The 529,600-nt window shown below is 38.9% G+C and overlaps 8 protein-coding genes across 17 annotated transcripts; 3 read left to right on the top strand and 5 right to left on the bottom strand.

The window, feature by feature from the left end:
• Window positions 1–17,064: 17,064 nt before the first annotated feature.
• Window positions 17,065–35,270, top strand: LOC117426349 (reduced folate transporter-like). Of its 2 annotated transcripts, XM_034043827.3 has the most exons (6): window positions 17,340–17,469; window positions 18,988–19,161; window positions 23,924–24,683; window positions 26,452–26,644; window positions 30,973–31,114; window positions 31,752–35,270. In XM_034043827.3, exons 3-6 carry the CDS (start codon window positions 23,963–23,965, stop codon window positions 31,935–31,937), a joined length of 1,242 nt encoding a protein of 413 aa, XP_033899718.3. In that variant the 5' UTR covers window positions 17,340–17,469; window positions 18,988–19,161; window positions 23,924–23,962; the 3' UTR covers window positions 31,938–35,270. The 2 variants fall into 2 exon arrangements, with proteins under 2 accessions (XP_033899716.3, XP_033899718.3); XM_034043825.3 differs by lacking the exon at window positions 18,988–19,161 and having other exon boundaries at window positions 17,065–17,469.
• Window positions 19,971–20,395, bottom strand: LOC117973336 (NADH dehydrogenase [ubiquinone] 1 beta subcomplex subunit 4-like). The gene has a single exon (XM_034925379.2). It carries the CDS (start codon window positions 20,393–20,395, stop codon window positions 19,985–19,987), a length of 411 nt encoding a protein of 136 aa, XP_034781270.2. The 3' UTR covers window positions 19,971–19,984.
• A 1,130-nt stretch (window positions 35,271–36,400) lies between the features above and the next one.
• On the bottom strand, window positions 36,401–90,386 carry LOC117426758 (collagen alpha-1(XVIII) chain-like). The gene is made up of 42 exons (XM_059033482.1): window positions 89,893–90,386; window positions 74,431–74,969; window positions 70,227–70,310; window positions 69,339–69,389; window positions 64,033–64,147; window positions 62,860–62,916; window positions 62,020–62,150; window positions 61,646–61,663; window positions 60,921–61,118; window positions 60,302–60,328; window positions 59,051–59,113; window positions 58,351–58,425; window positions 57,600–57,650; window positions 57,269–57,424; window positions 56,930–56,992; window positions 56,256–56,300; window positions 54,043–54,174; window positions 52,812–52,880; window positions 52,584–52,619; window positions 52,171–52,206; window positions 51,978–52,049; window positions 50,615–50,650; window positions 50,254–50,340; window positions 49,728–49,757; window positions 49,059–49,094; window positions 48,376–48,435; window positions 47,009–47,095; window positions 46,803–46,838; window positions 46,516–46,569; window positions 45,887–45,955; window positions 45,228–45,293; window positions 44,248–44,314; window positions 43,913–43,947; window positions 43,462–43,593; window positions 42,771–42,915; window positions 42,305–42,369; window positions 41,824–41,952; window positions 41,568–41,606; window positions 40,780–41,100; window positions 40,070–40,267; window positions 39,230–39,345; window positions 36,401–38,503 (listed from the first exon to the last, which is right to left on the bottom strand). The coding sequence occupies exons 1-42, from the start codon at window positions 90,266–90,268 to the stop codon at window positions 38,290–38,292; spliced, it is 4,416 nt and encodes a 1,471-aa protein (XP_058889465.1). The 5' UTR covers window positions 90,269–90,386; the 3' UTR covers window positions 36,401–38,289.
• Window positions 90,387–225,222: 134,836 nt separating this feature from the next.
• Window positions 225,223–288,183, top strand: LOC117426810 (obscurin-like protein 1). Of its 5 annotated transcripts, none has more exons than XM_034044869.3 (29): window positions 225,225–225,817; window positions 231,003–232,077; window positions 251,326–251,595; window positions 252,162–252,422; window positions 252,931–253,236; window positions 253,934–254,200; window positions 255,746–256,021; window positions 256,230–256,505; window positions 256,921–257,196; window positions 257,906–258,181; window positions 259,040–259,315; window positions 259,501–259,773; window positions 260,439–260,714; window positions 261,884–262,159; window positions 262,372–262,647; window positions 266,674–266,952; window positions 267,625–267,897; window positions 268,455–268,730; window positions 269,679–269,945; window positions 271,847–272,116; window positions 272,819–273,085; window positions 276,369–276,635; window positions 276,831–276,943; window positions 277,496–277,649; window positions 278,821–278,982; window positions 280,085–280,189; window positions 282,510–282,776; window positions 283,776–284,045; window positions 286,458–288,183. In XM_034044869.3, exons 2-29 carry the CDS (start codon window positions 231,063–231,065, stop codon window positions 286,460–286,462), a joined length of 7,575 nt encoding a protein of 2,524 aa, XP_033900760.3. In that variant the 5' UTR covers window positions 225,225–225,817; window positions 231,003–231,062; the 3' UTR covers window positions 286,463–288,183. The 5 variants fall into 5 exon arrangements, with proteins under 5 accessions (XP_058889462.1, XP_033900760.3, XP_033900759.3 ...); XM_034044868.3 differs by having other exon boundaries at window positions 256,918–257,196; XM_059033479.1 differs by lacking the exons at window positions 283,776–284,045; window positions 286,458–288,183 and adding an exon at window positions 283,548–283,767 and having other exon boundaries at window positions 225,223–225,817; window positions 256,918–257,196.
• LOC117426245 (carboxy-terminal domain RNA polymerase II polypeptide A small phosphatase 1-like) lies at window positions 288,095–322,851 on the bottom strand. Its single transcript, XM_034043652.3, has 7 exons — window positions 322,524–322,851; window positions 301,305–301,480; window positions 299,695–299,793; window positions 299,092–299,148; window positions 296,873–296,965; window positions 295,718–295,903; window positions 288,095–293,607 (listed from the first exon to the last, which is right to left on the bottom strand). The coding sequence occupies exons 1-7, from the start codon at window positions 322,597–322,599 to the stop codon at window positions 293,479–293,481; spliced, it is 816 nt and encodes a 271-aa protein (XP_033899543.1). The 5' UTR covers window positions 322,600–322,851; the 3' UTR covers window positions 288,095–293,478.
• A 15,618-nt stretch (window positions 322,852–338,469) lies between these two features.
• Window positions 338,470–492,714, bottom strand: LOC117426593 (striated muscle preferentially expressed protein kinase-like). Its single transcript, XM_059033421.1, has 42 exons — window positions 492,325–492,714; window positions 490,997–491,399; window positions 442,601–442,705; window positions 437,015–437,192; window positions 429,929–431,562; window positions 428,265–428,408; window positions 426,814–426,996; window positions 406,894–407,099; window positions 406,292–406,380; window positions 405,368–405,543; window positions 393,938–394,198; window positions 391,746–391,904; window positions 390,624–390,813; window positions 389,878–390,107; window positions 389,122–389,241; window positions 386,519–386,623; window positions 386,120–386,326; window positions 385,006–385,129; window positions 384,223–384,395; window positions 382,997–383,109; window positions 378,744–378,912; window positions 377,924–378,023; window positions 375,950–376,150; window positions 374,697–374,754; window positions 373,988–374,065; window positions 373,452–373,624; window positions 373,191–373,217; window positions 372,056–372,208; window positions 371,543–371,585; window positions 368,988–369,056; window positions 365,911–368,530; window positions 365,532–365,684; window positions 365,182–365,298; window positions 363,876–364,043; window positions 363,665–363,787; window positions 362,871–363,035; window positions 361,279–362,101; window positions 360,289–360,528; window positions 356,387–356,610; window positions 349,657–349,732; window positions 348,601–348,750; window positions 338,470–347,468 (listed from the first exon to the last, which is right to left on the bottom strand). Exons 1-42 carry the CDS (start codon window positions 492,712–492,714, stop codon window positions 347,252–347,254), a joined length of 11,337 nt encoding a protein of 3,778 aa, XP_058889404.1. The 3' UTR covers window positions 338,470–347,251.
• An 11,543-nt stretch (window positions 492,715–504,257) lies between these two features.
• LOC117426725 (inhibin alpha chain-like) lies at window positions 504,258–508,338 on the top strand. Its single transcript, XM_034044634.2, has 2 exons — window positions 504,258–504,905; window positions 506,686–508,338. Exons 1-2 carry the CDS (start codon window positions 504,611–504,613, stop codon window positions 507,432–507,434), a joined length of 1,044 nt encoding a protein of 347 aa, XP_033900525.1. The 5' UTR covers window positions 504,258–504,610; the 3' UTR covers window positions 507,435–508,338.
• A 3,282-nt stretch (window positions 508,339–511,620) lies between these two features.
• Window positions 511,621–524,552, bottom strand: LOC117426394 (gap junction gamma-1 protein-like). Of its 5 annotated transcripts, none has more exons than XM_034043916.3 (3): window positions 524,279–524,552; window positions 513,207–514,392; window positions 511,621–512,906 (listed from the first exon to the last, which is right to left on the bottom strand). In XM_034043916.3, the coding sequence occupies exons 2-3, from the start codon at window positions 514,360–514,362 to the stop codon at window positions 512,893–512,895; spliced, it is 1,170 nt and encodes a 389-aa protein (XP_033899807.1). In that variant the 5' UTR covers window positions 514,363–514,392; window positions 524,279–524,552; the 3' UTR covers window positions 511,621–512,892. The 5 variants fall into 5 exon arrangements, with proteins under 5 accessions (XP_033899807.1, XP_058889461.1, XP_033899810.1 ...); XM_059033478.1 differs by lacking the exon at window positions 524,279–524,552 and adding an exon at window positions 524,072–524,089; XM_034043919.3 differs by lacking the exon at window positions 524,279–524,552 and adding an exon at window positions 516,825–516,842.
• Window positions 524,553–529,600: the final 5,048 nt, after the last annotated feature.

The raw sequence follows: 529,600 nt of genomic DNA, 5'->3' as shown, positions 1-529,600 counted from the left end.
TCAGCTTCTGTGAACTGAGCTATAATCGTTGCGCAATGTTAATCTTTCTTTTTTTTCACCAGTCTACATCGCCTGCGTCGCAGTCTGCTTTCTAACCCACAGCATCTGTGGGTTCTCCTGCTATTTGCAGTTAAAAAAAAAAAGAGACGCATGATTTCCTCCACCGGAGCCCGGCTCTGCCACGTCCTGCTGATGAGTCCACTCTGTGCTTGGCCTTAAAAAATAATAAAATAAAAAATAAACTCTTCAGTCTACCCGCTTGCATTGAGGACTGTTCTACCCCACAGCTCGGCTGTTGAGTGTGTGGGAAGTGTGCCCCGCCCATGTATGTATTATGTGTTATATGTTGGGTGTGGTGTTAATGTTGGTGTATATATGAAGTTCATAACTAAAGTTTGGGAGGATGGTCAGACACCAATCTCCGCGTCACCAAATTGAATCATTCAATTTACACATTAGCTAATTAAGACTGTTAGCACTATAAATACCCTCTTCACTTACCTCTCATTTGCGTTTCGATTTCATCGTACATGCACGCATCATGGACAACATTCTGGATTATTCTGTTTCGTCAGATGATCTGTTTGCCGTTTCCCCGGAGCTGAGATCCACTGAACCAGTTCAACCATATTCGGGGATATTTACCACTCCAATCTTCTCTGCCCAGGTGTCTGCTTCTCCAACCAGTTTAGGATAGGTCCCTTTGAATCCCCTCCTTTACCAACCTTTCGCATTAACCCTATTGGGGTTGAAATAAGGAAATACTCAGGCAAAAAGAGACCTTTCCGCTCCCCTTAACTCCACCACACCCAGCATCAATAGTTTAACCCTTAGCAGTCCATTTATTCAGCGCGTCTCAGGTGCGTCCGGTCCAATTTATATTCACATGCGCAGTTTATTTTAGATGCGCTGTTTAAAAGTATTTTTTTTCACAGTAAAACAGGGTTAAAAGACACTGCATATCAACAGGACACTCAATACTGCATCTCCAGCCCCGCCCCAGCTTTTTCGGCTTCTCTTGGATTCTATCGGTCTCACTCAGCCATTGAATGGGTTTCTCGACTTTTTCCGGAGAAAAAACGACTAGAGACCTGTGCTTTACGTTTTTTTTTGATGATGTTGGACAGGGTCCGACATTGGACCGGAAAGGGAAAATTGTAATGTCGGACCTGGTCCGGTATAGGATCGAAAAGGGTTAATCCCTCACGAAGATTTCTCCCTGTAATATGCAACAATCGACCACGCTATATCCTTAATTAAAATTGCTGGGAAAAACGGATGGCTGGCTAAAGCCGACATATCAAATGCATTTAAAATCATTCCCATTGATCCTGCGCTCTGGCACCTCTTCAGAGTACAGTGGCTTTCCAAATTTTACTTTTCTGTTTGCCTGACGTTTGGCTGCAGAAGCAGCCTCAAGATATTCGATACCCTGTCAGAAGTGATGTGCTTAACTACCGCATTCCTCTTCTGCTGCATCTCCTGGATGATTTTCTTCTCATTGATTTTTCCCCACGCTGCCCCTGCCCAGAACATAACGATCCTCAAATCATTATTTTCAAATCTCAGCATCCCCCTAACATCAGAAAAGATCTTGGGTCTTCTCACTTCCATCGAGTTTCTAGGCATCACCCTGGATTCCCAATCATTTTCAGCCTCGCTTCCCCGGGAAAAAATAGATTGTATTGTATCTATTATTTCCACTTTACTGTCCAGTCCCCCTCCTACCAAATGTAATCTTCTGTCCCTCCTAGGCCATTTAAACTAAGCATTGAGGATAATTCCTCAAGGAAGAGCTTTCATCTCCTACCTTCTTCTCTTGATCCCTTCCATTGATTCCCTCAACGATGTCATACTCCTGGATCCTTTTGCAGCGAGGAACTCCGCCTGTGGGAGCTCCTACTAAAAGAATGGAACGGCATTACTTTCTTTTACGACAACTGTCTCCTGCTGCCTGAAGATATTCAACTGTTCACAGATGCAGCTCCCTCTCTCAGCTTTGGAGGATACTACAAGGAAAAATGGTTTTCTACTCCATGGCCAGAAGAATTCAGCACCATTGTGCTCTTAAGCATTAGTAGCCTGCCCAGAGGAAGGGCAATTGGATCAGCCACGGATTCCCAGAGATTTAATTTCCCAAAAATTGATTTTGTTTTCCTCTCCTGCGCGCTGATGATAATTTGTTAAAGGTTGGCTAAACCTTCAAGTGGCTTGTTCTTTTGGGGGTCTCTGCCTCGTCCTGTCAGTCAGGCAGCGAGCCCTCAAACCAATTTAGGTTTAATGTCAAATTAATGTGTATTTACAACATAGTTCTCTGTAAAATCTCATACTCTGCATTCTCCACAATAAATATTTGCATTAAAACATTTTGTGATTGGTGTTTGTCCCGAACTACTGAAATATATATTGGTGCATGGGATATAAATGGCGCTGTGGAGCACGAGTGATTTAAAATATATAGTTGTATTTAGGCACAAGGATTGCACAATCACTTCACGTGCAGATAAAATGTGTATTAATATGTGAGCATGGGGAGTGCACAGATTAGTTCACGTGCAGATGTCCCGAGATTCCAATTGAATGATTGATTAGCAATCGAGTCTCGGTATAGCTGCATAAAAGGTGCAGTGTCTCACTCGGAGATGTGTGTTCGTGAGTGGAGAACGGGTGTAGAGAGGAGGTAAAATAATAAATAATATAACAATTGCTACTGCATCACCTCAGCATGGTACTTGTTTGTTTAGTGTTCGTCCACTGTGTTCGTCTGTTTGTTTTGGCCACCGGGCCGTTTTGTTTGTTTAATGTTCTGTGTTTTGTTAAAACCTTTTATTTTGATTTATTAAAAGCACAGTGGACACGAAGCACCAAGGGCATACTACAACGCTCCCACCAAAAATGTGAGGCATCTTGGCAGGAAGCCTTAATGCTCCGTTCCCGTGCTCCGGTGCGGGATAGAATGAGACGCTGGCATGCACCCGTGGCACGCATGGTGACTAGGACGGTCCCAATCCCCACTGCCCCAAATGGTGACCTGAGGCATCGCCTTCAGGCTTCCGCAGCAGCTACCAGCCAGGCCTACCCACAACACAGGGGAGCACCGGACGTGGGGCCCCAATGCAACAGCGCTCCCAGAGGCAATTCCACCAACACCCCAGGCAGCCCCCACAGCACACTCTACCACAGACTCAGCAGCCCAAGCAGGGCCCCTGAAGGCTTGCGGCCTCAGACCCACCCTTTCACACAACACCAGCTGCAATATTGGTGCAATTCACCTCAGACACTTGGGTGCTCGCTGCTGTACACACTGGTTACGCACTTCAGTTCCGCGCGGGTCCTCCTCCCTTTCGAGGGATTGTGGTTACATCTGTGAGCGACCCTCTCCAGGTCTCAGCCCTCAAGTAAAAAGTAGCTAAATTACTTCTCAAACAAGCCATCTGCTTCTCAGGGTTCTACTGAAGGTAGAATTAGACGGCGCAAAGTACCGGTGCAAAGTACAGTTTACTTGGGACTCCTGCTGGACTCCTTTGCAATACGAGCTTACCCGTCAGACGACAGAGTGGCCGCCATACAGAATTGTCTATCCCTGTTTCAGCAAGGATCGATAGTAGCTCTGGTGTTGTGGCCGCAGCTTCATCAGCCCTCTAGCTGGGATTACTCCATATGCTCGCACTTCAGGCGTGGCTCAATACCTTCCGGCTACATCCCAAATGTGACAAACACCGTCGGCTGACCGTGTCTCGCACATGTTGGGAAGCCCTGCACTGGTGGAGGCAAGCCTCTCACCTGCGTGAAGGTGTAAGGATGGGGGTGATCCACAGCTGTCAGGTGGTGATGACAGACGTATCCAACTTAGGTTGGGTAGCAGTCTGGGTAGGCAGAAGAGTCTGCGGGTCCTGGTCGGGCTGTTGGATATCCTTGCATTTAAATGCGTTGGAACTGTGAACGGTTCACCTCACTTTCCAGCATTTTCTCCTAGCGCTCCAAGGGAGACATGTCCTTGTCTGGACGGACAACATGTCAGTATTGGCATATGTCAACCGCCAGGGAGGACTTCAGTCCCCGGGGTTACATCGCATAGCCTTCCGACTACTGACTTGAGCACAACAGAACCTGCTTGCCCTCTTGCCCTTTAACTCTTGCCCTATAGCAACTATTTTGCAAGTCTGCAAGAACTGCTGGAAGTGGGTAAATCCCCCTCTATGCTGAAAGTGTACCCAGGCACCCATTTACTGGTGACCTGTTTTCTGAAGGTCACTTGACGGTTACGTCCACCTAGAAGGGACGTCCTCCTCGAGTGGAGTCTAGATCATGTACTGGAGGCTCTCACTAAGGCCCAGTTTGAGCCTACATTCCATAGAGTTGAAACACCTCTCTATGAAGACAGCCTTTTTGTTAGCAATCACCTCCGCCAACAGGTTCTCTGTGCACAGCTCCTGTATGCGCGTCTGGGATGACGGAATCATTACGTACGAACCCAGCCCTTAAGGTGATTACGGCTTTCCACATAAATCAGTCAGTGGAGTTAGAGGCAACTCCCTCTGCCCGGTTCGGGCATTGAGATGTTATGTTGACAGGACGAGAGCTCTGTCTAAGTCTGACCAGCTCTTTGTCTGTTATGGTGTAAGGACCCTGAGTCAGGCCCTCTCAAAGCAGTGGCCGTCTCACTGGATTGTGGACACAGTTTCGACTGCATATACTAATGCCAGCCTACCCCCACCTGGGCGGGTGGCCACACACTCTACCAGAGGAGTGGCTACATCATGGGCCCTTTCGAGGACCCTCATTGTCTGGCATATGTACGCCGACTAGCTTGTCTACCTCGCAAACTTTCACCAGGTTCTACTGACTTAATGTGGTAGATCCCTCAATGCCTTCATTAGGCACAAGGGTCCCTTCGCGGGTTCGATGCAAAAGAGGAAGTGAGCTCCGTGGAGTGACTGTTTGTTCCCTCAGAAGGCAGGACCAAGGACGGCACTCCCCGGAGTGGCTTATCGGCAGCTCTGATATAAAATGCTCAGTGAATACCTGACCTGTGGCAGGCATATCCCAAAAGTATTGTTGGTGATCGTCTTCTCTTTTAGGGAACCAGGTGTAACATTTAAAGTTTCATATAAAAACGTAATCATTAAATGCCCTGTCCCTGAGTAGCCAGGGACTGGTCAAGCAGGATAAAGATCTGGTCCCTTTGTAGTTCAAAGGACCCTTTTGTTTTACCAGTGTTGTTAACATGGGGTTTATCAAACCCAATGAAAGACCAGTTCTCGCAAACAGACAACTGGGGCTGGTGTCTGCTTCTATCACATAGACAAGATAACAAATTGGTTTATTTTATGGCATAGAGATCAGTTGTTACCTCGGGCTGAGTACCCTTGATTATGTATAAATTGCTTAGCTAATTAAAATACTGGTTACGATCACAGGTCTCAAGCATGGGCCGGCTTGTTCTTCAAAGACTTCAGCTGGGCGACTCCAAGAAGGGGGTTGGTTTTGTACTGTATTTAAAACCAATGTATTTCTGTATTCTGGACCCTCTTTCATCAAGCTCACCTGACGACGCTGAAGGGTCCTGTAGGGTCAAACCTACAGTATTGTTTTGAAGATTTCTCCGTGCAAGTTTGTATGTGGTTACGGTCTGTACTGTGTATCATTGGTTTTCCCTCTGTTCCGGAATTAAACTGTTTTTATTGAAAATCACATCAAGAGGACTAGAATTATTATTTTTGAGAAATAAACAAACCTATTGATTTCTTACACAGGGTTACATCCGTAACCTAACCTTTTTATTGGTCCAAATAGGCATTTCTGTCTTGGTTGACACTTGGTTTTATTCTTTATGTTTCTAAAAATAAAGCTTGTGGAACTGTGTTATGAGCAGGGGTGTCATTTCAGAAAAATTCTGTGTGTTTGTGGGGGGGGGGGGGGGTGGTTTGTCAGCGTAAACATTCTCTGTCCCACATACATCATGAATGAAAAAAACAGGTAGTAATTGGGCCAGTTTATAACGAGATAGCGTGCTCCGCTTTGTCAACATCGTTCTTATTCATAAAATAAATAATACAAAATGTGCAATGCAAGTATTTTTAAAGCACGGCACTGATTTATAACATACACGAAAATGTTGTTCCACTAAGTCTCATTTTATAGTAATAAAGTGTGTAACATTACGGTTGTCATTTTCACTGAAGCTTTTGTGTTTTACACGTGGGTAAAGGCTTAAACACTAACTGAATTGCTGTGATGACAGCTTCCGATATCACAGTAAAGTAAACATTTCACAGTTACATACTGTAACTGTTGCTACATTAAACAAATAGCGGTAGGCCTACAACATTTTTTTTATCGTTTTCCAGTTGCAGCTAGGGATACTGGACTACTCTTCAGATCATTAAAAAAAGGGGGCTTTACAAAAAAAGCCAACGGTAAGAATGCAGTCTATATATTTTAGAGCGTCCATCCAAATACATCTCACAAGATTTGATACATACTTACAACCTCGAGTTAAGTTTGATATATTTCACCTACTTTTCACAAAGAATTACACTTTGTATCAAATAGAAACCAATTAACATAAACTGCTAAATAAGCACCACATTCCTGTGAATGTCAAAAGTAGAAATATGTAGCAATGTTTTAAATAACATCTTTACACAGATAATAACGAATAAACAAAAATAAAAGGGGGTAGTGTCTCGCTTTCATTTGTCAAATTTGTCAACACCAGCCTGTAAGTCTAATGTTTTTGCCGAACTAATACCGACATTTGCATACAGCAAAAATATGTTAGAAAAATAAATCCAAGGTCTGGGGTTGGGCAACTGCCCCCCCCCCTGCCCTATAGCAAATGACTCCCCTGGCTATGAGCGAAGAATTTCTGTGGCATTTTACAAGAACACACTTTCTCTTGGGATTTTGTAGTTCAATAATGCACTTCTATGGGCGTTTACATTCTGCTTCAACACTGATGAGAGCAACTACAGGAATATACATTGAAAACCTCTTGATGTGATCACATTTTGACTCCTTCATTCTGATCACAGTAGATTCAATAAAGCAGTAAGTTAAGTGTTTTTCACTCTTTAAGAATTGAAGAATGTTTCTTGAAGAAACAGTGCTCACACCAAAGTGGATTGTTCATGTTCTTCTAATACGCTTTCAAAATGTAAAAAAAAGAATGCAAATACTCTTTAATTCTTTAGCTGTAAAACAAAAGTATATTCATACCATATTATAGTTTTATAGGGAGTAAAATAAACGTTTCTCTGTACAGTAGGGTGTGTGTTATTTATGTATTTATTATTTCTTAGCAGATGCCTTTATCCAGGGCGACTTACAATTGTTACAAGATATCACATTATTTTTACATACAATTACCCATTTATACAGATGGATTTTTACTGGAACAATCTAGGTAAAGTACCTTACTCAAGGGTACAGCAGCAGTGTCCCCACCTGGGATTGAACCCACAACCCTCCGGTCAAGTCCAGAGACCTAACCGCTACTCCACACTGCTTGTTTGTAAATTCTGTTATATGAACAAATATGAACCTGGTCATTTTTGCCACTGAATATATTTCAATGTTTGTTTGAATATACAAAAAACAAATGTACATGGAACAACAATCCTGATGACTTTTTAAAACCATGTTGTCAATACAGATCTCACAATCATTTTACTTCCAAGTACCTAATGGACGTAAGTGCAACAGGGCGGAGGCTGGGCACAAACAGGAGCGATGCAAGCGAGCGTCTTAACCACAATGCAAAAGAGAGCTTTTAACCTCATCTCATTCAGGAGTACACTGAATACATTGACAACTGTGATAGTTTATGCCCATAGCAAGTTCTTCAAGCAGCTCTTAAGGTTATCTAGATGACACTGAAGAGTTGATGTTTTGTACTGGTGGGTGAATACATTTCACCAGTTGGCAGCTTATCCCTTGTGTTCATAAACCTTATCATTCAATGAGCTGTCTCAGTGCACTGTGCTCATACTGTGGTTTTGTTTACCAACACTGCACTTGAAAGAATGAGTTAAATATGTTTGGGTGTTAACACAGCGTGTGCTTCAAGGAAAACCATGCAGGGTGAGTGACAGTTTGATAACAATGAGAGGTTTACTGTATGTTGATTAAATACAGCCGTAAGCAGTTTTCACATATCCTTTTAAATTAATTTAGAACTTCAAACACTCAATTATAGAGGTAAAAAACATCAAAGAAAGTCAAGCAATGTTTTAGGGCCATTTTATGCTTTATTATCCATGGCAGGAGAAGATATCTCTGGCAATGGGGATACAGTGGAAGCACTCATACCTATAAAATTGTTTTTATATATCTGGAAAACCGCATATCTAGTTGTGAAGAAATCTGATAATAGCATGATTTAAGTTTTTTTTTTTTTTTTCGTTAGTTATTATTTTTATTTATTTTCCCCTAATATTAAATGTCCAGTTATGTTTGTTTTTTTTTTCTCCTCACCGCAGCGACTCCCCACACAGCATAGACGTTCTGAGGGCATGTGAGCATCCTCCAATCTCACAAGCCTAAAGCCAGAATCAATTTTACGCCGAGCAATCCAGAGGAGGTGGGCGGGCTACCGATCCTGGAAAATAGAGATCAGCCCTGCTTCTTATCCACTCTGAATATGCTCAGTGTCTGGCCAGTAGGGTTCGCTGTTGTGTGATGAGGAGAATAAGTCCCTGCCGGTTTCCCATCCCCACCCCAGGGAGCATCAGAGCCAATGTGACGCCCCCTTCACAGTCCCCAGCAAAGTTCGGCCTCTTTGCACAGCCTGGACGCGAACTGTCCAGGCTGTATGACTCATCCAGCGCTTTAAGTGGATGAGCCACTCGGGGACCCCAGTCCATCTGTATTTCTACACTTTCACTGCATGTGTCTTGAGAACTGTGAACAGGATAGCTTCAGTGATGACGTCAGACCAGAAACAGACTCAGGAAGTAGCAGGTGAAACTGAGCGCTACGGCGCTCAGCGTATTTATTAAATAAACAAAACAAACAAAACACCAAACACTAAACAAAAAGGCACAATGGGCAAACAAATAAACAAATAAGTATCGTGCTGGTGTAAACCAGCACGCTTAGCAGTTGTTTTTAAGCTCTCCTTGCTCGCTCTCGCTCTCGCTCTCCTGTACTCTCCTCTGTACACTCTCCTCTGTACACTCTCCACTAGGGTAGAGAGCTGCAGGTTTATATAGCAAGGTTTGTTGCAAGTGCATGCGCACATCCATTGGGGACCCCTGAATAGCCAGCAGCATCGGGCCGGAATTGGCATTTCATCGGCACTGTCGGCTCGCATCGCCGTCGTTAACCAGTAAATCGGGCCAGTACTGGGCCACTGTCGGTACCGTCGTATAATGTTCTCAACATTATCGGGCCAGTTCTGGCCCGACTCTGGTGAACCTGTTGCATTTTTTTTCTTTTTTATATATTTATTTACAGATAGTATGCCCACTTAAATGTATTTTCATTCAGAATTGCTTTTTTAGAATAACACCAGATATCAGTGACTCCGGTCCAGTACTGGCCCAGAGACTCTGGCCCGAAGCCGCTCGCCGGAACTGGGCCAGTGGAACCTACCGGAGCATGGCCAAAAGAACGGACTCATTCAGTGTACCTGTCTAAATTGAAACCTGTTTAAATTCTAAACCTACAAATTAAACATTATTGTGTAACTAGCAGATGTAATAATAAAACTGGTATATTTTTTATTTCTATGTCCATGTTTTAAACTTCTTAAGTTAGAAGATCATATAACAAAATGTTTGTCTGTCAACGACCTGATAAACTCGCTCACCTTGTTCAACACGTCTAATACATAACAAGAGTCCATGAAGCCAAGAGGAAAACAATTGTCACATGACTGCTGTAGCGTTCAAGACCTTATTTGATTGGCTAGATTACGTGTCAGTTATATTTTAGTTAATTCAATCAAACTCTTTTCAAGGCGGGAAGTAAAGCATATAAACCACTCAAAGGAGAAATGCATCGAAATGCATGCATTCCTTTACATGCAAAATGAATAGAATTATGCATCAACACCATCAATAAATCATTTTATAAAGATGAATAATTTTATAACAGCCTATAATAATAAGAAGGATGGAGGAGGATTTTTCTTCACACTTCCTTATTTTATTTCACTAATTTTGAAATAAAGATTAATACAGTTTCATATAATGTCATCATGTTTTTAACAAGCTGGTTTTATTTTTGTTGTGTTTTAAATAAAACCTTTTATTATTATTATTATTATTATTATTATTATTATTATTATTATTATTATAAACCCTAGGTTAACTTTTTTGGGGGTAATTCACAGCACTGATAGTTTATCTATGTAATAATTATTATTATTAAATTTAAATATCAAACTGGCTGTATGAAGTTTAGTGATAGAGCATTTGATAAAATAAAAAAAAGATGTGCATGCACGAGTTCATCTCCTCAGTAGTTTAAATCAAGTAGATGCTCGAGCCAATTCGCAGATGTTGGCGACAGTTTGAGAGAGGCAGATAGATAGATAGATAGAGATAGATAGATAGATTAAAAATAAGTTTATTGAAACATCAGTTAATGGTTTACAAAAACAAGCAAGAAAAATTATTATAGAGATAGATGGATAGGTAGATAGTAAGTTACCGGTAGATATTTGGCTGACGCCAGGAAACGCAGCACAGATAAGGTAAGTATTGTATACTTTAGTTGGTAATGTATACTGTAGCTATACAACCTGGAAACTGTAAAGTAAGAAAAGTGTGCCGTGTTAAAAAACGACAACCAAGTAGTTCAATTGCCCTTTGTCAAAAGTGTCAATGTAACGGATTAATCATTATTTTTTTGTTCATAATTTATATTTATGGGTTTTTAAATTAGATCGTCATTTACACTTAACTAGAAAAAAACTGAGACCGGTGTTGTAAGTTTACCTTAGAGACTGAACATCTAGCTGCGAAACTGGGGTGCTCGCCGTTTTGTTTACCTCAGATACTTAACGTTCCAAAACGCTTGCCTTTAATTGTGTTTATATAGCTGCCCAACGTTTCGATATGTTGTACATGTCTTTCTCAAGGGAGCCTATATATATATATACACAGTGCCTTGCAAAAGTATTCAGACCCCTAACCAATTACTGAATTACAAATGGTACACTGAAATTTCGTTCTGTTTGATATTTTATTTTAAAACACTGAAACTCAAAATCAATTATTGTAAGTTGACATTGGTTTTATGTTGGGAAATATTTTTAAGAAAAATAAAAAACTGAAATATCTTGTTTGCATAAGTATTCAACCCCTGTGCTGTATATCTTGTATAAGAGAAAATCTTTTAATCATATCTTGCCTCTCAGATTGCTATTTTATCATATGACAAATTCTGTCATAATAAAGTTGTGTGCCCTTTATTGTATGTTGCTCATCACTGACTAAAAAAAATATAAGATGTTTTGTCCCCTCAGAGTGTCTTTTTATCAATTGAAGTCCATCACATAAAAGTAAGTGTCACTGTATAACTTGCTTGTATTTCAGTAAGCTTTGTGTGCCCTTTATGGTGTATTTTCTATGTTTATAATTCTTATTTAACATTTTTTTTTGCTATGTCTATGACACAGTTAGATTACTCTGCACTTAAGTAATGGGAACACGGCATGTGTCTAATGTATGTGTGCGTGAGCTAGTATGAAAAGTCTAGCATTACATGACACACCTGGGGTAATCACAGCAAAATAAAAATGTACTCAAACTTTAGAAAGTTATCAGCATTCTCCAAAACAATGTATCTTCTAAATTACACTAAATTATATGCTGATAGTATTTACAGAATTGATTATGATCTTAAAGATAGACAATACTGCTATAGCATGCTTGTGTATTTCTGTGTTACAGTTAACCTCCTAGTACACATTATACTTTCCACATTCTAGAGCTTAATTTGGTGATTTACAGGGAAGGAAGGAATAAATAAATAAACAAATGTTTCCCCCTGGAAATCACCAACTTCTGACTTCATTAACATTTAAAATCATTACTAATTAAGCTCTAGAATGTGAAACCGGTATCCTACTTCAGTGTTACACAGAACAAATTCGATATATCCTCATCAGAGCATGTTTCCTTCACCTGTTAATTGTCACAAATTTACTGCAGTGTAACTGGTTTAGTTAATCTCCCATTATTTGAACAGTATGTATTTCATCATCGAATTCACAAATACGGCAGAAGTTGATGTGGCACCTGCTTCATGGGTGTCTGATGGAGTGTGCATGTGGCCACCCTACCAAAAATTATTATTATTATTATTATTATTATTATTATTATTATTACTAAATTTCATTATACTTTTAGTAAAGTATAAAAATTCCTTAGGGAAGATGGTCAAGAAACAGTCTAGTTATTAATGTCTCTGTTTTCCTGCTATTTTTGGTGGGAGATGCCCATTACAAAAGTATTCTTATGGAAGATGAACACAAAAATAAAAATATTACAAAATAATAAAAATATTACAAAATAGAAAAACAAAAGTAATTTGACTATCTTTTATGCTCTTTGCCATATGACAGAAACTAAGCATTGACATGTGTTGTATCTATTGTACAGGCAATCATCCCAATCTTCCTTACATACATCCCACAATAGGGAGCTATTTGGGCAGAATCCAGTAGAATACTATAGAAACTATAGAATCTTGTAGGGAAGTACATGACTTAACAGGGTATACTAGATTTGGCAGGATATACTGTTTATACGATGTACTGCAGGATCCTGTAATATGTGTTTTATAAGGGCCTGACAATGTTTAAAAGTGTTTGTGCTGTATATTACAGATACCTATAATTTAGCTCGCCAGAAGATGCCAATGTCGGAAGTCACTTCCGATCTACAAACTGATGGACAAAATGATCAAGTGCCAGCATACAAAAAAAGAAAGAGATAGCAATTCTGAGAATTACAAAGCCTAATTGCTTTTGTTACATTGCTCTACAAAAGTTTATTATTATTATTATTATTATTATTATTATTATTATTATTATTATTATTATTCTATGACTGGTCTTGCTGATTATTTTATTTAACTTAGGGTTTTTAGCCAAGGAAAAATGCTTTATTGAGCACTTAATTGAGCACTCTTCCACTTTTCACATATTTACTGTGATATGTTGTAATCATGTTATATTGCTATGAAACTACAACTCCTACTTCTTTATCTAGAGTTCCAAGGAGAATATCTAGCAGTGAGGATGAAGTGGATGAAGATTCATGGAGACAACTTCCATCAGCTCCCAAACCACTACCTCCACAATGGAGCCACTTCCTGGGAGCGGTTTGTCTGGATGGCAAACAAATCAAAGAACTAATGTTGATGCCAGAACAAATAAAACACTGCCATGTTCCTGTAAGTATATACTGGTAGTTGATAAGTCCTCTTTATAAACTAGTATGTAATTATCCTTGATTTTCAAACAAGACAGAAAAAAATATTGTCATCTCCACCTGTAGCATATTCTGTATAGTGCTTGACATGAGACATCGTGGGTGATGCAGGATAGGTGCAGTGCAAAACAATACGGCCTCAAACTCCAAATGGCCTTGTGGCCAGGCAATTATTTTGCACTGCCAGCTTGAAATCAATGCAAATTAATCAACGTGCACATTTTATAAACAGAAATTATGATGAGGATTGCAATGAGTGCTGCCTGTGCATCAGGTTATTTAGTGGCCACATTTACAGTCCAGATGTGAGATAGAAGAGCATAAACCAGTATGCGAGGTATGAAAACATGTGGAGCACGGAGATCAAAACAAATGATGTCGCTTTGGATAAAGGTGTCAGCTAAATCTAATAATAATAATAATAACAATAATAATAATAATAATAATAATAATAATAAATAATAATTGTGACAGTGTATATAGATAAATATGATTTAAATAGTTAGCAGAGTGCAAATTTGATTGGGGCTGCAGAATGCCAGGTTAACACCATTCTCGACATACACCGTATTTTTAGCAGCCGCATATCAATTACAGTAAAATACTTTTTTGAAATTAATTTTGTTTTTTGTTTTTCAGAGGTAGAAAAAGAGATTCTGGTGATGCTGGGGACAATTAGGGAACAGCAATGAAAGCATTCTTTAATGCTGAACCAGACTGTAAACCACTTATTTTCAGAATCGAATACAATTGAGTCACCTGAAGTTGAGCTCCCAATTGCAGAAATTGCTTCCCTTTTAGAGCTGGAAGAACAGCTCAGGGAAGATAGTGTCCTGAAAAACAGCTTGGTAATTCACCCTTTTTTTAATTTCAAAACACAATAAAATGCTGTTTCTGTGTGACTGTTATGAATGTTATTATTGTTTAAAATATGACGTATAAAAATGATAATAATGACTTACAAAACAAATCAGATTTTGCAGATTTGGGTCTGTTTTAATATATATATATATATATATATATATATATATATATATATATATATTAATATATTTACGTAGAGACACAGTTATCACTGCCAAGTTAGAAGAAACATTGAAGTAATGCTGATGTGACATGACTTAACCTTTGGCCAAATTTTAAGTATTGTCTCAGTTGTACTAAATGGTGAAAGTGAGAATAACAGCTAGTACACAATGGATAGCGTTAGGTTAGTTGTTAAGAAAACGTCACAGAAGCCTGAGATGGGAATATTTTCTTATAATTTAATTACTATGATTTCTAATACATGGATATTAGCATTTGTAAAATAAAGACAGTAAATGTGAGTTAATATTTAAATTGAGTGATTAACTTAATGTAATGAACAGTAATAACATTTTTGCATGTGTTTTTAGTTTATATTTAGGGTTCAACGATCAAATGCAGTCCTCCAGAGCAGGGGTCCCCAGTCCTGGCCACAGGGCTTTCAGATTTTCATTCAATCTGATCACTAAACTATGTGTAATTGCCCAGACTACATAACCGATCTTGAGAAATGTACTCAAAAACGTTCTAATTAGTCCAGCACAGTGCATCCACACTGTAATACCTTTTCTTCTTTAGGTCAGGACTAATGTGTTCAAAATAGTTAGGTAACAGAGCGTACGGCTGCTCACTAAAATCATTAGTGTTTTTACAAAGAGGGGTTCATAACCTATCTAGGGATACCTCGATATTTAGTGAACAAGAAGTCTAAGGGGGGTAAATGGGTCATCCAAAGACGTGCCCCCATGCGTTCTGCATAGGTTATAATGGGCTACACTTTGGGGTGCTGCTGATCGTGGGGTACGGCTTGCGCACTAAAATCTTTAGCGTTTTTGCAAAGAGGGGGTTGTAACCTATCTAGGGATACCTCGATATTTAGTGAGCAAGCCGTCTAAGGGGGTACACCGGGCATCCAAAGACGTGCCCCCATGCGTTCTGTATTGGTTATAATGGGCTACACTTTGGGGTGCTGCTGCTCGTGGGGTACGGCTTGCTCACTAAAATCTTTAGTGGTTTTGCAAAGAGGGGGTGACAACCTATCTAGGGATACCTCGAAATTTAGTGAGCAAGGCGTCTAAGGGGGTAAATGGGGCAAACAAGCGGGTAATATAGGGTACCGCTATGCTGCTGTTACAGATTTGTTATTAATATTTTCGGGGTTTTTTTTAAAGGAGGAGCGATTATTTTTTAAATAGTAGCAATATATTAATTGAGCAAGATGTGTAAGTGAGTTAAAACACATAGAAAAAGAACACGCTGCTTTGTCAACTACACCGCGAATAAGGAACTGCGAATAAGTAACCAACTTCCAGGTGGTGAGCAACCGAGCACTTTGCCATAGTAACCAAATGCACGGCGCTGACAAAAGTATGAATTCACAATGTGAAATACTGTAAGGAAAATAACATGACTATTTTTTCACGGTAACTTGCAAGAAGCTGAAAGCAACTTTTATTTTTTGCTTACAAATTTTTCATTTTTCAGTTCCCAAAATATTTTTAAGACGGAAAACTGTCTATAGACGGCACATTCCCAACCACTATATCTCCCATGTAAACCATTTTAAATGTTTTAAGATGACAGAAAATACATGTACTTGCATATATTCGCAGTGAATGGACTTTAAAAAGTCAAACACGCAGCGTCACCAAACCAGCGAGAACACAGCACTGTATTACATTTTAAGCAACTATTAAATACAATGAAAGTCAGTCAATTACTTACCATTGCAGTTATTAGTATCCTCTCGTCTCCGCTCCATCTTACACAGGATAAAGCGTCGAGGCTAGTATAATCGCATTCCATAAAATCACACATATCTCTTCAAACTACAGTAATTTTAAGCTATTTGTCAACATTCGGCCAGCTGTCTTAATGCAGCTCACTCGAGCCATTCTACTACACTACTCATAAAAGTGTCTGCAAATTTGTTTTGCCATGTTGACCGCCGCACTACCACTGTACTAACTTTAAAAGTGCACATTAAAATAAGCGTCTCTGGGACTTTTCAACAAACTTTCACAGATCCGCGCCAACTGCCTCGCAAGCTGTCAATCAACCGTGGCTTGCACATAATTCGTTGTGTGAGTGGAAGATCCCACCCGAATATTCCATCACAATGACCACTTTGCTTTGATTGGCTAAAGCCTGCGGAGTTTTAAGAAAAAAACTTTAACCTGAACTCAGGTGTTGACCTAAACTTCAACACCCGCCTTCAGAGCGAACAGTTGAAGTTTATTGTTTTTTGGTTTATAAAAGTACTTAAACTTGGCATTCACATTGGCGCAGATTTGGGTGGGCATGTGTGCGAACTGGGTGGGCCGTGGCTACGCCACTGCTTTAGTTTTGTCAGAAGTGGGTCTTGAGTGTGCCCAGCACCCGAAAATGAAGGGAAATGGCTGTTTTAACTAGACATCTGACATAAAAAGTAGTGTTGCTATTACAGTGACGTAAATCTTAAGTAAGTAACTTTATTTTCTGTACCCCCAGTGTGTCTACATTACATTGTACCCCAGTTTCTATGTGTATATAAACTATATGTTCTTTGTGCTCGATACGGGACTTTTATTTTGATACCTTGCCTGCGCTGAGCCGTTTTGAAAACCGAAAGTAATGATCTTGTTTTTGCTTATTGTTGCTAGCTTAACGGAACTGTAATTCGGCAACCTTTGAACCTCCAACTCTAGGCTGCATAATTTGGTAATTATGAGTAGAGAGCTCGAGAAAAGCTGCGACGGACAGACACTGGGTTGCTTTCACGGAGATCATTCTGCACAGATTCTGTGCAGAATCTGACAGGATGGCTGTGACAGAGGATTTGAAAGAACAGGAGGAGACCAGTCCCAGACCGGAGGAGGAGAAGCAGAAACCCCAGCTCTGGAAGTGGTCTGTTATCTTCCTCTGTTTATATGGATTCATGGCTCAGCTCAAACCTGGAGACAGCTTCATCACCCCTTTGCTGCTGAGTTTAGAAAAGAACTTCACCAGGGAAGAGGTAAGAAAGAGTTACACACTTAAAATGATATTCACTGTCAGTGGTTCTGTACTAAGGTCAATGGCAGCACAGGAGCAACTTGGTAGACTGGTGTTATAATGCCAGTGGTATTTTTCAAACTTGATTATAGGGTGTGATATGTGGTTATTTCACAGCTTCTTTCAGCAAGCTTGGTGCCTGTCTTGGTCATAAGCACAACGCAGGCTTTATCTCTGTACAATTGCCCCAAAAATATTTGTATTACATTAATTTAGCAAAATAGATATTAGCAGTTTGGACCACTCACGAGCACCTCGACATTTAATAAGTCTTAAAATGAACAAATAATAAATAAATAAAAATGCTATTTACTTGCTGTTTTGTTTTATGGATTTCCATAGGAGAAATCCTGACACAAACCTGTAGCTAAAAAAAACAGTATGTTTTTTTTAGTCTCGCATTGTTAGGAAAAGATGATGCTTCAAGATGATAAAGTATAAACAGTAATTTAAATTGAAAGCAAAGGTCATTAGCCATTGGCTGGGAAGCATACTGCAATATTTCCGATGTACTCTAGGTACTTGTTTTGACAACTAATATCTCTTATCTGAACCAAGAAATATGCGCATGTTAAAGTACAAGGGTTACCATCTGTTTACCAACAGCAGCAGCACTTGTTTGAATTTGTATTTAACCACAACAGTGTTTTGAGCATTTAGTCTGTACGTAGTATCCAATTTTGCTTCGTTCAAAAACAAAGCTACCGTCTCATAATCTTTATGGTTGATCTGTTCACCATAGATGTACTGTTTTTACCTTTTGTAAAACAATGCTATAGTATGTACCCTGGTTGTACAACGTGATTTGTGAAACAGGTCAAGTTCTACAACATGGATCAGTATTTATACTGTGGTATAGGCTGTTCATTGTAACTTGACCACACTTGTTTATGTTCATTTCCATTTCAAAATAATTAAAGGAGGATGAATTTTATTGAGACTTTTTTTTTCAGTAAAATTTAACTATAGATCATTTAGGTTTCTAAACTTTATTTTCTCCTTGACTGAAGTGAACCCTGTTTATCCTGCCACCATTCCATGCTATAAGGTATTAGGACCACCTGGTCACAAACAGAGTCATAAGCCAGGAATGTGAGGTGTCTACAGTAATGCCTGCTGCACAGGAAGTGACTTTATAGTAATAGCAGTCAAAGTGAATTGACTTACGAGAATCATTAAGTGATAACTGGAAGCATTGACAGCCATGAGTAGATGCAGTCTGGGACAATGTTTTTAACTAGCAAGGTAGGCTCTTGTCTCTGAAGTACAGTGCACTCAATGTCTAGTTAGAGCATTATGTGATGAGGGCTATTTTTTTTTTCTTTTTTTTTTAAATGTGCTATGTGCCACCTTTGTGTCTGACTTCTGCATAAACATTCATTCAACAACATAATGTGTGCTATGCAGGAATGAGAGCATGTGTGACATTTGTCACTTGTACTGTGTCCTGTTTTTTCTTTCTCTTTTTTTTTTTTTTTAGATAACAGGATTTGGAATTGTTCTCCCTTCACATGAGCACCCTTTGCAGTTAATGCCAAGTGTGATTTATTTACTCGCCTCGTATCGAAGGTCAATGATTTTGAATCCTGCCCAGACAACATGGATCTGCTCCATCTGTCACATTGTGTAGGGAAGGCTTTATAGTTACAAAGAGGTGAGGCTTGATTGAAATATAAAACTGATGTGAGTTCTGAAAGCATCAATATTAGAGACTGACCTGACTACATCATCACAAGACTATGACAATAAACATACAGCATACCTTTTAAATACACACAGTCAATAATCACTCTTCCTGCTTTGTACTGCAGCTGATGGTTTTGCTAGCAATTTCCTGACACTCAGAACTGGATTTCAGACCTTTTTGCTTTTTGCTTTTTGCTTTTGCAGAGAACGTTTTTGGTTTTATATCAGCAAGAAACTACCTAGGACCATAATGAAACCACTCATTCATGCAACTTCATGCATTATAGTTAGGGATGTGATTTTGTGCAAAATTTCAGTGCAAAGTTAAAGCGGTTAGCAAACGTCAAATAAAGGTAGCGCTGTGCTCGGAGGTTTCTTCGCTAGCTAGGAATTCGAAGATAGTTTTAAATTGTCAAAGGTTCGTCAGGTGACATTCAGGCACTGTTTTTTTTTCTGTTAACAGAAACCGTTTAACAATGTGTGAATACTGTAAATCACACATTAAATGTCACTCGCATGCAAAATTCGATCTTTTGATTTGTATAATGAATATTACTTAAACAGTTAAAGTTTTTGTATTAAAATCCACGATCAAATCATTATACGTAGCATTTCTATGGTGCCGCTGTCGTGTGTGCGTGTATGGAGCAGGTATATGCCAAAGCATTAGTAGTAGTAGTTTTTTTTGTTTTTTTTTTCCCCCACAATAATAAGATTTATTTTACAATTCAGCTGCTATTAAAAATAAGAAGTCCTTCAGAAATGCGTGATGGCAGCTTGCAGGAGGAGTCTCAAGATGACAACTGGAACGGGCGTTCAGTTGTGCCCTCTTGGATCAGCTTCTCCTTACGATCCCTGTCTGTTTTGAAGACAAAGTACCAGAACAAAAGAGGGGCTATCCCACACACAGCCCCCAGTAAAGAGTTCTTGGGGGTGGGCCTGAAGGTAGGGTAAACGTTGGAGACACAGGCATAGGTCCAGCGGGTCAGAGATGGGTATTTAATGGTTGTGACCCTCCGCGGATTGTTCAGCTGCAGTTGAAACTGTCTCTTCAGCTGGCCTCGAATCGCTGCCCTCTCCTTCTCTGCCTTCCTTTTAGCCGGGAAAACTGCAAAATACTCTGCAGGGTCCAAGGTTTTAGGACGAGACGCTAAGGGCGCATCCTGGTAATCCGCCAGTAGTAGTAGTCGTAGTAGTAACATGTGACTGTGACTGATAAATTTCATGAAAGCAGAGGGGGCATCTTTAATGAGAACCAAACTTCAAATAATCTGAAGCCTTTTGTGCATTAAATATACCTCTGCATACACTTGATCATGCAAAGCCTAAAGGGAGGAACAGTTTACAGTTCTTGAGAAGCACAAACCCCGATTTGCAGCTCTTGCAGTCGTTCCCCTGCGGTGCTTAACCTGTCAACAGTGTAAATGCAGAACGATCCTTCTCTTTTAATATACTTGTAATACCAAAACCACAGCTGTGTTTAAATAGACATTAACGAAAAGGATATTGTAAAATTCTCAATTTACAACCAGAACATTGATTTAAAAAAAAACTTTTTTTTTTTTTACATCGGACAAGGTATACATGTTGTAAATACAAGGTAGGCATATTCCTGTAAAGGGCTAGTCACACCACAGCGTTTTTTTCGCGGCGTTTTTTATGCCAGTTTATTCGCAACGATTTTTGTATTCACACATGAGCGTTTTTCTCTTCTTCAACTGACCAATGGAACGTCTGGTTCTAGCAGTACATTGTTCTTTATAAACAGCACAATACATATCTCGATATGCAATACAAACAGAAAATAAGGGAAAACGTGAGGAAATCGAAATTACAGTTAACACTATTTTAATTTCAAAATAAATAAATTGCTTTACCTGTGAAAATGCGCTGTATTGTTACCTGGGTTAGAGGGGTGGTTTGCGTAGCAGTAAAAAGAAATAGCATCAATAAAAACACATATATAATATAAAGTTTTACTGTTGAAGCAGAACACCTACTTGTATATTGTGTTTTCTATGAGCAGAATTACCACCAAAGGGTTGAATTGAAGTAAATCCATCCTCTTTCAGTAAACACTGCAGCTCAGAAACGACATAAACTGCAGTGTGAAGTATTGTGGTTTAATGAAATTAGATCAAATTGGCTGCCTCTGCTTTAATTTTATTATTTATTATTTTACATACCGGTATTTTTTACGCAAGTCAGTGGTATTTTATTATAATGAACCCGCATTCATCCCCTTTTTTTCTCTCCTTCATCGGAACATCAAAGCGGCAGCCTGCACCCGATTCATATTGCCTCCAAATGTAGGACTCTGGAAATCCCAGCGTTTTTCGTCCAGAAATTGAACCTGTTTATATTTTTTTCGCAGCATTTTTCACAGAGATTACGCTCAAGTGTGAAAGGCAGTATTCAAGTCCATAGGTTCGATTTTTCAAAATGAAAAACGCAGCGAATAAACGCTGTTATCTGTTTATTTTTGACTAGAAGCGTGTTAAAAGAAAACACATTAAATACATGTTAAATACATTAAATATATGTTTACTTTGCACAGAATACTAAAATATTACAGTATATTACATGAATAAATATAAATCTTTGTTCAAATCTTTGTAGCCACCATTCTGTGAAATTGTCTATTTTTAGCCGTGACTGATTTTTACATATTTTTACCTTGACAAAAATCACATTCCTAATAGTTTATAACACAGTCGGATGTCAAAATGCTGAGACCAGCAAAGTCTTTATCATGCACAACTAAAAAACAGTCATTAGTGGGTTTTGTTTTCAACATTAAAAAATACTTTGTCAAAATGTTTGCCATTGAATTTATTAAGGAGCTAGATACTAATCCGTACTTTGTCACAGTAATCAGAGCACAGGATGTAGATTAGAAACAGCAGCAGGAGATTGCCTGTTTGTTAAAAGGGATGAAAGTTCACATTCTTGATGGCTCTGTTAACAGAGAGCTGTAACAAGGTGTGATTAAAAACCAACTCGGATTGTAAAATTCACTAGACACGTTGCAGTGGATTATTTGTTTAGTGCTAATTAAAATAAAGGTTCACTGGTTATCACAGCTGAATTACAAAACACTGAAACAAACTTATTTGACCCTGAGGACCAGGGATACCTCCAGGGCACTTTAGTGTTTTCACTGCTCTTTCTCTGTACTCCGTGTGCCCTCTATTCTAGAACTGTTTGATATTTCTATTGAATAAGCCATTTATATTGTGTCACCTAGTAATAGTTATACTTGTACTACTTACATTTGCCATATTTTAGAGTCTGAAGTTAAAATTCACCCCCATCAGCATCTGGTTCAGGGGTTAGTCCACTTTAATTATCCACCATTTGCCATTTGGGATCCCATATACTGTAGTATTGAGACAAATTTAATAAATGCAATTATATTAATATTAATATCTTGGTTTCCCCTGATTAGATAATCGTACAACATTAAAACAGTTATTAATTGTTTTTCCTAAGGGCTAGGGGGCGCATAAGACTAGTCTTTAATGCATTTTATCTGTGGAAGCCTGGGTTTCTCAAGGTCACAAGTGAAATGATTTAGGTGGTCTCCCCTAGGGGTGCTAACCCCTAGGACATTAGTCCACATCACCAAACCACACCACAATTTCATGAAGTAGGCTCACCTCCATAAAAAAGTGTCTACTGACTTTATAACCACTCTGTATACTGTATATCTGCCTTCACCATCAACTGTCCATAGACAAAAACAACAGCAGCACTTCTAACCAGGACATAAGATGAGAGCTTGAGTTCCATAAGACAGTGTTACTTAGTTTACTAACATAATTCCGTACAAGAACACTGTGACCCACTTTTGATGCGAAATTGCAGTAACACAATCACCCCTCCCTCCCTCCCTCCCAGCACAACACCTGTAGAATGCAAGTTATATATAAAGCCTGATTTTCATTGCTTAATCTCCCTGTTGTCGTGATTATGATCAGTTTGTTCATTTTAGCAGCGGTTCAATTTGAAGGCTGGAGTTTCCTGGACAGAGACACAACAGGGTTCTCTAATAAAGTTTCAGAACGAGGTTCAGTGCCCTGCTGCTCGCATACCAACCCTGTCAATTTAGACTTGCAGCAGATTATTGTGCGCAAGGTGCCGTTATTTCTCAGTCCAAATTATACAAAACGAAGGCCCCATACAGTACCACAAATAGTTTAGCTCAGAGTAAGCCATTTTTATTTGTGAAGTGCAGTATTTAATATTGTTCACGTACGTTATGGACTTGCATGGTTTGACAAGCCAATTTTTCAGATTTGTAAGTCCATTTGGTACATAATGTGAAAGCTAAACAGAATTTGTAGTACTAAAAAAGTACCGTCTTTACGGGTGATAAGTAGTGACATTTAAACCTAGTTTAATTTGCAACACAAGTAATTAATTACTTATTGGTTACCGTTCAAAAGACTCAGTGCTGAGTTATTTCTAAATCGGGATGCTCTCTTGCATGGGGTCCATCCAGAAACTGATGTAGTGGTAGTGCCAGTATATACATGTGTCACACATACATTTTAACATATCTCTAGGACTGTTTATCCAATTGTAAGTCAATTTCCTCCAGTACTTTGCAATGATTTTACCATAGTATACTGTTAAGTGGACATTTGTAACGTGTACCCATGAGAGAACCAATAGTTAAATAAATAAATAAATAAAATGATCATGTTGTTCTTGCTTATTTTCTATAGGTAACCAATGAGATCACTCCAGTGCTCTCCTACTCTTACATGGTGGTTTTGGTGCCGGTGTTCTTGCTGACAGACTATCTGCGCTACAAGCCCGTCTTGATCCTGCAGAGCCTCAGCCACATCTCAGTCTGGCTCATCCTGCTATTGGGCACAAGCCTGCTGGAGATGCAGTTCATGGAGTTCTTCTATGGCATCACCATGGCAGCACGGGTGGCCTATTCCTCCTACATCTTCTCGCTAGTCGCTCCCTCCCTCTACCAGCAAGTGGCCAGCTACTCTCGCACCTCTGTGTTGTTGGGAGTCTTTACCAGCTCTGCCCTTGGCCAGCTCTGTGTGTCTGTGGGGGAAGTCTCCTATGGCACCCTCTCCAAGATCTCCCTGGGCTTTGTGATCTTCGGCTTCGCACTAACACTGTTTTTGCCATGGCCCAAGCGAAGCTTGTTTTTCAACAGGAAATTGCAGGGCCCAGAGGAGGCCTCGCCTGCAGAGATGGACCAGATGAACCGCGATTGCCCTCAGCCCACTGCTGCTAAAACAGTGTCTGCCTGGCGGAACTCTGTTTTCTTTCAAATGCTAAAGGAACTTTTGAATGTGGTCAGGCTTCCCCAGCTACAAGTGTGGTCCCTCTGGTGGATCTTTAACACAGCTGGATACTACCTGATGGTCTATTACGTCCATGTACTCTGGAATGAGGTCTACCCAACCAGTGAGAATAAACATGTTTATAATGGAGGGGTGGACGCCGCATCTACACTTCTAGGTAGGTGTTAGCATCCCTGTGCATAGTCCATAGTGATGAAACTTGATGTGCAATGTTTCTTAATCAGAAATTCTTGAGGTTCTTATAATCTAGCTCAGGGGTTTTCAGCCGTTTTTTGAAACTGTACCCCTTTTGTCAGGAGGTTTCAGCTAAAGTACCCTTTACAGTTTTCGCTCACTGAATGGTACCACAGTTGCAATAAGAGGCAGAATAATCTGGTTAACACATTTCTTTTTTCCCTGTTCATTTAATATATACTTTTCACAACAGTGTGGGACTGACAAACTGCTGAGTGCTGAGACAGAAAACCAAACAGTAGGCTTCATTCTTAAAACTCAGTGACATGTCTTTGGATGCACAGAATTAAAAGACAATATTTTGGGAATCTCTATGGAAACACTTGTATTCGCTTTCTATTCGGAAAAGTTATTATAAATAATACAAAATAATCTGCACTGTAAATGTTTATCATGTTACTATTTACTTCCCACCTCGGCATAATGTGTGCCGTTTAAAATGTTTACAATATGAAAAACATTAACCTCAAGATAAAACTGTCATTAATTACTAACAATAATACGCTTGTTTTTATTAAAGCCAGCATAAAAATGATCCAAAGGGACTCTGTATAACTTTCTGTCGCTTTGCACTTTCTGTACTCTTTTGTTTTCGTCCTTTTGTTTTTCTTTTGTAAGTAAGAAATGTATCAAACACCGAAAACATATTCAACCAGCCGCTATTGCTGTTAATAAAATGCAGCCGCGGAAATAATTAAAACAAAAACCGTCAAAGTATGAGTATTGTGGTGACTATTTATGTTTACTGGAGCCTTTATACTTCTGCTTCACTGATACGACAAGTTGAAAACAGCAAGATCATGAGCAGCACACAGCGCTCTCCATAGGCACAATCACCAGACGTGTAGGTGCTTCGCCTATATACCGGTATCAGTTCGGAAAGCCACTCGATCGAAATCACGCATGCGTACAGGTGGAAAATGTGGACGTGATAGATTCTGTGTTTTTTTTTTTCATCTGCAGTTCTCTCAAACTGCTAAACAAAGATTAAATAAGTATACAAAGTGGTATAGAGAATATACAATACTGTTAAATAAAAACAATTCAAGATCATTATTTTCTTTTACTTTCATTTTTATTTGTGCATTTCTGAGTCAGCCTGCATACCCCCTATGATCCTTAGAAGTACCCCCAGGGGTACCCGTACCCCCGGTTGAAAACCCCTGATCTAGCTTCTGTCTTAGCTATGTTAATGAAGACCTGCATTTGCTAAAACATTTTTACCGAAAATTGTTACAATAATGTACTGTATTGTTCATACAGTAATAGTAGCTGTTATCCTACCAGTTCGTACAGATGCTTATGGAGTGTAATGGTTTCTCCAGCTGGCTCAATAAAAGTTTATATTTTAACAGCTTTGTACGGGTGGTAAATATTACGGTCTTCTTGTTAGTCACTCTGTATCCCTTTCTGTTTCAGTTATCAAATCCTGTTGACTTTTTAGAACCATGTTTCTTCACTTTAGCTATAAGAATCTTGTCAAACCTTGAAGTACACCAGAGTGTAGCCATTAACCTGTTTTAAAAAGTCACCGGAGTGTGATGACTAAAACAGGTTTAATTTTGATTTGTCATGTTTTGAGTGTGCTGGGCCATATCATATGTAAAAAAAGAAGGATGCAGTTTGAGGTTTTCATATTTCATATCCATATTATTATTATTATTATTATTATTATTATTTTCACCCCTCAGGTGCCCTGGCTTCATTTGCTGCAGGGTATGTGAAAATCCGCTGGTCTCTGTGGTCCGAGCTTGTGATTGGCATTGTCACAGCCCTTCAGGCTGGTCTACTGATAGTCATGAGCACCACATCAAATATCTGGGTGTGCTACGTCACTTCCGCCCTGTTTAGAAGTGCCTACCAGTTCCTTGTGCCTATAGCCACGTGAGTATCATTATCCCTGTCTATTCTTTGCCACATAGTCATAAGAAAGTGGAGGCATCTGTCCTCATTTGGTCTTGGCACATTTTCCAGAGGCGTACTGAACATGCACATTATAAGGCAGTTTAGAAATGGTACTGTTTTATTTGGTTATTGTACTAGAATACGAAATAAGGTTCAAACAATGCAGATCTATATTGGTACATATGATAAATACATCATCTTTTTCATGTGTAAAGCCTTTGTTTCCACATCAGGTCAACATATGATGTTCTCCCATCACCAAATAACCTAAACCTCTTGGTAGGAGAGGATCCCTCATGTCCTTTATGTTCATCACCTGCAACATTAAGGCACATTTTGACAGGATGTAAGGTGGGTCTTAGCCAAGGACTGTTTACTTGGCACCATGTCCAGGTGCTGCGATGTTTGGCCTTAGCATTGGAAGACAAGTATAACATGATCAATAAGTTGCCACCAGTTCCATCAAAACATTACACACAAAAGACAACATTCTTTCACCCAGGAGAGCAACCGCCAAGAAAAGGTGTAAAACCAAGCCTCGCCCAGGACAACTGGAAGCTGCTGGAGACTGGAAAGTGCTGCCAGATGTTGGTCAACGGCTTATTTTTCCACCTGAGATTGCCACCACTAACCTTTGACCAGATATTGTCTTAATCATCACGGTCTGGATCAGCACGCCTTGTTCACCTGGCAGAGTTAACAGTGCCATGGGAGGATGCTGTAGATGAGGCATATGAGAGGAAGAAACTGCTTTATGCTCAACTAGCCACTGAAGCGGAACAGCGAGGAGAGTCTGGGTTTACCCAGTGGAGATGGCTTGTCAAGGATTTGTGGCACACTCTACAACCCGGTTTCTCAGAGACGTCGGATTCAGTGGCCAAGAGTTACGTTGTACAGTGAAGAACTTATCTGAAGCAGTAAAGAGGAGCAGCAACTGGCTGTGGTTGAGACGGAAAGATTCTGGTTGGGGATCTTAAGCACAATAGAAAGAAAGAGATGCTGATATACAGGTAAGTAAGCTGGGTTCTTGAGGTGTTGTGGGCTAGTCGACAAAACACAGAGGATGGAAGGTGCCCACTTGAAGACCCCAGAGATGCACCCTACTTAGCTCAATCCAGACGGTTGTTATGCTGATGTGCTGGGGAGACCGCACTGTGGTTGATCCCCAGAGCCAGCATCACAGCCGTTGTGTGTGCTGATGCGCTGGAGAGGCAAAATGAGCTGATCCCTGGAGCCAGCGTTACACTTCAACCATCCACACCAGGCAGAAGGATATCTACATCATCAGATGGAAGGAAACACAAATAGATGGAGATGCAGATGGATCACATTAGTTTACTGTAAAGCTATGTCTTAGTTAGAGCTTACCTTGGTGAGAGCCGAGTTCAAATCAGCATGAAGTTTTAACATCTACTCTCATGTAATGGAAATCATGCCACCTTGTCCCACAGCAAACACAGTTCTGTCTATTACAGGTGACGTTGAAAATGCTTTTTTTCTGTTCCACCTGGACTAACATGCAGGTTTGTCACACTGTATCGACAGTCTAGACCAGGGGTCCACTAACTATGGCCCGCAGGCCAAATTCGGCCCGTGCAACTTTCATGACCGGCCCGCTAATGTTGTGGAAAATTTCTATAAAAAATTATTCCGACTGAAAGCTATGGGATCTAAACATTCTCACACTACCAAGAACACACACAAACAGGCAGGAACAGAGACAGAACGTTCACAGACATGCCTCTTCTAACCTCCATTCTCATTGGCTCAGCGGGCAAACTCACAGCACACTCCATTCACTCCAGTCAACCAATGAAAACACGCTCACATACAGGCATTTATTATCTCAAGTCGAACCCCAAAACACCACGTCTTCCCCAGAAGAGCAACATAAAAGGCTTCCACAAGTATACTTGCAGAATATTTCTAATACTGCAGGGTAGGTGAATACAATTATATAAATAACAATCTAATATGTAATTTTTATTTTGTAAATTTAAAATAGTTTCCCTTTATTTAGTCAATTAAAATGATTTACTAAATTTTGCTTTGGGAATCAGTGTTGTGTTTTTTTTTTTTTGTTTTTTTTTTAATCTATAGTTTCCTTCATGTTCTTACCAGCATCAGGTGGAGATACATATGGTCTTTTGTTCCAACTAGTATCTCTGTTTTGATTCTGGGATCTCATCATATTCCAGAGAAAGTTAATACTATATTATTAGTGATAGTTTTTAGTACAGCAAGTATAGTAAACAAAGTATATAATTAAATATGCTATAGTTAAACTATAGTAAATTATGTAGTATTAGCTGTAGTTTTCAATATAGTAACTACAGTAAACACAGTAGTATGTTGATACTATAGTTGAAGGTGTAGTATAAACTGTAATTACTATAGTTCACAGTGTAGTAAATACTATAATGGTAAAACTATAGTTTCCGCAAAAATACAATGGGAAGTATGTGTGATAACTATAGTAAATGCACTACAGTTTTACTATAGTATTTATTTCTTGGGCAGGCCTGGAAAGGTGAGTACAAATTTGTATATGGACCTTTGGTAAAGTTTGGGGACCCCTGGTCTAGACAGATTTTATAGTCTATTCCTCTTTTGCCACAGAGGTCACCGAAATTGTGAAAATCGTGAATTTGAATAAAGTCTGTGCAATCTTTGAAATTGATGTAAAAAAACACATTTAATTAGATGCTTCCTTTATTTCCTTTAAAAAATGCAGTACGTCATGCGCTGAAAATACAAATCTGCGTAAATTGTTTGGTTGTGTATGCATGCAGCATTTACGTGTAGTTACGTTGGTCAGCGAATGAGATAGCTAAGCGAGCAAGCATGTAAATGTGTGACAGCTTAAATGCCAAAAAATTGTGTGAGCTGTTTTCTGTAAAGAGAAGAACAAATGCATCAGAGATCAGAAGCTTACCAACTTAGAGGATTTCTTTACAACATGGTGTTTCAGAAACTAAAACCTAGTTCATACTTCTGTCGCAGATGAATGCGATACATTAGGCGAAGACAGCTTAAAAAGCTATGCCATTTCAATATTTTCTGAACAAAGGACGCATCGTGTCGTAGCCCTTTTGACTGTGCAAAGAGGTCGCAGCCGTTCATATTTTGAATAGGGATGTAATAGGTTTAACGGTTAACCGATAAATAAATTCATACCCTTTTTACATAAGTTAACGTGTAATACAAATTGATCAAATGTATTTGGCATTTTGTGTTTTAAAAGTAAATATCCAACAAAACATGTGCTCTTTATGCAACTCCTCTGCCTGTAACTTTTTTTTTGTTTGGCAACATATGACGTCGGGCTAGGCATGATTAGTCGACTGAAACCTCATCTATCAAACTAGTCTCACGCTGTCGATTTCCGGTGTTCGTACACAGAGCACAGCAGCTGGCGTCAAAATAGAAATGGGAGGACTGTAAAGATGGAGCAGTCAAACTGAACGCTGTAGCTGTACCTGAACCAACTGAGCCAGCAGCTAAAAGACCATGTGGATAGAATAGGCAAGAATAGTGCCATGTCGATGCTTTTAGGTGAAGATATGTTCTAAAACCGGACTATAACACAGTTGCAAATGAAGTGGAAAGTTACTTCAGGGAGCCTTGCCCTGCAATGTATTGCAATCCATTGGAGTGGTGGAAGGCCAATGAGCACCGCTTTCCTACACTGGGGAAAAAATGGCAAAAAGTTACAAAGAACCCGGAAAGACCTGAGGATTTGTGTATACGTATTGTGTGAGTGTTTTGTTTGTTTGTCTAATTGTGTCTTGTTATTATTAGACGGCTAACGTGTTCCAGGGCTGTCGCCAAGGGCCAGCACAAACCCTGAACAGCACTGCACTTGTATCACGAATAAAGTGTATTTGCACCACGAGCACTAATTCATTAACTAACAGACTTGTGTAGGTGTTTTGTGTTTCATGTGGGTGTATAAAGAACGGGACTATTTCAGAACAAACCCGGGGATTACAATACAAACACACCGCTGTTAACCACTTTGCCACAGTGCCCAATAGTAAAAGTGAGAATTAGCTTAAGTCTGTACGAATCTGAGGAATCCTCTTATTTCAAATAAAGAAATAAATATCAGCCAAAGCATTAGAGAAATGCATTGCAAAGGTAGGAAGCATCTCTTGGTAATATCTGTGCTAAGTTTCACCCGTTTGCAAGTAAGAAACCTACAAGCTAGTGCTATTGCACTACAGGATAGCATGCCTGTGTTATACTAGTTAATCAGCTCTTTTTATTTTGTTTTTTCTAAGTACACTTTATTTCTGTACTTTTAGTTTCCAGATCGCTTCCTCTCTCACAAAAGAACTCTGCGCCTTGGTGTTTGGAGTTAATACTTTCCTCGCCACAATTTTGAAGACCATCATCACAATTATCATTGCAGATAAGCGAGGACTGGCTCTGGCGGTACATCCGCAGGTATGAGAAAAAATCAAGAAATATCTCTAGGTTCAGCTGCTGCAGAAAGTGAATGACACAAACTGAAAAAACTATTAATAAACTGAAAATAACTGACTTCCTCTATGAAACCTAAGTTTTGATGTTCAAGGTAGCCAGCAAAATGGTTTAAAAAAAGATTATCACCATTTCAAATGCTTCAAATACCTATGTGAGCCCACCACAGTGCCAAAATGAATCACTACACGCAAGATACATGCTTAACTAACATGCTTAAATGATCTAATAAACAAATGTAGAAATAGTGAAAGAAACTTGCAGAGTTCTGTCTCAGTGTTCGCTAAATAAACAGTATCACTGAGCAGATCACAATCTCTTCAGAGATGAAGTACCTGGCTTAGCTACGCACATTGCAAAAGTCCCACACAGCCCTTGGTTGTAAATGTATTTGAAGAGGGGGAGGATGATGATGTTCTTTCAAAGTACAGTATGTGAGGCAAGAATAGCCAATATAACTGGATTTTTAAAGTTAAAATACACAGTATGCCAGTGGTTTTAGACTGGTTGCCAAATGTAAGGTATGGAGGGCCACAGGATAATTATTTGTTCTTTCAACACAGCCCTGTACGTCTAATGTGTTTGTTTGTTTTTTCTCCAGTTTTTTGTTTATTCGGGCTACTTCGCATTGCTAGCTGTGATCTACTTTGGAGCAGCAGCCAACGTTATCATAAAGCACTTCCGCAATGAGAAGCCAGCGACTCTGAACCAGAACGGAGACATAGAGCTGTGCAGTACAATGATGGTTGCCAACGACGCAGAGAAACTGACCATTGGGAAGGTCTGAAACCAAGGAATGTATTTCAAAAGCTGGACATTTCTGTGCAAAACTATTTATTCCGATTTGCTTTTCAGGTTACAAAAACATGGGTGTTGGGCTCCCGAGTGGCGCACCCAGTAAAGGCGGGGGGGTTGCGAGCGGTGAGCCGAGGATACAGATAATGATTGGGCATACTAAATTGGGGAGAAAACCGGGGTAAAAAATTGGCGACGACTAAATTTAAAACAAAAACATGGGTGTTTTTAGTCAGTGACCCATGTCATGAACTGGTGTGGTGATCACAGACTGTCATCTTGTTCATCAGTTGTGGTATGTACACCTCTACAATGTGTAGATAGATACACAGAATCCTTGAACACAATGACAATTGGAATGCTATGTCAGTGGCAAAGCTGGAATTCCAGATCTCAATAAGTACTTGCTAGAGTAAAAATCTAGAGTGAATCTAAATCTAAAGAAAGCGCAGTCATCACAGTGTTAAGAATATTGAAATTCTGCCCAATGGCTCATCAGTTATATGGCTCTAATATTTGATTTATGGGAGCCAATTGTAACCATGTACTGTACGTATGCATGAACAGTATGTAAAATTTGAAACCAGTCCATTTTATCAACATCAAATTCGAGCATTTCTGCGCTTTCCTCCAATTCATTTTTTCATTATTTTGTTTTTTCTCAATTCATTCTTCTATTTATCTTCATGAGCACTTTACCTTTAGCACCTACATTTTTAAATATAAAATAGGGGTAACCATATCTTAGTACCCAGCAATTACTGATTTAAATGTAAGTGTGTAACAGAACTCCATTGAATCGGCTGCATCCCAATTAGTGGGTATGTTGATACCCCTTGCACTTTATCGCTACAAAATGGCCTTTTAGAGTAAGTCTGGCTTTTCAAAAAGCACCTAAAAATAGTGGGTACCCAAATGTGCAATTATGCAGCAACTGAACCAATAATTGGATAAACATTGTAGCTAATAAGATGTCTGTTGATTAGGAGGTTGTCTTTGTTGTGTCCCCTACAGTATTATCCCAATACCGCAGTTAAACCTGGTGTTTTTGAAGTCAGTGTTTCACTTTACACTGCCACTGTGTAAAAACAAATAAAATTTAAGAGGCTATACATCAGGAGGTGTATCCCTGTGAAAATGCTGCTCTCTGCAACCACTGCCTTCTGTATGTGAACAGGGGTAGCGGTAGGGGGGGCGTGGGTGGGCTGAAGCCACCCCAAAGTTTACCTCAGCCCCCCCCGTAGCCCCACCACTGAAAAATTAAAAAGGGATATCTCCAATTTTGGAATTATCGACGTGACTTAGTTGTGTAAGACTTAATGTTGGATTCAACAATTGAAAACCATTCCAGGCATCGTCTTCAAGGCGACTTTAATCAGGGACCAGCAATACAGTACAAACATTCAATGTGAACTCAGGGACTGGGCGCTTGCTGTGTGAGCACCGACAACAAGCTACTCGCTTTCATGCTGAAGGGGGAACTGCATTACTACTAAACATTCCCTCCAGGAAATGCTATCTCACTAACTCTTGTATTGATTCTATTTCACCACGTTCAAAAGTTCCCTACTAGTTTCTATTTAAAAAACACATTTAGCAACTCGTACTGGTTTACTTTTAAACACTATATTTAGTTTAACTTTCAGTTGTTAACAATCAGTGTTATTTAAAGTTTCTAATTATTTCAACTTCTACCCCTTGCTTAAACATTTAAATATAACCTATACATTACAGTTATTTGTCCACTTCATGACTGCTTATTGTAGTACAGTGTAAGGGGCAGTGTTGTGTGGTACACTGCCGTTCAGATCCTGCCCTGTGTCGGGGAGATGAGATAATATTAAAAACTCTAAAACCACAACTGAACACAAGCCCAGCTCTTTTGCATTGTGATTTACACTCCATTCACACAGGTGCATCGAATGTCCAATTGATTTTTATGCTGTAATGTATTTTTCAATATGTGTAGATAATAATGAATAACAACGAAGCCACTGTATTTTTGGATTTAAGCACCAGGGTAATGAACCCAGGTTTGCATTTATGTAATCTGAGGATAGATACACTTCTTTTGATATACCTTTCTCATTCAGACTGATTCATCAAGTGTTCTGTGGAGGGATTTTATTTTCTGCTGGCAGATTTGCACCATCCAGTGTCTGTTTAGTATCACTGCATTAGAAATGAAAAAGCAGTGCTTTTCAGCTGTTATAGTGCAGGTTTTTGTTCCATCAGTGAATACATATTTTATTTGTAACCCTTTTCTGTACTCTATAAAGGCAGTGAAGCTATTTAATGAGTGATCTTCAGATTATAATATGCTGGTTTATTGATTAGATAGCCAGCTGATACTGTATAAATCACAGTACAGGTTTACATCAGGCAAAGTGCAGGAAACCATTACTTGGATTCAGATTTTTACAGTAAAAACAATATTAAATATGTGTATATTCTTTATGTAATATGTAATCATCCACTGATTCTTAGAAAACAGAGTACACAGTAATTGTGTTTTATATTAAAATGTATTTAATTGTTTGTTTGTTTGTTTGTTTGTTTTATGGGAAGAATTACAGTTGTGATGAGATCCTTACTGTTAGGACAGGGTATAATGCTTGGTGCAGAGCAAAGTGAAAATGTTAGTCAAAAACAGATCGTCAGTGGACATTGTTTCAAACCTGCCAAGAGAATTGGAAGGCTGCGAGTAATAAACAACAATAATAAAATAAAACGTACCTGCAGTAGACAATATTTGCTGTACCAATACAGGTATAGCTTTGGTGCTGATGGAAACTTGGTATTACAGTGCTCCCCTGCAACGCATGACATTGTACAAGATAACATAATTATTGCTAAGGGATGTATTATACCCCTTTAAACCATTGCACCACAATTTTCTGGTGAATATGACAGGAGTCTTAAATGGGGAGCACGGTATAATCTACTGGATTTACTCAAACCTTCTGGCTGTCATGTTTAAGCCCGTTTCAGAATGGTTGTTAGTTGCCAATCTCTACAATGTTTCACTTTATAAGTGAAGTGAGGGCTTGGTAGAGGCAGTCCTTTACAGAAAGAAGCTTGTAACGATTGATTCTCAGGATCTGTTTCTGACTGCTTATATTTTGGTATGGCATTATCAAAACCTTTAATTACAAAACCCTTTTATTATCCTCATTCTGACTGCTTTGAAATGGACCGATACCTAGTTGGGCTACCAGTTTACGTTGAAAAACTGTATATATAAATGTGTAGAAATAAAATTTGCATAGTTTTCATAAATATGGAATTATTATATATTCAATGTATACATACAATTACAAATAAATTAATAGAAAATTGAAGACTGTATTGCATTTTATTTTATTTGTAACATTTGTACAAGCATCAACAGCATAATTTCTTTAAGATTGAGTCATTTTCCAGTTACTGTACACCACTGGGGTCTATTCTTATGGGGGCTTTGTGAAAACCTACACCTTGAACAGCGTGTGTGTCAGTCTCTTTAGTGAATTTTTGTCTTTAAAAGTAATAAATGCCAGTCTTGTTCCTGTTTTTGATATTGAAATGGTGGCAGTATTTATAGCTGCCACTGCTTGGGTGATTATTAGAACACGCTATGTTTTTATTCTAATATTGTATTTCTCTCAAGAATTTAGCACTTTATTTTTAAATTTTTACAAACATGTAACATGAATAGCTATCCTCTTGGCTCAGGAAACAAGAGGTCATGGAAAATACTTGTCCTGGATTGTAATGGTCAAACAAAAAAAAATCATATGACCTCTGATCTGGCTCAGTTTCAGGCATTAGAACCAACCCCCAAGGTCTGCTGTAAACTGTGTCGCCACTCACTATCTCTATACTCAGTAAGGAGATGGAAGAAATTAACATTACTTCCCAACATACTTCAGCCTGTGTACAATGTGAGAATCCAAGAAGCCCTCCACCAGAAACCCAGAAACAAGGGGAATTTAGTTGAGCTCTTGTCGTGGTTGTTATTGATAGAGTTCATACCTTGTGGGCTGTTAACCAGATGACACCCTCCTGGCATCCAACAGAACAGATATATGCAGTACCATTGTCACCAGGTACACATACTTTTAAAATATGGTACATTTGTAATATAGATCTCCACAAGGATATAATATCATGTTAGTTACCCGTACAATAGAATGTTGGGGATTATAAAACATTCAAAGCATCTCATAAGAGCATAGCAAGATTTAGTTGAGTAGGAACAGAGGTCAGTGCATAAACAGTGCAAGAACTCAAGTTTCATCATGCAGTGCTTTTGATACATCAACAATGTGACACTAGACAGTGTGGGCAGTTGATAACCATGGATTACAACCTGTGGCGGGAAGCCAGAAACCAACAGTGGAATGAACACCAGACTTCATTTTTTTTTGTGTGCCACAGTGCAGTTCAGTTAAATAACAAGAAAACATGTAAATGTAAAAGACAATTTGACTTTATTCAGTGCTTAAGACAAATTGTTTACAGCACATACAGGCTACAAAACAGCAAGAGTCAGATTAGAAATCCACAGGTTTATACTGGTTCAGTCAAGAGTATAATATTGATAACATTACAGCAGTCAGTCATAGTTAACAAAAGGAGTACATAGGTTAAAAAAATAAAATACAAAGTGTCTTCATAACGTACATTTCTAGTTTTCTGAATGGATCATCACAACAGTAGTTTAAAACAAATCAGCACTGATTTAAAATTGATAAGGGATTAAAAACCTTTTTGAATCCCCATGTATGGTAAAATGTGATGTTTATGATTGGTACCGTTAAACATTCATTATATGTAGCATACCATTTAATGGGTATTAATAATAACAGTATCGACAAATCCTCCCTTCCATTACATGTATTACTTCTTATTATTGTCAGAACTTGCTTCCTCAGTATGAATTACTATTTAAACATGTGTTAGCATTTGCATCTGCATAATAACATTTTATTACACCCTAATACATGACATTCACTCTATAACCAGGCTTCTTTCTTTTTTTTTTTTTTTTACTACTGTAAAACGGTCAACTTAATGGGTTATAGCTAACGAAATAATGACAAATCTTATGGTTCAGCAATTTCATTCACTATGTACCGTGGTACCGGTTTGAAAGAAAGAAACTCATGCTATATCAAACATTTGCTCCCCTCTTAAATGCCTTAGTTCCTGTCATTAACCAACAAGCTGCTTTAGTCTTAAATGTAGAAGGTGAAACGCCAACAGAATACATGAAAGTAAGCCTGGAACCTAGAAGGGTAGGCATAGTAATAGTTACATATTCATTGTGCGGCCTACTAAAACACTGTATTGTAGTACTTTGAATGTAGGTTTGCTACATACATAACTGACCTCATAGACCAATTTAATCCAATACCTTTCTTTAACCTAGTATGGTACTAAATACGTTTGACAAAGTACACTCTTTCTAGAACATGGTTCTTTCAAAACTGCTTATAAATGTACAAGGTCCACATGTCGAATGAAGTGCCTTGTACAGGTAAGATTTGTAGAATTATTTCATTAACTGTATCCCTTTCAAATGGCTGCTTTCTGGGTTATGTGGTATTAGCTTGACCTTTCTGTAACCTTTTTCTTTTTTGTCAACATTTGTTTCTTGTTTTTTTGGGGGGTTTTTTGTACGAAAAAGATTGAAGGGTTAGGGTTATACAAACTTTTTAGGGAAAACCTTAAAACACATCCTCCCTACAATCTTAACACGCTGAACCTATTCTTTCTTAATGCACATTCACTAATAATGTGTAAACTTAACGTGTTAACATAAGTTACATTTTTTACATTTTTAAGTTGTGGTATAGAAAGATGATGACTGTTGCATATTGAGTTATTTATTTAGAAAAGGTGCATTATAAAATTATATTGCATCATTTAAAATCTCAGTGGTTTTCAGATTCTCCATATTTTTGTGTTTCATGAATTACAACTTTTTCAAAATAAATATATATTTTTTGTATCTAAAAAATACCAGAAAGTTGCACAAACCTTCAATATGCTACAGTCCTCAAATGGGAAAAAAATGGATGTTATAGCTAAAATTGGTTACAAATATACCAAAAAGACATTAAGAAACAAAAAAAAAACGACACACAACATCATTTCATATACAACAATATAAACAGTTACCAGTTGCCAAAATTAGTTTTGCTTCTCTGGTGTTTCCCCTAGGAATATGTGCCAATGCCTCATACAGGAGGAGAGTAAACACATTTCTGTTAAAAACCCAGCTCTTTGGCATTCAATGAATACAGTAGGGGAAAAAGCCATACATTATCATCTGCAACAGGTTTGCTGTTGGGGTTCCTTTATTTTTTGGATTGCAAGATGTAGCTGTTCTCAATACACAGGACGATGTGGGAGCTGGTGCAGCTGCTAGGACGCTGCTGGAGAAGCCTGCCGGCCTGAATGGAGGAAGCAAAGCCTGTCACGGCCTGGTCGCCAGTCCTCCACGTCTCGCAGTAATTGTCAGTGAGCCGATGTCCCTTGTTGTTCGACCCGTGCCAGACCATCTTTTGGTGCCTTAAAAAAGGACCAAAAAAAAAAGATAATGGTTCCTGTAGCTTTCAACAATGGATATAGCCTCAACTACTGCTGTTATTTGTTTATGGTTTTATGATTTATTTTTAAGATTGTTCAACAATTCATCAAAGACATCAATAATGCACAATCAATTTACATGATGCTGGATTTATCAAGGTCTTTACACATTTCTGGGATATAAAACTGAAATGATGTTACATAGTTACAAATATGGACACACTTCTGAGACCTTAATTAACCCTACACGTTGTGTGTTATTTGTTTTTGTAAGTTAATAGCTTTCTTTTATACTTAAATATGAAGCCAATTGCATTTGGTGTAAAGGCCTTGATAAATTGCCATTGTATTGTAATGGTGGTGTGTATGACATGTACAATTACTAAAAACACTGTAAAACTGTAGTTGTATTAGTCCACAACATATTATTACAAATTTATAGTTGGTATAAATACTTGTCATATTTCTATAAGTATACTCCTGATTCTAGTCCCCCACCCCCCATATTATCTTCAGTTTATTGTGTCATTAGACACTAGATTTTGAAAATCTTCATTAGGGTATACGACTACAGTTTTCATGTTGGTAATCCTGTGAAGTTGGTCTGCCTCAAAACAATAAAACATGAAAACATTACACAATTGAAATTGTCAGTCAGAGTTGAGTCCTCAATATATCCCATGCACAATGATCTTTCACTGTTCTCACCATGTGTTGTCTCTGAGAACATCCCGCCCATCAAAGGAGTAGACAGCAACATTGGGCTTCACCTGAGCATCCGACCCATCAAACAGAGACTCCCAGTTATCAAACAGCACCTCATCCTGAACAGGGGGGAAACAGTACAGCACAGCCAGAGGTTAGAGTACAGATTGAAGTGTGGTTCAAAATGAGACTTGGTTTACCAACATAATCCCACTCACAATTACAGTAATATGTAACTATTGGGTCACCAGCTCAACTGGACCAAATTCAAGAGATCTAATTTTTCCCCCTTGTGGAGCATGACCAAGACAATACATTGGTATCATTTAAAATAATATTCCAAGGACTTTCCAACAATCCCTGGTCCACTTGAGCTGGAAAGAACTACATATATATATAAAAATAAATAAAGGGCTTGAAACTCACACTAGCCCTGCAACCCAGTCCTGGGTTTCAACACTTCCCTTGTTTAGGAATATGATTCACATTACCAGATGCCAAGAGTTTAAACAATCAGGCCCCTGGTAACCCTGCGTTAAAGCGATCACACCCATCACATAAGTTGTTGTTCATGCAGCTATAACAAAGGAGCAATGTATTGAACATTAATACTCCTGGCTCCTGATCATTTAAATAATATATGTAAAGGTAGTTCTGGAATCCTGGTCTGGGTGAAGGGCTAGTGCAAGTTCTAAGCCCTTTTAATGGATCTAAATCTACAGGCTAAAATTGAAATTTGGCAAGTTAAAAATGGGTATATAGGTAAGAGACCTTTTAGAAAGTTTGAAGGCAGTACCAATTTTCAAATGAAAGAAGTTGCTACAGAAAGGTTGGCGTACGCACCCTGAGATTGACGATGGGTAATGTGGCTCTGTCAGCTCTCCGCACGATGCTGTAGAGGTCCTGGAGTTTGGAAGACAGGAAGGCACGGAAAGTGCCAGTCAGTCCCACCGCTCGGGCTTGCTGGAAGCACTGGAAGTCTGCCCCACGGATTCCACGCATGTCTCCAGTCTGGGGAGCGTTCAGGGCTATCAGGTGGAGCTACATGAAGAAAATAAAGGAAAGGTATAGAGATGAGGCAATGGCTGCACGCAATCAAAGCAGATTGTGTGAAACAGTATGGAGTGGTAAATGTAGGCCAATATCTCTGTTAAACATGTCTTGAACATGTATAGAATTACCTTCAAATGTACCAGCAATAACATTGCTACAGTTGAGTGGTGTCAAGTCATACTTTTTTGTACTAGTGTCGGATTCTGGATTTAAAATATTGATTTGAAGACTAAAATGTGCAGTAGTGTGTTTGAAGATCACTCTGTTGTTACCATCAACCTGTAAAAAGTGGAGGTGATGTATGGAGGTGATTTTAAAAAGTAACAACAAATATTTTTAGAACACATATGTAATTTGCTTTTTCTTCTAGAAGAAAAAAAACTGTTTATCATAAATATTTCCATGTTTGTCCCATTACAAGTTTGATTTCAGGCCAATTGCCGGACAATCTGAGACTGACTGTTCTTAAACAAACCATCACAAGCCACTAAGATACTCACAGCAGGGCCTGTGCTATGTTCATGACCTGCAGGCTGTGTATTCTCAGGCTGGCTGGGTCTTCGCTGGGGGGGGCTGGGATAACTGGGATTGCCGAATTCTGGCCTCGCTGGGTTCCTCCCTGCTGGCTGTCGCTCCGGAGTGCTGGGGTAGACAACATGGCCGTGGTCTGGCTGGTGGGGTGGATGCGGCCGGTGTGGTTGTTGCACTGGCTGCCTGTTTACGGGTTCGTTCTGGGAAATGTGTCCAGCCCCGCTGTTTGGGGAATGGCCTTGGGAGAAATGGACTACTGGTGGTGGCTGCACTGCGGCCACTTCATTTTCCTTAAAAAAAACAAAACAAACAGAAACTTGAGAAAATAGGTAGATGATGATGTTTCTTCCCATTCACACTGAAGGCTCTGTTTTGCATAAGGTGTCAGTACAGGGCTTAAGAATGGAGCCTACAGCAGACAGGTCTGTTGAGCAGCAAGACTGTGTTCTCTTACTGGTCAACAGACAAATTCACCCACAAATTGCATTGATAAACTTTAGGTTGTTTAAAAGTGTTTATGTTCGTTGCTTGGCAGTACTTGAAGTAAAACATAAGATGTACTGACTTAACTGTTCCAAAATACATTATGTATATTACTCCAGAAACTACACTATAATAATGTCTTTAATATTTTGTGATTTTGTTTTTTTTAAAGCAACTTCTGCCAATGTGAATCCAAGGCTTGTACATTCCAGTACTTGAGCTATACAAAGGGTTCCACAGAGAATTTAATTAAATATATAATTTAATTACTTACAAGGACACCGCCTCCAAAGAATGGTGTGTAGTCCCCAAGCTACAAAATCAAAACAAGACTACATTAACACACACAGAAGCCAAAAACCATAAAATATTGTCAACAAGTCTCCTCTGTAAGAGACATGACCATTAGAGAGATTATTGCCAAAAATATGTTATTAAAATATGCATGCTGCATGTTTTACACACTTTATTTTGCACTAATATCTAATACTATATTCACATGTCTATAGAGTTTATTTATTAAACAGTACCAGAACTTGACGGAATCCATCCCGCACTCGGATATAGATATCTGCCTTGTCCAAGACAAAGACCATAGTTCCTTCTGGCAGTCCTCGCGCTGTGGTGATCATGGTTTGGTAAGTCCTCAAAATGGTAAGCTGTTGGGAAATTTACATACAATTAAAAGGGAAGTTAAAATGTGCTGTACTTTTAAAAGAAGATGATGGAGTGGCGTCAGAGGGCACTATTGACAGCTCGACTAAACTATTGACAGCTCGACTAAAGACCTGTTTCTTTTGGCAACAGAACAATCTATTTATGATCTTGTGATTCTGCATTATTCATGCAAGTTTCAAGCTAAGGGTTTAATGATATTCTATAGTGTTTTAAATAGAGTACTATTCAAGGGGGTACCCATTATGTAACCCAAGGCTGTCAAGTCATGTGTGTTATCCACAGGGTGCGCACTATATACTAAAAACCAGGAGGCATCTCTTAATGGATGCTTACCCCTGAGGAGTGTCCAGGAGGGCCTGGTGGGCCTTGGGGTCCAGGTGGGCCTGGAATGCTGATACCTGAAGAGAGAGTGAAGGTTAACATTCCATCATATCAAAGACTCTTGGACTGCATCAGTCCAATTTAAAGTACATGAACAGAGATTAGTGGCCATAAGAAGGAATATTCATTTGTTTGCTATACTGGTTAACCCATAGTAATGTAAGGCCTTGCTGTTATGGTGGGAATTTATTTGAAGTATTTGTCTACCTCTTAGTTACAAACTAAACATGCACTATACAATCGAACAGTAATGTACATCGGAATGTATGGGCATATGAGGACTGGTGTTGTCTAGCTCATTTCACCGGTAAAGTACACATACTTTATTAGTTGAATAAAGCTATCAGGAGCCAACTGCAGCTGTTTACTTTTTAAATGATAGTTAAACATGTTCCACCCGAGAGGTGGAGGTACTCACTCTGCCTGGAAGCTCCAGGCAGTGATGGAGGTCCGGGTGGGCCAGGCGGCCCTGGTTGTCCTGGACGCCCATCGTACCCGACCCCTGGGGTCCCTGGAGGTCCCTGGGGACCAGGAGGGCCTCGGATAGAGTCGCCCTTAGGACCCTGTGGATTAGAAACACATACTTCACATAACTAGCAACATAATACAATCAGCTACCAAAATAGATAAATTATTAATTTCATCCAAACCCAATAACCATGCTTCTAACAAACACGTTGGGGGAGCGTAAATGTACCACAGACAGGGCCTAGATAGCATCTAAACAGAACAACACCCCATATGACTAAACTGTTAAATTGTTTTATGATTTTTGAAGAAAAATAGTGAAAAGCAGAGAAACCACTTCTTTCAATACAATTCTATGCTTGCGATGCACTAAATATTTGAAAACAAATATACCAGGCAGATTGCTTTTTGAATGGACATTGTATTACACATTGCTTTTGTCTTGGCAGGTGGGTCCTCTGTGCCCCTGATCATTGCATTTCACTGTCTTGTCATGTACAGCTGATCACATTTTAGTCCCTTGCTAGAGATCCAGCAGCAATGTACTGCAGGTTGACTGACTAAGACTACCTGTCAGAGGTAGTATGTACTGTTTTAAAAATCACTATAAAAACCTAAACGAAGCTATTGAGCAGTCTTACCGGCAGTCCAGGGCTGCCCGGCTGTCCAAGGGGGCCTTGAGGTGCAGAATAACGAGGATCATAGTATCCACCACCTGGCTCTCCCTTCTCACCCTGTGGCCCCTTGTCACCTTGTTCTCCCTTCAGCTCTCTCTGTCAAGACAGAGAGTAAAGACCATTGCGTTCATTCAACATCACAATTCAATACTGTGCTCCAGACAACCAAAACCGGTTAGGCCATTATCTGCCTTACAGTAACACAAGAGTTAAATGGATATATCTGAACCCCCTGGATTATCTAAACAAAAGTTAATATATATCTTGTATATTCAACAAAACCCCAAATCACTAAAAAAATTAAGTATATTGTATCAGTGGTGTTTTATGTATGGGGGGTGGGTGGTGGTCAGCTGGTAGAAAATTGACAGTAATGATACATGTCCATAAAAATTGTTAAAAATGTCTGACTTGCCTTTAATGCATAAATATCAAAGTCTGGGAGACCACCTTGGGAGTAAAAGAAATACATATTTTATTACACATACCATGTATCTATGGCTCAATATCAATGCCTCATACTCTGCAATATCCTGTATGCGAGCTTTTCATATTTTAATTTCATTGTAAATGTCTTGTAGTTGTTAAATTAAGATTGAAATCAACCCAGGCATTGTGGCAAATGTCCTGCTTCTAAAACTTATAGTGATAATTCTCAATAATGACAAGTGCATACTTGTAACAATAAATATAACTGCATCTTTAAATGGATTTGAATCGAAAGATTTTGAAAGAATACATTTCGGCTACCTGGTTGTCCAGGCAGGCCAGGCTGCCCTTGCTCTCCTTTCTCTCCTGTGTAGCCTGGGAAGCCCCTCTCTCCCTTGGGACCTGCAATAAATATAAAACAAAAAGGCATGTTAATATATTGAAACAGCACAGTACAGGTGTCAGTACTAGGGGTGTGCCGATACTCGCATTTTCTGAGTAACTGCCTTCGAATTTTGAAATTTGAAATTTCAATTAGATGGAATAAAAAGTGTTAATTACTCAGCACAAAACAATTCCGTCTCTGTTTCCCTTGTTTACACAGGTATTGTATACTGTATCAATCAGTAACAAACTGACAGTGTTATTTAATATAGAACATGATGTGAACAAACTAACAAACACATTCATACTATATCCTTTTGCTATGAAATTATTTGTTTTTCACTGTCCTTAGTTTCGTTAGAAATGTGTTCTTTGCAGTGAATTATATACCACTAAACAGCCTATCTTACCTTGTAAACCTGGATATCTTGGTACACCTTCATTAAAGTCCTGTGGAGAAATGAAAATGTATTTGCTGGTGAGGAAAACTCAAGGCTACTTTAAAACATTATGTCCAATCTTTCAAATTACAAACCTAGTTAACATCAGAGAAACATGGAGGAGAGGGCTACAACAGCATACCTTGAGAAATATTAGGGAGTCATGAGTCTGTATTACATAAGGGTCCGTCCAGTGAAGAGTACTGTATTCCTTCGAATTTAAGATGCACTTTAACCATTTTTTACTTCTCAAAAATAGCCTGCATCTTAAATTCGAGTACACTATAGTGATGTGTGTATTAAAAAAGACGTGACTACCCGAGTATACAAACAGCAACGTGACTTACTGCTGAGAAAACGTTACTGTCTGATCTCAAATCATCCATGACATGACATACAGGCAGCCATTTTTCAACCCATACGTTATTGCAAATTATACATAAAAGAACGTAGGTCAGCTGTTTTGAGATCACTTACATAGCGTTCGGTGAATTGTCCTGGAGGACCAGGGGGGCCGGGGGGGCCGGGGGGACCAGGGGGACCCTGAAATAGAACAAGACAAACCGGTGTTATTTCCTAAACAAAACAGTAGTACTAATGGAAAACTTGGTTATAAAATTAGACAAAATGTATTTTGTGTTATGACATACACATAACCTTTAACAATTTTAGTATATCTTATGGATCTAGTGTTTACTTAAGCATTATTCTACCGATATAAAAGGATGCATTTTTAAGTTAAATTCTGTTTTGGCATACAAAAATAAATGCAAGATATTTTTTTTCCTAAATGAATGCAAAGGATTGCAGAAAGTATGCATCATCAATAATAATAATAAAAAAAAACAGCACTTCTAGCATATATTTTAGAGGAAAATATTTGTAGTTGAATGTTATAAGCCAAGTATCAGTTTTGCAGGGTTTTCTTGTAAATAAGTATATGTATTAAAAAAGGGGGGGTGGGGGGGGGCTGGTATATAATATTTACATTTTTGTTTTCCTGCCCTGAGCTACAGGAGTTTGCAAATATCATAACCTCCTGCTGCTTCATGTAGCATCAGCACCCTTTCAGTTCAGTTTAACGGCCGAGTGCTTATGGAGGACTATAGCATACTGTCACCAACACTTACACTAACAGCGTAACCGTGACTGACATCACTTGGCTCCCCCTTTTCACCTTTAAATCCATTAATACCAGGACGACCCTAGAACAAAACCAGAGCGTTCAGTGAAAGCAAAGCATTTGAAGTAATGCCACCTGAAGCTTCTTTTTTTGTGAAATTGAAAGTTTATACAAAAAGTGAAATCATTAGTTAATGATATTATACAAAACTCATTAATATTACACATTTTTACAGCAAACAATCATATAAATCAGGAATTTTCTTTAATAAATCTAAATGCGCCCCTTTGCCTACCATCATTGCTGGAGATTTTAATACAGCATTGGATCCAATGTTAGATAAATCTGGTCATATAAACTTTAAAATTAAAGACTGTGTATTGATCCTTAAAAAAACTTTATGCAAGAGATGGGAGTTAAAAGATATAGAGGATTAGCAGCCCAATAGAGAGAGAGACTAAACATTGTATTCAAATCTCCATCATTCATATTCATCTGAAGCTTCTGTGATTGTAGGAGTAGTTCAGATTCCTGCTCACAAGACAGCAGCTCAATATACACATTCTATGTACAGACTTTGTTCTATTCCAGACAAAAATGGAACCCACATTAAAAACCAGCCTGTACAAAGTAAATACTTACAGGCCTGCCAGGTAAACCAATTTCACCCTTCTGGCCAGGACGACCATAAGGACCCTATAAAATATAAACAAAATCATTTGCACATATAAAAAAAATTTAAAAAATCGTAAAATGTTGCCATGGTTTTAAATATAACCCTTTTATGAACCCTAAAACTACATTTGCTCTCACAACAGAATATTGTACAAGACAGCCATTCTATTTCATACTTTTTTCATTAGGAAATGCTACATGCTATGCTACAACAAAACATAGCGATAGTTGAAATATCAAAGAGGTTAACTTACCACAGGGCCGACTGGTCCAGGGATTCCTGGGTCACCCTGCAAATACAAAGAAATAGTTAAAAAAAAATAAAAAATAAAAAACACAATACAAAAGGCTGAAAAAAATGGGATACACAGAACATAACGTAATATCTTAATAAATCTAGTTACTTAGACATCAGTTATACAATGATGCCTGATAGAGAACAACATCAGTAGCCTCTTACCTTTTCTCCCCCAACTCCCCCAAGAAATGCACTGCTCAGGATATTTCCATCAGGGCCGATAATGGCAGCAGGTTCTCCCTTTTCTCCCTGGAAATTGGGCGGAACACATTTCTAGTAATCTGGCGCTAAGATCTTGCTGCAACTTTGAACAACACTGTATGGACATATCAGTAGTATGATGCCATTATAGTTCAATGAGCAGTGCAATTCATAGGGAATGAATACCCCCATTTAAAAAAAGTTTACCTTTACAATTTCAAATTTCATTTCCTTAGGATTTTTTTTGTGTCTGTCCTCTTACTTTCTTATGATGTTTGCAGTAATTCTGTGTGGTTCTCATTTTAATTAGTCAGATGCTGTTTTTTAAAAATTAATAAATAATATGTGCTTTCACCTTGTGATCAAGTTTCCTTTTGTTTTGTTAGCAGTACACTTCAGTGCAGTAGATGGGGCTGGCACTTATATACAGACACTGACTGACCTAGCCTATATTAAATGTATAGGACAGGCAACTAGAACTCAACAGCAATTCTTGAACTCAAAGCACATTAACACACTCAAACAAAATCACTCCTAAATGATTTCAAATATCATAAAAGGTAACAGACAAAAAAAACCATGTTTGAAGCTACATACATAATACAAGGGGTAGCTGTAAGAATTAATAAAAAAAGAGATAAGCATTTCAAAGCATTGGTTAGCTCTCCTCTAAAAGCCCCTTTCACACTGGCATTATCTACCCAGGTCAGAACCTACCCGGGCAGGACCCGGTGTTACCCAGGTCAGGTACGCAATTTCACACTGCTTTTGATAAAGCAGGGTTGACCTGGGTGACAGACGCAAGTAAACAATACGTGTATCAATGCCCTGGAAGCAGCTTGTTACGGATGCTCCATCCAAGCTTCTCTGGATTGAACCATCGGCCTAAATGTTGTAGAGCAAATGTTTCTTCATTCCTGCTACAATCTGGCTCATGGTGTGTCTCAAGCAACAGAAATATGGCTAAACAGAACAAACAGAAATTTTCCTTGCGGAAGTGAAACCTTCACACAGGCATGGCTGTTTGTTATTGCGTCGGCTCGCAAATGGCCGTCAAGCATTTTGTCTCACTCAACCCGGGTCAAAGTGTTGGTCGCTGGGACCCGGGTTAACACGGGTATGACCCAGGTACGTGGTTTCACACTACACAGAAAAACTTAAACAGTGGGGGAAAAACATCACATTTGTCATTTAATTCCGGTATTATCATTTCATGTTGATTGCCTTAACTATTCAACATCAATTGACCACTATGTTGTTATTTTTTTACAGAACATTATTTGTAACAAGAATAGACAACAAAGCTCCATATTTCAAGGATATCCAACCTTTATTCCATATCCTGGTGGTCCCGAGTCTCCTCTGTCGCCCTTTGGCCCCCTGGGGCCCTTATCAAGAAGAAGCAGAAACAATTTTGTTAGCGTATATGGTTGCAGCACTTACAATACTGACATGTCAATCACTGGTCAAGTATTAACTTTAGAATGTAGCTAGAGAGCACTGTTATAACAATGACAGACATCAGCCTCAATGTATGCAGTACAGTACTGCATAGTGTAACGCTGTTATCTTTGTGATGTCTATATTTATATACATACAAATGTACACCTATGTTTAATTGATCTAAAAAATTAACGATAAATAAAAAAAAGCTCCACGGGTGAAAATCAAACACCTAACAGTACATTCAAGTGTCTTTACTGTGTTTATGTTTCTGTAAAAAATATGAAAGTTAGAAAGGATCCTATTTTAATGTATTTAAATACACCCCTTATCATTTGAATTGAACCCCTAGTTTTATAAAACATCAATGTTTTAAAAATTTAGGAAATTATCATTCTACTTAATAAACACAGAATCTAACACTGATGAGTTTGCATCAATATCATCAGGATTAAATTCAGCCCTGTAAATGTGTCAGTCCTACTGTAAATTTGCCAGGTGGTTCGGACTAATGAAATACAAATCACAGTGCTGTTAATATAATCATGTTCTGTAATTCACTACTTACTGGGAAACCTGCTTTACCAGGCGGGCCTTGTATTCCCTGAAACCAGAAAAAAAATCTTTACAAATCAAGCGGCGCAACTTATATCTATGAAAAAACAAAATCTTAACAATTTTAGGCTTTCTAACACTTTGCTATGGGAAATGTGAATATAAATCGTGTAATATTTATTCTGACATTTTAGGCAAACATTCCATAATCTCACAACAACATCTCACAATAATGTTCTTAAAGATTAATAGACAAATAGATATTTGTAGTATGTATGCGCAATCATATGTGGAACAAGCAAGCATCATTATATATACAGTGCTCAGCCGTTATAATGCGCCTCTTTATGGTGCAGAATTGGTTATAACACAGTAGGGTTGTGGCTCCCATTTGCTCCATAATGCCATTACAACTATGGCTCCCCACTATAGCGTTATAAAGGGTGAGCACTGTGTGTATAATATATATATATAAATATTATATATATATATATATATATATATATATATATATATATATATATATATATATATATATATATATATATATACACACACACACACACACATACACATACATATACATATACACACACACACACACACACACATATATATATGGCAACTTATTGTGAACAAAAGGTTTGTGACAATGATGCAGGTTGACTGTTAAATGACTTACCTCTGTGCCTGGAGCAATGTTGCCTTCATGCTGAAAAAGAAAAAGAGGAATACTACATTACAATTTTTCACCACCACTATAAGAATAAATTTAAGTCCTCAGAAAATCTCAACCAAATTACAATGTTTGTAAAAAAAGGTGCATTGACTTTATATGAAGTGGAACAAAAGTGTTATATATTTGGAAAACTTTGTAAATTGTAACTTGTGTGCTATTTAAAGATGATTTGGATTATTAATTATCAATTAAGACCATATTTTTACAGCTACAATTCCATTGACTTCAATGTTAATATACCTTTAATATTAATCTTCTGTTGATCCCTTGAATGGCCTTACTAAAGAGGTTTCACTGTATTTTCTAATTTAATTACTATGGTTTTCTGTCATTTAATAAATAATTCACTATCTGTCCAAAGAGCAGATATGGCACAAGCAAGACATGAGGACACAGTACACACATGTCTGGAGACAGGCAGTAAAAGTGCCCTGTGTTCAGAGCTAGCTGGTTCTGTGAGGGGTCTTACGTTGCCTGGCTGATAGATGATCTGTCCAGGAGGTCCAGGTAGGCCGGGCCGACCAGGAATTCCAACCCCATCTCGACCCTGCTCGCCCTACAAAGAGACAAGGTTGAAATTAATATATTAATGTGGACTTGAAAACAAGTGGAAGATTCTGATTAAAAGTACTATATATCTTAGGGAAGACATCTGAAGACTTTTCTGTACAAAAGAACTGTGTGAAAGAAATAATCCCCACAACTCCCTACCGAGTGGGCCACAGCTACTGTAGCTCCCCCCAAGTCTTAATAATTACTTGGTCCATTGTAAATTTGTAAAAAAAAAAAAAAAAAAGTTAAATGAGAAAAACAAATACTATAAAACATACTTTTTCGCCCCTGTCCCCTTTGTCACCCTTTGGTCCCTGAAAAGAAAAGCACAGGATACAATTAATATTGTCTGCAAGTTAGTACATAGGGGTCATACATCCTTCTATGAATTTAAGTACGGAGACTCTGCAATATGGATAATTGAAATTGCAATTGAACAGATGAATTAATGATGAATAATGTATTTGGTCTGAGACCTTGTCCATGGGTGCTGACAGCTATCCGCAATGTTGGCTGACTAGCAAATACACAACACCATCATGTAGTCTAGTGCCGCGGATAGGAAGTGCAAGGTGGTGGCAGGGGAGGAGGAGGCCAGAAATACAACCAAGTTTTCCATCAAACAGCATTTATCATGTTTTGTTTGTTTTTTGGTTTTTTTAAAATAACAACAACAACAACAACAACAACAACAACAACAACAATAATAATAATAATAAATTAGTGAGTGTAAAAACAATTACTAGTGAGCAAATGTGTGTTTGCTGCCTGGTACAGTTAGGGTGACCAACTGTCCCGCATTGTGCGGGGCAGTCCCTAAATTGGACCCTTTGTCCCGCTAAAATAAGAAAACAGAAGAAACAGAAATGTTCTAAAATGTTAAATTTAAACTAAAAATTAAATTTGTGCGTCCAATGGTTTAAAAAAAAAGTGACAAGGACCTGACAACTCAACAACACATTATTTCAAGCTGTTACAGGAATGAGAAGGGAACTGCTACAGGATGCAGGCTGTACTGTGCGGGAAACAGCATGACAGTGCAGGTACCACAGTGTAGCCTGCGTTTCCAGCTAAAGCCCATTGATCAGAATCACTCTTTACTTTTTTGTAACGCCCCACTGATTGTTACTATGGTTACACCAGTCCACTTCCGCTGGGGCTTAGATATTTGAAAATGTACTGCGAGTATAGTCAGTTGAGTTAGATTTTTTTTTTCTTTTATCGGTATCTCAAACCATCCTTTTTGTTCTTACCACTATGCATACACATACCACCTCACTTTAACCACTGCAGGTGTAGTGCCTGCAGTTAAATTATGTAGTTCAATTGCAAGTGCACTAAGAAGGAAAGGGTTAAGTTATTTTAGTTATGTAACACTGATAATACTGTGTAAGTGCACAACAGTTCATTGCTGTAATGGGCTTCCATCTGTAGCATTTAGTAAAACAACTGTAGTGGTGCTTCGGTCTCTTGTGTCTTTATTTTGTAAATACAACATTAGGATTTTAGTAGAGTTTTATTAGTTTATCCAAGTGACTCGCAAAGTCCCGCAAAAGCGGTCATGATGTCCTGAAATTGAAGTTGGTCACCCTAGGTACAGTATAACCAAATTTGTTTGTAAAAGCTCTTATCAGGGCTTACTTCCAGGCCGGGGAATCCATCTAACCCTGGCTGTCCATCAACCCCTGAGGACCCTGGAGACCCAGCTTCTCCCTGTGAGGTAAACAATCATATTATAGAACACAGCATTTCAGCACAAAACAGGCAAGACAGGTCTGAAAAGGCCTTAAAATAGCTCTAAAATGAATAAAATAGTACTGCAAATGTAACTCACCTTTGCTCCTGGAAGTCCAGGCAATCCATTGTTACCCTACCGGGGTGGGGGGGGGGGGGGGTGGGGGGGGGGGTGTACACAAATAAAATAATTGGTAAGTCATTGAAATGTAGATATTTATGATGCAAATTAAATCTTTCCAATGTAATTTCAGAGAACTGAACTGCTCTTCTGATGGCAAACCTTCAAACAATTGTACTGTAATACAGTACATACAGCTGAATGGACAAGTTTCTCTAAATATCCAGAGATTGTTATACTCCTAATAACTGAAGAATGGGGTAACCAGGTTTCATCACAAGTGGGTAAGCTGTCCTCTAGAAACATTCAAAAGACTTAAGTGCAACATATATCCATGTCACCTGTCATATGCATAACTGTAAGACTGCAAAAATTACAATAATGATACTGACCGGTATGCCTGGCAAACCAGGTGGACCAGGAACACCCTAGAAGAATAAAATGAATACATTAACACTACTGGCCTGAATGTTATTTTGCATCTGAGGTTACAGATTCAATGAAATATTAACAGGAGCGAATTAGCAAAGAAAACTCATATGGTATTGTAGTGCATGTACAATTTATGTGTGCGTGCATAAAAACAACATTATAATAATATATTTTTAAATGACACATACCGGCCGTCCATCTGGCCCTCTGACTCCTGGACCATTTATTGAACTGAATGCTGACCCTTCCATATCATCCTAGAAAAAAGACATTTTCACTTGTATTTTGGGTCAATAACATAGGAGGCTGTGTGGTCCAGTGGTTAAAGAAAAGGGCTTGTAACCAGGAGGTCCCCGGTTCAAATCCCACCTCAGCCACTGACTCATTGTGTGATCCTGAGCAAGTCACTTAACCTCCTTGTGCTCCGTCTTTCGGGTGGGACATAATTGTAAGTGACTCTGCAGTTGATGCATAGTTCACACACCCTAGTCTCTGTAACTCGCCACCCACTCGATATATATGCTAAATAAACAAATAAATAAATAATAAATCCAAGGCGACTTACAGAGACCAGGGTGTGTGAACTATGCATCAACTGCAGAGTCACTTACAATTATGTCCCACCCGAAAGACGGAGCACAAGCAGCTAGTGAGCTGATCGCACTGCCTTGTGCCTTTTGCTACTGCATTGCTGCCACACATGAACACCTCGTTGGCTAAAATAAGAACCGCTTCAGCAAGTAGATACTTAATTTGCTTTGTGTTATTGTGCAATACGAGTGTATACGATAACAGTGTGATATTAATGCTTTGTTTTTAATTGTTTTGTGTATTGTTGTTTGTGGTGTGCAGTACGAAATAAAACAAACAGTAATTCTAATTGCCGATGTATATTGCAGCTAAGGCATACGTAGTTAACAGTAAAAATGGGGAGCCAACTCCAGGACCGCGATATACCTGAATCAGCAGTATAGCGAGGGGCGATATAACGAGAGGTGGGTGTATTTTCAAATAGTACAGTAAAAGAACTGTGGCTGTACTGGCACGATTGGTTGATTGGTTGGTTGGTTGGTTGGTTGGTTGGCTGATTGATTGATTGATTGACTTAAGGATATAATACAGCCCACTTCCCTCACATAGATATAATCAATCGTAGAAAATTACTTTGCATATTTGGCCGAGAACAAGTACATTGTTATAAACAATTATAGTTTTGATATGAGCAGTTAATTAAAAAAAAAAATTGAGTTTCCTCAGTTTCTGGTATTTTTGTAGTCGGTTGTAGTTTTTGCCCTTAACCAGCGATGTGCGTTATCAATTAGACCCGTCTCAACAGTCTTTATGAAAAACAAATACTATATTCTCTGATCCCACTTCATCCTTCCTGGTACATCAGGAGGAAGAGGACTGGATACTCACAAAGCCCACTGGGAAGCCTGGGCCTGGAGGTCCAGGGGGGCCAGGCTGTCCAACCGGTCCCATTGGTCCAGGAAGACCAGCCAATCCTGTCTGCCCTGAAATACCAGGGGAACCCACATCACCCTTTGAACCCTGCAAGGATAAAGCCAAGAGCATATTGAGAGTTGGTAGAAATCCCAACTGCATCCTTTCAGTTCCATTGGCAAAATCTGTACTAATGTAGAGCCAGTTGAGTTAAAAGAGAAAAACAAAGACAATAGCTAAGTGAGCACTCCACAGCCTGTTACAGACAGCTATTGAGAAACAAGAAATATATCCCAATATTTGAAAGATTAAACAAAAGGTGAGCTGGGAGAGGTGTACAAAAGATGCACTGCTTGTAAAGGCCTACTGATTCATTTTCTAGCCCTATGTAGTCAATTTAATATATTAGAATGAGCGTCTAGGTGTTTATAATACATACGTTTCCAGTACTGTAGTCAATTACTGCATTTACTTACTTATAGTACATCATTGCAAAAAAAGACATCTTTCATATACAAGGCTATCACTAACGCAGCCTCTGTTGACTTGTACAATCGATGCCCAAGAAAGATGACGGGTAATTCCAGTAAACGTGCCCCCATATACAGTACTTTGAAACTTTGATAATGGCACTCTGGATTGACTTTTTTTTTTAGCTTTTGATGGTATGAATGAAAGTATGTACTTTTAACAAAAAGACTTAAGCTGCTTTTTATGTGCAATATTATTATTATTATTATTATTATTATTATTATTATTATTAATAATAATCTCTTATCAGACACCCTTATCCAGGGCGACTTACAATTGTTACAAGATATCACATTATTTTTTACATACAATTACCCATTTATACAGTTGGGTTTTTACTGGAGCAATCTAGGTAAAGTACCTTGCTCAAGGGTACAGCAGCAGTGTCCCCCACCTGGGATTGAGTCCAGAGCCCTAACCATTACTCCACACTGCTGCACATACATGTGCTCATACTGAAGCACAGGTATGTACTGATGATTTAAAAAAAAAAAAAGATTTTTTAAAGTTTCCAAGTATAACATACTATTTATTTCTGTAGTTTATATTTTGTGTCGATGGCATTTAAAAAGGCATTTACTGCATAATTGATTTACTTTAGAGTAGGACATGTTTCAACAGGGCAACACCATGCTAGTCAGAGTTAACTGGAAAAACACAATAACTTTTCAGGATTGTTTAAAAGCTGTGACCATTAAAATGGTTTTGCTCTTCTTTTAAAAGAACACAAAACAGGATGCTTGTAAGCTTTATGTCATTCAATATTCAAAGCATGCTATTTATGCCACGATGCAAGAGCACATCATGCAGAAAACCTGGTACCTCGAACCCAGTCACCCCAGTGGAAGAAGACGAGGAATAATAGGACAGCAGTTCTAAGAGGTAGGGAGGAACAAGAGGAAAGGTGCCCTGCTTTGACAAGGAAACAGCAAGTGGTTTTTTGCTTAAAAGAAACAGCACAGGGAATCTGTAAAGAGCTTCAGGTGCAGTTCAGTAGAACAAAAAGACAACTGGTGGCACTTCTGAAAGACCCTTGTTCTAATATGATCGGGTACCAGAATCCTGCCTTAAATAAGGTGTTAGGTTAGAGAACACTGGTACAGGTCAGAAATATCACAGCTATCTTCAATCAATCAATATTTATTTTATATAGCGCCTTTCATAGTGGCCCACCATCACAAATCGCTTTACAAGATAGTGAGGAACAATGCATAACACATTAAATATAGTGACGTACAGGGCATAGTACATTAAATACAAACAGTAAAAAAATGTCTTGTTTAGATTCATGTCTTGTTGCTTAGATTCCCATTGTATCATTTTCTGTTTCAGTCATCACACCCCGGTGACTTTTTAAACAATTAAAAACACTGCAGTGGCCTTAATAGAGCTCTAAAACATGTCTAATCTACAGGTACAGATGGTACTCTAGTGTGTAACCATTAACCTGCCTGCTTGCCTGCAACACCCAACCCCAAGGATGTAAGGAACATCTCTTTTGGTCTAGGTGGCTTTTCTTACTGATGTATTTCTTCCATCCACCAGGGACACAGTGTTGCAGGGGCAGGTCAGTGGCTGAGAGAAGACATGTTTGTGAGCTGTATTGAAGTCATATTCCTTTTAGGGAAATGAAGACAGGTGTCAATGCCAGCACTCACCTTTTCACCAACAGCTCCAGGAAGTCCCAAATCGCCTGGATCACCCTGGGGTTTAAAAAGAAACATCTTTAGCTGAAAGTATAAGGCAATATGAATAGGAGCCTAAACTACTGATACAAGAAAAAGCTAAAAAACTGATAGCAGAATGATTGGTTTGCATGAGATGGGAAACACATCCATTGTAACAGCAGTGAAACACAATGTATACCAGTTCGCTTTGCTATTTAGAAAATGTATTACCAGAGATGCAATTTGGCATAACGAAGCAGTTGCTGGTAGCAGCCATATTGAATGAGAGCAGCCATGTTGAACAAAGGTAAAATAGCCATTTGCATTTTAAAGTTTAGAAAACCTTAAACTTGTGAATAAAACGTATTCTATGCAATGTTACAAGGTACTGGCTATTTTGTTTTGTTAATCCAGCTTTATGTACTGATTTTCCAAGTTGGTCAAGTACTCTATGAAAAAGTTGGGGATCTGTGGGACAAATGGGTCCAAACACTACTTTACTTGGTTTTATGATGGTTTCTCCTCTGCAAAACCTTTTAACATTTAGTACCACCTCAAACTCTACAGAGAAAAGAATAGCAAATTAGAATCTAGTACACATGGTTTTTTTTTCAATTAGACTACCTGAATCAGAAAAGGAGTAAGCAGGTTTGAATAATGCTTACCTTTTCTCCTCTGGGTCCAGCCAGTCCTGGTTGGCCATTATTTCCTGGAGGACCTGGGGGGCCCTGAAGTAAAACATTTCTTTAGAACATCAAATATAAGAGACTTGGAAAACACACATTTAAAAAAAAAAAATCCACAGTAAATAGAAAATGGTGTGGAATTGATCTTATTTATCACTAGTTACTGCAAGCAACGGTACACGCACCCTGTAATTGCACAATACTGAGAAGTGTTTCAGATAAAAATGATACACTACTAAGCTTGATCAAAACCCCCTATACCTCTGCACATCCCCACCGCATCTCTAATTATGTGTCCCATCTCCCATCAGCACTTACTGGGGGCCCTTGAACACCAGGAATGCCATCCTTCCCATCAATCCCTCTTGGTCCAGGTGGCCCAATTGAAGCTGGGTGTCCAGACGACAGGTTGGGGGCTGCAGGGGGGCCAGGAGGGCCAGGAGGGCCCGGAATACCAGGAAGCCCTTGGGGGCCCTACAAAAACAGAAACATACTTGTATTATTTGTTAGATTATTATTAGTGTGTCTGGTCATGGATAAGTCAGACAGTTATGCTTGAGATGGGCATTGTTAGAAAAACAAAATAAGGTTTGGCAGTTACTATATTAGGGATCAAGAACAACCAAAACATCAGGAGGAGCAACCATACCCGAATGCTTTCCAGATCAGGGAATCCGGAAGCTTCCATGTCAAAAAAGGTCTTTAAAAAAAAAAGAGAAGCAATTGTATCAGTCCAGCTGTCAGAGATAAAATTATTTATCTATCATTATAAATACTACTAATGCACTATTTAAAGAGACACTTGGTATAACTAATGTATTATTATTCTGCTTAGATTCAGTTTGTTTCACATCAGTCACCTCTTAAAGCCTCCCTGGGGCTTTAATATTATTAGCTGGTACACCAGTTTAACCATTAAGCTTTCCTCCTGCAACACTGCCTCTCGTGGATGTAAGAAACATATCAGTAAGACATACCATAGAACAAATGTGGTATTTCTTACATATACTATGAGCTGAATGATGCAGGGGACAGATAAAGGTTACACTCTGGTGTACCAGATGTACTGGGAGGTTAACAAGATTCTGAGAGATATACAGTACTATGGCCACAAGGTTGCTTTAAACGTTTTAGACAGGTCAACAGGATGTGAAAAGGAAGTGAACCTAAACAAAAAAAAAATACATTAGTTAAGATCTCACCACAAATGTACTGATCAAACATTAAAAAAGGTTAAATTAAACATCTATCTATATCATTATTTTAACAATGTACTAATATATATTTCTAATACAAAGTGATGCACTTTGGCTTCATGAACATGCAAAACGGATCCACTCAAAAGACTTCAAAAAGAATGCATGAAAAGGAATTGAGATAATGTGCTGGTGTTTCGGTACCTGTGAGCGGGGTGCCGCTGGTCCTGGCAAGCCAGGGGGTCCTCTTGGTCCAGGTTTGCCTTCACCAGTGTCACCCTGTTCAAACACGGTAGGTCATTAATACACAAACCACCCACCAAAAAGAACACATTTCAAGTGTCTGTACCATGAAAAACTATAGGTCTGATGCATAATAGCATTCTCCTAACAACTGCTTATGCATCGTTTCATCAGAAAACTGGATACATGATTCCCAAGTTATAATCTTTAAATAGCCAGTAGATTCAAATTAATATTAGTCAACTAGAGTGGCGAATACTAAGCTCAGGCCAAAGAACCTTAAACAAGTACGTTACAAACACAGTATTTTAGAATTCACAGTTATTTTACAATATCTGTATAATGTCTTTTCACAACTGGCCATGCAAAGCCACATTACATGTTAAACAGATAGTCCTTCTACACTACAAAGTTGGTATTTAATACATGTTTGACATAGAAATGATTTCAACAAGGCAAAAATGTATATTTTTAGATACATTGTATGTCAGAGATATAATTGCACAATTGAATCTATTCTAGAATGTCCACAACTGACATTGTTTGTCTGTAACTGCATGCACAAATAGTCAAACAACCAACTCCTCTCTCTCCCTCCTTCCAAAAGTGGTTTTAAACAGCCATGTATTTAATAATAACTAAAGGAAAGTGGAATTCTTACCTTCTCGCCCTTTTGACCAGGGTCCCCTGGAGTTCCAGGAAAGCCAGGAGGGCCAGCAGGACCCTGATAAAAAAATAAAAAAAACGATAAGCCATTTGAAAATACACATTCAAACTTCCAGGCTATTTGAGTGAAGCTTGGTAGAGTTGTGAAGATAACTTAAAGAAACCAGAATCACTATCTCATAAAATCGTTCAAGACTTAAACGCTTCCTTCAGCCGGTTTTGTGAAACATAAAAACACAAGAAAGTTTACAAAACGAGAGGAGGCCATTCGGCCCATCTTGCTCATTTGGTTGTTAGTAGCTTATTGATCCCAGAATCTCATCAAGCAGCTTCTTGAAGGGTCCCAGGTGTCATCTTCAACAACATTACTGGGGAGTTGGTTCCAGACTCCCACAATTCTCTGTGTAAAAAAGTGCCTCCTATTTTCGGTTCTGAAAGCCCCTTTATCTAACCTCCATTTATTATTATTATTATTATTATTTGTTTATTTAGCAGACGCCTTTATCCAAGGCAACTTACAGAGACTAGGGTGTGTGAACTATGCATCAGCTGCAGAGTCACTTACAATTACGTCTCACCCGAAATACGGAGCACAAGGAGGTTAAGTGACTTGCTCAGGGTCACACAATGAGTCAGTGGCTGAGGTGGGATTTGAACCGCGGACCTCCTTATCCCTGGTTTTTGTTATTGTGTCCTTGTTTCTTTTTTCAAGTTAAAAAAGTCCCTTTTAGTCGACATTGTCAATACCTTTTAGAATTTTGAATGCTTGAATCAGATCGCTGCGTAGTCTTCTTTGTTCAAGACTGAATAGATTCAGTCATTTTAGCCTGCACAGGACATGCCTTTAAACCCGGAATAATTCTGGTCGCTCTTCTTTGCACTCTTTCTAGAGCAGCAATATCCTTTTTGTAGCGAGGTGACCAGAACTGAACACAATATTCTAGATGAGGTCTTACTAATGCATTATAAAGTTTTAACATTACTTCCCTTGATTTAAATTCAACACTTTTCATTATAAACCTGTGCTTTAGTGGCCAATGAGTTTTGCAGCAGATTGCATGTAGACCGACAGTGCCCTTGACACACTTGACCCACTTTGTTTTTTTTTTTTAACAAAAAACTAAAAGTGAAATGATCGGTAATTGCAGGTGCTGGCCTTAAAACCGATGTTAATTAAAACTGGTAAATTATGATTTTCAAAATGTTGGTCAAGAGACTGAATGACACATAAAATGAATAAACTTACTGCAATGCCATCTTCACCAGGGTCACCCTGTGGAAACAAAATTAATAAATCAGATTTATGTTAACTGACAATGCCACAGTATGAAGGACAAAAAAAAAGCCAAAATGTACAGTATGAAGGAAGAAAATGAATACATGTTCAAGTGTCAAAACTACTAATCTTTATTAAAACTCTCATGTGATAGATTATTTTTAAATAATATGAATTTCTTTAGCCATCAGAAAATATTTTTTATTTAAATACTAATAGAAATGGATCTCATCCAATTTTCACCACAAAGTGTAGTCCTTCTGCATAGTATTTATTGCACTGTGTGGTTTTGCCTTTATCACTTGCCTTTTGGATTTCCCCAAGTCATTCCAAGTGTAGCCCCCAGATGCATTAGGGGGTTTAATAGCTTTCCTACTCAAGGTGTCAAAGAAGGGTGTGCAGAAAACCCATATTTTACATTAAAATCAATGCCGCAATTACCACATTGTGTCACCAGATGGCAATGTGCTCTATGGCAGAATCCTAATAAAACCTACGGTTAAATTTGGTTACGTCACAGTAAATACAATATGTGTTGTCATTTTCATTTCTGACAGTCATTTCACGCAGTATGAAGAGGCAGACTCACAGGCTCTCCGTCTGTTCCTTTGGGTCCTGGTGGGCCTGCTGGTCCAGGGGGTCCTCTGGCTCCCACTATCTGCTCCACGGCACTGCCATCTCCACGCTCCAACCGCTCCGCGGCTGGGCCGGGGGGACCAGGAGGTCCAGGGGGGCCAGGGTCACCCTTGTCTCCTTTCTTGCCGGGGTAACCAAAGCCAGCACTTCCCTGAAAACGAAACAGAGCATTAGACAAAAAATAAATAAAAAGAAGTAGGGTAATGGTAAAGATATTTCCCACATTTTTTAACCATGAAGCAATTTAACATTTTTCCCCATCTCCCCAAATAAATAAAATTATCTTAATTTTGCTAATATTTCATGAAATATATGATTTTGTTTTTTTAAATGGATGAATAAATATCAAAGTGATCACAGTTTTTAACCAGCAGGTGGCAATATTAACAAATGAAATGTAAGTGAAAAAAATGATTGGTGACAAACTCTGGTGATGCAGTCTACACTGTGGACACTGTATATTTCCTCTTGTCAATATGTGTGAGTAATTAGAAATACAAAAAAATACAACAAATCACACACTCAATATTTCCAGTGTGCGATTGTTTCTCTGATGTTTTGTTCCTGCAGTTACACATCTCGAATGTGATGGACTTTTCCTTGGTATTTTGGGGTTTGGCAGTACAGTTGTTTGATTGAGCTCTAAAGAGAAATACAAAACAATACTTTGAGCCTTACCTTCATGCCATTTTCTCCCTAAAAAAGAAAAAGAAATATTTGTACCCCAAAAATTCAATACCTAATTTATACCATAGGCCAACTGACATCTTTATGAATTATGGTGATAATTTACAAGACCATACAGCTAGAAGTTTTATATATGAATATTTATTACAAAACATTTCTTTAGTGTTTTATGACATGTCACCCTATGGAAAATAAAACACACTTAAAAAATGAATGACACCAAGGACTATCAATTAAGGCATACCAAATTATTAAAACGTAATTAACATACTCCAATCTTAATACTAGAGCCAATTACTGACTGTCAAGGGACAACCATAAAATACCATTGTGTCACTAGGGCTTCAGTTTTTTAATTTTCTTACCTTCTCACCACGAGGGCCAGCAGTGCCCCCTGCAGCCCCTATGCTGTCTCCTTTTGCGCCCTGGGGCCCTCTTCCACCTTGATCGCCTTTCTCCCCCCGTTCTCCTTTGGGACCGGCCGGGCCTACAGGTCCTGCACCATTGTACCATGTGGTTAAATGCAAGTATTGTCAAATGTACACTCAGCATATTTAATATCAGAATCTTATTTCTCAGTACTGCTGACAGCCACACAGGTGGCTCTTCAGATCTCAGAAGCTAACAATACTCGGCCTGGTCAGTGTTAAGATGGGTGACCACCATGTAAAATCAGGTGCTGTGGTGTATGTGAAGGGCACATAGGGGCACTCTTCCCTCTAAGAAAGAGCATAGCACGATGATTGGGAACACTGGTGCATGAGTCTCCATTCTTCTGTATGTTGCCCAGGTCACCACAGTAAACAGGAACCTGTTCTAAATTAGTCCTACTTGGTCAAACCAAAAGAAAAAAAGGGAAATATGGAAGAGTCATTAGCTGACTGCCAAAGCTTTGGCCAGACAACTTCTGTGTATAGTCTGTTTTATTTACTCACAATAATGGAGTATACAAATAGTTTCTTAATAAACAGCTTTCACTTAATATTTTGGGTCTCTTGTTTTGTATTTCATCACTGATTATTCAACATGATTTTAGATAAATATAGTAGGTCCCATTTGAAAATATTATATGTTTACTTATTCATTTCTAATACAAAAAACATATTATATCTGAACTTTCATATGGTATATAGTGTGGTGGTTTGCCAACATATCTTATATTGGTAATGAATAGTTATCCATTGTGTCTGAGTTTTGTAACTTACCAGCTTGACCAAGGACACCTGGCTGGGATTTCACTTCAGAATGAGTTTGAGAGTCGACTGAAAAGCACAGAGATTGAAACCACACAGGTTACAGCAGCAAGCATAGACATGTGCAGTGTTTCTAGATCAATCTGTATTTTTTTTATTACTGTATTTGTATTTATTTTTACATTGGATGGGTAATGAATGACAGAAGACCACGAGATGTACAAGTCTTTTCTTGAGTCACCCACAGAGAGCCATCCCGTGTTCCGTTTATCTGACTCGAAACAATGAAGACAAAGCCCTTTCTGCACAAACTGCAGTGGTTACGGTGCAGAAACTTTCTGACATGCTGCAATGCTTTCATTTGATTTGCCAGGTTTGGGTGACAGTACGGGTATTTCTTTTCACCAGCTGGCCATCGATTTATGGAAAATACTTTTACTTTGGAACACCCATACACAAAGATATAGGATAATTATGGAACCTTGCCCATTTTACACTCTCACCATGCGTGGAACAGACATACCACACCTAACTTTTTGCCAATGCATAATATATAAACAGCAATACATTTATTTATTTTTTTGTGAGTGTGTTAAATTGCCAACATTGTTCTGTTGGATGCAGTTCAAAATACATTTCTTCCTTTTGTTAGCTTGCTCACATAATGCTTTAGAAATGCCAACAGGCACGACATATTTTATATGCTTTATTTTATAAATAAAAATAAAGTATTCATAGAAACAGCATTCCAGTAATAAGGTCAGCTGAGAATTTCTGCAATATGAATCATACCCCGCACATGCCACAAGAGGGCGCTCATAGTTAGTGTAAATGTCAAAAAAAAAAGGCTAAGGAGTACAGTTTCAGAGAATACGGTAATGTCTGTACACAATTAAATTTCACAACCTCACACAGCAATGCCTCAGGGAGTTAACGACCTGAGCCAATGCTTCCAATTCTGGCAGAAACATAAAAGTGTAATTACTTTTGTACAACATTGCTCTGCTTTAAAGTTTGGAAGTTAGCAAAAATATATATTTAAAAAAAATGACAGCACAATGAGTGTGGGGTGGGGAGTGGGCAGCAATAATTTTGCTAATGCCAATATCAAAACAGTTTTAGCCCTGATTATTGGTCCTTTAACACATGCATAGTAAATCAGTGTGACATAATGACTTCCCGCACCTATCTGCTTTCCCGCAGTCTCAGCAGTGATTTGAGGTGAGAGCTTCTCCTTCCTTCCCGTAGAGGGCGCTGTCACTGGGGGCTGTTTCAATGGTCTCTGGGCAGGAGGTGTCACCTGTGTTTAAAATTAGTTTTTTTAAAAAGTGCATCATTATAATAATATTTTTAAGTCATAATGCCAAACGATGTACATCATTTGTTACCGTTTTGTATTGTATTGAATATACTACAGTACAATAAAGGTCAAACTCTTTTGGTTCCCAGTATAGCAAGATCTGAAGAAAGATAGACTGAAAGTGAAAGATCTCTAGGGCAAAGTAATTCTTGATTCCTTTTTGTTTTTTAAAACCAGTTTTAGTGATTTTATAGAACCAATAAACTCAATACAGTCAACCTAAATTTTCTAATGTATTTTTTACTATTGCCATTTATTATTTTTTCTTCGTTCTACTGTGCTTGTTGTAGCGAAAGCGATAATTGGGGTGGTTTGTTTTTAAATGTTATTCGCTTTGGCATGCTCTAAGAAACATAGAATATTTAAATAACATATGGGTCAGAAATAATTATTATCACACAATAATACATATTGTTGGTTTTGGGCTGATATTTTGTCCAAAACCAACACAAGACATTATTTTGTGATAAAATCGCTCAGCTACATTTTATATGTGATGTTAAGTGTGGTATGTAGAAATGATTCAAGTTTAGTTTAGTATCTGGGCAAGAAAGAAAACAAAACAAAGTTACTAGTAGGAAAAAACTGAATTCAGTATTTGAATAGCCACTCACAATCTTCACAGTATCTTTTTGCACAATGAATTAATTTTATCATCATGTCTTAAAGTGACATGTTAAAAAGAAAGAATGTGTGCATCTCATTGTACTGTAGGTGACTATAAAAACAAAAGCCACAAACAAAAAAAAGAAACCTTTTGAATTTACAAATCTCCAGTGCAAGTCATATAAAAAAGTAAAAAAAACCTGAAATAAAAAGCAGGTGGAGACTTTAAAACCCCAAACTACTCTCAAACAAAAGGAAAACTGGAACACACGCCCTCATGAAAGGCTGGAATGTCTTCCATGACAGCACACACTTATTTTTACACCAAGTGTCTGCAACAGACAACAGGTCTGCAAGCAGTAACAGTAAATCTATGTAAAGAATGTGAGTTTCAGTGGGGTCCAAATCTAAAAATAAGGGTAGAATTTAGCAGCATAGCTTAAGGACCCCATATCATGGATTTTCAGATTGCACACCCAGAACAGTAACAATTCTGGAGTACACCTAAAGACTGTAAGACTAGTGCTTGGATTCCCCTTGAACTCTGATACTTTTACAAAAGAGATCCATAGCAGTTACAAGTTATTTAAACTAAATTATAACTAGTTTCAGTCAGTTACTTCTCTGGCACGGTTTACATTTTAGAGATATGTTTTTGTAGTTTGCTCAGGGTGCAGCTTGAAATTTATATATATATATATATATATATATATATATATACAGACGTGCTCAAATTTGTTGGTACCCCTCCACAAAAAACGAAGAATGCACAATTTTCTCTGAAATAACTTGAAACTGACAAAAGTAATTGGCATCCACCATTGTTTATTCCATATTTAATAGAAATCAGACTTTGCTTTTGATTTTTTATTCAACATAATATTGTAAATAATAAAACAAATGAAAATGGCATGGACAAAAATGATGGGACCGCTAACCTAATATTTTGTTGCACAACCTTTAGAGGCAATCACTGCAATCAAACATTTTCTGTAGCTCTCAATGAGACTTCTGCACCTGTTAACAGGTAGTTTGGCCCACTCTTCCTGAGCAAACTGCTCCAGCTGTCTCAGGTTTGATAGGTGCCTTCTCCAGACTGCAAGTTTCAGCTCTTTCCATAGATGTTCGATAGGATTCAGATCAGGACTCATAGAAAGCCACTTCAGAATAGTCCAATGTTTTGTTCTTATCCATTCTTGGGTGCTTTTAGCTGTGTGTTTTGGGTCATTATCCTGTTGGAGGACCCATGACCTGCGACTGAGACAGAGCTTTCTGACACTGGGCAGTACGTTTCGCTCCAGAATGCCTTGATAGTCTTGAGATTTCATTGTGCACTGCACAGATTCAAGGCACCCTGTGCCAGGCGCAGCAAAGCAGCCCCAAAACATAACCGAGCCTCCTCCATGTTTCACTGTAGGTATGGTGTTCTTTTCTTTGAAAGCTTCATTTTTTCGTCTGTGAACATAGAGCTGATGTGACTTGCCAAAAAGCTCCAGTTTTGACTCATCTGTCCAAAGGACATTCTCCCAGAAGGATTGTGGCTTGTCAATATGCATTTTAGCAAATTCCAGTCTGGCTTTTTTATGTTTTTCTTTCAAAAGTGGAGTCCTCCTGGGTCTTCTTCCATGGAGCCCACTTTCGCTCAAAAAGCGACGGATGGTGCGATCAGAAACTGACGTACCTTCACCTTGGAGTTCAGCTTGTATCTCTTTGGCAGTTATCCTTGGTTCTTTTTCTACCATTCGCATTATCCTTCTGTTCAATCTGGGGTCGATTTTCCTCTTGCGGCCGCGCCCAGGGAGGTTGGCTACAGTTCCATGGACCTTAAACTTCTTAATAATATTTGCAACTGTTGTCACAGGAACATCAAGCTGCTTGGAGATGGTCTTGTAGCCTTTACCTTTACCATGCTTGTCTATTATTTTCTTTCTGATCTCCTCAGACAACTCTCTCCTTTGCTTTCTCTCGGGTCCATGTTCAGTGTGGTGCACACAATGATACCAAACAGCACAGTGACTACTTTTCTCCATTTAAATAGGCTGAATGACTGATTACAAGATTGGAGACATGTGTGATACTAATTAAAGAAACTAATTAGTTTGAAATATCACTATAATCCAATTATTTATTATCTTTTCTAAGGGGTACCAACAAATGTGTCCAGGCCATTTTAGAATATCTTTGTAGAATAAGCAATAATTCATCTCTTTTCACAGCTTCTTTGCTTTATTCTAGTATACATGATAAAATAGCTTTTAATTTCATCACTTTTCAGGAGGAATGAAGCATTATTTCAATGAGCTGTAAGGGTACCAACAAATTTGAGCACGTCTGTATATATATATATATATATATATATATATATATATATATATATAAACGATCCAGCTATCTAACCCACTCATTCTTTCCTCTGACACCATTTTCTAGCAAGATGATTTGAAAAGCATTTGATTTGCATTGCTGAAGTGCTTTCTGATCTCCAAGTCCTGCATTAGCTTTTGTTCCCCCCAATTGTAACAAAAAGTATATATCCATTATCACATTTTGTTACCTGTCTGAAAACCATTACATTTACAAATTATAGACAAATGTAAATCAGATTACAGATTCTTTTTATTTTGATATTCATAAATCAACTGGGCAATACAATTGAACACATCTGCTGTATATATATATACTGATATACTGGCTAATCTATGAAGCTTTTGTCTATGGCAGGAAACTAGAACTAAAGGATAACTTCTCAATGTCAGCTGTATTTTGCCACCAGTCACTGAAATCCAGCTGCAGTTGGTATGTGTGGGAAGCAGCGAACTTGGAACCATAAAACTACCAATTAATGTTCCAGTGTGGGAAGTGTCTAATTAGAAACTTAAAACCTAAGATCAGAGAAATATGCAGAGCATCCTCACACAAACTCAACATCTCTCAGCCAGCAGCTGTTACTCCAATGAAAAGAAAATCTCAAACACTGAGCTTGAGAAAAGCACAAAACTTAGAATGTCAGCGAGTCAATGTGTCATCCATTTGCAAACATACAGTGCAGTTTATATAAACAGTAAGTGGCTATTTAGTGGAATTTCATTATAAAAATAAAGTACGGTATGTGCAGCTGCCCTGCTTAAATAATAAATCTATATGAAATAAAGTTTTGTGCACTGTCACTGCACGTTGTAAATGGATTAGTGAAACATTTGTCTTCTTGAGATGTTTTTGTTTAGCCTCAGAATTTATCATGGATTGCTTACACAAATGAAAGCATACATAAAGTACATAATATACATAAAAGATTTTTGGTTAGTTGCTTGTTTTGTTGATATTGGGTTAACAATACAGAATCAAGGTATAAGCCAATGCTTCCTGGTACCTAATCAATCCCAGTAGTTAAATGGTCTGAATACAGCAAATCCACTAGAGTATGGGAAGCAGCTGTGTACCAGGAAGATGCAGCAAAGCATCATTTAATCTATAGCGTTGAAACTAGCTTTCAAAACACTATATTGGATTGCAAGACAAGCAGCAGTAATTGACTGGTGATTCAGCCCGGAAAGGTTCTGATCTACAGCTTGCCAACAGGATACATCAAGACTGGACTTGGATCACAAAATTTCCCCTGCTGCAAGTCAAAACTGCTCAGAAGCTAATGCAAAAAACATTCATCCCATTACAACATATTCAAAATGCCTTTAACTGAGCAGGATTACAGTTGCACCCTGTGGCCCCAAGGATACATATGTTGCTCCTTGTAATTAAGGACACAATGTGTCTATTTTATTTTTGTACCAGGCATGTCTGAATTCTAGTTTATTACTAATTACATAGTGTGGGGTGTCCAAAGGGCATAATAATAATGTGATTTCAATGCTAATAGAAAAACATCTAGCATATTGGAAAACATCCCAACCTCCACTTTATTCTTTTTGCTAACATTAACGTTTACATGCCCGTGCAGGATGTTTTGGAACTCATCTTTTGGCTTGGCAATGTGAAATCAGTTCAGCCTTGCTCAACCTGCAAAATAAATGCTCAGCTCCCAGCAGCAGATCTGATCTTAACAACATCCGGAGATTTAACCCTAACCCCTTTCTAAATTTGAACTGCAAACAACCTGAAAATCAACTTTAAGATGTTTTGCCACCTCTACGGTTACAGATAAAGACGTTCTTGCTGATCTGTAATCTACAAATGAAAACGCTGCAAGTGTCCTGTAAAATATGAGCGGATATACCAGCACAATTGCAACCAGCTTCTTGTAAGGAAGTGGTTTATGCTGCTGCCAGCATCTACACTATGACAGGAGGAAAGTGGAACTAGTGGCCCATTCCTATTATATACGAAGACTGCAAAATGTACTTCTAGGTAAGTAAAGAGTTAATGGTTTGGGGTGGCCCTCAGACGATCAAGAGGTTGTAAAATATTCTATTTCTAATTGGGCCAAAACAGCACACACAAGCTTGGGTATCATCATTTATATAGCATATAGGAACTGTAGCAGTCAACTTGGCTGTTTTTAAATAGTTACCGTTTCAATTTTAGGTCTCTCCTCGTACCCGCTTCCAAAATCACCAGAGGCCTGTCAAAAGAAAAGAGCGCGGTTAGCATTGACACCTGTGTCACCTGTGTTCCTGTGTTCCTTTTACCAAACCTGACCATGGAAGAGATGTACCACATTAAGATCCACTGCCATTTAGATCAACAGAATCAATCCCAATTTGTTTGGGTGATATGTAGATCTGTCAATTGACCGATTAATATGCGAGTTCTGATGTTAATGTGTTGCTTTTGAACTTTGACTTCTGGGTCGTTCATATGGGGCGCCATGTGTTAATTTAAATCTTTTTTTTGGCTTTCACGCAATTTGATTGGCTCTTGTAATGCTAATCTGGAAAGATGCAAATTTCAGCATTACAAGAGCCATTCAAATCGCATGAAAGCACAAAGTGGGCAGGGCTTATTTGCATACAAACTCCAGATTTAGCTGACCAGTTAAATATTTAGCTAAATGTTAAATCTAGTTAAGAGATTTAAGATTTAGTTAAATATTTAGCCAAATGTTAAATCTTGTAATTAGATTTATAAATTATACCTGAATGTACACATTTAATATATATATATATATATATATATATATGTTCACAACATTTATAAATTTATTTTATGCATGGCACCCCACACATTCATGCAAGTGGACCAAGACAACCGATTACCTTTTTGGAAAGCCCTTGAGACACACCTACGTGTACAGTATGTACTAACCACAAGTGGAGGAAACCCAGAAATTGGCTGGAATGACCCTACTGCAATATGTGTTATATTTGTGATCGTGCTGTCTGTGTTGTATTTCTTTGGACCCCTTGTACAGTTTTGGGGAGGTCAAATAAATAAAACAATACATTTAATAAATACTTACAGCATCAGAATCATCTCCCTCTTCATCACAGTGTCTCTCAGCAGCTCTGGGGTCTCCAACTACCCTGAGCTCAGCAATAACACCCTAAAAACAGAGAAAGCGGCACTATAAATCACAAAGAGGCGTACAGCCATCCACATTGCCCATTTACAGAAGGCGGCCCCAGAAAAGTCATAGTTCCAGTAGGCATGGGTAGTGAATCTGGTCCGGACTAGGCTCGTCAATGTGTTTTTATCACAATGTCACATTCATGTACCACTGACATACATCTAGGATGTTAACAAAGGACAAAAAGAAAATTATTATTGTCTATCCAAAGTTTATAGCAGCCCTTTGTGAAAATGGCACTCTATGTAATCTCCGGTGTATGATGGTACCAAGTGGAGACATTTTTATGTTAGTACAGGAGCCAGATCCATGCTAAAACAATGTCAAATGAGTATAACAACCATTATTTAGAAGAATGGAACTGTTTTGAATTTATCAAGAATATTTTTTGATGGAGGGGTTGCATTCTTGGAAGCCATGTTTTACGGTAATGGACACATTTGCTAGGAAAGTCTGCATCAATCATTATTCCTGGGATTTTGAGACTTTTTTGATACCATATACATACATAAATATATACTGCCAGAAAAATAAAATGAAAATATTGGGATGATGTAGATTAATTGGCTTCCACAGAACATGTAAAATCAACATAATACAAGGTCAGTATACTTTCATATTTAAGACAGAATCGCTCGTAATTACATTTACTTACTGCATAGTGTAATTGGAATCCATTTGTTATTCCGCCAATTCAAAACTACTGCTTTAATTTAACCTTTTTTGGTGATCAAACCAAATGTATACAAACCTACATCAAAAAGTTTTCATTGCATCCTGATAAAACTTCCATGCAGACGGTCAATATGCCAATACTTTTACAGTCAGACTGGCATCTGAAAGTTTAGTTTGTGCTGTACATTTATCACAATCAATTCATTCAAAACAAGAAATTATTTTAGTTTTAATGTGAATTCTCACTGAGGCTCTAGAAATGGATTTATATGAATTGTATCACTGGTATCACAGACATGACCGACCTTTCCCAAAATGCTTTGGGCCGAGTTCAGGATACTATGTCCCCTAAACTGTGAATGGTTCTTTATATAGTTTAATTGAGCCTTTGTGTCCCCCCCCCCCCCCCACTCTCATTCCACCCCCTCTCCACCATATGTCTTTGAAACTTGAATAACTTGCATGCATTCAGCATTTTTCACTTGCAAAGATATACATTATAGAACAGCATTTGCATATAAAACCCACATGTATATGTTTCTCAAAATAACTTCTCCATTGGGTTCAATGGCTAAGAGGGAACTAAACTGATAACTGAAGACTGGAGCTTTCTCCAGTTGGTTAGTAAAGCCTCCCCACTAACTCTACTGTACAGTATTGCTTTTCTGAAAGCGTCGATAGCCCCTTTCACCATCAGCATGAAATCTTAACGCTGGAGATCTTTTCATGTTGCAGTGTATGCTATTGGTTTGGTGGCTTTCCAGTTTAATGAGGCCACAATCTTAGGGTCACAAAACAAAGCAAAAAAGTAATTTCATTTAAAATACAATCCTATAAAGACCAATTTGCCCATCAGTATTGAAAAATAGCATACTGTAGTGGTGGCAATACAGGTCTTCCTTGTTATTGTGGTTCAAACACAGTCACACATTTTGTATCCCTAATGCTGTGTCTTAAACATCACTATTATGTTAAACATTGTGCAGTATTCTTCATCTTGTTTAAAATCTCTCTATATATCACCTTTTAAAAAGCACCCATGTGGCCTCTCAAACACCTGCCAAATACTCTCTTAGTGCATGCAAGAAAAATATCAGTAAGAAATACAACCGGGGGGCAAGTTTTACACACTGGTTAGCAGCTGAATGGAGAGTTTGAGAGCCCTATAGACAACAGATGTGTGTTAAGGTTTTAAAAAAAATCACCAGGATGTTGACAAACAGAAAATGACATACAAAGTGAATCTAAACAAGAATCATCATCATTAGTTAATTACGATATTTCATACCCTGACAAAGTTGATCATTAATAAGGCATCTGTATAACACAGAAAGGGAATATAAACAATGGCATGTATATAAAAGTCTCTTACCAACAGGAAAAAAAAAACACCATTTAAAAAACAGAAAGATAGTTGAGGAGAAATGCAAGTCAGTCTCTTAGTCGAACAAAGGGAATTTCTGGTATGGTACGCTTATCAGTTTCTAAAAACTAACACTGATCACAAATCCCTTGCAAAGTTTTAACACCACACAGCGTAATCCTTAGATCAGGGGTGGCCAACCCTGATCCTGGAGAGCCACAGTCCAGCAGGTTTTATACGTAACCCTTAAAATCATCAATATCTAAAGACTTGGAATAATTTAAGTTTGACTAGTTAAGCAGTATTTATTTTCAGTTACCTATAAAACCTGCTCGATTGTGGATCTCCAGGACCAGGGTTGGCTACCCCTGCCTTAGATAAAGAATGTGACCTTAGTATTCCTATATCCCCAGTCCCCTTTGTTTCCTTTCATCTTTGGATGGCATCACACAATAAATAAAAATATATATTTTTTCTTGCAAACAGAGACAAAGACATTCCCATAGGTCTAGACAAAGGGTGTTCACCCACAACACATTCTTAACACACAGCTGGTGTTCTGTTGGATCCAATTTGTTTTGTACCCACAATCTACACCCAGAAGTGCTTGCCCTGCTGTTGACCCTTTTTTTGGGGATGGGTGTTTAAGGTAAAACTTGTAAGAAACTTAAGCAAACAAACAGTTTGTCTAGTGCCTTCATCAGTGTTTATCACTATCTAAAACATTGTTTTACTTGGCTTCGGGGTTGAGCTGATCATTCTATCTATGCTGGCATCATTGCACAGCACTGGGGAATCCCCCTAAATGAATCAAATGCTTCAGTGCTTATCTTGAGAAAAAGGTGGTTTCACGGATGCTGTAAAATGTGTTTGGTTTCTTATAAGTTTGACCTTATCATTTAAAGTTATAGAGCTTTGTTTAAACTTGCTCGACTCATGCATTCAGATAAGCATGGTTTACCTCACGTACTGGACAAGGGATAATCATAGGTTTGCATTATAATGAAGGGAGGCTGAGAGGTGTAGTAAACAGAAGTAGAAACAACTACAAGCAAATGAGAATGGGATGAACATTTGTCTGGCTGATTAGAATAACACTGAAATCCAAATGCTTGTAAATTCAGTTCCTTGAAAATCAAGGCAAGAACCAACTGGTGGCCTCAGAGAAGGAATTAATCTTTGGGACACCTCCCAGTATGTGTGTACAAATGTGCCATTTCAGTAAGCCAGATTTTACTGACATTCATTTGTTGTATATCTTAGTCTTTAAACTCAAACTCTGTGCAAGTTGACACAGGTAGTAAAAGACCTCTGGGGTCTTTGAAATATACAATCTCATTGCCATTGAAATTCTTAGACCCCTAAACAACGAGTGACCTTTTTGACAATGACAGCTGACATACGAGGTGCCGAAAGATTTTAACATACAAATGGATAGGAATGTGGTTCCATTCCAAGCTCTGGTGTGAGTGATATTGTGCATGTCCCAAGAGTTATCTCAAAGCTTGCTGGAAATCTTTAAAACCTAAGGTTAGGATTGCCGCCACCACAGCTGTGAAGTGTAATAAAATCATTTCCTTTCCAGTTCATTTGACACATCATGACATGTCCTCTTCTGTGGTACCACCACGGAATGGAAGGTCACCCACCATTGTCACAGCTCACAGCAAAGGTCAAAAAGGCTAACAATTGGATTTATAGAGGAAGGGGAAAGAAGTGAACAAATTGATACTTTGTGGTCAACTGAAAAGTAGTTCACCCCAGTTTTCCCCAAAACGGGTTTGGAATCATTTCTATGTATCTTGCTAACTTCAGCAGACATCAACTGGAAATGAATGTACTGTATATGTAGCATTTCTACAGCTTCAATGTCATGCACTGACTATATTATTAGAAATCAGAGATGTTTAGAAACTAACTTTGGAAGTTGGTGGTGGATAAGGTGACTTTGACCCTTAAATAGTATGAGGATTGAATATGAAATCTGCAAATATTGTAAGATATTGAGTATAACACTACAATTGGGAGAGAGAGAGAGAGGGAATAAAAACCACATACCACAAATCGGTCTGGATCTGCTCCTCCAGCCTGACCAACAAAGACCCCTGCGCCACTTTCCAGCTCCATCTCGTCGGGTGAACGCTCGAAACGGGTTGCTTCAGACTCCTCACAATCCAAGAAGAAGAACACCTCTTCACCCTCCACACTGATGGCGAAGCGCGTCCAGCGGTTGGCTAGAGACGGAACATTGAAGGCTGCCGCCTGGTAGGAGGTCTGGGATCCTGGCTCTGTGTAGTAGAAGAGGACCTTCTGCTTGCCCTCTTGTACGGCGGACAGCTTTACACCCACGTACATGGATGCCTGTGTGGGGTCTGTGACAGAGAAGATCACGCCAGCCTTGGGGGTGGTCGGCTGCAGGTGGAAGAGGAGCGAGAAGTCCCGGTAGAAGGGGCTGGGAAGGTGAGCGCGAGCCAGCTGGCCTGTGTTGGCGTCTGGGCCGAATACATAGCCAGGGCTGTTGTCTGGACCGTAGATTTTGGTGATCTCTTCCGGAGGCGGGTCGCCTATCAACTGGAGTAAGGATACACCTACATCATCTGAAAGAGAAAAACAAAAAAGACTTAAGCATACATCCTTTAAAATCCCCTTTGTTTAAAATAAGGTGTAGTTATGTATAATGTGTCACCGGTATGCTGCCAAAGGGGTTATTTTTAAGAACAGTTTTTGGGATAATCAAATAATCACCATTAAGGATTTGTCAAAATCTCAGTATATCTTATCTTGTGTACACACACACACACACACACACACACACGATGAATTAACTTACATTGAACAGTCACCAATTTATGCTTCAATTTTTTGCAAAAGATCTACTGTGGGTCCTTGACACAGAGGGGAAGGTACAGTACCTGTATTAGTTAAAGTGTTCTTACGAAACTTCATTAAACTTACCAGCATGGGGAGAAGCCCATAGAGTAAATGAAAGATCAACATTAGTTTGGTGGCAAAGGAAGTCACACACAAATACATAAAAACACAGAAATGCACATATACAAATGCACTCTGAAACAACTAATTTCTAACTCGAACATGGGAAACTTGGAATGGAAATTAATCTTTCAGCAACTCCCTGAGAAAGCCAGTCCAATGGGTTTAAAAATGTGAGTGTGAGAATGGAAAATGAGAAAGAAATACATACAATGGAAAGTCTCAGGACAGAACCATCATTAAATGTCACAAACTATTTCCAGAAAATCACCCTCTTAACATGTAGTATCAGTTTTAGTCTTAACCCCTTCAGACCTGAAACAAAAATAATTTCTGCAAGAACCCAAATAAAAGCAGGACCTCTGTCAGATGAGAGTTAAACAGCCCTGTTCCCATTCATATATTTAAAATAAACCGACTGACCCCAATCTGCACAGCAGCTATGAGTGGAGACACAGGGAAAACAGAAACACTCCCCCCTTGACAGATAAAATGTATAAACCAGACACTCCCTGTTATTTTTATTGCAGACTGCAGGCTGGATATTATTAGATTATGCTTGGATGTCTGAGATTATCCCCTTGCGCATTGAAAACATTTAAACCATCAAATCCGCTACATGAAAACTGCTTAGCTTCAGCACTATGGTTTGAAAAGTTGGGTTCCAGATTGAGACGCCTTTTTTTTAACCAAGATTTTAAGAAACAAACAATTTCTACCTAAGCAGTTACAAGTACATTTTGGTTGCTCTGCAGAATCCTCTGTATTCCACAATGGCACAACATGGTCCTGTGCTGTATGATTTAGAATCCCACCTGAACTCACAAGGAGATCTACAGTATGTGCAGGATGGACTGGGAATATACCAGCTCAGGTGGGGTCCAAAAACCTACAAAATGTAAAACAGGGACAGGAAGCCAAGCGTTTACCAATAGACTTTTAGTCTTATGCCAGGAAAGATGAGGTATTATTTAAAACAGGTTTTAATCTCCTTGATCATGCTGGCTCACTCTTTGTGATTAAGCTCATTTGCATTGATTGATCAATTCAGAAATGAGAATCATTAAAGTTTGGGGGTATCTGGCACATATTGAATCTCAACCACTAATATCTGGTCTAAAACAAAAAACACAACACAACCTCTGGAAAAAGCGAACCACAAAATGTCCTTTCAGCAAACTACGAAGGCCAACTTGGCATGCTTTCCTTTTTCACAGGAAGAAAATATGGACTGTTTTTACAATATAGGATTAGAGAAAGAAACATGTTTCCAATCTGTTTCTCTACGGCCAGATCAGATCTTTTGAGCTTTTAGTCTCACATGCATTGCAGGCTTCACACATTGAATGAAGTTCAACAGTAATGCAGATGAACTACTTATGGCGTTTCCTTCCATTCTATAAGGAAACTTGGGAACCACACACTTATAAACTCTAAAGTACTGGCTACTACTGATTGTATCTAGGTTCCTGGTATACCTGTTAGTGAACTCCAAATCTAAAAGGTCCTCATGTAAAACACTTCTTCATCTGGTAAATCAGGACAGCCACAGCCAAACGTGTACATGATTTCCTTGTCTAGCTGCGCAATTGCTCTACTTAATCTAGCTTCAGATATGCAGCTGTGTACAACTCTTCACAATCTTATTTCCTTTCTTAAGTGTATGTGGACAGGGATATTAGGGAAGATTAACTGACGGCGGAACAAACAAATCGTAATGCGTCCTCTGGAAGTCTGCTTACATCCGCTGGTTTTGCCAAAAAATATCCCCAAGTTCTTTTCCTGTTCATAACACAGTTAGCCCTTGTAATACAACATCCTGGTGATCATGTGCTTTGCACTACATAAGCATTTCAAGAATCTGAGTTATAATAGTACATGTCTCTTACTTCATGGAAAGCGTTACACTGCTTTTCTACAGCTAACTACCAAGGCTGTCAGAACGACACTGATTAACAAACAGGTTTGCAAGGTGCTTACATTGTATGCTACTCCTCAGTGATGATCACCTCTGGGAATCTGTTCTCCAGATAGAGTCGTCACTTTTGAGATATTACTCAAAGCATGGATACGGAAATACCTGTCAGATCAGCGGTCTTGCCCGACATGAATAAAACCTGCTTGCAATGGGGCAATGTTTTAGAATACAGGTATATGTGTGGGCAACATCACCATTTTTCTGTTTGGCACTCACTAGTGCTTCATCAGTTGGATTAATCACTTTAGACCTAAAAGATCAGGATCAGAAGGTTTTTATCTTCAAAAAAATAAAGGAAACCCAAATATCCTGTGGCTTATGACTGTAGACAAAACAGTGAGAGCAAGTGATTTAGTTAGCCCTAAAGTAACAACAAAGTTGAAATGAAAGCAGCTATATGGCTTGTTGTGTCCAAGGGGTTTTACAGGTTGTCCAGGTTGTCACCTATGCCATTTCCCTAGTTTCTTTATTCCAGACCAGGTAAATGGACTGTTGGTTTGGACTACAAAAGGGTCCATTGTATTTCCTTTTTTCAATAATGGTGTTAGTTATGATTGAAAAGAAGAGTGTAGTTGACAATAATATTGTATAAATATATAATTTAAAAAATTACTTATAAGATCAACTTTGAATTGGATGATATATATCCATTTATTTTTTACAAATGTTTCCAAAATATTGCATTATTGATTCAGTTTTGTAAAGGTAAAAAAATAAACAAATCTTGTACAGTACAAGGTTGTTATTGTAAATTGTAGTTTATATACTGTATCAGAATACTACAATTCTAGCTTGAGGGTGCTTAGCAGCTGATGTATGTTTTTTTTCCTTTCTTCTTGGAACCTGTCCAGGTTACTTGTGTCTACACGATTATTATTATTTTTTAAACCGCGCTGAAAGAAACCTAATCAGTCTATGCACAACAATAGGGTGCTCAGGATGGTGGTTTTGTCTCAAATCAAAACATACAAGCTTCACACTTAATGCAAGTCCTACAGCTCATTTAAAAGGATTGAATAGAATGAAAATAAACCATCCCCAGGCTGTAAATCTATTTAAAGCCTGCAGTTGTTTTAGGAGCACCTCAGACAGTCATGTCTCTCTGTGTGGCTGGTGGTTCAGTTAGCTGGCTGGAAGATCATTCCATTGCATGCTGGGGCAATGGGCTGATGATATTTGGCAAAAAATCACTAAAATTTTTAATCCAGTATTGTGGCGGCACCTTTTTTTAAACATACTATTGTCAAATGTTGTTAAATCGAGTGTGTTAATTCAAGGGCCCCTATAAACAACTTTAGAATACTGACAGGTTAATAAATTAGAGGTGACCTGCTACAGACACAGTGATTGAGTGGAAACAGGTGCCTCTCCTCCAGTGTTGAAGGTTCATGATTTGGGCCACTGCAGGATGACGGTTGTCACTTGACATGCATCTGCAGGCTTTATCTGCTTATGACTGCAGTTACTGTATGCTTCCCAGGGGTGGTCTTCTGCTACGCCTTTCTTGGAACACTCAGGAGGCTGTTTCAGTGGATATGTTAGTCAATGCAGCCACTGTGTACAGAGGAGACAGTTGTATGGGATCACAGTATCGGGTCCCATATGAATATATAGAGATCCTTCTAGTTTTCATTATTTTTGATAACAAATTGCACAAAACAGATTGTATGTCTAGTGGATCGTTTGACACATCACAACACGAATTTGCAACACAAGGGTATTTTCTGATTCTACCCACAATGTTTACTAATTTGTAACATTTCCAGTACGTTTTACATTTAAGAAAAGGCAAGCCACTGCTGCACTAGTGTAAATGCTCAGGGAATAGACCATTGTGTATTAAACGTCAAGTATGCAAGATGGACCATCATATAGCATTTTAAGCAATTCTACTGTAAAACAGTAGAATGGATCAAACTGCTATGCAATTGGTGTTTTATTTCCATTCTTAATATAACAAATTAGTGCTAGCATGACCAATGCACACTTTCCTAAACATTTACAGAAATACATCAGTATAAATCACTCAGAGCAAGGACAAAATAGCTACAAAATTACAGCTAGCACCATGTTTTATTCAAAGCAGAATATTCTGTTAACAATGGAGTGCAGTAATTAAATAGGCAAGAGGGTACAAATATTGTAGTAATCCTAGAATAAAAAGGTAAAAAACAACTCATTTTCTATTGATGGAAGCTTAATAAGTGCAGGTCTCCCACACTGCAATGCAGTGATGATCTCCTTGTTATAAATTTACATGCTAGGGACTGGGCGCAAAATATCTTGGCATCATTATAAATAACCCAGTTATGTCATGCATTCCTGTCAGCAAGCCTCATTAGGACAGATCACCTACAATGTGTTCCACATCCATCTGCCAGCTTCTTCAGTAACAGATAATTGAAGCACCGCATACAGTGCAACACCACTCCAAATCTCAACCTACAAGAACAAAATCCTGTACTGTCATAGCAGCAATCGCATGAATGAAAAATAGCAATCAGAACCACATTCATTCAGCAGTACTGTAAGCATTGGTGGAAATTAACTCTTGCCAAAGACAACTCTGAAATTGCCTTAAAATATACCATATATGGGTAATTTCAGAGACCCAATGAATCTCTAGAAATGTATTAACCTTAGAGGGTGGCTGTTTGCCTACTGTTCCTATTTTAAATCTGAAACAGATTTTTTATACTCAAAAGTACCCTGTAAAACAAATATAAGCCATGAAGTTCTATAATGGCTTCTAATGCTTGTCATTTTTGAGCAAAATAACTTCTAAAACCGTCAATAATTGTTTTATGTGTTATAAGGGTGAATGGTTCACTTTAATGACTTCCAATAACACAAACCGTCCTTTGTTTTTTGTCATTTTGTAAAGCAGTACAAAAGCAAGGTTGTATCTTTGGTGAATCAAGTGTTCCTTCATTGGAATGTTTTTTCAAGCATGAAATCTATTTCTCCACTTCTTAACCTTTGACAGCTTACAAACTAATCCGGCAACTAAGCTAATAATGAAACAATCCCCAAAAGAGCTGGAGAGATTGTATAGCCATGTATTTAACTACCAAAATTGCAATGGTTCCCTGGTGGTTTCTACTGAGACCAGCAGCACAAAAGCAGTGTGCCCTGTTTAAATCACAAATAAACTTCCTCGACATTATCTCTACAGTAGGACCTTCTGTTTCAGGCAGACATGAGAAACCATTCAGGTGGGAATAAAATAAGTATTTTCCAGAGCCTGTGCGCTGGCGAACATTTCATGGGAAAATAAGAAACATCTGGCTGAATTCGGTTTATCATGCTGGACTTTGCTCTCCCTGTCAAAGCTGTGTCACCAATCAAAACATCTCCTCTGAGCAGGGCACTGCCTCAGGGCTGAAAAACTCACTCTTAAACTGTGCAAATCCTTTTTTCATACTGCAGCAAACATTTCACAGTAGGGATTTGTTTTTAGGAAACAAGCAACATTTTGCAGCGCATATATATAAAACAGCATTGCCATTTTGAATGCAGGGTGAGCCATGAAATTGTGGTTCAAACTCAAATTCTTCTAATTTGCCCATTTTGGTGAAGGACCCAAAAGGGAATGCTGTATTCTTCTTTCAACTCCGCAAGGTTAGGGAGGAAAGTCAATTGGAGCTTGTTTGCCTAATCATGCTTCAGACCACTACTGGCGAGGTGCCCTGCAAGTCCAGGTAGGGCCTTTGCCTCTAGTTCGGTAGCTTGGTAACATCCAGCCCTTAGGTTGAGTGGGTGAAAAGAGACATTATTTTGAAGACAGATTGTTAAGAATAGACAGAAAACACCCAGAGTCACGATTCTAAAATTTAAAACTGGAAAGGCCACAGAATGCCACGCTTTCTCCCGACATTCCTGCACTAATAGTTAAACTTCACCCCAGGACAATATGTACAGCATATAGTATATATTTCATTGTGCTTAAAAATGCTTCCAGGTTGAATGCAGTTCCCCTTTAAAATAACTGCGCCTGTTTATGTTTTATGCTGGCTGTATTTTTGGGGGTTTGTACTGCATTAGATTCAAGCATGCTCTACTGTGTTCATTAATTCCATGGGTATTATAGTGAAGCCTGGAAACAGATGGTCTTTTTTTACTAAAGAGAATGTCAAACTAAGTGGTAAACATGTGAGATGTACTGTAGTTCTTTCCTGCGTAACATGGTTTCAAAAGTAGCAGGGATCCTTCTCAAGCTTGGCATTAGCAACTATACACCATTTGCTGGTAACCTGTTAAATGATTTTCCCATACTCTGCTGCACTGTGAATAGTTGGCAGATAAACCACATTTTTCACAAAGTCCATTAAGTATGGTTATGGGGCTGCTGTAAACCGATCTCATACGGCATTTACTTTTTTTTTTGGAAAATTTGTTTCAATATGGCAAAGCATGAGCAGACTTTAAAAAATAAATGTTAGAATCCTTTTGCTGTGGTAGACATACTTCGCCTTTGTAAACACAATGCTATATTTATATTTATAACTCTCACTGTCTCGTTTATTAAAAAAAAAAATCTAATTTGGGAAAAGAAACTAAATTAAAGCAGAAATGAACACGAGGTCCACATTTCAAAGACATTGTTAAATTGTTAATAAACCACACAAACAGTATAGATAAGAAGCCAAAATACATTTCAATAACTGTGCCGCACTGAGAGGAAGTCTTAGAGGTGCCACAGTAAGATACCTTACAGTATAAAAGGAAGTTTAATGGCACTTTACAATGGGTGCCAAAAGTCGTTTTAGGAGTAGGCTACAGACACCAATAGTGTTGGTGCAACACATTTGGTTTGTGTTGCACATACATTAAAAGATCCTCATAATTGTGTAAAATGTGCATGACTGGCAAACACATATGTAATATTTGCCTTCCAACTAAGATTTCCACAAACAAATACTTGATGTGCTAGCACTGCATACAGAGTCTTTGTTTATTCATTTGCCCCAGTTGAAGTGTTTACAGCAGGTAGTCTTCTCTTCTGCAGCATTATTTGAAGGGTGAAAATCTAGAACTATTTCTGTAACAGACCATTTTGGTGAACATTACTCACCTAGTTAATAATTGATTTTTTACTTTTGGTGACCTTCGTTGATTTAAAAGGTACAGTGTGACATTCCATCACCTCTAATGACTTGTTTAAATGAGGATTGAGAATGTATAATTAAAGTTAACATTATCTCTATCTCCACATCTGAATTTCAGCCGAATGTGTCATATTTTAATGATTTGTTGTGATATAATCTCAAGTAATGCCAGACACATAGTTCAAAAATGCTTTTGGCAAAGTATACTCAAACATGCATTATCTTCAGTGGTATATATATGTATATATTATTATTATTATTATTATTATTATTTATTTCTTAGCAGACGTCATATATATATATATATATATATATATATATATATATATATATATATATATATATATATATATATATATATACACACACACACACATTATACACACACACACTTTAGTCAAATGAGCCTCGCTTAACACTAGGGTTTTCTTTGTTTTTAGTATATATATACATACAATGGCTTCTAGTACTATTATCTGAATGTGAATCAAAAACATTAAAGCTTCAGTTTCAAGTAAGAGAGCAAACTTGCTCTAATACAAGTACAATCACTGCTGACTCACCAATCCCACCTGCCCTATAATGCATGTCTGAAAACTTCAGACACAAGTCAAGTTATTTTCAAGCAATCCACTGCCCTTACATGGAGTTTTGCACATTTTAGTTGGCACTGCAAAACTCCACAACTCCCTGGGTAATGAAGTACTGTACCAACACACAGTCGGAAAGTTATCACCATGCAGCAGCAGCAGCTGACAGGTGGTATCCTTGCATCCTGTTCGCGCTACTTTTTGGAATTCCAACAATCTTATGACGACATGTCGTTTTAAAAAAAAAAAAAAAAATCAACGCCGCACACACACGCACAAATCAGTCTTTTTAGTGTAGGCCAGTGTCTCGACAGAGTTTTGATGTGTGAACCGCTTGACCCGAGACAGCCAGCTTTAATATATTACTTATCTCTGTAGTCAAGTACAAAGGGACTCAGTCAAAAAAAGATGATAATCATCACTATAGGAATTAGACAGCAACTGAATACCCTCCTCCAATTTCATACAAGGACAATTGCTGGAAATCCGGTACCGTCAATGACATCCTTGTACAAAAAGACAAAAGGCTATTTTTCCCCCTCATATGTCATTTACAGTATACAACCGACATGCTCTCTAATTCCCACACAAGCAGACAGCTATCTTTAATAGCCTGACAGTCACAATGCTCTTGACTCATTGTTGAAGTAATAAATGCTGCATCTGTACAGTAAATTACTTGTTGGAAACCAACTCTTGCAATGCAGATTAAAAGGACCAAACCACAGTGCCTTAGTATACCTCTCAACTCAAGTTCTGTCAATTCAAGTACCAGCATTCCCTGGGTTAACGTTTGATGTACAGTACCATGCACAGGGAAGGCTAATACATGCTGACAACCCATATAGAAGCATGCAATTCACAACTCTGTACCACCAGACAGAAGTACAGTAGTGACACCAAAAAAATCAGAATGGGATAAAAATGGGAAAATATAAGTCAACAATAGAATTCGGCTGTAAATGTTGCTTGATTGAGACCAGATAAAATGCAGCACTGTTTAATAATGAGAAAACAAGCTTGATATAAATAATACCATTATTTAGTCTGTTGTCCATATAGATTTTGAGATGCCATAAGGACTAAAAAGAACGAGCCTTTAAAATAAAAGAGCGAACAATAAATAACTTTGAGCACCTGCCAATTACCCTTTGGCACTGTTTTAGGGACTGATTGTAAAGTGTTATTATTTAGCACATGCTGAATACCTCCGTTATAAATTACTGAATATTGTTGATGGTTAACCCAGCTGGAAACGGGTATCAGGCAAGTCACCATCGCGTTGCTATGGCCACACAAACAAGCATCTCAAAGACTTTTCCTCCTATGCAGATAGGCTTGTTAATAGCTTGGCAGTGAGCTGCTCCTATTCTATATGCTTGAGAAATCCTTGTCTACAATAGGGGGGACATAAGCATGTTTTGTCTATACTTTTTGCTAACCAACTGCTAACTGATACAATGTGAACCATTTGAACCAACGTCCAAAAACATTTAATCAATTACCATCACTAGTACAGTAAAAACCATCCACATCATTCTAGAGGTTACATATCGTCAACAGCTGCTAAATGTTAACTTTAAAAATCCATAGCTTGGAGACACATCAGGAGGTATTATAATAATAATACGCCTCGTCAAAGCCTTTTAACTGCCCAAACTCCCTGGCAGCCCTACAGCAGCTGAAACCACTCTGTCACTGCAAATTCATTCACAGTAATTATTAGCATGCCTTTCTCTGTAAATCATGAGATTCGGCCACATGACCGGCAGATTTAGTATATTAAAAACTTTAGAAAGAATGTTTAGGGCTTTAAAAGCAGTACCAATAAACAAATGCAGTGGCTAAGCCTCTTCATCTACTTCTGTAAACACTCAATTGGCAGTGCTCAGGTAAGAACTGCAAGAAGCTCACATCAAGTAGACAAACCTTTTAGCTAATGTCCGTTAATAGAGCCTGCCAATTTGTTGTGCTAGTTATGAGCAATATATGAGAAGAAAAAAACAGCCACCAAACAGTTGTATAGTTGACTTGAAATCTCCAACTCTTTAAAAGCTGAAAACAATTTAAAAGGTCTAAAATTAAGCTAATGAACAGTTCAATGAAGAGTTCAATTAAGTAATTGAGTTGGAATGTAAACCAGCAGACACAGTTGTCCCCCAGGACCAGGATTGGGAAACCTTACCCTATGATACTTTGGTACAGGGATCCTGTACAGAGAAACGGCCTGAATGGGTTTACCATAGGCTCACGTTGCATTAGATGCTTGAACAAGCCAACATATGCAAATTATTTGAGTTCATATGTATTCACTGTATGGTTCTAAAAATAAAAGTTGTTCCCAAAACTATCATAAAACAAAACGTTTGCCTCACACATGTATAATGCAATTACAAAAATAATATAATATTTATTATATTTCAAAATATAATAAAAGGGGGTACATTAAGTTTTAAATTAGTGTGGAATATAGATACAAATCTTTATTGTAAAACTTTTCATAAAAACGTTTTTTTAAAGCAATAGTTCAAAGCCAATAACATGCCTACTTCACCATTCAATTCCAGAGATTATTATCTTGTGAAGCACAACCACTGCACTAGCTGGTTCAAACCAATCCATCATGAGCTGGAAGGCCTACCTATGTCAGAAGATTTACTGTGAACTGGAACAAGACATACCAGACGATACTGCAGGAGGATCCCTCCTTAACAGGCACTCGGGATCCTAATCGTGCCTGAAATCCGATATGGATATGATCTTTGGAAAATGCCAGGCATACTTTTCATTCCTTATTTAAATGTAACATTTGACCCCAAAATAACCTCTCTGCTGAAAACTATTAAAATAATATCAAGATGTATTAATAGTATTGTCAATAAACATCAAATTGACTTTCATGAAACATTATTAAATGTGTTTGTTTTAGTTAGTGAGTTATTAGGTATTGCTTAAATATATAATTGACCTTAAAATCGGTTCATCAACTCCTTAGGGTAATACATTAGGTCTGGGCCTTGTTATGCAAGAGAGAACGATGGCCCATCAACACATCTGATGGATTATCACTATCACAGATTCCATGTTGTTATAATTCACAAGGGTGCACTAAAAACAGACCACACTGGATCTCATTACAGCTACTTGACATTGAGGTACAAGTTACCACCTTGTTTTGCCTACAGCCTTGCTTTAAGGAGGTGGGAAATAAGTGGTGAAACTAAATAGTCTTTATTAACAGGAGTGGGCAAATTGACACTGTCAACCCAAACTACTGTAGATTAGTCATTTAAAAGACACATTCAAATAGGTAAAGAAAATAAATATAATGTTGAGATCATGTTTAAAATACCATTCATTTCATAATTTCATAAAGCTGTAGTATTATATGTATCCATGGCAGAGCAGTAGAATTTTGAGTGTAGCACCAGGTTAACAATAGAAGCCCCGCGGCAGTCATTTTGGCGTTTTTTGGTTTTAAAATGTAATTTTCTCCAGTCTTGTAACAAATATGGGGCTGTGCGTTCGTGTACCTTTCTGTCCGTATGTATTAAATATTCTCACAAAGCATGAAACACGGGAGTGCAGAAATAAAGCAGATATATTACATTATACCTACAACCCCGGGAGCAGTCACATTGATGGCCACACAGAAAACAACTGTATTTTCATTATACAGAACGGTATTCTACTTTATTATTTTTATTTACCAGTCCGCAATGTGTTTAGCTATAATTAGATTAGTCTCTACACTCTGCCTGAGTAAATGACTGACAGTCTATTGTTTTTCAATCAGCCTTTTGAAAGGCTGGCGCCTGCTTGCCAGCTGCGTTGCTTTGGTCAGTCAATTAGTATTGGGACTAGTGAAAATAAATACCAGAGACTGTGGAGTTTTACAACGCAACAAAATATGAAATTGATGTTTGGATCAGATGGCACAGAAGTATTCCGTGAAAGCTGGCTCCCGATGATGGCCTGTTCAGATGTTTTACAATGTCTTGGACCTAGCAGCCATCAACTCCTGGGTACTTTACAAAGAATGCACGGAGAAGAATTTACCAAGAAGAGAATATATTTTACAGTTAGCACAGGAACTTCACGAGAAGCATTTGGAACAGAGAGAAACTGCCAAGCGTGTACCCACAGCTGAAGCTGGCAACCCCGCTGAGAGCCGCAAGAGACGCCAATGCCAGGTTGGCAAGTGCAATAAAAATAAAACTTCGGACAGTTGTGCCCTGTGCAGAAAGGTGGCATGGAGAAGCGCATTATCTGTGTTGATCGTGAACAGCCTTCGACTCAAGGTAAAAGAATATCATTTTGTCAAAAAAAAAGAAAAATAAATTAGACTTTTTTTTATAACTTCTTGTGCTGAACGCTTCTGTAAAACGTTTTCTTCTAAGTTTATTTATCTACGTTGTTCAGTTGCTTTTGCTCATCTGATAATAAACTGATTGCTGTTGAAAAGTAAAAAATGTATTGCTATTGTTTCAGATTGTATGTAACCGATGTCTGTTCAGATGTTTATTTGCTTACATTTTCCTGTTTTGATTTGTAAAATAAATGTTCATTTGTGTATGTATGTGTGTGTGTGTATAATATGCTTCGGTTTTTCAGATGTTTATGTAACACACTCAATTAAAAAAAAAAAAAAAAAAAAAAAAAAAAAAAAAACTATTACATCCTACTGTTTCTCAGTTCGTTATACTATTTACAGTGTTTTGAATACAGCCGTCAGAAAGACTGCTGCAGGGCTTCTAGGTATGAGTATATCTCCGGTCCTTCTAGTGTTTAAATCAATAACAAGGCATTACTAAGAGTACTGCCTTACTGCATCTTCATTCCCATCAGAAGGCAACTTTACAGGCTTGTTATGGTCATGTGAGGCATTAGTAGTCCCCCCCCCGTACTGGGCAGGCACCTGTAGCACGAGCGGTCATTTGCTTACCATGGTGCTACACACCGAATTTTACTTCCCTGGCACATAAATACACTAAATACCACAGTTTGCTGAACTGGGTTAACCCTACTTTAAAAAAAAAAAAAATTATAAACCATTTATGTGAGCATTTGTGATTTATGCTGTTTGCATGACACTTCAAAGTGGAATTCATTTTCTCTCGGGCCAATACAAAAAAAAGGCTTTTTGTTATACAAGCAAAATGAAATGGGGTTATGATGTGTCACATGAACTGCAACTATAATAAACAAAAGAAGTCCAGTTAAAACTTCAAACAATCTTTTGCTTCTATATTTGTCATGAAAAGACGGTTTTATAAGAACCTAGCCTCCGAAACAGAAAAACAAAAACAGGAAAAAAAATCTTAAAAGACAAAGTCACAATCCATATGAAAATGCACTGTGTAGCAAGTCCAGTCTCAATCCCTATATCATTCATATTACTGTTTACAGAAAATCTATTGGTTGTCTAGCACAGTGGGACCTTTACAAAAGGACAAACTTCCAACATACAGACATGATCCTTAGTGGATGAATACAAAGCACTTTACCCAGTGCAACAGGCCCTTTTGACCCCTATTAACACACAAGAACACCAACCAAAACAGTTGCCAAAAACAGGATGGACTTACTGCAAGTAAACACAACCTATTATTTCTTTACATCAATAATATGTTAATGTTTTCTTATTAATATGCCATTCAGACCATACTCTTTTGTATAAGTGTTGAGCAGCAATACATTTAGCCCACACAGACTTTGGAGTTGTAGAGATAAGTGAAGTGTGAAAAACTCTTTGTTTTGTTAACCCTACTGGTAATCAGCAATATTGCTGTGAGGGTTAATTTAGGAAATACTTTACAATGACAGTAAAACCACTCAGCTATAAATACTTAACTATACTAGAATAAGCAGACAACATTTCTTACGACCAGCAAGTGACTTTGCTTCAGATCTCAATATCCAAAAAAGTTGTAATGTTTATTATCATCCATTAAATGCTTAATAGTGCTGAATGTAACTAAAAAGAAACAAAACATTAAAAATGACAACGATTGACAAGAAGTCTTTCAATGTCTTCAAACTTAAAAAAATTAAATAAAATAAAAAATACACTACTTAAAAATATACAAACAGGCGCCACAAATCTGAAGATTTGCTGATAAATACCCTTCAAAACATTAGAAGCCTGGTGTTGGTCCTACCTGTGTGCAGTAAACTAGTGCATTTAAAAAAAAATGGTTTAGATTATTCTTTTTGTAGTCTATATTTCCGTGCAATACAAAACTAACCGAATACAAACTTCAGAAGCCAAGTAATATTGAACATTGTCACACACACACACTATGTTTACTTGTAAAGTCTGGAACTGACACTTAATGGAACATTTTCAAAAGGCATTTCTCTGTCTATTAATTTAGGATACCTCCTTGAAGGGCAGGTCTTTGATGTGTAGACCACATTTGTTTTGGTTTTCAAGATGAAGCACGTATTGTATAGAAGCTACTAACAACCAAACGAGCAAGATGGGCCGAATGGCCTCCTCTCGTTTGTAAACTTTATGTTCTTATGTTGTATGTGCATGGACTATCCTCTTCTACCAAGACACACATACCGCCCCCTCCACAAAATGTTGATGGTCATTTTTTAGGAATGATTATAAAAGGCGTGTGTACTGTACAGCACAATGTACAATCCATAAACCAAATACCTTACAATTTATAAATGATACCTTAATATTCACGATTCAAACCAACTGGGGAAAAGAAAGTCACTATTTGGTGAAACTGGTGTAGAATTGTGATATCATCTCATTTATAAATAGTGAAAAACACAGAAATGAGACATTTTTTAAAGTTAAAATGTATCCTAAAGATGCATTTTAACCTACTTTTACCTTTTTCGTTACTAACAGATAAGCATGAATACTCATTTTCCTTCTCGGGGAGAGAGTCACATGACACTGGCAGACGCCCCGCATCAAGCAGTGTCCAGCAAGCGTCCCGAAGCGTCTCACAGAAACCGCGGCAGGGCAGAGAGTGTGCCAGACGAGCCGAATCACACCTGGGCACCAACAGCAAGCAGAAAAACCTTTCCAAGCTGGCGTGGCAGTGAGAATTCAAGAGCCACGCCCACTCATGCAAAGCTGCTCGGACTTGCGCCACACTGCTGTGATTCAGATAATTGGGTAAAACAAAGCTGTCGATGCCCATATTGGTGCAAAATGGCAAATCAGTTGCCCCGGGCAAGAAACAGGTGGATACCGGTAGCATGACATTATCAGTATCTACAATAGATTCTAGGCTTTTAGTAGTGGTTAGTAAATCAGATTCAATTGAGACAGAGTAATTATTAGAAAACCCCAACACCTGATTAGTTGCATTAAAGTTAAAACTACGACTACTGCTGCTAATTACACTTCTACTCAAGCCAGTTATCTCAAGATGCTTAGAGAAATTAAGGCCTTGGTTTGATTGGCCGTCGATTTGGTTACCCGTGTTGCTAGTACCATTCCCTGCAGTCGTCCAATTGGCAAAGTCTGTTAAATTGTCGGATAGTTGCATCTTTAAAAAGCCTGCCACCGCTTTCCCATCATGCAAGCTCTCATTGGTCACCGAATCCCGCCAGTCCGAGATATTGCCCACTTGCAAAAACTCTCTGCTTGTGCTATTGCTAAAAGAAGATGTGAGGTTTCCCATTTCCAGTTGTCCAGCTTCAAATTGGCTCTCTCCCATTGAGGACCCACTCTCCCCTTCCCCCGACGACTCCAAATTAACATCTGGTACATTCTCCAACACCGATATCGTATGAAGGGTTGTAGTACCATTTTCTAGCAAGTGGCGTTCCACCCAAGGTTGGGCAACTGGTAGAAATGTGGCTATATCCTTTGGTTGCTCTGTAACCTGCCTAGCAATGGGCAAAGTTGTGCCTCTGTCCATCTTGCGTACATCGGCTGTTGTCTCTGTGTCTTCAGCAGGGGAGGTAGAAACCTCTACTGCACCGTCGTTTGCTTCTGCTGTCAGTTTTTGGTCCCACGTCTGGACAAAGCTGAGGATCCCCTCAGCCACGTTCAGTATCTCAGCCCCGACTCCAGCAAGGTTCTCTTCGGTCGCTGGTCCTGGTGGTGGTGGTCCTGTAGTTGGGGATGCTGTTTCTGAATCAGGGCTTCTTGTTGAAACACTCAAAAGTCCATGTCCTTCCTCGTGGGCTTGCAGGATGACCGTGGTGGTCTCCTGGCTTGTAGCCTCACTAGTAGTACTCTGTAATCCCTGGTTCTCCTGGGTTGTTATAGTCTGTGTAGTTGCCTGGGTGTCTTTGCCAAATGGCCACCATCCCCACTGGGCATCAGAGTAACTAACACAAGCTAACAGGAGCAGGGAGCAACCCAACATGTTCCCAAACTTAGCCATCAGGCACACAAGCTGGCTCACTGCTCTCTCTCAGAATCCAGCAGTTAGCACTGACATACCCTCTACCACTTCACAGTATGCACTCCCCCTTCTACCAGCAGTAATCCATGTGAGGGAGGGGGGTAGAGAGAGAGAGAGAGAGAGAGAGAGAGAGAGGGAGAGAGGGAGAGGAGGTGTGTCCCATCAATGAAAAAAAATGAAAAAACACACACACACACACACACACACACACACACACACACACACACACACACACACACACACACCACACAACTTCCTCCTTGTTGGTTGTTTTTCAGTACTTTTCTTCTAAAGTCTTTGAGTTTAAAGTTAGTTCTCAAAACAAAGAAGCTAAAACACCTTTGCAAAACACAGCTGGGTATGTACAAATTGTGAGCTCCTGTCTCATATTTAAAAAATGAATTTTTGTGGCTTGGAGTTCTGTATCCAAGAAAGAAACCCCACTCCACACCCTTAAAGCAGCAATGTGTTACCCAACAAATATTATTTGTGTCTGCGTCTTTCAAAAGCAGCTCTTGCAGTCTTAGTCTGCACAGGCACAGCCAAACAGATGAAGTTAAAAAAACAGACCATGCCAAAGACGTGAACAATCACATTAATAAATCATTATAACTGATTAAATGCTTCTAGTACACCAATATAATTCTTATTCCACTTTACAAAAAAAAGTTCACATGTTATTTGTATCTACTTTTAGAAATATAGTTATCTTTTTTAGACCAGAGTAACAGTGAGCAGTGTTAAACACATTTAGAAAAAGTCTACATTCTTCTCTTCCATTCAATGTCCCCCCATCTACATCAATCTGTCTGCTTATCAAGCTGATGTTTTTTTTTGTTTTTTTTTTAAATATAGCTATGTCCAAACGTTTTGCCTCACCCTGTAGAATGAACTAATTTTTCTTCATAAAGTAAAATGAAACCTGCTGAATAATCTTACGTTAACATATTGAATTACATACTGCTCTGTAGTATTCTATATACAGTACTTATTGCAAAATTGACAAGAATTGGAAAATGTGATATTTCAAAATCTAACATAAAACATGCTGCTACTATTATGGCTTCCAGCAGACTTTTGTGATATAATTTTGTAGTTTCTTTCACTACATGATGTTAAATAAAAAGCTCGAAATTTTTAATGATATCTCAATCCTAAAATTCTAGGTGATGCAAAACCTTTGGCCATAGCTGTATAGGGGAAACTAAATAAGGCACACGTGTTAATTTGCAGTGGTTTCACACTTTCACCAGAAGAAGTGCTTCATTTCAGCAAAACCTCCAGGTCACAGGAACACTTCATGCTCAAACTTGGTCCCACACTATTTTCAAACAGTTGTTTTTCTCCTCAATCAAGCTTGCATTAATGCTGGTCATGCAGGGGCCTGAGAATGGTGTGCTTGTGGAGCCAGGTACAATGTGGGAATTCTGCTCCCTTTGCTCTTCAGATGTACCTAATTCCCCCAGCCTCCACAAACCAATCCCTTTTGCCATTAATATACTGCAAACTCTGCCCTTCTGTCATCATTTTTCATGCACAAAAGGTTTGAAAAGTCCCACTGCAAGGCTCTAGCCCAGGCGAAGCCGTTTACCCTGGGAGGGGGTGACTAATGATGTGGACCTGAGGGCTTGAAGAAAACCCAGTTACTGTACCCTTAATCCATAACTACACTTTTATAAAGTACTCAAGCTAGAGATGGCGTGCTCACATTAAACTAATTAGCATTAACAGACCAGCAATCATGCAGGTGATAGTCACCATCTTCTGAAACAAAATGCCAATACTTCCCTGTCATTCCTGCACTTGTACTTCTTTTCAAACACCCCAGACTGTTTAACCGTGTGACTTTGGCTCTGCGCCATTAACATCTTCCCACGTGAAGGATTAAATACATATGCAGTAATAACAAAAAATAAATCAACCTCAAAAATCAACAAAAACAGACACCATGTTTAAATAAACAAACATTTCAACAAGACACATAAAGCTTTATTTGTGAAAATGTGTTTGAAGTTATAAATTCAAATTAAAAGGCAGGTGTTGGAAATAAAACAACTAAAACGACAATATGTAGCACCCACTCGTGTGGCATTCCCAGACATGTACTGTGTAATTTATAAAAGCTGCATAGCTGTTGCACGTCTGAAGGGGCGAAAGAGCAGATCTGACAGGTGTTGATAGTGGGCATATTGGAGCTTAGTTGGCAGGTGCTTCCATGTCCAATTCATTATTTCTTCATGCCTAAATTGGATGATTCTATGGGAAATTTTATGAGGATTCCCTGAAGGAATCAGATGAGGTAACCATCGAGAAATTATCACATATCCAGAACGATTTAAATCACCTCACATGGTCAGTATTATTTAACAATAAATACCTGTATGAATTTCTAAGAACTCAGCAATAAATTTAGTGAGAAGCAACACTGATCTGCCTCCTGAGCTAATGGGGCCCATTGAATTATACAGTCAACAGTGTTAATATTTTCTATAAAACAGCTGTACAAATCTAGATCATGTAATTTTGTAGTTGTACTTCTAATAACTAAACATTAGATAAAATCAAAATTAATTATGTTAAATACAGTAAATATGACAGGCCCATGTGGTTTATTTCACTATATAAAAGCAAGATATGACCCAGTTACCATAACAAAAGAAGTGTTAAGAAATAAAATACTTCATTAAAAAGATTTAATAGCGGCATGCTGGGAATACAAAAATATGCATGTTGTGATTGCTACAGTATGTGTGCTGTGCATCGTTAAAACTGTGAGGTGAAATTAAAATAGAAATTAAAATCAAGTCAGTGTGAGTTTTGGCTTTTTTCAAAATTTGCTTAATGAAAAGTAGAACAAACACATGAAACAAAAGGTGTTTCCACCACTAACCTAATTAAAGGCTTCGACTTAAGTATGAATCTGACATTTAAAGAATTCTTTTCACGCTGCACTGTAGTTGAAACTTGCTCATGCTTTCTTGCAATTAAGATATGCTCAATAAGTGTGATTTGCCAACAATTAAAAAAAAAAAAAAAATTTAAACTAAGTTGTCATTAAATTTTGTTCCCCCCCAGCAAAACATTTTTAAACTTTTGATTGCTGCACAGATGATTTTTTGTTCCTGCATTGTTCTACGAGATCTTATTTAAAGCATTTTAAAACATACAATATCAAGTTGTTACTGTGATAAAATATACAGGCACAAAATCATAAATCTGAAGTAACCTCTGAGTTTATGACAGTGCTGTCAAATCCTCACACAATAACACGATTACATTGTGAGTAAAAGGGTTTCTTGTGTTGCTTTAATACATGTATAAAGGATTACCCTGTTACTTTAAGTAGATAACTGAAAAACAGTTCAATAAGTCAAAGATAATCCTTTGAGAGCAAATTGTGGTTAAGCAGTGCATTTGTACTTTTACAGCTTTTCCGCTAGGAAAAACTGCTGCCTGTCACAACAGGTGACTGGTCACTAAATGTGTTATCAGTCACAACTCAAAACATCATCGTCATTCCTGTGACATCTGTCCATTCTTAAAGCGACACACATACACTTAGCAGGAGGGGGCATGTATTGAAAAATCAGCCTGATATATCGGTTGATAGGCTGATTTCGGGTAACCCGGTTCCTAGAAGGCCTAGAACCGACTCCGAATTCTTCTACCCAATGTCATGCTTAATAGCAACACACATGCTTATTATGATATTTTCCATTATAAAATAACCACCACATTTAGCAGCAGATCATAGAAAACACAAAAGGATACAGTAAGCTTTACATTTCCACACACATTCTACACACCATATGGGCCATATTTTCAAAGTGTTTCCTCCATTCTTTATTTAAATCATGTTAAGTTACAAAATGAAAAACAAAAACACATTGAGGGTGCTTAAGAGGACTTGAAATATTGTACTTTGTTGTTTGGTTCTAGTTAAGTAAAAATTAGGATCTGTTTTACCTCTTTAAAAAAATAGAGGAGTTAATTAAAGAATGGAGTAAAGGCTTTGAAAATATGGCCCATGCAGTATACATATTCATGGCCTCAAAGGTTACTATGGGAATTTATAAAAATACAAAATTAGAACTACTATAGATAGCTGTGACATGACAAAAGGAGGTTATAATGACCTACATATCAACATCTAGAAAAACTAGAGATGCATGTCTGTTATGATTGATTCGGGTTTTTTTTTTTTTTTTTAACTGTCAGCTGTTTTTGATATCCAAAACCCGAAAAACCAAACTGCCTTTGTGCAGTAAAAAGAACGGGACATACCATTATTACACACATGTCATTTTTCTCTTTTTGTAACTGACAAACAAGCTCCATACAGTTTTGTTTTCGCATCACTCATACCAATGCATTCTACAACTAGACACAATGTAGTCAGCTGTAAGTGGACAATCATATGCAGATCATGTCAGAGTAGAATATGTTGCCAGATTAGCGCCTAGACTAGTGCTGCTTTTTTTATTGTTCAAAGAAAATAAGAAAAAAAAGTCTTGTCAGGATCGTTTGGTTTGGAATTTTATGCAAATGGTTGGTTTCAGTTGGGTTGTGGAAAATCATAACCATTGCATCCCTAAGAAAAACATCTAATAAAAAACGCATCTAAAATCTGATAAACAAATCTTTACCCTACTACATGATTTCTCTCTTATCCCAAAGAGTTATCAAATACATAACATTATACTACAGTGAAATCACTTGTATGTGTACAGAATAGTATCTATGCTGTGATCCATATATTATTTGGCCTAATAAACAAAACTTTCATCAAATTGGGCAGGAACATGCCAAGTTCTAGCCTTCAACAGCTTCGGGTGTCATTCACATTATGTGAACAAGCGATACTTTCCAGTAGTCCATGTGAAAACATCAAATACCCTAAATACCATATGGTAATTGACCGTTGAAACTGATTTCCTTCATAAAATCGGACAAGCAGTTCTCAAGATAACTAAAATGTAGGTGTGATATGCACTGTCTGGTACAGATGGCCACCTCCTTCGTTGAGCATACCACACTTCCAAGATGATCACAAAAACAGTTACAGTTTCAGCTGCTTCATCACACGCTCCATCTTGAACAACAGTAGAAGCATTCAGTTTGACCGGTTCTATTAGTTGCTTCGGCTGTGAGAACAGAATTCTATACAGATGGCATTTAGTTTCTAATTGGAACAGATTGAGGACCACAGAATATTAATATTCCCTTGCAGGTCCCATTGTTTTCCCAGTTTCCCAGCCACTAGCTCCAGCACAGCTGTTCATGCTCTTCTTAGGCCTCACATCCCCATGTTTTCCTACAGCCGAGCGCAGTTGTCTTGTTTCTCCCATGGGGGTTTAGGCCAGCTGTTCAGCCACCCAGGTTTTGCTGCAGCTGTTTGAGATACAGGCAGGCTCTCACCCTCAATGAGTTACACCTCAAACAAAGTCAGAGCATCACATGGTTTTGTTCATTTGAATTCAATTCAATTAATTGCTAGAATCGTTTAATTACTGCTGTGATTACCACTATTATGTCTTAATAAGAACTGCTACAACAACACATTGTTTGTCTTGTGATTGAACCCAGAGGGTTTTGTATACATGGTCCTTTGGATACATTGAACAAGTAACCTCCATAACACCAGGAATTGAATATCATATAGCACACAAAGGAGTAGGGAAATGATGACCTGTTATAAAGGCTACAGTACCACAATGGCAGTCGTTAGGCTCAAGTCTTAAAGACCACACGTGTCACTGCATCAGGTGCAAAAAACATACTGGGGTTTTGGTTTGCTTTTTAATGCTACCCTCTCATTAAGGTGTAAATCCTTTGTTTGTTTTTTGTTTCCCTTCACTTTTCAACAGAATGGTAATGTGAAGTTACCCAAAACTAAAATTTCTACTTTTCCAGAGCACTTTTTTTTACACATTCTTTCCGATGTGTAGCCCTGCATATGCTAGTCAATGAAAAACAGTGAACCATGCATACCCTGCAAGCTTTCCCCCAAATCAGAAACCGTCCTGGAGGCTCTGAATCATAGCTGAAATCAATACACAAGCACCTTTGATAGTCTTGGTTTGCTTGTTTCTTTGAGGGACACGGCCAAACTGGTATTTACTGTGAAGAATCCTACTTGAAATAGGACGGTAGGGTAAGGTGTTCTTCCATGCTGGACCACAAAAGGACAGAATTTACTCAACTAGGCCAAACAAACGCTTGTTTATCAAGCCTGAAAAGGCTATTTGAAGTGAAAAGACGATAACAAAAAAAAGACAATGATTTAAAAACAGCTCAAATTTAAACTCTGAGTTAGGTCAATGTGCCCCTTCAGAATTAGTTGGAAATAATTGTTTTTTGTTAGAACAACAAGGCACTAGGAGGCTTCCTAACCCTTTACGTTTCCCACAATGAAGCACACTGAACAAACATCTTGTAAAAATGAATAAATAAATAAATACATAAATGTCACTAGCAGAGCATGACTAACCTCAAATGTGTTTGGAATAATTAACCTCCAGAGTCAGACAGGTGTAATTGGTGATCAATAAATCCTGCCATGGCTCACCGGCCAGCAGTTAAACAGTGACTGCTCTTTCGGGTGTACTAAGCACATGACTGCCACAGAAAGGTTTAACCTTAGGCACTAAAGCAGCATATTCCCTATTGTCCCTATACTATATACACTATATGCACAGTTAACTCTGTCAGTAAAGCCCGCTATTGGACTTGTTTACTGTAGGTCGTTTCCATTTCACAGTTAAAGGGGACCCATGAAAACAAGATGGCGCAGTTAGTGTACTTAAAACAATAGGGACTGGCTTATCCAATTTCTTTCTTTTTTTTTTTTTTAAATCTCCAAAGGGCGAAAAGCCATGGCGTTTAACATTTGGTTGCCTCCCCTCATCAACTCAACATTTTCATAAACCTTACGGTTTTGTCTGTGTTGGAGTTACTGTAAATCCCAGACCTCAAGTAGTTTCCTAAATGCAAAAATGAAAGCAACTGTACAACCCAAAGTGAACTTGTAGTTATATACTAAGGTACAATACTAACAGAACTGATATAAGTATATACAGTGTTATACAATGACAGTACTAACCTGGCTGAAAATTCCAGCTAAGAGTTGTGAATGGGAATAAATACTAGTCTCTCACTAAGCAGACAGCAGGTATATAACATTCAGAACACTAATTTTGATACCAATCAGAACACAATAATATCCCTTTTAAGAAGGGCGTCTGATTTTCGGGTGAAATGCTTTTCTAAATTCGGGTGAATGCTTTTTCCAAAAATCAAGTAGGAATATTTGATGAAAAAACAGGGTGAAAATCGGTTGGATTTTTTAAATATATAAGTCAAGAAAGAATAAATAAATATTCGGGTAGAAATCGGGTTTTATTTAGAAAGAAATAAACAAATGCTTAAGCACAAAGTGTTGATAACAAAGTTGTCGTCAACAGTTTAAATCCCCAACATATCTATATTTCCACACATTGGGGAATGCCAACGACATCTATCTCTCTCCCCTCTCTCTCTCCTTCTCTCTCACACACACACATACATATACTATATATGGAGGCATTTCTCCATTCCAAGTTTTATTTTGTAGTGGAGTTGCAAGTATAATTGCACACAGAACATATGGGAAAACTAAACAACTTTAGTCCATGCTGTTTTATAAAGAGAAACGATCGACTATTACATCTAAATGCTCTTGGCTTAAACACACAGTCATAAAACAAATAACTGGGAAGACAAGTGTGCAAAAAAAGCAAAAATCTTAAAGCTATATTGCTGTAATTTTGAAAAATCTAAATCTAAATATATATATATATATATATATATATATACACACACACACACACACACACACACACACACACACACACACACACACATATAGACATATACATATATACACACACACTAAGAAGCCACATTTTTCTAATCTGTAAATCAGCTTACCGTCATCGGCGCCAGTTCTGCACTGTTATATTTGAATCACAGAAAACTGCGCATGCGTGTATTCATATACAGTATGTGCCTATTCGGGGAGTTTTCGTGTTTAACCTGAATGCAGAAAAAAAAGCATTTCGGGGGGGGGGGGGGGGGGGGGGGCGAGAAATCAGGTAAAATCGGGTAAAACTCGAAAATCAGACACCCTACTTTTAAGGTCACTGAAAAGGCAAGTTTCATCGCAATTGACTGACTGTTTCACTAAAAGCCCCAGTCGCCTGAGATATGCATGACCTGTGGGGAGTAATAATACCATGTTCAAGAAAGCCATTCCAAAATGAATATTCCCATGTAACCACTGTCCATAAATGACTGCATACTTTATAATTTAAACATAAGCAATCTGTCCACATGAAAGTGTTACTTTGCCCACAGAAAGTGGTGCATTTTAAATAGATTAGGTAAGGAGGCAAATATTTTACAGATAAAATAATGAGATCACTTGTTGGGTTAAGGTACTTTTTACAAAGGAGTCGGCTAACTTGAGACAGCTGTTCTAATTCTTGTCCCTTGGAACCAGTCCAGAGCACCAACTAATTACAGCTCTGTTGGGCAAAAGCAGGTTTACTCAAAACTTGCAAGTCAAAACCTGAAATAGGAAAAGTATACAAATGATTGTTTAACCTTGTTTGGCCTCACTGGTCTAATGCATGAGCAGTGGAATCACCTGAGATAATCCCCCGTGAAAAGCGCGGCAAATTCTTCCAAATTCTGCGGCAAGGGTCCATGATTTCTGCAACAGAAATTCTTGAATTCTGCAGTAGCCTTTTAAAAGTTAAAACCAACCCAGTTCTTTTGTTAATTTCTTTTTTTTATAGGGCTGTTTTCAAAGTTTATTATAGTACATGCTAAAATGAATAGCAGATTAATACACAAAAACATTTATTGAAACTTTAATAACTTTTACTAATTCCAAAAACTAAATTGTGAGGCCACTGTCAGCAGGTAGAAAAGTAAAATAAAAGTATCAAATACTGGCGTTTTCCAGTTTTAAACCTTTACTGCTATGAGGAAAAAAATACTTTGAAAGTGAGCAACTGCAACTAGAAACTATAAAACTGACCTGAAATAAAAATAAATAAATAAAAAAATGTTCTCCATTTTCTCAGGACTGGGGTCAGGTGTTTAAAGTCGTGCTTTCCCATTGAAGTAGAGGAAACAGGCCTCTGATAGTTTCTTCAGAAACGACATACATGGTCTGCAAAACAGTTAACCCCCTTCCTCATACAAGAGTCTCGGATATTCCCGAGCACGACCAGTGGCTGTTTTATTTCCTAAGTGGCTTTTGCCTCCAGGCACATGTTTGCTCTTAACAAATGTATCCATGTTAGCTGAGGATTTTAATAGCCACAGCACGTCAGTGTCTAAAACGAGTGGTTTGCTTTTCCTAAGAGCGGGTTGAGCAAGATAAACAAAGGTATTCAAAAATCTCACTGCGCCACCTTGTGGAATGTTTAAAAAACTTGAATTTGTTCTTATGAATGCTAGTTAGGCTTGTTGCCGTGGAAAATCAATAATTCTGCAACCCAGAGTGCATTCCGCAAAATCACACTGCGATCCGCGATCACATTTTTCACAGGGGACTACTGAGAGATCAATGTTCAGAGTTGTAATGACTCGACTCGAGTCGGACTCGAGTCGCAATTTTCAGTGACTTGACTCGACTCTGTCATCAAATGACTCCTCTCCTCGAGTCCCTACAAGAAAAGACTGGACTCGAGTCTCTGCTCAAAAGACACAACTCGAGTCCCGGCCCTTCTTCTGATGCATACAAGCCCTGCCTCTCTATGAGTGAGAGGAACACGTGACAACATAGACACAGAGAGAAGAGTGTCAGCAGCATGGAAGGTAAATCTGCGCTCGTCAAGTCTGCAAAAACTATGGAGTACTAGACAGGGAGAGAAATAAGCAGTCTGCACCTGCCAGCACTGAGCAATGCCAATCTGAAATAAAATGTGTCTAAAATAATAATAAATTTTGGTCTTTTTTATTATTTCTTACCAAATCAATACTATTTTTATTTACGTAAGCTTAAAACTTAAATGCAGTAGAAAAGGGGTTTCGTGTTTGTTGTCTGGTTTAATGTTTATTGATCTAATATTATACTAAGTTTAAGAAAAAATAATTGTTTTAAAAAACAAAAAAGAAAAATTGTAAGTTGTTTTTAAAATTCAAACTACCACTTTTGCTTTTCTAGGGAATACATTCATAAAAACGAAAATGGGCAAACCAGACCACAGCAGCATGATTTTGGGAATAGACACAATCAACATTGCCAGTCGAAAGGAGGTTGAGGATGGAACTGTATTGTTTTCAATTAATTTTTAAGAAGTGGTCTGTGGATTTTGTCATAGTGGGTGAACAGATCAATTATTACACCGATACAAAAAGAATGTGTTGGTTTGTGCTGCTATTCAAAATACAATTTACCTTAGTATTACTGTACATTTGCACATTTTACCTACATTGATGATGTTATTTTAACAACTTGGATTTTATTGTGCTAGGTATAGATGGTTAAAGGGTTTATGGTACGATGTGTTCTTTGTGAAATATTTTTTCGCATTAGTGAACAACCCTTTTTTTTATCTGAAAATAACAAAAATTACTTACCGGTATTTTGTAACACACATTATTATGCTAAACTCTTAACCTTTCAAGATACATTTATTTCTGTAATATTAAGCAAATTAGGTTGAGTTTATTGATTTTGAACTGGAGCATATATGTGCGAGTACGCAGTGGTTTTAAAACTTGGATTTCACCTCAGTTGCATTACTTGAAGCGTTTCCCTTTGTAGCTGCTATGTTTTAAGAGAAGCAAAATCTCTAGATCAACTATCAAATTAAATACCACACAATTTCCTTTCATATGGTTAAGGTATCTGGAAAAAAAAACTATCAGGGAGTTTCACTGCCATCAGTAAAATTGTAAATAAACGGTTAAATGCATTCTTTTGTTTTGTGGTATCTATTACTGTACATCCAAACCAATTGAGCATAGGTAAAAGGGCCCCTGTAAGGTCAATAACAAAACCTGCTTATAAATAGACCAAGGAATAGTGAATTCACTGATATGGAGAGACAAAGTGCAATGCAGAAACTGTGGACCTTTAATGATGAACATCAGTGGGGCAAGTATGACCACATTATTGTGCGTCTCAATTTTGTATTTTTAATTGAAGTGTTCTTTTCTTTTTACTTGTAGATTGCTAATCTCCTGTAAAATGAATCTGATTAAATCAAACTGTCTCGAACTGTCAGAACGAACGACTTGAATTGACTCATGCGAGATAGGAGACTTGACAAAACTCTGTGACTCGAACTTGGCATGTCAAAGACTCAACTAGACTTGAGTCTTACCCCCCAGTGACTCGATTACAACACTGGCAATGCTTTGAGGTGGCTGTGGCTTCCTTACTGAAAGGCATTATCTGGCGGGAGACCTTCTAAACTGCAGTTCTGCTTTCTACCAGGAGGCTCACTAGTGTATGGTGAAGTAAGTTGCCATCAAGAGAAATGTAAAACTGTGTAGGACAAGACTTGCTTAATATAATAAAAGTACAATTAATAAAACATTAAAAATGATCTAAATAATAAGACTGCATCATACCCACTTGTGCATATGTTTCTTTAAATTTTGGATGATCCAATAAATGCTTGTATTATTAACCCAAGTGCAACACTGACAATATTTCGATCTAATACAGGTGTCTCACATTTACCATTTCACAGATAATAATGTGGCACAGTAAATGGCTGAAGCTACGCATTAAAAAATCAAATCGTGGATATAATAAGTCACAACCATACTTTAGTCCTGGTTTCACTGCACAGCCAATGAAAACTCAGGAGAGGTGTGATGTGTCTCTTATTAGGGATTACCCTAAACATTTGGATTATATTTAAAACTGTTTAAAGACACTACCAGCTCATTTGTAGTTTGACCAACTATTCACCGCAATCTTCTTTTCAACTGTACGGATTTAAAATATATATATAAAAAAAATCAGATAAGACATTCAAAAGACGTATCAAAATAACGCAGACTAAGAAATAAAAGAGAAGGACCCAGGCCTATATTTTGACATATCTCCAAACCTTGAGTCCTCTGTTCTAAACTAAACACATCTTGTTCATGAAGTCCAAACTTCCAGGGCCTAAAAAATAACTGATTAAGGTTTTCACAAAAGAAATCAAAAGGCCATCTTAAAAAAAAAAACAGATTTAAACCAGATTTAGATTTTGCATGCAGCACGTTAAAAGCCATTTAAAAAAAATGTGCAAATATGAAGTATAAATATTTGACATTGGTGCCCTCTGTTGTAAGGAACAGGAACTACACTTAAAAAAACAAATACACCACTTTCAAGCCACCAGCCCATTCTTTGTTGAGGGTGCTTGTCACAGGATGCTTGTGGATGATGTCAGACCAGGAAGGAACACACAGTACTGCGAGGCGAAATGGTGAATGCGCTTGCTTGTACCGGTTTATTGCAAATAAAATGTTTAAACAGACAAAAACACTTTGTAAAAGAAAACGGCGCATTGGCCAAAACAGACAGACAAAATTAACAGACACTAACAAACAGTGGACGAACAAACAAGTATCGTGCTGGTTTAAAAGCCAGCATGCTTAGCAATTGCTATTTCTTTTCTTATTCTTTTACCTCCTCTCCTCACCCGTTCTCCGCTCTCAAAAACACAACCCTGAGTGAGTGCTTCATGCCTCTATATATACACAATTGTGCAGGGATTCAATTACTAATTAATAATTCACTTGAATCCAGCATGTGAACTAATTTGTGCAACACCCATGCTCGCATTCTATTACATACTTTATCTGCACGTGCAGTGATTGTGCAATCCCCGTGCCTAAATACAACCATATATTTTAAATCACTTGTACTACACAGACCCATTTATATCCCGTGCACCAATACCTATACACTAACATTAACACACCACACGCAGCATATAGCACAAAAATACGCACAGGGGCGGGGCACACTGCCACAGTGCTGTACTCTGTTAACTAAGCTTCACTTTAGACTACAGTAATACCTGAACTGTCATTTAATTAAGTGGAATATAACATTTTATAACAGCCAGCACTTTCTCCATGCACTTTAAATAAATTGTATAAAAAATATTTACACGAATAGAGAGATCCAACCTATATATATGAACGATATTCAAAATATTTGCCAGATAAGACTCATGTTTTTAAGTATTTATTTTTAAAAGACCTTCGCCAAGACCTTAAGATGCACACTCAAGATAAAAGTACACATTGAGACAATCCAGAGATCTACCAATAGAGGGCAGCACTTGGTGTCTCTACTAAAAAGTCTATAAGAGCATTAGGTTTGCAGCAGATTGGTTGATTTGGCTCCATGACTAATACTTGTTGGGGATGGAAAACGTTTTTTGATTCACAAAATGGTAGTCCTCGTTCTTCTAAGTGACTTGAGTTCCATAAGCTTGTCAGGAATGTATTTTATAAGATGTGTGCCTTCCACCTTCATACCAAGGAATGCAGCATCAACAGAAGATTAGCTTGGCCTGTAAAGACTAGTATGGACAGAACAAAAGGTACATTCATTACTCGAATATGCCTTTACTAACCAAATTAACAAGAGTAATATACCCATATTAATAACACCCAAATTAATATACAGTGGGTAGGTCTTTCATTTCCTCTCACACGTTGAAAACTGTAAATTTCACTAATTTTTAGCAGGGCCCCTCTGAACCACTATTGAATCAATAAGGGCAAATCAAATTTAAAACAAAAATGGGCACTACTTTTGTGAAGTGTCATGGAAAGTGCTGTAAAAATAGTATTATAAAACTTGGTATCATTTTTTTTTTTCAAACTGGTGTTTTGTAGATGACCCCTTAATTCTGGTCACCATGTTTGAATATACACACACGCTGGCTATCCTGAGACATGTATGAATGTATGAAATCTAAGCAACAACACACTACTGTAGGTGAATCATCCTATGTTGTTAAAATAGGCTAATAAGGAGAAGAGGATCCTTCAGTTTAAATGCATTTACTACTCTTGTCAATCTGATTCTATTATGATAGAACCAAGTAAAGAAAGTTGAACCAATAGTTAAAATACAATCCAAGATATCCACAAGAGGGCGCACTGAGATTATTATTATTGTAATTGGATGTTCATGATAAGACTGAAGCAACGAGTTACATTTCAGTAAACTTGGAAAGACAAACTGAAATTGGACCTGAAATCAGTCTAGCACAGCCTAATTAGATAAGACCAGATAGGTGCCACGCACCCTTGCAAAACCAAGACACAACTGGATGAGCTGTTCTCAAGACTCAATAATGTCAGTGTGTTCCTGTCTCCAATATACATCCCCACCGTGGGGTATAATAAATAAAAGAGGCTACCGGCTCAGACTGATCACACTTATTACAGACTGAATGAGTCTCACCCAGTCTGTAGGTTTACAATTAGGAATGATCCATGCTGCTACAGAGCAGGCACACGGCACAGCAGAGGCCTGATTGCTCACACTCCTGGCTCTGTCATTTAAAATAATAAAAGTACTTAGCTTTCCAGATTTTATTTTCTTTACTGTCCCCTAATCTTTCTAAGATGTTTGCCATCATTCAGATGGGTTATTACTACAATTACTCAAATACAGTTTTTTATTTTTTATTTTTTGTTAAGTGTTAGGGTGCTTCCTCCCAAGTTCAGGAGCTGCTCTTCAGATCTACTTGCCTGCTGTAGAAATTGGTAAGGTAGGCTAAAAATCTGCCAGTGTCTTTTTATAAAGAACTAATACAAGAACCACACTGGATGAATTCAAACACCATTAAAACAGTAAGGGAACAGTGAATATGGAGCTGCTACTCTTTAAATAATATACTGCATTAGAGGGAAACCCAGGACCGGATTTAAACCCTGATGTCCCTACATTGCCCTTACGACAGCTCTTCAATTAAGATGATTATTAGTAAAAGAAAATCAAATATGCAAATCAAGATGAATATCCAGTAATCACTCTTGTTATTATCTTACAAATCAATTTTAAAACACGCTATAACACGATTAGTAGTCCGATCCACAAAGAACCACCTGTCTAAACACCTTCCCATCAGCTATTGACAAGCCCTGTCAGTTTAGTATCACATTTTATTTACCAACGCCACTCTTTCATAAAGGAGGCTATTGTGCATGGAAAGAATAGCCAAGGTCCATTAGAGAACAGGTGGCTCTGCAGCAGACACGAACACATCTCGAACGACCAGAACATCACCCTTCAAACAGAAATAATGCGACAAGATGCTACTACAGAAACAGTGCAACTCAATTTGATTTAGCAATCAGATATTTCATTAAAATAATAATAATAATAATAATAATAATAATAATAATAATAATAATAATAATAAACCACAGTCACAGCTATCAAAAAAAAAAAAAAAAGCACCACAGCGCTACCTACTGGCTGTGACCCTATAATATTAACAAGGAATATGGTGTGTAGCTCTGTTAACACATTACTAGTCGTACTCCTGCAGGAATATCACAGGGGCATTTAAAGACTTGGCCTGAATAGAAAGAGTCAAAAATGTAGAACACAGAAGTCTTCCTATTGAGGGTCACTGTGAAAGAATATAAATAAATAAATGAATGAATGAATGAATGAATAAATGAAAGGCAAGGTCTAACCTTTGGCACTTGACCCCTATCCTCTGAGTTTGACCAGACTGTTTGCAAAACAATGTTGTGTAAAAAGAGTCCAACATTCCTGAAGCACCAAAAAGAAAGAGGAGATTAAAAGGAGCGATAGCCAAGGTTTGACCTCGTATTACCTTTATTTAACAGCACCACTGCTCCACTATTTGTATCTTTGGGGCTTTCACTTGCTTTTGTTTTTTTCAGAGTATGCAAATATCTGAAACCTGCCACTATACAGTAGATACACTGCTGCATGCTGATGCTGTGCAGTAGGTCACATGATTGCAACCATTGGAACAAGACTGAACTACGATCCACAGGGGTCTTTTCAACTGATGTAAAACAGTGACAAAGCTAAATTCCCCCTGCTGTTTAACAATAAAACATTAGCACTTGTAGCAAAAACAAAACTACACTTGAGGATTGCACACTGTGTGAGATATGGTTTTAACAACGTTCCCTTATTTAATGTATTAAAAGACAGCTTTATTTAGATTTGTCATGAAGTGATAAGGTACCAGGAAGCAGGAACAACTTTTCATCACTACCACGGTCTTTGAAATATCTGCATATTCCAAATTGAAATATACGTTTTTAAAAACTTGGTTAGCACTGTTTAATTATATAAATCCCAAATACCCATCACTGTCTCTTTGCTACCTAGGTCCTTGCTGTAAAACTTGCATTGAAAAGGTTTGGTGGAGAGATAGCAGACAACAGCTGTCTGCTCTGAAAAGGTGGTCCTTTGATGTGGAGGCATCAGGCTGCTTTAGTCTTTCAAACTGCACAGGCTGTGTAAGAGGAGAAGGTCTGCAGGAAAGGCTTCTGCACGCAGGCTGGGACATCTTGCCGATAAACGGGAAACATGAGGATGGCTGTAGGTCATGAAAGGGAGGCAAAGGTCGGGCCTTGTTTTCAGAACTGAAAACGAGGAGGAAAATACTTGGTTCAGACAGGCATGAAACAAATCTCTATTAAGTGATCACTTGGATTGTGTTTTTAGCAAGAGTTGGTGAATTAGCTGTGTAGTACCAGCAAATAGGTTTGAAAAAAATATTGTTACATAACAAAAATAAATATGCAAGCTGTTAAGTATTGGTGCTGATTTGGGGAGAAAACAGCAATCAACATATAAAAGAACTGGCACAGATTAGAGGAAGTGAGTTGGAGAACTTTCTCAGTTTGAACGTAGTTTGCATACAAAGCAGTAGCTGAACATTTTATTTTAAAACCCACATTGGATGCATTAAGATAATATATGTCAAAAGCTTCATGTTGAAGTGCTTTCAATAATGAGGTACGTTGACTGTATCACAGTCTCCATCATGTTGTACATGAGTAGTTGTTATCCAAAAAAACAGATTTACTACCATTATCACAGCATGCACTGAATTAGCACTTTATATCACATTTTTAGGAAGTCATTACACTTTTCTTCCTGCTACTGTAAAATGTCTGCTCTAGTTTATGTTGAAGTGCAAAGTAGCATATTGAATGTTCCCATACACATTATGTAGATGTGTACGTGATTAATGCACTCAATTTGAAACTGACCCCTTTGATTTATATCACTTCTCTTGTGGAGTGCCGTGGAATGCTAACTGCGTGCCGATAGTCTTCACCTTATTCTAGAAAGTTATGCAAGGCTGCAACATGCAATACAGCATGTTGGGGAAAAGGCTACAGAGAAAATAATGAGAACAATGGGAAGTCTCTTCTTGTATCATAAGCATGTAGAAGCTCAAATCTTCACTGTGTCTGCTGAACTATAAAATTCACTTTTATACTTCAACAGACTGTGCACGAATGTAGACAAAGCCCTCAACTCAAAAGACGTTGCTCACACTGTGTGACAGCATCTGTTTAGCTCCAGAACATAAAAAAATAATCTATCAGGATGATGAAAAGGTGGAAAATACCAGCTGCCAGCTGAAGAATAGCCGGCTTGGAGCTCCCCCTCCCCATCCCCATCCCCATTCCCCATCCCCCATCCCCCATCCTCCATCCCATCCCCCACCAAAGGAGCTCCCTGCTTTGCTTTCTCTCTGATAAATTGCACTCCATTCACACTGTGGGACAGTTGTCCTGTCATACCAATGTCAACAGCATATTACAAGCTTATTGCTGTGCTGTCAGAAAGAAAATGTACTGAGTACAAGGTTCAGACCCCCAGATGATACATACACTTGTCAGCAGACTTGCTCTAGCGGATGAGGAGAGATGAGTTATGTAGGATATTCAGCTTTGTGAGCCAGTTAACTCTTAGGGTCTGATTTTCAAAGCATAATAACTTTTATTGAGTAAATCCATAACAAAGCTCTAGAATTAAAAAAAAAAATCTTACTTGTGCATATTTAGAAAAATAAAAAAACAGAATATTAACTTTAGGATGAAATACCAAAGCAACGCAGATTTATACATTTGAAATTATTAAAAGGGAGCAAATGTACTCAATCTATTTTCCAATGCTAATACAAGGTACATCAACAAACAAGCTTGGCTATATATTTTCTTAGTTAATGTACCATATTAAAGTACTCTAGAGAGTGATGAAGACCAGATGCTTCACGAAGTAATAAAACTGATGAGAGCAATCCTTTCAAAATAGACTGAAGACCAGCATTATCTGTATTAAACCTGAAAGTCATTGGGCTTTTATAGAGGGTACTAATATAAAACTGAACAATTTAAAACCTGTGAAGAAAGATCACCTGAACAGAGTGACCACCAATGAATTTATTTATATTTAATAGATTTATATGATCTACTTTTTTGGTTTTTGGTCTTATTGACTCTAGAAAGATGTACAAGAGACTTTCAAATAAATCCTACTAAAGTGTACCTGTATTACAGACAAGTGTATTTAATTGCTTCAGGCAGGTAATAAAAACACAGCTTTGTTTTATTATTACTGACTAGTACAGCAAATAATAAATAAAAACAATAAATAAAATCTAAGAGGAACTGCCAAACAGACTCCCCCCCAAAATGTGTTTTATCATGTAGATAGTTTGAGTTGATATGCATAAAAAGGCTTTCCTAAACCAACTTCAATTTATAGTACAGTCCAAAACCACCCCAGAGACAGTATTCTCTGTAATCCAAAGATTACTTTTGTCTATGAAATATTTGGTTTAATCCTAGCTAAAGGGGAAGGCGGGTTTGAAATCGAGGAATGTGCTGTATACAGTGTTATATACACACTGCACATAGAGCCTGATTGTCAAAGCTTAGTAACTTAAATAACAGGTGATAAAGCAAATCACATTTTTTAATATTTATGTAAACTGCATGACTTTACTGAGCAAAACAGATTATAGACCTATTTATATTGAAATAGAAAAGCAGATTTGGAACAGAGAAACCGAGTACATTACAGGCTTTTATTTAGTTGTAGGATTAAGTCGTGGTGTTATAGCAGTAAAATGTTCCTGAAACCAGTTAAAAAAGGAGAAAGTTTTTTTTTTTTTTTTGCTTTTTAAAACCTTGGTTAATATGTACAGAAATACTTTTGTATTTAGCATAAATATAATGAGGCAATTCAAGACCATTTCTGAAATGCTAGTCAGTTCACGTCTGCATTGTTTTCACAATGACTGCTACAACATGTGAATGGTTGCCTTCAAAAATGCTGGACGCTATGAAGAGCCAGTACAAGTGGATATTCAAGTAGTGTTCCAATGTTACTATTAAAAAAAGGAAAGCAAAGGATAAAATCACTGGTGAAGTAAAGCACAGAGGTGTCAGTGATGATGTAGCAGGCTTCCCTTTGACTTTGTGGCCTGACTGACTTTTGTAAAAGACTTATGACATGTGAATTCATAAAGCGCCTTGGCCAGGACACAACTTCTGACCTTCAACTTCATTTGTCTGTAGCCTATATTAAAACCATCATGTTTTTTCTCAAGGGTGATATTAAAACCACAATGTTTATTAGTTATGGAGGGAAAGGGAATACTAAAAGCACATTATAAAGCCCCATGGGCAATGAAAAAGTAACATGCTGCAGGCAACATCTTCTTTGCTCAACCTGTCCTCATAAAGAAGCATTAAAAAATGGGAAAAGTACTAAGAGACCATCAGAAGTAATCAGCGACATGTCAAAAACTTGTTGTCAAACTGTTCTCCAGCACAAGAAGCAGACAGATTCCCAGGATATTAAGCTACGTGGTTTTCTGGTATAAGAGAACCAAAATATAATTGAAAGCTTATTAAAAAATGCTAGTTTTGATGCATACTCTGTGGGAACTCAGGTTAGCCTCTGCCTTTCATTACATTCCCACATGCCCCCTGAAGGGAAGACATTCCAACTTAATTATCCTGTTAAAAAAAAGGCCTTCCCTCTAAAAAAATCTCAATTATGCACTGCTTCAATAGCCGTATTTCGAAAGGTAATGGTTCTGTGCGACACACAACACCGTTCACCTGACCACAATTGACTGGCAGTCGCCAAACATATTATACTGCACATTCCCAAGTGGAAGTATTTAACTAATCTACTGCTGACCTAATTTAAATCAACACACATAATATTTAAACAGCCTGAAATTAGAAAGGTCATTCTTCAGGAAACAATTTAGAAAACTAAGTATATGGAAGGCTTTCCTTATTAAAATGTGACAAAATGTTTCAAGTCTTAAACTTTCAATATGCACCGCAACTATAATACCGGTATCTTTGGTGCCTTTGTTTTTTGCTCATTAAAATAATAATAATAATAATAATAATAATAATAATAATAATAATAATAATAATAATAATAATAATAATAATAAATTGCAGGACAGCAGTGGTCAAGAGCAAAGAATGGAGCGTTGTCAGGTGGAGAGAGGGCAGCCATGATGAACAACTTCAATCAGGCTAATGCAATTGAGCTTTACCCTCCAAAGAACACCGCCAGAGTTCCACTCTCATTGTCAACATTCTACCCTTTCAGTGCCCTAAGAGCCAAATTTGGTGTCATTTATTGTAAATTTTAACACTGGCCTTCGCACCATGTAGGAACTGAGCAGAGACCACCCAAACCCATTACAGCTGGAGAACCCAGCCAGCTTGTTCCCATGATGCTCCTGGTGCGGGAAGGAGGACCACCGCTGGCAGGCATGTCCAGAGGGGCCACTAGCTGACTGCGTGGGATGCCCCAGGAAGAGGAGCAGCTGCAACACCAGGAAATCAGCAGCAACACCGGTAGCTCCAGTGCCACCGGGGTCACCCTTGTCCCGAGAAATCTGGGATTGGCTGATGGACGCGGAGTGGGACCTCTTCAGCGACATCCCGCTGGCTATCAATGCACTGTGGTGTTGGGATGGGGAGCAATGGGAGGTCTGGGAGAGACAGCACCACCCAGCGTCCCTTCACGATAGTACAGCCATGGTGCTTCGTTACCTGGCTGATACTATCATTCCAGGTACCGGAGTGGGTGGAGCTGCCATCCTGCAAGCCAGAGGAGGTGGAGCTGCCGTCTCCAGTGCCGGAAGGGGAGGAGCCGACGTTGCAGTCTCCAAAGCTGGAAGGGGAGGAGTTACAGGCTTACCCCCCTGTTTTTTTTGGGGGGGGGGATGGAAGGACAGCCCTCCATTGCTGCTGGAGGAACCAGCAGCCTTTCCCCTACTGTCGGAGGAGCCAGCAGCCTTTCCTCTGCTGTCAGAAGAGCCGGCAGCACTACCCGCACCGCCCGGGGTTGCCAAGCCCGCACCGCCCAGGGATGCCACGCCCACACCGCTCGGGGATGCCATGCCCACACCGCCCGGGGATGCCATGCCCACACCGCCCGGGGATGCCACACCAACATCGCCCAAGGATACCTGCCTCGCTCCGCCTAATGATGCCTGCCTCGCTCCACCCAAGGATTCCTGCCTCGCTCCGCCCAAGGATGCCTGCCTCGCTCCGCCCAAGGATGCCTGCCTCGCTCCGCCCAAGGATGCCTGCCTCGCTCCGCCCAAGGATGCCTGCCTCGCTCTGCCCAAGGATGCCTGCCTCGCTCTGCCCAAGGATGCCTGCCTCGCTCCGCCCAAGGATGCCTGCTTCGCTCCGTCCAAGGATGCCTGCCTCACTCCGCCCAAGGATGCCTGCTTCACTCCGCCCAAGGATGCCTGCTTCACTCCGTCCAAGGATGCCTGCCTCGCTCCGTCCAAGGATGCCTGCCTCGCTCCGTCCAAGGATGCCTGCCTCGCTCCGCCCAAGGATGCCTGCTGGCATCGCCTGGGGTTGCCTGCTGCTCCACATCGCCTGGGGAGCCACCAGTTACAAAGCACGAGGGAGAAGAGGAGCTCCCACTGCCGCCTTCATGGCCAGGGGCTCCCCTCCCGAGTTCGCCTCCCAAGAGTCCGCTGCTGTCGTCGCCTCCCGAGGGTCCACTGCCACAGTCGCCTGGGGTCACTGAGAGCTCTGCTTTGCCTGGGGTCGCTGCTGGCTAGATCCCCACAAAGGGGAGCTGCCTGCCACAAAGCATTGAAGCAAGCAATTTTAAGAAACAAAGAAAAGGACAGTTACTTGGAGGCAAGTGAAAGCCCCTTAGCTTGGAACCACACCAGTGCTGACCAGCCAACAACGACAGATGACAGATACTCGGATTTTTAGATTTATCTACAGCTATGGCCAAAGGTTTTTTAAGCCTATAGAATGGACAAGTTTTGCATCATAAAGGTAAGGGCACCAGCTCCCCCCGCAGCAGTTTTGCTGCAGGAGCGAGTGTGGCCCGGAGCCCCAGAAGAGGGAGCTGCTGGCTACGAAAAAGGGCGGGAGGGGGAGACCACCTCGGCCACAGCCCCGACCACCACCCCTGTGCCACAGCCCGGCACCTTGGGGTTGGATCTCTCGGCCTGGGCTGCCTGACACCCAGGCTCCACGTCTGGACCTTTGGTCGCTGGGCCTGACTTACAGGTCGTGGCACCACAAGACACAGGAGGTCGCCTGGTCTCCTGCTCCGCTCCCCCTGGTTGCCCATACGTAGCTGCACTGTCGCCTGGGCTCGCACCTCTGCCTGGGGCTGTCGCCTGCCTGCGCTCCTGATGCCCCATCCAAGGCACCTGGGTCCCCTTTCGCCAGGTCTTGGTCCCACCAAGAGGGCGCCGGGCTATGGACTGACCCTCCCTCAGCAATGGGAGAAGGAGGACCTCCCACCATGGCCGCCCCCATGGGCCACTTGCTTCCCCTCTTCCGGAACTTTGGGACTAAGGAGGGAGGTGGCTGTTGGGGCCAAGTGTATGTGTATATAGTATGTGTATATAATATGTTATATATATATATATATATATATATATATATATATTAGAGAGAGAGAGAGAGAGAGAGAGAGAGAGAGAGAGAGAGAGAGAGAGAGAGAGAGAGAGATACTAGTTTAATTTGATTTATTTGTTCCAGTGTTTTGTTGGAAACCTTTGTTTTGTGTTTATACCTTTTGTTTGGCCATCATGCCTTTTTATTTTGTGTTTTGGTCAATAAAAGTATTTTTGTTTCAGTGCATTTTCCTGACTCTGAGTCTTCCCTCTGCGGCTATCTTGCCACAGTGTGTTACCAGCAGATTTTTAAAAGCATATAAAAAAAAGTTCCCAAAAGCTTTACATTCCAATTCCATAAAAGGTTCAGAACTATAAATATTTTTCAAATGTCACGTCATGACATGGAAATTCCCCACAACTGTTTTGGTTGGCTCAGAGAAGTTGCTTAGAATATGTTTTTTTGTTCCCTCAAAAGCAGTACAGTGCCTAACTCAATGTATAAAGCATTAATTGAGTATTTAAAACTTAGGGACGTCCAGTCCATCTCCTTTTATGCTCTCTTTTTAAAATAAATGGGTAATTCATTAGTAAATAGGTACTAATAACATTGTATTCATTTATGATATCCATGCTTTATATCGAGGTCTGCAAGAAGCAGCAGCATTGGATCACCCACTGTCAATACTGTCCAATATCATTGGGGAACTTGCATTGAATCAATTCAAAAGTAACAGAAAACAGCACACCCAAGGAATGTCACTTGGATGCAACAGAGTCTGTTCAGTACAACCATTTGGGACCAACATCCTGCAGAGATGGACCTTGAGCCCTGCCTGTCCATAATCTGCTATGCATTTGGCACATTTAATCTGTCTTCCTTCCTCTCTTTGGTTCTCCAGAGTCCCAAAAGAGAGGGAGAGAGACAGACAGCAATGGGAGAGGGAGTTATTGTTTCTCTTCTACACATTCCAAAATTAATCTAGGCTTCACTTGGGGAAATGCTGCTGGATGCTTCACAGAATAATCATCATATCTGAGAACCCCCTGCCTGGACTGTCTCTGCCACACTCAAGGCGTTTCAAATTTTAAGAAATGAGAGAACAAGAGAGAGGAGGAGAGAAAAAACCAAGATGGTTCAACATGAATCGGTTTCTTTATGGCAGAAATTAGCGTCTAGTCGTCAACTCCGTCAATACATTCTTACGTAGGACTTCGGCAGTAATTATGCCAAAACCATGTTTTGCGAAATAAGAGAGGGCATTGATCTGACATTGTGTACAACAATGTGGCATTCATAGAGGAATAAAATAGACAAAAATATGCACAATGAAAGCAGTAGCAAATTTGGAACGGTCAATTTTCTGAAAGCCATTTTAATTGGTATACAAAAAAGGACAGAAAATGTGATTATGCATTTTGGCAGCTGAACATTTGAGAGTTTTGTTTTTCAATGTAAACACATATAAAGTGAAACATGTCCCTACAGACTGAAGACAAATAAGAAATGGCTTTTATCTCATTTGTATTTATCAACAATTTAGGGACAAAGAAATTAACTTGTGCTAAAGAATGTCTTATCCAAGTTTCATCACAATTGGATAAAAAAAGACAAATGTGGCATACTTATGCAAAAGACAGACCAACACCTCCTGTATAACCCTGTCATGGAGGACAGGAAGAATGGCTTGATAACGTGACATGCATTGGTATGTCTCCATTACCTCTGTGAGCTACCAACTAATACATCCATTCAGCTACAAAAAAGTGGAGCTCAGAGATGCGACTTTAACATGGTTGCCTCCATCTTGATAGCCATTGTTGTGAGGCAACCAACAATGTTGAGCATTATAGTGATTTCTGTATTATAGCTAAAATTACTATAAAAACAGTAGAGACTGATACAAAGTATAAAGCTCCAGACTTTAGATTAAAGTGATATCAGTATAAAAAGCAGTAATTACTACATTGCATGCTGATCAAAAACACCTGGCCTAATTACAAGTGTGTAAGAAGGAAGCCCAAGATGTTTCCAGAAACTCAGCAGCCAAACTAAACTGCAAATGTACAACTGTACAGCAACATTCCTCAACAAAGGAGATAAGCTTTGTATTAAATAAATATATAAGCTAGAAAACTGCAATGCAGACTTGGAAAGCGGATACTAAAAACCATCTGAGCTGGGTATTAATTGACGACCAGTCAGCACTTTGCATTGTCCACAGGAAGTGAGGCGGAGAGAGACAGGTTGCACCTTGCTTCAGTCCCAGATGACCCCTGGCAGTCTTCCCAGGTATACCTGTGTGAAGTTTCTGTGACTGAGCAGCAGACAAATAGAGCTTTAGTTCTGAAAAGGATAACCTGTTCCAGCTGCCGGGCTGCAAATTAACTATGCTTTTCTTTATGTATCTGCCTCTAAACTAGACACGCAAATTAACTATGCTTTTCTTTATAGATCTGCCTCTAAACTAGACACGCAAATTAACTATGCTTTTCTTTATAGATCTGCCTCTAAACTAGACATGCAAATTAACTATGCTTTGCTTTATAGATCTGCCTCTAAACTAGACACGCAAATTAACTATGCTTTTCTTTATAGATCTGCCTCTAAACTAGACACGCAAATTAACTATGCTTTTCTTTATAGATCTGCCTCTAAACTAGACACGGCATGAATCAAAAAACAGTTTTGGTAAACTTGCAATGTAGACCCCATCACCCTCACCCCCACAACCACTTCATACAGGTCACCTAATTTATGTACTACACAATAAAGAAGTTAGCAATCTGCCAACACACTGGGCATGTAACATGCCAAAGAATACGCTCCATATTGTTTCCAGGCACAGCCAGATGTACATTTTAGTGACTAATATCTGTGTCTAGACTATTTCTTTTCTGCTCCATACATTAGTAGAAAATCTTACAAAAAATTGTAACACCCTCCCTCCTAATAATAATTAATGAACCAAGTAAAAGAATGTTTACATCTCCCCAAGCTAAAACGCATTTCAAAAGACTGAGAATACAGGAGCTTATAGTCAAAACAAAAATCCTTTCAAATCTTGTTTAAAAAAGGAACATAAAAGCAAAGGGGCAATCAGACCATTTGTTTGAGACCACTGAAGTCATAACTGCATGAATTAAGACAAAACCAGAAAGATGAACATCCAAAAGCTGACTCAGCATTTAAATACCTTAAAAGCAAATCCGCTTTATAATGCATCTTATCGAGTTAGAGCCACTGGTACGGAATACATTTATTCTGTAAGGTTCAATGGTCACTGTAGTGGTCACTGTAATGGTCTCTTTAAATGGAGAGTGTTCTGGAAGCTTGGTGAAACTTTAACCAGGACACCATCACAGACAAACAAAAACATGGAATATCTGTTTCTAATAAAAAAAAGGCTCTATCAATGAAAACTGAAATAATTTTATGCAAAGCAGTTCAGTGGCATATATAGGGAATGTATTTAAACATGGCGCTCTGGCCGACTGCTGCAAAGAGTAGCTCAGAACCTTCAGCACTAAGATTACCGAATTTGTTTATATATCTGTGTAATGACTCTCTGCTATAGCACACAGCCATAGCAGCTCTATGAAGAGTTTAATAAGAACACATTTGTCACCAGTGTACTTTTAACCTTAAAGTAATATATCAGTAATATGAATCTAATTCTGGGAACCCCACAGAATTGTGGTCTCCCTCGTGGATTTAAAACCTTTACTATCTGATAAATGTGTGCATTTGTGGTTCTTGGTAAAACTGTGTTTAAAAAAAAAAAAAAAACACAAAAACAATTTTTTTTTTTAGTGAAGTTCCATTCCATGTAATTTCAGAGTCAGAGTCAGAAAGTGGCAAAAGGAATTGATTTTAATCAGTCTTGGCAGAGGTCCTCAGTCATACTTCAATACTCATTAGCAAGACAACAGCCTCCTGCACTGAACTCCAGACCCTGTGAGTCAAGTTAACATCTTGCCCTCTCCTGGGCTTGGTTCTCAATAAACTGATTTGACAGCTAAGGTTACCTTTGGGAATGCCTTTATGTCAGCGATTTGTTAACTTATGTCATTGTAATATCTTGTACAGTCAAGCCTTTACTGAGTCATTCTACTAGGATATCCTTATTCCTCCATGTTCTTTTTTTGCTTACCTCAGCTTTGTGGTGCTTGAGGTTGACATTCATAACTGCCTTCTACTGCAGGTAGTTGCAAGACTAGGACATGTCTGTTGCTGCAACTACTTTTAAAGAGTAAGTAGCAGGGTTCTGAAAAATATAATGTTACACGTCCCTACATGTTGCTACAACTGTTTAAATAAAGTACCTGTCATTTTTTATTTTATTGACAAATTTTTACACTTATAACTTTAAAGTCTGTTTCAAAGCTCTTTTGAAAATGTCCGCTCTAGTGCGCTGATAGTGTAAGGATTATTGCCCACACTGTGAAACAGGTAATACAGCAATAACGATCCATGATGTGGTACGGAACAGAAAACAGACTTTTTTTACAATTAAAAAATAAATTACAGGTACGTTGTAGCAAAACGTAGGGATGTACAACGCTATATTTTCTAGAATCCCACTATGTACTCTAAGTAATGCTAACAACACTTTCTGAGAAAGAACAAAATGGTAAACCATTATGTATATAGTACAAGAGTTTCCAAGTCAGTAGACTTCAATTAAACAGAAGTGTGATGTGCAGATCAAAAGGAACATTCTTCCAACCCACAGAAGGAGCAGGCACCAGAGACTACAAACCACTAAGGTTTCATAACGCAGCTTGATCACACTAACCCCCATGCTCTTCTTTTCACACTCAGTCACAAATCAGCCCTTTGTTGGCCCTCAATAATGTGAAAGTGCTGCTAGTTCATTACCAAAACTGCCCCATAACAGCACCATTCCCAGTTAAAGCCACTCCACACAGAGATATATCTCTCCATTCAGTCAGGGGCTCTTTGTTCACGCCAGGAACAATGAGATCATCAAACCCCATTGCCCATCTGCAGGGTACTTCAAAGGAAGCTTGGAGGGTAGAAAACAAACATCAACACAGTCTTGGATCGACAACAGTTACCCCCAGCCCTCCCTCTTCCCTCCCCCAAAACAACTTTGAAACGCACCGCCTCTCCAATCTTCATTCAACCCTTACAGAAATAAATAGAAGAAACCCAAGCAGAGCACAATGGTATCACAAACCCAACCCAACAATGGTATCACAAACCCAAACCCAACCTGATAGCACAATGGTATCACAGAAGAAAACCAGCAGTATTAAAATAACTAAGGGTAAAGAGTTTAAATGTTTGAAGTTGGTCTAAATGTTTCAAAGGAATCAGAAGGGCCTACACAATGTGAGTATTTATTTAATATTCAGTATTTATTCATAGTTATTCCATCTAAACATTAATATTGGAGTTATTTATTTTCAACTGGAGGGCTTCTTGTTATGGGTTACGAGAGTGGTTACCAACATTCCAAATATAGAATTTAAACATTTAAAAATCACTGGGAAACATACCATTGTAAAGCTGCACTGTTACTATCATTTCCTCACACATTACAATGCCTCGAAAGATCATGTTGGTCATTTTGAAGACATTTATCAAGAAAGAAGATGCAACATTTGATACCTCAGTATACATTTTCCCATTTCTAGGCACAGCAAATAGTTCAACATATAATTGTCTGTAGCACATAACATTTTCAAGCCAGTCCTAAAAACCAACATTATTAGCAAGTCGTAAAAATGCAAACAGCTGGTTTCTTGTACACAGCAGGCTGTGAACATTCCATTATTTTACTCTGTAAATGAATACCTATAATCATAAAATCACAATTAAATTGGTGTAGGATGGTGTGCATATTAAAAAGAATCACGAGAAAACAAGCCTATAGTTGTCCCATAATTGGTTACTATAACCTTAAACTTAAGAATTTTTGTGTATTAATCCAGTTAGCCTGCCTATGACCTTAACATAATAAACAGCCATAGGGCAGTTCTCAAATTAACCTTTTCCAGCATAGCTTTAGTAGGCAGAAAGAGATTGTGCGAGTCTGAACAGTACTTTAACAAATATGACCAGTAGGATAGGGTGCATGATAAATCCGTCATGTCTAATGTAACCCTTTCAACACTAGGTAATGCATCTGATTTATAGAAAAACAAAATGTTCTGAATGAGTATGCAGACCATTGTTCTGTGGTTCTTGCCAATGCTTCTCTGAAATGTTGGAGATGTTTTTGCTGTACTTGTACTTGCTTGCTAGTGTAAAATGTACTTCCATTATGCTGTTAAATACCTAATTTTGGTCTCATTACCCAAACCAAAAGTCTCTTAATCATAGCTCAACTGTGAACAGGTTAAAAAGAAAGGGAGATTTAGTAGTTTTGTTATTTATTATGGACTGGAACTAGGCCTCAAAGGTTTTTGCCTTCTTGGTATCACAAGAACCTTGTTAGAAAGCCAGCAATAGCAAAGCGATACAACAAAGAGGGGCTTTGACCAACAATGATTAAATTGTGTGCCCCCTCCAGCTGACTCAATGGATTTCTGAGAATGGTCCCGGGGGTCAGCTGCGATAGTCCAGAGGTTGCATTTACACAGACCAAAATAAAACTAAATAGATTTTTTCTCTCAAGTTTAGGCTCTGGGTTAAATCTTCTGTAACTGAGCACCAACTAGGAGACCTCTAGCAAAGCCCATCAGATTTCCAGTGTTCCCCATTAGGACTGACACTGAGCCAGGATATAGGGCTTTTATAGAATTACAATGGTACTGCTGTACAATTACATTTCTGTACAGCAAGTAGCTTCAAATGTCAGGATCTTGTTTTAACACTAGGTTTTTATTACCAGCTCGAAGCACTTCACATGATTGACATCATACTTAATTAGTGTCTGAATGTGAAATGTACTGTATAATGAGACTACTCCTTAAGAATATACTGTCATACAGTCCACATACCAATTTGTGATTCCATATTTGGTGCCATCAAAAGCTAAACTGCTAGTCTAAATAGAAAGTTCTGAAAATATTCTCTATAAAAGCAGCTATGAACAGACACCTATTTAAAACACTGTTTTTATACATCATTACTTATCCAGTTGTGCTTTAGCCAGGAGATACCGGTGGTAAATAATTAAAACTCATTCTGTTTTTTTTGTTTGTTTTTTTCACAGGAAAGAAAAACTCTACACTTTCAAAAGGTGTCTCAATGCTGATCCCCAGAAAGACAGGGCTGGGAACAAGACCAGCAATTGTCACTTTCCAAAGTGAACGCTAATTAAAAGGTCCTTGCATGTAATCATAATTCCAACCATCTGACAAGGTGATGCAGCGATACTGCCAAGGCTAGCTCAAACATTTCTGAGGAGAAAATAGAGAGGATTTTTTTTCTTACAGTAACAACTTTAAAAAAAAAAACCTTTAAAAAGGCATACTTGATACCCCAGGGGGATGAGAGGAATGCACCAAGCTACTTATGATTTCCATTATTCTAATATTGAGTCAGCACACACCTTTTAGGCATGCATAGTTTAGGGTTTTGACGTTATCATAATCTCAAAAAACATAAATGTTAAAAAGGTCTGAAGGTATTCCTAACAATTTAAATTAGTTTATCATTGCTTATATACAATTAAAATACACAAGCAGTCATTCATCTAAAAACACACAAACAAAATGTATAATGTACAATGTAGAACATAACTTTTGAAGTGTATATTTTGATTATATATGTGACAAACCATTGATGCAAGAACCTCTTAAAAGTACTTGGAGTGGTCATACATACTGCAAGATCTTTTAAGATCTACAAGTGACAGAAAAACGATCCGGGAGGTCTAGTTAACCAAAATAGACTATTGTGGAAACCCAGCACCTACTTATAAAATGCACTTCATTAGTGTTGAGTGGCTACAGCAATATTACATTTAAATAAACTGTACAGACAGCATCATCATCCTTGATGATATCCTCAGTGCATAACTGCCCACAGTCCCACCTTAGAACAGTTGCTGCAAGTTATTTGGAGTTTTCCCCATCTATACATGGTGCATTAGAAGAGGGATTAAACATGCAATAGCCATTAGCTATTTTCCAGCAAGTCCCTAGAACACAACTGGATTGACAGTTCCATCAGTAAAAATGCATTTGGTTTATTGTAATTTAATACCACCTCCAGAAAACAAATTAGTGAAGTGGAATCCTTAAATGGGGCCTTCAGCATTATGCAAAGAGTTCAAAGCAACTCAATGTAGGATAAAAGGCTTCAGCTGTCCCTGTCCGATTAGTTGTGTTGTCCTTTAGAAGATTTTGTCTCAGAATGGCAAAGACAAAACATCACTACATACCACCCCCCCCCCTCTCCCCCTCCCTCTCCCCCTCCCTCTCCCCCCCCCTCTCCCCCTCCCTCTCCCCCCCTCTCCCCCCCTCTCCCCCTCCTCATCCTCCTCATCCTCCTCTCCTCCCCCCCCATTTCAGTTTAGAATAAGCATGGTAAAGTTACTCATCATGTCATGCGACAGATACTTATTTTTGTAGCTGGTATTCCACTAACTGTTATATTATAAAAAAAGATTCTGATAAATATTTACCAGTTACTTTGGAATTACAGCCCTGCTTGGATGAATAGGTTAGTACATACCTTCAATATTTACAACTAATGGCCATTTCTAATGCTTTCACTCCTCCCCAAAATATGTATCCATTATAAGACACTAAGCAGTCATTGTAAAGTTCTTTGGTCAGTTTTTTTTCAGCAGCAAGCAGGACACTTGATTTAGGACCAGTTAATAAACCAAGAAAGTTAATGTAACGTAATGCTTGTAGGGTATACTTAGTGTTCCGCATTTTCGGTTTTTATCCTTAAAAAAATGTTCCGGGAATTTTTCGGAGTTTATTTTACATATATTTAAATAGGGATAAAATCAGTAAAAATAGGTTTTTAATTATCTCTGAAATGTCCCTGGCATGTATGATAAAGCAGAATCTGTGCAAGTTGAAGCCACATTTTCCCCAAGTTAGCTGCAATTTTGTTTGGGCAATCGCTGTGCTGACGGATATAGTATCTACAGAAGGTATGAACATGGCATCTGCACAAAACCAGCCAAGTTTATTCACCTTGAAATCATAAAAATAAAAGAAAATTGACTGGGCGGTGCAAGCCATCTGAAGATGCATCAAAAATCAAATTGGACATTTCCATCAATGCGTTCCAGAAGTTTACCAAATACCCTTGTGAAAAATGAGTACACTAAAAGTGTACTTAAAACTACATATATAAAAAATGCACTTTAAGTTTACTAATGCATCATATTTTCAGTATACTACAGTATATTAAAAGTGTTTTTTTATTATATTCCAAGTATACTTTACATAAACTAACAGTATACTTGCAATGGACTTCAAGTATAATAAAAGAACACTTTTAGTACATTAAAGTATACTTTATGTAAGTATATTAAAAGTATATGAGAAGTACACTTAGCATACTTTCAGTGTATTTAAAGTATACTAACATATACTATTTTTTTACAAGGATAAAGCATCACCATTTTCTGTCTAATATTTATGATTAAGATTGTCAGCTTACGCAGTGTTTAACAGACAGTTACTGTCGCACAAAGTCACCAGTACTTATCTCTGCAATAAACAGTGGCTGTCCAGCAAAGCACAGCGCTCTGACAAACTCATTAACACAGTAATTCTGTGCTTCCTTTTTATCAAAGTGTGTGTAAAAGCCACATAAATGGACTGCTTGTCTCTCAGTTCACTTTATTGTTTATGTGCCGCTTATTTTTCAGTATGTTCTTTTATTGTCAGCATGAACATGTACCTCAATGCAGCAGTATTTGCAGCGCTATGCATCCTCTGCCTCATCTGACCCACTTCTGCTATTTTTGATTATTGTATACTTTGAAGCATTTGTTTTCTTTTGAACATTCATAAACTGATTTACATTTTCTCCCCATTCTTCAGCCAATAAAAATATTATATTTTCGTGTAAGTATTTTAATTTCGTTTTTGATCAAGTTAGTAGTTACTATGACCAACAATTGCCAAAATAAATCAGACTTTGATTGCCCAACATAATCAGGTGATAATGTGTTTGTGACGTGACAGAGAACCATGTTTCAACGTTATTTGATCCTCTGACGTCTAAACGTCTGCTGTATACTAGGATACAGTGTAGGGCTGCTTATTACAATGCTGGAGTCAAAATAAAACAGCATTTTGATCAAAATATTGTGTATATCCTAGAAAATAGTACTGGGAAAATATTGAAGAGGAGACTAGGTATACTGTAACCACTTCTGAAAGCTTGGTTTTCTTAAATCAAAAGACCAATCTTGAGAGAAAAATGCCAAAAGCAAATGTCTGACTTGCATGTCTAATACAATTTGTAGCATACCGGTACTACCAGACAAGCTTCAAAAGACCAGTACACCATCAGGACCATTTCATAATATTGGAATCCCACTGCATTGGTTGCTGTTTTATCTTAAATTAAGCCTGTAAAGTACAATATTGGGCAATTAGACATTTGTAAACAAATTCCAGGCCTGGATTTTCAGCCCCCTAATTGGGTGATCTAATTAGAACCTTCCTGCTAAGCAGAGCCTGTGTCCCTTTACCTATCTGTACCACAGTTTAGTCAGTTAGCCTCACTAATGCTCACGCCACTTAGATGTAATTTAGTTGTAAAAAGTTCTAAATAGCTGTTAAGAAGCCACTGGGAGATAATTACAACAGGTACATGAAAGTAAACAAAGGTCTCAGCTAGTGGGAAAACACTTCTCATTTAAACAACCGTCCCTTCTTAGTTTCACAAAGATGCAGGCTTAGGAACCTTTATGATTGACTTTGATATCTGCTGGACAGCCACTCTCGAACATAAAGTCTGATCTAGAAGAGCCATTCAGGGTTGAATAAATCTGCCTTGTAACAGCAATAGACTTCAATAATGACTCAGAATAGCTGGTTAACTGCTTGCCAGCACAAGTCAAACTTTAAAAGCTCCCTAATAAATTGTACTGCAGGAAGAATATGCAATACTCCTCATCTCCTAGCAGCTAAGAAGACAGCTGCTGGTTTATTTATTCCAAGTACAGATCATTAAATTCAGTAGCCCATTGACTTTAAGCAAGCATTTCAGTAAGTTGCATGCAAGAGTGTAATGTTTAGTATAATTTGTTGCAATAAAGTAATGCTGCTTTCAATGAAACACAATGCAATTTGATTCATATACAGTACTGTACGAGCCTCTGGGCCCTATTCACAAAACTTTGGGGACTATTTTTAAGCCTATTTGATTTCCAGCCATTTAAGGAGGATTAGCAGTTTATTTCAAAGCTGCACAATTGAGACCCATAAAACAAATGGAAGTACACGACAGACCAGATTTATGAAATCATTTTGCATGCTACAACCGCTTCGAAGTTTTGTGAAAAGGCCCTCAGAGATCAATGCAAACTTGAGAGGACGCTGAACTCAGTTCAAAATATGAAGGACAACAAAGTAAATCAACAAAAATCCATATGCCAAAGAACTCTGTAGCATGTTGATTGTGCAAATAGACAGAATACTACATCGAAACTGAAAACTCCTCAGCTCCAGTGGCAATTGTAAGCCATGCTACAGTATGACACTGAAGCATTGCCAGCTTTCAATCTCCCTCAATTAAATGTGTGGGTCTGATCTCAGTCAGAACTGACATTTACAACAAACAAGAGAATTGAGAAAAACTGCAAAAATCAGCATTTCACATAGGGAGTGAGCAGCCTCTGTGGCAGCCCCAACTGTTTATTTGAATTGAATACATAAAAAAAAAATCAATGTAAGGTGCTGGTATCATAAATAGGACTCATTTTGGGCCTGAAGTTTGATAAAAGTTTGATTAAGGGAAAATGCCAAACAAGGTTCCTTTTTTCAACTCTATTACATTAATAAAAGATAGGATTATGGAGAAGAAAGTCCATTAAACACATAACTACCTAAAAACCCTATGGCAGAAAGTTGGCAGCAAAGTCCAGGGCCATTACCATTCTTCAGTGTTAATCTCAGTTGCTTGGATACAGGCCTTCAAAGAAATGTAATAGTTAAGGATTAGTGTCTAGACTGCATGACCTTTTCCCTGATTTTCAATACATAATTGGAAGAATCGTGGCCCAACAAGTAGATGGAAGATAACCCAGTAGCATTTATTGCACCTTTTCACGCTAGAAAAAAATCCCATGCTGAAAAGGTTCTTTAACAACCTGTTATACACACACACACAATGTATTAGAGTGACGCTGCGGCCTAGCAGCTGAGCACCAAGCCTGGGATTCACCAGGCCCCCAAAGCCTGACAAAGGGCCCTTTCACCAGGAAGACAATGTCAGCACTTCAATTAGCAAGGCAGGGACTGAAAGGAGATTATGAGCCTCATTGTTGGTTCTGGGACAGCCTCTTCCTAATGTTTTTATTAACCCTTGTCTTTCTCTTTGACTGAAGGTTACAAAAACCTAGTAATGGCCAATTAAATAATGAAATTTGTGCAGTAAATATATGTAAAAACTGCCTCTATTTAGGTATATTGTCTTCCTTATATTTTAGCATTTTACTGATCTCTACGTTGTTCCCACCCATGGCTACACTACACAACCCAAAACATTTTAAAGTAGCGAGACAGTTCATGGTTTTGATTGGTTCACCTGTTTGCCATTTACAGAAGGGAAGCACACTGTTTATAAAGTCTGCCATTACCTCTATGGGAAGTGTCAGGAACCACTTTATTTGAACCCCTTCCCATTCTCAGTACCCAAACTGCCCTGCAATACTGCGTGTTTAAGGAAAATGTAAAGGACAAGAGGGGGCTTCCTTAACATGTTCCGGTGCCAGTTCTGGAGGAGGACATTAACAAATTCCTGTAATCTATTTACTGGATTGGGTACTGAAACAAGATCCTGTGAAAGGAATCACATTTCATTTCTGTCAACTGTGACATTACAGCAGCACGTAATTATGCTTTTGGATTGCAGTTGCGATGGCTCTGTATCACAGCTTCTGCCGGCCAAAGTAAGTGCTGTGGGACGAGCTGAACGCTTGTCCAGAGTGTATGAACAAACGCATAGAAGCTTTAGGGACCAAAGTATTCCACTCAACTCTGCAGCAGAGGAAATGATCACACCCTGAAGAGCACTTGAATTTCAGCATGATATTGAGCTCTGAAATCTCAGAACAAAAACAACTGCCAAAAGCAAAACAGAGAAATCTACTTTCAAGGTACAGATGAGGGAGTCCTTGTTTAAGAAGCTTAAAGTGCTGGCATGCTATATGTAAACTGGGTCAGCAAAGAAATGCTCCTCATTTAACAGCGTTTGTAGCACAGATGAACATCAAAATGTCTAAGTGTCAGGAGGTTCTTGTATTACATGGAAAATGCAACACACCCATTTAAGGCTGCTAAGTCTTAAAGAATATCTAACCCAGTTCAAAACCCTAAACCAACACTTGCTCCGGAATACGCTGTAGTTCAAAGGTTTTGTGGACGATCTTTTTGGTAAACATTAGACTGTTCTTTTTCAAGCATACCATATGTGGACATTGTCAAAGAGAATGTCAGCTATAGTTTGCTACATTTCTTGTTGATTAGTGGACCTGTGTAGTGGTCTAGACCTGTAGGCTTTTCTAGCTAGGTAACAATAATCCATGACCACTCATCATTATTTGTCATTAATGTAAACACCAAGCAATGCACAATCAATCCCGTCATTATGTATCACACAACCCACACTCCATAAAATGTTTCCAACAGACAACCAAGTCATCAGTGGAAGTCTGTCCTCACTAAACATGAATGTGTTTGAACTTGTGGAATTTTTCTTGTCCCGAAGACATTGATGTTTCATACAAGAAGGATTACAAAAATATAAAGAAAAGATAGAAGTCCTCAAGCACTGCAGTGGAAAATGTGTGTGTTGCTTTTGGTAAACAGCTTTCTGAAAACAGGTGCCTAGGTAAAAATGAATGTGAGGAATTTTATAGACCCCCTCCCTCCCTTTACACTTGTGATTTCTTTGCCCTCTCAGCAAGCAGTTTACTTAATTTCCCTTCATAATTTGTCATGGCTGGAATCTGAAAGAGAGAGACCAGGATAGATAGGGCAGCAGGAGAGCAGAGTTCAGTTTCATGTGTTCAGAAATTAGGACTCATTAATCACGTCCCATTTTAATTCCTTCAAATGAAGAAGACAGTCTACGCTTGTCCTTGGGTGTTAATTATTGTTTTTATCTTCCTTTTCAATAGCTTTCTGAGTGTGGGGCCTTTGGTGCAACCTTAGCAACTATCATTTTGTAACTTCTTTGGTTGTAACAGGAGTACGTCAGCTTTATGTTGTAGGTGGAAACTAAATAGTTCAAATTCCCTTTTATTTAATTTCAGAAGGGATTAGATACACTCCTTTCAATTGAGTGCGGTTCCTTTATCACTTTACACTCAAAGCTATTAGCATGCACATTAAACAGTACTTTAATGGGAGCAAGAAAATGGCTTGTTATAGACACCAAATAATGGTGTACACACAACTTGGAACAAAACCAGCACCTGGTTTTCGTGGTAACCCTGAATCAAGCCATGAATCGATTTGTATTAGTTCACCTCGTGTGTGTGTGTGGGGGGGGAGGGGGTGGGGGGGGGGGGGGGGGGGGATACCTTATATAAACCTGTGTTGAAAATAGCTCATAAGTGTTTCCTGAAAAAATGGTTTAAAATTTGCTTAACATCAAAGGCTTATTTATTTGTGACACTAATCAATATATAATTAGTGTATTGCGGTTTCCATTCTTCCCATCACTAAAGCACTGAGCACTAGTTCAGAAATCTTACAGGTTTACATTTTGCCTTTAGTTAGAAATCCTCTGGCCCACCAATCATAACCAGGAGTAAAATTAATAAACCAGGATTTATATTCATATTCATCAGCACTTTGCAGGAAATTGTAGATCTGGTGTCGGCATGACGCCAGGATTTTTCTGGACATAGGGAAACAATACCCTATGCAAAGTCAAGCCTCTTTTATTCCAGTCCTAAGTACACATTGCATTTTTCATTGTTATTTCTGGCTGCACAGTTGGCACAGCACAGTTTTGAAAGGCTCAGGAAAGCTATTCACTGAATTAGTCCCACGCTTCCCTTTTTTCTTTTGTTCTCCTCACCCCTATCCTATATCAACTGGGCAAAGCCAAATGTTCCTGTTCCATCTATCCAATCAAACTACATAGGTGCAAAAAGCGAATTTCTAATATGGCATGATCACAACAGAGTCCCTAAACTTGTCTGACAGCAAAAGGGTACCTTGTTTTGTAAACAAGCAAGAGTAACAGCGGTAAATGCAATTTGTTTGTTTCTTAAGGAGGTGCTAAAGCTGAGTAAACACAAGGAAATGTGTCATGTTGACAACACCTACAGTATTTGATAATTATGCCAATATTTAATAGGAGTCAGACACTAAAGCAGCCTACATAATCCAAATTGGAGGAAGGCAGGTGGATATGTGCTTGGAAAGAGGAGCAAATTGAGGCCAGCATTAAGCAACAAATTGTAGATGCTGGTTTGAAGCTATTACTAAATATAGACCTATTCCTTCTTCATAATATGTCTGACAACTGGATTGGGGAAAGAGTTTAACTTCCTGGTCCAGTACACATTTTAAAAGTGAGAACCAACTAAAGAATAGTCATTTAATAAACTTAAATACTGTATGAATGCCTAGTGTCCCCACTCTAGCACCATTGTGGAGTATAAAGTTGACTTATTCATCATGTCTGTTACTGCCAAGGCTACAAATACACAAACAAAAAAAGGTCCAATGCGTGATTTTAATCCCTGTTGAAGTTAAAAGTGCATTAAAACAGTAAAACCCTTCCATTTTGCTTCTTCCCCAATGCAGAAGACAAGATGGGGTTTTGTACCAGTCAGGTAAACAATGGGTTGACTTGACAATATAAGAGCCCAGGAACAATGACAAATCAGGCAGTACTATTCAAATCAGCTCTTTTTATCAGGCCAAATCTCAGATACTATTGTTTACAAAGTTTTTATCCAAACAAAAGACCAAAAACTCCCAACTTGTTTGGTCTAATCTAAATTGTATGCAGAAAGACCTCCCAGAAAGGAGTCTTACACAATTGGCCATCCTGGTTTAAATACACAAAAAGAGGAATACATAATTTATCCCTTAGCCATAGTAACATAAAGTGCATTTAATGTATTTTCTGCCAGCATATTTATTGTATTGTAAGTTAAACAATAAATAAATGCAAAGGGATTCTCTTCAGTTTGCCTCTCTTCTGTAGTGAAAGATAACTTTTTTCAAAACAAACACTTGAAAAGGTATTCCATGAGGTATATATTATAAATTGACAAAATGTATTGTCGAATGAAAATGAAGATACGTTTAATAAATAAATACATCAAAGAGTTTCTTTGTTTAAAATTTCGTAAAAAAAAATAAAAAATAGAAAAATAAATCAGCGAATTTTTTCAGTTCTGTGAATTATTTTCTCAGAACTCTGTTTTAAAGTGTGCAGTTCGGTTATTTAAACAGATGTATCTGCATTGTAATCATATACAGTGGTTTGCAGAAGTATTCACCCCCTACCAATAATGTAGCATTTTGTTGTATTACAAATAATGTATACACAGTTTTTCAAACAAACTTTTTTATTCAAAGCTGTAGTGGTTTAATCTGAACACTGTTATATGAGGAGGGGGTTAAATGTCAGCAAAACTTGCAAGAAAATGTACAAAATGAAATTTACTGGTTCATCCCCTTAAGTCAGTGCTTGGTAGAAGCACCTTTTGCAGCAGTTACTGCTATGAGTCTTTTTGGATAGGTCTCTGCTAGCTTTGCACAGCTTTGTTGAGGATCGTCTATGGACTGCAATCTTCAAGTCTTGCCATAAATTTTCGATCGGATTCAAGTCAGGACTTTGACTGGGCCACTCAAGAACATTAATTCTCTTCTTGTTCAACCACTCCAGTGTGGCTTTTGCTTTGTGTTTCGGGTCACTGTCCTACTGAAATGTGAATGTCTTCCCCAGTTTCAGAATCTTGGCTGACTCAAACAGGTTTTCCTCAAGGATTCGCCTGTACTTTGCACCATCCATTCTCCCCTCTATCCTGACAAGCTTCCCAGTCCCCGCTGAAGAGAAGCATCCCCATAACATGATGCTGCCATCACCATGCTTGACAGTTGGGATGGTGTTGACTGGGTGATGTGCAGTATTGGGCTTGCGCCAGACGCAACGCTTGGAATTTAGACCGAAAAGTTCAATTTTTGTCTCGTCTGACCACAAAACCTTTTTCCACATGTATGCAGTATCATCTACATGCTTTTTCGCAAACTCCATACGTGCTTTAGGATGAGGCTTTTTGAGTAATGGCTTCTTTCTTGCCACCCGTCCAGACAGGCCAGCTTTGCGTAGGGACCGGCTTACTGTTGATGTGTGAACACTGACTCCCATATCAGACACAGAACTTTGCAGATCTCTCAGGGTCATTGTTGACTTTAGAGTGGCATCCCGAACCACTTTTCTGCTTGCCCGGCTGCTCAGTTTGGGAGGGCGACCTGATCTGGGTAGTGTCTGGGTGGTATGATGCATCTTAATGATGGACTTCACTGTGCTGAGAGGGATACTTATCCCTTATTATAATCAGCGCTTTTGAAATTTTCTTGTACCCTTCTCCTGCTCTGTGCCTCTCTACCACTTTATCCCTGACTTGTTTCAAAAGCTCCTTGGTCTTCATGGTTACTTTGTTGGATCACAATGTGGGTTGCAGCTTGAAAGTCTTTATATACCTGAGGGAAATTTTCTACAAGTAAAACCACTTTGAGGTCACACAGGCTGAAACCATTTCACTAATTTTGTGACCTTTCAAACAAATAATTTGCACCTGATCTGATTTAGGGCTGCAGTAGCAAAGGGGTTGAATGCTTATGCAACTGAGATGAATCTGTTTTTCTCTGTAAATCTTACTTATTTATATTCTGTATCAATATGGAGTAGTTTGTGTAGATTCTACATGTAAAGTCTGATTTGACAGCATCGTGGAGTACGCTCAGGTGCCAACGAAATGTGAAAACTTTGCAGGGGGGTGAATACTTCTGCAAACCACTGTATATAAACATAACTTTATGTGTCTCATTGCCATATGGTATTGATAAATGAGTGCCTTTATATACATGGTCAAATATTCCCAGTTGCTGTATCAACTTGCCTCAAACTACAGGAGGGATTCACTTTTAGAAGAGACAGCCGTTACAAACACTAGACATATTATCCTTTGCGCAAGTATGGAAATCATACTTGAGAAGCAAGGACTGACCAGGGTAAGAAAGCTGCACAGATATCATCAGACAGGAACTTTGACCTCAAACCATCTCAGTGAGGATCTGAGCCAGCCTGTCCCAGTCTGCTCAAACCCTGTATGAGGTAACCGACAGGTGATGTTAAACACACCCGGCTCCACAGCAGAGCTCTCAGCACTGCAAGAGTGCATAGCACTGCACCTGTGAAAACATTAGCAGACATTCAATTCTCAAGAGATAATGTCCACTTGTTTTCTGAATTGTGGGTTTTAGCCTTATAGCAATGTAGAAATGGTAGGACTAGAAACTTGGAATGCAGTGATCTGCTGGGCAAATAGAATAAGAATGCTGGACTACAGGGCGTGACCACTTTAGTAACATACAAGTAGGCACCTCAAGGATGTGAAACATGTGATACAAAATGGGTATGTGAAGGGATGTCTATCTGCAGTCTGAAGCAACTGACAGAGCTGTAGGTGACGAATGGCAATTAGGTAATTAATTCCAAAAATATATAAAATGAGGCAAGGGGTCAAGCAACCATCCTCACTATGGCTAAAATGAACAGAACACCAAGAGAGTCACGCAGTACCTAAGGTAATGTGGTCAGTTTTGTTCGAAACAAAAAAAAGTGACACCCATTCTTGACCAATAAAGTAACAGTGTGGCTCTTAGAAAAGTAGTTAAATTGAAGTTTGAAGAGGATTGCACTAGTCTGTAAGATTTGTATTTTAGTGCAACATGTAACAGTGGTTTCCAAATATTTTAGCATCTTACTGATCAAGAGGACCATCTAGAAGAGGAGGGTTAGGGATGTAAGAGGGGGATATTGATGATGCTACTGAGGGAAACCTAAATGCCTAACAAGGAAGACTTTACAGAATAAAAGGCTCTCAGGGCACCATTATCGCTTAAGGCTATAATGTTTAACAATGCCAATTATGGAAACCTGTCTTGGGCTGCAGGCACGAATTATAGTTTTCCTTTGGGTTCCGACAATGTAAAACATCCTTAAGCATCTGCTTGACCAGGTCAAGAGCAAACCTAGAAGATGACGAACGTAGACAGCCCGTAAAATAAACTGCAGCTGTTTTAAAAATCTTTAAAATAACCCCTAGTCATTTCTATTTGGGGTTAGCAATACAAAATAAATTAATAAAACCTCTACCTGAAGTGCTGATGTCCCTTTTGGGGCCGTCAATGATTCCCTTGATACTTGGAGGTATATTACATGAGCGATATGATTTTACCATGAATTCTAGATCATTTGTGTATGTAAAAGTTTGGTAGCACTGTAGGTTTTCAAACTTCCTGACACTCAGTTAAATGTATTGGAAATTAAAAGTAAAGACTATTTCAATTTAAAAGGGTAGGGCACATTTAAGACTCAAGCAGCAGGCATATCCAAACCTTAATGAAGATAAATGTGAATACAAGTGTCTTGCAATACAATACAGTTCTCTTGTCCCGATAAATTGAAAGTATTGAAGTGCAATGAAATGTGAGTAACTGGAAGACTAGACTACAGTCTATAGTGTAATGGCTTATGACCACAGCTGAAGAACAAAAGATACACATCAACAGTTGACTCTGGAGTTCAACTGGGGTTTCTAAGGGTTAGGACTCATTGTACACTGAGGTCAATCAAACAAGAATCTCTCCCAGTTGGTACAGTAAGAACTTGATAGGCTTGGAATTTACTTTTAGGCTAAATATACTGTCTGTGCCAGACTGTGTGTCAAACACCTGCTTTAAGGAACATGCCCTAAGGAGTCTTAAAGAGGCAGCATGAAAAAAAGAGAGCGCCAATAGGGTAATCCAATAAACCATTGGGCCAAACAATACTTTAGTAACTGGTGGCTTTTATGGTAATGGCAATTTTAGGCCACCCCCCGCCCCCAGTCCAACCCAACTTCAAAATGCCCAGCATGTGTGAATTATTTCATGATCTTCTTGTGATCCGATCTGTTAAGTATGTTGGGGTCGTAAATGTAATTGCTTGCAAACAAGAGCAGGCAGCAGTAATGTCAGCCCATAGCAGACACCTAAATCTAGGCCCTTTTCAAAGGCATGCAAATCAACCGGATTTGAATGGGGAGATAAAACACGCACAGCTTTCTGAAGAGCCAGCAGAATGAGAGTCACAGCAAACGCAAAGCTTTCTTGCAGCAATGTGCATGTATATTTCCATCAATTAAAATCAGAGAAACAGAGTGCATTCTTCATCACACTCTGAACTACAGGTATTAAATTTAATAGGAAAAGGCCTTTATGATAAAATAAATTGTCTTAAAAGTGTGACACTTCTCTGCCCTCTAGTATAGGTTGATAGAATTCATGAGGTAAACTTGGCCCTTTAAAAACATTAAACCTCTAACCAGGTCTTAAAGTACTTAATCATTTAAAGACGCTCAATGCAGGAAACCTACTGTAAAGCCCTCGAAGTGGGTTTAAGACCACATACACATAAATGTGTAAAGCCCTTGAATAAATATTGAATATGAATTACTTAAGCAGTACACTTACAGTAGTAATTGTATAAACACTGTGACTTCAAACCCCACCTTAGCACATATTTAAAACACCCATCACCACTTCCTTAGAGATTTAACTTGCCTGCCTATCTTGTCCAGTGACAGTATAGTGCTTATGCCATGAGCTCAATGTAATTTAAGAAAAGACACTCAGGTTTCACACAGCTTTTCGTGCATAATTACACACTCAGTCACCATCTATCTTGAGCCAATAGCTTTTAGCTAAAAATGCTCAGGTCGCTGAGTGGCCGGCAGTTATCCTTGGAGCTCTGCCGACTGCACTTCCTTTCATGCTCTGTATTGCAGCATATTAGACTCAGGTCAGACTTTGTTAACTCTAGGCAGTCTCATGGACAATCAGAATATAAGGGCAGCTTTTGCCAACATATCAAACACGATCCACCGCATGTATATATTTCTTCATTTTAACCAATGTACTGCAACTATGTGGCCACAAAACAAGTAAAGATGCAAGCCCATATTTGGGCTGGTGTTGGTGTTACAATCTTTTGGTCCTGTTGAAAAGTAGTTTACTTATGCCTATAACATATTCAAGGAAAGATTTACTAAATTCCTTGTGGGTTTTTTCCTTTTTTTCATATTTGTTGGTGACATCTCAAATGCTTTGTTGAGTCCCTAGATGACTTCAGGTTCCCCGGCAGTAACAACACACAAGTCAATAACATGCCTAGCAGCAATGGGGCCAACAGACAAACATAATAATAATAATAATAATAATAATAATAATAATAATAATAATAATAATAATAATAATCAGCCTTTAAAGAAGATATGCTTGTGACACCAGTATACCATCGCACGGTCCATGCATCGATCTTGAGTATGTTTACCTTCCAATCACAAATGTAAAAAAACAAACACATCCTATAAGACTGAAAATACAGACTAAACAAATCTACAAGCAAAAGAAACACAACTATGACCCCGTTCACACTTGCAATTTAAGGCTGCCCAGGGCCGCCATTGCCCACGTGTGAACATTCCAAAAAATAAAAAGCAGTCCAAAGGCAGCACAAAGGCGCCTTAAACGCAAATGTGAACAGGGTTGCAGACCTAAATATGGGGTGGCCCTGGACAGGCCCAGTAGTGTGAACGGGGTCTATCTCCTCCCTCCCCCTTTCCCAGAGAAAACAGTTCAAGGACTCTGGTCCTTGAACTGTGATAATTCATTCCGGACACCACCAAACACTACAATAATTTTAAAAGCCATAAATGGGACGTTATCTACTTCATAAGGGTTTGTTAAAATGGACAAAACCCTTATCCTCCCCCACCCACTAACTCTCATCCTGCATAACCTTATTCATCCCATTGAAAGTTTATCAGTGTTATCAACCCTAAGGAAGATAAAGGTAAACCAAGAGCTGTTGAAAGAATGTGGTTTCTTAAAGTATGGCCTTGTGACCACACAACCACAAGGTAGAGATGCTTAAGTTTAGCTAGATATGTGAATTAGAAAAAGGAATAGCAGAATCTGTAAGAATGTTGTACAAACACTGTCAACAGAAACATAACTGGGTTTAAGTATAAAATCACCTTGCAGTCCATTAATGTCAAAGGTCTCATAGGTTCCAGAGAACCTCAAAGGTAAATAAATGTTATTGTCACTGCACATTTTCCCATGAGCCTTAATTGCCTTAAAAGGTATTAAAACCAAATCTCAGACAACTGGAAAATGCTGGCAGATGTTGGACAACGGCTTATTTTCCCACCTGAGATTGCCACCACTAACTTTCGACCTGATATTGTCTTGTGATCTGGATCAGCATGCCTTGTTCACCTGGTAGAGTTAATAGTGCCATGGGAGGATGTGGATAAGGCGTATGAAAGGAAGAAACTTTGGTACGCTCACTTGGCTGCTGAAGTCGGATTCTCAGAGACATCGGATTCAGTGGTCAAGAGTTGCGATGCATAGTGAACAACTTATCTGAAGTAGCAGAAAGGAGCAGCAACTGGCTCTGGTTGAGACAACAAATTCTGGTTGGGGCCTCGAGCATCGCAGAAAGAAAGCAACATTGATGTAAAGGAAGGTAAGTAAGCTGGGCTTAGCTGAGTGGGGGACGGAGGGGGGTGATGCTGGGACACCAGAATCACTATCAAGCCCTCTTAAGGTGTCGTGGGCTAGTCGACGAAACACCAAGGATGGAAAGTGCCCACTTGAAGACCCCAGAGAAGTACCCTACTCAGCTCAGTCAAGACGGTTGTCATGCTGATGCGCTAGGGAGGCCGCACAGTGGTTGATCCCTGGAGCCAGCATTACAGCCGTTGTTTGTGCCGATGCACCAGGGAGGCAAAATAAGCTGATCCCTGGAGCCAGCATTACACTTCAGCCATCAACACCAGGCTGAAGGATATCTACATCATCAGATGGAAAGAAAAGCAGATGAATCACATTAGTTTACAGTAAAAGAAGCTGCATCTTAGTTGGTGCTTATCTTGGTGAGAGCCGAGTCCAATAACAGCATTAAGTTTTAACACCTACTTTCATGCAATGGAAATCATGCAAGTTCCCTGTACAAAAGGTTTGAGGTTTGTCTAAACTCACAATCAAAGATGCAACGGCTTCAACTACGATGCAATGGGAGTACTAAATTATAACCTGAAAACTACTGGACTTCTGAAAACTACTGGACACTAAATCAAATCAGACAAATGCATTTGTGGTGGCATTAGCTGAAACCTTTGTCTTACTGTGTCAAATGATTATATTTTCTAAATAAATATTCATGCCATTTAGGCCTACTTCAAGTAACGCTCTTCAAATCATCAGTCCATTTTAACTGGCTATAGTTATTTGTTGAGTTTGAATCATACCCATCACCAGCTTTGTTGTCAGAGGTTATCAAGCATCCATTTTAGAAAACCTGTGTCAACGATAATCAGCTCTTATAATGACCGCTCCCAGAGCCTGCCAAAAAGGCTGCATTAACCTTTAACCACTTGTGAATCTCTTTATTGACTGGAAAATTCATGGATTACAGGAATTGACGGATTTGCTGAGCCAGAAGAGTGCAATTAATGGACCCCACACTAATTGCATTACACACTGACCAAATGTGCCAAACAGAGACCACCACTGGTTAGCATATATACCCTGCAAAGGTATGGCAATACAACTCAGGCTTAAACACTTACACAAATGGGACAAATTAAATGTACTCAAATGCTATAACTTGGTTATTAACACACTCAGTTGAATGGAAAACTTACCAACACCCTAAATACAACATTACAGATAAAGTATCATGATTTTAACTCAAAATACTAGGTCTGAAGATGCTCTCTTGTTAAATGGCAAGGTCATTTCACATTTTGAAAGAAAAGCAGTGAAACATTCCTGTTTAAAATAAGGATTGCAAAAGAACAAAACATTATGTAGAAAATCCCCTAATTTCCCATCTCAATAGACTGCACTTCAATCACAAAACAGTCACACTTTGAGGTTATTTTATGTTTCGGTCCCTGGGAAACAGAGAATTAGCATTCTGGAGACCTTTTTTGGTACAGCTTGAATGAAAAAGGTCAAATGCCAAATCTCAGTATGCTTCCATTCCTTGTGGGAAAAAATGGTGATCTGATACAATTAAAAGTGGAGCTTTGGGGGCATGCAGTCTTTGGGGGGGGGGGAGAAAAAGAAAGAATGAAACCGGATAAGCAAGTTGACACTAAAACCAAAGTATTATTAAGACAAGTCAGGGCATTCTTTCCAGTTTTAGCTCTGAACTCCACCCCAAAGGAATTGCTCAAGTCAGATCAAGTTTAAATCCTTCTGCCACAACACTACAAAAAATAAAAAAGGGAGAGTTTATTCTTTTTGTGGCTACTCTCCTTCACTGGAACTCACTTTCTGATAGAGAGTGAGATAGTCCTTTGCTGTGGCAATATGTGCCCTAAAACATAACATACAGATACAGAGTTTAACATCTTTATGCAATTATCTTTACATGGTGTACAGGATAGAGGAAAAAACAGAAAATGACAGTGCTCTGTGCCATTGGTCTGTCACAATTCTTTGATTCCAGTTAGTTTGGACGTTGTTCAAAGTGCGGGGTACGAAGTTTGAACATTCTGTCATAATTTTTGTGCTGTAATTCAGCAATGATTTGTAATTAATTTTCCTGTTCTACGTTGTCTGTGAAATACTATATAAGGTTAGGGCTCCCCAGATCGCCAACACCAGGACTGCGGTTGCTCTCATCCCATTGATAATAGACTGCAGATAACACAATACTTTACCTACAAATTCCCTGCTGCAGGACAACTTTGCCCATCTCCCAAATACACACAAAATCTAAGCAAAGGTTTCTTCCAAAACACTTCACACATTTGCTATCTCAAAATCAAAGCGGCAGGTTAGAGTGCCAGTTAATAAAAAAGTGCTTAAGTGAAGAGCTTTTGTCCTATACTGTTGCTCTTAAACTAGAACAGATGGCTTCACAAGCACAGGCATGCATCCCTATCCAGGATATTGCCTTGAAACTCATTCATTAAAAAAAAATTCTGAACTTGCAGCACTGAGGCAAGAGAAGATGTAATTAACCAAAGAGATAACAGTCTCCTGCAATACAATTGACATATTTCATGAAGACACACACCTTTACCTAAACAAATTAAGCTTAAAATATACCTTTGAATCAAGCAGGTGTTTTTAATATACAGAAAACATAAAAGTGCAGACAATGTAAGTGCCATTAAGCAGATGTTCTCAATTTCCTACCCCACACCCCATTAATTATCAATTATTGCAATAGTTATAACTTGTGCAAGAGGGCTTTAAACTGGTTGTTTCGCTTGATCTGTGCCATTTCAAAAGGGCAGGTAACTTCAGTAGCAGAATACGTATGAGAGAGTCCCCAACATGCCTGTACTGTAGCCAGGGCCTGAATTTCAGAGTGGGATCGCGGGAATCATGCATTTTCCAAGTTGCTCCCACATATCTGCAACTTTCAGTGTAGGAAAATCCCACAGAGATATTTGAAGACACCAAGCTACTGTATTTTTCACCCAATTTAGAATGCCTGAAGCGCTACAACAGTCTCTAAGGAAGTGGGTGTCAGTGACAAATGCACCATGCTGAGTAGTTCTGGTTAAAATAAATAAATAAATATAAGTAGTGCTGGATATTTTAAGTGCCGTGAGACTTTATTCTCTTGTACGTGATTCTAGGCCGCTATCTTTAAGTACTATAGAACAATATAGTACAATGCAGTAAGTAAACAGTTTTGGGGAAAAAAAAGACGATATTAAGTCTATCTAGGTGTTGTTTTGCAAGTGGTGACTTTCACTTTAACTCTTAAAACTCAGCCCCATTCATTTTGGGGCGACAGCGCACCAAAGGTTACGGACATATTACTCAGGTACCGTAAAAGCCACCTAACTGGTTCATGGCTTGTTTAAAAGTACAGACTCTGGGCTTTCCAAAGACACATGTGCGTGTGTATGCAGTACTCCTAGTCGGAACTACGATCACCTGAAGTTACACCTCTCATCATGTAACAGAGTTAACAGCTTAGGTTTCGTTTTGAGTTTTGAGTCTATTGCTTTGTTATTGTAGCAGCTAGACTGAAAGGGGCGGTATCGTTGGAAAGCTTAGATGATCAGCTTCCCCCCCACCCCATGTTCATTTCATATTGAGGTTCAATGGTGCAGTGTTGTTTTTTTTTTTATGTTTACAATATTTTTTTTTTAAACATATATTCTCATCTCTACCACATATAGTACACCTGATCCTGTTGCAACTTACATAATATGAAAGGACATTTTGTGGCTTTTCATTTGATATGTTACATGCATGCAGAACAAATCCAGCAGTTCCAGTAGTATCCAGTGAAAAACAGGCGGAAATAGGGCTGAGTGTAAAGAGTTAAAAAAAAAAAATGGAGCTCTGGTTAAGAAGAAAAGCACCTTTTTATTCTGATGCAGCAAAAACTTCATGTCAGGCAATGGCAAAAGCTCTATCTCACAGTGATGAACAGCTGTTAGGTCTCCTGAAAGCAGCTTATTTTAAAGCAACATCAGGGTGAATGATAATGCAGTAAAATATATATAGTTTTTTATATGCAAAAGTGCCTTTTTTTTGCCATTCCCCCCTAAAATTTTGGAATCCACCCCCATTGGCTGTAGCATAGGGGGGAAATCCCCCCAGCACACAAAAATGAAATTCAAGCCCTGTGTAGCTGTGATGTCTTGTGATGAAAGTGGGAACAGACTGAATTAACATTTCAGTAATCGCAACATTTTCCAACTGAACACAGATATTTCATTTTCACCGTCAAGAGACATGTATATAGATGGTCTCTGGTTCATGGGTCATGCAATGAAGAGACAGGCACAACAGTCATTTTCTCCCTCTGTGCAGTGGTTGAAGTGCATACCTAAATAAGGCTTAACCCTATTAAATTTGGAGTATCATATTATACTATAATTCTCTACCTTCTCTATTACTGGTTTAAAACAGACAGCACTCAACTAAGCACTTGGCATTAGGTTTCTTACCCACTGTGCATGACTCTCTTCAGTTAGCATTCTCATTTGACACTATTATGGCACCACTATCAATATAGAAAATAGAAAGACTGGGATCGCTGTGTTTAGTTGTAATGCTAACAATGCATATAATTATTGTTAAGTTATGGATGATAGAAAAGTAATTCATAATACTGTACAATTATAAAAACTTTCCAGATTTCAGCCATTCAGGTTCCAAGGAGAGCTGTGCCACACAGTAGATAACTTTCTTGCTCAAATAGTACCTCAGCTTGAAGCAGACAAATAGGTCCAATTTAAAAAGAATAGACAATGTAGTTTAAATCCCAAACTGTACGAGCAGGTTTCATTTCAGCATGAACAAGCTTTAAATCAGCATTCACTGTAACCTTGAAAGTATACAACCCAGAATCACACCACACATTAAAGATAAAAAATCCTTTAATAGACACAATCTATCAAACATTTTGTAGGACAGCATTAGATTGCACTTTATTTTAAAAGTCAAGATAGCCAGCATGTTTACAATACAAAACAAATAGGCATCTTTTTGTTGAAACAACATGGGATCTTATTATACGGGTGGATGAATTGGGAGGGTGTTGCATCTGCCCTTGCCCCTATCCCTATCCCCATCTCTCCAAAGTGCTACCGTTTCTCAGAGTAAAAGATGAAAGAGAAAAAAAAAAGACAAAAGTTGTACAATCAGTGCCATCTACTGTAGCATATGGGACAACTGTATATACTAGTAGCCCAAATATACACATATATGATGTAGACAGTACCATTCCACAAGTGACCAATGAACAACAGGCTGTCATAGTTGAGCACTATTGTCAGTCTGCAGCAGAAAGTAATTTATTTCTCAATGACTAACCCTGCCTTTTACTCGCTTGTAAAAATACACATTGGTTATTAATAATCAGCTTCTGTGTCACCCAGTCGTTTCCGCCCATCTGGTTATAAGTGGATTATAAATGCCATACCCATATTTTGAGTCTAAACCTGATGGCGTGTGCAGATTAAAAAGCGGTCAAATTCACTATCAATTCGCAGTTTTTTTAGCAGCGTCTGGCCTATGCCTCTGCAGCACTGGAGGTGAGAATGGCTATACTTAATTTCTGTTGCCAGTTTATTTTTGTTTCATTGGGGTGGATTTTTCTTTTTCAGTTATGAATCAAAACATTAGATTCTCCTATGTCTCATTTTACCACAAGTGTCAGCAAACAAACATTCTATGAGTGGAACTACAGTAGAAGGGTGGTGACAACAACATTTTCGTGGAATAAAACATACAAATGATCCCACTCTTAAGATTGTTCATTTTAGAATTAATTTATTCAGTTGGCCCAGTCTTTTCCAGTGAGCCCATCTTCTTGCTTGCCCTATTGCCCACCCATGTTGCTCTAATGAAGACACCCCAATATGACATGGATAAACCAGATCTATTAACTTATACCTGACTACAACTGTATAATAGGTGATCCTTAATAAGACCAATCAGTGGTGCACAGGCACATAAACAGTACTGTAAGACTACACACATGGTTTTATCTACTGCATTAGTCACAAAGGTACGTAGTAATGTGCAGTATGTTAAATCAAATATGTATGAGCAGCAGCTATCAGTTACATAGAACAGCTGTGAAGTCAAGGGGAGAACCACTCAGTAAATTAAATGTGCCACCCTAGGAAGGCTACACTAGTAGGGCTACTGATTTTCTGAGATCACGGAATCGCGGAATTGGGCATTGGGAAAGGAATTAGGCATTTTGGGAATGGAATTTTGCAGTGTTGTCTTTTTCACCTGGCAACTCCAGTTTTTTTTTCAAATTGCAAATCTTTTTTTTTTTTTTTTTTTTTTTGCACTACACCCAGCCAAGTTCAGTTAATTCATCATGTGACTTCACTCACGTGTCTCTGCTGAGACTCAACATGGCGGCTGCACCAATGAAGAAAAAAAGTTTCAGCATAAGACAGAGCTGAAACCTTTTCTGATAATCTATACGAGGATGGTAGGATACTAGTCTACAAATGTTGATGTCATTCGATTGATCGTGTACGAGTCAATATCATTAAGATCATATTGCCAGTCAAATACAAGAAAGCCAAAAAGACAGCAACAAATGCAAAGCACTGCATTTTTCTATACTAAAAAACTAAGGTACCTAAGGTACTGCGCTCAAGGCAGGGTTTTCCCTAAGTAAGTAAGTAAGCTAAATTAATTATTTAATTATTGTTTAGTTTATTTCTTTCCACTCTACCTGCATTTAATAAAGCTATAATTAGCAATGTTAAACCATGACCGTTTAATTAAATTATATTATCTGACGATGAAGAAACAAGCTATTTTTCTAGCTATACGTTCCTTAAGGAATTTGATGGCTTTACTGTGTAAAGGATGTAGTCATTACACTACACACTGTTTGTTTCATAAAGACATTCTGTCTGGAGACACACCTCTTGTTAAATTTAGCAAACAACAGAGCAGAATTAGCAAAGAAACAATTGGGAGGATTAATTATGCGTTTACATTAAAAGGGGGCGCTATTTAAATTACATTCGGGTGACACAGAACCTGTGTAGCAATGAGTCAGTCAACATGCCTTTCTTTTTAATCAAAGTGTTTCACATTTTATCCTGGTTATGGTACGGTTGTAGAGTGGAGGACTGTAAATATGATATAAATGCTGGACATTTGTTTTCTGAACTGTTGTAATATAAATAAGTTTTCCTGATTGTTTTAATGCCAGCAATGAGCCAAGTGATATAAGCGTGATGACATGTTTGAAGTGCTTTACTTACTATTACAGCAACAAAAGTCCGATTGAAAATCTTGGCTTTAAGAAAAAAAGAAAAGAAAAGAAAAAAAAACAATAATAATTGTGGTAATATGTGGCGGTGTACAGGTGTGGGTGTGTGTGGGAAATATTGGATTGGCAGGGAGGGGGTTAAATTCCTCCCTATCAGAACACGTGGGAATGTGGCTGGAGCTGTAAATTGAATAAATGATTAATAATTAATTAGGCTGCAGCCACTGATGTATAAAAAGGGTGATTACAGGTATTAATGGTAGAATGAATGTTGGTGAAGGTTAGCGTTTGTGTTGGTGTGTTGTCAATCTGTGTTTCAATGGAAGCGGCAGCTCGGTCTAAAACGACGGTCTAGTTAAAGTGTTTTGGATTGTTTTTGTATAAACTGTTTGTTTTGTTTATTATTTATTATTAAAACGTGTGCATTAACGCTTTAAACTTGCAGCTTCTGTCTCTGGGTCTCCTTCCTGAGCTCCACGGCCTGGGCTGAGAAGTCAGCCTTTCCACGTAATATTTACTCATGTACTTATTTTAACTGTCAACATTATATTTATGTTCAAATGCCAGGTTTAATTAGCAATACATTTGAGAACGAAAAAATTGAATTGCTACATTTTTGAAAAATTGAATTTGCTATTCCCCAGAATTGAAAATCAGTAACCCTACACTAGGTTAAGAAAAAAGAGAGAAAGAGAACCATTTGTGCAGTTAAAAATGTACTTTTAAAACACAGAAAACATGCAGACTATGCATGTATCAAGAGCATGAATGAAACAGATAGAAACAGGCAAACATTAACCTTACTCTTAAAGTTCACTTGCTTGAGAAGGCAGATTTCTACACCACCTACACTTTCCAGGTGCACAAAATCGTCATAAATTGTCCCTTGATGAAAGTCTTGACAGGAAAGTAAAACACTTTAATCTGAAAGGTACAAGATAACTACAGTAGCTACCACCCCCTTTCTTTGTTAGCCAGGGGAGGGTTAATTGCCAAAGGGTCTTAGCCAGCTAACCAAATCAACTTTAATAACAAGCAACTGCTTATTAGAGGACAGAGAAAGGTTTACCTCCAGCTTAAAGTGTGAAAGAATACCCTGCAGTGTTTACAAGAATCCCATAGCCTGCTTTATCATTGCTGTATCCTGAGTCTTCTATACTGAAGGGATATATTTTTCAACATACTCCTGATTTCAACTTCTATTAGGGAGCGTTTGCCAGGAGAAAGAGAATTTCTCTTATGAGCGTCACAGGGTAACTAGATCATGAGTATTGAGTACATTTTGAGAAATGTAATGTCAGCTAAATTTACAACCAATATCAAGACAAACAGTATTATGTTAAACCCTATCCCTGCGACACAAACAACGCAGGTTACAGCAAAGGCAAATTAAAGTGTAACACCAAGATATAGTTTTACCTCGGTATTATAGGAAAATATTGGGAAATGTGAAAACTATGTATAACAATTAGACTGTAGTATGATAAAGAAAGGGTTAATGTATGTTTCAAACAAGTTGTGCGAGTATGCAAGAGTGAGTGGAACAGAAGCAGCTCAGGATGCAAGTTTTGTCTATTGAAGCAGAACATCCTGTTATTAAGTAAATTTCATGATAAATAGGATACGTTTAGCAATAACTCGTTAATGTAATGTAAAGAATGGGTTTGAGGAAACTAAGCTGGTTATTCAGGTTTAGCAAATGATTACATACAGGGCAGGTTATGACCCGGATACAATGTAACCCAATAAGGTCATGCATGAAATTAAAGTTGTGTGTTAGGGAAACAAGGGGTAATGTCACCCAAAGTCCTTCTCCTCTACTATCCTCTGCTAAACACTCCTATTCCCAATCTATTATCCAATCCTCCACTAACAACCCCCAGAAACTATTCTCTACCTTCTCCTCCCTCTTCTATCTCCTCTGACGACTTTGCCTCTTTCTTCTCCTCTAAAATCTCTGATATCTGCAAACTCTAAAATCCCCTCCCGTATCTGTCTGCTATCTCCTCCTGGATGCACTTGCATCACCTCAAACTCAAACTCTCTAAATCTGACCTCCTTTTCTTCCCCTCCTCATCTTCCCCCTCCTCTGATCTCTCTATCTCCATTCCTCTGGAATCTACCATGCTCTCTCCCTCCTCCTCAGCCAAGAACCTTGGAGTAACCCTAGACCCCTGCCTCTCCTACTCCCAGCACATCTTCACTCTAGCACACACCTGCCTATTCTTCCTGAGCAACATACGAAGAATCCGTCCCTTCCTCACCAACTACTCCACGCAACTCCTTGTCCAGGCCCTGGTACTCTCCCACCTAGACTACTGCAACTCCCTCCTGTCCGGCCTCCCTGCGACAACCACCCGTCTGCTCCAGCTCATCCAGAACTCCGCTGCTTGTCTGGTCTTCTCTCTGCCTCACTTCTCCCATGCTACTCCACTGGCTCCCGATCACCGCTCGCATCCAGTTCAAGACTCTTGTACTCGCCTACCGATGCCTTGACCAGACTGCACCCAGCTACCTCCAGATCCTCACTCTCCCTACACCCCTACCGACATCTCCGCTCTGCCTGCAGTAGAAGACTAGCTGTACCTCCGCTATGCTCCCCTGCCTCCAGAGCCCGCTCCTTCTCCACCCTTGCCCCGCAGTGGTGGAACAACCTTCCTACAAATGTCAGGACTTCCCAGTCCTTGACCACCTTCCGGCACCTCCTCAAGACACACCTCTTCAGACAACACCTGTAAAACTCAACTCTTCCCTTCTGGACAATATAGCACTCTGCCTTTAATGCACTTTAACTTGCACTTATCTGCTCCCTATTTTACTGTACTTAACCCAAACTGTAGTATTTTGTATTTCACCTGCACTCATTTCTAACCCTGATGTAACTATCAACACTGTTATCTGCTCTTGGACTGCCCCGATATCAAATCATACTGTGTTTTGTATTTGCTCTTATTAGGACTGAAGTAATTTTATTTTGTATATTGCTGTTAATTGCACTGTAATTCTTGATTTGTATACAACTGTAAGTCGCCTGGATAAGGGCGTCTGCTGAGAAATAAAGAAGAAGAAGAAGAAGAAGAAGAAGAAGAAGAGATCGACAGACAATTTAATCAGAAAAGTAGAGAAAACACCCCAAGCCGCGTCCTATCTTGAAAATTGAAAACCTGAAAACTGTTAATATACTAAAGGGAAAGCACTTGTGAAGCTGAATCAAGAATTTCAATGCAGAGTTCCTGAAATGGAGTACAATTTATTTGTACACCACACTGAGTCTATTTTTAACGCTCGGGAATCGAACAATGCAATGTCTTTGCCAGAACTCATGAAGGTCTGTAAAGAACACGACCTGGGACTTCTGTATCCTGGTGTATGTGATCTATGTTGCTTTTGGCCACGCTACCTGTTACAGTTGTAACTGCAGAAAGAGGTGTCAGTGTTAAAAAGCTCCACAGCGTATGGACTTTCATTGAAATGGCGAGTGTAATGCTATTTATTTATTTATATATATGTCTCTGTGTGTGTGTGTGTGTGTGTGTGTGTGTGTGTGCGTGTGTGTTGATATGGTTATATAAATAAATAAAATGACACTCATTGTTTAATGTGCCCCCCCAGTAATGGTCAAATTTGTATTCCTGCGCACACCCCTGGGCACGCTAGTCGAAAGCTGGTTGTTAGCTAGTATATATGGAAAAAGTACCTGAGCATCTGGGAACTATTTGAGTATTCTGATCCAGAGGACAAGACTTTTAGCTCCTCCTTGCAAAAAGAGTCCCCCGGTATACAAGGTAGCAATTGACCAGGCTATTTATAGCTAGTTGACTAACATAATCTGCACAAGAACATATTTGCTATAATTGTTTGCTGTTATATCACTATGCAATAATGGAAGGAGTGTTATTAAATACAGTATCATTTGATATACTATAATCAGTACTTGTCATTGTTTTTACTTTTCACTGTTAAATAATATAAGGTTTAGGATTAAAGTATATATACCACAATTCCCCACAGTATCACTCTCACAAAACTAGCACTATAATGCTATCTGCCTCCACACTGAAAGGGACTAACTATTGGAAACAGAACACAAGGACAGAATTTACTTTATATGGCAATTGAAAAAAAAAAAAAAACTATGAGCATGTTACAGAAAAGGCAAACTGACAAAACACCTAGAAAAAAACATAATATAAATGAGAACCAGATTATTGAATTGTTCTGACATGCACAATACAGCAATTCAGTGTAAAAACTTGTTTCCATACCTAAAAAGCAGATCAGTGTTTTGAAGTGCTATTTTTACGGCGGAGTGCCAAGAACTCGCCCTGTTTCTTACAAGAGCCACATGTAGCTGCAGGCTACAGAATCCTGCAGCAACCACTATCAGGAACAATAAAGTGTTTATCTACATCTTTTACAGCCACAGGCTAACCAAAACCACACTGTTCAGTTTCGGTAGTATTTACACAAGCTGTGGTTTCACCCGATTGCAACCTTTATATTGCAAGTTACTAGTCCAGAGCAGAATGTCTGTGTCCACTAACCCCCACTGGACTTTTCCTTCTGACATAAAGTAAAACATGTATAAAGTAAAACATGTGTACAGTAAGATGACAGCTGACAGTTGATATCTCTCCCAGTCATTAGCAATGGTGTTGTGTTGTAAACGTCTTCTAAAAATAAATTTCATGGCTTGTCCGGAGGCACGCTCAGGTCTTTTATAATGATCTAAACATCGACACGCTTCCATTTCTAAACCTCAAACACTAGAAGGATTATAAAGAGATGTGATATTGAGATATGCAACGGTTTAGATCATTAAAATAGACACCCACAAGCAAAAACATTTACTTAACCCTTTTTTGTTTGCAATGAGCATACATCACGTAAATCCAAATTACTTTTGTCTTTGTATTCCAGGCATAAAATATAGTAACACTTGCAAAAAAATGAAATCCTGGAAGTCTGTTGCCTAAATAAATGACTCAGCTAAATGAAACAGATCTACCGTGGGCAGTAGTGACACCCCATACATACATTGATTCCATCAGTTTTGCTGACACCTATAGTACATTTTAGTAAGTCTTTTAAATATGCCAAGAAAAATTGGATACAATGTTTTACTGGTTTGTATTGGAAAGGGCTTAATCTGCTTCCACAAGATGGATTCCTCTAGTGAGAACAGCAAACTATAATGTCTTCTAACTGGCAACCATGGACTGTATTCACAAAGCAGTAGCATGCCGTTAAACACATGCAACTGCAATGCATTTACCTGCAGGGTAATGCTTAATATACTAAATTCAAATTTAGCATTCCTCTCTAGACTTGCCAGCAGATCTTAAGTTATTTTGTTTTAAATATATATTATTAAAACAAATATTTTGTTTTGGCTAAGGAACCACCAACCACAATTAAAATAAATAAATAAAAACACCCTGTAGGGGGATTATCTCAGTCATATTGCCTGAACAAGCATAACACTCTAGATATCTTTAACATCAATAAGGTTTAACAAGTCCAACCACAGTATGCATTACTTTCCTCCTTGTGCTACCCTGGAATTAAACGTTTTCTTGTCCAAAAGGTCGCTAGTCTTTATGGCCATGCAACTCTCCCTTTCAGGTCCAGCAAAGAACACACTCATTCAGGAAAGGCATTCAGACGTTGCTTATGGGGCAGTATGTGACGGCTTAAAATAGACACATTCTGTGATCTCTTTCTTGGGGAGCTACCAGAATGCAAGCTTCAGTAGTTTATAAGAAAGAGAGACAGAGGAGTAATTTTCTAAGATGACAATGCCTCAGGGTTAAAAATAGCTTATTGTCCTGAAAAAAAGCACAATGGACAAACAAAAGAAGGGAAATCAGATAGATAGATAGATAGATAGAATACAATATACATATACCCTAGTTAGTCCATGTCAAATGTACCAATGGTTTTAGCTAAAACTTTGTATTTACAAAATGGGATCATCTTCAGTAGAATTATCTTCCCTTTACCAAGCGATCTGAGCTCGTTGGGAATTTGTTATTTTTCTTGCTTCAACATCCCCCAAACTACAGAGCTGCCAGATTTAATAAAGATGGGAATCATAACATCAATAGCTGAAAACGTCCTTTTGTTGACTCGGGATATTCCAATAAATATAATCCCCTCTAAGGATTTGCATTTCACACTTTTCTTCAACATTCTGTGCGCTACCGATGTGTTTAAGAGAATAATACATTCCCGGGATACTTAGGAATTAAAGTGTTAAACTGGGAAAGAACTGATTTATATAAACTATTTTAAACCGACTTATATTGTCATAACTAAACGTTTACTTATCTGAGATTATGTAGCCATTAGTTTAGACACTGCTTACAGTGTATCACAGTATTTCATGACAATTAATTAATCTTTTATCTTGGTTTATTTTAGCAAAGCAAAACCATCGAATATAAAATATTTTCTCTTAAAAAAAGCACAATAAAAGAAAACAAATTAAGGAGATGAAAGGTGCAATTTATTTAGTATAAGAATAACATCAGAAAAGAAAGCAGTTCGTAACTCTCAATCATGTTGTAGATTTAAACGTGCACGCATTTGCTGCCTTTCCTCCCAGTTACCCAGCATGACATGATAGCGTTTAACCTTTACATTCTTAACACACCTACTATACGACTACCGCAAAAAAAATGCAAAACGTAAATCACCACATGTAATACATTTCAATGAAATCATAATTTATTATTCGGAGTAAGACAAAGCGCCAGGCTTAATCAAATTTTCAAGAGTTTAACAGGTTTATATGAAAACAGGACATTTCTCAAGTTTCTCTTACCTGGTCCTTGAGATTCTATTAGAGACGCAGCAAAAAGGACAAAGAAAAAGAGTAGCTCCAGCCACAACAGACACCTGTAATGAAGGACAAATTAAAACAGTGAAAAGATCCAAACTGTTTAAAAACTTTTTTATGCAAAAACAGTGAAACGGCGTACCTTTTGTGCATTGCAAATTCAGTTTCTATCCTGAGAAAGGCTACATAGGTTAATACAGATACTTTTTTATGGCTCTCCCCCAAGATTTGGAGTGAATGTAAGCCGGTAAAACAGCTGATGAGACTGGGTACAAGCAAGTGCAAAACTCTGGCGAGCAAAATGTGGGGAGAAGTATCAGATAATAGAATGGTATCACGCTGGGTCCTAAAGCCTGCCTTTTTTCATTGTTCAAAAGACAGCGCAGTTTTGCAGTCATTTAACGGACCGAAAAGAGGGATGTACGTGTCATGAGATGTCCCCCACAGGTCCTAGCGCCTGTGAAATTTATATCCTCAAAGGAGGGATTTAGAAATATTCGAGTCCTATTCACAAAGCTTTAACTCCTGAGTTATATAAAGAATGTTTTTTTTTTTTTCAAAAGTCTGTTTTTATATGATTAAAATACAATTTGATATTCATGAAACAATCTGAGACTGTTAAAAAAAGTCAGCAACATTCTAGAATAGTTTAATGGACGTCTAACATAATCTACTGTATTAAAACTAGTGTTGGGCACCAATATCAATATTTTGATATGAAATCGATATCAAAAGATATAATTTCCATATCGCGATATCATGGGATTTAAAAGAACATTCTCGTAATGAATGTCCACAGAGACATACTTTTTATTGCTAATACTGCTAAAATACAAATAATCAAGTTTAATCAAGTTTATATTATATTAAGATGTAATGCACTTTATACATATCAATCATTGTCATTCTCGTAATCAAATAAAAACCACACACTAAAGTATTATTACCATTTTATTTCATTGATTTGCATTTAGGTACCAAATGCAATTTGCATGCAGCATTAAGTTTGGCACAATTGACCATCTGTAAAGTGTAAGTTTTGCATCCTGCCTTATTTTGAGATATGTGCATGCATCAGAGTTTTATTAAATGTTGTCTGTGTGTTTACCTACGCTATTATAAGCAAGATGTACTTTTTAGACATCAAAACAGTATAAAAACCATACTTGATACTTAATACTTAGTTTTAGAGGTGTGTGATAGAGTCCTGGTAAACTTGTCTCAGGTAGCCGAGGAGAACACAGACGAGACTGAGATAGAGATTGACGTTGATACGCCGACACAGGGCGCACGGGATTTAATCAATAAACATAAACAAAAAGTAAACAATAATGTCATGTGACGCTACCAGCGATGGTAGCGCACAGAGGACGATACACGACTGTACAAACACTCAAAAAAAAAAACACAATACAACAAACTATAAATCAAAGTTGCCGTGAAAACGGCAGGCCTTGCAGCAGCCCCGATCACAGTGATCGCTATGTTTTTATACTAACGCTCTGCCGAGACACGCCCACCTGCCTGCTGGAACAGCTCATTGCTTTCAGCTGCTGCTCCACACAGACAGGTAATCGTCCACGGCGGAGCGCAACAATTAAACAGTTAATTAAATCAATTTACAACAAATAATGCAAAAATATACAATAAAACTACATATTTCCCCATGTGTAGGGATTCTGCCCTGCCACAAGGTGTCATGAGTCTCCATTTACACACAGAACCAGGGTAGCTGGAACTAGGGGTGCTGGGGGTGCAGCAGCACCCTCTGGATTGAAGTGCTGTGCATCTGCTTCCATCATATACAGGGGTTACAGTTTTGTTCAATGGCTTTCAGCACCCCCACAATATTGTTCCAGCATCACTGCACAGAACAGCTTAAGATTCAATTTCATCAGAATGGCTAGAAAATGAAGTCTGTGCGCAGTGAATATGTTCTGTGCGAGAACATTTCTGTGAATTCCTGTGGAATCCTGGAAGGAATGGTGATTAAACTTGTTAGCTTGTGATTAAAAAGAGTGTAGTATTGGAAGTAAAGATGCACATAAAGGGAGCTCCCGAGTCACACATCCGGTAAAAGCACTCCTCGTGGAGTGGAGGATGTGCCCTATAGCCTGGAAGTCATCGGTTCGAGTCCTAGCTATTCCACTGCCGATCATGGATGGGAGTTCCCAGGGGGCGGCGAACAATTGGCTGAACACCGCCCGGGTGGGGAGGGCCTAGGTCGGCCAGAGTGTCCTTGGCTCACCGCACAACAGCGACCCCTGTAGATTGGCCTGTCATCTGTGGACCTGCCTGTGTGCTGCCCAGGGCTGCGTGGTCCTCCGATGCTGTGGCTCTGGGGTGGCTGTGTGGCAGGCCTGCAGAGTGAAGAGAGGCAGACGGCTGATGGCACATGTTTCGGAGGACGCATGTGTCCATCTTCGTCTCTCCTAAGTCAGAGCAGGGGTGGCAGCGGTGAGCCGGGTTGAAATAAGAAAAACATTGGGCTGTCCAAATTAGGGAGAAAAACGAGAGAAAATAATTTTCAATTCCAAATAAAAAAATAAAAAAAGATGCACACACAATGCAATTCAAGTAGGTGAGTAGAAAAGCTTCTTATTACATGTAGTCGTATACTATCATACATGATAACATTCTGAGAAAAGAATATTTTGGCGGTGGCATGTAGTGGGTTCTCAGCAGCGATAATGAAGACGCTACTAGGAATTATTTTTGGCTCCTAAAAGTGCTGTTTAATATTTGCTCTTTCAGAAAATAGATTTAGCTCCTTTACACTTCCCAGCAACAACAACCCTTGCAGTGCGCAGGCTGTGCTTATATAGGATCATGGTTAATGCTCATTGGCTGAGGTTACAGTAACTCATTTATATAATCCCCCACCATTCACACAGAAAGACACACACGCAGGGGGCGGCGCACACACACCACAGGCCTCTGAGACATTCAGGCAGGCAGCAACAGCTCATACACACACAACAATAAAATAACAGCATTTCAATAGTAAAAATTAACAAACCTACCCACAGAAACGATAATCCCATTCCCCCGCAAGTTCAACACAGAATACACGAAGTCCCAGTCCTCGGTCTCACTTGACTTGGCATGTTTTATGTTTAGTATTACATAAAGGTCGGGTCCCACGATAAGGTCCTGCACCTGGGCCTATCTTTCCCTTATTTCGCCACTGACTTGTCCAGCCTACTGACCAATGCAGTTTGTAGGCAGATGCTGTATCCACCGATCCAGAAGGACCATGATCCTCTGTATTGCTGGTGTTTATTCACAACTGCTTGGCTTGCCTTTCCTCAGGTTTTGTTCCTTTGGTTATTTGGTCTAGTTTCTTCTATCACATCCTAAATTCACATAGTATAAAATAATGTTTTTAGTGCCTACATTAGGAGCATTTTTTATGGGGTTGACTGGTCCACTATGTATGATTTGACTGCATTTGAAGAAGGTAACTTATATGGCCATCATGTATGAATGAAAAAAGTATTTCTTTTTAGTCCTATTAGCATATCAACAGCATTCTTTATATTATTTGTTGTCATGCTAGTGGCCTTGAAAAAATATAAATGCAGATCTTCTTTACTTCAAAAGATTATCAGAATGGGTTAGATATTAGTCATTTTTCAAGATTTTCTAGTGCAAATGTTATACATCATTTTGTTCTTAATATCTTATTACTGTGAACCAAAGTTTATTTGTTTTAATTAAAAGCAGAGAGACGAGGCTAGTCTTAATTAGCTTGCTTTCACATCAGAGATCTATATATTGGTATCCTGTTAGATCCCGTTTACAGCTCAGCTCGCTGGGGAGCCAGCCACCAAACTCACTTCACATGACCTAAGCTGGATTCAAACCTAAGCCTCCAGAGGTAAAAGCTTGTGGTAAACTTCCAGCATGGTAGGCAATCATGTTGACAAGATTAGTGGCTTACAATGTCCTAAATACCAGATGCAAACATTCTTCTGGACCCCGTGTGCACATTTGTTTTTTATATAATGTGTACAGAAAACAGGTGTAGGTAGCTGGTCAACATGTGTTTAAATACCAAATTATAGACCTGTGCCTGGTGTCAGCAGTAGGTCTAATAGCTAGCCTGTCTTCTTCTGAGATGAAAGACCATTTGACCCATTTTGTAAAGCCAGACCACACTTCTGGAAACGGACAAGAAGAAGAAGTGGATATAGAGAAAACTACATCTTGGAGGTTCCCAGCCGGCAGTCCAGTCCTGTGACGACATCCCAGGTCCCACCTGAACAATTCTCCCAATCTGAAGATAATGAAATACTACAGATGGTAGAATTGATCAGTCCTGCTAATCATATGCTGCTGTTTTCAATTCTAATTAAACTGTTTCCCAAAATAAAGGTTTATTGCAGTTTTGAAGATATACATTTGTTTTGCCAGACTCCAATTTGCAGTCATTTTTGGACTACCTTACCTAAAGTAACATTAGGTAATTTAAGATTAATTTGAATTTATGCGTTTAATAGCCTTAGTAATTTATTATACTTAGTCGGTGCCATCTAATCGGGATCGCTACTTAAATGGGATACAACACTGGGAGACTGTTCTTCCCAATGCTATTTATGTTGTTTAATTGAGGCGTCACTTCGTTTAATTGGGATACAGTATTTTCAAATGATGAATGGAGATCGCTTTTCAGAGCAGTACAGTGAGTACATGATTACGCTGTGACTTGCGTAATTGCGTAAACCTTGTCTGTCATTATCAAAAACCAGTTGGTTTGCCTCTGGCTCAGAAGTTTGAATTGTTGAAAGAGCTGGAGTCTCCTGTGGTTTCTCAGGCTGCTGTGGCAAATAAATTGTGACCTTGAAATTGCAAATTTACAGATGCTGAGCTTTTGAAGGCTGCAAATGACATCAAGTATGTCAAAGTTGAAATGGCAGAAGGAGATTCTGATTCTGACGATGACAGTGCACCGCCACCTCTCACCTTAGCCCTTTCATGCAGGAAAATGGAATGCAAGCTGTGCTGCCCCTTCTTAGGATGGTGGAAGACAAATTTCAGTCGGAAGCAGCTCAGTCACTGTGATCTAGACAGCATTCAGAACTGGGCAGCACATGGCAAATTGCATTTAATAGAGAAAAGTGTAAGGTTCTGCACGCAGGCAATAAAAATGTGCATTATAAATATCACATGGGAGATACTGAAATTGAAGAAGGAATCTATGAAAAAGACCTAGGAGTTTATGTTGACTCAGAAATGTCTTCATCTAGACAATGTGGGGAACCTATAAAAAAGGCCAACAAGATGCTCGGATATATTGTGAGAAGTGTTGAATTTAAATCAAATTAAAACTTTACAATGCATTAGTAAGACCTAACCTAGAATATTGTGTTCCGTTCTGGTCACCTCGTTACAAAAAGGATATTGCTGCTCTAGAGTGCAAAGAAGAGCGATCAGAATTATCCCGGGTTTAAACGGCATGTCGTATGCAGACAGGCTAAAATGATTGAATCTATTCAGTCTTGAACAAGGAAGACTACGCGGTGATCTGATTCAAACATTCAAAATCCTAAAAGGTATAGACAATGTCGACCCAGGGGACTTTTTTGACCTGAAAAAAGAAACAAGGACCATGGGTCACAAATCGAGATTAGATAAAGGGGCATTCAAAACAGAAAACAGGAGGCACTTTTTTACACATAGAATTGTGAGGGTCTGGAATCAACTCCCCAGTAATGTTGTTGAAGCTGACACTCTGGGATTATTCAAGAAGCTGCTTGATGAGATTCTGGGATCAATAAGCTACTAACAACCAAACGAGCAAGATGGGGTGAATGGCCTCCTCTCGTTTGTAAACTTTCTTATGTTCTTATGTTCTTATAAACAGAGAAAGGATCAATGTTGTAAATCTCCCTCCCGACCAGAAAGGGCGCTGTGTAAGGATGGTGGTATGCTGCCTCCTTGACGGTAGGTGGAAACCGGAAGGTGACCATATTAGGGGGAGCATGTAGTTGCACGAACCTGGAAAGACTCCATTGCAATCAACTGCGGGACTGCCCTCTATTGGAGAAACCATGGTGACGGGTTGATTGCAGGGAGGAGTTTGTGGGTACAAAGAGGAAGCAGCTACGTCAGTACGCCGCCTTGCGCTGAGAACGTAACCGATGGCCGGAGTGTTTTGTTTGTTTTGTTATGTGTTGTTTTGTTTTGTATTTTGTAGAGGAGGAGTAAGGAGCCAGGGGCTGCAGCCACGGAGTGAGCCCACATAAACGGAGCACTACCCTCACCTCACGACAGCAGTACTCACTACCACCCGCGGATTGAAGAGCACACTTTCGTGCATGGGACGGTGGATTGGGGATTATTGACTTGTTATTATTTTGTTTTTGGTCTCCAAGCCAGCCATGTTCGTGTACACCCCCCACCCCCCCCCCCCACCCCCGATACCATTGCTGGTAGAGGGGTGGTTCTTTTTGTTATTTTAAATAAACCCGGACATTTTTGGGAATTTATTTCAAATGACGCATTTACTTACAAAAAATGTGGAACACCAGTATTTGTATACAGTGGGTCCCAATTTTGTAATTTATCAATCAACAGCCGGTTTTCTAATCGAACAACAGTAACAATCGATAATAATCAATACATTGAGAACACTATTATCAAAAGGCAAGAAGCAAAAAACACAAACGCCTTCCAATACAACTGAAAACATGCATGTTATTATATAGTAAAATTATATATGCATTGAAAAACTGTGTTCGGACTAGGCTATAAGTTAATAGTCGTGTGAAGGGTGTTGTCTTCTCGTGCAGTTTGGATGAGAGGACCGCGAAGCGAAGCTGGGCAGTTCTGGCTGCACAAACTGCGTGTTTCTTATACAATAAGAGACACCCTTCACAAGACATATTAACTTATTATAAATCACACACATAAGGATTAGAAACACACATATTTTACAGTGAAAATAACTTTTATTTTTGTTAAATATAACAATCAACCCCCCTTCTCTCCGTCTAAAAATGTTTGGTCAAGGATCGACCATAATTGACCTACAGTAGCCGGTCTGTGCTGTGTTTTCAGACTAGTTAAACTATTTATTACAAACAAATGTACATTCTGTAAAACTAGCATGTAAGTGTCCTGAAGCGTCGTTAGTAACTGAAGAGTTGAAACAGTTGCTCTGATTTGGTGTAGGAAAGGTATTACTAGGCATCGCTGTCACAGCAGGGGGACTTGTTCCTGAAGACTTGTGTGAAGAAATGTATTTATTTATTTTGCATTTCATCTATGTTTGTCGCGTAATGCTTGGCCCTTGTGTCCAGAAACTGAAATAATGTGCCTGTCTTCAACTCCAGCACCACTTAAAACTTGGCAACAAAAGGCACGAACACAGTGGTTGGTGTATATTGTAGTTTGTACAGAGCAGCTTCTATGGAGATTTTTTTCATTAAACTGGCAATAAAAGTCATACTGTAATGTGTTCTGATTTCATTCTTTTTCTTTTCATTTAGAAATAAAAAAAAACAGTAAAAAATACTTCTGGGTCATTTTGTGTAGCGGAAGATACAGGTCAGGTATGAAACCAGGTCAAATTATTTAAGCTCAATAATGAAGAATTGCTGAGATACACCCCCTTTTGTAGGGGAGTTGGGGGGGGGGGGGGGGGGGGCTAACAATCACATGGCTGTCTATAAGAGTCATACTTGAAACACATCTCATTTTGAAGTGATTTTGAGGATCTAAAAATGATTTTTAGAATGTCAGTACCCCTGTGAATGCTTCTCTACAGATAGCCAGGTAGGTCTTCTGTAGAATTCATGCAAAATAAAGTACCACGCTTTAGTATTTCTGTGTTGCTGGGGGCCTTAAAATTGAAAAATTGTCCAATTGTCAAATTTCTGAGTGATTTTTAAGTGCATGTTCCTTCTAAAGTAGAAGAGATATCACTTTCAAATTGCTTAGGTGTACTCATAATTTAACTGACTTTCTGTATGCAGCTCTGCTACTGTCTACCTACTTTACTGTCTGATTTAATGACCCCACAAAAAGGCTTCAGGATGAAAATATCAAAAATGGCCTCATCTTTGAAGGGCTGAACCCCGTTGCGGGACAGGAGTTAACAAACTGATTATAGATGAGGATTTGAAGGACTTGTGGTAAAATAATTGACTTGGTAATCTGTCTCCTTCACAGTTTAATAAAATTATAAAAATGAATAACACGCATTTATGTTGTTTGGGTTATATTGTACAATATTAGCAAATAGTCTGAGTTTAAACCAAGAGAAACCATAAAACGTGTATAAATAAATAAATCCATAAAACTAAAACCATAAAATGTGTATAATCTTTATATGCAAGTGGTTTGTCACGGGGCTACAGAGGTAGTGTTGACCTCTTATTTCTTCTTTGTTGCCATCTTTAAAAGTTGATTCTTGCAAAGTTCTGAAACAAGCATTCATGGGTTATAGATGAGCGTTACAAGGACTTGTGGTGAAATAATTGACTTGGTAATCGGTCTCCTTCAAAGTTTAATAATTCTCTGTCCAGGAGGCACACCACCACTATATAAACACTTTAATCAGTTGACAGCAAGTCACAATCCATCACAAGACTCATACAAAAACATGTCATAAAACCAATATCTGTTCTACCCATATAATTTAGCCAATCGGATTTCAAGGACATTGTGTCACACACAATTGTACCTGTAATTTAGATATCCGAAAACTGCATGAAATACCTTTTTCTATACCACTGGAAAAAAACAGATGGAGACCGATTACCAAGTCAATTATTTCACCACAAGTCCTTCAAATGCTCATGTCCCACAATTCAGCCCTTCAAAGATGGGGCCATTTTCAATATTTTCATCCTGAAGCCTTTTTGTGGGGTCATTAAATCAGACAGTAAAGTAGGTAGTCAGTAGCAGAGCTGCATACAGAAAGTCAGTTAAATTATGAGCCTAATTAATTTGTAAGTGAGCACACCTAAGCAATTTGACACGTTTCAAGTATGACTACCCCCCCTTCCCCCCCACAAAAGGGGGTGTATCTCAGGAACTCTTCATCCTTGAGCTTAAATATGTGGCCTGGTTTCATACCTGACCTGTATCTTCCACGACACAAAATATAAACAAAAGCAAAATCTTGAGGTGGGAAGCTCTGGTTGAGTTGGCAAGGAATGACTCTTCTACTCTCTTGTGCATGTTGTAAATTATGAATATAAGTGTGACTAAAGTCCTTTTAAATGCCTCTCGGTTAATTGGGACTTATTCGGGATATTTTTACTTCCCCGAGGCGTCTCGATTAAGATGTGCCGACTGTACTATGAGACAGCCGTGACCCACAATGGTGCAGGTACTGTAGCTCAAAGGATGGGGAAGTTTGGCTGTGAAGCTGGCAGGTTGCCAGAAATGACTCCAGGAGCATCTACAATTAAACGGAACCTGTCAGCATTTAAACTGCCTGGACCTTGAGCATCTACACATAAACTGATCACATCATGTCATATACTGCAGTCAAGAAAACTAAGAATACACACAAGTAAGTTAGCAAGCTTTGCATCTCCTATGTTCTGGCCGCATGGTAGTCCCCAGCTTAATTACAAGTGCAGAGGCAGTTGACTAATCTTTTTGAGCAGAGGGTTCCTGCCTATTTGAAGACTGAGGAGTATGGGGGAGGGTTGGAAATTACCATGAACTCTCAGGTGCTCCGGGTCTTATACCTGCAGGGCTCGCTGTTCTGTTTACACATGTCTGCTGTTCCTCTGCTCCCTGCTCAAAGCAAATTCCACTCCTGGACTGAGGAAGCATGTTTTAATTTGTTTTACATTTTAGTGGAAATCACTGGTGTAGGCTATAGTTTTTAAAATAGTTTTTACATAAGAAGTGGTTAATTTATGTTACAAATGCTTTTGTTGTCCTGAGGTATTGCATACTTCTTGTATAACCACCAACTGCTGCAGTTAGTTCATGGAACATGTCTATTTATATGCATGTTCCGTGAACAGGCTGGTTTTAAATGGGAGAGGCAGTTAATTGTCATATAAATAAATACAGTATAAAACCTGTAAGGGTCTTCTGGTAAACTCTCGCTTGTTCATAAAACGGGGTGTGCAAAGGTATAACAAACCTGTTTCTTGACAATTAGTAAGTTGCTTCAAGTTACATTTTTTTCCTTTCTTTGGATTTGTGCAATGAGTGGTTCTTATTGCAATTATTCAAATAATGTGTGTTTTTTTATTATTTCTGATAAGTCTGATTCGAGTTTCCTTTTGTTTCGCTATCAATGTATCTGTGGCAGACAAATAGAACTGGAGTGCAGCACCTGAACTCGGGTAAAAGTATGTTAATATAAAACTATGAGATATTGCAATAAGAACCACTCAGAAGGAATGTACACATGTGGTTCAGAGCCAAGCCCCATCTTCAATTAACCCCTCCAATTAAACGCCTGCACTTGTATTTCTGTTTCATGCTACCTCCATCTCTCCACTTCCTTCAGCCCCATGTGTCTAATTCTCTCCTCCTTTCCACCACCCTGTGCTCTACCACAGGATAGACAATGTTTCCCAGGGAAAGAGAATCAAGGTCAAGAAAGTATTCTGTGTTTCTTTTTTATCTAGTCAAATGTTTATTAATTCAGTTGGTCTATTGCTAAAAAAAAATCTGAACCCATCTTTGCAAGCAGTAAAAATATTTCTTGCCTCCTTGCTGCAGGATGCTATATTTTCTTGCTCATCATTAGCAGGGTTATAGTAAATGAAATAAATCCATCTGTCCTTTCGTGCACGTGTGAGGTATATTTCAATGTCTGGCCCATGCAGTTTTAAAAGAATCACATCACAGAAATATGTATTTTCATTGATGATACATACTAGATTAAAGACATCTCTCAGTTTTCATGCCTTATTTTTAGGCAGTCTGTTTCTCATCCCTGCAATATCTTTGGTGTCAAGGCATAATTAGGGCTTCTGATTATCGGTTTTAACTGATACAAAAAAAATGTAATTGGTGGATAGCCAATAAACACCGGAAACCACCAGAAAAACAGTGGAAATGGTTAATCAATTCACGTTGACTTCACCCTTTTCCCATAAAAAAATTAAAACCAACTAAGGGGCATCCAGTAAAGATGGTCCACGCGGAGTGCAGGATGCGCCCTATAGTCTGGACGTCGCGAGTTCGAGTCAAGGCTATTCCTTTACCAAACGAGGACGGGAGCCCCTAGAGGGTGGCACTCAATTGGTCGAGCGCCGCACGGGGGGAGGGAGGGCTAGGTCAGCCAGGGTGTCCTCGGCTTACCGCGCACCAGCGACCCCTGTAGTCTGGCTGGGCGCCTGCGGGCTTGCCTGTAAGCTGCCCAGGGCTGCATTGTCTCCGACGCTGTAGCTCTGGGTGGCTGCGTGGTGAGTCTGCAGTGTGTAAAGAAGCGGTCGGCTGACGGCACAAGCTTCGGAGGACAGCGTGTGTTCGTCTTCAGAGCAGGGGTGGTAGCAGTGGGCTGAGCCTAAAAATAATTGGACATCACTAAATTGGGGAGAAAACAATACAAATAATTGGCAACCACTAAATTTATAAATAAAATAAATAAATAAATAAATAAATAAATAAATAAATAAATAAAACCTACTACAATAGGTTTTATTTTTTAATGGGAAAGGGGTGATGTCAACGTGTATTGTTAACCATTTCCACAGTTTTTCCAGTGGTTTCCGGTCCCACTTTCCTTCATTGTATCTATCATTGATTCGTTCTGAATACTTTAAACCTGCCCCAACTATTAAGTGACAGCACATTCCTACATTTCTATTGGAGACTCCACTTGCAAGATTTAAAACGAGATTACAATTAGGAATGGAGGGTTGTTAGCAGGATTTAAAGCTGTATTACAGTTAAGATACAGAGGATTTGAAACAAATTGCAAATAGTGTTAAAATGTAAAAAAAAAATGCCTACACACAAAAACCCCAGAAGAATGTGTCCGTGACCATAAGGATTTAGTTGTGAAACACAGCAAAGGAAAGAAGGTACTTAAGTGTGCAAGTACTGTCGTGTTACTACTATACATATTTTGACAGAAAAAAACGCTCAAACATTTTGGAAAGTAACCAAAAACACTAATTTTATACAGTGTATCAAAAACAAAATCCCGAAACCCCCCCCCCCCCCCCCCCCTCCAAAAAAAAAAACGATTTAGATAAAACTCAAAAATAGCTCAAAATAAGCACTGAAAAATAAAACGAATAAACACAGATAACCAGAAGCCCTAGGCATAATACAGCTATTTATTTCCTATCAGAATACAGGTATTATTCTGGAAATTATACTTTGCTGTAAAAAGCTTTGTGAATCATAATTTGCTTATCTGAGACTTCAAGGTGGTATCACATTCTTTCTGAAGAGAACACTATTGGACTGTTTGATGATTTAAGATATATATATATATGAATTAAAGAGCAAGTATCATGTAATAACATGTATTTGTTTGTAATCATTCTGAGCAGCTGGGTTCTGATGCTCCGATACTGAGAGTATCATTTTCATCCATATCTGTCTTCCCTGGTTTAGAATTCTCAATACAAGCTCAGTTCAATGCCTAGCACTGAACAGACTTCCTCATCCCATTCAAATCATATGACAACGTGATCTTTTACCTCTGCTAGTCCTCTATATATGGAGAGGGTGAGAGGGTGGGACCAGCTGACTTAAAAGACCATTTTGCTCCATGATTTGAATGGAATGATGAAGTCAGTTCAGTCCTAGCCCTACATTTCCAGACAAGGTCACAGACAGGTTGTGGCAGAGCAAGAGCTCTGCCTATAAATAGTGTATTGTATTGTGGTGTTTTGATGGTGGTTGGCAGGGATGAAGTTAATTCATGTCCCTGCCAAAAACATGTGAGAATGTGGCTGCTCCTTAATTAAATGATTAAGTACTAATACATAAAGAGAGCCCAGGACTCCATTTGGGAGAGGAGTTTGGTGAGCATATACTGTGTTACTGTATTACTGTGTTACTGTGTTACTGTGTTACTGTGTTGCTGTAAATGTCAGTGAAGGCTATTCCCAGCCTGAACAGTTTTTTGTATTTTGTAAGTAGTGAAGGTGAATGCCTGGCCTCCATTTTTGTGTTTGTTTAAACCTTTGTTTTGGTCCGTGTGCCTGTTTATTTGTTACTTTTGTTCCTGTGGTGGTTTTTTTTGGTTTGTTTGTTTATTTAAGTGCGTGTTTGCCTTTTGTACTGCAGTTTCCTGGCTTCTTAGTCTCTGTCTCACTGCTATCCTGTCATACAGGTAAAGTCAGATATAGAGAAAAAATATATAATATTTCACTATTGGATCGGCAGAACAACTCAACACAATTGCAAACATCATCATAAAAGGGAAAGGAAACAGTTACTGCTCTAAGTGGGGGCTTAGAGCAATAACTGAACGGTTAGTTTGATTTGATGTGGGTCAGCTTGACCATGGACTGATTAAACTGTGGTGCACACACAGTGGTCTGGTAGATATCGGGTTTCAGGGGAGGGGGGGGGGGTGAGTGAATGAAAACATGTTTGCTTTTTGATATATTGACAGTCAAGTAGGATACACTATGGAAGAAAACAGGAATTAGATGGTATATCATTTATAAAACACATTACAGATTTGTCAAATTTCTAGTACATCTTATCTTGTGTGCAAATGTCACCCTGTGCATAGAACATACAGCGTCGCTCTAAAGGAAAAAATGTTTAATAGTAGTCCCTGAGTAAAATCTTAGTTTTTGTGATTCATAAGTTAGTGTGTCATGTAAGGTGTCTCTAAGAAGAACCATTGTTTTGGACAGTAAGAGCACCACCTTTGTATCATGGTCTTCTCAAGACAAACTGCACTAGATTACATTTCTTAAGCAATACAAGACTCCCTATACATGACGTTAAACATGACTGCAGGCACTGCATCTTTGATAATAGTTGCTTATAATAAATAATCAGATTGTCTTTCAGTGTGGGACATGATAAAGCAGAGTTTTTGTATTATCCAGAGGGTGCGTACAAGTAATTCATACTTAACTCTTCAGTTCTTACATTAATCCCAGAAAGACATTTTTCTACATGTCTGCAAATTGGAACATTTAAAAAAGGCTTACCGTGCCAGGTCTAAACCAGCATGATCTTAATAGTTTATTTTTGTTTTCATTTTTAGATAAGCACTACATAATTGTCTTATAAATGTGTGCATGCTTTTTGTTCTGTGCTGTTTTATGATGGTTCTTATTACTATCATCTTGGCATTTGTCCTGCTTAGATTGTAATAAATGTTTATGTTGCATTTACAGTAATTGTCTGAGAGAAAGCAGAAAAAAAAATAATTAAAAAAATTCATTTTGAATAGAATAATTGGTTCAGGAAGAACAGAATTCAAATAAACCCAGAATCATTTAACCTGTTATATACCAAAAATTATGGCTTGGAAATAGTAAACTAAAGCGATCAAGGGGGGAACAGTGGGCTGAATCTGGTAAGTTGGTTGGTCTCAACTTTAGTCCACTTCACAAAACACTGTACAATTCTCCACAATTGTGTGTGCTGCAGAGAAGCTCCAGGCTGAAGGGCAGTGGGAGGCCAGGTCAGGAGTGAGGTGTGTCACTCGCAGAGCACCAAAAGGACAAGGGTTATAAGATGGCAATTTTGTCTACAAGTGACATCCAAAAATGAAAAATGTACTATGAAAGTGGTTTCACCTTTAATAGAACTAGCATGGGGTATATTTGCAGAAATGAACTTGTCTATTGCCACATTCTTATGTGTTCCATGTGTATCGAACCCTATGTAGGTGCACTTGTGCAATGTTGCTCATTTAAAGATCATTTGTTAATGTAAGTGGCTTCTTACATAATGGATACAAGTTAATAAAAACATAGGTATGAAAAAACCAGCTGAGAAATATATGCTTGCATGTGCATGTCAGACCTATACAGTGAATACAAGTGCACAACAGGTACTATTTATGGAATTGTTACATTAGCTGTACGCCCTTTATGCCATGTAAGGGAAGAGAAAGCACGCTTGGGTGTGCCTGTTTATAATAAGCAAACAACTGCTTCATTTATTAGTAAGTAATATAATTTTTGTCAGATAAAATGGCCAATCAAAAGTGTTCACCCTTTATTTTAGTGGTAGTTGAGGCACTTCAATGTATATACAGTGTAATTGTTGACAATCGGATAGACGAACAAAAAATGCATTTGTGCTGGAACAAGTACAGGGGCTTGTTAGATTTTTTTTTTTTTGTACTGTAAACATATAAACTTAATTGCAGCACTGGCATTCCAAATCCTTTCCATTCAGTGCCAAGCTTTGAACACTATACAGATAAAATGCTATTTAGAACTATTTATCAAGCACAGGTATCATGTACTAACAGGACCAGGATTCTATCAAATGATTCCAACTAGTGCCATCTGAAAGATCCCTAATCTTTTTTTTTTTTTTTAATAATTTAGTCATTGCCAATTAGTTTTTATTATTTTCTCCCCAATTTGAAATGCCCAATTATTTTATTATGCTCAGCTCACCGCTACCACCCCTGCGCTGACTCTGGAGGGGCGAAGATGAACACACGCTGTCATCCGAAGCGTGTGCCGTCAGCCGCCCGCTTCTTTACACACTGCGAACTCACCGTGCAGCCGCCTCAGAGCTACAGCATCGGAGGACAATGCAGCTCTGGGCAGCTTACAGGCAAGCCCGCAGGCGCCCGGCCAGACTACAGGGGTCGCTGGTGCGCGGTGAGCCGAGGACAGCCTGGCCGACCTAACCCTCCCTCCCCCCGGGCGACACTCGGCCAATTGAGCACCGCCCCTTGGAAGCACCCGTCCACGGTTGGCTGTGGAATAGCCTGGACTCGAACTCGCGACGTCCAGGCTATAGAGCGCATCCTGCGAGTGCTTTTACTGGATGCGCCACTCGGGAGCCCAAAGATCCCTAATCTTAATCCATCTGCATTCCACAAAATGAGCTGAATGGGCAGAAAACATCTCCTTCCACACAAGAATTAACCCTGGGGATAAACAACATTATCTCACACATTCATAAGTGGTCTTCTGGATTGGCCTGTTTCAAAACAAGTAAAAAATGTGAAAAATTTTAAGTAAGAACATAAGAACATTTTAAGAACAGGCCAGCAGAACTGAATGTGGTTTGAACTGGGATTCTGACAGAGTGAGTTTTAAATATGTACTGAAAGAATTTGCTCTGGCTCAGTGGCTCTGCTGGAGGAAGCTACCTAACGAGCGCCCAGTGAGACGGACGCAAGAGGTGGGCTTTAAATCACAGAATAAGAACATAAGAACAAAAACAAAATGTACAAACTAGATGCGCAGAAGAGGCCATTCAGCTTGTCAATGGTTGCCTGGTTCCCAGCAACTAATTGATCTCAAAACTTTGTCAAGTCAGTTCAGCCTCAACAATGTAACTTGGTAACCCATTTCATACACCACTCTCTTACTGTATTTGCTTCTGCCAAAGACCAGTGATTGCCCTTGCAGTCTTTTCAAACACATTGAACTCCTTCAAACACATTGAACACCCTTAATGGGATACTTCAAAAGAGACATATTGTGGAGCTCAATGAGCCATATATGGCTCAAGAGTCATCTGTTAGACATCCCTGCTCTAAACCATCATTGTTTTCCAATGTATACACCATGGTTTAAACAGGTAGACCATATCACCCATAACATTAAACATGTTTTGTCATTTAGTTTTTCTGTCACAACCCGTGATATAAAGAGGGCAAACTTGATGTTCTTTTTGCCAAATATTGCCTAACTTTTGCCTAAACACAACCTTGCCTTCTGGAAATATTTAACTTGCTTCACATATAATGAAATGGCAACTTACCAGTTTCTAAATGCTGTTGCATACACTTGGATTTCCTTTTCATGCCTTTGGGGCTAAGAAAGAAAAAACAACAAATAAAATAATTCAGCTTTCATTTACCATGTTTAATAGGCTATTTGAGCAGCTGAGCCTTTGTAAATTACATAATATTACTAACACAGTTATACAGTGGTATATTGGTGATTAGATTATTACTAAATTATGAATGACATTTTATCATTTATCTTCCATGAAACATGCACTTAATAAGTGTTTCCCTTATAAAAGTAAAATGTAAGCTTTACCTCTCTTCACTGTGCTGCTTTTTTACACTTTCCTATGCTTCACTACGGAGGAATTTCTATAAGGAATCATTCACCGATTCCATGACAAATGTTTTGACAAATTAGTTAGACCAAATGAACATGCAAGGGAGATATTGAGGAGAATACGAGTTAAGCGGGTTGCAGTTATAAATAACTTTGTAATTGGAATGTGTCATTTGCTGCAGCTGCCTTTCCTCCTAAATCTAAATGCTCTAGAACAGTAACATTTAACCCTGTTTGTGAACATTACTGTATGTCAATTTTAGCAATCAAATAATCAAGGAACACGCCACAACTTGAAATGGGGGAGTGGAATAGCTAAATCCAACCCAAAAGCATTTTCCATCTGTCTGAAAATGTTTGTGGAATGTGCTTGCCATGCCCTTCATCAAAAACATGAATTGTTAGAAATTGCACCTACAACCCAAAACTAACCACTAAATTCCTCCTTATGAGAATGAGGTTATCAGAAAAGCCCATTTATGTCCTCTCAAAGACTACAAGCTTTAAGGTAAAAGCAGAGAATATCTCCCACATTTAAACATGTTGACTTAACAGACAATGATTACTATAATAGTAATAATCTTCTCTCATCCTTAATCACAATAAGAAGAATACATATTCTTGTCTTATGTAACCATGTACAGCCTAAACACAAAATTATAAAGCAAAAACCCACCTACATGTAAAACGTAAACAGTCGGGTGAATGCACTGATGAAATTCACTAAATAACCTTCACTAAAATTAAAACACTTTAATTACATATTGGGTTTGTGAATGCTAGTTCAGCAATTGTTTCAACTAAGCCAAGGCATTTCTCATTCACATGCAGTATTTCACAGTTAATGATACACAGTTATATTTTGTGTTACATGTGGTTTGGTAGTCAGGCATTCTCAAACTATTGTTATTCAGCAGCTAATATTGTTGCACAAAATGGTCCAATATGTAATTCCCTTACAAATGTATGTAAATCATTTGTAATAATTACTGCATTCTGATTGTGAGATGCAACTGCTTTATTGTGATAACAAGCCTGCACACCAGTCAAAAATACAAAAGGCTTGATAACTTGTTGCCCCAGCATAAAGGCTCTTAGAAATTATTTTATAATTCTTTTTTTGTAGTTTAATTTGAACTTTTTCTCATTGTGGTGTTTGAAAAAAAAAGAAAATAAAGTTCTCTGTCCAAAACAAGGGCAGTTCCGTCAAGGTTGAGACACACTCCACAACCCACCTCCACTGGGTAAACCTGGACTCTCCATCCATGCTGTTCTGCTTCAGCAGCTGGTTGAGCGTGCCAAGGTTCCTTCCTTTCATACGCCTCATCCACAGGCACTGTTAACTCTACCAGGTGAACAAGGCATGCTGATCGAGACCACAAGACAATAGGCGCATTTACACTGCAATTTCTGATCCTGATCAAATGCATCGATAGCATTTGATCCTGCAAAGAAATGGCAGTGTAAACGCACAATGATCGGATCAAATGTACTTCTCGGGGAGATGGTACAGATCAGGATCAAATGCATCGGTAGCATTTGATCCTATCAGTGTAAACGCTCAGTAAAATAAGCCGTTGTCCAACATCTGCCAACATTTTCCAGATCTACCAGAATCTACTTGTGTTTTGTTATTAGACGGCTAACACGATCCGGAGCTGTCACTACAGGCCAGCACAAACCCGGACAACACTGCACCTTGATCACGATAAATTGTATTTGCACCACGAGTACTACATCACTCACTTTGGACTTGTGACCGTGTTTTTTGTATTAGCGTGTGTTTAAAAATATTGTGTATCTTATTTCGGGACTGAACCTGTGGATTTAACGGAGCAATACTCATCGCTGTGTATTGCCTGTTCTCTTTATTGTTTACTGTTGGCATCAGACTTTGGATTATAAATAAACGATCATTTCACCAGTACTTTGTTGTTTGTCACCCATACACCTACACACTGCAGACCACTTTGCCACAGTCATATATTGCTGGAATTGGTGGCAACCTGTAGGTCATGCTGCGATTGTCTTCCAATGCTAAGGCCAAACATCACAGCACCTGGTCATGACGCCAAGTAAACCGTCCTTGGCTAAGACCCACCTTACATCCTGTCAAAATGTGTCTTAATGTAGCTGGTGATGAACACAAAGGGCACCACGGATCCTCTCCTACTCATAGATTAATGTTCTGGCAATGGGAGAACATCATACTGTATGTTGACCTGATGAGGAAACTGATCCTGCTCTGTTCCATTGTCAATAGATCTCGCCAGCCAATTTTGCGTTGTTCCACAATCTCCCATCCCGTCCATTCTCCCTGCTTGGCCTGGGAAACTGCCTTTACGCACCTCATCCTCTCCTCCTGCTTTTGCACCTTGTTGACTAGCAGCTTTCTCTGTTGAGCTGGGGCTGCTTTGTGCCATGTAGGAGGAGCTGAACTGAGACCAAGGCCCCCTCTTCCATGTTGTACTTGCCCCATCATACCACCGATAAGAAGGGCAGCGTTTGCATCTTCCACAGCTTCGTTTGCCGCCCACTTTCTTCCAGTTTTCAACAGGTACTGCCTCTCTCACACATTCATCATGTGACTCTACCAATGTAATTTCCAATCGAACCTTGGCGCACTTAAACTCCTCGGTTAGAGCGGAGACTGGCAGTTGCAGTATCCCTTTACCATATAGCCCCACTTTGCTGAGGAAGTGTAGAACGCCTGATATATGAACTGATTAACGCTTCCAACTTCTCTACTGTTGTCAAGGAAACCTCATACACAGTCAGTGGCCACAGCAACCTCGGCAGTAGACCAAACTGAAAGCACCAGAGTTTAAGTTTGCACGGTAAAGCGCTGCTGTCTATGCTCTTTAACTCTGCTTGTTGTCTCACTTCTCCCACACGAACTGTGTCCTTTAGGTCCCCATCATACCATCTCCCAAGACTTTTCACAGGCTTCTCAGACACTGTTGGTATTGCCTCACCGTTTATGTAGAACATCTTATCCACTACTTTACCTTTAATTATAGAGATGCTCCTTGACATAGTGTGCTTGAATTGCATTTGTGCCCATTCAATGTTATTGATTAGTTTGCCCAATAACCGATTAGTGCAGGCTATTGTTGTAGTCATGATTGTCATGTCATCCATGTATGCTCCAATTGGTGGCAGTCGCATTCCAGAAGCCAAGCGTTCTCCTCCCACTACCCATTTTGACACCCTAATAATTACTTCCATTGCCATGGTAAAAGCCAGTGGAGAAATGGTGCATCACTGCCATTATTCCAATTTCTAGAAAATGTGTTAGAAAAATAAATCAATTGGATTTGTATGTATTACATTGCCTGATAATTTATGTCCAAATAAATGCATATTTAAGCAATGTAACATTTTAAAACAGTAATTCTAACAGTAAATTTCAACCAGAATGTGTCTAATACTGTAATGCATAACACTTTAAGTATCATTTTGTGCCGATCCACTTTGAAAAAGACAACGATGGGTTATAGAGCAGCTATGTATTCCAGTACCATTCTAAACTAGTACAATGTGTCGCCACACATTTTTTGGTGTTTAAATTATATTCTGTGAGAACTGTAATACCGAATACTATTGATAATTTAAATAATGCCATATTTACCCTGGTCAAGCAAAGGATGAGCTGTATGAATGTTATTGTTTTAAAGAAAACAGGAATTTAAAGAAATTACAAGAATCTAAAATCGAAATAGTCCAATTAAAAACTGAAAACACACGGCACAGCCCCACATGAGCCTAAATCTCGTTTTCAAACCTATGATACCTTTTCTTTATAACATACATGTATAAATAATGTTACCTGGGCATAAGCAATATTAATAGTTTCTTTCGCAAGTCAATCCCACCTTGCTGTCTCGCTGTTGTTTCATTCCTTCCATTTTCCACCTGCTTTGGCAAACAAAATATTTCCCTTTGACTTATCATGGAGTCAATAAAATTCTTCTATTATAGAAACAATAGAATACAGTGTAATTATGTGCTGTCGATATAATCACTGGACAACGATGAACTATCAATCAAAAACATGCCTCGAGCGCAAGCAAATACATCACATAGCAACCGTCGCCGACTTCATTCCGGATACAGGTTTGATACGAAAAAAATGATGTTTGAAAAACGTATTTTATTTGTTTGTGAAGAAAACTTCGACCATCTTATATGTGATTATATTATGTGTCTGGGGGTGTGTGACAGAGAGCTAATTAATCCTAGTCAACAATCTCCCTCCCGACCTGTGAGGGTCCTGTATAACAGGAGCAGTGTGCTCTGTATTGGATGGTTTGGCAGTTCATTCCAGGGTCAGTCGGAAGTCGGCCATCCAGAAAGGGGCGGAGTCACAATACTAGATGTCAATGCCTTAATGCGGTAGACGATGTATCAGTCATGGATTGGAGGATCCATGATTGCACTCACTACTGAAGGGGGAGTGACTGAGGGTATAACAGGGGATGTGGCAAAGCACTCTGTTCCTTTGTTATGGATACGAAAGAACCAGTGAAGGAGTACTGTGTTATAAAAAAAAGTGAGCTTTTGTGTGTTGTTTTGTTTCTCTATTAAACTGTTAGGTTTGTTGTTTAGAGTAGGCTACTATCCGGGAGCTGTAACTAAACAGCCATCAATTAAACCCGAACTACACTTCACCATTGTGCACGAATAAACCTGTAAATCATCACTTTCACTAAGAGCACTCATCCTGGACTTGTGACCCAGTTGTGTTTGTGTGTGTCTTGTTTAGTGTCTGTTATTATTTTGGGACTGAACCCCATGGTTTACCTGCGTGATACACATTGTAGTGTATTATTATTATTTATTTCTTAGCAGACGCTCTTACCCAGGGCGACTTACAATTGTTACAAGATATCACATTATTTTTACATACAATAATATTTTTTTACATACAATTACCCATTTATACAGTTGGGTTTTTACTGGAGCAATCTAGGTAAAGTACCTTGCTCAGGGGTACAGCAGCAGTGTACCCCACCTGGGATTGAACCCACGACCCTCTACTCAAGAGTCCCGAGACCTAACCACTACTCCACACTGCCGCCCAGGTAGTATTATTTCTGGCTGCAAAACAAGCAACCCAGCCAAATAAAGAGCTGTTTCAGTGTTAACTTTGTTATTTCAAATCATTCCTGAGGACTGCATCATCTCTACACGTGCGCACTGCAAACCACTTTGCCACAGGGGGTCAAAAAGTGGAAGACATAATGGAGCACATAGATCGTAGGGGGGGAGCAAACCATGGTCTGGGGAGGGGGTAACTGCCCCCCCTGCCCGATAGCAAATGACGCTCCTGGTTACGAAAAAAATGAATTATTGAAGGGATCTGTAAGTTAATAATATAAAACTTTTTTTTTTTGTATAATTGTTGGGTGGAATTGTGTTGTTAAGACCACATATTTAAAACTCCATTATAAGGGTTGAAAAATCAGAGAACGGGGTTTATTTTAATGATCCAAACAGTGGCAGATCATAATATCTCCACCCTAAAATGTATAAACCTAATTTTACCTCATTTGACTGAATATGTTTATTGTAGTAATGCTAATAAGTGGGTCTATAAATCACCCCAGGGGAAAAACCTTCAGCTAGTATAATATGATTAGATTAGCAGTATTTAGATCTGCTAATATTTAGATCATTAAAAGATTATATAAGTTAAAATGCTATGATTATTATTACTCATTTAATAAGTCTGAATTGATGGTGGAGGAAGTGGAGGTTATGACCTGTTCAGAGAATTTCACAAAAGCACTTCCAGTAATTAATCATGTACAATTATTTTGAATAGCAACTATTGGACCCCCATGCTCTCTGGTATGGTGGTATAGTGTAGCCAGCAGTGTTGACATGTCATATTGTTACATGAAGCACTCTAACTGATTGCAAACATCATCAAAATATTACAATAAAATAGTACCTGCAAATACATTATATACACTTACGAGAGTAACTTATAGGTGCAGGTCTGAAATATTAGCTTAATTAACATGTTCTTCTTCTTGTTTAGATGCAGTTTGTATATCATTTGCTGTTGCAGTCTTCACATCCTGGTGACTTTGTAAAACAATATAATTTGTATGATGGTAAAATGCCCTCTTGTATGTAACGCATCCTTTGTAGAATTAAACCTCAGTATTCCATTGATACCAGGCTCAGGACACCCTTTTCAGTCTGGACACTTTTAGCATGTTTTCTGATCTGGTCAGGACCAGTGCCAATGTCCACTACTTGTAGATCATGAGACAGCTTTAACTAATATCAGGAGACTGAAAGAAAAGCATGAGTTATTCAGTTCCCTGCATCACTTTGCCACTTTAGAGTTTTTTCTGTCTGTGAAAATGAAAGGATGGGTATGATTTTAATATTTAAGATCAATTTAATTGACCCCTTTATATAAACTGTGTTAATATTTTCACTGTGTTTTTTCCATTCCCGAAAGGCAAGAGCCAGAGTCCATGACAAAGCCTATTAGAACAAACCAAAAAGCCTTCTAAAACAGTTTAAAAGGTTTTCATGACTTGCAAAATTAATTAAATTAATCACAAAGGTTAAGGGTTAAAAATAAAACAGTACTTTACAAAATATTTCTTAAAACAGTCATTAAAGTTTTCTGAATAGGATTCACAAACAATATACTGTATATAGTTATCTGAAGATGTCCATTGCCACATAATAAAGTATTTTAAGCCCTTATTTTGTGGAGATGAACATCTTCATATACTTCATATATTTCAGTATATTGCAGAACATACAATCCAAATATAATACAGCAAGTAAAATTGTACAGATCTGAGTATTTTTCTTTTGTGTCTTGTTTGTTTCACATGTGTAGCTCAACTTTATTTCCCCTTAATGAAGGAGATACTAGGTAAGATTTACTGGAAATATTTTGTTTATACCATGTACTTTAAAAGCGATTATTAAAACCTAAGCTGACCTCAGTATTCAAAAAGGATTTCCTTTTCTCAAAAGGCAACATGGAAAAAAACTTTTTTTTTTTTTTTTTGGAATAATGGTACAAAAATACCATATTGAAAAAATAATATTGTTTCAGTTTTGCAAACTTATTTTAAAACTAACATCTGTATAATAACTTGAAATGTCCTTCCCAATAGGTTATACAATTCAAACACAGATGCCAAAAGGTTTTTTAGGATAACTAAGACTTAATCACAAGCTTGCACAATCTCAGTGCCAAACCTATTTAATTTATTTCTCTTTAAAGTATGGTACCGTAAATATGAAACTCAATTGAAAGCTGTCAAAGTTAATACAAGTGACCTCTCAAGTATTTCTTACTTAAAGGGGGTTTATTTTTCAAAAAGGCCAACAATTACAATTGTGTATAGGAGACATAAATGGATTTGTGGTGAATATGTGATATAGTCCAGGCCCTGGTACTCTCCCGCCTAGACTACTGCAACTCCCTCCTGGCTGGCCTCCCTGCATCCGCCACCCGTCCGCTCCAGCTCATCCAGAACTCTGCTGCCCGCCTGGTGTTCTCTCTGCCTCGCTTCGCCCACGCTACTCCACTACTCCGCTCGCTCCACTGGCTCCCGATCACCGCTCGCATCCAGTTCAAGACTCTTGTACTAGCCTACAGATGCCTTGACCAGACTGCACCCAGCTACCTCCAGACCCTCATCTCTCCCTACACCCCCACTCGACCTCTCCGCTCCGCCTGCACTAGAAGACTGGCTCTACCTCCGCTACGCTCCCCTGCCTCCAGAGCCCGCTCCTTCTCCACCCTCGCTCCGCAATGGTGGAATGACCTTCCTACAGATGTCAGGACTGCCCAGTCCCTGACCACATTCCGGCGCCTCCTTAAGACTCACCTCTTCAAACAGCACCTGTAGAACTCCTCTGTTTGTATCCTGGGACACTATCACCCTTCATTTAAATGTGCTTTATTTTGCTCTTATCTGCCCCCTATTTTACTGCATTTAATCCTGTACTTCAGAATACTGTAATCTGCCAAGTGTTTAACCTGTAGTATTTTCTATTTAATCATATCCTGATGTAACTATCACTATTTAATCATATCCTGATGTAACTATCACTATTATCTGCTGTATTATTGAATTGTGGTTTGTCACACTTGAACAAAAGTTATTGTATTTCTTGCTCTTATTGTATTACTTGTATTGTAACACTTGAAATGTATTTGCTTACGATTGTAAGTCGCCCTGGATAAGGGCGTCTGCTAAGAAATAAATAATAATAATAATAATATATATCTTCTGACATTCCATTGACATTGCTGGATACAAATTACTGACTAAATTAATAAAAGCATTGTGGGGTTTGAAGATTCATCAAAACCTGCAGTATAATTTTAACCCCACAGTGAAGAAATGTGACCTCGCAAAATGTCTGTTTTCAATATAGGAGCATAGCCGTTCTACTGGCTTTAAAACTTCTCCTTACATAATATACTAGATGTTTGGTATTATTCCCATTAGAATTATGGCATGATGAATGAAAAAGTTAATATGAACAAGTTACTGTAGTCTCCACTGTCCAGGGTGATTCTGCAGTGCTATAAAAAAAATCCAGCAGTGGCCTATCCCAGCGGGGTACAGACTGATCAACTCAACCCCTTAGTGTCCATAAACATCCAGGGTATAATGAAGAAAGAGAAGCACAAGCAATGATGTTTTAAAAAGGGTATGATATTTTTAAAAATAGGATTTTTTTTAAACTAATAACATTTACAAGAAATACATACAGAGCCTTTTGAATACCGGTATATTAAAGAATAGTACTGTGTTTTTGTTTGTGTGTTTTTTCACAGTTATGACAAAGAAATAAGCATAACAACTTTCTAAAAAGCAATATAGAGAAATAGATTATAAAAACAGCTGAACTAGGGACAAGGACAACTGTTGATTAATTTGTTTTCTCAATACACTGAACTTTGACATCAGGGTCAAGAACACAAATCCTGCCCAGACCCCAGATACTTCACATATATCTTATCAGACAGCTGTGAATGTCCCTTGTGAAACAAGTTACATCCTTGAACTAGAATAATACACACTCCCAACCCAATGCAGGTTACCATTCAGGGCAACGAGAGGGTAGACGTTCTCTAACAAGGCTATACTATATTCCCTCCATAACTGTACAGCACTCAATGGTGGAATCTGTGGTAATACTAAAAGAAACTACAACATTGAGTTTCAGATGTTGAAGTGTCTTCAGTTGTATTTCTAACAAGGCAAGTTTGGAGTTTGGGGTGAGTCTGCCTGGATTTATTTGGTCTTTTCACTAAGACAAAAGTGTGTTAACTCTTTAGAGACCAGGCTGTATTTATGAATATTTGAATATATGTATTATGTTTGTTTACAGCTGTAACCCGCACTCAGAACATAAATAAAATAAATATGATTTTAGGTTTTAACAGTAAAAACACAAATAAAACACCACCCAAACAAAAATGGATATGGGATAATACAAATAGTATCCCATATTGTTCCAATACTGCTCATAAAAACCAAATTAAAAAAAATACTGTGACACTTGTACTATATTTCATTGTGCAAATATAAATGGAAAGCTGAATATTTTATATCTTAATAGGGAAATCAAGTGGTCGATAACCACAAACCAGCACATCTTTCAACAGTTTGTATAGCATGCCCTTACCTGTGTGTATAACTTGGTATCACTTTTTTAGTGTTGTAGTAGTGTATTTAAAATGCAGCCTGTTTTGTAGACAATTAACTGTACTTTCACTGCATTTAAAATGGCACGATCAGTTCACATATTGTATTTTTATTATGTTGCTGCTATGGTAAATGAATGTTACCTAACAAAAGGAGATACAATGCAATCACTGTCCCCTTAAATTTCCCTCCGAAGGAGGGAATATTAACCTGTAATATAAACACATTTCTTTGTGGCTAATTGAACATGGTACTATAGTCTTGAAGAATAAAAAAAGCTTCCGTTCCATGTGTGTATTACCTCTGCTAATGTCTTTGTGGAAAAGAGGAAGTCAAGTTTTGATTACCCTGTTTTGATTCTGCCAAATACCGTATGCTGAACACATCCCTTCATGATGTTTTCTTGGCCCAGGTTACATGGAAGACGTTTGGAGATTTCGTGCCAACATAAGAGGCGGAGGAAGTGGATTTCCTAAAGTCTTTCTCTAAAGTGGAGTGCCAGGTGTGAAGCCTGCACTACTTGAAACCAGAGCAGCCCCCCGGTTGTCATAATGAGATAGCCAGGAACCTCTGGCATGGATTTAGAAAGAGAAACTGTCACATGCTCTATAATTCATCATAACAGCCACGCTGGAACAGAACTCAGTTGCATGTTTTCAAAACATCTAGATCAATAAGTTTGATCATCTTATACCTGTCTGATTTCCAAAAGGGTGAAATAATTCAGTAAGTATATTCTTTTTCTGTTTAAGATCCACTTTGTACCATGTTCTGTTTCAGTCATCACATCCTATGGCCTCCATAGAGCTCTCAGAATGATGTCCACCCTTCAAGTACATCTGGTACACCTAGACACTCTCCCCCTCAACACAGAAAGCTGCAGGCTTTTACATTGGTGACCATCTCCCGTTTAGCAACAAATTAATCAATTAATTAAATCGGGAGGTGGTCATCTTCTGCAGAGGGTTTTGTGAGATGGGGCTTCAACCCCATCAATGCTGCCAAACAGTAACATAGTATTTTAAAATACATAACTCATAATACAAAACAAATACAAACTATGCACAGGTGGGGAGTACCCCATTCTAAAATAAACATAAAACAATACATTTTTATTTATCTGCAGGACTTTGCCTGCCACAAACTCAATAGAAGGTGCTGGGATAACACTGCAGCAAAATTAATTATTGGCTTCTGGTATGTGTTACTCACCTCGTCAATGTTTTACAAGTCAAAGATTCAAAGAATGTGAAGGTCACCCGACATTTAGCCCATACGGTACCTTTTATTCTGTTAATATCACATTAACCTGAAGTATCCATTAATCAGGACATTATTTTAACAGCTTAATCACTGTGTTGGTTTAAGAATCCCCTTCTTTAAAGATTATAATTAGGTTGTGTCTAGGGGATCTCCTGTGTTCAGCAGCCTCTTTTCTTCTAAACCAAACAGCTGCTGGCTTGGCTGCTTGGAAATCAATGTTGGCTGTGGTCTACTCGATTAATATCAAAAATACTGCAACTGTTTAGATAATTAGCAAAATCAAGTATATAACAGTGCATGCACATTTCTGTCTGTAAAAATATGTAAAATGTAAAAAAAGAAAAACACTTCAAAAGTCATAACACTATGCAACAGTCTAATATGGGAGTGTGGCAGTGCGATTGCCCTGCACAGGTGGGAATTAGTGTTGGTGTAATTTATATGTGGAAATGGGTTTATTGTGTGTCTTTTTGGAGTTGATTTGTTTGATTCATTGATTGTTTACAGACGGGCGCTTGATCAGGACTTTGCTGCCTGCTGGGTTTGGTTGAGAGAAGATTTGGATGATTGGCTGTGCCGGTCCTCAAACAGCAGGTGGGCGGGTCTCGACCGAGTGTCCGTCAGTTTAAAAACATCCGGTGGAGATCGCTCTGGGTGACTGCAACGCCACGCTATAGAGGGGAGCTGCGTATACTCAGGAGAGAGTCCACTCTGCAGGAACGACAGCTATACAACCCTGAAACGGCAAGCGGTACTTGTGAAGGCAATGCCCAGCCAAGGCCATATGAAGCAGCAGAAGCTGTCGTATGAATACCGGCTTACAAGTAGGTTAGTTTAGGGGAAGTGGTCCCAAGTAATGTATAGCGAGGGTGACGTAGTGTAGCCGGTTCCTGGAGCAGGGCGTCTCGTTTTTAAGGCTAGCGCTGTGTTTTATTTTGCCTTTGGTACAGTTTACTGTATGTGTCCTCTGTCCGTTACCATCGCTGGTAACGTCACATGACCCCTTTATTTATTTAGTTTGTTTTGTATTAATAAATAATGTGTGCCTGTGCCGGCGTTTCAACTCCACCTCCCATGTCTCTCTGTATTGTCTAAGCAGCAGTTACCCACACACGTTACACGCGCACCGTCACAGGGAGTTACAAAATCAAGTGACATAGGAAACACAGGGATTGGATGAGAGTCCCAAAAGGCTGTTGGGAGATTTCATTGGATTAGTGGTCAGTACCAAATTATCTGACTCCGAAATGTGGATGATTTAAATTGCAATTGAACAGACGAATGAATGACTGTCTAGACACAACAAGGAACACAAACTTATATTAATGCTCTGCAGCATTAGAGTTACAAAATGCACATTACTGTGCACCTGAATTCTGTCTCCTGAAAGTTTGATGAGTTATTTAAAACATGTTTTTGTAAAATATGTTTTTAATTGACTAAAGAAGTATGTCAGTGACATACACTCACCTGCACTATTTCCTTGTCACTGGCAATATGCATCCCCAGCAGCAGAAATGAAAGGTTTGTATCCTTTTACACTTATCTAAACGAACAGATTTAAACAAACAAACATTCTGAATTTGCTGAGATGAAAATACAAGATCTAGTAACTGTGAGTGAATACCGACTGAATGCTTGTGAAATGCAGTGAGATAAAAGGGCATTAATTATTTTAAATATGGTAATTAAAACATATTGTTTTATAATTTATTCTCTATTATGCTGCTATGTAACCAGAGGAATATGCATTTGTTTATCATCTGCCTGTGTAATGCTAATAGAAAATAGGATACTATTGATTTAACAAGGGTTCATGTGATTAAGCATCCAGTCATTTCCACCCACAACAAAATGGGTGCCAACCTCCAAAAAAGATTTACAGACTAGCAGACAAAAAAACTTACATCATCAAATTAAGTTGTATGGGCAACTCTGTGTCATATCTGCAAAAATCTACAAAGAGGTATTGAGCGGTTTAGTCTGGAGGTTTGATGATTTCTGGAAAGTCCTGAAAAAAAGATTAGTTCAAGTAACACACAATTACAGCAAATAAGTGGGTCTAACATTGAACCATCAAAGTGTACCTCTTAAAATAAATATATATCTCATAAATAAAGTATCTCATAGTGGAATGCCATCCTATTAAGTGATAACAACAAGGCACATTGACTGTACAAGGAGATAACTTATGATAAACTGATAAAATGCGAGTGTATGAAAAGTGTTTTGGTCTTTGTTTGGTCCTTGTTTTCAAGTTCTGGGTTTTAATAAAAAGGTCTGTGTATGCTGCTCCCACTCCGAGTCTGATTTCAACTGAATCACTCTGAGTCACTCTGCTTGGCAAGAGGCTGCTGTTGCCAGGGACCATTTGTGAAATGTGTTTATCCACACTGTCCTGTGTCATGCTATTGCAGGATAACATGATTTTGAATCCCAAGTAAAGTGAACGGTAAACAGATTCCACTACATGAATTGCTGTCATATTTGGGATGTTAATTGTGATGTCAGGATGTGAAGGTCTAACATGGTGTCAAATTTTTGTGCTTTCTACATTTTTTTTAACTTTTTTTAATTTAAACTCCCTCTGGCTTGACAACTTTGGCCTTTTCTGCACAGCATTTTAAATATGGAATGGAACTGAACTGGCTACTTATCAGTGGCGACACTTATTAAATTTCAAGATAATTAAGTTATATTGCATTTTTCTGTTTTGTTACTCCAGGGTGCAATACACAGAAATAATGGTTGTGCTCTTTTAAAATCTTTGTAAAAGCATTTTACAAACACACAACAGGACATTGTCAAAGTCAAAGAAAATATGTGACTGGTTGTTCTCATGTAAACAGGAATATGCAAAATAAAACAACCACAGCACGAATTCAGTTGAAAAAACTGACCCTGGCAACATTAGCAGATGTGCTGCTGTTAAGGTTCATTGACAGGGCAGTGTTGATGGGGTTTGCTACATAACTGACCCTGGCTGAACCCTATAAGCTTCCCATTGAAAACGCCAATGGAAACAGACAGGAGAGGCAGAACTTTTCCGAAATAAAAGTGATTATTTTCTCTAACGTTTTAATGTTACCAATGTCATTAAGGATGAAGTGTGTGTAGGAGTGAGGGAGGATTTGAAACATGTCCAAGCTAAATTAATGGAACTACAAAACTAAACCGATAAAGGCACTAGTCAAGATGTTTGTTCACGTCTGTGACAAAGTGGTTTGCAGCGCGCAAACAATAATAATGATTATACCCAGCGATGTGTAAAGTCAGTAAAACCACAGGGTTCAGTCCCGAAATAATAATAATAATAATAATAATAACACACACTTTAAAACACCTACACAATCACCAGTCCAACAGTGAGTGCTCCGGGTGCAAGTGGTGTTGTGAATACACAAAACAGTGATAACAGTGGTGCGGTGCAGTCCAGGTTTGATGCTGGCTTAACAGCGACAGATCCCGGATATTTAGCCATCTACAATGACAAATAACAACAGTTAAATAGACAGACAAGACAACACTAAACACTCATGGTTTCTTTTTATTCCTCACGATCGTCTGTAACCATAACAGAGGACCAGATTGCTTTGCCACACCCCCTGATATAACTTCAGTCACGCCTCCTTCGGTGGTGAGTGCAATCACATATACTCCAATCCATGACTGACACATCGCCTACCGCATTAAGGCGATGACTTCTGGTATTGTGACTCCGCCCCCTTTCTGGATGACTGACTCCCGACTGATTTCGGAATGAACTGCCAAACCATCCAGTCCGAGGCACACTGTTCCTGTTATACAGCACCCTCACAGGTCAGGAGAGAGATTGTTGACTAGGATTCATTCGCTCTCTGTAACAACTTCTTATAAGTGATGCTTTTTTTTTTTTTAATAAATTATTTTAATGCAAGAACTGATTTTGATCCCTTTTAATGTATATATGTAGATCAGTAAGAGGGACAGCACCCGACACATACGTGTCTCCCCCATTAACCTGTGAATTATATTTATGATCATTTCACTCATGAGTGCCTAAAATCCTGTAATAAATAAGTCACCTATCAGAAGAGCATATTTGTTTTTAGCTGACTCTGGGTCTTCATTGAAATAGTGTGATGATGTTTAAAAATGTATCAGGATATAGCAATGATAGAGTAATGTGTTTCTAAACACTGCAGAGTGTTCTGTGACACTAGGGGCCGGGCCAAATCAAACCCGATCGCTCTTGCAAAATTGTGTTTATGCAATAACATCACTAGTTTCCATATCGGATTTTCTTTATGCCGAAACCAAAACTAGCCATTTCCAATCAGCGAAAGGGGCGGAGAGAGGTTTCAAAGGAGTAGGAGGGACCGCCGAAAGCAACATGAAAAACAGCTGTTGACCAAACCCCAGCCAGTATTTGTGACCTTTTGAAGGGGCGGAAACAAGTTGTTAACATGCGAAAAGGCAGACGAAGACAGCCAGGGCAGAAAAAAAAAAATTAAAAAATCTGTGTTGTACTACTGTTTCGTTTGAATATCAGTGAATGCTATTACATACAACTACTATGACTAGTAATAATAATAAAAATATGTTTATTAATAATAATAATAATAATAATAATAATAATAATAATAATACCGTGTAACACATTTTTTTTTTTTTGTTCCTGGGTAGTAAGTGTTATTTCCTAATTGCTTATGCCTCAAAAGTATAGAAAATGGCTATTATTCCCCACAAACTTTGCTTTTGTGACCAGGACAGTGATATTTTGAAATGTACCTATTTTCAAGAACATTCCAGATAGATTCAGTGCTGAGTAAACTTGGAGTAACTTCTAGAACTTTCCAGTAATATAAATAGTAGTATAAATACAGGGGCCTTAAGCCCACCAGTTCAGTTTAGTTCCAGCTGCCTAAGTGGATACATATCTGCATTTTTCGGAGATGGCATCAAGGTCATAGGAGACTTCAAAATGGTGGCATTCCTGATGGGTCTCCAAGGCGGTTTTAATCTCGAAAAACTACTCACTTCTAAATCTTTTGTAGTCATTTTTGTATTACTTTAGTATAAATACATGTCAATTTTGATTCATATGTTGTTTTTTTCTGACTTTATGTGAACGAAAAGACACAAATTCGCCCGTTTTCTCATTGGAAATAGGTAAATTTCAAAATATCACTGTCCTGGTCACAAAAGCAAAGTTTGTGGGGAATAATAGCCATTTTCTATACTTTTGAGGCATAAGCAATTAGGAAATAACACTTACTACCCAGGAACAAAAATTGTGTTACATAGTGTAATAATAATAATAATAATAATAATAATAATAATAATAATAATAATAATAATAATCTGCTTTTATTTTTATTGTGTAAAATATTGAAAAATATGGACACGAGTTTGAAAGAAAAACACACACACGCACACACACACACACACACACACACACACACACACACACACACACACACTTGGCAATTACCTTATTTCCACAACGTCTGCAGCATCCTGTTGCATTGTTCTGTCACTGTTATGAAAGCGTGCCACATTGTTTTTATGATTTTTGTAAAAATCCATACCGTGCCCTGGCTTGTGTCAGCACCATGCAATGCCAGCATCCTCATACCCGACTGGCACGGTGCTACCTAGAGCCCTGTTGTGCAGACGGCTGTATAGTAGGCTATAACTGCACAAGAACGAAGATTTAAAAAAAAAAAGTCAGTTAACAAAGAAACTCCGTGCAAGTATTATAAAATTAAAATGCTGATTTTGGGGTGAATAGAACATCCAAAAATCAACGTAACAGTGTCGCCAGGATCAGTACCAGTACATATTATACAATAAGAAGTGCTATCCAGTGCCATGAAAAAAAAAAAAAAAGTTGATTGCAGATTTTTTTAGGCTATTCTTTTTAAATGGACAGAGTCGGGTAGTTGTATTATTATTATTATTATTATTATTATTATTATTATTATTATTATTATTATTTCTTCTGTTGAAAACCCAAAGCAAATTTAAAAATTTCATCTTGATGCTTCTGAGATGACAGTTAGGCTACCATTATAGGTATTATATGATTTTGTTATCTACATGGATTTATACGTTTCGAGGGGACCGCTTGGCATGCTGACACGGTATAGCCAAAATAAAATGTGTGCTCCCTTGTATTGGAACGGTGGGCTTGTTCTTACATGCAGAGATTTTGAGCTTCATGTAATGTTTCTGTGTATGCCTACATGTTGAAGTACTTTACGAGAGTAACCAAATGTTATAAACTAAAAGTTAATATCTTTAAAGTGGTTAAAACATTCATACGTTCTTTATTAGTATTCTAGTTTATTTACATTTGCTAGCCTCGAGTTTGATCGAAGTTCAATGTAATGGAGCACTGTGCCTTTAAGAAATGAATCATTTGAACAGAAGTAGGTGATGTCACAGATGACATGCGAGTATGTCCATGGACTTAAAAAATAAAAATGTACCGCAGTCGTCGTCGTAGCTTACTACAAAGATAAGAAATAAAAGAAAATATATCTGAAAAGATTTACCATCACTGAAGAGACACTGCTTCAAGCAAAGCTCTCCGTGAGTAGAAAATAGTTTATTGTTTGTATGTATTACAGAAATAATACATATTGCTTTATTAAGCATTTAAAAAAAAAAAAAGTAGTAAAGAAGAAAATGGTCTTGTGCGTGTTTCGTTTAAGATTGCAACATAGATTATGATAATAATAGGCATAATACATATAATAATTTTTAATACTGTAAATTATTCATTTTAAATTATTCAGTGTTGTGTGCAAGTGTTCGATATATGAGGTCAGTGGAGCGTCTTCAGGAATGTACTGTTTTTTTTTTTTTTTTTTGTAAATATCAGGATGTTTGTGTTATTTTTTTTTACTATTTGCTTAATACCTTAATAGGTTTCGACAAGTTCAAAGTTGACTATAAAATCCAGTCCTTGCGAAACCACTCCCCCCTTCTCACGCCACTTGTAGTCAACAAGCGATAGCTGCTTTTTGAAGGGTGAAAATGGCTTGTTTTGGTTCCGCGAGATTTCGCTTGGAATTGTTCTTGTGTTACATTAGCGAATGCTTTCGCGTCCTCGTTCGCTAAGTGCTAACTTTGATTTGGTCCGGCCCAAGGAGACCAGTTCAGGACGGAGAACACACAATGTGGATGATTTAAATTGCAATTGAACAGATGAATTAATGACTGATGATGAATTTGGTCGAAATTTGTCATTGGGTGCTAACAGCTATCCGCAATGTTGGCCGACTAGCGAATACATGATGACACCATGTAGTCTAGTGCCGCGGACAGGAAGTGGCTCGTAGGGCCACCTCCCCCCAAAAAAACATGACTGGATAAAATTAAGATGATGAATTGTTAACGCAACAACTGCAGTGGCGCAATACCACCTACCCCGAAAAATAGGAAAAGGATGAATGAAAAGTAAGCAACTGAGACACAGGCTCGCCCCCCAGGGCATGAAATGCACTGAGGAAGAACCCAGCCTCTCCAGCCTGTCACGCACCCTGCAGAAACTAAATACGAACCACTCGGCTCTCAGGTAAGGAGAAAACCCTACTCGCTTGTAGGAGGAAACCTTAGGGAATCCATGGCTGAGGGTAGCCAATCCTCCAGGCTCTAAGATGACCGTCTCCCTGTTTGGATTCGCCGCACATGACTGAGAGGCCAAACAAAAGAAGCGACATGAATGAAAACCACACAGAGTTTTTATAGCGTTTGGATATTGACGTGTTGATTGGTGGGCGGATTCTCCTTCCAGAAATACAACCAAGTTTTCCAAGAAATTCATGAAGTTCTGTCAGCCCAAAATGTGTTTTATTATAAAAAGTTAAATACCCCAAAACTGTACTTTGTGTCTGGGATCTCAGTGTTCTTTGATCTCGTGGTTTATATGTCACCAGAAACCCTTGATAGAAATTATAGCCTTATAATAATTAGTAGCAATTGTTTAAATCTGTATAAACTACAGCAGAGTACAGCTATATTATTTACAGTTACAACCACAGTAAAATAATTAGACTAACCATTTCCTGTAGTTAATAAACACAAATTGTCTTCACCAATGCCATTGACTTTGCCTCAGAACAGCTGTACAAAGCAACTGGCTAAACCAGCATATCAAAATAACGTCCAGATTTTAATTTATTACGAATGTGACTACCCTGAGAAACTGGAGAAACGAAAGAAATTCATCAAATCATTTGCAACTAATAATAACAAAAACAGTCTGCAATTCCATCTTGGGTTTCTTCTGATGCTGATAAATCACAAAAGCCTTTATATGTCACTGTGGGAGGGTGGTGGGCAACTCACTGACACCAGGAGACAGTATTTTATTTGAAACGCCGCTCAGGCGCACTGATTTATTGCGTCCAGGAGATGGCGTTGTAGTCAGTGGACTGGATACTGGCGACAGTAACCAGCACCCCGGCTTGTACCACAACAGGTACACAAGCAAGGGCACAACAAGTGCTCGTAAACAATAATGAAAACCAAAGGCGAAAGAAAAAGGGAAAATAAAACACAGTAATAAACCTACAAACAAAAGTTCTGCTTACGCAGTGCCCCCACTGCCGCTAAGCCGGTCAGCACGAGCCTCCGTCCTACGCTCGCTTGCTTTACACTGGGATGGCCGGAGTTCCCCCGTATAACTAAACCCGTCCCCTTGGGTGTGTAGCTACGTATTTTGATTTCTCTTTTAATAATTTTCAGGCCGGCTGTTATCCTCAGCCCGACTTGCCTCGTTTTCCTCCTTTTTAACACCTGACGTCTGCGGTCAGGGTCACGGTGTGTTCCCCAATCCGGCCACCTGAGTGCACCTAAAGCACCGTTCTTAAGGGCCGAGCAATCTCCCAAGGCCCCCCTCTCAGCCACTCAGAGAGAGGGAAAGCACACACACACACTCTTCCCCACCTCTCCGTGTCATCGCCATGACTGACAGGCGGATCATAGGAGACTGCTGCCCTCTACCTGCAGCAATACGCATGTGCCAGATAGTCAGTCCAGGTCTCCCTGCTACAGTCACCAAAAACCCTTGACAGAGTTACAGACTTACAATGTAAAGTTGGATATACATAGTTTGTTATTCATTGAAAAGCTGGATGTACTTCTGTGGCAATGTGCCCTGCCCCTGTGTGTATTTTTGTGTTTTATGTTGTATGTTGTGTGTGTTAGTTTAAAATGCTGGTTTATGTTGTGTGTGTTAGTTTAAAATGTTGGTTTATTACATTTGGTATGACCTAATTGAAGTCAGTTTAAAAAAAATAAAAACACTGAAATTAACACAATCCATGGGGTTGTTGGGAACAACATCTGAAAATTTCAGAATTTTAGCTTTTGTACTTTTTAAAACAGTTTTTATAATTTGACAGTCTGGTTCAGCTTCTGTGAACTACAAGCGCAGATTTAAAGCAACAGGCACCCAAAAATGCATTCAAGTTTTCTTGAACATATATTTATATTCTGCAATAGAAGGACCTAGAAAGTCAAGTGTTCTGGTATCATACCAACACTGTCTAAGTGTGTACTGAGTTTCAAGAACTTGTTTTTTTTAGGTTCAGATGCAGCACCTATGCAGACATGCACTGCACATGCACATGCACTACAGGACCCTACTGCATCTAAAGAGACCACCCTAGAGTTCGTTGCCCCAGGGGTCGTTGAGTTACAAGGTAACACACGAGCATTAGGTGCTACCCTACTTTAACCTGTGCTGCATATCACCAGTCTGTCAGAGGGCGGGATTGCACACTGTATGCCCACTCTGATTGGTGGAAGTATTATTGGAGCTCCAATCCAAACCACCAATAAAGCCAAAATAAATTCCACTCCAAAACGTCCCGTTATATGGTATGTCAAAGAAAATATTAAAGGAAGGTTGGTGTTTTTTATGCGTTTCACTTAAAACCGGACATTAGGGTGTCCAGGTTTGTTAATTCCTGCCACCCGGACACAGATGCCAATTCCCAGACTGTCTGGGTCAAACCCGGACAGGTGGCAACCCTATTATTATTATTATTATTATTATTATTATTATTAGTGGTGGTGGTAGTAGTCGTAGTAGTAGCAGTTTTATACAAGAGTTTGACTTAAATTATTGCTTTTTAAAATTTGGAGTAATGTATTTATCTTAATCCTCTAGAAATTGCAACAAAAAGATGCTACATTTCCCCATATAATAAAACCAGTTAATCTGAAATCTTAATTGTGGGTCAAAGAAAGGTGATCTAAACCATTTGCTGATCTAATCTACCAAAGTGTCCATTACTGTTTTTATTGTCCCACCAAGAAGTTGAAAGGATTATACATTACGGCCACACCTCACAACATCTCCCTGTAAAGCCTTGTCTGTGCTCCTTCACATAGATACAACCCTGAAAATTGAGGCATCATTATGGTTAACTCAGCTCCTCAATTATTCAATTACCTTTCATGTGAGCGTATTTCCAAATTGACCATTTTGTAAAAACATCTTTCTTTGTGGTTGCAACTACAGAACATACAAGTTCAAAAATTGCTTCATATTTCATTCTAGTGCATGATCTAATGATAATGATACAAACCCTTATGACACTGAAAACAGTTTTTATGTACCTCTTCTATTGAGCTTTCTCATGCTGAAAAGAAATATTAACACTGGTCTCCATTTGCTCCTGTTGAAAATCTTTTAGTTCTTTGCTTGAATTCTATTTTGGGGTATGCTGATATCTTAAAATCAACTCAAACAGATATACAAAAAAAAGTTTCTTCCTGGTATCTACACTTTCTGTGGTATAAACGCACAGCTTTATATTTGAAAATATCTGCATATCCTGAATGAACGTTAAAAGATTATCAGCACAATAAAATGGGACCAGTAATACAGTGAAAAGTAATTCAATTCTAAAGCATCAGCTGGCACTGATTTAAATGATTTCCAACCTTCTATTACTGAGTAGAGTTCTTGAACACTGCTTGCTGCAGTACCACAATGAGTGCTGCTGTGCCTGTAATTTGAATAAAGAATTGTGTATCTGGCCTGTCTGTTCTCCTGTGGCCATCAGAAATCCATACATATGCAGAGCACAAAGCCTACAGTTAAAGTATGAAGCTTTGTAAAAAACATGTTGCTTTCTTCGCTGGGGAATCTAGTGCCCCCACAGGTTAGGGAGGCAAAATCGACTGAGGGGCTACAGCAGCCCCTGGTGGCCAGGTGCCTGGTGAGCTCAAGCGGATACCTGCAGGCCTGGCCTTTGTCCTCCTAGAGCTGGTTGCTTGTCGACATACACTGTCAAACTCCTAGGTGTAAAGAGGCAATTGGCTTAAATTAGCGATTTGAGGACACCCACTGACCTTCAGTTCTCCTAGGCTGTTATGGGGATTTCTGTGGTGAAGGGATATAAATGAACATTCTAAATTCTGGTGAAATACTGGGGTCAAATAATTTGGCACTGTGGCAGGGTAGAAAAGCCCTGCACATAAAGAGGGGGCAGGGCAAAGCTCTGCATGTAAATTTGAATGATTTGAATGTATGTTGTGTTTAGTTAAAAACTAACAGACAATAATTGCGGGTTTATGTCAGCATTGTTTACGGAGCGATTGAGACAAGCACAGAGGCTAACTTAACAAAATTGAATACTCTTGACCAGCACTGAAGCATAGAATTATCGTAACAGACCGTTTACAAACTGTTTTTAAGTCGATTACCATTTCTTTATGTTTCATCAAATAAATAAAAACACTAGCTGCCCAAGAATTTTAGTTTTTTTTCTATTTCATTAACTTGTTAAATCTTTTGTGTCTCTTAGTTTTGCTTCTTGTAATTCTAGCCATTCTACGGTCATGCCTCGAAAATGATCAAAATGTGACAAATGAATGTCACTCATTTTTTAAAACTTTAAAAGCCATCACAACAATGCGTATATTTATTGCGAGTTTAATATGTTGTGTATTGATAATTTATTAATTGAACTGTGCTTCGGAAAAAATAAGTTCTGCCGTGCATTGTACTATTTAACTGTGGGATAAAAAATCCTCAACAGCCAATCAGCGTGCAGCATCCAAACATTCCGTTTTATAAATGAAGATTATAGCTGGAGATTCGTAGCTCCGACTGTGCTGGTACCTCATGGATGTATTATAACTAATTCACATTAATACACTGCTGCTCAGGTGCTCCCGAGTGGCACATCCGGTAAAGACACTCCACGTGGAGTCCAGGATGTGCCCTATAGCCTGGAGGTCGCCGGTTTGAGTCCAGGCTATTCCACTGCCGACCGTGGACGGGAGTTCTCAGGGGGGGGGTGCACAATTGAGCGAGTGCTGCCTAGGGGTGGGGGGGGCGCTTAGGTCAGCCAGGGTGTCCTTGGCTCACCGTGCACCAGCGACCCCTGTAGATTGGCTGGGCACCTGTGGGCTTGCCTGTAAGCTGTCCAGTGCTACACTGTCCTCCGACACTGTAGCTCTGGGTTGGCTGCATGGCGGGCCTGCAGAGTGAAAAGAAGTGGTCGGCTGACGGCACACGTTTCGGAGGACAGTGTGTGTTTGTCTTCGCCGCTCCTGAGTCAGCGCAGGGGTGGTAGCGGTGAGCTGACCCTAAAAATACAATTGAATATTTTAAATTGGGAAAAAACGGGGTAAAATCAATTGGCAACTACTACATTTAATAAATAAAAAATTAAATAAATACACTGCTGCTGTAATTATCAATTTAAAAATAAAACAGTGTTTTTTTTCCCTCTCGGTAAATTCATGTTAATGAAAAGTAAACTAGAACCGTTCTTTAAAACTCCAATTTTAACTAACTTTGCTCACAGAAACAGGCCCGCCCATCGCATTAAAACAAAGAAAGGTAAGTCTTTGGGTAGTATTATATTGATTTTTTAATGTGTTTATTTTTCAGTGAGCTATACTGTTTATTGTGTGGGCCGCCAAGATAAAAAAAAAATCAAGTGGTCCGCAAACAAAAAAGTTTGAGAACCACTGGCTTAGAACATATTGTAGAATAATTGCTCAGTTCATCATACAGTAGCTTTCTCATACTGATTAATTATCATAGCATTGCAATGATTACTTCTTGTGTGTATTGATTCATACCAACATTCCAGTTGGCTGTTATTGTTCTTTAGTACAGTACATTTGTATTGTCATGTTAATCACTGAAGATCATTTGTAAAAGCAAAATAAGAAGGTGTTCACATGTCCAGGTAAAGTCAAAGAAAGAAAGTATAAGAGAAGAATTAGCTTACCTCAAAAGGAATTCATGTATTTTGTAATCTTTTTTATTTATTATGTGATTTAAGAGTGTTTTGATGTAAGAATGCTACTGTTTTGTTGATATACGGTTTGAATGATATCTTTGTTCATAATGGACCAGATTTATCAAGCCATTTTAATGTCATTCACCACACAAATACTTATTTAATAATATGTGTTTTCTATTTGTATGTAACAGGGTTATAGGAAGTGAATAGTTAAACTAATCAATCCAGATCATGTGAATTAAGAACACTTTGATCAGCCAACATGCATGGGCTTGGTTTATATACTTTAGATTAATGATATTTAATCTAGCGGTACCTTGCTTCTTGAATTTGTTTCCAAGATGTCGTTTGGCATTTGGCACTACCATAATGGGAAGCAGGCCCATATTAAATGAAAAAAATAGGGGGAAACTAAAACAAAACAAGATATTCTCTCTCTCTCTCTCTCTCTCTCTCTCTCTCTCTCTCTCTCTCTCTCTCTCTCTCTCTCTCTCTCTCTCTCTCTCTCAAGTATTTGCCTCCTGTCTGATTTTCTGCATTTTTGCATATTTTTGACATTGAATGTTATCAGTTCTTCAACCAAAACCTAATATTAGATAAAAGGGACCCTGAGTGAACAAATAACACAAAAATTTGATACATATTTCATTTATTTATTAAAGAAAGTTATGCAACACCCAATGTCCCCGTGTGAAAAAGTAATCACCCCCTTAGACTCAATAACTGGTTACGCCACCTTTAGCAGCAATAACTGCAACCAAACGCTTCATGTAGTTATTGATTAGTCTCTCACAGCGCCATGGAGGAATGTTGGCCCACTCCTCCATGCAGAACTGCTTCAACTCAGTGACATTTATGGGTTTCGAGCATGAACTGCTCGTTTCAGGTCCTGCCACAACATCTCAGTGGGGTTTAGGTCTGGACTTTGACTAGGCCATTCCAAAACTTTAAATTTCTTGTTCTTCAACAATTCTGATGTAGACTTGCTTGTGTGTTTCGGATCATTGTCTTGCTGCATGACCCAGCTGCACTTCAGCTTCAGCTCACGGACAGATGGCTTGACATTCTCCTGTAGAATTCTCTGATACAGAGCAGAATTCATGGTTCCTTCAATGATGGCAAGGCGTCCAGGTCCTGATGCAGCAAAGCATCCCCAAACCATCACACTACCACCACCATGCTTGATCGTTGGTATGAGGTTCTTACTGTGGAATGCAGTGTTTGGTTTTCGCCAGACATAACGGGGCCCATGTCGGCCAAAAAGTTCCACTTTTGACTCATCTGTCCATAGAACATTGTTCCAGAACTCTTGAGGATCATCCAGGTGCTTTTTGGCAAACTTGAGACAAGCATTCATGTTCTTCTTAGTGAGCAATAGTTTCCGCCTTGCTACTCTGCCATGAATCCCATTTTTGCCCAGTGTCTTTCTGATGGTGGAGTCATGAACACTGACCTTAGCCGAGGCGAGAGAGGCCTGCAGATCCCTGGATGTTGTTCTAGGGTTCTTTGTGACTTCCTGGACGATTTACGCCTTGCTCTTGGAGAGATTTTGGCAGGACGGACACTCTTGGGAAGATTCACTACTGTCCCAAACTTTCTCCATTTGGACAATATGGCTCTGACTGTGGTTCGGTGGAGCCCCAGATCCTTAGAAATGGCATTGTAACCCTTTCCAGACTGAAAGGCATCAACAACTTTTTTCCGGAGGTCTTCAGGAATTTCTTTTGTTCGTGGCATGATGTGCCTCTAGAACCTGTGTGCTGACAATTTCACTCTGATGGTAAGGGCCAAAGTTAGTCAGATTTATATTGGGCAGGGCTGGCCCAAATCAGGCCTGACCCTAATTATCCCTTTAATTTGACTTAAGTTAACTAGGGGGGGCAATAACTTTTTCACACCTGAAGATTGCATGTTTGATTACCTTGCACACCAAACAAATGAAAGAAGCACCAAACTCTGGTGTCATTTTTTCTCTCAGACTCCCTCTATATACTACTACAACCCACAAAAAAATCTGACCAAATACAATGTGAAAAATGTGCAAAAATGCAGAAAATCAGACAGGGGGCAAATACTTTTTTACGGCACTGTATAATATATACACACAATGCAGGGGTAATATATTCTCAAACAGTAAACTATTTCACCCATAACTATAAAACACTCAATGGTGGTAGAATTAATTGAAAGATGTCTAGTCAAAATATTTTTCATTTACAGTAAAACCTTAAAGAGTTAACACAAAGAATCAGGGGTCAGTATTGCATATTCTTGTAGTCTAAAGAGGACTGATGTTTTATATTGCACCAAACAGCCCAGCTGTAATAACAAAGGTATAGCTGTGCCCTGTGGTACAAGGCAATAAAAAGAGACAGTGGTGAAAATATATAGCCTGAAATGAAAATTAATGAAAATATCACATAAATTATTGTAAGGGCATCAGTACCAATGAGCAGATCTTGCTGATGTGCCAAATGATATAGAGATTAAATACATTTAGCAAGAAACAGAATACACATGTGCACTGAAAACTATCTTGAATTAAACATTTTACTTAAAGGGGATAATACAATCCTTAGGTCTAAAACAGGAGTATTAAACTACATGAAACATACATATCTTGTTATGCTTGTTGGAACCTTCCATGCACTGCAATGTCATTTCAAAGTTCCTTATAAATGATATTTAAAAATAGATATATTTTAGGCCCTATTCACAAAGTGTAAGGACTTTTAAGGAATGTTTTTTAGGAACCCTTTTTTTTATGTGTTTATAAACATTATGTGAAACTGAGTTTTGAGAAACAAGGATAAACCCTTTCTAAAACAGCTTAAAAGGGTCTCATGAAATACAAACGTTAAACAAATAAAATAGGCTTCAAAAACATTCTTTACCAAAACATTCCTTAAAACTGTGATTATACTCCTCAAATATTTGCTTTAAATGTGTAACACTTGTAAAATACAGATGCTTACTGGGTACATTATTAAAAAATAAAGTCTTATTATCATTGTAACAGGGCGAGCAGCCCTGTACAGGGTTTGTTTATTTTTAGAACGGGGTCTCCCCCTCCGCCCCCTATTTTGTATTTGTTTATGATTTATTTATTATGCATTTGTGACGGCGAAGCGCCGCGGGGTTTGTTTATTGTTTTATTTAAAGTGTGTTCTGGCAGAGGCGAGAGTGGGTACTCGTCCTCTGCCAGGAATAATTAATAAACTCGTGCAGAAGGTGGCCATCTCCCGAATTAATTAAGTGATTAATTTTGTTGCTAAATCGGGAGATGGTCACCTGCATATAAGCCTGCAGCTCTCTGCACTCTGGGTGGGTGTATGAGAGAGCGGAGAGAGAGAGCGAGGAGCGAGAGAGAAACAAAACTTTAAAAAATTAAAACGTATAGGAACAGTGAAGGCAATAGCCCAGCCTGACCTATTCAGTTTATATTTTTGTGTTCGTGATTTTGTTTCTGTTTGAACCTTTTATTTTGCTCTGTGAGCACAGTGTTTTTGTTTAAATATTTTATTTTAACTGCAGTACTACTGGTGTCAGTATTTTTACTTCCTGCATCTGGCCTGACGTCAGACGACTCAGCCACCCTGTCACAATCATACTTAGCTTGATTCATGAGCTTGCACCAATCCTGAATTTCTGTTGAAACTTATGGGTTTAATTTGTTGTTGTATTGTTGTTGTCTGTAGCAGAATAGCTGCTGCTAGTGTATTTTGAGAAGTGAAGGTGTGTGGTACTTCTGTGTGCTACTGGAACTCACTTTGATAGTATACAAGTAAGCCTCTTTCTGTCCAGTGAGCCGTCAGAACATTAAGCCTCCCATTCATTTTTAGTGCTTTGCTACATAACGTGGTTCAGTGACTAACTTTCTATTTAAATAATAACTGCACTCAGACACTCAATACAATGTTACCGCAGCCGGGATTGAAGAACGGTGTGCTGAAAGGCTTGAGACACAGCAATGCGATTAACGCGCGTTAAAATAATTAATCGCCAAAATAATTAAAGCGTTAATTGAAGTACCTGTATGTGTATATATATATATATATATATATATATATATATATATATATATATTATGGACCAATGCCGAAATCGAGCAGTTGCCCGAAATGCCCGGGCGGTTCGCAAAGTGCCCACAGCCACCCGGGCCGATGGCGAAGAAAGATTTATAACAGATACAGTATTCTACTAATAGAGAGTGAATTATCTCTTTTCTGCTGCAAAGATAGGTCAAAAGAGGAGTCATTATTCAATAATAGAACCGTAAGAGAGCAAGGAATACCGTTTTCAAGAATAATAGACAAAGTTGAAGATACCCATTCCCAGAATGCCGCCATGTCCGGACATTCCCAAAACATATGCAAGAAAGTGCCTATGGCTCCCTGGCGACAAAGTGCACATACAGGGGTAGGGGTCAGCTTCATTTGGTAACGTCTATGAGGGTTTAAATATGTTCTACGAATTAAATTAAAATGTATTAGTTGATGGTTAGGATTCTTGGAGGCACAACTCAGGTTAGTCCAGACAGTATCCCAACATATTTCTTTGTTTGCAGGAGATATGTCCGTATCCCAGATATTATCAAGCGCCAGAGTTTTATATGAGGCTGTCACAGACAGTGGGAGTGTGGGGTTCACTACCGAGTAAAACCACATGAGGCAGTATTGAGTTTCATAGAGTTCTCTAATTTTCTGTTTATTATCTTTCACAATCACAAATCAAATCTTCATAATTCCACAGGCTTTCAGCTCACACATTTCTTTATAAATTCCTTCTTACTTTGATAAATCAAAGTTCCTTAAGGATCATATTTTCTTGACATAAATCAATAGAATAACTCAAAGAAAACCCTCCCCTCCTACCAACAATGGTATTCAGTTTGGTTAAATTAAAAAGTTTTAAACGTAAGGGAACCACTAACAAAGGACTTACAATAAACAAAAGAAGACTGTTTAAAGTTTTTAAAGCTTCCTGGAGGGCTTCACTCCGTGGCAAGAGTCAGCGTCCCGCTGGGTTTTCTCTCTCTCTCTCTCTGGATCTACTTGATAAAAAGTCCATACAGAGTGTTAGCGTCCTCTTTTAACAAGCACCCGTGCAAACAGCATGCTTGTGTCCTTCCACAAACCAACCCCGAGCTGTTACAATCTGGGCCCTATATACACAAGGAAACGCCCCCCCCCCCCCCCCCCCCCCCCCCAATCAACAGCAGTCAATCATCTGCTGATTCGAGAATGTTCCAGCATGTTCCGGGGTTGCTGCCTGGTAAATTATATTGCAATTGTAAATCTTGGAATGTGCGAAGACATTTATCTTTTAAAATATCCCCAAGAGTATAAATCCCCCTATCCCTCCATTGTGGAAAAGAAAAGGGGCGGCCACCTGAAAATTATGAAATATAGGCGAGTGGGTATGCCATTTTGTTTGAAGTTTTGTATGTTTTTCACTAAACACCGTACAGTATTTAGGTGAGAGGTTATGGGGCCGAACCGTAACTTACATTGTTTGAGGGGAATGCCAGAATAGACTACATCTTGGAGTCTATGTGGAAATACTAAATTTTCTTCCCACTGTCACCATGGAAATGAAACAGGAATATTAGGATCAAACCAATAAAGAATGAAAAATAATAATCATATATGTTATAATCATACTTTTAGAGCTTTTTAATTCATATCAGAAAGTCGCTGTGTGATTAAATATTCTGTGCTTTGGTTCTAATCTCTACCCGTTCCCAGCACACGCCATCACTGTTTGCAAGAAACGTCAATAAATTCACCTGGCAAATTCAGTTCAAAATTGCTTACCATCAAACAGGCAGATACATCAGACTGATAGGACAGAAGGACTGATTAATAGAAAAAAAGAACAATAGAATAACTTAATACATCCATAATAAATCATAAAAATGATTTATTATGGATGGGGGAAAAACACATTAACAATACGCTGTGCAGCGTCAACCTAGAAATCTGTCTTATGTGAACTTCATGTTTTTGTTCCATTATGAACCTACACAAAGGGGAAATACCAGGGGCGGCCGGTTAACAGTGTTCCCTTGCTCGCTGAACCCCCAGCCTCTTATTAACTGCGCTTCCCTTCTGGGTGATATGCGTTTCATTTCCCCCTCTCACGTGACACTGGCACATCAACAATGCCGTTCATCCCATCTGTTTAATGGGCTGAAGATGGGCTGTGCTCGCTCAGAAATGCAAGCACCCAAATCTGCCCTGCACATGCGTAGTAGCAGCCAGCCGTCAGCCAGGACTGGCTATGATTGGCTTAACAATGTCTGCATGGAGCGCAGCCGGTTAGCGAACATGGTAATCAGATGATCAGCATGAATGTGCCAAGACAACAAAGGCTATAAATATGAGCAGCACGATTTCGGCTCCTCTCATCTTCACATAGTATGTTACTTTGCAGAAAGACAGAAAACATTTAAGCTGTTTAAATATTACAATAGAATTCACAAGTGCAATTATCTTTAAATGAAGATGCAGGGAAGCGCCCATTCAAATATGGTACGTTATGCTGTTTTTGGTCTTTTACATTTTTTAAAATTGAATTTATCATATTTTCCAGTCTTGTACATCATTTTTAATGTAATTTATCATATTTTTCTACCATTGAGAAAATAGTATACAAATATGTATCACATGCAATACACTGGGTCTTGTACATTTTTTTTACTTGTGCAAATTTGCGGTGGACTTCTTGTGAATTTTCTTTTTAGAGAAATTAATTGTCTGTTGCCAGTTTAAGTTTTCAAATAATGTATAATTAATGGGGAAACACACATCAGATCACAATTGATTGCACATGCACCAAAATATGAAGGCGCACAACTTGCAATCTGACATCGTATCACTTTCTGCCATTACATGAGTCAAGTTGTGGTACACATACCACATTCTGACGATGTACCATTTTCTAACACTACACCGGCTCTATAGTCCAGATCACGGCTTCAAAGTGAAAAACAATGTTCACAAACTTGAACTTAAAGCTTATCTATAAACTTCAGGTACATTCAAACAGTATTCCAATTCCAAAAGAAAAGAAGATAGTGACAGACAAGTTGAAAAAGGCATGCAAATAGAATAATCTAGCTAGAAAAAAAAAAAAATTAGTATTTGTATTTCTTATTATTTGTGCCTTTTTCCTGAGGGATATCAGACAACGCTCATTAGGTAAACTGTTCCCCCACTACTAACACTAGTTAAATGAAAATTGATTAGAGTTTGTTTCAAGGACTCGTGACTCAGACTCGGACTTGAATGATAGTGACTCGGACTCAGACCCTGATGACTCGACACTCGGGCTCATGGACTCGGACTTGAGGTTTGAGGCCTCGACTACAAGTCGGATATATATATATATATATATATATATATATATATATATATATATATATATATATATATAATATATATCACTCCTACTTTTCCTCTCCAAAACCCTCAAGTGGGCTGTACACCGCCAGCTGTCCAACCACTCTCTGCTCGACCCTCTCCAATCTGGCTTCCGCTCTGCTAACTCCACTGAAACCGCCCTCCTGTCTGTCACTAACTCACTAAACTCTGCCCGAGCTGCCTCTCTCTCCTCTGTCCTAATTCTCCTTGACCTCTCTGCTGCCTTTGACACTGTTGATCACTCTATTCTACTATCCTCTCTCGCTGACCTGGGAATCTCTGGCACTGCTCTGGCCTGGTTCTCCTCCTACCTCTCCAACTGCACTTACCAGGTAACCTGGCGTGGAGCAACCTCCACACCTTGCCCTCTCTCAACAGGAGTCCCCCAAGGGTCAGTCTTGGGTCCTCTCCTGTTCTCTCTCTACACCCGCTCCCCGGGCTCCCTCATCGTATCCTATGGTTTCCTATACCATTTCTATGCTGATGATGCTCAGATTTTCCTTTCCTTCCCCACCTCTGACTCCACCATCCCCTCCCGTATCTCTACCTGTCTGTCTGCTATCTCCTCCTGGATGCACTCGCATCACCTCAAACTCAACCTCTCTAAATCTGACCTCCTTTTCTTTCCCTCCTCCTCCTCCTCCTCTCCCTCCTATGATCTCTCTATCTCCGTTCCTCTGGAATCTACCACACACTCTCCCTCCTCAGCTAAGAACCTTGGAGTCACCCTGGACCCCTACCTCTCTTATTCCCAGCACATCTCCACTCTGGCACGCACTTGCCGATTCTTCCTGAGCAACATACGAAGAATCCGACCCTTCCTCACCAACTACGCCACCCAGCTCCTGGTCCAGGCCCTGGTACTCTCCCGCCTAGACTACTGCAACTCCCTCCTGGCTGGCCTCCCTGCGTCCGCCACCCGTCCGCTCCAGCTCATCCAGAACTTCGCTGTTTGCCTGGTGTTTTCTCTGCCTCGCTTCTCCCATGCAACTCCACTGCTCCACTCATTCCACTGGCTCCCGATCACCACTCGCATCCAGTTCAAGACTTTTGTACTCGCCTACATATGCCCTACATCTCTCCCTACAACCCCTCTCGACCTCTCCACTCCTCCTGCACTAGAGGACTGGCTCTACCTCCGCTACACTCCCCTGCCTCCAGAGCCCGCTCTTTCTCCACCCTTGCCCCGCAGTGGTGGAATGACCTTCCTACAGATGTCAGGAGCCCTGTAAAATGTATTATTTATTTTTAGAATGGGGTCTCCCCCTCCGCCCCTGTGCAATTTATTGTTTTGTATTATGATTTATTTATTATTATATTTATGTCGGCGAAGCGCTGTATGTTTTGTTATTGTTTTGATTATAAATATGACGGCGTAGTCGATTTGTTTTGTTTGGTAGCGTGGATGGGTAGCCCCATCCACAGCAGTTTAAAAACCTCATGCAGAAGGTGGCCATCTCCCGAATTAATTAAGTGATTAATTTGTTGCTAAATCGGGAGATGGTCACCTGCATAAAACCCTGCAGCTCGCTGCACTCAGTGGTGGGTGTATGAGAGGAGCGGAGAGAGCAAGGAGAGAGAAAACGAAACTAAAAGAAAAACATACAGGAACAGTGGATGCTATTGCCCAGCCTGACCTGTGTTATTTTTGTGTTCGAGATTTGTTTTGTTTACCTTTTTTATTTCGCTCTGTGAGCAAGTTTCTTTTTGTTAAAACCTTTTATTTATTTTTGTATTTAAACGGCGCCGCCGCGTCTTTATTATTTTGAAATCTGCAGTATTTGGTGTCAGTTTTTACCGCCTAGCCACCCTGTCACACGTGGTGTCCAGCGTGGGATCACCAGCATCTCCTGGACTCAGGCAGAAGAGGGGTACTGTAGGTTTTTTTCTTTTTTTTTGTTTTTTCTAATTGCGTGTGGAGTAAAAGGAGAGTGAGGAAGGAGGATGAAAGGAAAGAGGAGGATGAGGAGACAGCAGCCGCTGCAGCAGCAACAGCCGCAGCAAGTCTGCCTTACCTGGCTGTCGGGGGAGGAGTGGTGCTTTAATTGTGGGGAGCCATGGCACATTTCCCCTGGCACCTTCCCCATATGGCAGGAGGAAGAGACACGGACAAAGGTGAGGAGGAGGCAGAGAGGAAAGAAGGAACGAGAGGAAGAGGAGTGGTGCACTAACTGCATGCGGTACGGGCATGAGGAGCACCGCTGCCTGGAGGTCTTCTAGGACACAGACCAGGAGAGGGAGGAGCCCGAACGTCCTGCGCCTGAGTGGGAGGAGCCCGAACGTCCTGCACCTGAGTGGGAGGAGCCCGAACGTCCACAGCCCAAGAGGGGGGAGTCGGTGCGTCCACAGCCCAAGAGGGGGGAGTCGGTGCGTCCACAGCCCAAGGGGGGAGTCGGTGCGTCCACAGCCCAAGAGGGGGGAGTCGGTGCGTCCACAGCCCAAGAGGGGGAAGGCCGAATGTCCACAACCGAGGTACCCGCCAGCAGAGGGAGAATACCTGCTGGTTCCACCTCCACCTCCGTGGGAGGACTGCGTGTCGCTCCCACCTCCGCCAGCACGTCTTTAGTCTGTCTATGTGTGCACGTGCGTCTGGAGTATGTGTGCGTGCAGTGGGCGGGTCCCCTAGAGGCTATAAGTAGGAGGGGGGGATAGCCATGAGCGGGGACTTGAATGAGCGGGGACTTGACCTCAGCCACTGACTCATTGTGTGACCTTGAGCAAGTCACTTAACCTCCTTGTGCTCCGTCTTTCGGGTGAGACGTAATTGTAAGTGACTCTGCAGCTGATGCATAGTTCACACACCCTAGTCTTTGTAAGTCGCCTTGGATAAAGGCGTCTGCTAAATAAACTAATAATAATAATAATAATAATAATAATAATAATAATAATGGAGAAGGAACTGTGAGGGACAGAGGGAAGGTGAAAACAGCGCCTAACTGCGAAATAGTGAGAGAACCCAGAGTGAGTCTGATGAAGGAGTGTATGAGAAGAAAGTGAGTGAAAGTGTAGTGAGGGAGAGAATTTGTTTGTATATTTATTTTGGCGTGAACCCCGACCCAAACAGGGATTTACTGTTCTTTGGTTTCATTTTAGTTAAAGATTAAAAAGCTTATTTCGAATCCCATCTGGTCTCCCAGAGTCTGTTTCACCTCCATAGCACAGAAAAAACAGTTTCCCACAATGATTTCAAATCCTACATTAGTTAATACATCATGTGTAGAATGCCTCTTAATGTGTAAACTGTTATCTTATGTAGTTTGGGCTGATCAAACTGACATTCCATGAAGGTAGCTGTTGGGACACAAGTTTCTTTGCCCCTTGTAACTATTATTATTATTATTATTATTATTTATTTCTTAGCAGACGCCCTTATCCAGGGCGACTTACAATTGTTACAAGATATCACATTATACATTATTTCACATTATACAGATATCACATTATTTTTACATACAATTCCCCATTTATACAGTTGGGTTTTTACTGGAGCAATCTAGGTAAAGTACCTTGCTCAAGGGTACAGCAGCAGTGTCCCCCCACCTGGGATTGAACCCACGACCCTCCGGTCAAGAGTCCAGAGCCCTGACCGCTACTCCACACTGCCAGCTCCTTCATCATTCTAGAAACAAGATACATTTGTACTGACAATATTTTACAGAAAATACTTGCTGTACAGCTCTCCTATTGTCATTATTGGCTTCTAAGAACCTTCTGAAATCTGAAGTATATAAAAAGTCTATTGTTAAAATCAAATTGGGCACCACTCGAGAGTCTGCCTCGTCTGGTTCCAGGTGATCGATTGGTAGCCAGTCCTGTCCTAACTTGCATTGAGATAGCAAGCTGGAGCTGTGTGGAATTTGTTCCGCAACAGTCACCAGGATTTAAAACTATTTCACCTGAGGGGCCTTATGTTATAGAGGTCCAAGGCCTCTAGTTATATATTTAAAGTCCCAGACATCCTCCATTTCCTGTCATTCCTTTGTTCTTCCCAAAGCACTACTGGCAGATTCCCTCTTTATTGCTTTATTTGTCAAAATAGAGGGATCTCCAAAGGAGATGCCACTTACCAGTCCATAACCGCCGAGCACAGTCCACAAGCTGATATTAAAGTCTAAAAACCTGAATTAACGTGCCAGAGACATAAATAATGGCCTAGGTGTTTGAAACAAAGTCAGAAATTAGCTTAAAAGGACGTGGTCTTGAAAGCTTGTTTTCAGTCTTAAAGCTTGGTATCAAAATCAGCATTGTTTGTCTGTTTTCATCTTTGGACCAATACAGCTAATACAACAATAGTTTAAAAAATAACAAATTAAAACTTGAAGCATACTCTTTAAATACAACAGTATAGAATATAACTGCTACATCCTGTACTTTAGGTCATTCTCCAACATATAATGGTTTTCACATAATCCCATATAGCACAGTTGAAAAGTGGTTCAATTAAACAGTCACTCGAATAAGTTGTTCAGTGCTCTTTGTGCTTAAATGGCCTACTTGATATTAATGTTAAAGGTTTAACAAACAGCAGGAATCTAAATATAGTAATCCAGGCTAAATAAATACAGTACAGTTACTACAGAGATTTTAAAACCCAACATGTAGGACTGAACGTGTATAAAGTCCCTGTTATATTGTGTATTTATTGAAAAAACATATTTTGACATGACTGCAATGTAAATGACAACGCAAAATCAACAGATGTGCAGCATACATGTTACTGGTGATCGAAATTAAAATATATGTAAATATTTTTGTTTTTTGTTTTTTTTGGCAACTACTTTAGTTCGCTTTAGTGACACGTCATTGATTCATTTGTTTATTTGAATGCAGTGAAACCTGTATTAACAGTCACCTGAAACCTAACACCTGAACCTAAGTTAATGAGAGAGGCACATTGAAAAAGCAGCCGTCCATCCTTTTTAGTGACTATTTTACAAAAGAATTGTTATAAGACTCCTGGGTGACTATTTACTACTGTTTTATAAGAATGTAAAGCTATGCAAAGTTTCAGGCAGGAAACTCTAAATACACTTGCAAATACGATTTGATTGACTGGAAAATCCTTGCGACCATCACCAGAAGTCAAGCAGGCTTTAGACTAAAGAGCAGTCAGTGCCATGCTTTGAGTTACCCTCCTGACCAACCTGCACCTCATTTTCAGTATTGCCAGTCAAACTGTCTCCATGCCAATTTCTCAGCACTAGGGGAGAGATGTCAATCAATATTTTCAGGAAGCACCATGTTCCCCGAAAGGCATGGTTGGGCTACAAAACCAAGAAAGGAAAAATACCGTTATGAAGGCTTAGGCGAACTGTTTTTATTTAATAAAAATATTAATTTGAAATCTGTTGTCCACTAAAACCAGACTTTGTTGGCTTTTCAGTTTACTTATTCTCCCTAACTGGCGACTAAGGGTGACATGAGCAGTGTTCAATTTGATTCACAGCATATCATTGCATATGAGGGACATTTAAGGTGTAAACAAAAAATGAAACACACAAAAAAAGAAAGTATCTGAGGAATCTTTACACCTACATATCTGCAGCACACATGTTTCATATAAGTTTCCAAATTCTTTTACCTTTTCAATTTCAGGTCACATCCAGTTGTAGCTCACTACCACCCCCCTGTGGCCGTCATGCACGATGTACATGGTGTGCCTAACATCTTATGCTACATTTCTAAAACTATAAAAATACAAAAATAAAATAAACGGAATATTCCAGAACTGCTTATTACAGCAGTTAACCATCTGAAATGCTGTATATAGGTTTATTAAACTTTGCAATATTGTACAGTAGTCTCTAATCATGATGTGATTACTGTGAAAAATAAATGTGACCTCTGAAGAAGGCAAAAAAATAAACCTAAATATACCAGTTGCCTTTACTAAATCTCTTCCAGCTGAGACACTCTGCTTTAATAGCAGATTTCCTATTGTCACTATAAAGAGTCATGTTTGAACATTGTATTGTGTCTTCAATTCAGCCAATGTATTTAATAAATGTCATGCTTAAATGTGTGTTTATAGCCTATTCAAATAATCTCATACAGCTTGGGTGTTAATGTGTGAAAAAAGAAATGTTTAAATTAAAATGCTTATCAACTTGTGTGGTGTGCGGGGTGAGCCATACAGTAAAACACAGATTTGCATCCTGGCTGTGCATAGTTGTCAGTCTTTGCTAGGGATTCCCACATGGGCTGTCGTGAATAACAAGCCAATACATTGTGCAAAGGCTTTCTGTGACATCACAAACCCCGAGATGCCCAATTCATTTGCTTGTAATTTAGTAACCCATGTTATTTTTTAATACTAAATATTTCAAGTTTATATAGCTTATATAAGTATGGAGAATAGCAATTGCCAATATATTGAACAAAGAAACCACATTACAAAGATCAGCACACATTTATCATGTTGTTTTCTATTAAAACCAACATTTTTTAAAAACTATCTGTATCTATTCTGTATCTCACCAAGTACAGTCTCTGAAACGCAAGGCTCTCTGATTGAATCCCAGCAGCAATTATGGGGCCAGAACATACTGTAAAGAAAATTGTGTATAATGAACAACAGAGACCCTACTAGAATCATTTCATAATGCTGAATAATCTCTCAGTAAAAGTCTACAACTACGAATCTTGGGTTTCTTGGTTTGTGTCATTAAATAATGATCTGAATCACTTTACCCTGTGGCTGTCTTTTTTATAGGTCAAATTGAAAGATGTAAATCTTCTCAATGTTAATTGGTTCGTGTTCAGATGGGTAATTACATGTCAGTCTGCAGGTCAGGATATGCCAGGTTTGAAACTTGTTAACCCGTGACTACTATCCACAGGTCCTGCCTACTGCTTTTCTGCTTCACGCAGCCACTCACTGTACCCTCTAGTAGTTTCATGTCAAGTCAGTGCCAGTTGTATGGTGGCATTCTTGCTGGGCTGGCTGCCTGCTCTAAGTTTCTGCACAGGTGGATTGTACTTGTGTGACATTTCTTGCTCAATCATGCAATTTAGAATTAATAGTTTGTGGAGCTACTAGGAGTTAGTTCTAGAGTCATATGAAGTTAGTACATTGCAAAAGGAAGGTAAAAAGCTTTTCCAATTTTTATACTTATTTTTAGAAGAATCTAAAATAAAATGAGTGATCGCCAATGCATTACTATACAATGGCATTCTCTGCCTGTCTGCAGGTGCAAATAACACTCTTCTGAATTCCTCAAGATGCTTGGAAAATGCCTAACTTGTCCCTTTATAGAGCACAGTATGGCCAACACCAAAGTACCTTGCACTGCTCCTTTACAGTGGATATTCTTGGAATTCCACTGCCTGTTGACTAAATCCCTGTAGATGATATTCCCAAATCCAAAAGGAAAAGGAAAAGCTGCTCCATTTGTCCATTATTGAAGAACAGAAAGGCAAACTTCACCTGCACCTTGTGCAAAAATCCAATCTGTCTTTAAAGAGATTTAAGATACAACTACTTACATATTTTCTACTAATAACTAACATTATTACCTACATTTGCCAATAATGATTTACCACTAGCTACTAAGAGGTGCATAATACTGATGATAAATATGTTTATGTTGTTAAAATTGGATTCTTCCTTTTTAGTATTTTGAAGTCTTTTCCCATTATTCCTTACTGGAAGCACATTCGAATGGCATTTTGAATTTAGTTTCCTGGCACCCAGCAATGGGTTAAATAAATATCAATTTTCAACAGAGATGTGATGTGCAGAAATTGCCTTAGGTCATAATAATTCTTCAAATATGGTGATTAAACTTTGATTTCTTTGTTCTTTCTTTTCATCAGACAAAACAGAATAAATACATCATTCCTAATTGGTACTTGGAATGAAAATGTTTTGTACAGGCATGTCTTCCTGTCATTCAGTTACAAATGTTATACTCTTAGACACCACTCCCAAAGAAAAAGTAGTATTACAACAATACTATATCAGACTAACCCTGTCAGATAAACTAGTTGCAAAATTAATTAACATTTCTAGACACCTTATCTTCCCATTCAAAAACAACAAATCAATGACAGAAATGATTAGAAAGATTTATAACAGTATCTGTTATCTATATTTTTGTGAGATGTTTTCTTTTAACTAAAGATGATTTATAATAGGTTGATAAATACACTTAACCTTACAAAAACCTTTGAGACCGGTGTTGGGGAAATTGCTTTTAAACATGAAACCCTACAGTTACAAGTTACTTAAACAAAATTATAACTAGTTACATTAACTTATTACTTACATTTTTTTTAACTAGTTACAATAACAAATACATTTACATTTCACATACATATTTTTTTTCGGTTTGGATTGGCTGCAGCTCGTAATATTATTTATAGATCCAGCTATCGACCCACTCATTCCCTCCCCTGACACAATTTTCTAGTAAGTTGAAATAAAACGTGTGTTCATATGACATGTAAGGTTTGACTTGCACTGCTGAAGCGCTTTCTGATTTCCATGTTATGTATTAGCCATAGTCCTTTTTTTTTAAATGTAACTAAAAGTAACTACATTATCTTTTCACATGAAATGTAATACGTCACCACATTTAGATACCTGTCTGAAAAAGGAACCCAACACTGTATAAGACCGTCTATTCAATCACGCTCTCAGGTAATTTCCATGCGGTCAAACAATCAATGATAACATACATAAAATAATCTCTACCCCACTGGAATAAGCCACAGCTAGTTTTATTAGAACATTTTACAGCACTGGGAATTTCCATTGATTTAAACAACCCCCTTTTTGGGAGGGAAATCCTAGGATAAACATACATGGTTGATGCACCCCAATGTAATTCCTTAATGCTGTAAAATGCTCCAATAAAATCCAACTGTGATTTATACCAGTGGGGTATAGGCTGATTAGATCGACCACTTCATTCATAAAACTAAAACTAGTTCAATTGCTGCATCCTGCTACACTTGTAGATCGCATGGTCTGCAGCAGCAACTTGTCATTATCTATAGTATTGTCTTTGAAATATCTGCCATTCCAAATTCAAGTGTGCAAGTCAAACAAAGAAGAATTGTCACAAGAAAAGGAGGTGTATTGATAGCTGTCTAGATTTTCCTCTTTCACCTATTACAGTGTTGAAAATGTGCCTTCGTTTAAGTGAAATATTCCAGTTTAATAGACATAAATATTACCTAACAGTAAAAGGAAAATATAAAACAAGTGTTATTACAGAAAATGAGTGTCATGTATAGCACAGTGGAAAATATGGCCTTGTTTTCTAGTTCTAATAAGAGGTAAAAGCATCGGTTTGCACCCCATTAACACATACTGTGCCATTCTTATTGAAACCTACAGGTGTAAGTTTAGGATGTAAGGAATATTTTCTCAAAGTTATAGATAGAAATTGTTGAAGTAAGCAGGCAGCTAAGAGGGGACTGAAGCTAATTACGGGTAGTTTGGTTTATTTCAAAGCTTTACTTTCTACTTTATATAGAAAGGAGGCACTACAGGCCTTTTTGTGAGTAGGTAATGGTTGAATAAGCTCAAAGCCAGGCCAGAGAGTTTTTATAGAGAGTCTCTTTATCTCTCTCTATGAGAGTGTCCTGGCCAAGACAGACAATATAGTTTATAACAAGAAATTTGTGCGTTTAGTGGTTTAGTGACAAACAGGGTAAATGAAGAGTTGGCCCAATGAAACTACCCAAATTCGCTAAAAAAATTAAATGCAGCGAAGTCACAAAACCTATTATTCTACATTAACATCTGTAAAGGTTGACCTCCTCTCCATTGGTAGTTATCCACTATCCAATCTGCAATTAGTTGTAGAGACACTCTGTTTGTAGTAACAAGTTCAGTATTCCTGACATTGACATAGACCTTATTTGCTTTTCTGGACTGATTTAAAAAAGCTTTGCACACACACACATTTTACTCAATTTTTTTTTTTTTAACCCTCTTTTAATGTTGCCTCAGATCTGCAACCTACATTCCATTCTGAAAGACAGGAGATCAACGGACTGTCAAGCCAATACACTTTTTTATATATTTTTTATCTTTACCTAAGGATGTCAATAAGCCTATGAACCACCCTTATAAAAGTTTACCACAGTAAATTTGCATTGTCATTTTGCAGTTTTCCCCATGTTTGTCTCATGACTATGCATTTACCAAAGTTTACCATGGTTTGCCATGTTTTTAATATGAACTACCATGCCTCTCTGGCGTTTACAATGCTTAACTCTGCTTTACTATGTTTTCATTATGCTTTATTACACTTTGCTAGGTTTTTACCATAGTAAACTATTATAAGGGCAGCCTCGGAAGTCTCCGTCTGGACTTGTTGGTGGTATCCTCAGCCGCTTTTTAAACACAATAGCGAGTGGAGTGTGTAATGGTTCCAGGTGCGTATATGCACAGTGTGTGATGTGGAATAAATGTATGTTCTACTGCTGCTGTCTCATCCCAGGCATGGCGAAATTCATTACAAGAGCTTCCTATGGGTCCCCAGACAGTGATAAAATGTTCAACATGACTGTACACTAAACACTATGTGCCTGCTAGTTATTTAGTATATTATTTGGAGCATACTTGCAGAAGTGGCCCTGTCAGCTAGAAAGAAGCAAATCTTCAGTAGGTTTTGTCTAGAGGAGTATCCTGTGAAGCAAGAGCTTCAAGAAGCTTATACAGCGATTTGTGAATGTTGAAAGGCATGGGTGTAATCGGACTTAGGTTACATGCACAAAAAAGAATAAACTAATCCTATTGCTTTGCACTGCAAAACATGCAGCCCCATTCAATGATGTGTTTTTTCAGAACTTTGGAAAGTCTTCAGATGCAGGCACTTAGACCTGACCAGTATCTAGGCTACTGTTCCTTTAGCCATGCTGCACCTTCTCATACAGAACTCACTGCCACTCTTCCCTTGTGGTGGTGAAGTACTTTAGAGTAAAGTTTCCCGGGATGCCTATCCTGATATGTCACTACAAAGGAGGCTGTGTGGTCCAGTGGTTAAAGAAAAGGGCTTGTAACCAGGAGGTCCCCGGTTCAAATCCCACCTCTGCCATTGACTCATTGTGTGACCCTGAGCAAGTCACTTAACCTCCTTGTGCTCCGTCTTTCGGGCGAGACGTAGTGACTCTGCAGCTGATGCATAGTTCACACACCCTAGCCTCTGTAAGTCGCCTTGGATAAAAGCGTCTGCTAAATAAACAAATAATAATAATAATAATAATACAAAGGTTTAAGTTGTATTGCATTTTTTTTGTCATTGAAACTGCAATTCTTCATCCGTTTTTTTCAGCAATATGCACCATAAAACATTGATGACAGTTATTCTAACTGTCAGAAATTTTCCACAACATACTCTTTTTATTTATACATATATATGCTCTGAGCACACTCTTAAACTCAGGGGAGACGTTCAGGAGGACATAAAGATGTTTCGGACTCCTGTAAGTGGATCGTTCGTGCACTGGGCTTGCAACGTATCCAGATGACTTTTTAATAATCAGGAAAATGACACAGACTCATTTAATTTGAAGAGTAGTATCAGTACTCATTCCCACTGCTAAATTCTAAACTCTCTTAAGATGAAAAACATAATTTCTATACCTTATAGCAATACATTACTGTAAAAGAGATATTAAATTCAAATATATGTTTACCTTCCAGTATATGGAAGTGTAGTGTTGGATATATTGAAAAATAAGAACTGTCTTCAAAAGGCAGAGACTTGTGAATACCACCAAACAGCAATCCGTTATTCAGAGATCTTCAGAGCATCGACCACACAACTTGTAGTTAGCAAGTCACGCGATAGTTGACTGGGGTTTTACCTTGGTTTTTATAGAATTTTCCCTCATTGAATACATCAGGAGTCCCAATTAAATCTGATCATCAATCTACCTTGACAGTTCCTATCTTTGAGTTAATGATATTTTCTAGAAGGATCCGGTCAACTCTGTTTTCAAAATTAACTGAATGTGAGCTCATGGTTCACTATCTTCCACCCCTCCTTTCCCTAAAAAATAGGTGAACTGGAGTCCACAGGGTCCTTGTTACCAAATGCAATAAGTGTATATACTGTATAAGAGATGTTTTTAATATGTAACACCAGATCTATTTAATGATATTAACCTGGGTCAAAAAAAAATATATGTCCCTCTTAGCCGCATATTATGTTACATTTTCAGTGTGTTGTCAATGGGCCAGTTTAACTTCATATACAAATGTGTGTTAACAAAGTATTTGACAAAGAGTGTAGGGGGTTATTATAAGCCTTTGAATAAGACCACTAAGCATACAGTGGCAAGTCCAGTTATTTTCATTTAAGTTCAAGCTATAATGAAACATGTTAAATATATTAGCCTTATATTAACTTGTACCATGGTTGGACCAAAACTGACCTCTCTCTCTGTTTCTAAAAGTTGCCTGCACAAGCAGGTTTTAGACACCCTGTTTACTTACTAAGCTTTTTTTTCTAACATTACTACTTGATCAGATTTCTTAGTTCAAAGCATTGTAACCTGTTCATAATTTGCTGCAATATTATTTATGCTGGTTTTATATTCTTTAAAACACAGTACAATTATTACAATATACTGACAGTGTCAGTTAGTACTGAACTTCTTTTGTTTTTAACTGTAATATGTTCTTTCAACAATAATAATGTTATTTGTATAACAGTTTAACTTTAAATTATTTTATAACATGTATTTCTAATTCAGTTACTTCAGTATAACAGTTGCTAATATTATTGTACTAAATTAAGTCTGACCCCTTTCTCTGTTCATACAAAATCCAGTTGAAGCAGGTGTTAAGACATCCTAGCCTTTTGCCAATTTTTGGTGTTGATTAGTATGAGACACTACCGTAAGCATTTTCTAATACTCCTACCTTCTGTTATCTGAAAGTAATGAAAGTAAAGTAACGAAAGAAATTGGCTACTTTTTCTCATAAAACTGGAATGCGCTAACAAGGCCTTATGATAAGAGCCTGCCGAGTTTGACTCCTTCCAACAGGTGCTTTCATAGACTGCACACAATAACTATCCATTGTTTTCTACTGAGTATACAGATCTTTGTGAAAGGAACATATACAGTATTATTATAACTCAGCACGTTCCCAACAGGATTTGAACTCTGCGCCAGGCTCAGCTCGGATTGGTTCTGCGAACACCACGACAGGCCTGTGCCAGCACAGATGTGGGTGACCAGGGTCTTCACTTGATACCTGCAAGACACTTGTACACGTTTGGCAGGAACACCCTCCTCACATTCTAGCTTACACAAATGAGCCCATGTCACTGGATGACCACTATCACAACCCACACATTCAATTCTCTTTACATCCTGTGGGTCTACATTCAAGTGTGAAAATGACATCCCTTCAGGAATATTACATTCAAACAGAATTTGACAGTGTCTGACTAAGTGACTACAGGCTGGGCAAGATTTGGACCTGGTCAGGGGTAATTCACCTTGACCCTTATCACATCTGCACTTGTCACATCCACACTTTAAAGAAGGTTTGCGTGACCTGCTCTGTTCAGAGTTAGTTCTGTACCATGAACAATGGTCCCGGCTCGATAACTGTTCTCTTGATACATTTCATGTTGCTCACAGAGGGTAATTTTAGGAGGCACTCCCTCCATCCAAAATACAGGAGTGGGCCAGAAATCATTATTTTTCATATCATTTGGTTTCTAACCTAATTTCTATTGCACATCATCAGTGGGCAGACTCATTGTAACTGAATCTGGGTCCATAAAAGAACCGTTTACCTTGGCAACTGAGGCCTGCCATGCAAAGGGTCCCAGTGATTTATAGCACAAAAGATCTATGCCAAAGCTAGGTGTGACATAAGCCTATAACACATTTTAGAAAGCATCTTTTCTGACACAATAATTTGTTATTTAAGTATATATTTGTAAGTGATTGGGATTTGACAGTGCTGTTTCTGAAACTGATGATAAAACACAGCAAAAAACAGTCTTCTGGGATCTCATCTGAAATATATACTTATAACAACATGTATTTCTTGTTTGAACTGCTGGAACCAGACAGCAACAGCAGTCTGACACTGCAAATTGGGTGCAGCTGCACAGACTTAGACTTGTCTTGTTGGTGTAATAGATAGAATAGCACTCACGTTTATTCTTGTAGAGGTATGTAAAAGATAGGAAGTCGGGATAAGTAAAAATAGAAAAAAGAAAAAGCTGATAATGTAAACATTCACAATGAGTTCAGGCAAAGGAGTTTTATTATATTTCACTGGGTGAGGCATGTTGTCTGCTGGTAGGCTACAAGGATCTGGCATTTTGTTTAAACCTTTTTACAATTAAATTTCCTTCATCCAAGGTATTGATTTGAAGTACTTCATTCTTTATAACAAGTTAGATTATTAAAAAAAAAAAAAAAAAACTACCACCAAAACACAGAAAAAAACACTGTCTGTAGATTATATTCATTTGCAAGCGCACTTTGGCTTGATTTGCCATATTAGGTAAGCACTCTACATAGTTTATTTTCCTAATTAACACAACCACGGCTATCAGTCCTCTATTCTTCATCCATCTTTTTTCTTATCATTTTTTCTATCAATTACTGTCATTCCAGAATTACCGGTCACATGAATGAACATTTGAGGCAGCTTTTTCTAAGTGTCTCTGTCATTCACTTTTATTGAAAAAAAAATATTGGACTTCCGGTTGCTTCTGGCAAAGATGGTGGCTTAGATTTTTTTCCAGGACCCTTAGCCTTGCTATTTTTATAAAAATACCCAATTTCTTTTTAGAGTTGCCCGATTATTTAGACTTGTTTTAAAAATGACTACTCCAGAGAAACGGCCTCTGTCAAATATGGAACCAGATACTCCCGCCCCATCCTTTAAACAACAGGGGGGGGGGGGGGTTGAAAAAACATCTTACCTTCTCGGATACTGTCATGGCGGAGAAGGAACAACCTCGATTTTCTGATGTCCAGCGTCAGAGCTGAAAGCCTTCCTTGCCGAAGTGGTGGTTGAAATGAAGGACGCGCAGGCAGCAGTCTCCGCTAATATTTAAGTTTTGCAGGACGAACTAGCCCACACGAAGTTGCATTGTGCAGAGATTGAAATCAAAATGGCGGCTATATTGACAGAGATCCCTAAAGCCCGGGATAGACAGGCGCGGCACACGAGGCATTTTGCCACCTGTATCGCTGCTATTGCTTTCATATGGTGTTGGACAGATCAGCGTGGGGCGATACCACTTGTAGTAGCTGATCCATCACATTTACCCAGGGGTTCTCAACAGGGGGGCGCGAAGCAATCTAAGGGGGGGGGGGGGCGCTAGAAGCGTCCAAAAAAAAAAAAACTAAAACGTTTTTATTTAAAATGTATACGTGACATGACGTTCTGTAGATGGCACAGATTGATTCTATGGTAGTATACAGCCCCCCTCCCCCCCCCTCCCAAAAAAAAAAAAATTGCTAAATATCTGAGACTTGCACAGCTGCGTATATATTTCTTGGATTTAATGAAAGCAGATCATTAAGCAGGTATCTGTATGAAGCTTTACAATAATCTGGTCAATTTGTTGAAATTTCAGAAGGCGATGGATGTATCCTGATGAATGACTTTGTTGAGTCAAAGACCTGCCTTAACACCAGTTTTAAGTTTATAAAATGCATTTCCCTACTCTTTATTTTTCACTACACCCCCTGTCATTGTGAGTTAAACTTGAGAAATAGCCCTCTCCGTTACAACTCAAGCATTTACATGTTTTGGCTGAGTTACATGCTTTCGCTGCCTTACTGTAATATACTTAATATACTTATACTTCACTTCTGTGGATTTACACAAGAAGATAATTAAGTCTTTTATGACGATGGTATAAATGCTTGTGACAGTGACAGAATGATTCTTGGTGATAAATCTCCCTCCCGACCTGTGAGGGCGCTGTGTAAAGGGAACAGAGTGCCCTGGACTGGATGGCCAGAAAATTAATTCCCAGGGTTAGGTAGAAGGCGGCCATCTAGGAAGGGGGCAGAGCTACGGTACACCAAATCATCGACCTGGAAGGGAAGCGATGTGGCAGCTGCAGATTGGAGGAGTGGTTGCAATAGTTAACCAAGGGGGCATGATGGGCGGTACATAAGGGGACGTAGCGAGGTGATCTGTTCCTTTGTTATGGTTACACTGAACCAGAAGGAGAACTGTACTGTTATTGTGGGTGTTTTGTTTGTTTTGTCGTGTCAAAAAATATACTTCTTTGTTGTTATTAGATGGCTAACGTGATCCGGAGCTGTTGCTAAAACCTGGACAACACTGCACCTTGATCACGAGTAATTGTATTTGCACCACAAGCACCACAGCACTCACTGTGGACTTGTGATTGTGTTTGTGTTAATTTGGGGTGTTTAAATAAATGGACGATTATTTCAGGACTGAACCCGTGGATTAAACAGAGCAATATGCAAACGCTGTATAGTGCCTGTTCTCATTATTGTTTACTGTGTCATCAGACTTTGGATTACAAATAAAACCATCATTTCACCCGTACTTTGTTGTTTGTCATTGTCTTGAGCACTGCATCACCCATACACCTGTGCACTGCAAACCACTTTGCCACATTGCTATATAGTGTACAATTCAAATAAAGGGTTACCAAAAAAACTCAATCTAACTGGCTTGCATGCATTATTTTGCCATGTGTCTTTAGTTCTTGACTCTTGAGAAACCATGTAACACTGTGACCGTTCAACTGGCTCCACTTGAATGTTTTTTTTTTTGGCTTTCCAAACAGTAACTTACAGTCATGTTATAATTAGAATTCTGATCAGGTACCAGGTACCATGCATGGATACATTTCAGTTTCTAAGAACTCCCAAGATCTTTACCTAAATAGGGTATTGAATTAAACACTTCCCAGAATCTTGAAATCTAGCCAATCCATTCATGGTTTACTGAATGCCTGTCATATGCTGACCACCCAGTAATCTAGTACAGTCTCTCTCCCCTGATTCAGTCACGTTACAACATCGAGACCACATTCATACTTACAGGGCCTGCCAGTACTGCCTTGGAGCTTGTTGTCATCAGAAGCTAAGCAGGGGTGGGCCTGGTCAGTATTTGCAGGTATGATTCTGAGTCAATTTGAAGCCCAGGGTTAAATATTCTTGCATGATACCCCAACCTGACCTTTAAAAAAACCTTCATTTGCTTATTGAAATGAAGAGGGTGCCTGGGAATAAAGAAAGGTTCTTATGTCAAAATTGCAATTAACTTTTACTATTGTTTCAACTCCCTACTCAGACTGTGCCCCCTATAGCTGGATTCAGAAAACACGCATCAACAACCCATAACGTTTCCTGTCTCACTTCATCCCTAACCAAGGGATGCCCCCTGTAACCTACAAACTACTGCCCTTGAGTTGCCCCAGACACAGCCAAGGCTGGCACTGCCGGTTACCTGTCTCGCTCCCCCATAGCTCAGTCACCCTTAGCTGCAGGTGGGAGGCACGCTGCTATGTCATTGAAATAGAGATTTTCTTTTAAAATTAATTTGGGCCACTTACATAACTGCAGACAAGGAAAAATCCTTTTCATCTGGGTGTAGTAAATCACAGTGAAAACATACCGGGAACCTGGTAAAGCACAGGCACACATGGGTTAATCACAGACAATCATGGTAAAGTATAGAAAAAACATTGGGACAATTATGGTAAACTGCCAAATGAGTGTACAGATATGAGTGGTAAAGTTTTCTAATGTAATCAGGGCCGGTCTTAGTCTGAGTGGGGCCCTAGGCGGTGACGACCCCCCCCCACAAAAAAAATATCCAAATTTAAAAAAAAAATAAAAAAAACCCACACATTATATCAATAAAACGGTAGGCTACTGCTCACCTTAAATAATCAAGTAGACAAGGCACACTGCGTGTGTGCTATCACTTAAGCGAAATAAAAACTGTTTGCAAACGTTATCCTTTTTATATAAATCTAAAATTATATTTGACTGATCTACTTATCAAATCCACGTGTAACATTTCACATTTGGATACTGCACATTCAGCTGCGGTTTTGAGTGCTCTTTAATTTGTGCTGTGTAAATTACACTAAAACAATATGCCCAACAAAACATCATGACGTTTTCTTCTGAATATTCTAGCCAAGAAGCAGCTTTATTTTATACCATGCTGCATTTATGAGTGTACTTCCAAACATTTAATTTGTCACAGATACCTATTCAGACCGTTGGTGTGGTGGTCCGTCTTACTTTAATACACACAATCTCGATTTCATTATTGATTAATAGTAGCCTACTCACTTTAAGAAAAGCCTCCAGTAAAACTTTAAAAGACTATGTTGTACTGTCCTGCGCCGTGTCTTGGTTTTCTTCAGTGGAATGTAAAGAGGGACAGGCTATTGATTAGCCTATCAGACAGCTAACCCTTAGATGTTGCATTTTTAAAAATAAATTTCTTATGATCGAGTACACTCACATGAGGAGATATGTCTACTTTATCAGTCAGAAAGTGCAAATGTGGTAACGTTACATTGGTAAGCAAAAATCAATATTTTGGAGATGATTATTGTGAAGAGTCTGAATCTGATTCATTTGCTTCCCGAAGCAGATTTTTATTTGCTGGTTTGTCTAGATACGGCAGCTGAACTCATTCTTGCCGTTTGACTTGAATTTCTTCATATTTTTTATTTTCCTTTTACATAATACTCGCAAGACTGTTTCGACTCTGAAGACGTCATACAATTTGTGACGCTCGTGGGGCCCCTTTAGGTGTGGGGCCCCTTTAGGTGTGGGGCCCTAGGCCGCCGCCTTGCTCGCCTTGCCCTAAGGCCGGCCCTAAATGTAATGCATGACGTTTGGTGCACCTTGTCTTGTGAGCTGTGACTCAGCAGACCTGTCCAGTTCACAGATCCATCCCAGCTGCACATTCCCTGACGATAAACGGAAAGCTATGCGACCTGGGGGGAGAAACATTTCCGTTGTTCAACTAGAGGAGGGAAGGGCAGCCACTTGACATCACTGATAACACTCTCTCCAGGTCTGAGAATGCAGCTGCATACTTGAAGAGCAGCTCACTAGTTATTTATAAGCAAGCCCTCCTTTGTCTCATTCATACTGTGGCCCTCAATACCACTGTGATACAATACTTTAAGATCTTCCGATTTTTAGATAATTAAAATAGACTCTGTTATCAAATTTCAAATGCAACATATTTTTCACCCATTGAGCCTTTGTGAAAGAATAGTACAATGCATTTGACTTATTATTTTTAAATATGGGGTCAAGAAGATTTCAACACTCTTCTAAATAATGGCACCAATAATAGTCTCATAGGAATTGTATTTATATATTTTATTTATATTCTATATTTGTATTAGGAATTAATGTTAGACATTTATGTACCAGCTTTACTATAAACTTTATTCTTTACACAATTCAAATATAATATATAAAACTTATAGTTAAGGTCCTGTGTTTTACGCTACCTGTTTTTTTTCAACTGCTATCCCCTAGATGTCCCTGCAGCCACTCCAGTTATAGTAATCAAATTAGCAATTAAGAAATCAACACATTACACTTTGACTAATTAGAAAAATAAAAGCTAATCATGATTAGTATAAATGGTAATTGAATAAATTGATGCGTTAAAAGAAATCGAGAGACCTAAACATGGAGTCAAAGACATCACAATCAAAAAGCATTTCATGCAACAATCTCCACCTGGTGTTCTGCACACCGATGGGTATAATTTATTTTGCACAACTTGCAATTTATCTTTGGACCACTCTCGAAAATCAACAATAGACCGACATTTATCACCAGAAAAACACAGAAAACGAAAGGCTGAGATTGACAGCTGTGAGACGGCGTCCTCCAGTAAAAACGAAAATTACGAACGCCGATGAGATGTTACTTTCGATTTGACAGAGGCATTTGTTTGTGCTAATATTCCACTGGAAAAAAAATTGATAATCCCAAACTAAGTGCATTTCTGAACAAACATGTAGTAAATGCGGGAGCAATTCCTACAGCAGGTCAACTGAGAACAGGTCAAGGGAATATCTACCCCAAATTGTTGAGTTGCACAAGATGAAAATTGTACAACTGACGGTGTATCTGTAGTTACTAACGAGTCTACAAATGCAAAAGATCAGTATGTTTTGCACATTTTGTTTGTTCTCCAAGGACTATCGAATACCTTCGAACTGAAAGTAATATTAGCCGATATAGTTAATGTGCACTCTGTGAATTCCTCATCGGTGGCACAGGGAGCTGTGAAATGTTTAAATGCATTTGAAGTTAATTTTAATAATGTGACTGGATTTGTCTCCGATAATGCCAGTTACATGATCAAGGCATAAAATGACATTCTTCGAGGTTTACTGCCAAATTCGGTACATTTGACTTTTTAATATGTAATGCCCACATAATAGCCCTTGCCAGCAATATCTGGGCAAATAATTTTCCGAAAGCAGACAAGCTGGTTGCAACAGTTTAAAAAATTGTTTGAACATTGCCCTAGCAATAAACTATGTTTTAAAGACCACCTGACAGAAGCAATCCAACAAGAAGGCTGTACTTTACCCATAAAGTTGCCACCTGAGCCATGCATAACACGATGGGGCACTTAGAATTCTGCTGCTGAATATCATTCCAAATACATCCCTTTTTACGCAGGTTTCGTGGAAAAGGAAATGCACATTTCACCAAACACTGCAGTGTTAAAGGACCTCCAGAAATTGCTTAAAGATGTGCAAAGTTTAAAATCTCAACTCTCCCTAATTGTGAGACATGCCAAGGGACTGGTGGACCTGATTCAGTGGTTTGAAAGCCGTGAAGTGAGAGTCCATCAAACATATAAGAATTAATAAATACATGCCATGCAATGCCACAAGAGGTACACAGCACAGATGCTGCAATAAACAAACTACGTGTGAAAACCTTCCATGACATTTCTGAAAAACTGACTAATTACTACAACTCGGATCAATGCAAATATAAACCACATTTTTGTTCAACCAGCTCATAACTTTCTGATGGCAGTAAGGATATTCAACCCACAACAAGTGTGTAGTTTGGATCTGGATTTGATTTGATGCTGACTGTAAATCAGAAATGGACAAATACCTCCCATATGCAAAAGAAAATGGCAGTAGAATGACACCCATTTGTCAGTTGTTAGCAGTTCTGTAGATGCTGAAAGAAGTGTTTCTTCTTCTGGCCAAGTTTTTATAGAACAACGTCAGTCTATGAAAGAAGGCAGGGTTAACCAACTGACAATGCTTAAGTTTAATAGCAACATTTAATGCATGGGATATTTTCTTTCATGAAACTGTGACACTGCTTGCAAACAACCTTGCATTATTATTATTATTATTATTATTATTATTATTATTTTTATTTTTATTTTTATTTTTATTATTATTATTATTATGTTATATTTGTAATATATGTGTTACAGCATTGATGTTATGATTTCAGTATTTTATATAAATTGTTCTGGGAATCAGTGCTGTTTTTTTAAAATATTTTGTTGACAAATGATGTGTTCCTACTAGTAAACTGAAACATTTAAATTATTTATTTACACATTCCAAGAAATAATATTGAATAAGACGTATTAGTAATAAAGGGATACATGACTAAAATGTCCGTAGCTGCTGCTGCCGCCTAATCAACGTGCCAATGCGCGTTAATAGAATGACAAATTGAGATGATTAAAGGAAATGGGAGATTATTAATCAATAAGTGGTTTAATTAAGCAGACTACATGACCACCTTGAGGGGGCTAAGTAACGGGAACAGAGTACCCTGGACTGCTTGGCCTGACACTTTGTTCCTAGGGTAAATGGAAGTCGGTCATTTAGAAAAGGGCTTCAGTACATTAACTCATCGACCCGGAAGGGAAATGATGTGGCAGCCGCGGATTGGAGGAGCGGTTGCAATCATTTACCAAGGGGTCATGAGTCACGGTATAAGTAGGGGTTGAAGCGACGTAACCTGTTCCTTCATTTTGGTTATTGAAAAAGATCCCGGAAGGACCTGTGTTTTGTGTATCCGTATTGTGAGTATTTGTTTGTTTTGTCTAATTGTTACTTGTTATTATTAGACAGCTAACACGTTCTGGAGCTGTCGCCAGAGGCCAGGACAAACCCGGAACAGCACTGCACTTGTATCACAGTAAACTGTATTTGCACCACGAGCACTAATTCATGCACTAACAGACTTGTGTATGTGTTTTGTGTTTTGTGTGGGTGTACAATAAACTGGACTATTATTTCGGGACAAACCTAGGGATTACAAAGTAAGTAATACACGCTGCTGTATTACTTATCATCATTATTGTTTACTGTTTGTTTTGCTGTCAGGCACTGGACATATCAAACCCATTAAACAACTTTGCACCTGGATTATAATTGCCATTGATCACTTGCACCTGCACACTGTTAACCACTTTGCCACAAGCCCCACATCTGAGTAAAGCTGCAGTGTATTGTTTGTATTGAAGCAATCCAGAAGTTTTATAAAAGGGGGTTGATAATCCTGTCGCTTTCACAGAATGGATGTTTCAATACCACATCACTGCCAGGAGCCCAGTTTCAGTTTAGATCCCGATCAGATTACTTCCACCAGTTGAAACAAGAGAGGTCAAATATCGAGTCAGAAGATTTTGAGTTTTTTAACAGCTGAGGCCTTCCTTTGCCCACAGACACATTTGTGAACCCATTAGAACCAAGAGCCTGGCATGCATTTGTCAGTTTTTCCAATCAATGTTAAAACCTCCGCAAAAACACATTACATATTAAGAGCAAAAGCTATGCACTGCAGTATAAAGCTTGACAATCAATACATCTCATATTGCTGAATTTACAGTTCTCCACAACTGCAATAAAAACACACATCTGTGCTAAAAATAAACCAATACTTAATGGAACTTTGTAAAATTAAATGACAAACAGTTCGACAATACAATACGTCTTTCTCAATGTACTGGTTCGTTTAGTATTTCTAAATATTTCACTTTTGAGTAGTTATGGATGAAATACCTACAGCATCCCAAAATGCGATATAAGAAAAAACAGCATATTTAACTGCTTTCAATTCTGTCTGTAACACATACAAAGTTATTCCTCAAGGATTTACAGAGCAAATAAAACTACTTCCACACAAAATCAAAGACTTGCAGACTAAAACAGAAAAGGAGACTGAAGTCACAGTTGCAACTGAATTTTACAACTTTTATTTCAGTATGTCCAACTCTTTAATAACAAACAAGGAGAGATATCTTTGTAAGTCTATATTTAAAGACAGTTTTTAAAGCCGGTTTGGGAAGATGTTCCTGGGAAAAACAAAAACAAACTACTGCTCATGATAGTTACAATATATAGGAATAACAGGATATATAAATTAGAATCTGTTCAAAGCAACAACAGATTGTATTTAATAGATTCTGGTGAGTAATGGAGTTACTATATGCTCTAGAAGATGGTGCCAGGTACACAGTTATTCCCAAAACAGTTTCAACTCTAGAGGCCTGAGAGGAAATTTCTCTGAGTGGAATAAAACACTTGTAACAGTATAAATCTAGCAAGAAAGTTGCAGCAAACATAATGTGACAGGATGAAGACCTTACACATTGATATTTTATGTTTTGTTTACGTTTGACAGAGATGAAGAAATCCAAGTGCGGATGAAGTGATTAATGGATTGCCAATTTAATCTGACCGCATGTAGAAAAGCACAAGTATCAGTCAGCAAGGCAGTTCAAATGGAGGAGAGAGTTTGGGTCCTCTCAGAAACATTGCAACAAAGACCTTATTTGCATGGTTGAAGACGTTTGTTTAATTATTTGTTTATTTAGAAATAAAATTGCCCAATAAGGGCTTAATTACACAAATTTGTTTGTGTGACTTCTGCTTTAACAGTACCTGCTTGACCAAAAATGTATTTTTACCTTTGCACTTGTTCAGTTTATTCTAAAGCTTTTAGCCAAAAACTCTAAAGAGTTTAGGTGAATTTCAGGTATCAACCCAGTCTCACGCACCGGACTAATCTTTTGAAACAAATCCACCAAAAGCTTGTGCTGCAGTTCCTGTTATCAGTAGAAAGTACTTACTCAAACGGATGCCTTTCTATCTAATGTACTAAGATAACCGACACTGGACGCCACAATTGAGATAAAACTCCAGGTTTGAACAAATGCCTAAATTCCTACCGACTGTCAAAGATGCCAACTATTACTTGGAAGCATAATCTCATTGTTTTGTATTTAGTCTAGTGGCATCAAAAAAGAACAGGGTTGGGTTCAAATTGTTTTTGAAAGGGGTGTTTATGAAATTAGACGGTTTTACAAGAACATGATTTTGAAAAATACCATTGTGATACCATTGTTTTTTTTTCAAACATTAACCCTTGTTACTACTCCCTTACACATGTGCAAAGCAGGGACACCTGTGAAAATTCCTGCAAACGTAGTGGACATGAGAAACAGTCAAACCTATTAACATGCCTGACTATCTCTAAAACATGAGGCCATTGCTAGAGTTCAGACACCTGTGTGCACTGGAACTAACAGCCATCCTCATACAATTTAAATCATGTGACAGTGTAATCTTTCAACCCCACTTTGCGGCATATATGCAATATTCATGGCTGGCTACATAATGTTACCTTAGGTACAGTAAGGTAGTCAAAGATTACTGCTAATCGGGGTGTGTGAAACCAGAAGAAAATAAGGAACACTCAGTTAACAGGGGTGGTGCTAAAGTTTTAAGAGACCACTTACAGTAGGACTATTCTTTTACTCTATGTTTTATAGCATTTCAAGTTAGCTCAGTGACCCTCCCCCCCCATCCCACCCTCTCCCCTCGTTCCAACCCAACCATGTGTTCTATTCTTAGTAATTTGTAGTGAGTGAATGGAAGGGCCTGACTTATCTCTCCTGCTGTCATCGAAGCGGCTGGTATTTTTAGGGGACAGCAGCAGCTGCAAAAGCATTTAATGGTCTTCTGCGAACAATGACACCAAGGGTGCTCCGGGACTCTTGAAGAGCCACACAGGAGGCCAAGGGGGATCAGGGAATTACACTGAGAAAGGCACTGAGTGGGACGGGAAGAGTGAGTGTAGCAAGTCTGAGAAGAGACGGACAGACAGTCAGACACACAAGACTAAAAGAAGAGAAAAACAACAGGGTTTTGAGAGGGTTACACTGGGTAATTAGAAACATAGACACACACACATATATATGTATATATATATATATACACACACAGGGGACAAGTGTATATGAGAATAGAGTGGTGAAAGAACTGTAAGGAGATACAGACAAGCGTTAAGAAGCATAGAGAAAGTAAAAGAAAGAAGGAATTTAACCACTAAGAGTAGCAGAGGAGACAAGAAACTGAGGTAAAGCATTTACTCTGATGACATAAACACTGGACAAAGGACAAGTACCTCGAAAACTTTGCAGGAAACTTGAATGGCTGACACATTCTTCCCCTGCTGATGGTTTTAAGAAAAACTTGTGTTTGAGGATTACTGGCCCGCAGTATTACTGTAAGTTTCTATTTAAATATTTTCTCCCCCCCCCCCCCCCCCCCCCCCCATTTGTAAGAATACTACAGGCTGGGTGTGATGGGGAATCCACTGACCCTGTACCCTATTTTAGGATTCAAACAATTAAACAAATATACATTCCACCCTCTTAAAACTTGGATTGAATGTTGCTAAGTGTCAGTAGTTTACAGTATAAAAGTTATCTAAACATTTTGAATTTTGTCAATGTGTTTAATTGGTTATTAGAAATATGCACAAAGATGTTAGCTGTGGTGTTTATGCAGTACTAACAACAATACAGTGTAAAGTTATATTTTTTCATAGTCTATTCCATACACATTAGTGTTGTACGCAAGTAGTCTTGTGCACGTTAATATTGTAGTAATTTATTTTATGCTTTTTGTTATGAGTTATGTGATTGATTACCAAATGTTACCAAATATGTTAAGGTCTAAATGTTTAAATGTTTTTAATACTGAAGTTTAGGAAATTAAATAGAAGCAAACTCCCCTAGTTGCTATATGAGGACAATAATGCAGATGCTCTATTCTTTTAATGATACTCCCTCTATGTAACTACAATTTAAATCTGTGAAATCGGGCATTTTCTAATGTCGTATTTACACTGATCGCCATTCACAAGTACATTTTCAATAGATGTGATCATGCATTAATTACAGTAGGTTGTGTAAACAGGGTACTCTAAATGTACTCTAAACTGGTCAATCATTCTCTCTGTGGTTACCTAATACCCTATTCACTCTATTAATACCTAAATATGCCACTGTTGTGAAATCCCTTGTGAAGGGTATATAGTGGAGGCAGTACGTATGCTACATTTCACATTTATGCATATATCCAGAGAACCACTTATCCAATTGTCACGAAATGTAGTATTAACATTATTTGGCTTAAGGAACTGAGAATATCTGATTCTGGGGATATAGGGGGTGTCTGTCTGTCCCTACATGTCACACTTACAACCGCTTATCAAACTGTGATTAAACATTCATAATTCTTATTCAGTACATGCAGTTGATATATGTCTTGGTCATCAACTTTTTCTTCATACTGATTGCTCTAATTTTGAATTTCCAGCCATGGCGAGGGATGTATGGTACTGACATACTTGTTGAGATGCAAGTAGTGTGAATTAAGTGTTCAAGAGTGGATAAATGTCAGAGATATTTTTCATTTCAAAATTATACAGACGTCTTTTTTGAAAGTGCAGGGGGCAAGCTGTGTGGAGGTTTAATTGTAAAGCCTTTATGATATTGGGTTTATTGCAAGATATCACGATTCTGTACTGACTCAGTATAATGTAGGATAGACACACTCAGAATCTCTATAAAAGTAAGCAGGGCAGTCAATTCAGCTGCTGAATAATAGAGTAAAAATCTTATTCAGGTAATCAGTTGAAGACCAACAACACATATACAGACTATACTCATTTCTGGTCATTTTCAAATCTGATCAGTTCCAACATAACAAGACACTGACAATTGCTTAGATTGCTAGCACATAGTCTTTTAATGAGACATCGTCTAGTTATACAAAAAAAGGAGCATGTCAAGTGGATTCCTCCACCCTCTTTTCACTCACCCCCTGCACTATGCATTAATACAGGAGTTACATGATATTCTGAAGTCTAGTGGTGTTACCCATCAAGAAACTTAAACACACAATGACTGTGCTTGAGTTTCTGCATCTCCATCCCAATGGCTTGGGGAGATCATCTTGCTTGACATGGAGGGCAGCTGTCAAGCAGGAAGGGAACTCCAACCAGATATCCTAAAGAGGACAAGCCAGCGCATACTCATGAGTCAGGGGCAGGCACTGACAGGTAACGACTGAGGGAGAATCCACAGCTGCTCCAGTCTCACTTCTTACTTTGTTTCTCCAGTACATTGCCTTGATGGCTTGAGACAATCACAGACAGTATGTGCGCATGAGTTCAAGTTTTTTTTTTGTACTTGTACTTGTTTATATATCAGGATAGAAACACATGTAGGAACACCACATCAATAGGTAAGATCAAAAAAAATATACAGTGTTTCCACTGAAGTCTGATGGCTCTATTAAAGAACATGCTGATATGTGCAAACAGGTGGTATGCATGTGTAAACAGTCAAAGGGCTAAGTGTGAGAGTGCTAACTTACCTCTTGTAAGCATAAGTAACATTCTCACTGTTTCTCTTATACTTTACGTCAATAAATGTATCTTAAAATTGGATTAAAACTCCTAGTTGGTAAAGCATGTCAGCATATTGATACTTCAATAGATCTGTTTATTGGTTTAAACCATTTTGATGTCAAATTATAAAAATGGTACCAGTGTGGTACCATTCTACTAATGACTTGTAGTTGCACTTTGTAGTACATAAAAGATAGAACAAGAGGTGGGTATATGCAAAAATTATTTTTATAAACCATATGGGGCCCTATAACTTTAACAATCACCATGACATTGAACAAGAAGACAGGTTGCACATGACAGCTTTGAAAGTACCACACTGATAACGTTAGGGTAGCTCTAGTTTTCCTTTGTTTTTAAGGGGAGAGGGTGCCTTACATTAGGGCCTCATCAAAGTACTAAGATTATAAGTGTTTTTAAAGTCTGGCCTTCATACACCAACCACAGCTGAAAGCACAGCTGAGCATCCCCCTCTGACTTCATTGGAGATATTTAAAGAGTGAGGCCAATTCCCTGCCATAGGTCAAAGGCTAACTTAGTGAGGAACTGCTGCTGCTTGTGAGACTATTTGGTACAATTTGTATTTCTCTTGCCTAATTCATTGGTTCTCTGTTACCTCTCTGTACCAAAATCACAGAATTTACCTCAGGACTGGGCCTTGAAATCCCATTGCTTAATGAGAGCCTTTTGTTTTTTAGAGTTGCAAATACAAAGTTTCTACATAAGAAATTGAAAATAAAAAAATTGGGCATGTGTAATAGACAAGGCTTTAAAAGTGTTTCTAATTAGCAAAGCACAATTGTCACATGTCCTTTTTGTTATGCTGCATTAGATGTTTGATGGAAGCACTTTGTTTGTCTTCCAGTGGGGTCCCGTTACCTGTAAGACAGGAAGTAAATGTATAGTGTCATGACAGGAAACATGAGCTTTAAACACGGGCTTCGCATAAATCTAAATCTAAACAAAAATTCAAAAGCAAGACTGAGAATGTCGTTATGCTTATGAGGAGTTTTATATACCTTGGTTATTTATATTGAGAACAATCTCGATTAGAGAAAACATATGAGAAATAGAGCAATTGTGTCTAAGAATCCTTTTGGGAATGCTATTTGCTGTAGCAAAAAGCAAGGCCATGGGGGTGTGTATGTTAACTGCAATGGTCCTAGTGCAAAAGCTACAGCTTTTTAAATGAAGTGTGTGTGTTTCTGAGTGTGCATAGGGGGTGTGTTCTTTGTGACACCTGAGACAAGACTCTAGCAGCTCTTTATTTAGGTCGACTATAAAAAGCTCTTTCCCACTGAAATACAGGACCAGCTGTTTAGAAATCTGTGGTGGCTTCTACGACAACAGGACATGAGACATTCACCTCTAGATAGCTAGTTCTATTCAGACTGTGTTGACCCTTATAGCCTTACTTTGAAAAAGAGATACCTTTACGATACCAGTGCATTTTCATGAAGAAACTAAAAGGACCATTATAGGCCAGAGCATGACCACAGCAATGACCACAGAATGGAGCTGAAACAAATATTGCCCTATTGCAGCATGGTAGCACATATGAACTGATGTACATAAGCACTTACCATTGTTGAAAGTGGGGGGTCAAACTGAAGGACTGACTGACAAGCGTTCCCACTTTTATTTACTCAGAAGCGTGCAGCAATATCACATTTAGATTTAAATTCACATTCAGACTTAGGCTAATGTATGTGTAGATACTCCGAGCTTTCAAAAGACAATTCTACACAAAGAAAATCATATGTGTTTGTCATGGAGGTCATCTTCAAATAGTTGTTTTCCCACTAGAGCCAGTTTGTCTAGCAAAGTCTTAGGTACAATGCTAAATAAAGGAGCTCTAGACAAACATCAGATTAATATTTTCTATGAAGGAAATTTTGGCAACTATCAATTGACAGGAAAATGTATAGTTTGGCAGAAATTACATTTTTCAAGCTAAAAAATAAGTTATTAACACACACCCTTTCCAACACTATATAGTATAAAAGAAGCAGAACAGTAAGTTGTGTGAATGTGGTAAATGTCAGGGGGTGTTTACTAAGGTTTTGAATAATCTTTCTAAAATGGTCGGTCCCAGAATACAAAGCAGATTATAAATTATTATAGGACATACTAAAATACAATTCTGTGGTATTGTGTCACTGTAGTACATTCTTTCCTAGTTCAGCTTTTCATTCCTTCTAATTCATCAGAAAGCAATGTTGTTGACAGTTTGTTTACATTTCACCAAAGGTAGTTATAACTGTGAAACACTACATGTAAGCCTCACTATGGGTCAAATAGGCATTCACTTGCCACTACTTGTAGCAGTGGGAGTTTATACAAGACACCTTCAAGCTTTTTATAACTTACTTTTTATATAGCAAACATTTTTAATCATCTGTACTGTATCATATTGAAACAATTAACTATTAACATGGTCAGCTGCAGACCATATATGCCACCACAGCCAAATTACGTTTAACACATACATATTTTCATTGTTTTAGACCATGGAGTGACCAATCATGGTCAACAAAGATACCATGGTTTACCAAATAGAAATAGATATCCCTGAATGTTGTCCTATTTTATAGCAACAAAATATGAGCAACAAGATAACAACCTTCTTAAATATGTAAAAAAAAATATTACAGGGACAGTAGCAAGTATTTTATAAGTCATATCTCATCCGTTATCAGCAGAGGGAGCGCTAGAGAATATTTTGTTATACAGTAACGGGAAGACTAAAACGACATCATGTAATGCTAGGTGATCTCACCCAAATAAATAAAGCCAACAGTGAACTGCATCCAGGAGTGTAACTATTTCAGCAAATTTATTAGGTGCTGATAGAAAGTCAGTTATGTAGACAGGCAGACAGATAAATGGAAATCTCATTGTTCCAGTTGCTTGCTCCTGAACACCTGTTCTAGGAGCAAGAGGTGACAAGCCAGTCGGATGGTGAGGTAACCTGTTGTATCTGTATTGACAGGTTTATGAGACTGCATGCCTGCAGAGTCCAGCGTGAGGTGAAGCTGGCCAGCAAGCAGTGATGGATGTGTTTGGTGGTGCCCCACGCTTCCTGGCATACCCTCGCCCCCTGGTGGTGCAGGGTGGCACTGACGCCGTGCTGAAGTGTCAGATCGCTGGGGACCCCCGGCCAGCCGTCATCTGGGAGCGAGCTAATAAGCAGCTCCACCCTGATGGACGTTACCGCCTCTTTGAAGATGGCAATATCTACAACCTTATCATTTCCAGAGTGGGGGCGGAGGACAGTGGGCAGTATATCTGCAAGGCCAAAAACAGCATTGGGGAGACCTACGCCGCAGCTACTCTTAAGGTCGAGGGAGAGGCACCAGAGAGGGCGCTACGAGAGGAGAACAAGCCTCACTTCCTCATCAAGCCTCTCTCAGTTCGAGTCGGCCGAAGTGAAGATGCCGTCTTCTCCTGCAAGCTGTGGGGCAAGCCCCGGCCGGAGATCATCTGGGAGAAGGACGGCAAGAAACTGAATGACATTTTCGAAAGTGCTCACTTTAGCATCGGCCACCAGGACGGGGGCTGGTTCCAGCTGAAGATCTTTCAGACCCGGGCCCCCGATGCAGGAGTCTACACCTGCCGGGCCAGGAATGAGCATGGTGAAGCGCTGGCTGGAGCGGTTTTGTTGGTAGATGCCGGGCCAGGACATGAGGAGGAGGCAGCGACCCTTAATGGGTACGTCAATGGTAACTGGAAGCACCATCAGGGCAAGCGTGGTTCCATGCTTAGTGGCACTCATAATATCGAGGAGCCTGCGCCCAACTCGGCTAAAGTGAAAATGTTCACAGTTTCGGAAGGCAAGCATGCCAAGTTCCGTTGCTACGTGACAGGGAAACCCAAACCAGAGATTGTGTGGAGGAAGGATGGCGTTGTGATAATGTCTGGGAGGCGGTATCTGTTGTATGAAGATCGGGAAGGCTACTTCACGCTGAAAGTGCTCTACTGTAAGCAGCAAGACAATGGGCTTTATGTCTGTGCTGCCTCCAACACGGCAGGACAGACCCTTAGTGCTGTGCATCTCAACGTCAAAGGTAAGCCCAGCATCATATAACAGGGTCTTGGTTTAGATGGTGGGAGGTTGCATGTAAAGCCTTTGTCTCATATTCTGGGTTCTGAAAGAAACACATGTGATTGCAAACATTTATACATATATTTAAATATTTTAAAGGTATGGTTAATATTGCTGTAGTCATCTTTTAAGGGCAATACTTCTCCAAATTGCCATTTGGAATGTTTTTGCTATTCATAGTCTCCAATACATTTATTCTTGAGTCTAAAAATGCAGCAGTACACTTAACACATACTGTAGATAGAGGGGAAGGTTTGAATGATACTTAAGTTATTAGCTGCTAAGTTCATCAGTCTTAAGAGAAGTGGGACTGCCACTCATTATGTCAACTGTGTCAAGGGTTGTCAGGCTTATCTTCTGCTGTCTAATACTTTTTTTGGAACATGATAACTTAACATGTGAATGGACTGACACGCTGTTTTGCATGTAGGCTGATTTGGTGCTGTAGACATCTTTCAAGGGATGATTGACACAGGGGAAAGATCATGGCAGGCTTGTCAATATTCCACATACTGTATATAATCAAGTGTTGGATTTGTCCATTAACACTCGTAACTCGTAACAGCACTAAAGAGTCAAACTCATACCTTTAAGCTTTACATTGTTGTTTTGCTATTGCTTTAAGACACAGAGCTTTTTCATGTTCATTCCTTGTCAAACAAAAATGTGTTTAAGATTATGATTTTTTTCTTAGTTTGGCTAGGGTTTCATTGTTTTACATCAAGGCTGAAGAAATTAAAATATTTATATTTTATTTGTCATTAGTATGGGTCCTTTTGATTATGACTTCAACATCTACTGTATACAGTTGGTAACCATTGTTTCTGGTACTGTATTCATTAGCAAATAAGCACTCATCAATAGCTTGTGGAAGTAGAAGGCAAAATGTATTGCTTTTTTTATTTTACCCAAAAATAGTGAAAATCTTGAAATAAAAATAAAAAATCTCTTTCTCAGTATTTTTCTACGCAGTCAGTAAGTGAAAATCTCCTTTAAAGTTGTACCATAAAACAAATGTTCCAATAGGACCAGCTGCCTGGGAAGTATGTGGCACTTTTACTTAAACTGCTAATCAACAGAAACATGAATGTGATCTTTTAATTGCTTAAAGACCTCTGTGGGTGCATTAATAGTGCTGAGAGGCGCAGCCCCATTGACATACTAGAGATTCCACACAGACCGTTTGACCTGTTGAGTCTTCTAGATTTTGACAGATCTTTAGCAGTGTGTAACATTGGTGGGATTGGATTCCTCTCACATTGCACACAGGGACAGGTCTGTGCTGTAGTAGACATGTGGCTCCTAGCACCAGGGAATAATGAAAATTGACATTCGCTGTGTAAGACCTTGATAAAGCAGGTCTTTTGTTTATTACCATTATCATTATACAAGGTGATTTAGCATGGTGATTTTTTAATGGTCTTTACTACATCACTATTTGCTAAATAGCCCTATTAACTATATTAACAATAGCCCATGGCGACCGATGTGACCTTGCGGTTGGTGGTCACCTTCTCTTTCAGGGAACCAGGGTTACGGTAAGTTTAACAGGGTACGGTAACGTTTTATCCCCTCATCTGTAGGTGTACTCCCCATTATTTTTCACCAAAACATTACGTAAGGGAAATGTATACCAGAGCCGTCGCGAGGGAGAAGGAATGGCAGCTTACGAAGGGTGCAGCAGAACCTCTTAACCCTAGGTTAGTGGTGCGAGCGTGCAACCTCAAGGAACCTCGTGCCTATTGAAGGCAAAGAAGGATATACCACATTCAAGTGGTAGAACCTGGAGAATCTATGCGACGAAGCCCAGCTAGCCGTCATACATATATCAGACAGTGAGGCCCCTCTGAAGAGGGCCCAAGATGTAGCCAACCCTCTAGTAGAGTGCGCAGCTACTCTCCCAGGTGGGGGCAAGCCGGCACCATCATACACAGTCGAGACTGTGTCCGCAATCCAATGCGACAGTCACTGCTTTGAGAGGGACTGTCCTTGGGTCCATATACCGTGGCAGACAAAGAGCTGGTCAGTATGATGCAGAGCTCTTGTCCTATCCACGTAACACCTCAATGCCTGCACCAGGCAGAGGAAATTCAATCTCCTATCCTGCTCTGAAGCAAACGGAGGTGGATGGAAAGACTCCAATTCCACAGACTTATTCATGAGGAAGGCTGTTATCACCTTGGGGAGGAAAGCAGGGTTTGTATGCAGTGACACCCTGCTGCCATCGTCCCAAATACACATACAGGAGCTGTGCACCGACAGTGCCTGCAGCTCACTGACCGCTTTGCAGAGGTGATAGCCAAGAGGAAGGCTGTCTTCATAGACAGATGCTTCAACTCTATGAAGGGTATATGCTCAAACTGGGCCTTCGTGAGAGCCTCCAGTACAACATCAAGGGGAGAATGGGGAAAATGGCCCTCCTGGGAGGGCGTAACCGCTGAGAGCCTTTGGGAAACTGGGTCTCCAAAAAACGTGCAGCCGGAGATACCAAATCTACAGAGGCATGGCATGCAGAGATAGCCACTAAATACACCTTCAATATGGAAGGTGACCTATCAGCATTGAGTAGTTCTTGCAGAAACTGGCATGGGGCAAGAAACTGGGTTATGGCTTCTAGTCAGACACCAATTCTGAAAATACTTCCATTTACAGGCATACAGCGACCTAGCGGAGTCTGCCCTAGCACTCTGCAAAGTACCCACAACTGCGTCTGACAGCCCTAAGGCTGTCCAGCTGTCCCGTTCAGGGGCCAGACCCATAGTTGGACCCTGCCCTGTTCCGGATGCCAGAGAGTGCCTCTCGTCTGACTGAGGAGATCCAGGCGAAGTGGGATCTCCCAAGGCTGGCCTTGTATGAGCTGACATAGGGTCGAGAACCAGATTCTCCTGGGCCACCGAGGGGCCACTAGGAGAACTGTCACTTTCTCTAACCGGACCTTCTCCAAGAAGGCCGGGAGCAATGGTACTGGTGGGAATGCGGAAAGGGGTGTCCTGGGCCACTCGTGGGCTAGGGCGTCAATGCCGAGTGGACCACCTAAGCAGTGGAGGGAATACCACAGGGGGTAATGTGTCATCTCTGCCGAGGTGAAGAGGTCGACCTGCACCTTCCCAAACCATTCCCAAATGCGCTCCACCACCTGCGGGTGGAGTCGCCACTCTGACGGATATGAACCCTCCCTCGACAGGTCCGCTGCCCAGTTCATCACTCCGGGAAGATGCGTCGCCCGTAAGGACAGCAGGTTCTGTTGCGCCCAAGTCAGGAGCCGGAAGGCAAAGCGATGCAACCCTGGGGACTGTAGGCCGCCCTGGTGGTTGACATACACCACCACTGATGTGTTCTCCATTCAGACCAGCACATGTTTTCCGTGCAACACCAGAAGAAAATGCTGGAGAGCTAGGAAAACAGCCTGCAGCTCCAGCATATTTATGTGTAGGGCTATTCAACGACCCTACCAGGTGCCGCAGACTCCTCTGCCTTCCCAGACTGCATCCATCGTCACCACTTAGCGAGATAACACAACTCCCATCCTCACGCCGTTGTGCAGGTGAGAGGGCATCCTCCACCATTGTAGGGCTGCGGAGCACATGTGAGACACTGTCAGCCGACGGTGTCTGTCGCGCTTGGGGTGTAAATGGAACACATTGAGCGACGCTTGGAGTGGGCGCATGCGTAATAGACCCAGCTCGATAGCTGATACGGCTGCGGCCATCAGACCCAACAGTTTTTGGAACCACACCAAAGGGGACCTTCGATCCTTGTTGGAACAGGGAGAGGCAACCCTGAATAGCTGCTACTCTGTTGTCCGACAGGTATGCACAAGTCCAGCCAGAGCCCAACATACGTTGTGCACTGCACCGGTATAAGCCGACTCTTCACATCGATGATGGTGAAGCCAAGCCTCACCAGATGCTGCGTCACAATCACCGTGTGGGCCACTGCTCCCTCTCGAGACTGTGCGCAAATCAGACAGTCGTCGAGATAGTTGAGTACTCTGATCCCCTGCAACCGCAAGGGGGCCAGGATAGCGTCCACGCACTTTGAAAACATACGAGGAGCTAGGGAAAGGCTGAACGGCAGCACGGAGAACTTGTAAATGCTTCCTTGAAAGGCGAAGCGGACAAAGTGCTCTGTACAAATGGGAATGTGAAAGTACGTGTCCCGTAAGTCCACGGTGGTAAACCAGTCGCCTGGCCGGACTGACTGGAGAATGTGATGGTGAGTCAGTATTTGGAACCTCCTCTCCTTCAATAACTTGTTGAGAAATCTCAGGTCTAGGATAGGGTGAAAGCCGGCGTCCATCTTGGGTACCAGAAAATATCTTGAGAACTTTGAGGAGGTTGCCTAGGGCGACGGCCCTGGAATAGCCGCTGTTGCGGGGACACACCACACGCTGCATTCCTTGTGCTCTGCGGAGGGGCTCGGTTGCCCATCGCCACTGTGGCCTGTAGGCAATGCCTCAGGTCACCTAGCGGGGCCGTGGGCACTGGGACCGTCCTTGTGACAGTACGTGCCTGGAGGGCCTGCCAATGGCTCGACCTACCCCACGCCAGAGCAAGGGGAGGGAGCAGCGCGGCCACTTGCAGAGATGCTTTTGTAAAATCTCCTCCACAGCTGGCCCGAATGTATGTCTCGGGGTGTCTATGAGCCACCACCAAGCTTGCCAGGCTCCGGCCTAGAGCTTGCCCTTGAAGACCAGAGATCTGGAGAAGCGTACTTAAAAGGAGGCGAAGCTCAGTGGCCACCGGCTCTGGGAGCAGGGTCTCTGTGAGCACGCCATCCAAGTATGCCGCATGAGCTTGCTGCCTCGACAGTAGGTCAAGGACCTGGGCCATCTGCTCCTTGAGGTAAATAATGTCCCTTGTCTGCCTTGAACGCTTCACCCTTCTCATCTGAGGAGAGGGGGAGCAACTACGAGGTGTCGGCACAGAGCTGGAGGAGCGGAGGTGGGGCCCTGAGGGCTGTTGACAGCTCCACCATGGGAAACTGAGCGTTTATCCCCATGGCCCTATTGAGCCTATTGCGACGTACTCTGGGCTGGAAAGCTGCGCATAAGTCGCAGAAGTCCTCTCTTCCAACAGCCTCAGTGGCATGTTGGACCCCTTGGCACTGCACGCAGAGCGAGCCTATCATTAAGTGGCATGTTCGCCTTGCAGGATGTGCAGTGTGGAACCGTCATGGCTGGCCACATGCACCGAGTGCACCAAGCAACATATATACAAGTTGTAACGCACTGAATGCACCAAGCACTGTGCGCACTAATTACACCGCCTTACACCGAGTGCATCAAGCACTGGGTACCTTTTTTTTTTTAAGGCCCAATGCACCGAGGTGGGTGGGCCGAGGTGGGTGGGCCGAGGCAGCCGGCACGGTCTACTCCACTGCAGGGCTAGTAAAAATACAGCCCGTGGAGGACAAGGCCTGCTGTTGTTTTATTTTACTTTTTTAGCTCTAGCACAACACAGGCAAGCAAGAGTACTGCGTGTGCACTGCTGATGTGCCAGCAAGGTATTTCGTCAACAACAAATATATTTTTTGTATATATTTAACTGCTAACAGCAATAGTGGGAATAAGGTGAAGTCTAGCCCCACTGGAGGACGTGCTCCCACACGAGTGTAGGCTGGAAAGACAACAACAGTCACTCCTTTAACCCTTTGAGGTCCAATGTCGGACCAGGTCCGACATTACAATTTTCCCTTTCCGGTCCAATGTCAGACCCTGTCCGACATCATCAAAAAAAACAGGTCTCTAGTCGTTTTTTCTCCGGAAAAAGCCGAGAAAACCATTTAATGGCCGAGTGAGACTGATAGGAGCCGAGAGAAGCCGAAAAAAAGGGGCGGATCTGAGCACTAGACTTAGCCACGGAACCACAGAGATAACATGGACATAAACAAACAAGATAGCTGCTTCTGCATCCAGTGCTCAAAGAATATCACTGACATTTGCAGAGCTTTTTGAGATGTTATAGTAATAAAATAATGACTTGGATCGCATTATTGAGGAGTTTGGTTATAAAACGAGTGATCAGGAGTGGATTTATCGGTATGCATGACTATGAAGAGGTATGTGCAGCAGTGTGGAGTAGTGGTTAGGGCTCTGGACTCTTGACCGGAGGGTTGTGGGTTCAATCCCCAGTGGGAGACACTGCTGCTGTACTCTTGAGCAAGGTACTTTACCTAGATTGCTCCAGTAAAAACCCAACTGTATAAATGGGTAATTGTATGTAAAATAATGTGATATCTGTATAATGTAAAATAATGTATAATGTGATATCTTGTAACAATTGTAAGTCGCCCTGGATAAGGGCGTCTGCTAAGAAATAAATAATAATAATAATAATGTGAAAAATACAGCAAACAAGGGGTGGGGCGGGGCTGGAGATGCAGTACTGAGTGTCCTGTTGATATGCAGTGCCTTTTTTTTTAAATTTAGTCGTTGTCAATTAGTTTTTTTTATTATTATTTTCTCCCCAATTTGAAATGCCCAATTATTTTTAGGCTCAGCTCAGCGCTACCACCCCTGCGCTGACTCGGGAGGGGCGAAGATGAACACACGCTGTCCTCCGAAGCTAGAAGATAGAAAGAAAAAGGCTGAATCAGGAGTCACTGATTCCGTGAAAGCGGCAAGCCAGCTTTCAGCCTGAAAGGCAAGGGAACTGCAGTAGACTCAAGCTCTTTTTAAAAAAACGCTCAGATACTAACACAGAGGATCTTACCTTATCGTCTTGAGAGGCAAAAAGAGAAATGGCTTCCATGGAATGACGGTTTTAATCCCTCGGTAGGCGGGATCGAGGGCGTCATCCCAGGAAGGGACCTATCGACAGCTCTGGTATAGAAAGCTCAGAAAATACCTACCAGTAGGCAGGCATATCCCATACGTAATGTTTTGGTGGTCGTCTTCGAATTGAAAGGGAATCTAAATAAAGAGGAAGTAAGAAATTACCTTAGCTAAGTAATTAAAAAAAAGAACATTTTCAACCTGGTACGTAGGGGGGGAAAAAATCACATATACAGAAACATCAGGTTAGAAAAATCAACTAGTGGTAATAAAATCAGAAACCAACTGAATATAATGTAAAAGATGCACTGAACATTTATGCAAAAGCAAGACGCAAAAACATATGTAGACTATTTAAATACAACTGAAAACATGCATATGCAATTTATTTGCATCGAGAAAACTTTAATATTAAAAAGGAAGAAAACTACCAAAGAACTGCTCTTCAAGAAAGCCTTTAAATACAATTATAAGTCACATGCACATTGGAACCTATTCATAGCAATTACACTGAGAGTGTATATCTCTCTCAGAATGTCAACACCAAAACATTCTGAATGTTTAAACTGCAACAGATTCTATAAAAATGGATTAAGTACATTAATATCAGGTTTTTATCTGTTTTGTATTTAGATATAATGAGTTATAATATGTCTGTAAGTGTTTGGTGGCTACCTGTAATCAAGTATTGATTGTACAGTGCTTTGTGATAACTGTTGTGAAAGGTGAAAAAGCCAGTTGTATTATATTGTATTGTAAATTGAGAGTGTTTCTCCGGCACTCCTTGTATGACAGACCCAACAAAGCAAAAAAACAATCTCAACTTGATTTGTGGGTAGCCACGACACACTTATAAACATACATAGTTAAAAGTGCTACAAAAGGGGGACCACCAGGGGGCCTAATATGGAGTAGAGGTGTAAAGGTGAATCTTTTAAAATAATCTTTAGAAGTCCTTTAAAATCATTCCTTTAAAACATCACTTTTTGTTTGTTTTAATAAGTTTAACGTTACATCTGCTATTTTATTTGATATATCCGTGGCTGTCAGTCATACTTACTTTGTAATGCCACCAAAGCCGTCAAGCAAAGAATCAATGGCTGATCCAGGTTCACCTGCTCCTGGGCCGAGCGCTGTTGCACGAGAAAGCGGAGGGGGGCCCGGCTACAGCTCCACCATGCTTGACGATTTCCGTAGGATCGTCAGGGAAGTTATCCGAGATGAGATTGCTATGCTTCGATCCTAAATTCAATCGGCAATTGCTCCCATTAAAGCCTCGTTGTCTGAGTGCTCTGAAAAAGTTTGAGAGGTGGAGGGCTCCATGAATGTGTTTGACACCCTCCTTGCTGGGGTTGAATCAGCCTGCAACTTGCTCGCTTCTGAAAATAACAAGCTCCTTGCTAAAATTGATGACCTGGAGAACCGAAGTAGGATAAATAATCTGCGTGTCGTCGGAATCCCGGAGGGGATGGAGGAAAGCAGACCAACAGAGTATATGTCGAGCTTCTTTCAAGAAGTGTTTGGGCAGGAGTGCCTGGACTCCCCCCCTGTTCTGGATAGGGCGCATCACTCCTCGGCTGCGAGACCACGAGAGGGAGAGCACCCAAGGCCTTTCATTTTGAGATTTCACCATTTTCAGGCTAAAGAGCGGCTTCTGCGCTTGTCAAGGGAGAAGGGGCAGCTCATTTTCCGCGGAAAAAGAGTTTTCATTTTCCCCCGATTTTAGTGCTGATTTGGTAAAGCGCAGAGCTGCTTATAATGAAGTGAGGGCGCTTCTCCGTGGTGCGAAGGTGAGGTATGGCCTATTACATCCAGCACGTCTCCGCGTTTCATTCAATGGAACTGATAAAATCTTCGATACTCCAGAAGCAGCAAGGGACTTTTATTCAAGAGAGATCCTCCCTAAGCTAAAATGCACAGAGTAAATACAGTACGGTAATTGCGGACTTAATATCATTTAAATATACCGGCCTTATACAGCAGTATAAATGTCTTTTTTGTTTATTTATTTATTTATTTATTTATTTATTTATTGATTTATTGTGTATGTATGGTTGTGGGTTTTATTTGTGTGTGTGTGTGTGTGTGTGTGTGTGTGTGTGTGTGTGTATTCCTTCGGTAAAATGAATGTTCTCCTAAATTGAAAGCATTACTGTTATGGTTGAAATGTGCGCATCAGACTGACTTGCAAACGGCGCGTCAATGCAATGTATCCCGGGGAATTTAGTTTTGGTGCCACGGAGAACAGGGGTTTTGCTAGTCTGTGTGGGCATGCTTTGCAGCTATCGCTCCAGTGGTGTTATTGGGTTGCTGGTTGAGTTTGCTACTCTCAACTGTCTGTAATGGATTTTCCAGTATTACTATTTTATGTGTTTGTATGGGTATGTATGTGTGTGTATGTGTATGTGTATGTGTATGTGAATATTTATATATATATATATATATATATATATATATATATATATATATATATATATATATATATATATATACGTATGTACTGTATGTGTATATATATATTTGTAATCAATTATTCTACCTTTTTAAGTACCTGAAATATCCTTTTCTTTTTTTCTTTTTTCTTATTGATCATTTTGGTACACAGCAGTTTTCCATTTTCTCAAACTATATACAGACGTGCTCAAATTTGTTGGTACCCTTACAGCTCATTGAAATAATGCTTCATTCCTCCTGAAAAATGATGAAATTAAAAGCTATTTTATCATGTATACTTGCATGCCTTTGGTATGTCATAGAATAAAGCAAAGGAGCTGTGAAAAGAGATGAATTATTGCTTATTCTTTAAAGATATTCTAAAATGGCCTGGACACATTTGTTGGTACCCCTTAGAAAAGATAATAAATAATTGGATTATAACGATATTTCAAACTAATTAGTTTCTTTAATTAGTATGACACATGTCTCCAATCTTGTAATCAGTCATTCAGCCTATTTAAATGGAGAAAAGTAGTCACTGTGCTGTTTGGTATCATTGTGTGCACCACACTGAACATGGACCAGAGAAAGCAAAGGAGAGAGTTGTCTGAGGAGATCAGAAAGAAAGTAATAGACAAGCATGGTAAAGGTAAAGGCTACAAGACCATCTCCAAGCAGCTTGATGTTCCTGTGACAACAGTTGCAAATATTATTAAGAAGTTTAAGGTCCATGGAACTGTAGCCAACCTCCCTGGGCGTGGCTGCAAGAGGAAAATCGACCCCAGATTGAACAGAAGGATAGTGCGAATGGTAGAAAAAGAACCAAGGATAACTGCCAAAGAGATACAAGCTGAACTCCAAGGTGAAAGTACGTCAGTTTGTGATCGCACCATCCGTCGCTTTTTGAGCGAAAGTGGGCTCCATGGAAGAAGACCCAGGAGGACTCCACTTTTGAAAGAAAAACATAAAAAAGCCAGACTGGAATTTGCTAAAATGCATATTGACAAGCCACAATCCTTCTGGGAGAATGTCCTTTGGACAGATGAGTCAAAACTGGAGCTTTTTGGCAAGTCACATCAGCTCTATGTTCACAGACGAAAAAATGAAGCTTTCAAAGAAAAGAACACCATACCTACAGTGAAACATGGAGGAGGCTCGGTTATGTTTTGGGGCTGCTTTGCTGCGCCTGGCACAGGGTGCCTTGAATCTGTGCAGGGCACAGTGAAATCTCAAGACTATCAAGGCATTCTGGAGCGAAACATACTGCCCAATGTCAGAAAGCTCTGTCTCAGTCGCAGGTCATGGGTCCTCCAACAGGATAATGACCCAAAACACACAGCTAAAAGCACCCAAGAATGGATAAAAACAAAACACTGGACTATTCTGAAGTGGCCTTCTATGAGTCCTGATCTGAATCCTATCAAACATCTATGGAAAGAGCTGAAACTTGCAGTCTGGAGAAGGCACCCATCAAACCTGAGACAGCTGGAGCAGTTTGCTCAGGAAGAGTGGGCCAAACTACCTGTTAACAGGTGCAGAAGTCTCACTGAGAGCTACAGAAAACATTTGATTGCAGTGATTGCCTCTAAAGGTTGTGCAACAAAATATTAGGTTAGTGGTCCCATCATTTTTGTCCATGCCATTTTCATTTGTTTTCTTATTTACAATATTATGTTGAATAAAAAATCAAAAGCAAAGTCTGATTTCTATTAAATTTGGAATAAACAATGGTGGATGCCAATTACTTTTGTCAGTTTCAAGTTATTTCAGAGAAAATTGTGCATTCTTTGTTTTTTGTGGAGGGGTACCAACAAATTTGAGCACGTCTGTATATATATATATATATATATATATATATATATATATATATATATATATATATATATACAGTGCCTTGCGAAAGTATTCGGCCCCCTTGAACTTTGCGACCTTTTGCCACATTTCAGGCTTCAAACATAAAGATATGAAACTGTAATTTTTTGTGAAGAATCAACAACAAGTGGGACACAATCATGAAGTGGAACGAAATTTATTGGATATTTCAAACTTTTTTAACAAATAAAAAACTGAAAAATTGGGCGTGCAAAATTATTCAGCCCCTTTACTTTCAGTGCAGCAAACTCTCTCCAGAAGTTCAGTGAGGATCTCTGAATGATCCAATGTTGACCTAAATGACTAATGATGATAAAGAGAATCCACCTGTGTGTAATCAAGTCTCCGTATAAATGCACCTGCACTGTGATAGTCTCAGAGGTCCGTTTAAAGCGCAGAGAGCATCATGAAGAACAAGGAACACACCAGGCAGGTCCGAGATACTGTTGTGGAGAAGTTTAAAGCCGGATTTGGATACAAAAAGATTTCCCAAGCTTTAAACATCCCAAGGAGCACTGTGCAAGCGATAATATTGAAATGGAAGGAGTATCAGACCACTGCAAATCTACCAAGACCTGGCCGTCCCTCTAAACTTTCAGCTCATACAAGGAGAAGACTGATCAGAGATGCAGCCAAGAGGCCCATGATCACTCTGGATGAACTGCAGAGATCTACAGCTGAGGTGGGAGACTCTGTCCATAGGACAACAATCAGTCGTATACTGCACAAATCTGGCCTTTATGGAAGAGTGGCAAGAAGAAAGCCATTTCTTAAAGATATCCATAAAAAGTGTCGTTTACAGTTTGCCACAAGCCACCTGGGAGACACACCAAACATGTGGAAGAAGGTGCTCTGGTCAGATGAAACCAAAATCGAACTTTTTGGCAACAATGCAAAACGTTATGTTTGGCGTAAAAGCAACACAGCTCATCACCCTGAACACACCATCCCCACTGTCAAACACGGTGGTGGCAGCATCATGGTTTGGGCCTGCTTTTCTTCAGCAGGGACAGGGAAGATGGTTAAAATTGATGGGAAGATGGATGGAGCCAAATACAGGACCATTCTGGAAGAAAACCTGATGGAGTCTGCAAAAGACCTGAGACTGGGACGGAGATTTGTCTTCCAACAAGACAATGATCCAAAACATAAAGCAAAATCTACAATGGAATGGTTCACAAATAAACATATCCAGGTGTTAGAATGGCCAAGTCAAAGTCCAGACCTGAATCCAATCGAGAATCTGTGGAAAGAACTGAAAACTGCTATTCACAAATGCTCTCCATCCAACCTCACTGAGCTCAAGCTGTTTTGCAAGGAGGAATGGGCAAAAATTTCAGTCTCTCGATGTGCAAAACTGATAGAGACATACCCCAAGCGACTTACAGCTGTAATCGCAGCAAAAGGTGGCGCTACAAAGTATTAACTTAAGGGGGCTGAATAATTTTGCACGCCCAATTTTTCAGTTTTTTATTTGTTAAAAAAGTTTGAAATATCCAATAAATTTCGTTCCACTTCATGATTGTGTCCCACTTGTTGTTGATTCTTCACAAAAAATTACAGTTTCATATCTTTATGTTTGAAGCCTGAAATGTGGCAAAAGGTCGCAAAGTTCAAGGGGGCCGAATACTTTCGCAAGGCACTGTATATATATATATATATATATATATATATATATATATATATATATATTTGTTATTGCTGAAATGAAAAAGTTTGTTTCTCTTACTGATATAGTTTGGGGTGTTGACTTACTATGTGGATACTTTACTAAATAATTGAAATGTTCTTGCAGTATTACATTATCACTGTATAAGCATTAACCAGTTTTTAATTTTTTAATTTTATTTTTTTTTCTCTGGTGTTTTCATACATTTTGGTACATTTCTTATAGTTACCTATTTTCAAGGGTTGCTCACATTTAGATAGTTCAATTCTGGGACTAGTGCTGTAAGGGCACAGCAGAGCAGACACAGTGGTTAGGTTAAAAGCCTTACAAATTAAGCTTTGGGAATTTTACCACCTGTTAATAGGTGGTATGGAGGTGGGGGGGGGGGGCTGTTATATTTTTTCTATTGTTGTTGTTTTGTTGTTTTTTTTTGTTTTGTTTTCTCTCTTTCACTTTCCTTCTCTCTTCTGTCGTGTTTTTTTTATATTGGACAAGGGGAGGGGATCTGAGGTTAAGATGTCTGTTTTGTTTCGTTTTGTATCTCATCCTACATTTTTTTCTTTACATCCCTAAATCTTGATGGTTGCTGTGGCTGGTACTAACTCTAGTGATATTGGGTGCCAGGTTAATTTTATAAGCTGGAATGTCAAGGGGCTTAATCACCCAGTGAAACGCAATCGAGTGTTATCTCACCTTCAACAACTGAAAGTGGGCATTGCGTTTCTGCAAGAAACACATCTTCGAAATTCGGACCACTCCCGTATGCGCAGGAGTTGGGTGGGGCAGATATTTCATTCCAAATTTCATGGCAAAGCTTGGGGAGCAGTACACAAATCCATTCCATTCATTGCCTCCCAGGTGACTGCGGACTCAAATGGTCATTATGTTGTTGTCACAGGTACTCTTTATAACACCCCTTTAATTTTAGCTAATGTCTATGCTCCTAATTGGGATGACAGTCAGTTTTTCACTAACTTTCACCACCTCTTACTCGGGGGGGACATGAACTGTACTCTTAATCCTAGGTTGGACCGTTCCTGCCTAAATCCAGCACCCCCTTCAAAATCTGCTCTGATTATTCGTTCATTTCTTGACACATATGGGGCTTCTGATCCATGACGCTTTCTTTTTCCAACTGCCCGGCAGTACTGTTTTTTTTCTCCTGTACATCAAACATACTCTCGTATTGACTACTTTTTTCTGGACAAAAAACTGCTTCCCATGGTATGTTCTTGTACATACCAGAGTATAGTCATATCAGATCATGCACCTCTGGTTTTGGAGCTTGTTTTTCACAGGCAGGTGGCACCATGTCATCCTTGGAGACTCAACCCCCTATTATTATCTGATCAAGACTTTGTCCAGTTTATTTCTTCCCAGATAGACTTCTTTCTGGATACCAACTCAACACCTGGGATGTCCTCCATCACTTTATGGGAAACCCTAAAGGCTTATTTACGAGGCCAAGTAATCTCTTACTTGCAGACTTTAAAATTCTTGCTAAGACCCTGGCACATTGTCTTTAGTCGGTTCTTCCCTCTATAGTCTCCTTTGACCAGACAGAATTTGTGCAGGGCAGACACTCTTATTTTAACCTTCGCCGTCTGTTCAATATTATATATACTCCCTCTTCTCAGAGGAAATGCAGAGAAAGCTTTTGATCATGTTGAGTGGGACTACTTGTTTGCTGCTCTACATAGGTTTGGCTTTGGGGGGGGGGGGGGGGGGGGGCGGCGCGAGCAGAAGGTGTCACTTTATGCTGATGACCTTCTTTTATATATTTCTGATCCTATCTCTTCCCTCCCCCATGCCTTAGTCATACTGGAGCAGTTTAGCAGGTTCTCTGGATATAAACTTAACCTACACAAGAGTGAATTGTTCCCTATCAACTTGGCGGCTCGTCGCTGTCCCCTTGAGAATCTCCCTTTCAAAATTGCATCCGAAAGCTTCACTTACCTGGGGGTCACAGTCACACGCTCATACAACAAACTCTTTCAATTTAACTTTACTCCCCTACTAGAGTGTATTAAACAAGACTTTCTTTGTTGGTCCACTCTACCACTTTCTCTGGCAGGTCGCATCAACTCGGTCAAGATGAACACACCCCTTAAGTTACTCTACCTGTTTCAATGTATCCCTGTTTTTATTACTAAAAGTTTTTTCAATACACTTGATCAGATGGTTTCTTTGTTTATCTGGAATAAGAAGCCTCCCAGAATTCTGAAAGATTTCCTACAAGGAATGAAATGGGGGGGGGGGGGGGGGGGTATGGCTCTGCCTAACTTTCAATTTTATTATTGGTCGGCTAATATCCGAAATCTATTATATTGGTCACATTTTCACCCCCGGCTGGACGGCCCTGCATGGATGGTCATGGAGTCAGCCTCCTGTCGCCTTACCTCCCTGTCTGCCCTACTGTGCTCTTCTCTTCCCCTCTCGACTTCTCAGTTTAGTGTTAACCCATTGGTGTGTCACTTCCTCCGGATCTGGTCCCAGTTTAGGAGGCGGTTTGGCTTACAGTCCATGTCCATATCTGCCCCTGTTGATGTAAACCATCTATTCCCACCCTCAGTGAAAGACTCTGCTTTTAGTCTATGGTATAGAAGTGGTATTAAGTCTCTTAAAGATTTATACATTGACAATAATTTTGCATCGTTTGGCCAGCTTGTCCAAAAATGTAACCTACCTCAAACACACTTTTTTCGCTACTTGCAAATTTGAAACTTTGTTCATTATAGAGTGGTTCAATTTCCTCTACTGCCTCCCAAATCAACCACTGATTTGATTCTAGAATTTAACTCTGACAGTAGGGGCGTAATATCTAAAATTTATAACATTATATTGTCTCTGCATTGCCCTTCATTGTCCACTTTGAAAACCCTGTGGGAACATGATCTAGGACTCCAGCTAACTGATGACATTTGGGAATCTTATTGTAACACTTGAAATGTATTTGCTTACAATTGTAAGTCGCCCTGGATAAGGGCGTCTGCTAAGAAATAAATAATAATAATAATAATAATAATAATAATAATAATAATAATAATAATAATAATAATCCATCCTTGCTCGTGTGCATTCCTCTTCAGTTTGTGCTCGGCATGGGCTTATTCAATTCAAGCTCTTACACCGTCTTCATTTATCAAAGGTCAAATTGGCCAGAATATACCCTGAATTGGATCCAGCCTGTGACAGATGCAAACTAGCACCAGCTTCTCTCATTCATATGTTCTGGTCCTGTCCCAGGCTGGCTCCATTTTGGACCTCTGTCTTTGAGATCCTCTCTCAGTTCTTACAAGTGCCTATTGACCCCACTCCACTCAATGCGATTTTCGGTGTGATTCCTGACAATGTTCCCTTAACAGGGCTGCAGTCGGACACCATGGCCTTTGCAACTCTGCTGGCTAGAATCCTCATTTTGTTTGGTTGGAAACAGGCTGCCCCACCCTCACATGTTCACTGGATTAGGGATCTCATGTACTCCCTTAAATTGGAAAAAATAAAGTTTACATTAAGGGGATCCACTGCAAAATTTTATAAAGCATGGCAACCCTTCCTCTCCTATGTTGACAAGCTCAGATTAATAATAATGAAAAAGCAAGCACGGCACTTTCTTTCTCTGTCTTTCTCTCTGGCTCTTTCTTTTCTTTCTCTTCTCTCTTTCTCTTCTCTTTTATAACAATTATAATTATTATTAATATGATTTCCACTTAAATCTCTGTTAAATTGTGTATATGTTTCATCCTGTTTAATTTGTGAAATCCAATAAACAAAGTTTTTAAAAAAAAAAAAAAGTGCTACAAACATGACATTCCTTTGTTCATCTCAAATTCTAAAAGACCTGTCTTCATTTACAATATGTTTTGCTTCTTCAAGAAGTAGAACAGGATTTTTTTCCACATTCTGCTTATTTCTTATAATCTAATCAACAGATTGTGTAGAAATGTAGAACCAGATCTGTTTTGAGAATGTCTTTCCAACAATCAGAATAGTTATTGTGACAGTATTTATTCAATTTCGTAGATCTCACATCTTTATATGGCGGATCCCTTTATTTTATATTGGCAGAAGTAACGACTGTCTCTGTCTACAGTGATGCAACTACAGCACAGATTCATTTCTACAGGGGGCTATGCTCTGTATTGTAAGTGATAGCTAACCGCTTTTAAAGACTTGTCCCTGTGAAAGCAGTACCACATTACAGGCAGGGTCTCAGTCTGTGAAGGGTAGTTTATCCCAGTGCATTAACTGGCCAACTCCGACATTGCTAAATTTAGTGCCTGAATCATGTCATCTGTAATGTGGCTGCTGGATTAGAAGCAGTCCGGGCAGGGGGGAGGGGATAAGGCAATCATTCTTTGGTTTTGCAGTAAGTGTTTTGCCCTGTCAGCAATGTTGACCCCTACTTCCAATCTTCCATTATGCCCACCAGTGGAGGAAGGCTCCTCAGTCGCTACAAGTTTACTAACATTCTAAGCATCCCTTGGACCGCAGAGATCCTGCATTAGGAGAGTAGCTTTCCCCATGTTCCCATGCATTTACTGTTTTATTTGTGTAACATATCTGTGGGGAGTGGCGCCTGATCCGAAATGCACTTCCAAAATAAAAGCAGGAGGCCCAATGCGGTATTCTTAGTCACGGCAAAACCACAAGCAGAGCAAAAGCCTGCTTCTCTACTCCAGACCTTTTTAGCGTTTTTAATGATCAGCCCTCTATCCACGGCCGGATTTTAGTATCTTGGGCCCCTGGACAAGGAACCAAAAAATCCTGGTTCATGGTGGCTCTCAGTTCATTCTTAATGAGTCCCATGCGTGAGAATGATCGTTCTCCAGAACAGTTAGTGCACATTAAGGATAGGTAAATGCGCAGAGCAGGGGTGACATTTGAAAGTTGAAGGTGGTCAAACACTGTTCTCTTGTCCTTGCCAGTAACAAATTTAGTAAACTGGAGCATTTCTGATGGGAAATATTCGTCCAGATCTGAAGGATAGGTTTGCATGAGTGTAGCAGCTTTGTTTTTGATGTCGTATTCTGTCTGACATGTTCTGAAAGTCGGTAAGGAAGCCAAACAAGTTATGCACAGTAACATACGCTTTTGATCAGTGCAAGCAATCTGAAAGAGTATCCAGAATCTTTAGGAACATATGGACACGAATTCTGTCTCTGCCCTGTAGTAAACCTTAAGTTACACTGGGGCAATCGTGATCCTGCAGAGCACTGGGTGGTCGACTCTGCCGTCGCTCTTCATCTCAATATTTCTTCAGCACTGCAGCTTCCATTGCACAGTTTTCAAAATCATCAAAATGATCACGAATCTCATCCAGAAATGTTTTCAGAGATTCAAGTAATTCAACTACCACTGACAGTTCGATGTTTTGTGCTTGAATGGATTTCCTAGTTTTGTCGAATCTCTCCAGACTGTTATTATTATTATTATTATTATTATTATTATTATTATTTATTTCTTAGCAGACGCCCTTATCCAGGGCGACTTACAATCGTAAGCAAATACATTTCAAGTGTTACAATACAAGTAATACAATAAGAGCAATACAATTATTCCTCAAGTCTGTGGGTTAAAGCGAAAGGCAGATTGAAGTTACCTTGATCGTTAATTGGCGATGTGGGGCAGACTGGGTCCGACTCCTTGTTCTGTACTACTTTGTAATTCTTCAGGCCCATTATTTGGAACAGTAGTGCCGCCAAAACTCTTGTTAACCAGTTGTTCAGGTTCATTTGTTGTTGTCGTTACTTCATTTTTATAGGATTTAAAACCAGATTTTGATAGTCTCGGAATGTTTTCCATCAAGCATTTTTCACTAGCTTGTTTTTCCTTTTGTTTTTTTTTTCGTTTTGTTGCACCGCTAAGTTTTCTATTTTTTCTGTATTAGTCTCTCTCTTGCGCTCTATCTCTCACTCCCACTCTCTCTCTTGTCTTGCTGTCCTCTAGTGTGCGCGTGACCAGTAAGAGACGCAAGTGTTTAGCTAGTGTGATCACAGGGCAAGTGGATTGGATTTTAAACTGTAAAATAGCAATTTTTATTTTTGTATTTATTTTAACCAGGCTGCGGGCCCCCTTGGCAGCTCAGGGCCCTGGACAAATGTCCCGGTTGCCCCCCCCCCCCTTAAATCCAGCCCTGCCTCTATCTCCTTTGTCCACTTTCATGTAGGTAGTCCACCTGTCAGCTGCAGTAGCATTCCTTCAAATTAGAGACTGTGCTCTGTAGGAAAAGACCCTGTGGGGAAATATAGCAGTGTATTAAAAACAATGGCAGCATCAACTAACCATTTAATGATTGTATCATTACCGGTAACCTCCAAATTGGCACATAAGTTAAACTAACTATATTTCGGTTTCAGTTTCAAGCATTAGGTATGAGAATAATGATTGTTTTAATGTTTGTTCTCTATGCATTAGTTATACGGTAGTCAGGCATTGACATATCATTCTTACCCCAGAGCCGGCAGTGCGGTTCAAGCAGCCCCTGAATGATGTGGAGGTACGTGAGCGAGAGCTGGCTGTGCTGGAGTGTGAGGTCTCTGTGGACTCCGTTCCTACCACCTGGTATCTGGAAGATCGGCGACTGCAGCCAGGAGCAAAGTATGGCATTGAGCAGTGTGGTACAGTGCGTCGACTCACCATCCGAGACATTGGGGCAGATGATGATGGAATCTATCTCTGTGAGATGGCTGATGGAGGGAGGAGTATTGCTGAGGTGTCTGTCAGAGGTAAGCAGGCCACATATCCACTGGGTCGTGCAATTTGTGGCCCTTTCTTGATTTTAACTTTCTGTACATACTGTATAGCAATCTGCCAACTTACTGTGACGGTGTCTTTTACAAAACAATTATGATGAATGATACTTAGTACACAAGAGCAGTAAGTAGTGAAAATGTTATAAAAGTCAAAGAGTTGACTAACAATGTACTATGTATGGATTTTGACAATACTCCAGAAATGTTTCGTATTTGCATTACATTATACACCAAGGAAGTGCAATAGGATTATAATTAAATGTAGGTAACTTGCATTACACTTTTACCCTTCTTTATACAGACTATTCAGCCATTGCCCATACTTGTGGATCTTTAGTTTGCAGTTTTGATTCTTGGTTGCTAGAATCTGACACAATCTTGCAAATTACTTGGAGGCACAGCGATTGCAAAAGGATGCTGGGAGATATAGTTCTTGGGAATCTTCCAACAGCCTTTTGTAATCACTGTGTCTCGTTCTGCCAACATGAAGCTTAAAACATGCAGATTGGAGATGAGGTTGTTTTTGTATATGTCTTTAGGTACAATTGTGCGCAAGCTTCCCCGGAAGGTGGATTTATTAGAAGGGGAGAATGCTGCTTTCTGCGTGGAGGTTGAGGATGAAGAGATGGACATTCATTGGTTCAAAGATGGACTAGAGCTTCGAGAGACGCACCAAACTATCCTAAAATCCTTTGGCAAAACCCACATCCTCGTCTTTGTCAATGCAACACCCCAAGACTCTGGGATTGTGACTTTTGTAGTGGGCAGATCCAAGACTTCTTCACAGCTCCGTGTCAAGGGTAAGGAGATAAATTTGATACTGCTCAATTTTATGATGTATATAAAGGGTGATTCTTAAACAATGTCCCATAGAAAAAAAACAACATTATTACTAGACTTTTGTCATGGCAGACAGGATCACATACAGTGTATATTGTGTTAAGTAGTACAGTATTTTCAAAGCAATCGCTGAAGTTTAAGCAGAAAAGGTGCTGTTTTATGAAATCTTTCATTTTCAAATTGTATAAACAGCAAACATGATGCTTCTTTGTACTATAGGTAATGAAACGATTGAATCTGTGAGTAAAGACATAACCAGCTCAGGTTCTTGTCAACCCGTTAAATCAAGCAGATCATTTGTGAAGTTGTGAGTATATAGATGTGTCTATGATTTAAAGGTTCCTAAGTGTTAAAAGTAAAGTATTAAAAATTAAAAAATATTATAAATGATACAGTAATATATAGTAATGTAGGGAAAGTCATCTTAAAAATACTTGTCTTTAAAAGTCCACTTGTTAATCTCCTTAGCGGTCCGGCAGTCTCCACCCAGTTGCCCGGTGGGTGTGCAGATGAACACGGAGCGTTCAAACTCAGCGTTGCTGTCCTGGGTCCCGGCACACGATTCACGCAAGAACCCCCCCACAGGGTACGTGCTGGAGAGGCAGGAGGTGGGCTCCCAGGAGTGGCTGCAGTGCCTGACCACAGACCTAGCCAGTGCGGTGGAGATCCTGGGCGACAGCGTGCCCTCTGAGGCAGACTACCGGTTCCGCATCTGCAGCGTCAACAAGTACGGCAGGAGCGGCCACGTGGAGTTCTCATCAGTCGTCCACCTAGGTGAGCAAACTGTCTTTGTTAGGAATTAATAAGGACAAGCTGCACTTTGTTGAGAACAATAGGTAGGCAATGTTTTATATGTCTGTGATTAATTTGAAATGTATATGATTTGCACCATTATCAGTTAAACCCATTATAACCATCTAGGATTAGTGCCACTCCTAAAAGATGCATGACACAGTGGTGATTTTCCTGTCAGAGTTATTGTTGTCTGGGATGCAGAAACAAATCGAACTACCATTAATACTCTGAGAAAGCAATAACACATGACAGGGTGTTCAAATTTGGTCCAATATCTGCACGCTTCACCTTGCTGTTAAACAGGCCTGCACATTTTGGACCTCACCCCTCACCCCTACCAAAAGAAATTTGTTTTCAAGTGAATCAAGCAGTGTGGTTCTGAAAGTCCTAAACTATGCTAGTATGGTGACATATTTGCACAGTTTGGAACACTTGTTAGCCAATGAAATTGCTCTTTCTTTTCTTGTAATTTATAATAAATATTACGACTAGCTAACTAACAGCTAGGTGCTCTATGTCCTGAAAAGCCCAGTCATTTGAATACTGTGTGTCAGTTATGAGTAAGTAGTTACCATATAATGCTAAAAACAATACCCAGTGTTTACAGCATAATTAATTACCATATAATTACACTGCATGGAGTACACACATGCTCTATTCAATTCTCTCTCCATAGTGCCAGTGGCTCGGATAAAAACGCCTCTACAGGATGTCCTGGTGTCTGAGGGCAAAGATGCTGAGTTTTCCATTGAGCTGTCTGCCCTGGTGATCGGGACCTGGTTTTTAAATGGTTCCCAAATCCAGGAGGATGAGAGGTACACCATACACCGCTCCCGTACAGAGCATTCCCTGCGTCTCAAAGCTACGAATCCGTCTGATAACAGGTCTGAAATCACCTTCATTGCCTACGGAGTGAGGGACTCGGCAATGCTCTATGTGCAACGTGAGTTATCAGCATGCTAGATTTAAGCCTTTCACTGTGTTTAATAATAATAATATCTTTATTTTTATATAGCGCCTTTCATAGTGCACCACCATCTAAGCGCTTTACAGAGGTAGGCTGTGAACTGTGCATTATATGCAGAGTCACTTACAATAGGACATTGATTTAACATCTCATCCGCAGGATGGAGCAAAAGGAGGTTAAGTGACTTGCTCAGGGTCACACATTGAGTCATCCAGTGGCAGAGGTGGGATTTGAACCGGGGACCTTCTGGTTACAAGCCCTGGACTTTAACGTTTACATGACTAACTGCAGTCAAAGTTACATTTGAGTGCCCATCAAAAATAATGCAAAATAAAATCTTGAAAATAATGTTATAAATTTCAACCTTTAACTGTATTTAGAAATCATGAATATTCTAGTGGTAAAGTATGGTACCTTATTATTTATCAGTGAGTTTATTTTTATTTCATACTTGAGCAATTACAATTAAGATATTATTAAAATCTGAGGTAACAGAAAGAAAGTTAGTTACTGTGTATTGTGAACAAGTGGTTTGCAGTGCACAGGTGCAGTGGTGATGCAGTGCTCCGGAAATGACAATAAGACAGTTCACAATTACGCAGCTCTTTATTTGGCTGTGTCAACAACACTTACATAATAAGCACGGCTCTACACAGCCATGTGTATCGTTCCGTGCAAAACAAGGATTTCAGTCCCAAAATAATAAGACTATAATAATAATAACACACAACACAGACACGGTCACTTCTCCAGACAGTGAGTGCTCTTTGTGCAGGTGTGGTGCAAGACAACGATTGTGAAACAGTGGTGCAGAGTAGTCCGGGTTTGGTACTGGCTTATAGCAACAGCTCCCAGTTAGAGTTAGCCGTCTAACAATGACAAATAACAACAGTTAGAACAACAAGCAAACAACACTCACGGTATGTTTACACTCAGTCTCCTTTACAGGTCCTTGCAGTAACCATAACAAAGGAACAGATTGCTTCGTCACGCCCCCTTCGATAGCTAGTGCAATCACGTATCCTCTAATCCATGACTGACACATCGCTTACCGTATTAAGGCGATGACTTCTGGTATTGTGACTCCGCCCCCTTCTGACTAACCCTGGAATGAACTGCCAAACCATCCTGTACAGGGCACACAGTTCCTGTTATACAGCACCCTCACAGGTCGGGAGAGAGATTGTTGACCAGGATTCATTCACTCTCTCTCACAGTATATAAATTATATTTTCTGGAATATATGGAACTGAATTTACTCACAATGATTATTCGGCCATCCTCATGCATTTAATAACTACAGTAATCGAAGAATGTTCATTGTTTATCATCTATATAACTCACTAAAGCTTTGTACACAGAGGCTATAGTATTCATAGTGATCGATTTGTAATGTGAATTACTAAAATTAAAATTAAATGTCCTGCACATCTTAATTCAAAATTGTGGCTAAAAAAAAGAAAGTATTTAACAGTGGTAAATGCTAGGCAATTCACTAAAAATGAATTCCTCAACTTGTAGCTCCACCGGTGAAGTTTGAGTCTCTACCAGAGATGGACCGCAACAAAAAAACTGAAGCAGGCAGCCCTATTGTCCTGTACTGTGAACTGTCAGACGCCAACGCGCAGGTCCATTGGTACAAGGATGGGGTGGAGTTACACACTCAAGAAGGAATTCATGTCCAATCAGAAGGCACCATGAGGAGGCTGGTCATCCAATCCGCAGATTTCTCTCATTCGGGGGAGTACAGGTGTGACGCCATTGATGATGTCCTGAAATTTAACGTGGAGGTTGAAGGTGAGTGAACGTAGTCTGCAATAAACTAATCTCTTTCAATGTGTGTTGTAAATGTAATTGCTCATGCTGAATCACTGGTCTTGATGATGTCTTATTGTTGTCTATACTGTATTTTGTTGCATTGTCTTTATGTTGAAATTAGTTCTAGTTGTATCAAATACAGAAACAGTAGCACACATCTAAAAAAGATTATTTAAACCACCTGTAGCTCGACGGGTGAAGTTTGCAGCACTTTCGTTGATGGACCGCCACAAAAACATTGAATCGGGCAGCCCCATTGAGCTGTGCTGTGAACTGTCAAACCCCAATACTCAGGTCTGCTGGTACAAGGATGGAATGGCGCTTCACCCACAGGATGGGTTTGACATCCAATCAGAGGGCACCAAGAGGCAGCTGGTCATCCAATCAGCAGAGGCCTCCCACTCTGGGGTGTATAGCTGTGACGCCGTTGATGATGTCATCAAATTTAACGTGGATGTTGAAGGTGATATAGTAGTTTGGAGATTGAATCAAGTCTTGTGATAAGGTCTTTTAATTAACCTTATCTACTTGTTAGTTTGTGAATAGTAACTTTTGTGTAACAGTTTGAGTAGCAAAACGACAGTTCTGTGTATAACATGCTTTAACACACCACAGACAATTCTTATTTAAATCCAGAACTGTTCAATATTAAATCTCCTGTAAACTTTTTTTCCAATACTGTATAACTCACATTGAAAACACAAACCCCTTTATTCACTAATTAAATGACCATATGTGAAACAATATATTTATGAGCTTAAAAGTAATGTCTTATTGTTAAAATTGTCTCGTTATCTTTATGTTGAAACTGTTTCCAATTGTGTTAAATACAGAAATAGTAACACAAATCTTTAAATGATTACTTAAACCGCCAGTAGCTCCACCTGTGAAGTTTGCAGCCATGTCAGAGATGGACCGTCACAAAAGCATTGAATCGGGCAGCCCCATTGAGCTGTGCTGTGAACTGTCTAATCCCAACACTCGGGTACGCTGGTACAAGGATGGAACGGAGCTCCACCCACAGGAAGGATTTGACATCCAATCAGTGGGAAGCACAAGGAGGCTGGTCATCCAATCAGTAGAGGTCTCCCACTCAGGGGTGTACTGTTGTGACGCTGTTGATGATGTCATCAAATTCAATGTGGATGTTGAAGGTGAATCACAGTTTTAAGTTGAATCCAGAGCAAATTAATTCCTTTAATTTTTCTTGAGGCGACTACTGTAGCACATTTTGTAATTAAGAACCACAACATAGTTAACACAGCCCAACAGAGTTCTTTGAATGTATTAAAATGTCATTGTTGAATTGAGAATATACAATATCAGCAGGAGCCACCCAGTGCAATTTGTAATGAGGACTTCCGTTAGCACTCTGGGATTTGTAAGAATTTAAGGTAAAGTGTTGCACCAAAGAGTTACTATTGTAGAATATTTGAGGTGCAACACACTAGGAGCCATAAGTTCCATTTTAGTACCACAGATACTTTGTTTAGGTTGCTCCCAGCAAAACAGCCGCCCAGAACGAGCTTAACGCACAGGGGCATTCTCCCATGACGATGAACCTGCTGAATGGTAGTGGTTACTCACTAATAGAAAAATAACCCCCAACAGATTGCAGACATGAATAACACCAAAGAATGGTCTCCCATGATTCACCCTCCCACTGCATACTAGAGTTTTCCTAAATCCCCATTGACAATAGCAGGGTGTATTGCACCTCCATAGGCCGTTTTTGCCACATAATGATGCCGTGTGACCACAGAACCCCACAAAGTATGTAATGTGGATGTAGACTTGTAAAGCGTATCTATTTACCGTCTTTAACACGTCTATTCCCGTTCTATACCAAAATAACACCTGTAGCTCCACCGGTGAAGTTTGCAGCCCTGTCAGAGACTGACCGCAACAAAAGCATTGAATCGGGCAGCCCCATTGAGCTGTTCTGTGAACTGTCTAATCCCAACACTCGGGTACGCTGGTACAAGGATGGAATGGAGCTCCACCCACAGGAAGGCTTTGACATCCAATCAGAGGGAAGCACAAGGAGGCTGGTCATCCAATCAGCAGAGGTCTCCCACTCAGGGGTGTACTGTTGTGATGCTGTTGATGATGTCATCAAGTTTAACGTGGACATTGAAGGTGATATGCAGTGTTTAGAGCTGAATCCAGTGCAATAAATTAATCCCTTTAAATCTTCTTGAGGCTACTAACAAATCTTACAAGTCTGTGAATAACCTCCATTGTCTTATTTAATACCCATGCTTGCCTAAAAATTGCTGATACCGCTTATTGTTGTATATGTATTTTGTGTTTTTGTTGAACTAATTTCTTTTACATCAATTAAAATGTGTGTTTGTAAGACAAGTCTGTCTTCCCTGGGAGTCCTTAAAAATTGGATGAATATCTTAATGAGCCTATGATGGTTCTATATAATCTATAACAGGTATCTTGTTTACAGAGAGAAATAATGATTAATTATTTTCACTGCTTTGTGTCCCTCAGTATTTAACATTTGCCACTGTGCTAGCCTATATCTTTATAGAATTGCTTAAAACCCTGGTGTATTGGATCGCTCCTCTTTTAGCAAGCTAGTGGCTCCACAATGGACTGGTAATCCACTGCAGTACTCAGGTACTTTTATGGCTTGCTCAACACTTCTGGTGAGCTGGTGACCTGTTAAAATGTGGAAATTGGAAACAATATTTACTGTCCTTTTACTGGGTGCCCAGCAGGTGTATACAATCCCAGACAAGGTTTACAGCAAAACGAATGTATTTAGAAACATAGACAACAGTTGACTTTTGAACTTCAGAGTAAAGGGATTTTAATAGACCAACTTTTTTTTTCTTGGACCAGTTTAACCAGCACCTAGTCTCCCAACCAGCTGAAAACAAGCAAACCACCAGCTCTGACCAGCAGTCCAGGTGTACCGAGTTGTTTCAATGATATTTTCCATGGAAAATATTTTTAAAACAAAACTCATCATTTGTCCTGCAGCTCCTCCTGTGAAATTTAATCCACTTCCTGAAGCCGACCTTCACAAAAGCATCGTTGAGTCCTCTCCTGTGGTGCTGTACTGTCAGGTGTCTCGCCCCGACGCTCCTGTGCGCTGGTACAAGGATGGAATTGAAATCCAACCAAGCGATGGCATTACTGTTCAATCTGACAAAACAATGAGGCGACTGGTTATCCAATCATCAAAACTCTCAGACTCTGGGGTTTACACCTGCCATGCAGTAGATGATGCAGTGGTTTTCAATGTGAACATTCAAGGTAAAAATTAAATGTCAATTTAGCACATTATTAGTTCCCTGGTAATTGTTGGTCCACAAGAGTGTACCGCTGTAAAATAAAAATAGCGACTTGAGTTGTCTTGTTGGACAACATGACTCCACAGTGGCAACTTGAAAACTTAACTTTGACTATTGCCATTAACTTGGTGCTTTTTTGTGTCTCAGAGCCACCTGTGACTGTAGTACATCCAAGGGGGGATGTCCATCTGGAGCACCAGGTTTCTGAACAAATTGTGTTGAGCTGTGAGCTGTCCCGCTCCAATGCAGCTGTGCACTGGTACAAGGATGGCCAAGAGCTCTTGGAAAGCGATGATGTCATCCTGGAATCTGAGGGACCTCACAGGAGACTAATTATCCTCCAGGGACGCCCTGAAAATTCTGGGGAGTACGTTTGTGACACAGCAGACGACTCCATTTTCTATCAGGTTACAGTGACAGGTGAGCAATATACACAGTACAACCTGTTGCATTGTAAATACCATAACTACATTGTGCATTACAAATAATATCAATGTGAAAAAGCAGAATCCTGAAAAAACATGGTACAACAGTAGATTATTTATGCAATCCCACAAGGTCCCAATGACAGGCAATACAACATTCTGTTTTAGTCACTGCTTTATCAATTTCATTCAAAACCAAAATTACTGAGGAATGTTTTTTTTAGAGAAAACAACTTTAAAATTATAATATACATGACATTTTTTGTATTACTTTTAATTCAAGGGAATTTCTTTTTAAGCATCCCTATAAGGGGAGCTGTTTTTGTAAATCTTCCACTGCTTCTTCAACTGATAATGTATTACATAAACAATTTTATATGTTGACTTCACATTTTTAATTATATGGAAACTCCTCAAAATCTGCACCCTTTGCTGTAACCTAATACGGCTGCAGTGTTAGTGGTGACTTTGGTTTCTAGATTAGTGTATTCTTCACTCTATGATTCACTTGTTCGATCATTGATATTGTACAAGAAAATATGTACTGGATATATTGGACTGACATCAGTTCACACTACACAGGAATCTCTATAGAAAAGTCAGACACTATCTTTCTTCCCATGAACAAGATTTCTTAGTCTTTTGTTGACTCTCTTTCAGAACCTGCAGTCCAGATCGTGTCCCCCAGCCAGTCCCCCATGGTGTTAGAATTCCTCACAGAAGAGTGTGTGGTGCTGAGCTGCGAGGTCTCTCGACCCAATGCAGATGTGCGCTGGTACCAGGATGGGCTAGAGTTAGAGGAGACGGAAGATCTCATCCTGGAGACCGAAGGAGTCCACAGGAGGCTCATTATCCCCAAGGCTGCAGTCCAAGACTCTGCTGAATACATCTGTGACGCAGTTGATGATTCAGTGACCTTCATGGTGAAAATTACAGGTACTTTCTTAATAATGAAGTACCATTATTTACTGATATACCTCGTTGACCACACACAAAGCTTTCTAACCCTATGTCTGTCATGTTATAACCACACCATGAAATATTAAGCTGGTCGACCCTAGTTTAGCCCATGGTTAACCAAATCATGCTTGGTTTCAAATGTGGATGTACATCCAGCCAGTTAATTTATGGAATACTGTGGCAAAGTGTTTTGCAGTGCTCAAGACAATGACATACAACAAAATACTGGTAAAATGGTGGTTTATTTGTAATTCTAATGTCACTTGACAACAGTAAAATAATGGAGGACTGGCAATACACAACAATACACAACAATGTGTATTGTGCAGTTAAAGGTTCAGTCCCGAAATAATAGACACAGTATTTAAACACACACAGAACACAAACACGATCACAAGTCCAGAGTGAGTGCTGCAGTGCAAGTGGTGAAACACAATTTATTTAGTGAGTACAAGTGCAGGGAAGTCCGGTTTGGGTGCTGGCCTTAAGCGACAGCTCCCAGAAGTGTTAGCCGTCTATAAAAGACAAACAGTACAATTAACACGGCAAACAAAACAAACACGAAACATTCACGGTACATATATACGGTCCTTCAGTGGTTTGTCCGTAACCATAACAAAAGTAGCAGTTCACATAGTCACAACCTCTTTTATACCGTCAGCCACACCCCTTGGTTAGCGAGTGCAATCGTTTTTCTCCAATGTGAGATCGCCACATAGCTTCCCGTCTGGGGCGATGACTGGATGTACTGTGACTCCGTCCCCTTTCTAGATGGCCGACTTCCACCTTTCCTTGCAATGAATTGCCAACCCATCCAGTCCGGGGCACACTGTTCCCTTTACACAGCGCCCTCACAGGTCGGGAGGGAGATTTGTAACTCAGGTTCATTCTTTCTCTGTCACAAATACATAATCCCTATTCTTTTTTACTGTCATGAAATTTCAGTATCCCATTAGTCCCAGACACTCACTTTTTGCAAACCACAGGTAAAAATGTATGCAAATAACACACATACTTAGGATGGTTGTAGAGTATGTGATTTAAGGACCAGGTCTAAAAAAAAATGTTAAGCCCTATGATGGGAGTGTTTTGAGTGGATGAGAGCGATAATTTGTAAAGTTTTGATTTGAATCCTTTATCTTCAGAACCGCCAGTGAAGTTTGTGCGGCCTCACAAAGCCCCTGGGGCTGTGAAAGTTTTCGTGGGAGACCCTGTGGTGCTGGAGTGTGAAGTCTCCCATTCTAATGCGAAGGTGAGCTGGCGGAAAGAGGGACAGGAGATGGAGGACAGCAAAGAGGTCACCATCGAGGAGGTTGGAGTTCTTCGGCGGCTGACCATCCACTCCCCCAAGCTGGAGGATTCTGGGAATTACTTTTGTGACGCCAAAGACGAGACAATGGATTTCAGAGTGAAAGTTACTGGTGAGTTTCCAAAGAATGAATTCCTTCATTAATTTAGGTAGAATATTCCCTGCTCTCAATTATTGTGCAGTTTAACTTTTCATTTATAATGACTGAACAACCTTAAATATGCATTTTATTTCTCTTTTCAAAGTGATTCTGAAGGATTATTCACACTATTATGTAGCCTTTGTGAATGTGTTATACGTGCTTTATGATCTTACTTCTTTCAGAGGCACCAGTGCAGATCAAGCGGAAAGGGGAACTGAAGACTCAGCAGCAGGTTATGGTTTCAGACGATGTTGTCCTGGAGTGTGAGCTCTCTCGAGCCAATGGGACCATCAAGTGGTACAAGGACGGAGAGAAAATCACAGATAATGAGCGTGTCTGCCTGGAGGAGGAGGGGGCTTTCCGCTCGCTGGTCATCCTGAATGCAGAGACCTCAGACTCAGGGGAATACTTCTGTGATGCCTGTGACGACAGTGTTGTGTTCCATGTCTGTGTGAAAGGTAAGACGAGGCCAGCCTCTCAGGCATGTTACAATATGTCAGTGGTCCCCAACCTTTACTGCCCCATGGGCAATAATACTGAAAAAGTAACATGCAGCTGGCAACATCTTCCTTGCTCAACCTGTCCTCATGAAGAATCATCTGTAGAAAGCCAAATACAGGACATATGTCTCAGAAACTGTATATACAATATACTATATATACAATGAAACAACACTAGCTTGCTGTTTTACACTGCACTATTCTACTTGCTTGGCAACTACAACACTGTGCATTTGTGACTGTTCCTCTAGCAAAAGTATTTAACATTCTGACACACATACAGCAGCCATATATACAGCCAGTACAGCAACTGAAAGATAAGTTGGATTGTTCAATTGGATTTAGATACCACACAATATATATTAAATGTTGAAAACCAGGTAACCTTCAGGTTTTAATGGCCCAATTAATTAATTTGACAATTTACATAAAATGTAGAACATAGGACAACAATGCAGGTATTGCAGATATTGTTTCCTAATGAAAATATAAACTACTAACCTTTTTGTTTTTTATCAGAAATAAAGGATTGTGAGCACTGTAGTACCTGACAAAAAATGTAAACCGCAGAGCATAAAAACATCATTCACCGGTATTGTTTATTTTAGCTAAGATTAATATAATGTATTACTAAAAAAATAGTGTAAATATTTGCATGATGTACAAACTGTTAGTTGTTAATGATAATCAATATTTCCTGATAAGTATTTATAAAAAAAACTAGTGTTTTAAAATAAATAATCCATATAAGAGAATAAGACGCTACTTTAGTAAAACAGATGTATTGTACGTTAAAGTTATGTTGAATACTCACCTCTAGTGCCATACCTGACACTGCATACCCTCTGCTAGCTTTCCAAAGTCTGGTGTGTACTGTGTTATGGCCAGCTTCATGCAGTTGTTGAGATGAGTATCAGTGAAGCGTGATTTCAGGTATTTCATTGCAGAAAACACAGTCTCACACAAATATGTGGATCCGAAAAAAGCACTCATGCGAAGACAAAGTTCTTTCAAAAGGGGGTACTTCTGTTTCTCCACAAATGTCCAATACCCCTTGTCAGATGATCGGGACTTCAGTTCTAAATCATTCTGAAGAGTGATTATTTAAATCTCTCAGTCGGCATTGTCACGTTTCGCTACATATGCTATCCTGGATGCGTTTTCACTGGTATCCATGTGTCTGAAGTCATCAAACCGTATTTCATAAGTCTTCTTCAATTTTATCAATGTGTTCAGCATACATTTCCCTGTCGAAGGGTGCATGTTCTTCTCTAGGCCTGGAAAGTGAGTGAAAACTCCCTTCTTGATTTTCACACTCTCAGCTCTTTTCGGAATGCATTCACTGATCCAATCAGCTGTGTCAAAGTGTTGTCCTTCCCTTGCAATGAAGCAATGAAGCAATGAAGCCAATCTTCTTTCCTACCATTGCAGATGCACCATCAGTTGTTATTGACACAATTTTTTGCAGAGGGGCACCAATCTTGTGTAAAGAATGCTTAAAAGCCTGATAAATGTCTTCACATCGTGTTTTGCCAGTCAATGGTAAAACTGCCAGCGTGTCTTCTTTCACACTACAATCCTCAAAAACTGCTCTGAGAAAAATGCACAACTGAGCCGCGTCGCATACATCTGTTGATTCGTCTACTTGTAGGCTGAAAAATTTGCAGCGCATCAAATCTTGTTTTAGCATGCAGGTGACATTTTTTGACATTGCTTCCATTCTCCATGTTACCGAGTTTGCAGAGAGCTGGACATCTTTAATGGCAGACGTAATTTCAGAATGGTTTTTGAAGTCTTGAAACAACGTTTCAGAAGCTGTAAGCATAGCTTCCTTAACGACCTCATCATCTTCAAATGGTTTCTTGTTCTTTGCAAGTACATGCACGATCTTGAATGATGCAATCGTGGCTGCTTTAGACTTACTAGCATAGTTTCTTAAAAAGAGATTGTTGAGCGATCAAGGTTGCCTTCAATTCTCTCACTTTTACTTTCCTCAAGTAACTATTTGGAACGTACTCATTTGCAAACTTCTTGTGGTGTGTGGTAAAATGTTGTTCAACGTTGCATCTTTGTCACACTGACATGTCCATGACAAATTAAGCACATGCTTTTCATTGGAGCTTGTAAAGAAAAACTCTTCATCCCATTCTTTAACTTCTTTAAAAGTTGTATGTGTACATTCTTGATTTCTTTTTTGGAGGCCGTGTCTCACGTTCAGACGTTATTAAAACGTTTCTCTCTACTGTTACAAATCCCGGGAATACACTCTCAGTTCAGACAGGAAAACATACAATGACTACAATCTACTAATGCCGGATTGCATAAATTGCCTGTCATTCAAACTGCTGGTACTGTGTAATGGGCGGGGAAGAAGGTAGCTCACAAGGAAGTTGGGAACCCCTGCCCTATGTGATCTGTTCTGGGAAACACCGCCACAGTAGGAGGAAGGGAGTCTCCATGTCCTGCACCCAGACCTGATTAGTAGAACTAGCTTGTGAGAAGTGTTACTCAAATTATCAGATCTGCTCTGAACTTACAGGGGTTATTGCAGGTATTATCTAACCTCTAATAAGTCTCACATGAGTCTTTCCTGTAGGTCTTTATTGCATATGGAGGGTTTAAGCATTAAGCCTGATTGCTGGCACCTGATTGTTTTAGTAGCACTGTTTACAAGGACTGCAGGACAAGTAGAATGTCTTCCACTTATTTTTGCTGTGTTTTCTCAACAAAGTTAACATATGCACCGTGAAACTAGTGTCTCCAATATTTCTCTAGTAGTATAATCAATTTACAGTTTTTTGTTCTCTATAAAAAAACAAAATGTAGTTTTTTCATCCATGTCTAGTGTCTTAAGCATTGGATGTTGATAGATAACTTCCTAGGTTGTATGGATTAAGGTCAGCCCACAATCCTGGCCTATTCACACTACCTAAAAAATGCACAATCAACATGCATTGAAACCATGTGATTTACATTTAGGTAGTGTGAATACTATGCTGCTGTTGATGATAGTGAATAGGAGAAACAAGGAATTTGTTGTGAATGTCAATGGGCATGAAGGTTTCTTACCTGCAGCTGCTCCAATTCAAAGATTAAACAGCATTCAGAGTTACTCACTAGTGAAATGCATGAAAGGAATATTTGTTTTAGTTTTTTTTAATTTCCAAAATTGGGTTAAACCTTCATTTAAAAAAACTGAAATCAGAACTCCTATGTACAGTGCAGTAAAGAAAAATGTATTATAAATTAAAGTTCAAGGGCGTATTGAGAAGGGAAGCTGGAATAAAGTAAAGAAAATCTTAAAATATATTGGCAGACAAGAGGTATTTGATTCTAGTTAGCTAGAACATATATTTGTCCTAATTTTGTTTTAGTTTTTTTTTTAATTTAGTCGTCGCCAATTTTTTACCCCGGTTTTCTCCCCAATTTCCCAATTTAGTATGCCCAATTATTATCTGTATCCTCGGCTCACCGCTCGCAACCCCCCCGCCAACTCAGGAAACAGCGGCTGGAACACGTGTCATCCAAAACGTGCTCCTGCCAAGCCATCATTTTTCGCACTGCAGATCCACAGCGATGCCACCAGACCTATAGTGCCACAGGACAACACAGATCTGGCGGCTCCACTGCAGAACCACAGGTGCCCTATCGGCCACAGGGGTGGCTGATGCACGGTGAGCCGTGGATTCCCCTGCCGACCTAAGCCCTCCCTACCCCCAGGTGGCGCTCGGCCAATTGAGCGCTGCCCCCTGGAAGCTCCCGTCCTCGGTCGGCAAAGGAATAGCCTGGATTCGAACTTGCGATCTCCAGGCTATAGGGCACATCCTGCATTCCGCGCGAAGCGCCTTTACTGGATGCGCCACTCGGGAGCCCCCATATTTGTCCTAATTTTGTATTGAAATTCGCAATGTTTCTGGATTTGTCACTGAATGAAAAACACTGTATTAAAAGAAAGTGCTTAGGCTTTCTTACCCTGTATTTCAGAGCCACCAGTGACCATTATAGGAAATTCTGACAGCCCTGAGCACCACAGTCTGATTGCTGGTGATGACCTTGTGTTGTCCTGTGAACTCTCCCGGTCCAACGCCACGGTGGAGTGGTACTGCAACGGGAAGCCCCTGTCCTCAGAAGACTCCCGTATCTGCATAGAGACCATCGGCTCAGTGCGCCAGCTGGTCATCTCAGGCCTTCGACCCTCAGATTCAGCCGAATACATCTGCAATGCAGGCGATGACAAAATGGTTACCACGGTAACTGTAAAAGGTAAGTCTGGTGAAAACATTGCAGTCTTAGATTGAGGGCCCTGGAATTCAACATTTATTCCTGTGTCCAGTTTGTAATTCAACATTTATTCCTTTGTCCAGTTTGTAATCCAACATTTATTCCTGTGTCCAGTTTGGAATTCACATTTTTAGTGGCTGAAGTTTTTCAGTCATGTTTATTCATGAAAAACTGACAGCAGCCAGAATGTCATTGTGGATGTGAGATACAGCCCCAAATGTAAAATAACCCTTTGGGCAACAGTTTAATGTATAACTTTAAACCTTAGGGACTGTTATCCCACTGACAGAGACCACTACTCTGTCAGGCACTGGTGAGCTCAAATGACACTTGCAGGGCTGGCCTTTCTCCTGTTGAGGCTAATAAAAAAATAATCTCAAAATCACTCTCATTCAGAGTGATTAAAAGGTGACAAAACAGTCTAATATTTTTTGTAGATTTTGGTATTTGATTCCCAGAATTCTGATGAAATATTTGAGGTACTGTATACATATATTGTGCATTTTGAGTTACTTTTACAAAATATTTGAATACAAGACCACTTAATGGATTACTGAATTCTTACCACAGTCAGTCATCTAGCTCGTAAAGTCAAATCTGAATATTCCCTTTTCACCTCCCAATAATTATTTAAATGTCTATTTTTACATTTAGAGCCACCTGTTCAAATTCTGAACAAAGAAGATGCGAAGGAGTCAATTGATGTTGTGGAGAATGACAGCGTGACGCTGTGTGCGCGGGTCTCCAAGGAAGACGCCGCGGTGCAGTGGTTAAAGAACTGGAAGGACATAAGTGGGGAACGCTACTGCGCAAGCAGTGACGGGAAGTCCCGCCTCTTCAGCATTCGCAAAGTGCAGCTGTCAGACAGCGGAGTGTACACATGTGATGCCTTCAGTGATGAAATTCACTTCACCTTGCAGGTCAAAGGTAGGAGGAGAGCACACAAAATGGAGGGGCAGTAAAATAAACAAAAGAAATGCTGGCAACAGTGGGATCCTATCTACCGCACTCTGTACAGTACTGGCATATATTTATGCTCAGTGCAAGCTCATAACCTTAAAGGTGTAAAAGTGTGTGTTATGAAATAATTCCATAAGTCTTAACTGTGGTGCAATTTCATTTGTAGAAGAACATGTTATAGCAAAAAAATTCAGGTTCCATACTAGGGTAAAGAAAGCAGTTTTCGTGCCTTATTTTCAGGTAGTTTTATTTTCAAGCACTTTGGGATGCCTTGGCATAAAAGGCGCTATAGAAAATTAATTTGATTGATAGGTTGTTACACGTCCTGGGTCATCTCACCTGGAGGGTGATATTTGAATCCCTCTTTCAATACTTCTTATCTGCCAATAACCAGTCATCTACTTTCCCTAGTGACTGACAGACACCACTGAGGTGAAACAATTGGTATCTCCAGCATGACTCTAAAGTTTAAGCAGAGAAGCTAGATTTTAACAATTTGTTATTTTGTCTTATTTTTCCTTAAGCGGCTCCCATCAAGTTTGAACGCAAACAGGAGAAACCAGAGGACGTGTTTGCCACAGAAACTGAAAACACCATCATGTCAGCAGTGGTGTCTAGTGAAAAAAGTGAGGTGAAGTGGCTCCGTCACCAGAGCCAGATCTTTGACAGTGAGAAGTACGAGACGAGGGTGGAGGGCAGAGTTCACAGCCTCATTGTGAAGAACACATCCAAGGAAGACTGCGGCATGTATACCTGCATCTCTCAGGACGATGAAATGGTGTTTGTCGTCAGTGTGAAAGGTGGGTACTGCCACATTACACGGTTTTCATTTCTCCATTTTGTGTCGCACTAATTTTGTACCATTACCATGCAAATAACTATGGGGTAAATGTGTCAAATGGCTGACTGAAATATATATGGCTAAAGACCTTGCTGGTAGAATACATCTGGAGGTCAAATTAGAAGAGCTGTATTTACTGATCAGGAGGACTAAAGATAAACAGACCTCCTACAAAGCCCAGCCTAGATAGTCTCCAGTACAGTGCATGTTTCTATGGAGAAAAATAAATCGCCCAGCTAGTCAAGACACAATGGAGTCTGTTTACAAAGCTTTAATTTATGAGTTGTTTTTCATATACGGTTTTATATATACAATAAAGCCTGTCTAATCCAGCCTCTCTACATACTGGGATTCTGTGTAATTCGGCAAGATATTTGGGTCCCGACCAAATTGAATGGTGTGATTCTGAAAAGAAAAGATGCCGAGAAAATACTTTACTAAAAAGAACATGGAGAAAACCTGAATGCCAGCAGAAAGCGTTTGAATCCCACATGCTGGTATGATCAAGTGAACGCCTTTGTGTGGAAATGGTTTAAACAGGTACAGATTATGCTGAGACATTATTGTGTTTATTATACTGTATGTACTGTATTAAAGTTTTTTTAAGTGTTCAAAAAGTCTCAAATGATGCTGGATTTGACAGGCTTTACTGTAAATGAAAGTTTCATTGAAACTGTTCTTTACTAATGTTAATGAAACTAGCAGGAGTCCAGAAGAGTTTCAGGAATATCAAAGTGGATTTTAGTAAAAAAAAAAAAAAAAAAAAAGACCAATTCTTTAAATAACTCCTGTGTTAAAGTTTTGTGAACACAGACCAGTTTTTCTTAGTTTTCCCTTACATGGATTCATGCAGCACTAGACTATTACATAAGAATGAATACATTTACCTTTTGCCTTTGTGGTTTAGAGCTGAAGTTGAATTTTGTCCGAAGTTTGGAAGAGGTCTACGCTTACAAGGACGACACGATCATTCTACGTTGCGAGCTCTGCAAACCCAAGGGAGATGTCCAGTGGCTGAAAGATGGCCAACAGATCCTTCCCAGCAGACATCTTGCTATGAAGGCCGAAGGTCGTGAGCGCTCACTGACCATTCACCGTGCTACAGGCAACGACACCGGGGAGTATGTCTGTGAATCCAAAGATGACAAAACATGTGCCAGAGTTACTGTGGAGAGTAAGGAGACAATATTCATTTATTTTCCAAAGAAAATATTCTGTTTTTTCACCTTGCTGGGAACTATGGATCATTAGACATTAAAGTAATGCAGAATATATGAGATTTATTACAATCAAGGAGTAATGAAAGATACATAGGAGCGAGTCCAAGTCTCAGAGGTGCATGTGTTGTTTTGGCGATATTTTGTCATTTTCACTTAGACTACGCCACACTCTTTAGTTTTTATACAGAGGTGAGAGATCCCCTAGAATGTCTCATTAATCCCCCCCCCCCAGCTATAAAGGCAAACCAGAATAAAGTAGTTCCATGCACACAGGTTCTTTTATTTAGAAGAGCAGAGGGACACTCACCACACAAGCAGAAACGAGTTTACCACACCCAACGGTTTGTTTAAAAGGAAACAGTATTTCTTGTTGTCACAGTACCATTATATTTAAAAAGTAAGCCAGTTCTAACGGCTAGTGTTTCTCAGCAATTATACACAGAAAGGCTGATATATGAACAGGTCATTATTAGCAGCACTGAATAATACTTCAGCAGGTGTCAACAATTAACAGATTTCAATTGATATCAATAATCATTAACAATGCCACATAGTATTTCAAATAGGTAGCAACAATCACTAGCAATAAATAGTAGCAGTCTCCTGTAAATTAGTACATTAAAAAAGCACCAATCACTACCCACATCAATGGCTCGGATCCTGATATCCTGAGGGGACACGTGAGCACTTAATAGCCAGGATGGCCCTAGGCAGCCAAGCACAGCACCACCAGTGCCCCCTTACCTGAATGGAGCCATTTCATTAACTAAGCTTTTTGCCTACATGACCAGCCAATCACCACCAAACCCTGTATTGTAGAGGATGGTACATTGAAAAGCTCCTGCTCCTCTACAGCTAGCAGCAGTACACGCCTCAGGACACGAGGAATACAACTTAGCCCAAATAACCTCCCTCCTGAATCAATTAAACAGTGCACAGCTAGGCTGAGACCGTGATCATCTTACCATTTACATATAAGTTTAACTTCAAAATTACAAACTTGGGACTGGTAAAATAAAATATAAAAGGACTACCAATAAACCATATTGGACTCTCAAAACTAATATATTTAGTTCTGTTTCATTCTTATACTAGTATTCAAGTCAATTATATAATTAATTCAAATAGAGATGAACCTGTTTTATATCACTTTGCTTAATGTCATGCCCTATTTATTATCACGAATTTTCAAAAACCACTTGCCATGCATCATAGGTTCTTTGAGAAATTACCTCTCTTAATGTCTCACAAACCTGCTTATTGTCACATTTTGTGCAGCCTGTCAAATGCTGCATGGTCGGGCTTTACTAAGTAATCACATGATAGAATTAATTTCCAACGCAACTAACAACCAATAATCATCTCGGCTGATAAACTGACATTATGTGCAGCCTGTTAAATGCTGTGTGGGTGGTCTTAATGGGATACAGTTCAGTTACAAAACACCAACGTCACCAAATTTTTCTTTAACAGTCTTTATACTATATAAATATGCTTGCTAGTGTATATAAAAGGGGCATTTATAAAAGCTAAATCCCAGTGGCTAGGTTTATCCAATGTTTCCTGCCCTTACTACAAGTGTAATAAAGATATCATTACATGGCAATGGCCTTTACCAGGGTGTTACAATGTAATTACATCAGGTAACAAGATGTGGCTCACAAGACAAATTCCATGTAATTACACAGTTGCTACCAAGTAACTGCAACAACTATTGGTAATTATCAAATTACAGTATTGTAATTAAAAATGGTAGCTGGTCCTACTCTATATCTAAAATGGTACCAAAAATGTTTCTACTCAGCTTTCCAGCTCTGTAGGAAGTTCATTGTTCTTCCTCCCCCCTCTCGCTTAGTGCCTCGGGTGGTGGAGGTCATCGCAGAACTGCACAACGTCACCGTGCTGGAAGGGGAAGACGCCACATTGAAGTGCGTTGTGTCACCAGAAGATGCCAAGCTGGTGTGGCACAGGAACGGCAATGTGGTTGTTCCAGATGACAAGTTTGTGGTGTCCAGGAAAGGGCTGTGTCACACACTGACCATCCGGGACTGCCAGCTTACAGATAGCTCCAAGGTGACGGCTGAGGCTGAGGGGGTGGTGTCGAAGGCAAACCTTCAGGTTCAGGGTGAGTGAACACCAGAGCAGATCAGTGTTTTGTATTTAATCAGATAAGCCACCGTGGTCCCGTTTCTTGTTTCCAGTTGAGATTGAGAGACATAGTAAACACAGTAAAACCTTAATTTTAACAGTATATTGTGCACTTGTTTACAATTTTTTGAGAATGTATGTGTTATAACCAGGTTTGTACAGTTTACTCATGTTGTAGTATTTTACTGTATATAGTATAACATTTTTCTTGGGTGGTATACAAGAGATTATTAAGGCTGTTTAACCATGCAAGTTATACATAGGCTGTGTCTTATAGTCAGAAAATGACGGTATAACAAGTGCATCAAGCAAATCAGATATTTTCTTATTTTTATGATATAGGGGTTTCTTTCTGTTTTGCTTTTTAAAGCTAGTTCTATCTAAGTTCCGTGGTGAACTTACCGTGTGGTAGTGCCCTGCAATGGAGCTTTCTGATTGGTACGTGAAAGTTCGGAGGTTTCTAACAGGATTTAAAAGTTAATTTGGTTAAACTGAGTTTGACACCACTAATATACAGTGATTACCGCCTTTAATGATTTTTTTCAGGTTCAACCTCTAAATATACCTATAATGTCCAACTTTGTGGCAGTACAATTCTGTCAGCCTTCAATAAAGCAGAGTGCTTTTTTGGAGGTTTTCACACTAATGCTACGACTGTTCTCCCCCCTCTCGGGTACAGAAGCGCAGGTCCTGTTCACAAAGAAGATGGAAGCCGTGATTGCAGAGGAGCACGGGGAGGCCACGCTGGAAGTGGAGGTCAGTCTGGAGTCAGGGGAGGTCCAGTGGATGAGACAGGGTGTGGTCATCCAGCCCAGCCCCAAATTCACACTGAGTGCGAAAGGGAGGAAGCGCAGCCTCACTGTCCACAACCTCACCTTCTCAGACCGGGGCACCTTCCGCTGCGAGACTCTACATGACCGGACACAGGGCAAGCTCAACGTGGAGCGTGAGTATGCCGGCTCTACTTCTACTTCCTGGGTTGTCAAGGCCTCAGTTTGTGCCATCATTTGTACAAATAAAATTGCGTTTTAACCAAATTCAAGCTTCAGTGCTCTCCTATGGGTTTCAGTATACAGCACAACACATGTATGCTTCCCTGTCTCACTTGCCCACAATCAGCCTCAAGGAGTCTTTTTAGAATCAGTTTTCTTTAATAGTAAGTACTGAAAGCTCGGGGAAATTAGGATTTAAGCAGATACAACAACAGGGAGTCATGCAGATCACACATTCAGTCGGAGCCATATACAACTACCCCTGTGCTGGTAAATGACACGTCACAGTATGTGTCACAATTGGGTGCGTTGTGATATTTGTTTAATCAGTCATTGTCTGTTTTTCACACCAGAGGAGGCTGTCTGACTAGAAGTTAGAGTTTCAGGGATGATGACATACAACTATTCATTACCAGCAAGAGTTGCAGTCTGAAGGATTGTTTTTTCTGACATCTTTCTGTTCACCCTGCATAAAGACCATGATTAATAATGGAGGGAAATACCTGCATATAAAGAGCACAATAAAGTTACGTGGTAAGAGACAGTTGCTGCAAGAGATGGAAATAAAAATAAAAAAAATAAAAACAACAAACAGTCTTTAGTATCATAATTATTTAAAAAGTATATAACCATCCATCACGGCTGACTTGAGTGGTGACATCAGACCAGGAAATACCACAAGCACTGCGGGGTGAAATGTGCTCTTTCTTTATTAAACAAAATAAATCAATCAAACAAACAAAATACTTGTACAAAACAAAACGGCACGATGGCCAAAATAAATATACCCAAATAAAACAAGTAACGTGTTGGTGCAACTCCAGCACGGTCTCTCCTTCTCCGAACAACCCTCTCTCCTGTCAGCCAAAACTGCTGGTATATATATATATATATATATATATATATATATATATATATATATATATATATATATATATATATATATATAGTGGTCGAGGGATTAACTGGTTGTCAATTACCTCATTTATCCCTCAACCACATTCCGCACAGGTTTTTCTAAAGAGCGTGGTCGACAGCCAATTCGTCAATAAATTAGTAGCTGCTGACCGCGCATTTTCACGGGATGTATTTGGCAGAGACAAGAGGCAAACATCGTCCCTGCCAAACTACATTTAACTATAAAAATACCAATACAAATACATTAAACAATAACAATAATAATACAAAAATAATGCAAATAAACCCAGGGGCAGGGTGTACCCCGTCACACCATCTGATATCAAATGTGTTTTCTTCCGAAAGGTACTTATGTACTAAATCAGAGAGTGGAATGGTGTAAGACTTTTGCACAGCAGTGTATATATATTAGAATAGCACCCTATGAAGTATGGTTAATTCCCGTGTAGACATGTATTCCCAGTGGTAGAAGTCTGTCTTGTTTTCAATCCTTGATGACACCACCTAGGATTTTATAGAGCTACATTTAGATGCAATGAAAAATGATGCGGATTCCCCTGAGGTGCCAATAAAAGGCAAAGGGTCAGACTTTCCTTTGACTACCATTCCACTGACACTCTGGAGAGGTTTGCATCAGTTGCTAAGGAAACCCCACCTGTTACTCATAAATTCCTGGACAATGTAGTGTAAACCTAAATAATGGCTTCTTTCTAAGAAGAGTTTATAAAATAAGCAATACTATAGAGGGTATGGGTGGTAAACTGACAATAGCTCCATGCAAAAAAACTGTGAAAAGTAGTACAGGGTCTGGAATGCTTTGGAAGGCATTGGGGTGAAATCTTAGGATATTTTATATCATCTATATTTTCATAACAGTTCATTTCTTACAAGCTTAATATTCTAGTACAGCTACAGTTTTAGTTTACAACTGTATTGAGGAATGAGATTGAGATTGTATGTATATATATATATATATATATATATATATATATATATATATAAGAGTTCTGGAATGTACTTAGACAAATCAGTTATATATTCTGGTATTCATAAGTAATATTCAAATTGAATACACAGCCCTTATCAAAATATATACCTTCTGGCCAACTGTTATGGCATGTTTGCTGCAAACGTGTGATGAATATTGCTTTTCACATGCAAATGAGATGTTATGGCAATTTCTGGCAAACAATTCTGGTGAATGATTTAGTTTGGTGTAAGCGTGACACACATTCACTGCAGAAATTCAGCAAACTTTTCATTTTTGTAAGGGGAAGTTTTTTTGTAAAAGTCTAAATATTTGTTTATCCTATCACATTATACCCTTCATAGAATCATTCATTGAATTTCTGCAGCTTTGCTATAGTAGTTTTGCTTGACACCTGACCAGGCAATTTGCCTTTAAAATTGCTTTAGGGGACAAAAAAGCTTATCTGTCACCTGCAATCTGAAACTGCTAAGGATGGAGAAACAAGATAAGTTGTTATATTGTATTGTTCATACGCAGGCAATACTGCTGTAGACAAGAACAATATTATGTGCACAGTTATGTGCATACAGTCAGCTTTCGGCTGACGTAACAGCCATAGGGTAAAAAACCTTATCAAGGGACTCCCGAGTGGCGCATCCAGTAAAGGCGCTCCATGTGGAGTGCAGGATGTGCACTATAGTCTGGACGTCGTGAGTTCGAGTCCAGGCTATTCCTTTGCCGACCGAGGATGGGAGCTTCCAGGGGGCGGCGCTCAATTGGCCGAGCACCGCCCGAGGGGAGGGTTAGGTCGGCCAGGGTGTCCTCGGCTCACCGCTCACCGCGCACCTGCAACCCCTGTAGTCTGGCCGGGCGTCTGCGGGCTTGCCTGTAAGCTGCCCGAGAGCTGCGTTGTCCTCAGACGCTGTAGCTCTTGGGTGGCTGCATGGTGAGTCCGCAGTGTGAAAAAAAGCGGTCGGTTGACGGCACACGCTTCGGAGGACAGCTTGTGTTCGTCTTCGCCCTCCTGAGTCAGCGCAGGGGTGGTAGCGGTTAGCTGAGCCTAACAATAATTGGCCATTTCCAAATGGAGAAAATAATAAAAAAGAATTGGCAACGACTAAATTTATATTAAAAAAAAATCACAATCAAATAATTTCTGGGACTTGAGCCATAACAGCCATTTATGCATTCTTGTTGTAGTTTCTGCCAGCCAATCATCATATAAAATTCCCCTTGCGACTACTATGGGCTGTTATATTTGCACGTCTCTCATACACACACACGTTCATATGAGGAGATACATTTGACATCCTAATATTATAATCTCAATCCCTATTATTACTCCTCAGCCAGGAAAATCTCAATCAAGAAAGGCCTGACGGATACAGAAACGTTAGAGCGGGAGACGGCCTCGTTTGAGGTGGAGGTCTCGCACGTAGATGTGGAGGGGGTGTGGCAGAAGGACGGGATCCGCATCAAACCCAACAATAACTGGCGAGTCAGCACCCATGGGAGAGTGCACGCACTCACCCTGTACAACCTCACACTGGAGGACAGCGGCACCGTCACCTTCAGTGCAGAGAGTGTGAGAACATCAGCAAGACTCACTGTGAAAGGTACTGCAGGGATTCTCCTTCAATAGTGTTCACCCACATACATTTTGTTACCTGTTACTCTTTAGAGACTATGGGCCTGTATTTATAAAACACGAAGGGCTGTTTGAAGGCATGTTTTGTTAAGTACTTTTTAATCATGTTGCAGTTTTCAAAAAGAGAGAATGTTCTGAAACCTACAGTGCTTCTGTGTTTCAGAACCCCCAGTGATGTTCCTGAGAGCTCTGGAGGATCTCCGGATACCCGAAAGCTCTGGAGCATCGCTTGAGTGTGAGCTGTCCAGACAAAATGCAGATGTTAAGTGGTTAAAGGTAGTTGATTTTTTTCTTTTATTGAGGAATCATTTTTAAATTTGTGAATATCACAAAGCTTTAACCCAAAAGTTTTAACATATTAATAATAATAATAATAATAATAATAATAATAATAATAATAATAATAATAATAATAAGTATTGGTATTTAAAGGTATACCTTATCACCAAAATGTTCCTTATATTTAATTTCTTACATGTTTAATATCCTATTAGGTGCATGCTCTAACATTCTCTGTTGTTGTTTCCTCTTACACCATTACATCTTACATACAATTCCAGCAAAAACAAACAAAAAAAGTTTTTCAACTGAGTGCTTCTAAAATGATTAAAAGCTGATTCTGAAGTGATGTAATAAAGAAAAGGATGATCAGGCTATAATAACAGTTGCATGCTCCTAGTGGTCATCTCTAAAACTCACTTTAGGAATTAATTGAGGAGTCTTTTCAGAAGCAATGCCATGATTGATAACATTAGTTAATATGCCTACTAAATAATGATAAAAGGAGAAACAGCAATAGAGGAAGTTTTGTCTTACATCTGCCTATAGAACGGAGAGGAGCTGAAACCAGGGAAGAACTATCGCATCTACTCAATGGGGAGGAAGCGGTTTCTTCAGATAACGAAGTGCGGGATCGCAGATTCAGGGACTTACACCTGCGACGCTGTGGACAGCAAAGTGACCGCTGTCTTGGATGTCTATGGTATGAGAACACCAAATAATTGTATTGAAAAATGCATCAACATATATAATATACTGGACAATATTTAATAAACATTTTAGTATATGTCAACTTCAGGCCCTGGGGCAACAACTGTAGTCTATCACATGTGTTTTTTCACTCATGTTTTTTTAGTATACAGAAAAAAGGACAGATTTCAAGTTCAAGGCTTTCGATAGAACAGGTACAAGAATGATTTGCACATACTGTCGTTGATATAAGAGTGCCACCTGCTGTTCTGAAAAGGGACTTCATTTCAACAGCATTTTTTTTCATTAGTCAAGTGCAGTAGTTATAGCCATTATGGTAGACTTGCATAAGTAGTCCCTAAGTACAGCTGCCTAATTTGTAACATATTCAAGATTACCTGCTTTCCTAAGCATAGTGTAACAAAGCAGCTCAAACAAGCCTCTATAACAACATCCTAAAGGCTATATTTATATATGTACTCTGAAGATTATCAAATACTTCTAATGTGAAAATGAGTCACTTCTAATGCGAAAATGAGTCACCAATAAAAAAGAAAATGTGCATAATAGTCTTAACGATAATATCTAAATTACTTTCTGTATTGGAAATATCTCTATATACCAGTGCTTTGTAGGAAATCCCTGACCGCTTGAAAGCATGTCTACCTGATTTAGCTTCTTGAGGTTTATACTTAAAGTTGGAGGTGAAATTAGGCACTAAAAAAAGATTGTGTGAAATCTATATTAACAAGGCATTATAGAGCATGCATTAAAATTGACAAATCTTTTAGAAAAATGTACACGTTTTTTGGGGGATGGGTCACATTTAACCAAATTTACAGTGAGGTTCAAAACTTTATTATTATTATTATTATTATTTATTTCTTAGCAGACGCCCTTATCCAGGGCGACTTACAATGGTTACAAGATATCACATTATTTTTACATACAATTACCCATTTATACAGTTGGGTTTGTACTGGAGCAATCTAGGTAAAGTACCTTGCTCAAGGGTACAGCAGCAGTGTCCACCGGGGATTGAACCCACGACCCTCCGGTCAAGAGTCCAGAGCCCTAACCACTACTCCACACTCCACATTGTGGGGTCTTTGTACCCCATAGCCCCCATTAAAACGTTTCCTTGTGGTCGGTACCCACACTAACAGCGAGGCCCTTGTTTTCAGAGCGGGATGTGGAGATAGTGCAAGGACTGCAGGATGCTAATATCCAGGAAGACAAGAACGCTGTATTTATGTGCGAGGTGTCAGTGGAGGATGTGAAGGGTGAGTGGCTGAGAAACGGGGAGAAAATCAGGCCCACCAGCAATGTCAGAATTCGTCAGGAAGGTGAGTTTCTATATTTATATTGTTGTACTGTGTCAAAATATTGAAGCGAAGCAGGTGTCCAGGAATAAACGTCAGGACCACATTTCTGTTTTTAGTATAATTTGAATATAACTTTTGTTTAGTGTAAAATCCTGCGTACTAAACCTGTGTCTGCTACAGCTGACCACAGCAAACACACACCAACAACTGGCAAGGTCCTGTCTCACTCCACCCCTGCTAACCAAGGGGCACCCCCTTTATCCTGTCCTCTGTGCCACAGACTTTAACCTCACCCTACTTCCCAAAATAACCTTTTAACACCCATGGGGACACTCACATACTTGTAGTATGTCTATGTACCCCCAACCCACTGCCCTTGAACTGCCTCAAGTGCAGCTAAGGAGGATATTAGCTATGAGGCTGTGTGGTCCAGTGGTTAAAGAAAAGGGCTTGTAAACAGGAGGTCCCTGGTTCAAATCCCACCTCAGCCACTGGCTCATTATGTGACCCTAAGCAAGTCACTTAACCTCCTTGTGCTCTGTCTTTCGGGTGAGACATAGTTGTAAGTGACTCTGCAGCTGATGCATAGTTCACACACCCTAGTCTCTGTAAGTCGCCTTGGATAAAGGCGTCTGCTAAATAAACTAAAAATAATAATAATAATAATATTACTTATACTGCCTGTTCCTTGGCTAGGGAAATTGATATATGGGTGTGTACTGTAAATCTTTATGAATGACAACATATAGGGTGCTGTATACTAGAAGCTGGTATGGCATCCACTACTTTAATTCAGCAATTAAAGAGTACAGATTGATACAATGCAACATCAATGCAACACACCTTACTAGCAATCTGTGAAGCTGGGTATTCAATTGTGGACACACATGATTTTTTATAATGTGCATTATCGGTATGAAATGTACAATATGAGCTAAAACCAATGTGACTTGAGAAATATGAAGTGGAGATTTAATATTTGGAACCGTTCTGACTTCTGCATTTTGTATTAACTGCAACTCAACAAAACGGACAATTAAAGATAGTTTAAATAGGAATCAAGTCAATGGTACTTACATTATATGTGCACTCACTTAATTATCCTTCCTCTTCTCACCTCCAGGGAATAAGCACTTCCTCCTGATTTGCAATGTGAAGGCAGAGGATTCTGGGAAGATTACATTTGTTGCTAAACAAGCAGAATCCACAGCCAACCTGGAAGTGGAAGGTAAATGTGTCTTTTTTTTAAGTCATTGTAAAGCTTGTGTACCGGCAGTGTTGTGTGATGCACTGCAGTTTTAGATTCTGACATCTCAGAAGACATATCTCTTTTGCATAGTGTTTAAGCAGCAGTGGCTGCAGTGTGGATGGTTGCCTGCCCGTGCCCAGCCTCCGCCCTGGTTCTGTGATTTCAATCTCATAGATTAGCTGCTGTGTGTCAGAGGTTACAGGGTGAAGAGTGTAATAAGCATTGTTGATTCTGATCAGTTGGTGAGTTGAGGTTAAAAGCACTATAGCCACAATAGCAGATCATGAACCTGGCTCTTTTGCTGGTTTGCACCCAACCAAAGCTCATTAGACTTGCAGTATTAGGTCTGGCAAATATAAGGCCTTTCATTTTCACATTAGAAATACTTGAGGATTTTGGCACATGGTATATGGTCTCAACATGGTTCAATTATGTGACAAGACCTTCACGCTAGCTTCCAATACACTCTTGCTGTCCCTAAGCTGTCTGACCAGTAAAGTCTGCTGTAGTGCTATTATTATTATTATTATTATTATTATTATTATTATTATTATTATTATTATTATTATTTATGTATTTCTTAGCAGATGCCCTTATCCAGGGTGACTTATAATTGTTACAAAATATCACAGTACAAAATATCACATTACAGACTATCACATCACATTACAGAGTATCATATTACAGATAAGCAGTTATAAAGTACAATAAAATCAGTAGCAAATTCAGATAAGAACAAACTAAAGAATACAGTAAATAGTTACATGTAAGAGCGGGTTCGACTAAGAACAGTTAACTTATAGTAAAAAGATTTGGTTAAACGAGTAACGTCCAGTAAGAGTACATAGTAAGTACGATAAATGGATGAGAGTGAATTCAAATAAGAGCAATTACAAAAAACGTCAATGCAGATACCTATAAGAGTAAAGTCAAATACAAGATACAGGACATAGTTATAATTAAGAGGAGTAATAGAATGTGGCAAGGTATGGAGCAGTTCAGTGCAAGTACAAGCTGATGCAAGTACTGGTACAATTGGGTGCCACATAGTCCAGTATAGTCAAGAGTTGTGGGGTTTACAGATGCTACCTGAACAGGTGTGTCTTGAGGAATCGGCGGAAGGTAGGGAGGCAGGGAGGCCGGCCAGGAGGGATTTGTAGTAGTCAAGGTGGGACAGTACCAGGGCCTGAACTAGGTGCTGCATGGAGTAGTCGGTGAGGAAGGGGTGAATTCTGTGTATGTCGCTGAGGAACAAATTACATGCCAGAGATGTGGTGAGAGTAGGAAAGGAAGGGGTCGAGGGTGACTCAGAGGTTCTTGGTGGATGAGGAGGGAGAGAGGGTGGCGGATTCAAGAGGAATAGAGATAGAGAGATAAGTGGTGGGGGAGGAAGAGGGGGGAAGAAAAGGAGGTCTGATTTGGAGAGGTTGAGTTTAAGATGATGCGAGTGCATCCAGAAGGAGATGGCTGAGAGGCAGGTAGAGGTACGGGACGAAATGTTAGAATCAGAGGGGGGAAAGGAGAGGAAGATCTGGACATCATCAGCATATAAATGATACGAGAAGCCATGAGAGGAGATGAGGGGACCCAGGGAGCGGGTGTAGAGAGAAAAAACAGGAGGGGTCCCAGGACTGAGCCTTGGGGGACACCTGTAGAAAGAGAGCAAAAGGCAGAGGGTAAGCCACGCCAGGACACCCGGTACGTGCGATCAGCGAGGTAGGAGGAGAACCAGGCAAGAGCAGTGCTGGAGAGTCCCAGGTCAGTGAGGGAGGACAGGAGAATAGAGTGGTCGACTGTGCCAAAGGCCTGAGAAGAGGGAGGCGGCACGGGCAGAGAGTCGAGAGTTAGTGACGGAGAGAAAAGCAGTTTCAGTGGAGTGTGCCGGCCGAAAACCAGATTGGAAGGAGTCGAGCAGATTGTGTTGACAAGAAAGCAGAGAGCTGGCGATGTACCTCTCACTCGAGGGTTTTAGAGAGGAACGGGAGGAGAGAGACAGGACTGTGTTGTGAGAAGAAAGAGTCCAAGCTGATTTTGCCAAGCTAACACAAGAGAGCCCCACTACCGATTGAAAGCTCCCTGTGGAATCTCCATCGACGATCCACTTTTTCATGGCGCAAACCTGTGCTCCCCTAAATATATGACTCACCCTTCATACCACGCAACTGTGACTTTATATATGTACACTTAAGCTACCTAAACATACAACACAGTCCAGGTTTATGTTCCCACCAACCTGGTTCAGTTTGGATGTACTTACCGTCTCTGACAACAGACAGCACACTTCCCTCTGTCTTTTCAGAGCTCCCAGTGCAGATCGTGAAGCCCCTGCGTGATAAGACCGCCCTGGAGAAGCACCGTGTGATCCTGGAGTGCACCGTGTCAAACCCACGATGCAGTGTGCGCTGGTACCAAGGAGAGACCCTCATCCTGCCCTCAGACCACTACGAGATCTGCAGCGAGGGCTGCTACCGCAAATTGGTCATCCAGCATGTCACTGCCATGGATGAGGGGACTTACAGTGTCCAGGTTGGGGAGCATGAGTCCTCTGCGCGCCTGTTAGTGGAAGGTGAGTCATCACATAGGTTTCAATCCCATGTATTATACAGTGTGGTTCAAATATCACAAAGTAATAGAGGTAGAAGTGAATAGTGAACTAATCAAGTAGCAAAAGGAGAGTGGACCTCACAAAACAGGTTACACAACTGTGAAGTAGGCAGCTTCAGATGGAGAGAAGTTGCAGTTGGGGTAACTATTAGTCAAATTAGTAGTCATTCTACCCCTACAAAGTAGGTTACCGTGGCATGTAGCAAATGAGCTAAATATGTGATTTACATTTTCAGAAAGTACACAATATGGTAAATGTGTTATGGGCAGATACATTATTTTGACCATTTCATCTAGGCAATTTCTCAAAATATATTCCTCAATATATTTTTTAAGATACAACAACTCATGACAGTGTGTACAGAAGTCTGTGGGTCTAGAGTGCACCCCTGCTCAGTGTTACAGTGGGGAAATAAATAACTGCACAGCAATGAAACTTGGCTGACAGGTGTAGTGGCAAATCTATATATTAAATTACAGTACTCATTTATTGTTAACTATATACAAAACTATGGGGGTATCCCTGGTAACATGACTAAGGGGTATGTCGCACTGAAAATATGAACCAGCAGGACTGGTTTACGAGATATTAGCAGTATGTAGTGACATATACAAGCTCCCCTCATAGGGATGCTTAAAAATATGAATAGATTTGTAAAACAATAAAAAGACATATGTGGTTTAATTAAGGTCTGCATTTAGTTTTTGCATTTAATTAATTTGTTATTAAAAGCCTTAACAGATCATCCACAAGAGTCGGCTACACGACATGGAGGAAATTCCACTTGACAGAGGCACGAAGAGAGACTGCAAGATACAACCACCCCTGGTCATAACGGGCCCTGGAGCTGAGAACTATCAGTTGCATTAACTGATTAATATGGATGCTGTTTGCCTTGTTGAATGTGAACAGTAATACCAGTGTCTAGTTGTTCACTCTGTCTCTATCTCTCTCTCACAGAGCAGGCTATCCTGGTGGTGCGACAGCTGGAGGATGTGGAAGTGAAGGCCCCGGAAGAAGCCCGCTTTGAGTGCGAGATCTCCGTGCCCATTGTCAAGCCACCCCAGTGGAGTCTGAACGGGCAGCCCCTGCAGAACGGGAATGGGGTTCGAATGGAGAGTGCCGGCACAGTGCACAGGCTCATCCTGAAGGAGACCTCGTCTGAAATGGTTGGAATCGTCAAATTCACTACTGGAAAAGCCCGGTCAAGCGCGAGGCTCAGTATCAAGTGTAAGCAGACCTGTTAAGCTCTGTAAAATCACATGAATTCAAATTTAGTCTCTCCAGAAATACACGATACTGCAATTGCAGAAAATAGAAATCGCTTTTCATTTACAGAAATGATCATTACTGCAGAAAACAGCAATCATTGAAAATGTGTGCTCACAAATACCATATACTCACAAAGCAGCACTAGAGTATGGGTGAATGTGAGCGGGGTGTCGGGATTTTGCCTCAGCAATAGAGAGGTTTGCAACCTCGACAAATAAATCGAGATTCAACATCACTGCAAAAAAGACGGGGATGAATTGAACCACTTCTTACAAGCATATTACATTTTCTTGCTATTTATACTGAAATACAAAAATGATATTGCAAAACAATTACTGCAGAATAGTGCAGAAAGTAGATTTTGCTACAGATTTCTGTGGGGTCTACTTTCTTTGTAATGTAGGTATCATTAGCTATCCCGTTTTTATGTTCACAGTATACTACAGTATTTTGAGGGTGGTAGTGGTTTAGAACTCGTTTTTTCAGTGCTGGAAGTTCAAATCACTCAGGCCTAGTAAAAGTTTAGCTCAGACAAAACCATCATGCAACTACATTTGGCGCTGGGAACCTTTGTTGGTAGCCTCTATCTGTGGAGTCTGCATGACAAAATTGAAATACATCACTGAACTTTTGATTCACTGAAACAAGAAAGTGCTTATACAGTGCCTTGCGAAAGTATTCGGCCCCCTTGAACTTTGCGACCTTTTGCCACATTTCAGGCTTCAAACATAAAGATATGAAACTGTAATTTTTTGTGAAGAATCAACAACAAGTGGGACACAATCATGAAGTGGAACGAAATTTATTGGATATTTCAAACTTTTTTAACAAATAAAAAACTGAAAAATTGGGCGTGCAAAATTATTCAGCCCCTTTACTTTCAGTGCAGCAAACTCTCTCCAGAAGTTCAGTGAGGATCTCTGAATGATCCAATGTTGACCTAAATGACTAATGATGATAAATAGAATCCACCTGTGTGTAATCAAGTCTCCGTATAAATGCACCTGCACTGTGATAGTCTCAGAGGTCCGTTTAAAGCGCAGAGAGCATCATGAAGAACAAGGAACACACCAGGCAGGTCCGAGATACTGTTGTGGAGAAGTTTAAAGCCGGATTTGGATACAAAAAGATTTCCCAAGCTTTAAACATCCCAAGGAGCACTGTGCAAGCGATAATATTGAAATGGAAGGAGTATCAGGCCACTGCAAATCTACCAAGACTTGGCCGTCCCTCTAAACTTTCAGCTCATACAAGGAGAAGACTGATCAGAGATGCAGCCAAGAGGCCCATGATCACTCTGGATGAACTGCAGAGATCTACAGCTGAGGTGGGAGACTCTGTCCATAGGACAACAATCAGTCGTATACTGCACAAATCTGGCCTTTATGGAAGAGTGGCAAGAAGAAAGCCATTTCTTAAAGATATCCATAAAAAGTGTTGTTTACAGTTTGCCACAAGCCACCTGGGAGACACACCAAACATGTGGAAGAAGGTGCTCTGGTCAGATGAAACCAAAATCGAACTTTTTGGCAACAATGCAAAACGTTATGTTTGGCGTAAAAGCAACACAGCTCATCACCCTGAACACACCATCCCCACTGTCAAACATGGTGGTGGCAGCATCATGGTTTGGGCCTGCTTTTCTTCAGCAGGGACAGGGAAGATGGTTAAAATTGATGGGAAGATGGATGGAGCCAAATACAGGACCATTCTGGAAGAAAACCTGATGGAGTCTGCAAAAGACCTGAGACTGGGACGGAGATTTGTCTTCCAACAAGACAATGATCCAAAACATAAAGCAAAATCTACAATGGAATGGTTCACAAATAAACATATCCAGGTGTTAGAATGGCCAAGTCAAAGTCCAGACCTGAATCCAATCGAGAATCTGTGGAAAGAACTGAAAACTGCTGTTCACAAATGCTCTCCATCCAACCTCACTGAGCTCGAGCTGTTTTGCAAGGAGGAATGGGCAAAAATTTCAGTCTCTCGATGTGCAAAACTGATAGAGACATACCCCAAGCGACTTACAGCTGTAATCGCAGCAAAAGGTGGCGCTACAAAGTATTAACTTAAGGGGGCTGAATAATTTTGCACACCCAATTTTTCAGTTTTTTATTTGTTAAAAAAGTTTGAAATATCCAATAAATTTCGTTCCACTTCATGATTGTGTCCCACTTGTTGTTGATTCTTCATAAAAAATTACAGTTTCATATCTTTATGTTTGAAGCCTGAAATGTGGCAAAAGGTCGCAAAGTTCAAGGGGGCCGAATACTTTCGCAAGGCACTGTATATATATATATATATATATTAATGCTTAAATATATATATATTTATATATTAATATCTATCTTTTCTTCTTTCAAACAGGTTGATTGTCCCTAAATGGACTAGAGAAGGAAAAGAAATGACAAGAAAATACAGAAAACCTGGAGCTTCTCATGATTACTACTAGAATGTATTTTTTAACTTATTTAAATATTTTTTGTTTTGGGGAGGGGGTGTCAAGGTTTGCTCTAATTTATGAGTCTATGTGTTTTTGATGATTATCGCCTTGTGTTTCACACACATTGTAAAGGTGAGGGAGAGAGAGGTATGTGATGCCAGTACAATAAAGGTTGTGGCACAAGTTTGGAATGCAAGTAGCACAAAAACTTGGTAAAAATCCATTTGTACATCTTCTGTGGGGAGAAAAAAGGTTTTCTAAGGAGGGCTTTTCTTCAAAACAAAACTACATTGATATTTTTGAAGATAACAGGCCCTCATGGGTTGTGACAAATAGCCATTGTCATAACTTTAGAGAGGTAATTTTACAGAATGAAATACCAAGAACGCTTTGAAATTAATAACATTGCAACGTGACTGTCAAGGCATTGCTACTATACATAACTGCCGACTAAAATGAAGAAATCATTTTTTGTTTAACAAATATCGTACTACTCCTGGAGCTCCAATTCGGTTTTCACTCCTTGACTAACAGGCAATTGCTCCTAGTTGCTTTCACAAAAGGGAACTTATCCAAAACTCTTAATGCACTACCAAAAAATTTTTTCTTACACTTTCAATACTGTACTGTAGTGTACAAATACCAGGAGCGTGGGCAGTTCTGCTAGTGCAGTGGCATTATGGGGCAAATGGGAGCCATAGTCATGTTGCCTTATACAGCAAATGGTTCTGAGTTATGAAGCACTGCTACTTAAAGGGGCAGCACAGTAGTTTGTGATGAATTACATGTTAAGGTTTATCGTGAATGTGTGCGGAACATTCTGCTTAGTTTGAATTCTCATACACGATTAATTTCTATTATTAACACTTAATATTTTGTTCATGCTTTACTGACCATACTGTAGCTATTATTAACAACACTGGTTTCTCATTGATATGTTTGTAATTTATTATCTAGGAAAAACATAGGACAGTATTTCTTAGTTCCTATTGGTGTGGGTTCTGGTTTGTTACATTGACTTCTTGTAATAGCCTTTTCAACCCCTTGCCCTTTGACCTCTGTCTACTGTTCCTCACTTCCTCCACCCTCCAGTCTAGGTGTTAGATAGCTCTTTTTTGTTAGCAGGAGCTGGATTCTCTAAATAAAGCAGCCACATACGAAAAAACTGCCCTCTGTTATTCCAACTCGTGTGCATAAAATCAGAATACAGTGAAACCTGAATTAAGGAGGCCACCAAAGGCACTGTGCCACTTAACAGCTTTTAAATACAGATTTGTACAACTGTTCTTGTAAACAGCTTCTGGTCTTTCACAAAATTAAAACGATACCAAACATAGGAATGTACTAAATTAAATGAGTGGAAGACTAGGACAGCCTTCTTTTAAAATAACACAGGTTGATAAACAAAACTACTGACATTACTTTGAAATACATGACAGAGCTGGGCAATATGCTTGAAGTTGCTATTCAGTGTGTTTTACTCACAGTTTTGTTGCAAATGTAATCGGTTTCTTTTTTGCACATTGCTTCTAAACAAAATAACAGAGGCATTTAGACAAAATTCAAGGCTGTATGATATTTATGAGAGTTCATGTTCAATACAGTAAAATACATTTATTATTAATAATAATAATAATAATAATAATAATATTAATAAAATAAAATAAAGTTCACAACAAGGTTATAACTGTGTTCTAATTTAAACTCAGTGTTCCCAGATCAAGAATATAGTGTATTCCAAATATTAATGCCAATTTTGTCTTGTGTTTATATTTTAAGGGCCCATTATTTATTAATCCAGTTTCACAGAAAGGGCATGCCTGTTTTCACATGGGTAATTAAGTGCAATAGGAAGCTACTAAACCAAACTACTGAGACCCAAAGATGGATTACTGAAATCCATAAACATTTGTTACAGAACATTAAAAACAGCCATACACTTTAATTCATTGTTTTTACCAGCTTATGCTTTTTATCATATGTATTTGCCTTTTATTAAACCCTGTAATGCCCAAGACTTTGGGAGGCAATGCAATCATTTTTTGAAAAATATTCCTGTTTTAAATTTGAAAACACTTACTCGCTGACTGAAAAATACAAGTTAGATTATTTGACAGGTAGGCCAGAAACTCGTACACATCCAGGCAATCGCACCTTGTGCCGAGTCCATAGGGGAAGCCGATTAAAGATCCTGTCTAGGGCGGTACTTATAACACAACTGATACCTGTTTTGCGTGTTATGACAGGGTTCACTGATTGAAAAATGTACACAAATGGGTACCACAGGGTCTATATGGGTAAAGATAGGAGACATTTTCACATTGGAATGCTGTTTTACTTGAGAACATAACATTTATAAATACTGAGCAAAAAAAGATTTTTAGGGAAATACAAGGGTATGTAAAACATATTCCCTAGAAAACCTGCATATGGCACAAGACTGTCATGTTAGGTACATTCTCTGCATATATGATTACTTTCAATATAATCATTTTCCTCAAATTACAGTGTACCATACCAATTCTCATACAATGTGAAATTTGTGCCAACTTTAGGAGGCGATTTGGGCGTGTGCTTTCTTGCTTTTCATTGGCACTTTCACTGACTGTTACACTCGGTGAATAATGTAGACATGCTAAAATCTACAGTAGGCCTATATTAGTGCCATGAGGAAAACAAAGAATACTGATTTTAAATTAATGGTAATCAATAAAACAAGCTATGTGTTTGTTAATACTGATAATTTGTCTTGTCTTTTGTCAAGTGTATCACACAGTAGTTTGGTTAGGGAGTGTTCCATTGTGCCAAGTTTGCAGGCCAAGATCCCAGTATTGAGCTGTGTCTATTACATTTGCAGATTTTAAAAGAGTAAGCAGAATGAAAATGTCATTTTAGTCATTCTTTAACTGTGATGTTTGTATTTCTGTGGTATTTGCTTTCTTTCAGTATTTTGTTCTGCTTGGTAACATTTCTGCTGATGACAAATGTTTCCATGGAAACAATTGTCAAGACAAGAGTAAAGGTTCTTTCACACCAAGCGCGACTCAAAGCGTCAGTGTAACCATTTTTTTTTTAAAGATTACTGTACATCTTAGAGGCTTTCACACCAGTCACAGTGTAAAACAGTGTCTAAAATAGACTGTGTTCCTATTTATCTGCGAGCGTATGAAACATATACATCAACATAGTAAATAATTGTTTTTATTAGTGTGTTCAAAATAAAACGGTATATAGGCTACTGTATTTTTGTAATTGTGAATGGTTGTTTCCGAGTAGGCTACAGGACTGCTACTATTATAAATAATAATAATAATAATAATAATAATAATAATAATAATAATAATAATAATAATAATAATAATTTTAGGAACATAGAAGACTGAACAAAGACAAGAAACAGATGAACCTCTCATTTATCTACACTTTGCAGGAAATGAAAGATGTTTAATGGCAGTTTAAAGTATTTCGTTCAGCAATGTTAAGTTTTGGAGAACATTTGCATTTATTTTTAACAGATTACTTGGGGTGGAACGGGGAATACATGTTAGAAGGATACACCAGGGTACACGGTATTGTGCAAAAAAGTTGCAAGTAATCAAGTGCAAGCATTATTTAATAATTATTTTATAAAGGGTGCTATCCTGTTTTTTTGTTTCAATAAATTAGCAAGTGCTGTATGTATCAACAGGTAGGAAGTGTTCAAACAATTTTATAAATAATTCTAAAGAATGCAGTCATTGTTGTGAGTGTATGTCCGTGCATGTGTCAAATGGGAAGGCACTGAACGTTCCACAGTCATGACGTATGGTAAAGAGTGTGGCAATGATAGCACCACAACGGCAGACTAATGACATGTGTAATGTATACTACTTTTTTCTGCAAGAGACACAGAACTTTAGTGATCCTGAGATAGTATTTATGTTACAGTACTTAATGCTGAAGGTTCGAAAAACTTAATTATCTACTTTAAGGAAATTTTATGTTTAGTGACAGCGCTTCAGATTGATTGACACTTTTGCTGTAAAAGCAACCTGACGCCAATGACGCTCTGATGCTACGTGCTTGATGTGAAAAGACCATAACTGAGGAGAGCCAAACCTCAAAATGCTACAAAATGAAACCTAAAACAGTATACAGTAATTATGTGATTGATTGATATATACACACACACACACACACACACACACAGCCCTTTGTTTTAGTTTACTAGAAACATTAATACAGCAGTGAAAAAAAATACCAACATATTGAATATATTCTATGAAAGAACACATATTTAGTTGTTTTTATTTATTTATTCCTCTCTATGCCTTGTAATTATTTTGAGCATAGTTCCCATAGCTACAATAAATGTATAGTATCAAATAAAACGTTTGGTTGGTTCTGCGTGTGTCACCTTTAAACTTTGTAAGTCTTCTTAACCAATTAAAGATATTTATTAAGACCTGGTTATAACAAAAAATAAAATAAATAAAATAAAAATACAATATTAGTGGTCCCGAAGAGAGAAACAGGAGTGGGACAATATACAGCAGACAATAATTATTTAAACTCTATAAAGAACACAGTCTTCTCGTTATTACTTAACTTTACAAATGAAGATACACAAGGGATCCCGAGATAAGGACCTCAATATTGTACAGCAGTGCTGGTTTAACATGCAATATAGTAAAATGCCATTTTCACGCAACTCACACTTTTAGCCCTCTGATTAGTTCTCGGTTCTGTCTGGCGGCACACTGGGACCAAAATATTGAGATCTCACAAAAACAGAAAACAAACAAAAGCCATTTGTTGTATTTTAACATCAAGCAAAAGAAACCCCAGACACACACAAACAAACACAAAACTAAATTGGACCATGAGTGATGCTTTTTGCTGCCATGTGTAGAAAAATAAATGTCCACATCACATAACATAACTAGGCTTGCTACTTTCCGATATTAATGGGTAAAGCTTGTTAACTATCAAATTCCTGAAAAATATGATAGAAATAAATTTATGTAAGATAAATGTCGGTAAAACCATTTGCTATTTTTTATTTTCTTACCAAAAATAATCATTAAGAAATGATCAATCCTCTCTAGTTTGTGTAGTTTTTATAGTTGCTGTCTGTCCCATTTCTGTTCCGCTCTGAATGGCGGGGGGTCGCAGTCAGTCATCTCAGTGGTCCATCAGTACTGTAGTTATACTGTCATTTCACCCTGTTTTGACAGATCTCGTTGACTGAAGCTGAAGCTGACTGAAGTGCTAGAATGCTCTCATTTGCCAGATACAACGCCTGTCATTCAAAGCGACTACTTTGAAATTAGAGGGTTAAGGTGTACGTAAGCTTGTGCTTTAGGTATACGGTGACAGTTACTAGTTTGATTTGAAAATGGGGCGCAAGAGAAAACACTTAATGAATATAGTGCACAATACCCTGGCCGACGGCTGAAGTCTCCGCGGCAGGACAAACCGTCTGCCTTGCCTTCCAGTGACTCTGAGTCCGGCTGTGCTGAAGCAGGAGAGGGGGGAGCTCAGACTCCGAATAATAAGTGCAAGTTAGTTCTGTTCGACTATCTAATGTTTTGTTCTGTGCATATTATTTTTACTTGTAAATTTATGCTATAACGGTCTGTGTAATACACTTTTATATGCTGCGTTTACTACGGTTTGAGACCATTTTAAATGTATAGCTCAGCTGTGACCAAATGTTATTTCAATTAGAATGTTGGTAACCATGGTTTAGTTGCATGTTGAATATGATAAAGGGGTTTCGCTAAATAAGAAGTTTTTCAATGGCATAAAAAGTCTGGGTTTTTTTAAAGCATAAAGGTCGATATCATCCATTCTCTGCTTGAATTGAAAAATAAAGATTGAAAAAAAACCCCAGTAAATTCTTTCTAAAATAAACGTCGATATTAATCGTCGATTTGGCAACATTTTTTAAAATCGAACAGTAACAAGCCTAAACATAGCCCACATTGGCACATACTGGCTCCTCTGTCACCAGTTTCACATACAGGCTGAAGGTCGGACAGTCATGGTTCCTGAATGACCTCCCCACCCTCCAGGGCAAGCCTGAGGCACATTGCAGGGGCAACTACACCACAGCTCCTTGCACAAGATTTATACTCATCAGTACTTTATATTTTAAAGACATTTCATGAAAAAAAAAATCAGATCAGTGGACTTGAGCAATTCAAACAAAACTGAAAACCAAAAGTTGTTAAGCCAAATAGGTGTTTTATAAAATATGTTACAAAAGGACATGAATAGACTCCCAATTATTTTACTTTTTAGTCCACTCCAGGCCTGCAGTCTCCAAAAATATGTGTTAAAGTAACAATCTAAGTAATAGCTCCATCACCAAGTATGGTTATTTGCATCAAAACCAATGCAGAATACATGCTGAGCTAATTTATTTTATTCTGTATGATCTCAATAAATATGCTCATTTAGCAGCAGAATCAACTGACGGGCAATGAAAAGGATATTCAAAACTGAATTTTTTAAACCATTTTAAAAGTCAGGTGATATCAAAATTTGCGACACAGGTTGTGTGTGTATATATATATATATATATATATATATTTTTTTTTTTTTAAATTGATTGCGAAGATTTGGTCACGTTTCTTACAGTATATTTTTCCTTTAAAAGTACGACAGGACCACCCCCCAACCCTCATCTCTTAAAATAATAAAACACTGAAAATAGTGAATAACACATATTCAAGTGTTAAAAATGTTCTATACATCTTTTTTTTTCCTGAAGTGCATCACAGCTCCACCCCCCACACTTTCCAAACTTGCATCCGCTCAGCTTTTCCGCCACATTTTCCTGTGAATGGAATTCTGGGTAGGTCATGAAGAAAAGGGTAGTTCTGACTTCTTGGTTAGAAGAAGAAGGGGTGGAGCCCGTGCCCACCAGTCCCTCCCCATCCAGACAGCCCTGCCGTTCTGCTAACTTATAGTCCGCTGCTGTTTGAGTACTGTGTAGACGTCATCCACTTTACTCAGTCTTTCAAAGAAAGGGATGAGATCGAGCAGCTCTGTGTCGGACATGTCATCAAACCAGGAAACTACAGGCACCTACAGGGAACAAGGAAATTGCAGGAATGTAGTTTTTTTTTATAGGAACAGTATACATGTTGCAGGAAAGTTTTTATAGATATAGATCACATGAAAGGCCTATATACTTGTCTACACTGATGGAGGCAAATTCTGATTCATTTCTTATTAGTTTTATTAAAAAAATGTAATCATCACTTTTGAGTGTCTTACCTGTGAAAGATCAATAATTTTTGCATTACTGCACAGAAGCACCTGTTATCAAGCTCACAATCAACATCAGTCTCAATCTGCTGTGTACTGTCCACCATGACAGTTACTGTAAGCCATGTAAAAGACACTGGTAAACATTCCTCACTAAAAGATGAAGTTTTCTTTTTAATACTACTGAATATCTTTTAATTCAGTAGTATTCAATATATTTTATGTATGCATTTGTATAGATATTCAGATAAGCAACAGTCCAGTCACTCAAAAGTGTGTTTCAAACAGGTTTGTAAAGGATGACACATCCCCTCCGTTCCCCAGATTCTGAAACTTTCAATAACTTGTTCTATAGTACAGTAGAGACGATCATATCTGATCCTATAACATACAATACCGCCTATTAACTGATGGACCTCTGGCATGTGTCATTCACACATGCTGCTACTAACTGAATGGAACAGATGGAAACTGATCAATGCACATTTGGTTATGGGTCTAAAACAGTAAATTCAGCTCTTAGCAGAACAGAATGGATTAAGATCCAGATAAAATAAAAAATAAAAAAAAGCTGGTGAGTTTCAGAATTGAGTTTCCTGTCACGTAAAAACTAACTGCCCAATTTAACCATGTTCAATAAAACAAGAAAGCAAGAAATTAACATAACTATTGTGCCGTTAGAAAGCTGAAACAAGATATTTTTCTGACCTCCGAAGCTAGTTTATGTGCGCAATTTTTTAAACTCCACTTCTGTCTCAGGTTACCATGCACTACAGTGCAAAAAAACACAGGCTGAAAGTATGGCAAGAACTGTTTTCAAAATTCTGTTTTGTAAATTGCCATATGACTTATTACAATGCTTTGTTTTTAGCACTTTTTTTGCAGTAATTGTCACTGATTTTCTTTGTATAGTATAGTGCAGTACCATACTGTGGTGTTTTAGACACACTGCTGTACCTGACATTGTTCATTTGTAATGCCCAGATGTTAATAAAGCAACTACAATTGACTGAAGATGGTGATGCTTTAGTTGGTAAACTTATGGAACGCATTCATGAAAATGTCCAGTGTGATTTGTGATGCGTCTCCCAATGGCTTGCACCGCCCAGTTCTGTGACTTTTTATTTCTTTTTATGATTTTAAGTCAAATAAACCTGGCTTGTTTTGGGCTGATGTCATGTTCATACCTTCTGTAGATACTATTTCCGTCAGCACAGCGATTGCCCAAACGTTCGCAAAATACCAGCTAACTTGGGAAAATGTGACTTCTGCTTCATCACACATGACATTTAATAAGAAACCAGCTTTTCTTCCCCTCGATTTTTACAGATGGTTCAGTTAAAAACTTTTTTACTGATTTTATCTCTATTTTAATATATGTAAAATAAACTATGACTATAAAAAACAAAAATGCTGAACACTACTTATAAGGTATCATCACAATTAGATAAACAGTTTACATATGTAACAATGTGAGATACCAGACAGACTCCTCCATACTTCTCCAGATTTAATGCTTTCAAGAACATGTGCAAAATGTCGTTACTAAATATCAAGTGCTAAACTCAGTAAATAATTGTATGTAGCGTACATTAAATTAAGCAATTAGACACAAGCCACCAAGCTGTGCAGTAAGTTCTCAACACCAGTAACCCTGAAGTATTATAAAATCTCCCATTCTAAAAGACTTAACTGACCGGGGTTAAAAATAAATAAATATATAAATTAGTGATGAGGCTAAAGAGATCCAACCAGTGTGCTGTTGTCTAAAAAGGCACTGCTTGGAATCTTGTTCAGCCAATTGGGGTTCACCCAAGCTACTTTATAATGTCACTGGGTATATACAGCCTTGATGGTGTAGGGAAAGCCAGGGAGGAGAGAGAGAAGGAGAGATAGAGAGAGAAGGAATAAAGAAAAAGTTACGCACAGCGTTGTCTGGGTGGAAGATGTAGGAGGCTGGGGAGTTGTCGATGATGATGCTCTTCTTGAGATCACGCCCCAGACGGCTCAAGTCCTTGACGTAGTTGCCACGGTGGAACACACACGACTCCCGGAACAACCGGCTACGGAATGCACCCCACTTATCCAGCAAATCAGAAACCGGATCTGCATACTGTAGAGAGCAAGGGGAGAGAATGAGGCTTATCCAGCAAATCAGATACAGGATCTGCATACTGTAGAGAGCAAGGGGAGAAAATGAGGCTTATCCAGCAAATCAGATACAGGATCTGCATACTGTAGAGAGCAAGGGGAGAAAATGAGGCTTATCCAGCAAATCAGATACAGGATCTGCATACTGTAGAGAGCAAGGGGAGAAAATGAGGCTTATCCAGCAAATCAGAGACCGGGTCTGCATACTGTAGAGAGCAAGGGGAAATAACAAGGATTACAGGAACAAAAACTACAATATCAAAGTACTGCACTTGCACACAGCACAGGGACTAGGTTTATTTGAAATGTTCATCTCATATTTATATTTGACTCCATTGTATATTTATTGTAACGTATGACAGCTGAAAGATACTTGCATAGTCTTATTCTGGAATTTATTAAATTAAATCAAGAACTGAAAGGGGTGTTTGGATGCTGGTAAGTGGGTAGGTGTTTTCAGTGTTTTGGGGATCACATTGTTACAACTATGATATGCAATACTAAAAGGAACTTGATTTCAATTACAAACATTTCGACTGGACAGCATTTCAAAATACTAGTAATAGCGTTTGTTGTTGAAGTGTGTTAGTATTTGTAAATGTAGTACTGTTGAGTGGTAGTTATGGTTATGGATGAACTATGATAGGAGGAACATTACAACTGTGGAATTGTGTGCATTTTGTTCCCCAACCACCCATACCATAACACGTAAAATCAGTATCTGCAGCTGGACAGTTGGTCCCAGAAATGTAGGACTCAATAGCTCAACTAATCAAGAAGCTATTAATTTAACACCACACCCTAACATAAAATGTAATAGAAAACGTATGAAGTTTCTTATACTGTAGTAATATTTAAAGTATATAAAGTAAGAAATATTTGGGGAAGAACATTTTATCAGTGTACTTTTTGTTGCACTAAACTCACTTACCTTGGCTAAACTGGCAGTGAACAGCACACACTCGAAGAGTTCACCCATGCGCTGTAAAAATTCATCCACATGGGGGCGCTTTAATACGTACACCTGCGTTTGAAAAAATGAATCAATTAATAAATAAATAAATAGACAGAGCAGAACTATGTTGATGCAAGGAGAATGTCTAGCGTGGCCCAGATAAGCATGGACATGATAACAGTGAGGTATAAAGAGACACAGAGTGGACTAACCCAAGAATTACATTCTAATGCTATCCTTATAGTGGTGTTTAAAAAATACCAAACAACCACAAAACATAGGTAAAATACTTTTAAATGTATTTTTTTTATAAGATAATAGAAACAATAACGTCTCACAGGACAGTGACAAGGGAATTAACAATCAGCTGGGGTTACCAGCCTGCAGACTTCATCTTAAAGTCACTAACTCTTCAAGGACAGTCATTAATCCTCAGGACATACCCGTCATTGAAAGTTCTTGCTTAAATCAGTCACACCCCAAATATGATCTATTTATTACCAATGCAGAGCAAATGGGTAAGAAAGAAAATCTGGTCCTATAAATTGGTCATATTTGGAGTATCAATGCACTTTTGTCATTAAAAAGGTCTGCATGATAGGACATTAATCCTTTCAGATACTAAGATATTTGGCATGCAAAGTATGGGGGGAAAATGGAAAAGAAGTGCCTCATCTCCAGCTGTTCTCCTCTTATTAATCTGTCTCAACACATATTTTGCAAATGACTACTATAAATATATCGATTCTTCAATAACTATTATAGATTAAGAAGGATATGATAATGACAAGTTTATTTTTGTTTGAGGGACAATGGTATACAACAGCACATAAAACGGTATAGAGGGATACAATCTGAACATTACTGAAACTGAAAGACACTCACTGAATATAAAGATATCAAGCACATTTCCTCCACCCAGCTGAGCCTGTAGTTATCGGCCTGGTTCCTGTACCAAGTCGTCCAGAATAGGCTTTGCTGGATAGGACCAGCCTATCCTGGATTACTTGAAACAGGCACCAGCCTGAAACGCCAATGGGTCCTCTTGAGTTGCATGGGAAATAATGATGGTGGTTTCCATACACAGATGACAAGAGCAGTTTGTAGGGCAGTGTTGCCCACCTGTAGCTCATTGTATAGTCCATGTCCAAGGAGGCTGTGTGGTCCAGTGGTTAAAGAAATGGGCTTGTAACCAGGAGGTCCCCGGTTCAAATCCCACCTCAGCCACTGACTCATTGTGTGACCCTGAGCAAGTCACTTAACCTCCTTGTGCTCCGTCTTTCGGGTGAGACGTAGTTGTAAGTGGCTCTGCAGCTGATGCATAGTTCGCACACCCTAGTCTCTGTAAGTCGCCTTCGATAAAGTCCAGCATTTTTTTTTTCTTGTGGTACGATGTTCTTTTACGAGAAGTGGTAATGAAGATCTATTACTGTTACCACCTTATAAAAAGGTACTGACCACTGCCATTTCTGCTACTTCTGTAGCAGTAAAGCCAGAAGTCAGTGCTTAGTAGTAGACAGTTTATCAATGCTAAAGCATTTGCTACTTTAGGCTGTTTAACAGTTAAACTATTTAAAGAAATCACAGTAAGTAGTACAGCAGTATTGGCCATTTAGCAACATCCAGGTACTTAGCCAGAGTCTGCAGGAGCCAAGTTGTGTCAGGCCAATTTATTATTTCTCATGGCATTCACCTCTGGAGGCCTCTGGAGTTCAAATCAGGTAAGGAAAAAAAATAAATAAATACTCTGCCATTGTGGTCACAGCTTAGCTCCCAGTGGACATCAGTCCACATTACAAAACCAACAAACATATTGGAAGAATTCGGAACAACTGGCAGTCTCCCTGGAAGAGGCCCAGGACTGAATGTCACAGGGTGTTTGAGTTGTGCTGGTAGAGCAATGAGGGGAACCTCCCTTGGTACCTGTTAGTGCCACTGCTTAACTGTAGATGGTTCCATTTAAAATAAATACAGGACTATCCAGCTAATGCAAGTCTTAAAAGAAGCAGGGAGGATAAATCTGGCTTGTACATACTGACCTGGATAGCAGAGCTACCTTTCACATGTGAGAAAAGAAAGAGATTAATGCTTGGGCTGGACAGTGACTTGCAGGACAAATATGGTATACATATATGAATGGCTGATGCTTTTATCTATCATTACATTATCTCTACACAGCTCCTTTTTGCACTTACCTGATGAACTGTCCCATCAATTTCAACAGGAATGATAAAATCTGCATTATTCACTGGCTGTCAAAGGTAAAAACAAAGATGATTTAATATTTCAGGCCAAGGGGATTGTCTGTACCCAAGTCTGATTAAATGAAGAGAGGACCAAACCCAGTTTTTCAAAAGTTCAGTTGTACTTCACAAACGTCCTCAATGTGTGCTATGCCAAAAGTAATCATAACATACATGACAGTAACATAAAATTAGAGCAACCAGTACCATGTAATGTCATTCAAATGACTTACATCCACAGTTTATATGTATATGAAGTACAACATACATAGGCATTGACGGACAGACAGAGGAACCTCCATATATTCACATATTTGGTTACTCAATAACCTGTGCTATACAATGTCCTTACCAAGGTACATGACAACTGCATATGCAATTTTTCAGATATATGTAAAAGTGTATGTGTGTCATAAGGACACCACCTCCACTAAATCATAAGGGGATATGCATCCACTGTGAAGGATACCAACCTTGTATGAGAAGTCACTACATCTAAAGAAGCACGGAATTCACTTAGTGATATGATTTGAAATTCCCCATGTAGGTACTCACCTTAAATGAACTGTGGACTAGTGTTTCATCAAGGTCAATGAGCACACAGATCTTCCCCACATCTTGACTTTTTATTTGGGGAAGGAGGGGTTTCACTGCCTGGAGGTTAAACAAGAAAGTATGTGAGGAACATGTAAATCCCCAGTCTAGGACAGAAACAACATAATAAAGGTGTAAGAACATGCGCAGGAGCAGTTTCATCAAAACTGGATAATCTGTAATACTGCCTTATTACCATCAACATCATCATCATCATGATCAAGAGAAAAGGGTTATATTTTTTCCAATACAAAACAGTGGGAGTTTGAAATGCCACTTGCCTTACCTGCCACTAAAATTCAGTGCCTTTGGGGACTAGCTGGTTAACTTTGGATTCACTGTATTTAGCTGCATTGGCACTTTGGTTCTAAAACTATTGCAAAAGAAGGCTTTTCTCCTTCATTTTAAGTTAATAATCCAAACCAGCTGGGACTGGACACTGTTCAGTTTACTGATTTGTTCAGAGAATTTATCTTAATATGTACCATACTAACAATACCTTGTACTAACAATAATTGGTTGAGAGTCTACTGTTTTTTTTTTGTTTTTTTTTAAATTTCTCTTTCTCCTGCGATCGGATCGAAAATGGTTATACCCACGTTCACCACAAGATGGCAGAAAGAACACTCAATGTACAATGCCAGCAATCCAGTGCATCATTGCCAAGAATGGGCTGCGATTAGCCCCACTTTCACTGGAGGCCCCGTCCCCTTGTCAACAGGGTACCAGGGTCTACATACAACCCTAAAATTGAACCTGATGTCTCATATTTCATGAGACATTTGAAAAGATGAGTTTGTGTCTAAATGCAGGAAGACTACATTTTACCCAATAAACAGGTTTGTTTTCATCCTACACCTCAAAATGTATGCTCTGTTTTGCCCAATTACATTTCATGATACACAGTAGCCTTCAACGTAACATTAAAAGCTTTACTGCAACTATAAAATGGAACACAGGGATAGTATTTATTAAAGAGAAAGCAGTTTCAAATGCCATTTATATTGGGTTTTTATTTATTTATTTATTTATTACATTTCCCTAGCTTATTATGTGATTTTGAGTTCCATCCAAAATGGAGTTAGAATCTGCCTGGTTTTGAGCCTGTCTGGAGAATCCTAAGTGCCAGGACTGAACAGCATTCCTTATTCCATTCAAATCATGTGACTGTGTGACCTTACAACAAGACCAGCCCCACCTTCTCTCTCTATATATCTGTAAAGTAGGTGGGGCTGGCAGAGCACTTAGGGTTCTGAAAATGATAGCAATGGAACAGTGGAGCAACAGAACCCAGAACTATTCAGAATTACTGCAAACACCAGAAGATTCCAAAAAGTGCTTGAACAAATTGACAGCATACAAACCCTTTCAGAATTATCTTTAAAATAGAAAAACAATAGAAGGATTTCTCACCACAGCAATTTATCTTAATAGGGCCATGTGATCAGTCTACTTTAATAACACTTTGACCGCTAGTGACACAACGATGTGCAAACATTCGCAAGTCAGCATTTCCCAGGGCTGCATTCTTTTTCATACAGCATAGAATAAACAGCCATTACAAAGCCTACTTTTGAGACACTTCCATTTTCCTCCACCAGGGGGGGTGGTTTGCTGTTGGCTGGTATGTGGTCCGACTCATCCGGACAGAAACAGCAGAACAGGCTGTGGAAAAGACCTCTGCTTTGTGGCTTATTCTTCCTCTTCTTCTTCGAGGAGGAGGAGGAGGAATCTGGAATCTGGGCATCTGCAAAGTAAAAACATTAATTTATTGAGTTTAATTTCTTAACTTAGCAATGTAGTGCCAGTACCGATTTGCAAAGATATTTCCAGTAAATGTATTTGAACAAAAACATCAGTTGTTTACATTTTTGTTTTGCATGCTGCAGCAGGAATTTGAGAATGTAGTTTTGGTTCACAGTGTGACAAAGTGGGATGTGTACCTGTATGCTGAATCTTCCATCTACAAACTGGAACATCAACAAGATCTAATAAAGCTAAAAGAACATACTGCATGAAAGTGTCACCCAGCAATCATATTCTAGAATAATGAAACACAGTAAGTTGTGTGAGGGATCCTACAGCTTTAAGTCCCAGGTGCAGCAAAGCAGAGAGGTGCGAAAGCATGTTTGAATGATACAGTTCAAACAGCAGGAGTGGAAATCAATACCTGTGCTGAAGATGGAGAAAAGAAACGGCACAGTGTGGTATATTAGATCAGTTAATCTAGTTAAGGCAACCCTTGCAAAAACCATCTGATGTTAGGTTGTCTTGATTGGGATCTACAGTACAGTTCCTCATCTATGTTCAATTATGCACCAATAGGTCCTAAGCATACATTTGTATCCATATCTTCAAACACTTAAAATCTGAGGCAAATGGTTAACCCACATGAAATGCCAAAGCAACTAGAACCCCATAAGGTTTTTATTTTTTATTTTTTTATACCTGTGCTAGTCAAAGTGCATAGACACATTTCCTGAGAGGCATAAAATAATTTTAGCAATATAAAAACTAAAATAATAACTAAATCCAATCCTTCCTGCAATAACAGGTCTCACTAGTTTTACACAGTTTAAAATGCATTTTATTTTGAATTATGAAACAAAAGTGTAGACTGGTGATTAATCTTAGGAAGTCTGGGACTATCATGAATAACCGGTTTTAATGAAAACTTGTCACACCTCTTACTGTAATATGTGATTGAACAGTTACATAAAACTGTGGCACAAAGGGTACCAATTGATTGCATGGGTGATTTAAAATGTACATTTGTATTTAGGTATGGGGATTGCACAAACACTTTACATGCAAATAAAATGTGTATTAGTATGTGGGCACGGGGATTGCACAAATTAGTTCATGTGTCGGGATTCAAGTGAGTAATTAATTAGCAATTGAGTCCCGGCACAGCTGTATATATAGAGGCATGAATCACTCACTCTGGGCTGATGTGTTCAGGGCGAAAGAATGGGAGAGAGGAAGAGAAAGAAATATAAAATTAACAACAATTGCTACTCGTACCAAAAACAGCTCAGGACGGTACTTGTTTGGGTTAGTGTTTTGTTTGTCTGGTTGTTTTGGCCAACATGCCTTTTTGTTTGTTCTGTGTTTTGTTTTGTGTTTTAATCTTTTATTTATAATAAACCGGCGCAACAGCACATTCACTCACAAAACTGTTGTCTGTCTACTTCCTGGCCTGATGTCACCATGAACCTTCCTGTTTACATATGATGTCAAGAAGTGGGAAACAGTGCCTTCAATACGCAGGCCAGGAACAGTACTGCGGGTGAATTTTTAAAAATGTTTTATTTGTATTTATTTTTTTCATTGTTGTGTGTTTTTGGAAGTGGAGAAGATGGACAGAAAGAAAAGGGGGCCGGACAAGAGCATGGAACAGTAGCAGCGCCGGTTGGAGGCAAATGGGGCGCCTATGTATGAGGAGTGTGGGGACTTTGGGGACATTTCTGGAGAGTGCCCATGGGCAGACTCCCTCTTCAAAAAGGCCTACTTTGGCCAAGAGGTGGTCATGTGAAGAATGGCTCTGCCTCATGGCTCTCCAGCCAACAAAGGTGGATTCTGCCACCTTTGCAGTGTTTCCTTCCCCCTCCTACCACAGCGAGATTGAGGCCTTAAGCTGGTGCATCATCTGTGGGGAGCGGGGGCACTTCCCAGACAACTGCCCCCTCCCACAGGTAAAGGAGGAAGAGGACCACCGGCCGGCCCCAAGGAGGAAGAAGAGGAGGAGTGTCCGTCCCCGGAAGGTAAAGAAGTCAGTGCAAGCTCCAGCGCCCATGAGGGAGGAGCCCGAGCGTCCAGCGCCCACGAGGGGGAAGCACAAGCATCCAATGCCCTCGACGGAGATCTTAGACTGGCTGATGGACCCTAAGGGGAACTTTGAGGAGGCTCTCCCGATGGCGGTTGACCTGCTGTGGGCCAGAGATGGGGAGCAATGGGAAGCCTGGGAACAGCAACACCACCCAGCATCCCTCTAAGACATCGCAGCCATGGTAATCAACTACTTGGCTGCAGATATGGGAATGCCCCCACAGGTTCAATTCCCATCAGGAGCCACACCTACTCCACCTCCCCAGCAGCAGGCACGTCCACACCAGGGCTCAGAGGAGAGCTGCACCAGTCTCCAGTAACCAAGGGTGAGCTGCACCAGTCTCCAGTGACCGATGGAGAGCTGCACAAGTCTCCAGTGACCGAGGGAGAGCCGCACCAGTCTCCAGAGATAGAGGGAGACTACCTGCTGCTCCTGCCTCCACCGCTAGAGGGAAACTACCTGCTGCTCCCACCTCCACCGCTAGAGGGAGACTAGGTGCTGTTCCCGCCACCACCACCAGAGGAGCTGAAGCTACCTCTCGAGGATCAGCTCCCGCCACCGCCTCCCAAGGATCAGCTCCTGCCCAAGCCTGCAAAACCTGCATCGCCTAGGGCTTCCAAGCCTGCACTGCCTAGTGCTGCACTGCTTGCAATGCCTGAGGTGGCCTATTCCGCACACGCCTGGGGATGCCTGCACACCATCCGGGGATGCCTGCTTGTCATCACCCAGGGAATTGTTGCGTCCAGCAGCAACAATTGCCTTTCCGTTGCCAGCGGTACCATGGGAGGAGGACCTCGCCCCACTGTCAGCATTTCCACTAACAGCATTGACACTGGAGGAGGACCTCGCTCCGCTGTCAGCATTTCCACTGACAGCATTGACACTGGAGGAGGACCTCGCTCCGCTGTCAGCATTTCCACTGACAGCATTGCCACTGCCAGGATCACTCCAGCTGGAGGAGCCAGCCTTGGTGCTGTCAGCACGTCTGTTAACAGCATTGCCGTTGCCAGCATTGCCGCTGCTAACGTTGTCACGGGTAGCATTTCCGCTGCCAGGATTGCCCTGGCTGCAGGAGCTAGCCTTGGCGCTGCCAGGAGTGCCGCTCAGGACTCGGACTCTGCGCCAGAAGATAATCAGGCAGCAACCTCAGTGGTGTTAAAACTTTGTAAAGTCGTTGGTGAATATATATAAATATATGTAGTATAAATGGACCGTACTGTAATCAGTGCAATACAGTGCTTTCTTTCACTTCAATAATTCAGAAATGTGGTTAATTCACGGATAAGCCATGTACGGTCTCAGTTTTATACTTTTATAAAAGAGGCTTATTTGTTCAGCCAACACTGTTTGCATTGTATTGCTTATCTTGCCAGGTTATTGGTGAGCTCCTGAAGTGATACGACGCTTGAATCTCACCTTATTGTTAAGCAGCATAACCTTGTCATTACTGTCAAGTAAGGGATCATGGGAATTTGGAATCACAATTCAGGGAAGCAAATAACTTTCCTTTCTTGTGTCTTAAAAGAGGTCTCCGAGGTTTTGAACTTTTCACAAATTTCCTTCACTGAACCACAGGGATGCTTTAAGATACGGCTTGGAGCTGGATGAGCATAGGTGGGCCGAATAGCCTCCTCTCGTTTGTAAATGTTCTTATGTTCTGAACAGCTTCAGCTGTCATTTGAATTGCTTTTCTACATTGTCACATGACCTGCATGGAATGAAGAAGGCTGTTCTATCTAGACAAGCCGAAAGCAGTTCAAAGCTAGGTACAGGCAGACTTAGAGAAAATGTATTTTAAACCCAGAAGAACAATATAACCCAGAATCACTCAAAATGACTGCAAACACCATAAATAGCAATGTAAAAATAAAACAATTTAAATGACACAAAGTTACTTATTCTTAAAGGGATCTAATCCTACTAAATATAATCAAATGACTACCTGGAAAGCTACAATGGCGGCGTTTACATGCACAAGTCATGAAAGTTTTCCTCATGACCGGTTTGTCGTACTTTTCAGGAAATTCGTTGCTATGCAGTTCTGATTTAGGAAAAAAAAAAAAAATTGTACCAATGCAGATTACTCAATTCATAGTCATTTAGGGGAGGGGGTATTTAAATGTCTGTGTCTGCTTACTAAGTAGATAAATGAATTAATGTTTTGTCGCACACATTCTGAATTACACCGCGCATTAGCTACTTATTTGTCTGGTTACCTTTCCAACACACACACACACAAAATTATAAAAAATATAATTTCTACAAGTTTTACTATTTAGAATTTATATCTGTGTGTGTGTTTGTGGAACATCTAAAAGTTACATTTCATTAACACTAGAACCGCCTTTTACAATACATGTTTTTATTGTGTGTGTGTGTGTGTGTATGTATGTATACACATATATATATATATATATATATATATATATATATATATATATATATATATATATATACACACACACACACACACACACACAAAGCCTGTTGTTATCTCTATTGGACCTGGCAGCCATCAATTCCTTCATTTTGTACATGGTATGAGAGACTTCATCTTGAAGCTAGCCACAGCTCAACCTGGATTCTGTGCTGCGAGTGACACACATGCAAGATAAATCATATGTTACTTTCATTTTAGATTAAAAACTACTTTTGTTTTTACAGTTTTGTATGTGCATCTAGCTGTTTACACACGAGTTTCTTTTGAAATGTTTATTTTATTATAGCTTTTCATTTTTTTAAGTAGTGCTTTATATGTGGTTCATTAGAAAATAAAACCTTTAACGTTTAAATGTTCATTTAAATACGGCGTTTCGGCTGTGCAGATGTTTGATATGATGTGCTTGAATAAAACTTTTGAGTTTTATCCGATAGTTTGTCTTTCATTATAATACTGATGGTGTTTAAAATGTACTGGCAGTTGTAGGTATGACTATAACCGCGGCGGTTCTAGTGTTGAAGTGTAAATGTACAGTGTGTGTGTGTGTGTGTGTGTGTGCTGGGGGGTTTTGTACGGCGTTTCTGCTGGAGATTACGTGATATAAGTCAGAGAATGAGATCTTGACTGCTGAAACCTTGTGAGCCACAAGCACAATTCCTGCTCCAGTTTACATGGGTTTTTACAGCTATTTTTATCATGAGAAAGCGATTGATCCTGCCCTTAAAGCTGCGCTGCCAAAAGGACGTCCTTTTGCTGTTTCACGATGTATTCGCGTGACAACATCACACAGTCATGACTGTAGAGTCGATTTTCAAGTGCATGTAAACCAAGCCAATGACAGATCAGTAGCAGTTAAGTGCAGCACTCAAAAAGGGTCTCTTCCTTTCATTTCTAGCCTCTTTCATGAGGTTGGGTAAAGAACCACAAATTCAAGGAATTATTTTTTACTGTTTCACCATTGCACAAGCACTCTGCTTTACTGATCCGTCACTAATTAGATGACAATTAAGTTTTAAAATACCTCTGCATGAAACAAACATACTGGACATTATGCAGGGCAGAATGAACTCCAGGTACTGTAATGCACTAGGAATAGAAGCTTTAAATCATTGAAGTTCCAACTCTATTGCTAATACTTTATCTGGAGTAAGAACTCCACTTGATGTTGTGTTGAAACTGTAGGAAAGGTTTAATTAATCTCTCTGAAACTGAACATCCTGTTCACACAGAGAGCACAGAGGGACGGCAATGCATGCGAACCAACATGAAGGCTGCTCTACGGTGTTGCACCTACAGAAAAAAATTGACAAAACAGGCAGTAAAATATGGCACTGTCATCAATTAAAATGGAATTTCTTACTTACACCTCTAATCTCGTCCAAATGTAAAAATGGGCCCGGACACTGAAGCACCCACGCAAAAAAAAGTCTTGTTTGACCTAAAGTTAAGGACTCGTGTTGTAAAAGAGTGAGACATAAACAAGAAATAAGAAAAGCCAGTCTGAACATTTTCTGCCAAACTTCCCTTAACCAAAGAAACAGAGGCCCCTCTCCTCTCGCTCTCTCTCTCTCTTGCTCTCCCTCTGCTGGAACACTGCCATGTCACAGCCCCACAAGCCCTTGCAGCAGAGCGCCTGGCCATACCAAAATAAGAACAGGAAATGCAAGGCAGTGAAGAAATGGCAGATCAGAGCTGATGGAGACCGACAGCCTCAATGAGCCCTGAAAGGGTGAGGCTTTTAAAAAAAGTGCAGTACTGTAACTAGTGTTTCAAATTCCTTAATTACATGCTGACTTCTTCCACTGCCCCCCACCTTAAGCGTGGTTTCCTTGAGTTTTTTAAACTTTGAGTATATACTGTAAAGAGTAACCCTCTCCTCCATGTTGTTGTTGCTTAACACTGTAGGAGAGCTTTTACAGGAAATATACAAACTCTGCTTGTGTCAAGTGGCCTTCAAACTGGAATAGATCTCCAAAAATGAATTTCTGCAATTATGACTGCCAAGACAGGTACAGCATTGAATGCGATATCTGCCTGGGCAGTTACCATTGCAGAATCTTTTGTATAAAATGCAGAACAAACATCTCACCCAGTAATTCTCCATTGGTAGTAAATGGGTAACATTTGGGTCGCAGGTACACTTGAGGAACGTGTAGCTTATTAAAATCTTTTGTAGTGAAGAGGAGAATTATCTATTTAGCAATAGGGTGCAAACACAATAGCATACCTGTTTCGGACAGGACATTCACAAGCATTTGTGATATTAGTGCTATGGTACCTCTACTGTATTTCTGCAATAAACGTTTATGCCAGGCTCTGCATATTTTAAGGGAACTTTTATTTAAACAGCTCTAACAAAAGCAACACTGAAAACAACAAGAAAAACAAGAATTAAAAAATAATGAAAAAAAGTGACAGCAATGTATGTACTGTAGAAAAAAAAAAAAAAAGTGTTTAAAGCCAGTGTGACAGTGGTGCAGTGGTGACTGTGCAGACCACAGAATGTGGAGGCCTCGAGGCGTTCTGGAACACAAGCCTTAGTGCAGAACTGTTATTGCAAATCATGTACGAAAAGGCAGCAAGTAGAAATTATATTTAACCAAATGTATCAACAAACACATGTAAACAGATCTTGAGCATGCTTTGTTTCTGTAAAATGTTGATTTTGTGGCACTTGGTCTGCAATCTAAATAGTATAGATGTCTGTCACAAAGACGGCCAGAGTGGGTGGCGTCAGACCAGACAGGAATTCAAAACAAAGACAGTGGTTGATGATGAGCTGAGTGCAATGGCTGCACTCAGCGTTTATTAACAAATAAAAGGTTTGAACAATGGAATACAAAACAGGACACGGCACTTGACGCCAAAAGAAACATATAAACAAAATGGACTAAACAGTGAACAGACAAACGGACAAACACGGTGAGCAGATAACACTAATTACTTTACTTTACTTTTCTCCTTCTCTCTCTCCCGTTCTCCACTCACCGAACACCAACCCTGAGTGCAAGAAACGTGCATCTATTTATACTGTTGTGCTGGGATTCAATTACTAATTAATTACTCACTTGAATCCCAGCACGTGAATTCATTACGTGAAACCCCGTGTTCACATATTATATTTTAAATGCACGTGCGTGATGTGCAATCCCGTGCCTAAATACAAATATACCTTTCTAAATACACGTGAAACACAGACCCGTTTATATCCCGTGTACCAATGACTATACACCAACATTAACATACGCACGCATACATACATACACATAACACAAATGCACACAGGGGCGGGGCGCTTTGCCACAATGTCTTAAAGCAAAATTCATGATTCTCAACTCTACACATATGCAATTTGTAAACAAAGGTTGTCACTGCTACACTGTATGAGTAATATTTAAAATAAATAAATAAATAATAACCTGAGAGCCGGATTCGATCAATGTACCTCAGGGATCAGAGGGAAGATACCTATCCACTGGACTCCTGACATTGGTCAGTAATAAAGACTCTGTATACATTTCCAGCACATCAGCACAGTGCATTAATTGAGGCAAATGGGCGTATGTGTATAGAGTGGCTAGCCATGGTTTGAATTTATCCTGTCCACATTACGTTGTGGTATGTTTTTTTCTTGTTTGTATATTTTGGATAAGTATCTAATTCATTTGCAATAGGAATCAATAGGACATGTTTTAAATGAGATGATGTTTTGATAAATGCTAATAAAGCTTTAAATAAGACTAGTGCTGAAGGAAATGGGAAACAAAACAACTACGGAAAAGATAAATAATTACACAGTAACATCTGCCCTACCAAATAAACGCCTTTTTACTTTGTGTTGTTTTTTAACCAATGTTTTTGAATGGTAAAATGTACTGTAATTTTTTTTTTTTTATATATATTGTAAATTAAAAGCACACCAGTCCATTTATTCAGTAGGGATGGGTGTGGGTGTGTGTGTGTGTGTGTGTGTGTGTGTGGGTGGGTGTGTGGGTGGGTGGGGGTCTCCCAAACCACACCCAATCTGCATATTTCTTACTTCGCTGAACTTCAGAGCCACACCCTGCTATTCTTTAGGGTGATCGACTTGGGGGAAGTCAGTACTGTGAAGTTTGAGGCGGGGAGATTTAGTACTGTATGCTGCAGGGAAGTTACCTTGATCAGCATACTCCCATTAGCTTCAGTTTCCGTGTGAGCGCACTAGAGGGGTGGATCTTAAAGTACTTAAAACAAAACAGCACACACATCCAGGGCAGAGCAAATGTATCCTGTCTGCACACTGTTTAGGTATTCTTCGACCAAGGTGGACATTTTAAAAAATAATCTACAAATTCAAAATCTACAGACTTCTGTTTTTCCAGTTATACAATATACAGAATGTCATGGTAGAATGTATTAGAATTTTTGAAACCTAATACTGAGTAAACAAGGTTCAGAATTGGGGTTAAAAAGGGCAATAAACACCCTACCCGTCTGGTCATTATTTCTAGAATGAAGTACAGTACCATGGTTTGTGACATGGTTTGCTCATTAAAATCATTAGCATATATCTGAAGATGACATTCAATGGGGGGGCGAAGCTTACACTGGTCTTTCAAACTTAACCAAAGCACACTGTGTCATAACAAAGTGCATTCCGTCACTGCCCGACTGGGACATACACATCACCTTGATAAGTAAAGGCCATGAGCAAGGTGTGCAAGTTAAACGAACGGCTGTTTCGCAGTGATAACCCAATGAAGTCACTAAAAATCTAACCTTTCTGTACAGTACTTATATATGGTTACGTACAAGTCCTAGAAAAGGTTTTAAATCATTCAGTAAGACAACATCCTGTTATAGAGAGAGAGAGAAATAAAACTGCAGTGTACAAAATTGAAGGCATATGAAAGAAAAGGATTAAAAAATTAAAATCTTTTATTTTCAGGATGTTTTGGGCAAAAGCCCTTCTTCAGCTGTTTTATTTTTTTTTAAAGTTTTCTTTTTAAACAGCTGAAGAAGGGCTTTTGCCCAAAACATCCTGAAAATAAAAGATTTTTTAATCTTTTAAACCTTTCGTGTACATTTTAAAAAACCTTTTATTTCATATTCGATATATATATATATATATATATATATATATATATATATATATATATATATATATATATAGATATATATATATATAGATATATATATATATAGATGTACTGTACAGGAAAAGAAGATTATAAAGAAAACCCCAGAGAGTTAATTTTGTCAAAACAACAACAACAACAACAGCAACCACCACCTTAGCCCACATTTTCAACTTCCTGTTGCATAACCTTGCATCACATTTTTTCTTTTTTTTATTCACTTCTCACCTACTTTAGTGAGGAGAGGGGTGGGACAGCACCAATGGGGAAGTATTTCTGTAATAGACACATTGAATTAATTAAATCGATAAAAAAAAAAAGTAGTGTAGCTATATAAAGAGAGTTTAGTGAGTGTCAGAATTAGCAATAATAAAGATAAGTTGTACAATAAGCCTACTTATTGCAAAGCGTTTCTGCTTGAGAGGAAACTTCAGTAGAACATGAATCTCTTAGAACAAGCTGCTATTTGTTCTTGTTATTTTGCTCTAATTACAAACCGTTCTGCATTTAAATCATGACAGTTTGGGTTATCTGATATGCTTAAAAGTATCTAAAAAAATATATATATTGGAAAAGTTTTCTTTATAAATTAGGATACAATACATAAACTGCAGTTTGCGTATAAGCCCTGAGAATTGTTTATTTCAAACACCGTATATCTGAACAACTGAACACATAAGCATAAAATAGTTTTTGGAGAGGGCTGATTGCATATAACAAAGAATCCCTGAATAAGAATGCATAAATTCCGGTTCGGGTACAGGCTATTCCACTGCCGGCCGCGGATGGGAGTTCCCAGGCGACGGCGCACAATTGGCCGATCGCCTACCGGGGTGGGGAGGGCTTAGGTCGGCCAGGGTGTCTTCGGCTCACCGTGTACCACGACCCCTGTAGGCTGGCCGACACACACAATTTTACTAGTGCGACGTGATCTACCAGAAACACAGGACAGGTGTAAGCTCACACTCTCCGTTTCTGAGAAGTATACACAGACACACACAATTTTACTAGTGTAGCGTGTTCTACCAGAAACACAGGACAGGTGTAAGCTCACAGCCTCCGTTTCTGAGAAGTATACACAGACACACACAATTTTACTAGCGCGGCGTGTTCTACCAGAAACGCAGGGCAGGTGTAAGCTCACAGCCTCCGTTTCTGAGAACTATACACAGACACACACAATTTTACTAGTGCGGTGTGTTCTACCAGAAACGCAGGACAGGTGTAAGCTCATAGCCTCCGTTTCTGAGCAGAGGCACTGCTACTGTATGTTCAAGTCTGACAATATCCTGTAATACAACCAGACCATGGTGAATGAAAAGCCAAGCTCTACGCTCTCATTCCTTACATGATTAAACACGTCCCACGCATATGCACTTCCACAAAACCATCTCTATACTGCAGACTTTGTGTAAAAAAATTATACTACTACAACTACTACGACTACTACGACTACTACTACTACTAATAATAATAATAATAATAATAATAATTGTTAACCCCTATCATAGACCCTGATTACCCTGAGAACCTGCATCCTTAGTGGTGGATAATAACATATGACCAAACCAGAGGGAACCTATGGTCTCACGTGGAAATGGAGGCACTGAAATTACAGTGCATGAGTCTGTAACAAAAAAAAGCCAATGCAACCCCTCAGTCAGAAGTCCAAAAGAATAAACTATACTGTGACCAGAACCTGCTGATCAAGCTAAAGGTGAGGGACTCTTATTGCTAACTCTAATGTTACCTTTTTTGTTTTTGTCGTGGGTGGGGGCGGTGAGGAGGAATGCATTGCTAGTATTTGGGCTACTATACAGTAGCAGCTGTTTTCATACAGCACCGGGAAGTGTTACCGAATTCACAGAATAAAGGCTGTAGTTTAGTTTAGTTTAATGTATTCACTTTGTGCCCACAGGGCCAGCACAGGTACATCTCTACCTGTCAAAACTTGTAATGTGCTACTGAATTTGTAATCAAGATTTATTTTGCGTACATTTTGATTTACGAGATTGTTTTTGTTGTTTTGTGTGAACCAGTACAGTACTTCACGGTGGTATTTTGTGCTCCAACGCATCCTCTACCACTTTCACAGACATGAAAAAAATTCTTTAAAATCCCCATTCACACAGCACGAAATTGCGCAATCTATGCCGATACAATACCGTCATAACTCCTTCACACAGCCAAAGGGATCCTGCAAGTACAACTTTCAAACCAGTAAATCAACAGACCATTGTCATGGTAATGGCAACGGAAACAAAACAAAACTAATAAATAGGGCCTAAATACACAGAATAACACGGATAAGCTACTTAAAAAAAAAAAAAAGGAATGTTATATATATCAATTTCTTATCTTTTATTGAATGCCGCTGAAGAACTGTACTGTAAAGTTCCCTGTGCTCACTTTGTCCTCTCTATTCATAATATATATGTGGAAAATTGAAATAAAAATATTTAAGTGGGGCGCTTTATTAATATTATTTTCATTCAGCCGTCTGATACCAACTGCAGGTGTTTTAAAAGTTGTAGGCTTGTCGACCATCAAAAAAAAAACCTGTTGCATATACTGTCAACAGCTACAAAAAATTGCAGATGTGTTGTTTTATATATATATATATATATATCTATATATATATGTATGTGTATATATATAGACTCGAGAAGTCCCCCAATCACATTAACTGGATTTGCGCAGGGTCTGTGCCCCCAGATTCTACTGCACAGTTCAAAGTGCCACATCTGTTTAGTCGCTGCCACTATTGTAAAGTTAACAATTCCTTTACTTCTTCCAGTCTCCAATTACTTTACCTCGTTCTTGATCAGCCATTGTATATATGTAACACCGACGACAAAAATACCCAACACGCTCGCTATCACGTGGGATGATGACTTTCAATTCACGCCCACTATAGCGTTTCAGTGCCGGCATAGCCTTTCACACAGGAGTTGAGATGGTTCAGTGCCATCTCTGAACCTCCACTCGAGGTGGTTCACAGACAGCATAAAATATGACGGCTCTGCGATGGTATAGGCAATTCACACAGACCAAAATGCCGCATCAGTGCCGGTTCTGAGCCATCATAACTCTGTGTGAAAGGGGTTCATGTAGCAAGTTCTTACCAGTCAATTTCTATTAGTGATTTCAAATTGGATGTAAGTCTTTTATTTGTGGCTTTATGTACAAGTGCTTTTAGAGCATTATCAAACACAGTGTTCAAACCATTCTCATTGTTTTCAATACAGCTGCATGAAATAATGATCAATCTTAAGAACATAAGAAAGTTTACAAACGAGAGGAGGCCATTCGGCCCATCTTGCTCATTTGGTTGTTAGTAACTTATTGATCTCACAATCTCATCAAGCAGCTTCTTGAAGGATCCCAGGGTGTCAGCTTCAACAACATTACTGGGGAGTTGGTTCCAGACCCTCACAATTCTCTGTGTAAAAAAGTGCCTCCTATTTTCTGTTCTGAATGCCCCTTTATCTAATCTCCATTTGTGACCCCTGGTCCTTGTTTCTTTTTTCAGGTCGAAACAGTCCCCTGGGTCGACACTGTCAATACCTTTTAGAATTTTGAATGTTTAAATCAGATCGCCGCGTAGTCTTCTTTGTTCAAGACTGAATAGATTCAATTCTTTTAGCCTGTCTGCAAACAGCCTGTCCTTTTAAACCTGGAATAATTGTGGTCACTCTTCTTTGCACTCTTTCTAGAGCAGCAATATCCTTTTTGTAACGAGGTGACCAGAACTGAACACAATATTCTAGATGAGGTCTTACTAATGCATTGTAAAGTTTTAACATTACTTCCCTTGATTTAAATTCAACACTTTTCACAATATATCTGAGCATCTTGTTGGCCTTTTTTTATAGCTTGCCCACATTGTCTAGATGAAGACATTTCTGAGTCAACATAAACTCCTAGGTCTTTTTTCATAGATTCCTTCTTCGATTTCAGTATCTCCCATATGGTATTTATAATGCACATTTTTATTGCCTGCATGCAGTACCTTACACTTTTCTCTATTAAATGTCATTTGCCATGTGTCTGTCCAGTTCTGAATGCTGTCTAGATCATTTTGCTGCAACAGTGTTTGCCACTCCTCCTATTTTTGTGTCGTCTGCAAATTTAACAAGTTTGCTTACTATACCAGAATCTAAATCATTAATGTAGATTAGGAATAACAGAGGACCTAATACTGATCCCTGTGGTACACCACTGGTTACCTTGCACCATTTTGAGGTTTCTCTTCTAATCAGTACTTTCTGTTTTCTACATGTTAACCATGTTTGTTAACCATTATTGTAGATGTATCTATTGATTAATGCATTAAATACCTGTAAAAATAACAATATGCCACTCAATGCCAAGTATGTATTTTTTATGATACTTATCTAATAGAGTTTGAATAAGTATTAGTATTCTAGAACAACAGCGAGAACAATTTCTGAAATACCCAAGATAATGAAGTACTAAACAATGCAGAACATCCAGTTTGTGTTCAGTAACCCTCGGAAAAAAGAGCCCAAACGATAGCTAAAAAGTGAGTAAAATTGTTGTCAGTAAAATTGCAATAAACTGCTAACTTTACAAGTTAGTCATATTGAAATATTTAGGCTAATAGTACGATGAATCATCAATGACCTCAATATGAATCTAGTAATTCTTGTAGCACTATTTTTAGCCATATCATGTTTGCTTTGATGGTATCAATTATGTGGTCTTCATAATTTTTTATAAAATTGAAAAAACAAGCCTCTTAACTTAAGTGAATTAAAGTAGCAGAAGCAGGAAGAAGCAAGGAAGCTAATTAATCAAATGAAATGCACCACTAAGGACCAGTAAAACAGTACAGCTGTGCCTGTAGGAAAACAACCACCGAGCCAAAATCTGACTGTCATAAAAAAATGCTTATGATGTTGTGTGGTTACCCCTACACCATACTGAGTGTCAAAGCTTGTGAAAATTTGAGTAAGAATATAGTTTTATGTGACCAAAATATGGTGGTTTAGTTATAAATAGCGCAGAACAACTGCTTTAATTGAATACCATGCTCCCTCGAACAAAAGTAAACCCTTAAAAGTTCACAGCCTCGTTACCTTTTACAGCTTGTTTTTTTAGAACTCAGAGACTGAGGCACTGTATTCTGCACTTACAAAATAAAATTTAAAAAACAGCAGAAATATTGATCATATATGCAGAATTCAAATACCTTTCTAAGTCTCCTGGTATTATATGTACCTGTAAATGTAACACTGTATTTTACTGTGTGGTAGCCAATATTCTACGCCAGTTATTCTGAAAAACCGACTCTGTTGGGTGTCACATACCATCATCAGCAGATCTTACTAAACATTGCAAAACACAGTACTTTCTTTTAGATTATTTATTTCTGTTAACCCAGCTAATTATGGAACTGTATTTAATGGAGTATATGGTTATATTTGCATCAATACAGGTGAAAGATTATGTAGAAGAAATACAGTACAGAAAATATTTTTTGAGAAGAATGACATTTGATTATAATAGTGTTTAAGAAAATCCTTCTCAGTCAGTGCCCTCACTAACTGTACGACAGTGAAACTGACTGCCCCACTTACTTTTACAAAGATTCCTACTATATATGGACTCAGTACAGAATCTGTATATCCTGCAACAAATCCAACATTAAGGGATTGTTGCTTACAAAATAATTTCATAAATTGCATGTACAGTACATCCACCCTCTATGTCTCAAATGTGTAGTTTCATTTTACAACACTGCATTATTATATATCAGGTCCTAAATTAGGTTAATCTCTTGTTTGTTTGCAGGTCTGCTTTTCTGTCAGCAACCAATCAGCTGCCAGTAACAGGCTTGACCCCAGATACATTGTTGACATGAAATGACCTAGGAAGTTAACAGATTTCCTGGAAAGCAAGTCAAGCAAACTAAGAACCACATGTTTAAAAATTGAAAATGAAAATACTGTACATGTTTGCAATAGCGTGTGTTTCTTTCAAAACTGCCCATTTGTGACCTGCAGTACACACTAGGTAAAGTAGTGTGTTAACTGCAACCACTTTATAGATTTTACTTTTCAAACCCTGGGACAGCTCTGCTCCCTTCACTGACTGAAACAGACACACACTTTACTTTCAAAGGGCCGGTCTTATCATTTCAATGAAACTGACACAGCCCTGCATTTTCTAAATATCCGACTACATCATTTCGAAATAAAATAAAAAATTATAAAACACTTGTACGTGATTGTATCCGGAAACCTGAACTGTACATTTATCTATGATTTTTTTTTTTTTTAATTTCTTCGCCTTTCTTTTAAAGTCAATATTTCAAACTATTAACAATCATGTTTCAGAATATTCCAACTATCAATACATGAGGGGAAATTAATTTTTGGAATAATGATGGCATACTAGTCTACATGTAAACATAAGTAGGAACTGTCAATAGGATGTAGGGCACAAATGTAAAACACGTATTAATGCTCTATAAGGATAGTTGACTATCTTTACACAAAATCTGCAGAAAAGTGTATTAAGAGTCACCACTACTGAGATTCCTTGTGAAACAAATACACTGTTGTATACAGAATCATCTTTTACCAGAGTGCCTGTTATTACTGTCATCTTCAAAGCCAGCAGATCCACTCTCACCCTTGTGACTTAAACTGATTTGCGAAAGGGAGATGCATCATTTATATATATATCTCAGAATACATGTCAAGGATGCTATTTGCCTAACAAATAAATCAATCATTGGAGGGACCACTCATTTAAACATCTGCAGTGTACGTATTGCAGGTGTTTTCCCACTGATCTGTATGGCCCCTGTGCAAGAGATTCCTTTATTTCCTTTTTCTTAAGGAAGTACTGTTGCATGAGCAATATCAGTTAATAACTAACAAGTTTGCTTCATAGAGGGAGGTGCTTTGAGTGCCTGCTGTTGGTGAAACTAAGTAAACAAACTGGAAAGCCAACACAAAGGGAGCATCAGTCCTCTAAGTACTTCAATAAGGAACAATTCAACAGAACCCTAGTTCCCAATTTCTAAGACAGGCAGTACTAACACAGTGTAGCAAAGGTGATGACACCATGACTGGGTTCTAGAGTGAAACAACCCTAATATTGTTTCTGCTGCCTTTGACACTGTTGATCACTCTATTCTACTCTATTCACTCTATTCTACTATCATCTCTTGCTGACCTGGGGATCTCTGGCACTGCTCTGGCCTGGTTCTCCTCCTACCTCTCCAACCGCACTTACCAGGTAACCTGGCGTGGAGCAACCTCCACACCTCACCCTCTCTTAACTGGAGTCCCCCAAGGGTCAGTCTTGGGTCCTCTCCTGTTCTCTCTCTACACCCGCTCCCTGGGCCCCCTCATCGCATCCTATGGTTTCTCATACCATTTCTATGCTGATGATGCTCAGATTTTCCTCTACTTCCCCACCTCTGACTCCACCATCTCCTCCCGTATCTCTACCTGTCTGTCTGCTATTTCCTCCTGGATGCACTCGCATCACCTCAAACTCAACCTCTCTAAATCTGACCTCCTTTTCTTTCCCTCCTCCTCCCCCTCCTCTGATCTCTCTATCTCTGTTCCTCTGGAATCTACCACACTCTCTCCCTCTTCCTCAGCTAAGAACCTTGGAGTCACCCTGGACCCCTGCCTCTCTTATTCCCAGCACATCTCCACTCTGGCACGCACTTGCAGATTCTTCCTGAGCAACATCCGAAGAATCCGACCCTTCCTCACCAACTATGCTATCCAGCTCCTGGTCCAGGCCCTGGTACTCTCCCGCCTAGACTACTGCAACTCCCTCCTGGCTGGCCTCCCTGCGTCCGCCACCCGTCCGCTCCAGCTCATCCAGAACTCTGCTGCTCGCCTGGTGTTCTCTCTACCTCGCTTCACCCATGCTACTCCACTACTCCGCTCGCTCCACTGGCTCCCGATCACCGCTCGCATCCAGTTCAAGACTCTTGTACTAGCCTACAGATGCCTTGATCAGACTGCACCCAGCTACCTCCAGACCCTCATCTCTCCCTACATCCCCACTCGACCTCTCCGCTCCGCCTGCACTAGAAGACTGGCTCTACCTCCACTACGCTCCCCTGCCTCCCGAGCCCGCTCCTTCTCCACCCTTGCTCCGCAGTGGTGGAACGACCTTCCTACAGATGTCAGGACTGCCCAGTCCCTGACCACATTCCGGCGCCTCCTTAAGACTCACCTCTTCAAACAGCACCTGTAGAACTCCTCTGTTGTATCCTGGGACACTATCACCCTTCATTTAAATATGCTTTATTTTGCTCTTATCTGCCCCCTATTTTACTGCATTTAATCCTGTACCTCAGAATATTGTAATCTGCCAAGTGTTTAATCTGTAGTATTTTGTACTTAATCATATCCTGATGTAACTATCACTATTTAATCATATCCTGATGTAACTTTCACTATTATCTGCTGTATTATTGAATTGTGGTTTGTCACACTTGAGAATTATTGTATTTCTTGCTCTTATTGTATGACTTATATTGTAACACTTGAATGTATTTGTATTTGCTTGTGATTGTAAGTCGCCCTGGATAAGGGCGTCTGCTAAGAAATAAATAATAATAATAATAATAATAATATACAGACACATTAACCAGCTCATATTTACAATGACATTTAGGGCAGCAATAACATTATACTCAACAACCCTTGCCTGGTTACAGTAAATGAACAAAAGGGGAAGCATGTAACAATACTCAATGCCCAACAATGTTGTACAGTTTTACACTAAAATTGCATTTCTTCCTGTCTGTTACAGCAATTGCATTCTTCCATACTTAAAGAATTAGTTTCTAAAGGAAACTATATTGACAAGACATTAAAGATACAGGGACACAAGCTTCCTCCCTCTTGGAACCAGATGGCAACTGTGACTGTAAGTCACTATCTTTAGCCAAATAAGTATGTTTTGCTATTACATGCAGCAATAAAGGCCTCTACACACCAGACGCGATGGGACACACCGCACCATGACAAAAAAAATAATAATACTTGTATTTTTGATACACGCCGTTCACACTGCCTGCAATATGGTGGGCGGCACTGAAGCGATGCGAAAAAAATAGGATTGGTGTCTATTTTTGCAATTTTGTTGCGCAGTACCTAGAGAACTGACCAATGAGGAACAACTTCCCTTGCGCACCTTCAGTAAACAATAGCAGAAGAAAAGTTACTTCTTGCAGTATCAAAATACCCAGCGCTGTACAATAAAGGACACAAAAATTATAAAGACACAGCAATGAAGGAAAAAAATCTGGCAGTCTATTTTCAGGGAACTGGGTATAGCTGGTGTGTATGATTTGTTTACCTTTACTGAAATAAGTATTCTGGAAAGCTAGTATGTATTCTATATTTTTATTAGCTGTATAACAGGACTGTGTGATTTTTTCCAGCTGATGATACAATCAGAGGTCGCTTATCACATCGCACGTGCCTGTTGCCACTGGTGTGAAAGGTAGTGTTGCAGCGAATGTACCATTTTATAGCAGGACAAATCACATTGTATCCGGTGTGTGGAAACCTTTAAGAAGACAACCCACCAGACGCGATGCGACAAGACCAAAACTGCAGCGATGTGACAAAATGAATATACTTTTGATAAGTATCCTTCACACCATAGGCAACACCAGGGTGACGCGAAATAAACAGGAATGAATTCTATTTTTTTGCGATTTGTTGTGTGACAACTAGGGAATGAGCCAATCAGAGAACTGTTTCAATGCACGTGATCCAGCAGGGTGACGCAGTATCCAGAAATTGATGCAAGAAAAATAATACTTGCCGTAAAAATGCCCAGAGCTTTATGACAAAGATCATCGCAATTATAAAGATACACATTTGAAAGACAATATATGGGAGTCCATGTCAAAGGAACTGGATAAGCCTGGTATGTATGATTTATTGCCTATATGTTGAAATACCAAGACATTCATAATTTCCACATCATGTTCATGAATATGTAACAGTCTTATAAACTAGAAGTCACATCCAGTGTTTAAAAGCATTGTGTCACTGGAATGGGTAATGCTCACTGGACACCACCTGTAATGGAACTTTATGAGAAGATCATAGAATACAGCTGTGTACCAACTATATAGACGCCCTATGTCAAATCATGCGGTCTGTATCAGGGTTTAAAGCAATGCTGCAGTTAAAGGGGTTATTACAACACTGATAAAGGAACCGAAGTAAGAAAATATAATAAAACAACTGTGTGCCAGCGTAAAGACTAATTTAGCAAGAAGGGTTTATCTAACCCTGCAAATATGAAGTCACCACCTCAAATGGTTTCTGAGATACAATGCTTTGACACTATGGCAACGGTGAAAAACAAATAAATAAGTGGCCTTAATTGCGATGTGTCCTTTACAGGCCTACTGAGGTGAAAATTAAAGAGACTGATTAATATATTACACAATTAAAACTACAGTACTAGCTCAAGCAGCAAAGCCGGGTACAAAAATATGCAACGCATTCATTACACGTGAAATATTTCCGAAAATGGGCAATTGCACTGTAAATGTAACAGTAAATACACCCTGTTTACAAATGTCTCTTTTTATACTGCAATTACCACCAATACAGTATATTAATGTACTCAAACCACGGTTTGTTGTACCGTGCAACAAACCACGAGAATTACCTGTTGTGGTTCCTGCAGCGTCTCGGACGTTATTGTAAGCAAATGTGGAGTAAGTTACTGTTTAATAATAATAATTTAACCTACATGCTTGTCCATGCTGCAAGTAGTTAATAAAACCGTTTTATACTATAAATTAATACATGCACGCTACTAAAATCGCGAACATATATGAAACAGGTAAATAATTATTTAAAAAATCAGAAAAAAATACTTTAAATTAAAAGGCCTTCGTAAAAATACAGTAATGCACAGACCCCGCCCCCTCTTTACTTCCAAAGAAGGGAATTAAATTGCACTAGTACAAAATAAAAAATAAAAACTTTATTGTTAGATTTTTATCAGCTTGTTTTGAACGACAAACCACTGATAGACTATATTGTTACGTTTAAAAGCGAAAGCGGTTCATGAAGAACCAAACTCTGCAACACAAACAAGTGACAGCGCGGGTCAGCTGCGCAGCGTATGTGCAGAAGTGTCAAACATGCCTGCAACTTTTGTAGCTTTTCTTTAAGTCAAACTATGAGTTATGCAGCTTGAAAATATAAACAAAACATAAAATAAAACACAGCAGGAGTTGTGCGCGACCGAAACACCGTCCTCAATAAATAAATAAATAAATAAATAAATAAATAAATAAATAAATAAAATCACAAGTGCAATTAAAAAAAAAACTAAATTGTCAGGTTCAAAAACTTGTAAATCTTACCTTTTTCTTGCAAAGGGGTATTGACCTCTTCATCTCTGCTAACCTGGGTGATTATGGACGTGGAGTGATTGTCCATTAGATCTGAAATTCCTGTATAGCCTGTTGCTTCAAATGTGTATTATTATATTGTAATTACCTCCGACCTTTAACTCTATAAATCTACTTTATCCATAAATGTTTTTTTTTAGAAAATGACAATAACAAATCTAAAAAGCAACAAAAAGAAAAAAGAAAACTAAAACGGGGGAGTATCTTGTTAATAACTTTGTTACAACATGGAGTTCTCTCTGCTCTCAATTTCAAGATACAAACATGGAACTTGACGGTTTCAAGGCACCCCCTCTGTCTTAAAGCGGCGATGACATAATAACGACATAAATAAAACGGCGACATTTGGGTCTGTATTTCGGGATAGTTTCAGGACAGTATGCAATAACTTACAATATTGTGGTTTTCCTAATATACTCGCAAACAAATATGGTATATATATATATATATATATATATATATATATATATATATATATATATATATATATATATACATTACTTGTATTGTAACGCTTGAAATGTTTTTGCTTACGATTGTAAGTCGCCCTGGATAAGGGCGTCTGCTAAGAAATAAATAATAATAAATTATATATATATATATATATATATATATATATATATATATATATATATATATATATATATATATATACACACACTCTCATAAAACTAGATTAACATAGCATTAAAGAGTGTGGCGCTATTAAGATCTGCAACTGTTAGATCATTAAAATAGACCCCTTTGTGTTGATGAGCAGGCCCACTCTCAGGTAAACAAACTAAATTGAAAGATGTATTGAAAAAATATACTGTGATGCAGTCAAGATGACCTGCAATGTATACATCATACATTTAAAACTTTGTAAAACATTGCTTATTGTTGGCAAGTTTATATGGGGTTTGAAGTCACTGTCTTCACTTGAGTTTCTCCCTTAGTGGTCATATGCTATTATTATTATTATTTATTTATGTATGTATGTATGTATGTATGTATGTATGTATGTATGTATGTATGTATGTATGTATGTATGTATGTATGTATGCATTTGTTCATTTATTAGCAGACACTCTTATCTGGGGCGACTTACACTTACAAAATATCACATTGCAAAATATCACATTACACATTCACATTATTTATTGCATTCCATAGTTCACCTGTACAGCTCTGCAGACTTTCATGAAAAAAACACATTTGTTTATCACACATTTTATTTCTTCCCACTTTGACTGCCTAGTTCTCTTATCTCTAAGGGTCCTTTCACACCTAGTTTATTTGGAGAGGATAATTCGCACTTGCGTTGAGTTAACACTTCGGTTCATTTGCGCAGGTGTGAAACGCCAAAAATATTAGTTTCATATCAGAGTGCGCACCAAAGAAGAGGACTAGGATTCACCTGAAAGGGTGGTCTCGGCTCGATTGAAAGGGGACTGTAATGCGTTTCCCCCTCAAAGTTGGCCAATGTGAAAGCAATCACGTTAAAATTCACAATCAGGGCCAGATTAACACATAGGCAAACTAGGCATGTGCCTAGGGCCCAAATTTAAGGGGGGGGGGGGGGGGGGTATGGGCGGCAAAACATATACAGATTTGCACCTCCACTGGAAAAAACTTAACTCACTGACATTCAAAACGAGGCATGTGTCTCAAAATCAAATTGTTCTGACATGTGTTACACAGATTTCTGTACCCCATAGAATTCTTAATCCCCACATGATTCCTTGCCTGTGCAGATGCAGTTTTTCAAAGATTGATGGACATACACGCGCAATATTTCTGTGCCCAAGCCCCGCTGTTTTCTCAAGCACTGCACCTGAGTTCTGCAGCAGCTTGCAACAAATATTTAAATAAGACTATTTCTATGGCAAAATAAAATAGCACATTTAACACCACTGATTTTCTAGATATACAGTATGTTCAGCCTCCTGCGTTGCTCAATACACAAAACCTGCGATTAAAGTAACCTTATGAAACTTTTTCTTTCTGTTAAAACACATTTTCATTTTATTACATGTAAATACTGTTCAGAAACATCAAGCGTTCACGTCTAGCGGTCTTTAAAAAAAATGCAGCTGTGTCGGTGTGGAATCATCAAGAGTACTGAATTTGTAGGGTACAGAAATCTACCATATGTAACACCTCAACTTGTATGGCAAAACAATGGCGATTTCTCTGCTCTGGAGAAAATTGTATTTTCTTTAATGAAGCGAGGCAAACCCCACCCGATCAACAAAAAAACAAGGAAACATCATTGACGATTGTGTGTGCAGTAAATTGTAACGTATTTGACTACACAACAATGTACAGGTATGTTTGTTTTTTACTATTTATTTTCGTGGACTATTGTGGAGCTACCGTTAGTGAACAAAAGTTTGAGCACCCTTCTATATATTACCTTTTTTTCAACTTCATATGGTGTTCCTTGTTTGTTTGAACTGTTGCCTTTTTATTCAGTAAATCAGGAAAAGTCATTGTCCAGCTGTGCTGCAGGATTTAACGTAGGCTTCATTTTTTTCCATTTTTATTCTGAAATGTATTTAGCACATACCCTACAGTTTAATTTTCTGTCAGATTCATTCAGCCGTTCATAATAACTTAAAACTGAGAATTATAGCTGTTGTAAATGGGTGGAGGGCTAGTTATAAAGGCTATAATGTATACAGAGGTGTGTGTATGTGTATATGTATGTATTGTAGCGTGCACGGGAGAAGGCAGCAGCAGGGCTGGTAGGTGACATAATCACACACAAAGACATAAGCCCAATATACGCGCCTTGCAATGGAGCCGGCTCTTTTGTACAGCGGTATTGGCGCTATGCTGTAGTGCGAGAGGTCCCGGGTTCGCACCCACCCTCCTCCTATGTGTGGATTGCCTCGTCCTGTGTGAAGCGCCTGTCTGCGTTAACTGAGATCGCTATACTGGTGTCAGTAGTGGGATGCAGGTACCCTGGCACATACTCATCGGACTGTAGCCTGGTGAGTAAGTCCGGGGCAGACTCGAGGCAGGCAGGGAAGAGTGTAGCGTGCACTGGGGAAGGCAGCAGCAGGGCTGGTAGGTGACATAATGACACACAAAGACATAAGCCTGATATACGCTCCTTGCAAAAGCATTTCTTTTCAACATAAAGTTAGATTGCAGAGCAGCACAGGCAGGTATTCACAGGCTATGCCGTGAAATATACACACACACCCTTCTTTTCCTGCATATTAGCACACATTGTGAGGGCTTTGCCAACTCAAGCTGGGTGTGATGCTGAAGGTTAAGCAATTGTCTTGGGAATAGAGTGTGGTGCATAGTGGCATGTACAGTACTATTAAGTGATATTTAGTATGAAACATGTCTGCAGATACCGTGCTTTGACTTTTAAAACGCTGTGAATGTAGAAGCCTTCAGACAACTTTCACGTGACTTGATTGGCTCTTGTACTGCTGAAATTTGCATATTTCCCAATTACCCGTTGTTCTCTATTCATTGCTTTCATTCCCCTTAACTCGAAAGCTACTTGTTTTTATATAGAGTGCTACCTCGCTATAACGCAGGTCTTAGAGGACACACAATATGAGCATTATAACTGAAAAGCGGAGGGGGTGGGGGGCGCCGCGGGACACATAACAACACACATCTGACTAAAATACTCCATCTCTTTAATGCACATATAGTGAAGCAAAAATGTAACTTTCTGTGAATTAACCATGCATAAAGCACCATGTAATCAACGTTATATTTTTAACAAAAAAAAAAGTAACATTCCCACTTGTGGATCATTTTAATTAGCAGTTTTTAAATAGCCTGGCTAAATGGCGGTCGGGAGTTCAGTTCAAAGCGACAGACAAGCAAAACTAAGTGCGAGAAGGAGAGCAGGTCGGGCAACAGAACTGATAGAAGGCTCAGGTGTTATTGTTCAACTCTGACTCGTCTGTCCAAAGCACTTTTGACCATTGTTCCATAGTCCAATTTCTGTGTTCTTGTGCATATTGTAGCTTTTTAGTCTTGTTCCCCTTTCTTAACAGGTTTTCTTACTGCAACACATCCTTTCAGGCCTGATTTCAAGAGTGACCTTCTTACTGTTGATGGATGGACAACGACACCTGAGCGTTCAGTCAGTTCTGTTGTCAACAGAACACATAACACTGAACAAGACGTGACAAGCCAACAAACAAGACAAAGTGTCCAGGACGATGCCATCTCCAGGGTCGTTACAATATAAAACAATGCTTTTATAGCGTTAACAGTCTGTTCAGAAACGTATAAATAATGGCATTCTAACATTTTGAATCAGTCATTTTTTCTTCACACTTCATTCTGACTTGGTTTGTGTTGCTGCTATGCTTTTCAGAACGATTGCATCGACATGGTTATTCTTACTGTCTGTTGACACTTGACCCAGAGTAAAGGCCATTGCACACTGGATCCAATAACACATCCGAATTTAACGTGCGTTTAAACAGAAAAAAACTATCCTGTGCACACTGAGTCCATAATTGTCAGTAGAACGCTGATGCGGCAATTTTGGAATCAAAACAGGTTCAATTTGATCTGATTTGACGTTCGTTAAAAATTACATTGACCAATGAAAAACGACTGGGAAGACACGTGGATTCTTGCAGTTCTCTGAACAAAATGGAAAATCTAATTGTATGTGTCGCCAAACAAAAATTACTTTGATAAATCCAACAAAGAATCTCTGTGGAGAGGAACAACGTCAATTGGGAGCCACTGGTGGACCCCCGGAAGGTGCTGATGCCACCACTGCACATCAAATTGGGCCTTATGAAACAATTTGTCAGAGCTCTAGATAAGGAGTCGGCAGCCTTCAAGTACCTTCAAGACTTCTTCCCTAAGCTGTCTGAGGCAAAGGTCAAAACCGGTGTCTTCGTCGTTCCACAGATAAAGAAAATCCTGGAGTGCAATGAATTCCCCAAGAAGCTCACTAGTAAGGAGAAAGCGACTTGGAACAGCTTTGTCGCAGTGGTTCAGGGCTTCCTGGGCAATCACAAGGCCGAAAACTATGTGGAGCTGGTTGAGACTCTGGTGAAGAACTACAGCACAGTCGGCTGTAGGATGTCCCTCAAAGTCCATATCCTTGATGCTCATCTTGATAAATTCAAGGAGAACATGGGAGTGTACTCGGAGGAGCAAGGCGAGCGCTTCCACCAGGATATACTGGACTTTGAACGCCGCTACCAAGGACAGTATATGAGAACATGTTGGGAGACTACATTTGGGGGCTGATTCGTGAAAGTGATTTACAGTACAATCGTAATTCTCGAAAAACTACTCACTTCTAAATCTTTTGTAGTCATTTTTGTATTACTTTAGTATAAATACATGTTAATTTGGATTCATATGTTGTTTTTTTCTGACTTTATGTGAACGAAAAGACACAAATTTGCCCGTTTTCTCATTGGAAATAGGTAAATTTCAAAATATCACTGTCTTGGTCACAAAAGCAAAGTTTGTGGGGAATAATAGCCATTTTCTATACTTTTGAGGCATAAGCAATTAGGAAATAACACTTACTACCCAGGAACAAAAATTGTGTTACATAGTGTTTTCACCCTTTTTTAAGTATTCTAAAAAGTCTACATAGAACCTAACAGTACCATTATGGGGCTGACACTTTTACAATGTATTCTATCATCTTTAAACTTAAACAAGAAAAAGACACATTCAAAATAGATTAAAGTTGATAATTAACCTTGCCACTAGAAAAAAGGAACTTGTACTCCTAAAGCAACATTAAAACTTAACCTATCAGAGTTACAGTTTAGTTTGAGTTTCTGCTGCTCTAACAACTGAAATGATCAAATCAGTGCTAAAATATCCACATTTAAGTGCCTAATGGAACACAAAGACAAAAACAACAAATTATTCCAATAGGGCAATACTGAACATACATATTGCACATGCATTTCAGTATCTAGAGAAGGGGTTCTCAACCTTTTTTGAATCACACCCCACCTTAGCTACTTGCCTCTCTCCCCACCCGTGCCTGTCATCCCATGCATAGAACACCACACCTAATTGTGATGTCCTAATTGGTAAGGTACTAACTGGATGGTTGAAAAGTGTTTCAGTGTTGTCAAACACTTTCACCACCTCTGCTCTACTCTGTGATGATTGGCTAGTCTTTCACCCCTTACAGAACACTGCAGACAACCCTTTCAGGCCAGGGCAGTGGGTCTTTGTAGGGATTCCCTCGCTAATACTGCTTATGCTGAATCATAGGAATCCACAGTCGCCAGTGCTGTCAATCTGCCATCTTTCAAAGCAAGTGACAGACTGCAGATCCTTCTTTTGACACGATAGAAAATAAAGCAAAAAAAAAGCACATTTTCCCGTTTTGTGCCACAGTGAACTGAATCCATACCCGATATACGATATATGTCTTTGTCTTTCTGGTCTCTTTCCCTCAGCCTTCAAACAAGCCTCTATCACTCCCCTCCTCAAAAAACCTACCCTCGACCCCACCTCCCTCCAGAGCTACAGTCCTGTCTCCCTCCTACCCTTCCTCTCCAAAACCCTCGAGCGAACTGCACACCGCCAGCTCTCTGCTTTCCTGTCCAACCACTCTCTGCTCGACCCTCTCCAATCTGGCTTACGTTCTGCTCACTCCACGGAAACTGCCCTCCTGTCTGTCACCAACTCACTGAAGTCTGCCCGAGCTGCCTCTCTCTCCTCTGTCCTAATTCTCCTCGACCTCTCTGCTGCCTTTGACACTGTTGATCATTCTATTCCACTATCATCTCTCGCTGACCTGGGGATCTCTGGCACTGCTCTGGCCTGGTTCTCCTCCTACCTCTCCAACCGCACTTACCAGGTAACCTGGTGTGGAGCAACCTCCACACCTCTCCCTCTCTTAACAGGAGTCCCCCAAGTGTCAGTCTTGGGTCCTCTCCTGTTCTCTCTCTACACCAGCTCCCTGGGTCCCCTCATCACATCCTATGGTTCCTCATACCATTTCTATGCTGATGATGCTCAGATTTTCCTCTCCTTCCCCACCTTATCCACCATCCCCTCCCGTATCTCTACCTGTCTGTCTGCTATTTCCTCCTGGATGCACTCGCATCACCTCAAACTCAACCTCTCTAAATCTGACCTCCTTTTCCTTCCCTCCTCCTCCCCCCCCTCCTCTGATCTCTCTATCTCTGTTCCTCTGGAATCTACCACACTCTCTCCCTCTTCCTCCGCTAAGAACCTCTGAGCCACCCTGGACCCCTGCTTCTCTTGCCGATTCTTCCTGAGCAACATCCGAAGAATCTGACCCTTCCTCACCACCTACGCCACACAGCTCCTGGTCCAGGCCTTGGTACTCTCCCGCCTAGACTACTGCAACTCCCTCCTGGCTGGCCTCCCTGCGTCCGCCACCCGTCCGCTCCAGCTCATCCAGAACTCCGCTGCCTGCCTGGTGTTCTCTCTGCCTCGCTTCTCCCATGCAACTCCACTACTCCACTCACTCCACTGGCTCCCGATCACCGCTCGCATCCAGTTCAAGACTCTTGTACTAGCCTACAGATGCCTTGACCAGACTTCACCCAGCTACCTCCAGACCCTCATCTCTCCCTACACCCCCACTCGACCTCTCCACTCCGCCTGCACTAGAAGACTGGCTCTACCTCCTCTACGCTCCCCTGCCTCCAGAGCCCGCTCCTTCTCCACCCTCGCTCTGCAGTGGTGGAATGACCTTCCTACAGATGTCAGGACTGCCCAGTCCCTGACCCTGACCACATTCCGGCACCTCTTCAAGACTCACCTCTTCAGACAGCACCTGTAGAACTCCTCTATTTTTCCCCTGGGACACTTATCACCCTTCCTTAAATGCGCTTTACTTGCTCTTATCTGCCCCCTATTTTACTGCATTTAATCCTGTACTTCAGAGTACTGTAATCTGCCAAGTGTTTAATCTGTAGTATTTTGTATTTAATCATATCCTGATGTAACTATCACTGACACTGTTGTCTGCTGTATTATTGAATTGTATTTTGTCACACTTGTACTTGCTTGAACCAAGTCATTGTATTTATCTCGCTCTTAATTGTATTATTACTTGTACTGTGATACTTGTAATGTATTTGTTTACGATTGTAAATCGCCCTGGATAAGGGTGTCTGCTAAGAAATAAATAATAAGAAAAATACAGAAATTGAGCACAGACTGAATCAGACCAAGACAGGAAGTTCCAGACAATAATGGTATTCAGAGAGTCCAGACACAGTGACAGTGACGTAGTGGCCCATTCAAAAAAACTAGCACCTCCAAGCCAAACACATTCCCAGAGACTCGCTATCAGAGTCTGTAACCAATTCTTTTCTTAAAACCCTGCCAAATGTGAATTTTACAGCATTGCTAAACCTGACTCTTTCTTCTTTAGAAACTGGGGTTGCCTGTGTTTTTTAAACATGGTTGTATGTGTAGAAAAATAATCAAGTATTACATTTTTTCCAGGAAGACAGTTTTTACTAATGGTTTTCACAGATGATTAGCACTAATCTTGACCTACCTCACTTATGGCTGGTTTCACAGACCCTGATTAGCACTAGTCTTGGACTACCCAATGTTAATCTAGGTAAAGTAAACCAAGATTACTGCTAATCTGGATCTGTGAAACCAGCCAATAAAGTAACATTATGTAGTCCAAGATTAGAGCCAGTTGGGTCTAGGAAGCCATCAGTATAAGCCTAATAATTATTTACAGTTGAACTCAGTTTGAGTTATCCTCGGTAACACAGAATTAAAGCATAAAATGGTTCAATTGAAGGTCAATGGGAGTCTAACTTTGTATAAAGAAAAAATTTAATATGCGGTTATTAGCAACAAAATACAGGAGTTGAAAAAAAAGGCAAATTATTAGGGTGCATATGGTAAGCCAAATGATCATATCTCAAATTAGACTTCAAGATATCTAAATATTTCAGGATATCTTAATTATTTACATGTTTTTTAAATTAACTGAATATATCTTTAAATGATTTGCAGATATCTAATTCTGGTGCTTTTGAAGATATACAATATAAAACAGATTTAGAGATATCGGCAAATCAATTTAAGATACCTCAAATGTAATTACAGGAAGTAATCTTGAGATACAGTATCAAATTGCACAGGAAGTTAAATGTATTGCAGACACCTTATTAAAAGGTATAATAAATATATATAATGATATCTGGAATATCTGATATATATATATATATATATATATATATATATATATATATATATATATATATATATATATATATAGTGAGACAGCAGGGAGGGGGTTAAAACCTCTCTGCAGTAAAAACATGTGCGGAATGCTCATTTGTGGTGTTTAATTGTTTTTCTGTTAATTGTGTTATTGTTAATTATCACCTGCACCTGGCTATGATTGTAAATTAGAACCAGGTGCAAGGTTTATAAGGAGAGCAGTCAGTCTGCTCTGAGCTGCTGAGTAGAAGGAGGCAGGAAGAGGTACTCTGCTTCCCAGCAGTCGTGAGGTAGAGTGTGGTGTATTAAACCTGTGTGTTTTGTTTTCTGTTTAGTGGGGAAACAGCTTAGCTGTCCCACTCTTAGTCAGGGTGTTCCTGTTTGTTTAGTTAGTGCTCGTAAAGAGCTAGGTGTTTGTTTTGTATTTTGTTTATTTTGGTGTTTATTAAAAATAGCGCACCAGCGCTTAAAAATCAATTTCTTGTGTGTTGGGTCGGTGTTTTAAAGGGGCAACGAACCGCGAAGTGGGTCGATTCATTTACAATATATATATATATATATTAGTATGTTGTCACTAGATTAATTTGAGATATGGCAACCATGCACAGCCACCACAACACTGATTCAATCGATGTCTATTAAATCAATATTTATTTATTTCATTATGACTGCCTTATATCTTTAATATTAAAGAAGTAATATTAAATATTAAACAAGTCATTTCAGGGATTCAATTTACAAGACAAATTCATCGGTCAGCCCATGTATACAACATTATGTGCTATGTTCCATTTGCATCTGTGTGCATGTTATTATTATTATTATTATTATTATTATTATATTTCTCTGGGGTACGTAGCAGCACGAGGACTGCCTATTAGTTTGCTGAGATCAGTACACATAGCTAAGGACGAGCAAAAAGCCTCGGCGCATGATTTAATTTAATAGTTTTGAATCTTTCAACACACGAACGAGGCAGTTATTCAATGTAATAACGTGCAGACAGACGCGCAAATACAGTAACGTTGTTCTCGTTCACTATACAGTAGAGTCAATTATCTGAACTAATTGGGACCGATACTAGTTCGCATAATCGATTTGTATGGATAATCAAACAGGTATCAATAACAATTACTGTACCTTTAATAATGTATAGCACACAGTTAACATACTGTAAGGTTTCTGCCAGATTAACAGTGTAGGAATGAGTCCTTAAGTGAATACACAGAAGTCCAGATTTTTGAAAAGGCCCCAGTTTATTTTCCATCACATACTTCGTTAGCCGGTCCTCACAATCGAGTACACAAACCACAGGTAGCCAGTGTATGTATTTTATTGTAAGAGTTCCCATATCCCTGCTCAACTATTAACCGCCATGCTATACTTGTTCAACTCTCTTCTCATACACACACGCACACACTGCATCTCCTCCGTTGGGAGGTGGAGTTTGACGTCAGTCTCTCAAGCGCTCCAAACCTTAAAGGTGCAAAGCTAATATTAATATATAAGGGATCATTACAACACACAAGTACTTAGTACACAAGTACTTTCTGGCGATATATGGCTACTAACCTATTCTATCACATTAAGCATACACAATTACAAAGCTTTACAAATCATTAAATTAATGCAATTCAGTAAAACTTTAACACCTACAGTTAAGGTAATGAAATACTGTAATTAAACGTACCACAAAACTTTGAAAATCAAAGAATACAATTCAGTTATATATATAATACAATACAGAACTTTGCATCATTAAAATGTTTCTATACTTTGATACTTGCTGCTAAGGCATTGTAATAATGGGCAATTGAAATTAATAAAATAAAAGTTCTTAACTGATTAGTAACATAGTCATGATCTCCAGCCCATACTGACGAACTAGAAGAACCAGGTGACTATTTTAATTTGCTTAACTGCAACAAGTTAAAGCCCAGCATGCTGACGTGTCTATGAAAAAATTAAATAAAAATGCGCTCGCGGACAGATGAGATCCTGGTAAAACTTTTGGCATTAACAAAAACAGCGTTGTTTAAAACTGTTCTCTTATTATCACCTGCATTTATGTTTTTGTTTTGTTTTGTTTTTTGTTAGTCACCATCAGAAAGTAAGAGGATTGTTAAGTAGGCAGAGTGAAAACAGATAAACTTTAGTCGTTTTTAAAAAAAAAAAAAATTTTTATGACGTTTAATCAATAAACCGCATTTGTTCAAATACAGGTACAAAAATAACAACTGAAAACGATGCGTCCTGCAGTTTTTATAAAACAAATAAACACATTGCAGTTAATTGTAGAACTGAGGTATATACTGAATGCCTCCTCTGTGTCTCCTTTGTCACAGTCAATAATTTTTTATTGATTTTTTTTCCCCCTCTGTCATGTTGAGCCGAGTAGCTGACAGTGGTTGTTATCATTTTATCATTAAAGCAAACTTCAAATCTCGTGGTTTTAATTTTAGTGGCAGGGGTTGGTTGCGTAGTTACTAAGTGAAACAGAGTAGCACACATAAAGAAACAAGTGAAAAACAGAATCAGTTTCTTATACAATCCCCAAATCGCAAAATTGGGATTCGGCGAGTGAATTTACCAAACGAGATTCCCGGGATTGCAACCAGTACAACGCACGTAATTCGTCACGTGATTACAGGTGCGTTCGGTTGATTATTAGACGGTATGGTTGATCAGACAGATTGACTCTACTGTATTTTCAGTTTCTATTATTGTTAAATATACCCTTTCCCTTATATTATTAAATACATAAGACTTAACTCACATTTTACCGTTCTTTTTTCTTTTGAACGCGTATGAAGACAAAACATGTTGCATTTTTAATGTCTGTAAAATTCAATAAATTACGTGACACTTAAAAAGGCCGATGTTTTCCGGAGTTTGTTTTTTTCCTGCAGCCAATCTGAGTTTTTATGCCAATTTCAAACATTTATTTTTGCAAGTGACTTCAACTGGAATATTAATTTCGGGATTTTTTCATAGTTTTGTTTAGTTTCCCGTCGATGTAAAAGTATCGTACAAAAGTTTCTCGCTAACTTTTTTTTGGCAGTTCCCTGCAAAGGGAAGCCTTGAAACAGCTTGGAAGAGAATTAAATGTAGGGAGTGTGTAAAAAGTGCAAGCTGAGCGAGAGATAAAGCAGGGACCATGTAAAAGTTTAATGTTTTTACAAATATGTATTCAAGTCAATGGTATTACACAGCAAAAAATAAATATTTTTTCGTACACGTAGATAGTATCATAAAGTTTGTATTCTAATGCTGTAGTTTTTAGTTCAGAAAATGAAGATTATTTATAACAGCCTTAACGTTTGTGCAAATGTAACAAGCAGGCTTAGACACGTTTCAAGGCGTTGTTCCAAAGGGACTTACGTTTCCTACTTTTTTTTTTAACTTCAATACCATTGTGTAGTTTAACTTTTCACATATAATACATTTCTTCAGATGACTGGAGAGCTACCCTTTATTCTATGTTGTTCCTCACCTTATAGAGACCCTATAATTCCTTTGTGCTGCATAAAACATTATCTGCCATCCTGCTTTACTGAAACCACTTTGCTTTTAAAAATGACTTTAATACCTGCAGACCAATGGAGGACGTGACTAAGTCAAATTCTATTGCGGTAAAGCAGTACGTTTAGGAATTTGATGCTGGATTATAAACTGTTGTGCATTCACAAAATAATGTACTGTTTTTTTTTGTTTTTTTTTTTTCAAAATTTTGTTCTAAAATGTTATTTTTTAAAAACATTCCAGCTTGTATTAAATGTTATTTAAAATTACATTTAATTCTTAATTTAAGTTGTTCGTGGTAAAATGTGAAGATATGAATAAAACAAAACAAACAAAAAAAGCATTTATTGTGACAAATATTTTATTATTATTAGTTTATTTGGCAAACACCTTATCCAATGCGATTTACAGATGTTACTTGACAATAGAAGGTTACAGTGCAAAAACAATATTTAAATACAGTGTAGTTTACAGTTTTTCAAAGTGCAAATACAACTAGAAATATTCTGATTTAAAGACAATTTATTTTGGTCTAAATCCACTTTTGGTGAGGCAGATGTCCCAAATGTCTAGCCGAGGCAATGACAATTTGGGTGGGATCGGAGGGTCTTATTTTTAACACTGCCATGCACGTTTGAATGTGTTACCACGACTGAGCAGAAGGGGCAGTATTAGTTGCATTCAGCGTCCAATTATAAATGCACTTCTTTTCTGTGTACAGTATATCCAGCACTGAAGAAGGGAAAGGGCAGGAGTGATATTATAATGTCCACCACTATTGTTAGCCTAATACTAAATTACTCCTCTGTGGTAATTCATGGTAAAAATGTAATATCCAACCATAATACTCCCTTGGTAGTGAGGAACTTTATGCAATGTTGAGATTTAATATAGGAACCTACAGCAGTATAGGTTTGGCTCTGTAGCACCAAAGATGGAATATATTGGAATGAGGTTATCAAAAAACAGCTTTGTCAAGGAACAGCTCTGGAAACAGTACAACACTGTCTCACTGAGTCCCAGGCTTACATTACAGTTAAATTACAATTTACAGCACTGCCATAGTGTGACACAGAGCGAATGAATCCGAGTCAACCATCTCCCTCCTGACCTGTGAGGGCACAGTATAACAGGATCAGTGTGCCCCGGACTGGATGGTTTGACAGTTCATTCCAGGGTCAGTCGGAAGTCAGCCATCCAAAAAGGGGGTGAAGCCGCAATACTAGAAGTCAGCGCCTTATTGCGGTAGGTGATGTGTCAGTCATGGATTGGAGGAGACGTGATTGCACTCACTAACAATGGGGGCGTGACTGAAGGTATATCAGGGTGTGTGACCGAGCGATCTGTTCCTTTGTTATGGTTATGGAAAGACCTGTGAAGGATGGGCAAAACTGAAAGTAACTGTGAGTCTTTTGTATTTGTGTTTGTTATTAACTGTTTATTTGTAATTATTAGACGGCTAAGCAAACCGGGAACTGTTGCTGTTAAGCCAGCATCCAACCTGGATTACAAACACTGCACCAGTCACACTTAACTGTGTATTCACCACCAGCACAGGAACACCGTGAAAGCTGTGCCCGTACATTGCCTTTGTGTATTATTATTTCGGGACTGAAACCCTGCATTGTTTGGCAGTGCAAGTACACATTGCTGTGTGGTGGCCAGCATTATTATTTAACAGTGCCAAACCATGAAAACAAATTAAAGAAACTGTTTGGGTGGACACTGCAAGCCACATTGCCACACATAGCTATACCATACTTTATTAAAGTAAACATGTGCTATGCAGTAGCCACCCACCTTCCCCTCCACCCCACCCCACACCACACACACACACACACACAACCTTAATGTACCCTTAAAATCTGCCTCCTCTGTGTCAAGTCAACAGATGCCACTGTATCCTGTGTATAGGCAGGTCCTAGAACCTAAATGACTGCATGGGTTGTTGGAATCCTTTTCCGACAATCAGAGTGCTCTGTTTGTCTGCTATTTTAAATCCAAACAAGCCTAGAACTACAGCAAACTCAAACAACACTACTGTTTATCACCCAGTTCCTGGCCTGTGCCCTCTGTATGAAGTCTGGATTCGGATTGGCTGCCTCTTGGATCTGGGGGTCGATGTCAAGAGTACATCCTGGGGGAGGAGGGCCTGCCTTCTTGCACATCTAGGATATACACAGAGATAAGAATTCAATGAAATACAGGTCTAGCCTGCTGGAATTCAGCCAAGCAAATAAAGGGTAGGTCAAATTGAACTTTAGGTAATAATATAAAGCAACTGAATACATGACCAACATTTTAACACAGACTGAAGGTTAAATGTCTGGTGACATTATAGCTCTTTTTCTTGTATTAAAATGCCAACTTGTTTTTATTAACTTTAATTGGCTTCCAGGGACGATTTGTGCGTTTTCTTACAGTTCTCTAAATGTGACGTCAAAACCGTGGAACGTCACATTTAGAGTACTGTATCCAGCAGAAAGGAAAATTCATATTTTTTAGATGCTAATCAGTGCACAAAACATGAAGTCATACAGTCCATTAATGACTGGTACTGTACATTCTACACAGAGAAACCGTTCAAAGTGTAATTTAGTTCTCAAGCCAAACTAGCTAATAGTGGACCACTTGATGCTCAAAACAGATGGAATCATTTCTGGATAGAATTAGCAGTGATAGAAACAGATCGCATTTTGTGTAGCTAGTGAGGGCTGCCAAAACTTGACCCCATTTTAACAATGAAGAAGCTTCAATTTGAGACTGATTTATCTCAATGTATATTTTATGCAGTTTGTATACATTTGTATAACTGGCATGTCTATTATACTATTCATAAGAAATCTAAATGTTTTAGTAAAACAAAACAAAACAAAAAAATACTCACATATGCCTAATTCCTTAAGATTCCAGTGGATTTTATGTAGTCTCCTGCATAATCAACTGAAGCCAACAGAAATAAAAATGTAGGCTATTTTACAGAAAATGACCATTTACACGAAAGGTTTAAAAATGTATTCTATTAAACATAGATGTGGCACTTTATGACCAATTGACAAAAAACTCTAGGCATTTTTAATTTAATAATATAACAAGAAATATACAGTATGTGTTAGTGTGACCGAGCTGTTGAGTAGCGTGTGGGTGGTGACATCACGGATTAGGAAGTAAACAAAGGCAAGGAATGGTGGGTGAAACTGCAGAGCTACGGCGCTCAGTGTATTTATTAAATAAAACAAACAGTTCAAACAAAACAAAACACTACAAACCACAAAGGCGCGTTGTCCAAACAAATAGAAATAAACAAATAAACAGACACTAAGTAATATGACTTTTCCGTTACAAGTACCTTTTCGCTGGTTGATAGCATTCGCTCAGTCTCTCTCTCCTCCATCCTGAGCGCGGACAGCTGCAGGCTTTTATATTCTGGCTGAGGGGTTAGCTAGCTGTTAATTAATTATACTATTACCCCTTGGCCATAGTCTGCACAAGTTTAATAAGAATGCCTGACTGTCAACTAGTTAAATAAATCACTAGCTGATCAGTCACGCATCCTCACGAGGTTCTTAAATACATATACAAAACAATAACAAACAATAATCGGCTTTCGTCGTCATATACACATAAATCATAATATAAAATAAATAATAAACAAAGGGGCGGGACACTCCGCCACAGTTAGTCATCGTATTATTTATATATAAGCTATGGCAAGATGTATAGTTGACCTTTCTTTTATGGTAGAAGACCATCTTCTCGCGTAACAAAAATTAGCCCCAGAACAGTAAATAGCTCAAAAAGTTAACATTTGCCTAGGATGCTTTCAGGCAAAATTCAATAACACCCTGGTGAGGTTAGTTCACCAGCCCGGCACAACTCACTGTGGACGTTGGTGCTATTTTAGCGTTCACCCCTTTGGACAGGCCCTTAGAAATAATGTCCAGAGGAAGCTCTCCTCCAGCCAGGGTAGCCTGGGTTCCGCATTCCAAAACACAGCCTGTCCTTCTTTGGACCATGTTAGATGGCTTCAGTTGAGGGGAGCTGGAAAGAGATAACCAAAATGGAGATGGTGCCTTTCTCTAGGCTACCATGCCTTATATAGCCTTTAGCTGAAATACCCCAGAGGAGATCTGTGATGTGCAATCAAATATCATCACTTTGAGAGTTTTGCCAAAGCCCAAGCCATTATTTCAGTAATTCAAATACTGTGGTGAAAATTGCAGCAATAGCTATCACTAATGAATTTGCTGGCCTTACTATAATAGTTTAACATAGCAGTTTTGTAGTTCACCTTCTTCCTAGTGCCCTCCCTGCTTATACAATGGATTTACCATTACTTTGTTTTTGTAATCATATTTTGGGCCTCACCATGCCTGTTTATGTTTTACTGTGTTCCTCCTACTTTGTGTAGATACCCAGACCTCCTACAGATGTGCTCAAATTTGTTGGTACCCTTACAGCTCTTTGAAATAATGCTTCATTCCTCCTGAAAAGTGATGAAATTAAAAGCTATTTTATCATGTATACTTGCATACCTTTGGTATGTCATAGAATAAAGCAAAGAAGCTGTGCAAAGAGATGAATTATTGCTTATTCTACAAAGATATTCTAAAATGGCCTGGACACATTTGTTGGTACCCCTTAGAAAAGATAATAAATAATTGGATTATAGTGATATTTCAAACTAACTAGTTTCTTTAATTAGTATCACACATGTCTCCAATCTTGTAATCAGTCATTCAGCCTATTTAAATGGAGAAAAGTAGTCACTGTGCTGTTTGGTATCATTGTGTGCACCGCACTGAACATGGACCAGAGAAAGCAAAGGAGAGAGTTGTCTGAGGAGATCAGAACGAAAATAATAGACAAGCATGGTAAAGGTAAAGGCTACAAGACCATCTCCAAGCAGCTTGATGTTCCTGTGACAACAGTTGCAAATATTATTAAGAAGTTTAAGGTCCATGGAACTGTAGCCAACCTCCCTGGGCGCGGCCACAAGAAGAAAATCGACCCCAGATTGAACAGAAGGATAGTGTGAATGGTAGTAAAAGAACCAAGGATAACTGCCAAAGAGATAGAAGCTGAACTCCAAGGTGAAGGTACGTCAGTTTCTGATTGCACCATCTGTCGCTTTTTGAGGGAAAGTGGGCTCCATGGAAGAAGACCCAGGAGGACTCCACTTTTGAAAGAAAAACATAAAAAAGCCAGACTGGAATTTGCTAAAATGCCTATTGACAAGCCACAATCCTTCTGGGAGAATGTCCTTTGGACAGATGAGTCAAAACTGGAGCTTTTTGGCAAGTCACATCAGCTCAATGTTCACAGACGAAAAAATGAAGCTTTCAAAGAAAAGAACACCATACCTACAGTGAAACATGGAGGAGGCTCGGTTATGTTTTGGGGCTGCTTTGCTGCGCCTGGCACAGGGTGCCTTGAATCTATGCAGGGCACAATGAAATCTCAAGACTATCAAGGCATTCTGGAGCGAAACGTACTGCCCAGTGTCAGAAAGCTCTGTCTCAGTCGCTGGTCATGGGTCCTCCAACAGAATAATGACCCAAAACACATAGCTAAAAGCACCCAAGAATGGATAAGAACAAAACATTGGACTATTCTGAAGTGGCTTTCTATGAGTCCTGATCTGAATCCTATCGAACATCTATGGAAAGAGCTGAAACTTGCAGTCTGGAGAAGGCACCCATCAAACCTGAGACAGCTGGAGCAGTTTGCTCAGGAAGAGTGGGCCAAACTACCTGTTAACAGGTGCAGAAGTCTCATTGAGAGCTACAGAAAACGTTTGATTGCAGTGATTGCCTCTAAAGGTTGTGCAACAAAATATTAGGTTTGCGGTCCCATCATTTTTGTCCATACCATTTTCATTTGTTTTATTATTTACAATATTATGTTGAATAAAAAATCAAAAGCAAAGTCTGATTTCTATTAAATATGGAATAAACAATGGTGGATGCCAATTACTTTTGTCAGTTTCAAGTTATTTCAGAGAAAATTGTGCATTCTTCGTTTTTTGTGGAGGGGTACCAACAAATTTGAGCACGTCTGTATATTCTTAATATAATTAACATGTCACTTTCTGAGGGTTTTATCCCTATTGTATTAAAACAAAACATTATTAAGCCAATTCTAAAAAAAAAAAATATTGCTTGTGGTGGGTAACTTTTGACTAATATCAAATCTTCCTTTTTTTGGCTAAATTGCTTTAACAAGTTGTTGCTGATCAGTTACTCTCACATCTTTCATAAAATAATATATTGGAAAAATTTCAGTCTGGTTTTAGAATCACACATAACACTGAAACTGCTACGGATAGGATTGTAAATGATCTCCTTCTGAATGCAGATGATGGTGCTCTTTCAGTATTGGTTCTTTTAGATCTTACTGCCGCCTTTGATACTATTTACCACCGGATTATGCTGAAGCGTCTTGAAAATCTGGCCGGCTCTTGATTGGTTCTGCACATACCTTGATTGGTTCTGCTCACTCTTTACATCGATTGCAGATGGTGCAAAATGCAGCAGCATGAGTTGTTTTCTATAACAATTGCATCTCTTTCTGTTCTAATATTATTATGATCTCTGATTTGTATATAGTTATTGTTATTGATAAAAAAAAAGTTTTACTGTATAATGTGTTTGCTGTGCTCTGGGTGTTACTTATTGGGACATATTTACTAAGGTTTTGGTGTGGTGCAAACTGGAACAGTAACTGTTAATGTTTCAAAACTGGTAAGAAAGCACTTCTATGATGTACAATTATTTTTGTCTAGGTTGGAAACATTTTTAAATCAATGAAAAGAAAAGTGGTAAAAAAACTGGAATTCAAGGCATCATTGGTAAAACATAGACTGGAATACACAAAACATTGTTGTTGCTTAAATCATAAAGAGAAGGTGGCACTTTGTAAAGTTGCATGCATCTTAAATGTATTTTTGTGCCAGATTTGGTTCTAATGTTATGTTTGAATGGTGGCAGTATTTGGATCAGCCACTGTTTATCAATTAAATTGATACTGTTACCTTCCACGGTATCATTTTGTTGTAAGTAACTGTACTTTGAAGTGTATCCATAAAATGTAGAAAGGAATTAAAGGATTAGTCCACCAGGTGCTTTTTGCAGTTTGATTACTTCTTTTCTTTATTTTGTTTCTCAGCTTTCATGCCGTGGATTCACACCAGAATTAGATGAACAATTACACAAAATTGTAAAGATTCCAGATTCCTACAGAGTCAGATAAATGAATAAATAAATAAACAAACAAACAAACCACTAAAAACAACACCTACAAACTACATTAAATGGATTGTCACTGCTGTCAATTTACAATACAAATACTCTCATTCCTTTTAAAATGATCATCAATAAAGTGAGGCCCATTCCCAGGTACAGTGCAAAATGTGCAACCGGCTTCTCTCTTTGCTGTTTCTCAATATTTACAAGTGTTTTGTATTTCCAGAAGTAAAAACTACAGATGAATCAGCACAGAGCTGTCCTGCCTTTTTAACATGACCAGTGAGACAGAAAATCACAAACATATGAACTGTAAACATTTTCATAAAAAAAGTTGACGTAAAAAAATGAATGTGTTAGCAAACTAAATGTCAGTATGTATGTGCTTATTTAACATTTCACACGTTTAATTTGGTTGTATTTTGACTGTCTGCTGACACAAAGACTACCAGTTGTCCTTGCAGTCTTTACAAACCTGTAAACAGCCTTGTATGGGATACTTCACCTCTAAATCAAGAGACACGTTTTGAAGTTTAAAAACCTGTAAATGAGTCAGAGTTATACAGCCCTTTTAAAATCTTGAAAAGCTCCCTGTAACAGCAGCTTAGCTTAGTGCAGCCAAATTCAATCATGTACAAATTCTTAAAAAGACTCAAAGTGTATACCGAGACTACTTCAAATGTGAAGTATTGTCTTAGTGCTTGCTCAATGAGCTCTTTAACTCAAACACGTCTTCTTTAGCCTTAGGGTCCTATTTCCATGTTCTATTTTCTAGGAACGGGCCTGCAATTCCATGTTGTTTCAATGCTGGCTTCTCTTCTCAATGAATACATTGAATTTCAGCTTCACTCCTTACACCACAACACCTTGGTGCAGTAACCCTGATCATCAAAGTAGGTACATATCCATTCACACTTCCATTACGTTTCCTTGTTTGTCCCCAATGTAATGTATGGCACACTTAAGTTATTTAACTATAAAATATCCAATGTTAAGAAAATGAAAAAGAAACTAAAAGATGCTGCAACACAAATAACTAACTTAACAAACGCATCTGTGATACTGCAGTATAAACATATTAGTAAGATTACTGGTATAAGTCTAGTTTCTTTTCTTTCGTACTTTTTTAACTTAAATACTAATTTAAGTAATTCATGTATATTGTACATCTCTCTAAGCAACTGCATTAATATAGGTCACTTAAATTAGTAAATCAAACAATATGCTATTACTACAGCATTTTTTTAGAGTGCAAATTTAATTATTTTCGCATTTAGAATTCATTTTTGCACTTTCAGGGAGTTCAATGTTTTGCTTTTTTTGAGTTATAAAGATTTTCAGGGTCCTGTCTTTCACAGGATGGAATTTAAAATATATATCTGTATAATAGTATTTATCTTGTATAGATTGGAATAACCGCCAAATAAACTATAACTGGCAAGAATTAAAAAAAAAAAAAAAACTCTACAAAGTTCATCTGCTGCATTTTAACACAGCCAATCAATCCCGTTGGTTACCATACAGTGAGGGAGTATGGAGGGCCGCAGTTGTATTACCTTAGTGACTACCTGATTTTTATATATATATATATATATATATATATATATATATATATATATATATATATATATATATATATAATATGAAAATCATATTTATGTGGCATTTGTAAAATATAAAACATAGACACTGTTTTGCTGATGAATAATCCCTGCTTCAAAAATAAAATTAAAATAAAGATCAGCACCTGTTAAAACCACAGGTATATCCTTGGTATTCTTGTGTTTTACAAATATTTACAGAATCACATCCTCTTTTTTTAATATAAAAACAGCAACGGACTGCAGGAGTCTTTAAATTCTACGCTTCTCTCACTATGGGTAGCAGCCAAGCATTGGATCTTGGTCAGAATATATTTCATATCTCCATATATAAATATGAATTGTATCAATTATTTTCATTAATTCACAGTTATAGAAATGTAGCATTAAAAAAGAAGATTTGTTTAAAATCAGGTAACAACAATTGATAGGACTGTGGCGTCCCATTGTGACTGACACAGCACAGAAATGGACAAGAGGATTAGCACAGAACTATATGAAGGAAGCTGGATAGGAATTAACAGGACAGGCCTCAGTCCCAATCACTGTATACAGTGGTAGGAGATGGTTAAAAAACAGTTGGGTGTCTTATTGTCACTGGTTAACTGAACTGGTCAATAGGTTCCTATGAGAACCCAGCGAGACCTGTACACACCCAGCCTAGGGCCATTGTTGTATGTAGAGTCGGAATGGGATTATTACAACCTTGGGAGTTGACATTGCAGCGAGAGGAACTTACCACCATCCATCAAACTAACAAAAGCTTAGTGCAGGAATTGTATTACAGTATACAGAAAACAGGTTATTTTATGTTAGTATAAACTCTTAACCACGGCACAGAGTGACCTAGCATTGAAAGCTGAGAAAAAGTGAGCTAGGAGAGGTTGGTTTCAAACCCTAGCTCTTATATAAAGACTATATAGTCTGTGTGACTGTGGGGAGGGGGCACGTCGCTGTTCATCTTCGGACACAGAAGGCTGGAACACACACCCCTCATTGGAAATAAAATGGGCCACGTCTTTTCAAGCTGCCTTTTAATCGAACTCGTCTTTAACAATTAGGTAGAAATGATACCTATCTGCCAACAGTCTGAATTAAAATACACTGTATTTCAAAGCACTTTCAAATTGCAGAGGTTAATCCAGTCAATGCAATAGCAGTTGAAACTAAACATGTATCTGATTTAATGTCTTTACTAGAGCAATGCGACCTTGTAGTGCATTTGGGGCATTTGAAATGCTTAAAGACAAATAATACAATAATGAAAATCTCATCATTTGTTGGCAGACAGGCATACCCTATATAGTCCTACGTAGTTGTGATAGCACTTAAGGGGTGCATAAGGACCTTTTTATTTTATTGTGTTGCATGTTCCCATGTGTTGCTACAACTGTTTACGTAAGGTGTGTGTATTGTTTTATTTATTTTTATTTTTTACATTTTGACCACTTTTTTAAACTTTTAAATTGCATTCCCTGCCTCAAGATGGCTTCCCATGTACCTGCACGGACCTCTCAGAACTACATTTCCCATCATCCTCCTGCTCACTGGTAAATCCATCTCAGTTACATATGTGAGCAGGAGGATGATGGGAAATGTATTTCTGAGAAGTCCATGCGGGTACATGAGAATGCAATTTAAAAGTTTAAAAAAGTCGTCAAAATGTAAAAAAGAAAAATTAAAACAATACATACACCTTAAGTAAACACGTAGCAACACATGGGAACATGCAACACAAGAAAATAAAAAGGTCCTTATGTACCCTTTAAAAGTAAACACAGCTTTAAAAACTATGTCGATTTTAAATAATTAATGTAAACTATGCAAAAAAGGAGGCCAGGTTTCTGCTGAGCAAAGTCAGGTTGTAATAAGGGATCACCACAGATTTTACTAGTGTCAGATACATATGTATCCTCTTGTTCTGGGAAGAATCGTCAGTTTTAGCCCACACAGGAAGCTGTAATGAAGTCCTGGTAAATTGCTTGGCAACAGGTTTTTGACCTGTTCCTTTCCTTGGCTCTTCTTACATTGGGGTAGACAACCCAAACCCTAAACCTAAATGAGAATGCATAGAACAGGATGGTAACTTAGGACTATGTGACTCTTAAGTGTTAACAATTTTGTTGTCCCGTTATATGTCACAGAAACAGAAAAAAACACACTACCTGGCCACTCAGTACCTGATTTATCAAATAGCCAATAGAGCTAAAAACAAATATATTGGTAGTTTCCATTGATTTAGTAGCGCTAAATTCACTTTACTAAATTACACTTTACAATAAGTGGCAGGAATTCAAATGTTATTACATATAAAGTAGAATATTAATTCCTATCGAATCCCAATAAAGTAATTACTGATTTATGGTGCATTTCACTTATGAACATTACGAACTGCCAACTTGTATTTAAATGAATTGCCACTTACTTATTGTAAGGTGTGATCACCTTTAAGTTCAGCTGCTACAAGCAATAATTTGTATTAGTACTGCTTGAAAACAAATTAACTATCAGTAACACAATAAACATCAATGTCACTAACAAAATGAAAACAAGCAGTAACAGATCCGTTAATTCTCCTCTTCACATTGGGAATCCCCATTTCAGACTCGGGGAAAGCCATTAATATATAAATTCACAGTTTGTGGTTTAGCACATGGTGTTAACATGCCTTGCTCCTCGAAAGGTAGAAAAGAAAAATTACATAAAGGGGCCTAGCTTTCAATCACGCCACCTTTATTACAAGGTAGCCAATCAGTAAGGCTAATTCGAAGTTATAACTTCAATGAAAAATGCTGGAAATAAATTGAAACAGGGTTTAGATAGGGATCAATCTATAAACCCACACCTAACCACTGCACACTCCCTTCCCAACAGTTCATGAGGTATACGGTTTAAATTCCATTTTTCTTTTCTTGCTTGTTTTCTGACGGTGTGGCTGGTTTCGCTCGGCCAAGGATGGACACACAAACACACACACTTCTGTTCCAGCCCGAGGGGACTGGCTGGTTGCGTCGGTCACAGAGAGTCCTGGCCAATCGAGCTGGAGAGTCCCATTCATTCCTCTTGGAGAACCTGGACTGTTCTTCCCACTGGCCCCCATAGTGCCTGCGTGGCATGGATGTTGTCACTGGGTCACGGGTGCAGCGGGCTGTGGGACACTCTGATACGAACGCAGGAGGACCTTGTGCTTGGTGGCCACCTCTGATCTCCTGCGCTGGTGCTCCACCAGGAACTCCTTGAGTCTGGTGGTGGTGAAGGTGAGGGTCTGCCGGCGCAGCTTCATCAGGTAGGCGTCTTGCAACCAGGAGTTGGCGAAGCAGTCTTTGATGGTCGGACGGGTCCTGGAACACAGGAGATTTTATTGCATAATGATGTCATTGTGATGACATTGATACACCGTATGAAGTGCATGACATAACAGCCAGTGAGATCACTCAGTTGCAGTAGATCATTTTTTTAACCAATATTTCCTAGAAAGTAATGGTTTATAGTAGCAATAATTTGTTTTAACTTCTTTGTACAGCTATTATCAAAAGTTTTGCATCACCTAGAATTTTAGGAGTGAGACATAATAAAAATATATATATATATATTTTATTTAACATCATGTAATCAAAGAAACTGCAAAATTATATCACAAAAGTCTACCGTAAGCCATAATAGTAGTACAGTACTTTATGTTACATTTTGAAATGTCACGTTTTTCAAGTTTTTCATTAAGTATATGGAAAACTACAAAGCGATATGTAATTCAATATGTTAACGTAACATTTAGCAGGTTTCATTTGACTTTATGAATCAAAATATAATTCTATTGGGTGATGCAAAACTTTCGTCCATAGCTGTGCATTAAAATGTACATAATAAGCTACAGCTCAAGTGATGTATGCATGTCACCAGAACCCTAAACTTTGTCCACTCATATTCATACATTTTTGGGTTTAACAGAATTTTAATTTTTAAATTATTGCTTGTTGATCCATTTATTGGTCCTTGACAAATTTATTTCTGTATTGCTCAGCTCAAACTTGAAATCTGGAGGCCTGGTAGTAATGTTAATTTGTTTTTAATAGCTGATGTCGGAGAGCTGAAAGTTTGCAGTCTTATTACCTACTGTAGAAGATGCTTGTTCAAAGTTATTATTGGCAAGTACTGACAAACCTACTGAACAAATACCGTTAAACTCAGCAGTTAAATAATAGTACAAAATATTTTTAATTTACTTCATTTTAACCAATTTTCTACTTGATTTCTTACTTTCCTTTAGTTTTTTATTTGGTATATCACACTCATTGGTGACGGGAGATTCCCCACATTACCCCCAAAACACTTTTCAATCCAGCCCTGCTGGGAGCATCATTTAGAGGGTGAAGGAGCTCCATGTTTATTCAATCCTAATGTGGTCCACTGTGATATCTAGATAAAGAGCATTCTGTTAAGAACCCCCCCTGCCAATCGAGATGCCCCACTCACCAGGGGTAGGTACATAGGATCTTCTTGAGGAACAGAGAGGCACTTTGGGACACGTTAGGGTACAGCTTGGTGAGGTCAAACTTCCCTGCTTGGATTTTGTTCTCCATTTCCACAGGATCTGCTTCACTAAATGGAGACCTCCCACTCAGCCTGAAACAGAAGATGCATTAGACAGTATACTCACAAATGGTTTCCCTATAAATCAGACATAATGCAAAAACTGAAATCACTCCACGTGTCCACACTGACAAAAGAGGTTAGGAAAACTTAGGATCAGCCCTCCATCGTTCCATAGAGAACCTTTTCTAACCCAGTTAACAGCCAGTGATATATAAAACTATCAGTTTGGTTTGATTCATCGCACAGAGTCCTAGGTTGAATTTCCTTGAAATACTTTCACCTGTACTGTAAAAACTGTATGCATCATATATTTTTTTTTGAGATACCAAATTTTTACTTGAAATTATCAGTCATTTAGCAAAATTAGTGCTTAGTTCCATATAGGCTACCCTTGACAAAAATCTTGTAAAAAAAAAATCTCCAAAAATCTGGACCCTAGTATCTGTTATAATAAATTCATTGAGTAAGAATCAATAACTGCTGTCAGTTTATGGAATCGTAGACTTGCTAACGACCCATGAGGATCTAACTAACACAATACTGTAGTGGTGTTAAAATATTATCATTACGTGTTTCATAGAGACAAAGCAAATGCATAAGAATGCCAGCAAATGTAAGCAAACACCAGCTCTCCTTTGAGTGATTACATCCCAAACAATGAATGAAATAAAGCTATTTCTTTAACAGCACTTTCTCCCTCTCAGCCAACTCCCACCAAAACACCCAAAAAGTAAATAAAAAGAAATGCATATACAACTTTACATACTTGCTGCTGTGGGACAAATCCTGTGATGAATATTATCTATCAATGCAGAAGAGTAAAATTCAATTGTACAGTCAAGTACAGGAGCTGTACTCACTAGAAGCACTGACCTGCAGTCCATTCCCTCTGCTCTACTGTTGAAGCCACATTGTTGTGGCTCTTTAGATACTTACATGACAAACGTCAGGACACCTAGACCCCAGATATCCGCTGGTGGGCCAATCACATCCCCTTTTACCATTTCAGGAGCTTGGGGAGGAATAGGTATAAAGAGGGGTAGAGGGAGAGAAGGGGAAGGAATGATTTGTGGAAAGACAGAGAGGCAGAGGAGAAGAAGTTAGAGGAGATAGGGAGGGGAGAGAGAAAAGAAGAAGAGATGAATCCTTGTATATATAGACAGAGAAGGGTTAGTTATAAAGTGCCACACAAACTATCCTCTTTGCTAAAACAATGCAATGTTAAGACAATTACAGTGCATTGGTCCCATACTCAGGGTCAATGGTAACACAAGGGTACTATATCTGCAATGGTATGAGTCATTGGTAAATAACCCAATGCCAACAGGACCAATACAGAACAAACTTGGGTTGCAGTTTTTATTTACTGTAAACATTAACAGTGGGACTGATACTGGTGAATTGTATTTTGTAGGTATGTGGACAAAGTTGAATCCTGAACTATACTGAATTTGGCCCTTAAGTCAAGTTTTTCAAGGGCAGATAAAAAAAAAAGTTTAATTGAATATAAACTTAAAATTGTGTTTATAATTGTACAACAGCCTTGTGTTAGATAGTGTTAGTACATAATTTTTATACTGGAGTCTAAAGCAGCCTTGAACACAGGGAGACAACAGTATATTGCATTTAGAGACAGTGTGACAGTAGACTGCCCTAGGATGACAGTGGGGCAACAGTACAGCATCCATTATCTTTTAACACCACCATTGGCTCAGTGCTGAAATAGCAACAGTAGTAAAAGGAACAGTTTGTTGGATTCCATTATTGAGTTCATGAGTAATTTAACGATTTAACTAAATGTTCTGGTGACATTTAACCCTATGCCGCCTACTAGGAATGACTATAAATTGTGCATGTATCCAACAACTTTCTATTTTAGCACTTGTAGTTTAATAACCATAATTCACAAATTAAAACAAATTAAAATAGGTCTGAAAGGTGGAAGGTTTTCTTGAAGCGAGTAAGATGTTTATCACTTGTTCAGATAGCCCCCTATACCTCAATTATTGCCGTTCAATCTCCAAGCAGCAAATTGAAAAAGTGCTGGATTGTGGTGTAGTAGCCTCCCCCTGTTCTGAGATAACAGGTCGGGGTTCAGTGGAAAGAGCATGGGTCCTGCCTCGGTTAGTTGTAGAATCTCCGAGAACCAATACCTCTTGTGCCAGTAGGGGGATAATAATATGAGACTGGCTATGTCTCTCCTTACCTTCCTAAGTACCTCTGGGATTAGAGGTAAGGGCGGGTATGCGTACATCAAGTCGTTTGACCATGAAATAGACAGACCATCTGTTGCTATTGCTGCATCCTGGTGATCACAAGAGCAAAAGAGTGGTAGCTGGGTATTTTCTGCTGTTTCAAATATTTTTGTGTGACCTAGTTCGCTGAATACCCACTCTAGGATGTCTGGCCGAATCCTCCATTCGTGGGGTGCCATTACTCTGCTGAGTAGGTCTGCCACGCCCTTGTCGAGAGATGTCCTGTGTTCTGCACCAGTTCCAGATGTTTATGGCTAGAGTGCAAAGGTCCCATGATCTTGTGCCTCCCTGAAGGTTTATGTACTTTACTGCTGTGGTGTTGTCTGTAAGAATCAGTACTGTCTTTTGTTTCAATATTGGGGTGAAGTGCTTTAGTGCCAGGGAGATTACTAAGAGCTACAAATAATTTATGTGTGAGATTTCTGTTTGGGTGACCACGTGCCCTGGACCTGAGCGTCTGCTAGGTGTACTCCCCACCCCAACAGGGAGGCGTCTGTATATAGATGGAGAGTAGGCAGATGTGCGGATAGTGGCCTCCCCATACATACCCAAGGTGAAAGACTGCCACCATCTGGCTTCTGTGGCTGCCCCTGGGGAGACATTGATGTGCTGGGAGAGTGGCAGGGTGTGGTTCTAAGAAGAAAGGAGGCACCTTTATGTGTGGCTCATATGTAATGCCGCGTCTCTTACTAGGCAGAGTGATGCCGCCATGTGCCCCAGAAACTGCTGATAGGAATGTGCTGTTATTCTGGCTCCTATTTTGAAATGTTTTGCCATGCGAGATGTGCTGTTACCACGGCCATTACCTTGGTAAATACCCTGGGGGCTGTGGAGATCCCAAAAGGAAATACTTTGAACTGGAATTGGCAGTTCTTGATGGTGAATCTGATATATTTTCTGTATTCCTTGTGTATAGGAAGATGAAAGTAGGCATCTTTGAGATATATAGAAATCAACCAGTCCCCTGGTTGAACTGCCTTGATGATAATGGCTAGTGATACCATCTTGAATTTTTCTGAAAGAATAAACATGTTCAGGTTCCTGAGGTCTAGAATAGGCCTGAATTTCCTGTTTTTTTCTTTTGTATCAGAAAGTATCTTGAGTAATGGCCCTGGGTCTGTGAGGATAAGGAGACATTTTCTATGGCATGGGAATACAGCATATTTGTTATTCCCTCTTGCAGGCAGATGCCCTTTGGCTTTGACCAGTCTAATACTGTCTGTTGATGGTGGTAAAACCTGGAAAGGAATCCTGTAGCCCTGTTTAATAAGCCTCAGGACTCTGATGTAATTTTTTCCCAGCTGGTTAGAAAATGAGACACCCTTCCTATCTTTGGCAGTGGAAGGGGTCGGATTGGAAGGCTGAGAAAATGTCAGGAGGAGGTAGAGGGTCTACCTCCCTCTTTATAATAGCCATGTCCTGTTCTATGTGGTCTGAACTCCTGGCCACGTTGAACCATGGTAGAGGTGGCTGGTTTCTGAATGACCTTTGTCTATTGAAAAAAACCCTGTTGCACGGTGCACCTCTCACTGTAGTAGAGATCTAATCGCCTGTCTAGCCTCCTTCATGTCAGACAGGGAATCCTTCAAGCTGGTGCCAAATAAAAGATCACCCTGAAAGGGTATCTCCAATATTTTTGTCTGGGTGTCCGCAGACAGAGAAGATGTTTTCATTTGGATGCATCGTCTTGCAGAGATGACATTAGCCACAGCTCTGGCGTTAGTATCAATGGTGTCACATGCTGCTTGCAGTTAAACTTTTGCGGTGTTTTTCCTTCTGCCATCTGCATGGCCACCTCTAGATTTTCAGGTGTAAGTGACTGTAAAATTGTAGAGAGCTGGTTCCACAGCATATGCTGGTATTTCGCTGCATGCATCTGAAAATTGTTGATACGCATGCTGCTTGGGAAGGCACAGTAATCTTTTTTAAGAAATTATCAATTTTTTTTTATCAGATCCATTCAAAGAAACAGATCTAGAGCCATGATAGTATCCAGTTTAGGGTGTTTGAAAAGGTGTTTTTTATGATCCACTGTACTCTGTAGAATTTATCAACTCTGGGCAGGCATGGTACAGAAGTAGCAGATCTTTGCCAAATAGCCTCAACAGGCCTCCAGACAGCCTCATGGAAGGGGAACCCTTCAAAGGCTTTTTTTATCACTTGCATCCAAGATGCTAAGGAAGTCATCCTGATCTGCACAGGTCTGGGTTTGTACCTTGAGAGAGGATGAAATCCTTCTCAGTAGGACATCTGCATCTGTGTATATGGGAGAGGGGCCGTCTGTGTATTCAAAAACATCCTCTTCGGGGGCGGAGTCAATGATTCCATCGTCTCCTAGGGTGGGGGCACCTAGAAAGTATTGCTCCTGTGTACTTCCGGGTGCAACGCTACCAGACCTTGCTGTGTGAGCTACAGGCTGTAAAGGTTCAGCCTGTTTTAACTGCTCATATTCCTTTAGCCATTGAAACAAATAGATCTTTAGGCATTGGTAGCTGCGGAGGGGATGGTTGAGTCGTGGCTGGAGCCTCTGTAATGGCGGTTGCTGATTTCGCCGGCACGTCTCTCCCCCTGCTGCTGCGTGAGTGTGGAATCAATTATTTTCTGTTTTATATTTGTAATTAATTTAGAATAATTTGTAGATTTTATTTTTCACTTTGACATTATGGACTTTTTTGTGTTGATCAGTGGCAAAAACTCCTAATTAAATCCATTTTGATTCCATGTTGTAACACAATAAAATGTGGAAAAGTCCAAGGGGGGTGAATACTTTTGAGAGCCACTGTATATACAAAATCAGCATGTCAAATAATTGTTTTTATTACCGTGTTTAAAATTAAATGGTATATATTTTTCCTTTAATAATAAGAATGACACGTTTAAATTGGTTGTTTCTGAGTATACTACAGAGCACTGTCCTTTAAAAATAAAAACAAACAAAAAAATATAGGGTTGAAAAGTCAAATCACACAGGCAGGCACCATGTCCAAGAAACGAGGCGTCACAAAGATCAGAAAAAAGACTACAAAACAGATAAACTTCTCGTTTTATCTACAGTTTGCAGGAAATAAAAACAAAGATGTTCAACGACAGTCTGAAGCATTTGTTTAGCAATGTTTAGTTTTAGAGAAAGTGAGTATTTATTATAACAGACTACTTGGGTACACTACATTGTATGAAAAAAAGTTTCAAGAAATAAAATATTTTTTGAAGATGCAAGCCCACTTTTTGTTTAAAAAAATAAATTAACAAGTACTGTAGGCTATGTATGTTTGTATATAGCGTTTACAGTAAGATACAATCTGTGTTGATTTACATGCTTGCTCGCTCAGCTACAAAACACAAATCTCATTCGCTGGCCTACAAAGCTACATGTAAATGCTGCATGCATACACAACCAAACAATTTACAGATACTCGTAGATTAGTATTTTCAGTGCATGATGTTGCGTCAGAGTGGGTCATAATATCATTCTGTGTATGAAAGTAACAGAATTGAAATATACGGAGGGGGATCTTAGGTTATTCTCTTGATTTCTGCTCAAACTCCCCCACTGACAAAAAATGCTTTTAGAAAGAGTCGTGAACTAACTGCTGGAAAAGTGTTATCTTTTCCTATCATTGAATGAATCATTTAGGCGCCAGCAGTATTTTGCAGTAACACTTTGACACTTTGGACAGAGAACAGTACCCCTCATAAAAACAGCTGACAGGGGTCGAAACCACGGACCAATTGAGAAAAATGGGCTGTCTCTGAATGAGAACAACCAATGAGAAACACCCCACGTGGACTCAGGCACAGTCCAAGATAACCAAACTAGCCAATCACAGGGTGGAAGTCAGGCCAACAAAACCAGCCGCGCGACTTTTAGAAACGCTTGAGTTTGCCCATGCTGGAGTTTGCCCATGCTTGAGTTTGCCCCATGAGAGAGCTTCCCATGAGCTCCCCACACTGGAAGTGTGCCCCACAGAAGGAACAGCGCTCCAGGCAAGAGAAAGAAGTGAGCTCCACCCACTAGAAGTGGCTTGGAGTTCGGAGGAACAAAATGGAAGCTAAACTGCTCTGAAGAAAGTTTCTGAATCATGGGAGAATAAGTGCTCGAATTCATGGAAGGCAAGGAAGAACCAATGTTCTGAAGAGTGGCTAAAATCAGCTTTGAAGAGAGCCGTAGCTCTTTGCCCTACGAGAGACTGAAACAGTAAACAGAAGCATAGCCAGCAGCTGGACCAAAGGTCATGTACTAACCGTACAGAAGAATTGCAAGTTGTAACACTGCCAACAACAACTATAATGCTGCAATACTTGGAGATTAACAAGCTGATCTCCATTTGAAAAGAACTATTTGTTTATTGCGAGCGTATGCAATACAATGCGTACAGCAAAGTACCGTCTTCATTGGAACTTCGGATCCAGAGAGCTGCAGTGTTCAATCGACACAGATTGACTTCTTCATATGGAAATCGATAAGTATTCAACATATCTAATATTAAATACTTTATGACTCGAGAAAGTAACTGTAGTAAATGCTATCAAGTTAGTAGATAAACTGTTCTAGGAATAGAATGTAACTTCCTGTTTTAGAGTGTGTAAGAAATGAATTTTGTTTGTTGAAATGTGCAACTCAAAGGAGTTGCCTCGTAAATGCAGAGAATTTGATCATTGCCCCTTTTCTGAGTTAATTTGAATATATAATCAACTGAGGTTGATAACATATTATTAGTTTGGTATTAACACGGTCAAACTAATTTGCTACGTTAGGTACTGGAATGTTGGATTCCGTTCTAAATGGGAAGTTGAATGAATTCTCGTGCATAGTGACGTGATCGATTACAACAAGAAACGGGTATTGAAAATACTAATGCAAAGCACATTTTGTGTGATAAGCCATATCTCTAACCAACAGCCTTTCCTTTCTGTTATATTAGATTAGTTGTGCACCTCTTTTTGTTCTTAAATAAACTATTGTTTTATATTTCTGACATGTTGTGTGAATGTCTGTTATTGTCTAAGGTAATCCAAATTCCATATGATCCCGTTGAACTTATGGTATGTCTCAGTTATTGGGGGCATCTAGAGACTAATTTAAACAGGGCATCTAGAGACTAACTTATATTAAAATAAATTGTATACCTAATGCATTACAATGACATACTGCTTTTTTAAAGGAAATAAAGGAAGTGCCTAACCAAATGTGTTTTTACATCCATTTCCAAGATCTCACTGTCTTTTATTCAAATTCACAATTTTCATGATTTCTGTGACCTCTGTGACAAAATCGTAGACTTAATCATAAATCAAATTAAAAAAACAAAACAAATGAGGTAGCTGGTGTCTCTGAGTTAAGTTGAAACAAGTTGGCAGCTTATATACCATTTGTAAACATGGACACGTTTAATTGTGGCACCGTTACTCACACATGTACTCAAGGGTCCCAGTGCGGCATCCCAGCTGCTTAAAAAAAAGGGGGTTGAAGGTCTGGGAGCTGCCGAAGTCGATGATCTTCACCACGTTCATGTAGGTGACAATGATGTTGTCTGGCTTAATATCCAGGTGCAGGATGCGTCGGCCATGGAGGTACTCCAAACCCTGCAGGATCTGCACGATGTAACCCACCACGTCATCCTCAGAGTACCGGAACCTGACAGACCAGAGAAGGATTGCAGTAATACCAGCAGACACTTCAATTCTAAGAGACCACAAACTATGAGAATGTGAACCAGTGGTGGCTCGTCATAAGAGGCTATGGAGGCTAGGCCTACGTGTAATTTTGTCAAAGTAAAAAAAAAGCTTGCCTTACGTCATGCTTTCCAAGGTCTACTGTATTGCTATCGTAGCCTCAAAATGGGTGGGATTCTGTGTGTCTTCAACCTGCAACCACCCTCTGTCTGTCAAGTTTTAATGTATTTGTATTGGCTACAAGATGCAAGTTTGCGGCTAGGCTCTACCACTAATTAGATTTAATCTTGACGTATCTGTTGCCAGGCAGGTTATGGTTCACGTGTGGCTACTCGCTTATCTTTCGATTTCCATGCAGTACTTTGAAGATTTTTTTAATTCATACGCCATTTTCCTTGCTTTCAATTGAGGAAAAAATAAGAATAAAACAGGGAGGACCAAAACAAAATTGCTTTTTTAATTGCTCATGATACAAAAAAACTAAATGGTTGACTGCGTATTCTGTTTGTTTTTTCAAACTGGCTCTTCATCTTCCCAGTGGATTTCTGTGGGCTACAGCGATTTAAGAAATCTCCCACGGGCTGTAAAAATATTTTTTCTACAAATTATATCATTCAAGATTCATCAAATCAAGTATGTCCAAGATGTTTTTGTTATTTTCTGTGCCTTATATGCAGCTTATACTATATTACTGTACATTTCTTATTAAATTACGAAGTACCTTTTGAAACGTGCAACGCTTTATTGAGTATAATAAAAAAAAAAAAAAAAAAATATATATATATATATATATATATATATATATATATATAAAATAATAAATAAATAAATAAATAATCATATATATATATATATATATATATATATATATATATACATACATATACACACATACACACATACATACACACTGCTGTGCAAAAGTCTTTCTACATTTTTCTACTCTGATGCATTGGAGCATCAACAATTTACTCAAAGCCTCCACGAGTGTTTTCTACTATTATAACAACCTTGACTTGCATAAAGAAGGAAAAACATTGAGTGAAACACCTCTCATCACTCAATTTTCAAGGTGTGGTATCCAAAGCATAATCAACAAGTACAGAGAAATATCATCTGTATTTGACAAACCCAGGACTGGAAGACCCAAAAAGTTTGATTTTACAACAGAACTGGCAGAAGGCACAGGTGTCATTGTCCATCAAATCAACAGTACGAACGTCACTCTTGAAATCAGGATTTAAAGGATGTGTTGCTATAAGAATACCTCTGTTAAGAAAGGGGAACAAGACTAAAAGGCTAAAATATGCACAAGAACACAGAAATTGGACTATAGAACAATGGTCAAAGGTGCTTTGAACTGTTGATTTGATGGACAACGACACCTGTGCCTTCTGCCAGTTCTGTTGTCAATTCAACACTTGTCTTGTCTATTCCTTAAGGATATTATCTTCAAGTATTGCTCATCCATGTTAGACAGCTTTTTGATTCTTCCAGTCCTGGGTTTGTCAATTACAGATAATGTTTCTCTGTACCTGTTGATTATGCTTCGGATACCACACCTTGAAAATCAAGTGATGAGAGCTGTTTCACTCAATGTTTGTCCTTCTATATGCAAGTCAAGGTTGTTATAATAATATAAAACACTAGTGGAGGCTTTGAGTAAATTGTTGATGCTCATAATGCATCAGAACAGAAAAATGCAACATGGCTTTTGCACAGCAGTGTCCTTTTTTTTTTTTGCAAGAAGAGATGAGATTAATTTCATACCTGAAGTGATTTAAAATGATGCACTTGAATGATGGAGGAAACCAGCATGATAAAAATCATTTAGTTATTTTAATTAAAGTATTATGAGTTAATCACTATTACCCTAGATATGAAGGTGTTTTTTATTTTTAATATGCAGTCTCCAGCAATGGAGGCTCCTTAGAGGAGGCAAGGAAGGCAGAGCCTCCTCAACTCTCCCATTAAACACAGTGTTAGCAGTGGCAGATCGCGTGATCTGAGCACAGGTTTTAATTGGAGGAGACCAGAGTTTTGTTTGTTTTTTTTTTACCAGAGGAGGCTTTGCCGCCGATGACAAAGTCCTGTCTGTCTGAAACACAGCACTCCCACTAGTAGATCAAGTGATCGGAGCACAGGCTTTAATTGGAGGAGTGACCCACATCCTCCTGCCCGCTTCTAAAGCGCTGCTGTAAACAGTTGTATCATCTGCAGTTAATGTAGGAGTGAGGATTGAAATTGCTTTGTTTTGTTTTGCATCGCATCAGTGGTAAGAAACACACTATATGTTGTTATTGTTTTATTTTGGTGCTTGCCTTGTGAAGGGGTCAAATGTCAAATGCAGGATAATGCAGTTGATCGGCTGATTAAGACTCCATTTGCCACGCCAGATTATACTGAACAACTCAAGATAAAATCTGAAGGGAAGCCATAGCCAAAAATTGAAATTGCTTATAAGAGCAGGTCATTTCATTTGGCAGTAAAACATTACCTTTGAGATTACATATTTGAAGGGAAAATGTGAAACTAACTGTCACGCATACTAGAGTATAAAAAAAGAAATAAATGACGTTGTTGGTTGTTGTTATTGTAACTTAAGACGAGAGGCTACGTACTGTTTTTTTCCCCCACATTGTAAGCAAAGTTACCTCACTAATACAGTAACAGCCTTTCAGAATGTCAAAAAGGACTTTTACAACTGGAAAATCCTCAGCTAAAAGGCTTAGAAATTAAAAAAAAACTAGCTCTAAAGTTGCAAGTAAGTCAGTTAGTTCCCTGTTGTAGGTTTTTTTTTGTTTGTTTGTTTTACCTTAATGATTGATGACTAATACAGAGAAACAAAATACAATAATTTGTTTTGTTGGAGTTGAAAAAGAAAAAAAAAATACTTTTTTCTTTTTTACTTATAGAACCTGTTTTTAAAGTTAACAATACTTTTTTCAATACAATTGAATAAAAAATGACTCTTACTCCAATGCACAAGAACTCAGACCTACTGGAAAAAATAGAAGCCTGTACTAGATTTACACTTTTGTGTTGTTCGCTGCGCCTGCAGTGCACATAAATTCATTTAAATCAACCTAATTACATTTTTTAAAACGGTAAAAACTGAAATCACAAAATTCTGACATAGTGCCCTAACTTATTTATGAACCTGTTTTTGCTTTAATTCACTGTCAATGTTAATTTATGATGTTAAAGCTGTAATTCATGTTAGAAATCACATTAAAAATCCACATTTCTGTAATGCTAATAATACTGAATACTAAAAAAAAACAACTTTGTTTAAATGTTCAATATTATTCCAAATATTATCCCTTTACAAGAGATTATTGATGACCTTAGAATGCTATGGGTAAGGCAAAAAAAAAAAAAAAAATTAGATACATTGCACATTCTATGTGCCTCCCCTGACTCAGAGGTCACCAGCCGCCACTGGTCTCCAGCTACCATGCTTAACTGTATTACAAAATCAGAACGTTAAATACATTACATATGATATTATTACAAGTGTTTCCTGCATAATGCTGTTAAAAAAACAAAACACCTTTGGCGTAGATTTTGTATTGCTTCCCTGACCTGAAAACTGAGCTTTGAGATGACAGCAGTAGCAGAAGCTCCCAGCCTGCCTCACCTGTCTATGAGGCTATAGAGCAGCTCCTTGCCGGCGCAGGACTCTGAGATGAGGACCAGGTAGCGTGGGGTGACGTAGGCCTCATGCAGAGCCATGACCTTGTCGTGGTGGAGGGACTTGAGGATCTCGTACTCCTGTAGCACAGCCTGCTTGCTCTCTGGCTCGTAGGGGATGATTTTAGCCACAAACTGCTTGCCAGTGGCGTTCTCTTTGCACTCTCTGATCACGCCAAACCTCCCCCTGACGTGAACAATAAAATTAGTAATAATTTATCAATATTATTATAAGTCTACTGGAAGAACCAGGATACTGAAGACTGTACAGTTTGTATTCATCTGAAACCTCAATTGTTTCTATTATTGTGTTAACAGTGAAATATATAAGTCATATTAAAACAGAATGGAGAATGGATCATCTGTTCACTTGTCAGTTATTATAAGATAGAGGGCAAACCTATCTCCAATAGTGTTAAGGTTTTTGACTTGCAGGTAAGCAAGTATTCTAATATTTTAAATCCTAACAAAGGAACACTGACACTGTTAAGAAATAATCTCTGACTGGCTGTACGCTACACAAGCCATCCAATCAGTTCTCATAGAGCCTTAAAAAAAAAAAAAACAGTATCATTAAGGGAAAACTTAATAAACTAATGTAATAATTAGTTTATTAAAAAGCTGACTAAATAACTGCGGACACTGCTTCAGTCTTCCAAACTATAAATCTTAAATGGAATACCCAAAAGCAGCTATATTGTGGAGCTCAATGAGCCATATATGGCTCAAGAGACATCAGTTGGACATTCATGCTATACATAAAAAATAAGGGTGTGCAGGATTTAGTGGCCGGTGACAAACCATGCGATTAAACAACTTCCACTTTTGATGTGACAAAGTACACGTCTGTTTTTTACATACGCACACTGGAGAACACCCTTCCCCTGGTACCATATACATAGTTTTCAGACAGCATGCTTGTATCCTTGCTGCTTACCTGGCTCTCTCATCCATAAAGGTGTAGGGTTTTTGTGGCACGCCTTGGCGTAACGCGGTAGTGCCACTCTCCAGCGATTTGGCAGATGGTGTCACTCTTCCTGTGGGGGTCAAACGTGTCGGAGTGGAGACCCCCTCTCCCACCGGGCTCAGGCTTGTCACCAGCATCACAGACGGGGTGAGAAATGACACCGGTGAAGGGGTGACTCGAGTCTGGGTCATTTGCGCATACATGGGCACTGAAGAGATTGGTTTGCCAATGACAAGGGGTGAGGGGACCAAAGGAGGTGGGGAGACGGGAGTGACCAGGTTGGCTGGCGTGGGTGGTTTGGGAAAGATAGCAGGTCGAGGAGCTTGGGATCTGGGTAGGGTTTCATTTCCTGTGGGTGAACGAAAGGGACAGGCGACAGAAGATGGTGTAGTGATGATGGTCTTGGTAGTGGTGGGGGTTGGGGTGGTAGAGGGGGTGATTTGGAGCATTGCTGGTTTGGATAGCAATGTGGAATTTTGTTGTGTTTTGGAAGAAGGGGCTTGAAATGGTGGTATTGTTACATATGTGGTCACGACTGGAGGAGGGGTGGAGGGGATTGCTTTAGGAGCAGCAGGAGGTATTGCTATGGATGTGGTCACGACTGGAGGAGGGGTGGAGTGGATTGCTTTAGGAGCAGCAGGAGGTATTGCTATGGATTTGGTCACAACTGGAGGAGGGGTGGAGGGGATGGCTTTAGGAGCAGCAGGAGGTATTGCTATGGATGTGGTCACAACTGGAGGAGGGGTGGAGGGGATGGCTTTAGGAGCAGCAGGAGGAGGAGCTTTGGAGGTTTCTGCAAAGCAAGTCAAGCAATTTGTTTAGTTGAGAAATTGGCTGGACTCAGTTCCTTTAGGCTCTGTTACATCCCTATAGTATTCTGTTCTCAAAGTAGAGGTTGCAAAACAACCACACAAATCAAAAGTATACCTTGATATTTTTGTATAATGATTTATAGGCCTGAAACTCAGTCAAGCAAAGTAGTTACAAGAATGGATGTGCATCAATAATTTCTGCTCAGTCATGTGGGTCAATAATTTGTGCTTGCTAATTAAGAGACATAATTACAATACAGAGTTTTGCAGCAGATCTTTGGTAGAGTGATATTAAACTCATACTGTTTTACAAAGAAAAAATTGTTCCTGTTTATAATGTAGCATGGCATTAAACAATCTAATAAACCATGGTAAGCTGTGGTAAATGCATAGCATAGCCATGAGAAAACCATGGGGAAACAGCTAAATGACAGCTAAATGTGCATATTTACAGTGCAAAAGGGCAGTTAAAACCAATGGAAAACCATGTATATTTTAATGTACACAGGGTTGTAAAGAGGACAGCGTAGTACAAAGAAATAGGAGTGAAATTGAAAGGGTATATACAGTAAAACTCAATTTGTTGCTAGAACTCAAAAGTTGGCTACCCACAAAGTAATACATTTAACAAATGTCTTTTTAAATTATTATTAAACAGCCCATGGGACTTCAGAGTCAGAATATGGGGAAATCTGCAATTTCTTCTTATTGCTGTTCTTACAATGCTGTAGACAGCAAAAGGGAAGGTACCTGGCGATTCGAGGGTCACTCTCTCTGAAGAGTTGCTGTAGGATCCCTGTCCTGCCTTGTTGACGCATGCCACTCGGAACTTATAGGTGCCGTCCATCGGTAAATCTGTGACATTGTAGTAACAGTCTGCCACTCCTGTAGCCACTATGAGCCAGTTGGAGTCGCCTTGGCAAAAAAAAAAAAAAAAAAAATCATTAGTTAAAGCTGGATACTGTATTTATGTTTGTGACTTGAAAGTACAGGCAGTCGCATGCTTAACATTTTATACTACACATGTAGATGTTTCAATGGCCAGCTTGTAGCAGTGATTTCACAATAACAGAATTCAGAGTCGGTGACAGAAACAGCAAGTTTAATCCATAAAAAAAAACAGATGACTTAATTAAAACCTAGCATCATAAGTACATGGTTAATTACGCGTGGTATAAACAGAAACATTGTTCATAGTGGGTAACTCAAAAATAATCAATTTGTGAGTACTTTGTCTTTTAGTGTTTATGTCTTCGCTCACTCAATATTTTTGTATTTCTCATTTAGAACCATTATCCTCTCTATAAATCATCAGGTAGCCTACAGTTAAACTAATTCTATTGTCATTTCCATCTCATAGAAGCCATCTGATACAAACTATGGGAAATTAAGCAATTTCAGATAATTGTATCAAATAAATATGCGGGTCTACAACATATGATATATATCCAAGAAGCAGGCCCTCTGAGTGAGTTAAAATGTTCTCCAGTAGCATAATCAGCAAATAAAAAAGGGAAGTTTGAAACATTCTAGTTGGCAGTTACCCTCTGTTTTCCTCTCCAGTGAATAGGTACATGGTGCTTGGGTATCGGATGGCTTCCACAACACCAGGGCTGTGTTCTTGTACCTCTGGGGTATCTCAGGTGTTCCTGGGCGACCTGGGACTTCTGGGAAAAATAATACAGATAAAACAATTTTAGAATACAGAGTACTGACTCGTAAAGATTCTTTAGACACACTTGTGGGTCCACTCACTAGCCAGGGAGAGAGTGCAAGAGCTGGTGACAGATGCCAGTGGATTGGTAGCCACGCACTCATACAGCCCAGCGTCCTTTTTGTATGTCTTCAGGATCATGAGGAGCTGCCGTCCATCAGCGCACGAGACAATGTTTATCCTCGAGTCAATCTCCACCTGCTTCTTGTCTGGAAACAAAACAAAGAGATGCTCAGCAGTGAGCAACAGCTCCAAGAAACCAAGAATAATGTCTCATTGTTTGTCACATTATAAAGCTTTTAATGAGGATTATCTCAGCCTTCTTCTCCTCATTCCTTTTATTTTTGTATACTTACTCACTTACTAATATTAATATAGAGCAGCACAGTATATTCCTGTATGAATCTCTGATACATCCATCAGATAAATAACTTTAGTCCTTATTTCACATGCTGAATTCCTTGAAATACCACCCTTTTATATGCTCACACTGCAGACTTATATAGGTCTTGGAAAGATACTGCAGCAGCGATCTAGCAGCCTGAAGAAATTATCAGCAAACCACTTGTTTCCTATTCAGGGTTCTCCCTAGGAATTCTATATAGCTGGGTGGCACAGCATTATAGCCAGGAGCACTTAACAGAAAAATACAATCACCTTACCATAAATGTATAATAAGGCAAAGAATTTGAATTAATAATAAGACATTTAATAATTAATAATAATCCACCCTAATTTGTACCCAGGCTAGACTGCTCCATTTACCCCCTGATCCTTTGCAATCTTTTTTGTGTTTCTGGCAGAATTTGCACATCATATCACCCAATTCCTTGCTGTAAAAAAACATTTCCATTTTCTTCCCTCACATAACACCATACCCACTCATTTTCTACCATTTATTTTTCTTTTTCATCATCCATTTTGGTTTGGCAATTTCCACATTCATTGTCAATATTTTTGCTTCGAAAATAAATTATTTTTTTAGCAGCCATTTTAATGTTTCAGCCACTCGAAGTGCTTAAAACGGAAAACCCACCCCTTCAGCTCTCTGATTGGTTAAATATAGTGTCAAGACATAACACAGCAACACAGCTGTCAAGTTGTTTCCATTTTCTTTTTTTTTCACCCAGCGCATGCAAGTGATCTAGTCTGCTAGCAGCGCAATCAATCCTTATCATTAAAGGCACAGTAGCATTTGCAAGACTGGCGGACTCAGGGTTTTTCAGCAGGACAGCCACTTACCCTAGCGGCCCGCCCAGCTGAAGAGGCCTGGGGATAACCATGCTGTAACTGTGGCCCCTTGGCTTTCAGTATCAAAGTGAGGTGGCAGTTACTGGGAGACATTACCTTTCATCCATACGATGTTAGGGTTAGGGCTGCCAGCCGGTAGACAGCACATTGTGATGGGATCTCCCTCCAGCAACACATGGTCACGCAGCTTGATGTGGAACACAGGAGGGAAGTCTAGAAGGGTGGAGGAAGAATTGTGTGTGTGTGAGAGAGAGGGAAGGAGGGACACAAGTTATAGCCATATAACAATATATGCCCATGTATTTTTCAGAATAAACTTGTTACTTCAAATTGGTGCGGTTCTGGTGGTTCAATTTGGCCCTACTAGAAAGTGTAATGTCAGGAGTTTCTAATATATTGGCCATTCCTGTGTTATTAACACAAAAAAAATGTGACCAGGTAGGTACCTGATGTAAGGCGAGAATACCGTCTTTTTTCCAAGATGCCGTTCTCTTTGGTTATGGCAGAAGGGATGTTGGGTTGGGACACACCTTTATCCCTCTTGCCTCTGGATAGACCCCATCGGTCCCACCTGGATCTGCGCTCACTCTCGGACGAGGCTGGGAAGAAACAGATCATCACCATCAGTTTATTTACTCTTTGTTATAATAAGGCTAGAATAGAAGGAGCAATCTCATTGGCTAACATGAGTTTCAACCTGTGCAGATATACCAGCACAGGTAATTCTTTACGCTTTGTATAGCAGTCCTTATGTTAAGAGAGAAAATAAAAAAAATTCAGATTGTGAGATGCATTAGCAGAAAGGAGCATCCATAACTTCCTTACTTTTGACGGCTGTCTCTGACTGGATACTGGATTCCGACTGCAGGGACTCTGAGGAGGGTGCAGAAGAAATTTGGCTAGCAAGCTGGTTTTGTGGGAGCCCCATCCTTTTGAGATTGGTTCCCTCAGAGTTGGACCTATGGAGCAAAGACAGCAAGGGTGCCCTCTTCTCCAACTTGGCCTCCTTAGCCTCTGCCTTCCTCTCCTCAGAGTGACTGCGGATCCTCATGGAAATCCCAGCCACCGTGGACTCAATCTTCTTGCGCATTGCCAGGACAGGAGACTCATTTGGCTTCTTGGCTTCTCTGATCTCTGGCTCTTGTTTCAGAGCCCCAGGTTCCATCCTCACCATCTCCACCTCCTTTTCCTTCTTCTCCTTGGTGCTGCTACGACCTAGTGTCCATGAAAGCCTTCTCCTTGGAGCTGGACTTTCCTCTTGAGGTTTCACTTCCTTCCTCTCTGCTGAGGGGGTCCTCTTCAAACGCAGAGAGAGCCTCCTCATGAAGCTAGTATCCTTCTCTGTTTCCCTTAGGTCCTGCACCGATCTGGCCCTCTCTTCCATCTTCATGGGTTCCTCAGGCTTGACAATCTCCAACGGAGCTCCTATGGGCCCTGGGCGATAGATTTCCTCCCCTGATGTGGGAGGAAGAACAAGAGACTTCTCTTCAGACTTGGACCTGGTGAGGAGCCTGAGCCCACGAGTAAGGGAGGACTCCCGCTTTTTGAATTTCGCCTCAAAGACTTCCTCAGATGCTATGTCCTCGATGACAGGGGGTGGTTTTTTATCTGGGGTTGGCTGCCGTAAACTTTTAGGTGGACTGGGTTTTTTGTCAGGTTGTTCAGTAGATGCTACTCGGGCAAAAACAGCAGGGTGAGCTGTTGCGCTGGACTCTGGCTTGGTTTTGGGGGCCTCTTGGGTTGGAACAACAATGCTTTGCATGGTATCAGAATAGGCAGAGGACCGGGGGCCAGGCAGTGAAAATGAAACATGAGTGGTTGGTGAGGGTGAAGCTCGTGCAGAGACGCCATATTGTGGAGCTTTTGCTGGCATGGATAAAGGTGTCACTGTGTCGGAGCTTATGATTATTATCTCTGGTGGTTTCTTTAGTGTCAGCGATTTCACTTTTTTTGGCTCTGCTTTAACTGAAACAGCTTCCTGTTCTTTCTTCTCTTCCACTGTCTTGGTGGCTTCCGGTTTAAGTAGAGGTTTCCCTTCAACCACCTTTTCAGGTTCTGTAACCACAGCAACTTTCTCTGACACATCTTTTTCCTCATCTGTGTAACCTGCCACTTTCTCAGTCTTGCCAACCTTCTCTTCTGCTGACATACTCACTGGTTTTGCCGTACCTACTTTCACTTCCTCAGGCTTGCTTACATTCTCTGTTGCGTTTGCTTTATCCTTAAAGGACTCATCTGCTTTCTTCAATTTGCTTACCTTCTCTGTCCCACCAGACAGTCCCACTTCCTGTTTTTCAAAATCTGGGGTAGGAGGTTTTGAAGAGATTTCCCTGGGGGTGGCTGGCCGGGACTCCAGCTTTGTCTGTTCAGTGAGTGCTGACATCGATATGCATTCCTGTAGTCTACGTCCCTCTATCTGAGCCAATGGGATCTCTAAGGGAGCGCCAGAGCGCCGATGGAGAGGGATGGGTTCACTGTCCCCCTGGCTAAAGGAGGCATACTTGCGTAGTACCTTGGTGTCTGAACACTCTTCTTTGGGGGTGTCACTAGAAGCTGCCCTTGCGAGTGGAGGGTTTGGGCCTAATCGGGGTGGGCGGGTGTAGCGCTCCAGAGAGGCGGTGCGTTTTTTGGGATCCTCCCCTGCAATGCCAAGGGTCTCCAGCAGTGGGCCTCGTAGGCCACTCATTTTGCTGTCCACAGATCCTCCCCTCAGTAGTCTCTGTCTCATCAGTTGTAGTTTCAGGGCATAATCTTCCTGGCTCAACTTACAACGTTCATCTAGAGCTCCTGGGCTTGGACTCCTCCTAGGGAGCTCCATCGAAACAGCTTTTTTTAGGCCTATCTTTGGCTCCCCCATTTGGCCCTCTGCAGCCCCCTCTTCTGGGGTAATATGGAGTAGCAGGGCACTGTCAGCAGAGCTCCCCCTCCTCAATTCCCCTCTCTTTGAGCCTCCACCTGCTTTATCTGACTCCACACTTGAACCCTTTTGGAGGGCTCTCTTTGGCTTCTCTGGCCTCTTTCGTGCCTCTGTGCTTTCTTCATCTGAAGATAGGTTATCATCTTCTTGTGTTGATCTCTTTCTGGACCTGCTTCTCCCCGTCAATTCTCCACTCTCTTTCCCAGAGGGGGTTGGTTCACACTCCATAGGCACTGCCCTCTCTGCTTCAAGCCCCACCCCTTCCAGTGTTCCATTAGGCCTTCCCACCATCTCATCATCAGTTGGAATCTCATTGAGAGACATTCTGGAGCCAGAAAACTCCATGGTCAGAGGCATGGGGATGAATGGAAGCTCATCAATGTCTTCAGAGTCTGAGGAAGATGAGGGCGGAGGGGAACCTTCCTTAAGGTGCCTGGGGACAGTGATGGAAATGTGGCTGGAAGAATCATCCAAGAGCTCAGGAATGGACCTCATCGCCATCTTGGATTTGTAGTTAATAAGCGAGCGCTAAAACATACATCAGAAGCAACAGTTATTAAAATAGTAAAGGTAGACAGGATAAACAAGTCTTTGTTGTTCATGGCAATGACCAACTAGTTTGTTTTACAGAAATCATTTCTAAAAAAACAAATAACAAATACATGAAACAGAAATGTGGGGTACAGCATGCCTTCAAGAAACCTGGTGAAAGGAAAGATAGTGTAAGATGGAAAATACATTATGTGCCATTGTGTTTAAGTAAATGTGCATATCGTACTGTAGTGCATTAAAAGACAAAACTTTATATGGAAAGTCTTTATCAATGTGTGTATGTACAGTATGTATACATGTATGTTATAGTTCTACTATAAGTGCCACTGCAGTCCACAACAGGTAAATGGCTGAAGTTCATTGTGGAAAGATGAACCTTGTACATTTCTTACTTTAAATAAATATATATATTTATATTTCCAAAGTTCCTTACCTGCCACTTTCTGCGAGACAGGAACAGTTTCAGGGGTTCTGTGCTGATACTCTTGCCCTTTGCCAAAGTCTAGAAGACAAATATATACTTTATTATTTTATGCTTGCTATTATTCTGGGTGGTTGTATTTGAAATGCATTGAATGCTGTGTTTTTTATTTATTGACAAGTGCTTTAAGCTGATATCAGGAGCTGCTCTTTAGCTCTAGTTCCTTTCATAAATAAACAACCTAAGCTAGACCAGCCAGCATTTCTTTATAGAAGTAAAAGCTAGTGCCATCTAATGCTTTTGCCACTTTGCAAAGAAGTCCATTTAGTTTGCTGGTAACACAATGAAGTGCACTAGAATGTTCTAGAGCTGCTTAATTAATATAAAGGAACTTTATACCTACATTACTTATGTCTATGGCAGGCTATCAGAACTAAAAAAGAAGGTCCTGGGGTGCGTTCAATAGGCAGAGCGCTCCAGCGCGTTACGTGGCGCTTTCTATTGAACGACCCGCACACCGAGAGCGCTTCGCAATGTTAGCTAACATTCTGAGGAGCTTACTTGGTGGGTGTTACAAAATGGCGGAAGTACAAATACCAGTGCGGCGACCGTGGTGCAATTTCCCCACATATTGGACTTTTTGATCAACATATCTGTGTGCATTCTTTTTTGTAAAAAAAAATATGATCATTTGTTTCAATTAACAGCGTAATTATTTGACTATTTTTCCTTTTAAACGAAGTGAATCTGCAGCATTGCGTGCAACATTCGAAACTCTCAGCTTGGTGGTGTTGTTTGTTTGGTCGGCCTTGAATTAAGGAATATATTCTTAACTGCATTTAAAAAGAAAAATAAAGGATGAGTAGTGCTGTGTTAAAGGCAAACTATATGTAACGCGGTTGCTATTTCTGCGAGATTAGGCTTCACAGTGTACACTGAAAACTTTAAACCTTTTTTTCGTGGCAGAAAGGGGACGTTAGAATAAGAGAGCTTTACTAAAATTAGGTACTTTTGCAATGTTACATTACTATCAAACCAAGAGCACATTAAAAACAAAATTATATAAGTACTATAAGACTTAAATCATATTGGAGAGAAAAAAACAGTACATTGTAAGACTTTGCAGAGGAACAGAAAAGGCAAAACAAAGATACTAACTGCTAAAGTCATTCACAGATGTATTTAAAGAATAGTTGAAGAAATAATTTCTTTGGAAAGTTTTTATTTATTTGATTTGTTGTATAAATATGTTTCTGGGTTGAATAATTGTTGAAAAAATAAATTGTTCTATTTTTTTTTTATTTTGCTGTACAACAACATACAATAGAAATCTCTTAATTGCAAGTGTAAACTGTACTGTAGCCACCTGTAAATAAAGCATGTAATATGCAACAATCACAGTATTTTTCAGTAGTTTTCAATCCGTACAGGACTCTTGCATGTGTTTGAATTCACTGCCGCTAAAGCCATGGTGTTGGCTCTCGATGCAAGTGCAAAAGAGCCATTAAACAGCGGATTTTCTACACAATATATCATAAATTCATCCAAATACAGTGCTAGTGCTGTATTTTCCGCCATCTTATTATTATTATTTATGTCTTAGCAGACGCCCTTATCCAGGGCGACTTACAATTGTTACATACAACTACATTATTTTTTTACACATTATTTTTACATACAATTACCCATTTATACAGTTGGGTTTTTACTGGAGCAATCTAGGTAATGTACCTTGCTCAAGGATACAGCAGCAGTGTCCCCCACCTGGGACTGAACCCACAACCCTCCGGTCAAGAGTTCAGAGCCTTAACCACTACTCCACACTGCTGCCATCTTGAAAGTTCTCTCTCCATAACACAACATTCAGTAAGTGCTAACTTATGTTACGTAGCTCCACGGCAGAGCGCTCTGCCTATTGAACACAGCCCTGGACTCCATGACAAAGCACTTTAATACTAAAGAAAAATATTACAACAACCGTATAACAAGGCACTGTACTAGGGTGATAAGGTCAAATAAAATATATGCAAGTTTTAAGTTATGCACACAGAAATCACTTTACACAGAATCAATGAGCACTTCCCCTCACTGCTCTGTGAACACACACCAAGGCCTGAATATCCATTACAGTTTATCGAGGATACCTCTCTGTCTGATCTGGGCTAGGTTAAGACAATTAACAATGCTATTTTATACCTGTGCAGGATTTAAACTCAAGGCTTCCAGAGAAGAAGCGTATTAGAAGCTAATGAAATAGCCTGCTGCAGCACCTAGACACCTCCACTGTGATTTCTAGTTAACTGGGACTACATTGAGTTGTATTGTTAAATGAACACAGTGGCTGTAATGCTGAGCTGTGTTATATTAAACATGTAGGATTACTGTTAGAAAATGATACAAAATGTGGGAATCGAAACCAGCTACATTAAAAAAGAGAACACAGTACCTCAGTATGGAGTTTTAGTTGATTCTTCACATTTTAAGAATAAAATTGGTGGGGCTTGTTTTATGATTCACGGAATTAACAAAGTGGAGAAATAAACCTGTGCTAGTTTTCTTTGATTTACCTTAAACCAAGGGTGACGAAGACATTCATTCGCATCTGGTCTCCTGCAGACATGAAAATCACAGTTATAAGAATCTATTTTTGACCTGGAAACAGTGCCTTTTTTAATAGCTTGCTTTACTAAAAAAAATTGCATTGTGACCCATTTTCAATGTTTTATATTGCAATCATATGGAACGTTGTGTGTTAACTTTGATTTAGTAGCTATGCATCTTTAAAATAATGAATGTACCATCTTCTATAATTTCACCACCCTTCCTTTAAGAACTTGTTCAAACTAAATGCCATACTAGTTCAGCTCCAACACTAGTTTACAAGACCCAGCTAAAAATCTTCCTTCTGAAGGCACTGCCTTTAGGGCTAAACAACCGTTAAGAAAAATCATGTCAACTACATTACATCCAACCCCTACAATATGTTAAATCAAACTATTAGAACATATTTATGTAACTTACAAAGAAAAGCCTTCTCCAACAATGACAGTGGAGAACAAGATCTCTAGAAATAAACTTACAGTCTGTCAGCGACCAGGACCTTAATGACAAATCCCCTGGCTTCACGGCTGAGATCAGCAAACATCTTCTCCTCGAACGCCACATTGTAGTTCCTGATATTCAACACGGTGGTCCTGTCATTTTCCCCCACGAATGGAGAAACCCCAGTCAGGCTGTCAGGGGGTGGGCAGAGAGAATGATATAAGACAAGTTCACTTTCTATCTTTCTCACTCATAATGGATTCTTCACAGTGAGGAGATATTTCCCCAGTCTTTAGCTGGCAAGTGTATTGATCTTTCTATAAGACTCATCAATCCAAGTGAAGATTTTGTCTGCTCTCTTTAAAGCTTTCTTCCAAACTGTTTTTGACATTCCCAGGCTCTCTGATCTAACAATGCCTCAATGTTTTCTTTGAAATATACTTAAAAAGACATAAAACTAACAAAATAATTTCAGTAAATCTTACCTAGTTTTCCTATATTAAAGACGCACATATTATATGGCAAACCTGTATTTGATATTTTTATGTTATATTTTGTAGGAATTATTCAATAAAAATTACCCAATTGTTTTATAATTCTTTTTATGGATTTATTTTAATAAAAAAAGAAAAATAGGAAATATTTGTATACCGGTTACAAAGTGATTTACCAGGGATTACAGACTGGTTTTTGGCATCAGTCTATAATTTCTGGTAATTCTCAGTGGAGGGTATTATTGTGGTTATATGTCATGATTTATTGTTATTTTTAATATTTTTTTTTATTCTTTTGTGGGTGAAAGTAATTCTTTAAAAAAAGTGTACTTTGTAGGACTATTACTTCCAATTTTTAATGACGAGGCCTCAGGATGGTTATGAAGGAAAACAGTTTTTTAGCCAATGAGTTTGTGAGTTTTCCGGCCTATGACATATTGTACAGATGATGTGTGTGCAGTGAAAAACAGTTCAATGCATTGTGTTATTGCAACTGCATGTATTCATCTCTAAACTAAACTTTTTTAATAACAGATGGTTACAACAAACCTATTTTCTGCTCCTTATAAGTTCTTTATAAAAAGAGTAGACTGCACCTCATGTCACAATAGCTTAGATATTTACAACAGACACAGCCCAGTTAGTAGCAAATATCTCCATATATTGACAATAGACTTACCATAGGTATGTTATAACTCCAACAGGCCTGGAGGGAAGAGAATTGAGAAACAAATCTGAGATTGTCTTATTTAGTGTCAACTAAAAACAAAATAAAAAACTAGGGGTAGATGCAATGAAACAATACAAGAGTTGGAAAACAATGATGCAATACAATATGGTCACTAACATAGATATCGAAGGAATACCTATGGCTGACTTTAACAAGTTAAATGTTTCATAAGGAAAACAAGGACAAAATAAAAGCTAGGTAGTTTGGTACCAGATGTCAGTAGCCTTGGAGATTGGGGTTTGGTTTACAATCTCTGGGGCGATGAATTCCGGAGTTCCATATCTGCAGTACTGTGCCTCATCAGGAGTAAACTCAACTGTATTCCCAAAATCACACAGCCGGATCTGCTCATTGCTGGAGTCTGCCATCAGGATGTTTTCAGGCTATGGAAACATAAACAAGCATTTAGTATGTTAGCTAGTAATACTGTACTAACATTGTCCCATAGATATGCAGGTAATAAACATCATAGCTGTTCAGAAACTAGATAATACAAGTTAAACCATGAGCATACTATTCATACTGAATATGTTCATGTTTTTATCTGTCACCTGGACTAATATAAAAAGGTTTTGACTGTTTCTTTTAAAAAGTTTACTGTGGTATGGTAAAAAGCATAGCACGAGTATTGGAGAAGCAGATGGACTCTGTCAGTCCCGATAAGGATTGTGGATCGCTGGCAGAAATCTCCCCACACTCAATGAGTGTCCAGATCACTTGGTTGTAGTCTATATTTGTTTGCCTACCTTAATATCCAGGTGTAGAATATTATTCAGATGTAGATAGCTGATTCCCTCAAGGAGCTGTCTCATGTATGATCGGATCTGGAAGAATACCATTTGTGGTTAGAGGTTACATATGTTCTGTACGTGTGTGTTCTTTACGGTTCTGAAGTTTCATGGTCCTTGAAGTCTGCAGCCATACCACCTCGGAAGGTGTTCTCTGTTGATTTCAGAAGTTAAGCAAGGTTGGGCTTGGCCAGTACTTGGATGATGGTCCTCCAAGGAAAATCAGACACTCTTTCTACTACGCCAGCGTTCAACCAGTGCTGCAGCAAGGTGCTAAAGGGGCACTTTGCTGTCTTTCAAATGAAGACATTGAAGTCCCTGAACCACACCACAAAGATGTATTTAACAATCTACAGAACATCTACAGCAACAAGAAACTCCCTAAAACAGCATTCAAAGTGCTCATTCCTGCCGCTAAACTGGTTATTACTTGTTTTATACTGTTAATATTGTTGTATTCCTCTCAGAAAATTGTTCTTGGCACTTTTTTGAAGAAGAGCAAGGTTTGTAAGCCCCGAGTCCTGCCTAAAACAGGTCAATACAATGCTGCCCTTCTTTGATTACAGTAATACAGTATGAGTCTCAAGTTGCTCTCCGTTGTTCCCCAGTAAATAAGAACCTGGTTTCAGTCAGTCTTGGACAAATACTCCAATTCAAGTGCCCTTACCTCAGACTCCAATACTGAAGATTTCTTGGTGGCTCTCTCCAGAAGTTCCTCCTGACAGCTATACATCATCGTTAAGAAAGATTTCACTGAAACAAAACACCCTCAACACACACTAGTAACAAAATGAACATTCTAATTTCTCACATATCTTAAACCTCACACATTGGCTGCGCTACTGAATTGCAGCAAGGTTGTTCATCTGTAGATACAGAAGGGCAGGGAAGTGTATTCTGTGTGAGAATGCATGAGTGTGTGTGTTTTTTTTGTAAGCTGTATCAGGGCGAGGTACCCTGTACATTGATTTTTTTATTTTATTTTAGAATGGGGTCCCCCTCCGCCCCTGTGTTATTTTGTAATTTGTGTTTTATGGTTTATTATTGTATTTATATTTGTCGGCGAAGCGCTGTATGTTTTGTTGTTTATTTGTATTTATGTAAATATGATGGCGAGAGCCATGGGCCGTGTTTTGTTATTGTTTTGTTTATTTTTAAAACGTGTTCTGGCAGAGGCGAGATTGGTGCTCATCCTCTGCCAGGAATAATTAAAAAAAACATTCTGCAGAAGGTGGCCATCTCCCGAATTAAGTGATTCATTTCTTGGTCACCTGCATATAAACCTGCAGCACTCTCAGTTACGGGTGAGCGGAGAGAGCGAGTGAGGAGCGAGAGAAAACGAAACTAAACGAAAAAGAAAATCCAGGATCAGTGAAGGCTACTGCCCAGCCTGACCTGGATAATTTATTATTATTTTTGTATTTGAGATTTGTTTTGTTTACCTTTTTTATTTCGCTCTGTGAGCACTGTATTTTCTGTATGAACTTTTTATTTTATTTTTGTTATTTAAATAAAACGGCGCTGCCACGTCTTTTGTTTTGAACTGAAGTACTTGGTGTCAGTGTGTTTACGTTCCTGCTTCTGCCCTGACGTCACCGCACAGCCACCCTGTCACATAAGCGTATTGATAATATACTCTGGTCTACCCTAGAAGCGTATTTATAATATACTCTGGTCTCCTCTAGATATATTTACTGTATGTAAATGGTCATGCCTCCACTATATCCCAGTAACCAGGATATTCATTGCCAACAGGGTTTAATAATACATGACTGCAGTCCTGGAGCATTAATTCATGTGTACCAATACTTGCTGGAGGATAAAGTGGTATAAGAACAGAAGATGTGTGGTAAACTGACCATTTACTGAGTAAACTTTAATAAGGATCTATTAATTTCTGCCTCTAGTTCAAAAGGACACAGCTCTGTGATGATGATCACTCCGTTCTTCTTCTCGAAGGCGTCGTGGAAGTACAGGATCCTCTCGTGGTCCAGCTGGGACAGGATGTTCAGCTCCCTGAGGGCTGAGGCCTTGCTCTTCGCTCGCCGCGAGATGAACTTTGCTGCATACTCTATCTTCCCACTCTTCTCAGTCACACGCTTCACATATGAGAAGGCACCCCTGAAAACAAGTCACCGGGTGAAAAGGCAGCAAGAGGGTTTTGTATCATGTCAGAAGTTATAGACAAATTATCCATTGCATTTTATGAGTAAAAAATGGCATCCCTTAAACAAGGTCATCATGCAACAAAGGTAACACACTATCTCCTAGCCTCATATGAGGCTATCATGCATTTGCGTCTTCCATGTGTCCCCATATAAAGACCAGAAGAGAGTTTTTGTATCCATCCTCATATAAGGTCGCCATGCATGAAAGGGTTAAACATGCAGACTCCCACTGCATCATACTTATTTAGCCCTATTTAACTGAATTCATCCAGCAGTTGTTTTTCATACAGGCATTGGCATGTAGAGTAAAAATGTATGATGCTGTACAATGGGCAAAATGTAACCAAAACACAATCTGCAACATTTTTGTGAAAAACTAACAAAACTAGTAAAAAGTAAACCTGAATAAAAAAATTAGGACTCAGATGTCTGCTTGTTTGTTACAATAATAAGTGTTCGATTTACCTTTTCACCAAAAGTTGCGCAAACGGGATTGGTTTAAAAATACCTTGATAAATCTGTACCAGATGTTTAAGCAGATACAGCTACACCATGACTTGAACATCAAGGTGGAACTTGAATGCTCATTATCCCACACAGTTTGAAGAGCGGAGAGCCAGGGAATTAAAATATATGCTTACTTATTCAGTCCACATTCTCAGGACTATGACATTTCACTGTAATAAAACTTTAAAGTGTGTCTCAAGACAAACAGTGTTTCTACCTGAGAGTTAAAATGGAGGAATGGTAATCTACAGAGCAAGAAGCAGACAGGGTAACAGTATAACTAAATAGACAATTTTCAATAACACTGGCAATAGAACTTGTGATATTGTCCTTGAGGAAAAAATACAGTTTTAAGTTTTAAGTTTTAAACAAAGCTGATTGCTAGCAGTATAGCTGTGGTATGTTGTGATGCATTTTTAATGTAAATATTTTAGTTTATAGATTTAGACTCCTTATCCCAGGACAATGTAAATGACATTCTCACATTGTTTTCCTTAGCCAAAACAATGTGATAATTGGTCGTTGGTGTAAAAAAGGCATCACACTTAATTTTTTTTACTCTGGTCAAAAAATGAATAAGGACTTAAGACTATTTGGAAGCCTCTAAATTAAAATGATCTGCATTTCTGGTGTGGTGACTTAGTTGGGTGCATTGTTCCTCAGGCTATAAAAACAATTTGTAGTAAAGAACTTTGAGAGCAAGTACTGAAGCTTCAAAGGCCATGTCAATAGTTTTTTTTCTTACATTTCCTGTAATGTTTTATGATGTTTGCGATCATTCTGGGATGTTCTGCTGCTCTTATTTTAAATCTACCTTCACCTGGCTTGGAGCATGGCTGGTCATATTGTCATATAATCTGAATGAAGTGAGGTGCAGGAACTTGGGATATCTAGCTCAAGCTCCAAGACAGGACAAGGGAGATTTAGAGAAAAACCATGATAAGTCAATACTAGAGCAACAGAACCCAGAACCAGAACTAAATACATCATACAATAGTAATGGAATTGTAAAAAATTACATATGAAATTACATTTCAAGCTACATGTACTGTTTTTGATTTATAAATGTAAACAATATAATGAATAATATAAAGCATCGTTCTTTTGTTTTATAAAAGATTATTAGAAATGGCTTGGATTGTTGCATTCACATTCTTACAGCCTGCTGGGTCATTACAAGTAAATACATTCTGTCTCTCTCTATTCTGCAGTGACTCACCTTCCAATCTCCTTGTGCACATTATAGTAATCAGTTAGTCTGCGCATCTTTCGGAGCATAGTCTCCTCATCTTCCATCTGCTCTTCTTTTTCCATTTTAACTGCAGTGGCAAAAGATCAAAGATTAGGAAATTCTTACTTTCTCAAAATATATACTGCATGGTCACTTTCATAGATGTGGCATCACTCTGATGTGGGGCATAGCCTCTTGGTATTCCCTGGATTATTTGATTATTCTGGAAAGTCAAACTTGATCACTCTGTAAAGGCTGTAGTTTCCTTAAGCATCTTTAGATAAAGTCTACCCAACAGTGCTGCACTTGCACCCTAACGGTGATGGCTACTTTAAAAATAATACACCTATCCACTGTTCAATGGTTTGAGGAGCATGACAAAGATTTCAGGCATCTTCAATGGCCACCCCAATCCCCAGATTTAAATCCAATTGATTTTATTTGGGTTAAAAGACCCATTTTCCATCATGTGCCTACCTTTCTGCACCTATTGCATGAAATATTAACTGAATGGATGAATATCACTGGAGACTCCTTCCAACACCTTGTGGAATCCAGGCCACGCCATGGCTGCCATATAAGGTCAGAGGTCTAGGTGCTTATATAATAATGTAGAGAATGCCAAATTACAATTTTTTTCTAAATACAGCAAAGAATCCAAACTGCAAGTGCTGTCACTTCTTGATAGGGCACCCATCTGTTTATTTTATGCGCTGAGAGAAGCAAGATTTTTCAATATATTGTAAGGTCAGCCAAAGCTATTACCATGGTGACTGCTTGGAAACGGGGAGTAAATAAAGACACTTACTCTGGTGCACAGTGAGCTCGGCCTTGCAGGACACAGACCCCACCAGGTTCTTAGCAGTGCAGGTGTACACCCCCGAGTCTTCTTCCCGAGGGCTGAGAATCACCAGGGAGCACTCATTGTCGTCATACACAAAGGTGAAGTGGCTGCTGTCAGACAGGAGGATGTCATTCTGAATGCAAATGCACACACAGTAGGGAGTAAGTACATCATCTATATAAAAGTGAGTATACTATGCATTTTCTGTGCTTCACTCTGCTTTTACTGTGCTTTACTAAAGTTTCCTGTGTTTTTATCGTGACATGCCACTGCACACTTTTATAAATTTTATATGTATGTTTTTTGTTTTATAATACTGGTACCAAACTCTGTATGGCTTCATAGGGCATCGATATAAAAATGGTATATCGATATTGTGCAGTATTTCGATACACAGAAAAATATAATAACACAGTTGCAATATGAAACATATATACATATAGACGTTAACAGATATTTACATAAGAAAAGCAATAACTTACATTAACTTAGCTTTGCTTCACAATATCCTGTTTTTTAATTAGTTGATGTGCGCACTTTTTGAAAACAGGATATATTTTCAGGTAAGGGATTGGCCATGAGAGAAAACAGGTGAAGAAATGGGAGAAGAGCATACGAGAGAGGGGACACAGGTTATGGATTTGTTGTTTTTCATTTTTATAGCTATTTAATGTTTTAAATACATTTGTTAATGAGGTTCTTAGAAAAAGAAAAATGCCAATGTATAAAATGGTTAAATAATACTTTAATGTGTGGTGTTTGCCTATGAGACTAACAATGATTGGTATGTATAGGGTTTGTTGTATCTTATAAAATAGACCTACAGTATACTGCGTTTGTATTTTTAGCAGTATTAGCAATAAAATGTATGTATCTGTGAGCGTACATGAATTTTTTAAAAAAAATCCCACGATATCGTGAAATTATTATCGATATAGAACGATATCGCTATCATATCAAAATATCGATATCGTTGCCCACCCATACTTCATACCATTGTGATATCTGAGGTAATCAGTTAAGAAGTAAAAACAAGTAGTTTCATATCACATTTTAATAGTTTGTTGCTTTCCCTTACTTTTTTATCATATTTATAATCGTTCAAAGTAGTGCACACTGCTGCTGCTATTGGTTTTTTTCATATGACCTGGGAGAATGATTTGAGTTGTTTTTATCATTTGAAGCTACTTGTTAGCATGAACTTTGTTTTGGTTATTCTGGAAAAAAGGACAAACTTTGCACTGGTATAAACATAACTAACATTAGGAGGCTAGTATAATACCAAACAGGACCAGTAGCAAAATAGTACAAGTCGTAGCCCTATGATTCGGTAGCACATTGACACTTATCTGGTGCCATGGAACTGAAACAGCCCACACAGCTGGAAGCTACAGCAAGTCAGAGTTCTAATTCAGTTAAAAAGAAAATCCATTTGGGTTAAAAAGAATGAAAAAAACATCAGAGCAGCAGAAACACAGGGTTTGGATGGAACCCAGAAGCTGTCAAGAATGAGTAATAACTGACAGGATCTGCAAGATGGAGTGACTCCTAATGAAATTGTAAAACAAATTAGCAGAGTCAGATTGAACAGTGGGAGCACTGCGCTGAAAAGATGGATGGTTTCAATCAGCAATCGACTCTGCTGGAGGAGGAGAGTAAAAGAGGACAAGAACCAGACAAAAGGAGTAAGGGTTAGAGTCTGAATGTGAGAGAGGTGACAACTTGCTGCTAGCAAGCCAGAATTGATTACCAAGTACCGGGGGTCTGTCTTTAGCCTTTGACACTTACATCAATAGATTAATTTAATGCAACCCCAGAAGATGGGATACAGCTTTGAAAGAAGGATGCTATGCAATTTATATTCCTCTAATGATTATTAAGACATTCTGAAATTCACTGAGCATTATGTTAAAATTCCATAATTCTTACACGCTGTGTACTTAACTACCAATATAATAGCATGCGTTTTCATAAAAAAAAAAAAAAGATATACAATATGGGCTTAATGCTCTCATTAGGTTCAGTAGTTCACAAGTAGTTAACCCCAGCAATTCTGTTCACCTCTCCAATGCCTTTTTACCTGTCATTAACCAACCAGCTGTGACTATGACTGGCATGTTGTGCTTTGGACCCGAAATGACAAATACAAGGCTATAGTACCTGAAAGCAAGGCAGACTTTTTTAAACTGGTATGGTACCATATATATATATATCCATAACATATATATATATGTTATGGACCGTTGCCAAAATTGGGCGAAGTGCCCAGCTGCGGTGGGCAGATGCCGAATTAGCATCGAATTTTATGTCATTTCGGCATCTGCCCAGGCAGTTCGTCAACTGCCCACAGCCATCCGGGCTGATGGCGAAGAAAGATTTTTAATGCAAAAGTGCACCACCATCGAGCCACCCATTGCCATATTTATTTAAATAACTTAAATACTTTCTGACAACGCTGGTTTAGAACAATGGTACTCAACAAAATATCAGTGCACAAGGTTATTTTCATCATGGGTTAGATATAGAGGTTAGAGTAATTGGGGGTGGGGGGGGTGCACGAGTCCAGAATAAAATGCAACAATATTTCATTGTATTCTTATTGCCGTAATGCACTATAGATCTCTGTGCAGTTCCATTGAATGAGAGAACATTCAATATCAGCAAGACACTAATGATCACAGTTTAAACGTGTAAAAGCCACCCAGTTAAATATAGTTACCTGAAACTCAGGAAGAATGCAGTGCCAAACAACTCATTTATCATAGCAATATTAATCGTATTTTGGCAATACAACTGGAATAGAGAGGAAGTGCTGCACGAATGAATGAATGATGAAAAGATCATTTTTCTATTTTTTTTTATTTTTTGGGAATAATTAACCACTAACAAATGCTTTATTGACATGGTTATTGACATACTACCATTTGCAATTTTTTTTGCAAGCATTCAGTAATGTCATTAGATCGCTTGTTAAGAGGTCCATTTTACAAGTATTTACTAACGCCATTAACACTCCTTAATAACCCCTTATACGTGATTTGCATTTGCACCAAGGAGAAGCAACTTTTAATGACAAGTTAAGACAACATGGTTTTAATATTTAAAGAAATAAAAAAGCTATTAAACTACCATCACTGAGTTATATGAGTTCCCATAGATAATTCTGCTATTTTGTCTTGTTAAGGTTAATTTTCTTCAGGAATTAAAGATCACAGCAGTGTTTGCTTGTTTGAGCTATACAAGGTGCATGTGGTTCATTTTGCTACACAGTACACTCCTTGGTTAATGTATACCATTTGCCATAATTATTATTATTATTTTTCATCTACATAACACATTAAACACACCCCATATCAGTGCAATATTCTTCATTAAACACACCCCATATCAGTGCAATATTCTTCATTAAACACCCCCCATATCAGTGCAATATTCTTCATTAAACACACCCCATATCAGTGCAATATTCTTCATTAAACACCCCCCATATCAGTGCAATATTCTTCATTAAACACACCCCATATCAGTGCAATATTCTTCATTAAACACACCCCATATCAGTGCAATATTCTTCATTAAACACACCCCATATCAGTGCAATATTCTTCATTAAACACACCCCATATCAGTGCAATATTCTTCATTAAACACACCCCATATCAGTGCAATATTCTTCATTAAACACACCCCATATCAGTGCAATATTCTTCATTAAACACACCCCATATCAGTGCAATATTCTTCATTAAACACACCCCATATCAGTGCAATATTCTTCTTCCAATAAATATGAAACAATCACATCTTTAAAACTTTTAGCCATTAACTACTGAGATGAAAGGGCATCAGCATTAAGAATTACTTTTTCTTAGGCCTGGATTTTAAAGCAGACTATTTGTCATAACAAGACGTTTGAGAAAATTGATAAATAAAACATTTTTGAGACTGAATAAAACACTAATTTAATACTTTGAATTGTGTCTCCTTAAATATTTCTAATTTAACTGAAACGTACAGCATTCAAAATATATATTTTAAAACCGTTTCCTAAAATAAAAGGTCTTTGTAATTGACTGACTTTAGTTACGTAGAAAACATTCAATTATAAATTATAAAACAAGAAATAGCTTGCATATAAGGGCTGTTAAGTGTTTGTTTTTGTTGTAAAAATGGTTTAAAATGGTTAAACAGAAAAAGACACATAACACATAACATACCTTGTACCACATGATGTCTGGAACGGGTTTCCCATCAACCACCACAGCAAAACGAGACGTCTCTCCTGTGCTCACATCTATATCCTCCATGATGGATTCAAAAGTAGGGGCCGCTGGAATGGGATTGGAATGCATTTTCTGAGCTTGCACCATCCTCTGGTTACAGAGGCTTATTAAAAAAAACGAGGGACTGATATAACAATTGTAAGCTATTTCTTGTTTAGAAGCTCTTTCTATAATGTTCTTTCTCATATAACATCCTGGTGTTCAAACTCAGAAGTTTAAAGCACCCCTCAAGCCTCAAAAGGGCACCCTGACAGGGTACACCCCGTCCCTGTGTGTATTGGGTGTTTTTGTGTTATTATTATTTGAATGTATTGTTTATGTGTGTAAAAACACATTCTTTCATTCTTAATTGTTTTGCAGCATGGATGGGGTTAAACTTCCCCGTCCATGCTAAACTTGTGTAGAATGTGACCGTCTCCAGATTGATTAATTTATTACTAATTTGGAGACGGTCACATTTATAAAAACACACAGCTTCAGCTGATCGAGGTTGGTGTGTTCAGAGGCGGAATGGGAGTCGTGAGTAGGCGAGAAACCTAAAGTGAACAATTGCTATGCATGCTGGGTATAAACCAGCATGATACTTGTTTGTTTGTTCCGTGTCTGTCTTGTCTGTTTATTTTGGCCACTGTGCCGTTTTGTTTTGTAAAGTGTTTTGTTTTGTTTAAACCTTTTATTTATTGTTAACCACGCAACAGCGCTTTCATACCCTGCAATACTGACTTCGTGTGCATCCTCTTCCGGGTCTGGCGTCACCACCAGCCATCCCGGTTACAGGCACTCATACATGTTTCCTCTATAAGTTTAGCTTGACCCCATGTAACTGTTTTGTGTGTTACTTCTTACTGATGTATTTCAAACATTCACTAGGTACAGAGAGTTGCAGGGGGACAGGTTAATGGTTACAATCTGGTCTACCAGATGCAGAAAATACATGTTTGAGAGCCTGTTTGAAGCCACAGGGATGATGTAAGCGTCTAAAGTTTTAAAAAGTCACCAGAAAATGATATATCATTACTCAAAACAAGTAGAAGAACAGTTGAGATACCTTACCAAGTTGCTCTTTAAGGAAAGCACTCCAATGTATAGTAAATGTATGAGAATGGCAATGTGCCCCCATTGGACTGACCAGACTGTTCATGCCTAGGGAAGACCCTCACCTGCAATTTCAAGTGAAAATGTACAGATATCACTGCCGTACTGGTTACTGGCTGTGCAGGTGAGCTCTCCCACATCACTGCTCCTAATCCGCATTATCCTCAGTGAATGCTGGTCATCATCAGGCATGATCATCTCAAACAGACCTGGCGTGTTTACCAAGATACTCTCATTCCTACAACAAAAGGGTGTTAGTGTTAAAAATACAGGGTGGTTTTTAAGTCAATTCAGTTGGCTATTTTATACTGCTGTTATGGAGAAAACATTCACTGCACCAACTTATCGTGTTTTAGTACTTGAATAATTTTGACCCACTGAGAACATTTACGTGTATACAGTTAACGATAATAATAATAATAATAATAATAATAATAATAATAATAATAATATATGAGGGAGGAAGATTCTAAGTAACATACAACTGGATTTTCCACTTTCCCTTAAGATGAAAATGGTAGAAAACAATTATAATGTCATAAACTATAATAATATGTCCACAGTAAACTAGAACACTAACAAGCACCTAAAACGAGCCTATTATATATTACTGTAATAACTAGCCTACTATATTATTTAAAGAGATAGACACATGAGTGTAAGAAACAATGGCTTCCATTTCTGTCCCGCTAGTGTTAATCCAGCACTGAGTATCACCATCATAATTAATGGATTAAGTACTTAGTCGTAGGTTCAGCTGGTTCAATAATGAAGGCCGTGGTTGGAACAAAGGCCTGGTCTGGAGGTTGCCTGCCCCTAGTATGTGGAGCTAATTGAAGGAGAGCTACCTCCTCCACGTAATCCCTGCGAGCACATGATTCAGGCTGATGGTAATGCAGGCTGGCTGGTTCTCTACCACGTAAACCACATCCGGCTTATCTAGGATAACTGGTGCCTCCTCCAGGTAGGGGCCTGCAGGTACAGAGCAGAAGGTCATTACAGGGAAGTTATCACATAATTAAACCTTCAGACAAAATCAAACATGACTGTTAAACAGCTACAGAATTATCTGTTTTAACTGGTTCAAGTCATATTCAACATTTTCTTCAGTAAACTGAACTATACAATTTAAACTTAGAGATGTATCTTTAAGGCCACCTCAGTAAAAAAAAAAAAAAAAAAAACCTTCTCTAAATAGACCAACTCAATGTAAACTAGCAAACCCTTTGAAAACATGTAAGAAACATGATATGACTTATTTGCACATTAAATTCAGAAGAAACAGTAAATTAGAACAGTTTGCATATGTCTATGACAAAAGTTTTTAATATGTACCGGCAGTGGAAAGGCCTCTCCCTTTAGTAAGGCCACATTTTCTTGTCCCTTGACTCGCCTTAATAGCAAGGTTTCATAGTAATTATAAAATATCTTGGGGCCCATTTTGGGCAATCAAAAGGTAAAACTAACAGTCAGTAAGAATTGTGTGATTAAACTGTGCATTGCTGTGCAGTGCTCAATTTATTTTTGGTAAAAAAAAATAAATAAATAGAGCCAGAGAGATAAATAACATAGTAACATAGATTAATATAGTAAGTTTCTAGTGTTGCTGGGCTTACTTGAAACATGTATGCATAGAAATGTTAACATGTGTATGCATAGAAATGTTAAGCAACCCACCCACTTGTGGACAATGGAGTTCACAATGAACACACCAACACCTGCTGTCAGCAGAATAACAGCAAAGGGAACTATTTCAGAAAAATGAAATACTATGAATAGAGACAGCGCTCAAGCATGAGATCTGTATGCGATTTCAAACTTGAAGTAATGTGTGTCTGTTGACCAGAGTTGCCGCTGGCAGCTTCAGTAAAATGGCATGGGCCTTGGATACAGCTCAAGTAACCCTGACTCGTCATGATTGCAAGCGATGAAGAGGCTTGTGGTTGCACACAGAATGCTCACCTCTATCGACCAGCTGTACTAGTTCTGTAGCTGGAGAAGGTTTGCTGTGGGCCTTGGGGGTAGATGACAGCACCCTGAAGGCATAAAGAACCCCCTTGGAGAGAGTGTGCACTGTGTATGAAGTTTTCTTCAAGTTGGAGACTATTATGCTCCACTGGTTCGTCCCTACTGCTTGCTGTTGGATGGTGTACGTCAGTGAGCTGGCATCTGAGAAATGAAAGCAAATACTGTTAGAGCAAAAAAGTGCTAATATACGTCTAGTTCCAGGGATGGGAATAAGTCTTTACAGCAACTGAGCTCAGTGATGTGGTACTGCAGTGAAAGCAATCTGTACTGGATGGGATCAGCTACAGTTTCAAACAACCTTGAATTAATACATGAAAGCCCACAGATTGGTACCTATGCTGGGGTCCAGTTTCTTTGGTTTCTTCCACCGCAGGGTGACAGTTTTGCCCGTTATCGCTTCCACTACAGGGGGCCCATCTGGGGGTTCTGGCAGGACATCTGGAAAAAACATACAGTAGCTCAGATAATGCACTTGGGTCTGCTATACAAACACTAGCATTAGCTCTCAAACACATGCTCTCATTCTGTCTTTGTTAATTGTTTTAACTTGGATAAAGCAGCACTCAAGTACTATTGTCATTTATTGGAAAAATGAGCTGGCTTTCTTGTTGGACTTGGAGGGAATCCAAATTCATCCATGCTGGTTTCATGACCAGCTTCCTGAATATCTGGATAGATGTATAGATTCTTATTCCTTGATGTACATAACATTTGCAATTGCATTTTTTTAAACAAACAAATATAATAAGAATATCAATTATTATTTGTAGTTGCAGTAACATTAGTAGTCATAATCATAATAAATCATTAAGACAGTTATAGCTGCTTTATAAAAGCATTTTATTGCACTGAAAATCTATTTAATGACCTTGAAATAACCTTGAAATTAATAATAATCAATTTAAATGATACATTCTGGCATATGCAGCCTTACAGGACAATAGCTTCAGTGAAAACAAGGCATAAATCATTAAGACAAAATGGGCAAGATTTTCAAAAGTTTGTAAATAATAATTCCATTGTTAATCAAGAAACCGGTATGTAGCATTGATTTTGGCATTTTCAAGCGGTCATTGTGCCTATTTCGTTATTAAATAATCGTCCGAATGTGACTTCCGAAATTATGTTGATTTATGAAATAATGTTAATATCTTAACGAGCAGTGCTTCTTGCGACTGTTTCTTTTGTTTGTGTGGGAATTTAAAAGGAAATCCGTGTTAATTGTCATCATATATCAGGAGTTAATTTGCACTTGGAAAAAGAGGGGTTTAATTAACAAAAGAGTATATAACTCACCTTGAAACAGACAGCATCTGTGACGCCGACGATACAGAGAGAGAGAGAGTGTACAGGCCCAGGGTTAATTTACAGACTACTTCGATAATTCAATATTTGTAGTTATGAAAATATTTTTTCTTTTTCTATACTTGTGGTTATGAATGAGATGTATTCACTTATGTTAACCATTTGTAACCTCACTGAATATTTGTTGTATTGTAAAATGATATACCGTTATTTGCACCCAGTGTAATGTTACTACCAAGAACTTATCAATGCAACTGTAGCATATTTGAATTCTGCATACATACATTATATGGCAGCTGACATCTACTGTAGATTTTACTTGAATTATACAAATGAAATCTTGGTATAGAAAACAGCATATTAGATATTAAAATAAAGTTTCCTTAGGTGATTGCGGATTTGCAATGCATCCTTTGGCTTTTAACAGCTGTGTCTTATCCACACAAGAACAAAGAACAGGCGTCACACAGCGATGCACTAGGAATGTGATCAAGATCATTGACATGGAGTTTGCCTAAACATATTTCATAATGTTGTCAGACTCCCCCTACACTTTATGTACAATGTACACTTTCACCTTCACGTTTGTATGCATATATCTTATAATACTGTAAGTGTTCGGTGACTATTTCTAATCATATTGAGTTAATTTATCGCAGAGGCGAGCAAAGAGTACCAGAGAAAATGCACGATCAGAGGAATTCAGCAAACAATTAATTATAAACAAATTGTGTATTGGGTTAGGGAGTTCTAGCGTAATTTTAAAAGCTTAATAAATATATAATGAAGTGTTACATACATGGTATAAATGTTTAATAACTAACAACTACAAATAACAATGGCATTTGAAACGTATGTATTTATAGCCTACAATCATACATACTAAAATACATACAAAAGTAGATGTCATCATAAGAAAATAAATTCCATCCAATATACATAGATGGCTTACGTTTTTTGTTTTTTTTTCTTTTTAATTGCAAAATGCACATTAAAAGAGTTGTATATATTAAACTGTGGCAAAATATCCCCCCGAATGAGGGTAAATTACTAATGGGTTTTAATTATTATTTGTTTTTAATCCGTGCCATCAGATAATCGTGAATCAGCATTTTATATGTGAAGTGTTCTAAATAAATGTACATTCTTTATGACAAAATGCACAACTGTATGTGAAGTTTACAAATTATACACATAGATATTCTCATTATTTTTTATTTCTGTATGCTAGTGGTTTCCATAACAGCGAATTATGCTTCCATTAATTGTTTTTGATCTCGTTAAACAGATATTTTGAGTTCCCCTTATCTAGTTGTTGAGACAGGAAGTGATGTAGGTGACCTGCGACAAGCTTTTTAACGAGAAATGCGTTCATTAATGACCTCATCAACTAAATTTTAAAGCATTAATGGATTGATTTAATTAACAGATTTTGTTTGAAAATCACTTGCTACTAAAGCTCTCATTACTGTACCACGAGTTCGATACAATAACAATGGTTTTTGAAAATCCTGCCCAATATTTCTAAGAACAAGAAATGTACAATAACCTTGTGATAGAACAGATCCAAAGGGCTAGGTTAACAATGGCAGGAGAGGAATTAGACGGATGAAATGAGTAGTTGCACTTACCTGTCACGTACAAATGAGCATAGCATGTGGCCTTTCCGACCTTGTTTGAAATTACACTTTTATAGACGCCTCTGTGAGCATGTGTGACTGAGCGGATAACCAAGCTATGGTTGTCTCTATCTGCATGGGAAGAAAGCGTTGGAGATGGAGAGTGTTAGTGCCGGAGGGGGCAGTTTACCCACAGCAACAGCAATGACAGGAGGGAAACGGTACACTACAGCAGCACCCATTCAAACACTTTCACTTGCTTTTCATATTAGCTCCCATTGCTCAGATGGAAGACAATCATTGGTACCCTATCCTCTAAAAGAAAGTATTGGTACAGAATTGACTGTAGAGATACCACTGTATGTTACCATACAGCAATAATTAGTATAAATATCCTACTAAAGCTATCTATAAAATATTTTATAAAGAAATGCCAACATTTAATACTCATTTGGGATATATGATATACTGTACATAAAAAAAAGAACTTAAATACTATATATATACTGATATATATATATATATATATATATATATATATATATATATATATATATATATAAAAATATAAGATACAGTGCTGTATTCAACTATTCATAAAATAGGATCCTTTCTGATGTTTAACATATTTTTCCTTAAATACGCTAAAGGTACTGGCACTGTTATATTTTTGATTTGCACATATTTTTTTTTGTTTGTTTTTAGGTATGTGAAAAGTATTCATACATTGATAGACAGCTAGATAGAAAATCTAAACATTGCCCTTACACTGAGTCATCTTCCTGTCATCAGTGCTGTTGATCTTCTGGCCGTTGTGGAACCAGGTGATGGTGGGGTAGGGCATGCCCGCCACCTTGCACTTGAGAACAGCCTCCTTCCCCTCAACCATGTCCATGTCGTGGAGTGGCTTAACGAAGTCCGGCATGGTGAACCGCTCCACCTCGCTCTCGGGCACCTCTGGCTCCTCAGGGATCGAAGGCATCTTTTCCAGCTTCGCACTGCCAGTAAAAGTTGACACAGCAAGACTGCAGTTACAGGATGTGCTAAAAGCACTTTTATTTGCATCCGTGGGAAAACACTTGTTGTATTTGTGTAATTAATCACTTTCACACACTTTGATCAATTAATTTAAAGATACGCTTTGTATTTTGTGAAGATAAACTATTTCTCATTAAAATAGATTTAACTCCTTTAAAAACAACAAGAGTAAAGAAGAGACTGGATTAAAAAGCTTTAATCCAATAATATCGAGATGAACTATTTTACAAAACTCATCTCTCCAACTTGACTGGAGCTTTCTTGGTCCCGACACAGTAGTTTCCATGACCGTTTATTTAAACCAGAACTCTAAAAAGGGCAAGAAACAGTATTATGGGCAACTGGGAAACCCTCAGTAAGTGCTTTCAGGGACTTTCTTCCCAGCTTGGTCTCATTGTATTGACCAATAATAGGGCAGAAGGACAGCAGTCTCTGAAGTTCATGCTAACCCCAATAAATATGAGAGATTTCCTTACATTTGTAAGGAGACAGCCGGGCGAGGCTCCTGCACATACAGCTCAGCTGAGCACTCAATCTCTCCATGGCTGTTCTTGGCTATGACGGTGTAGAAGCCTTCATTCTCATTGCTGACATGGGAGATAATTAAATAGTGGAGCCCCATGTCCTTCAGGATGTGGATATTCTCACTTTCTTCAACCACTTGGTCTGTGAAAGAAAGCAGAAACACAGGAGGATAAATTACATCATGCTATAGTTGTATTGCACTTTTCTGTGTGGCAGTTCAAACGTTTTGTGTTTTATCAACACTTTGGTGTGTTAATGCTCATTTTTTATAAGTTATTGCTGAACTCCTGGACAAAGCTACAGCTTTATTGGAGTACTTGTTTCTCTATCGATTTTTGAATATATTTTTTGTGACAGTTGTGTTATTTTGACTCCACAAGATAACGGGCAGCAGTGTGGAGTAGTGGTTAGGGCTCTGGACTCTTGACCGGAGGGTTGTGGGTTCAATCCCCAGTGGGGGACACTGCTGTTGTACCCTTGAGCAAGGTACTTTACCTAGATTGCTCCAGTAAAAACCCAACTGTATAAATGGGTAATTGTATGTAAAAATAATGTGATATCTGTATAATGTGAAATAATGTATAATGTGATATCTTGTAACAATTGTAAGTCGCCCTGGATAAGGGCGTCTGCTAAGAAATTAATAATAATAATAATAACACTATCATAACACTAAGGCCAGGAAGCAAATAAAATGAGTAAAAATAGCAACATCACACAGGCCTGCAAGCAAGATGCCCGCCTATTAGATAGATAGAAAAAAAATGAATACAAATCTTAATGTAACTTACTGTCCACACTTGTGAATGTAAGAAATACAGCAGTCAGAATTATTGGTATTTCTTCTGTCCACTAAGGGCACAGTGTTGCAGGGGGACAGGTTAATGGTTACACTCTGGTGTACCAGGTGTATGCAGAGGTCAGATAGGATTCCCTGAGAACTATATTGACTATATTAACAATTAATCTACAATACAATAATTGGTTAACTTATATTTCCTACTTATACCCAGTTGCTCTTTAAGGGAGGGGAGGGGGTGGAGAGAGGAGGGAAGGATGCAAAGCCTGCTCACCGAAGTGACTCCAGGTGACCTGTGGAGGAGGCGTCCCGCTGACTTTGCAGCCAAATCGAGCAGTCCGACCCTCGATCACCTCCAGGACATCCAACTTCCTCGTGAAAAGAGGCTCGATTGAGGGAATGACTTTGAGATTGGCACTGGAGGTCAGCTCCTCTGTGAGGGAGAGAGAACAGGGATCAGAAACTACAGTACACTATGGTCATTGCTTTATTTTAAGGGATACTGTTATTGCTTATTAGTTACTAGTTTACTAACATTTTTACATGTTGTCTATTTTGTGTTCAATTAGTTCAAATATCTATTCACAATTTATAAGAAAGGTATGATACAAGTAATAAAAAAGTATAATACAATAAGACCAGATCTAATTTGCAACACATTACTAAATTAACATCTTTAACCCAATTTCAATGACATGATCCTTGGAGTTGATAACAATAATGGGGAATGTTTGCTGAACACTCAGCTGGCCTATTTAATTAGTTCATAAATAGGGTACTGCAGTATACTACCTAACCATTAACACAAAAATAACAATGTGTGTTAATACTTTAGTAAGCTAACTACAAAAAAGAGTTCCTTATAAAATCAAAACTATTTTATGATACAGCATTGTGGTAGGGCGGATGCCCTGCACATGGGAAATGTGTAGTTTTATTATATATTTTTGGGTTATTTGTTGTAAATTGATTTAATTAATTGTTTAACTGCTGTGGCGCTCCACTGGGAACGGTTACCTGTCTGCGTGGAGCAGCAGCTGAAAGCAATCAGCTGTTCCAGCAGGCAGGTGGGTGTGTCTCAGCGGAGCGTCAGTATAAAAACAGAGATCACTATGATCGGGGCTGCTGCAAGGCCTGCCGTTTTCACGGCACCTTTGATTTATGGTTTGTTGTATTGTGTTTTATTTTGAGTGTTTGTACAGTCGTGTACCATTGGTAGCATCACATGGTAGCATCACATGACATTATTGTTTACTTTGTTTGTTTATTGATTAAATCCCGTGCACCTGTGTCGGTGTATCAACGTCAATCTGTCTACCTCAGTCTCTTCTGTGTTCTCCTCGGCCGCCTGAGGCAAGTATACCAGGACTCTAGCACAAGCATTTATAATCCTATGCCAAATATATTCATAATGCATTCTTTGCTATATGTCTTAAACACATTAGAACATAAGACAGTTTGGGAATGAGAAAAGGCCGTTTGGCCCATCAAGGCTCATTCCTTGTTAGCACACCATGCTCCCAGAATAGGGGGATCTGATTTAATTGGACAGAATCGAGTCGTTTTTTAAATGTGCCCAATGTTTTAGAGCCTACTGCGTCACCTGGTAGTATATACACTGCTCCCCCTTTATAAAGTGGCCCTTTATACTGCGGAACAGGATATATACGGTACGGTCATGGCTCCCATTTGCCCCATAATGCCATTACACTAACACTAGTATTCACTAGTATCTTAACCATGGCTCCCGACACAGCGTTATAAAGGGGGAGCACTGTACCTTGATTTATATGTCTTGGGGTTTGTTTTTTTTTTATATTAGTTTGGACAATGGCTAATTTATTTTTGGTTTAATTATTTGTATCTCTTATAAATGTATTACAAATGCATTTACCAGTACAAGTAAAACACAATCTGAAACATAAATAATCTACACTGGGTGACAGCAAGTGTAGTGGTTTGTGCCTGGGATTCTTGTGCTTCTGTATTTCATTAGATGTTAACTGTGGTTCATTTGCTGTGTTTTTTTTATGGGTTATAAACATCACAGATCAACTGAGCCAATCAAAGTCAGAGTGGAGCGGTCACTATCCTTCAGAATATGCATGCTAAAGCTAACGGAACTTAAGTCTTCAAATTTGCTTTATAAAGTAACATAAATTTGAAGCATCCTAAGCGATCCAGATTAAAGTCCTTTAATCAGGGTTCTATTTCCTCCCTGCCATTCACTTTAAGAGGATTCCAAACATCTTTATACTGCAATAAAAGCACAATGCAGTTTGGGTAAAGAAATGTAAAAACGTCTCCCATTCCCTGCACAGCCTGAATGGCTGATTCTGTTGAAGTCCAAAGCATTTGTCAGATAACAAATGCTAGAGGATACATCAAAGTTACTTTCCCTTACTAGTATAAAAACCTTACACCTTGCTTCCACAGTGAAAGCATGTTGGGGAGAGTTTTGCTCACCTTTGGCAGTGCTCAGTTTGCAGGTGTACGTGCCGCTGTCGTCTTCATGCACTGAGTTCAGAAGCAGCTTGCATCTCTTGCCGTCGAAGTGCATCTTGCAATTGAGCAGGGCTGGCTGAACCAGTTTGCCACTGGAAAGCCAGTCCACGTCGACGTCCGGGGGCCCAGAGATAAAGCACTCAAAGACCGCCATCTCGCCTGCCTTCACCGTCACATCTCGCATCTGCCTCAATATCACCAGGCTTGGCTCCATGGGAGGGGCTGGGGAGGGGGGGGGGGGGGCACAAAGACACAGGTTGCTAAGTGTGGCGCTGTGGGCCTTTTTGTTTGATTTAAAAAGATGATTCGCCAGGTTAGCCTAAACTGAGAGGCCCCAGGACATCGCCTGTGCTGGAGAAGGCTTGTTATACACTGGAACTGGAAGGAATCATTTCAACAGTGACATTGTTGGGATGTTCACATGTGGAATCTTAAAAGAATAATCCCTCTTGGAGCCATTTGCTCCCAGCTCTTATCATAGTTGTGCACTTCCTTTCACTATGTGTGCAGTTATACAACATTTGATCTGGTATTGTACGACAGAAATTTTATAAGCCTCTCAGTTTTAAGGCCTTATTGTCAAGTGGTCTGTTAGAGTTGTTTGACGACTATAGGCCACTTCAGAAAAGCATAAGAAAAGTTCTGAATGAGAGGAGGCAATTCTGCCCATCTAAGCTCATTCAGTTCATAGTAGTTGATTATCTCAGAACTTTCTCAAGTTCTAAAGGAAACAAGTGATTCTGCCTCAACAACATGTCAAGGTAGCCCATTCTATACCCTTACCACTCTCTGTATAACAAAACACCTGAAAGTAAGCATTTAAACAAAAGCTTTCTTAAAGAGACCTACATAGAACATGAGAGGTAAGAATGATTTCACTAGCTATAACCCCTTTATTGTATTTTTGTGAACACATTTGGTTTATTATAGCCACCATGTAACAGCTGTCATCAATAAGCTGAACAGTCATTTGTTATTTTGTTAATGGGCCCATGTGCATAGTTCTAATGATGTAGTTAAACAGTTTAGCAGTACTACATGCAAAAGAGAAAAACCTGTGTTTTATCTATTAAGTTAAATGGTGTATTTAAATGATAAGTTGCTCATTCCCTGTTCTCAATTAATTTTAATTAAGGTAATTACATGAAATGATTGTTCTATAGCCAACAAAACGATTCATAAATCTTTACTGTCGTGGGCTTCCATTTGTGATACAGATCTGAAATATATAGGTTTGAAAGAAAATTTGTATTTTAAAACATGATATCTGGTACTAATAAGTTAAATACATTTATTTTGCTTTCAGGTAGTCTTGTACGTCCTTGTTCATTTCCTCTGAATAGTGAAATCCAGCTGCTTTTAATCAACGAGCTGCTTTCCCTATTGACTGACAACCTTTAAGCCAGTCCTTTATACATGTTTTCCATTGTAAAAGCATAGCAACGGGTAATAAAGCATAGTGAAAACATGGTGAAGCATAGGTAAGCATTGTAAAACCCTTCGAGATGTCGCATGAAGTAACTAAGTTGACATTGAAAACATGTCAGCCAAAGCGTCTAGCATCTGGGAGAATATATATTTAAAAAATAATACGCAAAGGAACAATCATTGCCGAAAAAAAAGAAAAACATTTGTCCTACAAGGTTGGCTGTGTTCCTTCAATGGGAAGTACAGCACAGAAATGACTGCAAACAACTTTCGCCAGTTTTATTGTTACCGTTGAAAATAAAATACATGTTCAACAATGTGTGCATCTTCCATATAGGGAAATGTGAGATCTACAAAGTGATAGCAATACATATTAGATACGATTTACTGGAATTACTTTGTGAGCTTTGTGTGCTTTCATTTGGATAAGGGCGTCTGCTAAGAAACAAACATTCCAGTACCTAATTTAGCAAATTAGTTTTACCGTGTTAATTTAGTTTAGAAGTGATGTACCAAATTAATAATATGTTATCAACCTCAGTTGATTATGTATTCAAATTAACTCAGAAATGGGGCAATTATCAAATTATCTGCATTTACGAGGCAACTCCTTTGAAATAAAATACATTTCTTTCACACTCAAAAACAATAAGTTATATTCTATTCCTAGAACAGTTTATCCACTAACTTGATAGTATTTACTACAGTAACTTTCTCGAGTAGATGAATACTTTGTAGATAAATACTGCAGCTCTATGGATCTGAAATTCCAATTAAAGAAGATACTTTACTGTACTTTGCTGTACGCATTGTATTGCGTAGGCTCGCAATAAACAAATAGTTATTTTCAAATGGAGATCAGCTTGTTGATGTCCAAGTCTTGCAACATTATCTTTATTGTCAGCAGTTTTCCAACTGGGAATAGTTCCGTTGATCAGACGTAACTCAGTTCAGATAATGCGTTGCAATTGAAAAGTTATATAGTTTGTATAAGTGTTCTTGATGCAATTCTCTCGGGATCTTCCAAAAGCATAACTGATGGCTTCGCTTCAGTTCGTTTCGTGCAGCTTCGTGGAAACAAAGACCCGCTTTCCGATTGATGCAGTATCCTGTTTACTGATTCAGTCTCTCGTAGGATGGCAGGGCCCTTCCTCAGAAGATGACTTTAGACATTATCCAGAACATTGATTTTTCCTTGCCTTCTGTAAATTCGAGCAATTATGCTCCCATGACTTCAGTAACTTTCTTCAGAACAGTTCAGCTTCCATTTCTTCCTCAGCACTCCTCCTGATTGTCAAAGTTCAAAGACTTGTTCCTTGTGTGGAGAACTCTCTGTCTTGCCTGGAGCACTGTTCCTTCTGTGCGGCACACTTCTAGCGTAGGGAGCTCATGGGCAGCACATATGGGAAGCTCTCAGTGTGGGGAGCTCATGGGCAGCATGTATGGGAACCTCTCAGTGTGGGGAGCTCTCAGTGTGGGGAGCTCATAGGCAGAATGTATGGGAAGCTCTCAGTGTGGGGCGCTCATGGGCAGCATGTATGGAAAGCTCTCAGTGTGGGGAGCTCATGGGCAGCACGTATGGGAAGCTCTCAGTGTGGGGAGCTCATGGGCAGCACGTATGGGAAGCTCTCAGTGTGGGGAGCTCTCGGTGTGGGGAGCTCTCTCTCTTGCCTGGAGCGCTGTTCCTTCTGTCGGTAACCTGCTTAGTGTGGAAAAACTCTTCGTTTGTGGAGAGCACGCTCCGTTTGAAAGTCGCGCGGCTGGTTTTGTGATTCTCACTTCCACCCTGTGATTGGTTAGTTTGGTTATTTTGGCCTGTGCCCGAGTCCACGTGGGGTGTTTCTCGTTGGTTGTTCTCATTCAGAGACAGACCATTGTTCTCAATTGGTCTGTGGTTTCGACCCCTGTCAGCTGTATTTATGAAGGGCACTGTTCTCTGTCCAAGGTGTTAAATCACCCAAAACTGTCTGGCTTGCATTGTGCAAGATGCTGCTGGCACCAAATGAGTCATTCAGCGGTGGGGGAAGATAAGACATTTTTTTAAAAGCATTCTTTGTCAGTGGGGGAGTTTGTGAGCAGAAACCAGAAACCGGCTTAGGATCCCCCTCTATATATTTCATTTCTGTTAATTTCAAACAGAGAATGATATTATGACCCACTCTGACGCTACCCAGATGTCAATAGGGCAACATGCTTCAACTCTGTACTCACCACCAGACAGATTCCTCAGGTTAAAAGGGTGCTAACCAAATCCTTCAAATTTATTTCTTACTGTATTAGCAAAATTATCAATGGACCATCTTTTCTTGTGCTTGATTATTTAACTTTATTAATCTTGTTTACAGAAGCAAAGTAAATTAAATGTTTTTTCCTGGTACCCCAAAACTTCATGTGCTGTGTGGCAGGTTTACCCCAGTGATCTACAGTTACTACAATCAGACAAAGAGATCTACAGGACAGTAAGTGATTATACATTAAGAAACTATAGTGCTGTATTTGAAAAAGCTACATAAAAGCAAGCAAAGAATAAAAAGATTTGAAGTAAAGGGGAAGAAAATCTTGGACGTCACTCATTTAACACCTAGATGTGTACTGACCAATAAGCTGTACGTGTCTTTCCTAAAACATTATTTATTGGAATTCATACAAAGGTACAAACCATGTTCTTCCTGAATATAGCTTACAGACATAAAAAAATTCAGAATTGCTTCCATCCCAAACACAAAATCTCACAGACAGCAGACACGTAGTTAATGAAACGAGTACAGAAAACAGCAACCTCAAAAGAATATGCAGCTGCAATGGTAATACTGTAAAATAAATAGGGCTATCTAGACCTTACAGAAGCGAAGCAGCTAGGAAATAGGTCTTACAACAAGAAACTGGACAATCATACTAAACTTCAGTGACAGTTTTACTAGTTTTGTTTAAAACAGACTACCCCATACTGTTTTCTAAGGCAAATTTCCACCATTTAATGACGCAATCAATAGCTACTCTATGGTTATCTAATAAATTGTAGCAAACCATAGCGTTCAGCTTTGGGGTTGGGGTTGTTTTCTTAATGTGTTTTCTTGCATCAGTTATGAGGGATGTACACATTGGTTCGGTTCGGTTCGGTTCAGACCTTGCAACATATATGTGTGATGTAGATCAAGGGGGATGGGAGTTAATGAGCAGGCTGTTCTAATGATTGCCTTTCCTTCATCTGCAAGCAGATTCATTCAGGTCTCACCGAAAATGGTTTGTTTAGCATTCTCAGAACAGGTTAAGTGAGCACACAGGACCCAAAACAGGATGAGAAGTCAACGGACAAAATCCCAAAACTTCTTTTGAAAAGCTGAGATATTAAAATCGAACCTCATGGAGTGAATAAGTACAATTACAATGTTATCTAACAATAGAGAAGGCTTAATTAATTATTAATTAATGAAGTATTTATTAATATTAGATTTTTTTTTTAAATGCATGTTGATTCACTAATTATTTTTATGTTTAAGTTAATGTAAAGGTTTAAATATTATTATATACTTCCAAATGGGCATAATAAGGCTGTAATTCTATCAAGGGTTTCTGTGAGATATAAATTATGTGCTTTGTCAATGTCACCAGAAACCCAAGAAACAATTATAGCCTTATATGTACAGTTTTGGTGAATATTATTTGTTAAAATACATGGTGACATAATAAACAGAAATTGTAGAACTAGCGCGGTGGATAAAACTTTAAATCTGCAGGTCATTGTGGTTTGTTTTGGTATTAACAGTGCTCATGTACTGGTGTTAGAGTTTGTTTATAAAAATTGAGATTAGCAGGTTTATCATCAACCTTATTATATACTGGTCTCGTGCCACCACCTAATCTTATTATACACGGGTCTAGCTCCACCACTGTGTATAATAAGATTGTAAAACACTGACGTTTATAGAAACATTATTGTTCGCCATATATAATAATAATAATAATAATAATAATAATAATAATAATATTATATCCAAACTTTCAACCCATCAGCATCACAAGTAACTTCCAATTATATGCACAGGTTTCAAATATATTAACAAACCTGAGCCTTACTGTCCATGGAAACGATTACCAGGCTCAAAAGCACAGTGCTCAACAGGAATGCATCCCAGCTTGCACCTATATACACCCATATTGGTCAGTGGAAACTTAAGAAAGTAAGTTAAGTTTGGTAAATTTGTTAATTTCTAAAATATAAAAAATAAAAAGGTGCCAATGACAACCTGAGCTAAAGAGCGTTAAGAATCTAGTCCTACATCATATATTAAGCAGAAATTAACCTAAATTGGACAACTGTTTCGGTGAAACGCTTTTGTCAATGACCACTACTTGGCACTCTAATTACATAAATTGTTCCTTGTGAAATGTTCCTCCCCGATTTAAATGCAGCTTTTTCACACAAACATGTTTCACTGTAGTTGTACCAGCCTGCCTCTGCATTAGAACAGTTAATTGTGGTTAGAAACAGGTGCAACACAGTCAAGTACAATATTACATTAGTTACAGCTTTTTTCACCCATTAGTTACAGCTTTTTTAACTCTTGTTTTGTACCCAAGACTGAGTCGTTCATTCTGACGTAACTATTTGTTGGTCTGTCTGTTTCAAAATCAGGACAAATCTTTTTGCTATAAATCTACTAAAGATTTCCATCTGCACCCTGAAATTGGCCTGTAAGAGTAGGTCTGGTACATCTGGTAACAGTTTACTATATTTTTTGTCGTTGTTTTGTTTGAGGTCGCTTTCTCTCTCAAATCACCTGGGGCTACCAGAGTCCCAATTCAAGATGGCTGATCAAGGTGGATTGATTTCACACTGCTTATTGAAACAAGGGAAATCTGGTTCTTTTGGCCTACAGGCTTAGTGAAATCTAGCAGCAGACAACATGTATTATAAAAATCCGGCCTCTAAGTTAACAGCCAATCACAGAAAGCAGACAGAAGAAACCTTTGCTGACAGGTAATCAATATCTGATTATGAAACTGATGAGGATTATGTTGATTATTAATTGTAGTAGCAGTAGTCCATATGTTCTAATATAGTCCAGTCTTTATGTTATGATATAAAGGATACACATACTGTCCTCTTGTTACATACATTCTTTCTAGTATGTCCTGATGCCCATGGTGATGCAAGATTACTGAAATATTGGCTCAGTCTCATCCAGAATAGTAATGGCAATTACTCCCTTGGCTCCAATGAAGTTAACTTCTGCAATGTTGATCCTAAAACGTAGCAGCATGCTGGGGTTGTCCAATCTATTGCTTTCAAGTCTTTGGCAGACCGTCTTCCTTTTCAGAAACCATAGATATGGAAATACCACTAGGAATGGGCTCTTCAATGTTGTGTTTCAAGATCCATGATTCTGAACAATCCATTGCACAGCCATATTCACTGGTGCAACAGCCCTATTTTCTTAATTTTTTGATAGATATTTAATTTTGGTAACTGTGTAAAGCAGGCAATAGCCTATTGCAAACAGGTCTAAATGTTAACGGTTAATAATGCGAGGAATGTTAAAGTCATGGTGGCTATATAACGTCCTGGAATTGAACCATTAATTATGTTGGAAATCCCATAACAGATATTTATTCAGTTTGTGAAAGTCAGCAAAAAAAGCAAGCAAAGTCTTCTGGAACACGACAGGACTCTCAAACAAATTTCCAAAAAAAGTGTAAGGAGAAAGACAAGAGTGAGAGAGACAGACAGAGAGAGCTGGGGGTGGCGGGTGCACTACAAACCCATGCCGTCTACATTTTCTTTGGGGCTTCTCTTTTTTGGGTTTTATAAATTGTATTTTTCGGTGCTTATTTTTAGCTGTTTTCGGGTTTTATGTAAATCGTTTTTTTGGGGGGCTTTTGTTTTTGATATACTGTATGAAATGAGTGTTTTCAGTTACTTTCCAAAATGCATGAGCGTTTTTTTTTGAGTGTGTCAAAATATGTATAGTAACTCAACAGTACTTGCACACTTAAGTTGTACCTTCTTTCCTTTGCTGTCTTCCACAACTAAATCCCTATTGTCACAGGCACATTCCTCTGGGGTTTTTGTGTGTAGGCATTTTTGTACATTTCGCCACAATTCTGTTTTAAATCCTCCATATCTTAACTGTAATACAGCTTTAAATTCCGCTAACAAGCCTCCATCCTGATTGTAATCTCGTTTTAAATCTCGCAAGCAGAGTCTCCAATAGAAATGTAGGAATGTGCTGTCACTCAGTAGTTGGGGCGGGTTTAAAGTATTCAGAACTAATCAATGATAGATACAAGTCAGGAAGGCTGGACATTGCCCAGCAGCACTGGGAAATGTATTTATTATTATTTTTGTAGTAGGTTTAATTTTTTTTAATGTGAAAAGGGTAAAGTCAACGTGAATAGATTAACCATTTCCACAGTTTATTGGCTATCAACTGATTTAATTTTTTTTGTATAGGGGGGTGTTTTATCGGGTTTTATCGGTTAAAACCGAAAACCAGAAGCCCTAATTATCTTACTCCCCCTGTATACAGAAAACAGAAAACGCAGTCAGCAAGCTCAGGGTTATAGTGCAGCACACGAACACATACAGACACACAGGCACACGCACAATGGGAGATTGAGGTTGATTTGAGACATAGATTTAATGACATGCCAGAGCTGTGGGGGTTCTTTCTAGAATACTCTGTTGCTCAGAGCATTGGGAGGTTTTCAGTTCATGCAGTTTTACTGGGAAGGATATAAATCACATCAGGTATGAAAAGTTACAAGGAGAACAGTGGTGATTATAATAGATGACAATGGATTTAAAAGGGTCTTGGAGATATGCTTTTAAAGTTCAAATACTGTGTTCTTTTGTCAACCCACTAGAGGTAATATGTCTGAAGGCTGAGCTAGAAGTCAAAACTAAAGATGAATGCCGTGTTTCCATCTGTCACATGGAGTGAATCTAAAGCGATTTGAAATCAGTCTTGTTTGACTCCATAAGCCCCAGTTAGAATTGCGGCTAGCTGGAAGTCTCTCCAAATTGCTTTGATAAAGAAAGTCCCTGCACTGAGAGCCAAATATATTCAGATGCACTGTAAATGTTGCACGCTGTTTATCAGAGTGCATCCTTGTTTGCCTTGTTATACATATTTGAACTGTTTGTGTTTGTGTTTTCTCTGCCCAGTCTCCTCATGAAAAACCCAGGGCACTGCTGAATGTGCATGTGGAATGAAAGAAGCCTCCTTTTGTTTGTAAACATTCTTATGTTCTTAAATAATTCCTGTACGTATACCAAGTGACAGTAAATTGGTCATAAGCAGCCATGGGAAAATAAAGTAGGCTGGAACACTCAATCAAGGTAAGCCATTGACCGTGTTAATGACTTGCTGGATTGATTAGAACATTTGTATTTGCCTTCATAATGGTGGTGGAACTGAACACACACTATGACAGATTGTTATATCAAAATGTTCCCCCAAAGTATTGAAAACACCCACCCACTAGCAATTAACAAATCTATGAACTAAATAATGTGTAAGCACACATTTGTGTAATTTGCCATGTTAGGCAAACACCCTTAAAGTTTTCTCTTTAAATAGTATTGCCTCTGTTTTCTATTTTTTGGGGATCTCGACTATTTATATTGACCCAATGTGCATCCATATGCAAATGACACAATGGGGTGAGCATTAAATCCCAGACTGCTGTATATGTAGGCAGAGCAGAAGAATGTCAAATAATTGTACTCTCAGGGATTTTAAAATGGAAGTCCTGTTGTATCTGATACTTTTAGTAAACACATCATACACATTCATACACACATACAGCTCACATGAAAAACATGCACAAGCCAATATAAACATTTTCGGCTGCTGCTAAGTTTAGCTTTAAAGGTTAAGACATTGGGGGGGAGGGCTCAACACAGCTCCCCAAGCAAAATGTACAGTGCAGGATCAGTCTTTTTGTCAGATGTAGGATTACAATACTTACTAGAAACTGGTTTTGAAATAAATGACCTGAGCATATGTTTAGGTTAAGGCCGCTTCCAAACAAGGTGTGTAGTGACCTTTAGTGACCTGCTAAGTCCAGTTACAGTTAAACCTGTGTGCTGGGCAGTTTCTATAAATAATATCAAAGCCACCTGCTTTGCTTGACATGAGTAGCTACAAACTTAACACAGCTTGCTGTGTTGAAAGTGGCTGTTGACCAGAAATGGAGACACTTGTGAAGTACATTAACGTTAGAGGATTTACTCTCTGCTCAGATATATGTAGAGCCAGTATTGTTCTACAGTTTAAGGCAGGTGGGTTCAACATGATGACCAAAACCCTTCTTCTTAACCCCATAAACCTTGTCCTGAATTAACGCTTTACAAATTATTCTGGTGAAAAAGAGTACGAAAATGGCAAAATAGGGATTTTAAGGACATAACTTTCATAATCATTTAAGTTTATGAACCACAACAGATCATACATTCTATGTATAATGTACTCAAGGCTAATACAAAATATGCATTTATTTTGAATCAGGTTTCTCATTGAAACATCATTACAGCCTGTTAATTGTGCAATGGGCTGAAGAGTAACTCAAGGTGATAACTTTCCATTTATTTAATTGACACTGTCTGACTATGCATGGTTGGGATGAAAGTAATAAATACCGAGATGTCAATCACATCCAATGCTTGCCTTGTTTGACTTTTAGCGAATCAGAAAGACCCATAGGTCCTTATTGAAATGAAAGCTTACTATATATTTTTTTTTACAAAAGTTATTTATTTATTTTTTATTTTTTTACATTTTACAGGAACAATAGTATGTTAATCAAAATAATTACAGATAAAGAATGTGTTAAACTTAAATTCGAGGGTGGAAGATGTTAGATATTTTTTTCCATCTATCTCATTCACTTTCCTATTGTTTACCTGGAAATATCCACCTGATATCACATTACTGTAAGTGGCAAAACCTTTTTCACAACTAACAGTTTCTATGATGTTTCAACAAAGAGACTGCTCAAAAAGAATGCCCCAAAGACAAAGTGAATTATTCTGAATTGTGTGCACTTCTCAAAGCAGAACACCTCGACTGTACTGTGTATATTTACAGAAGTGAAAATGAATGTTAATACTAGTCTAGTTTGTATCTATGTATAATGTCCAAAGTCCAGATTCTACTGACCTTCATTAAATTATATATATAAGGCCTGACAGCCCGATTGCTTTGTTTAACATTTTATTTTGGCCACTGTGCCTCCGTTAGTTTGTTCCCGTGTTTTGTTTGTGTCTATTAAGCACGTGCAGACGCGCTTTAACTGCAGTTTATAGCCTCAGAGTCTCATTTTTGATGCTATCCCGTTACGCATACAATCTGAGTCTCATTCTTGACGCTACATTGCCTGCCACAGCTGTGAATGCAAAATGCTATTATGAAAAAGTAGATCACCATGCCCTACATACTGTGCACCTATCTATTTCGCTATCTGACTTAGTGACTTAGTGAAGGGACCTACCTTCTGTATACCTATTTAATGCCTATTTTGGCAATGTCAAATATATTGGAAACTGGGCAGCAAAGGGTTAAACTGTAAAGTATAGTACATGACAATTAACTGTGAACGTGGCCTAACACTATATTAGCATGAAACAATTTAGGTGCCAGAATGAGATGTTAAAGTTTTGTTCCGGGTATTTCCTTGCTAGTTCTCATAAAACTATTTTATCCCTCTTTGATAATTTACTTTAAAATAGGACTCTAAAATGTTAACATGAGATAGAAAAATGAAGTAATGCTGAGTTGTAATGAGGGAGAGTTGCAAATGGTGATAAATGTGGGACTGAGGCCTGCCAACAAAACATGAAACATATATTGATATAATATAATAAAATAAAATAAAAGACTGAGGTAACACTGAATAGAATGGAAGGAGGCCCCTTTTAAAACCAGGGAGACGTATTTCAAACAATGGGAATGTCCTTACCTTTGAGCTCCAGTTTTCCCTCACATTGCTTCGTTCCATGTTCGTTAATTGCTTTGCAGGTATAAACACCAGCGTCTGACTTCTCGGCTGCAGTGATTTTCAGCTCAAATGAGCCGCCCTCTGCTTCATTCACACAGTGACGACTGTCAGTCTTTATCATCTGTCTGTTCTTAAGCCTGGAGGCAGAGAAATACTGGTGTAGATATTATTTTGGCCCCCTATATTGTTCTGAACCCCACCTTACTTTATACGCAGAGCTTCCTTGTTATAAGGCTGTCTTTTATGCTGTGTAATTTGTTGTAAAGCAGTATGACCCCCTAAATAGCAAAGTTTCTTAAATTAGTATGGCTCCTTATACATACATATAATTGAGAGGCCACAACTTTTAGTTAATAGGGGGACTTCAATGGCCTAAGCTTCGCATTCTAAAAAAAACACAATATAAATACAAGCTCCAACTAGCTCCTCTGTTCTTTATTCCAATGCTGTTTGACAGAAAGAAATGCCTGGTCATGGGGCGTTCCTGTTTGGGGAGTCCATTAGAGCTATGGGGATGGGACAGCAGTCTTGTCACAAAATGTAAAGGCTAGCCTGCATCTGGTGAGTGAGACTTCCAGGTGGTATATAGTTTGAGATCAGCATAACGGCGTGGGGGTAGCTGAAACCAGGACTGGTTGGGGGGCATGTCTCACAGTTGTATCAGGGCTAATAATAAATAAATCCCCAGTTTGTTTAAGCTTGCTGGACCATGTTGCCCCATGTCTCCTCACCCCCCAATGCTACACTCATCTTTAATTTCCAAATAAACAGGGGCCCTATTTTGAAGCAAGTACAAAGGAAAAGGCATAGAGAGATTTTTTTTTTTGTATGCAGAGCCTTTGAGATCGACATCAGAAACATCAGAAAAACTGAAGGAAGCCCTACCAGTAAATCATGGGTTTGGGTTCTCCTTGAATTCGAACTGACAGGCTGACATCCTGACCTTCTATCACTGCCTGATCACTCAGGGATACCTGTCAAAAGCAACAAACACATGTAAGTTCAATAAATATCTATATCCAGGATTGCACTCTCCAAGGCCTTTATAGTACCTGCTTAGAGGCCCTGCTGTCTAGTTTCCTTATGAGTAGGGTTCTTAGTTTCAGTGTGTATTTCTGAGGTACTGGAGCATTCACTTTTTAAAGTAATGCTTTTATTTGGGTTCCTTGTTGAAAGAACATTAAAAACCTGTTCATTGTGCAATTGTGCAAGGTGGCTTTAGAGGCGAAGGAATGTGAAAACAATGAGGTTACTTAATTTTATTAATTGTACTGTACATTATACGTAATATTCTCAAAAAATCCTCAACAAATATAAGGACCCTTCCTTAACAACATATACTGTATTAAAACTGTGAATTGTAATAAAGCTCTTTCTGGGTGATATTGCTGCACTTGTGGTACACATTGCTCATGAAAAAATAGCATCATCTTCTATTAGGAGAGCAAGATATTTACTGGGCAAGAGGTCTGGATGGGGTAACTCACCTCAAAAGAGGGCGGCTCATTGAAGCGTGTTTCAATGATGCTCTTGGGTTCTGGAGCGTCTGGTATCCTCATGGTGTCGGGCTCCCGGAATGATGGAACTCCAAACTCAGCTTCCTCCAGCGGGCTGAGGTACTCCTCGTCGGAAGTGATGGGGCTGCTGAAGTCCAGGGGGACACTCAGGGTGGTGCGCTGCTCCTGGGAAGGATCTGATGGTGGACAAAGTGAGACGTTAAGTAAGGGGCGTCCAACCTAGGGGCTGCAGGCCAAGCTTTCACCCAAACGGTTCTTGATTTGCCCCGGAAACTTTTCAAAATAATTGACCTGCTTTCGATTTGCAGTAATGTTAATGTCCACACCATAATATAGGGCTACATTTGGAAAGCTATTTACACTAAATCATCATTAGCATGATGTTTGTCTGAAAGGAAAAAAAAAAACACAATTTAGAATTCTAAAATGAATAAGAAACAACTTCAGCATACTCACAAGCACCAAAATAAAATAGTGGAGTTGGTTTTAATTAAAATAAATGGGGCTAATGACATTTTGGAGTAAATAGCATTGAGAATCTAGAAGAGGGTCGCCACATCTCACTAAATGTTTACAACAGACTCTTGTTAGTTAATCCGAACAGTCTGATCTGGTTTGTAATCCAAACCTTGCTTTCATGATGAGGTGTATGCTTAAAGCAGTTGTAGAAACTAAACTTAAATATCGCAATTCAATGGCTTGGTTTACATGCACACACAAGAAAGAACGTAAAAGACGCTGCAAATGTAAACCTCTCATATAGCCTGTTATTAATGTTTGTATAAATGCATGTTGTTAAGCAGAACTAACCAGACTTTTAGCCTCATATTATTATACCTTAACTAAGTTTAAATAATAAAACCAGTCAAAAAGACTGCAAATTAAATGTTCAAAACAAACGGGGGGGGGGGGTGTGTACAGAGCAAGCCCCCTAGAGCCTACTGGTCGACAAAAGCTGTCATGTCGCCAGTGGACTACGCGTGTACGTGCTCTAAATTAACCTGGGACCGTACTAGGGCCCTGAACATGGCCCCACAGTCAAAGAGACCCTCCCTGGTGATCTTACGCTTCCTGGTCTTGTAGATGCAAGTTTTCCAAGAGCCAGAAGCAGTTCACCAGGAGGTCTCTCTTCCCGGTGGAGCCACGAACTGGGTGCACAAAAATGAGGAGGGTGGGAGGAAAGTGCAGCCAGAACTGCAGCAGGAGGTTCTTCAGGAACAGAAAGAACGGCTGCTGCCTGGCGCACAAAAAATAAATATGTGCCACCGACTCGGTCTGACCGAAGAAAGGGCATGCGGCATCCGAGTCGGTAAAGTGACACAGGATCTCTCCTGACTCGAGTGCTCTGTGCAGCACCCTCCATCCCAAGTCCCCAGCTCCTCTGGAGACCAGTGGGGAGTACAGGGCCTCCCACTGGGGACTGATGCCCTCGCAGGGGGTTCTGGTGAGGGAGTCTCCTTTTCAGGGACTCCCCCTGACCCACCACCAGATGGTGCAGCAGTGGGCTTCGTCGCCCCCTGCTTGGCCTCCCCAGAGGACTTGGCCACCTTCTTTCGGGGGGTGGGCCATTCGGCGACCTTCTCCCGCCACGCACTTTTGGGTAGCGCAGAGGGTCCGGTCACCTCGGGGACCTCCTCTCCCTTCCCCACCTCGGATGTTGTCGGGAGGGGTGCGGATGTCTTTTTGCTCCCACCTGCGGGCCCCTTAGAGGGCCCCGGGGGGAGGTGGATTCGGAGGGGTGCAGTGCTGGCGCAGATGGCTTTGCGCCCTGCTGGAGCTTGGGGTACCTCTTTTTCTGGTGCCTCAGCTCCTTACAGTGATAGCACCGCGCCTCCTCCAAAGAAAAAAAGGGGACCACGAAGGGGACCAAAAAAGGGGACCAAAAAAGGGGACCACGAAGCTGCCCTCCACTGTTTCCCGACCGGCCAGGTGAATAGTCACCTGGCGGCGGAAAGACAGCACGTGGTGGAGGGCCTAGTCTTTGCAGCCCAGGGGGATGGGGTGAATGGCCGTCTTAAACTCCCCCAGGGCTTGCAGATGGGACGTGAGCAGGATTTCAGGAAAAACACCGCTTTCCCATACATCTTGGAGGCCGCCACGATCGCTGCTGGCCCCACCGCCTTCGCCATGGCATTGACGAAGGCCTTGATCGAGAGGGAGTCTCTTAGGAGGCACCTGACCCCGTGCCTCCTGGTGATGTTTTTAAATGGGGGGGGGCTGCGTTGGTCGCAGCCGCCTTTGCCCATTGCTTTGGGGACAATAGACAAACAAAACACACACACACGCAAAGACAGACAGACACACCCCTGCACTGCAAACAGTTACCAGCGCAGGGGTACACAAAAGACAAACAAACAGACAACCACCTACACTGTGATCAGTGTAGGGGCACACACAAGACAAAGACATGCAGTTTTTTTTTCAACAAACAAAATGTATTTATTTATTTTTAAATCAACAAATAAAATACACAACATTTCATACGCGTGCATTGACTCTCCATAGAATTTTTTTGCCTAACTCCCTATATACCACAATGCTTTGCGCGCAGTGAGACGGAAGTCTCCATTGAAAATCAGTGGAGTCGAGTATCTTCTTAAATACAATATCTTTTGAAACACCCTTCTAAATATTATTGGCTGAAGCAGTTTTGAGTGAGGCTCGATTTTCATTGATTTTACAAACGAGAGGAGGCCATTCAGCCCATCTTGCTTGTATTTGGTTGTTAGTAGCTTATTGATCCCAGAATTCTCTGTGTAAAAAAGTGCCTCCTATTTTCTGTTCTGAATGCCCCTTTATCTAATCTCCATTTATGACCCCTGGTCCTTGTTTCTTTTTTCAAGTCAAAGAAGTCCGCTGGGTTGACATTGTCTATACCTTTTAAGATTTTGAATGTTTGAATCAGATCGCCGCGTAGTCTTCTTTGTTCAAGACTGAAGAGATTCAATTCTTTTAGCCTGTCTGCATACGACAGGCCTTTTAAACCCGGGATAATTCTGGTTGCTCTTCTTTGCACTCTTTCTAGAGCAGCAATATCCTTTTTGTAACGAGGTGACCAGAACTGAACACAATATTCTAGGTGAGGTCTTACTAATGCATTGTAGAGTTTTAACATTACTTCCCTTGATTTAAATTCAACACTTCTCACAATATATCCGAGCATCTTGTTAGCCTTTTTTATAGCTTCCCCACATTGTCTAGATGAAGGTCTTTTTCATAGTTCCCTCCTTCAATTTCAGTATCTCCCATATGATATTTATAATGCACACTTTTATTGCCCGCATGCAGTACTTTACACTTTTCTTTATTAAATGTCATTTGCCATGTGTCTGCCCAATTCTGAATGCTATCTAGATCACTTTGAATGACCTTTGCTGCTGCAACAGTATTTGCCACTCCTCCTATTTTTGTGTCGTCTGCAAATTTAACGAGTTTGCTTATTATACCAGAATCTAAATCACTAATGTAGATTAGGAATAGCAGAGGACCTAATACTGATCCCTGTGGTACACCACTGGTTACCTCACTCCATTTTGAGGTTTCTCCTCTAATCAGTACTTTCTGTTTTCTACCTGTTAACCACTCCCTAATCCATGTGCATGCATTTCCTTGAATCCCTACTGCGTTCAGTTTGAGAATTAATCTTTTTTGCGGGACTTTGTCAAAAGCTTTCTGGAAATCTAAATAGACCATGTCGTATGCTTTGCAGTTATCCATTTTCAATGTTGCATCCTCAAAAAAGTCAAGTAGGTTAGTTAGACATGATCTCCCTTTCCTAAAACCATGCTGGCTGTCTCCCAGGATATTGTTACCATATAGGTAATTTTCCATTTTGGATCTTATTATAGTTTCCATAAGTTTACATATAATAGAAGTCAGGCTTACTGGTCTGTAGTTACCTGGTTCAGTTTTGTCTCCCTTTTTGTGGATCGGTATTACGTTTGCTATTTTCCAGTCTGTCGGTACAACCCCTGTGTCAAGAGACTGTTGCATGATCTTGGTTAGCGGTTTGTAAATAACTTCTTTCATTTCTTTGAGTACTATTGGGAGGATCTCATCTGGCACAGGGGATTTGTTTATTTTAAGAGCTCCTAGTCCCTTTAACACTTCTGCCTCTGTTATGCTAAAGTTATTTAAAATTGGATAGGAACAGGTCGACATGTGGGGCATGTTGTCCGTGTCCTCCTTTGTAAAAACCTGTGAAAAGTAATCATTTAATATATTTGCTATTTTTTTTTCTTCATCTATGATTTTGCCATTTGTGTCTCTTAGACATTTAACCTCCTCTTTGAATGTTCTCTTGCTGTTATAATATTGGAAAAATATTTTGGAATTGGTTTTAGCCCCCTTAGCAATATTGATTTCTATCTCTCTCTTGGCCTTTCTAACTTCCTTTTGACTTGTGTTTGCAGTTCCAAGTACTCTTTCTGTGTGCTTTGTTTTTGGTCCCTTTTAAACGCTCTGTAAAGTGCCTTTTTTCACTGAATATTTTTTTTAATTGATCTATTAAACCATTTTGGCCATTTTGTTTTAGATTTAGATTTGTCTACTTTTGGGATGTAATTGTTTTGTGCCTCTAGTACTACATTTTTAAAAAACAGCCATCCTTTTTTGTGGATGTTTTCTCTATCTTACTCCAATCTACTTCTGTTAGTCTCTGTTTCATACCTTCATAGTTTGCTTTTCTAAAATTGTAAACCTTAGCTTTAGTCATTACTTTTGGGGTTTTAAAAAATATTTCAAATGAGACCATGTTGTGGTCTGAGTTTGCCAATGGCTCTCTGACCTCTGTTTTAGTTATTCTGTCGTCATTATTTGAAGAGACTAAATCAAAGCATGCCTCCCCTCTAGTCGGTGCCTTGACAAATTGCGTTAGGAAGCAGTCATTTGTCATTTCCACCATTTCAATTTCGTCCGTCGTGCCCCCCATCGGGTTTTCCCCATTTTATACAGGGGAAGTTGAAATCCTCCCCATTAGTATGGCTTCTCCTTTTCTACACGCATTTCGAATGTCATTGTACAACAGATTATTTTGCTCAGCGTCTGAATTTGGCGGTCTATAGCATGCTCCTATTATTATGCCCTTTGAATTTGTGTCCATTATTCTGACCCATATTGATTCTGCATTGTTTTCTTTGTCCAAATTTAACACCTGGGCTTGAAGACTATTTCTTATGTATAGCGCTACCCCTCCGCCTCTTCTGTCCTGCCTGTCTTTCCTATATAGTGTGTACCCACTAATATTATATTCGTCTCCATCACTCTCAGACAACCAAGTTTCTGTAACACCTATCACATCGTAGTTACTTGTTAGTGCAGTAGCTTCAAGTTCTAACATTTTGTTTCTGAGACTTCTAGCATTATGATAAATACATTTAATAGTGGTCTTACCTGAGTTGTTGCCCTTGTTTAGATGTGGTCTCCCTTCTGTTTTTTTGTTTTCTCCCCCCTTCCTTTCTAGTTTAAATGCTTCTGTACCGCCTGAAGGATCCTTTCTCCGAGTAGATTGGTTCCCTTTCTGTTTAAGTGCAGTCCGTCCCACCTGTATAGATAGTCCTTGTTGTAGAAAGTGCTCCAATGTTCAAGAAAGGTGAAGCCTTCCTGTGTGCACCACGATTTCAGCCATGCATTTTGATTTTGTATTTCCAGCTGTCCATATGGTCCTTTGCAAGGCGCCGGCAGTATCCCAGAAAATACCACAGTTTTGGTCTTGTCTTTTAATTTCCTTCCTAGCTCTCTGAATTTGTTTTGCAGGGATCTTGGCCTGTCTCTTCCAATGTTGTTTGTACTGATGTGGACGACTACTACCGGGTCGTCTCCTGTTCGTTCTAGGAGCCTGTCCACATTCTCAGTGATGTGCTTGACAGAGGCTCCTGGAAGGCAGCACACTGTTGTATTAAGGGTGTCCAAACTGCAAACTGAACTTGCTGTGTTTCTCAATATTGAGTCCCCAACAATCATGACCTCCCTTCTTTTTGCTGCCTGGCCAGCACTGTTTATAGGGTCCTGGGTGTTGTTTCTTTCATTCTCTTGATGTTGGTTTTGGTCATCTAAATGTTGAAGTGGCTCAAATTTGTTGGATGTCTGGATTTCTGGTGGTTGGGTTTGACGAAGTTTCTTTTTTTCCCTGCTTCTGCCTATCTGAACCCAGCTGTTTGGACTCTCTTCCATCTCCGTGGTGGCTTTCAGTCTGCTAGGGGTGCAGACTTCCATGAATTGTGGGTGTGTCAGCTCCTCAAGCTCCTGTTGCTGTCTCATTTCCTCCAGCCCCTTTTCTAGCAGGCTTAATCGCTGAAGCAAGTCCTGGATCTTGCGGCACTTTACACAAACTTGGTTGAGCTCTGTTGGGTTTTCTCGGATTTCCCACATCATGCAGTTGTCACAGATTACTGGCTTGAAGCCCATTTTTTTTTTAGTTTAGTGTAGCTTCTGCAGCTGTCAACCTGTTTTCAACTGCTTCTAACTGCGTTGTACTTGTCCACTCGTACTTCTCACACGATGTCGCTTCGCCCCTCCTCCGTGTCCCAGAACGCCGCGGGATTTGAATCAGCTGCTCCGAGTTTCAGTTTATCAGAAACACGCAGCTGCAAGGCTTTAAGATGCAATGTTTTCTGATTAAAGCAACTCCAAATTTAAAGATGTAATTCCTCCTCTCTGCTTCTAACTGCGTTGTACTTGTCCACTCGTACTTCTCACAAGATGTCGCTTCCACACCTCCCATTGGCTAGAAAGGTTGCAGTGTTTTCGGCAAAGTGCGAGATTGACAGTTGGAAGTTTATCTGGTTGTTGGGAAGTTTGTCTGGTTGATTGGAAATTTGCAGGTCCGTACAGCCTTTCGTATTAATGAATTGACAAATTAATTAATGAGTTATTAGATGAATTAACAAATACGTTTATGAATTACTTTATGAATTGACAAATTTATGGGCGAACTGCTGGACAAATTGACCAATTCACGAATTGACAAACAAATTGACAAACAAATTGACAAATTAACGGCCGGATAGTTTTGGCACAAATGGCTCTCCATACATGTGAGTCTCTTTAGCGGTACTGTATGTAGATCCGATAAGACTATCTCTGCAGCGCTGGAGCATGGCAGCTCACACACGGCAGCTGACACACGGCCACACGCACATGTGCAGTAGCTCCACAGCCACGCGCACATGCGCAGTAGCTCACAAGTATTTTTTGTTTGTTTGTTTTTTACTTGAAACACCAGTAGCTTGTTTTTTCATACAAGGTATAATATTTAGGGTTGTAATCCAAGGATACAAATATCTGTTTTCAGCAAAATAAAGACTGCCCTATTCTACCATACATATGTAAATATCCTATCATACATTCAGTCTCAAATGTCATCATAATACCCCTCTTGTTGATTCATATGGTACATATATTTTTTCAAATTGAGTTTTGGTACGTGATTAACATCGAGGAAAAGGGGATATCTTTTTATTTAATATTATTTGTAGGGTTTTATTTTTGATGCTATAACTTATTTTCAGACAATCCGTTTTCTTAATAAAAGTCAGAATAAGTCATGGATTACACATGAAGCTCAATGGTTTTCACCTTCATATTCTGATTGAGCCCGGTTTCATTGTCTAATATTTAATTAAAATGGAGACGATTAGTTCCCTAAATTAGCATCCAATAGGATAGATGTGTTGACAAAAAACAACACAAAAATAATCTTAATCTTAAATGACAATTATTATTATTATTTTTCTTAATTAGGATGCAGAGACAACTTCATACTAAATAAGATTTAAAGGCAGGTACAGTGAAGTAAAATAAAAATTCAAGTCCCAATTATTTGTTTTATTTTATATAATATTTACCTTTTATTAAATGTAGAACGTAGTACTATTTTATGAAATGACAAAGAACATGTAGTTTTTGTAAAAAACAAAACAAAAAACAAAAACATTTTTGATGACCAAGTGGGTGTCAAATTTCCAAACACGTTGTTAAAATGGGACACATGTATTCTACTGTACCACAAAAAAAGAGAAACTTGAAACAAGCCCCTATTTACCATGACCGGGTAGCCGGGCTGGAAAGGGTGAACTGTAACACATTCATATACTATTGGTGAATTGTTTATGTAAATTAGATAATTAGGTAAACAACCCTTTGTAGAATAAAAAGAAAACACACTCCTACAGAGATTATAGATGATGTTGACTTTGGGAGACTTCCTTTGTATCCCCGTTGCTTTTCAATCTCTGTAGACTGTTTTCAGTTTGTCATAAGTTCAGCATACATTTGTGAGTATGTATACTGAAATGTATACTGAACTTCTCCCCGAGAAAAAAAAAAAAGAAATATACTTTCATGAAATGTGTTTTCTAAATTAAGCCTTCATTGTAAACCCTACCTACACAGCATGCTCTGCTTAAAAATGCGACCATGCGTCAGCTGCTGTGTGTGAGGTGCCGTGCTCCAATGCTGCAGAGATACCCATCTCTGTATATCAGATGTCATTGTGATTAGAACTGTATAAATATATATATGCAGGTCATTTAACATGGGAAATACACACACTCTGGCCTACCAAATTGTTTAAAAACCTGTGCTGGCTTGTGGTACAATAGGTTACTTGCTTCCCATTTTACCAACTACAAAAAGGTGCTTGCTTTATCCAGATGGTGTTTAATACAAGTGTACTGTAGTTTAAATGACTGTTTATGGCAAGACACAGAGCCAAGGGAATGATTCATTACAATCACCAGAGGGACAACATTCTTGGCTGAGCAGAAGCAAATGAAACACAAATTAGCTTTTACGGCTGAAAGGAAATTACTAGGAACTATTCTGCTTTTACTATAGAAAATAAAATCCGCAAATTGGCACAATAAAGGGTTACAAGCTGTAATCTTATATAAAAAAAAATCTTTACATTTTTTTTTTAAAGCATTTTAATTGCACTATGTATCTAATGTTTAAGCAGGGACTACCTTATATATTCTAGCATTTATTTATTACTATTTAATACTGAAAGAAACTTGGATATGCACAGTGCTAGACACAGTAGTTGCTCTCTGTATACTGTAGGAGGTGCTTCCTTCCATCATGCAGAGCTTCCTTTTGCTTCAGTTACACTTGCTCTTGTTGGAATAATAAAGGCATACAAGGCGAGTTCATTGTTCCAAGGTCAGCATGTTGTCTGTGCTGGAGATGACTAACATGTTAGGCCAGTTTCAGACGGATGCTCTAGAGGCGTGCCAAACTCAATTCAAGCACAAATCCAATTAAGTACCCGAGTAAAAGCGCCGCCTGAAACAATTAAGTTCGCCTCGATGCTCTTTTAGTGAGGTAGTGATGGCTTAGGTCAGCAGGGCAATCCACGGTTCACCGCACGTCAGAGACCCCTGTGGCCGATAGGGCGCTATCATGCTGCCAGATCTGTGTTGTCCTCCGGCACTATAAATCTGGTGGCCTCACTGTGGAAAAACGACAGATTGGCAGGAGCACGTTTCGGTGGACACTTATTCCAGTCGCCGTTTCCCGAGTCAGCGGGGGTGTTGGGGAGAAAAACCGGGGTAAAAAATGGCGACGACTAAATTTATAAAAAAAAAAATAAATAAATAAAAATCCTGTGTAATATAGGCCTAAGGCAAACTGAATTTAAAATACATCTATTGTGATTTAGCTAAACACGTGTTGCATTTTAAGTAATTTATGTATGTATTTATTTATTTATACACATATTACAGCGTATTACTAAACTAAATAAAAAACCATGGAAATCAATCCTTGTTTGCATAAATATTAACGTGAACGCAGACTTCTATTATTAGTTTCATCTAAGCAATTAATTTTGATCCTCTTATTCATTCAGGCAAATCTAAACAGAAATAAAACAACAATACAATGACTATTTCAATAATTGGCAGTGACAGGTTTTTTAACTAAATGGGGATGCTGTGAATCGTGTTCTTGTAGGTCGGCTTAATAGAAATTGAGGTGTAAAATGTATCGTAGCCCAACTCCCAACAGCAGCACGGAGCTCTATTTTTTAAATGACTGAAAATCGTGCTTCTACCTGGGGAATCTGCTCGCTGATCTGTCCTTAGCACTACGGCTTCTGAAAACGGAGATAGCCCTGGTGACTTGTAGTGTGGCGGATAGATCATGGTCTTAGGGGTAAAAACAGTCCCTAAAGACTAAAAAACATTTTAAATTCAGATGTATTATTATTATTATTATTATTTACAATAAAGGAGACATAAATTATGGTTAAATGAGATTAAAACTTGTTCAGCTGTGTATCTTGTTTTGACACTCGCTAACTGCGCTGTGTAGGCCTACTGGACTCAAATAATTCAGTTTTTCTTTATAATAACCATGTCATCATTTGTCTACGATGCGACTTTAAGACACCTTTGGAATAAGTGCGGTGCGCTTCAGTTCGCCAGTATGAAATCAATTGGTTCATTGAATTTAACGAAGTGGAAATGGTTGCTTTCATTAAGCTATTTTTGTACAGAACTGCATTATTTCTCTCCATTATTTTGTTCTTTGTTTTCTACTGTACAGTATTATTTAATGTTCATGTTTTGCTAATAGGTAGTTAATGTTTGGATCCTGTCACAAAGACGGCCAGAGTGGGTTGCGTCAGACCAGAAAGGAATTCAAACACAGACAGTGGTTGTGATGCGCTGAGTGCAATGGCTGCACTCAGCGTTTATTAACAAATAAAAGGTTTCAAAACAGCACGAAACAGGACACGGCACTTGCGCCAAAATAAACAGACATACAAAACGACTAACACTAAACAAACGGTGCACGGACAGACAAACAAACACGGTGAGTACAAACAAAACACTTCTCTTGCACGTTTTTACTTATTTTAACTCTCCTCTCTCTCTCACCCGTTCTCCTCTTCCGAACACCCAACCCCGAGTGACAGAAACGTGCATCTATATATACTGTTGTGCTGGGATTCAATTACTAATTAATTACTCACTTGAATCCCAGCACGTGAATTCATTACGTGAAACCCCGTGTTCACATATTATATTTTAAATGCACGTGCGTGATGTGCAATCCCGTGCCTAAATACAAATATACAATTTAAACACACGTGAAACACAGACCTGTTTATATCCCGTGTACCAATCTATACACCAACATTAACATACGCACCATACATACAACATATAACAAGTACAATACACACAGGGGCGGGCACTTTGCCACAGATCCCTATTAGTGAACAATTAAAAAAAGATTAAGCAAAAATCAAATCCCTACTAAAGGTTCAGTATGTTGATCCAATCATCCAAATAAAGCTGAAGCACTAACAGATAACGACATAGAACGTCTTACAGCACTGAAACACTACATTTTAAAAAAAAACAAATGTACTGCTGAACCTCATCTCCTTTAATATTAGCATCACAAGGGTATCCATGTATTATAAAAAATAACAGATGGGCCTTTTCCGTGAGTTACAGGAAAACAATTCCATCTCGGGTTTCTGTGACAGTTTATAATTTATGATGTCACAGAAACCCTAGATGGGAATTATTTTCCTGTAACTCACTGAAGCCCATCTATTACTCTAGCTATCTATCTATCTATCTATCTATCTATCTATCTATATATATATATATATATACTGTATATATATATATATATATATATATATACTGTATATATATATATATATATATATATATATATATATATATATATATATATATATATATAAACTAACAAGTAACACAAAATAAACACACTGTTAACATGTTAATAAGCTAGTTGTTAAATGTAAACTAAAAAAGTGCCCTATAAAGTGTGACCAAATGGATAAACTGCAAGTATTGCAGATTTACAAATTCTCCTGCAAGATTGTATTTTAATGACCACTGATATTCAGTCACAGAGAAGCTACAATACTTTCCAATAAACTGCAGATTTATGGGCTCCAACTTAATAAAGCATTTATTTCAGTGGCACCAAAAATTCAGATTAAGTTTTTTAATAAATTTTTATACATTTGCAGCAGAAGCGAGGCAATGGTATTAGGCAAAATAAAAAAATACAAAAATACTAAATTATATATATATATAATGTGTGGGTGTGGAAATAAAATAAAATCTTTGATCTGTTGATCTCTCTCTAACCTGAAGGTAAAATATGTTGTTTTCTGTTCTACTTATTATATACATATAAATAACAGATTTCTATAATCAAATATTACAAAAAATAATAAAAATTAGGGAACTATTATTAGAGCAACTACTACATCACATTGTCCCTTGATAAAATATAATCCCTTCTTTCATTAGCTCGGAACATCTTTGGTACTATTCCTAAAACACACAGCTGTCAAAACATTAGCAGAACTTAATTTGAATCCATTAGCCTTTGGCTAACTCACAGTATCTAGCAGAGTCCCAAATCATAATAATAGTTTCATTTGCCCAGAGCAAACAGAAATCTTTCAGTATTACCTGCTTAAAATCCAGTAAAAAATAAATACATAAAAAAGCTAAAAACTCAGCAAGGATCTTTTGATAGAGTTTGTGCTTTCCAGTGCCTACAACCAGCCTCATATCTCAGCTTTTTATCAAGCATGTCAAACTAAAGCAACATGTTGGCAGTAAAGAATTCTATAGGACCATAAAACTTACTCAGTACTTGCCGCTCAGAACCACAGGAAAGATTGGTACCAATAGCAGTCTGATTTCATGAGGGGAATCACGGCAGCACTTGTGTTTACTTGTCTGTTTTCATACCAGTATCCCTCAGAGCTCCTGCTAAGAGACTACAGTCCTGAGGCTCCCTCTCCCTCCCTCCAACTGTTCAGAAGGACATGCAGACATTTTCTGTTATAGACTATTTTTAAACAAGTAACTGTGTCTACAACAATGCAGCCCATTCCTTCTTTGTTCTCTCTGAACTCCTTTATTGCTCTTCTCCCTCCCACTTATGAACTAATCTCTGCTTTTAAAGGTGCAGAGTCTAAGGTTTAAAATATATTGTTCAGCACTGTACCATTTTCACTGCTCCCTTATTGTGCAGTGTTAAAGGTATATTGTATATGTATCATTAGGTGTTTTGATTTCAGGGTTCAAAAAGGAACACTATTGTAGCATATGTAGTAATACTAAACATTTTGACTAGAAGTCGATCTGCAGAATAGAATAAGCAGTGCTGGTCATTTTGCCTACATTGTGGGATTGTGGGTCTGAAAGTGAAAAGTGGTTTGTGTACTCAACCTGGCTATTGTAAAAGTTAAAAACACAGATAAATGTTTCAGTTGTAGTAGTTTAAACTGTTTTTATTATTAGAAGCATACAATTACAAGTTGTTACTACTGTAGAATTTAGAAATAAATAAAACAATACCAAAATGACAAACAAATAAACACTGAAAAAAAATAGGAACCCTACATTACAGTATTTAAATGTTTCAGAACCAGAACTGGCAATAATGTAGTATTGCAAATGACTACACTATCTTACATGAAAAACAAATATATGGTCTGAGTGCCCAGACGTGGATCAGCTCCCACTCAGATATAAAACAGACTCTAATAATTGCTGAGAACAAAGGCTGCTATAAATATGCTGAGCCTCCAGTGCCCTTATAAGGTAAAGCATCCCTTTCTCTCCGGCTGTGTCCACAAGTATAAAATCCCAAGGAATATTCGAGAAACTTTCAGAATACTTATACTTTTCTTGTTCTTAGATATTATTTGGAGCAGTGGTTCTCAAAATCTCGGCGGACCACACAATAAATAGTACAACTCACTGAAAAATAAACACATAAACACTATAATACTAAGAATACCCGAAGACTTACCTTTCTTTGTTTAAATGTGACGTTTGTGCCTGTTTCTGTGAGCAAAGTTCTTTTAAAATTGGAGTTTACCTTTCATTAACACAGCTGTGGCTGTCTCAAGCGAAGTTCCCGGATGTGGACAAGTCTGCATTACTAGATGCGCATATCTCCCCTGGCCATACCTTTGGACCAGCGGTAGAGGAGATCTTGCAATGCTCTCACAGAGAGTGAGAAGCGTCCCAACAGGTGGCTGCGATGCTCCCCTCCCTTGCCTCGGAACGGGGAAAGGGGAAGCGATGGTGTCCGGCAGTTATCATGGTAACCCGGACTATCCCGGTCCCTACATCACCACGGGGCAACTTGAGGCCTCCGCGGCAAGGAGCCAGCAACAAGGATGGGGGAACGCCAGACGTGGGGCCCTGGCAGCCCAAGCAGGGGCCCTGAAGGCTTGCAGCCTCAGACCCACCCGTACACACAACACCATCTGCAATACTGGCGCAATTGCACCTCAGACTCCTGTGTGCTCGACACCGTACACACCGGCTACACACTGCAGTCCCACTTGGGACCTCCTCCCTTTCGATGGATCACGGTCACATCTGTGAACAACCCTCTCCAGGTCTTCGCACCATCCTAGACCTGAGACACCTCAATGTTTTTGAGGGAGAGGAGGTTCCAGATGGTCACACATCGCTACATCCTCCAGTCTGTCCAGCCGGGCAACTGGTTTACAACAGTGGACCTGAAGGACGCGTATTTTCACGTTCCTATTTGTCCAGAAATATCTCTGCTTCGCATTTCAGGGAAGCGTCTTCCAGTTTTTCGTGCTGCCATTCGGCTTCTCCTGAGCCCCCCGCACATTCTCAAAGTGCAAGGATGCCATCCTAGCTCCCTTGCAGCTGCAAGGGATCAGGGTGATGAACTACCTGGACGACTAGTTGATTTGTTCCCAGTCCCAGGAGGGGGCAGTGGTCCACATAGCGATTGTGACAGAGCATCTGTCGAGGCTGGGTCTCACCCTCAACGATGCGAAAAGCCAATTAACCGGTGCAGAGTACGGTCTACTTGGGTCTCCGGCTGGATTCCCTCATGATGCAAGCCTATCTGTCGGACAACAGAGTAGCTGCCATTTGCAATTGTCTGTCCCTGTTTCAACTAGGGTCCACAGTGCAATTGGTGTTGTGCCAAAAATTACTGAGTCTGATGGTGGCAGCTTCGTCAGCCATCCAACTGGGGGTGCTTCACATGCGCCCGCTCCAGGCATGACTCAATGCCTTTCGGCTACACCCCAAACGCGATAGACACCGTCAGCTGACAGTGTCTCGCCTATGTTGGAAAGTGCTACGCTGGCGGAGGCAAACCCCTTACCTAAGCGAAGGCATAAGAATGGGAGTGATCTTCAATTGTCAAGTGGTGACAACAGATGTAGCCAACTCCGGTTGGGGGGTGGTCTGGGCAGGCAGAGGAGTCCATGGATTCTGGTTGGGTCGCTGGACATCCCTGCATATAAATGCGCTAGAGTTGAAAGCGGTTCATCTCGCGCTGCAACATTTCCTCCCTGTGCTCCACAACCAACATGTTCTTGTCCGCACAGACAATGTGTCAGTAGTCAGTACGTGAACCACCAGGGAGGGCTTCGGTCCCCTGGGTTACACCCCCTGCCCCTCCGGGCTGTACACCTCCCAGGAGTGGTGAATTGGGGTGGCGGACCTCCTCTCCAGGGAGGGTCCTCACCCGTCAGAATGGCGACTGCACTCGCAGGTGATGCAGCGCATTTGGGAGCACTTCTGGGAAGTCCAGGTCGATCCTTTTGCCACGGCAGAGACAACCCATTGCCCACTGTGGTTTTCCCTCCGCAGCTGCAGATGTCCACTAGGGGTTGACGCCCAAGCGCATGAATCGGCCAAAGCACTTTTTTACACTTTCCTGCCTATACCACTACTCCCTGCCTTCCTTGAGAACGTCAGGAGAGACCAGGCGTCAGTTCTCCTGGTGGCCCAGGAGAATCTCGTTTTCAAACCTCTGCCAGTTGCTGCGAGGCCAGCCCTGGGAGATCCAACTGTGCATGGATCTCCTCAGACAGGCAAAAAGCACCCAGAACCGGGCAGACTCCAGCTGTGGGTCTGGCCCCTGAACGGGACCGTCTGTCCGCCTTAGGGCTCTCAGACACAGTAGTCGGTAAACTGCAGAATGCTTGGGCTTCTTCCACAACAGCGTTGTACGCCTACAAATGGAAATATTTTCAAAATTGGTGCATGGCCAGAGGCCATCATCCAGTATATTGCCGAGGCAAAGCTGAGTGCTGGAATCCCTTTAAGTGGGGCAGTTTACAAACAAAAACTGAAACGCGTGACAACAGATCTCTCGCGCTTTTTTGGTCATGACAGTTCTGCTTCCACGTTTACATGAGAGTTTATTTTAGAGAGAGAATTTAGTCGTCCAAATGCAAACCACCTCATTAATAATAAAATAATGGGAGGGTTTATTTAAAAATCACCAAACTCACTGAAAAGAGATGCTGCGCGATAAAGGATATCGTTCAAATAATGCATAGGGGTTTACATGAGGCTTTACGAGCTAGGCAGAGATGAAGAGAAGGTTACCCCCATCTGTCTAGAATGCAAAAGGCTTGCAGTTAAAACGGTTCATGCTGCCAAGAAGAAGAAAATAATAATACTATTATTGTTGAGAATTAGTTGTTCTAGAAATGGTAGAAGTAGCATGTGTACAAAAACCGACAGCACACCAATTCCCATTACTGCTTTTCTTATGCTTCTTAGGCTGCTGATGTCCTATATTAGTCTTAGCCAACTGCATAACTGTTAATGTGCTAAACAAAAGGATTATGCGTTCAATAATCACAAATATGCGTTAATGTGGAACAAATATATTAAAAACAACTCATGATGTGTTGGTTTCAAACACAGGTACTTTGTTGAAATATTAAAATTAATTATGCAGAAAATATGGAAACTTACACAAACGCTGTTAATATAATAAATACATAATGTGTGTGTATTTGCTAATTAGTTATAAGGGTATTATATAAAATCATAGGCCTACTTACAACGTATTTGCGACAAAAACTGATGGATGGAGACGACGCAGACAAACACTGGCTAGATTAAGTCTTGTATGGGAAGAACTCCTTCAGTCCCATGCAATGGGTTTGCATGAAAGGAATCGTATTGTGCGCAGAAATTCTCTTGGTGCTGTTGATCAGCGTGGTCCAGCCTTTCCAAAAGGTGGCTGTATTGCCAAAAGTTGTTTTGAAAATGCTAGCTGCTGTGGTTGGCAATATCAAGCACTTTTAATTGACGCTGGGATGGTGGTGTGTATATGCGATATTTTATTGTATTCACAAATTATTCTTAGGCTGCACAGGTAGAACACAGACTGTGAAACAATTCACTTTTGGCATCCTTTAAATTAAAGTTGGTTTGAGCGCTGTAGCTGTTGTGGTTGAGGAGATAAAGCCATTTACGCGTGTCAGGTAGGCTGTGTGCGTATATGCGGTATGTTATTGTTTTTCACAATTTATTTGTTTGATTCACATGTAAAGGAGAGCTTGTGAAACAATTCACAATTGGTCTTCTTCACATTAAAGTTGGTTTGGACGCTCTAGCTACTGTGGTTGGGGAGATAAAGCCCTTTTATGCGTGGCTGAGGCTAAGTGTGGGTATGTGCGGTATGTTATTATTTTCCAGAAATTATTCTTAGGATTCACATGTAAAACAGAGACTGTGAAACAATTCACAATTGGTCAATCTGGTGTTGCGTGCTGTCAGAAGGGGTGGAAGCTTGAAACATCCTGCGGGAAAAAACTACATTATTCGTAGCATTATTATTATGATAATAATGCATAGTTTTCATGCATCGTTTATAATACACTGAAATGAATAAATAATGGTATAAATCAACATCTCTATATGCAATTTATATATAATTTAGCCGCGACCCTCATCAGGAGAAGCAGATTGATAATAATGGATGGATGGATATTTAACTGATTTGTATTAAAGACTGGGATAAGGAAAATCTTACTTACGCTACAGAGGAGGACAGAAAGACCGTATCCCAGAGAAGAGCGTTCTTTTACATAGGGGAAGTGGAGGAGGTATCGTGTTATTTCATGAAAGTCTATCGTTAAGTGTTTTGCATAACTGTGGAGTGTGTTGCTATGGGACTAATGAGGCCAATTAGCACGCACTTTACCGTGCTTTACCAAAGTGTAATGACACTTGAGTCACACACTTTTTTTGCAGTTCACTTTTGGAAATAGCACAATCATGCATCATTTGCGCGTGACACGTCATGAATGCACTATAGTAGCACGATTAAAACTTGCATGTAAACACTGCCAATGTGGTAATTTAATAACTGCACACACCTTGAAGTTTTAGGAAGAAAAACCTGAATAGCCTGAGAAACTAATAGTTTAGTAATGAGACAAAAGAGACCAAATCAGTGCGCTGTTTTCTGATATGATTAGTTAGAATCAAAGAGATCTGTTCACCATTTTATAGTGAGCATCATCACAACTGGATGAGAGTTTGAGATATCGTTAAAATGTCAGAAAGCATGCACATATACCATACCCCCCATCTAGGACTGTCGTCCCAGAAGGGATAATAAAGCCCATCATAGCTAATCAAAGTTGCTGGTACAGCTCATTTAGTTTAATTAAAATGTTCATAGAGTCTGTGGGAGATTAAATCAGACTAGGATATATTTAATTGCTTGCAATATTAATGTCTTTGAGTGTTCAGATAATTGTATTTTATTCCAAGTCGTTATTCTACCTTAATTATTTTTTTACTGCAGTCCTGATAAAATTCTTGCAAGTTTAAAACCATTTTTTTGTTCTTGTTATTCCCAAATTAGTAAATTAAGAAAAAATGAACAGAGGAATATACATTTATTAAACATGAACAATAAATTGCTTTTTGTCCCATACTGAAAAGCAGCTCAAAAATAAGACATCCACAAAAAAGTTTCCAAGAGTCAAATAATTCAAAAATTTTAAACCCCATGTTTAAAAAAAAAAAAAAATTATAAAAAAGATACACACACATATATATAGATAGATAGATAAACAGATAAAGAAATGAGCTGTAACATGTATGTATTCTCAAATTTTACTGAGTGTGTAAAGTTCTTTCTCCGATCCCCCTTTCTTTGAAGGTATTTTCTTGTATTTAATACTTCAGTTTGGAATATGACGATATTTCAAAGACAGCACTATAAAGTAAATGTTAATGCTAATTCCTGGTATGACTTAACTTCCTGTGCTGTAGCTGTTTTTTTTCACATCCACACAAGCAAAGAGCAAACACAAAACAGGGGGACCAGTGTTAATGCTGCTAATGCCAATAGAAGGCAATACAATTAACTTCTGACATAAACAATAACTTACCTTACATTAAGATCCTTTGTTTTCAAATGAACATGTAACCATCACCAGAGGCAATTGTAAATTAGTAATCTTGACAGGGTATGAATGAAAATAACATTGAAAAAATATGTCTATATAGCTGTATGTTGAATTTTGCAAATCAGTGTAAGTCCAGCATACACTTATCTATATATATATATATATATATATATATATATATATATATATATATATATATATATATATATATATATACTGTATATAAACTAAGCTACTTTATGTTGAAATATTAAGGATTCTTAGTCTCAGCAGGAGTGAGCTTGTGTGTGAGAGAGAGCAGCGCTGACAGGAGAATGATGTTTATAAAAAAAACTGTCCGAAGAGAGGCTTACTGTGATAAAAGGAGGAAGGCTCATAAAAACAAGATTTGAGGAGATAAATCATAATCAACGTGGGCACTCGCTACTAACAATTTCAAAAATCTAAAATCTGTGAGGCTGTGCAATGAACAGAATACCAATGGATAGCAGTCCGTAGATGATGTCCCTATGTTTGGTCATAACAGATCTGCTCCTTCTAAAACCAAACTCCTCGATCATATTTGTCACCCTTTCTTCATTCATGCTAGCAAGCACCTAGCTGTCTTCACTACCATACTTCTGGCTGGACACCAATCTTTTAGCATGCTCACCCACCTGATTTAACTGCCAAAGTGGCGCTGCAGGAAGTCTTGCCCACTTCGTTGACAGCGTTAACACAGTACTGTCCCGCATCGCCAGCTTTCGCCCACTTTATCAGCAGAGTGTGCCTCTCTCCTTCCACTTTAACCAGATGGGTAGGGCTGCTCCTTACAGGGATGTTGCCATGTTTCCAAGTTGCTAGGGGAAAAAGTGGTAGTGGGTTTGAGATTATCAGTGGTTAAGTGAACTGCATCACATAAAGTTTTTGGTTGTGGGTTGTGGGAACCCTAACCCAGGCTTTTGTCAGATGTCTGTTTTTATTTTTCCCAGTTATGAATGGGTATGGCACAGTATGGCTTGACCACCATGATTTGCATGTTATCTGTACATTCACATAAACACAAAATGTGTTTGTTTTTTTAAGCCCTATATTGAACCCAGCCCATGCATAATCAGATAAAAAAATTGTAATAATTACAACCAAGAACTTGATAACCTTGTGAAGACATCCTAGTAGGATACTGTGAACAGACTGGCTTGTGTGGTGACATCAGGCCAGGAAGGAGTAGCACACCCAGACAGCACTGAGGTAAACGTATGTGCTGATGTACAAGTTAAATTATAAATAAAAGATTTAAACAAAACAAAACACTTCACAAAACAAAAGGCATGATGGCCAAAATAAATAGACAAGCAAACCACTAACAACAAACCCCAAAACAAGTACCATGCTGGTAGTTCCAGCACAAGTAGCAATCGTTTTTACTTTTAGTTTTGTTTTCCCGACTCCTTCCCATTCTCTCCACACTGAACACCCAACCCTGTGTGCGTGAAACACTGACTCTTTTAAGCAGCAACGTGATCTACTTTGTGACACGCCCGTGCCCAAATACTAACACACCTTTCATCTGCACATAAAGTGATTGTTGTGCCTAAATACAAATATACATTTTAAATCACCCGTGCTACATAACCCAATTTATACCCTGTGCACAAATATATACATACCAACAATAACACACCACATAAAATACATACAGGAAGGAGAGGCTAGAGACTCTGATAGTTATTCAATTTTTATTGTTTTACTGTTAACATTTAAACATATTCATTTTAGTGAAACTCATGCAAAATATTATAAAAATGTATATAAAAATTGTGCATCAGTGTTTCGGTGATTTAATCATGAATCACTTGTGTATCACTTGTGAATTTATAACATCAGCAGCACCTCATTACAAACAGTAACCTTGTAATTCACTGCAGCCCATTTATTGTTATACACAGTATATAATATATTGATAAACACTAAAATTGAGCCAATACGGGGAGAAAGTCATAAGCAATGCTGGGTCATTAAGTCATAACATATTTGAGTCATCCTAGAAGTTTCCATATGAATTATTAAAGAGGAAATGAGCAGCTGGGTGGAAAAGGAAAGTGAGAAGCACACAGGAGTAACTTGCCTTCTGGGAGTGGATTGCCAGTGATGACACATTTGAGCAGTGCCTCTGTGCCAGCCTGTGCAACTATGTCCTGTAGAGGAACCTCAAACACAGGGGACTCCAATGGGTCTTCTCCTGCTGACATGTACGAATCGTCCGAGGACTCTGCCAAGTAGAAAAATACAAAGAAATTCCAGTTATAGAGTGCATTTTACCTTGAAATGATCCGCTCAATACAGTATAATTAAGGCGCTGTGTAAATCGCGATTTCACGGACTGTGCGGAAATTGTGAAATTAACCCAATACCGTGATTTTTTAAATATTTGTATTTCATACAAAAAATATTACATTAACTAAACTGTACAACTCTGCTGTGTGACTGTGTGTACTATTCGCCATGCACATAGTGCTGTGCAGTGATTATGTCATGTGACTATATGCAATCTAGGTGGGAAATTAAAATACTACACACTGTAAACAAGAAAATGAATGTCTCCAAAAAGGCTACACATGTGCCTGCAGCAGATTGCATAAAGCAGTATCCAGCAGTAGTATTACACAGCGATGGAGGTAAGCTCTTCTGTACATCCTGCAACATTACTGTAGATCAGTACAGAAAATCTTCTGTTGACAGGCATTTAGATTCAAGTATTCACCGAAAGAAAAAGGCAGAAAACCAGAGCAGTACCACGACTGCTTTACTTGCAAAGAAACAAAAAACGGTGACTTCCATGTTCCAAAAGTCCACGGAAAACTGGGAAGCACGAAACACATACAATTTTGACCAGACAGAGGCGTTTGTTTGCGCAAATATCCCTCTTGAAAAATTGGACATCCAAAAGTTACATATATTCTTCAGACTGAGTGTAGCAAATGGTGGAGTGATTCCTTCACCAGCCCAGCTGAGACATGACTACTTATTTAAAGTTGCCAAGTCTCACAAGCAGAAGATTATGGAATTGGTAAAACAGTCTGATTGCTTGTCAGTGGTCACTGAAGAGTCGACTGATGCCCAAGATCAGTATGTGTTACACATTGTATTAGTTTGCAAGGCCTAAATGGTGAACATGCATCTGATGTAGAACTGAAAGCTGTCCTTGCAGATAAACTTTACCTACAGGCTGTTATTGTAAAGTGCTTGAATAGTGTTTTTCACAGGGCCTTAAGTATAATACAAGTAATGAAGAAATAACTTGCTGTTTACCATGTAAATAAGGGCTAACATGGTTAACTTTCACTTGTAGGACATATTACCAGGTAGCCAACAGAAAAAACTAACGGTAACCCTCACTTTTGACCTGTTACATAATATGGCTGCAATATAGTGATCATGTGACATCTTCTTGGTGAAATTTCAGCACTGTCAAAGCCTCATATCTAAGAGACCATTTGAAATGATGACGTCATGTTTGTAGGGTTATGTAAACACTGTCTGCTAAAGTAGTCAGTGACCCTGAAATTGACCACTGACATATTGGTACTTTTTTGGTTTCTTTATTATAATTAGCATACTTTTAAATATTGTATGTAGTACACAGCTGTATTCTATGATTCTAACAGTGAAAAACCATTAGCGGTGTTAACATTTGGTCATATCAATGATACAGACCACATGCTTTGTTACAATGCCTGCACCGAAAGGCAATTCAGTCATTCACTAAAATAATATAAAGACAAGACTTACCTAACTCCATATCTGGGGACATTGGACGAGTTCGACGACCCTTCCCTCTGCTCTTCTGGGTCTTTCCTTCCTTCACCACACTGGATTTCTTTTTCGTGTCAGCCTCCAGACCAGTGCATCCACCACCTGCCTCCGCCTCTACCACAATCCGGGGCACGGCTGGCCTGGGAGCTGGCTGTGCAGGGCTCTCCTCAACTTCCATCTTCTCCTCCTTCACTTTCTCTGGCAAGGGGCTGGCGGAGGGGACTCGTGTGAATCTGGAAGCCATTGGAGGAGCTTGTGTTGTTAGTTCTTGAAGTTGGGCAGCTTCTCTGGGGGCTTGTTTAAGTTTGGAAACCATTGCAGGGGCTTGTGTGGGCAGCTGCGGGAGCCGTACGGCTTCTTTCTGAACCAATGGACTGGTAGGTTTTTGAACAATCCGCTGTACTGGAAGCTGTGTTGTCTTGGTCTCCTCTACTTCCACTGGAAGGTGCTGTGGTAGTGTTGGCTCTTCCCTCTTCTTTTGCAGTGCTTTCACTGGGACCAATCCCGTGGGTAACTCTTTGTGGGGACTGATTCCACTTGGCTCTCTAGTCACAGGGGGACGATTGGTTAAATCAGAATGTGACTTTTTTTCAAACACATCCCCTTTTTCTTGCGATCGGTTGAGTGTTGCTAGGCCCCTCGCTAAAGGTTTCCTAGAGCTCAGCTGTTGTTGCTGCTGCTGCTGAAGCTGTTGTTGTTGTAGTTGTTCCTGTTGTTTCTGTAGTTGCTGCTGCTGCTGTTGCTGTTGCTGTTGTTGCTGGATCCTCTCTCTGTCTTGCAGCTTCTGAAGAACCTCAGGTAGAATTGGCTCTATCTTTTTTATAGGTGATCTCCCGCTCCTATGCGAGATCTGCTCTGTGGAGAAGGATTTGCTTAAATTGGGCTTGCCTACCACTTTCTTGATGCGCTGGAGCTCTTCGGTGAACTTGTTCTCAATGTCTTGGATCTTGTGACTGTAGCGAGGCTTTTCATCAAAAGAAGAAGCCTTCTTCTTAAATATGGACCTCCGTTGAGCCGCTTCAGCCCTGAGTGCCTCCCTCAGATCTTCCCTGGAGCTCTCTCGGGAGATTTCTGTCCTGCTCTTCTCGTCGTCTGACTGATCAAAAGAGCGTGTCCGGTGGAACCCAGCCCAGGAGCGTCCCGTGATGGAACCCTCAAGCTGGTCAATACTGCGTCGCCTTTCCTCAAAGTAACGCACCTTCTCAAAGATCTTAGAGCTTGCACGGGCCAGCTTGGGGGAGGGTCGGAGCGTTAAGTCCTTCCGAGAGTATTCGCTAAGTGGCGTCTGTGGACGGGAATCCTGGGTGCTGGTTTGGGAGAGTGTGGAGGATTTAGGTTGCTTGATTTTATCCTCAAATTCTGCAGGCACTATATCCAGGTACTCAACAGGGGTCACAATTTTCTTGCGGGGGGTCAAGGGGGTGGCTGGGGCTGACCCAGAGCGGCTGGGTATGGGATTGGTGCTAGACAGTTGGCCAATTTTGGGAGAGGGAAGTGGAAGAACTTGGGATCGGGAAGAGGGGTATCTTAGGGACCCAAGGTCCTGTTTCTGCTCCAGCTCAGTGGCTTGGCAGCCATAGTCTTCCCTCAAAACGTCTCCACAAAGGCTCCTGAAAGAAGGTGATTAAGGGAAACTTTCTGTTAGCTCTGAGGTCTGGGTGGTGGTGGAGCCCAGTTGTTGGGAAGAGGACAGGAAGCCAGTAGTACGAGCTTGGTGCTGGAAGTAGGTTGGCCGTGCTGGCTGAACAAGTGAAGCCGGAGGAAGGGAAATTACGTTTTGTGAGAAATTAGGGCTGGAGGGCAGACTATTATAATTGTCAGAGCAGAGCTGGGAGTTAGTCCGAGTTTTATGAGTTTAAGACAAGGGTGGGGCTGCCTGTTAGTTAGGACTGGGACTACTTTTAAGTTGGTTGGGAGGAAGTGGTGCAAATTGATTAAAAGCGTTAAGGGTTGAACCATGAGAACTGAAGACTAAGGAGCTGGCTGGTCTAGCATTTAAAGCTGTAGGCACATCAGTTAAAACTGATGGACAGGAGGCTGTGCAGCTAGGGGCTGGTAGGCTTGCTTTTAGTTGAGTGGCATGGTACCTAGGTTACTATCCTTTTTCACAAGGAACTAATATTTCAAGCTGTTTTTAGGACATTTGCCATACTGTGGGAATATCTGCAGTTCTGTTTACTACCACAAAGAGAACTCACTGCCACACAGCTAAAACTATCCAATATCTACCATGTATGGTGGCGGGGGGAGGTTTAAGGCCTGATATTTGGTATTGTGCTTGATTAAAAAAAAATGATCCTAATCCTTCCAACAGAACTGGACTGGTCCTGAATTAGGCCAGCATTCCACCAGAAAGCTAACTCATTACTAGTTTACTGCATGAACAGTACAATCAAGGCAGTGCTGAAACACACAAGGCGTGCAAGAACATATGGGCATGCAGTACTAACAAGCTTTCGGAGGTGCAAATCAAAATTGTCTAAAAAGAGGCCATGAGAACATGATATAAAATTGTGTCTTTAAATATTTTTAGGTAGTGCTTGAATTAATAAGACCCTTGTCTTTCTTTCTTTCACTCAGAGTAACAATTATTTAGATCTAAGTACTTCTATCTCTCAATAGTTTTTTCCACTGATTCTCAATATGTTTACCAAAATTGAACAAACAAACAAAAAAACGTTGCACTGCAACTTATTACTTATTTTCATAGAATTATAGATAACTGGATAAAGTACAAACCTTCTATATTAAAACATAAATGGCAGTAATACTTAGCTGGAAACACTCTTAGGGGAATTCACTTTGAGGGAGACAATGCCCCCTAGAGTCTATGCATCTTCACTGTTGTAAAAGTCCCTCATCTTTAACTTGTGCTAAAATCATCCCTGTGCTGTGCCTGACTTGATAAATATCCCTGTTTTAATGGTTGCAAGACCCTCCCTTTTCACAGTCAATATATTCTCTAGGGCCAACCTATGCTGTATATATTCAGGGTGTTTTAATTCCTAATCCTGAGCTGTACCTGTGAAATGACAGATAGGGGGGGGGGGGGGGGGGGGGGGGGGCTTTATTCTATTCCAGACCATCGTCTTTCACTTGCATTAAATTAATCCCTGTTTCTGCCTTTGCTAGGCCTGTCTCATAAACAGACATATGTTTTTGGTTATGAGTCACATTTAATACCAAAATTTAAAAAAAAAACATGCAAAAAGGAACTTACAGAGTTCAACATGCAGAAGTTTACCACCCTCTTAGTCTACAGCATGCAGAACAATCAATGAAAAACCAAAGGGGTCGATGACACCACACACACCAACTGAAAATACAAAATGGTATTGAATAAATGGTTATGTGTAAAAACTGATTTCTTATCTGTTTATGGGGAAGCAGTTCTGAAATAATATATACACAGGGTCTTATTCAAAAAGCATTAGCATGTAGTCTAAATGCATCAGAGTCCTATTTATTTCCAGACATGCTATCCCTTTATGAATAATTTACATGAACACTTTACAATATGTGGCAGATACCACATGAAGAAGGGATGGAATAAGCCTCTTCATATGCTTAAGCAGGGATTGCTTGGAATTCAGAGGAAAATAATACTGTTGTTTAAACAGTATGTCCTCGAATTTGAATTCCCACCACTTATTATAAAGGGTATGGTGTATATGACAAGATACCCACCCATTAAATACTATGCCTTCACCGGCCATAATGATTTAACTTTAGAATAAAACCTTTTTAGTCCACCAGACAAACGTTCTCACTTTATTTTTCTATTCACTGTGTGCTATATTGAGTATGTGTTCAAATCCCTGGAACGACATAGACCAATAAGAGCAAATGGTATCAGTAAGGGACTATTAAAACCTGGCCAGCAGGGGAAGCAGACATCTCTTCTCATAAACAACAGACAACACAATTATAAAAAGCACTACTACGCTGTAGACAGAGAAACGTTTGTCCAGTGGACTTCGGCAACATTTCTTTATGTTTTATTTCATGTTATGGATGAATGTGTGACATTCAATTTGTATTTCCTTGTGTCTGGTCTTAATAAGGTATACAGTAGCGCAATACCTTTTGTTTTTCCGTACGCTGGTGTGTGTGCCAAAACTGAAATTATCTGGGAATGAACGGTGAAGAAAGGAGGTCAAAGGAAAGTGTGAACTCAAAATAAAAGGAGGAAGAGAAAGAACTGAAAAACCTGGAGGATGATCAATTTCAATACTAAAATGACACCCCAGTCTGTTGGCTCGATTTAAATAAAAGTTAAAAATATTGAACCGGAAGATCTTATGCATAATAATTCAGAAGAAGGCAGCTGATTAAATTTCACACTTTGTCATTAAAGAAAAAACAATTAACTATTAATCTTTTTTTTTTTTTTTTTAACTATTAATCTTTTTACCGCGTATGATGAACAATATTAATTTCCAAGAGCCGTTCTGACACCAATTGAGATTTCAACCCTTAAATTACTGTAAGGAATAAGACTCTCATACATATTCTAATGGCTGTGCTGAAGCAGGAGAGGGGGAGCTCAGACCCCGAATACTAGTAGCTGCGAGTTAGTTCTGTTCAACTATCTAATGTTTTGTTCTGTGTATATTATTTTTATTAGGATCATGTATGCTATAAAAGCCTGTGTAATAGACTTGTATATGCTGCATTTTCTATGGTTTATTTGAGATATTTTTTTTTAATTTGTGTAGGATCTATATTTATACAAGGTATAGCTTCGCTATGACCAAATGTTATTTTAATTAGAATGTTGGTAGCCATGGTTTTGTTGCATGATGAACATGATAAAGGGGTTTCGCTAAATGAGACGTTTCTCAATTGTATACAAAGTCTGTTTTTTTTTCAAGTATAAACGTTGATTTCACCTGTTCTCTGCTTAAATTGAAAAATAAAGATCAAAAAAAGGTAAATTCTTTCTAAAATAAACGTGGATGTTAAGCGTCGATTTCGCAAAAAAATAAAAAACGAATACTAGCAAGCCTAATAATACCATTAACTACCATACAGAATAGTCTTTTGAAACAATGGTGTATCAGCTATATTAAATGGTAAGCACATATGGTTCCCTATATCACTGTACTACTGCCATACTGTTGTTTGAAACGTTTTCAAACCTTTATTAAATCAGCATTGCTAAAGTGATATCATTATTCGTGATGGGTGGATTATTGTAGATTCCAATATTTTAGCTATTTTGTTTTGGAACGTGTATTACCGTAAGTAAAGGAAAGAAATAAAACACAATTCTTATTTTTTTTTCTTTCTTTTTGCTATTATATAGTACTAAGTTAATGCAAGATGACCTGTTCTTATTATAAGTTCTAGTCGGATAGGAATTGTGAAGCTTCCCTACTCTGGGCTACAGACAACTTTATGACTATAAACAAATATAACTGAATCTGCCCTGTGGAATAACATTCCATTAGATATGGCACATGTTGTGCTAGCAAAGGACTTATCATCCTTAGAAATTTCAAATGTTTTTATTTAAACACATATACCTTTCAGTTTACCACTATCAATTATTAATACCTTTCAGTTTACCACTATCGATTATTAAGCTATTCACTGAACATTTAAACTAAACAGTAGCTAAATTAATTAAGTACATTTGCTTCTTTATTACGTAAACAATTTTAGTTTATTGTTTCTAAATGTACAGTTTAAATGAAATGGTATTGTGTGATTTTTATTGTGTGAATTGGCCCCTGGAATAGAACATTGAGAATTTGGCACAACAAATAAGTTGAAACGGTACAAGTCAGTAGACATGCTTACAAATAATTTTAAATGTGGACCGCTTACTACAGTTGGTAATAGATTCAATGAAATATATTTGCTTCACACAGAACCGTCACTGTACTTCACTGTACTAACCAAAGTGGGGATGTTACTTCATTGACAACAAAGATTGGCACGTTCCAAGTACAATGTAAGCGCTATGTACTGACATTTAGCTAGAGTGTAAATAGTATCCACATATTAAATGGCATTGCCATCTTCCCCGTGAGGCTAAGTTAATAGTCGAATAAAGTTAAAATAAATTGTGCTTCGGTAAAACGGAGGCCGGTTTGGAGATTTTGAAGCTTTAAAAAAATAAGTAAATAGAAAGTGAGTCTTAACAAAAGAAAGAAGTGATTTTACAGTTTAGCTTTTGTAGGGAGAAAGGTAAAATGAGGGATGGGAGGATAAGGATTCAATATAGACGTGCACAGTGTACCCTGGCTATAGCACTGGAGTGTTGATTCAGTTATTTTGTGCTTTACAGTTGAGGTACAGAGAGGAGGATTGAAACAGGAGGTACAGAGAAAGGGAATTCTTTCACTCAAGCATTGTTTTTTAAAAACCTTAATAAGGTTGCATTGTTGCCTTTCTTTATTATCGGTCTATGTGCTTTCAGTAAGCTCAGTTTGAATGTCATTAATGTCATTAACTAAGATAACTCCGACATTACCCAGCCATACCCAGTCGCCTGTCATACAAAGGGATCATTTACCTCTGTACAAGCATTTTCTTTTTTTGATTGGTATAGTCCATAAATGAAATGTCTCTCTCTGCCTAATACAAATGGACATGGAAGTCTATGTAAGCCATTTCTAACTAGGAATACAGTAGATATCATTACAGCAGTTTCAAATGGGTCATATTCACTGTACCTTCTGTTCAATAGTCATGTTATTCGCTTTTCTATCCCTCTCCACTGGCCCCTGATGGTCAGAGCCATTTCAAAAGGTGAAAATCATAAATATATTAAACAAATTAATGTATTGCAAGGGAGTGTTATAGCAAGGGTGCACTGTAGCTTAGCGTTCGATTTTTTTCTGCGTTGTTTTTTTTTATTTTACTTACAGGGGTATAGAAAAAGTCCTCCCTCTATAGAGACTGAACGTGCTACCGTAGTAATCACTAGCTAAAGACAGACTTTCCTCGGACCCCCAGACTGGCCGGGACAGATTGGCGCGGGACGCCCGAATCAGAGGCTCGACCCCTAGGTGCCTGATCTGGATGCTGGGCGGCTCCTGCCCGTTAGCTTGCCTGGAAGGCTTGGAGAAAGCATCTTTCTGCGTGGAAACAGTGACTCTCGAACCCATGCCAGACAGCTCCTTCTCCACCACAGTGTTCTGGCTTCCCGCCCAGCTGTCCGCCTGTGACCCGCTCCAACCTGAAGTGGCCGTTGTTTCAGGGGTGGCGTCCTTTATCCGGTCCGAATTGCCTACAAACAAGAACACATGTTTGTGATTAAGTCAATAGAAAATGTCCATTATACACACCATTAAAACAAATATATTATCGTAGCACAGACGTTCCCACCTATACCTGTTTATACACACCCAAAACACACAGGAAGGAGCTTCAATTACCTTTTAAAACACTTTTTATCATTCTGAGTGTCATTGCTTGAATATAAAGTTGTACTGGTTTTTCTCTGTACAAGCTGGGTAAAGTAGTTTGTAATGTTTTGAATTGCCCAGCGTCAACATCAATGGAACTTTCAGAATCTTTTCGGTCCTAGTTCTGGTACAGAGGGAAGATGTTGTCTCCATGGCTACCACTAGTGTCTCTTTGGTTTATCGTACACTTCATTTTAGAATTTGACTCCCTCAGTGAAATTATTTTGTTCTTTGAATGTTGAGCTTCTGCAATGTTTGCTGCAGAGTTTTTTACTTAGTCACATCAATTGAATTAGTGTTATTGTAACACCACTTTGAAATCATCTAATATAAACTGCTGTTTTCATTGTACTTGTCAGAACAAATTGGTTTGATGACACAATGCCTGGCCAGAGTTCTTTATGCGGTTTTATCCGCTATACAGTGCATAATGTAAAAGGAGACCAAAAATCATAACAATTGCAAATATCATAAAATGTAAGGGAATGGGTTTTTTTTAATAAAAAAGTGATTCTATACTATTTGCTCTTTAAAAATGTTACACTAAAGCAAGTGGGTATTTTCATTTTAAAACATGATCTTGTACTACACTAGATTAAAGAAAACCAACCGTGTTTACAAGCCACGTACTTCCTGGGTCATTTCACCAGGAAAGTGAAACTGCCCCCGCCCCCTCACTGTCTTCTGCTTCCCCTATTGACTGACATGCTTTCAGCCAGTTCCATGCTTTGACCCAGAAGACACTGCAGAGGAAGTGCAAGTGCAAACAGATAACCCAAGAACAACGAGACCTTCATTTAACTTAATACATGTTTGCTAAACATGTGTTTCTTTCAAGACTGCACATTTCAGACCTACTGTATGTAGCTAATGGGAGTGCAAAATGGCTAAGATTTATGAACTGGTTGGCACTTTAAAAGGAGCGCAAACCAATGATTTTAAGTCCATAAGTGCCATAGTGCATGTAAGTTTATAGTAGTGAGAGTCGCAGCAGTGTACTGCCAGCAAAACAAAAGGAAACAAAAATAGCAGATCTCTAGATGGCCCTGGCTTTAATTGATATTGACACATGTATATAGGCAAAAAAAAAAAAAAAAACAGGAAAAAGAAGTTTTAAGCTACTTGCTCTTTAAAGAGAAAAAAATGCACTACATTATTTAATTTATGCTTAGCACCAAACAGTCTGTTCTCTAGGGGCAATGTAATTTACAAGCGGTTTGATTTAAAGAATGGAGTCTAAAATAGGTGCAGGTTTATGTCAGGCACTTTGAGGGTCATCACCCACTCCATCTAATAGGATTTTAAACTCTTCACAAAACCAGTTAAATATGTACCACATCATGGGATAATTCCTGTTTTATGGAGGTCATGTTGTTTTTTTTATTATTATTATTATTTATTTTTTTATATATAAAGAAGTGCCATTCAAGTCTCTGGACAAAACTCACACAATATTTTAGTGAAAAAAGGTGGCAGAGCCATCTATTCACTGCTGGTTTGTAAATGTTATATTGTGAACAGGATAATGGGGGGATCTGTTTTACTTGTTATCATATATTTACTTTTGCACACTATATATATAGTGTGCAAAAGTTTTAGGCAGGTGTGAAAAAATGCTGTAAAGTAAGAATGCTTTCAAAAATAGACATGTTAATAGTTTATATTTATCAATTAACAAAATGCAAAGTGAGTGAAAAGAAGAAAAATCTACATCAAATCAATATTTGGTGTGACCACCCTTTGCCTTCAAAACAGCATCAATTCTTCTAGGTACACTTGCACACAGTTTTTGAAGGAACTCGGCAGGTAGGTTGGCCCAAACATCTTGGAGAACTAACCACAGTTCTTCTGTGGATTTAGGCAGCCTCAGTTGCTTCTCTCTCTTCATGTAATCCCAGACAGACTCGATGATGTTGAGATCAGGGCTCTGTGGGGGCCATACCATCACTTCTAGGACTCCTTGTTCTTCTTTACACTGAAGATAGTTCTTAATGACTTTCGCTGTATGTTTGGGGTCGTTGTCATGCTGCAGAATAAATTTGGGGCCAATCAGATGCCTCCCTGATGGTATTGCATGATGGATAAGTATCTGCCTGTACTTCTCAGCATTGAGGAGACCATTAATTCTGACCAAATCCCCAACTCCATTTGCAGAAATGCAGCCCAACACTTGCAAGGAACCTCCACCATGCTTCACTGTTGCCTGCAGACACTCATTCGTGTACCGCTCTCCAGCCCTTCGGCGAACAAACTGCCTTCTGCTACAGCCAAATATTTCAAATTTTGACTCATCAGTCCAGAGCACCTGCTGCTATTTTTCTGCACCCCAGTTCCTGTGTTTTCGTGCATAATTGAGTCGCTTGGCCTTGTTTCCACATCGGAGGTATGGCTTTTTGGCCGCAAGTCTTTCATGAAGGCCACTTCTGACCAGACTTCTCCGGACAATAGATGGGTGTACCAGGTTCCCACTGTTTTCTGCCAATTCTGAGCTGATGGCACTGCTGGACATCTTCCGATTGCGAAGGGAAGTAAGCATGATGTGTCTTTCATCTGCTGCAGTAAGTTTCCTTGGCCGACCACTGCGTCTGCGGTCCTCAACGTTGCCCGTTTCTTTGTGCTTCTTCAAAAGAGCTTGGACAGCACATCTGGAAACCCCTGTCTGCCTTGACATTTCTGCCTGGGAGAGACCTTGCTGATGCAGTATAACTACCTTGTGTCTTGTTGCTGTGCTCAGTCTTGCCATGGTGTATGACTTTTGACAGTAAACTGTCTTCAGCAACCTCACCTTGTTAGCTGAGTTTGGCTGTTCCTCACCCAGTTTTATTCCTCTTACACAGCTGTTTCTGTTTCAGTTAATGATTGTGTTTCAATCTACATATTGAATTGATGATCATTAGCACCTGTTTGGTATAATTGTTTAATCATACACCTGACTATATGCCTACAAAATCCCTGACTATATGCCTACAAAATCCCTGACTTAGTGCAAGTGTACCTAGAAGAATTGATGCTGTTTTGAAGGCAAAGGGTGGTCACACCAAATATGGATTTGATTTAGATTTTTCTTCTGTTCACTCACTTTGCATTTAGTTAATTGATAAATATAATCTATTAACATGTCTATTTTTGAAAGCATTCTTACTTTACAGCATTTTTTCACACCTGCCTAAAACTTTTGCACAGTACTGTATATATATATATATATATATATATATATATATATATATATATATATATACACACACACACACACACACACACACACACACACACACATACACACACAGTCAACCTCGGTTAACTAGACTGGTGGATAACTGGTGGATACCGGGCAGCAGTGTGGAGTAGTGGTTAGGGCTCTGGACTCTTGACTGGAGGGTTGTGGGTTCAATCCCATGTGGGGGACACTGCTGCTGTACCCCTGAGCAAGGTACTTTACCTAGATTGCTCCAGTAAAAACTAACTATATAAATGGGTAATTGTATGTAAAAATAATGTGATATCTTGTAATAATTGTAAGTCGCCCTGGATAAGGGCATCTGCTAAGAAATAAATAAATAAATAATAATAATAATAATAATAATAATAATAATAATAATAATAATAATAACTCAACACCTTCGCTTAATTCAACAGACAGTCTTGGTCCTGAATTTTCTCCATATAAAATATATGCATCCTGCCTCTTAATTTTTTAATTCAACACCACACTTTACTTGTAACTCGACACTTATTACCGGTATCGAAGGGATAAAAAAAAAACTAGTGGATAACTCGACACTGTCATTTCACGTGACTGACCTGGAAATGAAACTACCAAGTGCAGCTGATTACAGTGTCAGTTCACAAGGAGTGAGAAGTGAAAAATGTGTTCTCGTTCAGGTTATTTGGGATAACAAGCTTGTCAGCACAACAAAGCGTGTGTTTTTGCATGTGAAACAATCAACAATGTTTGATTTCTGTGTGAAAATGTAAGTTGTTTATTATTGTTTTTGTTCACCATGTTAATTCTGTATAATGTACATTTGTTAACTTTTGCTATTTAAGTCGTCAAATTAGACAATACAAGCCAATACCTTAAAGTATAGTCAACAGTTTGTGGTTATTTTATTAAATCTTATTTCAATCGAACTATACGAGTTGTACCAAGTTTGTACAGTACTGTATACTGTAATTGATCCATTCACTGCAGTTCTTTCAACCGTTTTCATAATGACATTTAACTAAAATAAATTTGTAAATGGCTCATGTGCACCCGTGGTTAACTCAACACCTTGGATAAGTCAACACTAAATGGCATCCTCGTGGGGTGTCAAGTTAACCAAGGTTGACTGTATATGTAGGAAAATCCAGGACCAAGACTGCCTGTCGAATTAAGCAAAGGTGTCAAGTTATCGACCAGTTGAGTTAACGGAGGTTGACTGTATACACAGTAATCCATCGCGTATCCGCCCGTCACATATCTGCCCTAACCGTTTTTCCGCCATGATCAAGCTCTAGTTTATAATTGAACTGAGAAGATTAGTTTAGCAATTGTAGATCCTACCAAAGTTTTCGTACACTTTGTTGTATGTGCTCTGTGCGCTACCGTTGCTGGTAGTGTCACATGAGCTGTTAAGTGTGTTGACTTGAGATGTAAATACATCCTGTTTGCCTGCGGGGCGTATCAACTTCAACCTCCGTCTCGATCTCCTGCCTGTCACTCAGCAGCGAATGCACGCACCCACATGGCAGATGGCTACTCTGTCACAAGCATTAATACCCTTTATCTTTCGAAACAAGGGATTTAGGGGAGCTCCATAATAAAAGCTGAATCTCTTTAATTTGCTTTGTGTTATTGTGCAATACGTGTGTACATGATAACAGTACAATATTAATGCTTTGATTTAATTATTTTGTATATTTTATAGCATAACCTATGGAAACCATGTTAAGGGTTTCCTAAAGAAATGGCTGCAGCTGTCCTTGTAGTATATGTAGGAACTATAAGAAACTTTATCAAGTTAAAAGCTGATGGCTCATGTACAAAAACTGCTTTGAGAGCAGCTTGGTATGGGTAGAAAATCTTATCTTACCACATCATGGGGTTTATTTTTTTTATGTCAGCACTGTGCTATTATCTCATTTACATGATAACTATGGAAACGTGTCTACACATTTAATAAACTTTAATGTAAATTGGTTTTGCTGAAATTGCAACAGAACAATTCATTCAAATTAATCCAATTACCTGCAGGCACTCTGTGAACAGCCTGGTCCTGAGGACCACGGGGTCCTTCTTTTGTTGCCATGCATATCTGAGGCTCAGCTGCCTCGTCTTCTGTGGTCTCTGAGTCTGAGGAAAGGAAAAGGCAGTTTTAATAAATGTGAAGAACTGTAATATAAAATTATAATGAGAATGAATGGATAGGATAGATTACAGGGCACTGGATTTAAATTCATGCCTAAGCAGTAACCAGTGATACCAAATTCGAAATTTTTTGACTTATCAATATCATCGTAAACACTGTTTAAAGCTGTCTTTTTTGGGTAAGCTATAGTCCATATTGATGCACTACAGTATAATATTACATAACCATTTATAGCACAAAATCAGCACATATATCCCAATAATGCCATTTCAATAGCATTTGCATTCTTGTTATCTTAACACACATATCACAGAAACCAAGTACTTTAAGGTCTACTCATTTCGAAAGGCCTTAAAAATAACGTCCATAGTTCAAATTCAAAGTGAAATGAGTTTGGTGGTCTAAAGCCCTACAGTTATTGGACAGTATTGTACACATCTCAAAACCACCACCATTTAGTGCAACTTGTGTGCATTTCATTAGCCATGAATTAGACAGATATGGAGACTTATTGCTCCCTTTCCCCCTAAGTGCAACAGTCTTTGACGGTGACGGAGTAGCTAAGGCAGGTTTAAGTGGCAATGAGGCTCACATTTCCTGTGCTTGTTATGCTATCCCTGCACTGTGGATTAACAGAAAGGCCTATGTGTAATCTTCCAAATCTGGCACCTTTTTGGAGCCCCAAAATTAATCACCAAAATGATAAATGAAATGCAGAATGGGTTAAAAGAGAAAATAAAGAAATGAGAAAAAGTACTGTGAGATACAAAGGGAAGGAAAGAGGAGGGCAAAGATTTGAGTAAACCATTTCATTACCATAACTGTGCTTCCTGCAGGAGCGGAAAACTTCGCTTCCATAGTGGCAGCAAGAAAAAGCAGACAAGAGAGCACCGTTACTATAGTATCCAGAGTTCATGACATACACGGTAAATTAGACTCATGCCGACCCTCATTATGGAACTGCTGCCCTGGCATCTTGGATAAAGGATTACTATACTTTAAAACCCACCACTATTCAAAGCCTAATTACAATTCTCTCATTAAAAGGCTGTGCACTAATTATGTATCATAAGATATTGACTGTAGGCTAAAAAAGACAGAGACAGCAAGGTACTGAGGTACATTATGTCATGAATCAGCAACAGGCAGAGAGCTAGATTTTAATTATATATCAGTACAGAATTTCTTTTAAAAGCCACTGTTAGTAAGTGCCTATACATATTTGAGGTGCATTTTCAGGCTGGCAGTTGCTGTTTACTAATAATTCTAAACCGACAGGCTGAACATTGGGCCTTCCCGAGATGGTAAACCACTAAACAGTTCACAAGGAAGAAATACTACATCATTTTGGGTACATTATTGCTCAGCATTTGACCTGGAGTTGTTTTTTTGGATATGCAGCAAGAAAGTACCTAGGTATATAATACACTAATTCTGTCCACCAGAGTTACAGCCATTGAATCTGCACTGAGAGCTTTAAATGAGTGTCCACACACACGTATTCAGTATGAGGCCTTACAAACAAATACAACCTAGAGTGCCAATGTGTATCATTCTTTAAAATACTATGCCAAGCAGATACTAGTAACTAATATGTAAACACTTATTAAATAAATGCCATGTGTAAATATTACAAAGTACACTACAAAAGTGATCATTTTTTTGCAAATGTTTACATTACATTGCTAAAACAAAAACTCTTTTTTTCACACAAAATACAAATGCTCACAAACAGATTCAATAAAAGTCTCTGTAGCAACAGAAGACTTGAAGTGATCAATCAACATACTTTTTTTTCAATCGATTAACTTATGCCATGAATTAAACAATAAATAAATCAGAGACCAGCTATAGCCCCGTAAAGTCCCTCATCTAGTAGACAAAAGCTTTTTCATTACAACTCCTCTAGAGCTAGCTGTATCTTATCAAGCAAAGCCTTTTCCCATCACCCCGTGCCCCTCTGTTGTGTGAGATCGACTTTCTTTGATGAGCTGACACAGACTATGAAATATGTTTCAACTGATTTCAGCCTCATCCTTTTTGAAGCTAACCCGACACTCTTACATCAGAGTTTCTTTGCAGGCTCTTGGAAAGCTGCTTGTACTTCTGCATTGTATATACAGCTCTGGCCAAAAGTGTTGCATCACCTACAATTTTAGGATTGAAACATAAACACAATCTACATGAACATAATTTAGATATTTGATTTAACATCATGTAATCAAATAAACTACAAAATGATATTGCAAAAGCCATAACAGTAGTACAGTATTTCATGGACCGATTTTTCATTTTTTGTCAGTTTTATGTTAAGTATATGTAATTCACTACAGCAGGTTTCAATCGACTTTATGAAGCAAAATTTGTTAATTCTATAAGGTAATGCAAAACTTTTGGCCATAGCTATATGTCTAGAATATTCATTATCCTCCAAGTCCCTGTATCCATTTAAATGAATGTTGAGGGTTTTATTATAAATCATGCATGGTAAGCGTTTTGGACCAAGAATGCATTTAAAGTGAAAAATCACTTTGTTTTTTAAGCATGTTTCTAAACATTCTATTAGGTAAAATACTGCTTTGAAAAAGAAGACTAAGGCAAGATAAACCCAGCCTAAAGGTTTTGTGAACTGCAAGCTTGAGAAAATTAAACTAGGTTTTAAAAAAACATGACATGAAACAGTCCTTAAAGTTTGGTGAATAGGGTCCTTTGTACAGAGGTAGTGGCTTGACTACAGTAATTTATTTCCTGTCAAAAGCCTTATTCTTAATATTATTGTTTTAAGGAACGAGCAGGTTTCCTCGTTTGCATAACAGCTTGCCTTTTTGACCCTGGGTTATTATCATTATAAAAGTGAACAGGTAGACACCACAGTATTCTTACAGCATGCAGTGCTGCCAGCACATAATAACACCATGTGGTTTTAGGGACTAAGTTAACTACTGTACCGGTCTTCACATATTTTTACAAGTTGTTAATTAATTACTTATCATTCACTGACAACACATTTTATTTTACCATTAGTCCAAAGTAAAAATAAACAATACTTGAATGCTGTCGACTTCTGACCAACCTCAAAAATGAAGCCCAGCTATGCTTAATTGTATTTCGAACTACATAGCATCTAGACTAAGAACTTCATGTGTCCACTCCAATGTTTGAACGTTCTATCATAATCAAGACATATTTCATGCAAATAAGGGCAATAATACTGAAATTGGTAAATGGTGTTAACCACTGTAAACATAATTTCTTTAATAACTGGGTACTTGCCAATTGTACCACCATAGCACAGGACATTGCTGTGTAATTGCACACTTATTCCACCAACTGTCACTGTGTCAGAGTAATTACAGTTATTACAATGTTATTGCATTGTTTCATAGCCCTCTAATTAATGCATATGCATTCTAGGTCCTAACACCAATCAATAAAGCTGTTTGTATTTAAGTCTCAGCATCCATTCAAATGAATACAAAAATTGTACATTCAGGAGGAAAGACCATGAGACTTTTCACCATTTCAAAAGGTATAATTGAGTTCCACATGCAATACAAACTTTAAACATTTACACAAATAACATATACAATTTAAACTATTACATTTTTTTTAGACATGATAAATGAGTAAATGGAAATAAAATAAAACACAACTACATAAATATATTTTTAAAGAATAGTCACCATTTATTGCAAAGCAAAAGATACAGAATTAATAAAAATGAAAAGCTACCACTTTGAAGGAGTGCAAACCAATGCTTTACTCTTACCGCGTTCTTATCTCCTATTAGCTTTATTAACATTAATATCGGCCCTCTTAGTGTGCTGAGAATCTTTGGTCGCACTTTAGATGGAAGGGCATTAACAGTCATGTAAATATATTGTAATAACTGGGTAACAACCAACGGTTCCTGTTATTACATGGTAACTACTCACATGGAAAAACAACACCTTGTTACCAGATGTAATTACATGCTAACACCATGGTATTGATGGTTACACAGGCTAAGTAATTACACACTTTTACATTTATAGTTACCATGTAAGAGCAAGAGCAATCGGTAGTTACTTCACTCTTTTTAAGACAGAATTTACTTCATATTTTTTAACTGAATTGACTTAAATAGGGGGGGGGGATTTGTATTCAGATACCATAATTAAAGTAAATACACTATTTGCAAATTCCACATTGGAGTACAGACTACAAGCAAAGAAACCAAGAAAAAAATGCAGTGCCAATATTACTAGAGCTAAACAGGGGTAAGAAAATTGGTGTTGGTTAGCACTCCTTTAAATGGGGTAGCATATGGTTCATGGGGTGAAGGGAAGGGGGCTGGGTTGTTATTTATAAACCCAAACACACCATGGGTAAACCTTCCAAAGGTTCGAGTGGAGTGTCCTGTTTTCTGAAAGATAAAGGAGAGAGATGTTAGTGACTATAAAGCAGGGCGTGTTGTGCATACTTGATTTGTACATCCTCTCTTAGGTGCTTGTGTTCAGCACTTAGCATAACTAAAAACCTTTTCTGTCTGTTCTATCAGCACAGACCTATCATTTACTGAACGATATTCCCTCTTCATCCTTACTTTTACCCCCAAAATATCAGAAGTAAACACATGCATAGCTAAAATAACATATACAATGTCTTAATTTTTTCTTACTTTTAAGGCTTAGAAAATAAGAGATTTTGACAAAACATGTATGTATCTGACTTCCAATTAATCTGTCGTTTGCATAAATACCTATAACGTTGAGCTGGAGATGAGTTCATGTTTTTAAAGAAATACACTGTAGCTGTGGCTAATTTTTTTCTAACCCTGAATCTCTTAACAAAGAGTAAGGTCACATTGTTTTGCAGACACAGGGTAAGAGGTACTACAGGTTTGAGTTGAATGATGTACAATACTGCAATCTGCATAGCTTTTAAAATCAATGAACTTGCATTCTAAAGCCTATAGTCACACTTTGTTTAAACAGCCTTTTTCATTAATTAAATAAGTGTTGTTATTAATGAAGCTATTCCTATCTATTTCTAAAATGGTTGTATTTAACAAATTGAGTCCATAAATCTTACCCGTCCTGTATTTCCATTCACTTTTTTGGTCTGAAATGCGCAGTTTAAAAAAAATAATAATTAAAGACATCTGGTACTGCACAAGGTTCACGAAATCTCTGTTTGCAAGACTGGCTCTTATTTAATATGTATGTCCTTGGTCATTTATCCTGGAGAGTGAAATTTCCCCCCAGACTTCTTTACTGTGATTAACCAAACAGCTGCTTCCCCTATTTACTGACATGCGTTCAGCCAGTAACATGCTGTTACCCAGAAGATGAGAAGGTGAGCTGGCTTATCAAGTGAAGGTGTAACAGACTTCCTGAAAGCAAGGCAAGGAAAGTGAAAACTTGCTATAGCCTAGTGTAGTAACAGATATCGTGATTTAAAATTGAACCAAACTGCACATTTAAGAGCTGTGTAGCAAAAGTGCATGCATGTGTAATATAGTAAATTTTGTAACATGAACTGTACAGTATATTATTAAAGGAACTACACGATACAAACTAATGGCCTTTAATGTAAATTGGAAAATCAATGTCTTGAATTAACCAATTCTGTTGTTTGTGTTTCAGTTGACTTACCTATGCAGAATTGCCTGGGGCTTATAGTTTTCAAAAAGACAGCACTTGACCCTTCCATTGATTTTTTTAGCTAGAGTATGGAAAAATCTATGTTTATTTACTTAATTAAATAAATAATGCATCAAACAATTGGGAAACTGTTGAATTATAAAATACTTCCTCATATCAAAACAGATATTATGAATGTAATATTAATTCTTTAGTTTGTTTAATACATAACTAACTACGCCTATTATAAATTCACATTTTCCTGTAATAAACACACTATTTATACTATGAGTAACTTAATTGTGTTTCGAATGTGTAAATGTTATGCTGTATAGCAAATGAATTACAATTAGATACAACTTTGACCTTTAGCCTCAAACCTGTGTTTTTGGTCAGTAAATATTGGTGTTGTATTTGGCTTTATTTACTGGTTAATTAGGAAAGTGATGTGGTATGGGCTGTCCCTGTTACAGTTACAAAACTCAAACAGATTGCAAATTACAAATACTAGTATTACTCAATATTCAGATAGTTGTTTTCTTTGTTATAAAAAGTTAGTGAGGAAAACCTATCCCACACTTCACCTCCAGCCTCAGTGCAACCCTTAGTAACTGTGTCCAGACATGAGATATAGGCACTTAGCATTGAACACGTGCCTCCATGGGTACAATGATCTGGCACACAAGCATCTGCTGTCTGCCTCACACGGCTAGCTTTGCTCACCTGGTATGTCTGTGTCAGCCTATAGATATTTCAATCTGGCCTCTTCAATCACTTGTAGTAACACTTCAGGTGCACATTTGTCTCTTTTTGCACACATTGCAGGCATGCCACAGTAAATTATTTTCACATGATAAATCATAACTATCTGTATGAAAGCTTTGTATTATTTTGCACTTTCCAGCTACAGCTAGATATTGCTGTACATTACATGTCATTCTCATCTAAATGAACCAGAAACTGAAACAATGAATTGTACATGTTACAAGTTGAGGAAAACTGAAGGTTTTTCTTTAAAATTGTCATTTTTCGTTCATTTTTTTAAAAATGTTTTTGAGGATACTTCAAAGTTAATAATGGTTCTTTATATGTAATTATTAGATTTTTTTTTTTTTACAGATTTATAATGACTTTGTTTCTGTTTAAAACTGTCTTAACGGTTATCTGGTTACACCAGCCAATAAAACCAGGAACGATTTCTGGAATTGGTTGTTTTTTTAATACACAGACAGAGGCACCTTCAAAACCCAGCCTTCTGTGTAATGCAGCCCCCAATGTTCAGTCTCTTGTGACTGGTTTCATTGCATCATTATAAAACACATATTATACTGTAGTTTTTTATGTTGCGTTGATAACCAAAGATCTTCTGGAAAACTAATTTAGGCTTCATCTTCAAAAGCAAAATGTGAGTACAATACAAATTTTCTCAGGAAATACATATATTTTTTCTGTTCTTAGCTTTACTGAAAAGCTTTTTGTTGAACATCACGGATGTTGCTACTGAAATTCTATTCAAATAAGTCATCAATTGTACATGTTTTATCCTAATATCCTTTTGACACGGAGAGATTTTATAAACCCTAGAGGAATCAAGCTCTACACATTGAGGTGTAGTTCCCATAACCTTTTTACTACCCATGACAACAACATTCAAATTGAACATTTCTAAAAAATAAAAAAAAGAATAATGCCTCAGACAGAAAACAAATGGATGTGAAATATTGATATGTATTAGATCATATTTGTATATAGGCTAATGTATAGAATGTATTGTTTAGCCATTCTATCCAATAAAGGTATCAATGGATTCTAAAACATATATTTTCTCTTTTTTATATTAGTGTACATCAGATTATAGATAATAAATATATTTGTTTAGAATATATTTAAATATATAACTAAATATGTTATCATTTCTTTAGATACATTTATTTATCTAAAAAAAAAACAAAAAAAACTGTATAAATGGGTAATTGTATGTAAAAAATAATGTGATATGTGTATAATGTGAAATAATGTATAATGTGATATCTTGTAACAATTGTAAGTCGCCCTGGATAAGGGCGTCTGCTAAGAAATAAATAATAATAATAATAATAATAATTTGAATACAGGAACATGGGTATTTTATGTTGTATGTTCAATCTGAAAATTTTACAATAAGCAAAACTAATTATTACCATTTTCTGACAAATGATTTAACCTTCGACTTAAATTTCCATCAATCTTATTATCAGTTTGCCCTGTGATCTACACTTCTGTGCTTCTCTGTCCCTCTGTCAGTCTCTCTAGCTATCAAGATCCTATTACCTCCCTTCCTCGCTGTCTCTCTCACATTCTCTATCTTTCGGATTAGGAATCTATAGCTTTGATCATCAACTCTTATCACAAGGTGAATGATCTCAGAATGTCATTATTACACGAATATTGGATTTACCAGGTTTCTGGTTTTGTCAGACACTATTTCTTGTAATCTTTACTTGTCTACCCATATATCAATCTGGCTAGAAAAATATATTAATGATGTCTGCCTCTTTTACTTAAACAGAGCTTGGTTATCTCCGAGATTCCACAATAGAAGATAGGATTATAAGACTGCAGAGACATTCTCAAAGCAAAAACAGTTTCAATTTATTGTGTACCTGAATATACCGTAGGGACTTTTGTCAGAGAATATTTCTCCTATTACCTATATATTAATTTGTCTACCCAAAATAACCTGCTAGAAAAAGATAAGGGTGACGGGACGTGTAATCAATAAAGACTTGAATATGTTTCATAGGAAAAAATAGAGAATGTACACAAATCTAAAACTACAGTAGAAGCAATGGATTCTGAGATGCAGGGAAGGGAGATCCTTTTAGAAGCAAGACTGAGATTCGAGAACTCAGAGTTAATGACATAGCAACAAGAGTGAAAAGAAAACCGATTAAAAGGGGGCGTCGAAGAGCCTAGTTGTGAAAGACTGTGACGTCAGTAACATCAAGCTTGTTTTTCCACAGCTTGAGGTGCTATGTTCATTTTGTGCAGTCAAATGAGGGATCCCTGCAAATGGGACCTCACAAAACATGCTGTAGTCTGTTTAATCTAAACAGGGCCAGATCTAGTAAAGCTGTTTCTGAAATCATTCAATTATGTTTGTTTTCCCATATTTTTACAAAGAGGAAATTACCAAAGACTGTATTAAGTACATAATACTGTAGATCTGACACAGTTGAGAGTACATTATAAGGGGAATGGGTGGTCGCCACACACTATGAAATTTTAGTGATGCCATTGTTTCCAACCTTCCCAGGTTGTGGAATAATAATACATGTTCACATTTTAAATACAGGTATATCCCGAATTCTAACATTGGTGGCATCTATTTTTGTGAAGGTTTGTCTTGCATATATGGGCAGCAGTGTGGAGTAGTGGTTAGGGCTTTGGACTCTTGACCGGAGGGTTGGGGGTTCAATCCCAGGTGGAGGACACTGCTGCTGTACCCTTGAGCAAGGTGTTTTACCTAGATTGCTCCAGTAAAAACCCAACTGTATAAATGGGTAATTGTATGTAAAAATAATGTGATATCTTGTAACAATTGTAAGTTGCCCCGGATAAAGAAGTCTACTAAGAAATAAATAATAATAATATAAAAAAAACAACATAGTCGAGCTTTATATCGTACTAAAAAATAGGGAAAGCATGGATTTCCTCCCAGGGCACTGGCTCTCCACCCCTGGGTAAAGATAAACAGCATGCTAATTTGATGATCCTGAAGGAACTTCAAGGCTAACGGTGGTCCTCTTGACAAATTGTTTTCTAAACACATTAGGTTTACTATACTTACCCTGCAGACAGCTGTCCAGACAGCTCATTTGTCTAGGTTGGGAATTGAAACCAAACTGAAACTGTAGCCAGAAGCACAGTTTGGAAGGGGTTATCCCTAGTACCAATTGGGTTATGTGAATTAAAAAGAGACAGCATCTAATAGATTTACCCCCCTCCCTCCATACCTCTCACGCCCCTCTGTTGTGTGTATTAAATGACACAGAACAAACGCAGATGCTTAATAATATGGAGGATGGGTGGGGCACTTCAGAATATTCTACTGCCACTTATAACAAATTACGCCCCTCACATGTACGTCATACATTTGTTTTTCTAAAGAGGTTATGCACAACTGAACAATAAATATGAACTACATTAATAAAGAAACACTGACAAAACATGTTGTTAAAAAAAACTAAATTCTTACCTGAAATCGTTTCTTCGCCCAAATTTTTTTCATGGCGACAACACGTTCAGATTCCGTTTCAGCAGCGGCCAAACTAAACGCACGTTTACGAGGTGGGAGGTTCTCTTTCACAGCTGGATCCTCTTCGGGATTTCTTACATTAACCTTTTTGCAACCGGTCCCTTAGCTCAGGGACCATAAACAAAACCTTCCTTTCTTTATGTATTCACTGTTAGAACAAGTGCTGAAATCTTCAAGTTCAAAACAATAAAACAAAAAAAACACAAAAAAACAGTTTTAGTACACAGGATGGGAAAAAAAAATAAAACTGGTGCTATTTTTCTGTTACAGACAACAGCGAAAGCTTCTTTACAAAAAACAGGCTTCGGCACTTGATTAATTCTCCAGGCTCCTAACTAAATATATTCCAGAGAGATAGCTGTACCATTAGGTTGGAAGCCACAGCAAACGCTTAATCGTAGTTGAGGGGGGTGGTGGTGTGGGGGGAAGCAAAGATATGAGCTTTAAAAGATGACAAATAAATCTCCAGTCTAAGAAGCCTCACACATTACCAGACGACATCAAAACAAAGCATTTTAATAACCCTTCCTTCGGAGACAACAAATGAATCAGCCCACCCCCCTATCCTGTGATGAAAAACAGCAGTTTTAAATTCTCTTCTCCAAAGACTCTGTGTCTCTCTCCCAGCAGCTAGAAGATGATTGCAGAGTCTGCAACAGAGCCCCTTCACCTAAAGCCATCAATTATGAATTCTAGATCAATTGCTGTGACGTCAGGCTGTCCTGGATCGATGCTGCTGTTGTGATAAGTAGTGACTAACCATTACACAGATAAACACTGCTCTTTTTATTATCTCTCTCTCTCTCTCTCTCTCTCTCTCATGCACCGCCTCCCTCCCCCGTTCTTTTTCTATACCACCCCCTCTCTCTCTCCTCATTTCTTTTTGTCTCTTTTCTCCCTACTGCACCCTTCTCTCTTTCATTCTGTTTGTCCTGTTGCCATTCCCTCCTCACTCTTGCTTTTTCTTTTCTCAAAGTACAAAAACAATTCAAACTCTGAACACAAGCCAGGTATTTATTTAATAGAAATATGAATACAGGCCAGTTAGGCAGGTTGTGTCATCAAAAAATAGGATACAAATATTATAATTAATAAATTATTGCAATTCCATCTGCCTATGTAGGAGTGTTTTGGTGGTCTGGGAATGTGCATACTGTACCTAAAACCCTTTGCAAAATGATTCATTGTCCTCTGGGGCACATTTAAGAGAGGGATATATAGTTGGGCTTAAACCCCCAATAAAATAAAATCAGATGGTGTTTTAGACTCTAACAGCTACATTTCCCTTTTAATTGTGCCATTTCCCTATAGATCTCTATCCTAATTTGTGTTAATTTGGGAATACTTATATCATCTACATTTTCCTAATATTTCATTTTTGACATCTTTGATATTCCATTTCAGTATGTGTGTGTGTTCTGTATGATTATGTATTGCAGTTTTAGCATAAATTGCTTCTGAAAAGTGAGGTGGGGGAGTATATAAGCGTTACACTTTACACTAAATCCCATAGGTAAAAAATTGAAACCTGTGCAACACTGATGTGCCTCCCCACCAAAAAAACTGCCTCTAGGAATTTTTTGAGAAACATTTTGTGCTGTTTAATAGTTAGTGAGTATTGGAAATAATGATCTAAGCAGAAACTATAGAGAATCCTGCAGAACACACAAAACAGAAAACTAAATCTATATCGGGCAACCAGTGTGCAACTCCGAAAAAACCTTAGCAAAAGTACTATAAGCAGATCACAGCATACCATGCAACAGCAACAGAAGGGATTTAAATACAATTGTACCTGATGTGCTAGCACAATAACACAGCTTTAAAAAAAAAAAAGAAAAACAGAGATTGTTTTTGTTTTTTGTATTATGATTAACTCTGTAAATATCTTGCTTAGTTGCTCAGAATAAAATCAGCTGGGAATCAAGTTAATGAAATTCAGGATCCCTTAATTGAATAAGCAGGCACTTTTCAACACCTTTATTCTCTACCCCTCTTGTCCCCTGCTGCTCAGTGCATTGCATGCGAAGCCCCCCAGGGCTAATGCAGCAGACTGTAAAGGCAAGCAGTTTGAACATTTAATCCACCATGAGCACTATGAAGAATTTCATTACAGTTCACCAATAACCTGGCATTACACAGAAGTATTAATACAACAAATAACTCAAATAGTACTAGGGATTGCACTGATGACTGCTCAAAATGTATTTATAGTCTATTACACATGTACAGCTCATTGTAATAATTACAAGTGGAAGAAAGCTGTAGTACACACATTGTAGTGTTCTGTATGATATACTGTGCCAGCATTTCAGTACTGTTCAATACTGTTCTGTACTTCAATACTGTGCTGTTCTCAATTACTACTTAGTACCTGCTAATATCAAATAAGTGATGTTAACAGGCATTGCCTGCAGTAGATTTTGATTCTGGAAATGTTATTTCTGTATAGCATTTATTTATTTTCAAAATCAATAACCAACAACTGTAAATTAAAATGTCAAGAATACAATTACTGTTATTATAATTACAATTCTTGGGACCACATTTGTATGTCTTACAACTGATATGCTAAATATATATATATATATATATATATATATATATATATATATATATATATATATAAATATATATATATATATATATATTGCTATTCTTATTTTCCAAGGGGGTTGGCTACAGTTTATGATCGCTATGGAACTGTATGTGTGTGATGATGTTTAATTTACATTACAATAATACAAGACCACATGGCGAAAATACATTTTATTTTCCATTTATGTCTAAGGGAAAACACCAACATTTATAAATGTTGTAATACATAAAACAAACAAATTAAATTAAATGGGTGTACAATTGAGATTGTTGTCATTGCAACTACCAGAAAACCCATTTATTTTTACTCTTCCTCTGGGGGAAAAAAAAGGATTTGAAAAATGTTAGACATTTAACTTGGCAAATGAGGTTTTTTTAAAGCGTTTTTGCGCTATTTTAATAATAACAAAACAAAATAAACACCTAGCTCTTTTCTTGAGCACTTAACTAAAACACAGAACAGGAACCTAACTATCAACCAGGACAGCTAAGCTGTTTACCTGTAATACAAAACAAAACACACAAACAAAACAAACCACACGGGTTTAATACAGCTACCAAAAAGGTTTACACTACCTTTCTTTTTCATACGCTTGTGCACACTGTCAAGCGAGCTCTCCACACAGCAGCCCAGAACAGACGGGCTGCTTTCTTTAAATACCCTGCACCTGGCTCTAATCTACAATGATAGCCAGGTGCAGGGGATCATTACTAATTAAACAATTTACAAATGAAATTAAACAATTAAATAAATGAAGCCTGTGACCTTCTGGAGATGTTGTCCTTTTTTCCCCCAGGACTACACTTCCTCACAATATATATATATATATATATATATATATATATATATAAGCAAACAGGGGGGTCACCAATCTTCCTCTTGTTTTATTGCTTCCCAGGTGTGGGAGCTGTCAGAGCTGTAGGAAGCATGACAGATAACGTTACTACATTCTTACCTCCAGTATGTTAATGGGGCCGTGTACCTGGGGACAAAAGAACCAAAGCAAATTCCAGACTACGTTCCAGTGCTCAAATCCTGATGATCAAACATTCAGATTTGAGTCAGAGCTTTTCTTATAACCAGGTGCTAATCGGGGAGTCAGTGCCATAGATCTTAAAACAGCTTTCCTTAAAGTGTACAGCTCTGTAAAACAAAGTGCATTAAAACATGGAAACAGCATGCAAAAAGCTGTACACAACACATTTTTTGTTTTATTTATTAACCAGTATACAAAACAAAATCTTCTGCTTCTGTTAAATCTGAGAGTACTTTCAAATAGAGATATAGTGCTCTTCTTCAAAAGCCTGGTTCCATTCCCTAGATCTTGCTGTACTAAACTCACTTACACTCTTGCTCTGTATTACGTAGACCAAACTGCAGTTTTCCAGACACACTCATGACTGGCTGTTTTCACTACTGAACACTTTTGATTATGCTCCTTGGACAGACCACAGAATTTGCATGTGTCTGAAGGATACCACTATTGTTATGTCGCTTTGGTCGCAGATCTAAATGGGGCGTGTCCTACGGTCGTCATGAGGGGCTCTAATTTGACGTAGGGTGGGACAATAAGGAGGACAGATAGAAAGCCATAAGTCCATGTCCTATACTCTTCCAACAGAAATCCCCTGGAAGACATCACAATGTGACCAAACAAGGTAAAGCTTACAGACTTCTGCTTGTTTCCGGAATGTTCCAATACAGATAAGGACAAAAACTAGGTCTGTTACATGTCTATATAAACCGCATGAATTGTTTCAGCCATTCATGTTTTAAGTAGAGCTGCCATTACAAAGGTAAATGCCCTCAAAATGCTAACAGGACTTGAAAGTCTATTTAAACATGACAAATGTCAAGAATCCAAAATATAACCTAAAAAATACATTTAAAAAAAATATCAGAATTTAATAGCATTTATTAACTGTAAATAATGGACCTTGTCTTTCATGAAGGTTATTATAACTGCGTCAAATAATAATACTTAAATATAGAAATTCTGGAACTTTCTAATATGGAACAACAGACAATTCAACAATTGAATGAAGGTAAGATTTTATAATTCTAGAATGTTCCAATACTAATAAATAAAATAGATACCCAATTTAATATGTTATGATAAACCATGGTAAAGTGCATATTGCAAACAGTGACTTGCATACCTATTTTGTATACCCCTGATTTATATATTTTATAAAAGATACATTCCCTGGTTCAACACTGTCTCACTGCATTGTACAAATGGGCCCCTGGCAGTGATGTAGGGCATACAAGAGTAGTTCTGTAAAAGCCATACTGCTGCTACACACTACGATGATGGAGTGGGAGTGGGGGTTGGAAGGTTCCACCACTGGTCATTGCAAGCATATAGAATTCCGCTTCACCATGGCAGCGCTTATAGGCTCCAAGTTTTGTCCCAAGAGACCTGCTTAATGAAATGAGCTGCCAGCATGCTGCAAGAACTCCAAACTCCAGGCACTGGAAAAATAAAAGCAGGGATCCTGCCACCCAGCTAACACTGACGGTGTAAAAGAATTACATCACACTGTCTGTGGTGGAGAAAAGTGATCAAGCTCCTTCTCACAGCAACTGGGTTGCTGGCAGCAATGTAGTGCTGCAATGGCATATAAGCAACAAAATCAATTTTCCCATAAAGGATATGTTCATAATAAAGAATTTAGAAATGAAAAACAATTTTGCCCCACATTGAATCCAATATATTAATGTTTGTGCAAAGGTATCTAGTTAGTGACTGACACAAGAGCTTACCAACAGTGTTGTGGTAGTGAAGTCAAAAAGGGTCCTTTCACTTTAAACCTCTTGCTGAAGAAGTTGGATAAGGAACAAATAATTAAACTGTTTTTTTTGTTTTTTTTACTGCTGCACCCTACTGTCAAGCTCTCTGCTTCATAGATCAGTCACTTCAGAATTTCATGCAGGGCAAAATTGCTTTCAGTTAATCGTTTTTTTTAATGACTTATGAGGAATCCTATTCATAATCTGCCATGACAATCTCTTGCACTACAATGGCATTAGTTCTGTTCAAAGGGTTCCTACTAAGCCAAATTGCTAGTACAGATGTATATCAATGGTACAAACCAATAAACTATTCCAGCACAATACTAGTGTACCATATCAGTGCTTCCATGTCATTGTGCAATACTTATTCCAAATTTGTTACGTTTTGGTCTAATAATGATACTGCTTGTGGACAATGGTTCCCTAGTTCATATCAGTCTCTACCAGTAAGCAAACTTGCATTTTACTCCTCCTTCGTTTACTTTTTGTTATGCTTCTTCAAAAAAGAGAAGAATGGGAACCGCAAGAGGTATCATATTAAGGATATCCCAATCGTATTTTTCACTTGTCTGTAATGAAGGGCTTCTGGTCATGAAGCAGGGCTTCAGTGGTAATTCCAGAACACCAATGGGATTAGCTATATTTTACAGTAACTGGGACACAAATGTTGTAATGGAAAGGAAGTGCTGTACTGTACATGCAATGGCTCTGAGAATAGCTATCTCTTACAGAAACTTGACTCCAATCGACAATGAGGTATTGCAATGAATTTTAATGCGTCTCTCAAACTGCAAACAAAACAAAACAAAAAAAAAACTGTAAAACTATAAAAGCAACATACTGCTTCATGTGGATTAGCTGTCTCTTACAGAAGGCCTTGTCACTGTGTGGGTACTGCAATAGCAATATAATAAAAGCAACATGATTAGCTGTCTGTTACAGAAACTAGACTCCCTGCCGATGGAGGGCTGCTGCAGGGACAGTATTGTAAAAGCAATGAGATTAGTTATACCAGACAGAAACTAACCCTAAGGACCCCTGATACTGCATTGAAACAGTAGTACACTGTAAGAACAGGGTTATAGCAATATGCTACTGTCACAGACCGCAATGTTCATATTGAAAGCTCTATAAAAACTGACACCAACAAAGCTAAAGGTACATAAAGGTCTAGGTACTGTGTAAAAATGTATTTGGAATGAGGCAGATATATATGTGGACAGACTGATGTTGTACTGATACAGATATAGCTATAAATATGGTTGTAGATGCTTTCTGCTGGGACTGGGAAGACAGAGCCCCCAGCACTCTGTGCACATGGGGCTTTTTCACACACACACACACACACACACAGGCTCCTTTTACCCACATTAAAATTAAACGGCATGCTGCTGACACACAGTGAAACTGACAAGCCCAGCTGTGTGTGCGTGTGTGTGTCTGTCTCTCTCTCTCTCTCTCTCTCTCTCTCTCTGTCTGTCTCTATCTCTCTCTCTCCTCAATCTGAAACCCCCAATTTCTAGTCTTTGCATGGTTTTGTGAGGCACCTGGCAGGGGTTGCTGAGGTTCAATGAGGGGAACTATTTGGTTTCCTCCCTAACCCAACAGTAGCACAAAAGATCGACGTGAACAGGATTTGACCTTGTTATGCACTAGTGTTGGTTTGAACTGAACAAACCATTTCACAGGCAACAAAAACAGTTGACATCACTGTCTACAAGCATGCAACCTTTTTTTTATTATTATTTATTTCTTAGCAGATACCCTTATCCAGGGCAACTTACAATTGTTACAAGATATCACATTATTTTTACATACAATTACATTATTTATTTTTTTACACTAAATTACTCACCTTTGACAGAGTGACAAAGCAGTTTGCATTTTCGGAAAATGTGGTGAGATTATGATTTCCATTACACGAGAGTAGATGTTAAAACTTCATGCTGATTTGAACTCGGCTCTCGCCAAGATAAGCACCAACTAAGACGTAGCTTTACAGTAAACTAATGTGATCCATATGTGTCTCCCTCCATTTACGTTTCCTTCCATATGATGATGTAGATATCCTTCTGTCTGGTGTTAATGGCTGAAGTGTAATGCTGGCTCCAGGGATCAGCTTATTTTGCCTCCCTGGTGCATCAGCACACACAACGGCTGCGATGCTGGCTCCGGGGATCAACCAAAGTGCGGCCTCCCCAGCGCATCAGCATGACAACCGTCTGGATTGAGCTAAGTAGGGTACATCTCTGGGGTTTTCAAGTGGGCACCTTCCATCCTCAGTGTTTCGTCGACTAGCCCACGACACCTCAAGAGGGCTCGACGGTGATTCTGGCATCCCAGCATCACCCCCCCTCCGTCCCGCACTCAACTCAGCCCAGATAGGGTTGTTACTAACTAAAATGACTTGGTTATTAAAGGAGAAATTAGTCTGCCTGTAGTTCTTCAATTAATACCGGGAAAGACCCAGGTTACTATAGATGTTTTAGCATGGGCCTGACAGCTGCCACCTGATCATTATTAACACATTACAACAAGGTTGCTTTTATAACCAAGACTGGATGTTAGTAAATTCTCTTTCCGCTATTTCGGCTGTTCTCTCAGAATAGATAACATGAATCCCCACAGTAAACAAGAGAAGAGGGAGCCATCTTAGTTTTGCTACTACCCATTCTCAATGAAATTGGAATCAGGAGGCAGGAACATTTCAGATAATCGAACTTTGAAGGGAACACACTGAATCTTACTTTAAGGTTTCACGTGATATATCTTGAATGTACCAATGATGAATGTGTTTGTAAACAGAAACTGAATTTATATTTGATAGAATTTAAATCAACAGACCACAACCTAAAATGAAAACAAATAAGTAATGGGCCTACAATAATAGAGACTGGATAAAAATGACTGAAACCCCTGCCATAGCACTGTCACTGTAGGGCCACCATGCTGCCCAGAACAGCTCTTAAAGGGATATGAAAGCCCCTGCCAACTAAGCACCTTCTTAAAAGTCAGATTTACTGTCCTGCCCATTGTGACTGAAACCGACTTGTAAGGTTAAATTATAAGAAACTAAGTCAAGTAGACATATGTTTCGGGTAGCTCCTTCTCTTCAGTGTACTTCAAGTATGCTGCTTATGGTGATGAGTGGACCTTCCAGTGCTATAGATAAATGTGTGCCTCCTTCAGTGTACTAAACAGGGGCATAATTTGCTGTGGGGTAAGGAGGGCAGTTGCCCACACCCAGACAATCTATATGCTCCATTATGTCTTCCACTTTTTGACCCCCCCAGGCACATAATATAATCACATATCAGATGGTCGAAGTTTTCTTCACAAACAAATAAAATACATTTTTCAAACATTCTTTTCTAATCTAACCCGGATCTGGAATGAAGTCAGCAACTGTTGCCACGTGACGTAAGTGTGAGTCTCGAGGCATCGGCAGCATTCATTCATTTTTTAAATTGATAGTTCAGCGTTGTCCAGTGATTATATCAACAGCACATAATTACACTATATTTTCTATGATGAGTCAAAAGGGAAGAAATTAAATGACAGCGAGACAGCAAGGAGGTATTGACTTGAGGAAGAAACTAGGTAACATTATTTATACATGTAAGCTCTAAATAAAAGGTGCCATAGATTTGAAAACGAGGTTTAGGCTCATGTGTAGGGCTGTGCTGTGCATTTTTAGTTTTCAATTTGACCCTATTTCAATTTTAGATTCTTGTAATGTGTGGCGACACATTGTACTAGTTTAGAATGGTAATGAAATACATAGCTGCTCTATAACCCATCGTTGTCTTTTTCACAGTGGATCGGCAGAAAATTATATTTAAGGTGATACACTACAGTATAAGATACATTCTGGTTGATCTACTGTTAGAATTACTGTTTTAAAAATGTTACATTGTTTAAATATGCATTTGGAAAGAAATGATTAGGCACTGTTATACATGGATTTATTTAGCTAACACATTTTCGCCGTATGTAAATGTTGCTATTAGTTCGCCAAATAAAAAGGTTCTTTTCGTGCATGAAAAGGGTCAAAACATACCTGCACACAGCTACTGGGGATGAGAGATCGAGCAATCTTTTGGTCATTGCGAGCCAACCCGACAAAGCAAAAACGGATAAATTAGCCAAGATGAAAGTGAGACGCTACTCCCTTTTTTTTTTGGTTTATTCATGATCATCTGTGTAAACATGTTAATAAAAACGTTGCTACATATTTCTAGTTTCGACGTGGTGTTTATTTAGCAGTTCATGTTCATTGGTTTATATTTGATACAAAGTGTCATTCTTTGTGGAAACCAAGTGAAATGTATCAAACTTAACTCGAGGTTGTAAGCATTTATCAAATCTGGTGAGATGTATTCTGATGGACGCTCTAAAATAAAGAGTTAAACTGCATTCTTACCCCTGGCTATTTTTGTAAAGCCATACATGACATTATAATCGAGCCAAGCAAAATAATCTGTAATACAATGACATTAGTAATGCGTGTAGCAAAGGAGAAGCCATACTAATGGGGGATTTCAACTTCCCCCATATAAAATGGGAAAACCTGGTGGGGAGCACGATGGACAAAATTGAAATGGTGGAAATGACAAATGACTGCTTCCTAACGCAATTTGTCAAGGCACCGACTAGAGAGGAGGCATGCCTTGATTTAGTCTTTTCAAATAACGAAGACAGAATAACTAAACAGAGGTCAGAGAACCATTGGCAAACTCAGATCACAACATGGTCTCATTTGAAGTGATTTCTAAAACACAAAAAGTAATGACTAAAGCTAATGTTTACAATTTTAGAAAAGCAAATTATGAAGGTATGAAAAAGAGACTAACAGAAGTAGATTGGAGTAAAATAGAGAAAACATCCACAGAAAAAGGATGGCTGTTTTTTTTTTTTAAATGTAGTACTAGAGGCGCAAAACAATTACATCCTAAAAGTAGACAAATTTAAATCTAAAACAAAATGGCCAAAATGGTTTAATAGATCAATTAAAAAAAATATTCAGTGAAAAAAGGCACTTTACAGCGCGTTTAAAAGGGACCAAAAACAAAGTACACAGATAGTACTTGGAACTGCAAACTTATGGAAACTATAATAAGATCCAAAATGGAAAATTACCTATATGGTCAGCATGGTTTTAGGAAAGAGCGATCGTGTCTAACTAACCTGCTTGATTTTTTTGAGGATGCAACATCGATAATGGATAATTGCAAAGCATATGACATGGTTTATTTAGATTTCGAGAAAGCTTTTGACAAAGTCCTGCATAAAAGATTAATCCTCAAACTGAATGCAGTAGGGATTCAAGGAAATGCATGCACATGGATTAGGGAGTGGTTAACAGGTAGAAAACAGAAAGTACTGATTAGAGGAGAAACCTCAAAATGGAGTGAGGTAACCAGTGGTGTACCATAGGGATCAGTATTAGGTCCTCTGCTATTCCTAATCTACATTAATGATTTAGATTCTGGTATAGTAAGCAAACTCGTTAAATTTGCAGACGACACAAAAATAGGAGGAGTGGCAAACACTGTTGAAGCAGCAAAGGTCATTCAAAATGATCTAGACAGCATTCAGAACTGGGCAGACACATGGCAAATGACATTTGATAGAGAATAGTGTAAGGTACTGCACACAGGCAATAAAAATGTGCATTATAAATATCATATGGGAGATACTGAACTTGAAGAAGGAATCTATGAAAAAGACCTAGGAGTTTATGTTGACTCAGAAATGTCTTCATCTAGACAATGTGGGGAAGCTATAAAAAAGGCTAACAAGATGCTCGGATATATTGTGAAAAGTTATGAATTTAAATCACAGGAAGTAATGTTAAAACTTTACATTGCATTAGTAAAACCTCATCTAGAATATTGTGTTCAGTTCTGGTCACCTCGTTACAAAAAGGATATTGCTGCTCTAGAAAGAGTGCAAAGACGAGCGACCAGAATTATCCCAGGTTTAAAAGGCATGTCGTATGCAGACAGGCTAAAAGAATTGAATCTTTTCAGTCTTGAACAAAGAAGACTATGCGGTGATCTGATTCAAGCATTCAAAATTCTAAAAGGTATTGTGTCGGACGCAGGGAGGCCAGCCAGGAGGGAGTTGCAGTAATCTAGGCAGGAGAGTACCAAGGCCTGGACCAATCATTTTACTCTAAGACGATTGTAAAAATGACCTTTAAAATTGTACCGCTGTCTGTTTAATGTAACAGTAGTACACTATGTAACTGTGAAAAGCATTTAACTACTTTTAAAACACAAACGTTTCAGTGAAAATGACAACTGGAAAGTTACACACTTTAGTACCATAAAATTACACTCAATGGATCGACATTTTCGAGTTTGTTACAAACCAAACCCATGCTTTAAAAATACTCCAATTGCACATTTTGTATAATATATTTTAAGAATAAGAATGATGCTGGCAAAGCGCAGCACATTATCTCATTGTAACAGGCCCAGTTACTAATTTATTGTGGTAATCTTTTATACAGGGGGGTGGCTGCTAGAAAACTATTTAATCAATCATGTGATGATGTGATGGCTCATGATAGCATGTACTGCATATTGCAGGTTTTCATTTTTTATTTTGTTAAATCCCTTCAGCTCACTTCTAGTGGGGGAAATATATTAAAAGGTTTGAGAAATACTTCAGGGATTTTTGGTTTTTCTGCATTTCATTATGTACAATTCTAGCTTTAAAATATCATGTGTTCCCAGCCTCCAGCTACTGTGTTCTGACCTCTCCTCACACAGGCCTCTCTGGAGTCGAGCAAGATTCATTTTCATTTAAATGGAAATATGTCCAGTACGAGAAAATGATTTTGGTTATGAAAATGTATTATTTATTTTATGAACAGATTTTATCATAGGTTAACATTCAATAGGAAAAAAAGAGCATTATAACTGCAGTAAAATACATTAACCTAGCAAAAACAACTGGAGGATAAAGACACTGGGATTATGATTTTACTTTATTACAATGATGCATTTGCAATTCAAGGGTTGAATATTCCTCATTTAGGGATATATACTGCCTCTTTAGGTCTACATAAGAAACTGCAGTTACACAGTCAAATCCTCTATCCTCACAGCTACACAGGGTGTAGATTTACCTCATATTATTTATGTCTTGTTTCCATCTACCACTGGGATTGTTGAAAGTGGTATGAAATCAGCACTGATTGTTTCCATTGGCAGCAGATCGACATTAACGTGATTTGAACTGGGACTGTGACCGTACAAGTTTGAAATACATACTGAGAGAATTTGCTCCTGTCCAGTCGCTCTGATGATGAAGTTACCCAATAAGCAGCCAACGTGAAGGCACTACTGGTGGATTTTAAACCGCGGATTAGGAACTTTGGCTCATCATTGCTCGTCCGGTTTCTAGTAGCCGAAGTGGGGTCTTAAAAGGATCCCAATGACTCTGCATCAACAACGTGGCTTAATTAAAAAGTCTCTCCTCTCCAAGACCACAATGTCCTTTTCCACCAATGATTTGAATTGACAATTCTGTATTGCATTTGACAGAGCCATGCCATGGCCTTGTCCATTTGGAGCTCTATAGTCGCCCCATGTGCTGACTGAACGGTGATGCAATGACCATTGATTATTATTATTATTATTATTATTATTTATTTCTTAGCAGACAGCTAGCTATGACAGTTATAGCCAGCGGGCTGGACAAATGGCACTCTAGGCCACGTTCCCCCACTCCATGAGCTGGCTAAACCTTAATGCAATGATCATTGATTGATGACATTTATAGCCAGCGGGCAGGACGAGTGGCAGTCTGGTCCACTATCCCCCTGGACAAGGCACACTGCAAGGTGGAGGCAGGGGAGGAGGATGACCAAACAACGAAATTACAAGGAGGCGTAGACGATAGGGCTATTTATAGGAACAGTTTGATTACATATGACTAGAAGGAGGATCCTCCTTCCAGAAACACAACATAGTTTCCAGTTTGTAGTGTGGGAACCAGAATTGAACACCAGTGCATTATGGAACCACATCGCAACCTAATTTGTACTCCACATAATATAACCAAGCATTCTGTTTGTTTTTAATTGCTTCCCCACTCTGTCATAACTATTCAGAATGAAACACCAAACACCATAAAACAGAAAGGGAAACATACAAAATAATTTTAAAAGACACTTGGATCTACTTGCCTTTTGATAAAGAGTTTACAGATCTGAACTGAAGACATTCCAATATTACAGAATTCATTTTTGTAAGCTATAGCGACAGAGGAAGTATCAGACTCAGTGTCACTCAGATCATTAACTTGATTCAATGGCAGGGAGTGGAAGTCTATTTTATAGGAAGGTCACAAAAATGTATTTCTGTATCACAATGCCTAAAATACCAGGAAACTAATTAACACTAGAGATAAATATTCGTTTTATGTTTATATAAAAGACAAATTGATTTAGCTTAAGTTGATGGTATCCCATCACTTGTAGCTAAACTAAAATAACTGGACATTGCTCTCCCATTGTTTTTTATGGAGGTCAGCAGTTCTTTTATTATTATAGACGCTCGAGCCCTACCCTTAAATAGTTAAACCATTCTTTCAGTGGTTTACAAAGACTACTGTTGCATAATAGGGATGATGAGGGTATTGCTGTGGCATTATCCCTTAACCCTTAAATCCAAGTGTTGCTCAAATAGAATTTTTTTTTTGTAAACTGACCAAAAATTATAAAAATCTACACGTTTCTCTTCACTACCAATTAATAGCAAAGCCTTAAAAACATGTACATCTTTCATATAACCACATATATGTTCCCACAGCTGTTAATTCATTTATTGTTACTTCTACATACAATGGAGATTTTTTAATGCTTATGTCTTCAAATTTGATGTAAGCACTAGTACCACCCAAGCAACCTATGTTTTGACATTTAGTTTGCTGTGGAATTAAAAAACGAAATGCCGAACAGCACATTTCCCATTGAATGCTTCCAGCACATCGGTTGAAGTCTCCTCGGCACTAGATGGAGCTATTCTTTTAGTAAATCAAATTCCTGATGACACATAACAGATCAAACTCTCACACTACTGGTTGTTTTTTCCTCTTGCAGCCTGAATGCATCTTCTTATTGCTGAGTATCCCTGCCGACTGCAGAAAACAAAAACATATCCTGCATTAAAATAGCAAAACTATTATAGCTTCTCTAAATTTAAATTCTGAAACTCAGTGCTATTTTTACACTGTTATTGTCCCATTGCCTAGCAGGTCATTATACAGGCAACACTTTCTAACTCTGCTGGGAATACTATGAAAAATCAAGGCTGTAAAAAAAAACACAATGGCCGCATTTTTCATGTAATTGCAAAACTATACTTTAGGTGACAAGTGAGACCTTGATTGTGCGATATGCATTATATCACAATCTCTGTGACTTTTGCAGGCCTCAGGCAATCATGTATCTTTACAAGCAAACAGTAGTATAAGTTCAAAGGTAGGTCCTATTTGTACATATTGCTTATTTTACATTAGAAGACTGCTATTTTCAGACATTCTGACAATCTCATTAATTCTCTAGAAATGCCAACAAAAACATGTACACATGAAATAGACTAAACACAGGTAATCACTTTTAAATATGTTGTTTTCATAGATAATATGAAGAACGGCCTTGGCCAGACGATTATTACTCCCCAGGAAATCACCTGGACTGTCATCGTTATATCTTAGCTGGAGGTTCAAGTAGGAAGAAGGGCAAAGATAGATTCAATTGCCATTTTTGTGCAATACAAGGATTACCCCTTATAGAACTAATTTAAATTGGAGTAGTAATCTTTCTCTTTCAGGACCCGAGTACTTATGTACCAGTGTTACACCATGCTGACTAAAATTAGGCATGAGCTTTGTTGGGCTGCATGACCTGCAGCTAAACTGCGTCAGAGGTGAGCTGAAAGCCTGCTCTACACCGGTTTGCTGTTTACTCAGGGAGTGAGAAGCAGCGACAACTGTGCCCCAGATTCAACAGGGGAATCCCCTGCAATGCATTTACTGAGAAGAATCCCTTGAAGGTCAAGAATATGTCACACCAGCTGATCTCAGAGCTTGTCTACCTGAAAAGATCAATGTTCAAAAGATATTTGCGCAGGTTGCTCATCCATGTTTTGATGATACAGCTCAGCCCTTTGTGAGAGCAGACAAATACCCTGTATTCTGTAACAATTGCTATGGATCTTAAACCAAACACATAGCATGTATTTGGTTTAATTTAGATTGGCTTACTTACCGTTAAGCCTGGCAATTACATTAACACTCTAAATGCACAGTAAAGCCAGGGGGATTATACAAAACGTCACTGTGGTTCACATACAGCATTATTGTATCATGCTGTGTCTATTTTTTAGTGTAGAAAAAAGTTTTATTTTTTCTGGTGGGCTTGCTGTACTATAAAAGTACATGAACATGCCATTCAGGACTACTAAAGATATAGTCCTATTTAATTACCCGTTAGGGGACTATTGCCTATCTTTGTTAGCACCCTCTTTTTGAGAATAGAATTTTTTTTCTCCAGCTGTCACTCGACAGCTGGAGAAAAAAAATTATATTCTCAAAAAGAGAGTGCTAACAAAGACAGGCAATTAACATATTTAACAAAAAGAACCAGTAAAAAGGGCTGTAAATTAAATGTTCAGTTGTAAAACAGATCCAGAATGCCTGGTACAGAGCACGCCATTTAGAGCCCACTGGTCAACAAAGGTCATCATGTCACCACTGGACTCCGCATGGGTATTCTCTAAATTAACCCAGGACCAGACCAGGGCCCTGAACATGGCTCCACAATCAAAATGACCCTCCCCTGGTCTTGTAAATGGCCAGTTAAGCAAGAGCCAGGAGTAGCTTCACCAGGAGGTCTCTGTTCTTGGTGGAGCCATGAACTGTGTGCCCAAAAATCGAGGGGAGTCTGAGGAGGGTGCCTTGCCTTTGGCTGGATCAGCAGGACGGGAGAGCGAGGGCTACCTGACAGTCTGGGTGCAAAGCTGCTTTGCACTACTGGATCACTCAGCGGGCCATTCTGGTAGTCCCCTGAGCCACCCTAGCAACCAGCGACTCAGGAGTCAGCCACTCTGAACGTTCACGATCCAGGAGATTCCAGACTCTGGTCACTTTGGCCGAGATCAACAGCCTCCACACCGGGGGGTTTTCCAACGCCTGCGCACCTAGATGGAGGTTGTGCAGCAGGGAATGAACACCTGATCTTTTTTCATTGTGTGAGTCTGCCAACAGCTTTAGCCATTAGTATTAGTTGCAGTGGCAGTATCTGTGATGTGGACACCTGTCCTTTAGATTTTGGGCTGAGACCTGTGGTGAGTGGTTAGAGGTGTGTGCAGTGCAGAGCAGATACAAAACAGACAGACAATGATTTCCAGGTGCAAGGGTGTTTATTGATTTATTAAATAACGTCCAGAGCCTTATGGCGAACACCTATAAATAATAATGATGGAGTGATACAGCGGCATATATCACTCAGTAATTGTAATTCCCGGGTTTGACCCGCAACCAAAAAGTCCAGTTTCATACACCAACACTAAACACAAACACAGTTTTTAGTGACAGTGAATAGGTGCTAGTGGTGTATTACAGTTCTTTGTGAATGCAGGGGTGAAAGTGAAGTCCGAGTTTATGCTGGCTTCCGCTACAGCTCCGGATCATGTTATGGGTAGTCTAGTTTGTGACAAACAGACAGGTATAACAGACACTAACACACACAAGACAAAAACTCACGGTTCTCACAATACTGTAACACGGGCTCCTTGTAGGTTTGTAACTAAACACTTACCAAGGAACAGATCACTTACACTACAACCCCTATTTATACCCTCGCTCATGACCCCTAGGTTAATGAGCGCATCCGCTCCTCCCATCCTCAGATGCCATCTAACATCAATAATCATTCGATCTCTGTCACAGGCCTATAAGCACTGATTAGAGAACTAGCAAACAAATAATTTCATCAGACACAAATGATACAATAGCTACATCTAAAGCGAAAGTCATATTCTTACATTTTACTTGCATTAATCACTGGTACCCCTTTTTCCCCACTGAGTAGCATTTGGTTCTTTCTTTGCTTGAATTTGCAGGTACCGAATCACTTCATGTAATTCAAACTCATTCCAATGACTACCAGGATGGAGTTTACCTAAAGTGTACAGTCACAGTTTATTTCTTACTTAAGACAATTTGTTTATATATATATATATATATATATATATATATATATATATATATATAGGGCAGCTTGTGGCAGTCTGGCTCGCAGTGGTGAGGTGGATGACGTCACGGACCAGGAAGTAACTGACACCAAAACAGTGGATGGGCGGGTGAAGCTGAATGCTATTGCACTCAGCGTATTTATTAATAAACAAAACAAAAATAAAATATTTAAACAAACAACAAAACAAAAAGGCGTGAGGGCCAAACGAATAAACAAACAAACAAGTAAGTGTCGTGCTGGCTAATCCAGCACGTTTTAGCAATTGTTAATTACGTCTTATTCTCCTCGCGCTCTTTCTCTTTCCGCTCTCCCGTACTCTCCTCTACACTCAACCTCGAGTGCAGAGAGCTGCAGGTTTATATACTCTGGCCGAGGGATTAACTAGTTGTTAATTATCTTATTATCCCTCGGCCAGAGTCTGCACACGTTTGGTAAGGATGCATGACTGTCAGCTAGTTAAATAATCAGTAGCTGATCAGCCATGCATCCTCACGGGGTTTTTAAATATAATAAAAGACGCAACGCTTTTATCCGCGCAGCAAACAAAAATACAAATAATAATACATAGGGGCGGGACACTCCGCCATACAGCTATATAAACTTGAGGATGGAAAGAGCTTCATGCTCATGGGCATTAAGAACAAAATATAGGAGGCACTTTTTTTACACAGAGAATTGTGAGGGTCCGGAACCAACTCCCCAGTAATGTTGTTGAAGCTTGATGAGATTCTGGGATCAATAAGCTACTAACAAGCAAACGAGCAAGATGGGACGAATGGCCTCCTCTCGTTTGTAAACTTTCTTATGTTCTTATGTTCTTATATAGCAACGTCTCCAACAACTATCTGCTTGACTTCGGGGGAGTTTCCATGTGTGGCTATTTACGCGTGAAGTGGCGGTGCGCATGCACGTTTGGGACAAGAGCTCGACAGAATCAGGTTTGTGGCCAAAAATAACGGCCACAGAGAGGGATAGGGTAAACCTCATTTACCCGTGAGCATGACGTAAAACACTAGAAATCCACGCCCATTTTCACATGGAAGCCCGCATTTGAAAACGTCCACTGCTCTCAATCCAGACAGCCTTGTCATACCTGGGCATACATTGGAGCATATGTGGAAGGTGTCTGGCACAGATCTCTATAATCCTACGTCTCCATCGGTTTTCAGCCATGGTGATCTGCAATAGCTGGGTTGAACAGTTTCATTATATACCTCCAGGTTAATTATTTTCTTTTTACTTTAATAAGTCGTGTGATAAATTAATTGAAATAGTATTCACTACTAACGATATGCCACTCCACCAAAGGAAATGAAAAACAATTTGGGCAAGAGCAGTAAAACATATTATTAAACAACCAGGCACGCTGCATTACATTTATATAGTGCTTTTTATACAAAAGTATCGCAAAGCACTGTACAGTACATCCCAATGTTGCCTGTCGCCCTGCTACCGACAAATTAAAATTGTGTAAGACTTTTCAGAGACTTCATCTGGGTTTCAACAATCGAAAACCATTCCAGGTATCGTCTTCAACAAGGCGACTTTAATCAGGGACCAGCAATACAGTACAAACATTCAATGTGAACTCAGGGACTGGGCGCATGCTGTGTGAGCGACAACAAGCTACTCGCTTTCATGCTGAAGGGGGAACGGCGTTACTACTAAACATTCCCTCCAGGAAATGCACAAACTCTTGTGTTGATTCCATTTCACCACGTTCAAAAGTTTCTGCTAGTTTCTATTTAAAAACACATTTAGCAACTCTTATTGGTTTACTTTTAAACGCTATATTTAGTTTAACTTTCAGTTGTTAACAATCAGTGTCATTTAAAGTTTCTAATTATTTCAACTTGCTTAAACATTTAAATATAACCTATTCCTTACAGTTGTCTGTCCACTTTGTGACTTCTTATTTTATTACAGTGTAACAGGCAGTGTTGTGTGATACACTACCGTTAGAGATCCTGCCCTGTGTTGGTGAGATGAGATGACCTTAAAAGCTCTAAAACCACGACTGCAAACGAGCCCTGTCCAGGGCCGCCCCATAATTAGGTGTGCAACCCCGTTCACATTTGAGTTTTTAAGGCACCTTTGCACATTCACATATGTGACTGAAAAGCAGGTCTAAAATGTGGCAAACTTTTTTTTTTTATGGAATGATAGTCTGCACTCAGAATGGAAGAGCTACCGGGATATACAGTAATCGTTTTATAGCAGATGTTTTTTTTTCTTCAATGCAGCACAGTAGCAATTTTATGGTATATATTAAAAAAAAACATATCGACTATTTTGACTTACTGTTACGGTGTGTAACAGGGTGACGGTCCGAGCTTACGGTCCAATCACACTATTCTCTCAAAAACACAGAGGTATTTAGAACGCGGGAAACAGCATCTTGCTAGTGTTGACAGATATAAATATTTATGTTCGTAATAGATACTTGCAAATGACTATCAGGTTGTACACAATGACTGACATTCAGAAGACAAACTCACAACTGACCACCTAATAGTACTACTGCTTCTTCCTAAGGAAAGACACGGCATTAAATAATGTTAAATACATTACACATATTTCTTCTCATTTATAGACTATGTATTTGTTTAACCTGCATGAATACTATCTTTGTTTACAAACACAATCATTAAACTACTCTGTCGTTTACTCGTTATTATTATCATTCATGGGTTTTCCATGCAAGTTTTTTTTTTTAACTCGAGACATTTACACGAGAAAAATGTCTAGTGTAAAATGCTTTCCTGGGTTTCTGTTCGCTCAGTTTATTTTACTCGAGTAAACCGGGCCTTTCACCCAACGTCATGCAAATGAATGGGAAAGGTTGGGGTTGATATGTAAATTAACTATGCGTAAAGTACTCATGCTGTTTTTGAAGATTACTAGTGACATTTTGTGAAAATGTGGTTTCCATGTGCAGAGAACTGGTACACAAGTGAATCTAAGGTGCTGTAATAAAGCAAAATACCCTGTGCCTGCTTGGTTAATAATGTGCTTTACTGTTCTTGACCAAATTGTTTTTCAATTTGAGGAGGCTTGTGCTGTCAGAGATGCTCTCCTTTCTTTTAAGTTGTGTTGGATTTACTGCTGTGTTAAATATTAATGATGCAAACAAATAAAACACAATCAATACATTCATTTGGATTCAATTTTACTTGGTCAGTTCTAAGAGGGCATGGATGTTGGATGTTGTTGCGCTGTTTTCGGTGATCGAGCTGCCTTATGACATCCAGTTCACAAACTATATTTATTAACGTGGAGGGCAGATGCGCGTTGTCTTTGGACATAGCTGGGATCAAAAAAAGGACGGTAATTAATTCAGTTAAGCAGCTCACTTGCTCTTCGTGTTTAACTTTAGCATAGTTTTTGCAGCAAGGGTATTCTCAAACAGCTGCTTTAATACTATAACAAATTGTGACAGGCTGCGCTAGTGGTGACGTCAGACCCGGAAGAAACACACAGTACTGCGAAGTGAAATGTGAATTGCGCTGTTGCGCGTTTAATAATGAACAAAATAAAAAGGTTTTAAACAAAAACAGCACACGGCACTTGCGGCCAAAATAAACAGACAAACAAAACAGACTAACACTTAAACAAACAGTGGACAGACAAACAAACACGGTGAGTAAGAATAAATAAATAACAATTATTATTTTAGTATATTTTACTTTTCCTCCTTCTCCACACCCGTTCTCCACTCATCGAACACACAACCTCCAGTGAGTAAAACGTGCATCTATATATACTGTTGTGCCGGGATTAAATTACTAATTAATTATTCACTTGAATCCCAGCACGTGAACTAATTATGTGCAACCCCGTGCTCACATATTAAATACTTTAAATGCACGTGAAGTGAAGTGCAATCCCCGTGCCTAAATACAATTATACATTTTAAATAACTCGTGCTGCACACACCCATTTATATCCCATGCAGCCAAATCTATACACCAACATTGACACACCACATGCAACATATAACACAGAAATGCACACAGGGGCGGGCACATTGCCACACAAAATGCATAACGCAGTTCGTGGTAAGTGCTTTTATACAGAACTGTAAATCCCACAAAATATTTAAAACATGACAGACCAGACACAGCAAAAAACAATAATAAAAAATGGCTTCCCGCATTAGCATTAAGGTGAACTACTCCACTGCTAACCATAAAATCACCCATCAGCCACTTACTTTCTGCCTTCTTGGAATCCACTGTAACAACTGACCTGATCCCTTGCAATATTTATAGTTAAGGATAAACACGCTCATTAACATTTACACCTGAAATGCGGGTTTCCATACGAAACTGGGCGTGGTTTTCCCCATGTGTTTCGTCATTTACACGAGTAAATGATATTTACCCCATCCCTCTCTTTGGCTGTTTTTTTTTTCGGCCACAAACCTGATTTACCTGATTAATTCTCCCAAACATGCACGCGCATCGCCATTTCACGTGTAAATTGAGCCGCATGGAAACCCCATGATTGTCATTATTTTTCTCTAGTCCCTAACCATTGCCAGTAAAGACTGAACATTAGCATTACCCCTTCTCTTGGAAGATTACCGAACATATGGCTGTAACAAAACCCTTGTCCCACAAGTAAACAACAACTTCATTAAGAGAATCACAAAAATGTAAATAGAGCAATACTCTGTCACATATCAATACACTTTGCTCAACAACATGCACGATACATATAAACCACTGCTCTAGCGCCAGTAAAATAGCATTAACAATAATAATCACAATAACAGGCATTGAAATATTACAGTGAGGGTCTCACCCTCACATGGTGCATCAACGATCTTAATGTTTGTGGATGAGAACAGTATTTTATGTGTGTGTAAAAGCAAGCAGCTAAAAGAAATGATCAGCATTTTAATGTAAAGACGCACACTTCTGTAGCTGTGTATATCGTTGCATGCAAAATAAACAATGGTGGCTGAATATGCCAAGTCGCCACCATTACTGAGATCCACAACTCTGCAGTTTTTATATTTATCGCTTAGTTACTAAATAACAGAAAGAAAATGTAATTGTACAAATTAAGCATAATTATGAATGCACTGCAGCTCATATAATATGTGAAAGAAACAACCTGAATGTTAACCCGCTAGATTATTTTAAATTTAGTATTTTTATAATTAAAGTTGTATGATGTTGAAATAATTACCATTCAATATTGCTCCACTGCCGTCTTACCCAGCACAGCATTCAGCTTTCTATTTACCTTTCACGCATGTGGGAGTGTCTACTGAGCTACATAACCACATTAGTCATGTGACACGAAAGGCCGGCCCTAAATCTGCTTTGCGTTCATACATATGTAAAGGCTGGCCCTGGTCCGGGATTGCAGGCCCTGGGCCGCCTCAAATCGCAAGTGTGAACGGGGTCTTAGTCTGCTTTAAAATCTGTATGCTTAAAACCCCAATTCAAAATAATTATAAAAAATGTCAAATGAAGGACTGGGACTATTATTAGCATCAAACGTATTACCAAATGACTGGGTAGAATAGATCTGATTTCCAGATCTAGCAGAAACGTCACAGTGTATGAAGACTAAATTGTTTAAATAAATATGATCATACATGCCGCGTGAGCCCTGGCTGGTGTGATTACAAACGATCCGCCCCAGACAGGTTAGCATTCACACAGGGCAAACAGAATAGATCCGCACCAGGGTTGATTGCCCAAACGAGCTGGATCGTATCGTATCGTTTGCTCTAATGCACCATTCACATGTGAGCGATTGGATGCTCAGTGTGCGGGGCCATCGGTTCGAGCCCATCCTCGGCCCTGTTACAACAGAACTTACTTCATACTGCACTGTAACCCTTGTAAAGTGTGTTAGATAAATGCATCTGTTGATTATTATTATTATTATTATTATTATTATTATTATTAGTAGTAGTAGTAGTAGTCGTAGTAGTAGCCCCCCTCAGCTCCCTCACCAGGGAGAGCCTAGCGCCACCACTGCTTTTTACTATAAATAAAATTGAAATTTGCTACAAAATTTGCTTGATATCATTGAACCATTTCCTCTTCAAATGAATGTTAAATATTGTAATGAGCAAGCCTTCCCACAAGTGCAGTGGGGTATCTCAGTATATCCATTCTCTAGGAATACAATACATCTAGGGATGGGGGGCAGGTATTGCCTATAGAGGGGCAAAATGAAAAAATGCCCTACCCAGTCAATTCCCTATTTTTATATTTACTATGCACCCTACTTGCTGAAGAGTAATAGATGCTTTCAATTAACAACAAATACAATTACCAGGCCCTACTATGCATATAAGGCTGTTATGTAATTCCATCTTGGGTTTTGGTGCACATTATTATTATTTGTATTATTAATTAAATGTATAGTTACTGATAAAAAAAAATACTATATGCCCCTTATGAGACTTTACTCATATCAAAATATACATTTCTAAATGTATCGATTTTATGAAAAATAACCCTTTTAATTTAAAAAAAAATTGAAATAAAAAAACATCCCTAATTGTACCTTAACATTCTCAAATAAATGTCCTTTAACTTTAGCAGTCTGAACAGGATGGTTTGTGGTGACCTCAGGCCAGGAAGTAGACAGACAACAGTTTTGTGAGTGAATGCGCTGTTACGCTGGTTTATTATAAATAAAAGATTTAAAATACAAAACAAAAACACAAAACAAACAAAACGGCACGTTGGCCAAAACAACAAGACAAACAAGTAGCAATAATTTTTTTATTTCTTTCTCCTCCTCTCTCCCGTTCTTTCGCCTGGAACACACCAGCCCCGAGTGAGTCATGCATGCCTTTATATATACAGCTGTGCTGGGACTCAATTGCTAATCAATCATTCCCTTGAATCCCAGCAGGTGAAGTAATTTGTGCAATCCCTGTGCCCACATAGAAATACACACTTTACTCTGCACGTGAAGTGGTTGTGCAATCCCTGTGTCTAAATAAAATATAGAGTTTAGATCACCCGTGTTACATAGTTGAATTTATACCCTGTGCACCAATATATACACACCAACAATAACACACGACATACAACATAAAACACAAAATACAACCAGAGGCGGGGCACCCCACCACACAGTCCTTCTTAAAAAGAGCAACTACTTTATATGTATACCTGCAGCAAGACAGAGGCTATGCAACCTTTCAAAACAAATTATTGAGTAAGACTAGTGCACACAGATTTATAGCTGCACTGTTTAACCTTATTTCAGTCCTCACTGATTCCACGACAAAGCTGGAACAGCAGCAGTATGTACAAGAGGCCTCTAAAAGCATGTACTGTACCAATAAGCAAAAACAAACTTACTTTAACTTGAGTCCTCTGAGAAAGCCAAAGTCTTGTTAACAATGAAGCTATAAGGTCCCCACTGTGCTTTTAAAACTGACTTTTTTTTCTTTTTACTTAAACATATCTCATCTTTATCAAAAAATCCCCTCGAAAAATATGACTGGGGAAATGCATCCTTTTCTGGTCCTATTTTTAACTTCTTAAGACTGCCTGGTCTTTTTCTTCTTGTTCTTCTGATGTGGTATCTATCCCCCGAGGTCCTTCTCTCCTACTTGCTCATCTGAAAACAAGTAATCCAGATGGTCTATTTCTGGCACACATGCCGGGCCTTTAACTGGCACTGGAGTTTACAGACAAGCCTGCAACTTGCCAACAGACATCAATAAACAGAAAGAAAACTGCTTTGAATGATAAACCTGCAACATGCAATTCTGAAAAACTGCACTGGGCAATACACAGGTAGACAGCATCTCTGCGTGTAAATACATGTTCTAGAATAGAAAGGTTCTGGACAAAAAAAAACAACCTTCCATAGCACTGTCAATAGGGTGTTGGGACACCATGGCAACATGGTATTTTAATTGTTTGAGGGAAACGTACCTCAAACAGGTATGGTCATGATTCCCACCAAAATATCATGCCCATATTGATTGCACAGGGAGATGCAGATTTTACATATTATTATTATTATTATTATTATTATTATTATTATTATTATTATTATTTATTTCTTAGCAGACGCCCTTATCCTAGGCGACTTACAATTGAATACACGTCAAGCATGACATTTTATTAATAAATGAATCAGTCATGCGAAGGCCAGCCAATTAACAGAAAAATGTGTGATACATCTAGCTGGCTTAACCCCTGTATAATACAAAGATGCAAGACAATTTGCAGATAGAAAAGTAGCGAAACGGCAGTAGCCAGACTTGTTAGATTTGTACCCCTGCCTAATAAATAGACCAGCCATTTACTGTTAACATTTAACTAATATTCCTAATATTCTGATATTCTAATATTCTGAAAGCTTTGAATGAGCCATGACCATATTATCCTATGGGTTAATAAAGATGAAAACTGCCAAAAATGTTTTAATTATATATTAACCCTGTATGGAAAATGATTATAAATAAATAAATAAATAAATAAATAAATAAGGGGGCTCCCGAGTGGCGCATCCAGTAAAAGCGCTCCGCGTGGAGTGCAGGATGTGCCCTATAGCCTGGAGAATCCATGTCACAGCCGACCATGACCGGAGGTTCCTAGGGGGTGGCGCACAATTGGCAGAGCGTCGCCCAGGTAGGGAGGGCTTAGGTCGGCAAGGGAATCCATGGTTCACCGCGCATCAGTGACCCCTGTGGCCGATAGGGTGCTTGTGGTTCTGCAGTGGAGACGCCAGATTTGTGTTGTCCTCCGGCACTATAGGTCTGGTGGCCTCGCTGTGGATCCGCGGGGTGAAAAATGACGGATTGGCAGGAGCATGTTTCGGAGGACGCGTGTTCCAGTCGCCGTTTCCCGAGTCGGCGAGGGGGTTGCGAGCGGTGAGCTGAGGATACAGATAATAATTGGGCATACAAAATTGGGGAGAAAAACCAGGGTAAAAAAATTGGTGACGACTAAATTTAAGAGAGAGAGATAGTTAAATAAATAAATAAATAAATAAATAAATAAATAAATAAAATCACTGAATAAATGAGAAGTCAATGTCAAAAACCAAACTGTCAATCAAAAAGAAAGCAAGCTTTGGCCTGGCCTGGCTGAGAACTCCATGGAAATCTAGGTGCTTGAAGTGGAGGGCACTCCTCCCTCTAACACCTCAAGAAATGCCCCAGTAAGGTGTTAGAAAAGAGGGCACTGAGCTAGAAAGGGTGCTGTCCCTTGGATAAAACATTACACTGAGGTCCTGTCTACTCTGTGGACCCTTTAGAAGAAGAGCATGGTTGTTAACCTCAAGGTCATGGATAAAAGGTCAATACAATTCTGGTCTAGCTAAATTCCCTCAACTATGATTCTCAAAATAGAATTTTCCATTCCCTCTCCCCTGTTCCCCAGGTAACCACTGTAAATGAGAACATGGAACCTGTTCAATAAAGAAACAAAAATAGCAATTGGATATAAAGCACAAAGAACCTACAGTAGCTGCTGTTTTGGGCTCTCAGGTTAATTCTCTTGTGGCTGGTTTCACAATTATTAGTACTAATCCTGGATTACTTTAGGTAAAGTAATCCAGGATTAGTGCTAACCAGCCTCTACTCGATTTATTTAATTATTGCTGTTTTGGGGTGACTTTCTGGAGCACCGATTAAGATTTCAGCTGTTCTGTCTCATTAAATTGAGTTAGAATATATAAGGATAGAAAAGGATTTGGTAAGTATGGGTGCCACATGATACACACAACATTACCACAACTAGTAACAATTTATTAAAAAAAATAAAAAATAATAAATAAAACTACATTTGAGTAATTGAAACAAGAACCACCCTGAAAATGTAACTTAAAGTTACTTATTCTAACATTTTCAACACTTGACTTGGGTTTGAAATAGAGATTGACAGATATTTTCAGATATAAATCAACACATGCTAAGTTATGCCACACAAGTTACAAACAAGAAATAAAAATAAAACAACAATTGGGTGTAAGCTATGTAGAACAATAAAACACTCAAGCTTTGGGTAAAATCTGTTATACATCACATCCATTCTTATAATCAGTTTTCAGAACATTTCTGCAGTAAACCTCCATTAATACTGCCAAAAACTTAAGGTACAATTTCAGTAAGTCTTTCAGCAGTAAGGAGTTACACTACCCTTGGATAATTAAATAAACAGTATCCATACTGGAAAAAAAAACAGCCATAGATATACATATAGTATATTAGATAATAATAATAATAATAATAATAATAATAATAATAATAATAATAATAATAATAATAATAATATCTTTATTTTTATATAGCGTCGTTCATAGTGGACCACCATCACAAAGCGCTTTACTGAGGTAGGCTGAGAACTGTGCATTATATGCAGAGTCACTTACAATAGGACATTGATTTAACATCTCATCAGCAGGAGGTTAAGTGACTTGCTCAGGGTCACACAGTGAGTCAGTCAGTGGCAGAGACTGCAGTGTTTAAATAGTTAAAACATAAAATAGCTTTACATGATTTCCCTACATAGTTAAATGGCTATCTACCGGTAAAATGCACTACACACATATTGGTTACAAATCTGGATTACCTACTTATTTAAAACAACATGTAAATATATAAAAAGCACCAGAACATGAACCTGATCAAATCAAACTCATGAAAGTAAACTGATGTATATGAATTCTTACCGTTGTGTCTGGTTCATTTATTTATTTATCTACATTCCGAAGACGTAACTCTCTAGACACCCGAGTGGTGAATTTTTTTATTAATTATTTAGTAGACGCTCTTATCCAAAACAACTTATAGAAAATTAAACAATATAAAAAGTGTATAAATTACAGGGATTGAAAATGCAAAAACAAAAACATATATACATTTTAATAAAGGAAAATACATAGGAATTTACAAATAGATTAACTAAGTGGGTTTTGAGAAGACGGTGGAAAGCAGTAACAGATTGAACAGTCCTGAGGATAACCGGGAGCTGGTTCCACCACAGGGGGACAAGGGAAGAGAACAAGTCAGCCAGTAAAGGATGAACGGAGAGGGCGAGAGGGAATATAAGGAGACACAAGGGATTGGAGATAGGAAGGGGCATTATGATGAATTTTAGCCCAGGTTCATTCTCACCCCTAGGCTAAGTCTCACGACGGGGTGGGAAATAGCCTAAACTAAAATTCGCAGGGGGTGAGAATTAGCCTTGGTTAGCCGGGGGTGAGCATTAGGCTGTGACACCTGTCGCGTAATTTGGAGTGCTCGCTCATTGGTGATTTGTGATGATGTTACAAATTACAATTGTTACAAATTATGAGAGAGAGAGCAAAAAAAAAAAAAAAAACTCTCTCTCTTGCTAGCCTGTACTTATAATTAACAACAAAGATGTGTGCAGTGGCAGTGCAGATTAGGCAAAACTGAGTTGATTGCCTGGATTGTGCTGGTTACCTACACAATACGTGTGATGGGTTTAAAAGAAAATGGGTTGGCTAAGCCCTCCCCAAGCCTTAGGCAGAATTGCCCTTGCTAAGGTCACAAGGGTGCTTTCAATATCTTAAGTCACCACTAGGGTGTTATAACTGCTGCAATGGGAAGGTAATATTAGTTAACTCTGGTATTTCATACACAAACCATGTTGATTTTAATACCTAACTCAGTTAAGACAGAAATTGACAAATACGCTTATTATTTATTTCTTAGCAGACGCCCTTATCCAGGGCGACTTACAATTGTTACAAGATATCACATTATTTTTACATACAATTACCCATTTATACAGTTGGGTTTTTACTGGAGCAATTTAGGTAAAGTACCTTGCTTAAGGGTACAGCAGCAGTGTCCCCTACCAGGGATTGAACCCACAACCCTCCAGTCAAGAGTCCAGAGCCCTAACCACTACGCCACACTGCTTCCCATCAAGATTGTCTAATTTTATAAATATATTTATGGGGGAAAAAATAATAATAATGGGATAATTAACCTTGTTTTTTGTACGTTATAGAAAACTCTGAATGTTTATTGTTTTTCTTTTCAACAAAACCAGGCCCTCTGACTTGTACAAACTGATACTATTGCAAATTATTTTCTTTGCATTTAGGGATCTGTAATAGAGATACAGTCCTCAACACAGCACAGTTGCAGTGTATAATCTTTCTTAAAATAGTGTACCAGCAAAAAGTCAAATGCGCAGATATCTATTGACACGTATTCTAAGCTGATAGTTGTCATACACTACACCATCTTCACACGCTAGCAACAGAAAATCTGTGTCAGCAATGCAGTAAGTGCATTTTAATTGGATATAAATGGCGTACGTTTTCATGGGGTGCTCGGTCTACTACTGACTCACACTAAAGATCTGATAAATAATTTGTTTGGTTTCATTCTTCAGTAGATTTATGAACCAGGGTATAAATAAAAATATCAAAACAATCATTATTATGTTGAAAATGATGTTTCAGTAATACATACAGCGCAGGAGACAGCAATGGTAAGTCATGCGTTTGTGTAAAGGACGTTCAGTAATACTTTAATAGCTGGTTATTCTGGTTCAAGAAAAGTCAATTTAAAGTCCCTTTGCTGTACAATTCCAGAGTTAATGGTTTGTTATACTCCTAAACAAGTATGTCAATAACATATATCCCCCCACCACACAGCTATAAATTCAGAATTAGAGCTATCGTGTGATGGAAAAGTTGATCAACAGTATGTACAAAATAGTATGCAATGAACAGTTTAATGGAAACTGGATAAGTGGTATTTAAAACCAATATACTGTATGACAAATAAGCAAATTAGGTGTTAGTTTCATGGTAAAGTATGACTGATTTACAGTATGTGGAATAACTGCTAATGTTCTGAAGATACATGTCAATGTAAGTGTGGCATACAGACAGACAGATGTATATCCCCACAATCTGATACTCCTAATAACTAAATAATATTAATACCAACTTTCATCACAATTTAAAAGCAGTTTTCCAGACCTGCTGCACTATATATCCATCACAGGGGATTTCATCACTATACAGGCTTGGTGATCCAGTGGTTAAAGAAAAAGGGTTGATACCAGGATGTCCCCGGTTCCAATCCCCACTCAGCCACTGACTAACTGTGGGTGACCCTGAGCAACTCCCTTAACCTCCTTGCACTCTGTCCTGCAGATGAGACGTAAAAACAAGGTCCTATTGTAAGTGACTCTGCAGCAGTTGTTGATGCTTAGTTCACCACTCGTCTGTAAGTCGCCTTGGATAAAAACATCTGCTAAAATGACTAATTACTACGACTGCTACTACTACTACTAATAATAATAATAATAATAATAATAATAATAATAATAATAATAATAATAAATCCCCAGTGGGGTATAATTTCTGTAAGCCACATGTAGATATTTTATAATACCTGCTGGATAGTAGGAAACTAGAAAACATTTGTTACAAATTTCCAACTGTTGCTGGAATTATCAACAGCGCAGTCAATCAAGTATTTTAAAGTCACTAATTAAACAGGACATATAAAGTGTGCTTGAAATATGAACCCTTTGCCCTTATGAAAGAAAGACCAGCTTAACAGACATATCCTGCATTCCAACCAACACAGCCCTTCCATGCACCCCAAAGTGACAAAAATGTAATCCACAGTGGCCATCCCACATTCCAAGAGTCAGTAAAACACAAAAAGGTGAACTAAATGCTGTATTATTTTGTTTTTCATCGGTTCTTTCAAACCAGTCCATATAAAGCTATCAATGAAGCCGGCAGCAACAACATTTTTCTGATTTCTTAAGGGCAATGGGCCTTGTCCCTTTACAAAAGTGATCCTATATTTAGCAGTGATGTCTTTCAGTGTAACAAGAGAGCTTGTAGCCTGTTAACATGACGAAAATCTGAGGCCTGGCACATTCCTGAGTATAAATAACCAGGGGAGAGATGGAGGATGGGGGGGTTGGAGAGGGATTGAGAGGGGAGAAAGGGAATCACACTGAGTGATGGGACAGCTGTAACTCAGTGCAGGGGATTGAAACATGTAGCTTTACCTTACATACGAGAGGGAGGCAGTAGGGCAAATGATGAAGGGGAGGGGCAGAAAAGAGAAATAGGAAAAAAGATAAAGAGTGATATAGGAACTGAAGGATATCCGTGTGGAAAAACACTTTTGTATAACAGCATATTGGACTGTAAAATGCATATGGCATATATGTTGCTTACTACATTGAGAAAATACAATAAAAAAAGATCAATCAGAAATGGTTACAAAAATAAATACAAATAAAAGGCAATTGGACACAGGGTATGAGTTGTCTTTTCTCAAAATAGTTCCATAAGAAAGATACACGTTTGGTTAATGTGTGTTCAGTTAGCATAAATAAAGTGTGCATTGCCCTAATGCCATCTTCATTTCCCACAAACTCCTGGATTATGGCAGTAAATCACCTGAACAATGTTGAATTTATTTCTAGTGAACATGGAAGTGTACTTGAGGTTTCCCACAATATAACAGCAACAAAAACCATGCTGCAATCCCAACAATTTATTTAATGTAGTGAAATCCCCCAAATTTCGCGTTCAGAAGGTTATTATAGCCCGACATGCACAATTCTAAAAACAGCACCTTTGCATTTTGAGTTCAACAAATGCGCAGAATGAAAGAAGCAATTATTGAAGGAAACAGACCGTGAAACTATGTGGTAATTGCATGACATCTATACTTGCACTGTAAATTATCAAACGGTCTTGCTCATTCAAAAACAGACCGACCTGAAGTGGATTGCAACTAAATGAGTGATTTCAAGACTAGTGTAATGTCAGCCAGCACAAAACAAGCAGCACAATAAAAACACTGTCGTGTAGGATTGGGTACAGACAGGATGAAGAAATCATCGGGTACGCACTGTTCGTACTTTCCACTGAAATGCTCGAACAGGCACCTCACCAGCATTTAAGTTTTCCTAGTACATTTCAGACAATTTAGCATGATCATCTCTATTTTAGCTGTAAAACCAGAGTTTGCATGCAACGTACAGTAAGCCAATCTGAGTACACATGCTGTCTGTGTATGCCTGGCTGCAACCCTGAGAGCAACAATAGTAACATCCAGAATACAGGAACAAACAAAAGCATCACTCTACACCTGCTCTTTATAGTAAAAGGGTTACACATGTGACCTGGATGGCCCAATCCCCAAGGTCAGTCAATTTGGAGGCAAGCACTCACTTTAAAGGAGTGTACTGCACCTGCTTATCAGTTAAGACAGTCGTTGACAGAGCTGATCTGGCCTAAAGTATCTAGTATCTGGACTAGTTTTTTGGGTTATTTATGTGTTAAATAGAAAATTAAATGAACATAATTTGAGTTAGTGATTTAAGGTAGTACAAAATATTTTTTTCCAGTTCTTTGAATAATGCTTGCTTTTAAAAAAAAAAAAAAAAAAATCAATATTGGCTGAGTCCACCTTTTCACCATGCTTACTTTTGTCTCTGAAACAAATACCCTGAATAGTATTCTCGTGTAGCATTAATTGTAGGCTTTTATGAAACTGACATTTTCTAGATGTCCTGGTTATATTATTTCTAATAATAAAAAAGGGAATATGCAGAAATATAACAGTAAATGTATACTATGTCAAATTCACACAACTGAGTTACCAACCTAGACATACTTAATGGTCAAAAAGGCTATTCTGTACAGTGTTCCTGCAAAAACTCCATGGCCCCACAAGATCGGGCCCTATGTTGAAGTGCAAAGACAACATTCAGTGAGTAAAATGGTAATAGTATTAAACTAGCAAGAACTATTCAGTACAGTCATTTTATTGTTTTTTTAAAAGAACATTGATATTAGGTATTAATGAGGTATTTAAGCATTGTAAATTGTTACTACAGTATGTAGTAGTGCTGCAGTTAATATACTGTATGAATTTACTGTGCTTTGCCATGCGTCACCATGCTTTTATTCTGTTTTACTATACTATTCAATGCTTTAGGGATACCATTGCAAACTATATAAGGGGTTGTCTGTACCAAATAATGTCCCCCATGGTTGCTTTGTTTGACAGACAGTCTCTACAAAATTTAATGGATTTTTAAAAGTTGAAATTTAGATGTACAGCTATGGCCAAATGTTTTGCATCACCTCGAATTTTAGGATTGAGAATAACATGATATCACAAGTGTCTACCGGAAGCCTTAATAGTAGTATAATATTTAATGTTAGATTGTTCAGCGGATTTTAAAAACAGGTAATCAGTTATATACAATACATTTGTATTTTCCACATCCTTATCACTGCGAATATGTTCTTAGCTTAACAGACGTGTTCAAAAACAACCCTCGAGTGCTCGCTTAATTGTGATTAAGTGTGCACAGCGCCTACATTCATAAAATAATGAAGTATACAATACAATCAAATAAAAACTAAATGAAATCACCTACGAAACAAGTGATCTACCAAATAAGTTCAGTGGAGAAAAATATATACACAGCACTGTAAGTCAGCAAGAGTGGTCAGCCAACAGTAAACACATTTAGCACTGTATGTGGTAGATACTCTGAAGTGTAATTTGCACTACTTATGTTACAAAACTAGTATAATAACCTGTACACTTTTCTTAACTTACAGACTACTGCTGGAATGTACTGCATCTCCCCACACTCCCTCCCTTCTCCTGGGCTGTTTACAGTTATGTTCAAGTCTAAAATGCAGCCACATCATTTATAATCAGCTCTAAGTAATTAGCTGTCAAAACACATAAACAAATTTCATCTTGCTTGGCCCCTCACTGTTGTTTGAAAGGACACTATTCACCACTATTCACCACTATTCACCACCTTTACTATACATCAACAATGGATAATTGCAAAGCATATGACATGGTTTATTTAGATTTCCAGAAAGCTTTTGACAAAGTCCTGCATAAAAGATCAATCCTCAAACTGAATGCAGTAGGGATTCAAGGAAATGCATGCATACGGATTAGGGAGTGGTTAACATGTAGAAAACAGAAAGCACTAATTAGAGGAGAAACCTCAAAATGGAGCAAGGTAACCAGTGGAGTACCACGGGGATCAGTATTAGGTTCTCTGCTCTTCCTAATCTACATTAATGACTTAGATTCTGGTATAGTAAGCAAACTTGTTAAATTTGCAGATGACACAAAAATAGGAGGAGTGGCAAACACTGTTGCTGCAGAAAAGGTCACTCAAAATGATCTAGACAGCATTCAGAACTGGGCAGACACATGGCAAATGACATTTAATAGAGAAAAGTGTAAGGTACCGCACACTGGCAATACAAATTTGCATTATAAATACCATATGGGAGATAATGAAATTGAGGGAAGGAATCTATGAAAAAGATCTAGGAGTTTATGTTGACTCAGAAATGTCTTCATCTAGACAATGCGGGAAGCTATAAAAAAGGCCAACAAGATGCTCAGATATATTGTGAAAAGTGTTGAATTTAAATCACGGGAAGTAATGTTAAAACCTTACAATGCATTAGTAAGACCTCATCGAGAATATTGTGTTCAGTTCTGGTCACCTCATTACAAAAAGGATATTGCTGCTCTAGAAAGAGTGCAAAGAAGAGTGACCAGAATTATCCTGGGTTTAAAAGACATGTCATATGCAGACATGCTAAAAGAATTGAATCTATTCAGTCTTGAACAAAGAAGACAACGCGGTAATCTGATTCACGCATTCAGAATTCTAAAAGGTATTGACAATGTCGAACCAGGGGATTTTTTCGACCTGAAAAATGAAACAAGGACCAGGGGTCACAAATGGAGATTAGACAAAGGGGCATTCAGAACAGAAAATAGGAGGCACTTTTTTACACAGAGAATTGTGAGGGTCTGGAGCCAACTCCCCGGTAATGTTGTTGAAGTTGACACCCTGGGATCCTTCAAGAAGCTGCTTGATGAGATTGTGGGATCAATAAGCTACTAACAACCAAACGAGCAAGATGGGCCGAATGGCCTCCTCTCGTTTGTAAACTTTCTTATGTTCTTATGTTCTTATATATATATTTTTTATGTTGTGGAAATAATGTTTTACCTAAGTTTATAATGCTACAGCCAGGTTTCTATACTAGAACAAGTCTTCCCTCCCACCCCCAATATTTAACCTATTGTTATTGCCTTCACTATGCATTCACCACGCTTTTCAAAATGCTTCTATTGGTTTACCATATTAATCTGTGTTTTACTAGACTTTGCAATGCTTTGTCTATGGCAGGGGTGCATAATTCTGGTCCTCTAGGTCCAGAGCCCTCCTGATCTTTGTTCCACCTACACTACATGGAACCAGTTTAAACCTGGAGGACATCGGACCTCAAAGACCGGATATGTGCCCCCCTGGTGTACGATATACTGCACAAAACCTCTAGAGCACCAGTTTGAAACAAAGGCAAAGACCACATCAAATGACTAGAAAGTTCTAAAATAATTTGGTATGAAGCCAACATGCACTGATAACTGTCCTTGCAAATAAGTTGTTTGTTGTTAGTTCTGTACCAGCACAATTGCTTTGATCTTCAAATAAATCATTCATATTTGCACTTGATTCAAAATGATGGGGGGGTGGGGGGGTAGGGATTGTTATTATTGATTTATTTTAAACTCCCTCCTTCCCAACTTAGACATGATACAGCTGGTTCTCTAAAGGTACCACATTTGTCTAAACACAGGTGAACCAAGTCACCTGCCTAGGGCACCACCAGCTTGACTTTGCTAACAGCAGTCATTGATTACCTCATTCCCAACTTCACCAGAAAAAAGTCTGTAAAATATCTTTAGGTTTTAAAACAGAAAAATGGTACACCATGGTGTGATAGTGAAAGAAAAAAAGATCCTATTTCATAACAGTAACAATGAAGATATTGATCTTCTGGTTCATAAAACACAATGGCGAACACAACCACACATTGCATGCACATCCAAACTTTGCAGTTTTAATGCCTGTTGTTTATTTGCTCAATACAGCAACATACAGATAGCAGGGAAGACAATCCATGCAAGGTCTCCAGACCCAAAACTTTATTCCAAAGAACTTATAAAGGGCAGGGGTGCAAATTTGGATCTTGTGCCAAGGTACCTCATATAGCAACCATAGATGCATCCTTTGGATGATGATAGTTTCTCATTGGGTCTGGACTACTCATATGACACCCACCCACACTCTTCCACATAGACAGGAGAGAGGTTTGTGTCATGTGGGAATTTATGAGGGGGGCTTGATTAGGATGGGGTTTGATAATTTAGCACCAGTAGGCTCTCTGGTGCTAAAATTTTAAAACAGTTTAGTACCAGTTTTTAAAATTGTAACCCCTGTGAAAATCTACTTTATAAAATGTTCAAGAAGGACTGATCTCTTATTTAGTGGTTACACTACAATATCTACAATAACCACCATTTTCTATTTCCAGTGATGATCCACCATTTTATGAGATCCTTCTCAGGATCATACTATTAGTAATGTATACAACAACTGTAACAATGCATGTCAGTTATTTTTTTTTTAATCTAAAAGATCTTATCAAAGTTTGAAGCTTTTTACATTGAAAAGCGTCCATTGACTTTAAAACAATTAACTACTTGGGTCAATTTTAATTATCTAAAATGTGGTGGACCTAATTACTGAAGATCTTTACCTTTGTATTATTCATGCTGGGGATTTATTTACCCACTTAACACACAATAAAATACTGTGATGAGTCATTAAAAAAACATATTTCATTTTAGGGCATCAGTATTAAGACTTTAAAATAGACCAGCTATTGCTTAGTATTGCTTAGTTACTGTATAAATGTATTTTTCAACATCATTATTGATTTTATTATAATTTTACTCCCTCATGTTTAAGGATTCTATCTTTACAACCACACTAAAACAAATTCAGTTACAGCAAGTTTCAATATCCATAGTTCAACACTTTCTGAAGTGCCATACTAAACAATACTGAACAAAAAAGAGATTAAAAAATAACTCTTTAGTGTCACTTGAATAATTGGTCAAGCTATTTATAAGGCAAGCATCAGAGGGGAAATATTCATGGCTGATAAAATATACTGCATGTAGTAGTACTACTTAATGCAGAGACTATAGTGTGCAGTATGCAACACAATTGGGCTCCAGAGTATTGAATAATTATTGGTGCCACTGTAGTTTTTTTTTTTTTTTTTTTATGTCTACGTAATCCCAACACCATACATACAATATAGGCCCCACTGATTTAATAGGAATAGGGTCATACTGGAGAAGACCAACTTACACATGCAATTGTGCAGCAACTAAGAAACACAGTTAAAAAGGGTGCTAATCAAGGTTTTAAAATCTATTTTTCACCTCAAAGTATTACAACTGCTCTTCTGTTGAAAATCTTTTGGGCATTTTATTCTTCCATTTTGAAAATTCAAATATTTGAAAGGCAACACCATAGCTAAAAAGTTGCTTCCTGGTACCTTATCACTTCATGTATTGTAGGTGTTAAATCCACTCCATTGGTTTTCCTGCAAAATCACCTGACCCACAGCAATCGGTTACAGTGCTGCTAATAAGTTTCTAGTTGAAATATCTGCATATCCTGGATTAGCGTTAAAGTTCCGAACGATTCTTAGCACAATAAAAAGGGTCCAGTAATGTAAATAAAGCTAATAAAACTTTTAAAGCACTGGTTGGCATTTATTTAAGGAAGTATTTTTATTTACCATCCTCCAGGTCCATGACCGCTAGTACACCGCTGGTCCGGGCCTCTCCTAATGGGTTGGTCGCTATGCAGGTGTAGAGCCCGGCGTCACTGAGCTTGCAGTCCCTGATCCACAGCCCTCCATATTCCTGGTTATCCATGGCCAGTTGTTTTTCATTGTGGTACCAGTAGAGGGCTGGCTGTGGATCTCCTGCTATGGCTACCTTTAGCCGGATATCGCACCCAGTTCCCACAGCAGCATTCTTCATTTTTCTGATAAACAGTGGCGCGGTTTTGTAAGGGTACTGTCTGGAGCCCCGCAGCTCTGGCACTGCTGGATCCACAAGCACTTTGGCACGTTTCGATGGAATTTTAGGACTAGGGGGTGCCGCACCAAGCCTACCCCATGCTGCCTCTTCCCCAGGCTTTCAACATCATTATTGATTTTATTATAATTTTACTCCCTCATGTTTAAGGATTCTATCTTTACAACCACACTAAAACAAATTCAGTTACAGCAAGTTTCAATATCCATAGTTCAACACTTTCTGAAGTGCCATACTAAACAATACTGAACAAAAAAGAGATTAAAAAATAACTCTTTAGTGTCACTTGAATAATTGGTCAAGCTATTTATAAGGCAAGCACCAGAGGGGAAATATTCATGGCTGATAAAATATACTGCATGTAGTAGTACTACTTAATGCAGAGACTATAGTGTGCAGTATGCAACACAATTGGGCTCCAGAGTATTGAATAATTATTGGTGCCACTGTAGTTTTTTTTTTTTTTTTTAAATATGTCTACGTAATCCCAACACCATACATACAATATAGGCCCCACTGATTTAATAGGAATAGGGTCATACTGGAGAAGACCAACTTACACATGCAATTGTGCAGCAACTAAGAAACACAGTTAAAAAGGGTGCTAATCAAGGTTTTAAAATCTATTTTTCACCTCAAAGTATTACAACTGCTCTTCTGTTGAAAATCTTTTGGGCATTTTATTCTTCCATTTTGAAAATTCAAATATTTGAAAGGCAACACCATAGCTAAAAAGTTGCTTCCTGGTACCTTATCACTTCATGTATTGTAGGTGTTAAATCCACTCCATTGGTTTTCCTGCAAAATCACCTGACCCACAGCAATCGGTTACAGTGCTGCTAATAAGTTTCTAGTTGAAATATCTGCATATCCTGGATTAGCGTTAAAGTTCCGAACGATTCTTAGCACAATAAAAAGGGTCCAGTAATGTAAATAAAGCTAATAAAACTTTTAAAGCACTGGTTGGCATTTATTTAAGGAAGTATTTTTATTTACCATCCTCCAGGTCCATGACCGCTAGTACACCGCTGGTCCGGGCCTCTCCTAATGGGTTGGTCGCTATGCAGGTGTAGAGCCCGGCGTCACTGAGCTTGCAGTCCCTGATCCACAGCCCTCCATATTCCTGGTTATCCATGGCCAGTTGTTTTTCATTGTGGTACCAGTAGAGGGCTGGCTGTGGATCTCCTGCTATGGCTACCTTTAGCCGGATATCGCACCCAGTTCCCACAGCAGCATTCTTCATTTTTCTGATAAACAGTGGCGCGGTTTTGTAAGGGTACTGTCTGGAGCCCCGCAGCTCTGGCACTGCTGGATCCACAAGCACTTTGGCACGTTTCGATGGAATTTTAGGACTAGGGGGTGCCGCACCAAGCCTACCCCATGCTGCCTCTTCCCCAGGCTTCTTAAGGGACATTTTAACTTGTGCTTTGCGTATGGCTGGTGTGTGTGTGTGATTTAATGCAAGTCTTCAATTCCTTTACAGTGATAAGTCTCTTTTATCTGAAATTAATCTTTCTCCTTCAGAAAGATCCGGTTCTGTTTTTTCTAACCCTTGAAATTTTGTTCCATATTTGGATTTTTTTGTTTTTCCTAAATTTTGATGTTTCTTTGTAAATCAACGACAAATTCACCAGCATACCAAGTCTTTTTATTTTGTTTCTTTCTCTTTTCTACTTTAATATAAAATCAAAAGAATGTTCTGGTATTCCAAAAGTATATTTTTTCTAAGTCGTTGGCAGATTTTTCTTTCTGCGAAATTACAACAGCATTGTTTCAGATTTTACTTCTGGCAATCAAATCGATCTTCATCCCAATTACATACACCTTTAAATTTGTTTTAATATAATATATATTGCAAAACTATTCCATACCTTTAAAAGCAAACTTTTACATGAAATCTGACCTCAAGCACACAGTCGGCAGTGTCACAAGAAAAATAAACCCAGCGAGCTGGATTCTCTAAACGTTAACTCAGCCAGATGTTTTTGGAATACCTCGTTAAATCACTGGAAAGTCCAATTAGAGTAATTAAAAGGAAAGAAACAAAAACAAAAAGATGTAATCTTTAGCCAGTTAAGTAGATCCAAGCCTGTCACTGGCGAGGCAGTGTTGATGGTATTTTTAGTTCAAGTCCGTCAGGATCATGTTGCATTAACAGCTTCCCTGCTCTTTGCCTTTTAAGAGCGAATGTGTCTGCTTTCTCTCCTTCTGCACAGCTCTTCAAGGTCTTAAGGGACCAGGGGAGAGTCCAGTGGTGGCTTGGTTACTGTTTCAGACTGTTTTACCATTTTTTTTTCTTTTCTTTGTAAACTCAGTTGGTGCCCTGCTTTCCTGGGGTGCCCCCCCTCTCTCTCTTGCTCTCACTGCTGAATCCCTTGGGAGGCAATTGCTGAGCCCCCTAAGCCTTGAAGTGACAGCTGCTCACTGATGGGTCTCAATCCTGAGACTGTGAACCCCTTCAGTGCCCTTCCCATCCTACCCTATCCTTATCAACCAACCAGCTCAGAGGAGTTGTGTGTAAGAGAAAGGGGGTGTAAATAGTGTTCTAATTTCACTTGTCAAATGATAGAAGCCAACCAGGAGAATTCAAAGTTAAATTGAACAGTATCAGGTGCAGCCTGCCACAGTGTCCAACTCAATTACTTTAACCCCCTGGGTCTTAGTGCAACCCGCCTGATCACCTGGGTGTGAAGCCAGCACAGGCAGCCTGGACACTGATTTATAATGTCACAATTCGTTAATGCATGAGAATACAAATATAAATATAATATAAAAGGGGTCTTTTTTAATGATCCAAAGCAGTAGTTCTCAATAGACCTGTAGGAGCAATAAGAATGCATGCAGGCAGCATTCAGGGAAGGCACAGGGAGAGTATTAACTGTGCAGAATGGGTTTAGGAACCTTTTAATTTTTTTTAATGCATTAAGTAGTTTAGTTTGCTTTTTTCCATAATTACTTTTTGTGCATTGAGGGATTACATTGGTTGTTAGTTTGGCTAGGGTTTTATTGGTTAATGTTGGTGAAGATGCATTTCAATTTGCCTTATGTTTACAGAGAGAGAAACAGTTGTTATATTATGTATTCAGTTTATAGATACTACAGGAGTAAGGATGTTCCTGTAGCCATTTTCCGTAGATAAATCGGTTACCCATATTAACAGCAACATCAATGTAAGATTGTTTAAAAGGATTTTGCATGTATACAATTTTTCGTTTTACTGTTTTGTGATTTTGAATTCAAGACAAACCACTTTCCTTGCAACAGTACTCCAAGTATATAGATTAGGCATAAATCTGCTGCAGGAGGAACGTCCTCAGACTAAAGATGACCCTCTATACCAGCTTGATTTAGTGTGCATCAGAGTGTCGTATTAACAAAATCAATGTACTGAATGCCAAGATGTTAACATGTACAGATTGTAAAATAAGCATTGCTCATTCATTTTACAATCATGTCTGCGGTAACTACAAAATGTATCATTTACAAGCATGTGCATTCTATGACAAACTGACAGAAATTCTCTCCTGCTTACTAATAAATTGCCTGCTGGTAAATTCAGCATCTTTCTGAAGTAAACTCTACATCACCCTCTTTTTAGACATCCCTTCCAGACACAGAAATGGCCCAATGTCCAGGTCAATGACTTCCAAGTCCAGGAGCCTAATGGAAGGGGACATGCAGTTATTGTCACGGTCATTTTTCAGGCAATGAACAGTGTCCTCAGAATAGGGAGACCAGTTGAGTCTTTACAGTAGAAAATTCCAGTTGTCCTGATTGTTATAGATGCAGTGGCACCAGAATGTATTCAGATAGACATCCTAAGTTAATATATATGTTTGTATACAGTGAATCATGGTTTAATTTTGTGTTACTACCTCATGCTTTTCTATACTGCAGTAAAATACAAGTATTGGTCATTTCTAATATCTACATTTTTCAATTGACACAATTTTTTTTAAAAATTTGGAATTGGCAATTAATTTCTCATTTTCTCCCCAATTTGAAAGCCCAACAATTTTTTTATTTCAACCCGGCTCACCGCCGACTCGGTAGAGACGAAGACGGACACATGTGTCCTCCGAAACGTGTGCCGTCAGCCGTCCGCTTCTTTTCACTCTGCAGGCCCGCCATGCACCCACACCTCAGAGCTACATCGTCGGAGGACCACGCAGCTCTGGGCAACTTACAGGCAGGCCCGCAGGCGCCCAGCCAGTCTACAGGGATCGCCATACCTCTCTGTGCTTTACAAACCAAACCTACACTTTTCCATTCTTTCTGTATGCATTTATTACACATTGCTATGTTTTTACTTGTACAAGTAGTAGTCTTAAGTTGTTCCCTTTCAATTCGAAGACGACCAACAACAATACTTTTTGGGATATGCCTGCCACAGGTCAGGTATTTACTGAGCATTTTATGTCAGAGCTGCCGATTGGCCCCTCCGGACGTCCTCGGTCCCGCCTACCGAGGGAATAAGTAGTCAGCTCCGCGGAGATCATGTTCTCTTTTGCTTCTCACAATCAGGTAGATAATGTAGGTATAACTACCTCTTCAGTTGCATGATTGATTCTTTGTAAAAGAGCTCTCACTTCGAGTTTTTCTGATAATTCCCCTACAATTTATTGCTGGCAGTCGGCTTGCCACTTCCCCGGAATCGGAAACTCAGCTTCTGAGGACTGAGCTTGAAGCGCTGCGCAACTGCACTGCGTTTAAAAAAAAATCTTTCTTTCAACAGCCTACATCGCTTGGCAACTGTAGTCTCCTTTTTTCTAACCTACAGCATCTGCTTTTTGCAGCTAATATATATCAAGTGTATTGATTTGGTTATCAAAAAAACATAAAAAAAGCCTTGTATGTCTTTTGCCCGGGCCCAAGTGTAAAACTAAAAATTCTCCCACAGCATTGAAAATCTGTGTTTTTCTGCAGCAAACGGTTAACAAAATGCACATTTTTCTTGACATCGAGGTTTGTGTATTCTTTTGTTAGAATAATGAGGTATTGGCTACACTGTAAAAACAACTAGACACATTTCTGCAACACCTTCTTAATGGCATTTAGCGTTTATTATCTAAACGCATTGGTGTTCTAGGAAAATAAGCCTAAGAAAAGAATTTAAGAAAGGAAATAATTGAAATATGTATATATTTAATCTTGGATTAATGATATTCCTTTCAAAATGTTAAAATGAGTAAATATTTACTGGGTATAATAGCAAGCAGTTAAGCTACTGTCTAACTCTGCTCGTATCTGCATAAGAAAAACGTGAGCTGTTTTTGTTTCTTTGACATGGGCTATTAATCGTAAGGGGATAAGAAGATACAAAAACATATGCATGTGTATATCTATATAGTTTAGAAATTAATTATTCAAATAGGTTTACTGTATTTGAATCCAGATGAATATATGTCTTTGTTCATGGGTGACAAGTGAGGTTTTGTTAAAATACAAAGAAAATACATAAAAGAAATTTGAAGGTTGCTTCCAAGGTAAATTGTGTCAATGTGCGCTAGCTGAATTGAGAGGGGGGCCCTTCTCATAGGAGTTGTCCCGGGCCCCAAAATTCCTGGCTGCGGCCCTGACCATAGGTTACGGATATAACCCAGGTTTCCTGAAAGAGAAGACGACCAACAAACCTTGCGACGTCGCACCACTCTCATTCACGTGCTTGAAGCAAAAGAGAACGTGATCTCCGTGGAGTGACTACTTATTCCCTCGGTAGGCGGGACCGAGGACGTCACTCCCTGGAGGGGCCTGTCGGCAGCTCTGACATAAAATGCTCAGTAAATACCTGACCTGTGGCAGGCATATCCCAAAAGTATTGTTGTTGGTCGTCTTCTTTCAGGGAGGGTTACATCGTTTCTTATTCTTTAATAGGTGTTATTATTATTATTATTATTATTATTATTATTATTATTATTATTATTATTATTATTATTGTTTGAAATACAAGGCTTCTAACGCATGCTCTGAAAAGTTCGGGTTTTAAACCTAATTTTTACGGTAATTATTGTATTATTTTTTTAGTAGTGGACAGTTTCTGTAAGCCATACTGTATATGAATTGAATTAATTACTATCCCTTGTTTTCAATACAGTAACCTCACAATAAGGGCATTTTGTAATTGTGCAATTTAACATGATTTTCCCATGCTTCAAAAATGTATTTACTGTGTGAACCATGTTTTTTACAACACACACACACACACACACACACACACACACACACAAAATAAATAAATAAAAATAAAATTTGTGGTTTAAGACTTGTATGCTTTACTACACTTTGTTATTTTAGGTAAACTGCAGTAGATTTATAAGGGATGACCCAGGAAGAGAGTATAAAATACACACAATACAGAAACAGGCCCTCCAGACAGTATTATCTTATCATGTATTGGCAAGCTGGCATAACACTGAAATCTGAGTCCTGCTGTCTACACAGAAAGCTGTCGCCCTCTAGTGGCATTTAAACTCATGACACTGATTATCTGCAGTGCACTAGTATTGGAAGGTGAAGATCATACTATTAACACAAGAACTCACCACTCAATGCATCAAATAAATAAATCATTGATTGTAAAATGTTCCAGACTTATGATTTCTTATTTCCTCTCTTTTAAAATAGTCCCCTGTACAAACTTTTCATAAATCTGTGTATCACTAAAGGGTACAGCAAACAGAGCGATTGGTGCCATTTTGACCTATCATAAATGTAAACAAAAAAAGGAAACATAATTACAACTTTGTAAAATCCATGCTTAAAGTTAGAACAGGATTAGTAAAGATATTTTTACTAAATAGAAAATAATACTTTATTTATCTTTAGTAATTAAGTGAAATTGGGATTGGAGATATTTCATTGCAGGTCCTTACCAGGCAAAGATGGGGGAAGGAGTCACATCACCATTGTATCCCATCATTACTTTTGAACAGTTACTCTGAAAAATAATTTTAAAAAAATACATACAATAGTCAGCTCTAAAAAGAATCGAGGAAATGTAATTGTTTACACTTTAAAAAGTTTAGTGAAAACTGTTAATAATCAGATTATAAGGAAATAAAAAATGGTTCTAATTTTAAATTTTTATTTATTTACAATTGCGTACAGTTTTGCTAATAAATGAGTGTCCACAAATGTATCTGAGAAATGATGAAAATTAATTAGACCACCTGTACACTCACAAGTTAAAATTATGGTCGTTTGGAATGTTTTAAAACGTGAAACGAAAACGTAAGCTGCACTTTTTGCTAATGACCTAGAGAGAAAGAGAGAGGGAGGAGTTCACCATTTGGGAAACGTCTTCAAGGAGAAAGTGCGTTTGTGTGCTCTCTGCTGAAAACTACCTTTAGGGGATGTAAACAAACTGTAATGCCAACAAGGTCTGATTTCTGAGGACGTAGATTAAAAAATAAGCTTTGGAAGTATGCAGTACAGTTACAAAACATATTTTAGCCTATTATCAAACATGACTGTGGGTCACTGAAACTTTATTTCTCCATTTTGACCTTGACCCAGTAAGGAAGTGACCCAGGAGTTTGTGTGCTGGGAAAGGCTGCTGGCATTCATAAGGATGTCACCAGTTTCGGAGCAATAGCAGGTGCAGCAGGTGCAACACACGGGCCCACGCGCTCAGTGGGACCCAGTGGGGTTCAAAAGTTTTTATTTATTTATTTATTTTTAAACAATGATAACATCCTACGCATTTATATTTGCAGATGTTACACATTTGTATAACTGCAGCTGCCAGTGTGCGGTGCCAGTAATTCAGATTGTAATACATTGTATCCTCCCTCATTTCAACTGGTATTGCTACAGTCTTCATACTAACATTTTTATCTCCCGGAGGCATGTACGAGGCACGTCATCATGGAAGGCTTTGGGGTACTATTCAGCACAGACATTCATCCTGTAGTTTAGACCGAAGCTGTTGGGTGCTGCTGTGGGCAACAAAATAAACTACAGCAAACCAACATGTCTGTATTTCTGATTTAAAAATAATAATAAATAACGGTGTCCTATGTGAGACCATTTCTGCAAACGTCTGTGCAGAATTGTTCATTCTGTAATCATTTCTGTGATCGCAAAATTGGGGAATCCTGGTAGGATTGGTGATTAAGCCTGCTCGTTTATGATTAAAAATAGTGTTGTGTTGGCTGTAAAGATGTACGCAAAATAAAGTAGGTGAGTATAAAACGTTCTTATTACGTACTGTTTCATACATGCTAATATTCTGACAATATAGTTCAATACTGAACACTTAATTTCGTATGTTTGATATTTATAAATAAGGGTTAAATTAACGTTTGGGGAGAGGGGCCCACAATAAGGTCCTGCCGTAGGGCCCATCTTCCTCTTCCTCTTCCTCTTCCACTGGATGTCACTTCTGTAGATGATGCACTGTCACACACATCTATCTGTGCAGCTGTGAAGGAAACAGACACGTGTTGATTGAATGTGGAAATGAGTGCATGTAAAGTGGAGAGAACTTCACACATCTTGTACTGTTTAAAAACTTAACTGTGCATTATATCCTAACTTCAAAGCGAATGTATTTACTTGTTGAAAAGCACCTTTGATCCCTCTTGCATTCTTAATCTTGGAAAACTATGAGAAATGAACAGGAATTAAGAGATTTATATTTAAAGAGGGCATATTTAAAAGACAAAGCCTCACAGACTAGGTTTAATAATTGAAACAATTCTAAAAGACCTCACTACATCAGTATAACACTTATGCAGATGCCATTGTCAAGCCTTCTGCTGTTCATTTAAACTCAGCAAACCATACCAAGTATATCAGTGACATACACCATCCACCATAACTGAAAATTCAAAATTAGAACCATCAGTATGGCAAAAAAAGTTGATGGCCATGACTTCTCTACAGCATATACTTTATTATTTATTTCTTAGCAGACGCCCTTATCCAGGGCGACTTACAATTGTTACAAGATATCACTTTTTTTTTTTTACATACAATTACTTTTTTTTTTTTTTTTTTTTTACATACAATTACTCATTTATACATTTGGGTTTTTACTGGAGCAATCTAGGTAAAGTACCTTGCTCAAGGGTACAACAGCAGTGTCCCCTAACTGGGATTGAACCCACGACCCTCCAGTCAAGAGTCCAGAGCCCAGAGCCCTAACCACTACTCCACACTGCTGCCCCATATACTAAACAGTATAGAATGAGAAATGGCTATGAATAGTTTATTGCTCCCCCCCTCCCCTTTAATTATCATTAGGACTGGGTGACAGTGTGGCCTTGTGGTTAGATCGGAGGGCTGAGAAAGACACCATGTCTTGAAACCACATTAAAAGTATTTTAAATCTGAGCTGAACGCCAAAACTTTTTCTTTATCACAGACCAGACTGTCTAACTCTTTAGCCCCCTGGGCTTCAAGGTCAAATGGCAGCAGCTTTTCAAAAACATTTGAATTGTTCTAAATTGTAGAAGAAACATTTCTTTATCAAGCGGAGGCGCCAAGGTTGCATCTGTGTTCACATGCCTTTTGTACAGAGTTGCCATTGCTGTGATTGCCAGGCACCCAGTAAATTAGAGAAAGGGCCACTGCAGAACCACATTGAGACCAGCAGGATGGTTTTCCTATTGATCAGAGTGATCACTTACATGTGTGACATTTACAAGAACATCTTTACATGCACGTTTCTTTTCAGGTTGGATTCTTGCCCAAGAGAGCAGTTGGAAACTGACTGCCTCTCTAGGCTGAGTTCAGATAAAAACAGGCCTCATTGTTTTGCTAACAATATAAAACAGACATATTATTAAACTAAAAAAGCACCTTGAAATGGTTTTGCAATCTTGTGGGAAACCAGGTGCATGGGTAGCAGGCAATATTTCCTAACCCTCTCTCTACTTTTAAAAGCTGGTGTCGTGGCAGGGGTCCAGTTTGTTTTATTGCAGTCCCTGGCCTAGACACCTGCAATAGGGTTCATAATTATACAGTACAGAAGCAGAATTGCAGTTGCAACAATAATATTCAGTCAGTTCCCCTTCAAAATACTTTTTTTTTATGCCAGTGTTAATTAGGTATAGTTAAAGGGTTATCAATTATTATTAGATTGGTTTAGTGTCTATGGTACTGAAAAATGATTGATTATCATATTAGGCAGTAGTTGTGTTTCTCAGTTATCTAAAGCTAAAAAGTATGAGCACCAGTGCTAATGACGTGGCTTGTAACTCTCTTCCTGTAGAATAGCAAGAGAAACCCACCCCCCCTCAAATAAAAAGATGCTTGAGGGTGGGTGGGTTCAGTGCTGCTTAATCAAACTGGGCATTAGAAAATTCCTCCTTCAGTTCCCCTTCTATTGTGGGACAGTGGTATGGCTACTTTCAGCAAAAAAAAAAAGAATGTGTGAGAGAGGAAGAACTACTTACCAGGGAGAAGGTTGCAATTACTGGGAGTTATCATAATAACAAGTTAACAAAAAGTGTAGAGCTAACGAATGACTTGTCAAATTGAATGTATAACCAATTAAATAACTAGTGAAAATGTAATTGGCTTTGCTATTTATAAGGCATGTTTTAAGTGTGTTGGTATACTGCAGCAAGGAAGTAAGATAGTGGTACTACAGCATGAGAGGGGGGCTTTATTTCTGCACAATTTAACTATATAAAACTATGCAGATTGAAACTTAGGGTAACTATCTGAATAATGTTTGGTGCCACTGTATGCTTATATAGAGCCCAGTTATACTTTTTAAAATTACACAAGTAGCCCTCCAATAAGTTATGGCATCAGAGGCTACTGTGGGTAGCTGACTATAGTTTGGTCAAAGAGTGGCAATACACCCCTGATGTAAAACGTAATGTTATCCTGTACGTCAGCCTATAACACTTACCCTTAATATAAAAGATGCAAGATATGCAGAAATTCATATGGTATAAATACTTTGTCAAATAATTGTGTTTCTTTCTTTTAGTACCTACATAGCGATATGTAGGCTGCATACTTACTCAAATCGTCTTCGTAACTTGTAAAGCCTGGTTTCTGGTTTCCACAGTTGTGTGATAATGCTGAGCAGGTGGCAGTCAACTGAAGCTGTGGCAGAACCTTATTGGTTGCTCTGGGGAGTGTTCTTGGTTACTGCATTGACTGCAGGATTACCTTGAATCTGTGATCTTCAATAGCAGTGTGAAATGGTTCTGTACAGAGAGACAATTGTAGCACATAGTACCATTACACAGTACTGTAATGGCTAGTCAAAAGTACTGCAATGGCTTCTGAAAATGTTTACACTGCTGTACTATTCTGCTAATGGGTCAAGCCATTTTAGCACTGTATAATTGTAGCAAACAAAATAATTCCATAGCCATTGTAAATTTCCATTAGCTACAACGATCTCAAAATGTGCATCTTTGAAAGAAGCACATGGCAGCATGGCTTGTAAAAAGAAATTCATTTAACCTAGTGTATTATGAGATGGTACCGGATTAAAATGAAAATACATGTTTCTTTCAAAACTGCACATCTGAACCCTATGTAATGAAGGGATGTGGATGGCAGAGAGTTTTTATGGAACTATATTGTTGATTACATTTACTTTAAACGCAATTGTCCCTTAGTACAGTGAATATGTATGTATGGCACAGGACAATTTCAAATGACGTCTTACAAATACTATGCATTTCCATTCGTTAAGACATTTTTGTTCCAACGTGATCACATTTTGAAGTGCTGTTTAAAATGTGCAGTCCAGTATGTTTATTCATGTATTATTACAGTGTCATCGTCAGAACATCAGAGGAGTCAATCTCTATGGCTGTTGTGGCACACTGTGGTTAATATGACTTCACAACACGGCGATGTGTATCAACGCTTTCTTATGTTTATGTACAGTACTCTACATTTAAAATGTTTTTATTAGAACAGCAATCAAAGCAATACCTGGTACTATTACAATCAACCATATTTATTACATAAACACATGTTTTTTATGCTTACTGTATTTTGCCAGATTACTGGTATGAACTTCTGTTAACTCCACCTACATTACCTTCTTAACTAAGTCCCTTTGAAGTGACTCCTAAAGCTTTCTGATGTAGTGGATTTAAAAATTCCCAGCCTAGCCATCTTTCACATCAGTTTCTACTTACCAAGCTGTTAATCCAGGTATTTGGCTTTGAATACAGCTCTAACTATGGCACATTACACATTCTGACATTCTTTCGTGCTGTTCTGATAGTAAGCATTGAAATTGAAGTTGTTAAGGCAATTTGCTCCTTGATGTAGAGGCTTTTATTATATAGATATGGTTATGCATTAATTATGTTTGTGATGTGGGTTTCATGGAGTACATAACTGGCATTTCCTTCCTTTAATTTCATACCCCACCGTGTTCTTTAGGAGATTAAAATGATATTGCAACAATACATTCTGTATTTATGGAGCATGTAAAATGTATATAGGGTGTAAATTGGGTACTTGTTCCTATTATGTATCCATTTTAATGCAAGCACCATCTTTAAACAACTTCAGTATTGTTTTTAGCATTATGGGATGAGGTTATATTAAAAGATATTGTTCAAAGATGGTGCTTACACAATTTTAAAAAATGGATGCTAAGTGGGAAAAATGACCTTAGCAAAATTGCACAAGTAGCCAACATAGGATGCAGACTGACAATTGTGTTAAATTATTTTTTGCATCCACCGATAATCTACTTTACAGCAAACCTAGTCCCGTAAAAGAATCCACTTTTGATTACAAAAAAAAGTAATCCTGAAAAGAGTGCTTGAATGAAACCAATTTAATCTTGGACATATTGTTATAAAAGAACACCAGGGCAGACCATTTTTTTCACTGGACTTAAAAAAACAAAACAAAAAAAAACCCCTGAAAAATTGAAACATTCTACAGATCATTAAAGAAACAAATTGCTTCAGATAGTATTCATACAGCCGAGACAGCTGTGTCACCAAGAAGGTGTGGGCAGCACCCAAACTCCATGTGAATATTGGGAGGGGGCATGGTCAAAACAAGCCTGCAGTGATAACAGGACATATTAATTAACTGGAAAATCAACACAGCTTCTGAGAGCCTTGTAAACCAGAAGTCACAGTAAAGCAACGATTCAACCCAGAACATCAGAGCTAATAAAAAAAGATCTATCGAGCTACCATATTTGATTAAAACAACGATTCAATGTCAACTTGCATTGCTAGAAGAATTATTAAAGAGCCCTCAAATGAAATAAGACTGAATTGAGTTTATTGATTACCAGGAAGACTATCACCCTCAATACTTCTGAAGCTTGGTTATCCGTTGAGAAGCTCAGCTTATTCACAATGCTCCTACCTGCCCCATTGCTGCTTGTGGCTCTCTGTGTTCCACTGTGGACCCAAGCCTGCGGACCCAACAATGAGGACCCACACACAAGTGTTGTACTAGGGTGGTTCAAACAGCGACTGCTGGAGAGATTGGCACTGGAGGAGCCACCCAGTGCACGGTCCCACCACCAGTCAAGACACAGACTGGGGCTTAACCAGCACAGAGCCTCAACTCGACTGGGCAGGGCAGCGTGGACAGAGAGGAGAAGATCTCAGCTGGACACCTCACAGGTCATCCTGTTCCCCAGCACCGGTCAGTATACTCAACTGCTTTTGAGACCCTAAGTTTTAATATACATTGTATACAGTACAATAGCTCCATTGTATAGAATACAAAACTTGCCTTCTCCATATTAAGATGAACTGTTTTTTGCTGCAGTAGTATACTATAGTTATACAGTAGAACCTCAGTTACAAACACCTTAGGAATGGAGGTTGTTTGTAAGTCTGAGATGTCCGTAACTCTGAAAATGAGTTTTCAGTGGCTTTACTAAATGTGTAAACCTGCTATCTGCGCCCTCAATCTGGCGAATAATACAAGGACATAGCACAGTAATGCAATACTCAGACAGATTATGCAGTAGTTTAAAACTGCACAATATAACATTTAACACCAATTTGTGTATGCTGTCTAAATTGTTAAAATGTTTGTTTTTCTTCAATTTTAGAATTACAGTTTACTGTTTTTACAGTACCTTAGCTACAGAACTAGGGATATTAACCTGTGGCAATTGTGAATTATTTTGGGAACAATTTGGGGTATATTTAAATAAGTCAGTCAGTTTTGGTCAACTTTAAAAGGAAATCAACCCATACTAATGCATTAAAGGTGGATAAATATGGGATACCCTACCCTAAGATTTCACAGACTAATTAACCCAAATCTTGGACTTCTTAATTATAACTTGGATAAGGCAGTCCAAAATTAGTGTCAATCAGGATCCGTGAAACCACCCCTGTAAGTTTCACATATAATTACTCACTTGGCTAAGAATCTCCTTATCTACATAATGTGCACACATTGAAACCATGCATTAGTTGCGTGAACAGGGTATAGCTACCCCTGCAGCCTGTAAAAATTGAACCAAACTCAAATTTTATAAAGTTAAGAATGTCTCCTTGGTCTTACAACATACAGGTAGCAGGTATGGGGTCTTCATATAAAAATCAAGCTTTTTCACCTGCAAGTGCATTACTTAAAACTTTGTTTGAACCTGGTATGCCAGAGAAGACATTTTAACCTCATGGTATATAAATGCAACAGGCTAGTGCCAACATTTGCAGTGTTGAGCTGTGTGTTCTTTAGGGAATTGAGTTACATTTATCCAAGAAGGGGGGTTTCCTTCTAAGGCTATGTTGAAAGTATCAGCTTTAAAAGGGATTCCTTTAAGACCTTCTCCGTATAATAAGCCACCATTTGGAATACACAAGGTCCATTGTTTTACATTTCTTCAATATTTTTTCTTCTTAGGCTATAACATAGTGTGAAGATGGTATTATTAAACACATAGTAGCATGAAAGCAATCTGTTACAATTTCCCAAATTCATTCTGTTTTTTCAACAAATTCAGGTAACAGGTTTGAAAGATCAGCATAAGATGATAGAGCTGTATTTTCTGAGACAAACCCAAAAACTGTCTTGCTGCTCCTCATATTGTGCCATACAGTTTGTTGTTTAAAAATCATTTTAAAAAGGATAAGAACAAAATGGAAAAATGTATGCATGTCCAATTTCTGCAACAACGATAGATTCAGTCAGTGTAGTAGGTACTGTGTTAGGATCCTATCTGAAACATGCAACTCCCGCTGGTGCACATTACCAGCTTCTTGAGTTAATCTGCAGTACAGGACAAAAAAGTATGTATCCAATTAAAAATGAAAGTCTGAAAAATAAGATGTTCAGAAAATAAAGAACTAAAAAATAGCTATTGAATAGTTTTTTGGGTTTTTTTGCGATGTGAACTACAGCACAGGACACACACGCACCCCCCTCTGCACAAAACAATCCTGACCTGTATCTTTTCTTTCCTCAGATTCCACCTGTGTTTTCAGTTCTGACCTCTCCCCAGCAGAGGGAGCTGGCCACTTTACCTACTACTTTCAGCCCTCTGGATACACGCTGGAGCACATAGTCACCTTGGCTCACTTCTGGTTCTACTCTGGAGTGAACGTGACAGAACTGCAGGAAGGAAACACATCGGCCCCAGTCTTCATTCTCACCTCTCACCAGCAGTTAGAAGAGGCAGCAAAACACCCAGAAGAGAGATCTGCAGATGGGTGGTCCGTCTACCATATCAAGAGGCATATCCATCCCCTTCTGTCAGAGGGGCCTTTCGTTCTCCAGGTGCGTTGTCTGAATTGCGGCTGCCACTCTGAGCCCGACAAGACCCCCTTTCTTCAGTTCCACACGCAACCAAAAAACCCAGAGCGATCAAGGAGGTCCTCTGTTCCATGGTCTCCTTCTGCCATTGACCTCCTGCAAAGGCCATCCCAAGAGCAGCCCATATACAACGACTGCCACCGCATGGAGCTCAATATCTCCTTTGAGGAACTGGGCTGGGACAACTGGATTGTCCACCCAAGGGCATTCACGTTCCACTACTGCCATGGGAATTGCTCCAACACGGAACGAATGACCACCTTCCTTGGGATCAAGCAGTGCTGCGCTCCCGTGCCAGGTACCATGAAGTCTCTTAAATTTCGTACAACCTCCGACAGTGGATATTCTTTCAAGTATGAAACACTTCCCAATATGATTGCAGAGGAGTGCTCCTGTATTTAGCAGCTTTCGGTGCCATCACTGATCTGGGACTACCTTTACATTATGTAGAAAATCTATTGACATGTCATGCCTGACATTCTAATGCCCATTATTACTATAAATAAAGTTCAATCATGTATTTTACCCAAATGTCAGATTTTACAGCTATGGACACGTTTTGCATCACTAAGACCTAAACAAACAAAAAATAAAATCACTAATGAACAATTTTTATTTAGCATCATGTGAAACCACAAACTGATATCGCAAAAGTCTAATGGAAGCTATAATAGTAGTACAGTAATTCAAGTTCGATTTCAAAATGTCACATTTTTCAATTTGTCAGTTTCTCGTTAAGTATATGGAAAACTACAAAACAGTATGCAATTCAGTATGTTAACACATTAACACAACATTATTCAGCAGGTTTCATTTGACTTTAAGAAGCAAAATTAGTTCATGCTAGAGTGATGCAAAACTTTTGGCCATAGTTGTAGATCATAACAGAAGACTGGGTGCATTAAAGAGTTAGAATGACTGAAAACTGCATGTTCAGAAACACCAACATAACATGGCTTTGACATGTATTTGATTTTGGGGTAGCTTTTAAATAAATATATTAAAGTATTAAATACTGCACCTATGTTTAATCCATTTCCCTTCAATATATTAGCTTCAGAACAAACAATTTGGTACCGGGCTGAAATTAGTTATCCTAACCAACGCAATTTTTATTGTTTAAAATCTGGTTTGACACTGTTTTATTCACATCCCAAAAAAAGTTAAAAAGCATCCAATGAGGGGCTCACAAACATGTCTTCTCTCCAAGGACAGCTGACACACCAATCAGCAGGCCACTGTAACACTGCCTCCTGTGGAGGAAACAAAAACTGTGTTTGTTCCATGAGGTATGCTTTAACACCACAAGGGGCAGTGTGTTGCAGGGGCACTGTAGGGGAGAGCTACTGGGTCTTCTGGTTTTCATTTCAGCAGGTCTCTTACTTATTGCCTTAATTAGTCCAGTTTAAACATGTGTTGCACTTAGCCATTGCTGATGCAAAGACACCTAGAAAACTTGCAGGATTGGGGCTCTCCAGGACCAGAGTTGGAGTTCTCTGCTGTAGAGTATCAGCTGTACTTGGACACATGTTTGAAAACCCTTTGACTGCTACATTTTAAAATGTCAGAGTGTAATGACAAACAATTGGTTTACAAAGTGATTCTAAAACAATACATGATATTTCATTATGGCCATTAAATGTCAACCAAGTACCACATTTTCTTTGCCATGCAGAATTAGTACTTCTGTATACCATATTAACTGTGTGTTTGAAGTCAAATGGTCACAAAACAGGCTTAAATCTACACATCAGATCTAGAATACAAAACATAGCTGTCAAATGTTTGTTTATTTAGCAGACACCTTTATCCAAGGCAACTTAGAGACTAGGGTGTGTGAACTATGCATCAGCTGCAGAGTAACTTACAACTACGTCTCACCCGAAAGACGGAGCACAAGGAGGTTAAGTGACTTGCTCAGGGTCACACAATGAGTCAGTGGCTGAGGTGGGATTTGAACCGGGGATCTTCTCGTTACAAGCCAGTTTCTTTAACCGCTGGACCACACAGCCTCCTACATGTATTGAATAAATACAAAAAGAATCCCTTTTCAGTGCTACAGTTGCTATCTTCGAAGTTCATTGTAAGCTGTGTTGGAACATTTTATTTAGAGAGAAATTAACTGATTAAGAATTAGAAAAGGCTTTAGAATTTAGTCCACAGAATGAATTCAGTATTGGGACAATTTCTGGTTAATTGTGGGAAAGGAGGACAAATGGGGAGATGCCCTGCTTGTAAAGTACCTTTGATCTCCACCTCCTCCAGAATTGCAGAATAGAAGCTTAACTCTAGGAACTCTGGCTTTATGTTTTTTTTTTTTTACAACACTTGTGTCCTGCTGTAGGTGTTAAAGGGAAATAACTTCTGACCAACATTTAGTTCCCACAGTAGAGATTTCAAAGACATTGTGTCTTTTTCTGATTGGTTTAAAGAACAATCTTGATGTCACTGAAAGACTGCATTTAAACTGAAAATACTGAAATCTTCTTTGTATTGCTGTGATCCATGCTTGGAGAGAAGATACCATTTACCATTAAGATTCCTGGTTGTAACTTTGTAACTCAGAACTTTTATCTTCAATAAACTATACTTATCTGGACTCAAATTAGCAGCCTGCAACTTCTTTCCTTTCTTCTTTTATTGCTTATCTCAACACCCATTGAGGGTTACAGTGCTTGACACGGCTGTAATTTTCAAGTGTGATTAGATTTTTCCGTATTCACAAATCAATGTCGTTCGTCCCCCCCCCCCCCCCCCAAAAAAAAACCACTTTGATTTCATTCTGTATTGATGTTTGTTTTTAAATATATTCTTCTAGCAAGAATAAAATGAGGACAATGTCTCTGTACATGTAATGGATGTTAACAAGCACATGCATTAAAACAAATATACAATACTATAAATCTGACTGCAATAATTTGCTCACCAGTCTCAATATTTAAGACAGTGGGTACAATAGTGTATTCTTTTTTCATGCAAAGTCAAAAAAAACACCCAGCATGGATCAAGGCCACTGTGTTTATTTAAATGATCAGATTGGTTTATTATACCACTCAAGGTGTGGTTTTGTTTTATTATGCAGGCAGTCATTTGTTAAACTTAACCTGACCCATGCAGCTCATTTTAAAATAAAACTTTTCCACAAATCATTCTACTAAAGTGTGTCTAATTTACAGTAACCATTAGCTAAGATTTGTTGTAGTGCTTCAACTACTGAACATAAAATGATGTCACTCACATAGCTAACATGCTATACAGCTTAAACTGCTCCCTCCCCCCCCCCCCCCCCCCAAAAAAAGAAAATCTTACCTCCTTTGTCATCACTGGCCTCCCTTTTACTTTGTGAACAGAATCTTTCGGTTCATCGTGTTAATTTAGGATATACAAATAACAAACACAAAGCTACATATAAACTGAAACCAGTTATAAAGTAACTAGTGCCTATAGGAGGCAAGACACAGTAAAGCCATGGCTAGCATTTCTTTAAGAACATAGAACTTACTTAAGCAGACCCCTCAGATCTGATCAGCCTGTACCCACCAGGATAAGCCACAGGTGGATTGTGGTACAGCATTTTGGGCACTGGCAAAATCACCCAGGATGGAATCAACCATCTATTTTTATTGTTTGATGTAATCCAGAGTGATTGCTTATTGCTGTAAAAATCCAGCTCTGGCTTATTCTGGTGAATCAAGTATTGTTTAGATGTTGGCAAATATTTCTCAAAGCTACTCTTCTAAAAGATGTCTTGAATTCAAATGTTGTGGAGTCCTTGAGGAGTAGCACTCCTTGACAGAGTAGATTAAATAAAGAGACAATTCAAAAACACTGAAGTGCAAACACTTATTTTTTCATTAAATTCTGAAATACAAGAATAATGTAGAAAAAAATACTATATCATACGAGTCATATAGCAGTCTTAGTTCCGTCAGATTCCTTCATTAAGGAAATAATAATTTGTTTAGGCATTAAAATGGAAGAATTCTCTTTCTGCAAATTTATGAAAACACAAAAGGAAAGAATAGATTTGTTTTCCTGCCTGAATACAAGTCCTATATAACCAGGTTTGCAAAAAAAACTGTGTTTTGGGATCTCTCTAAATCACTGTCCAGTGCAAGTTTTCTTTAGCAAAGCTTTACACTTGAAAGCCAAGCGTGTATTACCCTTAAAACTTGACAGTGGAAACACACTGATCTCGGCGATGTGTGGAATAGTTTACACTTTTGAATTAAGGTATAAATAATGCAAGTATAAATGCTTCCGAGTGCAGTAGTTTGGTCCCAGAGATATTAAACAATTGAGCATCAAAAGACCACACACACAGCTGAATGATTAACACTTAATGAGACTCCTGAAATAATGGAATGCAAGTAATGCACACTATATTATATATATATATATATATATACACACACACACTATATATATATATATATATATATATACACACACACACACATACAAAAATTGGAACTGCCAACAAGTAATATTTACCAAACACACATGCAAACCTAACTTGAACCCAGAAGGGTTGAAAAACAAAGCATAAGTACTGTGAAAGAAGCAATGGAAAAAAAAAGCACAGAAGTATTGCATCATGTTTATTTAAAAACCTCAGCTTTGAACTATGTAAAGGGGGTTATAAATTCATCTGCAAAATAAATGCACAATTTTTAGGTCTTGTTGAAACTAATACATGTTCTGCTTTTGGTTCCAAATAACTGGAATCGTAACAAGACTCGAGAGACTCCCAGTTGGATTATCCTGAGAAATTGCAGTTTAAAAATAAGTCACAGAAAGAAGAGGTCTAGAAGTACACATTTTACAGCACAGGTGGCAAGTTCCACAGTAAATCTTAACAGATCATTGAATACATGGAGGAGAAAAAAAGCCAGTACCGAGAAGTCTTTATAGATAAATCAGCATTCAAGTTAACAGAACATTACAGTCTTACAAACAAATATGTCACTAGCATGATTATAAAAGCAACAGGACTAACAAAGTAAATAGTGGGAAACAAAAACAAAACAAACAAAAAAAAAACACAGATTTTCCCAGGTTTCTGAAATTTGGACAAGGCATCATAAAGGCTTCTGTACTCTCACAGCACGTGGGTTGGGAAAACAAGCATTTGGTATACTGTGCAGCCTATTTTTTTGCTCTTCTGGAGCAAGGTAATAAGTTTGCAGTTGCAAAACTTGTTACCTGGAAATCCAAGTGCATCTCTCCCTACTCAAGTTTATATCTGGATTTAAAAAAAAAAAACCTTGCACAGCAAAATTGCTTGATAAACAGAAACTCTCACCTAACCATGCTACAGAGTATCATGGGCCGGGTTTGATCGAACAGAAGCCAAGGGATTTTGTGCATTGCGGTTAACATCACTTTTACATAACTGCTTTTATAAAAATATAAGCCAGAGCTGCCTTTATTATTGGCACACCGATTATTTGGGGTTTTTTTGGAATGACTTGAGAATGTAAACAAAGACATTAAATGGCTTGTGACCCATAACAGTGTTCAGCACAACATTTCTAACACAAACTTAAATGGGCCAGATCAAGAAATGTGGCAAATCTATTGAAGCACTAATTCCAGCTTGAATTATTATGCCCACAACAAATAAAACGTGGGTGTGCATGTGGGGAGGGGGGTCCTGCCCCATCAACTCTTGACAGTTTCCTCTACTGGTCTAAGCAACACTGATTAAAGACAATTTCAACCCCCATAAACATGTCTGCATATGCAAAAGGTTCCTATGTCAAGTCTATCACTGTAATTCCAGTTACTGATTTTCTGTAGTCAGTTCCATTGACTGCATGAAGCAATGCTCACATGCAGCATTCCAGTATTGAACAGATCAGGCTCCAATTCCTGCAAACAAAATAAATAAAAGTTAGTAAGGACACAAAAATTAGCCAGCCATTCACCTTTGGAAACACTGTTACTGAAAAAAGGCAATCTGTGAAGTTACTAGTAAAACCAGAGATATTCTTATACTCAGAACAAATCACATTGATTCTGCTTTACTCCATTTCAAGGAAATGCAAGGCTCCTCTTGCTGGTACACAACAGTCCTATACTGAGCCAATATGATAAATACATTCGAGGGAGGAGCATATGCATGGCTTCATGGATAAAAGCCAATAAACTACAGTGAAGTTCTTAACTCGCCTCCTTTTCCACAAGCACCTCCCTCCTTCTCCTGCGCAAAGTTAAGTCGGTTCTGCTCAACTGCAGTGCCGTTGGACTCTGGGCTGCTGCTGCGTGATGGGCTGTTGGTGTCCATCTGGAAAGCCAGGTCTAGGTGCTCTTGGGCCATCTTCAGGTGCCGTCGCAGATTCTCCAACTCCCTGGAGGAAGGCTCATCCCCGAAGGAGTCCCTGCCAGAGTCGGCCAGGTTATCCCTGTATCCTTGCTTGATACCATTTGACATCTTGCCCTTGGTGTCCTTCTTGAGGGCCGTGTGATAACCTGGTGGAGCCGAAGGCCGGCACCTAGAAATTGGAGACTTTGTATCCATGTTAATCGCTGGGTTCTTTGGTTTCTTGCCGAGGAAATCCCGAATGCCACCAATGCCCAGATGAAACATTTCAAGGATATCCATAACAAGACAAAGAGCACTCACCACATACATGATGAGAAGGAAGATGGTCTTTTCTGTGGGTCTCGAGACAAAGCAATCCACAGTGTGGGGACACGGGCTACGACTACAGACGTAGGAAGGCACCACCTCAAAGCCATATAGGATGTACTGGCCAAAGAGGAAGCCCACCTCAAAGACTGAGCGAGTCAGCAGCTGCAGAACATACATCTTCATCAGACCATCCTGCTTAATCCTCCGTCTCCCGTCATGCTGTTGCTTCTGTTTCTTTTCCACCTTTTCCTCCTTTTCCGGCTCAATGTCCTCAAAGATCATGGGATCTTCTTCACCGTTATCCTCGGCTTCCTCGTAATCCCTGTTCGCCCCTCTCTGGACCATTGGCATCCTTTTCTTGCTCTTTGGATTATAATCCTCATCAGCACTCCTCGCAATTTTATGCATGGCAAAGCCCAGATACATGATGGAGGGCGTAGAGATCAAGATTATCTGGAAGATCCAGAAACGCACGTGGGAAAGGGGGGCAAATGCATCATAGCAGACGTTCTCGCAACCAGGCTGCTGCGTATTGCAGACAAACTTGCTCTGTTCATCATAGTAGATGGACTCCCCTCCGACAGCCGTCAGTACGATGCGGAAGATGATAAGGATGGTAAACCAGATCTTCCCCACAAAGGTTGAGTGGTTATGGATCTCCTCCAGCAACCGTGTCAAGAAGCTCCAACTCATGGTGTCACTGCTGCAGGGGGGCTCTCAGCACTACAATAGAAAGTAAGAAAATTTAGCAGTGTACAGTAATGTGTTATTGTGCTCATTGGCACCCCAATTAACTGTGTACCCTCATGCTTTGCCCCATTTATAGGTTTAATATTAAATGATTGTCCAATCTAATGTCACTCCTAACCCCACAATTGACCCCAATGACCATTTGTTATCCTATAGGCGACACCAATACCCCTTCTCCACTGGGACATCCGACCAGCGAGTGCTTGGTACGGTACGGGCATGGGTGGTTCTCCACTGGCTATTTGGCGAGCCAAATCGAGAACCAAACCGTGAAACTCCGGCCTCAAGACATCTGAATCTGTCGGAAGAGCCAAGCCGAGCCAGGGGTAGGGTTAAGGATTTTCATCATTATGTTGCATCTGTCAGTCATTTATGAACACCATTTGTTTGTGCATCTTTTGGCAAACCGAGTTAATAACAATTAACCGTCTTTCATTGCGCTCAACGTCCGTGAAACAATCCAGGCTCCCCATAACCGCACAGTGTGGGCTCAGTATGTCCCCGGCGCGGTTATACAGTGGAAAAGAGGCATTATATAACACACTGTGACAGAGCTCTCACATTTTATTGCAATATATGACCAACAGCACCATAGCTACTTTAGTCCACCAAATGTTTCTTCAATGATGGATGCTATTTTAGATGGTATGACAAGTACCCTTACCCAAACCATTGTATCATCATTGTATCTGACTACACATCATACAAAAGTATATCAGAACCATGATACACATAGAGACCCTAGAACAGGGTGAAGTCTCAAGGATTAGTTGTCCTAGATGGATAGAACTAGGAGTAGAGTAACAGTAGTCACAAATACCTATGACCCTTAAAATAGGGAAGCTATTGCTTAGAAATAACACATTATATTATTAAGTGGCTGGACAAAAAACTGATACTATACAGTACATCCTACTTTAAATCCCTTACATCACTTCCAGTACAACAAAGCTCTTGAACCCAAATCACCTTATGGAAAGCTGGCCTACTGTACGGTTTAGAGCCCTTGGGGCACTGGATTTGTGAAAGGGCTTTGTCACTTAACAGGAAAGGAAAAATGATCCTCTGGCCTGAAACAGCCTGCTCAGCCCAAGCCTTCCTGCCTCCTAAATAAGGCTTTTCATTCACATCAATGACTTCTGACCTGCTCACAGCATTTACTTGCCAGTACCCCAAACAAGCCTGCTAGACAAAAGCTACCATTGTGCCAATGGGGGGGGGGGGGGGCACTTCATCCTGACCATAACCACTTCAGGGATATTCATCTGTTTTTAGTTACCAAAATTTCAGGAAGCAGAAACATGGCACCCCTACAGAGAAAAGCACAGCTGGGACCACCCTGTTAGGTCACCTCAACCACCACCACAATTTAACTCAACTCATTGTTAAACTGTCTCCTCCCACCACCCAAACAAATTGTGTTAATTTGAGCTGAAAGACACTAGCTAGAAATGACACTAGCTAGTTTAAAAAAAGGTAAAGGATTGATTTTTAAAAAACGCTATTACCATGCCACTGGATGGCAGTATAACCCAAGAGAAGATCTTCAAAATGATTCAATTGGTTGCATGGCTAGGACACCTACTATTTTGTCGGAAGAAACATTTAAAATGTAGCGGTACAACATTGAACATTTCATTTTTAATGACTTGCTGTTATTCCTGAAACTAAGGCAGCTGTGTTATTTTACTTTTTTTCTGTGCTGTATAATAACAGCAAGTAATTCAATGAAATGCTCAGCGTTGTTTTAACCATGTCTCAGTCTTTTACACTTTGGTTTCAGGGGGAAAAAAAACAGCAGAATAAAGAAAAAAAAATGAAAGCGCCATGCAAGCCTAGTGTTAGTAATAATGCTGCCACTGCATCCTAATCTCATGAAGCAAACAAGGTTACTAAAAAAAAAAAAAATCACCAATTGATTGATTGTGGTCACTGTTAAATAAAAGCAAAAATCCTACAAGCAATTCTTCTAGACGTTTCTAACATTTTGTCCTTTGGACAAGAAGTTTTCAAAAACTCCACCCCCCTGCACTAGACTGTCACTTAAACATACATGACATCAAGTAGAATATATTATTGGATTAAAAAAATAAATAAACCACACACATTTCAGTGCAAAGTAATCCTTACAATACTGTAGGAAGCTACAGTTACTGGATTAGCAAGACACTTTAATTACAGACACTAATCAAAATCAAACTTGAGTGACAAGCAAATTAGGAGAACAATTTGACAAAGAAACTCAAGGAATCCCATTTCAAGTTGTGCAAAAGGAACACATTTGTATACTCCTGTGCTACCAATTACTTTGAGCTTACTAATTACAAATATAAAATGATCTTGTTAATTACACTATGAGAAATTGATCTTGTGCCTTACCTACAATTTGTTAATTTCCAACGTACCCGATTATGCTGCCAGAGTTTACAGCTACTCCACAAAGCGGTTCTGTGGCAGATAGCGAGAACGGTAATTCTGTCTCACTTGACTGCCAATGTGCCGAGAACATAAGATGTATGTATGTCAAAAGGGAGTCGCAGCACCTGACCCCCCTGCAAGTGGTAATGATAATTACAGTAAGACACTTTTCCCCCTTATTGGGTGAATCCAGGTGACTCACAAGTCAAAGCTTTTTCAAGTTCTTTCATGCAACGCTGGCAAGATGACAAGGCAAAATTTCTACATTCCAATTGCTTTTGAAACTACAAACTGCAGGGGAAAAGCTGCTATTTGTGTAGTTTCCTTTAAGTTCCTAAAAGGATGTTCCTCATACTGTAACCAAAGACTTAATGAACAGCCAACTGCCAACCTAGAAATACTGCAATTCCAGTAACCATGCACATTTTTGTGTAAGCCACAGATCTGAGGCAAGCTGTAACAAGCTTCTGTAGTCAGTATTAACAGCAGAATATAGTACTTTAAAAACGAATTGACAGGAAATATATAGTGGGGTGTGGGAACACACATTTTAGGAAGTGCTAACGAACAATATACAGCAGGTTCAATCACCTAAACAAAATAAGTTAACACACCTTTCAAATAAAAAAATAACAACTACAGGGCAAACTTAAGAAAGCTGGCCACTTTTGCAATGCTGCCATGGCAACACCATTCACTATAGTGAAGCTTAAAAAGGGTGGTGGCACCAAATGGGCAACAGATTGGGACCTGTTGCTAATTACCTTCTCAACATGGACACCATTTCTCACAGAAGGGCTCCATTGCTGAGAGAACAGTATAACTAAATACATTCACAGGGCGTACAAGCTAGCTGCCTTTATCCACAGTATTGTGTCTATTATAGATTGTATACATCTGGAGGGGAAGACAACATGTATTCAAGTACAAATTCAAAAGAGAACTTTGACTTTGAACTGGTCATTAAAATGACGAAGAAAAAAAGAACTGCTCTCACAGAGGACTAGTCACAGAACAGGCTGCAGACGCAACAGGATTCATTGTGTAACGCGATACTGTAGGTATATGTTGTATGGATTATAATACATGACCAAAAACAGACAGGTAATTGAAGTCCAACTTTAATAGTGTGGTTCACAGCCATAAGAAAAAAATACTCCTTACATTACATGTTGCATTACTGAAAGTACCCCCCTTTGGAGCACAGGGTTTACACAGTATACCTTACAGGTGGTAACAATTTATATGATGGGTAAATACCACATCTGATCATGGCAACACTGGCCAGTAGAAACTTCAGCTGCAACTGCTTTTGGCTTAATTTTTTTAGTGTAAAAAATGTATTGGATTTAGTCCTTTATTTCGGATTTTTAGTCCTTTACTCCGGATTTTTGCTATAGGCCTCCAACTAGATAATAAACCTAAAGTCTGGCCTCAGGACAAAGCCACTTACCAGCAAAAGTTTTGCATTTAACTCCCTGTACAAAAAGCCATCATGACTCAGGAGTCTTTCCACTAAAAAAAATGATAAAATGGGCACTGTAGCCAGCATAATCTGCAGTCCACAATCAAATATAACCATTTCAAACCTATAGCCACTTTACCAACCAACACAAGATGGTGTCCACACAAGATTATCCATAAGGGGTGGTCCATTGGCTATATTCATACACACAGCTTACAGTATCATTCATATAAACGGTCACTATCGACCAGAGAGGGACTTCTGCAGGCCCACCAAGAAGGCTAAAGGAGTACATGACAGCCCTTGATGAAGTAGGGTCTTACTGATCCCCTTCGACAAGCACCAGTTTTATAGCACAACATTGTACTAATTTATTGGAAACAATGCCGACTGGTATACTTATCCAATAAAATTAGCATTACCTGGCTGATATCAACACTGGTCAGCATTGCTGTTCACAGAACCACAAATGCCCCATTTAGATCCCCTATATTTTGTTTGACAGTTAATAAAAGGCATTTAAAAGGAGATGTAAAAGAGTCCTGGATTTAAGGGAATTCAAATCCAAATGTTAAAGCTTGTTGTCACATCTAGTCCAGGAAACACTGGGTTGGGATGAGCATATGACTGAAACAGAGGCAATAGGGAGGAAAACAGGTTTGTTAAATTTGAACGTGTCAGATGGGGAAAGGATATAGCATCATGTTAAGATCCGGCAGAGCTTACACAGCAAAGTAAAATAATGTGCTCTGTAAAACAGGATTAACAAAATCTGGAAGTTATCCTACCACAAAACCCTCCTTCTAAGAAATGCATTTACTGTGCTGGGGGAGGGAGGGGGGTAATGGAGACATTGTAATTACATTTATCAAGCAGAACACAATGCTACAGATTAATTGTGCCTCCTACACTAGCAACTCAGGGACAACAGCTTACTCAAGAAGGTTCAAAAGTGGTACAGTACTTAAAAGCTAACAGCATCTCTCTACGATAGTATACATAGGCATCTGCATTAAGGGCTCTTGTTACAATAGTTTTATCCAATTCTTAGTTCACACAGTTCAAGTCTTTAAGATGCATGAGGCCTTGGCTCAAATCCTTCTCATCAGAAGTGAGGAGAGTTTGGAGGACTTATTACAAAACGACTGCACAAGTCCAGGCAGGCGTTAAAACCAGACACACGTGGGAATTAGAGGCTTGTTTTCCAGAACACACCCATGTTTCATTATTTGGTTTTGCACATTATCTAAAAATCAGTGAATTCAAAAGGGAATGGAGATCAAAACGGAGCTTTTGACCATCATCACCCCACCTCCCTCTTCAAGTTGTGTTGCCAAGGACTACAAGCTTTTATTGTAGGAATAAAATAAGAAAGAATGGTTTACATGTAGTTTAAAAATGCCCTGTGCAAATAAAAACAAAGATTAAAAGAATTGTGTAAAAGGGTTTTGTGCTACAGCAAACTAGTTCAGACAATTCAGTTTGTTCTAGAGGCGGACAACTGAACGACAGGAAGTGTTCAGGTCACGATTGAGGTGCCACACACAAGAAAAAAAACAACCATGTCCTTCAATTTCTTATGAGCACTTTCTATAGAACAAATACAATATTTGTTTAGCTAGACAGCTCCCAAAAGTGCAACAGCTTCTAGTAGTTTCACCAGCTGTAAGGAGAATCATCTTTGTTGTGCAGTTAACAGGAAAACATTACAAAGATATATTAAAGCCTAAAAATAAAAAAGCACACAACATTTTAAATACACTATAGGGTGACTGAAATCGTACCACACCCTCAGAAATAAAGTACGAGAGAGTTCCCAATCAAATTACTGAATATTGTAAGTTAATTGATCAGTGCAACATGAGCTAGCCACAGTTCCCAATATTTTGTCTAACAGTATGACGGAGAGGATGTGGCACTGATGCAGAATATTTGTGAGCCGTTTTTATTGAAACAAGTAAAAAGGGTTAACAAAAACACTGCTCACAGAACAAAACTAGAAGTTCAAACAAAACAAAATCACTGACACCAAATAAACAAGTACCGTGTTGGTGCTTCCAGCACACCTAGCAATTATCTTTTTACTTTGTTTCGTGTCTCGCTCTCACATACCTCCACCATAACCAGCAAAAGCTGCAGAGTTTTTATACATGTGACCATCTCCGAATTAACAATACATTTATCAATCCGGAGATGGGGACATTCCACACAAGTTTAGTGGATGGGGCTTTAACCCCCATCCATGCTGCCAAATAAACAAAGACACTCGTATTTAACCCCCCGAAATACATTTAAACCACCAATACATATTTATAAGCAGAGCTTTGCCCTGCCCCGTCTAATTGTGTGCAAGGCTTTTCTTCTGCCCTGCCACATGAGTATATGTATTTTTTTTTTAAATATAAAGTATTAACAATTATTTGGGCTCTCCAGAAACAGTATGCTCAGAGCAAGTTGGAGGAGATGAGTGGGTACTGGAGCAATGAAAGACATTAAAAAGAGCCTGAGTGATGAACAGACACCATGGTCCTTATCAAAGGATGGACATGCAAACAGACAGAAACAGGAAGGAAGAAACCGAGTGGGGAAAGAAATATGAACATTTGGCAGGAAGCAGGAGCAGCCATTTACCAAGAGTGGGCTGATAGACAGCTGAGGACAAGAAAAAAAAGGGGGGAAAAGGAGGGGTTGGGGGAGGGGAGGAGAATCACAACTGTCCAAATGTTCAGTTAGAGAATTGAGAACCTGCTTGCCGCCAAATCAAATTCTGAAAGGCAGGGTTGATGCGGGGGCAGGCCATGAACGAATTGGAGGGGGGGTCTACAGCTACGGCCAAACATTTGGCAACACCTTACAGAATTAACTGATTTTTTGAAGTCAAATGAAACCTACAGAATGATATTACATTAACATACTTTGTTTTCCATATGCTTACAAAAAAACTGACATTGAATAATGTGAACTTTTGAAATCCAACATGAAATACTCTACTACCATCTGGTAGACTTTTGCAATATCATTTTGTAGTTTCTTTGATCATGCAATGTTAAAAGATCTAAACTTTTTTTTTTTTTTTTTTTTTTTTTTTTTTTTTTAAATGGTCTCAATCCAAAAATTCTAGGCAATGCAAAACTTCTGGCCATAGCTGTAGAGGAATATAGCTAGATAAGGGCATCTGCTAATAAATAAATAAATTCCCTCCAACAATGTAAACACCTTGCTGACTGGTCAAGTCACTTCATTGCCTTCCTGGCTGCTCCAGATGGTTCAGCGTAATAGATGGCATTTAAATGTTTTGGTCCAAACCTTGTAGATCCGGATTGATGAGCACTCTAAAACAGGCCTAGAAGAAAGCCACTCAGACACATCGCACTGCCAAACTCATCCCCCCCCAAAAATGCACACTACAGTAGCTAGATTCAAAGCAGTTTTGGTATGTGAGGACCCTCCCTGGACACTTAATGACTATTTTATTGAGCACTAGCTAATGCGCTGTAGGGCTGCAAATGTTTCACTTTACAGGATGTTAATCATTCTTAAGAAAAAGAAAACACACACATTCCCCATTTCAATCTAATTTGTCCACCCCATATCAAAACATTGACTGGCTTCCTTGCTGTACCACTCTAGTATCTAAACCAATAATAAAAAGGAGCCCATACCTTAACTCCACATGGCTCAAATCAAACAGCAGCCCAAGTTCAAACGCCTCACTGCGTCATTTGACATTCCTGTATGCACATGCAAAAACTCAAGGGAAATACAAACATGCTCCATTCACTTACACCCAATAACTAAAGAACGGAATCTCAATTGATTAACAGCTCTCTAGATAAAGCTTAACATATGTAAAACATGGAATACACATCCCAGACAGAGGGATTATGTAGCAGTAATTACAGTAACTTTCAAAACAGCTGTTTAATGGAGGTTGTCACAGGTACAGTTAAAACTAAAGGCATGGATTATTAGCCTCTGTTGGTTGTGCCTGAAGATATATTTTGAGATCTGCCCTAGGATATGGAAACAAGTGGAACAGAGCATGAGTATACGATTCATCTGTTGATGTCTGGCCAAAAGTTTCATCTTTTTAAAAAAGGTGTTTATTTTAGATGGTTATGGCAATTTGGTGGTCTCTACATCTCTTGTCCGATTAACATGCCATTATCACTATACAGGCCATTTAACAAAAGCATTTAAGCAGATCCGTGCCGATGTGCGAGTATACTCCTATATCAGAGTGAATCAGTGTCTGGGAATATTTGCAAGACTATCAATCTCAAAATGTTTGGAATTACGTGTGAAGTTTGGATACAGAGTGTACAACACACGTTTACATGGATTAACGCAGTTTTTATTCCCATCAGAAACAAGTGGCTTTATTTGATTCTAGATTGAGAAGAACCATTACAACCTTAACTAGTTTCAGAAAGGACAAGTAGGTTTAACCGACCAATATAACGGTTGGTACGCTAACAAATGATGTATTCAAAAAGTTTAAAAAAGCTACACTTAAATATCGCTGCTATGCTATTCACAACGTGTTAAAATCATTTGTGTATATATAACTCACTTTTATAGAAATCACCGGTTTCCAATTAAACCCAAATTTGTCCGCAATCACTCCTAGCGAGTACCTGCATTGAAAATAAGGAAGAAATGTATATATATAAAAAAAGTAATAAAAAGTAACCCACAATAAAAATGATTTACGTATTCTGATGTAAAAGTAGCAGATTAGGTGTTGAGAGTTTAAAAACAGCAGGTTTTAAAAAGGTAGGCTAATGAAAAAATAGGCTACAGACTGCAAGCAATGTGTCCATTCTTGCCATTGTACGCAGACCCGTCAGCAACAATCATCCATTAACTGATCTATATTTTCTTCTACAAAAAAATACTCTGATGGTGAATAATATAGCACATAACATTGTTTTTAATTACACTCAACGTCTGTAGTACCATATCAAAACGAGTTTCGCAAAACAGCAATTTAATACTCAAGTTCTAATACAACGTTTTCTAACAAACTTCTTAATCACGCTTTATATTGCGTGGCATAAATTAATATTAAATAGATATTCAATAGAGATGCAATTGCATATTAAATTAATGCTTAATAAATATGCAATAGCTCGTTTCTTGCTAAATGTTAACCAAATGTCGATTGAAAATGTAATTCCATATCACGTCCATTTACGTTTTGTTACCATTGGAAATATGTAATAATTTCTCATTGTTTACATGTCCTTATTGAAAATAGTTAATCGGACTTAAATGTTAATGGAAAGTAACAAGGAATAATTTAACGTAAATGTAATATGGAATTGCATATCTATTAAATATTAATTTAACATTATTAATATGCAATTGCTTATCTTTAATATTAAGATATGCCACGCAATATAAAGCGTTACCAACTCCTCTTATGTCATGTTACTTTGGGTATAACAAAAACACGAAAGAAAAACTAAACCATCTATTTTGTTTCGACGAAAAAAATAAAACGTGATTTCCCACTAAAATACCCCAGACCTGTATTTGCGCTATTTTTCACATTAAATAACGCAAAACAATTCCTCAAAAAATAACGTTTCTTTTCAGGTTACCAGTTCAGACTATGTGTAGAAAATTGGTACCAAAAAAACAAAATAAGACCAAACACATGGGTACTCAAATGTCCCAACATGTTAATTCATGATTATTTCAAACAGCTTATATAAAATCACGTTTTTCTGAAGTTGAAAAGGTGAAGTTAAATATTTCCCTTACCCCTCACTACACAGTGGTCTCCAGCCACTGCAGCAAGAGTTCGGTAATTTTTCTTGTTTATTCACCTTTCTTGTTATTAAGAGCAACTTCTGCACCTCACCAAAAGCGCGAAAATATATCCACCAACCAAATATTAACATGGGATAATAAAAAAGCATACTCGAATTCAGACAGGGCCCACGTAAAATAAATAAAATATGTTCTTACCTTTAAAATGAAATGAAATGATAACTATTTTGCTGCTAACTTTGTAGCTAATTCCTCCTAATGTTATCCAGCACTCGACTTTATTTACTGTCCCACCACAAAAGGACTCCCCTTTAACCCGTTTGAGTTTGGACCATATAACCCTCCCAGTCCCTCAGTCGGGGTCCTAAATCCAGGAGAGGACAAAGAAAATCTCCCAAAATCCTTCTTTCCTCCTCCCCGTCTCCCACTCCACCCCCCAAAAGGGGCCCAATTTCTCCACGCCGCCAAATTCCCTGATGTTGATGATTCAACTTCCAATACATTTTAAAATAGACTAGCACCACTCACACTGTCTTACTGTCTTGATTTTAAGTACGCATTTGATGACCACAGGAAAAAAATATTTAACAAAATGCGTAACAACGGTTTAGTTTACCACAGAAGCGGCCGTATGGTAGCTGTCATGATGATAAAAAGTGAACCACAAGTTGTACTGTTTCACAACATGTTACGATATTCGTTAAATAAATAAATAAATAAATAAATAAATAAATAAATGTTAACAGTAGTTTCAAACTTAACCTAGCCTTTTCCATGCTTGGCTGTGCTTTTTAATGTTTTAACTGCTTTGCCCAACTCCTCTGTACAAATACTACAATAAAATAAAATTAGCATGTGTGATACATTTGATTCATTACTATATTTGTTTGAACCACACCTACAAAATAACAAAAAATGCTGACATAACACAGTCAATAGGGTTTCACAACTAGAGATATAAGGAATGCCCTATGCAGACCAAATTAATCACTCACCTGAAAAAAAGCCCATCTGCACGTGTGCTACAGATGGTATGTGTTTATTTAAAAATAATAATAATCCAACACCAGTGAATACTGTATTCAGAAGCACGATTCCCTATCAGCACTTAAGGTAAATCATGCTATTTTGTTTAAATGCACTTCAAGTTAGAACAGACTGTAGTTTTAGTGGAGATAAAGATACATGACACAAAAACTGTAGCCTAGGATTAGCTATAAGGATGGTCTCTTTTGTGTTAGAAACAGACTTAATCAAATAGAATCAACAGACAATAAAATTAACTTTTTCCATTTGTTTATGGACATTTCTAAATAATTAACTAGTTAGCAAAAAAAAAAAAAAAAAAAAAAGATTTGACTAGCAAGTTTGAAATGATATGGTACTATCAACACAGCTTATTAATAAATGACTTGTGAGTATATGTGTGGCCCATCATTATTGCCTCAGCAGATTTAGAGCAAAAGGCAAGTCATAAAATGCATTCTTGCTGGTCAGCTTGTGCAGCTGCATGAAGTTTTTGGCAGAAAGCCACACAGTCAGATCATTTCTGGTGTATGGTATTGCTCACCAATAAATGGGAGTCTTCACATTGAGCAAGGATTACTGGCATCAAATACAGTCAGATAAGTGCATTCTTGTTTTTCTGAACACAGGATGAATATCGTAATGTGCACAAAACGCAGTGATTTAGATAGAGGTTCAAAATGAAGAGAAAGAAGGAAGCACCCGTAACAAAAAGTCCTGCTGTACTAAAGTATTGACAGTTCTTTTTAAACTACCTCAGAACAGTGAACAACCAATACAATTAAGCAGAGGTTTGGACACACTGATACGAACTGACCATATCCTACTACTTTATATATCTTTAGCACTTCAGTTTAGAACAAGTGATTTACAAATATCTAGAGAAGCGCTTATTCAAATCTATGAATATCAACATCCTTTTCATGTCACTGATATCTCTAATTTTGTAGTAGGCTTAACAGTTGTGCTGGGATTGGATGTAGCTGACATGCTTTGTTGCCAGTATAATTTATTTGAAAAAAAAAAAAAAAACATGTATTACTTTATCTATTATTTTAATGATACAAAAGACAATGTTTTATATACCTACAGCATACTGTAATTGTATCGTGTTCAAAAGGTAAGGTGCTACAAATTTAAATATTTAAAAGTGTATTCACTTTAATAGTAAAATAAAATAGGGTGAGAAATATTTGATAAATACATTTTTTAAAAGTAATCATCACAGTTCTCATCACCTATGCATTCCGTTGTATATAACTTCTTTTTTTTTAATTTCAGGGAAAACACATTTTAAATTGATAACTCTACACATACCCTCAAAGTACAGGTTGGCATTGAATTTCGGTGAAGAAGCATTACTAATCATTTTAATAATCATTAATAATCATTTTTAAAAATCGCACGTCCAATATGGGCAGACTAGTTATTCATTTTAGGTTCCTTCTAAAGTAGACACCGGCAAGCTGCAGGCATGCACAGTTATGAAGTTATCCACATACAGGGTACTTTGCTCGAAGGAAAGCGTAACATGAGATAACATGTTTTTAAGTACGTGGTAGGAGAGAGGGTGAATCGTCACGCCTGCTTTTTCAACATGTGGATGTAAATTGATACTTACCGGTACGGAAATGGCTTTTGTCTGGTTGTGTTTATTTATTTTATTATTCAAATTGTTATTAAACGACAAGTTGTTGCAAATGTATTGGTTTACCTGTAGGTTGTTTTACTAATTCACACCAAGGGAAACCTTTTGTCTCGAAAGGAAATTCATTCAAAAAATAAAACTGCTATTGCCCCGTTTAAACGTCCGGCGTGTTTTCCATATGAACATGAATGTGTTCAAAATCTCAACAAACCGTGGTATGTAAATAAAGTAAATAATATCTTGTTTATTATGGGCGTGTTGCCTCATAGTTTGCACAGGCAACCACGAGAACAGCAACTGATTACCTATTTGGGGATTTTAAATCCGTTTTACAAGCTTTCAGTTTCAGAAATTAAATTGAAGACAGTACTGTTTAACGAAGGTGACGAGGACTGGGAAACAGACCGGGACAGGAGAAATTTGAGATTGGGTAGAATTGTAATTATACAAAAATTATGTGTATGATGTCATGATTATTAGAATAGAATGTTTATTCCCAGAGGTTCCAAAGTTCCCAGTTTGAAGATAAACTCTCGTTCCTTTTGTTTCTGAGCAACATTTGTTCCATAGCACTGATTGATTACACAGACTGTAATGTCTTCAGCAATGTGATATACAGTGCCGTGAAAAAGTCTTTGCCCCCTGTATGATTTTCTGCACTTTTGCATATTTTTGACACTGAATGTTATCTGATCTTCAACCAAAACCTAATATTAGATACAAGGGACCCTGAGTGAACAAATAACACAAAAATTTGATACATATTTAATTTATTTATTAAATAAAGTTATGCAACACCCAATGCCCCCGTGTGTAAAAGTAGTCGCCCCCTTAGACTCAATAACTGGTTATGCCACCTTTAGCAGCAATAACTGCAACCAAACACTTCCTGTAGTTATTGATTAGTCTCTCACAGCGCCGTGGAGGAATTTTGGCCCACTCCTCCATGCAGAACTGCTTCAACTCAGTGACATTTGTGGGTTTTCGAGCATGAACTGCTCGTTTCAGGTCCTGCCACAACATCTCAATGGGGTTTAGGTCTGGACTTTGACTAGGCCATTCCAAAACTTTAAATTTCTTGTTCTTCAACCATTCTGATGTAGACGTGCTTGTGTGTTTCGGTTCATTGTCTTGCTGCATGACCCAGCTGCGCTTCAGCTTCAGCTCACGGACGGATGGCCTGACATTCTCCTGTAGAATTTTCTGATACAGAGCAGAATTCATGGTTCCTTTAATGATGGCAAGGCATCCAGGTCCTGATGCAGCAACCATGACACTACCACCACCATGCTTGACCGTTGGTATGAGGTTCTTACTGTGGAATGCAGTGTTAGGTTTTAGCCAGACATAACAGGGCTCATGTCGGCCAAAAAGTTCCACTTTTGACTCATCTGTCTGTAGAACATTGTTCCAGAACTCTTGAGGTTCATTCCAATGCTTTTTGCAAACTTGAGACGAGCATTCATGTTCTTCTCAGTAAACAATGGTTTCCGCCTTTGCTACTCTGCCATGAATCCCATTTTTGCCCAGTGTCTTTCTGATGGTGGAGTCATGAACACTGACCTTAGCCGAGGCGAGAGAGGTCTGCATGTTGTTCTAGGGTTCTTTGTGACTTCATGGACGATTTTACGCCTTGCTCTTGGAGAGAATTTGGCTAGATGGCCACTCTTGGGAAGATTCACCACTGTCCCAAACTTTCTCCATTTGGACAATATGGCTCTGACTGTGGTTCAGTGGAGCCCCAGAGCCTTGGAAATGGCTTTGTAACCCTTTCCAGACTGATAGGCATCAACAACTTTTTCACACCTGAAGATTGCATGTTTGATTACCTTGCACATCAAACAAATGAAAGAAGCACCAAACTTTGGTGTCATTTTTTTTTCTCTCAGACTCCTTCTATATACTACTGCAACCCACAAAAAATCTGACCAAATACAATGTGAAAAATGTGCAAAAATGCAGAAAATCAGACAGGGGACAAATACTTTTATATATATATATATATATATATATATATATATATATATATATATATATATATATATATATATATATATATATATATCAGAGAAGGTAGAACTGCAGTGTACAAAAATGAAGGTTGATAAGAAAAAATATACTTAAAAATAAACTAAAAATAATGTACACAAAAAGTTTAAATGATTAAAAAATCATTTATTTCAGGACGTTTCGGGCAAAAGCCCTTCTTCAGCTGTGTAGAAAGAAAAGTAACACAGTGCAGTAAATTTGTTGATTTTCAAAAATTGTGAGGATGATGTTAAGATGATGTCAGAATAGAATGTTCATTTCAGGACGCTCCAAAGTTCCAAGTTTGCAGATAAGCTCATGTTCTCTTTGCTTCCGAGTATAATTTGTACCAGAACACTGACTGATTCCACAGCTGGTGATGTCTTCGGCAGTGTGATTATTGCTGTTGATGTGTCGGGCTACTGGAAATCACAGCTGAGAATTCCACTATCAACACCACTATTCACTACAAACCTACCGACTCTAATTCATATTATTATTATTATTTGTTTATTTAGCAGACACCTTTATCCAAGGCGACTTACAGAGACTAGGGTGTGTGAACTTACAATTACGTCTCACCCAAAAGACGGAGCACAAAGAGGTTAAGTGACTTGCTCAGGGTCACACAATGAGTCAGTGGCCGAGGTGGGATTTGAACCGGGGACCTCCTGGTTACAAAACCTTTTCTTTAACCACTGGACCACACAGCCTCTACAATATCTACAAAATGACTCCTCACACCCAAAGGCTTGCCGTGACTCAATTCCCTTTTCCCAACTTTTAAGACTCAGATGTATCTGCAGTGACGATCAAGA

This window comes from Acipenser ruthenus, chromosome 11 (assembly GCF_902713425.1).
Source record: "Acipenser ruthenus chromosome 11, fAciRut3.2 maternal haplotype, whole genome shotgun sequence".
Lineage (NCBI taxonomy): Eukaryota > Metazoa > Chordata > Actinopteri > Acipenseriformes > Acipenseridae > Acipenser > Acipenser ruthenus.
The sequence above is the reverse complement of the archived record's forward strand: the minus strand, read 5'-3'. Positions and strand labels throughout refer to the sequence as shown.

What these genes read in the sequence shown, in the direction of transcription:
- LOC117426394 (XM_034043916.3), bottom strand. Translation starts at nt 514,362, where the DNA reads ATGAGTTGGAGCTTCTTGACACGGTTGCTGGAGGAGATCCATAACCAC.
- LOC117973336 (XM_034925379.2), bottom strand. Translation starts at nt 20,395, where the DNA reads ATGTTACTACTACGACTACTACTACTGGCGGATTACCAGGATGCGCCC.
- LOC117426725 (XM_034044634.2), top strand. Translation starts at nt 504,611, where the DNA reads ATGCTCCTACCTGCCCCATTGCTGCTTGTGGCTCTCTGTGTTCCACTG. An exon ending in CATCCTGTTCCCCAGCACCG is followed by an intron (nt 504,906 to 506,685) that starts GTCAGTATACTC and finishes TTCTTTCCTCAG; the next exon opens with ATTCCACCTGTGTTTTCAGT.
- LOC117426758 (XM_059033482.1), bottom strand. Translation starts at nt 90,268, where the DNA reads ATGCTACCGGTATCCACCTGTTTCTTGCCCGGGGCAACTGATTTGCCA. An exon ending in AACATAGCACAGGCCCTGCT is followed by an intron (nt 40,268 to 40,779) that starts GTGAGTATCTTA and finishes TTCTTCATGTAG; the next exon opens with CTCCACCTGATAGCCCTGAA. An exon ending in GTTCTCAGAGACAACACATG is followed by an intron (nt 38,504 to 39,229) that starts GTGAGAACAGTG and finishes TCCTTTTTTAAG; the next exon opens with GCACCAAAAGATGGTCTGGC.
- LOC117426810 (XM_034044868.3), top strand. Translation starts at nt 231,063, where the DNA reads ATGGATGTGTTTGGTGGTGCCCCACGCTTCCTGGCATACCCTCGCCCC. An exon ending in TTTCAATGTGAACATTCAAG is followed by an intron (nt 259,316 to 259,500) that starts GTAAAAATTAAA and finishes TTTGTGTCTCAG; the next exon opens with AGCCACCTGTGACTGTAGTA. An exon ending in CTTCACCTTGCAGGTCAAAG is followed by an intron (nt 267,898 to 268,454) that starts GTAGGAGGAGAG and finishes TTTTTCCTTAAG; the next exon opens with CGGCTCCCATCAAGTTTGAA.
- LOC117426245 (XM_034043652.3), bottom strand. Translation starts at nt 322,599, where the DNA reads ATGGACAATCACTCCACGTCCATAATCACCCAGGTTAGCAGAGATGAA. An exon ending in AAAATGGAAGTGTCTCAAAA is followed by an intron (nt 299,794 to 301,304) that starts GTAGGCTTTGTA and finishes TTTAACCTCCAG; the next exon opens with GCAGTGAAACCCCTCCTTCC. An exon ending in TTGATGGGACAGTTCATCAG is followed by an intron (nt 296,966 to 299,091) that starts GTAAGTGCAAAA and finishes TTTCAAACGCAG; the next exon opens with GTGTACGTATTAAAGCGCCC.
- LOC117426593 (XM_059033421.1), bottom strand. Translation starts at nt 492,714, where the DNA reads ATGTCCCTTAAGAAGCCTGGGGAAGAGGCAGCATGGGGTAGGCTTGGT. An exon ending in GTCAGAGACAGCCGTCAAAA is followed by an intron (nt 365,685 to 365,910) that starts GTAAGGAAGTTA and finishes GTTTCTTCCCAG; the next exon opens with CCTCGTCCGAGAGTGAGCGC. An exon ending in TTTATGGATGAGAGAGCCAG is followed by an intron (nt 360,529 to 361,278) that starts GTAAGCAGCAAG and finishes TGTTCACGTCAG; the next exon opens with GGGGAGGTTTGGCGTGATCA.
- LOC117426349 (XM_034043825.3), top strand. Translation starts at nt 17,275, where the DNA reads ATGGCTGTGACAGAGGATTTGAAAGAACAGGAGGAGACCAGTCCCAGA. An exon ending in AGAACTTCACCAGGGAAGAG is followed by an intron (nt 17,470 to 23,923) that starts GTAAGAAAGAGT and finishes TATTTTCTATAG; the next exon opens with GTAACCAATGAGATCACTCC. An exon ending in CTCTGGCGGTACATCCGCAG is followed by an intron (nt 31,115 to 31,751) that starts GTATGAGAAAAA and finishes TTTTTTCTCCAG; the next exon opens with TTTTTTGTTTATTCGGGCTA.